Source organism: Martes martes (genome assembly GCF_963455335.1).
Source record: "Martes martes genome assembly, chromosome: 11".
Taxonomy (NCBI): Eukaryota; Metazoa; Chordata; class Mammalia; order Carnivora; family Mustelidae; genus Martes; species Martes martes.
Genome location: NC_137899.1, coordinates 19,907,664 through 20,484,379, shown reverse-complemented (window position 1 = coordinate 20,484,379; position 576,716 = coordinate 19,907,664). Strand labels below are relative to the sequence as shown.

The window sequence follows — 576,716 nt, the reverse complement described above, 5'->3', positions numbered from 1 at the left end:
CCCACCCCATGTCCGGCCCTCAAAGCCACCGCAGGATTCGAGTGTGGTTCTCGCGGGGGGTGGGGTGGGGTGGACAATCCGCTCGACCTTTGGGGTAGGGATAAAGGGCAGAGGGTTCTGGGCCATCCTGCCCCCCAGGTCCCACCTTCCCAAGCTGAGTCGCTGCGTCAGGTGAAAACAGAATGCGCACTATTGTAAGTCAACCCCTCGTTTTAGGGGCGCAGAGCACACGCAATCAAGCTCGCTGTTGAGTATGTATATTACAGCCATCCCAGCCCATACTGGATCCGTTGCCGGGCGCAGAGCCTATTATGACGTCCGCCACGAGAAACTTAACGTGTCTTTAAAATGTCCAATAGGGATTAGTTCCACCCTTGCCCTAAGCTAAGATGAGACACAGGAGTGCATTTTGTAGATCAAAGAATGCCAAGATACCTATGCAGCGGGTTTCAGAGAAATGCATCTCCACTTTGAAAGTGAGCCAGAATTCATACCTTAGGACCCTCCTGGGTTGTGGGGGGTGGGGTTCTTTACCGAAGTCACATAAGAAACCTTAAAACTTTCTTTAGAAAATTCCTAGTTTTTGGTTGCAGTGGTGAAATGTGAAACCCACGTATCTATGGGAAATACATGTTGCTTTAGTAAACCAGGTTCCTTGGGATAGCTACATGGCCCCCAAGTGCCCCAGAGAAAGCGGTTTTCCTATTTGATGAACAGGTGTAGATTTCTGCCTTCCACTATAGCAGTTTCCATGCTCTGATTTCAGAATACTATGAAATACTATAGTTACCACTGCATGTTTACAAAAAGGAGACCGGAGCATGAAAAGATGGACCAGCACTTACAGTCAGTGATTCTCCAAGTGTGGGCAGGGGATGCTGTGAGCCCGCAGTCTTTCAGAGGGTTAGGTCAGGTCCTTCTGTTTCCGAGCACGTGTCGGCAGGATTTGCTCCATCTATGTACTTCAACAAAAACAACACGTGCCAACTGGTGTCAATACAGAAGCAGATTGTTGAATCCAACTGCCTTTTGTTAGGCCAGACATCAAAGAGATTGGCAAAATGGAAAACAATGCCATTCTTCCCGCCTAATGTGTTTTTGGCTTTGCAAAATACTGTTATTTGTCAAAAAATATGTATTTATGTTAATATGTTACAGGTCTTTATTGTTACTTTAAAATGAAATAGCATTTTTTAAATTTCTTTTTTTAAATATTTCTTATTTATTTGACAGAGATCACAAATAGGCAGAGAGGCAGGCAGAGAGAGAGAGGAAGCAGGCTCCCTGCTGAGCAGAGAGCCCGATGCAGGGCTGGATCCCAGGACCCTGAGATCATGACCCGAACAGAAGGCAGAGGCTTTAACCCACTGAGCCATCCAGGTGCCCTCATTTTTTAAATTTCTAATATGGCAAACAGCAACAGATAAAATTCATGTAACCAAAAGCTCTTTGGAATCCTCGATGAATTTTTTCTTTTTCTTTTTTTTTTTAAAGATTTTATTTATTTATTTGACAGAGAGAGATCACAAGTAGGCAGAGAGGCAGGCAGAGAGAGAGCAGAGGAACAGGCTCCCTGCTGAGCAGAGAGCCCGATGTGGGACTCGATCCCAGGACCCCGAGATCATGACCTGAGCTGAAGGCAGAGGCTTAACCCACTGAGCCTCCCAGGCGCCCCCTCGATGAATTTTTTAAAGGAATCTTGACACTAAAAATTTGAGATTTGGGTGAAAGAATAAAGCCTTCATTAGAAAAGCAAGTCAAATCATATTATCAAAAGAGAATAATAAGGATGGATTTGAAATTAAAATGAAGATCACTGTTGTAGTTCACTGTTATCAAATTTTTAAAAAAAAGATATTTTCAATAAAAGTAAGAAAGAAAATAATGTTTTAGGCAAAAGATCCATATGCAAGGACCAAGGAATACGGAAAAACAAAAATCAGACGAGGGCCCTCTACACCTGAGATTTTCATAACAACTTGTTTTTGAAGGGGAATTTGGGTGTATTTGCACTGTGGGCTAATAACAAAATCACTGGGAAAGAAGAGAGTGTTGTTAGCAATGGAAGTATTAGGGATAGATCAAAATATAGGTCTAAATCTGTCAGCTAAATTAACATGAGATCTCAGGCTCATACACGAATCAATTTTAATTAAAAAACAAGTCAGGATGCAACTTGTTTACTAATTATGAATTGGTTAAATAAAGTGATACATCCTTATGGTACATATTCGGCCAATTATGTTCTAGAAAGAACATTTAATAACTTAGAAAAATGTTCACAAATATAAAGAGCAGGTTACAAAACAATATTTAGAAAAATATAAGTAGGAAAAGAGGAGCGCCTGGGTTGCTCAGTCGGTTAAGTGTCTGACTCTTTTTTTCAGCTCAGGTCATGATCTCATGGATCATGAGATTGAGCCCCACATGGGGCTCCCAGAGAGTCTGCTTGAAGATTCTTTCCCTCTGCCCCTCCCCCATTCTCTCTCACTTTCTCAAATAAGTAAGTTTATAAAGAAATTATTTATTTCAGAGAGAGAGAGACGGAACACAAGCAGGGGGAGGGGCAGAGGGAGAGGGACAAGCAGACTCCTCACAGAGCAAGGGAGCCTAATGAGGGGGGGATCCCAGGACCCTGAGATCATGACCCAAAGTGAAGTCAGATGCTTGACTGATGGAGCCACCCAGGTGCCCCAATAAATAAATCTTAAAAAAAAAAAAAGAGAGAGAGAGAGAGAGACAGACAGACAGGAAGGCTATATACCAAAATGTTAATATAGGTTATCTCTGAATGATGATGTGATTATTATTACGTTTTTTGTATTTTATTGTATATTTAAATTTCCCCCCAAATAATAATAACAGCAATGATAATCCAACAACAAATTTGTTTTTACAGAGCTATCTAACATTCTTGTTTTCTTCGTGCACTGGGCAAGCTGGAGCCATCTCTCCCCAGACAGGCCACACCCACTGACTCCTCCCTGGAATTAATAAATAGCCCCAGGAAGTCAGTCCCTTCCTTCCCCTTCCAAGGGCCATAGGAGCACTCTGTTCTGCTTTTGAATTCAGCCACTCCAGCATGTGCTAATTGATTTTATTCTGCGAATTTAGAATCAGGTAGTCGGGAGCCTCGTGAACTCTTCCCGAAATAATGAATGCAAATTAATGTGAAAGTATATCCCCAGGATTTCCTGTAAGAATCTTTTATTACAGTGACAGTGAGGAGTTTTTACAAGTACTTATCATAAATAATGTATTGCCTCTGGTGGCAGGCTAGATCCCTTACGTGACTGTTACTATGGGAACATCAATGTCCATATACAGTTTAATTCTATTCCCAGAAGCTGAAGTGAAAGTCGGCATTATCTTAATGTTACAGATGTGAGAATTTAGGCATTCAAAAGCTAAGTAGCTGGCCCGGAACCAACAACAAATCAGAGGAAGAAGAGCTGGGATGAATCTGTTGACACCAAACCCAGGACACTTTTGGCTAAAGCTGGGAGTCTTCGCGTCATGTGTGTGGTGGGCTTGGTTTCCATGGACTCTCCTGTCCTAGGGTGACTCCAGGGGAGCCTCTCACAAGCCTAGGGTGGGCACCAACAGTCTTGTTACCTGGAGGCAGTTTATAGGAGGAAGGAGAGGATGCCCCTCCAAGGCTCTGAATTACCCACAGGGGCGAAAATCAACAGACAAAGGCACTCGCCCTTGACCCTTATTTTGCCCAAGTAGGAGAAGCCAGGGCAAGCAGGAAGCAAAGGGATTTATGTGTGCGTGAAAGAGAATGTGCTAAGAAGCATTTAGACAAGTCAAAGGAAGGCTGTTTCATTTTAAATAAATGTGGCCCAGGGAAGAAAGGCGGGGTTCATTTAGATAGAAGGCTATGAGGTTTTTAAAATTGTCACAGGGCTGGAGTGACAACAGAGTAACTTTTCTCTTGCTGTCCCCATTTGTCACAGGGGAATGATGACCCTTTCCCAGCTCATCTTCTGATCCTCTGTTTTGGGTACAAGGGGAAAAAAAAAAAAACAACTTTGAAAAAACCCAGAAAATCTACATAGGGAAGGTCCTCATTTTATGTGGAAGTGGTAGTCTAGGAAAACAAATTTACAGTCATATGACTTAACAAAAGAGAATTACTCTCTTACAAAATTGATATAAAAATCTACCCTCTCATCCCATCACTTTTCATCCCTTAATATTGTTTAACAATCCCAACAAATAATACTTAATAATACTTTACATAAATAACAAATTATTAATAAAAAAGACTCTAATACTTATACCATGACACTTTTTACTTCTGGCCTTAATGAAAGAATTATAGGTCACTCAAAACCTGGGGTCAATGAATATTTTCTTTAAAGGGCCAGATGGCAAATATTTTAGGCTTTGCAGGTTATACAGGATCTCTTTAAAAATGTAAAAATCATTCTTAGCTCAGATGTACAAAAATGTAATTTGCCATCCCCACCCTAAGCTATGGCAGCCAATGTAAGAGCCATAAAGGATAGGAGGGCAGAGCGGACAGGCCACCCATATCCACCTCCATCATTTCCACAGACTTATTCTGTCCTGTTCTCATTGTAGCTCCAGCCCCTCAAATAGTGCCTAGTGGCCATTAGGCCTAAATATGTGGTTGCTGATTCAGTAAATGATGGCTGGGCTCAGAGGGCTGGAGTTGCAACGTGTTGAAAGTCTGCCATTGGCGTTGATTCTTTTCTACTAGGAATCTATTCTGAGTGTTGAGAGTCCACCATAATATGCCTTTGCTCTCTCCTGGCCAACAGGAGTATTATCAATAATGAAACAACTAAATATTATGACTTATAGCACAATAGGTCCTACAAGTATGAGTATCTCAGTGGAAAAATGGTATAAAAAGGGAGTTATGTAACAGAGGCCTCTCTTACATACAAATCATCCTGGATAGAGGAACACAGGTATTTCCTGATGGAGTGGAAGGAAACTAACAGTTCCTGAGCCAATTTTATGCTAATGTGTTTAACACATTATTTCATATTATCCTCATACGTCATTGCAAGGTAGAGGATGTTACATTTTATGGGTACAGAACTGAGCTCGGGGGGGCTAAATAACTTGTTCAGGCTCCAAAAATAAATATGTACCAAACCAGGATTCAAATCCAAGCCTGCCTGGCCCCAAACTTCAGGCTCCTTCTACTCTACCTGACTATGGTAGGGGTGGTATTTTTAGTTCTACCAACAATTTGCCTTGTGACCTTTGAGATGATCACGTCACCTCATTCATTAGCCACAAATATAAATAGCTACCCATCTCTCAGTGAGTCGAAAGAATTCATGAATGTTGCAAAACCAAGCACACAGCACTACCTTGCACCCAATAAATATCTGCTGAATTTGAATTATGTTGAACATCTGAATTGGCTGACACCTAGGAGAAAGGAGAAAAGACTATGGGGAGGAAATGTCTGCTTTATCACCCGAGAGGGAGGAGGAAAAAAGTATGAAATGTAATTCAATGATTATGTAGATGTAATTCAATGATTATGTAGGTTCAGGAAAAGTAGTGTGCAAGGCAGGATCTAGAGAGTAGAAGAACTTGGGTTTCTAGGAGAGCTAACATAGACGTTGCGTTGATTTTCAAAGGATTTTTGTTAGGAACAGAGCCTTTCTTCTGAAACCTTATTTTGAAGCCCAGTATAGAAAACAAATACAGAGCTATTCTTAGCCCTGCTTTCTGGTTTCCATGGTGTCCCCTAAGGAACTTTTATAGAACCCCTCAGGCCAGCTCAGGGCATGGTTTGAAACTTCCTGGTCTTCTATCTGCCTCCTTGCTCAACGCCCAATCAAACATAGTATTTACAATTGATGAAGGGTGGCTGTTCCCTTTATCTTAATGATGGTACCAGAGATCTACTCTGGAGAGTGTAGCTGCTGGTTGTCTCATTCAGGGGTGGGGGTGACTGTAGGCCTGGTCTGATTCAGGTTTCCAACTATGGAGTCGGGAATATGTCTCTCTCTGTTTTTTGATACCGTGTTCTCTGTGAAGATGCCAGTTCTTTCTACTCAGGACAGAGATGGCCACCAACAGTTTCAGACCTCTATCATCCCTGGTATCTACAGTCTCAGGAAAAAACAACTCTTGGTTAATAGCACAAGACCTCTTGAAGGATCTGTCACCATCAGTCATGTGCTCATCCTGACAGTGCAGTTACTATGGGTGGAGTCATTCAGAATTATGACTGGCCAGGCTTGGCTGATGCACCCACTCCTAGAGTCAGGAGGGAGGCCAGTGCCACCAGCATACATGGATCAAGAAGAACGGGAGTGAAGGATGATGCCCCAAAGTGATACTGAGCACAGAAAAACATAGGCCCCGTCCAGTGATCAGAGACATGATCATGATGGTAAGCAAGCCCAGGATGGGGGAGATTGGATTGACCGGGTTGACTGAAGTACTGATATAAGAAAAAGCTAGAAGTAGAATTCGGGCACAAACAAGCTAAGAGAAAAGGCAAGAGACGTGTCCCGTTAATGTGGACCTGCATTTCCACAGGGGAAGAAAGATGTCTTCAGTCCCTGAAGGAAAGGCAAGTCGACTGTGAAGCCATCCAGAAGACTATTTGTCATCAGGCTAAGATGAAAAGTGGTCAACAAGTGTCTGCATGAGGAGGTTGTGTGGGAACTCAGATTATAAAGTCACTGGGGAAGACTTCAAGAGACATTTTTGCAGTGATTCAGTTGCCAAGGGTGAGAGGGCGGAAAAGAGCAAGACTCAAGCCTCAGCAGTAGAGCGATTTCTTATTTATTTTGGACACAGTATCCAGAGAGAAAGATTTTGAGTGTTGACTGGACACAAATAGCACTGAGTCAACCAAAGAGAGAGACACATCTGTGGTAGTGTGGCCCAGCCGTTAGATGTTCCAGTTCTGGAATCAAGTAGATCTGGGTTTAAATATTGACTCCTCCCCCATGGGTGGTATGACCCAGACACGTCACGTATTCTCTCTGGACCAAGGCTTCCTCATCTGGAAAATAAGGATGTTAATCGCTTCTAGTTCATGGGCTTTTGTGACTTAGGATTAACAGAGATAACATTTGCAGAGAACTTTGTACAGTGACCAGCACATAAGTGTACATAAATGGTGGTGTTCACAGGATATAGAAACAAAATGGCTGCTGGACACAATGCAGATATTGTATAAATGGTACAAAACATGTAGCCTAAATCGACTGAGTGAAAAACTGAATTGCCTCAGAGGAAAAAAACTGGAAAGAGAAGGGAGAGCAGACCACTGCAAAGAATTACCCAGGATACCTGATTTTTTTTACTTGAAATAGATAAGTTATTGCAGTGTATTTTTTCATGCATGCATTCCAGAACTTTTCGTTAAGAGCCATTCAGTGTTAGGCACCACGTGCATGCTGCCAGGGATATAAAGGAGAGGTTAAAACTCCCAGCCTTAAAGAGCTCACAGTCTAGAAGAGGAGAGAGAGAAGAACATAAGTGGTATCAGAACAGCATGATGAGAACGATGTAGGTTTGCTCAGAGTGTGTGAGGGGAGCAGGGCAGTGAGGGGCCAATTCCACAGGACCTTCTCTGGCTCCAGAGGGCATTCACCTGTGATCTGTTTTATACGTTCATGTTGGAGGTGGAGCTCAGTAATATATAGCCTTAGAAGGTCATATCTACAAACAAAATTGGCAAATGTTAATAATTGTTGAAGCTGGATGATAGGAATTCTTTCCACTGTTCTCCCCACTTTTGAAAATATGCATTAGAGAACTTTTTACTTTTTTTCCTGAAGTATAACTGATACACAACATTACATAATTTCTGGTGTTCCACAGAATACTTCAGCAAGTCTCCCTGTTATGTTATGCTGTGCTCATCACAAGTATAGCTACCTTGTGTTGCCATACAGCCCTGTTACCATACCATCGACTCTATTCCCTGTCCTGTACCTTTCATCCTTGCAACTTATTCCATAATTGGAGGCCCGTACCTCCCACTCCCTTCACCCATTTTGCCTATCCTCCCATCTCCCTAGAGCTTTTTGAAGTGGCACATGAGACCTAATTTCTCAGAGCCAGAAAAGAACAGTTAGGCGAAGGAGCCCTTGGCAGCAGCCATAACCAGGAACTTACAAACTGTTTGAGAAAAGAGGAAAACTGTGCTTCACCTGATGTGGATGGAGGAGTACATGGAACAAAGCAAGGGGCAGGAACCTGGGAAAGACAGTGATAGCAAGGGGAAAGGAACAGAGATGGAAAGACAAATTGGAGCAAAAAGGGAAAACGTCTAAAAACCAGGAACTCTGAATACCCACTTACCAAAATAAATAAATAAACACAAGGAAAGAAGGAAAGGAAGGAAAGAAGAAAATATGCTGAAAACAGGTTGGGGTGAAAGAATTATAGAGAAACTGAATGACAAAGGTTAATGCACAAGTAAAAATATTATCAGAGATAGAAAGGGATTAGGATTCTGTTCCAAAAGAGGAATCGTGAAAACAGAAGACAGAAGGATGCCCCATGAGGAAACCAAGCACAGTGGGAGAGCCAGAGTTCCAAATGAGCTATCCAGCAGGATGTTGACATAAGGTGCTGCAGTTTAAAGAAAATTTTCAGAGTGAGGTTAGGGGACTTTGGGGAAGATCCACATATATAAGTTCATTCTTGACAAGTTCATAAATTCATTTGTTCGTTCATTCATTCATTTCAACAAATAGTTATTAATCTCGTTTTCTGGCAATAAACTGACCTGTCAATCACATTGCCCAGAGCCTAACAATGGAGACAAACAATGAAACAAGCAATTCTACATTATAATGAAATGTGACCAATGCCAACAAAGGTCAGGCCCTCATGGGGTGCCTTCATCCCCATGCAGGGTGTTTCCCCAATTCAGGGGTTGGCCCTTGGGATGTTGTGGGTACAGAACCATGATCTGCTTCCACACCTACATCCACCTCTTGGGGATGGACATACCCTAACCAAGCTCACAAAGGCATAACCACCAGAAGGCCAATTTACTGACTTAGAGTAAGAAAGATAAAGATGAACAATTTGGGTATTTGTATTCTCTGATGAGCACATTCTTTCATGATAGACATATGAAAGTGAGAGTCAGATTACCAGTCCAAGATTACTCAAAGAGAATGGATTACAGCAAAGGAGGGGTGAGCTGGATGATCTTAATGCCCAGCGTCACTTCTAAGTCATTATCTGCCTCACAGAAGATATTGGTGTTCATGGGTCAGGATACCATCCCTCTGGTCACTGCTAGAGGAGTTGTCATATTCTATCTTTTTCAATTTCCTATTTATAGACTCCCCTACTTTTGTATACACATTCACTCTCCAGACATGGTACAATATAATTAACTGAATATAATCTTTCTTAGATATAATCACAATCCAGTCTTGTCCCTGCTAATGTGATACACAGATTACTCAAATTCTATCTGGGCACTCAAAATCTGTTGGGTCATCTCTATGTAAGTCTGCTTTTACCAATAATGTTTTAATTATTCCTAACTTCTTATTCAAAGTGTAATTTAATCTCATTTTGTGCTGCCTATTTTCCATTCATTAGATCTATCCTCTAGCCAGCTAAAGTTGGGTTTGTCCAATAAATGGGCCATCAGAGATCAGAGGGAAGAAGGAAAATGAAGTAGGGATATTTGATTCCTCAGCTCTCTTCTTATGGGGTCACTGCAAATAGCCTACTTCTCCAGACCAATGATCACAGCTTTTGTTGTAAGAGTCCTCTCTGTTTCTGAGTTTTGGTAATAGCTCTCATCCTTTCCCCCTTTTGGCCTTGGGGTGGTAACAATTCCCCAGTGTTGCTAGCCCCAACATAACTCACTGTACCTGGTTGGTTTCCCTAAATCCTGCCCACACCATTGTAACAATCTCTTTATTAAATTTTCCTAATTTTCTCATTTGGACATGCCATCTCTTTCCTCTTGGGACTCTGATATGGGTTGGTGTTGACTTTAAACCCATATGTTACCAATGGGAGGTAAAGGCTGGAGCAAATATATGTAGCCAACTAATTATACAGTGATAGAGACCCAAAGAACTAGGAATTTAATCTTTGGGGCTCTGAAAGAAGAGATGTTATGTATTACTTTCTTGAAAAATAAATGAATGAAATTAAATAGAATGTTGAGTTTAAAAAGAACCTTAAAGAGTGTCAGGTTTCTAGACAATGCATAAAACTGAGGCAAGTAAGTTTCAGTGGCTCACCCACAATCACAAAGTCCCTTAACTACAGAATTGAGAGTAAATTTGGCTTTCTGGTTCCTAGTCCTCTGCTACTCCTTTTCCCCTGGGCATATTATTTTGATTCCCTGAAGAAGAAAGCAACATGGGTGTCCTACAAACAAGAATTCTAAAAAAGAAAGGATGAAGGAGGTAGGTGTGGTGATTTTAAAATATGCCCACAGGGGCACCGGGTGGCTCAGTCTTTGAGTGTCTGCCTTTGGCTCGGGTCATGATCCCAGTGTCCTGGGATCAAGCCCCCATTGGGATCCTTGCTCAGCGGGAGGCCTGCTTCTCCCTCTCCCATTCCCCCTGTTTGTGTTCCCTCTCTGGCTCTCTGTCAAATAAATAAATAAAATCTTTAAAAAAAAAATATGCCCACAATTTCTTTGATAATTCTCCATTCAAGAGGTGGATCTAGATTCCTGTTCTCTTGAGTATAGACTGGATTTACTGACTTGCTTCTAACTAACAGAATGCGGTAGAAGACATGGTGTATTATATCCAAGACTAGGTCATAAAAGGAAATGTGACTTCCTCCTTGCTCTCTCCCTTGCTCTCTCACTTGCTCTGGGGGTCAGCCACTGCCATGTTGTGTGGCAACTCAAGCAACCTTATGGAGAGGAAGCAAGACCAACTGTCAATAGCCCTTCAAGTACACCATCTTGGAAGCAGATTCTCTAACCCCAGTCTAGCCTTCAGATGATTACAGCCCCTAAACTTCAGTCCAGACCCAGAACCACCTCTCTAAGCTTTTCCCAAATTCCTAACCTAGAGAAACTATGAAATAATAAATGTTTGGTGTTTTAAGCTGCTAAGCTTGAAGGCAATTTGTTATATAGCAATAGTTGACTAATAAAGACAGGAAGATGAAGGCAGGCAGAAAAGAGAAAGAAGGAAGGTAGAGTAGTCAGAAAAAAATTCTGCTTATAAAATATTCTTGCATAGCACAGCCAAAAATTGTTCAGAGAACCACTACATAAAACACAGAAGGCTGATGATTTGGAGAGTTGCCAAATCAACATATTTGGAGCATGGAATGGCATGGTTTCTGTATGAATACAAAAAAAAAGTTTCATAATTTAAAAACTTGCAAAGTGTCACTTTGGTCAGATCATGGTCTGTATGAGCCCAATGTTCTATTTACGATGGCAGAACAAGATGTGGGAAAACATGAGTATTTTTTATGGCACTGATCTCTAAAATCATGATAATGTATTCAACTAATGTCAATATATGTATGTATACATAAAGACCTTTCTTTCTTTCTTTCTTTCTTTCTTTCTTAAGACTTTGTTTATTTATTTGCCAGAGAGGGAAAGAGTACAAGTACAAGTAGGGGGAGTAGCAGCAGAGGGACAGGGAGAACCAGGCTCCTCGTTGATCAAGGATCCCAATGTGGGACTCAATTCCAGAACCCTGGGATCATGACCTGAGCCAAAGGCAGACACTTAACCAACTGACCCACCCAGTTGTCCCAAGACCCTTTTAAAAATATTATTTTCTATCCTTTTTTTTTTTTTTTCTCTCTAACACTGCCTCCAAGCTCTGAGGGTTGATCCCTCCATCTAAAATTCCTGTGACAGTCTTTGCTGGAAGATCTGGAAACCTAGAGGCTAGAGGAAACTCTGCTAATTCAATGTTAATATTTGGGGAGGGAATGGCTAGCTGAAACTATTAAGGTCCCAATAAAACAACCAAAGTTACAGTCATTACCCATCTCAACAATAGATTGATAGATAGATTGATTGGTAGATAGATTCAATCTCCTTGAAGATCAGTTGTTTATCTTGTCAATTCTATGATTTGGGTCTTCACAAAAAACACAAGGGTTTTTTGTATGTTTTTTAACTTTGTTTTTTAGTAATCTATACACTGGGCATGGGGCTCAAACTCAGGACTCTGAGATCAAGAGTCACATGCTCTTCCGACTGAGCTGGCCAGGCACCCCTCTATGAAGCTCTTTTTGCTACATATATATGCCTCCTTCTGACCTCTCTTTCTGTGGCTTTCTGTTACATCTAATACAGGACGAGTGGTCCTCTAAACTTTCTGCTGCAAGGCCCCTAATTGCTGTATCTGATATTTCGTGGGTGTCGCTCATCCTCAAAGTGGATTATTTCTTTTACAATCCTAGATTCCTTTTCCATTCAGCTTTCATCTTCTCAGACTCAACAATGGACAGACATTAAAGGAAGAAAGCAAAAATAAAGTCGTAAGAATATCATAAAAAGTAAAGCTGAACGCTTGTGATGAGCATAGCATAAGGCTGAGTTGTGCCGTCACTATGTTGTACACCTGTAACTAATGTAGCAATGCGTGTCAACAATGCTTCAATAAAACAAGAAAGGGCAAGTTGAATTTTTCTGAACGGTGTAGCGTAAAAGCTAATGATTTGCTCCTTAACATGCAAGGATGTGTGGTAAGAGAGTAGCTGTGCTTCAGGCTTGGAATCAGAAGAGCAGGTGAGTAAAATGCCGAGGCTACCATAGATGAGACTGGGGAGCGATGTCAGATGCTGGTATAGGATGGCAAGGAGAAGACAGGCAGGCTGGGGCGGGGGATCCGTGTGTGACACCAAGGAGGCAGTCAACCGAGTGGGAATCCATCAAGGAGAAGAAGAAATCCCTGAAAGTAAGGAAGACATGAGCAAGCAAGTTTAAGAAAGCTGAAGGAGGGTGTGGACTCCAGCAAGTTTCATTGAGGAACATTCTAACCTACGTAAGTCAGATAAAGGAGAAAACAGTCCAAGGTTTGATAGACAGCTGCATAGTTATCGAGCTAAGCAAGAAAATAAATAATCACATAAATATGTATCAGTAAAAAGAAAAGAGGAAAAGAGGGTAATAGAGTTCATCGCATGCTGTCTGTTTTCCCCAGAGAAAGGAGAAGTCTGTAATACCTTGTGAGTGACAGCGAGACCCCTAGAGGATGACCATCCACGTGGCCCAGCTCTGAAAAGAGAACCTCTCCTGATTTTGCAAGTCTTTGGGGCCAAAACAGGACTCTGTCTAATGCTCTGGGGTTGCACAGTTTATTTTCCTAATGGGAGACTGGATTTTAAGTGGCACAGGCAAATGTCTGAGAGCATAATAAAGCATAATAAAGTTCAGGAGGGAAAAGAGAGTTCCTGGAACAGACTGGCTTACCACTGCATTTGCAAATAATTCCCCTACTGTTAAAACCAGCGTTTGGCAGTTATACTTGGTTTGATTCCGGAGAAAAGGGAAATAATAAATTCCATGACACCCGTGCTTTGGACTCTCTCATTTAAGGAAGCTAGCAAAAGAATAGTGATAATTGGAGGTACTCAACATCTTTGGATGCAGATTAAAAATTTTTTTCATAATGTCATTGCAAAGGCTAGGAGTGGCAAGTGACCAGAATAATAGCTCTGGCCTAAAATTACGCTACATAAAGAAGATGACAGACCTGACCTCCCAGTATGTTCAGAGGGACCTAAAAGGGTCTGAACAGTGCCTTTGTCCCAGGAGACAGTCGTCAATACAATGAAGCATAAATCTTTTAAAAATAGAGCCAGCATATGGGTTGCCTTCTAACTGTGTGAAATATATAAAAATGCTAGGGAAATGTGATTAGAATTCCAATACATTATGGATAAAGCTTGAAATAAGGCAAGAATATTCATGCACCCCTCTGCGATATGCATAACAATAGAAACTGAAAATACACTGCATGGGAAAATGCTAATGAAACATTAATAAGCAAAAATTTCTGTGCATAATCAGGGAAAGTAGAGGGTTATTAAAGATTGGAAATCCACTGTTTAGGGAAAAGTGAAGCTATGTAAATAAAGAGGACAGAATTAGAAACGGTAGAAGCAATATGTTTTGTGTATCGAAGGATCAAGAGAAAATAATATATAAAGTATGATCCCAAATTTCTTTTAAAAAAATGCCAGCTGCTGGCTCTGGATATTGGGAATATGGGAGCTTCTAATTTTTTCTTCAGGCTTTCTTGTTTTTCAAGTCATCTCATGTCTTACTATTTAAAATATTATTTTTAAAAATTGTGATGCAGATTTAAGGCCATATATCATTATGAGGTTGACATGAACAGCTGGATTGTTTTTTTTTTTTTTAAAGATTTTATTTATTTATTTGACAGCCAGATTACAAGTAGGCAGAGAGGCAGGCAGAGAGAGAGGGAGGGAAGCAGACTCCCCGCTGAGCAGAGAGCCCGATGCGGGGCTCGATCCCAGGACTCTGGGATCATGACCTGAGCTGAAGGCAGAGGCTTAACCCACTGAGCCACCCAGGCGCCCCTCTGTTTTTGTTTTGATAACAAATACATAGGTCTAGATTCAGTGTAAACAACTATAGAGAGATTGAGACAGAGAAGAGGAAAACAGATAAAAGAATAAGAAAAGAAGAAATATCTTTGTTAGAATTTTAAGTCAGTCTTTTAAAGGCAAAAGGATGGGCACCTGGGTGGTTCAGTGGGTTAAAGCCTCTGCCTTTGGCCCAGGTCATGATCTCAGGGTCCTGGGATCGAGCCCCACATCGGGCTCTCTGCTCAGCAGGGAGCCTGCTTCCCCCTCTCTCTAACTGCCTCTCTGCCTACTTGTGATCTGTGTATGTGTGTGTGTGTGTGTGTCAAATAAATACATAACATCTTAAAAAAAAAACGATGAAAGGATGCAAGACAATACTTGGAAGAGATATTAAATAAAAAGAATATTCGGGCGCCTGGGTTGCTCAGCAGTTTGAGCCGTTGCCTTTGGCTCAGGTCATGATCTCAGGGTCCTGGGATCGAGTCCCGCATCGGGCTCTCTGCTTGGCAGGGAGTCTGCTTCCCTCTCACTCTCTCTGCCTGCCTCTCTGCCTGCTTGTGATCTCTCTCTGTCAAATAAATAGGTAAAATCTTTAAAAAAAAAAAAGAATATTCATCAGAGTTGCTTTCCTATAGTTTACAATTTTAACATGTATGTGCGTTGTATGGCGTGTTAAGTGTTTCTTTTGAGACACCCATGGAATCATAGAATTCTAGACTTAGGGGCGCCTGGGTGGCTCAGTGGGTTAAAGCCTCTGCCTTCAGCTCAGGTCATGATCTCGGAGTCCTGGGATCGAGCCCCGCATCAGGCTCTCTGCTCAGCGGGGAACCTGCTTCCTCCTCTCTCTCTGCCTGCCTCTCTGCCTACTTGTGATCTCTGTCTGTCAAATAAATAAATAAAATCTTTAAAAAAAAAAAAAAAGAATTCTAGACTTAAAGAGACCCTTAGAGATTATCTAGTATCAATCCTTCATTTTATAGAAAAACTGAGACCCAAAAAGGCAAAGTGAGCCCAGCCTAGTTAGAGGGAGTTTGGGATCTGAACATAGGAATCCAGCATTCGGGGCTCCCTTAACCTGCTTTGACTATAGTTTTAGGCTACCTGTGAGCACTGCAGTCTTCCTCTTACAACATCTAAAAAAGAGGAGGAACATTCATTAGGGTAGGCCATGACATGATAAAGGTATATTTTAAAGAGATATGTTTAACTTCACAAAACTGGAAAGGATTGGATAACTAACCAGGAACTAAAAGAAAGAGAAATTCCTCCCAGAATGAAATGGAGAGAAAGGGGCTTGGGGGCCATGAGGGATGTCAATGAACTCAAACTTAGAAAGTATGAGTAAGAGAGACTAACCAACCCAGTAAGACTGGTCTTGAATCAAGGGAGGGAATGGATAAAATGGCGGTAGCCCTCTATAGAAAATTGATGACTGATGAAAACAATGACTTTTGAGGTGTTTGGGGTCTCTGTTGGTAGAAAGATGGCTAATCAGCAATAATTTTTTATGAATAGCCGAATAGCAAAGTGTTCTGAAAGTCATAAGTGGAAAACAGAAGGTTAATGGAATTCTTCTGTTCAGAGAAATATCACTTAAATGCAAAATAGGAAGTAGAAAGAGGGTAGAACAATTAGGAGATGTGTGACAGAGGACACTGAACACAAGAGCCGGAAATAAGTTGGATTTTCAAGGAATTATTTGACCTGAAATAGTGCATCCAAGCCTTAGGAAGAAAATTCTCTCTAAATGAGTGGAAATAAAATGTACAACGACAACAAAAATGTATGACGAGATGGGGATATTTAAATTCAGGGTTCTGTTTTATTAACAATGAATAAACCTGAACCATAAAAATGAATAGTGGCTCATCAAGATAGAAACAATAACGAAAGGAGAAAAGATCATCTCTCAATAAATACGATTGTGCGAGTTTCAAGTTTCCTCTCTTTTTATATCAGCCAGAAAAAGCATTTTAAATTAAAAATATTTATGAAGTTTTGTGACTAAAGCATTGGCAGCTGAAAGTTAAAAAAAAAAAAAAAATAGACTGTCAAGTATTTTCTTCCTGACTGGCGCTAACCTGCCTGTCCTACTTCCCAGGAGAACCAGAGGCTCCTGCAATTACATAGTCAAGCTGGCTGGGGAGGACCGCACAGGAGCCCCGCTCACTGCGGGAGGGCGGGTTTTCGGGGAGGTAGTCCTAGGGAAGATGGCTACCTTTTGCCAACTGCTGTCTCTGGAGCTTCGGCTCTGAGCCACGGATCTGCATCATGCTCTCCTTGCTCGGGCAGCCCAGCTAACATTCTCTGGCTCTATTCAGCAGCAAAACATGGCGTGTCTACACCCAATATACATACCCAGCAGTCAACAGAGGATGCTCACCTCCAAATTAATTAGGTTTCCTCATCTATACTCTTGTAGACCCTCGTATATTTCTGCATGATTGTGCAATCTTTTCTATTTATTTGTTTAACGTCAGTCCTCCTCGCCCCGCCCCCCCCCCCCCGCCGTCCCCTCCTCTCCCCCCACCCCCAACTGGAATGTAAAGACAGGACCGTTTTACTTCTCTCCTAACTGTCCCTTTGTGTAACTGTAACTCCTTGACCCGTGCCCGTGCACAGAAGAGTTGCCACAAATAATGGAGACTTCGTGGATGTATTCCTTCTGGGATGGCCACCACCCACCACAGTGACTAACGAAACGTTCCTTAATCTACGTCAAACAGGTAACTTTCCGTATTTTTTAATCCTGGAAAATGGTTGCATTACAAAGATCTTTCAAGGCTTCTTCTTATTCATTTTGCTTCATGCAACTCTCAGCATTAATATTTTTGATTCTTTGGGATGCGCTCCAAAAATAGGAAATCAGATCTAAACACATCAATTGGCTCAGGAAGCGGCATCCTGAACATGTTATTATTCTTATTGATGATGAACTCTCTTGCCAATAGCTTCCCATCCTCCCCGGATTATCGCATGCCAAAAAAGGCATGCTTCACAGAGCTCTTAGTTCTTTAAGTGGCAGCTTCTATTTAAATACATAGATAAGGCTTGTCAGGCTGAGCTGCTCTTGAAGCATGAACTACTACTGTAAAGTCACATTGCAATGGAAACAATACTTTTGGTAGCTTTCCATGTTCCTTTAATCCTTTCTCATTTTTCAGAAACCTTGGGAACTTAAAAGGCCTGGTTTAAAAGAAATTTCAATGGAAAAAAAAATCAAATACTAAGCAATAGCTAGAAATGAAATTATAATCTTACCATCAGACATGCCAGCATGCACGAGTAGCAAATGTATTCAGTATTCTAATGACTGCGTGATCTACTTCGATCTAGTCTCTGAGATATCATGGGGAATACTATATGCTCAAAGCTTCGTTCAATACTTACATTTTGTGGAGTTTGTATGATTTGTAGCTTGTGTCCAACCCTTTAAGACAACCGGCTTATGCTATTAGATCTGTGGTGAACAACACATTTCCTTAGAAAACAAAATCTTTCATAGACTTGAAGTACCAGACAGTGCCTGGAAGAAATGATTTAACAAGATTTAACCTTAGGTGCCCTCACTGAGTTACTATGATTCATTTCAGATGTTATCTTAATTTTTCCATCAACAGGGTAATGTCTTAAAGGATGAGGTCGCTAAGCTGCTCTACAAATAAGTCTTTCCGATGGATACAGTTTATATATATCTTGCTGATTCTGTTTCTGCTACTAAATAGTTGGGAAACCTTGGGAATGTCATTTTTTAATCTCCATCTGGCCTCGTTTTTCTCATTTACAGAAGGAAGGAGTTGAATAAGATCAATGGTTTCAAGTATTTGGCAACAAAACCCTTTCTTCAAATAAAATATTTTGTCAAAGCCTGAGGTATGGTATAGAATATGGCTCCAATTAACATAGCTTAAAAATCACTAATCTAAATGCTATCTTATGTCAATTTGACTATGAAATATTATAATTCCCATGAATAGATTCATGGTTCATATCAACAAGTAGTCACTGAATGTTCTCAGGTGTCAGGTTCAAGGGACTCTGCTATACTCTGTACAAGCCAGGCCATTACCCATTTTTGCCAGCAGATGATTTTCCAGAGGGAGACCCCAAAATCCCACAAATAAAAAAAAAAGTATGAAATGATACACAAAATAGGGATTGATTACTTCTGGCCAGGCATCAAAGAAGTGTTCATGAGAAGGTGGCAGCCTTTGACCAAGAGGCAGGACTTTTGACCTGGCGAATACGAGTGATTCCAAGTGAGGCAAATATAGTAATCGAAGGTTTGGAGGCAGGAAATTGAAAGACATGTTGAGAAAGGCAGTGTTTCAGTTGGTTGTGTTATTAATGGTATGATGGGGACTCTGAGTTACGACTGGGAAGTTAGGTTAGAATCAGATGATCAGAGACCTTGAATTTCAAGGTAATGAGGTTTGCCTTTATTCTCTGGGAAACAAAAAGTCATTGGAGGTGGGGATTTTTTTTTTTTTTTTTAGCTGAAAGTGACATAAACAGAAATGTAGCTAGAAAAAGATTTCTCAAAATAATGTGTAACTAGAAGTGGGAAAAATTGGAGACAAGAAGGTGAATTGGAAGACAACAGTCCAGCAAGAAGTGATGGAGATCCAGTCTGGTGCAGTGCCAGGAACCGAAATGTCTCACCCTAAAATGTGTATGTTGAAGCCCCATCCCACAATGTGACTGCCTTGGGAGATAGGGTTTTGGGGAGGTTATCAAGGTTAAATGAGGTCATAAGGGTTGGCTTCTAATCCCATCAAATTAGTGTCCTATAAGAAAAAGGAGAGTGATCAGTCTTTCCAAGTGCATGGACTGAGGGAAGGCTACATGAGACTCAGTGAGAAGGGGGCTATCTACAAGCCAGGAAGAGAGTTCTCACCAGAACCTGACCATGCCGGCATCCTGATCTGACTTCCAGCCTTCAGAACTGTGAGAAAACAAAGTGCTATCGTTCAAGTCACCCAGTCCATAGTAGTTTGTTATGGTGGCCATGAGCAGACTAAGACAGACAGTGACATTAGGAATGGCAGGGAGAGGACAAGTGTCAGCAAGTCACCATGGAAATAGAATCAACAGGATTTGACGACAAACCCACTTGGGAATGTGAGAGGCAAAGGTCAACAGTGGATGTGAGTCTAAGTCAGTGACTAGAAGGTGTTATGATGCTATTTGCAGATTCAGAGAACAGAGGCAGAAGAACAATTCTTCGGGAGAAGAGCTTAATTTTTGTTTCTGAAAAATTTGGTGATCGAATTAGAGGTGTTGGCAACATAACCACGCAGAGTCTTTCAGCAGCCAGCAAACAGAACTATGGATTTGGCGGTTAAGAGAGAAGATGGAACTAAAAATATAATTAATTTTGGAGTCATCCGCAGAAGGATACCACCAAGGACTAGTCACGGGTGAACAAAAACATTCATGCACAAAAAGATCTACGTGAGCCTGAGACTACCGAGAATGATAACTATCTCTATGTTTGCTACCTAGGCCTGGGTTACATGTGATTTTTACAAATTCTAGAACTTGTGCTATAAAACAGCATTGGGGATGTAAAAGATCTACCTTTGAAATGGTAAATAAAATGTAGTTTAAACACCCCAAGTATCCCCCTCTGCTTTGATACACGTGCAATTTTCTTCTGTTGGCAAGAGGACCGAACAGAATTTATGAGGCCGTACAGTTCAACAAACAAGATACCATGACCCTGAAGCAGGGTAAAGGGCCAACTGTTCTTCAGTTAAAGTACACACTAGCTCTAAGAGGACTGAAAGCAAAAATGGAACATTCCATTCCATAGGGATGTGGATTAGCAAGAGAATTCGACACCTGGGAATCCTGGTTCTTGAATTTCACAAGTGAGGACGGAGTAACTTACTTGGAGAGAGACAATAAGGAACAAAAAAAGAAAATAAAGGGGTGCCTGGGTGGCTCAGTCAGTTAAGCGTCTGCCTTCAGCTCAGGTCATGATCCCAGCTCCTGGGATCGAGTCCCGCATCGGGCTCCCTGCTTAGGCAGAAGCCTGCTTCTCCCTCTCCCTCTGCTTCTCCCCCTGCTTGTGTTCACTTGCTCGCTCTCTCTCTCTCTCTCTCTGTCAAATAAATAAATAAATAAAACCTTAAAAAAAAAAAAGAAAGAAAAGAAAGTAGAGCAAGGTTACTATTATAAAACAAAGGAAAGTTTCACAAATATTCAACTAAGTGGGATAATAGACAGGATATTTAGCAAATAAATACCTTTAGGGTCCTTCTTGTAAAAAATGGTTATCTGTCTTAAGCACAACTGATTTCTAAAATTCATGGAACTTGAAGATGCAGGCTTAGGCAGGCCACTAAACAGGAACTAGAAAATCTTAGCCATGTGGTCTCCCGAGCCCAGAAATAAAGAATTCCATGAAACGTGGGCATTCCTTTAACTTAATACCCGCTAGAGAAATCCATAGTCTTTAACAAATATGTGTATCTCATTCAATTTCCCAAAAGCAATGGCTTTCAATTATCTAAGCTATTTCTTTTGCTAGTTAGTGACATATTTCTAAATTATATATATGTTACTATTTCTGGACTCTCCAACTTAAACATTTCTGTTGATTTCCTGCTATGGAACATCAGGATTTAGTGCTCTTATTCTATGCTCCTTCAACAGAGACACACAGACACACAGACAGACACAGACACACATTGTTCTCTTTCTCTTTTCCTGCACAACTTGGTCAGACCAAACCTTATGGTCATATCAGTTCTCATTGTTCTCATTGTTATGACTCCATAAATCCTGCTCATGGCTGAGCCTCCTAGGCTTCTTTGATTTTATTTCCTTGCCTATTCTACCTCCTGTTTTCCCTGGAGTGGTTTGTGCTGCTGTTTTCTTTAATTGTCTGATTTTCTCTGAAACGATCCTTTATTCATTTCCCAAGCTCTCTGCCAGAGGTGTTGTATTTCTCAATATAATCAAACACATTAGATAATTGACCAGTGCCTTTCTTTTGCCTTGGCAATCTCCCGCTGCATGTCTTTGATTTCCTGCTTCATTTGGACCTGGTTGATCTCCAGATCTGCAAACAGCTGCTGGCCCAGGTCCTTGTTCACGGTGATCCTAAGAACTACCTCAGTCTTTCTCCTGCTGCATTGCCCTCCCCCACAACTTACTTTCTTTCTTTTCCCCCTCCTTCATTCTTTTTACTCAATAATACTGAGTGCCCACTATGTTCCAGGCATCGTTCTCAGCGCTGTGTATAGAGCAGAACTAGTAATAAAGATTTCGGTTTTGGGCATGCTGATCCGGAGGTACCTTTTAAACAACTCGAGGCAGTTGGATGTGGAATTATGGAGTTCAGGGGGAGGTTAGGGCTGGAGGCATTCATTTGAGAATCATGCACATATAAATGGTATTTAAAGCCAGTGCACTTGATGAGGGCACCCAGGGAGTGAGCGTGAAGAAAGGAGCTATCTGGAGTGCATCAACATTTAGAGGCAGAAGGGAGGATAAGGAATAAGGAATATCCAGTAAAAGAGAATGAGATGTGGTCAGGGACGTAGAAAAACCAAGAAAAAAGTGGTGAAGTGAAGAAAACATTTCACATGGCTGCTTACTTCCTCAAACCAGCAAGGAAACTCCCTGCCCATCAGGGAGGCCCCAGTCCCTCCTTACTGGGTTTTCAGCTGGTTACATCAAGCCTTGGATAAACTCCTTGATTGACTCAAAACCAACTGCTTTGGGACCTTAATTCATCTGCAAAATTCCCTCACTCTTGCCAGATGTTATTGCCTAGAAGGAAGCAAGAAGGGCCACTCACACTCAGGGAAGAGGATTCTACAGGGCTTGAATAACAGGGGGCAAGAATCAGGGGTCCCCTAGAGTCTGTTCGCCACTGAGAGGTTCCATGGAAAGGGAAACAATGATGACTGACAAGAGAGGTGGCCATTGCAGAAGCAATTTCCTTACGTTGGTCAGAGAAGGATAGAGCACAGTTAGAGCTCAGCCCTCTGAGCTATCAGGCAGAAGGTAGAATATGTGAGTCCAGGTGCAAATAGGCTGGTTGACGTGGTGGTGGGGGCTGATGTTAGTTCCTGTCCCTTGCTGGATCCTCTATATTCCTATTCCTCAGGTGGTCTCCTTGTTTTCATAAAACTTATTCCAATTCTTTCTTTTCTTTTTTTAAAGATTTTATTTGTCAGAGAGAGAGCATGCACAAGCAGGGAGAGTGGCAGGTAGAGGGAGAAGCAGGCTGAGCACAGGTCTGATGGGGGGCTCCATCCCAGGACCCTAGAATCATGACCTGAGCCGAAGGCAGACACCCAACTGACTGAGCCACATAGGTGTCCCTTATTCCAATTCTTGAGAAAGGATAATGGGAGTCTATATTTTCTAAAACTTGACATGTCTGCAAATATCCTTATTCTACCTTGAATTTGCTGGATACAGAATTCTGGGTTGGAAATAACTTTCCCTTAGCATTTTCAAGATATTGTTCCATTGTCTTCTAGCTTCCAGTGCTGCTGCTAAAAAGTCTGATGATAGTCTGAGCTTTTATACTCTTCTGTGTTCTGAAATACTGAAATTTCAGTATTATAAGCCTGCTGAGGGTGTTTTTTTTATTGTCCTATGGGCATGTGCATGGGACCCTCCAGTCTAGAAACTCACATCCTTCAATTCTGGGGAAAATTCCTGTATGATTTCTTTAACAATTTTCTCCATTTATCCTTGTCTTGTTTTCTTTCTTGAACTCCTATCATTAGATATCATGCTTTCTGAGTCAATTCTGATTTTCTTATTTTCTCTTTCATTTTCTAGATTTTTCTCTTTTATTTTCGGCTAAGTGTCCTCACTTTTATCTTGATCCATTTTATGGATTATATTTTTACTTTCATAGTTTTAATTTCTAGGAGTTATTATTCCTTTCATTTATAGAATATTGGCTATAGAGCCAGACTGCCTGGGGTCCCATCCCAATACCATTTATAAGCTGTGTGATCTTGGACAAATTACTTCATCTCTGTGTCTCCATTTATTCATGTGCATTGTAGTAGTACACACATCATAGGGTTGTCATGAACAATGAGTTAATAGATACAAAGTGCTTAGTATCTATTCATGTTTACATGAATAAATGTTAACATGAATAAATGTTAACATAAATAAATGTTAACAATTACTGTTGTTGTTATTATTGTATATCTGAGGATAGTAACGTGCTTTCAGAATTTTTCTTTTCTTCACTACAGTCTTTACTTCTCTGAGTTTATCTTTTTAGTTCATTTCTTTTGGTCCCAGTTTGTCATACTAAAAGTTTTTCTTGGAAATCTGATGATTCCTGCTGCATTCATGTTTATGAGGTATGTGCGGGTGGTGGAGGGTGTTGACTGGTGAACTTCAAAATAGGGTGAAGAGACAGAGAACTGGGCTCTCGAATGTCAGCGTCTGTATGTCTTGACTCCTGAGCTGGTCAACTCCCTCAAGAGGAATCCTCTGATTTCCTACCCGGAAGGGTGTACTTTAGGGAGTCCATGGGGGGGAAGAGGACACTGATCAGTAGTTCACCAAATTAGAATCAATCCCTTCTCCTCAGTGCCACATCTGATCCCCCACAATCTGCTCTGCGAATCTCATGTGAGCCCCTCCACCTCCTGCTGGGAATGAAGGAGCACAGTTGCTTGCCTACGTAGGGCAGAGGAGGGCCAGAGTGTGGACAGTGTTACCAGCTCCTTCTACAAACATTTCATTAATCGTTGCTCCTTATTGCTTTTCAGAGGCACCTGGTGTCTCCAGATTCCGTGCTTTTGCGCTCTGGGATACAAACGTGATCTCACTACTCACTGGCTTCCTCTCACTGAGCCCTCACCCAAGCTTAGGTTCCAGGGTTCTCCACACTTTGCTAAGTTAGTTCCAAAATTTTAGTAGACAACTCTCATCTGCTCTTGTCTCTTTTCCTGTTCCTTTTCCCTTTTTTACATTTTATTTATTTATTTGAGAGAGAGAACGAGCAGAGAGAGAGAGCAGGGTGAGAGGCAGAGGGAGAGAGATATGCAGATATCCCGCTCAATGGGAAGCCGACACTGGGCTCCATCCCAGGACCCCAAGACCAGAACCAAGCCACCCAGGCGCCCCTTCCTGTTCCTTTTCTAAAAATTAAACAATTAAACAAATTTTTAGTTGTGGTAAATTACATATAACAAAGTTTATCATCTTAACCATTTTTCAGTCTATAGTTCAAGTTCAGTAGTGTGAAGTACACTCTTGCACAACCAACCTCAGAAGTTTTTCATCTTGCAAAACTGAAACTCTTTGCCCATTAAACAGCTCCCCATTTCCCCCTCCCCTCAGCTCCCGACAGCCACCATTCTACTTTCTGTTTCTATGACTCTGACTACTCGAAGGGCCTCATTTGAGTGGAGTCATACAGTGTTTGTCTGTTTTGACTGGCTTATTTAACTTATCATAATGTCCTCAAGGTTCATCCATATTGTAGTATACACCAGAATTCCCTTCCTTTTTAAGGCTAAGTAACTTAAAGTTTTTATTATCATTTTAAATTTTTATTATAGTTCTCTTGTTCTTTTGTCCTTATGAGTTTATAATTTCGTTTTATCTTCCCCATTCCTTTAGTCATGGTTTCAGTGCAGCTTTAGGAAGCAGAGATAAACTTGTGAGCCCGACCTCGTCCTTAAGAGAAACCCATATTCTATTTATGAATTGTAGCATTTAAGGATATATTCTCTGTTGCTTCTGAGAATCTCTTTAGCTGTACAAGACTTCTTAAAGGAGAACAGAATAATGAAGTTGCATTTAGGTTCCATTTAGCCAGAGAAAAACTCGTGCTTTGATGTTAAGCAGAAAAGTTACTTCAAGCAGTTGTCTTCTCAGTATGAGTATATGCTCCCTGCTGGGGGAATCGAGTGTAGTGGGTCCCCAAGTGTGGTCCCCAGACCTGCAGCAGAAGCATCCCCTGGGAGTTTGACAGAAAGGCAAATCCTCAGGCCCCACTTCTGACCTACTGAATCTGAAAAGTTGGGGGTACACACCTGCATCTAGACATGAATCATTTTATTTAGTCTTAGCAAACATTTCCAAGATTTCCGGGCTATCAGGTGGCCATCTTTTGTAAGTCATGAAGGTACCTATGCCACCCACAGTGTCCATGTTTGGGACTTTTTGCTGAAGACATAGGTGTTGATATGTGTCTATTTATGCTACCCAGCCCCTTCTTTATCCTGCATGCCACTGGCCACACGGACTGAATCAGGAGAGAAACTCTCATGCAAGACCAGCCCATCCACTGGATGGTCAAGACCAAATTAACTGGATTTCCTCTCTTCCAGATATGAACTAGAGACACCGAAACCATAGCTGGCACTGAACTGGTAAAGGTATATAAAAATAAGAGAGACAGCCAGAGTGGGCTCTGTGTAGGCACAACCCCCCATGTCCTTTCCATTTGTCTTTTTGCCTCGAATGGGTATATATTTCTTTAGCCAAAGAAACGTGGTCAGAATACATAGTAACTATTGACAAGAAATGCTGTCTGATTGATTGGTCACAATTACGATTCTCCATCATAATCTATGGCTTGTCCATGCTGTCGTCCTGTGTTGGCAGTTGCATATAAACAAATTGATGTCTCTGTCCAATATCTATTTATGTTCCATGCGTGAACACAAATTTGGTAGCATTCTTATTTGATTCCAATGCTGAACTCTAAGAGTTCTTTTGCAATTGCTTCAGCTTCTCTGAGAAACTAGTGAAAATTGCTTGGTAAATCAACAACCAAAGAATCAATTTCAGTGATGTTCTTTGAGAATCCAAAGATAAATAGTCCCCATAGGCCACTGTCACTGCCCTCCAAGGTTTGGAAGGACATATTCCGAAAATGAAAGCAAAGGAAATCACACCATATTAACCCAAATAGATACGGGGTAGGGAATAAAAGCCAGAATAGGAGTTTAGAAGTGAACGTTGGTTCTGAGAACAATATTAACATAATAGGACTACCAGGATCAAGCTTTAATTTTTCAGGTCATGGTTACTGATTTACGAATTGACGCAAATAAAACTTGTTATCAGAGAGCTGTTTGCAAAGATGTTTTAAATCCCACATGTCTTCTTTTAATACTATACTGTTGTGGAATATCCCAGGATGGGAGAGACCACATAGGTCATCTAATCCCATTATGCATTTCATGCCTGACTTACTTCTAAACCCCTAAAGAAATGACAGCCATATGCCCCTAGCATTGCCATTGATGACAGAGCCATGCACCTTGCCTAATATAGTAAATCTACAAAAACAAAACAACAACAACAACAATAAACTACTCTGAAACACAGAATATGCTACTTTGAAATACGGTTTTGTAAATGTTTGGAAAAGTAGCTCTTTTTTTCCCCTGTCATTCCTGGAGGAGAGTGTTAACCATTTGGCAGACACTGGTTATTGTCCCCAGAACTGGTTCTCAATTTCCAAATGTTTGCTTGTCCCATGGCTATTCAAAATAAAGGCTACATTCCCAAGCTTTCCTTTTGGCTATGTGTTTCAGTCCTATTGCTGTGTTACAAATTATCCCAAAACTCTGAGGCTTAAAACAACCTTTTTATTATGCTCACAGGTTCTGTGGGTCAGGATTTGGGGCATGGCATCACAGAGCAGACTACTTCTTGTCATCCTGACATGATTTCTTTCAAAGCAGTGACAAACCCATCCAGATTCAAGAGGAGGGGAATTAAGGTTTCAACCCTTGATGGGGGAGTGGCAAGGCCACACCCTAGAAGAACACAAGGGACAGGAGATATTTTTGGAGTCACCTTTGGAAAACGCAATCCAGCATCCATCACGAATGTGGCCATCTTGACTAAGTTCTGGCCAAGAGAGTATACAAGGAATTGGTGTGTTTAACTTCCTGAAAGCATTCTGAGAGGTGTGTGTGTGTTTGGATGGGAGATGCGGGGAAGGGGGAGGGGGTGGAATTCCTTTCTTTCCCACTTTTCTCCCGCCTTAAACATGAATGAGATGACTGAAGGTAGGGCAACAATTCTGGACCACAATCTAAGGATTACAGAGCCATGAGCTAGAAGGAGCCTGCATATCTGGAGATCATGAAACCACCATACACCAGTCCTGCTTGCCTTTACATTACAGAGAAATAAGCTTCTATTTTGCTTAAGCTACTGTAGTTGGCATTTTCTGCCACATGTGAGCAAAGCTAATCTTAATAAAAACATCATCATAAATGAAGAAGGCAATGAAAATCCATTTTAATTACTGGATCTATAAAGATAATAATGCTTATATGGTTTATAGAACACTTACATGATAAACAGTTGGACTACTATTGTCCTCTATGAGGATCATGATATTTAATAAAACCTTACTGCTTACAATGCCTGACATTGTAGAAGTACTTTACTATATTTAAAAACAATATACTATTATGAAGTTGATTAAGAAACAGAAATCAAGAAATACATTCACTAATGGAGCAGTTACAAGCTGGATTATAAGCAAAGGATTACTATGAAGATGAATTTTTATAAATGTGATATCTTGATTTCTAGGCTTTGAATTTCCTGAGTCATGTATGTACTCTTTTTTTTTTCAAGATTGGAAAGATAAATCAGAATAATTGAGCTTGTTCTTTACAATTTTATTTATTTATTTTATGACCATTTATTTTATGGTCATTGTAGAAAATGAAGTACGTGTTTTAAAAAACCATTTACTTGGTAAAAAGCAATCTCCTAATTCAAAATTGTAAATATTTGCAGAATAAGCCTCATTTTAAAAACAAGGACGTCTACTTTAAAGGCACACGTCTCTAGTTCTATGTCTCTTTATATTAAGTAACCTATTTTGGAGATACAATTCGATTAGCTACAAGTATAATGTAAAGTTTTGAAATAAATAATAAGAGCCTCATCAGGCAAAGCGTTTTTTGCTTTGGGACCGTCCGTCTTGACTCTGACATTTTATTCCAATTGCTGCACTATCATGTTTGAAGGGCCTCATAATAAACGGTGCATTTGTCTTAATAAATAGTAGTAAGTGCATCGCATTAGTACCAGTAAAGCAAAACGTCATGAACAGGATGTATGGAGAAAGGCTGGGTAAAATGCAGCGAAGGAGAAAGAAAGGTGTCACAAGGATGGGCTATTATTTTTTTGTCCAAAACAAAACCAGTAGCACAGAGGACTTTAAACAAAAGACACTGCCAACACTTAACAATGCAACTAGATTCCCGGAGGAAAAGAAAATGCCGCTACCGAGGTGGAGGCTGAAGTTTCGGGGCCAATCGCATGGCAGCAGCTCCGCGCGGTTCGCCTTGCTGACCGACTTGTGGAATTCGGCCGGGCGGCCCGCCCGCCCCCAGGCGCGGACAGGTGGACGGCGAGGCGCGCCTGGGGGCCCCCTGGGGCAGTGCCGAGTGGGGCCCGCGCCCGGGCGCGCGGAGCCGCGGCCCCCGTCAGCCAGCCGCCGCCCGCCGGCGTCTTCAGCACCGCAACCTTCCCAGAGGCGGTGCGCGGCGCCCGCCGGCGGAGGTTGCCATGGTTTCCGGGGGTCACGTGGGCGCGCTCCGACGCCCCCTCCCGCGCGGCGCGGCGGGGCGGGGGTGGGGCGGCCCCGGCGCGGGGGAGGGGTGGGGAGAGGAGCGGCCGCGGCGGGAGCGGGAGGAGCCGGAGATGCTGCCAGCCCTCCCGGGGCCGCGCTCGCTCAGCCACCGCCGCCGCACGGAGCAGCCGCGCGCCGGGAGCCGCGGGCCGGGCCAGCCGGGCCGCCGGGGCCCAGAGCGCCGCGCTAGCAGCGGGTAGCGCCTCCAGCGCCGTCCGCGCTCGCTTGGCGGCCGCGGGGCCGCAGGCCGGTCCAGGGAGGGGGCGAGGGCGGCGCCCAGGCGCCCGCCGCCGGGCAGGCAGGATGAGCATCGAGATCCCCGCGGGACTGACGGAGCTGCTGCAGGGCTTCACGGTGGAGGTGCTGAGGCACCAGCCCGCGGACCTGCTGGAGTTCGCGCTGCAGCACTTCACGCGCCTGCAGCAGGAGAACGAGCGCAAAGGCGCCGCGCGCTTCGGCCATGAGGGCAGGACCTGGGGGGACGCGGGCGCCGCCGCCGGGGGCGGCACCCCCAGTAAGGGGGTCAACTTCGCGGAGGAGCCCATGCACACCGACTCCGAGAACGGGGAGGAGGAGGAGGAGGAGGCGGCCGCGGACGCCGGGGCGTTCAACGGTGAGGACCCGACCCCCTGCGCGCCCCCGCTCGCCCGCGCCTTTGCCCCTTTGCTCTAGAACCCCGCAGTTTTGCTCACCCGCCTCTCCCCGCGTTCGCCACCTTCCCTGCCTTCCCATCTCGCCCACCTCCTCAGCATCCATTTCTGTCTCTCCCACTCGCCCACCTTCCTACTCTGCTTTCGTGTCGTGCCCTCCCCCTCTTCCCCTCCTCTGGAGGTGGGGCGCTGAGAGGTTAAGGCTCCCCGTCCCCGTGCCCCCCTCTGGTCCTGGGCTCGCCGGCAGAGGACCAACGGTGTGGGGTGGGCATCCAAGACAGCTGGCACTGTGGTTGGACAGATTTCGCGGCTCGGATACCATTGTGCGTAAAGGAAACTGGCCCACTTGGCATCCTCTTGTCGCTCTTGTATTTATTAATGGAGTGTCCAAAGAGAAAAGGCGAAGGGTATTCAGTTGGATTGGCTTTGCTGTTGTTAGGACTGTATATTCACTAAAAGGAGCATGAAATTGGACTCATTGGGGCAGAACAAAATTTATGGCAATAACTTTGACGTTCTTGGAAGCAGAGTAATCTGTTATTTTCCAATTTACCAATACCGCGTTGTGTTATTTTTGGACACACAACAAAGGATCCTGTTTAGCCTGCAACTCATGGGGTCTTTGGAATGAGGAAATGGGCTAATGGTTTGCTTTTTATTTAAAACAAATAGTCAATGATTTGGTGTCTTAAAAAAAAAAAAAAGTATGTGAAACCCCTGTAGGAAGTTCTGAAAGCTTGTTGGTTGTCTTTAGAATGAAAAGTCAGTGAGTAATTGTAAGGATTGTGCCAGACACAAGCTAGAAAGAATGAATGAGAAAGAAAAAGGAATTTTCTGCAGTAGTTGCTCCTGGCAAGTCCCACCCCTTCTGCTTACAACCCTCTTTCCCTAACACACACAGACACACACACACAGTCACAGCCTCCTGTATTTACACTACATGCCTAAATTCCATCTTTATGGCATCCCAAGCTAAAATACCACGGTGTGCAAGTGTTTTCTCTTTGTGGTGGAAGACAAACAAGCATTTCAGCATTGCACCAGTCTGTATTTATTTACACTGCTTGTGGTTTGTGTCTGCAGTGTATTCCATATAATGAAAACGTTTTAAGGTGTCATTTCTTTGAGTAGTTTCCTAGGAAGGTGTCTTCTTTGCAAATTTGTTGAAGTGTGCTTTAGAAGTAATGTATTTTTAGCTTGTCTGAAACAATCACAAAACCCCAGGACATCAGTGTTCTATGAAGATAAAAAGGAAAACTGTTACTTAAAAAATGTTTATTTTAGACTTTTTAGTGTTTCCAGGGATAAGATGGTTATAGTCTTACTCATTCCTTTTGCACAAGAATTTAATCAAATGCTTTCCTTGCTAGAACTAAGAAAAAGGGAAAAGAAGGCGTACTTTAAGTAGAGGGGAAGGAGAAGCCGATAGCAGATGACACAGAAAGGGCAGAAGCATCTAATACTTCTTTTATGCTCCTGGCACATCCACGCATACTTACATACATGCACTTGCACACACACAAAAGAAAAAAAAAAGACTTGTTTTCCAGATTGGAGGAAACTAGGAACTAAGGGAGGTGGTTGAAAAAAAAAACACAAAAAAACCCCTATATATGTTTGATATGATTTATTGTTAGTATAACTATTTTCTTTGTAGCACAATGCTTTGGAAGTACTTTGCATTGATGATTCCATTTTCTCCTTACAACAATGTAGATTGTACACAAAACAGATTTTATTTCCATTTTGTAATGAATAAGCCATTAACTTCTAAACAGCAGGGATCGTTTTATATGGTTTTATGTTCTCCAAGGCACCTTTATTGTAAAAATTACTCCGTGTGAGTTTTAATGAATACTCATTAGCCAATTGCACTATTTATTTCCCACCCCTACCCACAAGGACTTTAAAACTTTCTGACTACAGCCAAATACAATTTGATCATTATCCAATACACGTATATGTGTATGTAACAGAAACTTTGGCAATGGTACGTCTATTATGTGCATTAGAAAATATCTATTGAGTCTCTCCTATTTTAATTAATTCTCACTTATTATCACTATTTTTTAAGTATGTAAATTGTGTTGAGACTTGCAGTTTAAAAAAAGTATAGGCTACCGGGGGTTGACACACGTTTTTGTAAAGGACTAGATAGTAATTATTTTAGGCTCTGTGAACAATATATGGTCTCCATTGAATATTCCTTTTTTTTTTTTTTTTTTACATTTTAAACACATATTTCCTCTGGAAGTTGGGGTTGTGCAAAATTGGCCACAGACCAAGGCCATAGTTTGCTGGCTCCTGGCTAGAGGGGAGGAAAAGTCAGAATAGTGCTGTTGGGGGAAAAAAAAATTATAAGTGAACCTATCAGTTTAATGTTTAGATGCAAAAATAGCCAAAATAGGAAAACATCAGATCCTGGGTAATTCTCCTAGCATAGCATAGTAAAGAGTAAGTACTAGAAGACAAGTCTTAATTTACTGTGACCCAGCATAAAACCAACTGGGTCCCTAATTTCTAAAATTTTAGAATGCATCTCAAGGAAGTCTGATTTAGAAATGAGTATTACCTGGCCCTGCTCTTGAAGAGCTTTTTTGAATAGGTTGGGAAGGTGGGACATGGGGTCTTTTTTTTTTTTTTTTAATGTATTTATTTAATTGACAGAGAGAAACACAGCAAGAAAGGGAACACAGCAGGATAAGTGAGAGAGGGAGAAGCAGGCTTCCCGCCAAGCAGGCAATCCCATGTGGGGCTTGATCCCAGGATCCTGGGATCGTGACCAAGCCGAAGGCAGACACTTAACAAGTGAGCCGCCCAGGCGCCCCCCCCCCCCTTTTTTTAAAACAGACATCCTAGGTCATTCTGATATTCGTGATTCAATGACCACACCGTGAGAAACACTAATCGACAGATAGTGATAATAGTAATGTCTTTGTCTTAGCAACATTTAAAAAACATTTGCCATGTGCTAGGCATTACCTAAATGCTCTTATTCATTATCCCAGCTGTATGAGAAGGACGAGGCTGTCACTTGCCCAGTGTTTCATAGCTAGTGTGCTTCCAAACCGGGATTGAAACACAGGTGTGTTTCAGAGCCTGGCTCCGTCCCTCCGCTCTTAACTCCCAGATTTTATGTCTGGGAGGGGCTGGGGCCAGCATTACTTGAGCATCCCTTTTGTGTCAAACTCTACCTGAGACCCTTGATGTGTTTTATCTATAAGACTCTGAAAAATGAACTTGTCCAGGGTTACACACGGGACTAGTAAGTAGCAGAGCCTAGTTTCTTACTCACGTCTGACCGACCCAAGACCATCAGGGTGTTCATCCTAAATGAAATTTGTCCAATGGACTTACTCACAGGTCGGGTTTTCCTGGTTATTTTTCCAGGAACGGTGATGAATTTGCATGGATTGGTTTGTATTCACTTTCGTGAATCCCTTTAGGACAAGTGATGGTATTTATGAGAGGTTGGGCAAATTTTTCACCGTGAGACTGCTGCCCATTTGACTCATGTGGGGATCCAGCATATGACCTTGATCTCAGTGTAGTGGTGGAATCAAATAAGCGAGCTAGGGTCTGGTAGCATGGCCATTGATAGCACTGGACGAAATGGGCGGAGAATCCCTTTTTCCACGGGTAGCTGTCCCATCTCTCTCCTGTTTTCTAATTTTATTACTTCTGTTCATTTCAGTTTGCTATCAGTTCTGGTTAAAAGGGCTGCCTTTAGGTATTAGAATGATAATGACGTATGGTAATAACCCTTCCAGGGAACTCTTTAAGTTTTGAAAGAAACTATAGTGGAGGCTGCCTCCTTCTTCCCCATCCAAGGGAAAGCAAGTAAAGCATGATATGTTGCTAAAGTGTAGTGTCCCCTGGCTTAGAATATATTCAGAGGGTTAACTGCAGGCCAAAGAGCTGAATCAGTACTAATTTGGCGTGGAATTGTGGTAATCAGTGGTTTCATGCAGGCATCATTGTGAGATCTTGTGTTGCTCAATAATTTCTTTAGTGAAATTGCTGAAATTATAAAACAAAGTAAATAAAATTCCAAATTACCCCTATAAATTGACAAGTGGTCAGGAAAAAATTAAATTTCATGTGGGTACATGAAGAGCAATCAAACTGAAAGAAAAAGAAGCTACTGTATATAAAATACAGAAGAACTAATTTTCCATATTGTGGAAAAAAAACCCAGAGTTCAAAGTGGATATGTCCGAAATTCAGAATACCTTATAAAGCAAGCATGTCAAGATATAGAAATAGAAATTCACCATGTACACACTATGACTTAATCCTCTTAATCCTGACCTATGTCAAATCTTGATTTTTTTTTTTTTTTACAGTTTAAAGGGAATATGGGGAATTTATAAGAGATCCTTAAAATCACACAAAATATTGGAAAGTTGGAGCTGGTGGTGGTGGTCGGGGGAAATTAAGAGAACAAATTTCTTTCATGAGAAGACATGGTTGCTTTAGGAGCAGTTGGAAGAATAGTCACGTGTCTAAGAAGTTTTCTTAGAGGATTATGAGCAAATTATTCTTTATCTCTGTATCTCTGCTGCAGAATCAGAAGAACTAAGCTTCATTGGAACTTGAAGAATAGGGCTCAGAAGTTGAGCCGTCTGAAGTGGTTTATGTGGTCTTCCTGAAATGAGTTGGCCAAAGGAGTCTCAGCAGTAGATATATTGGCTCCCAAAGAACCTGCTGTGCGAATGTTCGTCACGGTGCCCAAACCGGGAGGACGAAACACTTTGGCCAATTCACTTCTTGGACAGTAATCCCAGCTCTAATGAAGCGCTCCTTTGGCTGATTTATTAGGCTCCCTGTTATCTCTGCGTTCTTCCTTAAGAACCTGCTCTCTTGGTGGCTACGAGAGATGATGAGGAGACAAAGCAGCCAATTGTTAGCTCTTCATTCCCCTCTTCAGTACACTTCATTGGCTTGAAAATGTTCGTGAAAGTCAGACAATGTTCATTTCCCTTCATGTATGAAACACTGTGCTTGGCGTATTGACGTATTATCATACTAATAATCCTTACCTCGTAAGGTTGTTAGTGGATAAATGGATTAATATTTATAAGGGCCTCAGGACCAGTGCACATAGCCAGCATTGTTTCCGTGTAAGACAGATGATCTCATTAACACAAAACGTTTCAGAAGTGTAAACTTCTTGCAGAATAGCAATTTCATTGTTATTTTGTGGAAATGAATCTCGTGTTTGCACTTTTTAGAGAAATGAAGTAGGAAATGAGCTTACGTGGCATTTCCCATTTAGGATTTAATGTGACGTTATGTTGCACAGTAATAAAACCCACATCCTTTTAGCTTGTAATTTGTAGCTAAGAGCTGCAGAATTTTATAATTAATGAGACTTTATGGTCTTTGGCTATTAGAAATTTATATTGTAAGTTTTAAATTTATATGGTACTTTGGACTCCTCCGAAATGGGAATCACATCATTCATGACAATGGCTAAAATATTGAAGCCATTATTTTAATTATGAGCATAAAACAATAATAGAGAAGATTTTAGAAGTATTGAGTTTAGATGGTAATTGTGATTTTCAGAGTAGAACAGTGAAGAACATTATTCATTTTAATAGTAGTATTAAGTGAATAGCTTAGGGAAATCAAAGGACTTGAAATAGTGTCCTTTCTCAAACTCTTTTTTTTTTTAATTTTATTTATTTATTTGTTAGAGAGAGAGAGTGGGAGAGAGAGTGAGCAAGCATAGGCAGAGGGAGAAGCAGGCTCCCTGCCAAGCAAGGAGCCCGATGTGGGACTCGATCCCAGGATGCTGGGATCATGACCTGAGCTGAAGGCAGCTGCCCAACCAACTGAGCCACCCAGGCGTCCCCTTTCTCAAACTCTTACCCATCAGTTAGCCTTAGGCTTGGGAGAGAGGGAGGGAGGAAAAGAGGGAGGAAGAGAGGAAGAGAGGAGTAACATCAGTTGGGACTTGTGGAAGGTTCTTTGACTAACTTATACTTTGAAGAGTGCACAGAATAAAAACACGTGAACAAAAAGTGAAGGATACTTTAATTTGTCTACCTGTCTTAAAAATCAAACCGTTCAACCATTATTTAATGTAAGACAGTGATAAGCTTTGCATTTGAGGTTGAACCTACAGTGATGTGCTGTGTCTGGGTGGGATGGAGTAAATTTAATGGTTGTTATTGTTGCAAATCCCATTCCTTGGGTACCAGTAAATTTCCAGCTGTCAAGATTTTGTTCCTAGCTGCCTCAAGAAAAGCAAATGTGTTTCTTTTTCAGCTGTGTAAATACCAACAAGAGACCTTTGAATTCCTCAATGAGAAGCTTATTTGTGACCCATTAAGGAAGTCATTTAATGAGAGTAGTAGCAATTAGAGAAGAGCCTGTGGTGGAGGTTGGGATTCAGTGAAGCAGGGTCCCCTGAGAGGAGTCTACACTCGTTGATACCAGCACAGGGCTGGGACCTGGGGTGGCCTGTTAGCAGAAGGGATGTATGAAAAGTTGAAGGGAGAATGCTGTGCTCATTCACCTACTCATTTATTCACTGCAGAAATATCGACTGGGTGCCAACTCCTTCCTTCCCTTTTTTTTTTTTAATTTAAAGGAAAAAAGTTATTATTCTCTTAAGTTTACCATCTCTGGACTTAAGAAACAATCCTTTTGTCAGGTACTGTCTTCTAGATAGTTCATGTAATCTATTTCACTCAGTAGATGGGGCAGCTCAGAGCCCTGGAAGCTCCTTGCCCCAGTTGAGTTGATTTTGGTCTTTGTTCATAGCACTAACCCTTACATTATTACACTTGATCTTAGCCAAAAGGCCAAGAAGCGATACCCTTACATTATTGATATTAACTTACATATAAATTCCCTCTGTATTCCATCAAGGTGGTAGTTACAGTTTGAAAGCCTAGGCTCACGAGAAGTACTTTTGTACTCTTTCGGAATTATCACTTTTCTTGTTCTTTGATTTTTTTTATTATAGTGAAATATAATACAGGCTTTTTTTTTTATGTCAATTGCTTAAGGACAGACAATGGGAAAGAAAACAGAGTGCAGTGATTTTTCTGAGTTGAACGGATTATCACTATGTTCTTGGTCCTATTCTTATAGTCCTTTTGGTTTCATCCATACGATTTAGGTATGGTTGAAATAGTTAAAAAAAATATATATGTATATATATATACACACACACACATATATATATGATGCTGATCACTATCTTTATTTTATGGGAGCGAGTTTTGTATTTCAGAAATTCAAAATGACTCAGACTGTTCCATTATGTAATTATTTTGTGGAAAGAATTTGAGCTAAATTTTTTAGGTCATGGCTTATATGAAAACAAAACAATCTAAAAAAAATCAGAACTATAAACACAGTTGGTGTAACATTTATAAATGTTTCAGCAATGGGCACTGCCATGTGTAACTTAATATGTTTGGAAACTTAAAAAAAAAAATCATTCCAGTTGCTGCTGTTTAAAAATGTCTCTGCATTTAAAAAAAAAAAAAGACAAAAGGTCAAAATGTAAACACATGTTCCACATGAAAGTGAAGCCAAGAAGATATACTGTATACAGTTATTCCCGTATCCGTTTGGCTAGGGCCTGACATTGTTTAATTTACATTAGCTGTTCCAAGACCAAATAGTTCATGGGAGTGATTTGAGGGAATTTTTTTAATACAAAAAAGAAGGCAAAAAGCTTCCGTGTGTTTAAATACATTTCAGTTGGACCCAAAAAGCATCTTTCCAAAAGGTGAAGCTGAATTAAAACATGACTCAGCTGTTTCATTTCAGTTTCTGTAGAAAGCTAATGTTTGTTAAATGATGCTCCTTTTATTTAATAATAATGATCAACATTTTTGGCAGCTTAAGTGCCAGACACTGAACAAGGCCATTTATACATGTGCCATTTAGCCCTCCCCAAGTGAGGATGGAGTCAGGATATGAACCTGACCTTGGGTTCAGAGCCCATCTCCTTAATCGTGGTACCCTTCATTTTCAATAACTCTCACAGCAGGAATATGGTTAAAAAGAACCACATATCAAAAAAATAAGCTCTCTACTTTTGTCTCTAAAAATGTACAGCCCAGCCAAATACTGATCTGTCCCTTTTACAATTTGTTTTCTCTCTTTCACTCAAATTAACCCCTTGTATACTTTAGAAACTTGATCAAGTATTTATTTTTAGAAATTAACACCTGATATACTGAGCTGTTTAATTCTCAAAACTTTTTGAATTCTGTACCCTCACCAGCAGAAGGTATCTGAGTATGCACTCCTTGTATGTCTTTAAAAATGTTATACATGTACCCTCTACTTTTGTGTGTTAGAGCACCCCACAGGATAAACTTTGAAAGGAAGAAGTAAAAAGTAATCGTAAGCAAGTTCTGATTTTTTCCTGCATGCCAAAGATTGCCTTATGCTTTGCCTTAGGGTACGTGAGCCATTTTGGAGACCACAGCTTAACCTGATAGTCTGTTAATACGTAGAATGCCTCTGCTCAACTTTGCTTTCCTGATTTAAGCTGCTAGATTATAAAGGACATGCAGGTAGGTAGGGTCGTGCGTGTGGGTGTGTGTGCGTGTGCGCGTTTTAATAGACATTCATTAGGTAAGTTAATTGACTCAACAGAAGTTTGGCTGCATAAGAGGAAAATCCTATCTTATAAAAAGGAAATAAGGTAAGATCCAGGCTATTTCTTTTAAACCTGTATTCCTGTCTGCATCTCGAAGTCCAGCCGAGATTGTAGAGTACTTGTTTTTTGGGGGGATGTGACCAAGAGAATCCTATCCTGTTATAGGTGTTTAGTTAGGAATCACTAAATCATGGAAACGCCAATCAGAATTAGAAGAAAAAGTTTAAACAGTTTACAGAAATGTGGTTTCATAGAGTATCTCAGGAGGGGCAGCTGGAGAGACGATAGTTGGTCTGGAGGGAGACTTTTCAAGATCTCCTTTTTGGTAACTTTTGAAAAAATGTTTATGATATACTTGTATTGCCTACTAAATAAATTTTAACTAGAAAAAGACGTGAAAGGAAGGCAATGAATCCCCTGTAAGGGATTCATTACGTGAAACACAGCCCTGAGAGGCACGCGGTAGGGTGCTCAGTGGGTTTAATCTTCAGGAATGCTCTTGTGTGAGTTATCGTCTTGGTTCTTAGTGCCCAGTCCTCTTTTCTTAACGTTCTGCCAAATCCCACTCTTTCTCCAGAGGTTAACTTGCATTTCACCCTCCCAGTAATCTTCACAAAGCTCTGGTTGGCACTACTGCCATCCTTCGGGCAGGATGAATGTGCCATATGCATCAGTGTAAGCTTTGCAGACGGGAGGTGTCCTCACTCCAGGTGGGCGGGAATAGGTAGGCACAGGCTCTCTCCCTCCAAGACTTTCCTGCCCACAGTAGGTGCTCCAGTATAACTTAACCGCAGTTGAATACTAAATGTGTTGTAATCGTAAATGTCCACACATGTATATTTCTGGAGTGATTGAAGCCTTCTGAAGGCATGTAAACATTTAAAATAGTCTCCTAATAACCCATTACATTAATGCATTTTAAAATGTTTTCATGAAACGGAAACGCCTTAGCCTCTCTTCAGTTTCATAGATTTATACCTCATTATATTAAAAATGAGGCTTTATCTGATATTGGCCTGATATTTGGTCATTCTGCAGAATGCAAAAGCGCACAGGCACAGAGGATTTCTAATAGACTGTTTCTTGTTTTTTTTTAAAGATTTGTTTTAGAGAGAGAGAGAAAGAGAGTGGGGTGCGGGGGAGGCAGAGGGAAAGACTCTCAGGCAGACTGAGAGTCATGATGCTGAGATCATGACCTGAGTGGAAATCAAGGGGCGGCAGCTTAACCGACAGAACCACCCAGGTGCCCCTCAGATGGAATGTTTCTCATCGAGGACACGTTCTGACCCGCCCAGACTTCATGTACCTGCTTCTGCTTTATATGAACCCCATGCTAAATCCGAAACTTGTCTGTGGCCCTGAACCTGCTTTGTCCTTTTTTTTTTTTTTTTTTAATCTCTTGGCCTTCCCTTGCCATTCCTGCCGCCTTGGTTGCATGAGTCCTGCCCACCTCCCAAGGCTCACTTGCCCTTTGGCTTTCCCCCCAGAACCAGCCCAGACCTCCCATCTTTGAGATTGAGACCCATGTGTCTGCCTGCTTCCCAGCCATCACCACTTACAGGCTCCAGATAATTTCATCCTCAACTGAAAATCTGATCTCCTGCCTCAGACCCTCCCTGTACTACCATGTCATTCTCTCTCTCTCTCTCTCTTTTTTTTTTGTCCCTCCACTAATGTGAGAAACATGGTCAGTAGAGCCCCTTGTGCTCTTCCTCACATTTGTTAAATCCAGTAGTTTGTGGAAAACCCATAGATTGTGTTTAGTTGCTGAAAATTTAAAGTAGTGACGTGAAAAATCAGAAACAATGGGAACTTAAAAAAAAAAAATAGGACTGACTTTGGCACGGATTCTGGATCTGAATCCTGGCTCTGCCGTTGATAACTTTTGGCACCTTGAGCAAGTTACTTTGCCATCTGTGTCTCAGTTTCTTTCTCCATGAAATGGGAATAACGATAGTACCCACCAGAGAGGGTGGTTGTGAGAATTAAGTGGGATGACAGTGTTTGGCATATACTAAGCGTTATATTTAGGTTTGTTAAAGAGAGGGAGGGAGAACGAAAGGGAGAACGGGAGATTTTTACAAGTCAGTGAGAGGGACGCCCGGGTGGCTCAGCTGGTTAAGCATCTGCCTTCAGCTCTGGTCGTGATTCCAGGGTCCTGGGATGGACCCCCGTGTCGGGCTTCCTTCTTAGCAGGGAGCCTGCTTCTCCCTCTGCCTGCTCCTCGCCCTGCTCGTGCTCTCTGTTGCTCTCTCTCTCTCTCTGACAAAATAAAATCTTAAAAAAAAAAAAAAGTCAGGGGCGCCTGGGTGGCTCAGTGAGTTGGGCCTCTGCCTTCGGCTCAGGTCATGATCTCAGGGTCCTGGGATCGAGCCCCGCATTGGGCTCTCTGCTCCACAGGGAGCCTGCTTTCTCCTCTCTCTCTCTGCCTGCCTCTCTGCCTACTTGTGATCTCTCTCTGTCAAATAAATAAATAAAAATCTTTAAAAAAAAAAAAGTGAGAAAAATGAAAGTTTTTAAAAATGAAGTTTGATTGAAAATATAAGAATCTAGAGATTGCTTTCAAGGCAGTATCATGGTGGTACTTAAAAAAAGTTATTAATAAAAGGTATAAAATAAAGTCTTTAGATCATTTAGCTAAGTGTTTCAGACTTTAACAAGCCCGTGCTCCTTTAAATCTCAAGCCCTTCTTGAATTCCATTTGCAATGCAAGGTAAATAGTCCGACTGAAAAAAAAATTTTTTTTAAAGCAATGGTATAAAGCTGTGCTCTGTTTTCGCACCTTCCCCTCCCTTGGGAATCCATGTTTAACTGGCAGAATAAATAAGTTCGTGTGTGCAGAAGCTCCCATGTTTATGGTTTCATTTAAGTATTCACAAGTCATTTTAAAACATCTTAGTAAAATGTAGGTAGGAGTCTTGAAAATAGTCGCTTTATTTAAATGAGGCAGATGCTTATAGTAAAAATAGGAATATGTGCCTAAAATATAAATTAATTGGAAAAAATTTGTTGTATTAAATTGATAGCTTGTTGCCATTTCCTCGTGTCATAATATTTGTGAAAGTAAGCTCGTGGTGGGACAGATTTCTACCTCCCAAAGTTTTACATTACAATGCGGTTTTATGCTGAAAACTCAGAATTCTCTGCTTGCTCCACTACACATTGCTATCTGTATATATTTTTAGAAGGAAAAAAAGACCATCCTCTTGGATATCTTTGTTTGTCCCTGGAGTTGTTCACAGGCCTTTGATTTCTTTGACTGTCACTAATGACCATTTATCGACAAAGCAGTATTAGGACTTTTGATTCATAAAAAGTCTTAAAATTATTTCCTTGTAATCCCTTAAAAAAATCCAGAAGGTATGTCAGTATTTGAATTCTAATAAAAACTCATTTGTAAAAAGAGTGTTTTGTGAAAAATATTTTAAGAGTACATTTAGCATCAAAAGGGTACAAAGTTTCAATTAACACAAGATGAAAGGGTTCTGGAGATCTGCCTCACAGCATCCTGATGCTAGAGCTGCCAATACTGTGTCATATACTTGAAATTGGCTCGGAGGATAGGTGTTAAATTAAATCTTCTCTCTCTCTCTCTCTCTCACACACACACACACACACACACACACACAAGGGTAGCTACACAGAGGTGATGGCAAAGTTATTTAGCTGGACTGGAGTGATCTTTTCAAGACATATATCAAAACATCAAGCTGTATATCTTGAATATCTAGTTTTTCCATGTCAAAGATAAAGTTAAAAATTCACAGTGTGAATTAATTCTGGTAATGTTAGAGCATATTTGAGAGATTTTTTTCTGCCAACACTAATTAGACCAGAACCTTTTATTCCCCTTTGTTTATTGTGAGATATTTCCACTCTATAGAAAGGAACAGACACTAAGGAACTCTCACACAAGTCATCTCCTGGCTTTTACAAATTTTAACATTTTTTAATGTTTTATTTTAGTCTTTCTGAGAGACAGAGAGTGAGGGAGCATGCACACAAGGGTTGGGAAAGGCAGAGGAAGAGACAGAGAGAGAATCCCAAGCAGGCTTCACACCCAGCACGGAGCCCATCGCAGGGCTCTGTCTCAAGACCCTGAGATCATGACCTGAGCTGAAATCAAGAGTCGGATGCTTAACCGACTGAGCCACCCAGGCATCCCTGTTTTGCATATTTTCAAAGCTTGTATGAATTGTGTCACTTACAAAAGTTTCATTTATGTAAATTATAATTTTCCACTTTACTTTTTTTTCAAAGATTTTGTGATTTATTTGACAGACAGGGATCACAAGTAGGCAGAGAGGCAGGCAGAGAGAGAGAGAGGGAAGCAGGCTGAGCAGAGAGCCCGATATGGGGCTCGATCCCAGCACCCCGGGATCATGGCCTGAGCCGAAGGCAGAAGATTTAACCCACTGAGCCACCCATGGGCCCCCATTTATTTTTGAGAACAGTTTTTGAGAAGATGTTCCATTGATTCATGTAGCTTTAGTTCATTTATTTTAGACTGCTATGTAGTATGCCTTTGTATAAATGGAAGCTTTATCTACTCTTTGACAAATACTTTGGGTATTTCCAATTTGTTGGAAACAAATTATAGTGCTGTAGTGAACTCTGTGTGTGTGTGTGTGTGTGTGTGTGTGTGTGTGTGTGTTATGCACATGCACTAGAATTTTAAAGATGGTTTTCAAAGTGTGGTCTGGGGACGCCTTGAAGGATCATTCCCTCCCAATCCTAGACTTTTTCAGGGAGTCTGTAGGGTAAAAGCTATAACAACAACAACAATGTTCTTTGCCTTTTTCCCCTTCTCATTCTGTCGTGTGTATGGTAGAGTTTTTTAGAGGGTACGTGACGTATGATATTGTAACACATCTGAAAGTGGAAGCAGATGTGAGAACCCAGTTTTCTCCCATTATATTCGATTTGCAAAAAAGTAGAACAAAGTCATTCTTTTTACGAAATTTTGCTTGTTTTGGGAAGTATAGTTATTTTCCCTAAAAATATGTTATTTGTAATACCATGCATTGTTTTGTTGTTGGTTGTTTTAAGTGAAATATTGTTCTAATTTAGCAGTTTTAATTTCTAGTACAACAAATTACAGTGGATAGGACTCATAAAAGCAAATAATTTTTAAGAGTGGACAGAGGTTTTGAGACCAAAAAGTTTGAGAACTGCTACCCGAGGATATATACGTAAGTGTGGAGAGGGTGGTTGTAAGGCGTGCATAGCTGTAACTACGCCTCACACTGGCATTTTGCACTGTAGAGTTGTTAAACTACTTCGCATTCTCAGTAGAGTGGAAGAGTTCCTGGTTCTCCACGTTCAAGCTGACATTTGCTATTTGTTGGTTTTTAACAAGCTTTGCCAGTAGCCGGATGTTAGATAGAATCCCATTGTGAATTGAATTTGCTTTGTCCTGATTACTAGTAACACGGAGCATCTTTTTATGTTCATTGACCATATTTGTAGTTTGTCTTCTGTGGAAAACTTTTTCATTCTGTGCCATTTTTCTTATCCAACCGATGATGTTTTTCTTCCTGATTTGTAGGAGGATTTCTTTCCTTCCCTCCTTTCTTTCTTTTTTTTCTTCATATTAATATTCTGGTTATTAATCCTTTGTTGGTAACATGCAGTGGAAGAATCTTCCTCCAGTCTTGGGTTTCTTTTCATTTCGTTTATGGCAATTTTGGTTGAACAGAATTTTTTAATATTAAGTTTCTTAATTTCTAAATTTTAAGTTAAGTTTCATACTTAAGATTTTAATCCATTGATAATATATTTCAGTGTATGGTTTGAGAAGGGAATTTCATTTTATTTTTAAAAATATGCATCATTTATTACTTTTCCCCCACTGATTTTTAAGTATCAATTTTCCATATATGTTTTGTGAATGCACTTAACATCTCTAGTCTATTCTGTTGTTTTTTCTTTCATCACTACCGCTTTTTTTTTTTTTTTAAAGATTTTATTTATTTATTTGACAGAGATCACAAGTAGGCAGAGAGGCAGGCAGAGAGAGAGGAGAAAGCAGGCTCTCCATGGAGCAGAGAGCCCGATGCAGGGCTCGATCCCAGGACCCTGGGATCATGACCTGAGCCGAAGGCAGAGTCTTTAACCCACTGAGCCACCCAGGCGCTCCTGTTTCATCACTACCTCTTTACCTAAGTAAGGTTAATATGACTTTATATGGTCTTCATATGGTAAAGACTGTAAGTCTCACCTTGGGTTTTTTTTTTCCCCCCAGAATTGTTTATTCATAGGTTCTTATTATTCCATAGATCTTTCAGGATAAGCTTAAAATTTTGGAAAACTTTATTGGGAGTTTTACTGGAATTGTACTTGATTTATAAACAAATTTGGAGAGAAAAGACATTTTAATGGTATTGAGTCTTGAACTTTCCACGAACATGGAAATTTTATTTCTAAGTAACTTATCATTTCTAAGTTTTATTTCTGAGTAACTTATCATTTTTGTTCTTACAACTAAGATTTTTTTCTATTTTATATTCTATCATTGTCATTACTGAAAACATGTCACTACTGAAAAAGGAACTGTTAAAACTCAATAATGAAAAGCTCCAATCAAACTGAGTAAAAGACTTGACTAGTTCAGTGAAAAAGACACCAGAATGGCCAGTAAGCACAGAGGCTGGTGCTCAGTATTTTTAGTTATCAAGGATATGAAAGTGAAAACCACAATGAGACACCGTTCAGCACACACAAGAACGGCTAAAATAAGAAGATGTTCCCTACCTTGTCAAGAAAAGATTATAACTCTCATATATTGCCTGTGAGAATGGTACAAACGCTTAGGAAAACTGTGGGTTTTTATAAATTAAACATTTCCCACCTATGACCCAGCAATCCCACTCTAGGCATTTACTCAAGAGAAATAAACACATATGTTCACAAAAAGGCTTATATATAAATATTTATAGACACTTTATTCAAAATAACCCAAACTGGAAACAACCCAAATGCCCATCAACAAGAGAGTGGGTAAATAAATTGTGATATATTTATGCGATGGAATACCCTTAGCAATAAAAAAGAACAAACTATTGATCCTCTCAACAGCTGGAATGAATCTCACGTCTATATGAAATTCAAAGGAAGGCAAAGCTTAACTGTGGTGGTAGAGAGCCTAACAGTAGCTTGCTGTGGGATAGCGGGGATTGACTGTGTCAGGAGGCTCAGGGCACCGTCTCAGGATGCTGGAAATGTTTATATCTTTTTTTAAAGATTTTATTTTTGAATAATCTCTATACCGAACGTGGGGCTTGAATTTTCAACCCCAAGATTAAGAGTTGTACATTCTACTGACTGAGCCAGGCAGGCAAAATGTTTATATCTTGATGGGAGTGTTGGTTACGTAGATGTATAAATTTGTCAAAATCCTTCATACTGTGCGTTTCATTGTATGTCAAGTTCACCTTGATTTTTAAAAAAGTTGGACACATGGATCTCTTGAAGTGCTCTTTTCCACATTTTAAGTAAGAAGTACCATTGTTTTCTGCACTGATTATCTTGTGAAATTTTTTATTATTTCTCTTGGACACTAACATCTGGGTTATATTTTCATAATTATGAAGCATAAATGGGATTGCTTTTTGCTACTTGTACAAAAAGCCAAAGGTTAGTTAAGCTCTACTATTTTTAAGTATATTTTATATTTTCACCCAATACTGTATTTCAACTTACAGGTTTCATGAATTTAACACTTCTATGAATATTATATTTGTCCATATAATCGCTGTCAGGAAGCACCCCTATTGTATTAATTGTACTACATTAGTACTACTCATTTGGTATTTATTGAACCTAATATATTTCAAGCAGTGTTTTAGACACCGGGGAGACAGTAGTGAAGCAGACAGACAAGAAAGGACCCTCCCCTCACAGAGTTTGCAGACTGGGGGGCCGGGGAGAAGGAAGCTGACAATAAACATAATGCCTTAAATCCCTTGAGACACCATTTACAGCGCTGCAGGGAACTCCTTTTTTTTTTTTTTTTAAAGATTTTATTTATCTATTTGAGCGAGAAAGAGAGCACAAGTTGGAGGTGAGGAGGGGCAGAGGGAGAGGGAGAAGCAGCCTCCCCGCTGAGCAGGGAGCCAGAGGCCTGTGCCGCTCGGGGTTCCATCCCGGGACCGACCCGAGATCATGACTTGATCCAAAGGCAGACGCTTGAAGGACTGAGGCACCCAGGTTCCCCTGGGAGGAGCTCTTGAGGGGAACTGGAGGGAGCTACTTTCGACCCGGCGTTCACAGAGAGGCTTCAGACGGGACATCTGAGCGGAGACTAGAATAGCAGGAACGTCTTCCTTCTGTGAAGTTATGGAGAGGGTCTGAATGGAGGTGTTTGCTCTAACTGGACCTTTATGATTAGACCAACCTTAATCATATCCCCGAATTGTTTCCTTAGCTGATCTCCATTTCAGAGCCCTTCTGTTTTTCTTAATTACGTTTTCTGAGTCTGTTTTGTTTTGACTTTACGGATATGTGACACTTTGAACCCTTGCAACTCTGGGCTCTCCTGATGTCAGTAGTAGTGCAGTCTGGAGGGTCATCTCTTACCAACAGGCCATTCGTCTCCACGAACGTGCCCTTCGCACATATTTGACACCTAGATTTAGAAGAGACAGTCCCGGGCGCTTGGGTGGCTCAGTCGGCTGAGCATCCTGCTCTCTGTTTCAGCTCAGGCCATGATCTCAGCGTGGTGAGATGGAGCCCTGGGTGAGGATTCCAGCTGCGTGGGGAGCCTGCTGGGATTTTAATCCTCCTCCTCCCCTTCCTTGCCTTGCTCTCACACATGCGCACGCTTGCTCAAAAAAAAAAAAAAAAAGAAAGAAAGAAAAAAAGCTGTTAGAAGAGACTGCTTCAATATGCGCAGAAGCAGTGATGGAATTTATGTAGCTTTGACAGTGGCCCTTCTTATATCTTACTTCTCTTCTGAGCCCACATTTTAGAATCCTGAAAGTACTTGGGATCCTCTCTCTCAGCACTGTAACTGCATCCACTCCCCGAGTTCTATAAGTTCGGCAACCTCAGAACTCTCATAGCCAAAACTATATTTTTCTTTCCCTTAGAGGACATTTTGAGTGAAGTTCTCATGAATTAAAAAGTTGAGAATCAAGTTCATTTATAAGCAAAAACAAGTGGGTGTAGTTTTTTATTCCTAGTGTAATAATTATATTTTATTGGTATTTTATTTTATTTTTATTTTTTTAAAGATTGTATTTATTTATCTGACAGAGAAAGATCATAAGTAGTCAGAGGTAGGCAGAGAGAGAGGGGGAAGCAGGCTCCCTGCTGAGCAGAGAGCCAGATGTGGGGCTCGATCCCAGTACCCCGAGATCATGACCTGAGCCGAAGGCCAAGACTTAACCCACTGAGCCACCCAGGTGCCCCTATATTTTATTGGTATTTTAAAATATCAGTTATATTTTGAGGACTTTAGTTCATGAATAGAAAGAATGAAAATGCACATCTTTTTGTGGTCCTGCAAGCTGGTACCTTCTAAAAGCTTGAGTGTCTGTATTTCATCTGACTCCTCCAGGCTCCATCCATGCTCCCTATGTCTAGGTGGGTTGGACCCCTGACCTCAGGCTATATAATCAGAAAGGAAGAAGCAAATTGGTTCCCCAAATGCCCGCCTTTCCAACAGTTCCCATTACGTCTGATCACAAGTACTTTGAGGGTACACAGCTTATAATCTGTGTCTCCTTGGAGCCAAGACTGGGACACTCTGGAGAGTACCCCCCAACTGTAACTCTTTCCTAGTCCCCTGCAGCCACTCGAGGGGCCGGATCCCAGTGGAGTCTTGGGCACCATGCATCCACCTGGAAACGAACTCAGAGGCTCACAGGGGTGGCAGCACCAGCAAGAGTAATCAGAGTGTCTCTGACTCTGACAAAGGTGGTCAAGCCTCCTCATCCTTTAACAAAAATAACTGGTCCTTTTCAGTGTCAGGAATTAAATTTGTATAAGAAAGTTTGAAATGGTGCTTGTTAGGTTAATGAGCAAGATATTTCAGGTTTTGTTGTTTATTTGCTGTCTTCTAAAAGAGGTGATTCTTCCTTGGTTCAAGGGTGAAGCTTACTTCATTTTTAATTTTCGAAACACAAGCATAAGAGAATTTAATTCATTCTGAGCTAACTGTTTACTGTGTCAAAAATAATTAGCTAAAAAAAAAAAATAATTAGCTAACATGGTCTCAATTTACATAATTTCTAGAATCTTTTATTTAGACAGTTAACAGATTCAGAAAGTGTTTACTGCTAGAAAAAGCAACTAATAGGAGAATAGGGATGCTAATTATTTGGTTGACTCCAAGATTACTGTGTACATCTCACTTCGGGGTGTAGGAACACTTCTGCGAAAGGGCTGTGTCACCAATGCAGTTCCAGTATAGACATGGTGATTTTGTGTGCGTGTGTGTGTGTGTGTGTGTGTGTGTGTAATGACCAAACAGCTCAGGGCTCTTACTTCTTTAACCTGGAACTTCTTTCCCAGTATTATGCTCAGAGATGCAAACTCTGTGCACTGCTGTCAGTGGATATAGCTTTTTGAAGACCAGACTCATTGGATCATGCTTTCATTGACTGCTTTTGGTTGTTTGTGTTTTTTTGTTTTGGTTTTTTTGGTGGGCAGCAAATCGAAGTTTCTTGAGCAATAGTACAAAATTTATTGAGTGGTAGTACAAAGCTCCCAAAAAGGGACGCCTGGGTGGCTCAGTGGGTTAAGTGTCTGCCTTCAGCTCAGGCCATGATTCTAGGGTCCTGGGATCAAGCCCCACACTGGACTCCCTGCTCAGCGGGAAACCTGCTTCTCCCTCTCCTCCCAGCTTTTGCTCTCTCTCACTATCTCTCTCTCTCAAATAAATAAATCAAATCTTCAAACAAAACAAAACAAAGCTCCTGAAGAGGGAGGGGACCCGAGAGAGTTGCCCTGACTGCTTTTATTTTTATAGAATTTAAGTTGTTTTAGTCTTCTGTAGAATTTCTAATTTACCCAAATTTTTTGGTTAGGTAGCTTCTTGGCGTGGTGTAAGCCCTTCAGTCATTGTATTTGGAAATACGACTAGACTTGGTCAAACTCTTCAAGGACAAGGACTCTTAGCTGTCCAGGGCCCCACGTCCAACCTCAATAAAGCAAGTAAAATGACTGGGACAAGGAGACTTGCTCTATTGATTTCACAGTTTATTGATTAATGATGAGGTGTTCACTGAGCACCGCGTGTCTGCCAGGCATAAAGAGGTGAGAAGATAAGCAGGTCTTGCTGGTACCAGTGGGGGCCCGAGTCACAGGTGTGGGAAGCTCTTTTCGCTGCCGGGAATAGAGAGGCTCATTCAGGATACATCACATCGTGGAGCATTTTTCTTGTAAGGATGCTCTGACATGAAGGAAGACTTGAATCAGTTCTACTTCTGGGTCTCCTGGGAGCAGAGGAATTAAGACTAATCTGGTGGAATATAGTTTGGGAAGGGAGGGGATCGCTGGTTAGACAAGCATGTAGATATTCAGAGGAACACAGGCCTCTCAGTAATCCCCTGGGATGGCATTTGGGAGAAAGTCAAACCTGTATAAATATTTCTGTATTTTTCCTTCAGGATTCACTAAGATCTGAGGAGTCACTAAGACCTAAAAATGTTAGGAGTTTAGTATAGTCTTAAATCATATTTGCTTGTTTTTTTCAGACAGATAATACATTTCCTATTTATTTCCTTCTGTATTATCCTAGTCTCCAGTATTTGTGTGTGTGTGTGTGTGTGTGTGTGTGTATGCGCATAAGTAAATACATACAGAATACCCACAGGATAGGAAAATCTGAAGGTGGAAACCGAGAGTCTGGGAAAACTAAATTTGACTTGTCACATTCGAAAACATCATCTGTTAACCTTTTTTGTGTGTGAGTTTATACTGCTGCTTAGTGTAGTTTGAAAGTGGTAGTATTAAAACTGATCATATTAGCTCACAATAAATAAACATCTACCTCTCACATTTGAATAGGAATTTATAGCTTATGGGCACTTTCAAAGATTTTTTCCCTTTTTTTAACTTATTCAGGTTTGGGGGATTTTTAGCGGGGGGGTTAGTTCTTTTCTGAAGTTCTTTTAAAATTTTTTCCTAAAACCTGCCTGAAAGGAGGCAGGCAGGTCTTAACTTTTCATATTTTCAAAGTTGAGAATTTAAGTCAACAACATGACCCCATGCATCCCAGGCCCCCTGACTCCAGTTGGTGGCCCTGCCTGTGTGGCACGCTGTCCGGGGTACAGAATGTTGGCAGTGTCCTTCCTCGCCTTCGGCCTGCTCCCCTTCTCTCGACTTAGTTCCTGAGCATCAGAGTAGCAGGCACACCAGAGCCGGATGTTCATTGCTTGCTTCACGGCAAGGCTTCCACAACCTTCTTCCCTATTTCAGCAGCTAGACTAAAAAAATCTAGAGAGACTGTGTAGGTTACTGTTAGCTTGCCAAAAGTTCACTCAGGGAACACCTGTGCTTCATATCTGCAAGTGAGTGCGGAGGGTTGTGGGTATAAGGGATTGAGTTTTGGTAATTGTCGTCCAAACCCAGTGTTGACTTGGGCACCAGGGTGGCTCAGATCCCAGGGTCCCGGGATCGAGTCCCGCATCGGGTTCCCTGCTCAGCGGGGAGCCTGCTTCTCCCTCTCCCTCTGTCTGGTGCTCCCTCTGCTTGTGCTGTCTGTCTCTAATAAATAAATAACATCTTTAAAAAAAGAAAGAAAGAAAGAAAGAAAGAAAGAAAGAAAACTAACACAAAACCCAGTGTTTACCTTGACTACTGCAAATCACTTGCCTGGTGCTTCCCTGTTCCTAACTGCCCGATCCCACACCCCATTCACTACTGGGAGGTGGAAACCATAGTCGTATAAGCTGTCGACTCACAATTTAAACATTGAGACAGTTTCTAGCAAAAGTATAAAGGAGGCATAAAGGAAGGTAATCTGCCATCAGTAAAGTGAGGGCATTTTTACAGTCAAGCTCAGATCCTGATTTGCTTTAGATCAGTGTATCAGCAGGTGTGCACTCAAGTATGTTCATGGAAGACATAATGTAGTTAGGATTCTCCCCCTTATGTGTAGAACCACGAAGAATATAAAAGCTGCAAATGTCATCCGACCAGGTGTATCATACTGGTTCGTTCAGACACCTTAAGTGGCTTTGCAGCAATGCCCTGACCTTTTGAAATGCTGAATGTCTATTAATAAAATTCCAAACAACACAAAATACACAAAACACCCCAGAAAACTCTTTGGATTTATGTTGTAGCTGTGCTGTGGAAAATTCAGTGCAAAACTGGTAAAATAACTGTGTTTATATATAAACACTGTTAGGATCTAGGATCTGATGGTTAAAAGCTGACTCTTTGGCCAACCTGAATGTCCGGATGTCTGGTGAGATACTTGAAAGCAGTGCAGGATACAGGAGTGGGATTTCAGGAGGTCCCAGATGCCAGCGACCTCCTGTGAATTACCGTGACAATTGAAAAGATACCCCCCCCCCAAATTAGAATACACCTTTGAGATGGTGATGGCACTTGTGTTGCAAATCTCTGCCTTACACAGGTCAGAAAAACCTAAGGGACCCCAAGGGAACAAAGACTGCCCACCATTTCGGATCAGAAGCTCCTCATGCTGTAATTTCATTGTCTCGAGAGGCTGGAGAGGGCAGGAGGAGAATGTCTGCTCTAATTTTTCTCCAAGGCTGACGGGTTTTCTGCCTTCCTCTGCCTTTGTCAGCCTGCACTATCTCCTCTGCCTGCGTTCTTGCCGGGAAGTGCTCTGCACCATCTCCACTCCCTGTCCTTGGAGCTTTCTGGGGAGCCCTTCTTCAGGCTAGGTTCCCAAGGAGCTGTGAAGAAGGGGTTTGAAAGTGTTCAAGAAAACTGGTGGGAAGTTGTTGTTCTTTGTTTTTTTTTTTCTCTTATGTGGTGAATGTACATACCATACAGGTTACCCGTTTCAAGGTTTTCTATAAGTAATTTGTCACTTTGCAAGTAAATGGCTAAAGTATTCTGGTATATAAATAATAACAATTTTATCTTGCTTGGTCAGTTTGAAAGATACAATTTTCTGTAAACCATAGCATTTTATTTTATTTTCAGATTTTATTTATTTGACAGAGAGAGAGATCACAAGTAGGCAGAGAGGCAGGCAGAGAGAGGGGGAAGCAGGCTCCCCGCTGAGCAGAGAGCCTGATGCAGGGGTTGATCCCAGGACCCTAAGATCATGACCTGAGCTGAAGGCAGAGGCTTAACCCACTGAGCCACCCAGACACCCCAACCATAGCATTTTAATAATAATTGAGCTTGTGACTCACGTCACCAAATGAATCGTTGATAACAGTGGGAATCAATATGGAAGGATGTATTTACTTGTCGTAGTGTAACTCCAGGAGTCAGTATTTTTGCTTCCTGTTCTCTGTGAGGCAGCATTTTGGTACTAGAGGTGTCTAGGTTCAAGTCCTCCAACTCTGCTGCAGAGTGGCTTTGTGATCTGGAGCAAATCAGGATCTTGGAGCTTTACCATAAAAATGTCCTCATCGGTAATGTGGTGATGTCGGTATTTAATACAGTGGTTGCAAGGATTAATGTCGAACATTTGACACAGTCCTCTTCTAGTACTCATTCCTATGCATCCACCTTTTTTCATTTTCTAACCACAGTGCATGTAAAATCTTTGTCTTCCTTTTTCACTTGACCTAGCGTAAACAATTTTTATAATTACCGTTTTCAAAGTATTAAAATTTAGTATTATGGTATATAATACATTCTGCCACTAACTATACTGTGGACATGATGTCCTCTCTGTGTATAATATGAACCTTAAATTTACCTGCTTACTTCAAGAAATAAAGTTTTTCAAAACCTCCCTTCTTGATGTAAGTGTAAGCAGAACTGGGAGGAGACAACAACCTGAGTTGAGTCTGGGCCGTGGCCCATGGGAGGCTTCCCAGGTGAGGGACGGTGCACTTCCACACACCACCTTGAAATTGCAGCCTTCAGGATACAGATCTGGAGGCCTTGACCTCTGGGTTGCACAGAAATGATCAAAACTATAACTATTAAATCTGAGAATATCAAGGATATACTCAATAATGATTTTAGTATACACAAGCATTTTTCATTTTGTTTCCTATTTTTTTTTTTTCATTGCAAAAATCATGCTGCTGAATAGACATATACTGTTGACCAGGAAAGAATGCACTGAAAATTTAAGCAAACGGGTATTTTGGGGGGGCAATTAGAATTGCAGTTCAGGAGGCACAGATACAGGTAGGAGCCTGAATCCGAGGAAGCCAAAGAGAGGACAGGGTTATAGAGTCAAAGGGCTGAGAGTGTAGTTCTCATTCAGGTCCTCCGTGCAAGCAAGGGAGTGGAAAGAAGTTAGCGGGGATTGGTTGGGGTAATGTGCAGATGAGGGGTTGAAGCTTTGCTAAACTGCTTTGGCTCCTTTTGAAGTGAAGAGTAAGGAGGATTCAGGTGCCCGATGAGAAGGAAGTGAAGTCCCAGCTGAGAGCTTGCAGCTGGCTGAAGGGGTCTTCAAAAAAAGTTTGTGGTTTTCTCACTGAGGGTGTGAATAAATTCCTCTACCTTTATGGCCTCCCGATTCTATTTTAAGTGACTCTGTTAGCTAGGGTTACTAGTTGTGTTTTGAAATCTCCTTTGACAAGACATATTGATTTTTCTTTCTCTAGTAGTATTTCTGTAGCATAAATCCCTAAAAGTAGAATTACTTTATTAGAGGACACAAGAACCTTGTATAGCCCTCGATGTGATTGCCAAATTGTTTCCGAAGATATTATATGGATTTACATATAGATCCCCAGTTAAGTAGTTTCAGCTGTATATAAGGCAAGCCTTTTTTTTTTTTTTTTTAAATTTCAGGTGTTTTTTGGGGGGACTAATTTACCAGGTGAAATATTGATTTTAATTTCTCTTTCTTGGCTACTGGTGAATTTAAACAATCTTCACAGATTTGTGATATTTCCTCTTGCATTTCTTATTCATTCATTTTTTTCTTCTTTTTAACTTAAGTAATATGGATAATAACGTGTAATCATATTATTCTGCTTTTTTTCTTTTAGCTCCAGTAATAAACCGATTCACAAGGCGTGCCTCGGGTAAGTCAGATCATATTATAGATTTTGCTTATTAATGGTGACATTTCTTAAGTAATAATTGCTGTAGAGTAATGATGTATTTGTCGGTCGTTTTCCCGGAAAACCAACCATCGGATATAATCAAGGACAAGGACATAATTGGAAAGAACCTCTGCGTGGCTGAACTTAAACCCACCCTGTGCCCTGAGACTGATGCACCTTTTACTTTTTTTATTTTTATTTATTTATTTTTAAAGATTTTATTTATTTATTTGACAGAGATCACAAGTAGGCAGAGAGGCAGGCAGGAGGGGGTGCGGGGAAGCAGGCTTCCCACTGAGCAGAGAGCCCGATGCGGGGCTCGATCCCAGGACCCTGGGATCATGACCTGAGCTGAAGGCAGAGGCTTTAACCCACTGAGCCACCCAGGCGCCCCTGATGCACCTTTTTAAATGGAACCTCTCACCCCAATTTGTCTATTCTTGCTCTTGATCAATTATTATCTGCCCGGTTACCAGATGTGTCAGGCACGGTTCAGATGCAGTGATTTAGAAGATCGGTGAAGGACATCCTACAAACAGTGGTGGATGAGCGATAGGAAAGGGACAAGGAACAGGGAACGAGAATAAGGGACAATGGATAAGGGACAGGAAAACTCTGAAAATGTAGATACAGGAACCTATCCTCATGGTGCGCTTTGGAAGAGGAGGGAATTGCTCTGCCTTTGTTAATGGCCCTGAGGCTCTTGCTCTCTTCAAGATAGCGCAGTAACCTAACATATGTTCACTGTGAGAGATCGCAGGCACTAACAGATGCTTGACTTAGATTCACAAATACTGTGTACCACCTGCATTGGTGGGGAGTACGGGCCACAGCTGAGAACATTTCTGTCCACAGTGGTTTAAGTAAAGTGAGCTTGGGCATTGAAGTGGATGAAATTTACTTCTGTGGAATGCCTTCCTCTCTGAATATAGAGGACAAATGAAGTGTTACTGTGTTTGATGTGAGAAAATTACTCTTTCTTTTAAATACTCTAGAATTTTTTGTTGTTGATGAACATTTTGACTAGATCATTTCTGACGTCTATATGATGCAATTGAGTAATATAATCAAATTACCTTGTTCCATTGTGCTGGATTATTAAAGATGTTTTGAAGATTAAAGGTTATTAAAGATATTTTAAGGTTAAGTTTTATTTTTAATTTGTCGGCAGTTACTGATACAATCTATTCTTATTATGTAGTGACCGAAGAGGGAAAAAACCAGGATTGAGAAAGTGTGCTATATTGGGATAGTGTCTGCTTTATCCTCCTGAGTTTTTTGTAATCTGAAGACATATTTGTTTTAAATGGTGGAAACAAAGAGCGGATTGTAGTGACTTTAGTGGAATGAGGAATCATGTTTATGTCAGCAAGACAACAGATGATATCCCAAAGCAGAGCCATTGAGCGTGATGGTGTTGTAGTTTAGGGATATGGTCTTTTGTGAGCAGTGGTGGGAATAAGAGAGGAGCAGTAAGAGAATCTGTCGTGTGGTATTTTGTCTTCATGGTGTAAAATTCTCTCCATAGACACATAGTTAGGAGTCTTAGAATAGATCATCTCTCTTTCTGTCTCAAACTATAGACATGAGACATGTGTATCTGGGCAAGTTGCATTAGCATTTGTTGTAGGATCAACTTAACCTGAATCAATGGGTCAGGGGCTCTAGTGTGTAGGGTAGCTTTGAAGCATCATTATTTTAGTTTCTCCACCACCACTAAATCCGTGTCCGTGTGTCTCAGTAAGACTTGGCTGGAAATGTCGGGAAGATGGAATGCCAGCAAAGAAGCCCATAATAAAGTCAGATGTTGTGTTTATTTCTAGAATGACAGGCATAGGAAATGTCGATGAAAACAAGAGGAAACAACTTGATTCAGAGAAAAATAAACAAGGTGATATCAAGTTCAGGAGTTGTGTTATATCTAGCAATAAGCCTTAAAAGGAATGAAAATTGTTACTGTAGGAATATAACACACTGGAATCCATTATGAGAATGAATCTTGACATTGATTATTTTATGTGCATCTTCAGTGTTTCAGGCAAGGGAAATAAAATTGTATTTACTACCTTAGATACAAAGAGCAGTGGTATAGGTAGAAAAAAAGAAATGGGACCTATTAATCATCTACCTATCTATAATTTATTTGACATTCTCATTTTTTATAGAAGTTTCTCTAAAACTTTTCTGGCAAAGGAGAATACAGAAACAGTCTTAAGCCATCTTGAGGAGGAAATCCTATAGTTCTCTTTGTTAACTCAGTGGCTAAAAGGAATTTAATTTAGTAGTAGAGATACACATCAATTTATTTGGAAGTATCATTTCCTGAAAATAATAAATGTTTACTTAAAATGTAGAAATTCGTATTTGATAGTTAATATTTCTTAGCATGCCTTTTTCTAATGGAGTTTTATTTCAGAAATACTTTTTTCTTTTCTGAAGTGAACTATAAAACTTACGTAAAACCTGTCATTTTGGGGAAAAAATAAGTCAGGTAAAATCAACCCAAAGTTTATGTGATATGACAGTTTGCTCCTTATTCGTCTATTTTTTAAATAATGATTTCAACAACAAATGCTGTGTAATGTACAATAATATACTACCTGTGGTGCTCGGCAATCAGTCACTGTTGATGGAACGAAAGTGGAAAAGACTATGTTGCAAGGTATTTCTAAATCTTTGAGGTTTTGTCTTTCGCTCTTCTTACTGCATCTTGGAAAAATAAATACTACAACTGGAGTGATTCAAACAAAACATTTCTTCTATTATACTTCAGGAGGATGAGGGGATGTTTACACTAAGAAAGTGTTTAACAAATACATTACTTAGGATCATTTTTACACCTTCCGCCACACCTTCTGCGAAACTCTCTTCCTGTGCTCTCAGTGCCTGCCTACAAACCTGTCAGTTTTCATTTCTATAAGTAGACGTGTCACTCAGCGTTTTCAAATGGATTTCAAATGGAGTTTGTGGAGGTTTCAGGGTTTCCTAAGCTCGTTTTCCACTAGGTGGAGGAATGAAAGGCATACGGTAGGGGATGACTTATGGCCACAAACACAGGTGGGCGTTAGATTGGTTACATTCTACAACACAGGATCGAAACTGTCAGGTGTCTTCTGAAATCCGGATGAGAAGGTATCTTTGGTATCTTCCTGACAGCACCCCATAACCTTAATTTTATCACTTATTTTTTTATATTTATTGCTCATTGAGCTGTAGTTGATATAGAACACTGTGTGTGTTTCAGGTGTGCAGTGTGTTGGTTTCACACATTTATATAATGCAATATCATTACCCACAGCCTTATTTTTAAGCAGTACCCCATAATCCTCTTTTGAACAAAAGAAGTACTACTTTTGTTCTTTTTTTTTAACTCATTTGTACTCTTAGTAATCATTTCTTATCAATATGTCTTTTTTAAATACACAGAAGTCACACATAATCTATTCTGTAATCACATAAGCTATTATGTGATTATATATAACATACATAAAATTAACAGAAAATACACATACTGTCTTAGAATGTTGATGGAATTAGAATTAACATTGACAGTTCGGAGTATTTTGGAAGGTTATTTTTCTTGGTGGAATAATGCAGATATAGCACTTATTATAATTATTATTAAAAATTAATGGTAGTGGTAGACATAGTCATTGGATAAATCTTTGAAGAGTAAAACTTTGCATGACAACAGTCCTGTTGTTTCTCTGTTCCTCTAGTATATTATGTGGGAAAGACTCCAGAGTGTGGGGTTTTACAGACTTGAGGTCATACCACCCATACTGTGTAAATTTGCACGTAAGTTATTTTGCACATTGAGTCTTACTTACTTTCTTCTTTTCACTTTCTTTCAGTTTGGGATCATAAGAGCTATAATCCCGCTTGTTCTTATGGTTAAGCTAGGTGGTTTTTATAAAGCAGAGTGGCTAGGCTCTCAGAAATGTTAGTGGTCAACCATCTTCTGAACATAGTTTGAAACAAAACAAAACAGTAAGACCCTCAGTGCTGTGCCTTAGCCTTTCATGAATAAGCCTGAGGGAGTCTTAATACTCTTTGATACCATCCTTTAATATGGGGCATCTCCTTTTACTGTTTGCATGTTACGGTTTTTAGAAGGATCATAACGGTTTTCCTCTGGTTTTGTCTCTGAATTGGAAAAAAAGAAAAAGTAAAAGAAATTTCTTGTTACTCTTGAGACAGTGCCTTGCAGTATGAACTCAGACCACACTCTCTGATTTTGTTTTAACCCCAGGATTTTATTTTGGAAAAAGTCAAGCTTATAGAAAAGTTTGAAGAATTGTTCAATCACTTTTCTCTAGACTTCCTGGTTCATATTTTGCCACATTTGGAGACCCCTCTCTGTCCTTCCCTGTACACGCTCATACCCACACTTTGTTTTTTCACTGGATTTTTAGGAATTCTGAATACTTGATTTGTGTCTCCTAAGAACAAGGTCATTCTTTTGCATAATATTACACTTAAGGAATTTAACCTTGATACAGTGCTGTTATCTACATAGAGTCTAACGTCCTTCGTTGTCTTGGTGTAGCCTCTGTTCCTCTCTCTTTATCTAAGCTGATTCAAGGATTTTAGATTGCATTTAATTTTCATGGCTCCATTTTTCTAATCTTTCATAAACTGACTCCCTAAAATTTTTGAAGTCTGCTTCTTTTGAAGTTCTGAAGTTTCTCCCTCCCAATGAAACCATTTCCATTATCATCGGTTATGAATTCTTAGTTCGCTTGGGCGTACCCGCTGTCTGGTCACCATGCCCTGCTGGTGTCGGTGAAGCCTTTGCATTGAGCATTGCTTTATTTAGTACTGCTTTCCCGGACTGCTGTTGAGCGTTACTTGCTCTAATGCATAATTATTTCTTATAATAGAAGTGAAAATGGAACTCCAAATTATGAATTTGGTAATTTTCTTTTCTCATGTAGATAATTAGCCACACTTCAATTTTTAGCCATAACGTGAGCATTGAATTTTATAGTATATTTTTAACAGAGCTGAAATTTTATACTTTTCCCTGCATTAGCATTTGGAGTAATTCAGAGGTGAAATTAAGTCTTTAAATTTCACACACCCACTGTGTAAAATGATATTTATTTTATTTTTATTATTTTTAAAGACTTCATTTATTTATTTGACAGAGATCACAGGTAGGCAGAGAGGCAGGCAGAGAGAGGGGAAGGGAAGCAGGCCCCCTACTGAGCAGAGAGCCAGATGCAGGGCTCGATCCATCATGACCTGAGCCGAAGGCTTTAACCCACTGAGCTACCCAGGCGCCCCTGTAAAATGATATATTAAAAATTCAGTAAAATCGGGGCACCTGGGTGGCTCAGTGGGTTAAAGCCTGTGCCTTCGGCTCGGGTCATGATCCCAGGGTCCTGGGATCGAGCCCCACATAGGGCTCTCTGCTCAGCGGGGAGCCTGCTTCCCCCTCTCTCTCTGCCTGCCTCTGATCTCTGTCTGTCAAATAAATAATAAATAAATAATCATTAAAAAAAAATTCAGTAAAATCACCCAAACCAGAAAATGATTAGTCCCCAAGATAGTAGTGAAACAACAGAAGTTCAGATCTTTTATTGACTCCAGTTCAGGGAACATATGCTTCCTTGATTCAGGGAACATATGCTTCCTTTTGTTTTGCTGTGGCCCTTCTTGGATGCATTAGCGTGCTGTGGGAAAGAGAGCCTCGTGCAATCCGTGGGCACTGTTGAGTCCCTGGTTTTGGTTTTTTTTTTTTTTAAGATTTTATTTGACAGAGAGAAAGATCACAAGGAGGCAGAGAGGCCAGCAGAGAGAGAGGGGGAAACAGGCTCCTTGCTGAGCAGGGAACCCGATGTGGGGCTCGATCCCAGGACCCTGAGATCATGACCTGAGCCGAAGGCAGAGGCTTAATCCACTGAGCCACCCAGGTGCCCCTCTTTAAAGTTTTTTGATGAGAGTTTTTAACCTTCCCATTTTTTATTTTTCAAGATGTCATTCTCATGTTGTCAGACCAGTTTGCTGGAGTGATTATATTTACATTTGTACTTTATTTTTGAAATGAGCTTCAGTTTGAAAGCTCATTTCAAGCTTGGTCATGACCAACACCAGATAATGGCCACCGGGAGCATATTCCTTGAACTGATTTCCTAATTCATTCTGCCGACATTTACTGCAGCCCTACTGTGTGCCAGATACAGGGCGAGGCACGCAAAAGGAGTAGGACACGGCCCTCCGGAAGTTCACAATCTAGCAGGGGAGCTGGCTGTGACTGACTCAGTGTGGTGAACACCGTGATGTCCGCAAAGGGAAAAGAAGAAAACCTACAATTGTTGTGGGGCATGGCTCACAGAAAGGGGACTGGTCATTAGGGCTTATAAGGTGGGTTTCAACAGAAAAACAAGGTGCGTGGTTATGCCTTATCGCGAATAGTCAGCTGTTTTATCATGACATCCCCGGGTGCTGCTCTGTACCTTGCCCCAGCATCGAGACCTGTGGCACAGAGTAAGCAGATGCCCACGGCCATGGGCAGCAGGGGCTTAAAGCCAGGATTTACTTCTGCCTTTAACTTACCATGATGTCAGAGGAGGCAGGAGAGGCTCTGGACTCGGAGAGACTTGTGCTGGAATGCAGCTCTGCTACTCCTGTATCCACTTACTAAAAGTGTGGGAGGGACCCCAGGGCTTAGTCATCTTGCTAAGGCTCCGTGTCTTCAGGTATAAAATGGGAATAATACATACCTCACAAGATTATCGTAGTGATCAGACAGTAGATAATACATGAAAAACAACACAGTGTTCTCTCCGGTTCAGTTTCCCGGTGTGAGCCTGTTGTCCGGTTGTGTCTCCTGCATAGACAGGGCTGCCAGGAGCGGGGCCTGAATGGAAAGGCGGGTCCGAAGTAGCTGAGAAGGCTTGACATGGAGACTTTGTTAGAAGGGGGACCCCCAGGATTAGGTCAAAAGCAAGGGGCAGACAGTTCAGCTGAGGCAGCAGGATGAGCTCAGAGGGCCCGGCCCTGGGCAGGAGGACCGAGAATGCGAGGGTGGAGGGTGGACCTGGAGAGCTGCTCTGAGATGCCCAGTGCAGCCCCCAGGCCTCTCCTTCAGGGGACTGGAAGTGGTTCCAGGCCGCTTTATGCACCTGTTGGCTCTTTGTGCCCAGACTAGCTCTCCCCTGTGGTTCTCTACAAATAAAACCAAGTGAGCAGAGGAAGCACGGCTCCCGTCTCGGCCCATCCTCTTCCCGCCCCTCCTGTCGTTCTCTGGCAGTACTGATTTCCTGGCCCTTGTAAACGTGGCCCTTCTTGGATGCATTAGCGTGCTGTGGGAAAGAGAGCCTCGTGCAATCCGTGGGCACTGTTGAGTCCCTGGTTTTGTTTTTTTGTTTGTTTGTTTTTTAAATAAGGATTTTATTTATTTATTTGACAGAGATCACAAGTAGGCACAGAGGCAGGCAGAGAGAGAGGGGAAGCAGGCTCCCCGCTGAGCAGAGAGCCCGATGGGGCTCGATCCCAGGACCCTGGAATTGTGACCTGAGCCGAAGGCAGAGGCTTAACCCACTGAGCCACCCAGGCGCCCGAGTCCCTGGCTCTTTTTTGTTAGGCCCAGGAATGCTGATAGGCATTCTCAAGGCCAGTGAGAAATTCAGTTATCTTGAACTTAACTGCATTTCCTTCAAAGTTCTCTTTGAGCCCCCCCAGGGACGGGGGAAAGGAAGGCGGTAGTAGAAACATGCTCAGCAGTTCATGGCAGGGGTGGGGCACAGGACAGGCTCTCTTCTCCTGCTCCCAGGGTGGTGTCCTCAGACTCTTCACGCCTGCAGTGGGAGAGGGACTTGACAGATGGCCCACTGGGGCCCTTGCGCATCCTGGTTACTGGACACTGCCCTGTAGATAGAAGGCACGGCCATTCTCTGATTATGATCAGAGTTCAGGTCCCTGTTCCACAAACCGTATGAAGGATCAGCCTCCCTGTCCCTGAATCCGTGGCAGACCAGTACTTTTATACAATAGGATAAGATTGCCGCTGCTATATCCACATGCTGCAGTGGCCCCGAAGCTCTCCCACTCTCAGCGTCCCTCCCTGTGGACTGCTGTGCATTCGAGGTCATGACTGGTGTGCTCTGTGGGAGATCGGAATCTTCTCATAAAGGAAAATTACACGTTCATCCCCAAATAACTATTAAACCAAAACCAAAACCCTTATTTTACTACTTTGGCATCTTGTGAGAATAGATGACAGTGTGAATGGTGCCCCCTGGAGAGGGAGAATGGTGGCAGGTGGCCGCCTGGCCCCAGGCCCCGGGGACACATGGTGCTGCCACCACCCGGTACCTGCCGGCTCACCCGAGGAGCACTCCGGGGGCTTCGCTTCTCTGCCTTCCCGCAGCTCGCCCCCAACCTCGCCCCTCAGCATCTTTCCTGTCTCTCTTGGTGCCACCTGTCTATAGAGCGCATACTCAGGCTGCTGTTACTGTTTACACAGCACTTAATGCCGTGGTTGTTTGTTCACACATCTGGTTCCCTCCTAAACTGTGAGCATTGTAGTTAACGAACTGAGGAGAAAGAAGGGGCAGGATGCAAAGTAAGGAAGTGGGAGTCCTAGAAGAATCGGGAGATTTGGCCAGATGTGCACAGTGGGGTTTAAGATTCCTGAGGGAAGGACCAGCAGGTGTGTCTTTATAGGTGAGGCTGAGGCTAAGGAGACGGGGTAGGCTTGGACCCCAAACTTGTCTATGGTAATGGCGGAACTGGAATGTGAAGAACACGGAGCCGGAGACCTATCAGGAGGGGCACCTGAACCCGTGAATCTCAGAGATGCATAGGCACGAGGGTACCAGGTAGTGGTGTGGGTGCCCGTGTGGGGAGCCACGAGGGTCCCTCGCTGTCTTCTGGGTCCCACTGTGTGCACGGAGCGGGGCCTTCTTAGAAAGGTGGTGTTCCTGGAGTAGAACCGGGTTTCAGCTCAGTGGGGGATATGTTGGGAGTGCTTTGTAACCGCACTTGAGGGTGTGGGGAAAGCGTTGGGAAGGAGGGTGAGAAGGGATGGGAGGATCCCGCAGGTCAGAAGTTCAGTTGAGCAGGTTTTTATTGAGCAGTTACTGTTGCCAGGCACTGTACAGGGACCGTTGCCCTGGGAGGGGCAGCAGCAGATGCTCCCTGACCTTGAGATGCTGCAGTCCAGTGGGGGAAGCTTGAAGGAGTGTGGACATGAACTTGGGGAGAAGGTGGTTCTCTGGAGCCTTGCCTGTTGTGGATAACCGAGGTGAGAGAGCAAAGCGGGCATGGCCGGATCAGGGATCTTCAGGGTATAATGTACTCACTCTGGATGCGTGTTTAACCTTTCTTTAAAGCTAATTCTATCAGATTTCCAATGAGAGACTTCCACTGCCTAATGTTTATCTTAAGTACAATGGATAGCATGGCGTAGAAGTGAAGAGCTCGGATTTGAGGTCATTCTGTCATTTCTTGATCGAATAGCCAGTGAGGGCCTGTGATGGGTTTGGCACGGAGTGGTGCCCGAGGCAGACGACATTGTTTAGGATCTTGGCTACACCACTTACCAGCTGTGTGACCTTCGGCAACGTACTTAAACCCAAGTCTTCTGTAGAACTGGGTTGTAATTCATGACGTGAATTCAGGCAAAGCTGCTTTTTTTTTCTTTTTTTCTTTTTTTTAATCACAATGCCTGGCACAGAGGGAGTGCTAAATTAACATTTCTATATCCTTAGGCTCAATTTGTTATATTTTACTCTAGCAAAAATACCGTAATATTAGTATCTCTGCTATTTTCTCCTATAATTTATCCCACTGACTTTTAATTGGCCAGAATACATAATTCTATGTGTCTCCTTCAGCAAATTCTCCTACCCTAAACTTGGATTGATATAACATTGTATCAGCATTTGACGGAGATGGGAAAGATTTCTCTCAGATGTAACATCCTTTGGATTTTTAGATAAAGTCAGAAAAACAACTTTAATCTCCTCTAGATTGTAAACTGTATTCTTAGACTGTTATTTTGAAGATAGATTGATCTGACTTTTAAAATTTAACCTTTAATTTTAATCAGGTCTGTGTAGATGCAGGTGCCCCCCGCCCCGCCACGTCCCCGTCGCCATTAGATTGGACCAGCTGTGCCTAGGAGCTGATTGCTAGGAGCGTTACTATTACTGGGTTCTGAGTCTCTGAGAGCCAACAGTGTGTTTTATACTAGCTAATCATTTGATCATGTTTTCTCATATTTAAAAAATTAATGACACAACTGAAAACCAAAAAGTGAATCTCAATCTTCTCTTTCTTTTACCATCTTCAGCCTTGAGTTGAAACTGGAGAATGCTGATTTCATAGTTGTTTTACTAAAGCAATATAATTAAACTGCTAAAAAACTAAAATACAGATTAATGGTATATTGTTTTCAAAATGGTAGAAAAAAGGAGCCTTTCTTTGAAAGACCAAATAGCTTAAATAATTGTGTTGTTAGACCCGTTTCAAGGAATGATGAATATTATCTTTACTGACCTCCATCAGGAAAGGTAGAGCTGGCCCTCCTCTCTTTAGGTATTTTTAAACAATTCCAAGTTGTAGCTCCCATTTAAAAACAAATGTAGGTAGTTTAATATGCTCGTTGCTTAACATAAAGTAACAGGGTACCAGACACAAGGTATTTCAGAAAAGGAACATGGCTTTCTGCTGTGAGGTCATTTTCAGAGCTGGGTGATACTTGTAGTAGAAACGCAAAACTTAAACCTACCATAGGTACTCAGGTGGCTTTCTAAAATAAACTGCTACTTTTGGGGCTCCTGGCTGGCTCAGTTGGAGGAACATGGGACTCTTGATCTCATGGCTGTGAGTTCGAGCCTCACTTTGGGTGTAGAGATTACTAAGAAAAATAAACTTTAAAAAAGTTAAAACTAGGGGCACCTGGGTGGCTCAATCGTTAAGCTTCTGCCTTGGGCTCAGGTCATGATCCCAGGGTCCTGGGATCGAGCCCCGCTTCTGGCTCCCTGCTCTGCAGAAAGCCTGTTCTCCCTCTGCCACTGCCTCTGCTTGTGTTCCCTCTCTCGCTGTGTCTCTCTCTCTGTCAAAACAAAAAAAAAAGAAATCTTTAAAAAAATTAAAAATAAAAATAAACTGCTGCTTTCAAATTACCTTTTTATTTGGTCTTTTCACTTTTTTCAGAACTTTTGGCCCTGTTAGAGTACTGCTTTTCTTTCTTCAGTGCCTTAACATGAACGGGAGAGTTTAATTTAGGAATATTTCTTAGATTAAGAGCTGTTCTTAGAATTAGAATAATGAGAAAGTTTATAATCCCGGATTATATTTTTAGGGATTAAAAAATAAATATTTGTGTCCTATCATAAAGACAATGAAGTTTGAAGTTAAATGAAAGCAAATTGTTCTTTAGTAAAATTGTGTTTTAGAAAGGACTATTGATGTTAAACTATATAGTTGGTGGGACTGAAATCTCTTGGATGGTTTTCCTAGCTATAGGAGAGTCACACTGCGTGTCTCATCCTGGACAGAGTCACACTGCGTGTCCCACCCCTGGACAGAGTCATACTCCGTGTCCCGCCCCTGGATAGAGTCACACTGCGTGTCTCGCCCTTGAACAGAGTCACACTCCGTGTCCTGCCCTGGACAGAAATTCTGAGGCAGAGGTCATTATATGTTTTAAAGGCAGCCTGTGAGTCCTGTTAAAAGCTAAATTGAGGCATATTAAAAATTTGAAGAGTTTATTTGAGCAAAAATCTATTCAAATCACACAGCATCCAGTCTAGCAGATAGAAAGGAGCTCCAAGGAGCTATACAAAAAATAGAGACTTGTAGGCAGAAGGGAGCGGAAACAAGGGAGTTATGAGTGGCAGAAAAGTAGATTGGTTACTGCGGGGTCACTTTTTTATAGGGAATGACAGGGGTTTGCCTCAATGGCGCTGACTAGGTGATTCCTGATTGACTGGCCTGAGAGTCCATCTCAGGGGCAGCTGGAACCATCATCAAGTCTCAGTTTGGTGACATGGGATTTAGCATAAGTGACTCCATTTTGGGCCTTTTGTTTTTCACAATCCCAAATGTTTCTCATGAAGTTGTAATTCCCAGAGATTTTTTCCCTCACTTTTGTCAAAGAATAAATTTCTCTAACAAGAGAAGTAGTTCAAAAGTGTGACTAAGGATCAGTTATTTTGATTATGAACCTTAGCAGTCTCATCTGTGAAAGCAGATGATGGTGGTGGTTAAATGTGCTCAGGGTCGCCTGTGTGCCGGGCCCTGTTGCTCAGCTTTGCTTTCCCTGAGATAATCTATGACAGTCACGACCACCATCTTTGAAAGGACGTTTTCTTAGTTGTCTTGAAAAGGGAAGGGGATAATACTTAAATTTAGACCAAAATTAATCTGAATCGTGATGTCAAGGGGCAGGGAATGTACAAGTCACACCAGAAACTGCTTATTACACATTTTTGCACAGGCTGAAATCAAGAGTCCAATGCTCAACTGACTGAGCTACCCACATGCCCATTATTTAAAGACTTTTTTAGGAATGCCAGTGTGACTCAGTCAGTTAAGCGACTGCCTTCAGCTCAGGTCATGATCCCAGGGTCCTAGGATTGAGTCCTCCATCGGGCTCCTTGCTCAGTGGGGAGCCTGCTTCTCCCTCTCCCTCTGCCTGCCGCTCACCCTGCTTGTGCACACATATTCTCTGTCTCTGACAAATAAATAAATATACAAATTCTTTTAAAAAAAAGATTTTTAATGATAAAATATGTATATGTTCATGATAAAAGTCAAATATTATAATAAAATGAAAATTAAAGGTGCTTTTTTCTCCTGCTGTACCCAGTTCCAGCCCTGGAGATAGCCACAGTTAATGCTTTCTTGAGTACTTTCCTGGACATCTTTAGGCACGTGCATATTTAGTTGGAATTTAAATTATATCCAACTTTCCACGTTGTCTTTTTTACCTAAGAGCATATCCTGGACTACTTTTCATGTCTTTGCATCTAGAGGTGCCTCATTCTTACTGGAATGCTTGAATTCCATTGAGTTCCATTATGTGGCTCTATTAAAATTTATGTAACAGGGGTGTCTAAAAATTTCAGGTACGTGTAGTTTTGCATAACTGTGCCAGTAAAACTATAAATGGGATTGCTTGTTCAATGGTATGAGCATGTACAAGTGGACAATTATTGTCAAATTGCCCCCTGTGATGGCATAACCCTTTTATACTCTCATCTTATCTTTAACAGTGTGTGAAACACGCAGTACTACAGAATTTTTAAATGTTTATCAGTTGAATAGGTCCATTATGTTTTTAGTCGGCATTTTTAAAGATTTATGAGTGAGGCTTAGCATTTTTTCATCACTGTTGACCATTTGTTTTTGTTGTTGTTTGTTTTTTGTTTTTTGGTGAAGTGCCTGTTCAGTTTTTTACCCTTACTGATTTGGTAAGTGTTTGAGCTTGGAGGTCAGATGGCTTTGTGTTCATATTTGGTCTTTACTACTCAGTAGTTGTTTAACCTTGAGAGGGTTATTTTGTCTCTTTGAACTTTAGTTCATTATCTGTAAAATTGGTGGTAAGTGTACCTAACTCATAGGGTATTGTTGTTAAGTGATTAATGAGCTAAACAGTGTAAAATGCTTAACACATTTCCTGAAGTACAGTTAAGAGTATAGGTTTGTTAATAGCATTACTATTAAATACTACTGAGATCTTTTTAAAATAAGAGTGGTATTTGCCAAATGCCTTCATACAGTCATATGATCATTTGGTTTTTGTCTTTTAACATAAGGATATGGTATTGTGTTAATGGACTTTTTTTTTTAAAGATTTTATTTATTTATTTGATAGAGAAATCACAAGTAGACAGAGGCAGGCAGAGTGGGGGGAAACAGGCTCCCCACTGAGTGGGGCTTGATCCCAGGACCCCGAGATCATGACCTGAGCTGAAGGCAGAGGCTTAACCCACTGAGCCACCCAGGTGCCCCTTAATGGACTTTCTAGTACTCAACTGTTCTTACACTCCTAGGATGAATCCGCTTGGTCATAATATTGATTAATCTTGTTCTTGAAATGTCATTAACACATACCAACTATTATTTTAGTGCAAATCAAAACATATTTTGTAACACAGAATCAGGCTCTGAATTTGAGGTGTATTTCAGAGACCATTGCTGAGTGTGCTTTCCTGATTTAGGGGAGTAATTAGGGATCAGAGCTGGGAGTGAGCTGTTTAGGAACCATTGGTTGAAACACCTGCTGATCCCAACAAGAGGCATTTATCATGGTTTGGATGTACTTTCCAGGTCTTGGCTCCTCTGTCACCTCCTGGGAGAGGCATTCTCCCCCATGTAACAAGGTGTCATGTGTCCACTCACGGAATAACGGAGTCACCTGCTAGATTCCCCTTCAGGTTGGCATCCCACTGGTGGAACGTTAGCCCCTGAAAGAATGGGTGCTGAGAAGGGCACAGCCAGAGGGAAACTTGCTGGGTTCACACTTTGTACTCCAGGTGGGGTAAGGGACTTTGGAGTAGTTATATAACTTCTCTGGGCCTCAGTTTTCTTGTCTATAAAATGGGGACAATTAATGGTGCCTTACACAGTTGATGGGAGGATTACATGATATATGACAAGTCAGAGAATGTTAAGACAGTAGGCAGCCACAGCGTCACTGGCTGGGAAGGTTTGTGAGAGGGCTGGCAGAAAATAGGGTTACAGACCGAGGAAGAACAGGGTGGGGGGCCTGGAGGGGAGCTTTTGGTGGGAATTTGTGTGCAGAGGCCTGGAGCTTGTTCTCCTTCATTGGCCAGTTTGAATGTTTATTCTACTTCATCCTTATCTTTTTTGATAGCTTAGAACCAAATATATCAATCTATTTTTCAAGGTTTACTTCTCATGGAATGCCTATGCAGGTGGCATTTATTTATTTAATCACACCAGTTCTCTGAGGTAGGTCTTAATAGCCACATTTAAAGATGAGAAAAATCGCATTTAATAATGCTTTGTAATGTACAAGGGTCACACAGTTAATAAATGGCAGGAAGAAAACAGCAGAGCTGGGATGTGCTTTGGTCTGTCTGAATCATGTCCTCTTTCTCCACACTGTAAATCAGTACTTCTGTCTAATCACAGATAATAACTTATATTCCTGCCTTAACAGATGAATTAATCTCCCTAAGCAGCTGGTAGAGGGCAGGGACCCTGTTTAGTGCTTCCATCATCAGAAACGCCAGGCACAGCTTTACAAATGAGGAGTCAGTAAAGAAGAGTGGTTTTCTGTGTATTGGTTTTGCTAAAGCTAGAGGCATTTTATTTATTTTATTTATTATTTAAAACAAAAGTTTAATAGTTAAAAAATGAGTTGTTTGCCAGGTGCATCTGTCATTTTCATCAAAATGCTAAAACGGGTTTAAAAAAAAAAAATCACCCAGTGGTTCTGAAATCCGTGAAACGTAAAACTGAGTTGAAGACCCAAGGCCAGATTTGTTCTGCCACAACAGCAGAATTTGGTGGAAGAGAATAATTTCAGTTTTGCAGAATACCTTTATCATTTATAATCTCTGGTTAACATCCCAGATCAGCAAGGATGGTACTCCTGTCGGAGCCACCCATGGGCTCTGACTTAGGTGTCACCTACTTTTGTTGTTAGAATTTCGTTGAGTTTGAACTTGTTATCTTGTGAATACCACTTTCCTATCAAGGACTGCTCTGTGGGTTTTTTGTTTTTGTTGTTTTTTTAAAAAGATTTATTCATTTATTTATTTGACACAGAGAGAGAGAGAGAGAGAGAGAGATCACAAATAGGCAGAGAGGCAGGCAAAGAGAGAGAGGAGGAAGCAAGCTCCCACCGAGCAGAGAGCCCGATGTGGGGCTTGATCCCAGGACCCTGGGATCATGACCTGAACCGAAGGCAGAGGCTTTAACCCACTGAGCCAGCCAGGCACCCCCGACTGCTCTGTGGTTTTATTCTCAGTTACTTCTGGCAGCTGGTTGGACCTCTGTGACCTTGTTTTCCTTGCCCCAATCTTTTTAAGCCAGGGTTCCCCTTCGTTTCTGATGTTTCCTTGGTTGTCAGTAACTGAAACACACATTGAAATCCATCAAACGAACGTGGGAAGTTTATTGAGATAATGGTCGGGGCGGGGTGCTTGGAAAATCATCAAGCTGCGGGGAAGGCAGGCCTGTAGCTGGGCCTTGGGAGGAACTGGAACCTGAGTTTCCAACACTGGAGAACCTGTTGGTCTCTCTTGCTGTAGGCTGCTCTCTCCTTGAGGTGGGCAGAGGACACCACAGCTCCACGCTTTTCAGTGGTAGCCACCGGAAAGAGACTGACCTGGTATTCTCTGTGATTCACACGCCCCCTAAACCCCAGGAAAGGTTTCTGATTCATCAGGCCGCCCATCTTGGATTGATCTGGAAGCTGTCTCATTTGCCGCTCTGGGATCCACTAGGACAGAGGGCTCAGAAACCCCGACCTCACCTGGGACTGATTTCAGCTGACCCATTTTGGGTTATTAGAATCATGTCTGCAAGCTGATTGTTAGGTTGGACTGGCTGCCCTGAGGAAGTGCGCTTGTCTTCGCTCGTCCAGGGCGGCTTCTCCACTGGCCCACCGAGCTTCCTCGGCAGCCTCAGGGGACAGCTGCCTCAGACCTCCTACTTTGGCAAGTCAGAGACAGTCCACACCCCTGAACTCTCTCTGAGGGAAGCTCAAGTCCCTTGTTTCACCACCTGCTTATAAGGCTGCCGGTGACCCATGTGGATGTGTCTTTTTTTCTGTTGAGAAACATTACCGTTTCACGAGAGCATAATACTTTACACAAAGAATGGCAGTAAATAACAATCCAGACAAATGTCACTTCTTTTTAAAAGAGTGGAACTATTATCTTGCATATCAGTTCATCTAGTTACTAAAGGAAAAAAGCCCTAAAGAAGAAATCATACTTCACATTTAAACCACCACATTTTCAAAGTGAAAAAGTGGGAGGCTAAAGGTCACTGTAATTTTCTTCTTACAGACTCTCTTTTGATGTTCTTTTCTTCAGAACAGTAGAACAGCCAACCACCTGGTTCCCTCCTATTATGCAAAATTATTGCATTTTAAGATCAGATGGGTATTTTTCCCCTGGACTTGCAAGGGTTTGTAATTTGTGAAGGGACAACTTTTTTGTATGCATAAATGTTTGTTTTTGAAATGTTTATACTCTGGTAACTATAGAAGAGGTTGGCTTCAGGGATGGTTGTGCTGTCTCTTCACTTAAATTAAGAAACACTTATCGTTCACTATTTGCAAGACTGTGTTCTGTGCACACTCTAAGATTGCTGGAGCTAAGACTTAGCCCTCTGGAGGAGCTGACCATGTAACCATAAACTTGGGCGCACTGATGTGGGTTGGGAGGCAAACAATCAAGAAAGAATTCTTGAGACCTTTTCTGTTGGAACAGGTGCTTATTTTTAATACCACGGAGACAGGTTCCCATGGGCAAAAAGAGCTGCCCTTTTGCTCTATGAAGCTGGTGCTTATATGCTTGGTGCTTGGGGCGAGGGGGCATACAGCGAGTATTAGATTGTAAATGTTTCTTTCAATTTCTGCTTGTGAAACTACTTTGGCAAGATTTCTCTGGTGCTTCTCCTTCAGATCACTATTAACTATTGGTGAGATGTACAGGCAGTCAGTCACGAGACCCTTTAAGAATGTAGCAGCTGGTACGTATTTGATTCTTATCAGAGCTATGCAGGCTATAGGTCTGCGTTCTGGACTAACGGTGACGTTTTTCTGCATCTGCCCTTCATCACTATGAGCCACTTGGAGGACAGCACAGCAGAGTTGGGTCATGGTGAATTCCACTCTGATTTCACTATACACATTCTGCAGAGAGCATGAGCCTGATGGACCAGCTAGATGTTCCGCTCTGAGTTTGTGCCCTCAACGGGTGCGGGTGTGGGCGTGGGGGAGATGTGATTCTACCCCTCCCACTGGCTTGCTCCGTTCCTGCATACCTTGGAGTATGAGCATTTCTAGGGTTTAAAGGTATCAATTTTTCATATAAGTAGCTTCTAACTGTAAGCCAGCAATAACTTCGAGTGCTCAGCAGAAGAAAAAGGTGTCAGTTTTAATGCTGGAGGGAAAACCCCACCGCTCACTGTGGGACCATATGACCGTCTTGAGTAGTGGCTTCCTGTGGGATTTTCAACATTGACATTGACTGTCAGAGATGTTTCCCTCTTGTATTTAGAACTTAGCCCCCACGTGATGTGTGATTCCACTGTAATAAGAATACAAGTAAGGTGCATTCCATTTCCCTGCATAGAAGGGAGCATTTAGTCCTAACTTGTGTGCTTAGGGAAAGTGACAGGGAGGAGGTGGCATTTGTGTAGTTTTGAGGTAAGAGTAGGCTTTTGATAGGTGGGAATGGAAGAAATGAATTTCTAGTTGAGCAAACCGTGTGAAATAAGTAATACTGAATATTCTAATCAGGTTAGCAATTTATGGGTTTTGCTGAGAATTTGGGCTGTATTCTGTATGTTGTGGGAGGTGTTATACATTGGGCCAGAGATACATCATGCCCAGGGATGGTCAGGCTGGGATCCTGAAGTTTCAGAATGGGTCCATATTATCCTCCTCACCTCTTTCACCTTGATCATTACCCAGGAACAAACTGGGAAGAGGTGGTGACTTCCGGGGGATGGCCACCTGTGATCATCAGACCGCCTTACCAAGGCACATGAACTGGGAGGAACTGAGGGAGGGAGTAGACTGTCAGCCCATAGTGCTGTTACTGACATGTGCACTGTATATGTTATAAACCCAGCAGTGCAGTGTTACAAGTATTACTAGACCTTGTCTTTTAAAGTAAAAATCAAGAGAAAAAAAACAGCAAAAGTATGTTTATACAGTCTTCCATATTTACTCACATGTTTACCTTTTCCAATACTCTTCACTTCTTCCTGCCAATCTGAGTCAGCATCTGATGTCATGTCCTTTCAGTCCTTTCTTGTAGGTCACATCTGTTAGCAACAGGTTTTTCTCAGTCTTCATTTAACTGAGAATGGATTCATGTCATCTTAATTTTTAAAGGATAGCTTTGCTGGGTACAGAATTCTTTGGGAAACAATTTCTTTCAGCAGTTTAAATATGGCATCAGTGCCTTCTGATACTTACTGTTTCTGATGAGAAATTAACTATTAATTACTTTATTGTTTCCTTTTATATGATAATTTTTTGCAGTTTTGAAGATTTTGTTTTTGATTTTCTTTTTAAAGATTTTGTTTAATTATTTGACAGACAGTGATCACAAGTAGACAGAGAGGCAGGCAGAGAGAGGGAGAAGCAGGCTCCCTGCAGAGCAGAGAGCCCAATGAGGGCTCGATCCCAGGACCCTGAGACCATGACCTGAGACGAAGGTGGAGTCTTAACCCACGGAGCCACCCAGGCACCCCTCGTTTTTTATTTTTTAACAGTTTACTAAAATGTGTCTAGGTATGGATTTGAGTGTGTGTGTTTGCTCTAGGCTAAGTTTCATTGAGATTCTCAGACTGTTAATGTTTTTCATAAAATTTGAGAATTTGGGGGCCATTATTTCTTCTTTTTTCCTGCCTCTTTCCCTTTTATTTTTTGGAACTGCCATTATGTGTAGGTTAGCATGCCTGATGTTCTCTCAAGGGTCTCCGAGGCTGTCTTAATTTTTATTTATTCATTTTTTGGTCTGTTCTCCAAATTGAGTAGTTTCTGTTACTCTGTCTTCAAGTTCCTTGATTCTTTGTCTTGTCAAATCCAGCCTGGTGAGCTGATCTAGTAAATTTTCTCAGTTAGTAAGCTTTTCAACTCCAGAATTTCATTTGGTTCTTTTTCATAATTTCTACCTCTTTATTGAGGTAAAGGTATTTGTTGAGTCATTGTCGTCATACTTTAATTTTTTAAACCTGGTTTCTTTTAGTTCTTTGAACCATAGCTGCTTTGAAGTCTTTGTCTGCTAAGTCCAACAACTGGCCCCCTCAGAGACAATACCTATTGAGTGTTTTTTTCCTGAATATGGATCACACTTTCTCATTTCTTTGCTGTTCTTTCCCATTCTTATAAGTTTGCGGAGAACTGGCATTTTAGATCCTATTTTGTAGCAACTCTGAATTCTGATTTCTTCTGTCTCAGGGTTGTTGCTGTTTTTTGCTCAGTAACTTTCCCATGGTAAATGTACAGACTCTGTCTCCACCAAGTATATGGCTGCTAATGTCCCTCCTTTTTTTTTTTAAATTAAAAACAAATTAACTCTGGCTTTCCAGCTGTAGTCCCTGTGTGTGCATGGCTTAGTGGTCTGTCACTGATGGTTAGAGGTTATACTCAAATGCCTTGAGCTGATGGATCTGTGTTTGAGTTGGGAAGCATGTTCAAATTACAGAGAGTTTTAAAGCGTGCCCCACTCGTAACTACCATCTTGGTCTTCTCTACATGTGCTACATCCTTAAGACAGCCAGGGAAATGTGGATGGCCTGGGTCCTGTCTAGTTTCTCCAGCATGCCCACACAGCCTTCCAGTCAGCCACAGACGTTTGAAGAGCTTATGAGGCTTCTCTTTGCTATCTCATTTTTTGGTTTACTTTGTAGTTAGTCTGTTGATCTGTTGCATTCTGCAGCCAGGACCACAGCTTAGGCTAGGCAAGCTATTAGTCTTCCCATTTGTCCACCACCAAGGCCACCATTACCAACCTTGCTGGCGGACATTGGTTCCTTTGTGCACTTCTCTCAATCGGGTTAGCCTCCTGCATCAGCAGAGCTGGTAGAGCTGCTCTGGTGACTGAGCTGGGGATGGGGGATCTGGGGTAGCAGCTCCAGGCAAGAATGCTGTGAACTCCCTGCGGAAGAGTGGAAATCATATATAGCTCTCTGTCCCCAGTTCCTGGCACAGAGCTCCTAAATGCCCCTTGTCATTTCCTAAGTGATAAGAGCCCTGGGAGCATCTTTTGTGCTAATATTTGGTTTTCGATTCGGGCTCCTCACACGGAGCTCCTAAATCCTTTGGAATTTCCTGGGTGATAAGAGTGTCTTTTGTTCTGGTGAGGTGACTCTTAGTGGGCTTCTGGATGGTCACCATTCAGATGGGGGCTGGTCACCGGAGTGACCAAACCATGATTAGAAAGTTAGAACTTTCGGCTCCATCCTCCATCCTCTGGGAAGAGGAGAGGGGCTAGGGATTGGGTTATGATCAATTATGCCTATTTGATGAAAGCTCCATAAAAATCCCCAAAGTACAGGGTCTGGTGAACACATCTACATGCTGGAAGGGTGGCACACTCTGACTCAATGGGGACCCTTCCAGACCTTTCCCTATGCATCTCTTCACCTGGCTGTTAAACTGTATCCTTTATTATATCCTTTATCATGTGATAAACTGCTAAACAGTTTTCCTGAGTTCTGTGATGGACCCTAAGGAGGGGGTCATGGCAACCTGCAAGACAGACAAGTTGTGCGTAACCTTTGTACATCCTACTTGCACTGGGCGCCTGCATTAGAGGGGTCAGTCTTGGGAGACCGAAACTTTGCATTGTGCCATCTGATGTTAACTCCAGGGAGATAGTGTCAGAACTGAAGTGAATTGTAGGACACCCAGCTGGTGTTGGAGAATTAATCATTGTGGAAATAAACCCACATTTTTGGTATCAGATGTGTTTTGAGTGTGGTAGTAGTGTAGGTAAAGGAACACGCTTGTGTGTTTTCCTGTGTGCTTCCACTGTTGTAACTTGACGCTCACTAGTTTTGTATGAATAAATGCCTCTCCACTTGTTGTATGCCTTTAATCGATCCCCAGAGTCCTGAAATGATTTTGGTTTTTTTGTGGAAATTTTGTCTTGTTTGATCGTTGCTTTTGAGGTGAGGATTTGCATACTCTTCACTCTCCTGGTACTGTACCTCTGAGGGTTGTTTTAAGCATTCAAGGTTTAGAGGAAGCCCTATTGTTGTGAGACTGAGGTCGACATTAAGCCAGTGTTCTCGTTTTATGTGAAAAGATTAGAAAGAAAGCTTTCAGTGATAAAACAGTCTTGTTGATGAGATTATTTTTCATGAGTACTTTCAAATAAGTTTTAGTAGGTTGATTCTGCCAATTGTAGAAGCTTATGTTTTTAAGAGGTATTAAATTATAAAAGTGATTTTGACAGGGGATCGGATCCCTTTAAAAGACAGACTGATTATTAGCAGGATAACTTTTTCCTAGGTTTTTAAGCCCTCTTTATGTTTGAGATGTGAATGGGAGTTTATGATCATCTCTTTTTTAAAAAATTCTTTATTTCTGATTGTAAATACAGTGTTTTCTATGTTGAAAATGAGGAGAACCTAAGAAAGTACAAATAGGGAAATAAGAGTAATCACAACCATACCACCAAGAAACAACAGAGTTCAATGGCTGCCTTACCCGATCAATGCACACTTTACATGGGCTCAAACCATGCACCTGTCTTGAAACTTGCTTTAAAAAACAAAACCAAGGGGCACCTGGGTGGCTCAGTGGGTTAAGCCTCTGCCTTCAGCTCAGGTAAGTTTCAGGGTCCCGGGATCGAGCCCCACATCAGGCTCTCTGCTCAGCAGGGAGCCTGCTTCCCCATCTCTTTGCCTGCTTCTCTGCCTACTTGTGATCTCTCTCTCTGTCAAATAAATAAATAAAATCTTTAAAAAAAAACAAATTAATAAGATTTAGTGACCATTTCCTATGTCATTAGATATACCTGTAAAATGTAATTTTTTAAATTTTTTATTTTTTAATGTAATTTTTAAATGGCTGGGTTAGTATATCAGTAGTATATAAAGATATCTGTCACTATTGTTTATTGTTGGAATTCAGATTTCTTCTATTTTGAACCATTCTCTTCAGATTACTTGCAGGGCACTTGCTGAACTGGACATGAGCATTTTCCTTTTTTTTTTTTCCCCCCAATATTGAAATATGGTTTTGAAATTTCTTTATTTTAGTTAACATATAGTGTATTATTAGTTTCGGAGGTAGAGTTCAGTGATTCGTCAGTCTTTTATATTATAACACCCAGTGCTCATCACATCACGTGCCCTCCGTAATGTCCACCACCCAAGTACCCCATCCTCCGACCCCCTCCCCTCCAGCAACCCTCAGTTTGTTTCCTGATTAAGAGTCTCTTATGGTTTGTCTTGCTCTCTGTTTTTATCTTATTTTATTTTTCCTTCCCTTCCCCTGTGTTGGGCATGAGCATTTTCAAGACTTTTAACATTTTCAGACTGACTCTTTCATCTTTCCATTTTCCCCAGTTTAGAGTTTCACCAGCAGTATATGACAGAGCTCATTCTAAAATAGACCCCTCTCTAAAACTGCGTTTTATTTTAAAAATGATTCATTTGGCTAATTTTAGTATTAAATGTTTAATTGCTATTTTACTTTATTTGTATATTTCCCATCTTATTTCCTTTATATTGTTTTTCTATTAAATTAAAAATTCATTTAAATTTATTGTCATTTATCACCTCGGAAATCTTGGCATTGTTTTTCAAGTTTCCCTCAAAAAAATAGAAATGGAATTTTTCTTTTCTTCAAGAACAAAATCCTGATAGGCTATTTATAAGGATTTCTTTTTGGGGCGCCTGGGTGGCTCAGTGGGTTAAGCCTTTGCCTTCAGCTCAGGTCATGATCTCAGGGTCCTGGGATCGAGCCCCGCATCGGGCTCTCTGCTTAGCGGGGAGCCTCCTCTCTCTCTGCCTGCCTCTGTGCCTACTTATGATCTCTCCCTCTCTTATCAAATAAATAAATCTTAAAAAGAAAAAAAGGATTTCTTTTTGACTTTAATGAATAAGCTACACTCAGTTGCATTTATTTGTAAATATAGATCACATATTTTAAGTCTTTGGGTATTGATATGTATTGTTTTGTTATAGTTTGGTCATATTTTTCTAAAATAGCATTGAAATTCTTATTAGACTTCTGATAATGACACAGAGAGAGACTTGATTGAAGGACATTCCCCTAATGCTCACATTTGGTAGTTTTATTACTAAACCTGGAAGCTGGGGATTGACCAAACTCTTTTTCCATAATTCTGGCTATATTTAGTCCCCACTTCACATCCTAGAACCATCTGGTCAAATGGTTCTGATTCTGAAAATTTATTAATATTGAGAAGAATCCCTTAGTGTTTCTCTTCTATAATTTTTTCATAGGTACATGTTAGGCAGCATTAGTCTCAAAAACAATAAACAGATAAAATTATTCAGAAGCTTTAAGTAGCCCCAGCTCCTCTGCATCTGAAAGGCAAAATTGTGTTTTGATAGATGTGGGCATATCATCCACTATCAACTAGTATTTATATTCATATTTCTTTAATGTGATCTGAGTTCTCAGACCAAAATAAAATACAAGAGTTGGGCATTTTGCAAATTCTTGGGAAGCTGTTTGTTGACTTTTTTTTTTTTTAAAGATTTATTTATTTATTTGACACACAGAGAGAGATCACAAGTAGTCAGAGAGGCAGGCAGAGAGAGAGGGGGGAAGCAGGCTCCCCGCTGAGCAGAGAGGCCGAAGCGGGACTCAATCCCAGGACCCTGAGATCATGACCTGAGCCGAAGGCAGAGGCTTAATCCACTGAGCCACCCAGGTGCCTTATTTGTTGGCTTTTAATCAAAGCATGAGAATTCTTTTTCGATATCTCCTTGGGTATTAATTTCTGAAAACTCATAATAGTCATCAAATATAATGCTCAGAAGTCCTCATTAGATTGTTTCAACAAAACACAAATGTAAGTTCTATTATAGTGCTGTCCTCTAAAACAAATGGATCTACCTACCATCACTATTCAGTAGTTCTGGAGAATATCATTGAGGAATTATGGTGATTAATAGTAAACACATACATGGGCTTTTAAATATTGATGGTTATCAGAATATAGTCTCCTCAGAATTATTCTTCAGGCCCTTTCTATGGTATCTCTTTATCTTATTCTTGGTCATTTATAAGTTTTTATTCTTTCTCTTAGAGAAAATTCACTTGGAATATATTATTTGGAAAATACCCATATGTTGGGTCCTTAGATTACATGCACGTACCATTTCCTGGATCTTACACATTGTTAAATTTCCTTCGTCCTTAACTAATGAAAGGAGCATTAATAGCTATAGGGGGACCACTGGTCCACGTGAGAGGAAGTGGGGGCTCACGTGGTGCTCCTCCATTCTTTGAGTCCCATGGGCTACGCACAGGGTATGAATGGTGGTATTATGTAGAATATTCGGAAACATACCATGTTGACATGATTCTTTTTATAAACCTGTTGAATGTTTTGTCCTCTTAATTGTGCCATCCTTATAAATGAATTGATTTTATAATAAAAGAGGTGATGGATTCAGGGACTGAATATATATGTGTAGAGTGTAGTAGAAAGACAGTGGATTGGGGATGGATCCAATGATTGAACCCACATACTTTATAACTGAAGTTTTAAAATATTTTGGAGCCCAACCCTAGAATAAAAATTCATCTACCATATGTATATAGGTTCTAATATAGTTAGGACTTTGTTGTTCCTTTGGAGTTATTTTTTGAAGAAAAATTCATAGATGTTTTGAACAGATTAAAGAGTATTTTGGTTTCCATAACTTTAATCATAGGGAAATGGCAAATGATGGACAAATTCTCATTTGTTTGAAGCTCTCTATTGTGCTCATTTATGTATCTCAGTGACACTGTTCCACTGGTGTCCTGTGCATGATGGTTTATTTGTGGGTGTGAATTGTTCTTGATTTACAGTCACTTAAAGAGGAGTGGTATACAGATGGGGTAAAATCGTTTTTAGAAACAAAAACATAGAAATGAATTGGTAAGTTATGAAGTCTTACTCTAAATATCTCTCTGGTTTTTTTCCTTAAGTTTTTTTGTTTTTTGTTTTTGTTTTTGTTTTTGTTTTTTTTTGAGAGCGAGAGAGAACACATGCTGGGGAGGGGCAGCAAAGGAAGAGGGAAAGAGAATCTTTTTTTTTTTTTTTTAAAGGGAGAGAGAAACTTAAGCAGACTCCCTGCTTATGGAGCCTAATGTGGGGCTCAATCTCACAACCCTGATACCTTGACTGTGAAATCATGACCTGATCTGAAAGCAAGAGTCAGGTGCTTAACCAACTGAACCACCCACCTGCCCTTAAATATCTCTCTTGTTAAAGGGCAACAAAATCAGTGGGTTTGTAATGAATCAGAGCTGTTGAGTAAAATGTGTGGCATAGCTAAAATGCTTTTGTGACAGTAGGCTATTTTATAGTGGAAATAACAGGAAAAAATTTATAGCCATTTTTTAGGATTGGTAGTTATATGTTGGGGATGATTCAGGAACGTACCTGAACAAAGGTTTATATTGCTCTTTTTGTAGCTGAAATGTAGGCAGTAATGGTAGATTATAATAATTCAATATTTCGATGCAGCAAATCATAAAATATTAAGTGAAATGTTCAGTGACTAAATAGTCAATCAATTATTTGGAAGGCAGTTTTAAGGAAGTTTTAATGATTCTGTTCAGAGTTTATGAGCCTTAGCCTGTAGATTTTTAAACTAAGAACATTTTCCCTATTTTTAGGGAAATCATATGGTCGAATTCAGTACTCTGCATTCCCCTTCTAAGCCCCTGTTAGAGAGGACAAGAGACGACTCCTTGAGCGTAGGGCCATCAGGTGGTTGTGTTGGTCATTAGGACTCTTTACAATATTCTGGTTTAAGAATTAAGAATTAAGAATTAAGGTTTTCTCCCCTGAATACCTGCTGAGATGCACGTCCCTCTGTCCTTGAAGTTAGGAATGGCCATATCACTTGTCCTATGAACTGTGATTATATGTTCCTTCTTGGCAGAGCGGACATATACCGCTTGCTGGCAGAGGCTTCAAGGGTTCAGGGGAGAAAAAATTCTCATGAACCCTCTTTGGCTCTCTGGTTGGGTCTAAGAAACTGACATAAGAATAACAAAAGAACTTACACACATTTTATGGAATTTTTACCTGTTTATGGGGTCCTTCACAAGAAAATGAAGACCCAAACAAGTGACTAGAGCAGGAAGCTTTTATATCTCTTGGGCAACAATAAATCTGTGAAGGATGGACAAGACAAAGGGGTTTGGGCTCATGGCAGTAAGTGGTAAGTGTTGTTTATGCAGCCTTGTCGGCCCTAACTTCTTTGTCCCTGGTGTTAAGGATGTCCCCCTTCCTCCTGGTACAGGGACGGTATCTTTCCCATGGGAGATTGCTGGGGCAGAGGGTGGGGTGCAGGAGGTCAGAGTGACCTTCCTTCTTCTGCTGTTTTGTTGATGGTCATCATGAGGTGCGGTGTTTCGGGGTGCTCTATCTTGACCCATCAGGGGCCAGTGAGCAATTTGCTGCTGTCTCGGGGACTGGCGACACTCCAGCTGGTGGCGGCTCTTTCAGCCTGCAGCCTTCGCAAAGACGACGTGGAGCAAAGTGCCGCTGTCCTGTGACGGGCATACCTTGTGAGCAAGAAGTACACGTCTGTTTGAAGTCCCTGCGATCCGGGGTGCTTGTCACTGTAGTATAAGCCAGCCTCCCCGACACAAGCACTTTCCCTAGGTCTCAGATCAAAAGAAAGTCATACTTTCCTCACCACTACAATGACTGTTCCTTTTCTCCACCATTTTTGCTAATGATTTGCTGTGTGCCAGTCACGGTTCTACGTGCTGGAAATACCGCGACGGACAAAGCTGTCTTCTCTCTCCTCAGACTTGTTCCCGGTGCTTCTTAGCTGCCTGGGGGTTTCTCTCTCTGCGAGGCTTTCTCTGTCCTCTAAGCCGCTACTCACTGCCTTCTCCTTTGTGCTTCTCCAGCATTCTTTCATGCTGCATCATCTCCCAAATTCCACAAACGATTCTTTTTTTAATGTTAAGTAAGAATTCTGGTGGGTCCTTTAGCTTGAGTGTGATTTGGGATCAAAATGTGAACTTCTCTATTGGGGTCATGTCCAAAGGCTTTTGCTCTGTGAATTTGAAGTTAGGATCGTCACGAGTGTGTCAGAGCAGACGTACAGCACACTTCCTGGACAGACGTGTGGTTGAGGCGGGGGAGGGGATAGCCTCTTGACTGTCTCTGTGTCGTCTTTTCCCTTTACTTCGCTGGAAGCAGTGCATCTTATCCCAGTGCTTCTTGGTCTTACTTTTATCATTGGCTTTCCCCTAGGTCTTTTCAGGCTCTTTCCCCTCATCCCTCTCACCCCCACAGTGAGATTTTAATGCCACCTATGTACTGTGTATCTGTTTCTGTACTGTGTACATATATGTGCTTTATCAAAAAAAAAAAGTTAAAAAAAAAAAAAAGTAAGTTTTTGTTGCCTCCTCCCCCAACTGATTTTGCTTCAGAAAGCATGCCTTAAACTCGTGTTTGTAAAGGTAGATTTTTTTCCCTTTGTAGGCGGGCATTTCCACTTCAATAAGCTAAGTTTAACCATATTGAAGCAGAACTCTGTTGTCTAATACACCTGTGCTTTTATCATAGCTTTCTTTTTAGCTGATTACCATTTAAATAAGTATGCTAAAATCTTAGTGTATTGAGAACATTGGAAAATTACATTTTATATATTTTTCAGAAGTCAGGTTTTCCCCCCCTAGTTTAAAAGCCTATAAACGATGCAGTTTTTCTGTACAGGCCACATTTGCTTTTTGCTCCTTCGACAAATATTTATTGAGGGCGTACTGTGCACAAGGCTCTGTGCCAGGTGCTGAAGCCCAGTGGAGTGGCTCGTGGAGTTCAGGCTGGTTCCTTTATGCTCTGTTAGCCCGAGAGCTAGCATGGGTTATGTAGACTGGTCCAGTGCAGAGCTGTTTGTAGTAGTTTTTATACGTTACCAACAAAGTATAGTGCCCCTGGGAGTTGCTCTAACCCCTGTGTGGTGTAATAAGAAGGGTACTTGGTCTTGGTCCTGGGTCCCTAAAGCTCCTGAAACCCTTCAATTCTCCTGAGTGGTGAGAATTTCTTTGGTGCTCAGTGACTCTTGGCTGAGGGGCTTCTAGATAGCATCAGAATGGGGGCTGGTTGCCAGAAAGGCCAAACTTTGATTAGAAGCTTGGAACTTTTCCGCCCTATTCCCTCCAGCCCCAGGAAAGGGAGGGACGCTGGAGATTGGGTTAATTGCCATTGGCCAATGATTTAATCAGTTGTGCCTCTGTAAACCCTAGAGGACAGGGTTAAGAGAGCTTCCAGATTGGTGATCACATCGGGGTACTGGGAGGTGGTACACCGAGAGAGGACTTGGAGGCTCTCTGCCCCTCCCCCATGCCTCACTCTGTGTCTCTCTGTGTCTCTCTTCCATTGGCTTTTCTTGAATTGTTACCTTTAGAGTAAACCTGTAAGAGCAAGGAAGGTACTTTTCTGAGTTCTGTGAGTCGTTCTAGTGAATTATGGAACCAGAGGGAAGGGGTCATGAGAACCCTCAATGCTGGTTGTTCAGATGTGTGGATGGCCTGGGACTCGAGATTGGCATCTGAAGTGGAGGCGGTCTTGCCAGCCTGAGCCCTTTGACTTGTGGGACCTGACACTAACTTCAGGTAGATCGTGTCAATTACACAGAATTGTGAGCCAGCCCATTGGATGTTAGAGAGTCGGAGGAGTGCTGTTGGGGAAAAAAACAGCATGTATTTGGTGTCCTGATGGGAAAAAAATTCCCTTACGCCTTGTCCATCACTGCAGTGGACCCTCAAGCAACATGGTTTGAACTGCACAGGTCCACTTATATGTGGATTTTTTTTTTTTCAGTAGGCACTGTATAGTACTGTAAACATACTTTCTCTTCCTTAAGATTTTCTCAGTAACATTTTTTTCTCTAGGCTTTTTTGTTACAAGACTACAATATATAACACATATAACATACAAAATATGTTAATCAACTGTTTATGTTATCAGTAAGACTTCCGATCAACAGTAGGCTCTTTGTAGTTAAGTCCTCAGAGGGTCAAAAGTTATATGTGGATTTTCAGCTATGTAGGGGGTCTGCACATCCTAACTCTACATTGTACAAGGGTGCAGGGGTCAACAGCTGTGTCTGTGTGTGTGTGTGTGCGTGCGTGCACGCGCGCTCCCTTATTGTATGAAAACATTGAGGGCCAAGCCCCGGAAGATGCAGAGTCAATATGGTTCTCCCTTCCCTGTTCTTTCCTGCCAGCTGTGACAGGTTTCTGGCCACACAGTGCATGCCTGTCGCAGAACAGTGTGGGAATTGACTTAAATTCTTGGACCATTCTAGATGACTGATGTATTGTCAAAGAGATACATGCAGACATAACAGGGAAACCTCAATATAGGGTTCCCTTAAAGAATAAGGCTCTGTCCTTCATTACTGTGTAATTGCCAAACCAAGAAGGGGGTATATAGTTTCAGGCTCAATTTCACATTGCTCAGGAGGGACTGGGTAAATACATTTTAGAAAGAATACAAAGCAGCTCATATTCTCTGGAGGCTTTCTTTTGAAGGTCCTTCCGGGGATAGAACGTCTCATGCATTCGTTCTTGTGCAGAGAGTTACGGAGCTTCCAGGCTCTGTGCCAGGCTCCTTGGTGCACAAGACAAAAGGTCCTCATTTCACTCTGTTCCTGTTTCTTGGACAAATGGTGTTAGACCACTTTTTATTCATTCAACTTGTGATTCAGAGTCGATCATGCAGGTAGACTATCAGGAGGTATTTATTTTTTTTTTTTTTTTTTTTTTTTTTTATATTTTATTTATTTATTTGACAGAGATCACAAGTAGGCAGAGAGGCAGGCAGAGAGAGAGGAGGAAGCAGGCCCCCCGCTGAGCAGAGAGCCTGATGCGGGGCTCGATCCCAGGACCCTGGGATCATGACCTGAGCCGAAGGCAGAGGCTTTAACCCACTGAGCCACCCAGGTGCCCCTATCAGGAGGTATTTAAACAAGATATCGTCTCTGCCCTCAAGGACCTTGAAGGCCTGTTTGTTCATTAATCAGGCATTCATTCAAAAAGTGTGCACTGAGCCAGGTCAGTGGTAGGGAAACAGAGGACCGGGAGTGCACAGTTAGTCCCTGGAGGGCTGTGAGTCTCAGCCTGGAGGGTGAACACACAGTAACCACTTCAAGGGAGTACAGTGTGGGGAGAGACAAGAATGAGCTCTGCCCACGGCACTGGGAGCACAGAGGCAAGGGGAGCACAGAAAGTGGGTTTTCCTAACTTAGCTCTGAGGAGGTGAGGCTCTTGTCCTGACTTTCTGTTGGGGCTGGAGAGAAGGGATGGCTTGGAAAGGAGGATGCGGCAGGAGTTCCAACCCGAGGGAAGATGGCAGTGTCCAAGCCTGCAGGTGCTGTATTTTGCTCTCGCTGTCGGAGGTGGTGGTAGATGGACTGGAAGGTAGTGAAACACGGCACCTGCATGCCAGGAACTAAATCCTGGTAATCCCGGCACAGTAGTAATTCAGTGAAATGGGCAACTGAGAAACAAGTAAGTAATACAGTGGACACCACAAATGAGAAGGGTGTCAAGGAGCAAATAACACTGGGACATTGATAAGTTCCTTAGAAAAACAATAGAGTCTTACTCCTCGTAATTTTTAGTCAGAGTATAGGAGCTTGGAACTTAGAGCAATGAAGGTTTCCCTCTGTGAATTAAAATTTAAGATCACTACTCACGTGTCTTACCTACTCTAACACCTCATTGAATATATTGATCCTATTAGCAGGGCTGATGTCCTGGATCCCCTGTTCACAAGGGCCCCGAGTTTGGTCCTAATGTTCTCTTGGTGCCCTCTTGAAATTCTGAATATTTGAACATGGGGCTGTGTTTTCATTTTGCTCCGAGCCCGGATAATTAGGTAGCAGCCCTGCCTGTGAGACTGGTCATGTACTTTAAAGAAGTACATGTCCTCATGCTTTCTGGGAAGTTGGAGCCAACAGGATTAAAGTGTCTGGGCCCCATGAGCAGGACCATCTGTATGGTGTGTGTGGAAGGCTCAAGCTGTCCCAGACTGATGCCACCTAACATTCGTTTTATTAGACAAATAATCTCTTCCTCCCAGCTCTTTCTCAGCAAGCAACCCTTTAATTGTGATTTGGCTTCATCCATCGTCTTCCTGCAGGGAGAAAGCTGGTCATGCTGACTCCATACTTGATTCAGGGAGTTAGTTACTAAATTGGCATTCTGGTGATATTCCTCAGTGAGGTTCTTTAACGGGATCCTGCCCGTGAGAGACAGGTCCCCTTCTGCTCGGTTCTGAGACTGACGGCTGAAGTCCGGCTTGGATGCTGATGAATTCACCAGAGTCGAGGGCACAACAGGAGTTAAGAACAAGGGCTCTGGGTTCAGCCAGACCCTGCTGGGATCAGATATTGGTCCTGTCCTCCTAGAATGTGTGATATGGGCCAAGATACGTAACCTCTCTCTGCCCTAGACTTTCATCTGTCTGGTACCGGTCGGAAACCTGTCTTAGTGTTGTTGTGAGACTGAATGAGGAAATAGACAATAGGTCAGTGTTTCTCACCCTAAGCTCTGTGGACATTTTGAGCCGGTGGTCGTAGGTTGCCGGGGACAGGAGCTGCCCCCTGTATTGTAGGGTGTTCATCAGAATCATTGATGTCCCTCAGTAACCAGTGGCTTCCCCATCAGTCCCACAGCTATAACAATTGAAATGTCCTCAGACATTGTCAGTTGTCCTCTGGGGGCCAAAATAGGCCCTGGTTAAGAGTCCCTCACTCACTGGCCAGTGTGTAGATAGAGCAGTGCCTGGAGGGAAGAAAGCTAATGTCAGGTTTTATAATCATAACAGTAGTACTAGTACTAATGATGATAGCACTCTTCGTGCCATCCTGAGGCCTTTGGAAAGACATTTGTCAGCTTGTTGCTGGTCCTCTTTTCCTTCAATTTCTACATCCCTGGCAGAGTAAAGTCCATATGAATTAAAGGGTAAATGTTTAAAAAAAAATCTACTTTTAAAAAAATGAAAGAGAAATAATCTTTAGATTTGCAAACAGAGAAGGCGGTTCCTAGCTCAAAAGCAGTGGTGTTTTTGTGATGTTTACTTTTGAGTTTAAATCATATTGGGGAATTTTCTTCCTTGATTTCATTGCATTAAAAATAAGCATGCATAACCTATAACAACTTGGTAGTTATAGTGAAGAAGCAAACTGGATAAAATGATCATGAGAAATACAACAAAGTACTGTTAAGAAACTGGTATGAACCAAAAAGAAAATCAAATGCATACCGAGATTCCTCGTAAAGACAAAGGCAGAAATATAGTCAGCCTATAAACAGTGGAACATAGTTCAAATTCAGAATAATTTTTTAACATTTCAATAATTTTTTCATTCTAAATTGGCAAAGATTTAAGCAGTAACATCCATTTCTGTTATCTAATTTAGAGGAATCTTCTTACACATTCTTTGTAGGACAGTGGATGGGTGTAGTTCTTCTAGAAGGAAGCTTGGTAGTAAGTACGCCTTAAAATTTGTCATACCTGTTAGCCTCCAAAAATAACATTTGGAAATAATTCCTATAGCATAATCTGAAATGTAGACAAATATTTATGCATTGAAGATGTTTATTGCAAGCTTATTTTAATAGAAGCCAGCCAAGTGTCTAGCATTAAGGGAGTGGTTAATTCCAGCTTATGGTAAACAATCAGCAGTCCTTAAAACAATTTTTGCAGAATGTTTCTAATGACATGTGAAATTCTTACAGTGTTAAGTGAAAAAAACAAGTTTTAACATTGCATATGCTGTATGAAATCCACTCAAAATAAAGACCAGGAAGGAATATGAATGCATTAATCCTATTTGCTCTTGGAAGACTGGGTTAGGGATAATTTATGGAAGGTACTCATAGCTATGATTAAATTGATCATTTCATAACAAACTTAGGCTTTTTGGTCCGTTCTTGAAGTAATTTTTAGATGTCATACATTTCTATAGCCTAGAAATGAAGGTGGAGGAGGTGAAGCTGTGTTTCTCTGGATAACAGAAAGCAGAAAGCAATTGTTGTTGTCTTAAAGTGCAGCTTTATATTTTAAATAAAGTCATTATAAATTATAGGGAATCGTCTTTTGAGTGTAGATGCATTGCCCTGGATGAAATGAATTAATGTTTTATACCATGGTTCTCTTTTGGTTTATTAATTTTTAAGGTATATTTATTTTAGTATATTTCTTGATGGAATAATCTTTAAAATGTCCATTTTTATTTTTATAGTATGTGCAGAAGCTTATAATCCTGATGAAGAAGAAGATGATGCAGAGTCCAGGGTATGTAAATTACTTAATAAATTAATTTTAAATTATACTCCCGTATCAGATCAGGAATATGATTTTAGAAAGAGGTTAACAGGCATATAGTTTGACAAGAAGCATAATGGATTATTTTGACTGTTTTTTCCTAGTCTTCTCTCTGATAGCTTACTTCTACTTCAAGTTCTATAGAATTACTTTTCTCCAAAGAGAAAGATCTTCTTCTTTGGATGAAAGGAAAGATGAACATAAAAACTCACCGTAGTTGTGGTTTTATTTCTTTTGCAAAAATACAGTCTGGTGATAGAAAATGTTTTTAGCTACCTTTCTCGTAGCATTAATGCTATTTTTCTGACAGTGTTTCTAGTAAAGAAAAATACTAGGGAAAGCCTTCTTTCTGTTCCTACCAGTTTATAACAACAGAAGCTTATTCTAAAACAAACAAACAAAAATCACAGTAGGTTTATATGTAAAGTGCCAGTATAAAAGTTCTTACTCTTTGATATCTATGAATCTAATAGTTTGCTCAGAAACTGACTTCTTGAAGGTCGTAATGTTTTTGTAAGAATTTGTCCAGTGTTGTATGAAGCAGTTTTTAAACTATGTCCTCCCTTCACCTATTATTTATTTAGTAAAAAGTAAACTAAATAAGAGATAACTGTGCCTGAAAATGGAAAGTAATATTTACTTTTTTTTTTTTTTTTTTTTGAGTACTTTCTTGGCAAAAGCTCCTGTTTTCTGTTTGGACTCAAATGATAAACAAAAATTTATTTCTGTAGCTCTGACAAATACTCAAATAAGATTGAGTTTTAATATGGAAAAGCAAATACTGTGTCCCTAAGTCATTACATCATGAAGCTCCCTGAAATTGATGTAAAATCCAGTGGTAGAAAGATCAGGAGACTTATCTTAAAGGTCTGGAAGGAAATCCCATTTCAATTCCCATACCCATGGGGATTCCCACTAGCAGTGTTGGGGGGGAGCTCACTGTTTGCTACCAGAACATAAATTAATTTGATAATGTCTATAAATTCTGGCCTGAAATTATGTTTCCTTAGGATTAAGATTTTATTAACGTATAGCATGCTGTTAGTACTTGGTGTAGTCATAAAAACTAGGCTGTCCCCATTGTGTCTTTGATTTATGTATCTAGCAGAAACAAGAATGGGTGACTTTTTTTTTTTTTTAAAGATTTTATTTATTTATTTGACAGACAGAGATCACAAATAGGCAGAGAGGCAGGCAGAGAGAGAGGAGGAGGAAGCAGGCTCCCCACGGAGCAGAGAGCCCGATGTGGGGCTCGATCCCAGGACCCTGGGATCACGACCCGAGCCGAAGGCAGAGGCTTTAACCCACTGAGCCACCCAGGCGCCCCAATGGGTGACTTTGAAGAGTACATACATTCTTTATATTTGTGTATTAAGGTATACATGATAAAACTTAGTAATTGAGATGTATGATGGGGTGTGTTAATTTAGTGAGAATCTAAATTGAATGACATTTCAAAAGTACGGTTTAAAAACAATATACCGTATCTCCTAGACTCAGACTATTAGCTACCGTTTTGATCCATGTGATAGGTGAGTTGATTGGCTGGGTCACTCCAATTAATTCCTAACAGTCTTGTTGGGGAGGTGGTACTAGTTAAGATTCATTTGGCTATGTCAAAGAACCCAATCACATTGAGATAAAAATTTAAAAAAAGAAAATACTGAAGAAAATTATTAGACGTATGCTTAGAAATCTTACAGAATTCCAGAAAGAATTGGGAAAAAAAACAAAATAACCCAAGCTGTGGCTGGCGGGCCGGAGCAAGCCCACTTCTGGGGACCTTCCATAGCCGTGGTGCAGTACTTAGAGTGTTATCTTAGAAAGACACTTGGCTGCCAGTGGTTCTTCATGCTGGGACTCTCAGCTGGAAGTCCCCGTTTCCCTGGGAGAGTTTCTCATTAAGCTTTGGGTAGAGGACCAGGGACAAGGGCAACCTTTGGCTACCAGACACCACTTTTAAATGAAGGCAGTTCCTAGAGAAGGATGAATCTTTATGAGCTGGGCATTCACTGTGGGAGCTGTCCCCTCTAACACCCTTCATGTTACTTTTAATAGTTTTTTTCCAATGTATTTATTATAATTATTAAGTGCTTCAGGTTCTCCATTAGTTTGACAGAACAGTCAAAGTAACAGTCTAAACATGTTACTAAAAACTGCACTGTGTTTTTAGTCATAGATACTACATGGCAAATTGCACCATAGCCCTTGGAAATTATTCTTAGAGATTTCAGAATTAATTGGCTCTAAGCATATATTGGAAAATGTCTGTAAGGAAAACATATATTTTGATAAAGTGCCATTTCATTTGAACATTTTGTATTTCACAGACCATGTATCAAATCCTTAAGTCTCAGATTAGTATAAGTAAGTATTCTTTGATACGAATTCGAAGAAAATTTTAAATACTTAAGATGGATTTTGGGGGCGCCTGGGTGGCTCAGTGGGTTAAGCCTCTGCCTTCGGCTCAGGTCATGGTCTCTGGGTCCTGGGATCGAGCCCCAAATCACGCTCTCTGCTCACCAGGGAGCCTACTTCCCCCTCTCTCTGCCTGCCTCTCTGCCTACTTGTGATCTCTCTCTCTGTCAAATAAATAAAATAAAAAAAAAAAAAGATGAATTTTGGAAAAAATCACAAATTAGATTTTACCTTTAATAAATGAAGATATAGGGGTGCCTGGCTGTGTCAGTCAGTGGAGCATGCAACTTTCCATCTCGGGCTTGTGAGTTCAAGCCTCGTGTTGAGTATAGAGATTACTTTAGAAAAATCTTTAGGGAACCTGGGTGGCTCAGTGGGTTAAAGCCTCTGCTTTCGGCTCAGGTCATGATCCCAGAGTCCTGGGATCAAGTCCCGCATCGGGCTCTCTGCTCGGCAGGGAGCCTGCTTCCTCCTCTCCCTCTGCCTGCCTCTCTGCCTACTTGTGATCTCTGTCTGTCAAATAAATAAATAAAAATCTTTAAAAAAAAATCTTTAAATTAAAAAAAATAAATGAAAATAAAAGAATTATATATACACATCTAACATATAGCTCTTTCTGGTAGAGAAGAGCTGGTAATTTTAAGAATGGGTCATTTCTTTGTTATGTTACTCCTCAAAATTTGGGGGGAGTGCCGTCTGTATGCCTGGCCCGGTGCTAGGAATTTCAGGGGTGAGTAACTGTGGGAAAAGTCCCTGCCATCTTGGGGCACAGAAACTAACAGCAGAATTAAACAACAAGCCAGTAAATTAATGAACAGTTACAAGATATGAAGTGCCCAAAGGACGGTAAAATAAAACCAAACCCCACGTCAACAGGGTCCCTAATTAGATGGACTGGTTGCAAGATGTCTCCTTGAGGTGGGACCAGAAGGTGGTGAAGGGGAGCCTTGCCACAAAGCCCAGGAGCCGGTTTTGGCTTGGCCCCAGCGCCCCAGCATGGGAGCCTTTGGCAGTTCTGAGTGCAGGCAGGTGTGGCTGTGGGCTGGGTGGCTGAGGTGATGGTGGCGAAGGAAGGACGGGCATTTAGTATGCAGTAAATGAAATGGAATCCATCTAAGTGTTCTGATTTGAATTTTTTAAAGGTTACCTTCAGCTCTGTGTGGACAAATAGGAAACTACCTTGTACAGATACCCCTTCCTTAGCGGAATAGATTTGCGGTGTTTTCTTTGGAGAAAATGTCTATATAAATTTTATTTATGAATTGGTTTTTTAATTTTTTTAAATGAAAGTCACCAGAGCTTTAGAGCAGGAGCTGCCAAACTTTTTTCTGTAAACCTTTTTTTTTTAACTGAAAAATTTGCTCTTTCTAGGTAATAAATATTTTAGTCTTTGAGGGGCCGTACAGTTTCTGTCCAAGCTACTTGCTCTGCTGTTGTAGCTTGAAAACAGCCGTGGATAATACATAAATGGATGAGTGTAGCTGTGTTCTGTTAAAACTTTATTTCTGGGGGCACCTGGCTGGCTCATTCGGCGGCATGTGCAACTCTTGATTTCAGGGTCATGAGTTCAAGCCTCATGTTGGGTGTAGAGCTTACTTTAAAAAAAAGAAAGAAAGAAAGAAAGAAAACCAAAACCAAAAACCCAAAAAAACTTTATTATAGACACTTGAATTTGAATGTATTATTTTCACATGTCAAGAAGTATTAATTCTTCTGCTTTTTTTCTCCAAGTCATTCTTAGCTTAAGGGCCATGCATAAAGAAACTTGGCCTTCAGGCCACAGTTTGCTGACCCTGGTTTAGACCGTAAATACTATAGCCAGCCTGGCTGGGATGAATCCTAGCTTTGCAGCTCTGCAGTCTGAAGAAATGACTTGGGCAAGTTCGTTTTAACATAAGAGATCATGCAGGATTTTTCTTCCTGTCTAACTGATTGTACTTAGCGTAAATTATTACTTGCTTCATGGGGTCAGTCACTAGGATAAAAGGAGTTTACATTTTTAAAGCCCTTAATCCAGTGCCTGGCACATAATAAATGCTGCATAATTATTGGTTTAACAAATAAGATTTTTACCCCGAAATCATAAATAAAAATTAATTTAAAAAACCAGAGTGACTTCTAGTGTAATGAAAATCACATTTGGGAGTACTGTTTAGTCACACCCTTAGTTATCCAGGTGCAGACCTATGTGGGATCCCACCAAATCAAACAGAAAAAAACGAGAGTCTTAGAAGTGGGAGAGCATCTTTTGAGTGCTTGGTTACAGGGCAAAGCACCAGAGCCTCAAGGAGTCACCTGGTTTCTGACTGTTTGCTCTCCCGAACACAGAGCAGGATTTTAATGCGGGGTCTGTAAAAGATAGAAGGCTCTGGGGCACCAAGGAGTGAGGCTGGGGAGACGGGACAGAGGGAGAATGGAGAGCAGGAGGAGCCAGAGACCACAGTAGTGGTGGCAGGATTGAGAACCAAGACTGAAAAGGGTTAATGCGTGTGCACACCCAGTAGTAGGGGAGAGAGAGAAGAGGAAAAGCTGTTGTGTGAGGGGTTCCCACAGAGTGAAGACTTAAATTGTTAACAAGAGTAAAGCAGGTGCAAGGTGGTGCTAAGAATGATTATAGAAGACTGGGTGGGGGCGCCTGGGTGGCTCAGTGGGTTAAAGCCTCTGCCTTCGGCTTGGGTCATGATCCCAGGGTCCTGGGATCGAGCCCCGCATCGGGCTCTCTGCTCAGCGGGGAGCCTGCTTCCTCCTCTCTCTCTCTCTGCCTGCTTCTCTGCCTCGTTGTGATCTCTGTCTGTCAAATAAATAAATAAAACTTTAAAAAAAAAAAATTAGAAGACTGGGTGATCCGGGGTGCCTGGGTGGCTCAGTGGGTTAAAGCCTCTGCCTTCAGCTCAGGTCATGATCTCAGGGTCCTGGGATGGAGCCCCACATCGGGCTCTCTGCTCAGCGGGGAGCCTGCTTCCCTCCCCCCCCCCCCCGCCTGCTTCTCTGCCTACTTGTGATCTCTGTCTGTCAAATAAATAAATAAAATCTTAAAAAAAAAAAAAAGAAGAAGAAGAAGAAGACTGGGTGATCCGGACAAGCCCTGGCACTTCCTGAAGCGGGGTCGCAAGGGTCCAGAGACCTGTGAGACTGGGTGAAAGGCGGGAAAGGTTCATGGAATAAGGGGTAAGGGATGAGAAATAAGTATGGAGTCCAGAGTTGGCTTGGCTCTGGGGCTTGGCTAAGTGGCTACGCCACGTTTCTGGCGCATTCATGGGGACACGAAGGCTCTCTGAATTGTGGTTTGCTGACACCGGTCCCTGGGCTGGAGCCCCTCCGTCTTGGGCCTAGAATGTTTTATGTTTTTTTTCCCCAAGGGTGCCATGGTATCCATAACTTTTTCTCTCTGAGGACAGAGCTTCTCAACAGGCAAACTTTTTCTTTTTTTTTTTAAGATTTTATTTATTTGGGAGAGTGAGAGAAAACAGGGGAGGGGCAGAGCAAGGAAGAGAAAGCGTCTCCAGCAAGCTCCACACTCAGCGCAGAGCCCGATGTGGGGCCCGATCCCACAACCCTGAGATCACCACCTGAAACCGAGAGCCAGCCACTCGACCAACTGCGCGGGCAGGCACCCCTCAGCAGGCAGACGCTTTGTGATTGCTTCAGTTTGAAGTTCTCCTTGGAGGGAGAAGTGACTTTTTGTTTTGTTTTATTGTGTTAATCTTCCTCATATGAAGTAGGAAGATACGAGTTTTGGCTGGTGTGGTTTCTTCAGTGCCCTAATTTTAAAAGTCTCTTGTATAGTAAGCAGGGAGTTAGTAGGCACCAGGGTCTGCTTTTTCTGGGTCCATATGTCTCTTAAAATCTGGATTGAGGTTAATATTGATTAGATAATAAATAAAAGTTTGCATATATCTTACCCATATGGAAAAAATGCAATGATGTCCTCTCCTACTGGCTAATACTCTTCTGTGTAGTGTATAAATAGTACACATACAAGCATACCTTGCTTTCAGACCACCGAAATGAAGCAAATAATTGCAGTAAAACCAGTCAAATGAATTGTTTTCCCAGCGCATATAAAAGTTATGTGTGTACTCTGTTTTCATCTGTTAAATGTACAATAAATAGCATTATGTCTAAAAAAACAATGGACATGCCTTAATTAAAAATATACTTTACTGGGGCACGTGGGTGGCTCAGTGAGTTAATAAGCCTCTGCCTTCGGCTCAGGTCATGGTCTCAGGGTCCTCGGATCGAGCCCCACATCAGGCTCTCTCTCAGCGGGGAGCCTGCTTCCTCCTCTCTCTCTGTCTGCCTCTCTGCCTACCTGTGATCTCTGTCTCTGTCAAATAAATAAATAAAATCTTTAAAAATATATATATATACATATATACACATATACACACTTTATTGCTTAAAAATGCTAACCACCATCTGAGCTTTCAGCAAGTCCTGATAACTGATCACAGATCACCATAACCAGCACAGTCATAATGGAAAGGTCTGAAATATTTCAAGAATTACCAAGATGTAACACAGAGAGATGAAGTGAGCAAATGCTGCTGGAAAAATGGCCCTCAGCACAGCGTTGCCATGCACCTCCGATTCACAAACACATCCCACCTGTGAGGCTCCCTAAGGTGAAGTCAGTAAAACAAGGTGTACTCCTGAATACTATGAATTTCCTTTATTTGTCTTGGGCCTATAATTTTCATTAATTTTTAGCCACCGGAGATGGGTTTGAAATGCTGTAATTTCCCATTGTGGGTCCTGGTATATTCATGGGCACAGAACTCCCCATAGCCCGATTCCAGCTGCTCTGATGGTGGGGCCAGGGACAGAGGAGCTGGGACACACGCTGGCAGCGGCCACAGCCATGCTCAGAACATCAGTGCACAGGCGGTCCAGGGTAACCGTCTCTTGCCTCTCAACTCATTTTATAGTTACAGACCCAGTGTTCATAAAAGAATGGGCCTTTTGGCTCAAGTGGGTTGCACCTTCTGCTGGTCAAAGGGGACTCTGGAGAGGTGACACGCCACACTTACCGAGGGCATTCGGTTGGTCTTCACTCTCCTCGAATGACACTTTAGGAAGAAGAGACTACACCGGTTTTCTTCGAGCTCATTCTAAATTGAGCACACCAGGACTGTTGGGTTCATCCTTCCTCAAATCCACACTGTTAGTACGTCACCCCGTGTTGACTCGCTCCCTTCGGAAAACCGCCCTCCGTGGGGATGGTGTGCGTAAAAATGTATTTAACATCTAATGCTGTATACATGTAAGAATTTACTGGCTTCGAGAGCCTGTCACGTTTCAAAGGAAAGAGCTCCCTCCTGAAAGACTGTCGCACTCAGTGGCAGAGTATGGAACAGTATTAGAGAGTATCAGGAGAGCATTAAACAGAATGAAGGCAGTCTCCAGACCGTCAGCCTAGCGGTTGCAGCCGGTTGTCCTGTATGTTCCCACCGGCAGGGGGTCTGGGGTCTTCAGTGAATAGGCGATCACAGACCTTTACAAAATGAACTTGCTAACCTGGGGGAACACTGGACTGAAAAGTAGTCAGGCACGCTCCGGATAAGGGTGCACCCCCACCCCAGACAAAGCTGTACGACTTTCCCTCACTCAGAGGGCTGAGAGCTCGCATCTGCTCCCCCAAAGTGGACCTCAGCACTGACAGTTCTTCCCTCCGACGTCCTGTGGGGAAGTTTTATCCCTATCATAAGATGAGTAGACTGATGTGTTTGTTAATTTGGTTTTAGATTATACATCCCAAAACTGATGATCAAAGAAATCGATTGCAAGAGGCTTGCAAGGACATCCTGCTGTTTAAGAACCTCGATCCGGTAAGCGACACCTCAGTTGACCAGTGACGGTTTTTTTGTTTCAGCGTCACAGAGTGAAAAACGGTGCAGGGTCTTGGATTTTTACCCTTTTGACAAGCTAACGTCACCCTGGATGACATAACCCCCTGCCCCCCCAAGTAGCGCTAAGCTTGGGAGAAGCAGTGTCCTTGTAGCCCGGGGCACACAGGCCGTCCGGCCTGCCCCCTTGTCTGCGGAAGACATTATCTCATCCCTCCAGGTTACAGGTGTAGCCCTGAGAAACGGCCCAAATGAAGGGAGGGCTGGACCTCACGTTCTTTATCCATCCAGCGGGAACGTGAAGGGTGGATTGCCGTTCTCTTGGGCTAGTGATGATAATGATATTTTAGTGTATAACTTTTGTATTCTACTTATTTTGAAAGTAACATTTTACTTCACTTTAAAGGTAGAGGGGTTTTTTTCCTTTATAAGGATTTTGAAATCTCTGGTTTTTGGTTCTGGGTGCTTTTTTAGAAATCCCTCTCGGTATGAGTAGGCCTGAGGTCCACATTTTGCCCTGTACTCAGACCTAAATGTTCTCTTTCTCCATCTCATGTTATGCTTCTTCATTGCTCTGTGGTCATTCGGGTTGCCATGATCCTGCTGCCATGACCCAAATGTGGAAACTGAGTCAACTTTTATAGGTTACCCCAACTTTTTAAAAATATATATATATTTTTGTATTTCTTTCTTTTTTTTTTTTTTTTTTTTTTGAGAGAGAGAGTATGAGGGAGCATGAGCAGGGCCAGAGGGAGAGGGAGAAGCAGGCTCCCCATTGAGCAAGGAGCCCGATGTGGGGCTCCATCCCAGTACCCAAGCTGAAGGCAGATGCTTAACCAGCTGAGCCAGCCAGATGCCCCTTAACTCAGCTTTTTTTGGTTAAATGCAGTATCTTAGAGTTTTCAGATTGATGCCCTGGAACATTAAATTAAGGCCTACTCTTTTTAAGATGAGGTCTTCTTAAATCCATTTTTATAAAGAGGAAGGTATGTATTGTACTGAGTGTTGTACACTGGGGCACACTGAAACATCTTTTTAAGATCTTTTGTTTCGAATACCACATGATTCTATCATGTCCTCCAGGAATGGGGATTATATTTTGTGACTTTGGATACTGTTTTAGGGCCACATGTTATAAGGTTTGTCCACTTTGACTCAGGTCCTCTAGAATTCTTACTGAGTTTGCAAAACTGTGAGCTCTAAAGAACGGGGTTGTTGGTTGTTTGCTCTAATAATGGAAGATTAAGAAATGAAATTCAGGAATGCCTGGGTGGCTCAGTCGGTTAAGCACCTGACTCCTGATTTCAGCTCGGGTCATGATCTCAGGGTGGTGAGACCGAGCCCCACACTGGGATCCACACTGGGCATGGAGCCTGCTTAAGATTCTTTCTCTCTCTTCCTCCTGCCCACCCCAACCTCTCAAAAAAAGAAAAGAAAAGAAAAAAAGAAATGGAATTAAGATAGAAAATTTAGAAATTTAGGAATGGAAATTTTTTTGTGTGTGTGGTATTAAGTACTAGAATAAGTGACTAAAGGGAATTTGTAAAATTTTGATGGGCTTCCAAATAATCCCTCTTCTCATTTATCTAGAATAATGACTGTGACATAAAGGACACTAAAACTGTATGATCTCTACTCATCTTCCACCAGTAAGAGTCCACATAATGATTAGTGGAAAGATACAACTTTGTGTGTTGGGGGTGGTCGTGATTAAACTAACCAAGTATTTAACTCTTTTCCTCCAGATACACACAAAGACAGCTATAAAATTAATGCCCAGTTTTACCCTTAGGGGTGGGCTTCCGCTCAGTAGATCTGTTTTTCGACTAGAATGTTCCGTGGGAGAAGTCCGAGCTGTCCAGAAGCAGGGCTTCTTGCATTCTCCTGTGTCTGTCACCAGAGGGGCTTGCTCAGAAGGCAGGGTCTGGTTCACAGGTCTGTGGTGGAGCCTGAGCGTCTGCATTTCTCACGGGCTCTCAGGCGAGGCGGGGGTGTCTGGCCCACAGCCCCGCTTCCCGTAGCAAGGACACGCGCCAGCCGCGACATGGTCCAGCTCTGGATTTTGGTGACTACTGCGTGTTATTCTGTGTGTGCACTTTCCCGCTGAATCGAAGCCACATTTCGCGGCTTGGGCAGTGACGGAACGGTGCTCTCCGCGGCCTGGGCGCCGAGTGATAAACCGACAGGAGCCCGATGGCTGCCGGGCGTCCTCTCCTAAGATGCCGCCGCCTGTCCTGTCTGCTCCTCGCCGTTCGAGTGACTTTTCTCGCTGTTCCACCTTTGACTCTTTAAAGCACTGTGAAAATTTTGGATGCGTATAAAGCAATTTTTGAAAAGCTTTCACTAGTATATTCTAGCCAGGAACATGTCTACTTAGTTCAAGTGGTGGTTTTTGTAAACAGTAAATTTTTTTAGCCTTTTTTTGCTGCTGTGTCAGAGGTCTTCAATACATGTATTTTCAAGGCCAGTTCATGGCGGGGGGAGAAAGAAAAAACCAGTTCACGAAATTACAAAATTCATGAATTATCATTATTAAATATTTTGTAGGGGAAGAAGCTAATATATTTACATAGTTGCTTCCAATAGATGTTTTTTGAAAAAAATGTGAGCTCAAGCTGTCTTGATTTATTTGCCCTACTATCCCCAATCCTTCTGGGAATGATGTAAAATACAGATGAGTAGAACTTTATTTTTTTCAATAAATTACCACCTGGAACAAAAAACAAACAAAAAAACCCTCCCCGGACATGGCAGATTGAAGATTTTAGGTTAAGCTCATGTTTTAAACAGTCTTCTAGTTTTTCATGATACACATTTTTTTTTTACAATAACCCAGATGCATTTAAAGTGAATTACATATTCAACTCCAATCACCTGCTTATACCACAGCTTTCAGTTCGATGCCCTGACTGCTCATTGTGCTCCAGAGCCCATGTAAGCCTTTTGAGGGACGCTGCAGAAATACTCAGACAAGGCTTTTGTCCTCTTGGAACTTTTAATTTGATGAAGGATTCAGAAGCAGTTTGGTACCTGACCAGTGCTGTGATGGAGTCAGGACATTGTGTGAGGAAAGGGTCTCTCAGCCCCACATGGGGATTTGGGAAGCTGGGGAGGCTGCCTGAGCTGAGCCTTAGAAAATGAGTAGGAAGGAGGTTGCCCATGGAAGGAACGGGAAGGGAGTGTTCTCAGGGGAGCCTGCGCCAGCAGACACAGTGGCGAGTGCTTAGGTACACGTGTGCCGTGCCCTCAAGGACCCTTCTTGAGTGCCCCCCTGTAGCATCAGCCACATACTGTAGGCAGCGGGAAGTCACCATTGAAACATTTTAAGCAGAGAAAGTAACAATCAGATGTGTCTGAGGTCACTGCTATGGCAGGATGGAGAGTAGAAAGGCGGGAAATGGGCTTAGGGAAGGGAATAAGAGGACGGGTTTCATAAAATATTCAGGATTAGCAGAAGTTGGCACTTTTTAGGAACCAAATGATTGACCTTGTGGAAAGGGTTTAGGATGACTCCCACTGTCTTGCTGGGAATGAACATGAGCTGGTATCTTTTTCTGAAATGGGAAAATTTGGAGGAGGAAGGGCACGCAGTAATTACGGACTAAAAAGAAGAACGATCTTGGCCTTTTACCTACGATCTCATCTGAAGGCGCTGAAGTCATTGTTTAGCTTGGAAGTCTTGCTCCGCCTGGGCCTCTGGACGTTTTTCCTGGGAGGCCTGTATACTCCTGTGTTGAGCACAGCATTTATAATTATTAATCTCTTTGAAGATATCCTTTTCATGAATATTTAATGCTTGACTCAGTAGGCCATTTTTCTTCTGAAATGTTTCTAATTTGAGGCAAACTGAAATAGTTTTCCTATGCTCCACGATAGGTTCTTTCGTTAATGGAGAGTAAATTGTTATTTTTGAAGTTAGAGAACTTTCATCGAGCTTGAATTTGCTTTCTGTAGCATAAGATGTGGATTTCCTACTGTAGTTGTCAGTCACTGGGATAAGCCCCTGCATATTAAATATTTCCTAAGTTCTTTTCACTCTGTGCATAATTATGGGGAAATTACATTTTGATTGATTAGAACAGACACATGTCACCGTGACAAGTTCTAGAAGAAATGGTTGTTCTGTATTTTACCAGGAATTGCTTTTTTATATATCCATGTGTGAATTCCTAAGCTTTATAATGTTTTTAAATGCAGCTAAATACCAAGGCAACAAAAAAATTTATTAGAGCACTGTATGTCATTTTTTTCCCTCCATTTGACATTTAGAGAAAGAGCTAATCAATAAAGCTGGTATTTTCTCTCCATCTGGACTAAAAGAGTTGGAATATAAATAGTAAGAGCTACAAAATATTAGTAAACCATTTAATCAAACTTCGTAATTTTGATAGGTGACCATATGCTGCCTGGTTGATGAACTCATTTGGATAAAATGGTCCCTGCGGGACCAATTAGCGGCACATCCAGACAGCACTACTTGTCGGCCACACTGGCTTCATCTTCCACAGGGGTTCCTGTTTCACAAGTAGGTGTCAGAGCTCACGCAGGGACCCAGGGAGGGGATGAAAACCCCTTCCTGCAGGACCCAGCCCCATCACTCCTCCAGAAGCTTTGTTAGCCCCGTGAAGATGTATGTTCTCTGTTCCAGTGGAGAGCTTGGGTTTTTAATTACAAGTTCTAAGTCTGTGTGCATATACAATTTATAAAAATCCAAAAAGAACAAAAGAGTAGTCAGGGAGAAGAGATCCCCCTCGCAACCCAGCTTCTCAGGAGCCGTGGGCTCTGAGCATTTTCATGGGTATTTCTCCAGGGTGATGCCCTGTACAGAGCAGTATGTTGTTTTTTTCAATTTCAGTGACAGCAAACTCTCCACAGTGTCCTGCCCTGTTCTTTTTACTTGACAATATATCCGTATTTGTAGAGGTTCTGTATTTTTAAAAAATTATTTGTATCAAAAAAAATTAGTTGTTTCAGTATGATTTTATGAAAGTTTAAATTGGTAACATTTATGTATTTTAAAGCTAAACCAGGAAAATGCGTTAATATTTTGCTGTTGTCTCATTTATTGAATTTGTATTGATAGCCAAGGAGGGCCCACATCGTCAAAATAATTTTGCAAAAGAAGAGCAAAGTTGAGGGACTCACACTTGCCGGTTTCAAAACTTTTACTACAGGGACAGCTGGCTGGGTGGCTCAGTCTTTTAAGCATCTGACTCCTGGTTTTAGCTCAGGTCACGATCTCAGAATCATGAGATCGAGCCCCAGTCGGGCTCCACACTCAGCAGGGAGTCTGCTTGAGATTCTCTCTCTGCCTCTGCCTCTCTCCCCTTTTCTCTCTAAAATAAATAAATAAATCTTAAAAACAAAAAAACAACAACAACGACACCTGTACTACAGAGCTCCAAGAATAAAAACAATGTGTTACTGGCCTGGGTATACACATCGAACAGTTGAATAGAAATGAGAGTCTAGAAACAAACCTGTACATTTGATTTATACATTTGATTTGAAGGCCATTTGATTTTTGATGAGCGTGCCAAGACAATTCAGTGGGGGAAAGAGTAATCCCTTCCACAAATGGTGCTGGGACCATTGGATATCCACACACAAAGGAACCAAGTTGGACCCCCTCCTTTATATTGTACAAAAAAATTAACTCAGAATGGATCCAGGACCTAAATATAAGCTCCCAAACTGTAAAAATGCCTAGAAGAAAACACAAGGGTTTGGGGTGCCTGGGTGGCTCAGTGGGTTAAAGCCTCTGCCTTCAGCTCGGGTCATGATCCCAGGGTCCTGGGATAGAGCCCCGCATCAGGCTCTCTGCTCAGCAGGGAGCCTACCTCCTGCTCCCTCTCTGCCTGCCTCTCTGCCTACTTGTGATTTCTGTCTGTCAAATAAATAAATAAAATCTTAAAAAAGAAAAGAAAAGAAAACACAAGGGTTCGTCTCCATGACCTTGGATTTAGCAGTGGATTCTTAGGTGGATTCCAAAAATAGGAATATGAAAAGAAAAGAAAGAAACTGGGCTTCATAAAAAATAAAAAATTTTGTGCATCAAAGGACATTATTGAAAAAAATGAAAGACATTCTACGAAATGGGAGAAAATAATTACAAATCATCTATATCTATAAAGGCCTAGTAGCCAAAATATATAAAGAACTCTTACAACTCAACAACAAAATAACAGCCCTACTTAAAATTAGGCAAAATACTTGAATAGACATTCTCCAGAAAAGATATACAAACGACCAATAAACACATGAAAAGATTCTCAACATGGCTAGTCATGAGGGAAATGCCAATCCTGAAACCATAATGAAATACCAGCCCAGTGCTCCTAGGTGTGTGTCTATATACAAATTTTTTAAGAAGGGAAAATAACAAGTTGGCTATGATGTGGAGAAGTTGGAACTTCATTGCTGGTGGGAGAGAAAATGGTTTACGGACTGTGGAATATGACTTGGCAGTTGCTCAAAAGGTTAAACCTAGAATTACCATAGGACTCGGTAGTTCCACTCCTCAGTATAACCCAGAAGAATGGATGTAAATATTCAGACAAATCCTTGAATATGACTGTTCCATAGCCGCACTATTCACAGTAGCAAAAAGGTGGAAACAATCCAAGTGTCCATTGGCGGGTGAATGGGTAAACGAATTGTGGTATATTTATAGCAGAATACTGTTCATCCATAAAAAGGAATAAAGTAGGATTATCCAGAACAAGGATGAACCTTGAAAACCTTATGCTGAGTGAAACAAGGCAGAAGGAAAAGGTCACACAGTATGATTGCATTGTAGGAAATACCAGATTAGGGGGATCATAGAGACAGAAAACAGGTAGGTGCTGCCAGGGGCCAGTGGGGGGAGAAGAGCAAGTGACAGCTTAGTGGGCACAGGCCTACTTTTTGGAATGATGAAAATGTTTAGAAACTAAGAAGTGCTGGTTGTACAACTTTGTGGCCACTGAATTGTTCACTTAACCATGGTTGATTTTTATGAGAAACTTAACCTCATAAAAAAATCATGTATATATAATTCATCTGAGCATTTAATGTCAATATTTAATGGCTCAGATACACTTTAAGGAGGCATTTAAGTCAACAGTTTACAGAATCAGTTACTGAGGCACCTCCACAAAATCCCTGGGTTCCACAAAATCCAGTTTGAGAAACATTGAGCTCTTTTGTCTGTCTGGGGGGGTCTTTGGTTCCTGTATTTGTTCTAAGGAAAGGTTTCTTCACCTTCTAGTTTATCCTCACTAGCTGAAGTTTACCCTTAAGCCTTGTCAACCAAGCTTTAGCAGAATAAAGATTTTATGTAGTGTAAGTAGTTGTTGAAGAACAGGTTTGACGTTTCTGACTTCCGTTTTAATAAATCTGCCCTAGGGAAGTAAATGGTTGCTTCTTAAAGAGAACCAGAGTGATGAAGAACCATGATAACAAATTTACCATTGTCATTTGGGGGTTTGCCTTTCATCTTGTTTTTCTGTTCTGTTGTTTTGTTTTTGGTGCTAAACCAAACAGGATTGGAGTCAGAATTTGAATTCACTAAAGTGTTTAGGTAATCTCTACATAAATTCTAGTGATGACTAAACATAAGGAAGTTTTAAGAACAGATAATCTTTAAAAGACATTTGCAGTCATTCTTTATGAATCTGGTCATTTTAATTGCCAAGATTCTATTTCATTTAAAAGTTGTGGTTTGCAGGTTCATTTTTCAATATATTAAGGTGGTGGTTATTGCACTGAAATATTCTGAAATAAGCTAATTATAATTTCATTGAGATACTGAATATGAAAGGAAGGAAATGTATAATCATCTCATTTGTTAGGGGATACGAACAACTGTGCAGTGTGTGTGTGTGTGTTTTTGACAAGATTTAATGGCAGTGATGATATTTCTGTGTCTTTGAGCTGGTTCACAGAAATATAAAGCCGGTTACGGTTAGTTAAGTGAACGTACTATAGACAAACGTAAGAATCATATCTTTTCTTTTGAAAAAATAGGAGCAGATGTCTCAAGTGTTGGATGCCATGTTTGAAAAACTGGTCAAAGAAGGGGAGCATGTAATTGATCAAGGAGATGATGGTGACAACTTCTATGTGATCGATAGGTAAGTTTCACGTAACCTCCATGCTGAAATGTAATGAACCTTATGTACAAAACCTCAGCGGTTCTAGTAACGACTGGTGAATTAATATTTGATAGTTGCTGTTACCTCGTTATTCTTTATTCTTGGAAGCCTGCTGCGAATGCGTGTGGTGCAACTACATTAGATCACCAAAAAAAGGCCTCGTTCATAGAAGAACGGGTCAATCGCTTCTCGGCCTTTTGGCTAAGATCAAGTGCATAGAAGAACGGGTGATTTGGGTCAGTTACATCTATAAATCTCAGGCATTTACTGTGAGCTGCCTTGTTTATTAACTTTGTCTTGAGAGGAGGCCTGTTGGACTTAGAAGGGACAGCATCTGGGGTACTGAGTCGCATAACTCAATCTGTTCTTTTTTTATTAACAATAAAGTAAAACATGCACATGGTGGAGAGGGTAGTTTATGTTCTTTCCAGAAACTGTATATGCGTTCTTGTGCATTAAAAACCTTGTAGAAAAGTTATTTTAAAACATTGCAGAGAAGGGCGCCTGGGTTGCTCAGTTGGTTGAGTGACTGCCTTCAGCTCAGGTCATGATCCCAGAGTCCCGGGATCGAGTCCCACATCAGGCTCCCAACTGCATGGGAAATCTGCTTCTCTCTCTGACCCTCCCCCTTCTCATACTCTATCTCTCATTCTCTTTCTCAAATAAATAAAATCTTTAAAAAAAAAAAAAAGTACAGAGAGATTATCTTATTTAAATGGGGAGGCGGGCATTCATATTGAAAATGTAATTTTGGAAACATTAAGTTGTGCTTTACTTTGCCAAAGAACAGCGTGCTTCAAGCGATCGTTAGGTGGGAGCCCTAAACTGTGATGGGGGAGCGGTCTGAACAGAGGCTGTGTTTCTCCACCCTAGTAAAGTGGTGCTGAAATGTCGGTGAGACAGTCGGCATCCCCGGCCCCTCCTGGTCTGGGGGCCACGCACGTCATCTCCCAGCGTGGCCGAATTAATTGGGGGGGCATTGCTTCTCCGGGCAGAGTTGTGCTCAGCGCGGAAAACCCCACCCCGTCTGTGTGCGCAGCCTGTGTCTTGACTTGGCTCTGGGGTTGGCATCTCCCCGACATCAGCAGTGATGCAGGGTTCTCACCGATTCCTCCGTTCCCTCGTCTGGGTGCCATGGTGACCTGGAGAACCATTGGCAAGGGCTGGGGTGAGCTCTCTGATTTTAGAACAGACCCATTTATTCCATAGGTAAATTTAAAGTCTTGATTTTTGTATCCTTAACAGCTTTCGTCAGTGACGCGCCTTAGAAATTTGCTCAGCTGTTATGCTGTATTTAACTGTGGGGGTATAGATGGGAAACCCAAATATGACAAGAACTTCCTCACGTTTCCCTGTTCCGTTAGATCCTCATCACCCATTTGACAGGCGAAAAGTCCCAGGCACGCAGAAGTGACGGGAGTTGGTGAAGGTCCACTAGCCTGGCATCCGGGTCCGTTGGTCCTTGTTCATGGTCTCCCTGTGGCTCTGCTCTGCCCCGACACCTCACATTATCAAGGAAGAGATGTGTGTGAGAAGGTGGTAGGGGCGTTAGACAGTGTGCCGGCAGCTGGCCTCGGGGCTCATTTTACTTCTCATCAGCACGTTTGTCACGTACTTTATTCTGTTCTAAGGAGAAAATGCATAAAATGGTTTTAGTGCCAAAGTGTAAATAGTGTTAATAGAAGAATTAGTCTGTACTTGAAAAATGGTCATGAAACCGTTTCTAGAAGGTGTCCTTGAAAAGCCTTTCTAACCGCGAACATCAGACTGGTTATTCTCCTCCTCGTTAATATGTTTGTGTAGTGCTTTGTGCTTTTTGCTTTTGTTGTATCTTTACCACTCATAATCCTTTCCTAATCTTAAAAGCTCTCCCTTTTTTGTCTTTGTTAGGGGCTTAGCCAACAGAATAAAGCCAAAGAATTTCTGCTGTCTGTCCTCTCAGGTGTTTCAGCAAGCCTCGAAGCCATGTTCTCTGGCAAAGCGCAGTATGTGGGAAGACAGTCGTCCAGGGAAGAAATTAGTGCCATAGACAGAGGGTCCGTGATACATGTAGGACAGTGCTGGGCAGACGGAGTGCTGCCTGCCTAGAAGATGAACCCAAATAAAAGATAAGCACAGAATAAAAAGACCTACAAAAAGACCAGGATCAGATATTTAGTCTGAATGTCTACCACTTTTTGCTTTAGCTTAGGGGTCAGTCTGCGTGTGGTAAAGCCCCAGATGGTGTGTAAAGGGCCAGAGTACACTCTTTAGGCTTTGAGGCCCTGGGGTCCCAGCCACTCAGCTCTGCCATTGGTGGCACATGCAGATCAGCCGTCAGGAAGGCGCAGGCGAACCCATGTGTTTGTGTCCTAGTAAAATTTTATTCCGGAAGGCAGGCAGTGGGTCCCTGGACCGTGCTTCGCTGGCCCCTCCCTTAGATGATACAAGAGCCTTGTATTTGCTGTATAGTAGGGCCGACCAAATTGTTAGAGCTGTATTCTTTTTAAAAAAAAGTTATTTTCTTCTGATTACAAAAGTAATACATGTTCTCTTTAGACACAAAACTCCTAAAGCATCCTTCACGTTCGTAACGCTCAGAGATGACTGCAGTCGGCTTTTTCAGAAGGATGTCTGCCTATTCTATACAGTTGGAGTCTTATTTTTTTTATCACTTATTTTATTATTATAAATTTTTATTTGGTCTCATTTTTCTCTGGCAGCCACATGTCCGGTCAGAGGAGAAAGGGAGTCTGCAAAGGAGATTTCGTCGAGCACCGCTCTTCTCTGAAATGATGATTTATTGTCAGGAGATTTGACTTGAGTTACTTTTACCTCTTGTTTTTCGTCTGTCAACAGAGGAACATTTGACATCTACGTGAAATGCGACGGTGTTGGAAGGTGTGTGGGCAACTATGACAACCGCGGGAGCTTCGGTGAACTGGCCTTAATGTACAATACGCCCAGAGCGGCCACAATCACTGCTACCTCTCCTGGTGCTCTGTGGGGTTTGGTGAGTGGAACCTGTATTTGACCTGAGTGCTACTTGTGAAAATCATTATGACAGAAGCTGGGCAGGCAGAGTCTTCTGGTTCTAAAAGGTGGATGTCTTTGTGATCCTCATCGGTCATTTTGGGGGTGTTTATTAAGCACCTACTGGATGCTGCACTTCTCGGTGCTGAGTGAAATCTTCATGTTCTTTTCCCAGTGAAGTCAGGAGCTTAACCTACTGGGCCTGGGAGGGAGATTCAGATCCAAAATGCTTCTCTTTTACGCACCCTTAGAAACCAGCCACCCAGACCAGTGAGCAAGGCCTCCGGGGCTGTGTTTTCTCAGGTAGCTTTCTTGTAGTGTGGTAGGATCTGCGCTTCCCCAGGTGTGGTCCCCTGACCAGGAGCATCTGTATCACTGGGGCACTTTGCTAGAAATGCTCATTCTGGGCCCCTTCCCCCTTACTGATTCGGGCCCATGAATCAGAGGCTCTGGAGGTGGGATGTGGTGATCTGTGCTTGAGCAAGCCCACCACGAGACTCGGACGCATGCTGGAGTTTGAGAAGCCCCCGTAAGCAGGTTCCCTTGACCTGCTTTAAAATTGGAACAAGTTTGCATCAAAAAGCAACTGAGTAGCATCCAAATACTAGAAGCCCACATTTCTCACCCAGATGCGAGTCAGAATTACTTGAAGGCAAGGCAGAGTGAGGGGAGGGGAGGGGATATTTAAGAAAAAAAATCCTCTTGCTGAGGGTCCACCGGAGACCAGTGTAATCAGACTGCAGGGGTGGGAGCTGGGCTTTTAAAATAAGTTTGCTAGTGGTGGTATTTCTACAGGACTTAAAAGTTGGTTTAAAGACCTTTGGGAGAGGCGGGAAGGGGGATTCTTTCCATACCTGATATCAGGGTTCAGACTGGCGGGTTCTGGAAGCCTGTCTTTAAGCTGGAGTTTCTCAGACTCCGAGCTGCTTACGGGTCACGTGGGAGCATAGTTTGCGGCTCCTGATTCACGGGATCTGCAATGAGGCCTGTGGTTCTGCATTTCTCATGAGCTCCCAGGAGACCCCGGTGCCGCTGGGCCCAGAGCACACTTCAAGCAATGCTGATTTTTAGGGCATGTTTGCAATGCTTGTATTTCCTTTCAAATTGTTCAAAACGGCCCACTCTCTAGTTTCGAGAGTGTATTTTATTTTATTAGATTAGTTCCCTCAATAATCATTTTGAGGAAGGAGAAGAGGTTGAGAGCATAGAAGGTCTCTTTGCAGTCTGGGTCCAAGAACCATATGTAGCTTTGCAGAAGTAACCTGTCACTCCGTGTGGACTCAGCCCTTGAACTCTGAAGTTGAATCAGCCGATAAAAAATCTCTTGCTCAGAGAAACCATACATACTCTATGTTTCTTCTTAATAGAATCAGGCAGTTACTGTTGCCGTGGTAAAAATGTGATGAGTCACATTTTAAGTTGTACAAGGAATGAGAAGAAATTCATCGTGGTCTGGCGTGGGTAAAGGACTATTAAAGATTTGAGCACCCAAAGCCAGCAAAGTAGAAACCACAAACTCTGGACCAGGCTAGGTCCATAGGACATGTTTGCCAGGTTATCAGAGCGGTTGGCTCCATCTAGAGTCGGCCGTGACCTGTTCCATTAAGGAAGGTATCTGGTGAAGGTTCATTCCTTGCGTTGAGGTTGCCGGCCAGAGTCAGAGGGTCTGGAAGGCCCCTCCACACCCTTGGAGCAAGATCACACGTAGCGGGTTGGCCCCTCCGAGCCCTCCTAATTTGCAGCCCCGGTAGAAACCTTAAGCTGGGTACCAAGGCCCAGCATTCCCAGTGTGTGCGATACTTAAACCGTCAAGAAGGATTAAGCATTTTCAGAGATTTTACTTATCTCTCCATGTTATTCAGGTGGGCAGTTTGTGATGATCACCTTAGGATACGTGCCTAAGTGCAGGAACTTTTCTAAAAATTAGAATTAGCCTGTCACTTAATCCTTCAAATACGTTTTTTGAGAGCCACTTACCGAACTTTTCAGGAAAAGTTGAATAGGAAAGATGTTTTCCTTTAAGGCCCACAGATTGGAGCTCTGCCCTATAAATGCAGGTAGAAAGATAAGCAGATCCCGAGAGAAAAGCCCTTTGTTAGACTAGCCCAAGTTTGTAAATAGTACTTGGTCACTGTGAGCCCTAGGGGATTAACTGACACGTGACCCTGAGGGTGATTCAGGAAGGCGATTATTGAAGTGACTAGGATGAAAACATTTGAAATGGGACTTTGTGGATTTTAATTATATGTCACAGTGGGTGTGAAGAAGTGGACCACTAACAAAATTTTCATTGGACCAATACCTCACTGTGGTTAATTTTTAATCCCTAAACTATCTCTCATCTGCTCTGTTTTGCAATAAACTCTGTCCATAAAAGGGGGTTGCAGCTGGTTCCCAAACGTATCAAAATCACTTGGGGTAGCCTTAATGACCTATAGGTTAGTGAGCTCTATAGGTTAGTGAGCTCTACAGGCAGACATTCTTCGAGTCATTCAAGTCTGCGGTCTGAGAACCTTTCTTTTAATACTACAGTGATTCTGATGCAGACCCGAACTTGGAAATTATTTCAATAGTTTTAGTAATTATCTTGCACATTTTTCTATTTTAAAAAAGTTAATTAGGATTACAACTCCAAATTACTGCCCTTGTCAAATTGTAATAAACTAAACTGAGGAGCAGGATATTTGCTTTCCTGGAGACTTACATCCACAATGGTGTTTTCCTCCATCCTGCCAGTTCGGTTAAATTCATCCTCACTGTGTTGGCATAGTAATTTAATAATTAATGAACATATCGCAGTTTTATTGGATATTAAGATGGTGTAATTGTTTATTGGTGTGTGTGTGACAAACCAACATAATTCTGGGGGCCCTTAACTAAGAACCATTATAAATAATGTTTTGTAGGGATTTTTTCAAGATAAAGTTTGCAGGAAAACAATTTTTTGAGCTGTTTGTTATCTTTAAAATTTTCCCTAGTTTCCTAATTGAATTCTGTATCTTTGAGGTTAAGTAGTATAGACAGAGGAAAGTTTGAGAACCCTGAGAATGGTAAACACTGGCATTGGACTCATATTCAAGAAAGTTGTAGTTCTCTGTGCAAAACTCTGACATTATGTGGATGTGACAACCTAGCATACATAATTTTTTTCAAGATCTCATAATTGCTTTATGATTAAAAAAATTTCTAATAGTGTTTTCATGCATTTTTTTCTACAACCCACATGAAGATTTCCATTCAGAAATATCACAACCAGTATATTTACCAGTATATTACTATATTTACTTATGTGTCTTTGTGTAGAACTAAATAACTAAACAATAAAATAAACTAAATAAAACAATAAACTAAATAACTAAACAACACTTAACTAAAAGGTGTGCATGCTGAGATTTTCTAACGTTATTTTTTATAAAAATGCTTGTCATGGGTGAAGGGGGTCAGAAGGTACAAACTTCCAGTTATAAAATAAATAAGACCTGGGGATGTCCTGTTCACCACGGCCACTGCAGTCTGCAGGCTATATCTGAAAGTTGCTAAGAGTGTAGATCTTAAAAGTTCTCACCACTAGAAAAGGGAATTTGTAACTATGTATGGTGATGTTAACCAGACTTATTGTGGTGATCATTTCTCAATATATGTGAATACCAAATCATTATATTGTACATTCTAAATTAATTTAATGTTATAGGTCCATTATAAGTCAGCTTTTAAAAAAAGGGGTGGTCATGTTCCACGGCTTGATTTTGGACATCCGTGGGCTGTCATTCACAGTAGAAGATCTTGTGTTCTTCTGTTCAAACTCAGAGACAATGAGTGCCGTGGTCGCTTCAGGGGGCTGAGGGTGGAGGAGATGGGGAGATGGTGGTCAGAGGTTGGAAACTTCCAGTTACAAGGTGAATGAGTTCTGGGGATTGAATGAACAGCATGGTAATTATGGTTAACACTGTATTGTACCCTTGAAAGTTGCAAAGGGAGTTTCAGATGTTCTCATTACAATAAAGAAAGGGTAATTATGTGAGGTAATACCAGTATTAACCAGCCCTATTGTGGCAATCATTTCACAATATATAAGTGTATCAAAGCAAAGGATTGAATACCTTGAACTCTTACACAATGTTACAGATCAGTTCTGTCAGTAAAGCTGGAGGAAACAAAGAGCAGGTGCCTTTTTTCTAATGGTGCAATAGCACCACCTTGTGGACTTATCACCATTACATGTTGGCCAGTTCTGTTCCAAATAAAAGGAAACTTTCCTTTTTCAGAAAAAGGAAAGTAATATTTTATATGGGTCTATATTTTATGCCTGAAGAAATGAAACAGTCTGAAAAAATATAATAACATTAGCCTTTTATTTGAGAATCTTCAGTTATTGTTTTTTATTGGAACTAAAATGAGACTATCTCTTCAAACTTTTTTTCCTAATAAAATCTGCCTCTTAACTGTCTTTGTATCTGCTATTTTGCCTTTAGGACAGGGTAACCTTCAGGAGAATAATTGTAAAAAATAATGCCAAAAAGAGAAAAATGTATGAAAGCTTTATCGAGTCACTGCCATTCCTTAAATCATTGGAAGTAAGTACATGTTTATGCTTTTGTTTTATTTGCTTTAAAAGTTTGTTTTGTGTGGAACATTTAGTTCTGTAGGAAAGTTTCTTTGAATATTTTTATTTGAAAAGATTAAATGATGGTGTTTGTCTAACATGGTATTTCTTATAGTACCTGTAGCTGCAGATGTTTTGTTTTGCTTTGTTTTACAAGTAACAGACTCATGTGAGTGTCTAGAACAGATTTATATGTGGTCTTTATCTAAAAGCAGACTTCAGAGGTATTTACCCAAAGAATACAAAAATACTAATTCAAAGGGATACACACATCACGATGTTTATAGCAGCATTATCTACCACAACCAAATTATGGAAACAGCTCATGTACCCATCGACTGATGAATGGATAAAGAAGAGGTGATATATGTGTATATGTAAACATACACACAATGGAATATTTCTCAACCATAAAAAGGAATGAAATCTTGCCATTTATGACATGGACGGAGCTGGAGAGTATAATGCTGAGTGAAATAAGTCAGTCAGAGAAAGATAGATACCTTTGATTTTACTCATGTGTAATTGAAGAAGCACAACAGATTAGCACAGGGAAAATAGAGGCAAACCAAGAAACAGACTCAACTCTAGAGAACACACTGATGGTCACGGCAGGGGGGGTGGGGTGGAAATAGGGGATAGGGATTAAGGAGGACACTTGTAATGGGCACTGGTGTTGAATCCCTATATCGACCACCTGAAAACTAATATGATACTGTATGTTAACTGACTGGGATTTAAATAAAAACTTAGAAAAAGTAAAAGCAGACTTGAAGTAATGGCAGAAATGTGGGCAGGGGCACTAGTTACACCTTCAGAGGGAGAGCTTCTCTAAAGGTGGTGTGTCTTTTCCTTCCCAGTCCACCTTGCTGTTTACCCCCCTTCCCCTTTCCTCTTCAGATTGGCCTTCCAGGGTCTCTTCTGTTTTCAGGCTACGCTTACTCACTTGGCGAACTTGTCAAATGCCCTGGCTTTAAACACTGCTTATACGTTGATGCCTCCTAAAATGGCCATCGCCAGGCAAGGTCCCTCTGTTGAATGGCAAATGTGTTTATCCAACTGCATAGTTGACATTAGTGCTCAAGGGTCTAATCGACATCTCGAACCTAGCGTGTTCCTGATCTCCTCCTGCCGTGCCTTCCCCGCCTTCCTGCGTCCCGGCCACGAGCCTTGGAATTAGCACTGACTCATCTCCTGAAATTTCCCTCTGTTGGGTTGTCGGTACATGCCTGGTAAAGTTTTTGGCCACGTTACAGAATGTGTAAGAAGCAGACTGATTGTGTCTCGTGGCATCTCTTTTAAAAATGAAAGATTAGGGGCTGGAAATCCACATGCCTTCAGAGTTAGGCAGGTAAGGCTCGGGAGCAGAGGAAGCCAGGGTGGGACGGAGGCTGGGCTCGGGCTCCAGCTCCAGAACGTTGCTGAACCACAGCCCGTTGTTGGCCGGGCACCATCAATGTGGCCTGGGTATTTCTGAGTCCCCTGATTTTTCAAGAGAAGCTGAGAATTCAGATTTTCCTAAGAAACCTATTTTTTTTAAATGCCAGCAGTTAATTAATACAACACACACAGAGACAAACCCACATGCTGCTCTGTTTATTTGGCCTCAAGGCTACCGATTTTTAAGTTCTGAAATAGAAGTTTAGTCTGTTTAATTTAGTCCATTTAATCATGTTTTTTCCATTGAAGGTTTCCGAACGCCTGAAAGTGGTAGATGTGATAGGCACCAAAGTATACAACGACGGAGAACAGATCATTGCTCAGGTATAGTGCTTTTTAGGTAATTCCGCTTAGGGTTTTATTCCAAAAAGTTCTTCCACAAGGCCAATCTTGATGAATTTTTCATATGTGTCTATGATCAGCATGTAGTGGTGGATTAAATGAATATCACTTCCACCAAAAGACCTGTTGAAAGTGGTTTAATTTACAGCCATTAAGTTATTTGAATATTTTTATTTATATAATTAACTCCTGATGAATATGAATCATCAGATGGATTTTTGGGTAATTTTCTATTTGTACATGACGTGAAATTCAAATGTATATATGGTAAATTGTTGTTAACAATCAGAAAAAACAGGTCAGCACATTCCTCGTGATAACACGCACCCAGAAGGCACACTGGGAGGTCCCGCAGAGTTTTGATCAGTTCGGGATGAAGCCTCCTGGGGCTGCTCCCTGATAAAGTTAATTAAGAAGGGAACACACTGTACCGTGTTCTGTATCAGCTTCCAGGCACGAAATGGGGGCCGAGGTGCCATTTCACCTCTAATGCTTCTCCGAGATCCCAGTTGGAACAGGTAGGAATACACGCCTTCGTTACGGCAGAACTGCCGAGAAGTAGGATTTATGAAGACAGTCGGGGTTCACAGATAAAGCAGACTGATGATAGTGCCTGTATTTCTTAGCTACAGTTCTAAGCACTGTGTGAACAATTTCAACAGATTTTAAGGTTCTCTAATTTTTGTGTCACATTTAAGTATTGTCTTTTGGTATATGTGGAACAAGATGCAAGGTCTGTGAGCCTGAGGCATGAATAATTGTGTTAGGAGGAAAATACACAAGTAAATCAGTCTCTACTGTACACATGCGTGCACACACCGATTATAGTCAGGGGTTGGAAGGAGGTGGAGTCAAATTAGAGAACAAGACCAAGGTTCTACTATGGAAGTTGAAAAATAACCAAGCACAGAGCACTTTTGACATGAATTTTTTTAGCCTTTTAGTTTGAAATAGTTACAGATTCATGGTAAGATGCAGTGATCATACAGAGGTCCCGTGCCTTTCCCCCCACCTTCTCCCGGTGCCTCTGGTGTCCCTACATTGCACACCATCACCCCTACAATCCAACACTGGCACAACCCACTGGCCCTGTGTTGTCACTTCTGTGTGCCTTTAGAGCATGTTTTGAAAACAAAATTATCAGGTACCGGCTCACTTGGTCGGTGGAACATGTGACTCTTGATCTCGTGGTTATGAGTTCTAGCCCCACATTGGGCTTAGATTAAAAACAAAATCTGAAAAAACAATTACATAGCAGTCAACAGACGTATTATGATTTTAAACGCTTGAAAATGTAATAGGATGCTCTTATGATACAAAGTAAGAGAAAGAGGATTATAGATATACTCAGGGTTTATTGAAGGTATTTTTAGGTATTATCTCTGAAGCGTTTATAAATATCTGTTACATAAATCTAGACTCCATATTTTTGTGATGTAATCTGATACTGTGTTTCTTGAATTGTATGTACTAAAGAGTTCTGAATTTCCCGAGTTTCTCTATAATCACTTTGGAGGCTCAGAAAAGTCAGTATTTGCTGTCATCTGTACTACACTACTTACTTCAGGAGGCATCATTGGAAATCAGGGCAGAGTTCACCCAAAAACAAAAAGTAGAGAAAGCAGGGATGTAGTTAGAAATGGCAACAACTTTCAGAAGCCTTTTTGAGGCCCCAGGGTAGGATAGAGCATCAGTAACAACGTCAGGCCCACGTGGGCCGCCTCCCGATATGTCCGGTTGTTTTCTCCTCCTTGAGAGTTTCTCCTCTCTGGGCCCCATGCTGATGCTTCTTATCAGAGGATGACACAGCTTGCATATCTGAGCGCTTCTTGGGGAGCAGGGGATCAGCCGGCAGAGCAGGACGTGCTGCGACACGGCACTGCCATCCGGAACTGTAGACATGGTCCTCCAGGCGGGAGTTGGGGCTTAATTCTTACCTCCGTATTTGCCATGTCTCCTTGGCTAGCTTTATCAAGAAGTGCCATGGGGAAGAGTTTATTATTTCAAATAATTTTAGAGGTGAGCTTGTTACTCTAGAACTGTTGATCATGGCCTCTCAATGTAGACAGCGAGGTGGTCTGTTCCTCTGGCCCCTCACTGTCCCGGCAGATCATCCACACGATGGAGCTGGGTCGATCTCAGGGCTGCACGAGGCAAGCAGGATTGCTGGCAACGAAATGTGCATTTCCCCCGCTCTGTTTTTGTTTCCTTCTTACAGGGAGATTTGGCGGATTCTTTTTTCATCGTGGAGTCGGGCGAAGTGAAAATCACTATGAAAAGGAAGGTGAGTGTTGGCAAGTCCTAAAAAGCCACGTTAGCCACAGAGCACCAGGTTTCCTTTCTGATGCTCACCCTAAGATTAACGGAGTTTTCATGCGCCGAGTCAAGGCTCACGCTCTTCCTTCCCTTGTCAGGGTAAGTCAGAAGTGGAAGAGAACGATGCCGTGGAAATCGCCCGCTGTTCTCGGGGTCAGTACTTCGGAGAGCTGGCTCTGGTCACCAACAAACCTCGGGCCGCTTCTGCGCACGCCATCGGGACCGTCAAATGTTTAGGTAGGGGTCATGGGTGGACGTGCCTCTCCTGCTTGCAGTCGTGAGACCTGCATTCTGTGTGTTCGTGAGCCTGTGCCGACGATCTCACTGGGTCCCCAACTTTTATGGTCCCCACAAAAGAGAACAATGTCACGATTCATTGCTTTATGGAATTCATTTGTGGGAGCCTTTCGTTTTTTCTTTATAGATTGTCCCATCCCTATTTCGTTCTTACATACGGGCACGAAAGAACATCTTGTTTTAGTAAAGAATTCGGAGTTTGAAGCTTTAGGTCTCATCTTTCAGGAAAAGTTTGTGTTCCTCCAAAAAAGAAAAAAGCATCCATCTAGGTCTGTGGGCAAAGCTGGGGGGTCTGTGGAGGGTCTGTGGGAATACTTCCTCATCCTAGTCCTACGAAACGAAGGCTCAGGTTTGTCACACGCAGGACGGTTTTCTTGGTTGTCCAGCTGTTAACGATAAGTCGTCACAGATGCCACCTTCAGCTGGAAGACCTCCCTCTGACCTAGGAGAGAGAATTTACTTTAATAGTGAAGAACGGAAGCCAGGAGGAGTCCACGTAGAGGACACTGTAAGAAAATTGATTCCACAGTGATGATCCACCCTGTGTTCTCACGCACAGTTCCGTAGAATAAACGTAGCATCCTCAGATGTACAGGCATCTGCAGAATTAACTTCTTAGAGAAGTCACTTTTTGAAAGGCTTTCAGGAAGTGTAATAGTAATCAGGTGTTACATTCGGATGAAAGAGGAGGTAGGTAGGAACTAACGGGTAATTTTCCTCAGTACAGACAGGAAGAAAAGTAAAGGTGAAGTGAGTGAAACCCCATTAATTTTTTTCTGTAACAGTTATTCACATTAAAGAAAACCTGAGAAATACAGAAAAGGATAGGAAAAACTAGGAGTCACCCATACCACCCCCCCATTCCTGTTATAATTCTTTCTCATCTTTTTTTTTTTTTTTTGTATTTGCAGGGATTTTCTGGTTTTAAGGTTTTGTCAACTGCTTTTTTTCCATTCACTGTAGCTTAATCAGGCACTTGCTCATTTTATTTCTATTTGATCAAATTGTAATGTTGTATGAGGTAAAATACACATTGTAAATCATGCAGGCATTTCCCACTGGCAAATATTTTGGGGGTTTGGGCCCCATATATTGGGAGTGGGGGAGATTTTTGTGTTTGTGTGCGCAGATAACTTTCCCATATATAGGATTTTTCCTTAGAAATGTTCGCAGGATACACTTTCTTTTCATGCTGTTCGAGGTATACTGCCAGCTCTCTCGGTCTGTACTAATTTACATGCTACCACAGTACAATAATGTCCACTTTCTCTGTTCTTACAAACATTGTCTTTTGTACCTTTGCAAATTTGAGAGGAAAAAAATAGATATATGTGTATATATATATGTATGTATGTATTTTTTAAATCTGTATTTCTATGGTGGTGTGATATTTTCCACATGTATATTATAAATAGAGTTTTTAAAAGTGCAGGAGACAAGCAGGAAAGGGGACATGAAGCATATACTTAGAAGCAGACAAAGCACTTGGGCCGCCATTTAGAATTGACTAGACAATAGGATAAAAGAGTAAAACATTACAAAAGGTAACACTGGGTCTTTACAGCATAGCATTGGGAAAACAAAGGGAAAAAAATCAAAGGGAAATAGTGGAGAAAAAAAACAAAGGGAAAACAATAGAGAAAAAAAGTCCCTTGCCACCTTTAAGAAGTTCATATTACTGAGGTGATGACATAAAAACTAATTTATTTTTTAAAATTCCAAGGCCTTGCTGTAACAGCCCCTCATTTTTTTCTTACCATAGACCAGGAGCCCCCCAGCCAACCTAGAACTGCACAGATTATCAGAGGAATACTGGCTGTTTACTTTCTGAAGCAGAACATTTTTATCCTTATGCCCTTTCCTTGCATTTGATATATATCTAAAAATGCCATTGCATTATTGATAGCTGCAGAATGGACATCGTAAATAACTTGGGAATTTTTCAGATTTGCAAAGAATGTTAAATTTGTTTTTCTTTTATTCTCCCCTTTTCTTAGCTATGGATGTGCAGGCGTTTGAAAGGCTTTTGGGACCTTGCATGGAAATTATGAAAAGGAACATTGCCACCTATGAAGAACAATTAGTTGCTCTGTTTGGAACTAACATGGATATTGTTGAACCCACTGCATGAAGCAAAAGTATGGACAAGACCCGTAGTGACAAAATTCCGCAGTAGTGGTTAGTCCACTGAGAATGTGTTTGTGTAGATGCCAAGCATTTTCTGTGATTTCAGGTTTTTTTCCTTTTTTTTTACCTTTACAGTGTATCTGTAAACAGAATAGTGATTTAATACTCAATAGGCTTTACCATCACTTTCTAAAGAAGTAGGTCAAAAGAATACTGACATACTGATAAGATGACTTTGTACTCCACAAAATTATGATTTGAGTGAAAGGTTCATTCAGATGATTGTAATATACCAAAAGTATCTGTGTGTAAGAAGATAATTAAAGGACACTGCCGTGGGTGATATGTGTTCGTTTGGACTTCCCGGGGTTGCTGTGTTAGTGACTGTGCCCATGGAAAGGGACCTTGGCAGTGACTCATGCTGGACAGCATGACATCACATTCTTTTTACAACTCACTATATATAGTAAGTACAGTTTTAATCATTTTTGTTTTCTCAAGTTTTTCAGGCTTGATAAGTTATGTGCTGGCCTTGGACTACGGTGAAATGGTAGAAAACATTATATGCAATTTTCAGACCTTTTATATTTTTGCAATAAAGTACATTTTGACTTCTTTGGCATAATGTCAGTAACTTCCATATTCCAGTGGTTTTAAGGATGAGAAGGTAGTCATTATGATAATAGGGAAGAGTCTTTGAGAGGAGAGATCATTAACACAATTTCCTCATAAAGCATATATCTGCTTTTTTCCATTTTGTAGTTCTCTGTACTCTTTAAAAGTTTGAGTTCAACATTTAATGTCACAAATGGTGTTTTTTTTTTTTTTAATGCTATTTAGACTTGTCTTCTAGAAGCTGGAGATCTTACATATGCTAAAAAAAAAAAAAGAAAGAAAGAAAAAAAAGAAAAGGAAAAAAGCAACCTCTCCTATACCAAAAATATTTTGGGGTCCTTATCAACATGCCCACAGGGATATAGCTCTGTTCTTCACTAGGTGTACATAATACGATCCTTGTCAGACATCTCCCATGGGTTTCCTTTAAAGGTGGTAGGAATAAATTTTTATAAGCAAAACCATATATAAAGATAAAAGGAACTTCTGTCCTATCCAAATGTCCTTGCCATTTGTGTTACTGTAGGCTCGAAAGTGCAGGATGGACTTAATACGTTTTCGTTGATAATATGCCTATTATTCTGCCACATAAGATGAATTACATTAACCAAAGCAGTATTATTCCTAACATGGTTTCTAGGTCCATGTGACCCCAGTGTCTGGAGAGGTTAGTTCTGATCAGTTGTTCACTTTTAAATGAACAATTGCATTTTGGGAAACAGGTTTTAAAGAAATATATATACCTGGGTAAAAATAGTCTGTGGCTCTTACAGTGTGATGTTATTAGAGAACGTTATGGTCTTACATATATAATGAAAATACGGTTTAAAATGTGTTCATCAAATAATGTACATATAAAAAGTATGTAAAGTATAACTTAGCCACATTTTAGAACATTGTTTAACAATTTTACAAACTTTCTTGTAGGAAGGGAGCTTACGACATGAAGATGACTTGTTTTCTATTTCAGATTTTATTTTAAAAGCCAGGTCTGTTAAACAAGGAAAAACCACAAAGAACCCCCAGATTCCTAGTTCATCATTCTGTACACTTTATCCACTTTTTCAAGATACCTTGTTGCATCAGCTGATTGTTAACTATTCATGGAATAGCAAACAAATGCCTGTTTAATAAAGAACTCTGACCAAGGCTGTAAATGCCAGTTACATTATTTTCAGTATTGTTGGTTATATTTAAATTTACCTTATAATAAAGCACACTTTTATAATAAAATGTTTTTAATGAAGTTTTTTGTTTGTTTGTTTTGTGTTGTGTTGTGTTGTGTTGTGTTTCTGTCCTGGGACTTGGACGGTGCATACTGTGCCATGTGAGAAGCAGGACAGACAGGGGGTACATGTGAAAGCCATTCCCCCCACACACACTCCCCTGGACCTAATGCAAGAAAAGAGTATAGTTCTTTATGGCAATAGGGATTTACAGATTTTAACTATTAGTCATATGCGATCTAAACAATCGCAGTGTGCTCCAGACTAGCTTGGCTGTGTAGGCTCACCAGAGATGTGTCACTAACTAGGGAATTTACAAGTTGAAGCATCTAATAAAAACATTTGACTCACATTTGACGTATGGATGTGATGTCATCATTCAGTCACAAACCAAGATTCTTTACTCTTGGGAGATCCTCCATTGAAATTTCATTCAAGGATACGCTCTGTGTAGCTACGAATTATGCTGGAAGAACATTGTAATAACCCAAGTGCTTCTCCTTGTTTCATATAGTGTGTGTGTGTGTGTGTGTGTTCTGCATGTCACTATGAACTAGGACTTGCCTATGTTGTAACAAACACTATCTGTGACACAAGTTGGGTGAGCATGCTTGGATTACTGTTAGAAACTAGCAGACCATTTAAAATATGTAGAAATTCTGCAAGGGAGGCATGGGACATCAAGTAAAGGACTCTGGGTTTGATTGAAATATGTCCGATTAAATGCGGAATCCTTTTCCTTCCTAAAGCAATTTTCCTAATTTTCTCTACCAATGTTATATTTAGAACAAGGAATTTGTGACCTGTGGCATTCTTTTTTTTAAAAATTTTTATTTAAATTCATCAGTCTCATGTAATACCCAGTGTTCATCACATATCCTTCCTAATGTCCATCACCCAGTTACCCCATGCCCCCCCCCCCAAGCAACCCTCAATTTGTTTCCTATGATTTTAAGAGTCTCTTATGGCTTGCCTCGCTCTGGTATCATCTTGTTTCATTTTTCCCCTCCCTTACCATATGCTCCTCTGTTTTGTTTCTTAAATTCCACATATGAGTGAGGTCATATAATTGTCTTTCTCTGATTGACTTATTTGGCTTGGCATAACGCCCTCTAGTTCCATCCGCGTTGTTGCAAATGGCACAACCTATGGCATTCTTAAAACCTCATGTGTAAGCCCAGAAGGGTAAGAAATACATCTGGATAAGCCATGGCTTTGTTAAATAACTGAAGAAGCAATTCTATCTGAATAAAATGTTAATACTGAAGGGAGAAATGGAATTGTTCATGCGTAAGGGAGAAATAGAATAACCAGGAGTTCTGGCTTCTGGAATTAAGAGAGTGTGAAGTGTGGCTTGATGTTGAATATCAGAAAGAATTCTGACCAAAACAAATTGGAATAGGAGTTGAGACAACCTTCCCTGCTCCGGGATATTTTTAAAGGCAGCAAAACTGGTTGAGCAACTGAAACTATATAGTTGTTAGTCTTACCCCAGGTACTTTAAAAAAAAAAAAAAAGGCCTTAAAAGTATAGCAAATTATGGAAACATAAACAATAAAGTTTACCAGGTATCGGCAGAGGTCTTATGTGCCCAACGATAACGATGGGAGCCTAGATCAGTCCGTGTAAGTGAGGAGAGTCGGTGACTTTGCCCAGTTACATGGTGAGGCCACGGCAGAACTCCCAGGCCACTGATTCTCTTGGTTTCCTGTGCAGTTCTTGGTCTCCTATGTTTTCCCATATTGAGCCTATAGAGAAACCTGCATCAAGTATGCAGTGCTGATGGTTAAGACTCCTGAGAGGAAAACTGTACTTGACCAACAGATCTGCGTCTGTCGCTTTTTATGCCGTAAATTTATAAATCTAAAATTGCCTAAGAAATCCTCAAGATGCATGTTAACACTTACATTTGGGAAGATGTAATGAGGTATGCTGTGGAAGTAACTGCATCATAAAAACGAAATGACACTTACTAGGTAGGTGGGTGTTCCCAGATTCAACCACAGCCTGAGCCTTGCTACCCTCCCCTTCCCAAATCCCCCCCCAAATGTATATATGAAATCTTCTGTTAGTATCGATTATAATTGAGATGTTGAAGTAAGTAAATGAATTTTTACTCTCAGCTGCAAAGAACAGAGAACGAGTTTTTCTCTAGGGGGCCAGAGAAGGTTTTAGGTGTGAGCCGGAAATGGACTCAAATGACAAAAGCAGCCTTGGCTCCTGACCTCAACAACCCGGAAGTGAACCTCTAAGTGTTTCTTGCTTAACAAGAACGAGCGTATAAGCAGTAAATACGACCAGTCAAAAATCCCGGATAAAGTTACTTCCAGTCGCTGATTTTCCATCTTTATCCTAATTGGAAACCTAACGAGATCCTGCTGAGGAGCAAGAGAATAAGCGACGTCCCAAGAACTCCGCTGCCTCCTCGAGGCCACGCCTTTACATACGACTATATTCTTGAAATGTATACAAATGATGCTTTTAGAAGAGATGCTCGCTTTTCCATGTGATTGCTCCTTAAATTGGCTGAACTTAAATAGCCTCCACCTGTTTACTACTACCGCGCATTGTGATAGGCTGTGGAACTTGAAGGAGTTGAGTGGATTCGAAGAATCTTATTTGATTTTGTGTGTTGGAGAGGAAGGAAAATAGCGCTTACCTGTGAGCAGATGAGACCTGTCCTCTAGATCCGTGATAAGTGTTCACACATAGAAAGCCTGTGGAAGCTTGTTCATAGTCCGTGTGCAAGAGAGCAAGTGACATACAGCATAGCACATAACATGCCATACTCAAAAGAAAGTTCCTGCGGCCTGTTTCCTCCTAACTGCCTCATTTGTTCAGCAGGCACCTACTGACTGAGTGTTCAGACAAAAAGATGCATTGGAGATGGTGGCGGGGAAGGAGGAGGTAACATTAGTAAATGCTGGCCGGGGGGGGGGGGCGTTGGGGGGGCAGCAAATGAAAGCAAAATATTAAATGTAGCCACAGTGTGATAAGAGCTGTGTGCGTATTATTCCTGTGGTTTTAATTGCTTTTTATCAGTCTCTAAAAGGAGGTTCTTGTGACTGGCAACTAAAAGGAAATACATAGATAAGAGCCTAAAATAACAAGACACAGAAAATACGTAGGAGATTGTGTTAAATGGTTCAGATAACAGGAATGGTCTATTCTAGAAAACTTGCAATGAAAAACCCGAGAACAGTTATTTGAAAGATTTCTGCTTCTTAATTTTATAAAAAGGAAGTAGGATTAAGTTGAATTTTTTTGTTGCCTTCTCTAAATGCTCACGTTTTCATGAGTACCAAATTGGGCAACTTACAAAAACATTTCGAGGGTGATTGAGGCCACAAAGCATAGTGCCCTCTGAGTCCTGAGGACACCCAGGGTTATTTCTCTCCACTTGGATCTCCTAAATTCTACATAGGTTCAGCTGCTTTTAGGAACTCTGTACCCAAATTTCTTGCTTGCACAGAAAGCTAATGATTTAAAATTGAACCCACCCTTTCCCCTTTTTCCAGTTTCCAAGTCTGTTCTCTCCAGCATTCCCCACCTCAGCAATCACATCGACATACCACCAATACCCACCCACTAGTAATCTCTACACCTGGTGTGGGGGCCGAACCCACAATCCTGAGATCAAGAGTCACATGCTTCACTGACTGAGTCAGCCAGGCACCCCACCCCCCAATTCTTTATTCTTCCCTTTCTTTTTCCCTTTGGCTCTTTCTCCTAAAGGTGATTGTGTTAAGACACCCAACATATCGAAGCAAACTCATGCTCTATGGCCATCTGAGTAAAATTTAAACTCATAGTAGAATCAAGAATTATAAAGTACAACGAACATACTACTCATTTCTAAAATGGCACTCATCATTAGCTCCCAGGCATTCCCTTACAATTTGAATATACTTGAGTACTTGGAATTAATTATAAAATTAAAGTATAGTGCATACATGGAAGGATGGCTATATGATTTTTAAATAATCTACCCAAAGAGAGACTATCTGAAAAGTTGGGGAACTACTTTCAACCATTTCCTAGTTTTAGGAAATGTGTCCCATTTCCTAGTTTTAGTATAGATGGTCCCCAGCTTAGGATGATTTGACTCACAATTTTTCAACTACATGGTGGTGCAAAAGCAGTATGCACTCAGTAGAAACATTCTGATCTTTCCCCAGGCTAGCCATAGGTAGGAGGACAATCCTCTCTCATGATGCTGGGCAGGGCAGCCACAAGAGCATATGGGTCAACAACCCATTCACTTAGAGCCATTCTATCTTTCACATCCAGGAGAGCATTTAGTAAATTACATGAGATGTTCTACACTTCATTATACATAAGCCTTTGCCCACCTATCACCTAATGTAAGTGTTCTGAGCAAAGCAGGCTCTGCTGAGCTGTGAAGCTCTGTAGGTTAGGGGTGTTAAGTGCATTTTCAACTTGAGATGATTTTCAACTTATTGGACATAACCCCATTGTAAGTTGCGGAAGATGTGTACTTGATTTGAGTGATTTCATTTCCTTTTTCATCAGTTTGAACAGTGATATTCTCAATATGTAAACAATGCCAGGTGCTTGAACTTAATCTTTAGTCCAGCGAAGCAGTCATTGGTGTGCCAAATGTAGAGGAATTGAGGCAAATATATTAATTTGACCCCTAAATAGGGTTTATCTTTTTTTTACTACCTTTAACAAATCAGCACTTCATGTTTCTTTATGAAAACAGAGGTTGATTTGTTTACGTGTTCTTAATTATATCTGCTTTAGTGAGAGAGTAGAATTTGCATATATAGATTTTCAAGGAGATCTTACTAGTTTTTTACTTTGATCTTTGCTCTGGGTTATGAGTTGTCTGGTTTTATTAGTCACTCAAGAATTAATGAGGATGACACACCTGTTAAATATACATGTGGTACTAATACTGTCATTTAGCTTCCCAGGAAAGTCAAAAGACAGGACTAATTGTCCACTTTAAAGATGTATAGTTGCCAATACTGATATTTAATCAGTTGTGACTGAAGCATCAGAATTTTACTCCCTAATGACTTGGACAAAAATTAAAGTATGTTAAGAGTAGCAAAGAATTCAACAAATAATAGGAACTAAATATTTCTGAATGAGTGAACGGAAAAACTTCTCAGGGCTATTAAAAAGATAATTCATTGTAATAATGTACAATATCTTGATCTGAAGTTGAAATTATTCTTACCATCATAATGTCCACCAAAAAAACATCTCCAGTAAGGCTTTTAGTAAGAACTTTCAAGTAGAAAACCCTTTAAAATAAGGTAAGGTTCAGGGGAATCTTCGTGGCTCAGTTGATTAAGCATCTGACTCTTGATCTCCACTCAGTTCATGATCTTAGGGTCATGAGTTCAAGCCCTGAGTTGGGTGTGGAGCCTACTTAAAATATAAATAAAATGAGGTAAGCTTCAGCTAAAGGCAGGCCTCCTGGTTTACCCAATGAATAGGGGAAAGGAGTGGCTCAAATTCTTGAGGGCTTTTTTTTTTTTTTAAAGATTTATTTATTTATTTGACACAGAGAGAGACAGCAGAGAGCGACAAATAGGGGGAGTGGGAGGAGGAGAAGCACGCCTCCTGCTGAGCAGGGAGCCCATTGCGGGGCTCAATCCCATGACCTGGACCATGTCAGGAACCGAAGGCAGATGTCTAACAACTGAGCCACTCAGGCGCCACAGGGAGACTCATTTTTTTCGGGGAAGAAAAGCTTTTCAGTTTCCTGGTGGGTTTAAGACATAAATATTTCAAATTTTAATTTAAATGAGTAGATAAATTCCACAATTTTTTCTTTTTGTCAAAAAATGACACACTGGAGAGGCAGCACGGCAATCCTCCACGGTAGAGGGGGAAAATAGGAAGACAAAAAAGAAAACAAAATAACAGGGTCACAGTCCACATTCTTTTTTGGATCCCTCTGTAAATCTCTGAAAGATAATACATTCAAATCCTGTCCTTTACCCTCAGTGAAAAATTTAGGCATTTTGTTGGCTCTCGATTATTTTTAGGAAAAAATACTACTATTTGTGAATACAAGAAGTAAATCTTTGATTCTGTGGTAGGGAGAATGATTTTAACATAATTTCACTTCAAGTCTTCAAACAGGAAATCCCTAAAAGAATTGGAAAACTTGTTTTTGTTTGTTTGTTTGTTTGTTTTTGAAAACTTGTTTTAACCCGTGAGAGTTACTTGGGATTTGATATGTTATGTTGCTTTCAGGGAGATTTAAAAATTCAAGAAATGTATAGGTGGGGGTCATTAAAGGAATAATCAGCTATGGTTTCCGCCTCTTTTCAGTAGTTTGACTATTGATTTCTAAATAACGTAGGTTTTCCTCTTAATTTTAAGCATACAAATAGTGATCTAAAGATATAAAACTTGAAGCATAGCTTAATGATTAAACGTTAAAGGTTCAAAGGAAAAAAAGCTTAATAATGCCTTTGTAATGTGAATGGTAAAAACATCAATTATAGACTCGGTGGACTGTGATGGACAGCCATGTTTAAAGTGAAGGTAACTATAAAACCAAAGAAGCCACCCTCCTCTGGTGAGTCAGTTATTAGTAACTTAAGGAGGAGCTCCTAGTGGCAACGAAGTGCAAAGACACTCTTCTCTCATCAATGGGAAGTCGTCTGGAGGGGACGACGCTGGTTAACAAAAACTCACCAGAGACCCTTAGATAATGATTCACTAATTCAGTTTAAGTCACACACTGTACTGCTATTTACTTTAACCAATGAGCAAGCTGGTCAATATGGAAAATAACGCTTTGATCTGCCTCAGTCTCTGTAAGTCAATAGTAATCGTCCACCCCCTTCCAGCTTTGTAAATTCACCAGACCCCGAACTTTTCTGCGTTCATCCCCGAGCCTCCCAGTGACTGGCACGTCGCTGGCATTCAACACACCCTGCGTGAACTGATCGAAGAAACCCTCTGAAGTTGCTGTCCGGGGAGTGGCCAGGCAAGACTGAGGATAAAGGAATTCCAGTTCTTCCCACTGGAGCGCCACACCACCTTTATTATCCCCATAATGCCCGGGGCTGTGATTTGTGGGTGACTGGGTCCCTCGCGAGGCTGCACAGCTTCCGCTTCTGCAGTCATCTCCTTCCCCTCGCACTAAAACAATACCTTGGCCTCCTGCCAAACTTCGAACAGCGAGCGACTCTGGCTGTTTATGGTCCGAAATGGGTGCTGCGAGAGACTGGGGCTCTCCGAGCGCTGAGAGAGGCCCAGAGGAAGGGAAGAGGCCAAAGCTTTAAAACACTCCCTTCCTCCGCCCCCTCCCTTTTGTCCCAGACACCAAAACAAACGAGCTGATACACGTGTCCCTATGACTCTTGTTTACTATCAAGACAGAGCTCTGCAAGCACCTCTGGGATATGTAGTCCAACCGGTTTCTCTTGCCTACAGTTTCCCAGAACAGAGCAAAGCTGAGACTACGAACCCACAAGCCATTTCGGGGGCAAAGTTTGGCTTAGGTCCCCGGAGTCTCGGCAGCAATCCAATCCGAAGCGCTCACTCTTGTGATTGACAGACCGTCTTCTCCAGTAAACACAACACAAAAGTCAATACAAGCCCGCCTCCCGAGACGGACGACGGGATCACCCAATGGGAAAGGGGAAAGATCGAATGACACTTCCGTAGACCAATAAGAAGGCGAAAGAGCTGGGAGGAGGCTCAACCCCCGGGGGGTTGAGGGGAGGGGGAAGACGAAGCTTGAAAGACTTGGTAATGGCGACGGGTTTGGTAAGTAGGAAAGTTTCGGTTGAGGAGTAAGAGCAGCGGCGGGAGCAGTAAGGCGCGCCGGAGGGACCGGCCTCAGTCGGAGAGAGGGTACACGAGTCGCTGGTGGTGTTGTCGCGTCCAGGGCGGCCCGCGTCGCGGCTGCCCGCACTCCGCGGCGGGTTTGTTGTCTTTCAGTTCGGGAAGGGGTGGGGGTGGGGAAGGGAGGGGCAGGATCCCGAGGGGACCGGGCGGCCGGGCGAGCTCGGGTCCGCGCCCCTCTTCCGCCAAAGGCTGCCCTCACAGTAGGAGCAGTTAACCGTCCGATAACTGCCGGTGGCGAACCCACCGGACCGGCGCCTCCCGCGAGTTCACCTAGGCTTCGCGGCGGCCGGGCCCGAGGGGGTCTCGGGGGCGGGGGCTGGGAGGAGTCGGCGAGGTCGGCCCTCCGGGCCGGGTTGCGCGGTGGGTGGCCGGGCCGGGTGCGGAGATGGGGCGGGCCTGGGCGGGGGGAAGGGGCCGACGCCGCGCCGGGGCTGCCCAGGAAAGTTTGACTTCAACTCCGCGCGTGTGGGCGGAGGGTCGGAGGTTGGCCTCGGGTGGGCTGCCGGCCGGGGGTGGAGGACCCCAGTGAGGCGCCGCCTCCTCTGGGGGCCGAGAGGGGCTCGGGCCGAGCTGGGAAGCTCGCGGAGCTGCTGGGCCCCGGGGCTCATTGTTACGCATTTCGAATGAATGGGCTCCGAGGCGCCTGCGCGGTGCTGCTGAGCCGAGGGGAAAAACAAGCCTGGAGTCCAGGCTGCGGTCACATGATGGGGGGAGGGGAGGGGAAGGCGATGAATGGCGAAAGAGGGTGGGGGATGGACTTGGCTTGAACCGGGAGGCGCAGCCTCTGTGACCGAGAGCCCTAGCTTGGCAGGCGTTTCCAGTCTCCGCCTTCTAACCTATGCTGCTGCCGCAGGCAGATTAAAACAAAAAAGAATCCAGGCGAAGTCGACCGTGGGGGCCAGGTTTTGGTACCTTCCTTAAGCGCTGCACGGCGTCTGGGGGATTTCACTCGCGGCCGCGCGTGCTTCACTACCTAGAGTTCGTTCTTCAGCAGTCTTAAAGAATCGTTTTTAAAAGAAGTACTGACAACAAGGACGCACTCCATCCAGTCTTCAGCTCAGGCTGCCGCTCTGAGACGGGAGGAGGGTAATAGGGAGCTGTGTATACTAGGAAGTGTTGGAGTCCTACCAACAATTCCCGACGAAGTGCTGTAGATTTATTTCCCTCTAACCAGCGGTAACAGATGACTCCCAACCTTAGTTTTGAATTAAAGTTATTACCTTTTAAAAATTGGAATCATTTTGACATCTGTGAATACTTGTTTAACTATTGATTAACTATTGATAATCTACATTGTAATGTATTCCTAGCATTTCGGTCTTTGCTCCCCCCCCCCCCCCGCTTTTGTCTTTTGTTTTAGCTTGCTAACAAGGGTGTTAGGGTCGTCTGTTCAGTTCCTTTGATGAAGCTACACTAGTTTATCCCTCCTTACATGAGGATCTGTTCCCAATCCTGTGGATGCCTGAAACCAGGCATAGTATCGAACCCTTTGTATGCTATGTTTTTCTTATGATAAAGTTTAGAAATTAGATATTAATAATTAATAATAAAATAGAACAATATCCTGTAATGAAAGTTGTGTGAATGTGGTCTTTCTCAGAATACCTTATTGTCCTGTACTCACCCTTGTGATTACGTGAGCTGATAAAATGCCTATGTGGTGAGATGAAGTGAGGTGAATGACCTAGGCATTGTGACTTAGTTTGGCTGCTGTTGACCTTCTGACTTTAGGTCAGCAGGAGAATTAACTGTTTCCAGACTGGGTTGACCTTGGGTAACTGAATCCACTGAAAGGGAAACCTTGGATAAGGGACGACCACTATAATCTAAATATCTCAATTTCTCATGTCAGAGATCTAAATTGCGCATGACCTTCTGTCACCACCCCCCCCCCCCAACAATTTGAGCTTGGTAAAGAAGTCCTTTGGAATTAGGGGAGGACATAAAGAAATCCTTTGCATGATATCCTTGAGGATGGAAAGCTAAGGATTTAGGGACCAATGGGCACTTGTAAGTGGGAGTCTCGCCTCTCTTGTCTATGCCTTTTGGCTCTTTTCAAGAAGAAAATGGTCACATTCAGTTGTCAGAGTGCTGTTTTCCTCATCCATAAGAATGACTGCTCACAGAGCTGTTTTGAGGTTTTTATGGAATTAAAGGAAGTCAAATGCTTTGTACACAGGAGGTAGGCAGTTATAGTAAAACCTAATTTCCTACTTGTCCATTCATGGAGATTTAGCTATTTCTGGTCCTCTCCACCTCTGTAAGATTTGGATATTTACAACAGTTTGCAAACAAAAGCAGTAGAAACTTCCCACGTCCACCCAATAAAAATTTGTAATGTTGGAGATGCCATTTCAAAGCACAGCTTGCTGGAGAATTTTACTCTTCCCTTTTGAGAATCCCTGGTGTAGTTGCAGAGTTAGCCGCAGTACAAGGCAAGCTATGTCAAATCCTGTAATACCAAAGCCGTATGCAAAAGTATGAATGAACAATAGGGTTAGCTCTACCAGGAGATATTTGAAAGAGAAGCTTGTTTATCAAAATGAATGTCTAATTGGTGTAATGTATGCAGGGGAGAATTTTTGAGTATGGACCCTTTTGGTATTATTTTTATTACTGTATCAGAGGTCTTGCTTCCCTCAAATAGTTTGACAGAGAAAAGTCTGAGACAAAAAAATTTACATTCATTTAGGGATTTGAATTTTGTTTTCATTGATTTTACTGAATTCTCCCAGTAGCCCATTGAGATAAGTGTGAGGCCGAGGTTAAGTGGCCTGCCTCACATTCCATGGCGAGTGAGAGGGAACCTCCAGTCTTTTGACTTAGGTCTAGGCTCCCATTTACTGTGCAGTAGGCTTGCTGAAGCACTTCCTGCATTATCTCAAGACCATGGTTTGATAGCCTTGAGCAGTGAGAGGAGCATACACATAGAGTTCAAATTCAACAAGTACTTGGTGAGTATTTTGTTAGTGGGCAGTAGCTCTGTTTTGAAACTGAAATGTTTTTTTTCCCCAGCTTCCTATAAGAATATTGTGAGGGGATGTTGGTAGATCACGAGTAAAAGGGGCTGAAGAACCGACAAGTTGCGGAGACGTTAGTGTACTGTAAATGGTGAGCAGGGACAGTGCAAGACCCGCTGACAGGGGAAGAGAAAATCTAGTTGGAAGAAGGAGAAAGCCAAGAAGTTCTAAAGAGGGAAGGGGAGGACAAGGAGAGTTGCGACTCTGCTTCTGTGTATTCTGGAGCGCCTCTGTTTTGTACACTGAAGGGTGGCTCTGAGGAGATAACATAGGTACAGTGTGACCTCTGAACTTCATAAGCAAGAGAAAATGAGAAAATGGTCAAGTTTAAGATTGTCACTGGCTGGCTTTTGCAGATCACATCTCGTGAAGCGTAGTACAACAGATGTTCGTAAGGAGTTTGAGTCACTAAGATAGGTTAAATTGTGTTGTGTACACTTAAGATGTTGGAATATTTTCCATGAAAAGACTTCAAACCTGCTGTCTAAACTGGGAATACTCGCTGTTCAAAGAACTCAGAATGACTAGTTCCTCTCATGTCTTAGGCATTGCTCAATAAGGAATCTGCATTGATACTACCAATTTTCTTTTATAAGAACTCTTGCAAAGGAAGCTGGGAGCAGGTGGCTGATGAATTGGGAATGAGAATACACTGTTTTTAATGTATTTTCCCTTAAATATGAATTATAGATGTTTCTGCATACTTATACCATGTTTCAGTATGATTTGTTTTATAGGCTCAAAGAAAATGTTTATAGTTCTGATCACGTCAGACCTCTGTTCAAAAATCTTCAGTGATTCCCCTTTGTCTGATAATTGCTAATAAAAATAGTAGCCACTCGGCATTGAGGGTTTGCTCTGTGTTAGGTACTACTGTAGGCTTTTTACATTTGTTAGCTCACTGAGTCTTTACAACCACCTATGTAGGTGTTTTTTGATTTCCATTTTACAAACAAGGCAAAAAGAGTTTGAGTAGATGGTGCAGGACACATAGCTAATAAGTAGTAAATCTGATTATAAACTCAGCCTAATTTCAGAGCCCTTACTCTTGTGTACCAAAAACAAACCGATTTTCGTAAACTAGGATTGAAGATGCTGGCGCAGTCTACCTTTCCAGCCTTCATATTCATGACCACAAGACACACAAGGCCAGCCTCCCTTCTGGTGATACTGGATTCTGTGTTGTTCTTATTTTATCCATAATTTTGCAGACTCTTCAAGTTTGCTCATGTGAGTTTCTCTCATTGGAAGGCTTTTCTTCCTTCCTTTTTACCCATTTGTGGCCAAGCCCTGCTGTGTAGAACCGTGGTAATTTGCTTATATGTTTCCACTAAAGTGTAGATTCCTTGAGATTGAAGACAAATTGTTCATCATTGAGGTCCAACATTGCAGCTAGTTTAGTGTCTTGTATATATGAATATGTATATTTAAATAAAAAGGAATTTAGTAATCATTTTTAGCTCACTTGTTCTCACAGTGCACCTGGCATTCTTTGGAAATGAAATAAATAAAAACCAGCTCACAGGGTTGTACCCCAGACCAAAGAAATCATATTCTCTGGAGGTGGGGCCTAGGCATCATTTTGTTTGAACCACACATAATCCCGTGCTTAAGAATCACTGATCTAGCTAAAGTGTGCTTGATTTTTGCAGTGTGAAGTGGAGGTTCAGAATAATGATTCGGCCAGTTCTGCTTGAGAAGTCAGTTTGTGTTAGCACATCTTCTGTTGCTACCAGTTTTGTAGGAGATTACTTGTTATACTCCAGCAGATTTGTTATTAACCATATAGTAAGACTGTGATTAATTAGTAGATAATAAATTGTACTGAATTGCAAAAGTGTCCATTTCTTGCAAACGCCTTGGACATCTTCTAGATGAACTGTTACTTGCCTGAAGTAATGGCATGACCGGTGACTCTTACTGAGATATGTTGGATAACTTGTCATATTTCTGAGGGAGGAAATTGCTGAAGCCGAATAAACGAGCTCTCTGGTCTCCTGTCATTAACTATTTTCAGTAACTGTTCTATTTAGGATCTTAAGTACCCAGAGTACGTGGAAGGTTGCCCTGCGTCAGTCTAGGGATAAAACATTTTGCAAAGAAGTCATTTTACATTTCTTTGACTCACTGTGTCTCAGTTCATCCTCACAACCCCTCTAGGAGGAAAGTAGGGCAACTGACAGATGAAGATAACTGAGTCAGTGAGAAGCTCAGTCACTTAGATCAGATATTTAGTAAGTGGTCAAGCTGGAATCAAAACTCATGACTCCTTACATCTGACCCAGTGCCCTTTTCACTACTCCGTAGAACATCTTTGTCAGTATTGAGTAAGACTCTTAAAACAGTGGCTAGGATGTGGGTCATCTTTGAGGGGTGTAGGCAGAGAGAACCAGAAGTAGAATGTTAGCAATAAAGTAAGGCAACAGGCAGTTTAGGTGCATGCATTGGGAACCATAAGATGTTTAATTGCCATTCACCAACTAATGTGTCTCCAGAAATCTGAAATAGTCTGATATAAGCAGATTTTTTTTTGAAAATTCAAACTTATTTAGAAGAGTGAAAAATCTGGGAATAGTGTGTTCAGCAGTAGGAGAGTTAAGGAAATTTTGGCATACTATGGAACTATGTAACAATCTGTAAGAAATATTAGTGACATAGAAAAATGCTTATGAACTTATGCTAAGGAAAAAGGTATCAATTATGTATAATACAAAGTATGGAGGAAAATACATGATTGTAGGTGTCTGCATGAAAAAGAGATTGGATTGTAAAACAATATACCAAAATGTTAACAGTATCAAAATCTGGTTGGTGGGATTAGAAGTCATCATTCCTGGGGCATCTGGGTGGCTCAGTCGGTTAAGCCTCTGACCCTTGATTTTGGTTCAGGTCATGATCTCAGGATCCTGACATCAGCTCCCTGTAGGGCTTGGCACTTAGCAGGGAATCCGCTTGAGATTCTTTCCCTCTGCTCCTTCCCCTTTCCCCACCCATAGAAGCTGCCTTTCTCTGTCTCTCTAAAATAAATAAATAAATCTCTTTTAAAAAAGTAATTTTTTCTTTATTAAAAAATTTCTTTTTTTCCATTTTTTCCCCCACAGTGATTATGTATTTTACAGTTAGGAAAACATATTTCATAATAAAAAGATCATGAAAAAGCCTTTGGAGAAAAAAATTTGTCAGTGTTGCCAGTGCTTGTTGGTGATTATGTCATGGCTTAGAAAGTTCTGGTATAAATACTGAGCAGTTAACATCTTCTCACTGCATTTTTGATCACCAGAGGCTTAAATTGCAGTGTATTTTATTGTTTTATTTTGGGGTAAAACTATGTCATGTTAGTTTTCTTGTGTGTATTAGTACTTTTTTTTTTTTTAAATGAGCTTTGGAGTAAAGCCTGAGAAATCAGGAAATATTCCTGCTGCTGTCAGCCCAGTTAAATAACCAATTTCATCATTGTCCAAAGGCAGAGTGTAAATGGTATAAACACATTTTACTTTTAAAACAAAATTTAGTTGGTAGACTTCGCTAGAAATTATGTAGGTATATAAATCTATGTTATTTTCTTCCTTGTGATAGCTTTATAGGCTTAAGATGAGGATAGATTTACTATTTGTTTAAATTTCCTATGATTATTACTCATTTTAGAAATAATAAGGACAGGTACCTTTTTATGATGGCTAGGTACCAAATTTTCATAAAGAAAACGTGGCAAAAAAAAAAACAAAACAAACATGGCATTTTTTTTTTGAGACGTGTACTATATGGCCATTTTAAGAAACTCTTAATGTTATTTTAAGTATGTTAAACTTTACTTTCAGATAAGAGAACAAAATAACACAGTTGATAAATAGAGAAATTGAAATAGAATCCTCAAAAGTGAAAAAAATAGAATATTTCTTCAGTTTTTTAAAAAATGTAACTGAGGAACGTTTGTTAATTTTCTTTTCCTTTTTTTTAGTTTGTTAATTTTCTTTTAAATTTGAAGATACAAGTTGAGAAAATGGTTTTCTTGGTCTCTCTATTTGGGTCTCAGAGTTTCTTAAAGAAATAAAAGTATATATAATAGTGCTGTTATCTATTAAAGAAAATACTATGAGACTGACACACTACCTACTGTGCTAACAAGGCACGTTAAAGAAAAGAGTATTACAAATTTAAGATATGAATCCTTTTGGATTTGGGTATAATTTAGTGCTGACTACATGGTCAGGGAGTTTGGGAGTCAGGGAGTCTGCCTACTCTAAAGGATTTGAGGGGGATACAGATGGCAATACATGATTAAGTTAAAGATGTAACATTATGAGTCTCTGACAGGTTTGATACCTCTGTAATCTCCAGATCACAAGACTTGACATTTTTTCTTTATTATTTTTATTTGAAGTCGGAGCACCATAACATGGTGTGGGAAGTGAAGACAAATCAGATGCCTAATGCAGTACAGAAACTCCTGCTGGTGATGGACAAGCGCGCTTCAGGCATGAATGACTCACTGGAGTTGCTGCAGTGTAATGAAAACTTGCCCTCCTCACCTGGATACAACTCCTGTGATGAGCACATGGAGCTTGGTAAACAAAATTAAAAGTTTTTTAGGAGTCTGAGATTCATATTCTATGTTTGGTCCACTTTTCCACCTACCTTAAACCACTTCAAAGTACATGAAGTTTTTGTACCTTAGGAGTTTTTCAGCATTCTACTGTTACTGCTTGTAAAATATTACTTAAAACCAACATAACTTTGGGCTATTTATGGTCATCATCGAAACTCATTTACAAATTACCAAAGTAAGGCACTGTCCTGGGTAAAGGTCGGGCCGTTAAACACCTCCGGAAAATCCTGCGTGTGGCTCCTGTGATTTTTGAAACCTGTTGGTGAGCTCAGTACATTGTGCTCCGCCGCCTCATGGCTGGTTTGTGGCTGCGATGGGCAGGTTACAGCAGACCCTTGAAACTGGAGGATCTGTCATTTATGGTCATTAGTGCCGCCAAGCTGCCCTTGGGATGTGTGGCCGGTAGAAGTGTGTAGGTTTATGCAGGTAGGACTTGGAATTGCACTGCTAGGAGGTTGGTATTGAAGAGTCAGCAGCCATTGAGTGACCTGGGCTTGTGGCCCTGCTTTCCAGCTTGGCTCTGTCTGCATTTAACGCACGGCTTGCTGAAATGTTCGCAAACCCCCGAGAGGCCATGATCATCTTCCCTTTACCAGGGATAGGACAAAGGAGACTACGTGCTGCTGTGCTCTTTGGGAATTTGGAGATACTACAGGTCTTGGGGCATTTCCTGCTTGAATGTCGACTGGTTGCTGGGCCCTGTGAGTCACCGAGTGGTGGGTGCCATTAAGCACGGAGCACCCATTTGTTTGGGTAGTTGTTTCTCCACCAACCCACCAGTTTCATGAGGAAATCAGGAAGTTGGGGCCAGTGGGTGGCAAAAACTCGAACCCCTTCTCATTGCTTGGGTTTAAAAGCAGTTAATTTCTTGAGCTTGAAAGACAAATGAACCCTTTCTATGCAGTAACTAAAGAAGTGCTGGTCCAAGAAGGTTGTCAGCAGTGGGGAAAGGGGGATAGCTAGGCCAGTGTGAGAGTTACAGGCGGAGTTTGCGTAACTCGCTGTGATGTTTTTCAGCTGCTCAGTGAAACGGGGATGGCTTCTACTCCGTTTTCTGAGTGGATATCCTGAATTAATACTTAATGAGTAAGACATTTCAGCTTCAATAGGCTTTTCTGAGATACCTGCCTTGAGTAAGAATTCTGTGTCTGTACTTTATAGTAACAGCTGACCAGGACTCCTCTAAGGCTAGAAGAATTTTCTGTTTTACATATTGAATGGACCCAGTGGATCTGCAGTTTGTTGTAGGTGTGTTTCATGAAGTTTTTTTTAAGGCCTGTAAGATAGTTTTTCTTCTCTCCTTTTTCTTTTTTTTTAATACAGTTTTTTTTAGAATTCAGTCTTCGCTGACGTTCGTAGCCGTGGTGTGTACATGAGCCTTGGGACCATACCTTTAAGAAAACATAACCAGTAGTTATTATTGAGTTTAGAATTTCTCAGTTAAAAGAAATAATTCAGCATAGATTATGTTGAATAAGTAGTACCTAAAACTTATAATATGACCTATTGATCTCATCTTTAAAAATTGTTCTCATTATTACAGTAATCTTCTGTAACAGGGTAATAAAGAACGGGAGTAAACCCATGTGTGTACATAAAATGCCTTTTTCCTCATTCACATGTTAACCTAAAAACATCTTTGGTGGCTTGTGGACTAATGCCAGGTGAGCTATAAAAAAAAAAGAAGTCAGAAGACACAAACTTTTTCTGGTCTGGGAAGAGGTATGGTAATTCAAGTTCATTAGTACATTTACATCTGTTTGGTCTGTTTTCTGTCAGGCTCTGTTGACCCTTGAATGTAGAAGGTGTCATTTTTTAGATCAAAACTTCCTCATCCAAGAAAACATTTCAAATTTATACTTCCCACAGAATTAATTAGCTACATTTAAGGACTTCTCTTCCAGCTGTAATTTTTAACATTTTTCCCTGTATTAGCAATTTCCTTTTTATAATTTTGAGTGTGTTTCTTTGCAGATGACCTCCCTGAACTTCAGGCTGTTCAGAGTGATCCTACCCAATCTGCCATATACCAGCTAAGTTCAGATGTTTCACATCAAGAATATCCAAGACCATCTTGGAACCAAAATACCTCAGACATATCAGAAAATACTTACGGTGAAAATGAGGTGGATTGGCTGACTGAATTAGCAAATATCGCCACCAGCCCGCAGAGCCCACTTATGCAGTGCTCGTTCTACAACAGGTGGGAACACTGACTATATTGTTATATTGTTACTGAAAATGTCTGTCATTACAGAGAACTATTTTTTTTCTAGTTTTAAAAGTAATAATACTATTAACCATCTAATGAGTGGTTTACTGAAATTAGAATTTATAAGTCATTCGAATTAGGTTCTTTGTTCTGTAGTGATTACAGAGCTTTTTCACCTGGTATCATGATTTCATACTTTGAGAAGTAGATAAAAGGGAAGAGAACCACAGAGTCAAAAATACTTGTAAGTATATTAAAGTCATCAAAAAATAAACCAGAACAAGAAATATTTTTATTAGATACTTATGCTTACAGAAATGAAAATTATACTATGTCTAAAAAACCATAGTTGTTGTAAATGTTTTATTTTAAAATCTTAGCAACCTTGAGTTTGGTTCCTTTTGGTCTAGGTTTATTTTCTTCCACAGTGTATGTAACCTTACGTTACCTTACCTGTTGGTGAAAACTATAATTGCTAATGTTAAATCTAGAACTTCATAAAAGTGGACTGCCATTGGTGAACACCACTATTTCATATACCCAGACCAAATTTTCTGCAAATGAGTTGTTCGTGCTATGAAATTATGGAAGCTTTGAACTAAAATTCCTAGAGAGACCTCAGTGGGTAATGTTTCATTAATTGTGACGGGGTACCTGGGTGGCTCAGTTGGTTAAGCGACTGCCTTCAGTGCAGGTCACGATCCCGGAATCCCCGGATCAAGTCCCGCAACGGGCTCCCAGCTCCATGAGGAGTCTGCTTCTCCCCTGTCATTCTCTCTCTCTCTCTCTCTATCAAATAAATAAATAAAATCTTAAAAAAAAATTATCTATGTGAAAATACCTAGATAAATACGATAGTTTGTAGGAGAGAGAAGTGGATTTGTACTCGTGTGGGTAGACAGACTATATAGTCCATATGAGGTGATGTAGGAATAACTGAATTTTGGTAGTGCTTCTAACTTAATGTAATTCTTTGCTAAAAAATAAACTTTTCATGTGTGAAACCCTGGTTTTCTTGCAACCGATTAAATTATTTTGTTTTTCCTCTGTTCAGTGGGATGTTGGTCTCCATCAGGACAAATTCAATTTAGTTAACTAAATTTCTCAGTTTAATTCCATGGGAAATTTCTGAGAAAGAAAAAAATAGTAAAAAAGCTAAAAATTTGTTTATAATGAAAAACAAACAAACCAACCCTGACTTTCCTATTGGACTTTCTTTTTCCTAGTTTAGTGATAACACTTCATTTTTTTTTTTAACAGCAAACTTAAGAGAATTAACAATGTAGCTCACAGAAAGTTGAGTAAACCCCTCAGAAGATAATCGATATAAATAAAAACATAAAGGAGTAGTTCCCCAAAGATAGAAACTTATTCTTTGCAGCATCTTCTGTGCTTCCCTTCCTCCTAGGGAACAAGACCAAGAGTCATGCTCTGCTGTCTAGCCTGCCTCCTCACACTGTCAGCGGCTGTTCATGCAGCTTCTTGTAGTGTGTTAAACGGTGTTAGTAAGCTTTGGGTGTCTGAAGTCTGTAACTGTACAGTATCAAAGGGTTGAGGACAGGTACCATTTACATTACCCCTGCATAGGTAGAGGGATGAAGAGACCAGTGGTGTTGGGTGTTTCAGACATGTATGGCATGTTAATTTTTACAGAATGTTTAGGCCATACACATTTTAGAACATTGCATTATTCTCTTCTCCTTAAATGGTTCAACAGAAGAACTAATAAACCCCAATTTCTTTTATTAGTCCTGAAGGCAGGGATATACTTAAGGACATTTAGCAGTCTGGCCATTCTCTAATATCATAAAGGTCTAAATGTTGGGGGGCTTGGGTGACTCAGTTGGTTAAGCAGCTGCCTTCAGGTTGGGTCATGATCCCGGGGTCCTGGGATCGAGCCCTGCGTTGGGTTCCCTGCTTAGCGGGGAGCCTGCTTCTCCCTTTCCCTATGCCTGCCAGTCTGCCTGCTTGTGCGCACGCGCGCTCTCTCTCTCTCTCTCAAATAAATAAATAAAATCTTAAGACAAAAAACAGTATTTGTGTTTTGAAATCCAGAACTGGAGAGTTTTTTTTTCTTTTAAGATTTTATTTTATTTGACAGCACAAGGAGGGAGAGCGGCAGGGAGACGGAAAAGCAGACTGAGCAGAGAGTCCAAAGTAGGACTCCATCCCAGGACCCAGGGATCATGCCCTGAGTTGAAGGCAGGTGTTTAACTGACTGAGCCACTCAGGTGCCCCTAAGGGGTTTTATTTAAGAAGTGACATGAACATGAAAGCATAGTTTATAGACCCTTATCAAAAAGTAACTTCTGCAAAGGCATAATGAAAAAGTGTTAGTGAGGATAAAATAAAAATCGTGGGGCTAACACAATTTCTCAGGGAGTAAGGGAAGACCTGGAAAGTGAGGTGTCCCTCTCCCTTTAACCAGCTAAGAGGGTTAGTACAGACATGCACATACTTTGTTATGGCCCGGATTCATTCCTGTTTGGCACCTCAGAGAACTGTCCAGATGTGGGCCCTTCGGGTGGGTTGGTCTCCCAGAGCCTGCAGTCTTCCTCCCTGTTGCTTTCCAAACTCCTGAGCTGAGCGCATGGTGCCGCTCACCCTTGGCTGGGCAGGCTGCCTACTGCTCCCCCTTCTGGGAAGGGTTGGCCTTTTTCTAAGCTGGTCCTGGGGGAGAATAACTAGCCTTATGAGTAGATGCTTTTCCATATGTTTATATCAGAAAACAAGAAATAGTGTCCGTTACAAGAAGTTGCAAATAAGCTGCTTTCTGCTATAATAAGTTGAAACGTTTTAGCTTCAGGTAGTTCATTTCATCTGCCCGGTGACAGGTGGTTGGTAGGTGGAGGGTTCCATGTTGGGTCCCGTTCAGCTTAGATGCCCTGTTCATACCACTGAGTCAAAATAGAGGAGAGAAATGGACAGGGAGCCCAGCACGTGAACCTTCATGAGTACCTTATGTGTACTTACTGATGTAAAAACGTCTGAATGAAGGAACAAATAATTTTGGAATTTAAAAATACATGACTAAATTTGAAAAAAAGAATGGTATTTAGCATGTGTGAAGAAGACTTGGGTAAGAAGTTAAGGAATAGTGTTCTACAAGTGAAATCTTGAAGTCTTTAATAGTGTTTTCCATAAGTGTCTTATATGTGTAAGTTGGTATTAGAAATATGAAGTTCTTTTCATCAAAAAGAAAGATCTGTGTATAAGGACCTCTGCTTTATGGTTAAAACCGCTTCCTTATTTTAGATCATCTCCTGTACACATCATAGCTACTAGCAAAAGTTTACATTCCTATGCACGCCCTCCACCCGTGTCCTCTTCTAAGAGCGAGCCAGCCTTCCCTCATCATCACTGGAAGGAGGAAACACCAGTCAGACATGAAAGGGTGAGTGTGTTCATGAGCATAAACTTACGAAGTTTGCACAACAGTTGAAATATGTTAACTTTCCTTTTCTCAGAAGTACTTATGAAGCACGTACAGCCGGGAAATTGTCTCACTGTTCTAGCGATCGGGATTCCATTTTATGTTTGTTACCAGTGGGAACGTATGTTGAACCAAAACTTCCAAAAAGTTCAGTTTTCAAAGGCGTTTTTTTCCCCTAAGTTTACAGTTTAAGTTATCCATTCAGGAGGGGAGAGAGAGAGCCAGAAGCCTTGAGATAAAGACAGATATTAACAGAATATGTTACAAAATAAAAAAGTTTCTGATGTTTTTCTCCATAGGCAAATAGTGAGTCAGAATCTGGCATTTTCTGCATGTCCTCCCTCTCCGATGATGATGATTTGGGCTGGTGCAATTCCTGGCCTTCAACTGCTTGGCACTGCTTTCTGAAAGGTGAAAGAATGCTTGAATTTTTATAGCTGACTTGTGTAGCACGCTAGGCACATACCTAATTTTTTTTTTTTTTTTTTTTACTTAAACTTCAGGCACACGACTGTGCTTTCATAAGGGAAGCAATAAGGAATGGCAGGATGTTGAAGATTTTGCTAGAACCGAAGGCTGTGATAATGAGGAAGATCTCCAAGTGGGCACTCACAAGGTGGATTTAAAATTCGTAAAACTTTTCCAAGTCTTTTGGAAGGCAACCTAGGCTCATTGCTAATCTATCGGAGGATTCTCTGTCTACTTTCGTGCCTAAGTGACATCTTACATTTTAGGGAGAGGTTTTGTGACCCTGTGTTACGGCTCAGCCAGATGGAGCGCCGCAGTGACTTAAGGCTTACCTTTGTAATCATGCTTTCTTAGGTGGGAAAACGATGTATTCTTAGCTGTTTTTGTATGTTCTATGTTGGGGGAAACTAAACTGGCATTTAAAATAAAATGAACAGATGAACCAAGGCTTTTTCTTAGGTAATGTACAAAGGAGTTAATTCCCAAATGGATAATTGAGAGTTGATTATATTAAGTTACTTTCTAAATGATCTGATAAAATAAAATATTTTTAAGTTGATTAGCAAAAGCAGTAGGTGGCAGCAGTCAGAGAAATGTCAGTTGGTATCTTTAAAATCTTAATTTTTGAAATCTCGAAATTCTCCATCTCCACTGTAGGCAGAGAAGTTGGGCATGTGAACTGTGCTTGTTTAAAATTCCTGTTTTGATCCTGCTGTTACTTACTGTTGAGTCTAGAGACAAATAGCCCCGACTCAGCTGCCTTCCGGTTTCCCTCCTGCTGCTGCTCTTCACTTGCAGTGAGGTTTGTCTGGTCTGACATTGGCCTCTGCCATTCTGCTCAAATTGTCTCAGAGGTTCCTAGCTTCATTCTGATTTCTAGTGAGACTTCTTGCTTTGTTTGGCATCTTTGCAACATTTGACTCAGTGAGTCGTCTTCTCTTGATTTGTGTAGCATGGCGGGGATCCGGGTCCCTACTGTCACCGTCTCTGTGACTGGTGGCTTCTCCGTCCATGGCGCTGAGTGTGAGAGAAGGTTCTGCCCCTTGGCACTTCTTCACCATTTGCTGTGTGCCCGTATGGTCAGCAGCAGCTCCTTGGTGGGCCTGTGGAAGGCGCTCTGGTTCTGGTTCTTTAGCAGCTGTGTGTGATTGATGTTGGGCAGACTATCAAGCCTGCTGCGTGTTGGCTTCCTGATCTGTAAAATGGGACTGGATTCATTTGGATGTCTCGTAACCCTAAGAATGAGAAGATTCTGTAATTTTTTTTTACAAATATATGACTGTAGCCTTCCCCCGCATGTTGGACATCAGCACGTGGCTATCAACCCGTCCTTTATGCTTGACTTGTTAGTATAACGGAGGTCGGACCCACCTTTTTCTTCCCCTTCTTGGCTCCCTTTCCCTCCCTTCTTCTAAACACACTGTTAACCTTCTTGATTGCTAGATTAAAAACCAGGAAGTTGACTGTTCCTCTCCTCCATCCATAGTTAGCGGATCAGTTCTGTTTCCCTAAAGATGCTTTGCAGTTACCCTTCCCTCTTCCACCACTTCCTCCCGCTGGCGGAGGAACGGTTGTGTACTAAAGCTTGCCGGTGGCCGGTCGGTCTCCTTGGTTTCTCTGTGAGTTTAAGGGTAGGGATCCTGTGTAGTTAATGTGTTCCCAGAACCTAGCACCTGGCATGTGCCCACTGCTCAAATATTGGTTGAATTTAAATTTAGCCTGGTTCTACCACTGCAGCCCTTGTCGAGTAAGACTAATGGGTTTCTTTCCTTATGTCTTCAAAGAAATTGGATACCAGAGGCACTTTTTATTCTGCAGACTTTATCATCTTCGTAAAGTTGACCGTTGTTAGTAAAATACTTTCATTGACTTGCAGTACCCTCTCAAAGGAAGGTTTGGGCCCTTCCCCCGTCCTTAAGACTCTTCAGCTTACTAACTGGCCTCTCCTTTTTGGGCTTCTTTGCCTCACCTCTGAACTTGCCCGTATTTCTAGCAAATACTCAGCATTCTCCAGAGCAGTCACCTGTTTCAGCTGTTCCTGGCATTTACACACATTCTTCTACCTTCTGGGTTTCGTTCCTTTAAATCCCATTTCCAATGGGAGCCTAAAGCTCTTCCTAGTCTCTCTTGGAGTTTATACCTCCCTTCATTAAAGTCCATTAGCATCATTTACACTTCACTTAAAGTGCTAATTCCAGTCTGCTTTACATGGTAGTGATTTATAGATGAGCCTTTCTTCATCACTGGGTGGAAAGCAAGGACCCTACAGGCAGGGATCCTGTCTTGTTTATTGTGACCTTTTCCACAGAGTCTTACATGTAATAGGAACTTCACTGTGTGTTGAATTAAAATTTGCCTGTTTGTTCACTCTATGCATGTATTTTCAGGGCTATGGTTCTGATGGTCTAAAGTTGTTATCACACGAAGAAAGTGTATCATTTGGCGAGTCTGTACTGAAGTTGACTTTTGATCCCGGTACAGTGGAAGATGGCTTACTTACTGTAGAGTGTAAGCTGGACCACCCTTTCTATGTTAAAAATAAAGGTAGGGCTTCAATTTGAATTTATAGTAACTTTTTAAAGAAAGCTTCTTAAATCTATGACTATGTCTTGTGTCACAATTCTTTGATGATTAAGAAAAAAAACTTGAAGGACAAACTTCTTTCAAACTTCAGAGAACTACCCTAGGAAGTGCCTTATCATAATACCTACTGATGTGTATGCGTTTTAGCAGGAGTCAGGTTGGGCTGTCCCTCCAATGGGTAGGAACTCTTAGACTCGCATAGCACACTATATAAGCAGCTCTCTGTTATCTTGGTATAGTTTGGGGAATGGAATATTCCAGTAATTGCATTTTGGTTTAGGATTACCAGATATGCTATATATCTGAGTCACTTTTCTGAGATCTGTTATAACACCACCATGTTAAAAATGATAATTCAGAGGCAATATATTTCATGGTCTCAGTCATCATCATCTATTACTTATTATCTTGTAAATTGCTGGAAGTGCCGATTGATGAAATCTGTGTGTTAATAAAATGCTGAATTAAACTAGTTTTGGAGAGCTTTTGCATCGCTTGAAGAAAATACTTTGACTTGCTTTTTGGCAAAGATAAAGGATATGTTAAAAATCTGGGACTTAACTAATAACTTTTTATTTTTAAGGCTCGGAAGTGATAGGTATATCGTAGAATAAATAATTAGGGTCCCTTCTGTCCATCTCTATCCTTTATGTAACTGCTGTTTGATTTAATTTTAGGTTGGTCATCATTTTACCCAAGCTTGACTGTGGTACAGCATGGCATTCCATGTTGTGAAATTCATATTGGTGATGTATGTCTACCTCCTGGACACCCCGATGCCATTAATTTTGATGATTCAGGTGTTTTTGATACATTTAAAAGGTAACACTGGGTTAATTTTTTTTTTTTTTGTTAATATTTACCTTTAATCTCTTTAATGATTGCTAAGTCAGATATTTAGGAGATTAAACCTAAAAAATTTGAGAATTATCAGAGGACTACTTAGAGGAAATATGTACATGATTAAATGAAAAGATAGTTAGTATAAAATAATAATTCAAGGGGAGCTTTTCACAGAGTAGTCATATAGGAAACCCGGGAGTTCATAAAATATTTGATATTAGGTTAGGAAAAATACCATATATTATGTGACCAAGAACTATTGAGATGAGTATTTTGATAGTTATGTATATAATAGTTATGTGTAAAAAGTTGCTATATCCAGCCAGCTGTTTTCACCAGACCACAAGTCTCCTAATAATTTTTTTTTTGTAATTAATTGTTACCTTTTCTTTTCTTAACTGTTTCTTTAATATTCATTTCAACCAAGGGCATTAGTTGCATGAATTAACAAATAGTAAAAATAGTGGAAAATTGACATTTGGAAAATCTTAAAGAGGAAAGTGATTTTTCCTGAGAACAAAGTACGTATGCAGGTGTCCTGACACTCAAGAAGGCTGATGTGATCAGCTGTCTTCAGTTTGTGTGCACCTTTTCTGGTTTTAGCACTGAAAGGCCCATGGCCCTGGAAGCCCCTCAGGCCTGGGCACGCTGGGGTTGTGAGTTACCTACACCTAGGGATTAACCAGAGAAAGTGTGTGTAGGTATCTGGGATTTTAAAACTCACTTTTTTCTTTAAGATAATTATTAAGTAGAGAATTCAGAATTCCTGCTGGCCTATAGGTTTTATTTCATTCATTTTAACATAATAAAACATAGTGTTAATAATATACTTTTATTTCAAAAGGATATGTGAGGTATTGTTTTAAAAAAGCAACTAGCGCAGGCCCTGACACAGGTTATATGCTCAGTAAACATCTGCAGATTGGAATCTAAATGCCATTTGATTATGTTCTTTATACATACTGTTCTAAAAATTACAGAGAAATGAGACAGTTTGAAGATCTGATACTCTAAACATTCTTAAGATTTTGGTGAGAATATTCTAGAGACAGAGAAACTTTGGAAGATAATTTGGCTTTATTTTATAACACTGAATATCTGTAATAGTTGTACCTAGAGAAGTATATGTGGCCTAGCGAAGCAAATTCTCATAGACATGCACCAGGAGAGATGTGAGTAAGATCATAGCTGTGTTGCTCAGGATAGCAAAACCGTGGAAACAATGCAGTTGTTCATTGCAGCGATTCAGCAGCTGCAGAATACATACATAAATAGTGATGTAATCATACGACAGAATTATAAGTGGAAGAAGAATGAGTCATAGCCATACATTGTAAAACATGAATCAATTTTAGAAATAATGTTAAGATTAGTCTCAGAAATATGCATTATCATTCCATTTTTTATGGAATCAGATGTTCTGTGGAAATACATCTAAGAGAATTATAAATCTAATTACATTTAGGTAATTTTTACACAGTATGTATAATACACATTGTACAGTTAGGGATTCAGTGACGTAGAAGGGTGACTCATAGGATTTAGTTTGTAGTCACACTCATGCCTAAGATTTCTTACAGTGAAGGGATACAAAGCAAAATCACAAAAAGGCAAGGCACGTGGGGTGAAGTCTGGAGGAAGCCAGGCTTCCAGGACTTGTCTCCCAGGGGATTCACACACTCGAGCATCTCTCTCCACGGCGTGTGCTAACAGTAGGTAGGCCGGGGTGTCAGCCTGGGAAGCTGTTGGGCACTCTCTCGCCAGGGCTTTGCCTCCCGGGCTTTGCTGGTCTCTTAGGCTGCCTCGGCCTTCCACGTACCGATTGCAGACTTTGAAAAGGAAAGCAGGTGTTTAGGGCAAACCATGTTGTTTTTACACGCAGTTTAGGCATGATGAGCCACTCTTACCAGTTGTGGAATGATGAGAACTCTCCTTGAAATCCTAAGTCCAGATGCTGGTCGAGGGCCAGCCTCGCACGGATGCCCTCGAAGGGAGAGCAGTCTCCCCTGCTCTGTTAACTCTTTGCTGCATAACAAGACTTTTACATGTTACGTGCTGATACAGTTGACGTATTAACATGATTAATGCTGCTGTAGTGTTTACATATTGTGTCTATGAATTTTTTCTAATACCATACTGAAAAAGTAAGGGGATGATAAACCGTTCAGGAGAGTGGTTTTTCTCTGGGGGATGGCAAATGTGGAACTTTAGTGAGAGAAATATTCTATTTCTTAATTAGTTTGTGGGTTTACGCATTTATTTGTACACTTTATAACATAAAAGTTCTATATATTTTTTATCTAGCCAGTGTCACATGGTGTAAAACTTTCCTTTAAGCAAAAAGGAGCACTAGGCTAACTCATTCCTGCTTTACCAAGATGGTAGGTTCCCATCACTTGGTCCCACTGAGCAGCAGTCACGCCTGAGATGACCTTGGACATTGGTCTCGTTTTGCTGTGGAGTGAAGCATCATCCTCCCTTCTGCTTCCCATAAAGGAGTGGAAAATGGGCAGTTTGATCCAGGGGAAACCATGACAAAGTTGGGAAGCATGAAGTTGCCTACATTTTCACTGTGGGTTAGATTATGACTTCGTGGGTTAAGGGAGGTGCTGCCTGGCGTAAGGATGGCAAGAAGGGGAAGAAAGGCAGGAAGAAGAAACCCTTGTCTGAGAGGGAGCCCCGGGGTAAACTCCGGGGACTCTGGAGCTTTGGGGCCAGCTCTTAGGTCCTGCTGTGCAGAAAAGGACATTTGAGTGGATTTTAGCTTGGTAAGGACCAGAAGTCGGCCACAGAAGAGCTCTTAAACACAACTTCCAGTTCATGTGTGGAAAGGAAGCTTCAGAGAGCGTGATTTGGAGAAGCCCGTTTGAGCCACAGAATTGAGGTGGGTCTTCTAGGCATCAGGCAGTTTTCAGAGTCACTTCTGACTCTGGGAAATTGGCATTTCTGTTCCAGTGATAGAATTTAACAAACTTACCATGAGCCCATCTGTGCCCCTGGTGCTGTACACGTGTCACCTGTGGTAATCCATGCCCAGTGAGATGACATCTCCCTTTGCTGGGAGTGGAGATGGGACGCTGTTAAGGAGCTAAAACAGCCATTAGTGTCAGAACCAGGTTTCAAGTCGGTGTCATCTGAGGACTCCGAGTTTAGTGCTCTGTTTACCAGTCTAGGTTCCTTCTGCAGTAGCAGTAGACACCCCAGTGAGTGCCTGCAGGGCGCCGGTCTCCCCTGAGTTCCGTGGACGCTGTTGTGGCCGCACAGCTGCGCGGTCTGCGAACGTTGTTCCTCTTAGAGACGTTAACAGAGCAAGGCGCATGGTTCGTGACCCTCTGCCTGCCCAGTCCCGCCGCTAGTAAGTGCAAGAGGTGGGGTTGAGCCCAGTTAAAATCCAACATTATTACGTTCTCCGGCATTTACCTTCTCAGTCATCAAATATTCGAGAACCCGGTGTATGTGCCGGGCGTGGGGACTGAAGGTCTGGGAAGACAGGGGCCCGCCTCTTGGTTTCCCGTCCCGAGGAGGAGCGGCCCCGGGCTGTGTGCGGGCCGCGTGTGCTGCGGGAGAGGCGGCGGCCCGCGGGGGACCGAGCTGCGGAGCGGGGCCGCCTGCGCCCGCACCCCAGCTTCGCGCGGCTCCGCTGGGGAAGCGGGGCTCGGACGATGAACTTCGCTGCGGCCTGTGAAACCGGCTGTGAAATGATCATGTGGAGGGACGAGTCCGCGAGTGGCTAACAGGCGGGCAGGGTGTTGCGGGGAGGCCGCAGGGAGAGTGCGGGCGGGGCTCCCCGCGGTGAGGCGCGCCCCCGGTGTCCGGCTGTTGGGCTGTCCGGATGGTCCGGATCGTCAAGGCTTGCTTTTAGACGGCCTGGGTCCTGTTCTAATGCTTTTGACATCAAAATCCAGAATTCTATGATTACATATTTCAGGCTAAGTACGTTGTATCCATAATGGAAACAGGGCAGGCTCCATTCGTACCACTAGATGGTAGAGTTTTCATATTTCAGTAGCTTGCCTCAGAATTTTGTTAAATCTTTCGGTATTTCAAATTGTAATCAAATACTTTTTTTGGTGGAGATGAATAATTCCATGTCAGGTTCATTTATAATGCTTTTTAAATTTTGGTGTTTTTCTAAATTATATATGGGAGGGGCTTGAGGATAGCAAAAATTGTTTCTTTGCTGTAATCCTGACTGCTAAACATTGATCAGATGGTTTTGGAGTCATATTTACGTTGATTTCATGTAATACCTTAAAAAAAAACCCCACAGGTGTGGTTGATAATCGGTAGGAGTCATTTTTATTGTGTGCAGCAGTGAGTGGCGTGGGCCTCATGCACTGCGCCCTCTCCGTCCCTGTCTCTGAAATAATTTGTGATCTCCTGTTGCTTTACCTTTAGGCAGATACTTACTATTCCTGGAGCTAACATCAGCCTGTTGTGATAGATTCCCAGAATTTCTGTTTCAGGGAGAGAGTGGGAGAGTAGGGGCTAGATTTAGAATAAAAGTTGTTTTTTAAATTTTATTTATTTGACTGAGACACAGAGAGGAAACACAAGCAAGGGGAGTGGGAGAGGGAGAAGCAGACTTCCCACGGAGCAGGGAGCCAGATGCGGGGCTCTATCCCAGGACCCTGGGATGATGATCTGAGCTGAAGGCAGACACTTAACGACTGAACCATCCAGGCAACCCTAGACATAAAAAATTTTCTGTTAAGAGAAGAGGTATAAGCAGTGGGTATTAACACATTTGGAACAAAAGAAATCTTGGACAGGTGTAATCTTTAGGTTGTCGTCTACATTAGCTCCACTTTTGAGGTAATATTTTCAGTGAATCTGATTATCATTTGTTTACCTTGAGGTCAGCCAGGGGCAAGGTGGAGCATCGTAGTTTTGGTGAGAAAATCTAAGGGCTTTGGAGGTGGAAAGATCTGGGGCTGGATTTAGTAGCTGTGGGGCCTTGGGGTAAATAGTACTTGTTCCGTTCTTGGCCTGTTTCTTTATTTAAAGAGAGGCTAAGGATACTCGCTAAGTGAGCTTGTTGGGAAGATGAGAGAATATGGATAGCTGGTTTCCATGCCCACGTAAACTGAATATACCTGCCAAAATACGGAACTTGCCTGACGAGTGCAAGTTCTCACTTCTAAGTTATTAAACTGTGTTCTAGATGGATGGCCTTTAGGGGTGATGGATGTGTACATGACAGTCTTGATGTTAACAAACAAAATTTTAAGTTCCTTTAGCTGTATTCAACCGCTTTTTAAAAAAATTTTTTTTTTTTAGATTTTATTTATTTGACAGAGAGATCACAAGTAGGCAGAGAGGCAGGCAGAGAGAGAGAGAGGAAGGGAAGCAGGCTTCCTGCTGAGCAGAGAGCCCGATGTGGGGCTCGATCCCAGGATGCCGGGATCATGACCTGAGGTGAAGGCAGAGGCTTAACTGACTGAGCCACCCAGGCGCCCCAGTGTAATTCATCCGCTTTTGACTATCCTTCCCCCACACTTTGCCTTGTCTAGCAGTTAAGTCCTCAGGCCTGGTACATGCCTGCTGCTCCATCTGAATTTTCTAGCTTTATTTAGACTTCTGTAGGCCAAGAAATCAGATTATCAAATTTGTCAAAAAGTGAATTTAAGCAGTAATTAAGTGGGTTGTGTGGGATCTGGAGGAGGTACTTGCTATGGATAAAAGGTGCAGATTATAACATTCTTGTGGGGGGCTTGAAGTTTTCTTAACTTTTGTAGTCTCTGTAGATTTAAAAAATAGTAATTTTAGTCCGTGCAGATACAAGCTTTCAGCTTACAAGCAACTATCAGTAGTGAAGTGGTTAGAGTTGAGTAACATACACATTGACGTTTCCAATCAGATGTTAAGGGTTTTGTTTTTGTTTTTTAATCATGTTTTTACAAACCAATTAAACTGAATTAAAACTATGTTAATAAATTTTTTTTAGCTATGACTTCACACCTATGGATTCTTCTGCAGTCTATGTGTTAAGTAGTATGGCTCGTCAGCGTCGTGCATCTTTGTCTTGTGGAGGGCCTGGAGGTCAAGACTTTGCAAGATCTGGACTCAGTAAAAACTGTGGCTCACCAGGATCATCACAGCTCTCTTCCAATTCCTTGTATGCTAAAGCTGTCAAAACCCACAGCTCAGGGACTGTGAGTGCCACTTCTCCTAACAAGTGCAAAAGACCAATGAATGCCTTCATGCTTTTTGCCAAAAAATACAGAGTTGAATATACTCAGATGTATCCAGGGAAAGATAACAGGTAAAAAGAATATTTCTGATTCTAATGATTAACAGTACAGTTTTACAGGAACTGGGGTAGTTAAGTAAACTTATCCTCCAAAAGCTTTTATTACTATTTAAAGATTTTTTTGACTTGTCATGAGAGAGGGGCAGAGGGAGAAGCAGCAGCCGCCTCCCCGCAGAGCATGGAGCCCGATGCGGGGCTCGATCCCAGGACCCCTGGACCATGACCTGAGCCGAAGGCAGATGCTCAACTGACTGAGCCACCCAGGCGCCCCTCCCCCAATAGTTTTTATTACTGAATTCATTTTCTTAGGTTGACTTTTAAAAGTTTGGAATTTTTAGGGTCATGGGTAAATATTTTATAATACCTGGAGAGAATTTGGGTCACCTAAGGATCGGCCTTCTAAAATAATATTAAATGTTGTTTGCCTGTTGGAAGTCACAGTTCTAACAACTGACTGTTCCATCTTTCTAGAACAGTTTCTTGTGTCAGATCTCAAGGATGTCATTACAACTGTGTCATACTATGGAATGGGCAGGCAGTGGCAATTTGGACAAATGTAGAAATCATTATAAACTGCCAAAGATGAAACTCAGAACCCAGGGATAAAGTTGACTCCAGTCTTTTCCACTCTCTCTGTTTATACGCTTAGCTGATCTCTTAGTGAGCGTCCTCTACTCACTCCCTCTCACACCAGCCTAAATTCTTCCTGTATTTAAATTACTCTTCAGTTTCCCCAGTTCCCTGATAATCAAAACTACTGTTTTCCTTGATATTCTGAGAAAAGTCAAATGATTATCCACGTAAAATAACTGAGTTTTGAACCCGAGGTTGAACGTCTCATGAGCTTAGCTGCTACATAGAGGGACAGGGAGTGCACATGGTTTCAGGTCAGCATCACAATTCGGTGTCTGTAGAGGCCGTGAAACCCTCACCACAGGAAGGCTGCTGACGGCCGCCACCGCGCGGTTACAGATCTCTCTTGTAAGGAGAACTCCCAGGAGCTCCTCTGCTCACCTTTCAAATTGCACAGCACAGCAGTACTGACCACGGCCTCTGTTCGGCACCTGACGGCCCCACGACTGACTGACTGCACAACTGAAGTTTGTACCTTTTGACCCCCTTCACCCATTTCGTGCACACCCCACCCCCGGCCTCTGGCAGCTACCAGTCTGTTCTCAGGAGCTACATTTTTAAGTATTTACGTTTTAAAAAAAGAAATGTCTCGAACCAAATGCACTTCTGATTTGAAGTAAGAAACCTAACGTTTCCCTTACTGATTTAACTGGTAAATGTGCCAACCGTTATGTGGTACCTTTAACCCATTGTAAAAACTGGGTTTTATTTTGATAAAGGAAAATGCAGTACAATGTTTAATTGCATCAACTTACTGGGAAAACTATATACACACATGTCCGTGTCCATATTCACTGCCCGGTGACTTTCTTGCTGAGCAGTAGAGCTGCGCTGCTGTTCTTCCGAGGCCCGGACGCCCCGCTCGAGCTTCCACGTCAGGCACTGAGCTCACTTGTATACGCTTCGCGCAGCGTACGTGACCTTCTGTGTCATGGCGTCCATGGTTTCTGCATGTTCTGGATGAGATTTAAACACTGGCTTTAGGAGCAGTCTAACAAATATAAATAGGAAATAGCTTCAGATTTCTATCATGATGTGTTTTATCCAGTTGGACTTCTTTCCTTTGGAGTTTATCCAATTTCTTCCAGTACAGAGCTCACCTAGGATTTAGTTGGCGTTGTGTTAGGAGGGGAACGGTCCGGAGCCCATGGTTAATGCCTCCACATTTTCACTAGGGTTATAGGAGTGAATGAAACTCTGATCACAAGTATTTGATGGGTTATGTATGAGCACAAACAGAAAGCAAAAATAGCTTTTAATACATTATGCTGCTGATACCGAACACTGCCTTGCTCTCTTAAGCATCTTTGAGAAAACTGACGTACACCAGTGGTAATTTAAACCATTTCACTGAAATACTTCACTTTTTTCTTTAAGCTCTGTAGGACACTGAATTTGTAGCCATTTTGGATGTTCTCTGACAACTGGAAGTACTGGCACTATTCCAGGAGGCTTTAACTGCCAAGATTATGATGAATGGGCCCACGGGACTGGGATTTTACTGGAAATGACTACTATAGCCTTGACCTTTTTCCTTCTCTCTGTTGGACAAGATTCTTGTCTTTTTTTCTTTTAACTTTTGACTATTTCTTTCTGAGGGAGCAGCACTGGACATGTGTCTTACAAGAAATTCTGGCCTTCAGCATCGTGTGCATGTTTATTTTACAGAGCCATAAGCGTGATCCTCGGCGACAGGTGGAAGAAAATGAAGAATGAAGAGAGAAGGATGTATACGTTAGAAGCAAAGGCTTTGGCTGAAGAACAAAAACGCCTAAATCCTGACTGTTGGAAAAGGAAAAGAACCAATTCAGTAGGTCTCAACAACTTGTTGCTCAAAAAGATCTTGACTTTCCCCCCATAACTGTACTGGTGTGTGGAACAATGCTTATAACTTTGAAAAAGTGGTATCGAGTCTCTTCTCAGCCTTTTTATACTTCACAACCTAATAATGTTTTACACCACCCCATGAGGCAGGCCACTTTTTTTTTAATTATGAAGTGCCATTTACTCTTCAGCATGGAAAGTAGAAGTGTCTGGCATGCTTAAGAAGAATGTTTATCCAGAAACATTGAGGTGGAAAAATAATTTTGGAATGGTAGTATTTTTAGTTGGGTTGAAAGTTGGGTATAACCAACTCAGTAGTACGGTACAAAGTCTTTCTAATTTGGGGGTGACATGTCCCAGGAGCCTTTCTTTTCTAGGACACATTCATTTTCCCGGGGCCTTCTGACATTTGCACAGAATTTCTAGATTAAAAATCTCAGGAAGGAGAAGAAATAGGCCTAGGAAGACTCTTCTAAATGAATTCACACCATAATAACACAGCCTTGGATGGAGCGGATTCTTAGAATGTTTCCATTACTAGGCTAGCAACTTTTGAATCGTGTATTTAGATTAATTCTGAAGAAAACTTCACATGATAGAACAGAGTGAGCGCAGTTTGAAGTACATTTAAAAATGAAGGGAAGACATGTCCTTCGCGGCGGGAGGACTGGCCAAGGATGTCTTAACGTTCGTTTTGTGGAGTTACACGTGTCTTTTTCAAGTAACATGTGGTTCACAATTGCTTACGTGTATCAGGAATTTCTTGTAAAGCAGCAGACGGTGGTCAGACTCCAGTAGAAGAGGGCAGCTCAACCGGTTTTTTTGAAGTTATTACCTTAGACTTGGGTGTGGTAGGACTTGGCCTGGATCCCCTTCCTTTGCTCCTCTTCCTAACCCATCTCTTCTCACTGTTTTCATACATTTTCTGGATGTTTGAGCTGTTGGGTGTTACCACACTTTAAAAAAGAATTGTCCCATTTGAGAAAGTGATCTTTTTTAAAACAGTAATTGAGAAAGTGATCTTTTTTAAAACAGTAAGTTTATAAACATTATTCTCCATCTTAGCTTTCATTTGTAGAATTGCTATGTATTGATTTGTAAACATTCGCTGTGTTCATTTTCTCTCCACAGGGCTCGCAGCAGCATTAAGCCAGGATGTGCTTACGTTCTTAAGTCTGTAGTTACAGAAACACTGACTGTTGATGGAGGGACTTAAGAAGATCAAGGTGTCACCATTTGTCCTGAATTCGTGTGACCATAAGATACTGATAGCATTGAGTCTTGAAATGATTTAATAATATGAGTGAGGATTTGCTTTCTCCATTAGAGCATTAAGTAAGCTAAAACTATCAACATTGTAAACCAAATTGCCTTATTTTTCTTCCAAACTTCATATATGTCTATCAGGTAATATAGGCTTGAAAATTGATATCCTGTGGTGCTAAAGTACAGTAGAAAGAGAGGAGAGTGTATACATGTTTTATTTTAAATTGTACAAAGGGGGAATTTAAAAATATGTAACTGCTGTTTATACATTGGCTCCTTACGCTTATTAATCTGTAATGTACACATAGTGGAAGGCAACAGAGCCGGGAGCTGGCCTTTCCTCGAGCGACCACCGCATGGCCCAGCCTCTGTGCCAAACCCGGGAGCTCCTAGTCTGGCCGGTGCCGCGAGGCTCCCAGAACGCGGCCGGTGCGAGGTGTCGGCGTCCCAGCGCGCACACCGCCTGCCACAGGGCTTCCCGGGCACGCCGGGCGGCAGCACCCCCCAGGACTTCGGGCGGAGGCCTCGCGCAGGGCCCGGTCGAGCTAGTTAATAGCATTGGGATATAGTCACTGTCATGGTGCTGTTAACAGTTGACACCATTGTATTGTTTAACTTTGTGTTCTGTATCTCCTCAGCCACATATTTTAAATATCTCGTTTCTCATCCTATGTGTATGGTGGGGGCAGACCTTGCACTTACTGCAGTGCGACACGTGCACTTTACTTTCCCTCCAGCTGTCCGAGGTGAGAGCGCACACGCTTTTGCTCTGAGCTACAATCATGGCTTTTCATGTTACTTACCAAGTGGTGTTTCTGGTTAGGAATCACAGCTGTAAAATTGATTTCAGTTCATTATACTTCTTCATGATGTTGCCCCTAAATTTTGCACACTATATTCTTGTATATTATTTCAAATAAAATGGAAAAAAAAGCCTGTTTATCTCGGACTTCTGATTGAACTTGACTGAACTTTATGTCTGAGTCAGAACAAGAGGTGCAGGGCATGGAAAATATATTAAGTTGCTGATGGGGTTTTTAAACATTAAATTAAAAACAAAATGTTGGTGACAGGTGATGGGCAATGGAAAAACAAGGATCTAGATTATCTATGTGTAAGAAATTTGTAGACCAAAAATTGTTTTTAACTTGACATCTCTGCTACAAAGTTGAACAGCCAGCCCCCAAAGCCTGCTTTTAATAAAATGACACACACAGTATAAAGACAGGCGTGTTCTGTCTTTATTAAAGATACAGTAAGACAGACTTAGCATATGACCCTATGTCTTAGCTTTGGGAGATACCAGCGGTTCCCAGATTTCACTGCATATTGGAAACACCCGGGGATGTTTTTAAAAACTAATGCCCGGTTCCCACTCCCAGAGGTGTCACCAGGGGTGCACAGGGGGCGTCAGGATTTCGAAAGCTTTCCAGCAGCGACTCCGATGTGCAGAGTTGGAAGTCACCGGGCTACACACTTACTAGTGAGGGCAAAGGTTAATTGGGAGCAGCGGGGTATTTGTAACTTGATCAGATCCCTCTAAAAGCAAAAGTAAAATTGTGACATTTTCCGCTAAAGGGAGAGGGGCTGAAGAGGTAAGTGGAAGATAACAGGGAATACAGAGAGGCCGACTACAGAAAGCAGTGGATGGCAGCTGGTCCTAGAGCGCGCGTTTCTCAGGCGAACTGCAGCCTGGAGCTGGGGCCGCGCGAGGGAGATCAGAAGTGCTGCGGTCACTGAAGAGCAGACATGGCTTTCTGAAGCAGCTGCACCATTATGGGATAAACTGGTGCAAATTCTTTGCCTTCTCTACTTTTTACTGATTGAACATAAGCTTCCAGAGCTCCCCTGAAAACAAAAATGAAAACAAGGTGAAAATAAAGGAAATAAAACCACTTAGAGGGTTACCAATATATAAAAGCAGCCCATTTCTGGCATCGCTGTGTCCAGTTCCACAAGCTAAGTGACAAAGTGACAGCCTTCAAATGTCTGGTGGTAGCGTTACCACGGCTACCGCGGAAGTCTAGGTACACCGTTCAGTCTGCGTTGTACTCAGTGGTCTCCTCACACAGGCTCTGCGGCCGCCGGCCGCCGGTGGTTCTCAGTTTCCCTTCCCTTCCCGGGTCCAGGCTTCTGCCCAGCGGCAGCTTGCGCTGTTCCACAGAGCTCACAAGGGGGAGCCCGCCGCCGCCGATCAGCGCGCTCAGGGGCGCGGCGGGACGGGGCTGCGGCGCACTCGGTCACGGTCAGCCGGGGCGGTGCCTCAACCCCCCTGACCTGGAGGAGAAGAAGAACCCCCGGGGAGACGGTATGCCGCTGGGCTCGGAGTTTAAACGACTTCTGGGATGAGGCCGACGTTAGTCAGGAGGGCGCGCTACCAGCGGTTAAAACCATGACTGGGCTCTGCGTTGGGTCGGGGAACCTGCGAACCAGCCCGGCGCCCGCTCACCGCCCGCGGCTTCCCCGCCACAGCCGCAGACGGACCCGCCCGCCGGGCCCGCGGGGCCTAGACCACCTGCCGTCTGGACCTTTATGGAGAAAGTTCTCTAATCTCGGAACCGGATGATCTGTTTAAGTGTTGTATCATGTTTAACTGGAGCTAAGAATGGTTGAAAGATTTTATTAGTCTATTTACGCCCCAAATGGAACAGTAAAATTTCTGTCCTAGTCCTACCGTTCCAAGTTCCACGCTGAGAGGAGATGAGCGCGTTTCTACAAAGATGTGTTACTAATACCTCCACTCGCTCCCGGACTCGGTGTCAAGTCTAACACGGAAGTCGTAACCCGTTTCTCTGCTCCCAAACGCTGCGCATACTGGCCCCCGGTCAGATGTGCCGATTATCGCTCGCTCTGGGGCGCCCTCCCCCCGCCAGCCACCTCATGGCCCCGCTGGGACCCGTAACGGAGTTCCCGGTCTCATGTCCACTCCGACCTCCCTCCTGACTTGCTCCGCCTGTGTTGTGGGCAGCATTACCCGACTTCTCTCACGTGCCCTGTCAGAAACAAACTCCTGCCAGAAACAGGGCACTCCAAACCCCAAGAACGAACGGCACCGGGGAGAAGCCGCCCGGAAGCGCGGGGCTCTGGGAGACAACGATGCGCAGGTGGGCTCATCAACCGGAACCGTGGGCCACCCGTGGGGGACCCTGCTAATGGGAGGGACCGTCGGGTGGGTGGGAACTCTCTACCTTCTCAAATATGCCGTGAGCCTAAAGCTACTCTAAAAAAGAAAGTCTAGGGGCGCCTGGGTGGCTCAGTAGGTTAAGCGTTTACTTTCCGCTCACGTTCTGATCCCAGAGTCCTGAGATCCAGCCCCGCATCGGGCTCCCTGCTTAGAGGGGAGCCTGCTTCCCCCCACCTCCCCTGCTCATGCTCTATCTCTCACTATCTCTCTCCCATAATTAAATAAAACCTTAAAAAAATAAAAAATAAGTGAAATCTATCCAGGCGCTTGGGGTGGGGCTCAGTCGGTTAAGCGTTCCGCGGGGTCATTTCCGCTCAGGTCATGATCTCCCCGCTGTGGGATCGAGCCCTGCTTGCATCAGGCTCTGTGCTTAGTGGAGAGTCTGCTTCTCTCCCTCTCTCTCTGCCTCCTCCCCAGCTCATTCTGTCTCAAATAAGCAGTCTTTAAAAAAACATAAATTTTAAAAATTTTAGAAAAAAGTATCAAAAAAAGAAAAGAAACTCAGGGAAAAACCCTTCAGGGTAGTGTTCTGCTCCCCATCTCCTATTTCAGCAGAGCCCCCCCCCCCCCACCAAGCCTCTCTCTGAAGTCCTCTTTTCATCTTCCTCACAGGTTTCCACCCCCAGCCCCTCCTCTCCCCTCAGCTTCCGTCTCAGTCCTGCCGTGTGCTGCCTCGATCCCTGGCGCCGCCTCAGAACATGCTGCGCCATGAGGCCAGCGTCTACACTCGCCACCCACGGAGCACCAGCTTCATCGTGACCTCCCTGCCGGCCTGTGCTGCGGCGGGCTTCTAGGTAGTTCGCTGTGGCCTAAAAACACCTTCGAATCGTGCTTCCATTGTTTGTGTCACTTACACACGAGCAGAGCAGCCTCCCCCCACTCGTCACCCCGAGCCCGACCCCGAGGCCCACTGGGCAGAGGCCCCACGAGCGGCCAGCATCACGCTGAAACGAAGCCGAAACAAAGCCACCTCTGCCTACCAAGGTGGGGCTGCGAGAGGGCCCTGTGTCTCCCACCACACGGCCTCTCCCCACTTTCCCAAGACTCATCCTTCGAGGCCTTTCTCTGCTCTCGTCCTTCTTTTTGGGAGGCTCTTCCAGGCCGTCTTCCCTGCAGGGCGCTCTGCTAGGGGCCGGCTCTAAGGCCTTCGTTTTGACAGAGCCTATTCTAACTCCAGGCAGCACGACAGAAACGCCCTTGGAGTCCTGAGAACTGGTGGAAAAGGTCTAAGATTGCGGCGTCAAGAGCCGGGGCTTCGTGGGACCCCGCACTGTGGGATTCCTGCCGGCCGGCTCCAGGCTCTGTTCGAGGCAGGACGACTTGCGGTCAGCGGTGTAGACGGTCAGCGGTGTGGATGTCAGGCTCTGCCCTATTACCGGGCTGCACGATTCCGGCTCCCTTGTGACCCTGTATGCTCAAACACCTACATGATACACTTATAAGAATTAAGATTGTACTGGGAAGCACCTGGCGCTCTTCTAGGAACATCTCTGGACCCATAAGGCACTCAAACACGGTTCTCCCACCAGGTTTCCAGCGGGCATCAGCACACCACGCCTAAGTATCCACTACACCGCAAGGACCTGGCTCCTGGTGAGTTTCCCTCCCAGGAATGTAACTTCATGTGGAGGGGTGGGGCTGTTTTGTTCCTTTATGCAGCCCCAGGATGTAGTGTGTGACAGATGCACGATCGGTGAATTTTTAAAAATGAATCAGAAATACAGGAAGATAAACTGTAATGAAAAGCAATGACAGGAGTGCAGAAGAAAGTGAATAAAGGGGAAACGGCACTGTGGGATTCACAAAAGCAGCAGCGACATGAAAAATGGAATTTCATGCTCTTAGAAAATAATGTTTTGGAGACGCCTTAGTTCATATCAGAGCTGAACCTTCGTGAAGGGTTTCTTTATGAAAAATCTTGCTGCTTTTAGTAATATTTTTCAAGTTGCTATGGCATCCTGGGCAATCGCCCCACTCCCAAAATGTAGCCCCTGCAGACTCGTACACAGAACAGAAATCCCCAAGGGCTCGGCTGTCTTTGACACAGCGGTGTCTACACAGCAGTCTAAGAAATCAGTGCACTGAAATTCACGGAAACTGCGGTTGCTCTGAAGTGAATGAGTTAGATCCACTTTATCTAATAAAGGAACGAAAATCAACTTCACTTCATTTGCATTCAAAAGGACAAGACATTACGTAAACTACACGATATGCAGAAGAAAGTTCAGAAACGAGCTTGGTTAGTTTTTTGGTATTCATGAAAAACACCATCAGAACTAGAGGGAGAAAAACAGATTAAAGCTACCCTCCCACATAAAATCAGAACAGGATTTTCAAGCAATTATTAAATAACTTCATTTGCTTGAGCAAAACATCAGCTTTCTTGGAAGTCAGGCCAAGCATTATGTAAGAGTTAGTCTCAAGTCTCGTTTGTCATCAAAATGAGCAGATTGTTAGTTATCCTTATTGAAAAAAAAAAAAGCACAGGAATTGCACAGCTAGTAGAGGAAAGACTGGTGGTAACACGGCAACACGGCTCAGTGTGCTATAAACCAGCCAAGTAGAGGTTTTTATGGGACACAAAATCCATTTCTGTCGGGCATTAAGTATGAAATCTGTCAAAGACTTAAAGATCTACCACCGGCCTCCAGAGCCAAAGCCAAGGAAGCCCCTGACTCCTCCAGGCCCCGTCCTCACTCTCGGTTCCGTCACAGGCACCCAGGCCACAGGTATCTAGTGCGACAGGGACACCAGGAGGGGAGACCAAATGTTCCTCTCATCAGCGGGGATCCTGCTGCTCCGCAGAAGGGCCGAGGAACTGGGATGGTTCTAGGCCTGCAGGCCCTGGGCCATGGAGGGAGGACAGAGGGTCCCCAGCCGCATCTGGTGGGGACAGTTGTCCCACCATTGAACAGATAAACAGCACCAAGGGGCCAACAGAGCGCGTCAGCATTTCTGACACGGTGAAGGAGCAGAGGAGGAGAGCGCCGTGGTAAGAGCTGCAGCCCCACGGGAGATCGGGAGAAGCTCCCCCCCACCCTACCTTCTGCAGAGCTGAGGCATCAGTCCTCCTCTTTGCTGGACACTCACTCAGCACCCACAGGGCCCCAGGCCCTCCCCAAGGCTGCCACCCCTGCCTTGTGGGCGCGGAGGACCCCCAGTGGGCTCCCACTCACACCACCTGCCCCACGAGTCAGCAGTCCTCCAATTTTAACAGGATCGTGACTAGTACCCATTCACGCTCCCGAGAAACATCTGGTGTCGAAAGGAAACAGAAAGGCAGGCAGAGGAGGCTTCACTGTTCGCCACACACTCAGCCACAGCCGAGTCTCCTGACCTGGCCTCTTTATGACAACTGAGCACACTGTGCCGGGGGGACCGACCAGCACGCAGCAGGGTCTCCCCAAAGGTCAGAACAAAAGTACTGACATTTAAAGAGCAACAGTCACCCTGGGCTTATCTACAGGGGAAAGAAGTTCATCTCGTGCTGCTTCAGCTCGCACGGACCAAATTAGTTTTGCAGTAATAGATAAGAAAGAACATTCTCCAGGACAAAGCTCCTCTCTTTGCCAGCAGCCTGGGCTGTGGTGGGAGCACGGTGGTTTGGAATCCCCCACGGAGGGCTCAGTGTGCTGCCCGGGGCCTGGAGGTTCTGACAGCAGGCGTGTGTGACGGATAGGCCTTATTTTAAAAGCCTGACAGTGCCTCTGAGCATGATTTTCAGTTGCTAAATATAGGCTTAGCAACAGCACTGGTGATGAAATCACTCAGGAGACATTTTCAAGAGAAGCAAAAGCAAACAGATTTGTGATGTACCCACAGAAGGACAACTGTTGTAGATGAACTCCTTCCAGCTCGCTAAGACACACAGGAGCCCCGTTCAATTAACCGCGTCCTGACTCCTCCTCAGCCCAGGGTGCTGCAGCTTAGCCTGTCTTTGAGACTCCGCAAAAACATCCACCCAGACACCACAAATCTCCGAGTTAGCCCCAGGCCAAGCCTCTCCTCCATCCCTAAAGCCCCTCCCAGGGCAGCTCAAACTGGCCCCAGGCACCGACGGGAGGCGCCTCTGGCCTCCTGTCCCAATTCCGGGCCGACGCTCACAGCTGGGATAATGGGCTCCTTGCCCACCCCGGCTCTGGACACCGAACCCGAGGGCTCGGGCTCCCTCCCAGAAGCCACCACATTCGTGTTTCTCCACGGCCCCTCCCGGCCTCCTCCTTGGTGGAGTCTTAACCTTGGCCGTGTGGCAGACCTGCCTGGGAAGCTTTGGGAAATCCCAGGGCCGAGCGCCCACCCTGGACATTCTGAGGTGGCTGAGGGGCTGGCCGGGACACCAGGCTCTCTCCAAGCTCTGCAAGGGGTTCTCCTGTGCGCGCGTGGTGGGGCACCATTCTGCCCCATCAGCCCCTCTCCACTTCTCTGCCCTGCTTTGGGGAACCCAGGTTATGCGGCTCTCGGAGCTCTTTCAGAAGTACGACTGACTGAGATTTGGAGAACGAGGGTGACGGGAATTGCACGATGTTGCAAAGGTTTCTCGTGGTTGGCCACTATGTGACAGTGACATCCCAACATGAAGCAGAAAATGGGGATAGCAAGGAGTCTCTTCATCGCCAGCCCCAGTTCCCAAACCCAGGGCGCACAGATCCTTGGCTGCGTGGGGCACGGGGCAGCCCACGAGCCATGTGAAGATGTGCGAGTGAACGACCCCGTGGGGTGCTCTGGGCACACAGTGCGCACCGAGGGGGCCCGGCCACAAGGAGGCGCCACTGTGTGTCCACCCACGCGGTGCTCCTCCCTCCTCTGGGGCGCATCCCCCGCCCCAGCCCGCGGGCTGCTAGACACACAGATGTCCCACGGGCGCACAGCCTTACCTGATGAGGAGGAGCCGGTCCTTTTCAGACGGGTGGTCATCCAGCCACTGGGAGAAGCGTGCATGGGACCATTCTGCCCTCTGCAGGGTTGAACACAAATTAGAGAAGACGAAGGGCATCCACATTCTCCCGTGAAGGACAGCATGTGGCACAAGGAATCTCAAGGACTCCCAAGGTGAAATCACCCAAACACCTGCCTGAAGGAAGGTGGCAAGCCTGTGGTGCACCTTCTCAGCTCCCAAGGAACTTTCTGGATTAGCCACTGGCAGGGGGGCTAGCAAAAGTGGGGCCTCCATCAGAAAAGCTTTACGAACATGAGTCACTTGAGCCATTATACTTAGAAGGTGAATTCGGGCTTCCTCGGGTAATTTGCACACTGCTGAGAGAGTCGGGCTGGGGGGTGGGAACTCTCCTTCTTGAATCATTCACTTCCAAGGCAGGGATTCGTGACCAAGTAAGGCAAGAGAAGGCCAGGAACGCAGTCCGTGAGTGGGGCTCTGGATTTACGGACTGAAGAGGGACCTGTAAGAGCATTCTGGCTTTACTTTGTTACCTGAAAAGGGGACTTCAGTTCAGCGGGTGCTCTGGTAAACAAAAACTGAATAATGATGCTGAACGGAATAATGTCCCCCAGTGCGGGGCTGCTGGCCACATGCTCGCTCGTCTGGAAGAGCAGCGGTCTAAAGGAAGAACACGCAGTGGTTATTTCACATTGTTCAACCCTGAAAGAGGCGCTCTGCTAGACTAGTGCGTTAGTAGACGTCAGTGGCATAGCGGAAGAGCGCTCACCCTCGACTGGCTATTCGTAGCCATTTCTTAGCTACCCCCCATTCTTAGCTACACCCCTAACCTATACGCTGTGGCAGGCTGACCTGCCCTTAACCTCCTTCATCGACCCCCGGCTCACTGCCCTGCGGGTCTGACTCGATCTCCAGGGGGCTCAGCAAACCCCTCTCTTCGAGCTCATCTGACCAGGCCGGAATCAGCAACAGAGGAAGCTGCAGGTCGTTATAACCTACAGCTTCTCAGCATGGTCCGAACTTCCAGCTTCCACTTCCCACAGAATCTTCGGGCCATAACCTAACGGGTAAATGTAATCACTGTCTACACCACTTTCAAATGGCAATTATGTCCTGTAGGAACACAATTATTACCTTGCTGAACATCCCAGCGAGACCTGTGCCAGCTCCCTTCCAATACATTACACATCTGGAGGGGTCGCCCCCCTCTATTTCACAGGGACATGTGGGCAAATCCACCAGGCACCAGTCACCTACCACCTTGCCAAAAGGCTGGCAGGAGTAACCGGAAACTTCCATTGACCTCTCCCTGGCTTTGGGCTCTGACGGACAGGAGGTGACTACAGGCCCAGCCATGGTGGCTGAATCTGAAGAGGAAAGACGGCAGCGCGGTGCCTCCACCGGGAGCAGAAACGGTTCAGTAGCATGTGAAACAGCTCTGTGTCCTGGGCTCTTCCCTCGCTCATGCTAATCACTCCCATGCACACAGGAGGCCGGCACAGCCCAGAGACCGGCTGCTTCCTCACACAGACAGCAAGGTTTCATGTCAGGAGTGCTCTCAACAGGCAGGTGGTTCTCACTGGATCCAGATTAATCTTTGATTTTTTTTTAAAGATTTATATTTATTTATTTGAGAGACAGGGAGAGCGAGAGAGATCACAGAGGGAAAGGGAGAAGCAGACTCGCCGCTGAGCAGGGAGCCCGATATGGGGCTCGACCCCAGGACCCCGGGATCGTGACATGAGCCGAAGGCAGACACTTGACCATCTGAGCCACCCAGGCACCCTCTTGGAATGCCTTTATATTAACTATTCCGTAAATGAAATCTATCTCTGGTAGGGATTTTTCTAATTTCAAGTATTTTATCAAATAACATCATCCTGTAATTTCTTTAGTTACTGTGGACACATTTCAGGACATTTGTGTCGGCCATCACCAACAACCCATAAAGCTGCACACCAGGCCCTCTGGCGTTGGTGGGCGGGGGGGGGGGGATGAGGGCCATCCTCATGTGTGCCCCTGAGGCTGCGGCACCCCTGCCCTGATGATCCCCAAGGCCCCAGTCATCCAGCAGCCAGGCGGTAGGCAGTGAGCCAGGCGCCCAGGAAGGTATGAAGCGGTTGCTGAGGGCAGTTCGGCGTGGTCGGCAGGCACCCCGGAAGTCCCCCATGCGTGGGCGGTGGTGTCCATCTGGCAAGGGCGCCAAGTTTAACCACAACAGCAGCTGCCACGTGCAGCCTGCACCACGTGCGATTCCTGTAGACAACCCTACAAGGTCGGTAGTGTCCTGCCCCCATCCTGCACGTAGGTAAACTGAGGGGTAGAAAGAACACGTAAAACCTGGAAAAGGGAAGAGTAAGGATCCAAACCCAGACAGCCTGGCTCTTAATTTTGCCATGCAGCCTCTTTGAGGATTATCAGCTGTAACCTCGACTAGACCTGTTTTCAGAGCAGAGGGACTTCTCAGTGGGGAACAGAGAACCCCGGAAGAAGCACAATTTCAATTGTGAACAACTCCTGGAGAAAAGCCTGAGAAAAGGGAATGCTTACAGGATACCCCTGGAAGGACAGGCAATCATTATTTCTTTGGGGGACCCCAAATTCTCTCAAAGTGGCCTTCCAGTCGCCTGTGTACCTCAGCCAGATCACACAGCTTCCAGCTGGCCTGACCTTCCGATCCTGCCGGGCAGTGAGTGGGACTGTCTTAAAGGCCTCTGGACACAGACTCGGGGTTGGCGTGGGATGGAGCCCAGCTGGTCCACTTCCCCAGCGGCAGAGCTCAGACGGCTCCAGCCCCGGTCCCCGGGTGCCCAGCAGCTGCCATTCCCAGAGAGCTCCCCGGAACGGCAATTTTAGCTGGTGTCCAAGCAGTCTGCTTCCCGCACCGGGGACAAGGCTGCTCTGGCTCGAGCTGTAACAGGGCAAAGAGGCAATGGGGAGGGGTCCCTGCCTGGGGTCACAGGCTCATCCTGCAGGCCCGGCCTGGCTGACAGCTGCCGTGAGGGATGTGGGGACACACAGCTCAGGTCTTCCTGAGCCTTCTTTGCCTCTCTGGCCCAATGAGGCTTTCCCCTCGCCCCAGGAAAGCTCACTCTGCCTATGCCAGCTGATTTGGCAGGCTTCCTCTTGAATCCTAGTCCATGACAGGAGGAGACCCTGGGGGGCCAGTCCTGTGTGACAGTCCTTGACTTGGGGAGGAGCAGCCACATGGAATCCCTTCTGCCTCTCCTATAGGAGGACAATTAGACTTTGGTCCCACGTCTCTCAGTGCTCTGCACACAGAGTCCTGGATGCAGGTGCTTTAGCATTCAGTCACGGGGAACACGGGACATGCTCTGAAAACTAACGCATCTTCTTCCTTCTGAAAATGAGGATTACACAGCTGATTCAGCCTCTCTTTTACCTTTAGCCTCAGGGAGTTTCAAGTTAAAACAAGAAACATATTGGGGCACCTGGATAGCTTAGTCGTTAAGTGCCTGCCTTCGGCTCAGGTCATAATCCCGGGGTCCTGGGATCGAGCCCTGCATCAGGCTCCTGCGCAGCAGGAAGCCTGCTTCTCCCTCTCCCACTCCCCCTGCTTGTGGTCTCTCTCTCACTGTGTCTCTATCAAATAAATAAAAATCTTTAAAAAAAAATGGAATGTCTCTATAGCAATTAAATTGCTTTAATAGTCTGAATACTATGCTTTTATTTTCCTCTAATAGATTCTTGATGCAAACTGCAAATGATACAAGGGCGAACAGGGAATGAGGACAGGACAGGAGAGAGGGAGGGAGGGAGGGAGGCAGGCTAGCAGCTGACCCGCTGGCTGATGGGCCCACATAATCAGGCCTGGTGAAAACCGGTTTGTTTTTAAGCGGGATCTTTTCATCACCTGTCCCTTTGTAGCTCTGAGTCAGAACAGTTATTCTTCTGCCAAGACCAAATCTTCCCCTCCAGCCAGTAACAGGATTGCCAAAAGAGCCATGGAGAGCAAAACTGGACTGGATTCCACACCATGCATCACTGGCATAGTTACTTGCAAGCATCACATGCAGACATTTCAGTTCTGGTGCTCATTTTAAGAGCCTGAAAGAACCCAGCATGAGCACTTCCCTTCCCCCTGATTCCAGGTGGAATTTAAAATACTGGCAAGTTAAAAAATATATCTCCATCTGAGGTGATATAAGGAACAAAAGGAAATTAATTAAGATGTTATAAAACGCAGTTACCCCAAACGCCGCAATACCGTTCTCAGAGAAGAGTGCTGGAGATAGAGCAGCGCTTCCGAGGTGAACCCTGACACACGGCAGGCAGTCTGAACTCATCACGGATTAGGGCCTGAGATAATGTCATCTCTGCAGTAGGGACCTCCACACTGCAGGCCGATTATGAAGTAAAGTAAGACTGTGTGTCCCTATGTCCACGTCCACCATCAGGGGTGGCCCAAGCCACTCGCCACATCCCCATTCCAAACCTTTGGGTGAGGGGCCTGGGAGAGTGGCACGACCACGGGGAATGTGCATGGGTGTCTGCAACTGGCAGAGAAATGGAGGTAGAGAAGGGAAACACAAGTCCGCCCGGCACAGGACCCATGGGGGCCTCCCTTCTGGAGAGGGAAGGGAAGGCTGTAGGCTTGCAGGACGGGGACCCAGAGAGTGTGGCAGAAGGGGCCATTTGGGTCCCCAGGGAACAGAACAGGAGGCTGATGGCTGTAGGTAAGTCAGGACTCCAAGTAAAGAGGGAGAGAAAACTCGCAGGTTCCTTTCTTAGGGTCTAGACATCATCAACCGCAGCAGAGCAGGTGGGAAAAGAGGGAAGGTTTCAGGCAGATGTCCTCTAGGAATCACAGTGTACATGTGGCTCAACATTCTTCAGGTATGTTCTGGAAACCCGTGTACACCAGACGGTGGCGAGAGACAGCACTGCATACATAGCAAGTAGTCACCACTACGGTGGGGTCCCAGATTCTCTTTACACTGACATTCTCCTGGATGGCTCAGATAAGCTCTAGGTGCTATTCTAGAACCAGGGTGAAAACAAACGGGAACTTCTGGAATAAGCTCTGGTTGTGGTGGTTATAAGCACAAGCCTTGGGATCAGGCAGCCCTGGGTCTGGAAGGCAGTTCTGGAATTTCCACATGACGTTCAGACACGCAGCCCTGTCAAGTGACCCCTCTCAGGACCAGTGCCTTCTGGATCACTCTTGCCTCGGAAGTGTGGTGGAGAAGACGAAACCATAAAGTGTCAGGGAAACCCTTAGCACAGGCTGAGCACCCCGTGAATGATCCAAGAGGGACTGCTGGAATGAAGGCGAGGCTCAGCTAACTACCCAGCCCTCCATGTTTGCCAGGTGCTCCTAGCTCTGCCCGAGTATCAGCAAACAACGATCGAAACCAGGCCCAAGACGGGGCTGCCGTCTGGCTGCAATGCTGAAGTCTGCAACTGGGAACAGAGAACCCAGAAACCTTGGGGAAAGAGCCGTTTCCGGGGATGGACTCATAAGTACAAAGAAAGGCGGGCATACAGTTGGGGGTCCTGACGTTCGAGCTGGAAGTGGCAGAGACGACTGCCCTTCTTTCCCCAAACATGCTGGTGGAGAGGTGGCATGGCAGGTGGCGCCCACCGGGGACGCGGAAAACGCTCCTACGCCCACAGTTAAAACCAGCAGACACGAATTCTAAACACCAGGGTTAATGCAGCTTCCCTTCTACCACCCCTCAGGCCAAAGGGCCCCCCAGAGCAGCCCCTGTCCCCCGATGGCTTTCATCAAACCTCACAAAGCTCCCAGCAGAGCATGCTGTGGGCACAGTTCAGGGACAAAGCTGTGCCCTCTAGAGCAAAGGTGTTGGGGCCTGCGCGAAGGCAGGTCTGTGTCCCTGCACTGGTGAGAGCATGAGGTCCCTCCTCTGTCCCTTGTCTCACAAGCATCTGCACTGAGAATGTCAAGTCAGAGCTTCCAGGCCCCTGGCCAGGCAGAGCTAGGGTAACCACCCTTGCAAACCCCACTTAGGGGACAAGGCCATGCTCCAGAGGGATGGACAAGGATGGGGCCTTGCAGCTCTGAACCTGTGTCTCATGTAGAAATACAGATCACCCAAGGGCAAATCCCTAATGTCAGCGGCTTTCTGAGGCCACACTCTGTCCCGGGGAAGAAAACAATTCCTGCTGCCTAAGAAACTCTAATGGAGACAGTAGAATGTAAATGTATGCAAGAAGCTTGCTGGCCGAATTCAACAGTCCACTAATATTACCGTCAAGAAGCAGGCACCCTGCAGCAGATGGCTGTGTGACGGGGGTTAGGAGCGCTCGTGAAGGCCCGTGTGGCTGGGTGTCTGGTGGGGTGGGGGCGGGGGGTGCCGCACCTGCGGTCAGGACTGAAGGGTCTCTGGCTGGCGCTGTCACTGTCCCTCACAAAGAGGCTCCTGCACCAGCCTGCTGCCCTCCCCGCTGCAGCCACTGCCTCTTAGCCAGACGCAGGCCAGCCAGCTGGGTTTTGGTGGTTTGCCTGCCTATTTTTCTCACCCACCCCATTACATAATGTTTTAGAATATTTTGTATTATTTTTTAACTTCCTTGTTATTTTTAAATAGGAATAACACTACAAGAGGGACTTTAAAATATATTTACTGGCTTTTCTAACTGCAAATATAAAACAACCAAGGCAAAAACCATGGAAAAATATAGAAAACCTCTAAAGGGAACATTGCTAGTGACAATCCTGCTATCCTCAAATTTTGATGTTTATCCTTCTTGACTTTTCCCCTCCAAACATGCACTTATTGACTTAAAAATAGGAGGGATCAGGGCTCCTGGGTGGCTCCGCTAGTTAAGTGACTGCCTTCGGCTCAGGTCATGATCTTGGAGTCCTTCATGGCATCAGCAGGGAGTCTGCCTCTCCCTCGGACCCTTCCTCCCTCTCGTGCTCTCTCTCTCAAATAAGCATATAAAATCTTTTAAAAAAATTTTAAAAATAAAAGAAATAGTAGGGATCATATCGTATCTACTGTTTAGTAGCCGGCTTTTCATTTCATGATGCATTACGAATTTATTTTCCCAATTTTTAAACACTGACCAGCAATATAACTCGTGAATGGCTACCTACAGCATGAGTGTTTCGAATTACACATTGATCGCTCATTAATTTCTGAATCCAGACACAGGTCCTAGAAGGTGTCACCACTGGAACTTCAACCGCTCCGTCAGAGAGGGTTCTCCTGAGAGGCCCTCGGGGACTGGCGACAGACTCCCCTCACGTGACTGACAACAGAACTGGTCTCACGCAAAACTGGCAAAACTGTCAGAACCCATCTCCCACGCCGTGATATGACTTTAAAAGCACAGGGATGAAAGCACATCAAAGGGTAAGCACCATTTTAATTCATACACGTGCAATAAACAATGAAACATGGCAGCTGGGGCTATCAAAAATAATAGCCTAATCTTAATACGGCAAATCCCAAATCACAGCTTTCCCACACCCTTTTCAAGAGCTGGTTGGTTAATGACCTCCAGTGTGCCAGCTGATTCTGTTAACTCAGCATCGATTTGTCACCCAATGGGGATTGCTGGGTTATCATATTACTCAGTAAGTGACTTTACGGGCATCTTATTGGGGTTATTTTCATGGTACAGGCAGGGAACTGGTGGATCAGTGACCTCAGGGCCTCCTAATCACTCAACCTGTCCATGTTTGGTAATGCCAAACCCTAACGCCTCAATAAAATACATAAATACTTTTTAAAAGGTCTGAGCTGATCCAAAGATATTATCTGGAAACACGTGTGGTCCAACTTTAAGTCTTTTTAAAAACCCAACTCTGTACAGATGGGCATTTGAGAAAAATGATTCAGTCTCTTGTTTTGGCCTTAAAAAGAACTCTTTGCCAATTACAAATATGCAGGACAAAGCACAGGGCTCCCCTTTCAATCAACAACCTTGGATTCTTGTGTTTTAAGTGACATTACACCTGATTTTTGTACTATCGAAAGCTTGGATGACATAAGACAGTGAAGCAGTCATTTAAAGGACATGCTTCTTATTGATTGCTCTAGTTTCTAGTTCTGAGTCAGTTTTTAGAAAACTGCATGCCTGGAATCTCTTACCTTATCTTTATAAAGAAACATTCAAAGACCATTATGCTCTTGGATATTATGGATAGTTACATCAAGGTTTCCCACCTGGTATGCTGTGGTCACAAAATGGATTTAAGTATCATGTTTGGTTCCCTCGGCCCTCAGGGTTGGTCATCTTTTCCTATGTATAACATTCTCTGTGTGCCACAATGTGGCAAAATTTGGAAAGTTCTGGTTTATTGAATAAACAGCCCAAACAGTTGTTAAGTTATTGTGTTCCTTACAATCTAAAATGGTAGGAGGCCTATCTAAGCATTCAGTGCTGAAAAGGATTTTCCCATACACCAGTATATTCTTAGTGAATTTGAATTAACATACTGTTTTTCTCTTTGAACTGGTCTCTAGGAAGTTCAATCCTCAATTTTGTGCTCTACTGCATTAGCCATCTTGATCCTAAATTATCTGCACCATTTCTAGTCATTCCCTACATTTCACTGCTAAGCTCAGTTCTCTTAAGATTCTATTAACAGTTTTGCTATGGAATGTAATTCTGACATTTTTATTTTTATTAAAAAAATTTTTTTTAAGATTTATTTGAGGGAGGAGGAGAATAAGTGAGAGAGAGCACAGAAGCAGGGCAGAGTGAGAGGGAGAAGCAGACTCCCTGCTGAGCAGGAAGCCTGAAGCCATGAAAGACTCAGTCCTAAGACCCTGGGATCCTGACATAAGCTGAAGGCAGACGCTTAACCAACTAAGCCACCCAGGTGCCCAACCTCTGACATTTTTAGAGGTAGGTTAGAATGAAAATGATAAATGAACAAATGAAAATTTCAGAAAAAAGATGTCTATATAATTACGAACTGCCTGGTATTACTACTCAATATATTTCAGTAAGAATGGAGAGTAAAAAAAAATCCCCCTTAGAAAGAGCATAATAAAATTTATCAGCTCAGTCTTGTGAATTTTAACTCAAAAATCATGCGCACACACACACACACACACACACACACACATCACTGCACATAATTCTGTATGGGTTTCTGGTTTGAATAATAACTTTTAGGATAAATCATGTGCAATAGCTATTGTTGTAGGTCACAAAACAGCTGAATATTGGCAATTTCATAGAGCTCAATATGAACAGTGGGGAAGGATTTGACGGCTAACAGGATATGTATATATCAACAGCAATAACAGAACTACATCTCACCTGAATGACCTCAGCATTCGATAGGACTTTCCTAAATCAGACACTCTTCTGCAGAAAGGACCCACAGCCAACTCCATCTGAAACAAGAGAAGATACTCCACAGTGTTAATCCGAGAATCCTGTGTCCAACTGGGCTCACATCTGGCTTACAGAAAGTTGCAGCCTGCAGTACACCTAATTTCGTCTGGACTGTGCAGCAAGTTTTAAAAGTCAACTAAATTTAACAAAAGGTATGAACTTAGATGACTTTTGCTTTTATTTACTAAAGGAGCATAACATGAGACCATTCTTTCAAGAACACAGAAAAATATTTTTTGGTTATATGAAATGAGGAAATTCAGATATTTTCTCCACTGAAAAACTGGAGAAGGGAAGGTTTTTAAGACTGTGTGCCTGTATTTGAAGTAGGCATCACAAGCCTCTTTCTATTAAGTAGAAATCATGACAACTCTTAGCAAGCTGGTCCAAGAGATTAAAAGCATGGACTCTGGAGGCAGCAGACCTGTCACAACGCCAAGTCTACAGCGACTAGTTGTGTGGCCCTGGACTTCACTTCCCTAAGTTCTAGGCTCCTTGTCTGTCAAACAGAGACAACGTTAGCTCATGGAATTACAAAAACCAAATAGGTAATTTCACAAAGCAATACGTGCATGGCACCTATCAACTGCTTGTTCGATGTTGAAAATTATTAACAGTATTTTTTAAACCTTCCCCCCTTTTACATAATTAGCAAATTAATTTGCTTCTTGACTCAAGAACTGTTGGTTTCACTGCTCTTTATTTTCCTTCTTTGGCTGGAAATTTTACTTGTCATTAAATGGAGTTTTAGGCTCTCTGTTCTTTATCTAGCAAGTGCAAAGTTTTCACAGACCTGGAACTCAGATGACAAATCATTTCTCTGTTCTTGCTATCAACAGGACCCTGGCAGAAAACAGCTTAGAAAATAAAATGTCTGAAAAAAGTAATGGAGAGTGGGGCTTCTGTCCTGTTGGTTATCCCTCTAAAATACTGCTCAGATCTCCTGCTCCTGCAAATCTGAGGAGACCTAAACAATCACTCATGTGATAAACATTTCTGACTCCCTATTAGTTGCCAGGCACCACATTACACATGGTGATGAGAAGATAAATTAGTCAGCCTTTAGGGAGCTCTTTCAAATTAAGTGAAAAAGGGGCTATTTATTTAAACAACATTATTATTGAACAAAATCACAAAAAGGGGGACGCCTGGGTGGCTCAGTCATTAAGCGTCTGCCTTCAATTCAGGTCATGATCTCAGGGTCCTGGGATCGAGTCCCACATCAGGCTCTCTGCTCAGTAGGGAGCTTGCCTCTCCCTCTGCTCTCCCCCCTGCTTGTGTGCATTCTCTCTCTCAAATAAATAAATAAAATCTTTTAAAAAATCACAATAAGGTGTGTCTATACACACACAGATACATATATACACATATATTCACACACCTGATCATTATTATTTTTAAAGATTTTATTTATTTGTGAGAGAGAGAGACAGAGATAGTGAGAGAGAGCATGAGCAGGAAGGACAGAAAGCAGCAGACTCCCCACTGAGCAGGAAGCAGGACTCCCAGGATCATGACCTGAGCAGAAGGCAGACACTGAGCCATCCATGAGTTCACCAGTTACCCTCAAGACCTTCTCAAGGAAGCTGCCCACCGGATCCCCCCACCCCGCCCCACACCCCAACCCTGCACAGTCAGCTCATACACTTGATAGCACACTTGTAATTTTGCCTAATAATAATCAGGTGTGGGGGTGCCTGGGCAGCACAGAGTATGTCTTCTGTGTCCTAGAGGAAAACCTTAACACGGTTAGAAAATTCTCTAAAATAGAGAAGGTTAGGTAAATAAAAAGAAAAATCCAAGGCAATAAAGTCTAGATTCTTGCCAATAAAGCAAAACAGAGCCGCTTCAAGCCAGTGTTCTCAAATCAAGACAGTGGTTCCTTGGGACCTGTTAGCTTCTTCACTTGATGGAGTTGCTGGTTTCCTTGAGAATGTAGCATGATTTTACACTGAATGCAAAGTAAAAATGTTATTATCATGTATTCCTGATTTGGTAATTCCAATCATATATGTGTGTATGTGTATGTGTTATGGTTTTTACATACTAAAATTACATAAAATGTTTTTCATGAAATACTTTTGACATTTTTTTTCAATTCACCATCTTCAAAGATTAAACCAAAAAACCTTTGCCTTAGCATTTGAGCAGCACAGAATGTTACAAAGTTACGATATGAGAGAATATGACCTTGAACAGCTGTATAATCTATGATGGTACAGATTTCTATGCCAGACTACAATTTCAAAATGTTAGATGTTTAAAATAAATAAAGGACCCCCAGCGTCCTGAAAAGCATTTTCTTCTGCCAGACTTCCATGAAACAATAAAGGCTGTGTTTCCAAAGGGCAGGAGTGTTCCTTTTAGAGAAGGTGACTCTACAACTAGCTGTGGACACATGAGTGGCAGGTACAAGTGCCTCTCTCCTGCTGCCGGTTTGCAGGGAGCGAGCGGTCAGCTGCAGGTGCGGTGAACTAATTACCAAGTGGTTCCTGCCCCACCGCAGACATTTGGTTAACCACGGGGCATCTCTTGATACTCCCACGGCTCTCCCACCCTGACACTGTTCAGGAGAAAAGGCAACTGCAATGAAAATCTTCATTATTTTCTTTTCTAAATGTATATATTCAGGCAAATGTGAAATACATATATACGTATATTTAAAGGGTGCCAGAAGACCTATAAATAGAAACTGCTAGGAGTACCACTGAATCAATATTTCATACCAGCTCCACGAGCCATCCTTTCCCTCAGGGAAGAAATGAAATTGAGGGGCTGAGGGAAGTGGGTGCTTCAGAGGGTGGGGGTGGGGGAAGGGAGGGACAAATCCCCCCAAGAGGCTGTCAGTAGACCCCAGTGGCCTTGAGCAAGCGGAGTGTTTTAGAATTGCTGTGTGATGAGTGCAGACACGGAGAGCATGTGGTCACAGTAGGATATTAATTACCTGTAGGAAACCACCTCATGCCCATGACCTGATTCCTAAGGAGACTGTATGTCAGGTACTTCCCTTGCCACGAACCCTCCAGATGGCACCTGGCAACTACTTTCTCCCCCTCACCTGTGCAACAGTGCCAGGAGGGACAAGATAGGATTCCTAAAGAAACCTTTAAACTCTATCATTGTCTGTCTTTGCAACCGGACCGAATGACAAACTATTCAGCAATCCTAAGCCTACGCTACGGGTCTCTTCCTGAGCTCTTTCTCTTTCTGCTATTTATGCCAGAATGAGCAGGCACTTTTATCACAAGAACACTTAAAACCCAGAGAGGATTTGTGTGTTCTTGATTCCAATGGCCTCGATGGCTGTGTTTCATTCTGAATACAAACTGATAGAACTTTCAATAAGGAGGCAGTCAAAAGGCTTTCTAGTCCCTAGGTGCTGCCTGTCGTGAAAATGAACAACCTCAGGATAATACCCACATGTTTTGACTCACCCAGGGAAAATACACCCAACCAAGCACGGTCCTGAAAGCTGAGGGGTTGCATCACGGGACAGCAGGGGTGGCAAGAGACCACATCAAATTAAACAAAACCCCCAATTCACTGTCATTTTCTTAAAAATGGGGGAGGGGGCGGCGTAGGTGGATCCTGTTTACCAAAGCCACTGGTCACAAATGCGACGGCCCTTCCACCTGTCTCTCCTGTGTCCACAAGCCGCCGGGTGGGAAACCATCCGCAAGGTGAGGAGCTGAGCAGGGTGCTCTGAAAACTGGGACACACTGTCCGGGAGGGAACAAAGGAATCAGCACCACACGCAGTGCAGCGACCCGTGTCACGGCGGGGGGCTTCACACTGAATAAATGCTGCGGTTTCTCTATTGAAGGAATGGAAAACAGGATGCCCTGGAGCTTAAGTTAGTAGTAAGGACTAATGAGTTTCATTTATTTTACCGGAAGGGACCTGAGAAAAGGGCCGGTGGGTTGCGCAACAGGAGAGAGAGAAGAGGCCCCCGGTCAAAGTCTAAATAATGCAGTTTCTGGGGGGTGGAGCTCAACGTGCCACCAGGGGCTTTGCATGTTGAGCAGGTGCTGGCTGCAGGAGCAAGGGTTACAGGACGATGCCTTCCATCCTTCAGGACTCAGAAGGGAACAGATCATTAAGAGAAAACTCGGACCGAACAGGCTGCCTGGCGCGGCGCCGGCACTCATTTTGGCCATCTCCCGCTCACTGCCACTCTCCTCGGACTGGAAGTGCTGCCTCCAGGAAAGTGACTCAAGAACCAGCTGGAGCGGAATGCAAATCAACTGGTGGGGGAGGGAGGCCCGCTGAGGGAAGAGGAGGGGAAAAGAAAAACAAAATTCAGGAGGAAAGGGGGAGACAAGAGAACAGACGCTCATTTCAGTAGAGCCCAGAGTGTTTTTAACAAACAAGAGCAGGACTTGGTGCGTCCTGGTGTTTTCAGTCCCTGAGCAGCCTGTGACCCCAGTAGGGGACTTAATGGCAGTCCTCTTTAAGCTGAGGTTTACCTGTAGCATTAATGCAAAGTGTACACGGGCATGAGAAGGAAGCTTCTGAAAATGGGAAAGATCAAAGGAGCAACATTAATGGTAACATTTAACTCCTATTTTTATGTCTAGGCTACCTAAGGCATATTTCCCAAAGGAAGGCTCTTTACTATGGTCTAGTGGCAGGCATATCATTTGAGGATGAAAATGACTAATTCTAGACCAATTAGTATGCAAAGAGTCCAGCTCTTGAAACACTCAACAATGTACCTGCTCCTTCGGGACAGGTATGAGTCTGACAACCACCCCCCGTACAAGGAGTCTCCCACATCTGCTCCTTGGTGTGGGAATAATGAATCCAGACTCGCTCCCAGATACACACAGGGATAAATAAGAACATTAAATATAACTATCTTTATTAGCTGGGAGATCTGGCAAATTACGAATAATCCATCTGAATAACTCCTGTAGATGAGTAAAGTTAACAGTTCTGAAAAGCATAAAAAATGAGTCCATCTTTGACATGCTACATAAATACGAGTGATCTGTTTCGGTACTTTTTTATTCACGGGTATGTTTGAGGTGTTTCTTCTTTGCCTCTAATACTACTGGAAGCCTTCAAAAAAGTCTGTCTAAAGGAAAAAAGGAAAACCCCTGTTCTATAAGAGGTGATCATGGTTTGAGAGCCTGGAATGATTTCAAGGGCGGCCAAAGACCAGAAAGGTACTCTGTTCAACAGAGGGAGACCAATCAGCCCACTATGTATGTGGCCCACTGCATACAAATGGGTTCGAACATTGTCTTGGAACACTGAGCTGGCCTCTAGGGGATTACAGATGCGCTGGGAGTTCTTTCTCTTCACATGAAAACAGATAGCCCCTTTACAGTATTTGAAGGAAATGTCATTGCCTATATTAATTCCCAGCAAAATTAATCAATTACTCTTCTCAATACTAACCTCATGGGATAATAAAATAGTAAGAAAGCCCTACATTATGTAGAAGTGAGATATGTTTTGTCCTATGGAATGAGCTACTTCACCTTAACCTTGAAATCTCAAAGATGAGGGATGATTCATTCATTAAATACAAAGAGGAAAAATCTGGTATGAAAGTCTCTTTAAACTCTTCTCTTTTTCTTACCAATTTAGTTTAAATGAATTTATTTTTCTTTCTGCTTCAACTCTTTAAAACACTAAAGAATATATACTTAGTCTTTCAATGACTAGGTAATGCGGGGGTGGAAACGTTTCCCCCCCCTTGTAGCTATGGAGCTCCATTTACCTGAGCAAAATCAGCAGCAAGTCGTACTTTCCCACCTTCACCAAGAGGTCGTATGAGACTGGCATTGCGAATAAAAAGTTCAATTGCTCTTTGGGCGATAGCTTCTGTGTTGTCAAAGACAAAATCCAAGCATTCAAAGTGTTTAAAGTAGTCACTCATAACTCTGGCAATGAAACCCTGAAGTTCCTTCATGTACAGAGAACAGGGAACATCAGGCTTTCCTGAGCTGGATAGTGACCTGCGAAAGGGAAAAAACAGCTGATGTACTAACAGCCACCGTTCAACTTTTGCTCACCACCACCCCCACCTGCTATTTCAATCCTAAACCATTTTTTCCCGTAGTGGTTAAAAAGGTATTGCTTATTTTTACTAAGAATTAAGGAGCATAAAACAAATGTTTAAATTATAAAGACTGTTTTAAGATGATAGGAAGATTACTGAAGAAATCTTAGCATCCCTTTACCTAGAGATTATTAAGAATGAAACGGCCAACCATCTGTCTCAGGTGATTCACACAGTGCCTTATGCACTCTCTGACCTCTCAAGGTCCTTCTCAGCTTTATGAATCTCCATGCACTCATATGTTTTGCCTGGTTAGTGAATAAATCAATAATGAAGCCTGAAATAGCATTTTACACTTTGTAAGGGCAGAAAACACTGCCTTCCACAAACAAATTCTTGGCAAAGATATTTCTGCTCCTGTGCTATTTAATCTGATCAGCCCAATAGTAGATTTCTGCCTGTGGGACTGGTTATGCAACAATACACATGGTATGCAATTTTTTCCTCCCAGATGATGAGGTTTGCAAAGGCTTTAATTTGGATCAACAGATGATGCCAGCTGATGCTCCATGAAATACTATTTATAATTTATAAGTGTTTATAATTGCTCTTTAAGGAATATATTAAAAGAATGTGAAATATTTATAGGAAAGAAGTTATACCAAAATTAGAAATCACCTGATATTAATTAGCTAACCAATGAGATCATTGGCTACAAAGTGCTGAATCGTCTTCAAAAAAATGAGTGTTTCCATATTATGAGAATGACGTAGAAAAAGTGGCAACGGTCTAAAGAAGAATAACAGATATGACTCAAATGCCTAGAGCAAGAGAATGAGGCGAACTTAATTATATTCAAAGACAGCAATGAGTGCTTATTATCAGAGGATGTTAACCAAAGGTCTTCTATTTCCAGAAGCAGATAGAAATAGAGAAACCAGTCCTAAGTTCCAGAAGGGAGAGAGTTTGTTCAGGTGTAAAAGAGAATGTCCTAACTAAGGCAAGGCCATGGAGGGGGAGCATGATGGACCACTGCTGCCTGCAGTATCACAGCCGAGTGCTGCTCGGTACAGCCTCAGCCGATGACGGCAATCTTAGGTGGGTTTGGCTGTGCCAGATTCAGACCATTGCACAGCCTATCTTTATTCAGTTCAACAGACTAGGTTGGAAGGGAAAAAAAAGGTACCAATCTCTTTCATGTTTTCTTAGGCTTTATTGAAAGCACTGCTGTTACCTTGAGCTACTCCAGAGGAGTGTTTCAGGGATTCTTATCTGGTCAGTTGAAATGATTTCCATGAGGATTAGAAAACAATATACTAAAACCAGTTCCAGGGGCACCTGGTGGCTCAGTGGGTTAAGCCTCTGCCTTTGGCTCAGGTCATGATCTCAGGGTCCTGGGATCGAGCCCCCATCAGGCTCTCTGCTCAGTGGAGAGACTGCTCCCCCTACCCCCCGCCGCCTGCCTCTCTGCCTGCTTGTGACCTCTGTCAAATAAATAAATAAAATCTTAAAAAAAAATAAAACCAGTCCCAAGCACATGGCAATATAAGTAAAATAATCCACCAGACAAAATTTGGAAATAGGTATTATCAATTCTTAGTATGGATTAGAAGCTTGATTTAAATTTATTAGCATATGAAATGTGCCTGGCCATGGCTACAGCACAGTTTTCCCAATTATGCTGAAGCTTTTAGAAAGAGATCTTCAGCTGATCGAGTGCACTGGTAAGCTGTGCAGAAATGTAAGGGTCTTTATCAAGAAAGCCTGTGTGTGCAAGCTGAAGGCAGGGCGACTAACCAGATACACACCTGAGAAGTGACAGACGATCACCTTCAGGTCCCCTATCTTTTTGGGTGTGCATGCACTCTCCCCGCAGCTGAGGGGCGCATCCATCACTTCAGGATCTAGGGTCTTCCTACTTTTACTGCCTTTCCTCCCCCATTCAAAGCTAAAATCAGAGATGAGTCATTTTACATTAAATGAAAGAATTTCAATCAATGTACTACGTCCATCAGACATTTACATTTTGAGCTTTCTCTAATTTGGAGAGAAACACATTGGTCCTATTAAATAGATTTCATATACCAGGAGACTGTGTTGGGCATTACTTTTTAAGTAGCAGAGGGATTCTGTAACCACACTCCATATACGGCCAGCTGACAAGGTAAATCTGCTTTATTCCTTTTACCTAGAATAAATATAGAGGGCTTTCAAGGGCAGCTGTTCACTACTATTTTTCTGAGTGTGACCCCTGGCCCTACTATAAAAGTGATTCCTACTTCTTGACTAGTTTCATTTAACTTCACCTTTTATTTCATTCAAGCCACACATTTGATATGGGAAATGAAATGACAGAATTCCTAGTAATTACTAGTATCAAAGTTCTAGAAAGTGAGAAAATTACTGCCCTGGGGCAATAATTCCAAATATCTCAAATGTCTGCCATATGTAGACAGAGAGCGGAAATGGGACCGTTAAAAGCCATTTGGGGGAAAAATTAAGGGCAGTGTTACACACCTTAAAATAATGCTTCTTACTTGTGGCAACATATGACCGGTTATCCAGCTCCCTAGTATTTAAGCAAATTAGTAAGGATATACCTACTAGGGAGACCAACTTTTAATGTCCAGTCCACTGGCTACAGGCAGTAGCTGCGGTTCCCCAATGTACACAGCAGCTGAGGCAAGTAGCTGAGCGCTCTTACAGAATGAGCCTTCGCTTTCTGCTTTCTTCTCACAGGCTTCGAGGATTGGTCCAACTGGGACATTTCAGATCACTTCTGAACAAAATGCATTTCCTTCCAAATACTGCTAAATCAGCAGTTTTGTATTCCTAACTCCAAATATTACTGCATTTTGTGTATAATACACTTGACCCTCTGTGCTTCATTCCACTATTAAAAAGAGGGATAACTTTTTACCCTTCAAAAGATATTTTGTGAATGAGATAAGGGATTTGAAAAATTAAAGGACAGTGTAAAATTCACACAATTTTCTACCAACAGCTAGACTAGTGGCTGGACATTTAATAACGTAGATATTTAAACAACATGAAAAGAAATACAAATAGGAAAATTAAAAAACAGTAACTATGAATTAGGAAGATAAAACACATATCTACGCATTAGTATTCGAATGTTTAGCTCTAGAGGGTGGTTAAGAAAAATTACTCTAAGCATGTGCAGATAACTATTCCAAATTCTCTACAAATAATGTCCTAATACAGGGAGGTCAAACCATTTCCCTCTCCTTAAAAACATTTCAGTGAATATTGGTTTAAGACCTATGATTTTTATTCTCAAGATACATAGGATACAGGTAAGCAGTACTCTTGTAAACAGCTGTGGAATGGTCCCGAAGCACTGATTAGGCCAGGTGCAACATGACCAGATCAGACTGCCACAGAACTCTGAGAAAGGAAAAGTGATGCTTGCAGGGGCTAGATGCAGCGTGCCTTCAGGGCCAGAGCAGGATTCAGACTAGCATCGTGGCACAGCTGGGACATTTTATGTAAGAAATAACATGCCTACGCCAGAAGCTTAAGTACAGGGCATTTGTGAGAAAGAAGGATCAGGATCAGCTTGAAAAGAGAAGATGGTACCAGTGACCAGAAATCCTGCAGTGCCAAGCTGAGTCCTGCAAATGTTAATGATTCTGTTTCAATGACAGGAGAGAAAGGATGAAAGCAAGAACTGAAAACTTTTTTTTTTTTTTTTTTTTTTTTTTTTTTTTTTTTTTTTTAAAGATTTATTTATTTGTCGGAGAGAGTGAGCACAGGCAGACAGAGAGGCAGGCAGAGGCAGAGGGAGAAGCAGGCTCCCCGCTGAGCAAAGAGCCCGATATGGGACTCGATCCCAGGACCCCGGGATCATGACCCGAGCCGAAAGCAGCTGCCCAACCAACTGAGCCACCCAGGCGTCCCAAGAACTGAAAACTTTTAATCAGCTAATGGTGCTCACAATGGATAAACTAGTATGAGGTTGGAGGCCAAACCGGGCATAAGAGGAACAAGGCCCACACGGAAACAGGGAGGAAGGGCGGAGGTGCGTGAGAGAAAAACAAATGTGGCAAAGGCTAGTGAAGACTGTGGTTCAAAGTGCTTACCCAGAAAAATCTTCCTGATGCATGGTGATGATTATGGCCTCTATGGCATCTCCCACTGAAGTCAGTAAGGGCTGCACAGCGCTTCCCATAAGAGCATGGATTGTCTAAAAAGAAAAAGGAAAGGCAGGCAAAATTAAAGACCAACACAAAGAAATCCAAGATGGGAGAAGCAGCCTTTTTTTTTTTTTTTTAATTTATTTATTTGACAGAAAGAGATCACAAATAGGAAGAAAGGCAGGCAGAGAGAGAGGAAGGGAAGCAGGCTCCCTGCTGAGCAGGGAGCCCAATGCAGGGCTCGATCCCAGGACCCTGGGATCATGACCCGAGCGGAAGGCAGAGGCTTTAACCCACTAAGCCACCCAGGCACCCCTGGGAGAAGCATTCTGACTAGAAGTTTTTATATCAAATCCCAACTATATACAGTGTTTGAACTGTAATAGCTTAACAGAAGCCTGTTCCTCTCCCACCTGCTGCTGGGAGTGATCTTTAAAGCCGACAATATGTGGAACATGGCTCTGCAGATTTCAACTCTCCCACTCCACTCAAATTTTCAGGAAGTTTCATGGTCAAATGAGCTCCTGGAGGAAGGAGGAGCAAGGAGCAGTACTACGTACAAAGATCAAATGAGCAGATTTTGTGGTTTCTGAAAAGGGTGAGGGGAGACCAAAAGTCATTCTTCAAAACTGGAACAACATCATATGGTTGCAAGCAGAGGGAATGTAATAAGTACGCTGGTGGTTCTTACAGGGCAGAAGAGTGAGGCATTTCATGGATTAAGTTCCTATTCAGTAGGAATACTTTGGTACTTGGCGCCATCTTCCCTTCCCAATTTTTGTCACAAACGCCCAGTACTGGGGCCTCTGGCATGGGCATTTGCTACTGGCCTCTAGTGGATCTAGCACAGGGATGCCACTACAAAACCGACAATGCATGGGACAATCTCCCACAACAAAGAACTACGCAGCCTAAAATGTCAACAGTACCAAGGCTGAGAACTGTTTGGTAGTGAGGTATGATCACTGGTTAGGTTACGAAGACCCCTTGGCCTTAGTTACAGGTTTTTAGTGGGAAAATACTGACTGGGACTAAGTATACACTTAAAATCTAAAATTCAAATATATATATTTCAATGACGATTACATACAATGGAGATGGATGGCTTTTGCCTCATATGAATGCTAGAAATCAATCAGAAAACGTTAAAATAGACCCTTATTCATTAAATTCCTAAATGTCATCTCTAGCCCTTAGTCTCTGATAAAAGTATGCATACTGTCTGTGGGGACGAGAGCGAGAGGGAGGCAAGGAGAGAGCGAGAGCGAGTGAGCAGCGCCTGAGCAACCGCACAGAGTCTGCCCTCAGGGAGTTCACAGTCTAGTGACAGCAGAGAACAACTTACAGTCCCATCAAAGCTGTATGGGGTGCTATGGGATCGTGGGAGAACCCTCCCCTACATTGAGATGATCTGGAAAATGAAAGGCACTGTCTAAATTGACTTTCAAAGGACAAGTAGTAAGAACCAAGTGAGGAAAGATGGGGCTGAGAGGGCATATGGTGCCTAGTGGCCTGGGAAAGTTGATGTCTTTGACGCAAAGCTTTGCACCCAGACAGAGTGTGAGGGCCTGCCCATGGGGAAGGGAGGAACAGCAGATGTACTCTGTGTAGGCTGCTAGGAGTTGGGAATTTACCCTGAAGGAAATGGGAAACCGATGATGGGTTTTGAGCAAAAAAAAAAAATACGGTTAAAGATTTGAATTTGGAAAACATTATGTTGGATGGTAGATCGGGTAAATAGACTAAAGGCAGTAGTAGCATCTAAGCAAAATGGTGAGAGCCCAAACCAAATCAGAGGCAGTAGGAACAGATACGAGGAGACAGGCTGGAGATAGTGTAAAAGGAGAATGGCAGGACTGGGTAGTTACATTTGAGAAATATGGAGCAGAGAGATTTAAGAGTACACTTAGATTTTTTTTTCTTTCATGATCTGGGGATATTATTAACTGGATGTCTAAATGCAGAAGAAGCAGGTTGATTTGGGGATGCAGAGAGAACATGATGAGTTCAGATTTGGACATGAATTTCTTGGAGGGCACATGGGAAATCCATATGGGCCATCCAGGAGATACTGAAATATTTATATTTGTAGTTTTGGACACATTTTGACTAGATTTGGTAGTCTTTGGCTTTTAAGAGGGAAGTTGAAGCTGAAAGAGTCAATGAGATCCAGAGGATGGTTTGTAGAGTAAGGCTAAATGCCATTTTGAAGTCATTCAGAAGAGGAGAAGCCCTTGAAGGAGTAAGAGGGGTAAGATTTTTATTTAGTATATATTATGTGCCAGGTACAGTGTTATGTGCCTCAGATATTGTAATTCCACTTAAAATTAAATTACTCCTTCCTCTAAAAATATTAAAATCTCTAACTTACAGGTGGGGAATCTAAAGTAATTTATAGATGGGGAGACTAAAGTGAAGGGAAAGACACTGTCCTTAAGTGAACAAGCAGAAGGACTGGGATTTCCTAGGTGTACGTGACTCCAATGAGCTTTTGATTACAATTTCCCCACTGGCAGCAGAGAAGAAGGAAGAGACCTTAGAGTACGGTAGAAATAAATGGACAAGATTTCAAGAAGAGGAGCAAGTTTTCTACCCTATATGAAGGAGTGATACCTAACTACAGGCCCTCCTACAAAGAGGACAAATAAACAACATACTGGAGGGCTCAGAGATGGGGGGGGGGGGGAAGCAGGTAGTTTTAGAGGGCCGTGGGAATCTGGAGCAAGCCACAGAAGTGAGTTCTCCATTTTCTGTGACTTTGTCCTAAGAGCACCTACAGTCATGGTGGTAGCAAGGCAGAGTGGCTTAAACTCTGAGAGAAAAACAAAACAAAACAAAACAAATCCAGCAGTCTTTCAGGCTAAAGGAACAATGGAAAGGAGCCCTGGTCCAACCAGGGCTGCTAGAGAGTGAGATGGGAACCTCAGAAAGGAGAAAGCCAGAAAAGAATGCCTAATTCTATATTTAAACTCAGCACTACTCTGCAGCTGACTCATCAACCATGCCCGTGCAAAGCAAACACAAAGCGGCTGGCAACCAAGGCTTGAGAATTGAACTGAGGTCTGAGGCATGGCCAGCTGCAGGTATGACAGTGTACAATCAGCGTCTAATCAGGCTGATTAATCGCTAAAGAGATACCATCAACACTCAGGAGCAATGTTAAAAAAACAAAACAAAACAAAACAGTGAGTCTATGCAACATAACATTTACAAAGTCCAGGATACATTAAAAATTACTACATATTCAAAAAGCTTGGAAATGATATCAGTTTTCAAGGGGAAAGATCATCTGCCAATCTTGAGATGATCCAGGCTCTACAATTATTAGGCGAGAACCTCAGTGAGGTAAAAAAAAAAAAAAAAACAATAAACAATAGGAACTATATAAACAGTATACAATAGGAAACCGCAGCAGAGTGACTGAAAGTGTAAAAAAGAACCAAATGGATATTTTAAACTAAAAAAATTGCACTAGATGCATGCAGATGTAAATGTACTTCTATAAATATGAGGTTTCTATATTTTATATAATATGGCACAATATTAACTCTGTGAAGATTAGGGAAACTTAAGGATATACATGGTAATCCACAGAAGAACCCCTAAAAAAATCACATGAAAAGGTACAGATAAAAATCTAATAAATAAATAAAAATGGAATAAAAAAAATTTCAAAGAATCCAAAAGGAAACAGAAAAGGGTAAAAGAAGAAAGCAAAAAAAAACGAACAAACAAAACAAAACAAATGGGATAAACAAAAACTAGATAATAGGATACACCTAAATAAAACCTTATTAATAATTATATAATGTCACTGGACTAAACACTCTAATTAAAAGGTAGAGATTATTAGAGCAGAAAAAAAAGACAACTATTTACTCTCTCGAGGAGATGTACTTTAAAAAAGAAAGACACAGAGGAGTTGAAAGTAAATGGACAGAAGATATACCATGTAAACATTGAGCATAAAAAGGCTGAAGTAGCTAAATTAATATCAGATAAAACAAACTACATGACAGTATTAACAAAGCTAAATATTTCATAATGATGAAAGCATCAGTTCATCAGGAAGGTATAACAATAATAAATACATATGTAACATAGCTTTAACAGAACTGGTAAATAGCTTCAAAATTGAGGCATCAAGAATTGACAGACTTAAAAGGTCCACAATCACGGTAGAAAATTGTAACTTCTCTGCCTTTCAGCAACTGATAGAACGACTACATAAAATATCAGTAGAGACACAGAAGATCTAAACACAGTATCACTAAATACATTACCACTACCTTGACCTAACTGCTATTTATATAACACTCTACTCAATGACTGTAGATTACACGTTTTTGTCAAGCACACGTTCATTCATCAAGACAGACGACATTTTTGTCAAGCACACGTTCATTCATCAAGACAGACGACATAAAACTAGACTCAACAAATTTAAAGAACTGCAATAATACAGAGTATGTTTTCTGATAACAGAATTAAACTGAAAAATCAGTAAGACATCTAGGAAAATCAGATATCATTGGAAGTTAAAAAAAAAAAAACCCGCTTATAAATAACCCATGAACCAAAGAAGAAATTGCAAAGGAAATCAGAAAATATTTTAAACTGAATGAAGATAAAAGCATAACATATCAAAATTTAAGTGCTTAGAGGGAAATTTACAACTTGTTATTTTGGGAGGGCAAAGGTCTAAAAATCAATGATATAACATATTTAAAAAAAAAAAAAGGCAAAGAAAATCCAAAGTAGAAGGAAATAAAAAAGACAAAAGCAGAAATCAATGAAAAAGAAAGACAAACAGAGAATATCAGTCAAGTCAAAAGTTGGTCCTCTGAAAAGATCAACAAAACTGGTAAACCCCTAGCTAAACTGATGGAAAAAAAAGAGACAGAGAACACAAACACCAACAGAAACAATTAAAAAGAGGTTATCACTATGGGTTCTAATGACATTAAAAGACAGTAAGAAAATATTATGTACAACATTATCCTGACAAATCAGGGAACTTAGATGAATAGATAAATATCTGGAAAGTAAAAAAGTATCAAAGCTCATTAAAAAAAGAAACATAACTTGAATAGCCTTTCACCTACTAAACCAATCAAGTCTGTATTTATAAACTTCCTACAAAAAACCCCACAGGTTCTGATGGTTTCACTGGTGAATTCTACTAAGCATGTAAGAAGATAACAATACAAGTTCTTTTAGAAAACAGAGCAGGAGGAAATACTTCTAAACCTAATTAATGAGGGTAGTAATAGCTTGATACCAAAAGCAGACAAAGAAACTACAAGAAAACTACATACCAGTATCCCTTATGATTACAGATGTAAACATCTTTTAAAAAATTATTTATTTATTTATTTGACACGAAGAGAGAGAGAGAGAATGAGAGACAGTGAGAGAGGGAAGACAAGCAGGAGAGGGAGAAGCAGGCTTCCCGCAGAGCAGGGAGCCCGATGCAGGGCTCGATCCCAGGACCCTGGGACCATGACCTGAGCCAAAGGCGGAGGCTTAACAAATGAGCCACCCAGGTGCCCCAGATGCAAACATCTTTAACAAAAATTAAGTAGATCAAATCCAGGAATATATAAAAAGGGTAATGCATCATAACCAAGGTGGGTTTGGCATTTGAAAATAAACTTCTGTATTTTATTAACAGAATAAAGGAATAAAACTATCTTTTAATTTCAATAGAGAAAAAACTATTTGATAAAATACAATTTATAAAACAAAAAAGTGTCAGTAAGCTAGGAATAGAAGGGAACTTGTTTTATCTGATAAAGGCCACCTAACATCATAATCAAAATAGGAGAATATGATGGAGTGCTTTCCCCCAGTCAGGAAAGCACTCACCAATATCCACTCTCACCAGTTCCAATTAGAACACTTACACTAGGGGTTCTAGCCAGAGAAACAAGATGGGGGAAAACAGGCATCTACTTGCACACAATATGATAGTTTACACAGAAAATGCTCATTCTGGCTTCCCACTTAGGGGAAATACAAAACAGGAATGGTAGAGGATTAAGGACTACCGGAGAGAACAGAGAAAGGAGACTAGGTTCTATTTCATAAGCTCTTTACAAAGCAGGGAAGTGTGTCATACATTTTCCAAAGGTTTACCTAAAATAGATAAGATTACAAAAATATAGAAGCCTCAGCAATCTGGATTATTCTCTCATATAGAACACAAACCCACACATTAAGGGAGAAATGAAAAATTGTCATATATAAACCTAGCAATACCATCACTACCCATATAAAACAATCTCAGTAATAAATGGATCAAGGTTTTTAAATGCTACTTATAGCTGATAGTGGGTATAATGAAATGGTTCTAAATTAATATTAATTGGGCCATCCATGGCATAGTAGATCATTATGAGATGTTAAACCTCAAGCCTAAAATAACCTTTAATTCTGGATAACATCTCAACAAGGTAGAGAAGAAAAGACTGTTATGTATCCTTACCCACAGTTTTAGTAAGTGAAACATATATTTAATATCTTCTTTATCAAGGGGCGCCTGGGTGACTGAGTAGGTTAAGTGTCTGCCTTCGCCTCAGGTCATGATGTCATCATTGTCGGATGGAGCCCCACCTCTCCCTCCCGTGCTCAATAGGGAGTCTGCTGGAGAGTCTCTCCCTCTGCCCCTCCCCCTTGTTCTCTCTCTTTCTCAAATAAATAAATCTTAAAAAAAATACGTTCTCTATCAAATAACAAAAGCATATAGATTTTTGATTCTTGGGCTGCAATCATTTATGCACCCTAACATTCTACCCCAATTCAAAGTAATGTATTAAGTCTCCTACAATTTTAAAATTCAAGGTTCTCTTTCTTCTTTAAGTCAGAGGGTTTTGGTTTTTACTTAATATGTCATCTGGTTTTTATATGATTTAACTTAAAAAGCAAGGTCACAACTGTTTGAGTTCTGTTAACATATGCTGTTAAGTCTCTAATTGTTAGGGCCACTGCAGAGGAGACTTAAACCAAATGCTAGTCTTCTCTCACCCAGTTCTCAAGGCCTCAGCAAACCAGCACCCAGCTCCATGGGGCCCTGGCTCTAGCGAGCAAACCCAAGAGTGAGGGTGGGAGCCCAAGAACAGGGCAATTTTCCCTTCACTAGCCTCAACTCCCAGTCCCAAGTGATTAACAACAGGAATAACCTTTGTTGTATGCTAAAAATACAGATTCAGAGAGCACACTATATACTGAATTAGAGTCTCTGAAAATTTTCTTTTTTTTTTTTTTAAGATTTTATTATTTGAGAGACAGAGCAAGTGTAGAGGGAGTGGGAGAGGAAGTGATGTCAAGCAGACTCCGTGCTGAGCCCATTGTGGTGCTCAAATCCCATAACCCTGAGATTATGACCGGAGCCCAAATCGGGAGTTGACACTTAAACTGACTGAGCCACCCAGGCGCCCCTGAAGAATTTCTATTTTAAATTTGTCAGGAGACTTTTATTATCAAGCAAAGTGTAGGCACTTTGTCTCAACCCACAGACTGAATTTTCTCAAACTATGAGCTGTGATCCTTAGGGGTCAAAAAACCAATTTAGTCAATCAATATCAGAATGTTTTAAAAAAGTAATAGATGAGGAGGGCATCTGAGTGGCTCAGTCGGTTAAGTGGCCAACTCTTGATTTCAGCTCAGGTCATGATCTCAGGATGGTGAGACTGAGCTCCGAGCTGGGCACGGAGCCTGCTTAAGATTCTCTCTTTCCTTCTCCCGACGCCCAGCGCCCTACCACCCCACATGCACGTGCTCTCCCTCAAATATATAAAGTCTTTAAAAAAAAAAAGTAACACATGAATGTAGAAAATATAAGCACGTATCACACAAAATAAGGAAAAACATTGTTCTGTGAAACCTTGTTTCAATTACAGAAATACATGTAGATGTATATTCTATACATATACAAGTATATGTGTGTGTATATATTTATAAATACTTATGTATTGTGCATGGGGTCACAAAGTAAAAACTATTTCTTTTTTTTTTTTTTTTTAGATTTTTAATCATTTATTTGAGAGAGAGAGCACAAGCAGGGTGAGGGTCAGAGGGAGAAGGAGACTCCCCGGTGAGCAGGCAGCCTGATGTAGGACCCAATTCTGAGACTTTGGGATCATGACCTGAGCCAAAGACAGACACTCAACAACTGAGCCACCCAGGCGCCCCTAAAATCTATTTCTTATCTTGGGTAGTGATCAAAATATGTTTCCTTCTCTTCTCTAGAAGAGAAGGAAAAAAATGTGGAACTGCAGGAAAAGGAGACTTTGTAAGTTCCCTGCTTGGAAACAAGAATGTTAAGACCTTTTGATTTGTCATATTGGTCTGACTTCTGCTATTTTTATAATCATCAATAACTTGGAGAACTCTTAATAAAAATAATTATTTTATGATGGAGGCATGAGTAATACTTCATCACAATGAGATGAGCATGTTGGGGGAAAAAAGAGAATACAGTGAAAATATCCAAGTGCACCCTTACTGTGCTGAGGGAAAACAGACTTGTCTTCTCCTACCTTCCAAATGAATTTAGTGTCCTTAAGTTTTGGGGCCTGTTAAATCCCCATCCATGTCACCTATAGACAACATTTGACCTCAGAAGTTCCCTTCTCCTTTAGGATTTGTGAAATATCCCCTCCAAAACTTCTTCCCCAACTCACTGTTGTTTCTTTGTAGCTTCCTTACTCTCTTAAATAAAAGTATCTCTCCTTGGAGTTCATTGGTAGTGTCTGTCTCTGTCTCTCTCTTTTTTAAACTCTACCCAAGTGATCTAAATCCATTGAACCGTTGACATCTATCACGGTTGTACGGTTATATCGTACCATTTTACCGATGAAGAAATTAAGGCAAGAGAAAACTAACTTGTCTGAGGTCCTATGGCTAGTTAAATAGCTAAGACGGCATTCACCCACAGGGAGTTTGGCTCTATAGTCTGCTATACAGTGTTCCTTAAATACCAAAGAAACATTTAGTAAGCCAATGAACGATGACAGCAAGGTGTAGTAGACATGACTCTCTTGAGTCAGTGAGGTCTGAGTTTACCAACATCAGGACTTTGAGCAAGTTACTATTTCTAAGTTGTGTAACACAGGGATAACAATACACAATTTGAACAGTTGCTATAATACTTCAGTATATGGCATGTGACTGGCAAGTAGCAGATGCTAAATAAAGGATATCTATTACTATCATTACTTTGAATGATATCCTTGTTTTTTAGAAGAGTTACCCACTGTCAACTACACATGGCTCTGACCCTCATACCAACATCATTTTTTATTAAACTTCCAGAGTGTATTTGTGTTAGTATGTAAGAAAAAAAAAAAAGGAATTTACCCTGATTTCTCACCTTATGGATACACTTTGGAGTTTCTCAACCTTGGCATTATTGACGTTTTGGGCCCAGTAATTCCTTTTTGTCTGGGGCTGTCTTATGCTTGCAAGATGTGTAACAGCATCCCCAGCACGAGATGCCAGGAGCACCCCACTCCCAGTCATGACCATCAAAAACATCTTGAGCTTTGTTATATGTTCCCTAGGGAACAAAATCACCCTCACAGAGAATCACCACATTCCCGGGATCATACGAGGCTGTGCTGGCCAAAGATACAGTGAAGACTTGAAGACTCTTGCTTCCCTTGCCTATGATAGAATTCTCATAAGTAGAACACAATCTGTAGACACCAACAGGGTTTATTTTTAAGTTCTAGAAAATATAAACACATGCATTCTTTCTCTTTAGGATAATTATCAGCAGCTACTTTTGGTGTGTGTAGAGGATTTGAAATTATTTTTAAAATGTGACATCTTGCACTCATCCAAACAATTCTAAAACCACTTTGATCTACAGAGTCAAAGATGAATTCTTTTACCTTTAGGGCTGACATTATAGTTTGCTCAGCTGCTGGTGGGAAGGAGCTCTGACTGGAAACCACCTAGAACAAGGTTTTGAAACAGTTATAGTTTTGCTTAAGTCTTTTACTTTTATAAATATTGATTTTGGTCATAACATGATAAAGCTGTTTCCACAGACACACAAAATAGTATCATTACTTTAGATTACATCTCATACATGTTTTAGATACTCATTAGTATTTATTAGTTAAGATAGGTTGAAAACTACTTTCCTGTATAAAGCAATTATACTATATACTTCAAATAATCAAAACATGAAGAATTCTAAGAGTTGGCTTCCCTTTATTCACTTTAGATAGGTTTTAATTATAAAGTTTTAACTTGAAAAGGTCAGTCTAAAGCCATATTTACATTTTTCTTTTAAAAAATTCACTTTTCTCCAGGCTGACTATGATTTTTGACAAGCCTTTAAAATACAAATGTCAAACATTTACAAATCAATACAAATATTAAAAAGATTCCAAAAGTATCAATAAAAGCATTGAAATCACCCTAAAGAAAGAGAAACTTTCATTGATTGTGAGGCTTCAGAGTAATAATGAAAGGGAATGGAAAATATTTCATTTATTCTTTATTTACTTCTGTTACTTTTCTGAGATTTACTTGTTAATAACACTTTAAAACATATTCTGTTTAATGTGTGACATACACATTTTTGGAAACTCCTAATCGACACAAGGACTTGTTAAAAATTTATGTAAATAAATAGTTACATAATTATTCTAAAATGTAATTGAGCATATAAAACTTAAAATAAAGGTCATGTTCTCAAGAGCATCCCCTAACCTCTGGCTTCCTTCAGGTCTTCCAAATATTGAGCTCCCTACTTAACTAAATATTTTGGAAATGACTTATAAAGAGAAAACACGAGCTATTCAAAAGTCAAGGATTGGGTGGAAAGTGTTGCTTTTTTGGTAACTGTAAATACAGCTCATCTTAGAAATAATACATGAAGGCAAACAAGTTAAAATTCATCATCAAAAAAAAAATAGCAAATAGCAAACACTAGTAAAACAAGAGTAACGATAGCAAAAAAGGATATATATTTTTTACTTCCAAGGAGTCATCAGTGATTATATCATAAAAAATCAGTGTTTAATGCAGTTCCTTCCCTCCTTCTTTGTGCAAAGATGGAACCTTTCCAAGTTGAAGGGATTAAGAGTTCTTATGAAACTATGCTTTTTAATAGGTATGAAACACATATGATTTACCCTTAAATCATCTGCTCAATAAACTCGATTATACCATTCAAGCCTGATGATCTAGAGTTCATATGTTTTAAACCAAATGTATCGAGAAAAGTGACACAAATGATAAAGGCCAGGAACAGAAACCGTTTAAAAAGAGTTCCTTCTGCAACCTATTCTACAGTCACCACGTTTTCATTGTATTCTTTTGCCAAAAATTAAACAATAATTCCTTGCTGTCTAAATTTGAGGTGAAAATAAAGAAGCTGAAAGTAAAAGAAACTAAAATAAAATAAAGATTACCTTTGTTACTGATTGGTGCAACTTATACAGTGAATTCACTACTGCCACGTTTCTTCTCTGCCCTTCTGTAAGAGGCCCAATCACCTGGCTTGCATCTCCTTGTGTGGAGAGCTGTAAGAAATCAGCACAAAAAGAAATGACCAAAATGACAGATCATATTTAACTGGGAAGCTCATGTCCTCCTAACCGTCCCCAGCCAAAAAAAATTAAAAAAAAGAATGTTCACTGGAAATACTCGGATCAAGTGCTGGACTTCAGGCACAGCCAGAAGGAACCTCTGTGGAGAGAAGAGCGTGAATGGGGAAGCCCAATCAGCCCAAATGTGTGCACAAGAAGATCATCTTCCATCAGTACTTCAGAGCGGACAGACCTGAGGCACATGTGACCCAAAAGCCCAGTGTGTGCTGGTGTTTTCACACATCAGCGCAGTACTCTCGGGGAATACGTTCTGGCCACTGCCAATAGTCCTTCCACTCAAAACCTCAGAAATAAGCCATCAAAACAAAACAAAAAAGAAAAGTAAATAAAGGAAGGGAGGGAAGGAGGAAGGAACGAAAATAAGCCTCCATCCTATTTATACCTGACAGCCATCATACTAGTCCATGAAAGTAAAAGAGGGTTTTACTTTCATTTTTATACATTAAAATTTTGTTTGGAAAAGGAAGTTAGCTAAGATTATACTGTATATGGATGATCAGTAGAAGTGTAATTAAGAACTTTCTACTCCTCACTTTTTAGTTCTGAATACAAGAGTTTTAGGAGAGAGGACATGTAATGCTTTAAGAATTAATCTAGAATTCTTGCAGTTTGATGTGAGAAAAGAATCCACATATAAACTGTTCTCATACCGATCAGATTTTAATCAAGTCCTCTGTAAAAAAATTTTTTTTTAAAGATTCACTTATTTATTTGAGAGAGAGAGAGTGTGTGCATGCAAGTGGGGGGCAGGAGAAAGAGAGAGCATCTAAGTGAACTCCCTACTGTGCATGGGGCCCGGCACGGGGCTCAATCCCAGGACCCTGGGATCATGACCTGAGCTGAAATCAAGCGTTGGATGCTTAACTGACGGAGCCACCCAAGCACACCTGCAACAAATATTTTTAAAGGTGAATTACATTTGAGTAGGACAAATTAAAATGACTTAAGTCAACTCCATGAATGTGGATACAGATCTCAACATGTGAAAAGTTGGGCTTTTAAGAGAACTGAAACGAAGATCATCTTGCCTTTGTTATAGCGAGCCAAATAAAGTGTAGGAGAAAGAAATACTACTTTGCTTTCTACTTTCCTTTGATGAACACACACACATCCATTTATAAAAACTGAACTCAACTCCTACTTTATCAATTCCTACTTGTAGTAATAAAATACAATTTAAAAATATTAAAAACTGCAATTAAAATAAAGGGAATATTCCTTTGTTAACATTACAACCCATGATGATGGCTATAAAGTCAACATAAGACCTTTTGACATCAGGTTAAAGAACTCTAGTTTATCGTGCCTTTCCTTATGGACATGGTCACCAACTTGTAATCCAGTTGAGCTCTAAAACTGGAGAATAAAGTGGCATCATCATTGGCACCAGCAGTTACGGCCAACTCAATGTGTTGAATGTTAAATACGTATCTCTCGGTAAAGGGCATCTAGAAGTTATGAACTCTAGCTATACAATTTTTTAAAAAATCCAATCTCTCTTACTTTTCATGAGATTCTCTCCAAATAATTTTGAGGTAGTAACAAAGAAATGGAAAAAGGAAAGAATTTTTCTTGTTATTTTAAGTCTATTTTATGTATTCCATACTTACAGAAGAGATAGTCTTGCTGCTAGAAAAGCATGAAGATCCTATTATTACTGATAACTGACTATATTTGAGGGGTTTAAAAGTAGAGAAAGGCCTGTCAGACCCATGATAACGCCATAATAAAAAAATCAAATAGTAACAAATGCTGGCCAGAATGTGGAGAAATCAGAACCCTCATACACTGCTGGTGAGAACGTAAAATGGAGTGGCTACTTTGGAAAACAAGTCTGACAATTTCTCAAAGATGAACACAGAGTGACCATATACCCAGCAATTTGACTCCTTGTTATATACACGAGAAAAATAAAAACACATGTTCACAAAAAAATGTGCATATAAATGTTCACAGCGACATCATGCCATAGTGTAATAGCCCCCAAATGAAAACATCCCAGATGCCAACTGATAAGCGGATAGATAAGATGTAGTCTAGTCATACAATGGAACGCTGCCCGGCAAAAATTAAAAAAAAAAGGAATGAAGTGCTGAGCATGCATAAGGTGGATGAACCTTGAAAACATCTTAACTAAAAGAAGCCACTCACAAAAGACCACGTATGGAATGATTACATTTATATGAAATAGCCAGAATAAGCAAATCCAGAGACAAAAAGCAGATGAGTAATTAGGGGATGGGCGAAGAGGGTAAATGGGAAGTGACTGCTAATGCGTAGGTGGTTTCTTGTTGGGGTGAGGAAATGTTCTAAGTGAATATACTAAAAACCTGTGAATTGTACACTCACATGGGTGAATTATATTTTAATAGAGCTTTTTAAAAAAAAAGTATAGAAAGAAAAGTCCCTAGACTTCAACGGTTAGCTGCTGGATGCCTCGAGCCTTGTAAGGACTAAGACTAAAGTAAGATGGCTAAGTTGGAGACCTACAAAGTTCTGTGAAGAAAATAACACACTTAGGGTGTCTGGGTGGCTCAGTCGTTAAGCGTCTAACTTCAGCTTGGGTCATGATCCCAGGGTCCTAGGATCGAGTAATGCATTGGGCTCCCTGATCAGCAGGGGAGCCTGCTTCTTCCTCTCCCCTTCCCTTTGCTTGTGTTCCCCTTCTTGCGGTGTCTCTGTCAAATAAATAAATAAAATCTTCCAAAGAAAAAAGAAGAAAATATTACACTTAGAAGAGCAAAACATTGATGACATAAGAGAACTAAAGATGAAATATCAAAACAAGGAACAAAATTCAAACATCAAAGTGAAATATAACACTAGAAGATTGGAAATTTAAGATAATCTGATGCTAATCCTCATTTTATAGCACAGAATACAGTCAGCCCAACATCTGAGCTTGGTGGATCACCCTGCTTCTCTCCAACACCATTCCTGCCATGACCATTTTGGGGAAATGATTTCAAATTTACAAAATATTACAAAACAAAATATTACAAAAATAAGAATAGTGCAAGGAGCACTCATAGACACTTAACCCAGATTTACTTTTTTTTTTTTTTTTTAAGATTTATTTATTTTTGTTAGGGGAAGAAGGTTCAGAGGGAGAGGGAGAGAATTTCAAGTAGACTCCCCACTGAGTGCAGAGCCCCACGTAGGGCCTGATCTCATGACCCTGAGATCATGACCTGAGCTGAAATCAAGAGTCAGACACTTAACCAACTGAGTCACCCAGGTGCCCCTAAATCAGATATTTTTAACAAAAACTTTGAAAAGTTCTCATAAACTCTTAGCTATACAGTCATATCTATACTTAATTTCCTGAAAGTGGTAAGCATGCCTGTGTAATTACCAAATTAATTTTTAATGAGGAATTTATATTAAGATCTTTTGATCTAATAATGTTTTCTATCCAATTTTTGGATTCACAGCAAAAAAAGTACATACAAAAAGGCTAAGTATTATTATTATTATTATTTTAATGAAAAGTATAAAGGGCAAATATTTCGCTCTCAGATTGTCACTCCCCTCCCATTCATAAAGAAGACATGAGTAATCAAGCAGTCCTGTTACTGTTTCACAAAGACAGTGCTCCAGGAAGCAACGACCAATTTCTTAAACCCGACACAAGGGATGAAATCAATTTGAAATCCCTGATCTATGTCATATCAGTTTTTCTAGACAGATGGTCCAATGATTCTAAGTGTACTCATCAATGTTTTCTAGGTCAAGAGATGCTAGTGAGCAACATATTCCAAGAGCCTCAAAGTTGCTATATCCTTACTTATCCCACTATTAGAAATGTATCCTAAGAATATAATACTTACAGTTATATGCACAAAGATAATGTTATTTATGAAACAGAGAAACTGGAAAGCCCCACATGTGTAAGATTAAGAGAACAGTCAGGTATATACTAGGCAATTCACATTATGTTAGAAAAAGCAATCAGAGGTGCTTATATTATTGAGCTAACTAAAAAAAACAAACAGCATATTTGTGCAGGAGTTCACTCTCACAGAAAGACTGGGAAGAAAGCAAAAATGTTAAGAAATATTATGAAGCATTACACAGTGAGGAAAGTTACTAAAATATTAGTAAAGGCACCATGGAATTCCATTAAGTATCTAAAAGGTTCATTTGTAGGACGCACTTAGAAACTGTTGCACAAGATAAGTTTATCCAATGATAAAAATAAAGGATGTGGGGCACCTGGGTGGCTCAGTGGGGTAAGCCTCTGCCTTCGGCTCAGGTCATGATCCTAGCGTCCTGGGATCGAGCCCCATATCAGGCTCTCTGCTCGCTCGGCGGGAAGCCTGCTTCTCCCTCTCCCACTCCCCCTGCTTGTATTCCCTCTCTTGCTGTGTCTCTGTCAAATAAATAAAACCTTAAAAAAAGAAATAAATAAATAAAGGATGTACAATCTCCATCCTTGAAAGATTTAAGATAATATGACAAAATACACTGCTTTGGTCACTGTTTACCTACCCAAAAGAAGGTTTTGGGGAAAGATAGTTTCTTTTTTCCCTTCTTTCTTTTCTCCTCCCTTCCTTCCACCCTTCCTTCCTTTTCTCCATCCCTCTTTTTTTCTTTCTTTCTTTCTCTCTCTCTTTCAGATTTATTTATTTATTTGAGAGAGATGGGAGAGAGAAAATCTCAAGCAGATTCCCTGCAGAGCATGGAGCCCAACCTCACGACCCTGGGATCATGACCTGTGTCCAAAATCAAGCATGGGATGAACCAACTAAGCTACCCAAGGGCCCCAAGATAGTTTCTTTTGATCTACTAATCTGTGACACAGATGAAAATAACTGGTTTTTATTTATATTTACTTATCGAATGCCTTCATCATAGATTACCTGGCTGAGAGCAAGGAATACAAGAAGTATAATTAAATATCACTCAGCTCATTATGTCAATTACCCTATAAAAACATAAAATTAAACACAGACACACACTCACAATTAAATGATCAAACATCTCTAGTCTGTAATACATTAAAAATTATATTGTATTTGGGGGGCGCCTGGGTGGCTCAGTGGGTTAAAGCCTCTGCCTTCGGCTAAGGTCATGATCCCAGGGTCCTGGGATCGAACCCTGTATCGGGCTCTCCACTCAGTGGGAAGCCTGCTTCCCCCTCTCTCTCTGCCTGCCTCTCTGCCTACTTGTGATCTCTCTCTCTCTGTGTCAAATAAATACATAAAATCTTAAAAAAAAATTATATTGTATTTGGAACCCAGACATAGGGCATATTTCTGCAAACGTACAGCAAAGGACAAATCCATAGGTTTATGTAGCAATTCTCCATTTCCCTGGCATATCAGCTTAACTAAACTTCCCTGACAAATGAGACTAATTTTCTTAGATGCTAAAACTATCAGGAAATATTTCCAAGAAAATCTTTCTACAGTGTATGTCATACGTTTTGGGTTTCATACATAAGACACACAGAACAGGTAAGCAAATTCTACTTAAAATGAACCAGTGCATTGTTCACTACTGTTCCAGTGAGCCATGTTTGTGCAATGACACATTTTTGTTTCAGAAGTCACTTCATTAGAGCTTAGCGGGTAAGTATGGCTGCTTGTCCCTTCACTCATATCTTTGGAAATTTTGTCTTTCCTTTTTCTTGAGCTTTTAGAAATTTTTAGGAATCCTTTTCTTATTCCTAAGGTGTTAGTTTTCTCTTCTTGATCTTATCTCCCCTCATCCTGGCCTAACTTGATTTACAGTGGGAAAAGCGAGGACTAAGCACATGACAGCTGGGAGCCGTTCCTCTGCATAAGCGTATACTTCAGTGCACGGACACTGAGACATCAACTCCAGCAGTTCAGGGGATATTTTTATTCCCTTCCTGGTTCTTATTTATATTTCAGACTGCTGAATTTGTCAAATATTTGACCACTTGATTAAAAAAAAAAAAGGGTGTTCCTATGTATCTATTTATCTAAAAATAAGGACAGGTACATTTAACCACAGAACAGATTCAACAGTAATGTTGTGTTTTGACATCAGATTAAGCCTTCACACAAATGTGTTATCAAAGAGGTGACAGCTTGAAATGGGTTGCCTTTTAGAGAGTTAACATACAACCAAAAAGGTGGAAATAAGATCAAGTCTTGTTTATACGTACTTAGGAATGACATGCAGCTTTGTAATTCAAAACTGTATTGCTCATACAACCTGTATTCCTTTACAAAGACATTTTATCAATCTACTTTTCTCATTAACCTCCTCTAGATCGTCCACACTCCTGTCAAAATGTCCACCTGGCTCATGGGATTTGGTAACCACAGAGGGTGGGCAAGGCAAACACAATTTGCTCAGAATGGATCATTTAGAGCTCTTATTTTATTTCTCTTCAAAGGACCTTATGCTTTTGAACAACAGATGGAATTTCCACCTACCCACAACCAATCACTGGCTCCTAAACACTGGCCTTGTTAATTAAATTTAGAGTCACAAGTCTGCATATTTTTAATTCCTTGAAGAGAGAACTGTTCACTGTCAGGTATACTGAGCTTTTCCCATTTTCCAATAATGAATACTATGATTAATTCTTTAATCATCAGAAAAACTCTTTACATGCCTTGATTTAGGATACTTTGAGTTTAGCACAGAGTGAATTTCAAACTACAGATTTTCCAAAAGAAATGAAAGTTAGGGGCGCCTGGGTGGCTCAGTGGGTTAAAGCCTTTGCCTTTGGCTCCGGTCATGATCCCAAGGTCCTGGGATCGAGCCCCACATCGGGCTCTCTGCTCCGCAGGGAGCCTGCTTCCTCCTTTCTCTCTCTCTGCCTGCCTCTCTGACTACTTGTGATCTCTGTCTGTCAAATAAATAAAAAATCTTTAAAAAAAAAAACAAAAAAACAAAAGTTTATTATCCTCAGGGATGTGAAAAAACGAAAATCCCAGCATCCTACTATTAAAGTCTAAATTAGTTAATAAAATAAAAAAAAATAGCATCCTACTATGAAAACCTTAGTTAATAAAATTTTTTAAAAAAATTGGTAGTTTATATATTTGCAAATACAGACTAGTACTTTCAGTTTTTGAGAGTTATAAGTTCTAATGTAATTAAACCTATAATCTCGAAAGCAGTATTAATTTTCATAGTAAAGTTCTTTATATACAGCCAAAAGATAAATTTCAATTTAACTAAAGTCCTAATAACAAAAAATTTTATATTATTGAACTCCAAAGTAATAAGCCTCTCTCTGAATATTAACCTTAACAGTGGTGTTTATAATGTTAAAACAGAAAAAAACAAGATTACCTGATTGAGAGCAATTATTATCTAAAAAACTAGAAATTCATTTTGTAAAATCTGACAGTCATTCTAAGTTTGTGTCTGCCTTAAATGACTTCAATTGTCTGAGAAGGAGTCTTAAGGAGGTAATTTTAAAGAGTATCATTCTACAGTGGCTTGATTAACCCCCTAACCCATGCAACTTCCCATTTTAAGAGTGGATTTGTCAATTTCTGAAATTCTATCCATTCATTTTATTAGTCTGAGGTTGCATTGTAAGGTGTATCATAATTCCTATACCTTCCTAGTAAATTGTTCTTTTTCTCATGTTATGATATCCCCCAAATCCCTAATAATGCTTGTTGCTTTAGAATCTATTTTGTCTGATATTATTATAGCTCATTTTATCAGCTCTCATCTAATTAGTATTTGCTTGAAATATTTTTTTAAGATTTATTTATTATTTGTCAGAGAGAGAAAAAGAGAGAGAACATAAACAGGGGGAGCAGCAGGCAGAGGGAGAAGCAGGCTCCCCACTGAGCAAGGAGCCAGATGTGGGACTTGATCCCAGGACTCTGGGATCATGACCTGAGCTGAAGGCAGATGCTTAACCAACTGAGCCACCTAGATGTCACTGAAATATTTTTTCTCCATTCCTTTACGTTCATCGTTTCTATGTCCTTATTGATGAGGGACAGAAGCACAAAAAATGTTCACCTTTAGCCCATAAGGCTGACCGACAGCCTGCATAGTTTTGATAAGGATCAAATATGTACTGGCTGCTACATTCTTAAAGGGTCTCATGACTGCCTGCACATCTTCATGTTAATATCAAGCTGAATGATAAGCACTACAGAAATCTTGCTAAAGTAGTTTTATGAGTGGAAATTTGAAGAAGACATTTATGATCTAATACTCCTTGTCCTCTCCCCCCTTAAGCACTAAGCATATAACCATCAGCTTCATACAGCAAAAAGTGCAGCTCTTTCTGCCCATAAGCCCTATCCCTGTGCTATAAGAAAAGCACCTTTTTGCACCAAAAATGTCTCAAGAGTTCTTTCTTGAACGTCTGCTTGTGAACCCACATTGCTTATGGTTTAGGTGTATCACACAAAGTTAAATTTACTGGTTGTACGCAAACTGAGAAATGTCAGGGGTCAGTTTAGTCTATTTACATTTATTGTGATCAGTGATATATTTGAAATCCATCTTACTATGTAATTCTCATATGATTTTCTTTGATTTTTACTCCATTCACTTCTCAGCCTTTTATTGAACTGATACTTTCCTCTTTTACCCATTTTCCCATCAGTTCATTTAGAAGTTATACATTCTATTTCCACTCTTTCAGTGGTCATAATTAAATTATTAAAGTTCATATTCAACTTAAGCCAAAATATCTATGGCTTTACAGTCCTCCTAAATAATGTAAGCATTTTAGAATGCTCTAAAATTCATTACCCCTTCTCCTCATTTCAAACTTTAATGTGGAGAAAGTATTTCAGTTCTACCTTGTTTATATATTCATAATTATTCACTATTATTCATTATCTTATGCAATTAAGGCTCAGATTTACCTACATATTTACCAATTGCTTACGCTTACTCTTAGTTCTTGCATTTCGATCCTTCCTTCTGAGTTAGATTTCCTCTTCTGTCCGACTACTAAATGGCTTCCCTTTCAGAGTGAAGGCCAAGGCCAAACCCCCTACTATATCCTGCAAGGGCTAGAGTGATCTAGAGTTAAGGTTACAGAGTTTTAAGGATATCAGATTGGGTCACGGGAATTCCAGGAACACACGAGCGTTTAGCCAGTCTCTAGTCTCTATCTTTAGTCCCACTCTCCAAAGTTACACACTCTTAACAGTTTCTTGTTGTGACCTTCCAGGAAAAAAAAAGAGAGAAGAAAAAAGAAAAAGCATAAAACAGCATTTAGTGGGGCACCTGGGTGGCTCAGTGGATTAAAGGCTCTGCCTTCGGCTCAGGTCATGATCCCAGCCAGGGTCCTGAGATCGAGCCCCGTATCGGGTTCTCTGCTCAGCAGAGAGCCTGCTTACCTTTCTCTCTCTCTGCCTGCCTCTCTGCCTACTTGTGCTCTCTGTCAAATAAATAAATAAAATCTTAAAACAAAACAAAACAAAAAAAAACAGCATTTAGTTATATTATCTGTTTTATTTATAGGTGGGACTGCTAAATGTACTATTTTCACCTTCTTTTTCTAGCTTCATAATATGTCTTAGAGAGTTTTCCGTATTAGCACATAGAAGTCTTCACAAGACTACTCCCTATTTCCCTCACTAGTTTGTAACCAAGCTTTCAAACTATCAATATTTTCTTGAAGCATTTCTTGAAGATTCTTGAGAGAAAAAGGAAGGGAATCTGAATTCCCCAGAGCTCAATATTCCTTGTCATTAATGTAAATCTTTGATGGCTACCAGAATGATTACAATTAGAAATTCAATTTCCCAACTAAACAGGGTTCTCAGCAAAGAGTGGCCACATGTATTTTACAAAAGTAAAAATAAATCTACACCCAAGAAAAGATGCCTTACACCCACACATGCGTGCATGTGTGTCCATGCACAAGTGTACACACACACACACACACACACACACACTCACATTCCTTTATTTTCTCCAAACTTCCAAATGTACAGCATATTATATACAGTGTTGGTTAGTCTATTTTAGGAAGTTCTTAGATATTTAAACTGGGGAGAGGTGGGTGGTTGGTGAAATCAAGAAGAAAAAGAGGCATTTTTACTTTTCCTGATCTTAGTCCTTTTTTACTTTTTTTCTAAGATTAGTTTATTCAATATTAGAGATTCACTAAACATCTTCCAAAATTTATAAAAGCTCCATATTCTTCCAAGTCCTAAGGACTAAATGATTATCCTCCTATAAAACAAGAATACACCTACGTGCCACCTCTACACATACCTTTATAGTTTTTTAAAGGTACTTTTAATTGAAATACAAAATCGAGATACAAATGTATACAGATAAATGAGTCATCACAAATGATAAACTCTTGTAACCACAGACAAAAAATTTAAGTATTACTAGTGCTCCAAAAACCCTTCCTTGTAGTCCCAACACAATCATTTCTTTCCTCCTATAAAGTGACTTCTTTATACAAATGGAATCATTGGGACATAATATTTCATATATAACTATATACATGTTTATATTTTGCTCAACATTGTTTGTCAGATTCATCCACGTAGGAATGTATGTAAGCTGTATTTTTTTCATTTTTCAGGATTGCACACTATTTCACTGATGAATATCTCAGCATTTATGTATCTGTTTTAGTGTTGATGGACATTTGGGCTGTTTCTGTTAAGGCTATTACAAATAACGCTGTTCTACATGTCTCATGTTGTATATGTACAGGTATTTCTTTTTTTTTTTTAAGATTTTATTTATTTATTTGAGGGGGTACAGAGGAAGAGGGAGACGCGAGCCCCCTGCTCAGCAGGGATCCCAATGTGGGGTTCGATCCTGGGACCCAGGATCATGACCTGAGCCGAAGGCAGACTCAACCTCGTGAGCCACTCAGGTGCCCCCATGTAAGGGTATTTCTACTAGGTTTCCCCTTTCACATTTAGATTTACATTGTACCTAAAATTGATTTTTGTCTCTTGGTGAGAGCTAACTTTCATTTTTTTCCACAAGGCTATCAAACAAATCCATCATCACTTACTGGAAAGACCATCCTTTTCCCACTGTTCTCTTCTGCCATCTTTGTCACACAGCAAGTGACTGTATACATGTGGAGCTCTCTTTCAATGTATTTCTCTATCCTTGTGCTAAAACTTCACCATCTTAATTACTGTACGTTTCTAGTGGATCCTGATATTAGCAGAACAAATGTTTCTGCATTGGTAAGAAGTATATTGTTACATTGAACCTATAGGTCAATTTTGGAAGAACAGACATGTTTATTATACCGAGCCATCCGACCTATGAAGAGAGTATATGCCATCATTTATTTACTCCTTTAATTTCTCTCAATATGATTTAGATTTTTCGGTATAGTCTTGCCCATGTTTTCTCAAATTATTCACAGAAACGCTATTTTCTGAAGCCATTATAAATAATGTTTTTAAAAAAATAAATTCTGTGTTCTGTTTGTAGCTGGTATACAGAAACAGTTGGTTTCTGGATAACTTGTGTATGAAGGAGCTCAGGACATGTCACTCCAAAATATGCTGCTCTTGTGTATTATTTTGAGTTGAAGTCACTGAAAAACAGCAGGTATGTCAGAATGGCTTTCTCTGAACCTGCCATATCTGCTTAAAGGCAGGTCCTCCAAAAGGAACTCAATTGTCATAAATTCTCTCCCTAAAATTTCATCAACCAGGGAAGACTGACTCTTATCACAGAACAGAAAATAGGAAGTGGCCATCACACCCACACAAGTTTTGTCACAAACTGTATCTTCCATCTATTTTTCCAAGGGCCTGATCAACTTTCTAAAAATCATTCATTGGGGACGCCTGGGTGGCTCAGTTGGTTAAGCAGCTGCCTTCGGCTCAGGTCATGATCCCAGTGTCCTGGGATGGAGTCCCACATCGGGCTCCTTGCTCAGCAGGGAGCCTGCTTCTCCCTCTGCCTCTGCCTGCCTGTGCTCGCTCTCTCGCTCTCCCTCTCTCTGACAAATAAATAAATAAAATCTTTAAAAATCATTCATTGTACCCAAGTAGCTCATATCCCCTCTTCCTTTTCCCCTATTAAGACATTATAGTTTGCAAATAACACATATGGGGAGGTTTTCTAGATACAGTTATTTCAGGAGGAAGGATTATAGACCTCTTTGAAATAAATCATGTTTTCCCAGAAAAAACTCACATGTCATAACATTTGACAGTTCCTGGGGTTTACAGATGCCCTGAAGTCCCTTCACCCACCTTCTAGATTAACAATTCCTACCCTAAGATATTGGAAAATGATTTTAAAAAAAGATTGTCTGAGGAAAAAAAAAGATTTTCTTGATTCCTATTACAGAACACTTTCCGCATACACCATTTTTTTAGGTATGTCTCAGAAAATATTCTAAATGGGCAGAACTTCCTACTAGTGAGTTGAGTAAAAGTTGCCCAGAAGTGTGCTATTGCTTGATATAATAAAGGATAGTTAAAAAAAAAAAACCAGTCCTCTAAAATGTAAGTTTTTTTATATTTAAATGCAGCAAATTTTGTTAGCATCCCCAATTTTTTTTAAAAAAAGATTTATGTATTTATTTATTTGACAGACAGAGATCACAAGTAGGCAGAGAGGCAGGCAGAGAGAGGGAGAGGAGGAAGCAGGCTCCCCGCTGAGCAGAGAGCCCGACTTGGAGCTCAATCCCAGGACCCTGGGATCATGACCTGAGCTGAAGGCAGAGGCTTTAACCCACTGAGCCATCCACGCACCCCAGCATCCCAATTTTTAAAGGAAGTGTTTTTATGTCTTTTCCTCTTCCTCTCTCTGATTATTCCAAGTGTCTGGGGGGTTTTAGAGTAGCCCTTTCAACCATGCCTCCCCCCCACCACTACCACCACTGTTCTCCAATTCACAATCATATCTAATGCTTATGGCTCAGAAACCCCATCACACTGGCATACTGTAGATCCAATTCCTGCATGTGTTTTGGCCTGGGTCCATTTATCAGGCAATCTCACCTCATGTCATACGAGGCTGGTAATTACAGCAGCCCTAAGAGGTAAATGTAGGTTTTCTTTCTTATGTCTGAATATGGCTAGAACTTTACTGTCACGTGTATCAGTACGTCTGAGTGTGCTTGGATAGGAGGGTGCTCTGAATCAAAGCCTAAACTTGACTAAATGCTGACAATTTTCTCTCTCAGAAACATACTTCCATAGAGCATAATTTTGAAGCATTCCTTAGGGAATTAAATTATATTTCAATGCCCTGGAACAAGGATGAGAATAAAAGCTCTTTTTGATCATTAATATGCTTGAAAAGAGGTAAAAGCTCTACAGGAATGACACTTCTAATTCCTGTAAAAATGGACCAGGTAATTCAGACTAGTTCTGTTAATGAGAGTACCTTGAAAAAGTGAATAATATCTTTAAAAATCTTCATGGTATCGAAGTGCTAATATGACAGAAAAAATCACGAGGCAAGATTCAATTGCCCAAATTTCTTTTCAAGTCCCTAACTACTACTTCTATTTCCTGGAACTAGTATCTATTCTATTACTCAGAGACTTTAGAAACTCCACATTCTGAAATTAAGTTAAAAATAAACAAAAGGAAAAAAGTAAATAAAAGAATATTTTGTAATGAAAGAAATAAAGAAAACATAGAAGAAGAAAAATATTTATTTGAATATTATATACTGTAGCAATGAAAACAGGTTTAGGGCAATAAAGATTAGAAAATGTGGGGCGCCTGCGTGGCTCAGTAGGTTAAGCCTCTGCCTTCAGCTCAGGTCATGACCTCAGGGTCCTGGGATGGAGCCCTGCATTGGGCTCTCTGCTCGGCGGGGAGCCTGCTTCCACTTCTCTCTCTGCCTGCCTCTCTGCCTACTTGTGATCTCTGTCTGTCAAATAAATAAAATCTTTAAAAAAAAAAAAAAGAAAATGTGATAAGGGGTCAAAATACATATCATCAAATGAAGTATACAGAAAAAGGCTCATATGTTTTTTAAAGTAATATTCACATTAATTAAAATCATTAAGTGAATTATGATAGTAATAAATTTCTATCTTTTGGCTATGAAATTGATACTGAATGCCATAAAAATTTAATACACACTTGGGAGAAGATATTTACCAATCATGTATCATAAGAGGTTAATATCCTGTATATATTAAGAACTCCTACAACCCAACAGCAAAAACAAAAAATCCAATTAGAGATTAGATCTGAATAGACAACCACAATGATATTATGGTATCTCATACCTACTGGAATGGTTAGTATCAAAAAAAGCAAAAAATATAACAAGCGTTGGTGAGGATATGAAGAAAAGGCAACTGTTGGGCACTACTGTTGGGAATATAAATTGGTGCAGCCCCTATGGAAAACATTACGGAGATTTCTCAAAAAGTTAAAAATAGAAGTATCATATGGATCTACTTCTACTTCTAATTCAACTTCTGGGTATTTACCCAAAGAAAATAAAATCACTATTTTTTTTTTAAGATTTTATTTATTTATTTGACAGAAGAGAGACACAGTGAGAGAGGGAACACAAGCAGGGGGAGTGGGAGAGGGAGAAGCAGGCTTCCCGCCAAGCAGGGAGCCTGATGCAGAGCTTTATCCCAGGAGCCTGGGATCATAACCTGACCTGAAGGCAGACACTTAATGACTGAGCCACCCAGGGACCCCTAAAATCACTATCTTGAAAAGATACCTACACTCCTATGTTCCTTGCAGTATCATTTACACTAGCCAAGACATGGAAACAACCTAAATGCCCACAAATGGATGACTGGATAAAGAAATTTGAGATGTGTATAAATATATGTGTGTACACACACACACTTAAGTATACATATACACATATTCATACATACATCACATATATACATGTATACATACATATACACAATGGGTAATATTCAGCCATTAAAAGAGGAAGGAAATCCTGTCATTTGTGACAACATGGGTGGACCTTAAGGGCATTATGCTAAGTCAAATAAGCCAGACAGAGAGTCAATACTGCAATGTATCACTTCTATGTGGAATATTTTAAAAAGAACTTAGATACAAAGAACAGATTGGTGATTGCTAGAAGCAGGGGGTAGGGGAAATGTGGATGAAAAATGGTAAAAAAATAAAAAACTCTATCATAAGATAAGTAAGTCCTGGGAATATAATGTATAGCAGGGGACTACAGTTAACAATACTGTATTGTATACTGAAAACTACTAAAAGACTAAACCTTGAAAGTCCTCACCACGACAGGGGTGCCTGGCTGGCTCAGTTGAAAAAGCATGTGACTCTTGATCCTGGGGGTCATGAGTTCAAGCCCCACATTGGGTGTACAGATGACTTTAAACAAACAAACTTAAAAAAAAAAGTTCTCACCACAAGAAAAAGAAATTAGGGGCACCTCAGTGGTACAGCTGGCTAAGCATCAGACTCTTGGTTTCAGTTCAGGTAGTGATGTCAGGGTCACTGAGATCAAGCCCCATATCAGGTGGGGAGTCTGCTTAAGTTTCTCTTTCTCCACCCACCCTTTTCTCTCGCTCTCGAAAAAAAAAATCTGTCTAGATAGATATATCTATAGCTTTAAAAAATTATGTTGTGCACCTTGTGCAGCTAAAAATAATACAGCTGACTCTTGAACAACATGGGTTTGAACTGTGCAGGTCCACTAACATGTGCATTTTTTCCAATAAATACAATATAGTATTATAAATGTATCTTCCCTGTGATTTTAATAATACTTTCTTTTCTCTAATTTATATTAAGAATATAGTATATGATACATATGACATACAAAATATGTGTTGACTGTTTAGTGTTATTTGTAAGGATTCTGGTCAACAGTAGGGCTACTAATAGTTGTGTTTTTAGGGAGTTATATGTAGATTTTCAACTCCATTTTTAATAGCTAAAAAAATATACATACACCTATAAATAGGTATTTTTAAAAATTTAATACATACTGGGGCGCCTGGGTGGCTCAGTGGGTTAAAGCCTCTGCCTTCGGCTCAGGTCATGATCTCAGGGTCCTGGGATCGAGCCCCGCATCCGGCTCTCTGCTCCACAGGGAGCCTGCTTCCTCCTCTCTCTCTGCCTGCCTCTCTGCCTAGTTGTGATTTCTCTCTGTCAAATACATAAAATATTAAAAAAAAAAATTTAATACATACTGACAGGATTCAAGTAGGGGGATTAAGGAATAAAAAGAAAAGTTCATGAACTCTCTTGTCTTGTTATTGCCATGTTCTTAATTTGGCTTTGTGACAGATGGCATGATTGGTCCCAAGCCTCCATCCCTGTCTGCATCCACATCCTCTGCAGTTTAATACTGCACTGTGGTTGGGTTATTTTGGTGAGCCAGACTTTTGGGAATATTTCCTCTTATGTGCTTCTGCCTTCATCATAGGATTAAGCCCAAGAGAGCCTGCTGCAGGAGGTGAGACATGCAGAACAGAGCAGTGTATTTAACTATGGTCAAAGACAGCCTCTGTCAGCAGCCAGCCTGCCGTTGAGTAAACCCCACGAAGATAAGCAAAGTCACTTAGTGCCCTCCACCTGCCTGGGGAAGTATGAGCATTCAGTGTGTATGGTATGCCATCCAGGCGTTGTGGTTGTCTGTCAGGCAATGTTCTCAGGGCAACAGATAACACACACTTTGCAGGCTTTAGTCAGCAACTTTGCATTTTTTACTTTCTTTGGGAAATACCGCCCAATGACAATAACCATTTTTTAAAATTATGCTCAGTTAGCCAGCAGACAATAACCATGATTTGACATTTTCGTCTGTCTTCACTCTGGCCTGCTGAATCTTCGACTAACATGACCATTTACTACTGACCTGGCAGAGCCCACAGAAAATCAAGCTCTCACAAGTCTGGGAAGCGAGTCAGAAAACAATCTCAAAGGAAAGGAGGAGTGATCCTAAAGTAGTTCAATGCAAGAATGGAGGTACGAAAGAGAGGAAGGCTATCTAAGCATCAAGACAGTAGGTAAGCCAAAGGGCTCAGTCTGTTTGTAATTACAGCTAAAGTGCCTTTGGGCTGAAGAATCTACTGATATGTTTTATATCTTTGCACTTAATATAAAAACTCTTTCAAGTTATTTCGTATTTTTAAAAACCTTTTATTATTTTAATGTTAATAAAATAGATTATTACCAAATGATACTATACGGAGCAGCATCCAGGTAGATGACATTTAAATCTGCATTAAATAATCTGTTTAAAACTAAAAAAGTTGAACCCGTGTATCTCTCTATCATCATTTAAATATCACACGTGTAGGTTTTCTTCCACTATGGGAATGTCAAGTCTCCAAATTGCTTAAGAAATTACACAAAGAGGGGCGCCTGGGTGGTTCAGTGGGTTAAGCCTCTGCCTTCGGCTCAGGTCATGATCTCAGGGTCCTGGGATTGAGTCCCGCATCGGGCTCTCTGCTCAGCAGGGAGCCTGCTTCCTCCTCTCTCTCTCTCTCTGTCTGCCTCTCTGCCTACTTGTGATCTCTCTCTCTGTCAAATAAATAAATAAATAAATAAAATCTTAAAAAAAAAAAAAAAAGAAATTACACAAAGAATAAAGGGTATATTTACAAAGCTTAAAAAGAAAAAAAAATCCAAAACCCTACTGCCATCTAGTACTACCAACCTCATACACAGCTACTGACCTGCATTAAAGTTGAAACCGCCCCTTAAATGTCATTCCTATTATTGTTTCCATTTAAATGGTCTGCAACCTAATTAAATGCCAATCTACTTTCTCACAGTTTATAACATTTGACATTTACACCAAGATTCTAGATGTCATCCCCTGAAACCATCAGATAATACTTACTGTTGGTCAATGTCCTCACAGTTTACCTTTTAAAAGCAGACCTCATTCTAGAGATTCAATTTTTTTTAACATTTTTATTTATTTATTTGACAGAGATCACAAGTAGAGGCAGACAGAGAAAGAGGAGGAAGCGGGTTCCCTGCTGAGCAGAGAGCCCGATGTGGAGCTCGATCCCAGGACCCCAGGATCATGACCTGAGCCGAAGGCAGAGGCTTTAACCCACTGAGCCACCCAGGGGCCCCCCCAGTTTACCTTTTAAAAGGACTACCTACTAGTGTATTTGACATCACAAGTTTACAAGCCTGTAAGGGTTTATAAAGTACCACAATAACTCTCTCACACTAATATTTTAATTTCATTTTAACATACAGAGAACAAGGAAAACATTGATTCAAACTTAAAATAGCAAGGTCTAGTGGACATTTTCTTCTAAAGGTCACATTTCAGAACTATACAAATAAATTACAAATACATAACCATTAAATAATCGGTTTGCTCAGTTCAGTCATAAACTATAATATCTATACCTACAGGTATGTATTTTGAACATAAAATTCTACTTAGCAAATTAATTATAACTTCACAACTGCTATCAAAACAAGTGAATAAGAACTTTTAAATAAAGACAGTCTAAAAAGCATGCCTCTCCTTTTCACAAAAGGGCACCTAAGAAGCTGATATTCACATTATATACTAAATTAAATACATACTAGAGGCAGTAAACCCTTACTGGTTATAACTCACATATGAGAATTCAAGGTTAAATCCCTGTTTTTCCAAACTAAACTACTAAACTATCTAAGTATCTGCTATGCTCTGAATGTTTGCACCCTTCCCACTCACTCCACCCCAGATCTATACCTTGAAACCTAACGCCCAAGGAGATGGGGTCTTTGGGAGGTGATTAGGTCATGAGAGTGGAGCACTCATGAATGGGATTTATACCCTTAAAAAATAGGTTTGAAAAAGCCCCCTTACCCCTCTGGCCTGTGAGATTTCATGGAAAAGGCAGCCATCAGTGAACAAGTAAAGGGGCTCGCACCAGACATCAAATCTGCTGGTGCCCTGATCTTGGACTCTGCAGGCTCCAGAACTGTGAGCAATACATCAGTGTTATTTATACGTCACCCAGTTTGTATCATTTTGTTATGGACCAAGACACTATCCGTTAAGACCACAGAAGTTAAATAAACTATAACACACACATAAAAGGTATCATACACGTATTAAAGTAGATTTAGATCTCTATCTCATATTGTAAAGTAAATCACAAAAACAATCCTACTTTTCCCAAATAAAAAACAATGTAGCTATGTTGAGGTATGATACAGTTTAAAGCTTGGTCTAGAGTCAAATCTGAATTTAACTGCTAGTTGCAACACTTGCTAGCTTTCTACTTTCAGCAGTCTGTTTTGGGCATGCTATTAACTTTTCTTGGTCTCAGTTTCTCCCTTCTGTGGTGGCAGATATTGATCCTTCCATTTCACAGGACTGTTGTGAAGTAAATGAGATAAGATACATAAATGGCTTGGCATAACCCAAGCCACTATAAAATGTTTAATAATCGTTATTTTCATGGCCATTCCCTAACCTCAAGAAATAAATTCTCTGTGACCATTTAAGAGTCAGAAAAAAGAACTTAAGAATTTGTCCCTACAGAGTTTGTATGACCTGTCCCTAGGTTTGTATGATATGTAACTTTGGTGATTAATAAAAGAAAAGCCATAGGGGCGCCTAGGTGGCTCAGTGGGTTAAAGCCTCAGGTTTGGCTCAGGTCATGATCCCAGGGTCCTAGGATGGAGCCCTGCATGGGGCTCTCTGCTCGGCAGGAAGCCTGCTTCCCTTCCTCTCTCTGCGTGCCTCTCTGCCTACTTGTGATCTCTATCAAATAAATAAATAAAACCTTTAAAAATTAATAATAATAGAAAAGCCCTAGAAAAACTAACACATATGTAATGATAAAATTATTTCAGATTATTATAAGCATATACATGTACTACATACATATAATTTATATGTCATACTCCACTATATCCTAGAATATTAAAATAATGAAGTTGAAAAGAAATAATACTGCTTTTCTAAGCCTGTGGAAGAATTTATCTAAATACACATAGTGATTGAGATGACCACAAAAATGGTCCATAGAAGGGATCAACTTGAAAAATCCTATTAATTCCTGATAGGAATTAAAGGTACAGTTGAGTATATGAAAATGATCTGATACCCAACAAACCTGCACAACTGACCTTTAGCGAAATAAATTTAGGATTCTGGAAAGCTGTTCATTCTACATCTCAGGTTCTATATTTTCAAGTCCCCCCTTTTGAAAACACGTTTGTCTTGAAAATTCCAGCTTTCCTTCATTTCACTGCTTGGCCATTCCATTAAGGATCTGATTTCTGTCACTTTCCAACCTTGTGGACTTATATTTTTCATCTATAAAAAGAATCCTCCGTTTATAGAAATATGTCATATCATATTTCAAGTCAACATTTCCATTTACAGATAAAGTAGCTATTCTACTTCAAATTCTGTTTCAAGTCTTTCTCCCACCGAAGGAGGGAGGCTATTTTCCTCTGAATGTTTTTAGTTAAATAAGTCTAAAAGAACAGGAATACAGCAAGATCAAAGAATAAAACCCAACGAATTTAAAAACATAAAGGAGTAACAGAAATAGTACAATTAAACCAAAATAAAGAGATGTATACCAAAATGTTACTTGAGTCCTTAATCAATACTATATTTTAAAAATAAAGCATATGATGTTTTTTCTACACTTAATGCTTAGGATCTCTTTAGGCACTAAAGTCAAAGTTGAAAATGACTTTCTGGTTAGCCTTTGGCATTATAAGTTTCGTAAGCCTGAGTAATTTAGGGTCATAGGCCCTCTGACCACCAGTACCAATTCAGTCAAATGTTTGTTGATACATTTTCATTTTGGCAAAGCCTTTTACCATTAGTGTCTTTTTTTGTTTTTTTTTAAGATTTTTATTTATTTGACAGAGAGCAAGAGCAAGCACAAGAAGGGGGAATGGCAGGCAGAGGAAGAGGGAGAAGCATCCCCCCTGCTCGTCAGGAAGACCGACACAAGGCTCAATCCCAGGACCCCAGGATCATGACCAAGCCGAAGACAGACACTTAACCAACTGAGCCACCCAGGTGCCCCTACCATTAGTGTCTTAACTGTAGTTACATTTACCACGTTGGTACCACGTTACCATTACCACTACCACCTCCTGCAGCAGAAAAGCAAAATATTTTCTATGCATATGCTTGTTCTTCCTTATAATATTGTTCTTAGGTGGGACCATCAAATGTCTCCTGACATTTTCAGTAATTACACAGATTCTACAGGATATTAACACTGAAATTCATTTATAGAAACAAACCATGTTTTTAAAAGCAATGAACATCATCTTCTATTAAAAAGTTTGAGAGAAAAATAGTCATCTAATTACCTACAAAGAGCTACCAGGGTCTGTGTAGGGCCAGTTTTCAATAAACAAAGTTTTAAAAAGCTGCCTCTAAATTGCTTGTCAAGGCTACAAGAACAACTGAATGGAAAACAGCATATTAATAGGAAAACAAAATGTGACCATCCAATGGAACTGAAAGTCTCATGATATGACTGTTCCCACCAAGGATCATTTTATGCAAATTTCTTCAGTTCAATTTGTCATCAGCCTACACTAAAAATCATTCCCAAACCAACTAGAACTACCAGGATATAGGTAAAACCACATTACTTCATTGTATGATGTTTCATTTGGGAGCAGTCAGAGAGGCTAAAGTGAAAACATGGTTGGGTCACTCCTGTAAAGACAGTAGAGATTTTGGCACATTCCTTAAAATTCATCTATCAGCACAGCTGAAAATATACTAAAGCCTTGTTCTTTGGATTCTGTTGGAATTCAAAGTATATACTAGTTATATATATACTAGTATATAAAGTACATATATACTAGTTAAACATGTGTGCTTAACTTTAAAACATTAATGCACAGAATTAGGATTATAGTTCAGCTAATTACCCAATATTTTAAATATAAATAATTTTTTTAAAAGATTTTATTTATTTATTTATTTGACAGAGAGAGAGAGATCACAAGTAGGCAGAGAGGCAGACAGAGAGAGAGAGATGAGGAAGCAGGCTCCCTGCTGAGCAGAGAGCCCAATGTGGGACTCAATCCCAGGACCCTGAGATCATGACCTGAGCCAAAGGCAGAGGCTTAACCCACTGAGCCACCCAGGCACCCTAAATATAAATAATTTTTAAAATAAAATTACTTGAGAGTTAAACTTCTATGTTGTAGGGTTAAAAGCTTTCAAAAGTAAATCAACATTTTTTATCATAATTTTAAGCACTTCACTTTCTCTAGCCATTTTTTAATAGTTCAAGTCAATTTCACAATTCACAATTTCACAACAGGTAACTGCATGAATGATATCTGGGTAAGTGGTCACAACGCGAGAATTTTGATCAATCTGAGATAATTATTTATATATACATATAAAATATATATAAAACAATTATTTTTTATAATCTATATAATTATATAATTATTATTAACAAATAATAATTACTATAATATAGAATTGATTTTTTATAATATACATAAAACAATTATATATATATAAATTAGGCCATAAGGTGGTACAGGCATTTTTTCCCTAAAAGCCTTAGAAAACCTTCCTGCATTCTAAAAGCATAACAATGGTCAGAGGGCCATTTTCCAAATAGATTTGACTTTTGGGAGGGGTAAGTTCACCAGAAAGTTTCAAAATTTCAATTAAGTAAAACCACCAGTAAATTAACATTCAGTCAATTCAATATTGACACTTAAGAGTCAAGTAGAATCAGCAATTTTAAACAAAATCTCGAGTGCTGACATAAGGGCATCACTTACAAGCTGCTCTGATTTTACACCATACAACTGGACCGTCTTTGCCACGTTTTTTGACACAGCTAATGTGAGGTCTGCATCTACAGCGGCTACATTTAGTTCACTGCAGAAAACAAAAACAGACTTTAATTATTAGCAACACAGTTCATCAACAAAGTAGAGAACAACATATAAACTTAAACCCAATAAGCAATGTAGTGATTCTTTTTATAGATTTCACTGATTGCTTCCAAGAATTGGTTGCATTGTTTCATTTTTCCTCCTAAATTCGGCATTAGGGAAAAGTGCTTTGAGATGGCTTGGTTAATGACCAGTTTCTCATTAATAAAAGCACGTCATTTGTGGGTTCAGGCTGTGATTAAGAGAGTAAATTGTGTACAGATTTTTAAAGTAGCACTCTTGTTAATACTGATAAGTGCAATTAGAGACACTGCATATCACAGACATCTGCAAGGAAATGACAGCTTTTGAATGGAAATGATGACCTTGAAAGGACATAGGCTAAAAATATAAATTACACATGATACATAAAGATGCTCGGTTTCTGTAGAAATTATGTCAATCCATGCTATTTTGTAGAGTAGCTTTTTAAATATATCAAAAGCATACAAAAATTTAATTTGAAATTTTAAAATTTGAAGTCTTGAAGTATTTCTTTTGCCACACTTATTTTCAACTTTAACACTGGATTAGTTGGGATTGCCAAAAAGGAAAAGAAAAAAAGTGTTTACAAAGACCATGGAAAAAATACTGGGAATTAAAAACTGCACAAAAACCCATACATAGATAGAAAGCAGGAAAAGTAAATTACTATGGCTCTGAGGTAGCAAAATAAATCTTGGCACTTAACAGATTCTCTTTATGAAGAAAGTGAAGGACTTTGAAACACAGGTGCGCACTGTGTGTAATAAAAATGCCCTTTCATAAATAGTGAGACAAAACTTTATTAAATTCTATTGAATACTGGCAATAAGCACGCTTCCTTAAGCTTCATATTATATTGGATTACAACATTGCCAACCTGCCCTGAAGAATGGGAGAGATGCCTCTTTAACATTTCCATAAATAGGTCAAAAGATCAAATCCACCCCCCTAACCAAAGGATCAAGTTGAATCCAAGACTGTTCTTGTCACAACCATACCAAACTGATAACAGAGACATTACAGTAAAAAAATCTAGAGTCAGGACTTTGGAAAGTCATGATAATTATGGAAAGATTCCAGATCAAGACGCATGGCGATCTTGACACCATACAGGTATGTCTGCAGCTGGATATATGCTCACAGACATTGTACCTGTGGTTTCTGGGTTCTACTCCACATGCCTGTAAGTCACCAGCTTCAAACCTGTAGTCTAAAACAATCTAGACAGTCCTATACTTTGGTCCTCTATTGCCTAACTACTATTTTTATTTCTCAAAATGTTCATCTACAAATGTACAGACCGACTGTTATGACCACTTGTTAGCTGTGACAGGAACTGAGATAGTCTTAATAGCACATTCATCTGGGTAAGTGTAAATGTCTCCAGCAACAGTATAATTACATTGTCTGCAAGCACTCAGGTGGCACCTCCACGAGGATACCTGGCCTTCTGAGAGTTTTAAAAGCTGTCGCATTCTCTTCAAAAGCTCAAAATAGCAAACACAAGTAGGCTAATCAAGATTATAATCCTGTGTATGCCATGAAGTACTTTATGGATTTAAGATAAAAAAAAACACTAAGCTCTATGCTTTAACTTCTCAGTTTGTAAAATTATTTTTGTGCTTATTTTACTATATAGTATTATTTACTATGGCATAAAAATTAGGTTTACTTTGTATCCTTGACAAGATACAGAATAATTATAATAAGCTATTTTTAGACTGTATTTAAATGCTTTTATTAATTGGAATCTTAAGTACCTATGATGTATGTACTGATTCACTGCACAACTCTTGATTTAATTGCAGGACTAATTACTTGAATAATTTGAAGTAAATTAAAACATCACTAACAAATGTGGCAGGCATTTCACAGCATGCCGCTATGTAAAAACACGTACCTTGCTATAGTTTTAATGATACCTTCAAGTTCATCCACGGAAGGAGGATTGCGACCACCAGGGGGAAAAACCAAGTTGATAGGATCAAAGAGTCGAGATAGAGATTTTGATAAATAAGCAGCTTCATAGGGTTGCAGTGAGTCTTTCAAAGCCTTTTCTGGGCTGTGGGGACAAAATTTATAAAAACTGAATTCAGATTACACAAAATTAAATGCTATTGTATTAGGTTATAAACACCTTTCTTAAAAACTGATCTTCTATATCATATATATATATATATATGTTTTGTTCATAAAGAGTTTAACATTTTATATATGTAGAGTTTATATATATAAATATATATAGATATATAGAGAGAGTTTATATAAAGAGTTTAACATATATATATATATAAAATGTTAAACTCTTTATGAACAAAAAGAAAAAATTCTGTTTAAAATTCTGTTTAAAAATGTATAAATTTACAAATACATTTTATAACTAGACAGTTATTGAGAACTAAACATTTTAATTTACACATAAATCCTATGTATAAATGTAATATAATACATGCCAGTATCTACTGTGGTAATTTTGTCTTTAAAACTAAAATAACATCTGAAACTAAAAGAACAACAATGTAAAATCTTACTCATTCTAATGGGGCTATGTCTTTGCTTAGGAAATCCAGTTTTTAGAGAGTATCAAAGCTTCACAAGAGAGTCAAGTGTACAGAAACCTGCTCTACGAACTCGACCCTTTCCACCTGCTGCTGCCATTTCCAACATAGAGCTCCTCTGTGAGAGGGAAGTGCACAGGGTCTAGGCTGTTATTAGCCCTCCAATGACAAACTAATAGAAGGGACAAAACAAAAAGTGTTTGGGAAAGTGCTATGATCACATAAATCCTCCCGACTGAAGTCCTAAACTCATTTATTTTACCATATTCTTCACAAACTGGAACTTGGCCTACTATACACATCTTTCCTTCTTAATCTTCCCATTCTCCAGTTATCTGTATTTTCCACTATCGGGTCTTTTATCTTTCCTTTGGCAATACTATCGAAATGTCTAGAACCATTAATTCCATCTGCTTTCTTATTCCTATAATTAACTCCTTCTCACGTTGCCCATGTTTATAATCCTTCTACCAGTCCTTCTTCCTTCTGTTGTCTTTCTTTTTTTCTTAAGCCCCCTTTCATTCTAAACATCAACCTTAAAAACCTCTGATTTGCTCCACTGTATATGAATTATGAAACCTAGCTTTTTTTCTTTCCCCACACTTTCTGGTCATCTAAGGAGCCCTAGAGGTCACAATGCTCTTGGCTTGTACATCGTAATTCCATAGTTATCTCTTAACATTTCTCATTCAATAAGTATTTCCCTCAGCACCTATTTACTGAGAATACTATGTACCAGGCATTGTTAAATGCCGGGAAGATGTAGATTACAAGTACTTTACAATGCAGGGAAGAAACGTGCAGGTAAAGTGCTAACTATAGTGATTTCTATAATAGGTGAAGATAGAACACAATGGGAATGGGGAGGACGGTGTCTCAATATGCCTGAGGCAGTCCTCTATTGAAGACCATGCCATCTACTTAAATGTCTTTGCTATTTTTGCTCCTCTCATTTACTGACCTTAAGAAGCCTCTTTTCTCTTCTGCAGATATTTCAGTTCTGAATTATAAGTACTAAGAGCCTCCTGTCTCTGAATCTACACTAAAGATCCTTGGAGACTACGATGTCAAAACTGATAACTTTCTGGGGAGCCTGGGTGGCTCAGTTAAGTGTCTGCCTTCAGCTCAGGTCATGATCCCAGTGTTCTGGGATGGAGCCCCATGTAGGGCTCCCTGCTTACTGGGGAGCCTGCTTCTCCCTCTCCTCCCTGCTTGGGCTCTCTGTCACTATCTTAGTCTCTCTCTTTCTCAAGTAAATAAACAAAATCTTAAAAAAAAAAATAAAACAAACCCAGCTGATAACTGTTCTAAAACCCAACCTGTTTGAAAAGTCTGCTTTTATTTTAGCTTTACTAGGGATCTTCCATATTTGAGTCATCATTTTGAATTATTCTTCTAAGATCTCCAAGCTTGAAGACGACTTTTCAAACTCCCACTGTCCCCATCTTGTTTGCTCCTACAAATACCGTTAAGTCTCTACAATTTGCCAGGTAATTCCTAGGTGTGGGAAATATGGTAGTCAAGTCATTTAAAATTCCCTGTTCCTCTTAAAGTTCACTAATGAGAAACTTAAGGTTGCTAATGAGAAAGACAAACACAAAAATAAACACACATTTTTAAGTGTTTTAAATATGGAATATGAGAGTCATAGTTTTAAGAGAAAAATAAAGCAAGCAAGCCAGAAAGAATGTGTTCAGCTCTCTCTCTCTCTTTATCCTATTTTGGATCCTATAAGGCGAGGGAAGGTTTGCTGAGCAGAACTGAGGAGAAAGAGGGAGCCAAATGACAGAGATTTTCAGGATAAGATCATTCCAGGCAAAGAAAACAGGAAGTGCAAAGGCCCTGAGGAGGGACCGCACCAGGCTCAGTGCACCAAAAACTTAGAGGAGCAGAGCACATAAGTGCCAGGAGAATAGCACAAGATGAAGTCAAACAGAGAATGGGTGGAATAAATCATGCCAGTCTTCGTAGGTCAATAAAGGTGCTATATTTTACTCAAAAGAACTTGCTCTTAGACCTTACTGTGATCAACGCTATGGAATCCTTTCCTACTCTCACCCTCCATCAGCCCACCAGGTCTGTCCTTCTCTATCTGCAGCTAACTATTTCAAGGAACTCTCATTAGCATCCTGATTTTTCGAATTCACCTTCCTTTCAAAGCTCTTACTAGGAATATCTTATTTAGATGGTCTTTGTATCTGCTGCTAAGCTACCCACATAATGCAGAGAAAAAGTAATTTGTATCTATTATACATCTATGCAAACCCCTTAATTTCAAAAGAACTGAAGCTCATAGTATTAACTTAAAATTCTACATTTGCAGCCCCTTGCTTTCTACAGGTGACTGTGACTTTACACTAAGACCAAACCATTGGCAATGGCCTTCATCGATTTGGACTTCTCTAGTTTTTTTCTCCCTTTGCGACTTCATCTACTCTCTGATTTTCCTGTTATCTCAAAGAAAGAAGTAGCTTTATTCCTTTTTCCATATCAAAACTTCCCAGAAGAATTGAACTTACTTCCTTTCCCACTTTTTTTTTTTTTTAATAAACTGCTTTATTGAGAGAGAATTCACATTCAATTCAACCATTTTTTAAACTGTACAACTCAATGGTTTTTAGTATGGTCACAGATATGTGTAACCATCACCATTAGTTTTAGGACATTTTTATCACCTCAGAAAGAAACTTTGTACCCTTTAACTAAAACCCCTTTACCTTCTCACTCTATCCCCAACCCTAATCAACTACTAACCTAATTTTTATCTCCACAATTTTGATATTCTAGAATTTCATATGAATAGGATGAAAAAATTGTATTTTTTGTGACTGGCTTTGTTCACTCAGCATAATGTTTTCAAGGTTCAGTTACATTGTAGTATGTATCATTCCTTTTATGGCTGAATAGTATTCCATTGTATAGATATACATCACTGTTTTTTACCCATTGGTCTGCTGATGGACATACGGAATGTTTCTATCTTTGGCTATTATGAATAATGCTGTTGTAAGCATGTGTTACAAATTTGTGTCAACATTTAAAAAATCTGCTTAATGTTTTCTTTTGTAATAAAATATAAAGTTTATCATTTTAGCCATTTTTAAGGGTACAGTTCGGTGGTATTACGTATATTCCTACTTGACTGTGCAACCATTGCCACCATCCATCTACAGAACTTTTTCATCATTCCATACAGAAACTAGATCCATTAAACAATACTCCTCAGTCCACCCTCCCCAAACACGTTTTTACTTGTCCAGGCATGTACTTAGGAGTAGAATTGCTGGGTCATGGTGACTGGCTTTAGCTGTTTGAGTAACTGCAAAATGATTTCCAAAGCCCTATGCCATTTTAGATTTCCACCAGCAATGTATGAGAGTTCTAATTTCTCCACATTCTTGCCAACACTTGTTATTATCTTTTTGATAAAAGCATCTTAGTGGTGTAAAGTAGTCACTCATTGTGGTTCTGATTTGCATTTTCCTGATGGCAAGCATATTTTCATGTGCTTATGGGCCATTTGTCTATGTTCTTGGGAGATACGTCGTCTACTCAGATCCTTTGCTCATTTTTTAATTGGTTAAGTTATCTTCTATTGTTGAATCCGAAGGTTTCTTCCATATTCTACATACAAGTCCACTGACAGATACAGGAATTGTAAGTACTTTCTCCCATTCTTGATGGTGTCCTTTGAAGTACAAAAGTTTTAATATGTGAAATAGTCCAATATGTATTTTCTCTTTTGTTGCTTTTGCTTTTGGGGGTCATATAGCTAAGAATTCTTTGTCAAATTCTAAGTCATGAAGACTTGCCTGCATATTTTGTTCTGTTTCATATTTTTGACCTTATGGTTTTTTTTAAATCCATTTTGAGTTATTTTTGTATATAGTGTGGGGTAAGATTCAAGCTTTATCCTTTTGAATGAAACCATCCAGTTGTCTTACCACCATTTGTCAAAAAGAGTATTCTTTCCCTGCTGTATAATCTTGAAAAGCTTTTTGAAAATCAGCTGCCCATTGATACATAAGTCTTTTCTAGACTTTCAATTCTTCTTTCTTTTTTGAAAGACTTATTTATTTATTTGAGAGAGAGAAAGAGAACATGCATGGGGGTGGGGGTAGGAAGAGAGGGGAAGCAGACTCCCCACTGAGAAGGGAAGCTGCCTTGGGGCTCCATCACAGGACTCTGGGATCATGACTTGAGCTGAAGGCAGCCACTTAACCGACTGAACCACCCAGGCACTCCTGGACTCTCAATTCTATTCCATTAATCGGTATGTCTCTCCTTTTACCAGGACATTATCATCTTGATTACCATTGCTCTGTAGTAAGTTTCACAACTGGGAGGCATAACTCCTACTCTATTCTTTTTTTCAATACTGACTTGGTCATCCTAGGGTACCCTGCAAATCCATATGAACTTTAGAATCAGGTTGTTACTTTCTACAAAAAAGTCAGCTGAGATTCTAACAGCAACTGAGGTGAATCTGTAGATCCATTTTGGAAATATTAGTATCTTAGTGATGTTAGGTCTAGTGATTCATGAACATGAAATGTTTTTCAATTTACATAGCTCTTTGATTTCTTTCAGCAATTATTTTGTAGTTTTCAGAGTACAAGTTTTATACTTCTTTTGTTAAATTTCTTCTTTTAAGTATTTTATCTTTGTGGTATTACTGCCATATACAGTGTATCTATTAATGCCACAAATCCAACAATAAGTCGTTATAATTATCACTCTACAATCTGTCACCATTTCCATAGCACATTATAGCTCTGCTCCCACCTACATCCTTTATGCTCTTATTGGCAAATGTATACACATATATTGCATTTCTATGTGTTATAAGCCCAACAATGCATTCTATACATATTTTATACAACTGCATTTTAAATCAGTTAAGAGAAAAAAGGAGAAAACACGCATTTATAGTATATTTTCTAATTCCTAACTATCTTCACTGGTGCTCTTCATTTATGTGTACTTGAATTACTGACTGAGATGACCTGGTTTTGGGCCTGAAGAACTTCCTGTACTATTTCTTGCAAGTTAGGTCTGCTAGAAACAAATTCTCTCAGTTTCTGTTCATCTAGTTAAGTCTTTACTTCTCTTCATTATGAATAACAGCTTTACTGAATACAGGATTGCTGCTTCACAGTTTCTTGCTTTGAGCGCTATGAGCCCACCACCTTCTGGCCTCCTCTGTTTCTGCTGAGAGGTCAGTTATAAATCTTTGGGACTCCCTTATAAGTGGTGAGTGTTTTTCTTTGCCTGCTTTCGAGATTTTCTCATCTTTCACTTTGGACACTTACACTACAATGTGTCTGTTTGTGGTCTTTATGAGTTATTCCTACTCGGAGTTTGTTGAGCTTCGTGGGTGTGTACATTGTTTTTCAATAAATTTCGGAAGTCTTCAGCCATTATGTCTTTGAGTATTTCTTTTCCTTCTCCTTTCTCTCTCTCGTCGTATTGTGGCATTCCCATTACATATGTGTTGGTATGTTTAATGGCGCCACACATTTCTCTGAGGCTCTGTTCATTTTTTTTTCATATTTTTCTATCTGTTCTTAGGCCTACATAAGTCTAGTTTCCAGTTGGATAATTTTTTTTAATGCTACTTCAAATCTATTATTGAGTCCCTCTAGTGATTTTTAAAATTTTAGTGACTGAACTATTCAACTGCAGCATTTCCATTTGATTCTTTTTTAATAATGTTCATCTTTTTATTGATAATCTCCATTTGATGCAACACTGTCATCATATAGTTCTTTACTTAATCATACTTTTAGTTCTGTGAACACAGTTCTAATGGCGAATTTGAAGTCTTATTCTATTAAATCTGATGTTTGGTCACTCTCACAAGCAGTTTCTGTTGCTTGTTTTTTACACCTCCCCTGCCGCCGCTCAGTGTATGGGTCATACTGTTATGTTTCTATGTATGCCAAATTATTTTTGTTAGAAACTGGACATATCAGATAATACATTATTGCAACTCTGGGTACTAGATCTCTGCACCTCTAGGGTTTGTTATTGTTCTTTGCTTGTTTTGTGACTGGTTAGATTATTTTAGTGAAGTCTATTTCTTCCCACAGTGTGAAACCTTTGTCAGAGGGCCACACCTTTGGGTATGCTCACAGTCACCCACGGAGAACAGTGGTACTGACAGGGTTCTGTTTCCTCTCTTTCATGGACCACACTCCTTTTTAATTTTAAGGAAAGCACAGAATACAAAACAAAAATTCTATCTCCTGGAGATAAACCACTATCATCATTTGTTGCGTATACTTCCAGACCTTTTTAGGGGCAAGAATATGGGTTTAAAAATAAAACTGAGCCAAAAATAGAATGATAATATATATTCTATTTTATATAATATTAAAAAACGTATTAGGTCTTTGTAGATCAAGAGATGAATGCAGTTCTCTTGCTCCTCTTCCATTAGTTCTTACCGAATCTCTATGTTTAGCAGAAAAGAGTTATTAAAGAGAAAAATGTAGGGGGAGGAGTCAAGATGGCGGAGAAGTAGCAGGCTGAGACGACATCGGGTAGCAGGAGATCAGCTAGATAGCTTATCTAACCATTGTGAACACCTACAAATCCAACGGGAAATCAAAGAGAAGAAGAGCAACAATCCCAGAAACAGAAAATCGATCACTTTCTGAAAGGTAGGACCTGCGGAGAAGTGAATCCAAAGCGACGGGAAGATAGACCCCGGGGGGAGGGGCTGGCACCCGGCAAGCGGCGGAGCGACGGAGCACAAAATCGGGACTTTTAAAAGTCGGCTCCAGTGGGAGACATCGCTCCAGAGGCTAAACTGGGGGGAAACCCAGGCGGGGTCAGCATAACCCCAGGACCCGCAGGGTCACAGAAGGACTGGGGGTGTCTGAGTGCCGCAGAGCTCGCAGGTATTGGAGCGGGGAAGCCGGCTATAGCGACAAAGCCGAGGAGTGAGCTCTAAGCCCAGGGTTACCTTGTGCCGGTCGCAGGCTGGGTGGGCTCGGAGCGCGGCCGGAGGCCACAGAGACAAAAGCGACCCGGCGCTTTTCTCCAGCTCCAACAATTGACTGCTTTCCTCGAGGCGCGACCGCAAGCCAGGGAGGCGGGACTGTTGGGCGCTTTGCTCTGAGAGCGCACTGAGGAGCGGAACCCCAAGCTCTCGGCTCCTCCGGGCCGAGAGATTGGGAGGCCGCCATCTTCATTCCCGTCCTCCGGAACTCTACGGAAAGCGCTCAGGGAACAAAAGCTCCCGAAAGCAAACCCGAGCGGATTCCTTAGCCCGGCCCCTGGCAAGGGCGGTGCAATTCCGCCTGCGGCAAGGACACTTGAAAATCACTACAACAGGCCCCTCCCCCAGAAGATCAACAAGAAACCGATCCAAAACCAACTTCAGTCACCAAGAACAGCGGAATTCCACAGCAGGAGAAAGCAAATCCTACCTGGACAAAATGACAAGGCGGAAAAACTCACCTCAAAAAAAAGAACAAGAGGCCGTACCGAAGGCTGGAGACCTAATCAATACAGACATAGGTAGCATGACAGATCTAGAGTTCAGAATGACAATTCTCAAGGTTCTAGCCGGGCTCGAAAAAGGCATAGAAGATATTAGAGAAACCCTCTCCGGAGAGATAAAAGCCCTTTCTGGAGAAATAAAAGAACTAAAATCTAACCAAGTTGAAATCAAAAAAGCTATTCATGAGGTGCAATCAAAAATGGAAGCTCTCACTGCCAGGATAAATGAGGGAGAAGAAAGAATTAGTGACATAGAAGACCAAATGACAGAGAATAAAGAAGCTGAGCAAAAGAGAGACAAACAACTACTGGAACACGAGGAGAGGATTCGAGAGATAAGTGACACCATAAGACGACACAACATTAGAATAATTGGGATTCCAGAAGAAGAAGAAAGAGAGAGGGGAGCAGAAGGTATATTGGAGACAATTATTGGAGAGAATTTTCCTAATATGGCAAAGGGAACAAACATCAAAATCCAGGAGATGCTAAGAACGCCCCTCAAAATCAAAAAAAATAGGTCCACACCTCGTCACCTGATAGTAAAATTTACAAGTCTTAGCGACAAAGAGAAAATCCTGAAAGCAGCCCGGGAAAAGAAGTCTGTAACATACAAGGGTAAAAACATTAGATTGGCAGCGGACCTATCCACAGAGACCTGGCAGGCCAGAAAGAACTGGCATGACATATTCAGAGCACTAAACGAGAAAAACATGCAGCCAAGAATACTATATCCGGCTAGGCTATCATTGAAAATAGAAGGAGAGATAAAGAGCTTCCAGGACAAACAAAAGCTGAAAGAATTTGCAAACACCAAACCAGCTCTACAGGAAATATTGAAAGGGGTCCTCTAAGCAAAGAGAGACCCTAAAAGTAGTAGATCAGAAAGAAGCAGAAACAATATACAGTAACAATCACCTTACAGGCAATACAATGGCACTAAATTCATATCTCTCAATAGTTACCCTGAATGTTAATGGGCTAAATGCCCCAATCAAAAGACACAGGGTATCAGAATGGATAAAAAACAAAACCCATCAATATGCTGCCTACAAGAAACTCATTTTAGACCCGAAGACACCTCCAGATTTAAAGTGAGGGGGTGGAAAACAATGTACCATGCTAATGGACATCAGAAGAAAGCTGGGGTGGCAATCCTTATATCAGATCAATTAGATTTTAAGCCAAAGACTATAATAAGAGATGAGGAAGGACACTATATCATACTCAAAGGGTCTGTCCAACAAGAAGATCTAACAATCTTAAACATCTATGCCCCTAACATGGGAGCAGCCAACTATATAAACCAATTAATAACAAAATCAAAGAAATACATCGACAGTAATACAATAATAGCAGGGGACTTTAACACTCCCCTCACTGAAATGGACAGATCATCTAAGCAAAAGATCAACAAGGAAATAAAGGCCTTAAATGACACACTGGACCAGATGGACATCACAGATATATTCAGAACATTCCATCCCAAAGCAACAGAATATACATTCTTCTCTAGTGCACATGGAACATTCTCCAGAATAGACCACATCCTGGGTCATAAATCAGGTCTCAATCGGTACCAAAAGATCGAGATCATTCCCTGCATATTTTCAGACCACAATGCTCTGAAGCTCGAACTCAATCACAAGAGGAAATTTGGAAAGAACGCAAATACATGGAGACTAAACAGCATCCTTCTAAAAAATGAATGGGTCAACCAGGAAATTAAAGAAGAATTGAAAAAATTCATGGAAACAAATGATAATGAAAACACAACAGTTCAAAATCTGTGGGATACAACAAAGGCAGTCCTGAGAGGAAAATATATAGCAGTGCAAGCCTTTCTCAAGAAACAAGAAAGGTCTCAAATACACAACCTAACCCTACACCTAAAGGAGCTGGAGAGAGAACAACAAAGAAAGCCTAAACCCAGCAGGAGAAGAGAAATCATAAAGATCAGAGCAGAAATCAATGAAATAGAAACTAAAAAAACAACAGAACAAATCAACAAAACTAGGAGCTGGTTCTTTGAAAGAATTAATAAGATTGATAAGCCCCTGGCCAGACTTATCAAAAAGAAAAGAGAAAGGACGCAAATAAATAAAATCATGAATGAAAGAGGAGAGATCACAACCAACACCAAAGAAATACAAACAATTATAAGAACATACTACGAGCAACTCTATGGCAACAAATTTGACAACCTGGAAGAAATGGATACATTTCTAGAGATGTATAAACTACCACAACTGAACCAGGAAGAAATAGATAACCTGAACAGACCCATAACCAGTAAGGAGATTGAAACAGTCATCAAAAATCTTCAAACAAACAAAAGTCCAGGACCAGACGGCTTCCCAGGGGAATTCTACCAAACATTTAAAGAAGAATTAATTCCTATTCTCCTGAAACTGTTCCAAAAAATAGAAATGGAAGGAAAACTTCCAAACTCATTCTATGAGGCCAGCATCACCTTGATCCCAAAACCAGACAAGGATCCCACCAAAAAAGAGAATTACAGACCAATATCCTTGATGAACACAGATGCAAAAATTCTCACCAAAATACTGGCCAATAGGATCCAACAGTACATTAAAAGGATTATTCACCACGACCAAGTGGGATTTATTCCAGGGCTGCAAGGTTGGTTCAACATCCGCAAATCCATCAATGTGATACAATACATTAATAAAAGAAAGAGTAAGAACCATATGATACTCTCAATAGATGCTGAAAAAGCGTTTGACAAAGTGCAGCATCCCTTCCTGATTAAAACTCTTCAAAGTGTAGGGATAGAAGGCACATACCTCAATATTATCAAAGCCATCTATGAAAAACCCACCGCAAATATCATTCTCAATGGAGAAAAACTGAAAGCTTTTCCGCTAAGGTCAGGAACACGGCAGGGATGTCCGTTATCACCACTGCTGTTCAATATAGTACTAGAAGTCCTAGCCTCAGCAATCAGACAACAAAAAGAAATTAAAGGCATCCAAATCGGCAAAGAAGAAGTCAAACTATCACTCTTTGCAGATGATATGATACTATATGTGGAAAACCCAAAAGGCTCCACTCCAAAACTGCTAGAACTTATACAGGAATTCAGTAAAGTGTCAGGATATAAAGTCAATGCACAGAAATCAGTCGCATTTCTTTACACTAACAACAAGACAGAAGAAAGAGAAATTGAGGAGTCAGTCCCATTTACAATCGTACCCAAAACCATAAGATACCTAGGAATAAATCTAACCAAAGAGGCAAAGAATCTATACTCAGAAAACTATAAAGTACTCATGAAAGAAATTGAGGAAGACACAAAGAAATGGAAAAATATTCCATGCTCATGGATTGGAAGAACAAATATTGTGAAAATGTCTATTCTACCTAAAGCAATCTACACATTTAATGCAATCCCTATCAAAATCCCATCCATTTTTTTTTAAAGAAATAGAACAAATAATCCTAAAATTTATATGGAACCAGAAAAGACCTCGAATAGCCAAAGGAATATTGAAAAAGAAAGCCAAAGTCGGTGGCATCACAATTCCAGACTTCAAGCTCTATTACAAAGCTGTCATCATCAAGACAGTATGGTACTGGCACAAAAACAGACATATAGATCAATGGAACAGAATGGAGAGCCCAGAAATAGACCCTCAACTCTATGGTCAACTAATCTTCGACAAAGCAGGAAAGAATATCCAATGGAAAAAAGACAGCCTCTTCAACAAATGGTGCTGGGAAAATTGGACAGCCACATGCAGAAAAATGAAATTGGACTATTTCCTTACACCACACACGAAAATAGACTCAAAGTGGATGAAGGACCTCAATGTGCGAAAGGAATCTATCAAAATCCTTGAGGACAATGCAGGCAGCAACCTCTTTGACCTCAACCGCAGCAACTTCTTCCTAGGAACATCGCCAAAGGCAACAGAAGCAAGGGCAAAAATGAACTATTGGGATTTCATCAAGATCAAAAGCTTTTGCACAGCAAAGGAAACAGTAAACAAAACCAAAAGACAACTGACAGAATGGGAGAAGATATTTGCAAACGACCTATCAGATAAAGGGCTCGTATCCAAAATCTATAAAGAGCTTATCAAACTCAATACCCAAAGAACAAATAATCCAGTCAAGAAATGGGCAGAGGACATGAACAGACATTTCTGCAAGGAAGACATCCAGATGGCCAACAGACACATGAAAAAATGCTCCACATCACTCGGCATCAGGGAAATACAAATCAAAACCACAATGAGATACCACCTCACACCAGTCAGAATGGCTAAAATTAACAAGTCAAGAAATGACAGATGCTGGCGAGGATGCGGAGAGAGGGGAACCCTCCTACACTGTTGGTGGGAATGCAAGCTGGTGCAACCACTCTGGAAAACAGTGTGGAGGTTCCTCAAAAAACTGAAAATAGAGCTACCCTACGACCCAGCAATTGCACTCCTGGGTATATATCCTAAAGATACAAACGTGGTGCTCCGAAGGGGCACGTGCACCCGAATGTTTATAGCAGCAATGTCCACAATAGCCAAACTGTGGAAAGCGCCTAGATGTCCATCAACAGATGAATGGATAAAGAAGATGTGGTATATATACACAATGGAATACTATGCAGCCATCAAAAGACATGAAATCTTGCCATTTGCGATGACGTGGATGGAACTAGAGGGTATCATGCTTAGCGAAATAAGTCAATCGGAGAAATATAACTATCATATGATCTCTTTGATATGAGGAAGGGGAGATGCAAGGTGGGGGGGTTTGGGGGGAGGTAGGAAAAGAAAAAATGAAAAGATGGGATTGGGAGGGAGACAAACCATAAAAGACTCAATCTCAAGAAACAGACTGAGGGTTGCGGGGGGGAAGGGGGACGGGAGAGGGTGGTGGGGAAATGGACAATGGGGAGGGTATGGGCTATGATGAGTGCTGTGAAATGTGTAAACCAGATGATTCACAGACCTGTACCCCTGGGGATAAAAATACATTATATGTTTATTAAAATAAAAAATTAAAAAAAAAAAAAAAAAAGAGAAAAATGTAGTTTCATTCTATCTTCCCAGCCATGCCATTTATTTTGCCAGTGAAAACTTCTACATCCTTTATTTCACTAGCCAGAACTTCTTACTACAGTGGATACAATTTAAGTATTTAGAAAAATAAAAACTGAAAGAGAAACATTTATATCCACCCAACATTTTTTTACAAGGTAGGTGATAAGAATCTGCTGTTACCTGAGTCAGCCTTGTCACACTAAATGATTCTGGTGTCTAAAGAAAATATGCAAACCAATCAATTCATTTGTTGCTCAAAGAGAAATTTGAAAATAATATTCTTTTTCAATTTAGGAGCAAAGTTGGCTTCTTTAAACTTACTGACATGGTATACTCTTTTCCAAAGTTGCACCTAACTACATACACTGTATGTTATTTCCAAAGTTGCACCTAACTACATACACTGTATGTTAGTTGTACCAACTACATACACTGTACTTTATGCATAAACTAAGACATTTCAGGTTTAATTGTGACTATACTCAGTTTTTTTCCTACCAGACTGAGAAGCTATCCCAGCATAAGATTTCTCCTATAGTTCCTGAACACACCAGTTACTTTTATATCATATTTATTCCTGTGGTCCATCAATAATGATACTATCTGATATAATTACAGGTATATTACCAATTAAAAGATAGTGACCACATATGCTGATCTCCTACCTTCTACTCACCCTACTTAGTGCCGTACTTTATATCAGATTCCAGTTAGGAACCAGGCTGCTCAACTAATGACTTATTCATTTATGTGCTGCAAAGTCTTCTGCAGTCTACATATAAATCATGATCATTACAAATATATAGAAGATTAGTATATTCCCATTTTCTAATTTTTAATAAAAACAGAAGACAAAATCCTTATCATGACAACAAACAGATCTGATTAAATAAACATACTCATAATCTGGCTTTTTTGGTATGAAGATGTCTTGTGTGTCATCTTCCACATGTTGCAGGTCAACATAGAGGTCTGTAGTTCCACTTGCATTAAAGTTTCCTTGCATATTTTGGCTGTATTGTTGAAGACGCTTCCATAAGTCATTATAAAGACGTAATAATTTAGGGTATTCTCCTTCAAATGCCTGTTTCAAAAACATAGAAGCTGCCAAGCAAAATAATAACATGATAAATAATGTAATAAATGTTATATTATAATAACAAAATATAAAAAATATAAATATAAAATAAATAATAAATAATTATTATTATTTATTATACTATATTATACTAATGATGGTAGTATATAATACTATCATCATTATTTATTATTTAAATAATATTAATAATAATAAATAATAATATAAAAACAATAACAAGATAAACAATAAAAACAAAATGTGGCAAATAAATTTTCTTTTGTATATGTTGATGCTACAAATAGCCTATACTAAAGGACAAACCATATATCTATTCTAATGAGACTTTTAAAAATGCTAGTAAAAGTAATTTTCCTCCTAAATTATCCACTGCATTTGATATGTGAACCATATTTTGAAGCCTAATCTATAAAGAAACAGACAAATCAACAATTATAATTGAAGGTTTCAATTACCTCTCTTGCAGCAACTGATAAAACAAGTACACAGAAAATCAGTAAGCATATGGAAAATCTGAACAATACCCAAATTCACTTAATTGATATATATATATAAGACTTCATCCAAAATAGCAAAGTACACATTTTGAAGTAGAATAACAAGACCAACAGTATTTGATGCCATAAAGCAGTCTGAATAGATCTAAAAACCTTCAAGTTATACAAAGTCAGTAACAGAAAGAAATCTTCAAAAATCCTGAATAAGTACCCAGAAGTAGAATGGCCAGATAAAATATGATAGTTCTATATTTAATTTTTTTGAGGAACCTCCATATTTCCACAGTGGCTACACCAATTTACATTCCCACCAACAGTGCACAAGGCTTCCTTTTTCTCCACATCCTAATCACTTGTTATTTTTTGTCCCTATCCCTTTTAGCAAGAATATAAAGCATACAAAGTCTCCTCCAACCTAACTAGCTAATCTTGAATCCACTTACAATATGAAAATGACCACCCTTATTATCTCACAGAAAAAAACAAAGGTCACCTTTGTGAAAAAATCCTTTCAACTTTTTACCCTCCATCCCCCTATAAATGTTTCTAGTTTTCAGCTTTCTGCACAGGAGTCAAGCACCCATTCCATAGAACACACACAACAGAATAACAGTAATAATACTACCTTCGGTAACATGATTTACTGAAAAGAGTTCATGGGCTTTTGGGTGGAATTCTCATTGTCCTTTCATTATATCCCAAAAGGGCTAAAAAAACTATTATGAAGTAGTCAGATAAGTAAGAAGTCAAATGAAAGAGTGCCTCTCCATGTGGTTTTGCCACCAACTGGACAAACATCTATCTGCATAAGATTTTCCATTTTACTTTTGATTTTTAGTGATTTCTTCTTTCATTTTCATTCCATTTTATAACTACATAAAATATTTATAGGACAATGAAATTAAATCTACACAACAAAGTACATTTAAAGAAGCCTATATCTTTTATCCCTGATCTCCCTAATGTATTCTTCACACACACCCTCCCGTCCGCCCCCGCTATTGGTAACCATTTTTTGGATTTTATGGTTTATTCTTCCATTTCTTTTTTTTTTTCTTGAAGATTTTTATTTATTTATTTGACAGAGACAGACAGCGAGAGAGGGAACACAAGCAGGGGGAGTGGGAGAGGGAGAAGCAGGCTTCTCACTGAGCAGGGAGCCCAAAGCTGGACTGGATCCAATGAGCCCAGGATCATGACCTGAGCCGAAGGCAGACGCTTAACGACTGAGCCACCCAGGCACCCCTATTCTTCCTTTTCTTAAAAATATAAGTCAAATGTGTATTTATGCCACTCCCTAACTTTGGTAAACAACAGCATACTGCATACATAGTTCTCCACTTTTTAAACTTGATATCTTGGAGATCATTCCATAGCAGCATATAAAGATATTCCTCATTTCTTTTTTTGGGTCTCTTTCTCATTATTTCTCTCTCTTTTTTTTTTTAAGATTTTATTTACTTATTTGAGAGAGAGAGAATGAGAGAGAGTACACGAGAGTGTGGAGAGTCAGAGGGAGAAGCGGACTCCCTGCTGAGCTGGGAGCCGGATGTGGGACTCCATCCCGGTACTCCAGTATCATGACCTGAGCCGAGGGCAGTCCCTTAACCAACTGAGCCACCCAAGCGTCCCTCTCATTCTTTTTAATAGTTGCATGGCATTCCATTCTATTGACGCACAGCTTGTTTAATCACCTAAGTGATGAACACTTGGGCTACTTCCAGTTTTTTTCTATTCCAAATAATGATCCAACGAATAGTCCTGTGAATACATCTCTTCGTGGTTTTGCTAGTGCGTCTATAAAATAGATCCTTAGAAGCAGAACTACTGAGTAAAAAAGCAAATGCTTATATGACTTCGTTAGATACTCTGAACTCCCCTCCAGTAAGGTCTGTATTTGAGTTCACAATTGTGAGGAGTGACGTTTCTCCACAGGCTTATCAACAAGAGTGTGTTTTTAAACTTCTCTGATTTTTTTTTTGCTCATTTGATAGATGAGAAATGGTGTCTCTATGTACTTTTATTTTGCATTTCTCAATTCATGGGGAACGCTGAGCAACTTTTTCAAATTAAAGGAAGCTACCTTTTTTTCCTTTAGGATTGTTGGTCTTTTTCTTCTCATTTTAGCAGCTTTTTATAGTAGGGATACTAGCTTCTTATCTATGACGTAAGTTATAAATGTTTTTCAAGTTTGTCACTTGTCTTTTTATTTTGCTAAAGGTTTTTTTCCTGCCATGTAAAATTTTTAATATAATCAAATCATCAATCTTATCATAATTGCCTCTAGATGTTTAATCAGTTAGAGATGTTTTCCCTATTCCTAGCTTACTCACTGTTTTCTTCCAACCCCTGAATGGTTCCATAGTTTACATTTAATTCTTTGATCCATTTGGCATTTCACTTTACTCTTCAATTCTGAATGCTTTATCCATTTCCTAACAACTGGGTCACATTTGTGCGTTCAACAAATCCTCAAGAAGGATTTAATTAAATATCTTAGTCTCATGTTTGCTTTCTTTTTCTACCTCAGTGAAAACTGCTTCATGTTTTATGTTGATGACATAAAATCTTAATTGCAAAGGATCAAATATATAATGGTATAAGGAAAAAGGTAAAAAGTATTTGATATTCTATTATCCTAAGATAATCACTCCAACATTTTTGTACCGTCCTTTCATGTCCCTGTTTATCATACATACACACTGTTATTTTCTAAAAGCACTTCACATTAGGATCTCATTTTGATTGTAAGAGCTTACTATTTTTTTTAATGAAAGGTATTTTTATTTTTAGTTTTTCTGCTCAATTTCCTAATTCTTACAGCCTTTAAATATTAATTTAACACTTTAGGCATCCATTTCAACAGCATGTCAGTTACATAATGAGCACTCTGCTTTGTGACAGGAACATAATATGGAACAGAGGTACTGATAAGCTTTTTCTAGAGCCTGGTGGAACGTACAGACAAGCAAGGAGGTGGACCATTATGAAATGGTGGGATAATTACTAAAATTGGGGACATATAAGAGCTTTATGGGAGCAGAAAGAGGATGTCAAACCCATATCTAAGCATGTGTATGGGGAGGGAGATATCAAGAACACTTCACTTCTAAACTGAGATTGGGGAAACGAATGTGAGTTATCCATATGAAGGGGAGGATACAGACATGTGTTTCAGGTAATTGTAAAGATGAGATGAGAGAGGATGATTTATTCACAAACTAAAACTCCATTACAGAGATAAAAAATTAGAAAGGAAAAAAAAAAAAAAAAAGAGCACTGATAAGAAGGGACCAGAAAAGTCATGTTGGGAATGTATCCTGGGAGTAACACGGGAAGAAGAGTGGAGGCAGACCAGGGCTCCCACTGTAACAATTAAAGAAACAATATACATTTTTTATAAATTCAAGCTTGGACCAAGCAGAGAACCTCATGCTGGAGAAAAAACTAGCAGAGCTTTTAGTGGTTCACGGAACTGGAGTATAAATTTTGAAACTTAAGGACTCTCAACTCTAGTGTCCCATGGAAGATTTAGCTAGCTATGGACTTGCAAGGGAAGCTTGGGAACTAGGTCTAAAACTTCAAAGGGCTTGATATTCAAAGGGCTTGATATGCTTGATATTTGTGGAAACATATTGGAAACAAAGGCTAGCTGAGGGGAGAGAACATGCCACAAACACACACAGGTCTTTCTTCCCATGAACACATTCACCAGATTCTGAAGTTTCATGAAGCAGAAGGCTGAAGAACCTTGTCTGGAAACCTCTGGATGGCAGAGCTAGATCAAACTCAGTCTTTCAGGGATGAGGAGACAAAGACCCTCCAACCTCTCAATTAAGAACCATGGGAGAAGCATCCCCTCCCCCCAAATAAAGAAAAATTAGAGATAGACTGAGTCTTATTAAAACTGCAACTACCCCAATCCAACCCAATCCGAGAATGAGTGGAAACAATCAACCTATTTATGAACAACTAGACTGCCAAAGGGGGAGAAAAGAGAACAGTAAAAGGCTTCAGAATATGTGAATAAAATCTTATGAAATCTTATGTTCTACAGAAATGAACAGAAACTTTGAAAAAAACATATCTAAATAGCTCATAAATATGTGGGAAAATGAGAATCATGAAACACTAGGGAAATAAAATTAAGACTGCAATGTGATTTGACTAAATATTCACCAAAATGGTTAAAGGAAAAAAACACGAACAATAGCAAGTGCTGACAAGGAAGTGGGAAAACGTGGACTGCCAAGGAAAGTTTAAATTGGTGCAACATTTAAAAAACTCTTTGGCAGTAACTATTGCAGCTGACCATAGGTAAACTCTATTACAGACTGTATGAGTTTCTATAGCTGCTGTAACAAATTACCACAGATTTGGTGGTTTACTATAACATAAATAGATAATCTTGCAGATCTGGAGGTCAGAAGTACAAGACTGGTCTAAGCCAAAATCGAGTTATCAGCAGAGCTGTGTTCCTTCTGAAGGTTCTGAAGGAGTTTTTCCTTGACTTCTCCACCTGCCTATACTGCTTGGCTTGCGGGCCCCTTCCCATAATCACATCTCCTCCTCTGACTCTCCTGCCTCTCTCTGACCCTTCTACAGGCCTCTGTGACTATACGGGCCCGCCTAGATAATCCAGGACAATCTCTCCACCTCAAGATCCTTAAATCACATCTGCAAAATCCCTTTTGTCATGTAAGGTAACACATGCAAATCTCTATGCAACATGTAATTCGGTCCACTATGTGTACCTATTTTCTAGTCCCAGGTTTATTCCCAGTAAAAATGGACAGAATTGTCATAGTAGCATTACTCAAAATAGCTCAAAATGGGAAACAATCCAAATGCCCATCAATAATATGGTGGATAAATATATTCTGATATATTCACAAAATGGAACATTTTACAATGTTGAGAATGACCTACAAGTGCATGCAACAATATAGAGGATTCTTAGAAGCATGCTGAGTGAGAAATGTCAAACAGCAAATATAAGAGTACAAACTGGATCATTTTATCTGTATAAAATAATAATTTTAAAAAACTGTGTCATTAGAAATGAGTGAATACTCTTATATAGAAGGGCAGGCAAAACCAGGAGACCTGAGGGGAGCTCCTGGGTCAGGTAATACTTTGTTTCTTGATTTTGAGGCTGTTCTTCATCTTGGTTACATAGCAATATTAATATAATATACACATATTATATTATTTTCTTTATTATTAAGTCTTATATTACAATAAATGATTTTTTAAAAGATTTTATTTATTTGACAGACAGAGATCAAAAGTAGGCAGAGAGGCAGGCAGGACGGGGGGAGCAGGCTCCCTGCTGAGCAGAGAGCCCAATGCAGGGCTCGATCTCAGGACCCCGAGATCATGACCTGAGCCGAAGGCAGAGGCTTAATCCACTGAGCCACCCAGGTGCCCCTACAATAAATTATTTTTTAAGAGTAATCGGGGACCCTGGGTGGCTCAGTCGATTACATGTCCGACTCTGGATTTTAGCTCAGATTGTGATCTCAGGGTTGAGGGACCAGGCCCCGTGTTGGGCTCCTTGTTCAGCACAGTATCTGCTCATCCCTCTCCCTCTGCTCCTACTACCCCCCACCTGCTTACATGCTCTATCTCTAAAATAGATAAATGAAATCTTAAAAAAGAAAAAAGAGTAACAGGGAATCAATGAAAAATTTTTAATCTTTAAAAATTTTTTTGTTTTATTGAGATATAACTGACTTGTAACATTGCATTAGCTCAAGGTGTGCAGTATAATGACCTGATATATATATATATATGAAACCAATATATATAAATACCTATTTATATATATACCAAAGTAAGATTGAATATCTTTTTTTAAAAAAGATTTTATTTACTATTTAACAGAGAGAGAGAGAGAGATCACAAGCAGGCAGAGCAGCAGGCAGAGAGAGGGGGAAGCAGGCTCCCTGATGAGCAGAAAGTCCGATGCGGGGTTCAATCCCAGGACCCTGAGATCATGACCTGAGCTAAAGGCAGAGACTTAACCCACTGAGCCACCCAGGTACCCTAAGATATTGAATATCTTACACAAGATATATATATGAATACATATATATATTTATGAAACCAATATAAGATATTTGTTAACATAAGATATATATACATGAGATATATATATATATATATATATCCAATAAAAGATTTTTATCAGAGAATTACATGATCAAATTTTCCCTGCAAAGAAAGTCTCCAAAAACTTATTTGATAGCTAAGACTCACCTTCCTCTAGGTTCTATATACTTTTAGTACTTTCCTTTTTTTTTAAGATTTTATTTATTTATTTGAGAGAGACAGAGAGAGAATGAGACAGAGCATGAGAGGGGGGAGGGTCAGAGGGAGAAGAAGACTCCCTGCTGAGCAGGGAGCTGGATATGGGACTGAATCCTGGGACTCCAGGATCATGACCTGAGCCAAAAGCAGTTTCTTAACTAACTGAGCGACCCAGGTGCCCTAAACTTTTAGTACTTTCCTAAAAAAAGACTTCAGTTCTCAACAACAGTTATTCCTCTTTTTGAACAAACTCCAAGTTTTGACTTTAGGTACTAAACACAGGGTGCTTTGGAAGGTCTCTTATAAACCCATTTGAACTCTACAGTGAAAAAGTGCTTCAACTGCAGGGATCAAAATTCTAAAAGTCACTTTAAATGAAGGTGGGAGATGTAATTCCTAAATATGTATTTTTAAATTGTACATTGACTTTTAAGAAATGTATCACAATTATCATTTAATATGCACATCATTCTAACATTTAAAAAAATCTACATTAAAGAAAGTACTCATAATTCATAAAGGTTGCTTTATCACCCTAGTTCTCAGGACAACTAGACTCCTGATTTATCACTATATTTTTAAAAAGGTAAAGAAAATGAATTTTAGCATACATGTCAAGTATTAAAGCTTTCTAAATCTTAAAAGATATATATCTCTTCCGTGTTTTTCTTACTCACACTTGGTTTTCCAAAGCACTACAGATATGTACCACATAGCTCTCTTAATTGTATGAATCATCTCCTTGAGTTGCGTAAGAGTTTTGAGAGAATGATATTATACAAAGGTTTTAAACATTTTTTAAAAGATTTGCTTGCCAGAATATTTCAAACATATTTCAAAAAATGTTTTAAGTTCTTCAGTTTTTATAAGAGGACACTGGCATTTTTTCTTGATTCCTCCCTCTTTTCTTCCTTCCAGTCAACAAGCCCTTATTGAAGTCCTACTGTGCGCCAGCTACTTTTTTAGCTATTGAAAATACTGCTGTCATCAAAATAATATTTTGATTAGGTTACATTCTAGTGGGGGAAAGGGGATCCAGACATGATAAATAAATAATATGGTATATTAACAAGTGATAAGAGCTATGATGAAAAATAGGGCAAAGTAAGGGGGATAAGACATTCTGGGAAAATCATCAGATAAAAAAGAAGAATTATGTTCTAATTTCAAAGAGCTTAAAATGGTAATGTTTATCTTGCTTTTTTCTACTAAGTCTTAAAAAATATATATATATCATAACACAACAAGTTGGTCAACAAATACTATTACCTAGGAAGTACAATATAAAAGTAACAGACATAAAGCTTATAAGTCATTTGGTAAATAACTATCACCCATAGATAATTAAAGTGGCAGATACCCTATAGAAGCTTTCAAGGTGACAAGTTCAAGCCCCATTTTTAATAAAGTAAATTCACTGTCGTGGGTTTTATTTTATTATACCTACTAGAACTTCTTTTTACTCAGCATGAACATTTATAATCAGAAAGAACATGTTCCTAAGTAGGAAAATTTCCCTTTAGATATTTTCTGCCAAAATATTACTTACTTAGACAATCTGTTACATTGTGTATAATCTTCAACTCTGCAGATGGTTGCATTCCTTAATATTGCCTGTCTATAATTTTAAGAAGTACTACAGCACACTTCAGGGACTGTATGTGCTATATAAATGGAAGGTGCTTTACAAACAACTTGCTTTGGAGTTCTCCCAAAGGAAGTTATTAAAGTAATAATGCTATCAGAAGTAACAAACTACTGTGAATGTGAAATATTAATGGAATTTTCTGCCCCAAATATTCTATTTCCTCTCAGTAGCTTCTTCCGACTACACAAGCTAGACAGGTCCTGTAATGAGAACTGGAAAACATCTCCTGGATTTGGTAATTAAAAAGGTAGGTCACTGCTTACTTTAATGACAACAATTTTGATAGAATGGCGGCAGACCGCTGGAATACACCTAGTTGAGAAATCAACAGGCTGGAAATGAAGACAAAAAACTGCAAACTACTCTTTTGAGAAATTTGGATAAAAAGAGAGATCAAATAGTAACTAAAGAGGAACTCTCTAGTTTTTAGTTTTCTACTACATTAGAGTGACTTGATAGGTTTCCTGAGAGGAAGAAATCAAAAGAAAAGGAGAAACACAAGTTAGAACAAAGAGACCAAAGAATGGTGTTGCTTCGAGCAAAGGGTAAAGAAAGCAGACAGGTGGCCAACAGTGAATGGGTAGCTCTGAAGAATAGGATTGTCACCTCACTCTCAGAGATCCACTGGGAGAAAATAAGGCTTTTCTTAGAGGGAAGGTCTGGGATATTGAAAGAATTTCCTAATGACACTAATTATCTTAATAACCCAGGAGATGGGGCTGGTCACTGAAGTGAGCAGAATGGGAAAAGGAGAGCATGTGAAAAATGTGAAAGGCTTATAATGCTTAAGGACGATGAGAAAGCAGATGACCAAAGAGAAGTAAACGACAGTACCGTTGAACGCACACATACCATAAACATTTTGAAACGTACTTTTAACTATTACTCTTAAAACTAGATGAGGTACTTCTGCTTCTTGTCAAGGTGGAGTAACAGGGACCAGAATTAACCTATCTGAAACAACCAAAAAAAAAAACCAGACAAAATATATGAAATAATGGTTTTGAAAACACCATGCATTTAAAGATAGCATGTAATAAAAGACAGTGATCCCTGAGAGATAGGAAATAAATGAGGTGAACCCTATGACCACCCCAGTGTCATTGGGGACTCGCTAACAAGTCGCAACAACTCAGTTTTCTAGCCCTGCTCACAGGTACTGTTTGCTACCAGAAGCTAAGGCAGGATGCCAGAAACCATAGCTCCAAACAGGCCCCAAGATCCAATTTCCGACTGGTTTGATCCAGTTTAGACACTGAGTTAACCCTCCAGATGACCTCATCTAACTGTAATGAACAAAAACACACCTAACAGCCTATGACCCATCCAACTGTGCCCATTTAGGGGAAGAAAAGGGGTGGTACTCTTGGTTCTGAAGCCTTATCCCACTTCCTGGGAAAAAACGCTCTGTTAACGTGCTTACCAGCCTCTTAATTACCCTAACCCCATAAAACCCAATTGGGGAGAAGGTGACTTTAGAGCATGAGCTTCCCTTCTCCATTCTCTGGCCATTGAATAAATTACGTGCTTGCCATCAAATACTGTATTGTTTTTGGCCATTTGGCAAAAGGTATCGACTAGGGAAAGAACCTACCACTTTGGTAACATCAGCTTATTTCCTACCAGGGGCTTCCATAGCCTGGAAGGGGAAGAGACTCCTCTACCCCTACTGTCCCCAGGACCAGGAAAACTGAACCAACTAGAATTCATGGGACAGAAGACCAGAGAGAAGAGAGCTGTTCAAAAAGATTAACTGCGGAAATCTGCAAATCGTCCACCATTAGTACTCAGCAAAACGCTATGCACTCACTGTATGTGTGTGAGAAAAGTTCCAGAGTCTGGGGGAAGAAACCATACAGGATTAGAAAGAATATACCTGTTACTCACATATGACTGGGAAGCAAGCCTGTTCCTGACAACCAGGTTGGAAAACCTTATAATTCAGAATATTTGGTAGAGTACGAAGAAAATTATTGCCTCAGGAGTAGAAAACAATTAGGTCTAGACCAAATACTGCTCAGGTTTTGCTAGTGAATCTTAACAAGCAAGACTCAAAAAAACCAAATTGTTTCTAAGTAACTTGACAGTATCTAAAACAAGAATATTTATAGGAAGATTAAAGTGTTAGTATCAAACACTGTAAAATTCATGTCTGATACCCAATCAAAAATTATTAGACATGCAGAAAAGTAGGAAAAAACTATCCATAAGAAAATTCAATTAGATACAGAATTGAGAGATGACCGAATTAGCAGATAAGAACATTTCCTTTGTAGCTTCACCTCCACTCAAATCTGTGTGATTTGTTGGCATGAAATTTACCTTACACAATTTCTACTAAAAATGTACTAAATCAACCAATACTAAATAATACTGGAAGGTTCAACTGGTTAAAGGTTTGAAATTTTTCAAGAATGCTAAAGGCAATTTTCTTTGATACATTCTGCCATTCAGAGAAGGGATATTCAAAATAGGAACTAAATTTACACACTACAGTAAAGAAAACACTGACTATAACAACTCCAAGCTTTCAAAAAAGATTATAAGTATATTTTTAAAAAATAATTTATTTTTAAAGAGAGAATGAGTGCGGGAGCGTGTGCATGAGAGGGGAGAGGAGCAGAGACAGAGAGAAGCTCAAGCAGACTCCTCCCACCCCGACTCTGGGCTCCATCTCATGGCCCTGAGATCATGGCCTGGGCCAAAATCAAGAGTCGGACAGACACTTAACTGAGCTACCCACGTGCCCTGAGTACATTTTTAATAAATGCTTAAAAACAGATATCTTGCATAGCCATAAATGAGCTTTTAACATTAGTTTTCTTTTATTCTATCTAAAAACCGAGGTTTCAATCAACTTTATAATTATGCTTATGTTTTATAAGTAAATTTACATCTTTGTATTTCCTTTCTGGCATATTAGTAAATATATTCCATTAAACATAATTGGCTTATGACGTGAGAAGTTAAATATTAAAGAAAACTTCATGGTGATTATTGTTTTCACGAAAACCCATTACTTTCATACATGGTGTGAGAAACTAAAGAAAGTATGTATTTACATACTATTACATCTGAATATTTGAAAAATTACCTCCTAAAAATAATTTATGAATTTTAAATTTCAAACAAACATCAGTTTCAAAATACTCATTTAGTGAGAAAACTGTTAACAAATACTGAATCGAAGGTACAGATATATAGATGCTTTTTGCTATTTTAACTTTTCTATATGTTTGGAAAAATAATACAGTGGCATGCAGCTAAAATACTGCTTATAGGTAAATCTGCAGCCTAAACAACTTAGAAAAGGGTTAAGCCAATAATCTAAACTTAGCCTTATTAAACAAGAAAATGAGCATATCGAACCCAAATAATAATAAACCCAAAAAATAATAAACACAAGAGCAGAAAGCAATGAAATTGAAAATGAAAAGGAGAAAAATCAATGAAACCAAGTGTTGGTTTCTTTCTTTTCTTTTCTTTTTTTTTTTTTAATTTGACAGACAGACATCACAAGCAGGCAGGGAGGCAGGCAAAGAGAGAAGGAGGGGAAGCAGGCTCCCCGCTGAGCAGAGAGCCCAATGCGGGGCTCGATCCCAGGACCCTGGGATCATGACCTGAGCCGAAGGCAGAGGCTTTAAACCACTGAGCCATCCAGGTGCCCCGAAAGTGTTGGTTTCTAAGAAGACAAAATTAATAAACCTCTAATTGTAATTATTAGGAAAAAAAGAAGAAACTAATGGTATCAGGAATACAGAGCATCACACATCACATTCCACATACATCCAAAGGGTAATAAGGGAGGATTACAAGCAATAATTTAGAAAACTTCAATGAACTAGAAAAATTCTTTGAAAGACATAAACTACCAAAGCTTACCCAAGAAGAAAGAAATGGAATAATTTAAGAAAAAAAGTTGAATTTGTAGCTAAAATCTTCATACCAAGAAAATTCTAGGCCCAGATGACGTCCTTGGTGAATTCTACCAAACATTTAAAGAGAAATAATGCCAATTTTATATAAACCGCTTGAGAAAACTGAACAGAATGAATACTTTCCCATTTTTTCTCTGAGGTTTGCATTACCCTCATACCCACACCGGAAAAAGTCATTAAGAAAAACTAAATATCAATATCTTGTAAACACATTCAACAAGCCTTACACTCAGTTTGAATCCAACTATATATAAAAAGGACAATATATGACTATGTGAGGTTTATCTAAGCACACAAGGTATTAACGTACTAAAAAACAAATCCATTTGATCTTAAAGGATGCAGAAAAGCACTGTAAAAAAATTAACAATAGTATTAAAAAAAACTCTCAAAAATCTAGAAATGGAAGGGAACATCCTCAACCTGATTAATGGCATCACTGAAAAACATGCCATTAAGATATTAAAGTGGACTGAATGCTTCCTAAGATTACTATAAACAAGGCAGAAATCAATTCTACACTACTGGAGGTGGTAACCAAGAAAAAAAATGAAAGGAAGCCAGATTGGAAAAAAAGTGAAACTGCCTTTATTTGCAAACTATGTGATCATCAATATAGGAAATGTTAAGAAAAATCTTCAAAAACTACCAGACTAATAAGTATGGGTAGCAAAGTCAAAGATACAAGGTCAGTACCCAGAAATCAACTGTATTTCTATATTCTAACAATGAACACTCGTAAACTAAAATTTTAAAAATGCCATTTACGATAGTATCAAAATATATGAAATAGTAATAAATTTAAGAAAAGATTTGCTAGATTTGCACACTAAAAACTATATAGCACTGATAAAATTATAAAAGACCTAGATCAATGGGGTATTCTACTCATGGATCAGAAGACTCAACACTGTTAAGATGTGAATTTATCACAAAATGATCTGTAGATTCATCATGTAATCCTAATCAAAGTCTCAGGGAACATTTTTATAAGAACAACAACCTGATTCTGAAATATTTATGGAAAAGCAAAAGGTCTAGAATAAGCAAAATTATTTTGATAAATGAAATAACTTAGAAGAATTTACAATTTTGTGAGTATAAACCTAGAGATGCAAAACAAAGAAACAAAACAAGAGAAAAAAAGAACTCTAGAAATAGTCTTACACAGATATAACCAATGATTTTTCTAAAAGAGTGCCAGGGCAGTCAACGGGTGAAGTATAATCTTTTAGATCTATATTCCAAGAAATAACCTTGACCCTTATATATCATACAATATACAAAAATTAACTTCAAATGAACTTGGTAAAACTTCTGGAATAAAATATAGGGGGAGATACTTCTGGCCTTGGGTTAAATAAAGATTTCTTTGGTCAAAAAAAAAAAGAAAAGAAAAATTGGTAAGTTTGACTCATCAAAGTTAACTTTTATCATTTGGAAGGCCCTGTTAAGGAAATGAAAAGGCAAACCACGGACAAAAGAAATATATTTGCAAAACATACATCTGAGAAAGGACTGTGAATCTAGAATGTATAAAGATCTCTTAAGACTCAGTAATAAGAGAACAAGCAATAAAATAAAAATAAAAAGCCATTAATTTTGACAAACACGTGACCAAAGAAGATACGTAGATACCTAATGTGCCTATGAAAACATGGGTCATCATTGGTTTTTAAGCCAGTGGAAGTTAGAACCACAATGAAAATCCACTACACGCTCGTAAGAATGGCTAAAATGAAAACAACTGACAATATCATGGATAGATAAGGATGCAGAGCAGCTGGGGTTATGAAAGACTGTAAATGGGATGCAGAATGGTACATCCATCTTGGAAAGCAGTTGAGCAGTTATTTACAAAGTTAAATACATACTCATCAAATGATCAGGCAATTCCACTCATATTTTACCTGAGAATGAACACATACATCTACAAAAGACTTCTATGCAAACAACTGCAGTAGCTTTACTTGTAATAAACCAAAGCTGTAACAACCCAGTGGTCTCCCATCTGGGGAATAGATAAACAAACTGTTGTATACTCTATACAATGGAATACTAATCAGCAATAAAAAGGCACCACTGATATACGCAACAACATGGATGAATCTTACAATAATTATGCTGATACAAAAGAACACAGCCTGTGTGATACGAGTTTTACAAAAATTTAGGAAAAGTTAACTTACACTGACAGACAGTTGATCGTTACTTGCCAGGAGCCAAGAGCTGGGAGTAGGTGATTACAAAAGTACGTGTGGGAAATTTGGGGGGTGATGGAAATATTCTATATCTTCATTGTGGTGGTGGGGAAAAGGATAAAAATGATTTCAAAACTCATAGAATTTTCTGCCTGTAATTGGTGAATTTTACTGTATATAAATTGTATCTCAAAAAAGCTGACCAAAATGGATACATAATGCAAAAGAGGTGCTCCTTGGAGTAGTGTAATTTGTAGAAGTAAACGGAGTGCATCAGTTCTAAATACACCCTCTGCTTATGTTCTGTTTGGCTACACATGAATGAAGACCTCCTCTGTGGTCACTGTCGTGCTGTATATTTCCTCAGAAACCGTAGTAGGGAGGCCGGAGTGCCTGGGTGGCTTAGTCAGTTAAGCATTTGACTCTTCATTTCAGCTCAGGTCATGATCTCTGGGTTGTGAGATCAAACCCTGCTGCAGGCTCTCACTGGGCATGAAGCCCAAGAGATTGAGCCCCTCGTAGGGCCCCATGCTGGGTGTGGAGCCTGCTTAAGATTCTCTCTCTTCAGGGCGCCTGGGTGGCTCAGTGGGTTAAGCCTCTGCCTTCGGCTTAGGTCATGATCTCAGGGTCCTGGGATCGAGCCCTGCATCAGGCTCTCTGCTCAGTGGGGAGCCTGCTTCCCTTCCTCTTTCTCTCTGCCTGCCTCTCTGCCTACTTGTGATCTCTGTCTGTCAAATAATAAATAAAATCTTAAAAAAAAAAAAAAGATTCTCTCTCTCCCATTGCACCTTCCTGCTCCTCTCTCTCTCTCATACACACACACACACACACACACACACACACACACACAATAGTAGGGAGGCAGGTAGTGTGGTTTATTCAACTCTGGATTACCACTGACTAAATAATGTTCACATCTACTACATACTTCCAGTAACATTTGTAAATAAGAATTTACACATAAACTTCTAAAACCCTTTTTACACTCATTGATTAGTCAGGTAATGCCATTATTTCATGACCAAAAAAAATTAACAAATTTTAGAGATTGTGTTTGAACAAGCAACTTTTAACTCATGATGAAGGGTTTTGTTTTTTTTTTTTTAAGATTTTATTTATTTACTTGAGAGAGAGTGAGTGAGAGTACCAGCAGTGGGAAGGGGTAGAGGGAGCGAAAGAAGCAGGGAGCCCAAAGCAGGGCTCCATCCCAGGACCCTGGGATCATGACCTGAGCGGAAAGCAGATGCTCAATCAGCTGAGCCACCCTGGCACGCATGATGAAGGTATTTCATCTGTTCATTCATCACATCCTCATTTTTTTTCACCATGTAGCTATTTTTTACTTACTTACTTACTTATTTACTTATTTATTAACATATAATGTATTATTTGCTTCAGCGGTACAGGTCTGTGAATCATTCGTCTTCATAATTCACGGCACTCACTCATTTATAATAATAAGGAAATAATATTAAGTCTTGTATTTTAATATCTTTTAGTTAGAAACTAATTCTATAAGCACCAACTAAATTCTTCCACATCAACTGCTTTACACCCTTTATATTGGAAAACTTCAAAGTTCCTCTATGTTTGAACTATGGAGAATTAACTCATTCTTCTGGAGAAATTTATTCCACATACTAATTAAAAAAACAAAAAATTAACTTAATGTTGATAAAACTAAATATATGGTTAGCAGAAGAAATGATAATTGGACAATGAATTTTCAAAAAATGTGTATTATAAACCAATTAAGCAAAACTTCTTAACATTACATTTTAAAGCACGTGGAAAACTTTAAAGCATGTGGAAATGAAACTAACTACAAAATAAATAGCATACTTACAATCTGTTGCCATGCGGAATTGAGAAGAAAGTGCCTGAGTAACAGAATTCCAAAAAGTGTACAAAATTTCAGCTTGTCCATCCTGTGACCCAAAAAAGGAATGTATTCATTAATTATTAAAAACTGTAATGGCTAAGAAGATATAACATTAAAAATAAAAATGTACTTAAATGAAATCTTCTAAGACATCTATCAAACAATGGAATTAAGTAACTAAAGAGAAATATATAGATGACTCAAATTATGTTTCATGTTCTCATGTCCAAGTAATCAGTCATCACCCTCTGCTACTTACTAGTTGTGTGAGCTTTGGGCAAGTTGTTGAATCATTCTGAGCCTCCTTCCATCTCTAAAACGGTGATGGTATCAGTATTTCATTGCAGTATTATTTCATTGCAGTATTATTGTAAGGATTAAAAAGTTCACAAAAAGTAGTGTTGGGATAGTCCCTGACACATAATAAGCCCACAGTGAATTTAGTTATTACTATTATAATTGTTATTACCACCTTCCTTACGTATACAGAAGGTAATTGTGTGACCATAACAAAATGATGAACACAGCAAGCTTAGACCAGAATTATCACCAGAGTATAATTCACCAATTACAAAAGAGAACTGCCTAAAGCATAAATACAGTTAAAAGTATTTTTTTAAGATGTATTTATGTATTGAGAGAGAGAACGAGTGGGGGAAGAGCAGAGGCAGAGAATCTTTCAACCAGACCCCCTTCTGAGTGAGGAGCCTGACTCCAGCTGGATCCTACAACCCATGAGAGCATGACCTGAGCTGAAACCGACAGTCACTCAGGTGTCCCCTATTAACAAATTTTAAAAAGTCACAGGAATTACTACTATTCAGCACAATGTTTCATTCAACTTTGAATAGATGTTTTAGAAAGCAATCACTAAAAAGAAAAGAGTTTCATTTGTTTCATTTGTTAAAACAAGACAAAATAATACTGTTAAACCTGAATCACACTTCTAGAAATTTTACCAAGTACTTTTAAGGTATTTCTACATGTGTGGTACACAGTATCAAACTGCCAATATTCTACTTCTGAAGTATGAAAATGACAATTCATATGTTTAGCCCTAACAACAAGAAAATACACCTAATATTCAAATATGTTATAAATATGAGAAAACTCTAATTGTTTTATTTTGGACTTGCAACAAATAAAATTCCAATTTTCAAGGTTATAAAAGAAAAACTGACCAATGAAAAGTACTGATTTTTCACTTTTATACCTATGCTCACATACTTCTGTTTTCATTGTTTGTTTCTTTAATAAATTTTTTGCTTTGAATCCAACTGAGTATTGTATACCCTAAAAAAGGCAAATCAAGTAATTGTTCATTTGCTACGCAGTGATCAGAAAATAGATTCAAAGGCCTAAGATTTTTTTTAAAAAAGATTTTATTTATTTATTTATTTGTTTGACAGACAGAGATCACAAGTAGGCAGAGAGTCAGGCAGAGAGGAGGAAGCAGGCTCCCTGCTGAGCAGAGAGCCTGATGCAGGGCTGGATCCCAGGACCCTGGGATCATGACCTGAGCTGATCAGGCAGAGCTTTAACCCACTGAGCCACCCAGGCACCCCCAGAGTCCTAAGATTTTATGTGATATGTATATTGCATATCATGAACCTTAAAGGAAATGTTTTCATATTAAAAAACTTTTAAATATACCACACATTAACAGAATGAAGGACAAAAAGAACATGATCATCTCAACTGATGCACACTAAAGCATCTGACAAAATTCAACACTCTTTCATGATAAAATCACTCAAAAAGTTGGGAACAGAAATTACCTCAACATAATAAAGGTCACATATGAGAAGTCCAGCAAGAATAGCAAAATGGTGAAAAATTGAAAGCTTTTCCTCTAGATAAAAAAAATCTGATGACTATATAACTAATTCTACACACACATAAATACATGTGGGGAAGAAAACTTGGGTCAACCTTGCTTAAGAATGCAAATACAAAATTCTCAGATATGAAAGCAAACTGATTTCAACAGGTATTAAAATAATTATTTGAATAATCTAAACAAGTAGGATTTATGCTCCCAATGTAAATATTATTTAGTATTAGGAAACCTATTAATAACTTAATGTCTCAAGGAAATCCTCAGAATAACTTAGCTGAGTGAATTCAAGGCAATTAATACTCTTTAACTTAATAAAATACTTAATACACAATCATTTTTTTAAAAAAATTATAGAAAATAATCATAAAATGGTAGTAAAAAACCACAAAATTCAGAGGTGCCTGGCTGGCTCAGTTGGTAGAACATGTGACTCTTGATCTGTGTTGTTGAATTCAAGCTCCATGTTGGGTGTAGAGATTACTTAAAAAAATAAAATCTTAAAAAAATACAGTACTTTCTATCTTATCTATTTTTAAGTGTACAGTAGTGTTAACTATATGTATCTTATTGTACAACAGACCTCTAGAACTCTTTCATCTTGCAAAACTGAAATGCGATACCTACTGAACTCCTCTTTCTCCCCCTCAGCTCCTACCAACCACCTATCCTGCCTACTTTTACTTTCTAAGAGTTTACCTACCTTAGTATACCTCATGTAAGTGGAACCATGTCTTTTTTTGAATGGTTGATGTTTCACAATGTCCTTAAGTTTCATCCATGTTGTAGCATGTGACAGGATTTCCTTCTTTCTTAAGGCTATATTCACGTGTGTGTGTGTGTGTGTGTGTGTGTGTGTGTGTGTGATATTCTCTTTATCCATTCATCCATCAATGGACACCAGGACTGTGTCTCTGTCTTGGCTATTATGAATAATGGTGCAATGAACATGGGTGAACAGATACCGCTTCCGGATACCGCTTTCAATTCTTTTGGATATGTATCTCCAGAAGTGAGACTGCTGCATCATATGGTAATTCTATTTTTAAATTTTTGAGGAACTTTTCATACTATTTCTCAGCCAGTTGTACCATTTTATATTCTCATCAACAGTGCACAAGGGTACCAAAGTCTCCATATCCTCACCAATACACTGTTCTTTGATGAATGCAAGGTGACATCTCATTATTTTAATTTGCATTTCCTGATGACTAGTGATGCTGAGCATCTTTTCATATACTCTTAATTACTTCTATGCCGTCTTTATATGCCTTCTTTAGAGAAATGTCTATTCAAGTCCTATTTACACATTTTTTTAATACAGTTTTTTTGCTGTTGTCATTGAGTTGTGGGAATTCTTTATATATTCTGGACACCAATCCCTTATCTAATATATGACTTACAAGTATTTTCTCCCATTTTGTATGTTACATTTTCATTCCTTTGTCACACAGAAGTTCTGAAGTTTGATGTAGTCCCATTGGCCTAGTTCTGCTTTTGTTGCCTGTGATTCTGATATCTTACGCACGAAATCGCTACCAAGTCCAACCTCATGAAGTTTTTGCCCTATGTTTTCTTTCAGGAGTTTTATAATTTTAGGTTTTACATTTAGGACTTTAATTCATTTTGAATTAATTTTTGTATATGGTGTAAGGTAAGGGTACTTTTTTTTTTTTTGTACAAGGATTTCCAGTTTTTCACAGCACCATTTGTTGAAGAGACTAGTGACAGATAATTTGTGTGACCCTCCTTATTCTATGTATCATTATTTGTTGTTTTATCTGAAGTTAATACTATCACTACTGCTTTCACTTGAGAAATGTTTGTCACTCCATTTATTCTTATTCCATATTGTTTGCTTTTGATGTGATGCTTATAAATAACATATTTTTATTTTTAAATAATTTTTTGTCTTTTAGTAAGAAATTACAAACCAAATATGTTTACTTAATAGTTGTTCTTGCTTTTATCATTTCATTTTATGCTTTCTTTGTATTTCCTTTGTTTTCTGTGTTTGTTCTGTGGATTATTTTCATTTGCTTTTATCTCCCCCAGAGGTTTTTTTTCTTGTATTTCTTTCAGATGTGTCATTATTCCTACAATTAACCATAAATTCCTTTGAGGTAAATCATCTTTTGTAATTCTACAGAACTACTGAAACAGATTTCTAGAAATAGCAAAAAAAAAAAAAAAAAAAAAGTGAGAGGAGATGTAACAGAATGCTGGCATGATAGAAATGAAATCACTGTCTTAAAGGGATCCCTGCACTCCCACATTCACTGTAGCATTTTTCACAATAACCAAGACATGGGAATAACCTAAGTGTCCATTTACAGATGAAGGGATAAAGAAAATGTGGCATTTGTATGGAAATATACAATGGGATACTAATCAGCTGTAACAAAGAAGGAAATCCTGCCATTTGGACAAGATGGATGGACCTCTAGGGCATTATGCTAAATGAAATAAGTCAGACAAAGAAACAAAACTACCGTATGATCTCACTTCCATGTGGAATCTGAAAAAGTCAAACTCAAAGAAAAACAGAGTAGAATAGTAGTTATCAAAGTTTGGGGTAGGGTGATGTTGGTCAAAGGCTGCAACCTCAGTTATAAGATGAATAAGCTGTGGGGATCAAGTGTATAGCACAGTGAGAATCATTAACATTACTATGTTATATACTTGAAAGTTGCCAAGACAATAAATCTTAAATGTTTTCACCACACACATATACAAAAAGGTAATTATGTGAAGTAATGGACATGTTAACTAACTCTATTGTGTTAATCATTTCAATATAAATACATGTAAAAAATCATCACATTATATAACTTAAACTTACACAATGTTATATGTCAATTTGTCTCAATAAAGCTGAGGGGGAAAAAAAATTCTTCAAGGCTTTAGAGAATTGCCAAAATAAACAAGAAAATTCTAATTCCTTGACACACTCTTTTGAAAGAAAATATTGAGTCAAAAATAATCTGGTTACGTTTTCCCCCTTAGTGACAAGTCACTCAAAACTTGAAATCCACGAAGTATATATACTTTTAATCAGAGAACCCAGACAAACCTTGGCTAAGAAAATGGTATCTTCTGAATGTGCTTTATGAAACAGTCACTACAGCATATTATATCTCATTTAAACCTTAAAACAACCCCTAAAATGTAAACTCCAAGACAGCAGAGGCACCATTTTTGTCTGTTTTACCACTGTAATTTCAGCATTGAGAATGTGAGCCTGACAGAAAAGACACACAATAAATATGTATTGTATTGTATTGATGTCTTATGCATGAAATCACTGCCAAGTCCAATTTCATGAAGCTTTTGCCATATTTTTTTTTCCTTCAGGAGTTTTATAATTTTACATTTTACATTTAGGACTTTAATTAATTTTGAATTAATTTTTGTATAAGGTGTAAGGTAAGGGTGCTTTTTTTTTTAACCTGGACACACAATAAATATTTATTGAGTGGACGAAAAAATCTCAAAAGAAGGCATTCTTAGTCCCTTTCTAGAGAAAAAACAGAAACTCAAAAAGATAAGGTGACCTGCCTAGAATTAAATAGAAAGTAGCAGAACTGGAATTTGATCTAAGGTTTGTCTGATATATAAAAGTATTATTATTCCTTAATTTGACTTACAAAGCCTTTATGATTTTATTTTCTCAGGCTATTTCTCCCGTTTCAAGATTCAAGCTTGTGGTTCAGAGATTCAACCACACTCAAATTCTTTCAGATTCTTGAAGGTTCTTTCGTAGTGCCTCTTAGTTAGCAGCTATTAAAACCTGCACCTTCTTCAGAGTTCAGTTTAGGTATTTCCTCTCTTGGTTGCCCTACATTTGACACACTCTGTTCTATACCTCTAAAGTATCCCATATTCCCCATCATAATGATATTTTCCTATGGGAGTAAAGGAACATAGTAGTGGTTAAGAAGAGGAACTCTGGAGCCAGAATACTGAGGTTGAAATCCAGACCTCACCACTGCCTGTGACCATGGATAAGTTAATTTCTCTATACTTTAGTATCCTCATCCATTAAATGGAAACCCATTTCATACATTTACCATGAAGATTAAATGGGTTAATTCTGATGAAGTGCTTAAAATGGTGCCTGGCATAGGAAGCACTATATAAATATTTGCCATCACTGCTAATATTCTTTGTGATATATAACCAAAATAACTAATATGTCTCACTGTATCTCCAGTGACTGATACACAGTACTATCTACTATTGTTGTAATGGTTACTTTTATGAGTCAACTTGACTAGCTATGGGGTGCCCTAGGTATTTGGTCTACATATTTCTGGTGTGTCTGTCAGGGGATTTCTGGATGAGTTTAACAGGTGAATGGGTAGAATGAGTGAAGCAGAATGCCCTCCCTAATGTGGGTGGGTCTCATCCAACCAGTTGAAGGCCTAGGCAATCAAAAAAGGCTAAGAGGGAATTCCTTCTCCCTTACTTTCTTCAAGTTTGAGTATTAGGGTGTTGGTTTTTTCTCCCCGCCCTGCTTTATGACTCAGACTGAAAGAGTGGCTCTTCCTGGGTCCTCAGCCTATGGACCTCCGGGCCAGAACTACACTATTGGCTCTCCCGGGTCTCAAGCCTTTGGATTCAGAGCAGAAATATACCATCAGTTCTTCTGGGTTTCCAGCTTACTGACTGAGATGTTGGGACTTATCAGCTTCAAAAAAAAAAAAAAAAAAGATTGGTCACAATCTATAATTCTGAAACTTACTTAGTTGGACCTTTGGCTGAGACCAATAAGCTGAAAATAAAGCAAAAGTCAGATGTATTTTATATATAATGGAATACTATGCAGCCATCAAAAACCAAAATCTTGCCATTTGCAATGCCAATGGAACTAGAGGGTATTATACTAAGTGAAATAAGTCAACCAGAGGAAGAGAATTATCATACGATCTCACTGATATGGGGAATTTGAGAGGCAGAGTAGGGGGTTGTGGGGGAAGGGAGGGAAAAGTGAAACAAGATGGGACTGGGGAGGGAGAAAAACCATAAGAGACTCTTAATCTCAGTAAGAGGGTTACTGGAGAGAAGGAGGGTGGGAGGGATAGGGTGTCTGGGTGAAGGACACTGGGGAGAGTATGTACTATGGCAAGTGCTGTGAATTGTGTAAGACCGATGATTCACAGACCTGTACCCCTGAAACAAATAATATATTATGTTAATTAAAAAATTTACTTTTCTTAAAAACAAACAAAAATAACAAATAAATAAAAATATAAATAGTATAGGGCTGCCTGTCTGGCTCAGTCGGTAGAGAATACAACTCTTAATCTCAGTGTTGTGAGTTCAAGCCCAACACTGGGTGTGGAGCCTACTTTTTTAAAAAAATTTAAAAAAATATATAAATAGTATAAAAACAAAACCTACAGGAATTCTAAAACATTTACGTTTGGATGAATCTGTTATTTAGAAAAACAGCTTGGTCTTTGGCTGCTTCTGTCATTAATTTTGACCTAATTAAATACATAGAGAGAAACTTAAAATGACAATACCTGGACAAAATTGATTTCAAAGCAGATATTATTCAGTTTATCTTTATAACATGGAAACCACCATGGGTTTTCTTGGTAAAATGTATTTGATAGTACCTTATTGTACATAGTTATAAGGTCAAAACCTTCAAGTGGACATTCTTGCACTTAGGTGTGATGAAAGGGTATGGGCACTGAAGTAAAATAACCTTGACATGTATACCTAAGGTCTGCCATTTATTGGCTCTGTAACCTTGGGCAGGTCCTTCACCCTTCTGGGCTTGTAAGCTATGTAAACAATAGGGATAAAAATAATCTACACAATTTACTGTTATGAAGAGTCAGGATATCTTGGGCTAGATTCCAAGGAAGACTGGAATTTACCATAGAGATGGGACGAAGAGATGAACAGAGGGCATTCCAGACAGAGGGATGAATGGAGCATAAAGATGTGAAAAGCATTTTCTTTTTTTTTTTTTTTAAGATTTTTTTATTTTTAAGTAATCTCTATACACAACATAGGGCTCAAACTCACAATTCTGAAATCAGGGGTCGCATGCTCTACCAACTGAGCCAGCCACGCGCCCCATGAAAAGCATGTTCTATTCTCTGAATGTATAGTGAGCATTCAGGAAAAGGGGAAGTGGTGAAGATAGAAAGTAAGATAAGAATCATATCAAGAAGTGTCTTAATTCATCAGGTAGATACCAGTGAAATATTTAAGGATTTTAATGAGAGAATGCCATGATTAAACTTGTGTTTTAGGTAAATCACTCTGATAATAAATATGGAAGATGAACAACATGTTGGGTGGCGGTGAGCCTGCAGGTGAGATCAGTTATGAATTTGCTGGAAAAAAGAAATGTAGGTGAAAGGGACTTTACTATGGCAGCAGGAAAACCGATGGGGCTTGATGAACAACTGAATATATTTATGAAGGACTAGGACCAGATATATTTGTATAGGATTAGGAAGATGGGAGATAGATCAACCAACATGGAATTTTAGCAGGGGCAGCAGGTGGGCAGAGAAAGATTAGCTCATTTAGACTTATGCTTCTAGACTCTGTGGGGCATCCAAGTGAAGAGATCTAAGCCAGTGAATATGAATCTCTTGCTAAAGAACAAGGTCTAAGCTGAAGAAATAGGTTTAGGTGTTATCAGCATTTGGCAGTTATAGAAACTGTTAGAATGTGTGAGCTTTTCTACTTATTGCATGTAGCATGAGAAGGAAAAAATGTTGAGGATGGGACCTAGGAGAACAACATTATTTAAAGGTTGGCAGAAGAAATAATTCAGAGTAGAGAGAAAGGAGTAAGTGTAGACAGGTATGACAAAAAAAAAAAAAAGAGAGAGAGAGAGAGAGAGAGAGATTGGTCACAAGTTAGTAACTGCTAAAAAGCTGGATGACAGGTACACTGTCAATCACTGTCTTGTACTTTGTACACCGCTCTCTACTTTGGTGTAGGCCTGAAAGTTTACAAATAAATCACTTCCAAAGGAAGGGTAGGTGGAGGAAAAAGAGTCAATGAAGGATTCTGAAAAGTAGTAATATCCGTGAAGGAGGAAAGCACTAAGCAGAAGAAGCAGTTATTGCCTCAAAGGAGTAAAATAAAAGAGGGTTTATAGAGGTGAGAAAAATGATTTAGTAGCTGGGACATCAGAATGAATTTAACAAGAACTGTTTCAACGCAGAAGCTTGACTTCAGTGGTTTGGAGCAAAACAGAAATAAGAAAGCAGATATACAAAGTACCTTACTAAAATCTGGGCATGAAGGGAAAAAAATACTTGGGTGGAGACAGAGGCCCAAGGGTTTTATTTTAATTTTGCCTTTAGATGGTAGACCCTTGAGAAGAAGTAGCCAAGAAAGGCTGGTACTGGAGGAAGCAGAGAATGTTCTAGGAAAGGGTAGACTATAAAACAAAAGTAGAGAGGTAAATCTGAGAAAAAGAAAAACAAACAAACAAAAAGATGCAATCTACTTATATCCTTGAGACAAAGAGAGAGGTGAGGTTCGGTTCAGATAAAGAGTTTATAAAGTTAGTGCTTAATGAGAGAAGGCCAGAGGGAAGCAGAGGGAGTTAAGATAAAAACAGAAGAGCAAGTAAAAAACTGAGCAAAAATTCTGTGCCAGAGATCTCTGTAGAGAGATCATGATGTGAGTAAGAAAGCCTGCAGACTTGATCAAAGAAACCAAATATATATGAATTTTAAATTAGCTCGTAATCATCTTCTGCATTCAAAGCAGAGGGATCCTGGTGAAGCAAATAGAAGGCCAAAAAAAAAAAAAAAAACCATTTTACTGGAAAATATCCTTCAGGGAGAAACATTTTGCTGTGTCAATTACAAAAGGAGACAAACACAAATTCAGTAGGGACTTCAAGATGAACACCACAGAGCAAAACGAGAAGCCTGTACAAAAGAAATTTGGCTGAAGTCAAAATGTTGGCTTTTATATGCATATTGTTCAAAGAAAAAGAACAATACTTTTGGTACATTCTACTTTTTGTTTTTAAAAATGAGGGATTAGACTACAGTGGTAGTGGGAGGTAGTGAAAAGTAGTCAGATCTCAGATACCTTTTGAAGGTAGGACAGATAGGGGTTGATATAAAGTATATACAGTTAAACAGAAAAACTATATACAAAATGTTAAAAGATTATCTCTGTGTGTGATAGGATTAAATATGATGGTTTCGTCATTCTTCTTAATTTTTTGGAGGAGTAATTAGATAATCTAACTTCATTATAAAGAGAAAAATATATTTTTGACATAAAATATTCAATACTGGAATAAATACGGCAAAAATTTAAAGTTCCTCTTCAAACTCAAATCCCATACTCTTCCATAGAGAATACTGTTAAACTACAGCAAAAGGGTTTTAAAGCCCTTTCTATGTAGTTTATTGTGTTCCTCAACCTTTTTTCATTATTGCCCCTTCAAAGAGAAAACTAAATTGAATAATTAATTGCATACAAATGTATAATACATATATCATGCTTATATAATTATAGTGTACTTAATTTAAATTTAATTTAGTTTCTCGCTAATAAGGGAAATTAAATACTAATAAATAAGATTTTGTAGGGCAAGGTTGAGCTGTAGAGGCCACAGACCATTATAATATCTAAGATGTTTTGTGCCTCCTCACTCACAGCAAAACAAAACAGAACAAAACAAAACAGAACTATTTCTCCCTCTTGGGGTCAATTTGCCCTTGTTGAAAATGCATGGCTTATTGGTATTTAAAATTTCAAATTAGATTTAGTATGAGCCATATTCTCCTTAAGCCCAGTCCCTTGGCTTCCCTTGCCATATTCTTTTTGGTTTCATCCTCCTCCTGGGATACTCCTTGTTGCCTTCTCTGTTACAGTGTTTCCCAAACTCACTCAATGGAAAATATTTTTTGAAACTCTAAAATATGTTTATTTAAAATTATACAAGTACTACTATATTAAGATACATACAATATAAAATATATGAAATAGTTTAAAGGATAAGGCTTTTTAAATATATGGATAGAAATTATAACTATATTTCTCCAGGCCAAACTGCATATACCTCTTTGGAAAATATGGTTCTATACGAATTTTATAAGTTATATATTTTTTGGACTCTGTCTAGGTACCTTTCTTTTTTCTCTATAGCCAATTTCATCCATTACCATGGCTTTGACTACCATCTATGAGCTCATATCTCTCAAATGAGCTTCAGTTCCACCTATTAAATTGTCTGACATCTTCATATGGATGTCACGTGAATGAACACTTGACCATATAGCTCACCACCTTTCTTTTTTTTTCTTTAATGTAGACTCCACACTAAGCATGGAGCCCAACATGGGACTTGAACACATGACCCTGAGATCAAGACCTGAGCTGAGATCAAGAGTTGGACACTTTATCACTAAGCCCCTCATCATCTTTCCTCTTAAATATGCTTCTCAGTTTATGCTCCCAAATGAAATCACTCCTATCTCTCAGAACCTTTGTCAAACCAGAACAAAGTCATCTTGATACCTTCCCCATCTCACCGTTTCTAATCTATTACTAAGACACATCAGTTTCATTTCCTAAGTAATTCTCAAATCAGTCCACTTGTCTCCATTTTCACTGCCATCAACATTAATCATTGTTACAGGCCAAAACATTTCCCCACAAAATTCATATGTTGAAGTCCTAAGCTTCCCATACCTAAGAATGACCATACTGAGAGATCATTCTCTTTGGAGAATTAAGTTAAAATGAGATCATTGGGATGGACCCTAATCCAGTAAGAAGAGGACATCTGAACACAGACACATATAGAAGGAAGATGATCTGAAGACATAGAAAGAGGACACTCATTTATAAGCCAAAAAGAGAGAGGCCTAGAACAAAAAGAGATCCTTCCCCAGTGGCTCTCAGACAGAAGCAACTTTGCCAAATACCCTGACCTCAGACTTCTAGCCTCCAGGTATGAGAAAACACATTTCTCTCATTAAGCCACTCAGTTTGTGGAACTTCCTTACAGCAGCACTAGGAAACTAACACAACCCTCATTATCTCTTTCTGAATTTCTGCAACAGGCCACCTTTCTCTACAGTTGGTCCCCTCAATCTATATCCCACAGTGTAGTTAACAATAAAAATTATAAATATGAATCAGGTTATTTGTGCTTAAGATAAAAGTTCAAAATCTATAAAATAGTACTTGGACATCTTCTGGGCACACTAGGCACATTACAAAATGCTCTTCCCCCTCCAGCCACACTTGACGTTTGCTGGTCCCTGAAAAGGATAATGTTCCATTCTTTTTGTATACTTCTCCCTTTCACCAACCCAACCCATCATTATCATCTAAGCTTTTTAAAATTCATTTACTGAAGTCACCACATTAAATATTTTCATAGACCCTGTAAGTCTTTGTAAGCTATCAAATTATAAACCATCATTTATACAATTGTTTGCTTAATGTTTATTTCCCCAATTAGTACCCGTTTCTGTTCTGCTCATTCTGAAATCTCCAATCATTATCACAGTGCCTGTAATATGGAATGTGGCAGGCACTCAATAACAATTTAGTAAAGAGCTTAGATATACTTCATTTTCCTAATATTCTGAAATATTTTACTATAATCTTAACAAAAAGTAATCATTTGCTTGTAAATATATGCTATACAGACAACACTACTTAAAGAACTACTAAAAATTTCCATTTCATTTCTTCTTCACTTTGAGGAAATAATAAGATTCCATAAAAGATATACATGTTCCTACAGTTAAAGGATTCCTCTCAATGCAAAAACTCATTTTTATGGAAATATAATCTAAAATAAATAGAGTAACAACTGGAAACTTTGATATAAAAAATAAGCCAGACTCTATCAAAAGCAATTTCATTAGATCTTTTAAAATCATGTGTCTTTAAAAGTTTTATTATAGTCTTAAATTTGATGTATATTACGTCCTAGATAAATTAAACTGTTAGGGGGTGCCTGGGTGGCTCAGTGGGTTAAGGCCTCTGCCTTCGGCTCAGGTCATGATCCCAGGGTCCTGGGATCAAGCCCCGCATCGGGCTCTCTCCTCGGCGGGGAGCCTGCTTCCTCCTCTCTCTCTCTCTACCTGCCTCTCAGCCTACTTGTAATCTCTGTCTGTCAAATAAATAATAAATAAAATCTTAAAAAAAAATTAAACTGTTAGAAAAAATATATTTTACTATAGACTTTAGTTATGGTGTTATTTATTTTCCCCTCCCCCAGAATATTAACAAATGCCTGAATTCTTTTACAATCACTTAAATTAGTACCAACATGACTAAGAAAATCCAAACATTCATATTCATTATTCACTTTTCTCACATACAGACATGTACATATACACAAAAGCATGCATCTTGACATATGCTTACACACGATTTCATGCTGAAATTCAGATCCTTAAAGATCTTTAGTTTCTGTTGTTAAATAAGGGAGAGAGATACAAATTAAAGTGAAATAATATAATGCTTGCCTTAAAATATCAAATTAACATGCCATGGCTTAATCCTCTCTAGTCGACAGAATTAACATGATAAGTAATGTACTATATGAAACTACTTTTCACATATCTATCTCTTATTTCCTACTTCTTTCCCATTTTTGCATCAACCAAACAGTGAGGCAAATATGTGCCTACTGTTTCCTTCTTCAAAAAGCAGAAAAGCAAAAATAGAAAAACTCTTGACAATATCTTATTTTAAAAAAACCAGGAGATTCCGTGACATCAGATGGTGGAACAGGAAGACCCATCTTTCACTCAACCACAAAAACACTGACTTAAGAAAAATATATGGTCTAAAACTCTTATTAGAACTCCAGAAACCCGTTAAGAAGTCACAGGACCCCACACAAGCTCAAAGTCAAGAAAAGGGGCATTGAAATGGTAATAAAAATCATTTCAATCATGTCAGTTCCTCTCTCAAGCTAGCAAGCTCAGAACTGGGAGGAAAACTCCAACTTGCAGCTTCTTCCTTGGGAGGGAAAGAGAAAAGTAGAACGTACATGACCTTGTATGTACAACACCCTGAAGAGTCCATTTTAAAAACTATTAGAATAAATGAATTCACCAAAGTTGCAGAATACAAAACCAATTCATAAATATCAGTTGCATTTCTACACACTAACAACAAACAATCTGAAGAGGAAATCATGACAGTAATCCCACTCACAAAAGCACCAAAAAGAATAAAACACTTAGAATAAACTTAACCATGGAGGTAAAGGACTGTACATGTAAAACCACAAAACACTACTGGAAGAAATTAAAGATGACACAAATAAATAAAAAATTATCCAGTGTTCCTGGGTTGGAAGACTTAATACTGTTAAAATGTACATAGTAACCAAAGCAACCTAAAGTTTCAATGTAATCACTATCAAAATCACAAAGGAATATTTTGCAGAAATAGGAAAAAAAACATTTAAAATTCACATGGGATCTCAAAGGACCCCAAATAGCCAAAACAATCTTGAGGAAGAAAAACAGCTGGAGGTGTCAGACTTCCTGGGTTCAAAAGATATTGCAAAGCAAATAAAAACCAATATGGTACTAGTATAAAGACAGACATATAAACAAATGTAACAGACCAAAGAGCCCAGAAATAAATCCTCACATACATGGTTGTATGATCTCTTATGAATGTGCAGCAGCTACACAATGGAGAAAGGATTGCACTGGTATCCATGTTCGAAAGAAAGTGTACCTTTGGTTTACACCACATATAAAAATTCAAAATGAATCAAAGCCCCAAATATAAGACCTAAAATTACAAAGCTTATAAAAGAAAACATAGGGGAAAAGCTTCATGATATTGGATTTGGCAGTGATTTCACGGATGTAACATCAAAATTACAGGCATCAAAAGCAAAATTAAGCAAATGGCGCTACATCAAACTTCAAAACATCTGCGTGGCAAAGGAAATAATCAACAGAAAGAAAAGGCAACATACAGAATGGGAGAAAATACTTGTTAGCCATGTATCTTAAAGTCCAGAATACATTAAGAACTCCTACAGGGCAACCGGCTAGCTCAGTCTGTTGAGCGTGAGACCCTTGATCCTGTCATGGTCAAGAACTGAAGCACCACATTAGGTGTAAAGCTTACTTTCAAAAACAAACAAACAAGCCAACAGAACACTCCTACAACACAATGACAACAAGAAACAAGTCTATTAAAATATGTGTAGGGGCGCCTGGGTGGTTCAGTGGATTAAAACCTCTGTCTTCAGTTCAGGTCATGATCCCAGGGTCCTGGGATCAAGCCCCACATCAGGCTCTCTGCTAGGCAGGGAGCTTGCTTTCCCCTCTCTTTCTGCCTGCCTCTCTGCTTGCGATCTCTCTGTGAAATAAATAAATAGATAAATAAAATCTTTAAAAATATATATGTGTAAAGGACATGATAAAATTTCTCTAAAGAAGATAATACAACTAGTCAACAAGCATATGAAAAGATCATTATCACTAATCACCAGGAAATGCAAAAAATACTGTAATCAGATATGACCTCATGCCTGTTAGGATGGCTACTATCAAAACCAAGAAAGTAATAACTGTTGGTAAGGATGTGGAAGAATGGACCCTTGTGTACTGTGATGGGAATGTAAAATGGGCCAGCTGCTATGGAAAAACACTATGGAGGTTCCTCAAAAAATTAGAAATAGATTTATCATATGTCAAATCTTAACTAATTGGATTACTAAAAAGAAAGTAACATTTCATTTCAGGATCAGATTTCTGTTTGAGCAAGCAGCCTAAGACAAGATTTCTTTTTATAACAGAAGTACACATTAAGCCTAACTAAAGTACTCCTGCTGGTTACTTAATAGAACTATTAACATCTTTCATTTGTACTTTAGCTTTATTTTTTTTTAAGATTTTATTTATTTATTTGACAGACGGAGATCACAAATAGGCAGAGAGAGAGGAGGAAGCAGACTCCCTGCTGAGCAGAAAGCCCGATGTGGGGCTCGATCCCAGGACTTATGACCTGAGCAGAAAGCAGAGGCTTTAACCCACTGAGCCACCCAGGTGCCCCTGTACTTAAGTAGCTTTAATCCCTAACATAAACTAATTGATGCTGTAGAGAATTTTGAGGAACCATAATTGGTTACTGGTTAGAGAAGTCTATGACTCCTGACAGAAAGTTCAGTTCTTCTACAGAGTCTAAATATCATTTTTGCATACCAAGAATAAACTTACTACGGAAGTCTTTCTATAGGTCTTTCTACAATAAGCTTTCCTTCTTCAGATACTTTAATATTTCACCACTATAAACTATTAAAAGGTATTTTCTGTTAGAATTTTCAAAGAATACCATAACAAGTACATCCCTGTGAAGGGTTTCACAAATGGAACAAGTATGACTGGAGAGAAAACCACCAGGAAAATAAGTTGTCTAAAGGCAAGGACTATGTCACTTTGGTCAACTTTTTATCCCAGCGCCCAGCAAAGCATTCAATAATATTTTATAAATATGCTCATTTCAGTATCAGATAATATTTTGTTTTATAGGTAAAACATGAATTAGAAATTTTATTTAAGGGGATTCCAGGGAGGCTCTGTTGGTTGGACATCTGCCTTTGGCTCAGGTCATGAACCCAGGATCCCAAGATCGAGTCCAGCATTGGGCTTCTTGCTCAGGGGGGAGCCTGCTTCTCCCTCTGCCTGCCGCTCCCCTGCTAGTGCACTCTCTCTCTCTGTCAAATAAATAAATAAAATCTTAGAAAAGAAATTTTACTTAAGCAGTTCCCAGGGGGGAAAAAAAAAGCAAAAATTAAAAAGAGAAGAATTAGAATGACTTTAAGGGTATTTAAACACTTTAAAAGTGTCTGCACATTTTCTTAACTTCTACTCACACATGTCTACTCACCACAGCTTCTCTACAACTGCAACAAGGGGAGAATACTAACCTACCTGCTTGGAACGGTGAAACAATGTAAATATTTACCAAGGTTCTAATTGTTTAATACAGAAAAAGGGTCTAGTATTACAACTTTGGCAAAAAATGATTAGTGTATCATATGGAAGTTAAATGTTTTGGGTATTTTAATATTTATTATCATATAACAAGCAACTATTGAGAGAGAGAATAAAAATAAAGTAAGTTTCTTCACTCAAATGAGAAAAAAGTGTTTGGAGAGAGCTTCCCTCCATCCACCCTAACAGTTTGCTAAATATGGCTGAGAAGAGGTATTACAGATGATCCTAATCAGTACAAAAATTGTTGTATTTACAGTTGTGTTCATGTCCAGAACTTTCAAAAGCCAACATTTGATACACGGTATGAAAAAGTTTATAGAGAAGTAATTGGTACAGATTAATTTTAAATTATAGGCAGTCCTAGACTAGCTCAATTTTCCAGAGATAGACATGTAGCCTTCTGTTGATTCTGATAGGTCTAAGATTTGTTCAGATGTACAGAAAAGCAATAGGAATGAACTCTTCTGGGATTTTTGAAATCTATTAATTTATTTTTCTTCTCTTATTATGTTGGGTTGGCCCTGCAGGGCAATGTTGAAAAGCAGCAGGGACAGTGGGCATCTGGCTTTTTTCCTAACTAAAGTCAATGCTTTCCACATTTTATTAGTAAGAATCATGACTGCTAAAGGTTTAATTAGAAATCCTTTATCAACTTAAGAAAGTCCATTTCTCTTAGCTTGCTAGTATTTGTTATCATCATGAATTTTGTCAAATACTCTTGTTATCTACTGAGATAGCTGTATAATTTTTACTCACTGCTATGCTTGGTGTACTAGAAGTTTCAATGTGTGTGCCTGAACATGCCTGGACTACAATTTCCCTTTCTTTTAATCCTTAATTGGTTTGGTATAAAGGTCACTTTTTAGTCTCATAAAATGAGGGAGGGAGTTTTTAAAAAAAGGAAAAGAATGATCTTTCCCTTAAAATTTTGGTAGAGATCGCTTGAAAAACCATCTGAGACTACTGGTTTCTTGGTAGAAAGACTTTGAACTAGCAATTCAATTCCTTTGAAGGTTAAAACACTATGCATAGGGCCCAATTCTAGTTTAACAATTTTGGCATGTTATGTTTTTCTAGAAATGTGTCCATTTCACCTGCCTTTTAAAATCTGTTGGCATGAATTTTATGGGACCTTTTTTCCTTCAAAGTTTACATTTTGAACTTAGAGAAAAATTTTACACTAAAGAAAAGCCCCAAGAATAACCACCCTCCGTAAATCCTACTGTTTGTTCACTCCAACTCACCACTTGTTAACTAACATTGAGCCACATTTACTTTATCACCACCATTCTCTCTCGCTCGCTCTCCCTTACTCATTCAAAAACATCTGAGAGTAAGTTGTACATCAGAGCTCTGTACCACTAAATAATTAAGTGACCCTCTAGGAATAAAGACATCCTTCTAAACACCCATACTACAGTTATCAAACTTGGGATTTTTAACCTTGTTACATATATATCTCCTATACCATTCATACTCCTATTTCATGAACTGTCCAGTGTTTTTTATAATAAAACATTTTTTTTCTGCAACAGGAACTAGATGAGGTATTTTAGTTAGGTATTTTAGTATTTTAGTTTTTTAAGGTATTTTAGTTAGCTGTCATAACTATACAAGGTCTTTTAGTTAGGTATTTTAGTATTTTAGTTTTTTAAGGTATTTTAGTTATTTTAGGTATTTTAGTTAGCTGTCATAACTTTTTATATAAGGTCTTACCTACTATGAAACTATTTTTAATCTTTTATATCACTGATATTTTTAAGCAGTGAACACTAGTTATTTTACAATTGTCCAAAAGCTTTTATTTATCTTGTTTCCACACAATTAGACTCAGGTTATGCATCTCTGTCTGGAATACAACATAAATTCTATGTCCTTGGGATATCATGCATATTTGCAGGGTGTTGTGGGTATTAATTGTGATTACATAAAGTGTTATCTGATTCTTTTACTGTATAGTTCCTACCTTTCCTTGTGGAATTAATAAGTAATTACTGGGAGACAACTTAATACTGTTCCTTCTCAAACTCTCCTTCCTCCAGATTTAGCATCCACTGATTACTGCCTCAATCACATTTTATTAAATTAGTTGAAAAACAGTTGTTTTTTAATTTCATTGTTCTTTCTGTTTTCATCAGTTCACAGTCCATTTTAAGGGAGAGCTTTCCCTTCTCACTTGTCAGTCCACCTGTTTGTCTAGTTTGACATATGGACCTCTGAATTTTTATTTTATTCAATAGGTTAAAATCCATTACTGTCCTTACTTGTTGTGATGATCAGTTTTGGAGCATTTCTTTATTTTCTAGCACAAGATAGTCCACGCTCATCTTCAATTTTCTTAGGTCCAAACCCAGAACCAGCAATTTCTTTAAATAACCATGGTAGTATTCTGTCATCTTATTTTGAGTTGGTGCAATGCAAAATACATATTGTAATCCATATAATGTATATATTCTGAGTATCAGCTCGTAATAAGATATAGGACTTTGAGGGAATTCATGCAGTTGTGCACCATCAGCACAATCCACTTTTAGAACAATCCCATCATCACAAAAGTTCCCTCCTTACCCAATCATCCATCAAACCCTACTCCAACACCCAAGGACAATAATTTATCTGCCTTCTATCTATAGTTTTGCTTTTACAGAAATTTCATATAAACAAAATCTTACAACATGTACTCTTTTGAGTTTGGTCACTTTCACCTAGAGTGTTTTTAAGGTTTAACCATGTAGTCTGATATGTAAGTATTTTGTTTCCTATTATTGTGGAATGTAACCTATTGTATAAATATATGACATTTTGTTTATCCATTGACCAGTTGATAGACACAGAGACTATTTCCAGCATTTGGCTATTATGAATAATGCCGCTCTAAACAGTGTGTAGAGACCTTCTTTGTGGACACAGGTTTTCATTTCTCCTGGGTAAATACCCAGGAATGCAACTGCTGGATCATACAGAGTGTATATGAAGAAACAGCCAAAATGTTTTCCAAAGTGGCAGTACTATTTTACTTTTGCACCAGTAATATATGAGTGTTCCAGTTTCTCTACATCTTCACCAACACTTGTTACTTACTGATAGTCATTCTGATTCCACTGGTTGTGCAGTGGAACCTCACTAGAGTTTTTATCTGTGTTTCCCTACTGATTAATATTGAGGTTTTTATGTATATGATCATTATTCCTCTGCATATCTTCTCAGTTAAACAATCTATTAGTATCTTTTCCCCCATTTTAATTCCTCCCTCTGGGGCTCCCCAACCTCCTCCACCCCATCTCTTCCCTGTATAACCACTGACCTGTTTCTATCATGATAGATTAGTTGTATTTTCCACAATTTTGCATTCCAACCAGTCCTTGTTGTGCATGGTACTGTGTTAACAGAAACTTGTGTATATCAGAACTATGCAAAGCAAGGACATAGTTTGAATGTGCATAATAAGTTTCAGTAAACACAGTCCCATGTAAAGCAAGGACTGTCAATATACAGAACTGTAGAATACATCCTTTTCTCTTCGGAGTCTTCCATTCAACATAATAATTTTGAGATTAATTATGTTTTCACATGTATCAGTAGTCCACATTTCTTTTTGTTGCTGATCACTTTCCATTATATACCTTTACCATGGTTAACTTATCCATTCACATGTTTATGAACATCCGTTGTTTAAGGTTACCGGCTATTAAATAAAAATCTGCTAGTGGACACTTGCATGCATGTCTTTTATGGTAATATTCTTTCATTTCTCTTGAATTAATACATGTGGGTATATTGCTGAGTTACAGGGTAGGTATATGTTTAACTTTTTAAGAAACTGTCAAACTGTTTCCCAAAATGGTTGCACAATTTTGTATTTCCATCCAGCAGTATGTGAGAATTTCAGTCACTCTATAAGCTCATCAGCACCAACACTTGATATGGTCAGGTCTTATAAATTTTAGGTATGTGCTTATTTGACATCTCTCTGTTAAATATCCCTTTGAATCTATTTTTATTTTTTTTTTTTAAATTTTATTTATTTATTTGACAGAGAGAGATCACAAGTAGGCAGAGAGGCAGGCAGAGCGAGAGAGAGAGAGAGAGAGAGAGAGGGAAGCAGGCTCCCTGCTGAGCAGAGAGCCCGATGCGGAACTCGATCCCAGGACCCTGAGATCATGACCTGAGCCGAAGGCAGCGGCTTAACCCACTGAGCCACCCAGGCGCCCTGAATCTATTTTTAAAATAGGACAAAAATAGAAGCTGAATGCTTTCTGAGTTCTGAAAATTTTTTAGACAGAAGTTCTTTGTTAAATATATGACTTGTAAATACTTTCTCTCAGTATATACCTTGTCTTGTATTCTCTTAATGAAGTAATTTGCAGAGCAGAAATTCTTAATTGTGATTAAGTCCAAAATACCAGGTTGTTTTTTCTTTTATGGATCAAGCTTTTGGTGTTCCATTGAAATCTTTGCCTCCTCAAGGTCACAAAGTTTTTATTTTGTTTCTCCAATCAGTTTTAGAATTTTAAGTCTTACATTTGGGTATCCATATGTTCCAGCATTATTTGTTAAGAAGACTATTGTATCATCACTGAATTGCTTTTGCAACTTTTTTTGAAAATCAGTTTTCCATATATGTGTGAGCAAATTTTTTGACTACTCTGCATCAATGATCTGGGTCTCTAACTTGACAACAATGCCACACTTGCTTTTCTTTTTCAAAGCTGTGTTGTATATCCTAGGTCTTCTGTATTTCTATTTGAATTTTAGATGCAGCCTGTCAACTTCTCCAAAACATCTGATGGGATTATAGATCTGTTTGGGAAGAATGGACTTCTTAACAACAATGAATCTATCAAACCATAAGTGAGGTATCTCTCTCCATTTACTTAGGTCTTCTTTAATTTCAGCAATATTTTATAGTTTTCAGTATACAGATGATATTCATCTTTCAACAGATTTATTCCTAAGTATTTTATATTCTTTGATGCTACTATATATGGAATTATTAAATTTAAATTCTCAATTGTACATTGCTAATACACAGAAATTGATTTTTTTGTATTGACCTGTATTCTGTAATCTTGCAGTAAGTGACTTCTTAGTTCTAGCTTTTTTTTTTTTTAAAGATCCCATCAAATTTTCTAAATAGATGATGATGTCATCTCTAAATGGAGACCATTTTATTTTGTCCTTTCCAAACTGGAAATTTTTCATTTCTTCTCCTTACTCCATTCCACTAGCTAGGATAATGTTAAACGGAAGTAGTTGAGAATAGAAAGAAATCCTTGTCTGCTCCCTGGTTTTAGGAGAGAAGCATTCAGTCCTCATGATTATGATTTTACCTGTTTCTTGTTCCTAAATGTCTTTTATCAGGTTGAGAAAGCTCCTTTCTATTCCTAGTTTGCTAAGAGTTCTTATCAGGAATGGATGTTGGATTCTGTCAAATGCTTTTCCTGCATGTATTGAGCTAACCATATGGGGTTTTTTGTTGGTTTTTTTTTTAGTTTGCTGGCCTTCCTTTTCCAATTACAGCCTTATATTAAAACCTCATTTAATCCTCCATAATTTTTAACCCTTCATATTTTCCATATCTTTCATTTATGCTGCATTCTGTATAATTTCATTAATTTTGTCAGTATCTAATTCATTCTTTGACTTTATGGAATATACGTATAATCTATCTGCTCAATTTTTTTATTTCAGTGACTTTATTTTTAATTTTTTAAATGTTCTATTTGGTTCTTTTTAAAGAACTACCTGGTCATTTTTTAAGTCTTTTGTTTCTCATTTTTTATTCCATTTTCTACTCTTTAAATATGTCATATATAGATATTTGACATGCATAAGAATATGTGTATATGTATCTTTGCCCCTCAGAGATTCTCTCACCTTTTACAGGCTCGAGAGTGTATTACGTTTATGTATATATATATGTTTTTCCAATATACCCAGAATTTATTTATACTGTAGTAAGAGGACTCTTCACAGGATCCAGTCCCTACACGAATAAAAGCAACAGTCTTTTCACCTTTATAAATTACTTACTGAGGATATCTGACTTAGAAACGTAACTGGCTTATTGTTACTTGATTTTTTTTTTTAAGATTTTTATTTATTTATTTGACAGAGAGAGACCACAAGTAGGCAGAGAGGCAGGCAGAATGAGAGAGAGGGAAGCGGGCTCCCTGCTGAGCAGAGAGCCCAATGCGGGGCTCGATCCCAGCACCCTGGGATCATGACCTGAGCCGAAGGCAGTGGTTTTAACCCACTGAGCCACCCAGGCACCCCTGTTACTTGATTTTTTAATCAAATTAAGATGCCACAGATAAGTGAGCTAATATTCTTCTAATAATATTAAAAAGATTTCACGGTTGGATGTCCTAAAAATTTTCTGAGTCTTTAATTCTATCACAAAATCATTTGATATGTCTAAAAGAGGAAAACAAAACACATTCTTTTTCACAGTTAAAATTCTCATTAATACTATAGCTTCTTAAAATGCTGAACACATTCCAAATTTAGCCTAATACATCCTACACACGATTACAAGACTTTGTTCGGTGATAAAAATTGCTGGCTTAGAAAATGAAAGTATCATATCTTGTGGATCCTGATAATATCCTGTGGATCCTAATACTTTGTCAATACTTTGCTTCACTCACTTTAACAAAGTGTTATATACAGTATTGATAATTACATAGTGACATTAGAACTCCTAACTGGTTTTAAATGACACCAAAATTGAGCAATTGACAGGTATGAATATATCTATTCAAATTATACTATGAACTTAAAATAAGAGTCTGTTCTACAAGTTAGCCAGGACATTTATTAAATTAAGCAGAAGTGGAATTAGTTACCTTCTTAAGGAAAAGCTTTCAAAAGGGCTCCACATTTAAATTATATTCCTAAAATTGTTATACCTGATATAATTGGTCCAGTTTTATTTTATATTCATGTGATAAAGAATATATCAGTATAAAGATGACACAAATGGTTGGTATGAACTATTTCCTATTATAAATCAAATGGAAAGTATTTATTAATTTAGCTTTCAGTAAATTTCAAAACTACTTATAAATATTTTAAAATTTTAAAAAACAAATTTTAAAAAACTCTTCTAGATAGATTCCAATCTCAAAAGGTATTTACTAGAAATAATCTGAGGAAAAAAGCCTTAATTCCTAAACAGATACTATAGAAAGCATATGGCATAATTTTAGTATGTTTCATCTTGAATTATTTACAATTTTGTTTATTAATTTTTAATATATAGTCACTGGTTAAAAAGACTAAAGCACTAAATTAGAACTTTCAATACTAAGATATTTCCTCCCTAAAAACCTTAAAATTGCGAAAGCTAGTAGTGTAAGAACTTTCTGTTCATAACCTTTTCCTCAAAAAGAGATTACACAAAGATTTAGAAACATTGGTCCAGATATCACTCTTCAATGACCCAGAGCACCAGATATACATCATCTTCTACTCAAAAGTTCTCTGAAGGCTTTAAGGATCATTATTTGGGAACTCCACTCACACTAGAAATCCTGCACTTTCTACAAAGATTCTGTTGCCATCAATAATTATTTTCACTAGAATAATAATGTTCTTACATGGTAGTTATATAATTAGCAAAAGTATCTCTTCATAACTTTGCAATAGAGGAAAAAACTCAAGAAATTATAGTAAATACAGTGAAGTTTATGTGCCATTTCTGCAATACGTGACAGGTATTTTGAGGGCTTTTATTTTGTTTTGTTTTTTATTTTTCTCTTGCCCTGGAAATCCCAAGTATTTAGGATCAAAAGTTACTTTGGACTTTTCACAAAAGACTGATCTTTTTTGAATACACATGAGTACACTGAATCCCAAGAGGAAGTTAATTTTTTTTCATAAACACTGCCATAAAAGAACAAATAACTATACTGGAAAAGTGTGCTGTATATGAGTATATTTTTAAATAGGAAAGAACGGTGTTTTAAAAACCAGTCTTTCTTGGTTTTACTCTTAATTCAGTAAGAAATCTTGTGAGTTAATGTAATGATTGACTAAAATGAAAGCATATATCTCTGTTTCTAATAATCCTTTATAATTGGTAGTAATTCACATGCTTTTAAAATCTGGCCCACAGAAGTTGCCAGTTTATTCATAATAATAATTGATAAGAATTTATATATGAGTTTCTATGTAGAAACTTTAATAATGTGAGAAAAAAATAATGTCAGAAACAAGCATCTTTAAATGGCACTATTCCTATTTCTGTTTTTTCTTCAGATTCCCTTAAATATAATGGTTTCATATAATTGTTTTTATGTTGTTAGTAGAATACAGCCAAACTATTAAAAAGCAGTAAAAACATATACAAAGGATTTCCTAGAAAAAGCTTGAAATCAAGCCACTCTAATAAAGAATAAGTTAATTTGGGTAGAAAGGCAACCAAAATTAGAAGAAATGAATGATAACACTGCATGTGCATTTGCTTACCTATAACCATAAAAGAACAAATAACTATACTGGAAATGTGTGTTGTGTATGAGTATATTTTTAAATAGGAAAGAATGGTGTTTTTATTCTTTTTTTTTTTTTTTTTAAAGATTTTATTTATTTATTTGACAGACAGAGATCACAAGTAGGCAGAGAGGCAGGCAGAGAGAGAGAAGGAAGCAGGCTCCCTGTTGAGCAGAGAGCCCGATGTGGGACTCGATCCCAGGACCCTGGGATCATGACCTGAGCCGAAAGCAGAGGCTTTAACCCACTGAGCCATCCAGGTTCCCTGGTGTTTTTATTCTTAATTCACATTCATTCCACCACTAAAGGTAAAAAATTAATAACTACACAAGGGAGATTAATAACTATGCATTATAGTATATGAATCCACCTAACAACTGGCTAGAAAAGCAAGGGGAACCAAATTTCTTGAGTTCTTGCAAAAAAAATTTAAGTCCCTCTCGAAAAACAAGAGAGGGGAAAATGGCAAGAGAATAGGAGGACCCTAGGCTCTCCTTGTACCATGTATACAAATAGATACCTATCAAATCATTCTAAATACCCCAGAAATAGACCTGAAGATTGGCGAAACAACTAATGGTAGAGAAGAGGCCACATTAAAGAAGGTAGAAAGTGTGGAGACACAGTTTGGAAGAGAAACTGACTGTGGCCACTGGGGTGGAAAGGGAGCTGTCACTTGTGGAGAAAGGCAAGAGACAGAATAGCACCCAGGGGAGTACAAGTGGAAAGTGAATCTCCATAGCAATTGGTCTGGAGAGCTAGAGGGGCTGACTTCCATGAGTTCTTACAGCCAGCAGGGCTTAAACCCGGAGTTCTGAACACCAGAAGGCATGACTTGGGGAGAGTTCAGAGGCATTGGAGCTGTCTTGAAAAGGCGGCAGGTAAACAATGTGTGGACATACAGCATGGAAACAGTGACCTGAAGAGAATCTAGGGCACAGAGTGGGTAGGTTATCTGCTCATCTCAGAACTTGTCCCAGAGAGGCAGCATTCATGGAGAGACCTTACCAGGAACAAAGGAACTGGTTGACACCATTTCCCTCCAGCATCCCTCAACATAAGCATGGGGCCACCTGGGGGAACAGTGCAATGCCCATACTCCTTATGTAACTTCCTTACACCAAGCTGGCCCCCCTCCCACTCCAGTGGAACTGCCCCTCCTAGTCACACTCGCCTCAGCCATAGAGGCAGGACTTCTTCCCCAGAAGACAAGCCCAAACCCCTGCCAACACCACATCTCCCAACCTGGGAGTTTTGCAGAGACTCCGTTCCAGCAGCAGTGCCAAAAGGTCTCATGTCACAAGCAGACCAGAGAACACCTATGTAAAATGTGTCACATTCAGGCCGGGAACCAAACACTGCCCACAACAGGCAAAGACAGCCTCTGTAGACGACTGGCCTGAATGATAAAGCAGCCAGGACACAACAGCTGATCGCATGCAGCACACAGTGGAGACACTGCTGGAAGTGCCATGCCTTGAGGAACAGAAGACACTACACAACAGGGCACTATAGGACCTCTTCTTCATAAGGCCATTACCTTCAAGAATAGGAGACATAACCGACTTTCCTAACACACAGAAATGGGCACAGAGATTTAGACAAATTGAGAAGACAGAGAAATTTATCCCAAATGAAAAATCAGGACAAGGCCATGCATATCCAGAGATTTAAGCAGAATGGATATGCTTGATAGAGAATTTAGAGTAATGATCGTAAGACTAGTCACTGGATTTGAGAAAAAAGTGGAAGACATGAGTGAGACCCTTAACACAGAGATAAGGAATATCATAGCAAAGATAAAGAGCTCAATCAACAAAATGAGAAACACACTTGACAGAATGAATAGCAGGCTGGAAGAAACAGAGGAACAGATCAGTGATCTAAGAGACAGAGTATTGGAAAGAAATCAAGATGAACAAAAGAGAGAAAAAAGAATGATGGAAAATTAGAATAGACTTAGGGAACTCAGTGACTCTATGAAAGAGTAATATTCACATTATAGGAGTCCCAGAAGAAGACAACAAAGAAAAGGAGGCACAAAGTTTATCTGAAGAGATAATAGCTGAAAACTACCCTAATCTGAGGAGGAAAACAAATATCCAGAACCAGGAGGCAGAGAGAACCCCCCCAACAAAATCAAGAAAAGCAGATTCACACCAAGACATGTTACAATTAAAATGTCAAAATACAGTAAAGAAAAAACTTTAAAAGGAGCAAGACAAAAGAACACAATTACATAAAAGGGAAACTCCATAAGGCTATCAGGGGATTTTTCAGCAGAAACTTTCCAAGGCAGAAGAGACTGGCTATTCAAAGTGCTAAATGGAAAAAACCTGCAGCCAATAATACACTATCCAGAAGGTTATCATTCAGAATAGAAGGGGAGATAAAAAATTTCCCAGACAAACAAAGACTAGTGGAATTCATGACCACTAAGCCAAGCAAGCAAGAAATATTAAAGGAGAGTCTATCAGTGAAAAGGAGAGACTACAGTAACAGTATGATGGTAGGAAACACAAAAGCAGTAAAAATAAATATTTTTGTAAAAATATCTGTCAAGGAACTTACAAAGTAAAAGGTGTGAAATATGACATCATTCAGGTTCCAGGCTGGGTTGGAATTCTCTCTTTCCCTCTGCACCACCACCTCTTTCCCTCTCCCTCTATCTCTTAAAAAAAAAAACAAAAATAAAAACAAAAACAAAAACAAAAATAAGACCCATCTATACGGGCTTACAAGAGACTCATTTTAGACCTAAAGACACCTGTAGCATAGAGAAACTTCTATCATGAAATAGATTTCCAAAGAAAGTTGGAGCAGCAGTAATTGTATTGAACAAAATAGACTTTAAAACAAAGTCTGTAACAAAAGACAAAGAAGGCTACTATATAATCATAAAGGGAACAATCCAATAAGAAGATATAACATTGTAAGTATTTATGTATCCAAATACATAAAATAGTTAATAACAAACATAAGGAACTGACAGATAATAAAATGGTAACAGTAGGGGACTTTAACACTACACTTACATCAATAGACAGATCATCTAAACTGTAGATCAACAAAGAAAAAGTGGCTCTGAATGACACATTGGACCAGATGGAGTTAAGAGATACACACAGAACATTCCATCCTAAAACAGCAGAATACACATTCTTTTCAGGTGCACAAAGAACATTCTCCCGAAGAGATCACATATTAGCTCACAAAACCAGTCTCAACAAATTCAAAAAGATCAAAGTCATACTATGCATCTTTTCTGACCACAAAGCTATGAAACTAGTAAATCAAACACAAGAAAAAAATATGGAAAACGCACAAACACACAGAGGTTAATAACGGCTACTGCACAATGAGTCAGCCACAAAATAAATGAAATAAAAAAGTACATGGAAACAAATGAAAATGAAAACACAATGATTCAAAACCTCTAGGATGTAGCAAAAGTGGTTCTAGGAGGGAAGTATATAGCAGTATAAGACTAGCTCAAGAAGCAAGAAAAATCTCAAATATGCAACCTAACATTGCACCCGAAGGAGCTAGGAAAAGAACAACAAACAAAATCTGAAACCAGCAGAAGGAAAGAAATAATACAGGTTAGACAAGAAATAAATGATACAGGAAACAAACAAACAAATCAATGAAATCAGGGCTGGTTCTTCGGGAAAAAAAAAAAAATCAAGAAAATTGATAAACCTCTTGCCAGACTTACCAAGACAAAAAAGAGAGCGGTGCCTGGGTGGCTCAATTGATTGAGCATCAGACTCCTGATTTCAGCTCAGGTCATGATCTCAGGGTTGTGAGATCAAGCCCTGGGTAGGGCTCTGTGCTGGGTATGGAGTCTGCTTAAGATTCTCCCTCTCCCTTTCTCCCTGTCCCCACATGTGCACTCTCTCTGAAAGAAAGAACGAACGAAAGAAAGAAAAAGAAAAGAGTATGCAAATAAATAAAATTACAAATGGGAGAGGAGAAATAACAAGAAATACCACAGAAACACAATCAGTTATAAGAGAATATTATGAAAAACTATATGCCAATATATTGGACATAGTGGAAGAAATGGATAAATTTCTAGAAACGTAAACTACCAAAACTGAAACACAAAGAAATAGAAAACCTGAACAGACTGATAACCTGCTAAGAAATTGCCTCAGTAACTTAAAAGCTCACAACAAACAAAAATCCAGGAACAGATGGCTTCACAAGCAAATTCTACCAAACATTTAAAGAAGAGTTAATACTTATTTTTCTCAAACTATTCCAAAAAATAGAAAAAGAGGGAAAACTTCCAAATTCATTTTATGAAGCCAGCATTACCCTGATCTCAAAACCAGATAAAGACACCAGGAAAAAAGATGTGGTGCATATGACAGACAGACCACACACACAAGAATATTATTCAGCCATAAAAAAGAATGAAATCTTGCCATTTGCTAGAGAATATATTGCTAAACAAAATAAGCTGGAGAAAGACAAGTATCGTATGATTTCACCTATATAAAGTATTTATGAAACAAAAACGAGCAAAAGGGAAAAAAAAGAGAGAGATGAATGAAGAAACAGACTCTTAACTACAGAGAACAAACTGATGGTTACCAGAGGGGAAGAGAGTGGGGGATGGGGAAATAGGTGCTGGGGATTAAGTAGTGCACTTGTTGACAATGAGCACTGGGAGACATATGGAATTGCTGCATCACTATAATCTACACCTAAAATCAACATGGTACTGTATGTTAACTGAGTGGAATTTAAAAAAACTTTTAAAAATTAATTACTATACAAATTGACAAAAGCACCTTATTGTTTCTTTCATACAATTAAAAGGCAAATATGAAGCAGCATAATGGAAGTGGGCATATACTACTGTAAGTACACGTGCAAAAACGAATTTGCCCAGCAAGTCTGAGATTGCTGTAGTTAGAAATACCTGCTTGCGAGGGTGGTTCTTGGCTGGTACCTGGGACTTGGATTTTGAGAGCATCCTCGTGATTCTCTGATAAGAACGCTCACTATACCTAAACTGTTTATCCAAATAATGTGGTGTATGTTGAACAAATGCTTTCTTTTGGGAGTCTGGAATTTTGGTACATGAACTCCTAGGTGCAAGGTGAACTTCCCTAGAGGACATTTTACACATGCTGTCACCACTTGTTGGTGGAGGAATTAACCCCTGTCTGTGAGTCCTGGAAGAGGACTCTTAAAAGCCTGCACCTGGTTGCCCCTATATGCTCTTTCCCTATTGCTGACTTTCCTTTCATGAAGCTGGTTTTGATTCATATCCTTTCACTGTAAGAAATCATTGCCACAAGCACAACTATATGCTGAATGCTCTGAATCCCAGCAAATCACCAAACTTGGGGGTGGTCTTAGAGATCCACAACACAACATATAAAATGCTTAAATTTTGGACTTACAAAGGAAACGATCTATACTGTAACACTGGAAACTTACTGAATTTTTTTTTTGGAACACTTATGTGTCAGGATTAAATGATGAATAGAATAATTAATTACTCTTTATTCCTTATTAAAAAGTGTCAAGATGAATGAATACAATGTAGAGTTGGATTTCTACGCATGGAAGGAATTCTTAAGACCCATGAGGCCAGTGGATTGGTAGATGGAAGAAGGAAGAATTTCAGAATATGAAAAATGGGATAGAGCAATGTGCTTTATAAGAAAAATTAACAACTGAATGGATTCCATCATTTTCAGCAAAGACTTTATAAGACATTATAATGACCACTAATTAAATTTCTCATTTACCCCAAATTTTCTCTAATGGAAATTTTAAAAAACATTTACAATGAATAATTTATATGATGGAAAATCAGAAATTAGTTTATGCATTTTAGAAATTAAGTCTATAAAAAGTATTACTGGCAGCATCTATTCAAAGAACAAGTGTGCTTATACATATGTCATAAAGAAAGCTTTTTGTTGTTAAGAAATACAATTCCAGGGGTGCCAGGATGGCTCAGTTAAACATCTGACTCTTGGATTCTGCTCAGGTCTTGATCTCAGGGTCATGAGACCAAGCCCTACATCAGGCTCTGCACTGGATGTGGATCCTGCTTGGGATTTTCTCTCTCCCTCTTCCTCTGCCCTTTTCCCATCCTGAACACACACACACACTCTCTCTCTCAAAAACAAAAAAAAAGAAAAGAAAGAAGAAAGGAAAAAAAAAGAAATACAGTTCCTTTGGCTATCCAACATGCAGCCATTCTGTAAGGTAAGAACACAAACAATGCTGGTCATATCTTCCTGCAGTTTTCAATAAAGAGGTAAAAATATTTAAATGTACCTTAACTATCTCTTCAATGAAACAAATATGAGAAACAGGATCTCTCTTCTTGGCTAATATCTTTTGTAGATGTTGTACCTAAAAACAGCAGAAAGGGGAAGAATGTACATAACTGGGTATTTTCAAAATGAAACAAATGTAAAGCTTAGACACTAGAAGCAGCCAGGGAAGGAAACGGGCATTGTGCTAGAGCCTCTACATATATTATAATCAGCTAATGCAGGCACTGTGAATGCTTAGAGATTTTAAGAAAGCTACCCAAGGTCACACAATTTAGAATAACAAGGCTTTACTCCATAATTAATGTTCTTTCCATTCTCTGAAATATTTACCTGTCCACAAACAGTACAAATATGATCCACAAGTTTCTCCATATTGGTCCAGAGGGAGGCACGAAAAGCTGCAGTGTTTCCTGGGGTTGGCATAGTAGATCGTCCAGGTCCCCCTGTATAGGAGTGACAAATATGAGAAATAAAAATTTTCAAATATAATAAAATATTTTGTTACAAAAAGCATACCCAAGCTAAAAGAAATAAGTTCCTTCTTTAAGAATTTATTATGAGTAATATGTAAAACCCTTTTATAGTAAAAGGATTCTAAACCTTTTATATTTAAGAAAAGAAGGAAAATAAGATCTCACACTTGGGCACACTGCATACACACACACACACACACACACACACACACAGAGGAGAGCTAAAACAAAAAACAATAATTAATGAAAATAGTTTTCTAAAAGTGGCAGTAGGAGTGGTAGGAGACATACAAGGTGAAAGGAATGGAGATAGAAGTGGTGAGTCTTTATGAGCCATATAAATGTTTTATGTATTTTATTTTTTAAAAAGATTTTATTTATTTATTTGACAGAGAGAGAGAGAGAGAGACAGCACAAGCAGGTGGAGCCTCAGGCAGAGGGAGAAGCAGCTCCCAGCTGGGCAGGAGGCCCAATGTGGGGCTTGATCCCAGAAACCTGGGATCCTGACCTGAGCTAAAGGCAGATGCTTAATCGACTGAGCCACCCAAGCACCCCTGTTTTACGTATTTTAAAATAAATGTAAGTTTAAAGAGAATGGAAAAAGCAAACCCTAAAACAAAAATGCAAATAAATATCAAAACAAATGAAACTAACTGTATATCAAATTGATAACACAACCACACTGGAGAAAACAATTAACTGAGGTAATTTTTAATTACAGAACCCTAACTTTAGTGAGATATATCTTAGGGGCAAAAGGAATTGTAAAGAATAATAGTACTTAGCAGATTTTTTGCTCACATAGCAATCCTGAGACTACTTTAGATATAGTTTGCAATAGACTAAATGAAGATTCTCACCATAAACAGAATAAAGATTCAAATATGCAATGGGATCAAAGGAATTTCTCAACTCTGTCCACTGAAAGGGTGAAGAGACAGTGACTCCTAAATAGAAATGAGTACACCTAGCACCCAAATTCTGATTTGCATGCACCATTCCCCAATAAAAGAAACCAGGGCTCATTGAGGAAAAGGGTCATCCATATTTGGAGCAGTGAAAGCACAAGGTATATCTGGTACATACGGTGCCAGAGAGCAAAGAAATGTTCAAAGACAAATGGAGACAGGTCAAAGTACATAGCACCTTGACTGGAAGGGGCTTCCCCAAAACAGATTTGGGAACATTTGACCATCCTGAATGATAGTGATGGTAATGGATCATAAAATACTGACTAAAAAATAATTCATGAGTCATAGTGAAAATTCAAATGTTTAAAAAAGATGCACTTGTGATGAGCACTGGGTATTGTATTCAAGTATTGAATCACTATATTGTATATCTGAAACTAATATTACACTGTAGGTTAACCAAATAGAATTTAAATAAAAACTCTAAAAAATAAAAAGGATGGAAATTTCTCTTTACAGAAGAATGTCAGTTAATAAATGCAGAGAGAATGATAGAAAATAATAACCATTTTGCAACTCCTAGCAAAATAATTAATTGAGGGAAAGGTAACCACTGGATATTAAAACACTGGATGAAATGTTATGGAAAACAGGATATTCACATGGTCTTCAGGTATGCACCACAAACCACTTCCTAATCACAAAGAAAAGAAAGTACTCTTATAAGAAGCAGTCTGACATATACCACAGTAATGAGGTGATTTCCTTTAGCATCAGCAGTAATGAGACAAACTGACATAATTTGGGTACTTACTGATATGATGTTAATGGTAAATATACAATATCACTTCACCAGTTTGTTTACTCTGAATATACCCATGAAGAGACAATCAGATAAATCCAGATAAATTCAAATTATGGAGCTCTCCAAACATGTTAATGCCATAAAAGGCAAAAAAGGCACTGGGGTTATTTTGATTAAAGGAGAGAAAAGAGACAAGACAACTCATAGAAAAACAAAATCCTGATTGGTTCAAGTTGGGGGGAAAAAAAACCACTGTAAAGAATATTTTGGGGGGAAAAAAGGATATTTGGGAGAATAAGTGAAAATGTGGAATATGGATTATACATTAAGTAATATTAATATATCAATGTTAAATTTCTTAAGAATGATGTCTAAGAATGTTCTTGTATGTAATACAGAAAAACAGCTATCTGTGCAGGTCTAAAATGTTTCAATATAGAAAAAAGGAATTTTAGTCTCAAGTGGTAAAGTATAAATTCCAGGAGTGCCTGGGTGGCTCAGTCAGTTAAGCACCCAACTCTTGATTTTGGCTCAGGTCATGATCTCAGGGTCATGAGATCAAGCCCTGCATTGGGCTCTGCACTCAGTGTGGAGTCGGCTTGAGATTCTCTCTCTCCCTCTGCCTCTGCCCCTCCTCCCACTTGTGTTCTCTCCCCCAAATAAATAAAATCTTAAAAAAAAAAAAAAAGAAAGAAAGAAAAGAAAAAGAAAAGTGTCAATTCCAATCCAAATTAAGCTTTTAAAGCCATGCAGAAGAGCTCATCAATGATTAATTTATTCTGTTTTAAGGGGGGCAAGGAACCCAGAAAACCAGAGGCTGTTTTTGTAAGCTGCTTCATTATAGATTTTCAACAATTCTAAGTTTAGAAAAGAATTACATGTATCCTCAGCAAAGAGTGGCTATTAGTTTTTAGTCTGATAACAGTGGAAAGCAATAAAAGAGAGAAACACCTATGAGAGAAATACTGACTTTAAAAATATGAATAATTCCTGTTTGAAAGCTAGAGCTAATTAATTTTAAAAATTATCTGCAGTGTTGTGCAGACTATTAAAGAAAAGCATACAGGGAATAGAGAGGTAATCTTTAACAATCTGCAGTTAGCTCACATGTCATATACAGAATGAAATAACAATGAAGAAAGGGTATACAGTGTCTTTGTGAAAATTAGAAAATATTGATCAAATTCCTGGAATATGCATAGCTCAATTTTATTATAAAGAATTATGGGACACATCAACCCATCACTCTCTTAAAATAAATATGAGCAGGGCCCCTGAGTGGCTCAGTTGGCTGAGCAACTGCCTTCCACTCAAGTCATGATCCTGGCATCCCAGGATCGAGTCCCGCATCAGGCTCCCTGCTCAGCAGGGAGTCTGCTTCTTCCTCTGACCATCCCCCTCTCATGCTCGCTCTCATTCTCTCTCAAATAAATAAAATCTTTAAAAAATAATAAATAAATAAATAAATATGAGCCGATACATAAGAAAATACTATTTTCTGTTTATATTTATTTTGGAGAAACTGAAGCAGAGAAAAATGAGATCACAATCATTGGTTCATCTAGTTCTAGAGGTTTCATTTTTCTTACTTACTTATTTGGCACTTAAAGATTTTTATCCTCACAAGCTAAATACATCTTGTTGAAGAGATCAACATGATAAAAATAATCAACTGAACATAGAATAGCTATATAAAGGAAGAGGAGAAAGAATAATTAAAACAGAAAAACTGATGCCATTATCGGCTAGCTTCAAGGGAATCAAGAAACGAAATAGTGTCATAAACTAAGTTTTATTAAATTGATAGAGGAAACCAAGAGTTTCTCAAAAAATAATACTTAAGAGTGATTCCTAGTTACTGATAGTAGAGTAAAATCATTTTTCTACAGTCTTCCCTTAACAGCTAGTGAAAATAGAACAAAAAGTAGAGGAAAAAATGAACTTCAAAACAAAAAACAAGGAAATCAACTAAAACAGCAAACTTGAGATTATGTATGCCAAATGTTGAGGATAAATCAAAATGAAGGAACCAGACAGCTGTCATCTTAGACTATTAGCAAAAACCAAATTGTCCTTAAAATCAATTGTAAAAATTTAAACAGGCTATCCAATGATCCTTTGCTGAAATGGGGAGACATGGGTGAGTCAGGGAAGAAGCTAATAAAATGTTTAATGTTACAGAATAACAACAAAGAAAAACTAAAGGAGAAATAATAAAATTATATTTACATTGTATAATAAATAGTCCTCTAGTTTTGGGAGACTCTTAGAGGTGAAAATGAGGTGAAAGAGGAAAGAAAAGCAGAGAATGTGAGGTTTCCACACAAAAACTGCTTAAATGGCTTTACAGGGACCCACACTAAGCTCAGAATGACCGAAAATTTGAGGAAAGATGTGTTTCCAAGATGGAAGAAAGGAAGTTGGTGAATGGTTACTCTAGATATCAAACTTAATCCTAGTTATAGACTGTCCTAGTCTCTCCCTATAACCACCCCTATATTATTCTTCAGCAACCAGCAGTACCTTTCAAAGATAAGTAACAATCAGAAACAAATAATATAGGACCTAACACAGATTGAGAGGGAAGGAAGGGGGGAAGGAAAGAACTTAAGTTGCCAAAGAAATTCCTAAAGGAAACAACAGAAAGAGTAACTCATAGAAAACTAAGAGTTACTTAGTTTTCCACAGTCTCAAAGTAATTATAAGGAATATTCTTAGTGTAAATACATAACAGAGATTAAGAACACATTACAAATAACAGAACAATATAATGATCAAGAAGAAACTATAGAAAATGAAAGTTCAAAGAATTAAAATATAATAATTACAGAAAATATGTTAGAAATGGAAAACAAATAAGTTGTTACATGTATATAATTAAAGTTCCTGAAAAGAACAAATGGAAAATAAAAATATTCAAATATACAATTAAAGTAAACCTATAAAAGAGAACGTATTCTAACTCAGAAAAAAAAAGATGATATAGAGCATTCAATGCCAAGATATATCCTAAATAAATTACTTAACTTTAAAGATAAGGAAAGATCCATATGGACATTGTTAAAAAAAAAAAATTCAAGTGAGTAAATTTTAAAGATCTTACTGGCTTTTATTCAATGATTCATGAATCAGGCAGCAACAAATGTAGCAGATAGAAAGGAGATTTCAGGAGCTGTATGAAATGAGAGATCTTTATAGGCAGAAGGGAGCAGGAACAGAGAAGTTATACTAGAAAAACAAAAACAACAACAACCACCACCAAAATGGTTATGGCAAGGTCACTTTCTTCTTAAGGGCAGTAGGGCAGAATGACCTCACTGGTACTAGTACTAACAAAGTGATTCATGATTGACTGGTTTAAAATTCCATCTCTGAGAAAGGCTGAAACTGTAATTAAGTTATGTCTCAGTTTGGTGATGTGGGTTTTAGCATAAGTGACTCCATTTAGGGTCAGCTGTCTTACTTTTAACAACGTCAAAGAAGAAACAAGTGAGATATGGCAGTAAAAATCCAAGTTAGCAACTTCCATTTCTGGTTCTAACTGTGAGGAGCATCTAAGTTGCCACTCTGTCCTAACAACAAGTAAGATGACAAACAGACTGAGAAATCAACAACGCTTCTTGGACCTGTAAGAGAGGAGAGGACAAATGGCAAATCACTGCCCCCAAGATAAGAGAGACTGACTGGTGAATACAGGAAGTCTCCACCTAGGGGAGCAGAGCCTTGCTAGCAGAAAACAGATGCTGGGAGCCAGTGCCAGGGAAGAAAAACCTGAACTGTAACTCATGAATTGCTAGAGGCTCAAAGTGGGCAACTCTGAGCATTAAAAGCTCCAGGCGTACCCCGAGGGGGCCCACAGTATTTTTATATTTGCATCCAGGAGCCCAAGTTGCCACAGCAAATATCAGAGAAAAATCCCCTCATGCCTCCAGCAGGAGGAATAAAAAAAAGAACCATCTCGAAATACACCAGAGTACTCTATTCTTTTAACAAGGCCTACCCTGAGGGAAGACTCGTTAACTAGAGCCTGACCCTCTGGGGTATTATCAGAACCTAAATGACCTGGGGAAGGGAAATACCCAACTCCAGCCCACTCTGGTCATTCTCTCCCACACGAGGGAGGAGCAAAAAAAATTAGTATACTTGTGAAGTTCAAGGTACAAAGGCACAGGCTCACTAAAAAACAGAGACCCAACGATAGCACTTTATTTCCACTGGAGGAAAGACTGTTTTCACTTTATCACTACTACCAATAATAATACAGCAAAAATTCCAAGAGAATTTTTTTTTCTAAGAGAAATTATAAGATCACAAGGTACACAGTTTTAACCTTAGAGAACAATTTGATAAAACTGAGTGAAGTGGCTGAACAATTTCATTCTCCTACAATCAGTATACTAGAGTTTCTGCTCTTGTCCAACATTTAACTCTTAGATTTTGCCAGTCTCCTCACTGAGACTATATTTCCTATATTTTAGACTATATAATATAGACTATATTTCTATATTTCCCTAATAACTAGTTAGTTCACCCTCTAAAGAGAAGCTGACCACATTCTCCCATTTATTAGATGTGTTCTTCTGTTAATTGCCTAAGCATATTCTTATTTTTTCAATGGACTTATTTATATCTTTTTCTTACTGAATTATAAGCTTTTGAAATACATCATGGGTAATATTTTTCCCTTAAAATTATATCAACTTTATATATTTTAATATTTCTGGAACAATTTCAAACATACAGATCTGAAAGCATACTAAAAAAAAAATTTCCTAGAATCATTTGTTAGTAAGTTACTGACATGATGCCCCATCACCCTTAATACTTTAATGTGTATTTCCAAAAAACAAGGACATTCTACTCCATAATCTCAATATAACCAACAAGATCAGCAAATTAACATGAATACTGCCAACAGCAAATTTAAAAAACTAAAAATAATAGTGATTATTCTTTTAAAAAATAATAAAGAATGCTTAAGGTTTCTACAATAAATCACAGTATCCACTCCTCAACAGATGATAATAAGGCTTTAAAACTCTTTATTCTTTCAACAAAAAGGGTGTACATTAGGATTGACAGCATGTGAATAATTGCTTTCATTTTTTTTCCCCCTTTCTTGACAACACAAGAGGGAATGAGATTAAACTGCTCCTGGAAATTTAAACATTAGATCAAACTTTCTGAGAATAATTGCTGGGAAAAGCTGAGAGTGAAATCTCCTTTGGCAATTTATTTTCAAAGCTCCCCTTCTGGGACAGTCTTAAAACAGACCTATTCAGAGGCTAGGGCTAACCTTTAAAAATTCCTTTAAGATCTAAGATTCTTTTATCTCTTCTTATCTAGTGCAACTTATTTATGAGTGACATATATTTTGTGTTATTTAAGGCTATGTTTATATAGCAAATATAAAAATAATAATCACTCACTGTAAATTTGTTCGGTATAAGCCATGTATGAGGAACTCTGTTATTAATTTTATATGCATTATTTATTTTTTAGAAGAACTCTTTAGACAGAGAAGCTTCTTCAATATAAAAATGGGAAGAGGGGTGCTTGGTAGTTCAATCGGTTGAACTTCCAACTCTTGGTTTCAGCTCAGGTCATGATCTCAGGGTCATGGGATCAATCCCTGTATCAGGCTCTGTGTTCAGCGCAGAGTCTGCTTGTCTCTCTCCCTCTGCTCTTTTGCCCCTGCCCCCACTCTCTCTCTCAAAAATAAATATGTAAAAATCTAAAAGAAAAATGGAAAGAGAAAAACTGTGGAGACAATAAATAAACACAACAACTTTGGGGAATTTTTCTGTAGTCTGAAGAAATAAAATGGGGGAGCAGAGCTGAAGAAGGAAACAGACAAACATAGATCTGTCTTTCAGCAGAAGGTACACTAGCATGACTGTATGTAACAGGAAAGAGACTTAAAGAAGGAAAACTAACTAGATGGCAGACAGAGGGGATCTGCTAAAGCAATGCCCTTGGGACATGGGATCTAACATAGGAGCACAGTACTTGGTCTTTGCTAGGAGCAAGCACAGCTCACCCATATTAAGAGGAGAGAAGAGAGAATACAAGGAGAGAAATGCAGAAATATGCTGGTTAGCTGAGAGGCACACATAACATGTCTTTCCCATCTCATCTCTGAAGGGTGTTTTCTACATGAATGCCAACAGCAGCTATATCTTGGCAGGAAAAAGGTTGCGGAGTGCTATTGTTGGGTTACTCCTCTCTCATACCTTTCTTTTGTAGGTTTTTTTTTTTTAGATTTTGTATGGTTTTAATGTTCCCAAAGGTTTTATCTGTTTCTAAGTTCACAGTTAGCCTTCTTTGCCCCTGAATACCAGAATTATTCCAAGGAAAAGCCCGAAAAGCTAAGGGAGAAACTGCATTTCCTTAAAAAATATTTTCTGTCTCAAGGAGTACTTGTGAGGATAAGGATTTCAGAAAGAAAAATGTTCTTTTTTTTTTCTTGCATCTGTTTCCTCCGAACTAAGTGGAGCCACAGTTTATAGATTTTTTTTTTTCTAGAAGTTCTGAATATACCAATTGGCCAATTCAACTCACTGATTAGACAAAAAAAAGTTATAAATACATTCTGAAACATAATTTCTTCTCTCATTTTCTGTCTACTAAAAAATGAGTCATTAGACTGCTTTGAAACTTAAGTGTTTCACATACTATTCAAAGGACCTCTTGGTTTATAAATAAACAAAGCAGCTAAATATAAACCATAGCCATACCTCTCACAGCTGACTGCGAAGGCTGAGTCAGAACTTTGATGTCTAACGCACTGTTGATATGTTCTTCTAAAGTAGCACAATATCCATCCACAACACTGGTAATTGTATCCTTCAAAGTTCCAAGATTATGGAAAACCTGAAGAGCTGTTCCGACTTGGGTTGGATTCTTTAAAAAGGTGGGGTTGGCAGGGCAGAAATAGATATAAATAGGAAGACAAACAAAATCAATATAAATCTACAATTTTAAACAGTACATAAGCAGCTACTACCATATTTTTTAAATTATCAGAGACAAGAACAAAGAGAATGCATTTGGAACAAATATTATTTTTAGTCATTTATTGCATAAAAGACAAAATTAAATACTATGTATATTATTCCCCCCTTCCCCTTTTCTCCTCCTTTAAAGGATAATAACAAGATCAGAAATTGGTTATATTATTAGAGCTTATTTAAAATTTACCACCAATGCCTATAAAGAGAGCCATGCTGGAATTAACAATAACCCTACATCTGTTTGGAGAATAAATAAATGAATTCCACGGAATTAACTGAGGGCTGAACTGTGCAGACTGACACTATTCATTATATTTCATTCATTCATTCATTCATTCTAACCACAAATATTTATACAGGGCTTACTGCGTATCTGCCTTGGTTCCAGGTCCTGGAAATAAAGTAGTAAGCAAAACCATTTAAGTCCCTACCCTCATGGAACTTATATTTACTCAGAAATATATTAAAAACATATATGTAACAGACTATCAGGTAGTGATAACTGCTATAAAAAAATCAATCAGGGAATAAGAATAGAAAATGATGGGAAAACATGGAGAAGACTCAGAGAATGCATCTCTGAGGTGATTTTTTCAAACACGGACCTGAATAGAATGAGCGAGGGAGTCTGAGGAGGATATGAGGAAAAACAGATCTGGACAGGTATCAACAAAAGCACTGAGGTAAAAATATGGTTGGCAGCTAATCAAACACCAAGAAGGCCCTGACTGTGGCTGGAACAGAGTGACTATAGTAGAGAGAGGTAGGCGGTGAGGCAGGTAGTAAAAACACTGGGGGGTAGACTGAGTCCATAGTAATATAAACATGTTGTTGACTCTGTCACTAAGTAAATGAATTATCAAGGCAGAATCTAGTACCTCAACATGTATCTCCAGGCCCAAACAGGTGAAAGTCTGCTTTCACTTAATGATTCAGCGACTGTGTTTAGAAGCACTTAGTTTAAAAGTTAAATTATTTCATTAACTTAATTTCTTAACAGTTAAGTTGATAAAGAAGACAAAAAGTTACTTCTGAAACATATTGGTGTTAGTAACATAACATGGTGCAGTAACACACACTCACACCCAGAGGCAAAGTAGAATCAGCTTATAGAAAAAAGCAGACAAGGTTAGTGGTTACAACATCCATTTTAGATTTTTAATTAAACAAGAAAAAGAAGCAAATGAACATCATTTCAAATGCTTTAATGAAAAAAGCTTAATTTAATATGGTTATAACAGAATTTAATTCTAGTATATACTATCAATTCTCTATCAGTGAACTATCAAAGAAAATGGGAGAAAATAAGCTATTTAACATAGAATTAGTCAACTGAAAACATGGAGTATAGTACTATGCTTTGGTTTTCGTTAGTTCCATTTTTTCCTTCCTCCCCAGAGCAAGAATACTTTTTTTACTTTTTAGTAAAGACTTTTTATTTTATTTTATTTTATTTATTTATTTGACAGAGATCACAAGTAGGCAGAGAGGCAGGCAGAGAGACAGGAGGAAGCAGGCTCCCTGCTGAAAGGAGAGCCTGATGCCGGGCTCCATCCCAGGACCCTGCAGGGCTCGATCCCAGGACCCAGGGATCATGACCTGAAGCTTTAACCGGCTAAGCCACCTAGGAGCCCCTAACTGAAAGACTTTTAAAGTCGTATTTCACTTCAAAGATCTGGTTAACATGGACCAGTCTTTTTTTCTTTTTTTTTAGATTTTATTTAATTTTTTGAGTTGCTTAACCAACTGAGCCACCCAGGCGCCCTAAGATGGACTAGTCTTCATCATTTCCCGCTCCAAAAATTATTAACTCCCCAAAACTTTTCAATACAGAAACATATATAACTCCTTCCTTTTTTTATTTTTTAAACAAGGGAGGGGAATGATTTAAAGATTTATTTGAAAGAGAGAGAGAGAGAGAGAGAGAGAGAGAGAGAGCTCTAGCTAGCTCACAGGGGAGGGTGAGGGACAAGCAGACTCCCAGCTGAGTGCAGAGCACAGAGCCTGACTGGAGTTGAAATCAGGAGTGGGCTGCTTAACTAAGTGAGCCATCCAGGTACCCCTAGCTCATTCTTAAAGAAGCATCTAATACGGCAATATTTGAAATAATTATAATTTATAATACCTATAATAACTCTAGTTGTAATTTTCAGCTTTCCAATTTATATAACCACTTTTTCAGTTAATGCCAGTTACTCAATTCATTAGCTTAATATAAACATATCATTTGTGAATTGGAAAACTACAAAATATTATCTGAAATAAAATTCTTTAACATACAGAGGAGTGGGCAAATTATGTAAATACAACTTTAAGAATTATCACCAAGTGAACGTATCTGAGTAACTACCACCTAAGCTATGAAACCAAATATTATCAGCAACTCTGAATCTATTGTGGCTTGCCTAACTGCATCTCTCCACATATTATCACTATCATAATTTCTAACATCATTGATTAGTTTTGCCAATTTCTGATTTTTACATAAATGGAACCCTAAAGTAAGTTATTATTTTCTGTCTGCCTCCTTCTAGTCAATATCTTATTTGTAAAATTCATCCATGCTGTTGCATGTAGCAGTACTTGACTCGTTTTCACTGCTGTTGAGTAGAAATTTACCTTAGTTTATCCACCTAACTAATATCCAACTGGTGTACATTTGAGTTATTTCCATCGTTTAGGTATTTTAAATAACGCTTTCATGAACATTCTGGCGCACAGCTTTTAGTGAACATACATGCATATGCATTTCTGCTGGGTAAGAGCAGAAATGCTGAATCATTAGGTATTTGTATGCTTAGTGTTTGCAGATTCTGCCAATTTTCCAAAGTCATTGTACCAATTCACACCCCAGCAGCAATACATGAGTTGTGGGTGTTCCACAACCTTACCAAAATTCAGAATTATCATCTTTTAAGCTATTCTTTGGAATGATCACTGTGGTTTTAATTTACATTTCTGTGATGACTAAGAAGTTATCCCTTCTTGCATGTTAATTATCCATTTGAGAGCTTCTTTTGTGAAGTGCATGTTCATTTTTTTTTTTGCCCATTTTTCTCACTGATTATTTTCATCTTTTACATATTTGTAAAAGTTGTTTACATATTTGGATGTAATCACTTTGATAATTATATATATTTCAAGTACGTTCTCCCACACTTAAGAATTCTTGTAAGGAAAAGAAGTTCCTAATTTACATATAGTCAATTTTATCAACCTATGGTTAGCACTTTTAGTATCTTATTTAAAAATTTTCCTATCCCACATTTATGAAGATGTCCTTCATTCAAGAATTTATCCTCCAGAAACTCTATTTGTCTTTCACGTTCAGAAATATAATCCACCTGGAACTACTTTCTGTATGAGATAGGAGCCAAGATTAGTGATTTTCTATATAAATACCCAACTGGCCGAAAACTTACTTGAAAAAACAAACAAGGAAATTAAAACCTTTCCTCTTGGCTCTCAAAGCCTACCTTTGCAGTATATGAAGTTTCCGTTTACGTGTTTTTACCTGGACCTTCAATTCTGTACCATTTGTCTACTTTCATTACATCAAATCACCAGTGTAAACTGTTGTAGCTTTAGAATAAGTCTGATAGTCCTCCATTTGTGTTATTCTTCAATTTGGTATAGACTATTCTTGGTTGAAGATACTTCCATATAAATTTAATAATGGGCTAGAGAGTTTCCATCAAAGAAAAAGCTCCTGAAATTTTGAGACTACATAAAATCTATACCTAAAATTAGAAAGAATGGAAACCTTTATAAGAACGATTCTCTAATCCATGAATATGGTAGCTCTCATCATTTACTCAGGTCTTCTTTAACTTCTCTTAACAATGTTACAGTTCCTGCGAAGAGCTATTACATAACTCTAATGTGAATCATTCCTACACATTTAGTGCTTTTTGATATTTAAGTGGTAATTTTGAAGTGTTTTTTTGCTGCTTGTATAATAAAAATACAATTGATTTTTATATATTTAATTTTACCAAAGTTTCAAAGTTTTGTTATTAATTCTAATAGTTTGTGGATTGTTTTGGATTTCCTATATACATAATCATGTTATTTCTAAGTAATTTTTATTTCATTTCTTTTTTTTAAATTTTTTTTATTTTTTTATAAACATATAATGTATTATTAGTCCCAGGGGTACAGGTCTGTGAATTGCCAGATTTACACACTTCACAGCACTCACCATAGCACATACCTTCCCCAATGTCCATAATATTTCTTCATTTCTAATCCTTCTATATTTTATTGCTTTCTCTTACTGCCCTGGTTAGGATCTTCAGTATGTTGCTATGTAAAAGTGATGAGTAATATCTTTGTATCATTCCTAACCGCAAGCAGAAAACCTTAAATATTTCACTTTATTGGATTAAGAAAATTCTATTCTAGGTCTGCTAAGAATTTTACATCATAGACTGATGTTGGATTGTATTAAATGCTTTTTCTGCATTTACTAAGACGATCAATTTTTCCCTTCATTGATGACATTACATTGTATTTCTAGACTAAAGCCATCTTGATAAGGATGAATTATCCTTTTTGGATGTCCCTGACTTACATTTGCTAATCCTTCTTTTAGTAGTTGTTGTTTTTTTTTTTTTTTAAGATTTTATTTATTTGCCAGACAGAGATCACAAGTAGGCAGAGAGGCAGGCGGGGGTGAGGGGGAGCAGGCTCCCTGCTGAGCAGAGAGCCTGATGTGGGGCTCGATCCCAGGACCCTGGGATCATGACCTGAGCTGAAGGCAGAGGCTTTAACCCACTGAGCCACCCAGGTGCCCTTCTTTATAGTTTTTAATTGATTTTCAGGAGAGATAGCTAATATCCTTCCTCATATCAAGTTTATACTGGCCTCATGAAATAATCAGGTAAGTGTTCCTTCTTTCTCAATTCTTAGATGGAGTTTGTAAAAACACTGGTTGATTTATTAAATATTTGGATGAATTCACTAGTGAAACTACTATCTGTCCTTGAAGTTTCTTTGAGGGAGGTTGTGTAATGATAATTAATTTTGTCAATACAACTAATCAGATTTTTAAATTTTCCTAGTGTTATTTTCAGTAAGTTGTTTTTCTAGAAATTTCTCAATCTTATCTAACCTTTCAAATGTACTGTTTTAAAGTTATACCTAGTATCCCCTTATTAACTTATTATTTTCTGTCGAACCTATAATTGGGTCACTTTTTTTTTCTTAATACAAGTAATGTGTGCCATTTAAAAAACTTTTTTTCCTATCCTTAATAGTCTTTTTCAGTATTTATCAATTTAATGTATTAATCTTGTCAAACAATGAACTATTGGATTTGTTGATTCTATTATATAAACTTTTGTTATACCTATTTCACAGGTCTTTGGAGCCAGAAGCCTAGATCAGAAGCCAAGCACTAGTAGTTAGTAGCCAAAACCTTAGCAAATTATTTAACCATCCTGAGACTTAGTTTCCTCATCTGAAATACAGTGAAAACAGCAGTATCAACCTTATATGTAAATGAAAAAGTCCTTATAACTGACCTAGCACTGCAGACAGAATGAAGAGCTCAAGTATTAGCTGCCTTTACTTTGATCTGCTGGAATCATAGTTAATGTGGGCTTTTAAAAGTAAATAGTCTTGGGACAAAAGCCCAACTTTGTATAATCTGTGTGACACTGGGAAAATTACTGTATCACTCATCAAACTTTATATTATTATTTTTTTTAATATTTTATTTATTTATTTGACAGATAGAGATCACAAGTAGGCAGAGAGGCAGGCAGAGAGTGAGAGAGGAGGAAGCAGGCTCCCCACCAAGCAGGGAGCCCGATGCGGGGCTCGATCCCAGGACCCTGAGATCATGACCCAAGCCGAAGGCAGAGGCTTTAAACCACTGAGCCACCCAGGCGCCCCTCAAACTTTATATTATTAATATTTCTTTCCTCATCAGATTTTAAGATCTCTGAGGGAAGGATCCAAATTTGTTTTATTCACTTTAATACTCATAATATCTAGCACAGGTGCTAAATAGATAGGTGTTGAATAAGTAAACGAGTAAGTAAATTTTTATGATTTGGCTTGCTAATATTATTCTTTGCATGACAACTTTTCAGTTTCAGACTATTTCAGACTATTTTTCAGTCTAATTTTCAGACTAATTTCAGACTATTGAAATAACATATTCAAAATACTTAGAACTCAGTGGAGGACCTGGGTGGTTCAGTTGGCTAAGCATCTGCCTTCAACTCAGGTCATGATCTCAGAGTCCTGGGATCCAGCCCCACATTGGGCACCCTGCTCAGCGAGGAACCTGCTTCTCCCTCTACCTCTGCCTCTGCCACTCCCTCCTACTTGGGCTCTAATAAATAAATTCCTCTCTCTCTAATAAATAAATAAAATCTTAAAAAATAAAATATCTAGTACTCAGTATATGAATAGTACAAAATATTGGTTCTCAGGTCATTTATTAATATTCTAAAAGTTAAAAGAATGCTAGAAGAGCTTTTGTTCCAGTTCCCAAGAATTTCTTATCACTCTGTCTTTACTTACCATTCAAATGAGTAGTTACCCAATAGATACCACATGAGTAAGCTTGAGGTACTTGGTTCTCTCCTCTGCATCTTAATTTCATAAATTTAAAAATGATGAGGATAGATGAATGGAGATTCCCAAAGCTATCTGAAGTTGTTTTTGTTTTTTTTTTTTTATAAAAATGTAGCCAGCAAGACCTCAACTCCAAAGACTGTGGTTCAGTTGGACCAGACTGAGACCTGGTTACAGAATTTTCCAAGCTCTTCAGATGCTTCTGATATAGTTGGCCTGGCAACCATCTGGGAACTACTGGGAACCACTGGAATAGATGACTGCCAGACTTAGAAGGAGAGGGAGAAGGAGAACCATGTATTCATGTGAAGATGGCTTTTTTTTTTTTTTTTTTACAGAATAGAATACACAAAGAAATGACAGAGGAAAACTACAGAGTATGTGTAAGGAGCAATAAAGAGATTCTATTGCCACAAATGTTATGTGCATTAAAAACTCATAATAAAAGGTAGTGTTGAGCTGATTGATAACAAGGGTCTGGTCACTGACAATGCTGAGTGGCATTCTGTAAAGATTTTATTTTATTTTACTTTGTTGGTAATAAAAAATGATTTTTCTAAATATCACTATCTAAGCTGTTTGAAGAAATAAAATAATCAGCTGAAAACGTAGCTTGAACTAGACAGCTGCAGTGAGAGTATAAAGAACAGGACAGATACAAGAGATTTTGAAGCACTGGAAAGAAACTGGATGCTGACTGATTACAATGGAAAAGAGGCAGGGAAGAGACTAGTATCTTGGAAGTGTCAAGTTGGTGAGCTTGTGAAGACAGGCAAAGCAAAAGGACAGTCAGAAGGAGATCATCTGGGTGAGTGGGTGGGAGAGAGCAGGCACGGGAGGATCAGGGGCTGCTGCTAACAAAGCACTGAGCTGTTGGTCCTGCTGAGTCTCAAGTGCCAATAGGGCACTCTGGGTGGGAAATGAGAACACATTTGAAATAGATAATTACGGAAACCTAGTCTAGGTAGCAAACTAAACTGAAGTAATAAATAATGAAAATAGGGGTATTGGAAACTATAAATCACAAAGGAGGTAAATCAAGCACAGAATTAGTGAGAGTGAAGAACAGAAATGGAATGATACAATACTCTAGCCAGGAATGAGACTAGAACATTAGAAAAATTGAAAATGAAATCATTTTGTCTAGCTATGATGCAAGTGAAAAACATTTCCTGAAGATACTGAACATTAACATCCTTTCTCCACCATCCCCTCACCACAGACAAATACTATGGATTTTGATCACAGGCTTTTTCTGAGCCCTTACTAATAATACATTTTGGGCTTTTAGTTTCCTGATCTGTAAAATGAAGGGGCTGGACTAGATGAACTCTAGTACTCTTTCCAGTACTGGAACATAATGATTTTACTATCATTCAATGTATATCATCCACTATGCACTATCAATGCACAAGACACAAGGAATTTTAAAAAATGAGGCAAATATTACACTGCGACTTATTTATAGTCTGAAGGGACATAAAGACAAGTAAAGCAGCAATTAGAATGCACCATGATAAATGAGAGGAGAAATGCAGAGTTTAATGAAAACACGTCAAAGGGGTATGAACCCAGATCTGGGGAGGGAAAGAAAGAAGTATGGAGGAGTCAGGAAATGCTCCTTGAAGGAGTCTCAGCTAAGATCTGAAATGAAGGTGTCTGATGGCCTGCAGGTAAGATGTGAAACATTTACGTGAGGTGGGGGCGCCTGGGTGACTCAGCCAGTTCAGTGTCTGACTCTTCTTGATCTTGGCTCAGGTCTTGTCCTCAGGGTCATGAGTTCAAGGCCCACACTGGGCTCCATGCTAGGCATGGAGCAATTTACAGAAAGAGGGGGAAAGCAAAAGGAAAACTCCTCCAAGCAAAGGAGCAGCACATTTGAAAGCCTGTGTATGAGACCGTGTGATGGAAACTAAGTCCACTAATAATGATAACTGATAGGTAAGAGATCTACACAAACACCTGCTACTTCAGGTACCTATGCAAGTGGCTCTCAAATTTTTAGTAGATACAAAAGAATTACCTGGGGGAACTTAAAAGAGCATATGGAAGGTTTGTGGAATGCTGGTAAAGGTTTTAGTGTTTTTAAATCTGAATGTTTAGTTATGTGTTCACTTTGTGAAAAACATTGAGTTGTACTCTTATAATGTATACAGTTCTCTGTTAATTGTATTTTAGTAAAAATGTCTAAGGTAAATATTAGGAAATGAAAAGGATAACAAATTATGACAAAAATATAAATCAGATACCTTAGATACCTAAAAACATCATTCAATAATGCTTCCTAGTTTGGGGGGCAAGATATTAAATCAAATAAAATAATATATGAATGTTTATATTACTATATAAACATGAGTCTTGTGTAAATTGTTTCCTAAAACAATAAAAACAAGTTTTATGTCTGAATACACACAATCACAATTGCTTTTTAAATATAACTGGTTCCAGGACACCTGGGTGGCTCAGTTGGTTGGGCCGCTGCCTTCGGCTCGGGTCATGATCCTGGGGTCCTGGGATCGAGTCCCGCATCGGGCTCCTTGCTCAGCAGGGAGCCTGCTTCCTCTTCTCTCTCTGCCTGCCTCTCTGCCAGCTTGTGTGTACTCTCTCTCTCTGACAAATAAATAAAATCTTTAACAAAAAAATAACTGGTTCCTAAAATATTGGCTAATGTAAAATATGTATTTTAGTTTTGCAAGTTGTTATGGACTGAATGTTTGTGTCTGTCTCACTCCCACCCCTGCCCCCCCAACCAGATGAAGCCCTAACACCCAATGTGATGTTATTTACAGATGGGATTATTTGGAGTTAATTAGGGTTAGATGAGGTCCTGAGGGTAGGACCCTGGTCTGATGGCATTAGTGCCTTATAAAAGAAGATACCAGAGAGCTTGTATACTCTTGTCTCTGTATCATGTGAGAACACAGAAAGGAGGCAGCTGTCTGCAAGCCAGGAGAGACTCCGCACCAGAAACTGAACCCTGCCCAAACTTGACCTTAGATTTTCTACCATCCAGAGCTGTGAGAAAATAAATATCTATTATTTAAGCCACCTACCTAGCCTATGGTTTCTGTTGTGGGAGCATGAGCTGCCAAATGTTTATACGCTGTACAAACAGATAAAATTTTAGATGGTGTAGTGTCTAAATTATTGCTCCTTGTCCCCAACAAATTCACGTCCACCTGACACCTCAGACTGTAACCTTATTTGGAGAAAAGGTCTTTGTAGATGTAACCAGTTAAACTGAGATGAAGTCATACTGGATTGTGGTGGGCTCTAAATCCAATGACTGATGTCCTTATAGGAGAATAAAACACCCAGAGACAAACACCATGAAAAAGGTAATGTTTGACAACAGAGGCAGAGATTGGGGTGATACAGTTATAAGCCATGGAACGTGAAGGACAGACTGGAGCCAGGAGTAGTTAAGGAAGAGGCTTGGAAGGATTTTTCCGTAGTCTCCAGAGGGAGCGTGGCCCTGCCAACACCTTGATTTGGATTTCTAACTACCAGAATTATGAGAACATAAACTTCAGTTGCTTTAAGTCACCTAGTATGTGGTCATTTGTTAGGGCAGCCCTAGGAAATCAATACAAAGGATTAAGGGCAACAGAAAAACATGCATATGCACAAAGAAATGGAAAGACATTCCATGCTCATGAACTGGAAGAAAAAATATTGTTAAAATCTCCATTACTACCCAAAGCAATCTACACATTTAATGCGATCCCTATCAAGACACCAATAGCATTTTTCATTTTTCATAGAACTAGAACAAATAATCCTAAAATCTGTATGGAACCACAGAAGACCCCAAATAGCTGAAACAATCTTTAAAGAGAAGAACAAAACTATAGGGATTACAATCCCAGGTTTCAAGATATACTACAAAGCTGCAGAAATCAAAACAGTATGGTACTGGCAAAAAACAGGCACACAGAGCAATGGAACAGAATAGAGAGCCAAGAAATAAACCCATGATTATACCATCAGTTAATATATGACAAAGGAGCCAAGAATATCTAATGGACTTCAACAAACCATGTTTGGAATACTGTATAGTAACACAAAAGAAAATGAAGCTGAACCACTTTCTTACACCAGACACAAAAATAAACCCAAAGTCGATTTTTAAATGTGAAACTTGAAACCATAAAAATCCTTCAAGGGAGCAGAGGCCATAATTTCTTTAACACTGGCAGTAGCAGCATCTTTCTAGGTATGTCTGCTGAGGTAAGGGAAACAAAAGCAAAAACAAACTAGTGGGATTACATCAAAATAAGAAGTTTCTGCACAGTGAAGGAAACAGTCAACAAAACTAAGAGGCAGCCTACTGAATGGGAGAAGATATTTGCAAATGAGATATCTGATAAAGGGTAGTATCCAAAATATATAAAGAACCTTCATAACTCAACACACAAAAAGAAACAATACAATTAAAAATTGGGCAGAAGACGTGAATAGACATTTCTCCAAAGAAGACATCCAGATGGTCAACAGACACATGGAAAGATGCAAAATATCACTCATCATCAGAGAAATGCAAATCACAACTACAATGAGATATCACCTCACAGCTGTCAGAATAGCTAACTTCAAAGACAAAAGGAACAATAAATGTGGGCGGGAATGCAAACTTGCCCAGCTGCTTGGGTGCCTTCAACATTTTGGCTATTGTATTCAAATAATGTTGCAATAAACATAAGGGTGTATATATTATTTCAAATTATACTGGGTAAATACCCAGTAGTGGAGTTACTAGATCACATGGTAATTCTATTTTTAATTTTGGGAGGAACCTCCATACTGTCTTCCCCATTTTAAAGAGCCTTCATATTTACTGATATTAATTTGTCATCACAACATAGGCAGAATAAGTATTCCTATCCTCACTTTACACTTAAGGAAACCAAGGCAGCAAGAGGGCAGGCCCACAGCTGGCCAGTTTTAGGTCTTGGGCCCTTTCCTGCCTATTCTATACTCTACCACAGGTCATCCCATCATCACTTGATTTGAGAAGATCTCCAGATATGCCAGTTTTGCAGGTAAGAAATACTCTCTGGCAAATTTTAAGACCTCTCAAAACATACAGACTAAACATATTTGAAAAATACCATGCTAGTAAGAGATAAGCTTCTGCTGAAAAGGTAGCCATGTCTTCTAGACAATGTCTTCTCTTTTAAATAAGACAGTCAATTCTAAGGATAATTTTTCTACAAATTGTCACTGTGACCTTCAAGAAATCATTTAATCTTATAGAAAATTTCCCAACTTCATAAATTGTGATAGAAAGTGAGATTAAAGCCCATGTAACAGAAAAGAAAGGGATAATTTCATAAATAGATCAAGATAAATTTCTACCTCTTCAAAAGCATTTCAGAAGATGGCACAACCACTTTCTTTTTATTAAACTAAAATTGTTTCTCCTGCTTTAGAAACAAATAAATACAATGTAATTTTTTTCCTTTCTCCTCCAACACCTCAGTAGTATTATATGGAAGAAAATAAAATATCATAAGAATATAGTCAGAAAAGCAACACAGTTAAGATCCTTGAAAAGCTTGCCAAAACAGTAACACTGTAACCAAAGCAACAGCTGGCACTGAGCTAATGGAACAGAGATCTAGGCAGACTGCTGTAAAAATTGTTCTATGAAGCAGCAAGCAGTATTTCAGCACTTACTAAGTAAGCTGTACACTAATATGAGATGACCTTCATGAGCACAAATATAATATTAAGTCAAAAGTTAAACACAACTTGAAAAATTTCATATAACTAGCAGCAGAAATGGAGAGAGTGACAATTTAAGTGGAAACAAAATGCAAAAGTGACATAAATGTACGACTGTGAAGGATAGCCTGAAATTATATTAAAAGTCTGAAAGGATCAAATACTCCTTGTATCATGAAGACAATCACATTTCACTCCTTCCCTTACTGAAATAATTGTTCAGCAGGTAAATTCTTTTTTTTTTTTTGGTCGCTTCAGGGTTTTATTGGCTTCATTTTTTTTTTAATTGGCTTCATTTTCAGCAGGTAAATTCTTATTCTTTAGCCTTCATATAAGCGATGAGCTGAGAAAAGAAAAGGACGAATGTAGAATATAAATTCAGCTGATGCTATTCTGTTGTAACAGTCTGTGCACCATTCCAAAGTGACTCAGTTCATAAAGCTTTGAGTCCTATGATGATAGTCTTAGCTGTTTCCCAAACTGATTTGAACTAGAAAGGCAGGCATGAGATTCCGAAATTTTACTTTTCCTTAGTGAGGTTTAGGAATATAGTATTTCCTCAAAGTTTGATCAGTAAGCCGTTTCATACTCAATTAAAACAAAAACTAAGAAAAAGAAAAAAAAACCTAAGGAACCCCAGAAACACATTCAGAGAGAGGGGGCTGATAGGGAGGGAAAGGGAGAGATCAACTTAGTTTCCCTCAAAAGCACAGATATTACAGTGAGAAAGATGCAGAGTCAGTTCAAGCAAAACTTTAGAGAACAAGTAGAACAAGCTATGTTTCACTACACATCCAGTCCTTACTGCTGAGTAAAAATAACATAATACACTTTCTGTAGTTTTATTTTACAGCAGAGAAAGGATACAGATTTAATCATCTATACCATAAAGCAGGTAATTCTTTAAACCATGCCCTCAGCAGAAGATGTATTTAATAAAATCAGGCTGATTTTCAGGTAAATTTAAAACAAGGAAAAGCTCAGTACCTAAAACATACACAATAATTTACAAATTAAAAATTCCAACTATTTTATTTAACAAAAACAGTATTAATAAACTCACAACACCCTATACATAACAAGTATATATTAGGCCAAAATACTGAAGGCAATTTATAATCTCCTAGCCATATCCCCTAATGGGACCGACACACTGGACACTTTTTCTGGAGCTACAACATGCCTAAAACACTGAAAACTTAATGGAGCTCCATGGGAGATTACATGTCCTAAAGGAAGAGAGAATCACATTAAATAACGTAATTTAAAAGCAAGAATTATATTAGCTACCTTGGTTGTGATTTAGAGCTTACCAGTGTCTTCTGTGATTCAGTAACACGCAGGCCATTAATGCTGGATATGTACTTCTCAGCTAACCTAATATGATTATTTCAGAACCTGTTAACAATCAACAGTCAACAGTGCATAACCCAAATGAAATTAAGAAACTAAGAAGGACATTTAATAGCACAATATGATCTTATCAACCAGAAATCAACTTTATTCTAGCCCTTTCGGAAGAAAAGCAGAAAATAAAAGAGCTACAGAAAGACAAGGAAAAAGGACAGTAAAAAAGGAGTGAACATGGACTGGAAGAGGAGGGTGCTACAGAAGAAGAAGTGATGACACAGAGAAAATGGAAAAGCGAGTATCAAAGGATAATAGATTTAGAGTAAACAGGTTATTTTGACTTTCAAATTTCCTCACAAAACAAATCTAAAGAGCATTTCAAGTCATAAATTGGCATTAAATAAAAATATTTAAATGATGTCAATGCTTGGAGGAACATTCCCCCCCCCCTTTTTTTTTTAAGTAATCTCTACCCCCAACACGGGGCTTGAACTCATGACCCCATGATCAAGAGTAACATGTTCCGGGGCGCCTGGGTGGCTCAGTGGGTTAAAGCCTCTGCCTCCGGCTCAGGTCATGATCCCAGGGTCCTGGGATCGAGCCCCGCATCGGGCTCTCTGCTCAGTGGGAAGCCTGCCTCCTTCTCTCTCTCTCTCTCTCTCTGCCTGCCTCTCTGCCTACTTGTGATCTCCCTGTCAAATAAATAAATAAAATCTTGAAAAAAAAAAAAAAAAAGAGTAACATGTTCCACCAACTGAGCCAGCCAGGGGCCCCAGAATAACATTCTCATTGCATTAAAGATCAGTAGATAGCTTTTCAAGGACACTAAAATGTGTTCAATAGTAAAATGAATTTTATAGGACAATGACAGTATAGGAAAACGAGATAATAATGTGCTAAGGCCCAAATGTTATTCTTTTAATATAATTACTCTTTTGAGTCAAATGTATAAATTCGGCTTATCTTTTTAAGTAACAGAATAATTCTAGTCATTCTGCGCTTTATCAAAGATATTTATGGTAGGCATTACTAGTTACTCCCTGAAATTCAGTCCTTCCTTTCTTAACATAATGTTCCCAATGTTTCTAAAGTAAAAAACCTAATTTTCTCCCGGGGTGACAATGCACTCTGCCCCCAGCAATGGCCCATGAGCAGCGCAAGCCAATGTTGACAATTTCGTGCTTCTCTGCCAGATCCTTGCTTCCACAGTCCTCCTGACAGCTGGGATGACCATGCGGCCCAGATCTGGTCAATAAGACGGAAAAACAGGTCTCCTGGGGCAGTTCTGAAGATTTGTCCTGCCTTTTGGCTGGCAGCTGACACTGCCCCATATCCACACGTCAAACACTGGCATGATGCCTAGGGGTGGGAGACCATAATGTGACCAGCAAAGGACACTAAGGATGACAGAATGGAAGAAAGACCTGAATTCTTATTGAACAGCTGAAACAATGTTAGCACCACCCACAACCAGACAAATCCCTATTTTTAAGCCATCGTTAGTCTGGCTTAGTGTCACAGCTCTCGCAGTCTCACCCAGCACCACGTATATAAAAATACACGAGTCCCTAACAGTTCTTCAAAAAAAAAAAAAAAGAAGGAAAAACAAAAGAGAACAAAATCATACCACATTTGCTGCCACTGGAGGTGGCTATCATAGCAACTCACTACTTTGTAAATTGATAATAAAGGTGCAAAATGTAAATATTTACTGACCATTTTAAAAAGGAATTGTAGTTCAGGGTAACCAAATTTCCTGAGTTGATAAGTGAAAGTCCTTCTTTACAAATGAATCACAGCTAATAAATACAGAGGAATAACAAAAATAGAAATCACTTTCACATTCTCCAATGAAAAATATAAAATGATTTAGAAAAAAATCATCAATAGATATTAAAACTATCAGTAGAAAGAGTGACAGGCAATTGAACATTCTCGAGGTGCCAAAATATCTGCCAATTCACAATGAAGTAATTCAATGAAAGAAAAAATAACCTTTTTCAACAAAAGGTGCTCAAACAACCGCATATCTCTATGGAAAAAAATGAACCTTACACTTAACATAAAAATTAAACAATAAACTCATATATTCTCAAAAAAACACAGGAAGAAAGATTTGCAACTTTAGGGTAGGCAGAAATTTTATATAACATGCAAACAAAACCACAGATAAACTGGTCTGTCAAAACTAAAAAAATTTGCTCTTCAAAAAGATGATATCAAGTGGAGGGAAAAAGCAGCATTATTCTTTCTTTCTTTTTTTTAAATGTGTGGCTTGAATGCATCCTTGATCCTGAGATCAAGACCTGAGCTGAAATCAGAGTCAGACACTTAACTGAGCCAATCAGGGACACGAGCAGCATTATTCTTAATAGCTAAAAACCTGTAACTAATCTAATGTCCATCAACCTATAGATACATTAACAGTGACTATATCCACAGAATGGAATATTACTAAGCAAGAAGAGGGTCACTTATGCATGCAACAACAAAGGTGAACCTAAATAAAACACTGTGCCAAGTGAAAGAAACTAGATGTCTAAGAATACATGCTGTGTGGTTCCACTTCTATGAAATTTTAGAGAAAGTCAGATCTATGGACACAGAGAGCAGATCAGGGATTGCCTGGGTTCAGCAGTGGGAGAAGGGACTGACCGCGAACAGGCACAAGGGAATGGTTTCATGGCGATAACAGTTTTCCAAAAAAAGTGTGTTGTGAGATGGCTGCACAATTGTACAAACTGACTGAAATTCATCAAACTATATGCTAAATGCATGAATGTTATGGTATGTTAAATTACATCTCAATGACAATGCAAAAAGAAAAAAGGCAAGCCTTAGAAAATATTTACAATACACATATGTGACAAAAGATCTGTATCTAGAACACATTAAGAATTCTTACATATCAGTAAGAAGAATAAAATAAACTCTTTAAATACCGAGCAAAGACCTTTCATATTAAGCATATGGGAAAAGCTGGTCACATCAGCTATTAGGGGAAAGGCAAATTAAAACCACAGTGAGAATCTACTACCTCCACCCGTTAAAATGTCTAAAATTAAAAAAGACTCCCAACATCGAATTTGGTGAGGACCTGGAGAAACCCTAATATACTCAGGTGAGAATGTGAAAAGATAGAGCCACTCTGGAAAACTGCTAGTTTCTTTAAAAAGTAAATATACCATTCTTTGCAAAAACCCAACCATTCTTGCATTTGATACTTACCCAAGAGAAACGAAAACCTACGCTGACACAGAGACTTGTACTTGACCCATGGCAGCCTTATGTACATAGCCTCAATCTGGAAACAACCCCAATGTCTGTCAATTAGTTAACAGATAAAAGTACTTCAACTAAAATGGAATACTAATCTGCAATAAAAAAGGACCAAGCCACCAAAGCATTCAACATGGATTGATCTCAAAATAATTATGATGAAAAACAGACATGTTTCTTCATCATGTCTTCATCATGTCAGACATGTCTCTTGTTTCTCAGACAAGAGAAACTACACTATGATTTTGGTTATATGAAACTGTAGAAAATGCAAACTAATCTTGAGTGACCCAAAGCGGTTACCTGGGTCTTTTCTTCTGAATTACAAAATAAAAATTTAAGTATTTGCCACTTTAATAAAAAGCCAGCAAGATTGTTTAAATTAAGTAAAAATCATTTAAATAAGAGTTGCCCACATAAAAAGTTCTGAGTTTTTGAGAAACAGAAAATAATTACACGAATTTTAGACAAAGAACAGGGATAGATTCTATGTGAATATAATAAAAATTTAGTCAGTTATTGAAAAAATTATTCACAGGGCAGTATGAAAATGAAATGCCACTCAGTGAACTGGAAAACTATGGAAAGCTATAATGCCAAAAGACCCTACGGCTGAAAGTAGACAGTTAATTAGACTGAATTAGAGTGAATCTACACTAGAAGATAGCAACAAAATTAAATCTAAAAACAAAGTAACCAATGTTACTGTAGGTTGTTCATGACAAGAAAATGTATCAAAGAATAAGAAAATAGCATGAATACATAATGTAGAAACAAAAATAACAGTACCACTTTACATTTGGCATAAAACAAAAACAGAGCAGTACCATATGATAACTGAAATGCTACAGAAGAGAATGGGGTTGTGGAGAGAAGGAAGGAAGAAAAATACTAAAACATACAAGAAGAAAATAAAATGATTTAAAGCAAGGATCAGTATACTTTTTTTTATTTTTAAAAGGGCGCAAAAGTAAGTATTTCAGGCTTTCCAGGACACATATGGTTTCCATTGCATGTGCTTCTTTGTTTTTTTCAACCACTTAAAAATGCAAAACAATTCTTAGCACTTGGGCCATAGCAAAATCCACAGTACCAACCCTTGATTTAGAGTGTTTAAATAAGAGTTTAAATTAATTTCCAAATTTAAGGATAAAATAGCAAGCACAAGCTAAACAATAAGACTAAACTTCAGGGAAAACATTTAGAGATCAGTATCTTTTTAAGTTCTACAACACCAGGCCAGTACAAATTAATAATGCTATTATTAGTAGTAACAACATATAACAACATATTAACTATAGAAGAATAATTTTTAAAATTATTATTTACACATGTCATAAACCTTATTTACATGTAAATGTGCTCATGCAGATCTCTATTTTTCTTAATTTTTAATAAAAATTTTTAAAAAGATTTTATTTATTCATTTGACAGACAGAGATCACAAGTAGGCAGAGAGGCAAGCAGAGAGAGAGGAAGGGAAGCAGGCTCCCTGCTGAGCAGAGAGCCTGATGCAGGGCTCGATCCCAGGATCCTGAGATCATGACCTGAGCCAAAGGCAGAGGCTTTAACCCACTGAGCCACCCAGGCGCCCCCCCAGATCTCTATTAAATCTAAGGAAAGCTAACAGTGATAGGAGCAAACAGACAAATATTTGTGGTAGATGGGGGGAGTAATGACAAATTATCCACTGAGTTTAGCAAAGGAAATACATGAAACATTTAGCTCTGGATAACTTGAAGAGTTCTTACTATAATCATCCTTTTAAATTGTTTCTTTTCAAATTGAAGTATAATTGACATGCAACATTATATTACTTCCAGGTGTACAACATAATGATATATTTGTGTATATTGCAAAATGATCATCATAAAGTCTAGGTAATATCATCACCATAGTTACAGATTCTTTTCCTGTGATAAGCACTTTTAAGGACTATCCTCTCAGCAGTACTGTTGTATTAACTATAGTCACCATGCTGTATATTACATTCTCAAGACATTTATTTTTTACCCGGAAGTTTGTACCTTTAATTCCCTTCATCCATAGCACCTACCCATCCTGAAGTTGTTTATTTTGGGTCAAAAAAAATGCTTTGGGAAAACTCAAAAAGTTAAAAATAGAAATTAAAATAGAATTAATTAATTAAAAATAGAATTACCATATGATCCACTACTAGGTATTTACCCAAAGAAAATGAGAACACTAATTCAAAAAGATGTATGTACCCCTATGTTTACTGCAGCATTACTTATAATAGCCAAGATAGGGAAGCAACCTAACTGTCCACTGATAGATGAACAGATAAAGAAAGTGTGGTGTATGCATACTATGGAGTAGCTATAGAAAAGAATGAAATGTTGGGGTGCCTGGCTGGCTCAGTCAGTAGAACATCCAACTCTTGATCTTGGGGTCATCAGTTCAAGCCCCAAGTTGGGCATACAGCTTACTTAAAAAAATAAAATTAAAATTAAAAAAGGTAAAAGAATGAAATCTTGCCATTTATGACAATATGAATGGACCTTGAGGGTATTAAGTTTAGTGAAAGGTCAGACACAGAAAAACAAATACCATGAGATTTCACTTCTATGTGGAACCTAAAACAAAAATAAAAACAAAAAACAAAACAGAAACAGACTCACAGATGCAGAAAACAAACTGCTGGTTACCAAATGAGGGAGGGATTGAGGGGTAAGGCAAAATAGGTGAAGGAGATTAAGAAGTACTAACCTGCAGTTATAAAATAATTAAGTCATGGGATGTAATGTACAGCATAGGAAGTACAGTCAATAACACTGTAAGAACTTTGTATGGTGACATTAACTAGACTTACAGTGATCATTTCATAACATTTAAAAATATCTAATCACTATGATGTACACCTGAAACTAGCAGGATATTGTATGTTAATTTACTTAAGTTTAAAAAATGAATAAAAAGAATACTTCAACAAGAGTTGAAAAATTACTGAAACTCTGTATTTTGTAAATGGCAAAAAAATCAAAAACCAAAAAGCACCTTGGGACCAAATATACAAAAGGAGTTTATATAGATTCAAATGTTCTAGAATTCATGAGACAAGCCAGGAAAACTTGCAGCAGCTGAAGACAGACAAGCTAGACCTTTAAAAGCAGATATCCAACTTCACAAATCAACTGACACCAAGTCTACTACCGGTGTTGGTTGGGCCAGCACAGAAGAAAAGCGATCACAGAAGTGCTGCATGCTGAACTACCATAAGTAGCTACAAAAGGAATCTTTTTTTCTTTGTTCAACTTTGCCAGGAAGTGTTTTTGAAGCTTAGGAAATGCTTAATTTCCACAGATCTTCAACACAACGCATTTAAATTGGTACCCTCTCTATGCTAGAAGCAAACTGAGAATTTTTAATTACAAAAGTAAAAAGGGTTCATAATATCATAGTCACTTACTGCGTGCTATGGAGACACTTATCTACTGAACTTCAGTTCTACGATGTCATCTCTTAGAAAGACTCTTGTCTAGACCTCACTGTCACAGTACTGTTAGCTGTCAACTGATAAGCACCAGAACCTTGGGCTCGCTTGACCAAGGAGGTTTTCTGCCTCAGGGAAAAGACAGGTCCATGGATATTTACTTCCTAGCACTGGCAACAATTACCACGAGGGAGATCACTGCCGAGTACTAAGCTCTGAAAGAACAGATCACATAGACCTTTGTCCTGATGACTTTAAAGACAAGTGACTAAGTACATCATCTTCCCCCATCCTGGAAACTCCAGAAAGTCCTGCACTTGTTTACCGGGAAAGCTTATAATTCACAAGTTAAAGCCGTCTTTCTAATTAAAATGTCATCATTTCACTGTGGAGGCCTGGTATCTATGGTGATGCAGGAACTCATCCAGATCAAAATCTCTGTCACCTATTTTTGAAAGCTAGTTAGAGCTCGAGGTAATGAATCTGTTGCAATCCTGAAAATATCATAAGGTTCTCTCTTTCTTTGTCTGGCTTCTGTCAGCGAAAGATTCTGAGGATCAGTACAAAAGACAGAGGAAAGAGAGAAATTGGAGGAAAGGAAGAGCTGCGGATGGAAGCCATATCAAGCCCCATGTCTGTGACAAAGACGGCCAAGTGAATTGAAGAATGTTTTTTCTAATGTGGTGATATGGTATGCTTCACCAGAAGATGCACTCCAAGTCATCAATCCTTCCAAACTCTTAATAAAGAAAATGGTAGTGATACCTCTACAAATCTTTTCCATACAGAAATAATACAGCCTTTGTGAGGTTAGTTACTTTCATATTTTTTTTAAAGATTTTATTTATTTATTTGACAGAGAGAGAGATCACAAGTAGGCAGAGAGGCAGGCAGAGAGAGAGGGAGAAGCAGGCTCCCCGCTGAGCAGAGAGCCCCACGTGGGGCTCAATCCCAGGACCCCGAGATCATGACCTGAGCCGAAGGCAGAGGCTTAATCTACTGAGCCACCTAGGCGCCCCTACTTTCATATTTTTTATGCAGGAAGATACAAGAGCTCTTCAATATCTCAGTAGTCATTTAGCTTATGTCTTCAAAAAGAGAAATTATTAAACACTACAGCAGAGATTTTGTGATACTACAAAGCTATTTAAAACCTACAAATGAAAATAGCACATTTAAGCAATTAACTAGGAAAAAACAGTAATGATCAAAGAGAAATTATCTATATTTACTAAAATTTTGGTTTTGGAAAAAGAATGCCAAGAAACTACACTAACTTTCTTTTAATAAAGTTAATATTTATAACTGACACTAAAAACGATGGCCATCAACTACACACTCAAAAAGAAACCACTATTTTTGAGAAGCCAAATTAATGTCAGAAGTTGATTATTAAATGCAAGTGATGACATAACATTTTTCAAAAGTTCCTTATTTATTGAAAATCTCTGCTCATGTTATGAGCCTATAAACTGATTAGTGTACAGTATTTCATTATTGCAATAATACTTCAAATTAAAATGCTGTCATTCTTTTAGTCTATATTTACAATAAATATTAATAATACATTTAACTATTTCTTTTTTTTTTTAAGATTTTATTTATTTATTTGACAGACAGAGATCACAAGCAGGCAGAGAGGAAGGCAGAGAGAGAGAGGGGGGAAGCAGGCTCCCCACTGAGCAGGGAGCCCAATGAGGGGCTCGATCCCAGGACCCTGGGATCATGACCTGAGCCGAAGGCAGAGGCTTTAACCCACTGAGCCACCCAGGCACCCCACATTTAACTATTTCAGTGACATCTGATAAATGGGAGAATGTGATTTGAGAATAAAATAGATGCAAGCTGCAGCATCTGTTTTAATGGGAAGTGGAAGGAGTATTTCAGGCCTAAAAGGAACATGAAAGCCCTGAAGAAGGATGGAAAGCAGGCATGTGAAAAACGAAAAGTAAGCCTGTGAGCCTGGAAAGCAGAGAACACAGGGGAAACTGGCATCAAATATGCATGTTTAAATGCTGATGAGAAGGAAAAGAACACAAGACAGAGGATAAAACAGAAAGGAGATGTGGAAATACAACAAGATAAGGTTCCTAAGACACTGGGACCCCGAGCACAGGCAGCGTGAGAGGTCCGTGTACAAAGCAGAAATTAAGAGTATCTGCTCAGGGTGAACTGGAGTGTGTGGCAAAGTGGGCAAGGTTGATGGAAAGTAGAGAAAGTCTGAAATACTAACTGCAGAGAATAGGGGGGAAAAAAAGTTGGCCAGAGAAACATAAAAATTCTGAGGAATACTAAAGAACTGGTTTAGATTAGTCATCACATGGAGACTTCCCAAAGAAATTTTTATGGTATAAAAATTCTTCTCAACATAAATTACTTTGCAGATTGTCAAATAATTTTAAAATATGATTATTTAACAAAATTAGAATAAAGTGCTTGGTCTTATTTAAGAAAGGTGGAAAGTAGGCATTCCCAGACCAGGATTCTACCACCTGCTAGCTGTGTAATCTTCAGCTAATTTCTTAACCTTTCCAGGGCTTTGTTTCCTTAAGTATAAAAAGTGGATAATTATATCTTCCTCACATATTTGATCCTACGACTGAGATAACAAATGTATAGTGACTAACCACAAATCCTGGCAAAGAACTGCATTCAATAAAGGTTAGTTTCTTTCTTAATTCCTGAACTGCCTGCTGACACAGCTGGATGACACCTCTGTCTTGCTGCTTTCTAAGAGGTAAGGCAAAAGGTTCCCATATAGACTCCTTCCACCCTGTTTCCCAAGAAGCACTATTTCAGTAGCATCATTATTGATGACAGTTTAATGTCAGTTCTGCAAAGGCAGAAAGCTGACATTGTGAAAATAACCCAGAGGACTCAGGTCTGAGAGAGAGAGACACACACATGACTAAATTCATTAATAAATGTTATAAACATGAATATTAATTTATACACGAGAAATACTGTAGAAATTGTAAAATGAACCAGAATGTTAATACTGGCAGATTGGTACACTTTTCTCCCTTTAGGAAAATTATGTAGGAAGCCCAATTATTCTCAGGTTGGTTACTTTATATTTATAGAATCTAAACGAGACAAATGAATTGGATAATGCTGACTAATGAACGACAAACTTTGTTAATATAATCCATACAGCCTAAAAGAGAGATAATATTTCCATCTACTAAGCAGAATCTACCCTCCTTCAAACCACACTGAGACATACAAAATTATAGCTCCCTGTTGGCTGTTCTTCTCAGATCCATGCAGATCATCCCACATCTACCCATGAAGACACATATTATTTTTATTTTTTTTCTTCTTTATCTAACTTAACCTCACTGATTAGACATGGGCCATTAGCTAAATAATGACAGTTATCTACTTTAATAATCTTTTCATTAACTTTATATAATTCACATTTTAAAAACTATTAATATTTAAGGATACTAATTTCTTATAGGTTTATCAGTTCTACTTTAATTTTAATATGATTTAAAAACTGAAGCAAAGTCAAATTTGACAACTGTTAAAAGGTACCCAAAAACAAAAACATATCTAAAATTGAATTTAGTTAGGAAAAATTATCCTAGAAAATATTTCCCCACTTTAGATATGTAAGAACACAGTAAAAAATAAGCCTTTAAAAGTAACCATTCCTTTGCACCATGTTAAAATCACCCACCCCTACTGGAAAATGGCATTTTAGTTAAACAAACTTTAGTAATGCTTCTTTTCTACCATTTTTGGCTTCATTCCCATGACTCTGAAATATAATAAAATACTAGGGATTGCATAGGTTCAAGATATAAACATATATGTACATACATACATAGCAATACATACTTCACAGGAAAAATTTTAAATAGTATTACATAAAGTTTGAAATCTGTGAGGTAGTGATAATATGGACATTGGATGAATATAAAAGGCTTGGGATCCTTCACTTTCTGAAATGTTAATTGCTACCCCTCTCACAACTAAATGAAATGGGCTGATATCAACTTTCTATAGAAATATTCATCTTAATTCAAAGTTGACATGGAATTCCTTGAATATTTCTCTGAGATTATCTTCTCTAATTTGATGTAGGTGAGTATCTCTCTTTTTTTTTTTTTTTTTTTTTACAGTATAAGCAGTTTACTTTCACAGTGAGACCTAAAGTCAGAACAATCAGCAGCAGGTAAAACTCAGCTCCAGTATTCTAAGTTGGGATACTGGTTACCTTTGGGAAAGAAGGACAGCAGTGACTATGAGAGGGAGTGAGGAGAACCAAGGAGGGCTGGGAGTTTCCCATTTCTTGACTGGGGCTTGATTTCACAGATGTGTCCACATGGTGGTATTTCACTCTATATGCATGTGTGTGTGGCATTTCACTCTGTATGTATGTATCATCCATTCACTTTTCATTATGTATATAATAATCAATGTCAAAAGTTTAAACAGTGATACTCAGTTATGCTTTTTAAATTTTAACCATGAAGAATCAGAAGTCAAACAAGTACCTTCCTGATTTAGAGACTACTTAGAGAATAAAATATTTGTAAAACTATTTTTGTCCAGTACAAATACACAAAATACAACACCTAGTTTAAAGGACCCAAATAAAAAATAGACACTAATAATTGTATTTGGGTCCAATACAAATGGAGAAAATATCTGTGTGCAATTGAAATGTAGAATAATAGATTACATCTAATTTGTTGATTCAACTATATCAATAACTTTGGATTTCTATAACTACAGAATATTAAGCAACAGGAAAATGATACCTAAGAAATATCTCAAGCCAAAATATATATATTTTTAAATTATGGCACAGATGGGGCCCTGAATGGCTCAGTCAGTTAAGTGTTTGCCTTCAACTCAGGTCATGATCCTGGGGTACTGGGATTGAGCCCCATATCAGGATCCCCTGCTTAGTGAGAAGCCTCTCTCTCCCTCTCACTCTTCGCCACTCTCCTGCTTGTGCTTTCTCGCACTCAAATAAATAAATAAATAAATGCACAGTGATTGTGAATGGTGCAGGATTCTGGGGTTAGAGTGCTTAATGTCTGGATCCAAACTATACCATGTGATAACTGTATGATCTTCGACAACTTAGTTAAGTTCTCAGTCTCCTCATTTGTAAAACGGAAATAACAATACTGACTTTACTGGGTTGTTGAAAGGCTTAAATAAGTAACAGCGCTTAAGACAAAATAAGCATATTCAACAGATATTAACTGTCTATCTACATAGACACATAAATTATATCTCATATTATATATATCACATACTAAAATCTTGTAATTTATTTTTAAAATTAGATAAACATATATTAAATAAAATTTCCCTATACTTACTTCATACCCTATTCTACAATTCAAACTGTAGACATGGTTCTTCAGCAATGAGGGCATATATTGGTTTTTTAACCTCAAAGTCAAATCTTCATCTGTCTTACGACGTATTTATCACATTAACAAAATGCTATTACTTTTATTACCTGCGTCTCTACACCCTGTTCCAGGAGGCGCTTAGCTTGATTTTCCACTTCAAGTCGAGCTCTTGCAATAAAAAGTAAATCATTTTCTATTACTTCTATTCCAGAAAGATCTATTCCTTGAGAAAGATAATCTATTAAAAAAACACACACAAAAAAACACACACATTTAAGTATTTCACTATTGAATAAATATCAAGGTACTGAACTACCATATCTAATTCTTCAAAATACTTCCCTTTCCAAATTTTTATTTTAAAAAATATAGTTACCCAAACATTTTCTATTTAATAAATAACTTTACTCTGGAGCAAAATATTCTAAATAAGATAGAGTTGATAAAGCAAGAATAAAAATCATAATTACAGTAAATTCCCAGTAATATCAACACATTACATAAAAAGTAGTGTCAAATTTATTTAAATATAATGAAATACCCTGATCTTAGAAACCTTAGAAATCTGTTGCAAGACAGTTTTAAGTTATTCTATAGTAACAAAATATTTGAAACAAATATCCAGCATTTGAATAACTAATAAATCATGAAAATAATTTAGCATGCTAGAATTTATCATGCTGTCAGTTTATATGATTTTGCAGACCTAAGAGCAGCTTACATTAAAGGATTTTCATGATATCATTGAATAAAAAAATTTATAAAGAGGAATCAACTACTTATAGAATTAACATTCTATTTATAAAAGTATACAGAGCAAGAATCATGAAAAGATCTCTACAAAGATGTTAACAATAATTGTGCATACTTAAAATTTGATAGTTTTTGTAATTTTTATTTTTTGACTTATTTTAGACATATCTAAGGTAACTAAAATGCTAAAACTAAAGGTCAAGATTTCAAGATTAAGCAGCTTATTCACAGTTCTAAGACTCTATTTTTTAACAAGATAAATTATTTCTAAAAAACACAACTGCTTTATATAGAAGATTACTTTGTTCTCTAGTTACTCAACAGAATATCAAATCTGTTTTTCACCATATTCTTTTAATTGGAACTGATTTTTTAAGTCTTCTTAAAATATATTTCCAGCATTTACATATTATCATCTTTTACTTAAGCAAAGTCACAGCATACTACCTACTGAATGCTAACTAACCACTTAGTTAACTATCCACTCCAATATCTACTGACTGAACACCATATACATAGTTAGTACTACACAAGATGACAAAAAGAAATGAAACAGAAGGGCAGCTGAACAGTGGTTATTGCTAATGGCACCTCAACCATAAGCATTTTTGTTAAATGTGCATACTTAAAGGGACTTTAGCCTACCCCAGTGGAAAGAGTTTTGAAAAACCTCTAAAGCAAACAACAATATCAAAACCCCCTCGAAATCATATGGGCTTAGGATTCTGCCTCATAATTTACTCATGAAGTGATCACAGTCACAAGAGATAGCCTCATTGAGCCTCAATTTTTTCACCTGTAAAATGCCAAAAGCATATAAATCACACCCTACATAACTCTTAAAACTATCATCAGAATCAAAATAAGTTAACAAATGCCAAAGTACTTTATATACCAATCCATTATGTAAATGTAGGGTGGATTATAATACACAAAAAAGTTTTTAATCTGATTTTTTTATTTTAAATTTTATTTTTCAGAGAACTTTTTGAAAACCATATTTGACCCCAGTCATGGTAATGATCAATGAGGAAATGCTATGTTTACCCTAAAATACTTACTAGACAATATAGAATCAAACTACAGGCATGCACACAATAGAAAATAAGTATTTTCTTTCCAAGCCAGTTATCAATGTGTTTCCTTTTTTCCTGTAATCTGAAGAGGAAAAATACTACAAGTAAGAAAAAAAGAAGGGGGGGAGAGACACTATGAGTAAGAGATCTGTCTGGATTCTATTTCTTCCATATAGATTTCGGAATATAAGTCTTGCCACCTTTGGTACCAGTTACTTTATTTGAAAAACAAAGAGCTAGAGGATATAAACCTTCAGGTTCCTTCCATTTATAATTTTCTAGAGATAAACAAAGCCCAAAGTTGCTTTATTCTTATGAATGCTGATCTGTCGCTCTGGAGACAATTCAAATCATTCATTCAAACCTTTTATTGAGTATCAAACATTTATAAATCACAAACACCAAAGAAACAAGCCAGACTTAATTTCTCACCCCAAGTAGCAAAATCTAAGAAAGGAAAACAAAGCACAAAGTTGCAATCTCTGAAAGATAAAGATAAAATGTATTATGCTAGGTGTTATGGGAACAAAAAGAAAGTAAATATTGTTTATGTTATCACAGTCTACCATCCAATAGGGGTGAGAGGAATATAAATGATTAATTCCAATACTTATTTAAGGTAAACAATGGCCCCCATCACATTATCTAACCAACTCCTTCTCCCACTGCCCCATTCTGTTCATCCACACTGTATAATCACTTAAAAAATAATCAAAATACTACACTTGGAATACAAAGGATTCTATTGCCTGGGAGGGAGAAAGGCCCTATTATTTTCCTTACTGATTACTCCACAAACCAGCTTTTTAATAAAAGAGGTTCAGTACAGAAAGGGGTGAAAAACAAAGTAGCAACACCCCCCAAGCACCTAGCCAGGAGAATGGAGGGATTACACCAAGTTGTCCGCTCTTGTTTAATTGTCCCATACAATGGTTATCAGTGTTTCAAGTCTTCACAATCTGCTCTTTGTGAAACATATCTAGGGAATGTGGCCAAGGACAAGAAGATGATGATGATTCCAATAACAATAAACATAATTTTGAACACATAACATACAGAGGGCATTAAATCAGACACAAAATATCTTTTTATTATTTTATGTGTGCTTCCATTATATGTAATATTTTAAACAGCCTTGCTAGAAATATTATTGAATTATTAAAAATTCAGTTGGCTAGTAGGCAGCAAAGAAGAATTTAAATCCAGATCTGACTTCCATCTTTTCACTTGATCATCCCAGGCCAATCCCACAAGTCTCAGAAAGAAGAAAACTTTAAATTCAAAGGATAGATAGCATTCCTCCCATAGTATTCCAGTTTGCTCCGTGAAAGAATAAAGATGTAAAAATCTTATCAAAATTAACTGGGGAGAGCGCCTGCGTGGCTCAGTGGGTTAAGCCTCTGCCTTCAGCTCAGGTAAGTTTCAGGGTCCTGGGATTCAGCCCTGTGTCAGGCTCTCTGCTCAGCAGGGAGCCTGCTTCCCCCTCTCTCTCTGCCTGCTGTTCTGCCTACTGGTGATCTCTCTCTCTCTGTCAAATAGGTTTTTTTAAAAATTAACTGGGGAAATAAATTAAGACAAGCTGGAACAATGACAGAATTAAAAACTCATATTTTGATGTTCAATAAAAAGGGAAAATTTTGAAATATATAAAATGTCCTAAAATGCTAAATTTTGAAATATGCCAGCATTAGTCACACTTTAACAATTAAACTTTGATACATGTGGAGTACACAGCCAGAATTATCTTTCTGTCACTTATTACTAATACCTGTTGAATCCTTTCCCATACAAAAATATGTATGAAGAAACCAACATGATCCTTTGGCTTTAACATATCACCTCCTTAGAAGCGAGAAAATAATGAGACTACTTTTGATGGAAAAGTAATGATACCGGTCATCTCTTTGTTTAATTACCCTGAGAAAAATTTAATCTAATACTAGAAGAAAAAGGAATTCAACCAAAACATCTGACACAGGTATCAAGAGGATGGATAACATAATCATAAGCAATTTTTTGTCAAATATACACAAGTCTTTGAAATTTAAGGTACTAAAAAATAAATTCCGGTTTTCCCTATTACCACTGTCCTGGTCTAAAACACTAAAACTTCAGAATAAATTTCATATGCTTTGCCCCCAGGCAGTCACTTGATCTCAGTGATTGGTTCTTGTATTGTTTCCTGGGACTACCCATTTCTTTTTATTTCTTTAGTCTTCAGACTAAACCAATATCTCAATACGCCATTTATTACTAAGATATATGCCTGTCATTTTAATAGACTTTCAGTGTTCTAATCAGTACTACACCTGGCTAGCAGAATAAACGTTCTCATGCTTCTCTCCCACTCACGAAATCTAGGGCTTCCTGTTAACTAACAATTTCTCTTTCTATTTTGCAACACAAATCCTTTTGCAACACAAATCCTCTTTATTGATTCCAAAATCCTCACTGCCTCTTCCGCTACCATCCTCCTCCTTTGTTTAAAACAAACAAAAAGAAGAGTAATTATAGTTTGGTAAAGGATTCAATGCATTTACTTTTCATATGGTAGCACTAAATTATTGATTTGGACAAAAGAGATGAGGGAAGGGTTCATGTGTAAAGTTGGGATGGTGCTTGAAGTCAGAAGAAATCAAAGAGGCTAAATCTTCATGCTTCATTATAGAAAGCCAAAGAAGTTAAAAACTAAAAAGTGGAAACACAGGTAGGTTAGTTAAATATGGGGGTAAATACCATGAGAATCAGCAAAAACGTTTTGAAATGACTGCCTCTGGGGAAAAGTAAAGGGTAAAGGCATTGTTATTTTTTAGATAATAAATCATATAGAACTATTTGAGTATGCTATGCATATGTAATCTTCTTAACAAATAAAACTAAAGAGTAAATTAGAAATAAAGAAAAATAATTTGAAAAATTAAAAGAAGGTGGCTAGCTTAAGAGAATAACAGAATTCTCATCTTCTAAATCAATGATTCTGCTTATGGGAATAAGTAATTCTTAAAAAGAAGAAAAAGTGAGCATATTGGGGTAGGAAGATATTAATCACCATGTTAACTGTAATAAATACATACATACATATGTGTATCTGCATATAGATGTATACATGTGCATATAAAGAGAAACACTGTAAATGACTAAAAACCACTTTGAAAACCAATTTGGGATAATCTAATAAGATTTCATATGAATTTCTCTATGACCAAAGTATACCATTCCAAGGCACATAACCCAGAGTTCATATATATGTATATTGGAAGACATGTACAATGTTCATAACAGCATTGTTAAAAACAAAACAAAGGTGCAAACAATCGAAATGACCACCGACTGGAAAAGAGATAAATGTAATAACATTCATTCAAAATACTACTTTAGAGGAGTAAAAATAAACAATGATAGGTGTATACATTAATACCAACATTGATAGTATTAAGAAGAACAAAGTTTTAGAAGAATACACACAGCAAGTAGTGATTTATATTAAGACATGCAAAATTAAGCAATATATTATTTAGGGATGCATACAAACATTAACAATATTTAGAAAAGTTAGTAGAGACAGGTTGTACAAAAGGCTTATAGTATTCTAATTATTTTTTTTTAAGATTTTACTTATTTATTTGACAGAGAGAGAGGGAACACAAGCAGGGGGAGTGGGCAAGGGAGAAACAGGCTCCCCGCCAAGCAGAGAGCCCAATGCGGGGCTCGATCCCAGGACCCTGAGACCATGACCTGGGCTGAAGGCAGAGGCTCAACCCACTGAGCCACCCAGGCGCCCCTATAGTATTCTATTCTTAAAGTTGGTGGGCAGTATTTGTAGCTTACACATGCTAAAAATGTGGTTTCGTATTTTTATATTTTTCCATTAAATACTAAGTAAGTATGAACCACTGGTACAGATTATAGCATTATAAATGAGGAAGGACATTACAACAGTTATAACTGTACTTCGTATACTCAAAAGACTGAACATGTTAGTAAAGACATGGATAAAGTAATATACAAACTGAACTTCTAGAGATATAAAGGACGAAGTCTGGATGGGATTAACAGAAGATGAGGTCCTGCAGGAAAAACAAAAGATATTGTCCATGAAAAATTTAATGCTAGAATTATTAATTGATAACTGGATAAAGTTTTGTCTTTTCCTTTTAAAAATGAGCTCATTAAGGAATTTTTAGAAATTGGAAAAACATTTCAGGGTGCCTGGGTGGCTCAGAGGGTTAAGCGTCCTGACTCTTGATTTCAGTTTAGGTCATGATCTCAGGGTCCAGGAGATTGAGCCCCACTTGGGGCTCAGCAGGGGGGTCTGCTTAAGATTCTCTCCCCTTACTATACTTAGCAAAACAAGTCAATCAGAGAAAGACAACTACATGATCTCCCTGATATGAGGAAGTGGAGATGCAATGTGGGGGGCTTGGGGGGTAGGAAAAGAGTAAATGAAACAAGATGGGATTGGGAGGGAGACAAACCATAAGAGACTCTTAATCTCACAAAACAAACTGAGGGTTGCTGGGGGGAGGGGGGTCGGGAAAGGGTGGTGGGGTTATGGACATTGGGGAGGGTATGTGCTATGGTGAGTGCTGTGAAGTGTGTAAACCTGGCCATTCACAGACCTGTACCCCTGGAGCTAATAATACATTATATGTTTATAAAAAAATTTAAAAATTAAAAAAAAAAAAGATTCTCTTTCTTTCCCTCAACTCCTCCCCCACCCCAGCTCTCACACTCTCCCCCTCAAAAAAAGGAAAGAAAGGGGGAAAGAGAAAGAAAGAAAGAGGAAAAACATTCCAAAAGGGAGTAATTATATAACCTCACAACACTGAGGCCACAAAAGCCAAGTGGATCATTGGGATATACATGATTATGTCTGAGAAATTTACGAATCTTCAAATTCTCCAGAAGCACCAAAATAGACTATATCCTCCCCCTGGATGTTTATCTGAGATAGAGCAGAAAAAGCAAAAACTGACATACAGGAACTGGGCAGCTGGCTATAGTCACTTACCAATGAAAGTGACTCCCTCCTACACACCAACTTTGCAAAGAGCACAATTCAGATATGTGCCTCTGAGAAATTTAAGCAACCTTCAGATGTTCCTAAAATACTTAAAATCTTGGTTGTGCTTAGAAGTGAAAATAAAGGTCTACTATACTCCTTTAAAATCTTATCCTCCTTTTTAATCTACTCATGAGTTCTTTAGTTCCTGTTTTTATTTGTAATTACACTTGTTTAGAATGTCTAACCTAGTGTTTTAGCATTCACCCACCCTATTATAGTCCTTACAAATACCAATTTTTGATAGCTTTCCAATATTTCACCAAATAAATGAACCAAAATTTAATCATTTACCTAAGATGGAATAATTATTTATCATAAATAACTATTTTATCTTTACATATAAAAATTTTAAATATCTAGAATTATCCCCTTGGGAAATAATCAAAGACAGAATTACTGAGTCGAAGTTTTGCCTTTAAGTTTACATTAAATAATTTCTTTTTTTTACTACCTGTATTTACTTTTGAAAATCTCTAAATAATTTCTACTCCTTTATCTTCTTATATTGCTTTGTATTAATTATATATTAGTATTCCTGTTTACCCATCATATTTGCTACAAATATTTTCCCAGTTTAATTATTTAATTTTTAGTTATTTAGAATATTACTTGAGGCCATTTTCAAAATATAATCATACAATTATATTATCTAAAAAGCTCCACCTTTATTACTTCTACACAGCCCTGATTATAGACTTTAGACTAAAGCCCACCTTTCACAAAAGCAAGGCAGTGATATATAAAGGATTATCTGGCAAACTGGTGAATAAAAATCTGAAAAGGAAAACTGTCATTTTAAAATCGATACTACAAAAATTTTATTTTTAAATCAAGATAAGTTGTATTTTAAGATCAGAGCTTATCACAATGACACATTTTAATTAACTGTGGAATATCAATCTTCCTTGCTACTATATTTTATGTTATATAAAGAATACCACTACTACAGAATACTGAGCTAAATAATAAATTTAAATTAAAACCAGGCACGTAATAACCATAAAACACCACCAAACAACATGGATGCTGCAGGGTTATAGTACTGATAGAATTAATTTAACCAATCAACAATGAGATCTGCACCTCTATTACTTAAGTTACTCAAACCAATAATGATAATAATAATAATAATAATAGTGACACTATAACAGAATCCTTATTTGCTATTTGTAAGAAATCTAAGGTAATCTGGTATAGTTTTGAAAACTCTTTTAAAGACACACACACAATCTCTCACATCCCCCGCCCTACCCCCCGTTCATTTTGTTTGGTTGGTTCGTTTTTTGGTGTTTTTTTTTTGTTTTTCTCTAAGTATGCTCTATGTTGAACATGGGGCTTGACCTCATAACCCAGGGATCAGGAGTCCCATGCTCTTCAGACTCAGCCATGCATGTGCCCCTCTATTCACTTAAAATTTTTTTTTCACTAAAGAAACAACAGAAAATACATAAATTTGGGGTGGCTGGGTGGCTCAGTTAGTTGGGCATCCAACTCTTGGTTTTGGCTCAGGTCATGATCTCAGGGTCCTGGGATCCAGCCCAGTCTCCATCTACCTCGGCTCCTCCCCCTGCTCACATATATGCAAATAAATAAATCTTAAAAAAAAAAGAGAGAGAGAGACCACAAAGATAGAAATTTTAAGTCAAAAATACCAACAAAGAAATCTACACACTAATTTTTATTTTCATTTCCTCACTCTACATGTAAAAAGTATTTTATTTTTCTAGTTGATATATGTTAATCATACTAAATAGATATGCTGAACCTGATGACAAAAAAACACCTTTAGGAAAAATACTTTATTTTTTTAAATTATTTTTATTAACATGTAATGTATTATTTGCCCCAGGGGTACAGGTCTATGAATCATCAGGCTTATACATTTCACAGCACTCACCATAACACATATCCTCCCCAATGTCTATAACCCAACCACCCTCTCCCTACTCCCCTACCCCCCAGCAACCCTCAGTTTGTTTTGTGAGATTAAGAGTCTCTTATGGTTTGTCTCCTTCCCGGTCCCATCTTGTTTCATTTTTTCCTTTCCAACCCCCCACAAGCCCTGAATCATACGAAATTGTCTTTCTCTGATTGACTTATTTCACTCAGCATAATATCCTCTAGTTCTATCCACGTTGTTGTAAATGGCAAGATTTCATTTCTTTTGATGGCTGCATAGCATTCTACCGCAGGTAAAACATTTTAAAGAAAAATGTTTATATACAATTGCAGTGTAATTTCAATCATGTATAACATAAACAAAAACATAATGAAATTGTAAAGCAAAATTATAAAAAAGTAATGTGTATTTGTACGAAAGTAGAAATGGTGACACAGAAAATAGAGAACAAAATAACATAGGTTTAAAATGTATAAGAGGGGTGCCTAGGTGGCTCAGTTGGTTAATAAGCCTTTGACTCTCTTTTTTTGGCTCAGATCATAATTTCAGGGTCGTGAGATAGAGCCCCATGTTGGGCTCTATGCTGAGTACGGAGCATGCTTCTGATTCTTTCTCTCCCTCTGTCCCTCCCTACCCCCACCTACCCCTCATGCTCATGCTCTCTCTCTTAAAAAAAAAAAAATCATTAAATAAATAAAATGTATAAGATTTTAGTGTATAGCAACCAAAACATAACAAAAAAGTAATAAAATCTTCTCACAATATTATAAACCCATCATAGAAAAAAATTAAAAAATATATAATACTTCTTCTAAGTATGGGGGAAAATAGCCAAATGGATCATAAGAGAAATTTCACAACAGTTAATATAATTTTTAATTTTTCTAATGAAAAAATAATAAAATAAAAAAGAATGGGGGAAAATTTGAAATCAAACATATAAGTTACCATTTAAAACATATAACTTACAGTTCTCAACTGGCAAATAATCAAAGGATATTAAAAAATAAGTTTATATAAGAGTAGGTTAATAATTAAGTCAATGTTTGAAAATCTATTAAAACTTTATGATTTAAATTTATCTTTATGTAAAATGAAGTAGTACATGATCACTGGAATACTTATAAAATCAATGCAAATCTTTTACTTAAAGTCAATTCTACTCATTTAGAGAAAACATGTACATCCTTTCAAAAGCAGAGTATGATATGAAGGAATCAAGTAGGAATGAAAATACCTGAACTTTATTCTACTCAACTCTACAACCTGAGAAAAATTTCTTAAACTTTCTGAGATTCCTAAAAATGAAAAATCCTGTTACAAATCTCACAGACTCGTATGGATCAAATGAGATAATATGAATGAAGAAGGTTTTGAAAAATATCAAGAACTACATGTAACTAAGTTACTATTTTTATAAACAGGGTGTTAGTTGCTCCCTTTTTTCTGCCATGGAGAATGCGTGAAGGGCCCTAAATACCAGATACTCTTAAAGAGTTCAGTATTACAAAAGGACAATAATAGTAAGAGTAAAATCTGTACTTTTCTAACCAAGCCTTAATTGATCTTACTGCTTATACTATGCACAGAATAACTTCAGGCTTAAGTAAATTCTTGGTTGAATCCTCATATTTCAAGTCCAAAGCAGTTCTCAGGGTATGTTGATCTCTCTTGTTCCTCAAAGCTTCATGAAAATTTAGCATCAAAAGCTTTACTTTTTTTTTTTTTCCTGACTAATTGCAAGATGGGGAAAAAAGCCTTACTATTAGAAAAAAGATATTTTTTCTTTCTTAAATCTTATTCTCTGTTTCAGCTAGCACAAAAAATTGTCCAGGGCCAAAAAAAGACAGTGTATTTTCTATCTTTCCTCTGGGCACAGTTTCCACCCCCCCACCCCAACTTTCTAAAACATGGATTTATACAAACTTCCTTTGTTGACCTCCAGGAAGATATGTCAGTGCCTACCTTCCACTCAGTACCTGAGCAGAAGTGTCAATATCTCTCCCTCAAAAAGAGGAGAAGCACTAGATAAAATCAGCAAGGATATTTAAAAAATGACCACCACCCAAAACCAAAGGTATCTAATTGATATCTACAGAGCACTCTGCCCAACAAAAACAGAATACATATTCTATTCAACTACACGTAGAACATTAACCAAAACAGGGCATGTTCTGGATCGTAACACAAACATTTTAAATTGAAAATTACTGATATCAGACAAAATATGTTCTTTGATCATAATGATATCAAACAAAGAACAATAGAAAAATAACTAAATTTTCCAAACATTTGGAAATTAACACATTTCTAAAGGTTTTTCTTTTTAAGTAATCTCCATACCCAACATGGGGCTCAAACTGACAACCTTGAGATCAAGAGTCTGCATGCTCTACCTGTAAGGACCTATTTAGCCAGAGCGCTTCCATCCGGTTAAACCACATGGTTTAACCCTTAAACTGTTTAACCCTTAAACTGTCCCTGCTCCCCTTCCCCCAGGGGACTTACTTAAGAACAAGTCCCAGAAACCAGTCCCAGGTAACAAAGCCCAAATACAAGGGTGGTCAGGGCAGGTGGAGACATCCAATTAGTGGGGGGGCGCATACTGTCTCCCTAGTTACCAAGGAATATGGGCCCCGCCCTTTGGGAGCCTTTTAGGTGCCAATTCTGACCAAGGTGATAGACTAGTTCAAATATCTACTAGGGTAAATTGTAATTCAATTGGTCACTTATGTGTGACCTAGCATGACTGCAGCTTTCTCTGTGTGTTACAATTTCATTGGCCATCTGTGCGTGGCCAGGCCCAACCACATGGCATTTGCCCTTAAAAGCTAGTCTGTGAAGCAGAGAGAAGTCACCCTCTCCTGTAAGAGTGCAGCCCCGAACGTTCAGTTTGATTCTCGATGCTTGGCGCGAAATAAAGCTTTGCTTGACCTTCGCTTTGTATCAGTCTCACTCCTTTAACCACAGACCCATTATTGGGGGACCTTTCACTACCAACTGAGCCAGCCAGGCGCCCCCCAAAAAACACATTTCTAAATGATCAATGGCTCAAAAAGGATCTCAGAGAAAATTTTCTCAGAAGATACTAAACTGAATGAAAATGGAAAATACAACAACAAAATCTTTGGGATTCAACTAAGGCAGCAGTTAGAGGGAATTATATAACACTAAATGTGTGGATTTTTTAAAATGTGTAATTAGAAAAAAAGGTCTCAAATCAATAATGCAAGCTGCTGCCCGAAGAAACTAGAAAAAAAAAATAAACAAAAAACAAGAAGAATGGAATAAACAAGAGGAAATCAATGAAATTGAAAACAAAAAAAACAGAAAATCAATCAAACCAAAAGTTAATTCTTTAGAAGCCACAAAAAAAAAAAAAAATTAACAAAGCGCTAGTGAGACCGACAAAGAAGAAAGCAGAACAAATTACCAAAAACCATAGTGAAAAAGAAGATCCTACCCACTACAGACTTCACAGCAGTCAAAGAACAGTGGAATACTATGAATAGCTCTACAACTTAGATGAAACTATCAGAACTCATACAAGCTGATCTGAATAGATCTCTATTTAAAAAACTGAATCTGTAGTTCAAAACATCCTAAATTAGAAATCTATAAACCAGGTGAAGCAAATATGATTACTCTGATACAAAAGCCAAAGACATTTTTTAAATAATAATAAAACTAGAACAACCTACATCAAAAGCATAGATGCAAAAATCTTCAACAAAATATTAGCAAACAATCTAGGAATATATAAAAAAATCATAATCAAGAGGAGTTTCTTCTTAGAATACAAGGAAAGAAACGTTGATAATCTAAAGATGTTTACTACAAAATAACACAGAGATTGTATAATAATAAGCCAACAAATGAGATAAAATGTCTCATAAAAAAATACTCCAAAAGAAAGCAGAAAAAAAGGGAGGCAATGAACAGATGATACATAAACAAAAATGATAGAAAACAGATGATACAAAACAGAAAACAATTAGCAAGATGGTAGCATTAAACCCAATCATACCAATAATGAAATGAAATCTAAGCCGCATAAACATTCCAATTATAATGCAGAGATTATAAAACGGCATTCAAGAAAAAGGAGCAAACTATACACAGCCTACAAAAAACCCACGGAAAACATTAAGACACAAATAAATTCAAAGTAAAATGACAGAAAAAAACATAGTACTAATACTGATCAAAACACCCACACTGACTATGTTAATATTTTTTTTTTTTTATTTTTATTTATTCGACAGACAAAGATCACAAGTAGGCAGAGAGGCAGGCAGAGAGAGAGAGGAGGAAGCAGGCTCCCTGAAGAGCAGAGACCTGATGCGGGGCTCGATCCCAGGACCCTGGGATCATGACCTGAGCTGAAAGCAGAGGCTTTAACCCACTGAGCCACCCAGGTGCCCCCATGTTAATATTTTTAAAAGTAGATTTCAAAGTAAAGAATAGTAAGAAGGAGATGTCATTTCATGATAATAAAAAGGTCAAATCATCAAAATGATCATATTCCTAAACATTTATGCATGTAATAGAAGATTCAAAATACACAGTGAAGAAAATGACAGAATTGCAAGGAGAAATGATCAAATTGGAAAATACAGTGAGAGATTAAAACTTCTCCTTTAAGAACCAACAGAACAAGAAAACAGATAAATCCAAGCACTGAAAGACCTGAACAAGACTATCAACCAACTTGACCCAATTGATATTTATAGAACATTCCACATGACATCAGAAGGCACATTCTTTTCAAGTGTAAAAGGATTATTTATCAAATAAGACAACATTCTGGGTCTAAATCAAGTTTCAATAAATTTAAAAGGACTCAGTTCACACAACATATGTCTTTTGAACAGAATGGGTTAGAAGTCAACAACATAAAGATCCCTAGAAAATTCTAAATATTCAAAACAAAATATCCTCTTTAAAAAATTCTAAATATTCAAAACCAAGTAAAGTCTGTTAAAAAAAATCCCTATCATGAAAGAGGAAATTAAAAAAAAACAACAAAAAAAATTTACACTAAATAAAAATGAAAACACCAACATAGCAAAGTTTCCAGGATACAGCCACAGCAATACTTAAATGGAAATTTAGAGCACTGAAAACCAATATAAGAAAAAAGTTTTCAAATAAACTCCATTTCCACCTTAAAAAAAAACAAAAACTGAAAAAAAACCCCAAAACAGAATAAATGAAATAATGAAGAATAAAGTAGAAATCTAAAACTACAGAGAGTATCAAGGAAACCAAAAGCAGATTCTTTTAGAGGATAAATAAGACTTAAACTGAGTGAGAAAAAAAGAAAAGAACACACATATTACCAATATCAGGCCTGAGAGAGATGACATCACTAAAGAAACTAAAGATATTAAAAGGTTACAAAAGGAATCTGATGAATGACTTTACACCAAAACAATATAGACAACTCTCAAATACTCATGCTGTGTGAAAGAAGTCAGGCAAAAAGGAACACATGTTATAAGATTTCTATTTGTAAAAGTTTAGAAAGTGCAGGCTAGAATGGAGGTCAGTGGTTCCCTGGAGTTGGGAGGGAGTTGCAGGGAAGGGGCGAGGGAGTCCTAACATGGAAACTTCTGGAGGTGAGGAATGTGTTAGCTTGATTGTATTGTGGTTTCTCAGCATATAAACATGTTAGAATTTATTGAACCGTACAATTTAAACATGTTCAGGTTATTGTCTATCAATTATACCTCAATAAAACTGCTTTTTTTTAATTAAGGAAAGACTGCAACAGAAATACATCAAACAGAACTACAGAGCTTATTCAACAAAAAAATCATTTTTCCTCTTCACATTACTTACAAAAGATGTTAAGAAGGATCTGTATGACTTTTTCTCTTTCAGCCATGTAAATGCTTCCTATGTGCTAGGTTACTGTCTATATGTAGACAACAGACACCGATCCTACATTCAGAAGCGTTTACAATATAGCTTTGTTGGCAAATTAGAAAACACGACTGTAATCCAGGCAGTTCCCCTAACCAAAAGGTTTAACGATCTGCTTATACGTTAAAAGGTTTGTTCTCAGATACCTAAAAACAATTATATAATTCCTCATGATAGATACTAGAGGGACTTTTTTCCTGAGGTCCTAGAACTCAAAAAGATTAAATGTGTAGTAAACACTGACTCCCACTGTACTAACAGGTGTTGTGAATCAGAAATTTAGGAAATGCCAGGTGAAACATAAAATGAAGCAGGTTTCTTTACTATATAGTACTCCTCAGAACCATGAATTGGCAGCAGAAACTTCCAAAAGAGGCACATGACCTATAATATTTCTCCAATCTCTTTACCCCCTGTTTTTGTTCCCCAAATTGCAGAAAACCTAGCAGAACCAGCACTCATGGAACACACTTAAGAAAACCCAGTAATTATACCATACTGGCTTAGATGCAATGCTTAAACAAAATCCATAGAAGTCCACTGACAGAAGTCCTTTGTTTTCCCCTTTAAAGATCTGGTCAATATAAGATTTTGTTTATATAGTATAAAGCACCAAGAAGCAAGAAGATAAAAAATTAGTAAGACACAGAGCCATATATCTTACTCCTGTATGAACAGTACCTATTAGGTAAAAATCTACATTCACAGACTCAATCTCTCTCCTCTGTCCCATCTATGAGATGTAACAACCTCTCGCCATATTAATTTTTATTCTGAATCTGAATTTTCCTAAAAAACACAAGAAATATTACAGGCTATAGGAAAATCATATACCCATACTATGAGGAGTCCTTACTGTGAAGAAACAACATGAAGGTCATAAACTAAGGCCCACAAAATTAAAGTTAACTCTAAGAATATTTATTTTCTAATCCATACAGATGCAGCACACTGAGGAAAAAAGATTACAGTCATAATACAACTGTTATCAGAATAACAACAATAATTAACATTCATATAATGTTTACTATGTATTTGTTAGGGGTTGAAATGTGTCCCCTCAAATTCATATGTTGAAGTCCTAACTCCCATCACCTCAGAATGTGACCTTTTTGAGAAATACGGAATTAGTTAAATTAGTTAAAATGAAGCCCCAATGTGACTGATGTCTGTATAAAAAGGGGAAAATTGGAAGTAGTTACCCACACAGGGAGAACACCACATGAGGATGAAGGGAGAGACTGGGGTGATGCTCCTACAAGCCAAGGAACTCCAAAGATTGCCAGCAAACCACCAAAAGTAGAGGAGAGGCATTGAACAGATTCTTCCTTTACAAGAAACCAACCTTACCGACATCTTGAGAACTGTGAGAATAAATTCCTGTTGTTTAAGCGACCCAGTTTGTGGTACTTTGTTATGGCAACCCTAGAAAATTAATACACAATGTGTCCAGATAATAAGAACCCGTATATTAATCATTTAATACAACAACGCTTTAGTTATCTATTCCACTTTAAAAACAACAAAACTGATACACAGAGCACTTAATTATCTTACCCAATTTCACAACTATTAAGCTCTAAAGACAGGATTTGGGAAATGACACAAATAGGATTAACAGAACAGTCCCATAAGGATGAATATTTCAACTGTCTGGAGGTTCAACATCAAAGTTTGATTCTTTGGCCCCCTAAAGCTTTGTTCTCCTCATATACTCTCTAAAACCTCATTATTGCTTTCTGCTTAAGTAGCCCAAGTAGAACACCGGGCCTCAACTAGGAGCCCTGACTGACAGATAAGGAGAACTTCAGTTAGGAACTGGAGTGCTGGCTAAAGCTGAAGGACCTACAGAATCTGACAGTGGTCACAGACTCAGAAAAATACCCCAATGATCTCTAACTACTACTTACTACAAGGGTTTTGAGTTTTGTACTGAGGTAGTGAAAGTCCTACTTGAAAAGCCTAGCCACAAAAGGTAATAACTCAAATCTTAAAGTAATTTCATCCATTCTGACCATAAACACCTTAAAAGCTCTCTCCAAAAGCAAGGTCATGTGTACATAGACCATACGGGAGTCCAAGCACAGGGAGGTAAGGAGAATAGTGGAGGGGTCCAAACTAACAGGGAATTCAAGAGAGGAGGATTATACATCAAAGTTGACAATGGCCCAAGCTTGATAATTCCTTCTCCTTCCTATCTTTCATTGCTCCTAATTCACTTCATGTTAATTCTCTGTGAAAATACTGCACTAACAAATTACTTCACAACTTGATAGTTAAATATAGCTTAAAACAAAACATTCTCTTCTATTATGATTGAGTTTGTCCCCTAAAATGATATAGTAAAGCCTTAGCCCCTAGTACCTATAAATTTGACCTTATTTGGAAAAAGGTTCTTTACAGATGTAACCAAGGTAAAATGAGGTCATACTAGTGGGCCTAATCCAGTGACTGCAGTGCTTATGAAATGAGGGAAAATGGCATGTGAAGACACAGAGACTCACAGGGAAGAAGGCCACATGAAGACATAGGCAGAGATTGGAATGACGCATTTATAAACCAAGAAACACGAGATGTCCTGGCAACCACCAAAAGCTGTAAGAGGCAAGGAAAGATTCTTCCCCTAGAGTCTTCAGAAACAGCATGGCCCTACCACTACCTTGATTTCAGACTTTTAGCCCCACGAACCATGACAGAATAAAATTCTGCTGTTTTAAATCCCTCGGTTTGTGGTAATTTGTTAGAGTAGCCTGATGAAACTAATACATCCTCTCCTTGATGTAGTCATTTTTTCCCCCATCTTCAATCAAGCCCCAGTTTAGGCCTGAAGCTATAGACCAAATGAGTTAATTGAGAATTAAAGTCAATGAAGGTCCCACATGCACAGCAGCACAGGATGAGCCATTGAATCTACACAACATTCACTGGCCCATTACCAGCAAGTTCCATATTCTCTTAGCTAAAGAGTTCTTGAGCTACTAAATACAATTTTCACAGTGAATGAATTATGCTTGTAAAGAGGAGTTAGGAAAGTGGAATAAAAAAACTATTTGAGCTTAAAGTACAGGAATCAGATATTTTGCTAATAAAATTAAGATCATGATGTCAATTCCACCATTAGCATTTGTCTATCTGCCGTATATTACAAAAAAAATGCAAGAATTATATATAACAAACCAATTGTACAATGAAAGATACTAAGTACTAGAATACTCCTAAAGGTACTACTCAAAATTTTAACCTCAAATATATTCACATATATATGTGTGTGTGTGTACACCCACATATATATACATAAATACAAAGTATTCTATAAAGATTCTTTATGGAAGAATCATACTTTAGTTAAACTTTCAAAGAGATTAAATAAACTATGATTTGGTACAGCTCTGGCAAGCATAATACAACTGTGGAGTGGAATGAGTGGAATATTTCTAACTGCAAAAGTCTTGAATTAACCCTCCAATAGTTCTAGGAAATTCTGACTAGCTAGATGATATATGAAACCCTTGTCATACCATATTTACTATGTAAACGTGTTGTTACTTATTATATAAGGTAAAGAAATGTCAAAAGCCAAAATATCCTAATGCTTCTTTTAAGTATAATTATGGTGTACTATCAGATGTTTTTAAGAAATAATCTCTTAGGTATTTTTTTAGAGTTTTGAGATATATTGAGATACACCACCCATTTAAAGTGCACACGCACGCGCGCGCGCGTGCACACACACACACACACACACACACAAGTATTCATGGAGATGTAAAACCATCACCACAACATAACTATCACTTCAAAAAGAGAACTCTATTCTCAAAAAGAAACTTTGTACCTATCACTTCCTATTTCTGCTTCTCCTTGCCCAACCTACTCTGCCCCAGTCTCAGGCAACCATTAATTTACTTTCTGTCTCTATGAACTTACCTATTCTGGATATTTAAGATCAACAGAACACCACAATTTGGTCTTTTGTGATTGGCTTCTTTCACTTAGCATAATGTTTTCAAAGTTAATCCCTGATGCACCGTGTATCAATATTTCATTCCTTTTTATTGCCAAATAATATTCCAAATATATACCAAATAATATGTATAGATGTGCCACGTTTATTTATCTACTCATCAGTTCATGTACATTTAGGTTGTTTCCAAATCTCAGCTGCATTAATGTTGCTATGGATAAGTTTTTGTGTAGACTATGCTTTCATTCCTCTTAAATACTAGGAGTAGAATTGATGGGTTGCATGATAACTCTATTTAACATCTGAAGGAAATGGCAAACTATTTTCCAAAGTGGCTGTACCATTTTACTTTCCTATCAGCGAGACATGAGAGTTCCAATTTTTACCCATTCTCACCAACACTTACTGTCTTTTTACTTCAGCCATTCCAGTAGGTGTGAGGTGGTATTTTGTTGCGGCTTTAATTTGCATTTCCCTAATGACTAATAATGTTGAGCATCTTTTCATGTGCTTATTGGCCATTAGTGTACTTCCTTTGAAAAACATTTTTTAGTTGGGTTGTCTTTATTTTTGAGTTGTAAGCATTCTGCATGCAACTACCTTGTTAAATAAATGACTTAGAAACATTACCTTCCATTCTATAGACTGTCTTTTCACTTTCTTGATGGTGTCTTATCTTTTCACTTTCTTAAGGGTGTCCTTTGAGGACAAAAGTTTTTAACTTTCATGAAGTACAATTTATTTTTTCTTTTGTCACTCATCCTCTTAGTGTCATATCTAAGAAATCAAAGTTATAAAAAATTAACTCCTATGTTTTTCTTCTAGGAGTTTTTGGGTCAGCTCTTATACTCAAGTCTGTGATACATTTTGAGTTCTTCTTTTGCTTGGTGTAAGAAAGAGATGTAAATTCATTTGTTTGCATATGGATATCCACTTGTCGCAGAACCATTTGTTGAAAAGACTATTCATTCCCCCATTGAATTGTCTTCACATCTTTGTAAAAAGTCAGCAAACTATGAGTGTGAGAGTTTATTTCTGGACTCTAAATTGTATTCCATTGATTTGTATGTCTATCCTTATGCCACTACCAGACTAACTTAATTACTGTAGCCCCATAGTGGGTTTTGAAATCAGGAAATTTCCCCAACTTTGTTCTTTTTCAAGTTTATTTTGACTATTCTTTTTCAAACTTGTTTTAGCTATTCTGGGTTGCTTGGTTTTCAATATGAATTTAGGATCATCTTGTCAATTTCTGCAAAAACACCAGTTGGGATTCAGAGGATTGCACTGAATCTGCAGATTAATTTAGGGAGCTTTGCCATTGACAATGTCCCAAGGATATCCATATACTGATCTTCACAATTTGTAAATATGCTACCTTACATGGGAAAAGGGTCTGTGAAAAATTAAGGATCTTAAAATGGGGAGATTATCCTGGATTATGTGGGTGGGCCCAATGTAATCACAAATGTCCTTATGAGACGGGGGCAGTGGGAGATGTGACCACAGAAGATGGCAATGTGAGAAGGGTACCAAGAGGAGGAAAATGTGATGGGATGCACGGCCATGACCCACGAGATAAGAAGAGCCCCTAGAAACTGGAAAAGGCAAGGAAATGGACCCTCTCCTTTAGCCTGCAGAAGGAACTAACCCTGCCAACACTTTGATTTTTGTTCCATAACACTTTTTTCAGACTTTTAACCTCCAGAATGTAAGAGAATAAGTTGGTGTTAGGTGATCGAATTTGTGGTTAATTTGTTATAGCAGCCATAGTAAACCAATACACCTAATACATCCCAAGGGGTTTTGCACATAATATCAAAGTTCAAAACATGTGTAGCAAAAACTAATACTAATGAAAAAAATAGGAAAACCTAGTTATAGTTAAACCAGACTGAAATTCAGGAAGAGCATCTACACAGATAACAGAAACATAGCCAAAGTCTTGTTAACTGGTAAATCTACGTTATAGGTAAAAGGGTATTCACTTCACTACTATTCTTTCTAGTTTTCTCTAGTTTGAAATTTTTCAAAATAATAAAATGGAAAAATTCATGGAAGTACAGAGTATAAAATATATGAAAGACTATTTTTATTGGGGGCATTATCAAATTTGATGATCTTTGCCATACTGGTTTTTAAATAAAGGTTAGCTTCCAAACCATTGAGCCTGAAGAACTACTATTTTGGGCAGTAATTTCATGTATTCTCTTTAACATTTTATTATAAAAATTTCAATAAAAAAGAAAGAATGGTATAACAGGCCCCTAGTACCCTATTACTAAATTTCAACAACTCTCTTCATGTTACTAATCTTATTTTGTCTACACCCCCACTCCGCCATTTGCTTGTTTTGCTGAAGCACTTTAAAGCAACTCTTAGAAATCAAGTTACTTCTCCCATATATCCTTCAGCATAAGCATTAAATCTTAAGTACAAAAAGAATCATCAAGGAAATATGTCAAGTGAAAAGACCAAAATGTGCTATAATAATAGCTGCTTTTTAGTTAACTGAAGTTGAAAAATTAAGCACAAGGAGATTAGACAAAGTACTGCAAGGATAAAATAAAATTCAAGCTGATAAAATATGCCAAGCTGGGACACATTTTGGCAATTCAAAAGTAACTGATACAATGGACACACACACACACAGAATTAACAAATTGGGTGTATCTAATCTGCTGGGGGTATAATCTCTCACTGAAAAAAAGAATTTAACATGAGTATAGCTCAGAAGGCGAGCACTATAATACGTTACTAAAAGGCAACAGTTTCAGTGTAAGTATCTCATCTAACCAAGGGTTACCTTAAAAAAAAGGTATCAAAATAGCCTGTAAGAAACCTTCCTCTTGAAAATAATAGTCTTTTCCCCTTAAATAACAATTCAAACAAGAAAAATGGGGATTTGTACAGTCATATTATATTTATATTACATACATCCTTGTCCTGTACTATAAAAAAATATAAGGATGCACCATTTTTTGCAGTAAAAAACTTCTACCAAAAAAACCTTTCTATTTTTTCTGTTCAACATAGTACTGGCAGTTCTAGCCAGGACAATTAGGCAAGAAAAGGGAATAAAAGGCATCTAAATTAGAAAGGAAGAAGTAAAATTATCTCTGCTCACAAACATGATCTTATATGCAAAAACCTAAAGATTACACACACACAGAATAAACTAATTCAGCAAAGTTACAGGATATAAAATGACACACAAAAATCACTGCGTTTCTATACATTAACAATGAATAATCTGCAAATAAAATTTTTAAATGCCACTTATAATAGCATCAAAAAGAATAAAATACTCAGAAATCAGCTTAACCAAGGACATGAAAAACATATTCTGAAAACAATGAAACACTGATGAAAAAAATCAGAGATGAAAATAAATGGAAAGCCATCAGTGTTCATTGACTGGAAAAATTAATATTATTAAGATATAAATACTACTTACAGTAATTTATAGATTTAATGCAATCCCTTTCAAAATCCAGTGCTGTATTTGGAGAAGCAGAAAAGATCATCCCAAAATTCATATGAAATCTCAAGAGATCCTGAATAGCCAAAGCAATCTTGGAAAAGAACACAAAGTTGGAGGTCTCACACCTCCTGATATCAAAATTTATTACAAAGACTGGCGTAAAGACAGACATACAGACCAGTGGAATAAAACAGAGAGCCCAAAATAAACCTTCACATATATGTCAGATGATGGTTGACAAGGTGGGTACCAAGAGCACTTAATGAGGAAAAAGAGTCTTTTCAACAAATGGAATTGGGAACACAGAATGTCTACATGTAGGAGAATGAAATTAAGCCCTTATCTTATACCATATACAAAATAGTTATCTCAAAATGTATTAAAAACTTACACTATAAAGACTCTTAGAAGAAAATAAAGACAAAGCTTTATGACACCGGATTTGGCAATGATTTCTTGGATATGGCACCAAATGTAAAAATAAATAAAACTTGACTATATCAAAATTAAAAACCTCTGTGCATCAAAGGACATAGTCAACAAGGTGAAAAGGCAATCTACAGAATAGCAGAAAATATTTGTAAATCAAATAGCTGAAAAGAGGTTACTATTCAAAATATATAAAGAACTGTAAGTCAAAAAACTCAAAAGCACCAAATTTTAATAATTACTTGAGTAGACATTTCTCCTCAGATGATATACAAATGGCCAAGTAGCATATGAAACAATGTTCAACATTATTAATCATTAGAGAAATGCAAATCAAAACCACAATGAGATTATCACCTCACACCTGTTAGAATGGCCACTAACAAAACCCAGAAAGTAACCATGTCAAAGAGTATGTGGAGAAAATGGAAACTTTGTGCATTACTGGTTTCTGTAAAATGGTGCTGCTGGTATGGAAAACATTACGGTGGTTCCACAAAAAATTTTAAAAAGAATTACCATATGATCTGACCATCTCATTTCTGGATAAATATTCAAAAAAACCCCACAGAAATTAGGATCTTGAAAAGATATTTGCAAACCCATGTTTGCTGCAACATTACTCACAATAGCCAAGAGATGGAAGCAATCCATATGTCCCTTGACAAATGAATGGATAAAGAAAACGCGATAAGCAGGAATAAAAGGCACAGCACAGGGAATACAGTCAATGATACCGTGAGCGCATATGGTGACAGATGCAGCCACACTTGCGGTGAGCGCAGCATAATGTACAGAGAAGCTGAGTCACTATGTTGTACACCTGAAGCTAATGTAACATTGTGTGCCAACTATACTCACATTAAAAATTACAATTAAAAAAAGGGGAAAAATGTGGTATGTACATAGAATATTATTCAGTCTTTAAAAAAGAAAATCCTGTCTGTGCTCCAATACCGATGTAGCTTGAAGTCATTCTGCCAGTTACAAAAATACAAGCCACTTATATGGGGTACCTAAAGTAGTCAAACTCACAGAAAGTAGAATGGGCTGTCACATGCTGGGGAGAAAGGGAAACGAGGGTACAGATTTTTAGTTTGGTACAATATTGTGAACATATTTAACACTCCTATACTTTAAAAATGATTATGATAGTATGTTTTGTGTTTTTTAACACAATTTAAAAAAACAGAAAATAAATATTAGAGAGGATATGGAAAAACTAGAACCTCTGGTCATTGATGGTGGAAATAAAAAATGGGGCATCTTTAGAAAACACTATTGTCTCAAAAGATAAAAAGAACTGCCATGTGATTCACCATTTCTAGCATATACCCAAAAGATGTGAAAGCAAGAATTTGAACAGACTACCTGTCTGTAGTGAAATTATTCACAATATTTAAACAGTGGAAGCAACCCAAGTGTCCATCAAGAGATAAATGAATAAAGAAAATGTGGTGTGTATGTATAATGGAATATTATTCAGTCTTAAAAAGGAAATTCTAACACATGCAGCAACATGATGAACCTTAGAAGGCATTACACTAAGTTAAATAAGCCAGCCAAAAAGGACAGGTAGTCTGTAATCCCACACATATGTGACACCTGGGATAGTCAATTCACAGAGACAGAAAGCAGATGGTAGTCACCAGTGACTGGGGGACAAAAAGAATGGAGAGTTAGCAGTGAATGTGTACAAAGCTTTGGGTGGGGAGATGAGAAAGTTCTAGGGAGAGATAGTTGTGGTGGTTGCACAACAATGTATTTAACATCACAGAACTACACATTAAAAAATGGCTAAAATGACAAATTTTGTTATGTGTATCTTACTACACACACACACACCTTTCTATTTTACATGTAAGTATTAAACTGGCATTAGTTAAGTTTTCAAAATACTGTTTAGTTTTGCTTGCAAGTGAAAGGAAGAAAACCAAATCTGACTTAAGCAAAAGGGGAAAAAAGGAATTCAATGGCTCACATAATGAGAAACTCAAAACAACTGAGAATTAAAGCAAAGGTGAACTACCGGTGCTCAGCAAATAACATCAAGACTCAGTGTGTCCTGTTTAAACATAATAAAAACTTTACTATTTAATAATTAAAGCAAATAATATGATGTATTTATAATGGAAATACTATTTAGTATTATTTTTTCTAAAAAGTGAACGTCCACTTACAATAATACCTGAACTGATTAAAAGAAGACATCCCAAGGACACAATTTATGATCAAGCTGCATGTACCATCCCAAAAGTAGAGCACACACCAGGAATCCAAGATCTAATCTCAATTTCACCATTCACAGGCTGTGAGACTGTGGACAAGGAATTTTCTGAGCTTCAGTTTAGCTTGCTCATTTATTAAATGGGGATCACTTCTCTGGATTAGTATGAGTTCCAAATGAGATCGTTAAAACCTGTAGCTGCTACAGGATAATCCAGTTTTAGCTCTTCTTCCTGGGAGGAGAAACAAAGAGAGTATGTATATGCACGTGCTAGTATGGAGCAGAGAGGAAAACAGGGTAGAAAAAGAAAATGGTAGTGTCCCTTATTAATCAGATACACACACAAACACGCACACACACACACAAAGTGAGCAAAATAAAATACATTTGTGGCCATTATCATGATGGATGAGCCTAGAACTGCCTTAACGAGATTACTGTCTTACAACACACAATTAGAGAGGAGACTCGCCATGCAAACACTTCATTCAAAGCAGATTTTGATAAGCAGAAGAGAAAACCCAGAGCTAAAAATGAGAAGGCTTTGCCAGTAGGGAAGAGGAAAGATTTACCCACAGGAACAGAGGAGTACAAAAGTGCTACCTCATTCTTTTCTATCTTCCCCAGACTCAGAGTAACCACCTATTTCACAATTTTTCTTGGTCTGTCCTGTTAACCTTCAACTGACCAACTGAATGGATCTTAGCAAGTGTTTAGTAATTAATAAACACAGCATTACCAGTCAACACACATTTTCCAACACCAAACTGTTTTCCTCAGAGACCTAAGTGACATAAGAAATTCAACATATCTCACTCCTTTTAGTTCTACTTCTTACCCATCTTCAGGAGCCTATGATGCCTCTAATTCAGAGGCCTTCCAGAATTGGGGGGGGGGGGTGGATTGTGACATGTTTCCTGGCCTCCTCCACAGGCATTTATGTTTCTACTTTCTACACCTGACTAATCAATCACCCACTATCTATTTGCTTTCCATATTCCAAAATTCTGCAATTTCTCTCATCTGCTATACCTCTTTTTACATTCCTTGTCCCTGTAGATTTATATCTTTTTAGTTCTTTATTGTCATTTTAGTGAATCTTAAGAAAGAAGCATAAATAAAGGCATGTATTACCCACTTGTAATCCAAGCTTGCATTTTGGTCAAACCAGAGTACTAAGCACTCCCCTCTAACACTAAATTTTTGCACCTTCCCAATTTCCAAACATCCCAAACAAATTCTAACTGTAGTGCTAACTACACACAATAACTGATCTACTCTCCTAAACTATAAATAATTATCTATCTTGTGAATTTTCACAGCATATTTCTTGTATTTCTTCTGGCATTTACTTAGACCATATGTGCTAAATTTTAATGACTAATGCTCAAAAATCTCCCCCACTGCCCAAAGTTATTCACTTAACTAAAACACTTAAAATTCCATCAATCAGGGATTTATTTAGTAAACTAAGTGAACTTTTAAAATATAAGATACTCCTCAAATAAAGCCCATGTTATGTGTTAGTTTAATAAAATCTTTCCTGCGTGCTCGCTTCAGCAGCACATATAATAAGATCTTTCCTACTATACCAAACTATGACCCATGAACTAAGTAAATGTGGTATCTGATAAATCAGGAAAGGAAATCTTGCACAATTTCAAGGACTAGACATCTGGCCTCTAAAAACGGAGGAAGCAGGACATAGACCAAAGTGCTATGAATAACCTGCAGGTATTAAAACAAAAACAAAAACAAAAAACAAACTTCTAATACTTGTATACATATACTCAAGGTAAACATCAGGCCAAAGGCACGTCAACAGTGCCCTCCCCTTACTTTAATGTATACACCGTAGGCTGCATGTTACCTTCTAGAAATACGGCCTCACCTGTTGTTTAAACCAAAATCACCCCTCTCAAACGGCAATAAGGAAAGAGAAAATTAAAACATGTAATCTGTCACCAAGAGAGAGATGATTTAGAATCAGGACCATTTGGGTAAATGGTAGGCCCAATGATACGCTGTAACACAGGCGCTTCGGGGAATAAAGTGTAGTGAGATTTTGAAAGCCAGAGAGAGGAACACCAGAAATAGAAAACAGGACCCAAACACAGGGTTTGGAGAATATTATAATAAAATCGTTGACCTAACACTATACTTTGTCAGTTCCTTAATTCGTTAATCTCTTACTAATTCTGAGAGGACTCTAATATCTTTAAAAGATGCAGTATCAAGGGTCTTCCTTTGCTGCAGGTTCATGAAAAGGGGTAAGTTATATTTTTGAATGTGCTGTTTTAGATACCTACCTGTATTTTCACCACTCATTTCCAAAATTATACCTATTCTTAACCCCCCCAACCTATTTCATGAAACCTGTTCAGATTCTTCAAACCAGATAGTCTCTCCTGAACCTCCATAGCACATTTTTAATAACTTTTTTAGAATACTCAGCATATTAAAGTTAGTTTTGTACTTTTCTTAGATACGCTCACCCCAAATATTCAAATGCCATACTGTTAATTCTCTGAGAGCAAGGACTATGCCTTCCCTGTAATAATGGTTTGAGCAACTTCCACATAAAACTGAATAGAATTGAATACAATGACTCTTCTGGACAAATGACAGTAAATTTAAAAAAATAAAAATAAGCAAATGTACTTTTTTCTGGCTTGTGATATTCATTCCCTAAAAATTCCTTGCAAGCTTTATACTAATAAGTAAATATATAGCTAATAAATATTTATGGATAAAAAATAAACAGTTGGCAGTCTGTAATTGTTACCTTTGCATTCAAAACCACATATATTTCCAAAACTTTAACTGAGACAATAGCATGATTCCTCAAGATACAGTTTTGCCCGCTAATCATAAAATACCTAGGACTATTAAAATTTTACACTTATGGTGAGATTACATAAATTGCAAGCAACTCTCCAGTGCATAGCAACTGCTGTTTGGAAATGGGTTTACTGTTAATTCCATGTTGGATTCAGCGGTTCAATTTTGAACTGAAAAACTGCCTTAATAAATCAGAGATTGGCCAGCAAGTAATTATACCTTCACTTATTCCATTATTCTAAAATTGTTCTAGTTTACTCTTTAGTGACAATAGAAGCTTCTTGGTGTCACAATACAAGAGGTAAATCAACATTACTTATGAAGACTAAAGAGAATGATAAATAGTTGAAAAGTATTTAAATTTTTGAATAACAGTCATAATGCCACATCAATCACTGACTCACCCATCCATTCAACAAATATTTACTGGGTAATGATGTGGTAGGCACCACACTGCAAGACACATCAATAAACAAAAGAGACACACCTGTGGAAACAAGTCTTTAAACTGTCAAGAATATCTAGAAACAGAGCCACTGTGTAGAGCTACACTGACTATCTGCTTTGTAACAACTGCCATTCACATAAACTACACTGAGAATAGTGCCCCTTGAAGCTGTGGCATCACCAGTAACCAACCCTTCTAAGAACCTTCCCTCACATCCATGTAACTGTAGAGGGAGAAGTCATGTTCCTATGATGTGGCTAAATCTGACTGACTCAAGAATTATCTAAATCAAAGTATACCAGTCATCATCTTCTATTTTCTTGAATTCTCAAAAAAATAACTCAGTGTTCTTCATCTCAAAACAGCACATTCAAAAATATTAAGTGCTGGGACTTTTAAGAAATACCTTGTTTGCTTAAGCTAGCTTAAGTGTCATCTTTAGTGCTGTCATATAAAACCAATTTCAACTAATTTCAATTCTGAATGAATAATGTCAGTTTTAGAGAGGCTAAATAACTTTCATAAAATTACACTGCAGACCTGGGACTATATATGCCTAATGAGGTCATCGAGAACTGGTAGTCTGTCATCTTGGGCACATATATACTATGGTAGCCAGCCTCCCCTAATGAGCTCTGCCCACTGATAACCACACTCTTCGGCAGTATAATTTATTATTGTATCAAGATTTATCTGTGTGAAAAACAGAATATGGCAGACATGATGATATGTCACATCTGAGATTTGATTCTGAAAGACACTGTGGCTTCTATCTTGGATATCACACACTCTCATATTCATTCTGTCTCTCTCTCTCTCTCTCTCTCCCCACTTACTCTGGGAGAAGTCAGCTGCCATGTTGTAAGCAGCCCTATGAACAGGCTTCCACTTGTGGGAACTGAGGCCAATCATGTGAGTGAGCTCTGCAGTATCTGCCAGCCCCAGTCAAGCCTCCAGATGATTACAGCATCTGAACAGCTACTCTGTAATCTCATGAGAGACTGAGCCAGAGTCACACCAGTTAAGCTGTTTCTAGCTCTGGATTTCTTTACAATAGTTTGTTACTGCTACCATAAAATTATAAAACTAGTGGCTTAAAACAATAAAATTTGCTATCTCACAATTCTATAGGTCCAAAGTACATTGGGTTCAGCTGTTATTCTCTGCTCTGGGTGCCACAAGCTTGAAATTAAGGTGTTGGCTACCTGCATTACTTTGGAGGCTCTGTGGAAGAATCTGCTTCCAGAATCATTCAGGTCTTTGGCAAAACCCAGTTCCATGCAGCCATAGGACTAAGGTCCCTGTTTCCTTGCTGGCTGTCAGCTTCTAGAGGCTGCCCACATTCTTTGGCTCCTAGCCTCTACCTCCAACTCACACTGTGAATCTCTGTGAACCCCCTTCTGTCTCATCTCTGACTTATGCCTTCTGACGTCAGTTGGGAGAGGTTCTCCATTTTTAAGAGCTCATGTACTACAGTGAGCCTATTCAGACAATCCAGGATAATCTCCCTATCTCATGGTCTATAATCTTGATCATATTTGCCAAATTTCTTTTGCCAGATAATGTAACGTATTCACAAGTCTTGGGAAATAGAACATGAGCAGCAACTTTAGGGCCTATTATTCTGAGTACCATACCCACAGAAACAATGTGATTTATAAATGTGGTTTTAAACTTGTAACTTCCAGGTGTCATTTACTACACAAGAGACAACCAACCAAGATAGCAATAGGTACTCTGAAGTTAGTAACCAGTATAGTTATATATAAGGTGCTCAATATATCACATATTTATATACACACATGCACAGCTGTCAGGCATCATGCTAAATATTTTTTCATATGTTATCTCATTAAATTCTGCCAATAACCATTTATCATTATGCATAAGATGAAACTCCTGGTAATTGGTAGAGTTTAGATTAAATCCCAGTTATTTCAAATCCAGGCTATACTTACAAAACCTATTTTTCTTTCTCTTTTGTAATCTAAAGTTTCAAGTTATAAAATTTCAAATAACAGATTTTTATTCTAATCACAGTCTTTAAAAATAATTTTCCACAGTTGGCTTTATTCTTACTGACTCCCCTCCTCCACAAAACATGAAATGCTTTAGAAACTGCGCTTGACACCTGAAATTACTCCTTCCCTGGAAGAGTAACATGAATAATGTGCTTACACCAGTGTTCACTTCATCTCAGTGCCTGTGCTTGCTGAGGTCCCTGACTCTTGGGGGAGGGGGGGCTATATCCTAAGACCAATTTCAATCTCATCTTACTTGAAGTCTTAGCAACATCGAACAATGCTGACCACTCCAGTCCTAAAGCACTCTCTTTTCTTTGCTTCCAGGACAGCACAACCTCTAGTGTGTCCTCAAGTCACTGCCTCTCTCAGTCATCTCTGTGGTCTTCTCTTCCCATGGCCTCCCTACTTATCACAGTTTCTCAGGGTTCAGACTTATTTCCACTCCCTCTCGGGGACCCAACTCTACAGCCCTTCATATTCAATTGCCAAGTATACACTGCAACTTTCAGATCTGCATTTTCTTCTTCTCCTGGATTTCTTTTTTTTTTTTTTTTAAGATTTTATTTATTTGACAGAGATCACAAGTAGGCAGAGAGGCAGGCAGAGAGAGAGAGGAAGGGAAACAGGCTCCCCGCTGAGCAGAGAGCCCAATGCGGGTCTCGATCCCAGGACCCTGAGATCACGACCTGAGCCGAAGGCAGAGGCTTAACCCACTGAGCGACCCAGGCACCCCCTTCTCCTGGATTTCAAACACACATAAGCAGTTCCCTATTACATACATACACTTATGTCCAATAAACACCTCAAATTCAAAATGTCCCCCCACACACTTAAACAATCATCCCTCACAAAATCACTCCTCCTAAAAGCCGTAACTCAGGGAGCCCTACTGTCCACTTAAGTTGTCTAGATAACCCTGTTCCCCTCACCAAATCTCACTGTTTCTATATACCTTTAAAATGGATCCTATTACTTTGTTCCAATCCTCAATACCCCAATAATTCTTACTGCCATCAACTCTTGCTTAACAAACTAGGTTTCCCTGTATCTAAGGTTGTGCTCCCAACTTTCCAACCCACTTGACATTGCTGTCAGCATGATCTATCTTTCTTTTTTTTTAAATATTTTATTTATTTATTTGACAGGCAGAGATCACAAGTAGGCAGAGAGGAAGGCAGAGAGAGGAGGAAGCAGGCTCCCTGCGGAGCAGAGAGCCTGATGCAGGGCTCGATCCCAGGACCCTGGGATCATGACCTGAGCCGAAGGCAGAGGCTTTAACCCACTGAGCCACTCAGGCGCCCGCAGCATGATCTTTCTAAAATGCAAGTTTGATCATGTTACTTACAGGCCTTCATTGGAGAGTCATCATTGCCCTCCTGTAAAAGTTCAAATCCTCCAACATGGCTTGCATGACCATTTACTATCTGGCTCCATCACCCAACACGTCTCTGTCTTCTTCCTTTGTCTTCCCTACCTCAAACTTCTTCTAGGAAAGGCTGTCTCTTTGATCTGGTATTTTTTCACTGATCTGAACAAGCACCCATCCCCTTGATCTGCCTAATACCTAAATATCATTCATATCTCAGCATATTTACTTCCTCCAGAAAGCATTCCCTAATCATTTCCCTCCAGAGCAGTGCCCCTCTTATGATTTCTTAGTACCGCATACTTGACCTGTACTATACTAAGTCTAGTATAAGTACTATCATGGTGTATTTATTTGTCTCCCTTACTAAACTATAAGTTTATTATTTATCATTGTTTACCTAAGCAGCTTACGTACTATCTGACACCAGGATGTACTAACGAAATATTTGTTAAATAACTAACCAAGTGATCAGACTTCCTCTATGGTGATTTTGATTTTAGTTAAAATAATCTCCTGAACAATAGTCATGTCTCAACATAAAAGAACTGCAGCTGTAAGTACAACAGTCAAATCGCCCATATTAACGTAGTACATTCAAAAGATATAAGTGATAGGAATTTCAAGAATTCCCTAGTTTTTAAATGTGACTCTTATGAGAATTATTCCACATGGTATCATTAATGAAAATCTGAAAAATACAGAGAGCCAATCAGGAGAAGTATGGGAAAATGGGCAGGGCTAGGCTCACACATTAGCTAAATGACTCCCTGAACATCAACAACACCAACATGTGTTACACACTGTTGTCTCTACAAATGAACAAGTCACTAAAAACCAAGTTATCTTCCAAGACAAGTGAAAAACAGTCAAAACCTAAAATGTTAACTCATCTAATGTTTTCACACAGCAATTTCCCCAGGTAACATAAGTCATTGTGAAAACACTTTTACTGGTCTCCTTTCTAAAGCTAGTGAAAACAAATGTATTTTTAGCTTAACTGAAATATCTTCATTACATCATATGTTCAAAAAAAAGAGCATAACAGCATGGCACAATTTTGATTCTATCAGTGTAAGAGTTCATCTATGATTCAATGGATTTAAATATCTGACACAGCTATTATATCAATAAAGTTCTTTTATTCTAGACTCAAATACCCTCACATCTAAGCATAATGTCAAACAAGCATTTAAGAATATTAAATTCTTGTATTATGAAAGCTTCCAGGTCATTCAGAGCATCTTTCTCCAACTTTGAATAACTTTGAGTTATGCTTACATATGTAAAACACCCAATTCAAAACTAATTTTAGAAATTTACTCAAATAGATAAAACACTCATTAATGATGCCATTGTATGTCCAACAAAAAGAGGGAGGGAGGGGAAAATTCAAGAGTAAAGACAATTACAAAACTAATCAAACAAGACAAAAGCAAGCAATTAAAATTTAAGACACAAAGCATTGCCAAATTGTAGTATATATGATTGCAAAAGAATAATCAAAGGATAACTGCACCTCGCAAAAATAAACACTTAGCACAGAGCATAAATAACTGTTCCATGATGTAGCCACTTAAGAGAACCTAACATAAATACAGTCCTTGAAAGCTTAAAACGATTTCAAATTTGAACAGAACTCAAAAAAATAGATAAAATCTGAAAAGTGAAATCTACAGATGGAAGTCTAGTACTGTGTGTTTTACCTCTGGGAATTGCAGGCTGCACCATGATTCTATTCTTACATTACAAATCTGTTGTGTGGGGAGCGGGGGAGGAATAACTATGTTACAAAAAAAAAAAAAAAGAATAGAACAAATTGTTGTAAGAACATGCAGTTTTTTAATGTGCCTTTATTCTTTACAAGTAACCTTATTCCTTAAAGTCTATTTTTTATATAAATGGATTCATCTATATTTAAAACACCCAATGCCCTTCATGTTTCCTGGTATGAGAATGACCCAGAAGTCACTGCTACTTGACTTATATTACTGTTTGTTTTCAAAATCCATAATACCATAAGAAATATGAGGAAGGGATTCTTTTGTATTTTCTCCTTCCCCATCATTAACCAAACACTAATGCAAATCACTGTCAAGGAGAGGAAAGAAGAGAGACTGGTTGGGACAGCAGCTGTGTTGAAGCTCAGAATGGACATGCGTTGGCAGATTTGTGAGGTGATGCCTGTGACACAATGTGCCTAGATTTAGTCTGATTCCCGAATTAAAAAAAAAAAAAAAAAAAAAAGCCCCCCCACAACACACCTCTGTACTTGATGCTTTGCCTTTTAGAGAACTATATACCTCCCAACAAAGAACATCTTTGCTTGAAATGTTCTAATTCATTAGTCTTATTACATTGTCATTGGGGGAAAATGAAGGAAAACATGGCCAAGATCAACTAACTCATAAGTATGTATCATAAAAATATCTTCTACCTATATATTTTTATTACAGCTTAAAAGGAATTTTCTTCCATTTTCAATTTGAATTCAACTGAAAGTACTTAAGATAAAACACTGTGGTAGTTTGGATTTTTTTACCCTTTAAAATCAACATTTTGAGAGGTCATAAATGCAAAATTTTAAATGGCAGAAAAGCAAATAAGCACACGCTGATACAGTACAGTTGGGAGAATAAAGGAAGTTAATCCATAGGACAGCAAAATGGAACTTAAGTTGTAAATGAACACTGAAAAGGACTAAAGGAGGAGTCCACATATTATACTTAGGCTTAAAGGAAAGGATATGTAATTATCTTCTCTCGACACAATAAAAGACAGACAAATAACCGAAGATCTAGACAGGCTTTAAGATGGGATGCATAGGAAGCAAGAAGTTGACTAAAATTCAAACCTCTATTTTATCAATGAAGTAAGAAGTAAGGGTTTCTGGTATAAATTAGAGAGAAAGGAAGGTTGCTTGAACAAAGTTGCAGTGATCTATGTTACAGGTGACCAAAGTAAGGCCTTTATACCAAGCATTAAAGCTAAGACTAGTTTTTACATTTTTGAAGAGTAAGAAAAGAAAACAAAGAATAATATGGAATACAGACTGTATGTGGCATACAAAGCCTGAAATGTTTACTCTCTGGCCCCTTACAAAAAAGTTTCCCAACCCCTAGTCAATGTAGCACCTGTTGAAGAAGGAGAAATGACAGAAGACATAAATTTGTAAAGCCCTTAATCTGCATAGCTATGTGATCTTTTCTCCAGCACTGTTATCTTTTTTCTCTAACGGGAGGGAAAAAAAGTAACAGAGGCACTTATGAAAGAAAACTGTCCAGGTTGAATATTTTAAATGCAAAGACTCTAAATTACAAGACACAAAATACCACCAGCCTATTATTAGACTGTAACATAAGAAGACATTAAAAAGTAAAACAAAGAGTTTAATCACTTAAAGACAGCAGTAAAAAGAATCCCCCAAGATGGTTCATAGTTAATTACTAAAAGAAATTATAGGATAATTAGTTTTTAAAACAAATTTGGAACTTCTGCTTCCAACCTAACAGAGTAATTGGTATAGGACTTACCCTAGCAACTGGAAAACTGGACTAACTTTATGCTACTGTTTTCAGATCCTGGACAAAAGGAGAGCAAGGCTATGATCCCTAGGAAACAAATGAAGTGAGCTCGAAAATTATTAAGTCTTTCTGCCTAAATACACACTCTCCTACAACATAAAAGGAAACCCCAGCAAGGCATAACTAATGGTCTATAGATGAGTTCAAGGGACAAATCTGAATTAAGGAAGCCTGAGGTAAATGGAAGGGGAAGCAGGTCAAAATAATAGAAAAAGGCAAGCTAAGCAGAGAAACAGTTCCAGAAATTAGTTTTTAGGATTTCTTGAATATTTAAAATATATATATATATATATATATATATATATATATATATATATATATACTGCCATGAAAACATACAGTGAGACTCAGAGGCCAGGCAAAGAACAATCAGAAAGCCTGCAAACTGATCAATTCTCAGAGTTCACAACAAGAGCACTGCAACATATTCTAGCTTGAAGGCCAAAATGAAGAGATGCCATTGAACACAGGGGCATTCAGTATATATCTATGAAGGATCATGCCTTAATGGTAGGGCTAAGCTAGTCTTACAGTAAATTTTTCTCTGAAGCTTACCCCATATAGCTTAAAAACAAACCTTAAAAGGATCAAGTTGATCCACAAGTAACTTGACTACCTGACAGAACAAAGTGCAACATTCTTTACAGGAAGACAACAAAATGCATTTACAATGTTCAAACACAATGGTCAGTATTCAATCAAAAATTATTCTATGGGCGCCTGGCTGGCTCAATGGGTGGAATGGGCAACTCTCCATCTCAGAGGTTTTAAGTTTGAACCTCGTGTCGGATGTAGAGATTGTTTTTTAAAAACAACAACAACAGCAATCATTTGAACTAGCAAGATGCAAAAAGATGATGGAATTAAGAGACAAAGATCTTAAAATATCTATTACAACTAAGAACACAAAGTCAAGGAAAACATGAACACAATGAAAAAAGAAATGTAAACTATAAAAATTAGTCACATAAAATCTCTAGAGCTAAAAAACACAGTTATTTGAACTGAAAAAGTCACTGGAAGGGCTCAAGGTAGATCAGCCATTACAAAAGAAAAGATCGAAGGGCCTGAAATAAGAGCAAACCAAAACTACCCAAACTGAAACTACAAAAAAATAAATGAACACAGCATCAGTGGTCCGTGTGCCAATACCAGGAGTCTAAAATATACGTGATCAGAGTCCCAAAGGCGAGGAAATATGTGAGAGAAAAAAAAGTATTTGAAGAATGAATTATTTTTCAAATTTGGTAAGAAGGTCAAAAACCAAGCAGCAGCAGCAGCAGCAGCCCAGACCCAAGAATCTACGTGAGCCCCAAGCAAAGGAGGAAGGGAAACACAAAGAAAACACACCAAGGCACATCACAGTAAAATCATACGATAGAATGAAATAAAAAGAAAATCTGTAAAAGGGCCAGAGGAAGACAACACACTAACAAAAACCAAAGATAAGAATGACCAGACTTCTTATCACAAACTACACATGCCAGAAAACAACAAAATAACTTCTAAATGATCAAAGAAAAAAACAGTTCTCTACATCAAGTGAAAATAAGTCTAAAATGACAATAGAAATACATTTTTATTTACAGCAGAATTTGTTGCCAGAAAGCCTGCACTCCAAAACAACAACAACAATAAAAGTCAGTTCTTCAAATCGGAAGGAAAATACCAGAATCTCTGATGTACTTTAAAAAAAAAAAGTGCCAGAAAGGGTAAATACAGTTGATCCTCAAACAACATAGGTTTGAACTGTATGCAGCCACTTACACAGCTTGTTTTTATAAATACACTACTGTAAAGTGTTTTCTCTAGCTTACTTGAAGAATACACCATACAACCCATAGAGCATACAAAGTATGTGTTAACTGTGCATGTTACCATTAAGGCTTCCAGTCAAAAATAGGCTATCAGTAGTTAAGTTTTGGGGGAGTTAAAAGTTATACACAGATTTTTAATTGCACGGAGAACAGCATCCCAACCCCCATGATGTTCACCAGTCAACTATATATAAATATAAATTTTTCTCAAAATTTGTATTTAAAAGATGATTGGCTATTTACAACAAAAAGTAACGATAATGAAGTTTGTAAATCAGAAGCTATTTTTTTAAAAAATAGCACAAAAGATGGAAGAGGGACAAAAGTGATATGATAATAAGGATCTAACATTATATATGATGTGATCTATAATTTATAAACAGACTGTGGTAAGTTAAACATGTATATCATAAAACCTTAAATAACTACTAAAATAAGAAAAATAAAAATATATAGGTAATAAGTCAGTAGACTACTTCTCCATTTTATTTACTCTATTTATTCATCATTAAAAATTAGTTATTAAAAATCCAAACAAAATGGAATGGCAAAAATTACCCCATCCAAAAAAAGTGAGAAAAGGAAGAAAAAAATGAGCAAATAACACACGGAGCAAACAAAACAAATGTCAAGTGGAGGGCTTAAATCTAATGATATGGAAAATTATGTTGAATGTAAATGCTCTGTACTCCAGTTAAAAGACAGAAATCAGAAGAGCAAAAAAAGCCAAAACAAATTATTATAATCTGCAAAAAACATACCTTTAAAACAAAGATGCAGAAGAGTAAAAAGACTGAGAAAATATGTATACGATGTAAACCACAAAACAAACTAGCTACACTGAAATCAGACAAAGCAGGTGTCAGAACGAGAATTAATATTATGGTTAAAGACATACATTTCATAATACTCTTAAATGTGCATATATCCAGTAAAAATGTATGATGTAAAAACTGGAAAAAGTCCAAGGAGAAATAGACCAGTCCAGAATTATAGTTGGAAATTTTACAACTCCTCTTTCAGTAAAAAGTTACTTTCAGTAAAAAGCTAGTGGAACAAACAAAAATAAAATCAGGAAGACTAGAGAATATGGGACCAATGTTATCAATCAACTTGACCTATTTAACATTTAAGAAACACTATGACCAACAATGGGAGAAAACACATTATTTTCAAACATGGAACATTCACCAAGACAGACTACTTTGGGCCATTAAACAAACTTAAATACATTTTTTTAATACTGTAATTTTACCAATATTTTCTCTTAATGGAATTAAATGTGAAGTAAATAACAAAAAATTAGAAAAATTACCCAATATTTGGAAATTGAAAATTTTTAAAATAACCCAGGTGTCAGCAAAGAAGTACAAGGAAAATTAAAGAACATACTAAAATGAGTGATATACATAATCAGATCTGTGAGATGTCAGTAAAACATTGTACTGAGCATATAGTAGATAAAAAGAGATTAAAGTCTATTAAAGGTACTTTCACTAATATAGTAGATGGAAGGAAATACTAAAGGTAAGAGCAGAAATCAATAAAATAGAAATAATAATAAGAACATTGTTCACTAAGAACAGTGAAACCAAATGCTGGTTATTTGAAAAGATCAGTAAAATTAGTATGACTCTAGGCAACCTGAAAAAAAGGAAGATACAAATATCCACTATCAGTAATGAAAGGGAGATATAGTGCCAATGCTACAGATAACTAAAATATAATGAGAAACTGTTAAAAACAAATGGATGCTAATAAATTAGGCAAATTAAATGATATAAACAAAAATTCAAACTATACTTATCATCAAAACAGACACAAGAAAATAGAAAATCTGAATCCATCATCCATTAAATGATTTCAATTTATAACTAAAAGGTTTAAATAATATAAAACCTCCTGGGCTCATATATCTTGTTTTTTGAATTTGCGAGATGTGTAATGAAGGCTTGGTCTTGATCTTACACAGTTGTTGTTTTTTTTTTTTTTTACAGTTTTTTTTTAAACTAAAAGGAGAGAAAACATTTTCAATTCACTCTACAAATTCAACACTGTCCTGATTCTAAAACCAGACAAAAACATTACAATAAAAGAAAATGGCAGATCAAGATTTCTCATGAATATACAGACAAAAGACTTCACCAAAATATTTGCAAATAAAATCGTGCAATATCTTATCAGGTATTCTACCACGACCAAGTGGGTCATGACATTAATCTAATATCATGGTAAATAGCTGCCAGGACAGCTGAGGTTATAGGGCAACCAACCAACTCAATCCCTAAGGAAAAACCAGGTGTCTTGAAGAACATTTAGGACATGAGCACCCTTCGGAAAACAACAGTGGATACCAGTAAAAGTAATCCCCTACAGCTGTTAATGAATTGCTAGAGGCTAAATGTGTGCCAGCAAGAGATACAGAACCTATGGAGGCCACAAACAAAAAAGAGAAGGCGAATGTACCCAATGGTTCTTCAAAAACCTTACCAGGTATGCACACACACACACAAAGATTAGGTGCAGAGTAAAAGGCCCCAGAAGGCACCCCTCCTGGCATGGGAGTGGTGACAGTAGCAGACACTGAGAGCAAGGCATAAAGCCCAGCCTGGCTCCTTTCCGCCAACTCTAATACAAGGGGTGGGGCAGGGGGGAAAGGCCTGAAACCACTGAAGGAAATACAACAAATCCTAACCACTCTCTGGACGCTGCTGAAAACCCATCAGAGCTAGGGGAAGGAAACGGCAAACAGAACAGAACAAAACAAAACCTATACCTCCAGGGGAGGGAAAAGAATTAGTCCTACAAATGGAAGTAGGGAAGGGACGTTGAGAAACCCCCTTTCCCAAAACCCAGGACACAGCGGTTGCCGGGTCTATTACGACAGCTATGTTCCTATATCCAAAACAATAATGGATCTGGGTAGAAGTGGCAGCAAACTGGGCTTGAGTAAGCCAAACTACTGACAACCACAATCTGTTTCCATAGTTTGCAGACCCAAAGAGATGTTTTTGATCTGCTGATCTTCCAAGTGGCACACCTAAAGGCTGGCCTATTGGTAACAGCCCGAGAAGCCCCAGGGTCCATAAAAACACCCACAATGCTCTTCAAGGGGTGTACCGGTCAGAGCTATGACAAGAGAGTCAAGTGATGACATCCACTCTCAGTTTTCTGTCGCTGGCCCTGGCTGAAAAGCTGCAGCAGCAAAATGGATACCATCCACCAGCTTATAAGTGAACCAGGCCAAGGTATTTACAGGAACTTCTGTTAATCAAGGGCTCCACTGAGCTAGGGCCTTTTCTTCAAGAAGTGAGAGATACTATTTCAGGAGTTAGAGATACAGTTTCTCCCAAAAGGGGTCACTTCCACCCCTTCATGCGACACCAAGATGTCACTAAGGCCAGGCCGGCTGCATCGCTGAACAAACCATTTGCACTTGATCAGTGCAATTTCTTGGGTCCTTTTCTTTTTAACTGTCAAGTCTGAGTCAAGCTACCCTCAAAACGGCAATATCATGCCGGAGAGTTTGCAAGGAGTCTATGGGTCAGGTGCGTAGTTTTCACAAGACCTGAACAGCAGGCCTTTTCAAAAGAGATGTACTTGGTAGCTGGGTCAGGCAGGTGGCACTGCTGTACTAAGAAATGGCCTGAGTACCTTAGCAGCCCTGTGTCTTTAACTAAAGCTGTGATTTTCTTTTCTCTCCTCTAGGGATAATCCATTGTTTGTGCTGGATCACTCAGGAAGGGGACATGCAGCATCCCACAAAGGGAGAATCTCCTGTGAACTCATAAGCATTCACAGTGTAAGCATGTAGAAGTAAAAATGGCAATACCAAATATACATTTGGCAGAGGAAGCCAGAACAACAGTATATTGAACAGGCCCCCAGACTCCACCCACACTCTAGCTTTTCTTGAATTTGACTGTTTTCCCCCCCTGCGGGAACACAGACCAAGGAATTTAACACATACACAAAAGGGACTATAGCCACAGCTGCCAGGAGAAGACATTTTTTTCTGACCGGGAGCATGGGGAGTACATCATAGTGGGGAAGTGGGGGAGGCTAGCCTGCACAGGAGGACTGAAGTGGTGGGAGGCTTTTCTTCTCTCTCACCCCCGGGGTCTGTGCAACTTCCTCCCCCGTGCCTCCCAGCTCCTGCAAGAGCCTGGGCATCCCTAGGTTGCCCTGTGCACACTGCCACAGCTCCACTGTGCAGCCCACAGAGCCATCAGCCTCCCTTGCCACCTCTGGTGCTTTCTCCCCATGGGACCAGTTAGGCTGGTGCTTGGGCACCCTATCCAACAGAGCTGAAAAAGTTTGACTTCCCCCCACCCCCATCCTTGATGGTTCCCTACCATACTAGGCTTTACCTTAAGCAGCTGAGATTAAAGGGAAAGAGATGAATCAGAGGGTACAAAGAAGGGCTCTGCACCAATAAGCAAGACTTACATATATGTTCAAACTGCCCACTTGACTTCAACAAAGAAAGTTATAATGTATTCAGTCTACTCATACCCATGGCTGACACCTTTTGGCCCAGAGGCTTACTGCCTTAATGACATAATAACATTCTTTCCTTCTCTAGCCTAGAGAGTAAGCATGAACCAAAGCATCGTTCAGGCAGCTCTGTTCTAGGTCTCACTGCTAGCCTCTAAATATTCATCAACAGGTAAGTCAGCAGGGGATCTACTAGCTTCCCACTTCAACAAGAGCATCTGCTACTAAACTGGCCCACAAGGGCACTTGTCTTTTCTCTTGCAGGAAGCTACGTTTCTGTTAACATCGCGGCTTTATTCTAAAACTGTCAAAAATCACGATGGGTCTACGATTTTACTCTACTAGCAAGCTATGAAGCTAGTCTGTTCTTGTCACGGATGCTGCCAGAACACCTAAGATGCCTTGGTCACCGGGAAAGGACCTTATTATCCATGACATAGCAAGAAGTAAGAGGACAGTTCACCTTCCCACCCAAGTTCCTTTGGCAGAGGGGCCTAGATGAATACTCTGTATACAGTGGATTTGGATTACAGCCAAATGACACTGAGCTTTAAAATTGACCATTTTTATAACAAGCAGAAGCAAGTCTGCTCTTTGGGGAGTCCTTACTGCATAGCTCAAGGTTGCTAGCTTCAAACACAACCCTGAGAACTGGTCCAGACAAAGAACACTCAGGTTTTTGCAATCTTGGTATACCCAGCAATACCCAGCAGACCCCAGGACATTCAGGAATGCTCAGTGCTCCTGGCAGAGTGCTTCTCCCAATACATTCCTATCAAATCTAATATCAGAAGTCCTAAGCAGGACAGTAACACAAGAAAGAAAAGTCACACATGGTTCAAGAATAAGTCAATGATCTCCATTTACAGAAGATATTAATTACCTGTCCAGAAAATAAATACCATGGGTTTTATTTCTAAAAATCCCCCAAGTTAACATATGAGTTTAGTAAAGTTGCAGGATACAACATCAATTAAAAAAAAAAATCCTATTTCTATATCCCAAAAGTTAAAAAATTGGAATTTTTTTTTAAATTTTTATATTTATTTGACAGAGATCACAAGTAGATGGAGAGGCAGGCAAAGAGAGAGAGGAAAGAAGCAGGCTCCCTGCTGAGCAGAGAGGCCCATGTGGGGCTCAATCCCAGGACCCTGGGAACATGACCTGAGCTGAAGGCAGAGGCTTTAACCCACTGAGCCACCCACACGCCCCCAAAATTGGAATTTTTGTTTCAAAAAATTAGGTATTACTTCAACAGCACTAAGGAAGTGAAATAATTAGGGGCAAATCTAACAAAGTATGTGCAGGATCTATAAACTAAATACTATAAAACACTGATAAAATAAATCAAAGATCTAAAAATAATAAACACCATGTCCAAAACCTGAAAGACTCAATACTGTTTAAGCAAGCAGTCAATTTTCCCCCAAACTGATCCTTAAGTCATCTGCATTATTATCAAAATCACAGCAGAACTTTTTGTCAACATTAGCATAAGTTTTTGTAGCTAGTATACCCCTAAATGGAGACTAGAAGTAGCAGTAACTAAAGATATATTGCTGTATTTTAATAGCACAAAGTCACCAGTAAGCAGAGCCTTTAAGTATTATTACGAAACTGTGAAAATGCATGCATTTCCCCAAAGAGGTGCCCTAAGTAGTATCACAGAAATTACTCAATCTAGAGTGGAACTCTACCATTCTCTGGCTTTACACATAAAAAAAGCCATTTTCTGTAACAGACCACCAGTTCACACATGACCATTCCACATCTCCCACCAGATCATGGCACTCAACAAAGGGATTTGCCATAGGTTTGTTAAATATATTATCTAGTTCATCAACTGACTTGGTTTCAGGACACAGAAATGAATGTGATTTTGCATAATAAACTACAAAGGAGAATTATAGAAAGAAAATGAAGCAGCAGAAAAGCAAGAAGAGAAGCCAATGAAAAAAGGCACAAACATGACTGTATAATTCTTTGACATAAATGTAAGAGAAAAATATCAACAAAAAGCATCCATAATATTTAAGAATGTAAAGAAGAAGATAAGTCAGTGAAAATAGAAACCCAAAAAACTTGGAGCAGGGGCCCAAGGGGACAAGGCCCCCCAAACAACATGCCAACATTAGGACAACAAACAGAAATTAAGAAGTAGTAACAGTCACAGGGTCCAAAATCTAGATTTGGATGAGAAAATGGAAAGGAAAGCCATGTCTTTATTTTTATAATATATGTGATGCTGACAACTGACTTACAAATACATAGTGTAAAAAATGAAAATGAAAAATTTTAAATGTTCAAATTAGGTGAAGTAGAAAGGTTGGGGAGGAACATTTTGTAGAGTTTTTCAGTTAAAAGTATATGGTTCTTAAGCATGTACTTTATCTAATTATAATCAGTTTTCAATTATTCTCATACCAATAATGAATCACCAACATTGTTGACTCTCTACTACCTTGGCTACTCCCCATTTGATGAAGGTTTCAGCAGATGGTCCATTTCTATTTTTCTGGTAAAACATTTGTTGTGAAAGAAATTTAAAGTTGAGAAGCCAAATGAAATTTCTGAATTGCCTTTCAACCAAAATAATCCTTTCTTCATTGGGCTTTGGTATCAGAGAGAGTTGAGAGTTAGCTATATTTAAGTATTCATTGAAAAAGCACCCTTGAAGCCATACAATTTAAAAAGTGCATTTTTCAGCAATTAGGAACTGCTTTTGCATATATATTTTACAAACAGTTTCAAAGCACTTTTCAGTTGTCACTAATTACAATATTTCACAAAGTTGAATTTTTTTTATTTACAAACTCAGAATCATCAAAGAAGTAGCATCAGAAGTAGACACAAGCTGGATAAGAATGACCTGATATGAACAGTGCAATGTAAATGTGAATAACAAATCACTCTCTCACATTCATGGCTGTTCAAACTTAAGGGAACAGATGTATACAATTAAAAATCAAAGACTTTTGGGGCTCCTGGGTGGCTCAGTGGGTTGAGGCCTCTGCCTTCGGCTCGGGTCATGATCCCAGGGTCCTGGGATCGAGCCCCACATGGGCCTCTCTGCTCAGCAAGGAGCCTGCTTCCTCCTCTCTCTCTCTCTCTCTCTGCCTACCTCTCTGCCTACTTGTGATCTTTGTCAAAAAAAAAAACAAAAACAAAAAAAAAAACAAAGACTTTCATATAAAAAATGTTAGGAATTGAAATTCCTATGCAATCAAAATATTTATAACAAAAAACCCCCAGAACTCAGTGAAAGGATTTTAATGGAGATATTTGGGGGCTTAGATTCATATCTATTACTTAGATATCATTTGTAAGGTAAAACTGTTTTTCTAGGTCATCAATTAGCTAGTTAATAATTAATCTGTAAAATTATTTTATAACATAATATCTGGTCTTAAGTCACCAACTGTTTAAAATTAGTATCCTATATAAATACAAAATATATTAAATGCACAAGTGTAAAAATTTGTTACTATGGAAATAAAAATCTTTGTAATTCTGACATATAATTTGACACTAATTTTTTCATGAAAATAATATAATCTAATTCTGAATCATGTGTTTTAGATATTTTCATCTGTGTTAAAAACAAAACAAATGTAGTTAGGATTATCCTACTAATAAATCACTAAACCAATCTGTGGTTTTTAAAAGGAAAACAATACTAAATGTTGTGTGCAATAAAAATAATTGTTGTTTGTGGTATCTTGTGTATCCTTAATCACAAGTCACTTAACTTGCACAGGGAATAAAGTGCAATGTCCAAATCTGAGCTTTTTTGCTGCCATTATTTCTTACAGAGATAGAATTTATTTTTTTCAAGTCTAACTTGTAAATACTGCATTACAGAGAGCTAAAGAAAACACAGAAATAAACTTCCACAAAAAGAATCAAAGCTATATTGTGTCCCAAAGAATGCTTGACTTGCCAAAAGTCATATAACTAATAAGCGGTGACTGAACCCAGATCATCCAATTTTAAGTCCCAAGTATCTTTATAATTTTCCAGAAAGGGGGCCAACTATGGGGAGATGGGGGAAGAGGGAGGAAATCACAGAGTTCCAACACTGGCTTTGCTATGAACTTACCTAGACTTTTTCAAGTCATTAAACTTCTTTGAGCCTTGGTTGCCTCAAAGGGATATTTCATAGGGATATTTTGATGATCAACATAAGTATACTTGAACTCTTTGGCAGAAAAGCACTCTGTGTATTTCACTACGTTAATGATTTCTTGTCTCCACCACAAGTTTCAACTGATGCTAATATCTTTCCTCCAATTTTAGTTTGAAGCTCTGGTTTTAGTCTGAAGCTTAAAATAACATTGTGTGTCCATGTGCTTGCACACTATCTTTCAACATGGTTGGCATTCTAAAAACATCCTTTTCTGCAACCTTCAAAATGCATGAAAAGTAGCACAACAACATTTTAATATTTAGCATTACCAAGGCCGTGCATAAAATTTTAGGAATACACAACAAAATTTTCCACATTACTCTCAACTTCTATACAAATGCAATTCAAAACTCACATACTACTCAGCTAAACCCTGTGAAGCTTAAACACTACCAGAATTTACAAAAATGTATACTGCTTTTTTAAATTATAAAAGAACAATTCCAGTTACAAATTAAAAACTTAGCATACATTTTAAAAAATGAATTCTGATATTCTAAAATAATGGAAATAGGTGATGATCAATATTCTAATAATTCAGTCATTTGCAAGGTCTTCTATTTTGTGAACACAGAATCCAGCCACTTTATAAATTCAAAACTAAAAAAGCATTTTCCTCAATACTGAGAGTAGGTAAACAAAGTTAATAGAAATTTAATCTTAAAGTAATACTTTAATTACTTCTACTTGTTTTTATTCTTTTGACAATCTACCTTAAAATAATTTAGCCTTATAACTTGTGAAGACACATAACTACTAGTTTCCTTTTTCCTTTACTGCTTTGTTTACCCGATAACTTTCACACACAGCTACATATACTATTTAAGGCACAGCAATCCATTAAAACTGCCCAGGTTAAAAATACAAATAGCCAGTTGAAATAAAACATTACGGCAGTTGATCATTATATATCTACTAAATAAAAGGGTTACCAAAGGTGAAGACAGAGAAGGAATCTGAAAGGAAAGAACATGATTAAATCTTTACACATTGAGACTATGTTAATAGTAATAGCATTTTTAAAAAAATATTTTAGAGTAGAACCACCTTGGAAGCAATCTCATTAATATTCTGAATGAATGAATGAATGAATGAATGGAATGAATGAACACCTGAATGAATACTGCAGTCATAACAAGGTTTAACACCTTGAGATGCTCACAACAATTTGAAATACACAGAAAAGATGACTTGAATACAAACTAGTTGAAATTCAATGTGGTTCACAGTAAAGATGCAGTGGCTTTCTATTTGTAGAACAAAGAATCTCAACCAAAAACATATAGATGACGAAAATATTCCCGAGTGCAATCATCTAGGCTTCAGAAAGAATATACACTTTTTGCCATGCAATTCTTTCTTACCCCCCTCCACCCCCCTGTATTTTTTAATGTTTGGCATAAGTGAACAACAAACCAGAATAGAATACACATTTTTAAAAGACTAATTTACTCATATTCTATTTAAGAGCAGCATACAACCACTTATAAATATAGCCTTTTAAAAAAGCATCCTTATATAAAGCAGTGGAGGGGGGGAATCCCTGCTATACATATGAAGCACGGTTTAAGCCCAATACAACTGACCAATCAAAATTAGTGAACGCACTGCATCTCTCTGCAGTGGAGAGAAGCGACAAGGTAGGCTGTCATTCTGCAAAAGCTGCCCAGATCAGGCTTTCCTCTGAAAAGCAGTGCCATTCCTTTTTAGAGACTGAATCTAAATGTTGTCTCTGGAGACAAGAAGCCTTCAGTATGTTCAATTACTTCATTACGTTTTTCAGACGCTTATTGATTCCACAGTAGGAAGAGTGAGAGACTGCAGCAGCCTCTCGGCAGCACCACACGTCCCATACATTAGCAGGACCGCTGAGACAATGGCACAGTACAGACACATATTTTCATTAAGGTCTTTTCTGAAGAGATGTTTATGACCCTCTTCCCCCAGTCCTCTGCTAACAAGTGAACAAAATGAATCAATCAAAACTGGAAACGCTTCAACTACATCAGGAATGTATCAAATCTTTAGCGGAGGTAAGATGTGTTCCCTTATTAACAGTATAAGCTGCTTTTGAACTGGCATAGTGGGGTAAAATTACTTTGAAAAATTTCAACCTAAATTTTAACAGTTTATTTGCTTAATTCTATTTATTGCTAAACATGTAATTGTTTAGATCAACTTCTTTTAAGACATAACATTTTAAATGTAATTTTTTTAGGATGTAATGTTAAATACCAAAAATTTTCTTTGTTGATTCACTAGGAAGACATCAGCTTTTAAGTCACTTCAGACCTACTAAATATTCTTAATGTCATCAGGATAGTTTTTCTCAAGTGCTCAAAAAAATGCTTTTATTTCTTAAAAGGACCAGGTTTACTATTTATAGCTATTATTTATTACTCAGTTTTAGGTTAAGTTCATTATTGGGCATGTTCACTGAAAATTATTTAATTTGCAGTTATATTTTGCATTACCTTTTGCATTACCTTTTGCATTTCAACTACATGAACAATCCATCAGTAGAAATTTATAAGCATCTTATCGTGGGATATGTTTTAATCAGTTGATACTCAAACCATGTGCTAATAATTAAGCAAGCTACAATATTTCCCAGTAGGAAACAGTGTTAAATTTATTGTAAAGACAAGAGAGAACGACAGTATGTGTAGTGTATGCTATTTGATCATAATCTCTGAAAACATAGGCTAGCTTCTAAAGTGAGAGCAGAAATTAGTTTTAAACTGCAGCCTCTCCTTCATGGTTATATTTATAATGCTACCTCTATTACTAAATAACATAACGTTTGCAAAATCTGTTAGGAAAAGAAAATATTTAAAGACTCCCTTAAATTTATGCATAGGTAGTGGCTCTACTAATACAGTTTGCTTACTTTGATAACAAATTACTGTGTATGGTGTCAAAGTCAACAAAACTAAAGTAACGTGTTAATTGCAAATTATTAGGAACCCTATTTCTTAACCTTTTTTTTTTTCTTTTTCACAAGGGCCCACAGCAGCTAATTCAGTATTTACAACTGACAATATGAAGAATGCATCTGATCAAACATCTCTCTAGCTGCCTGAACCAAAAACTGCAGGATATTCTTCTGACACATGAATTTAAGACATTAAGGAGTTAAAGCCAGAAAATACACGTCCACATTACTGCTGGGATATAACACATGGACAGTAATCATCCTAAGAAGATGCTATGTAAAATAGACACAAAAAGAAAAACAATTTAACTGCAAAAGCCTGAGAACAAAATGGTGAGCATTTTTAAAAGGGGAGTTTATACTTTAACATATCGGGATTGTGGAGCTGTTTCCTGAAGAAACAATGAGGCACGGAATGCCAAAAAGAGAATGCCATATATTAGCAGCAAGCTAAATAAAGCTTTATCAAGTATTTTCTGCACTAAATATTCAGATATTCATAGCACTTGATATTACTAAAGGATTTTTTCATCTAAGTTTTAGGACTATGTATCCTCTTCTAATGAAAACAAATCAAATTAAATAGCAGATGGTTTTTATCAAAAGAACATGGACTGGATTTATAATACAAAGCAAGTTATGTGATCAAGAAATCATTTCAAACTAATGAGGACTGCTATAGAAACAGATTTACATTTGTAACAGAAGGATGTCGAAATACATTTTAGAAGCTAGAAACCGTATGTCTCCTTTTTTGTTTTCACATGTTCTGGAAAATAAAGAGACACTATCACATATTCCCTCAAAGGGAAACACAATTCCTATCATTTGAGGAAGTTTCTCTTGGTCGTGACTTTTTAAGGCAAAACAAACACAAATATTTTGTACTGGTCTTTAGAAATCCATCAGCCAACTAAATCTCACAATTCATGCAGTTTGAAGTATTGGAGAGAAAATGAAAGAATTTCTACAAGACATGAAATAAAACACAGCTACTTCACTGTTGTCAGGTAAAAATTCATGTCAAAATCTGTCAATGACATCATGAATCAATTTGTGAAAATCTGCTATAGTGAGCCAAAAGGCCAATAAGGCAACAGCAAACAGGTAGGTCAGAAGATGCATGCACCGCACCACACTGTTTAACATTTACAAAAGAAAACAATCTTGCTCTAGAGGAGACGCGTTTTACTTAGTTACCCTCTAACTTGGCATTTCTGCTTTATCTAATTATAAATCTAACTGATGACAAAGACCTGATGCTTAATCTGTCAGTTCTGAAAATCTGGCACACTTAAAATTTTCCATTTTCATATGATTTCACTGTTAGCTAAGACTTTCACTTGAGTATATGCCTCTAGTCATACTTTATACCAAGCTCAAAGGAATTAATAATGTTATCATCTGTGTTTCTGAAATATCGCCCCTAAAATAATATGCATAAATAAAATTGTATTCTAAAAGCTGTCGAAGGTTACACCAAGTGAAAGGTTAACATGAATCTTGGAAATTATTGGTCTTTATAATTTATGTTTGATTATGATTTTGCAGTCAAAACACTGTACTTGAAATGTGAAATATAGTTGGTTGTATGATTTTATGTTAACTGAATATACTCATTACTGACATGTTAGCCCAGAAAGTCAGACATTATTTTTATAAATTATTCTAACCCTCTATATATTAAAATATAGATTCATATGAATTGGCAAAAGAGCTTATTTTTTAATTGTTTTTAATTGCTGTTTTCCTCAAAATTATACACACCGGGTGATTTATTTACAAAAGGTTTCACATGGAACGTATAACTTTAAAAGATTCCTCAGAAAATGGGCTTCAGATACTCCTTTTCCAAAATTTCATGTTTTATTTTAAAAATCCTGTTTAAACATATAAAATCAAATGATATAGCCTTTTAAACCACTCCAAAAATGATTATTACTTAACATGATATTAAATTTCAATTTTCTTCCTCCACAATAAATGAGAGGGTGTGGTCACAAAATAAATCATTCATTGGAGTGATTAGTACTCTTTTACCAAGTTTTGTGGTGTTCTACTTTAACATAATGTCCTTTCTCATCCAATTTTTATTACATAAGTTTGTCCATTATAAAGTTTGATGAGCATTTGCACTACAAAATATGTAGTATTTATCATTTGCCTACTTTCTAGGGGAGAGAGCTCCAAATATCCCCAAGCACACTGTAGACTCCTGAATAAGAGTTTCAACCAAGAACATGGACAAAATGGTTTTAAACAACGAGGGCTCTGTGCCATTTATCATTTTAAATGAACTCTTGTCCTGTTCATTTGAAATCTCATGAGAATAATTACACCTACACTAATTATGCTAGAACATATTAAAATAGCATTTATTACCCACCTACTCACAACACTTTAAAATGAAATCTTAAAACACCAGGCTAAAATTAGTTTTGCATACTGGGTAGTTTTATTGTACAAAAAAATACCATATCTCAAAAAGCCTGAAAAACCCAAATGAGGAAAATCTTTGGGGATCTTGAGTTATTTTGAACTATATAGGAGTCAAAGGGAGAATCCAATTCCCTGTTACATCAAAACAATGCAACCTCAATGTCTCCTAATTCTACCTTTGCCATTAATAGTTTAGAAACTTAAAAATTAAGCCAAGTACACAATAAAAAGACTTTTTTTAAAAAACAAGGAACACATGTTTTATACGTCATTTAAATTGCCAAATATCAAAGAGTTTATTCTATTTCACTTTCTAGGAAAAACACCAACTGCTCCAAAAGAATGTGTTTTTCTCCCATTCTGGAAATCAACATGCAGTCTGAATCTAACATTACAGTGCGAGATGACATTGATGACATCAACACCAATATGTACCAACCACTATCATATCCATTAAGCTTTCAAGTGTCTCTCACCGGATTTCTTATGTTAGAAATTGTGTTGGGACTTGGCAGCAACCTCACCGTATTGGTACTTTACTGCATGAAATCCAACTTAATCAACTCTGTCAGTAACATTATTACAATGAATCTTCATGTACTTGATGTAATAATTTGTGTGGGATGTATTCCTCTAACTATAGTTATCCTTCTGCTTTCACTGGAGAGTAACACTGCTCTCATCTGCTGTTTCCATGAGGCCTGTGTATCTTTTGCAAGTGTCTCAACAGCAATCAACGTTTTTGCTATCACTCTGGACAGATATGACATCTCTGTAAAACCTGCAAACCGAATTCTGACAATGGGCAGAGCTGTAATGTTAATGATATCCATTTGGATCTTTTCGTTTTTCTCTTTCCTGATTCCCTTTATTGAGGTAAATTTTTTCAGTCTTCAAAGTGGAAATACGTGGGAAAACAAGACGCTTTTGTGTGTCAGTACAAATGAATACTACACCGAACTGGGAATGTATTACCACCTGCTAGTACAGATCCCAATATTCTTTTTCACTGTCATAGTAATGTTAATCACATACACCAAAATCCTTCAGGCTCTTAACATTCGAATCGGCACAAGATTTTCAACAGGGCAGAAGAAGAAAACAAGAAAGAAAAAGACAATTTCTCTAACCACACAGCATGAGACTACAGACATGTCACAAAGCAGTGGTGGGAGAAATGTGGTCTTTGGTGTAAGAACTTCAGTCTCTGTAATAATCGCCCTCCGGCGAGCCGTGAAACGACACCGTGAGCGACGGGAAAGGCAAAAAAGAGTCTTCAGGATGTCTTTATTGATTATTTCTACATTTCTTCTCTGCTGGACACCCATTTCTGTTTTAAATACCACCATTTTATGTTTAGGCCCAAGTGACCTTTTAGTAAAATTAAGGTTGTGTTTTCTAGTCATGGCTTATGGAACAACTATATTTCACCCTTTATTATATGCATTTACTAGACAAAAATTTCAGAAGGTCTTGAAAAGTAAAATGAAAAAGCGAGTTGTTTCCATAGTGGAAGCTGATCCTCTGCCTAATAATGCTGTAATACACAACTCTTGGATAGATCCTAAAAGAAACAAAAAAATTACCTTTGAAGACAGTGAAATAAGAGAAAAATGTTTAGTACCTCAGGTTGTCACAGACTAGGGAAAAATCTAAGTTTCATTAAGCCCACATTTAAATTGTAAAAAAATGAAATTACTGCCAAATATAAGAAAAAACATTTTAAGTATTGGTTATGTTGTAAATTTTCGATGTAAATGTCAAGATTAGATTAGGTCATATATATTCAATTTCTTCATTACAATGTATTTGTTGCATGGCAGTCTGTTAAAGTAATATCGTGTATATTTTGTCAATATTATGTCCATCAGAAGATATTCATGTAAGTCATATTTTCTAAATAATAAATACATAGCCTTAAAACAGTGTATAACTTTAAAATGTAATTGACACAGGTATCCTTTTCTTTTTTTTATGAGGTGTATTTGTTTCTACGCCACAGGCTATAGATATATTTATATAAATGACAAGTGGAATAGCACTTTAATATAAGAACAAAAATTATGGTCTCCAATCAAAATAATTCAGAATTTTCTATGTCACTACATTATGTTTTCTGGTATAGTCTACTTGCTATAATATTTGATGCATCAAAAATAATGAACTATGTGTGAAACTTTATCCTTTTTTTTGAATGCAGAAAATTGTAGAATTTATCAGGATTTTAAAATTTAAGAACCAAGAAACAATCCTGTATATACACTCTAAGGTAGGGAAACTTTGAAATTCAAGTTTATTATGAAAAAGAGATTGATTTTCTAAGATCAAGGGCACTATGCCTATAAATATATGAATAAACTGACAATAAAGGGAAGGAAGAAAACTAAAGCACCAGCCTCTTTTCTTCCTTCCTCACTTTGCTTGAGTCTAAGCCAAATGTTCCGAATTAATATAGTATACTGATAAAAACCAGTGCATTAAAATAAACTAACTTCCTAACTTTATTTAAGCCAGCCTTTTTGTATACCAGAAGTCAGCTGTTAAAATCTGAATAAAAGAAAAAAAGACTTTCTATCATTGTAGAGAAGCTGCACAAAGCCAATGATTTCTAATTTTAGATATGTAGCAACTTTAGAGTAATAAAATTTACACAAGTTTCCTATACTATGATAGCTTCCAAATGTTTCAAAGAACAATAGTTCTATTTCCATTCTTAAAATCATTTAAGTGGCAATAAATCTTGTCAATTTTTTTACTTTACACCACTTAATCTAACTTTAATCTTTGTGTCTCCGATCTTTAATTCATCTTGGAAAACTATAAAATTACTAATCCTAACTACAGATAAAAGGTTTGGGAATCTCATATCAAACAAATATTTTCCAACTGTTATAATCCAATAATCTATCAGTGAGTGCTAATTACCACTGTATCAGAAAAATAGCAATAAGTTACTTAAAATAGGCAAATACAGTTCTTGCTACCTTATAACTGATAACTGGGCAACTTTTTTTTCTATTTTTTTTTAACACTGTGTCCATCAAATCAAGTAACAACTCATCTTTAAATAAAATTTTATGTCAAGGAATTCAATAATACATCACTTTTGCATAAGTGAGGTTGAGATTTACCCAGTCTAGTTTACTGAATACATTAATCCTTGAGAGAAATGAACACCATGCAATAGCTTGAATTCCCTAAGGTTACATGGGAAATTTAATGTGATTTATTTCTGATAATGTTAACATGTCAAAACTTAGCAAAGGAACAGTATCCTTCTTTCTTGTTTTCTACTTTCATGGAATTAAAGATATGCTTCAATTTGACAAAATGTAGCATAAGAAAATAGACATTTTTCAGAACACTGTAGAGAAATTAAGACTTCATAGGTAAGGGTATTAAAATTTTTTTCATTCAGTAAACATATTTGGCACAGAATATCTCCTAATATAGCCATTAAAATTTTTTAAACTAATTTTATACTTAAACTTCCAAGCATAAATTAAAATTGTATTTAGTTTTATAATCTTCATAAAAATTAGACTATTTTTAGAATTTTCATATTAAGAGAAACCCTCTGTGTCTTAAATATTTTTAGTCTTCAAGTCTATAAGCATGCCAAAGAACTTGGTTAAAAAACATTTTTAAATATATTTGCCTAAACTGCTTTCATGCCCTCTTGTGTTCTGTAATAAGAAATCTAACAAAATAATAAATGGCAAATATTATAATGTTGCCTTCTAAACTGTTATTATTTCTACGCTTGACACTGGAACAGACAATTAACAAGCATTTTGCCCTCCTGTAATGGACTTTCAAGTATTCAAAAGTAACATCCATTGTTTTACCACAAAGAAAATTCATACCTACCAACTTCTAATTGCTTTTTAATGTTAAATAGTATGTAATATGTAAACCAAAATAATATTTATATTAAAGGATCAGCTTTTGAAAACAAGTCACAAATATGCTTAAAATTAATGACCTCAGCTTAAATGAGAGAATGAGAAGCTTAGACAACTTTAAGTGTTTGTTCTATGGAAAGGTGAAGTATTTTTATTTTCCTCATGATGGGCTTCACCAAAATGTGTGTGTCTTTCACCGTATTTCTAATAATTTTATGGGAAAAAATATAAATATCAATTTTTCATGTTAGAATGAAAACTGTAAATGCAAAAGCAACAGCGGTAACAGTAAACTCAATATGGATCCTTCTGCCACAAATCACAGACACAGGCATCCATTTATATATAGTTAACTGGGTTAGTTCTTCAAAACCACAGAAGTAAGAACTATTATTTTAAAAACAACCAAACTTGAGCTCAATAAGATATGGAGCTCTCTTGCTTGCTAACTCCAGGAGGTCGTTAGTCTACCAATTAGTCTGAACAGATGTTCAAACCTATTATGAAAGTTTAAGAATTTATAATTATGCTTTAAAAAATGCCATCCATAATATTTCTGATCTCACCATGGTAAGTCAATTTTTAGGTATGTGGTCTACTTGTCTATCTTTTTAATCCCCCAAATAAAATGACAGCAAAATCTAAGTTCTCTGGACATTAAAAATCAAACTCCTCATTTAGCTGAGATTTGACTGAAAGATGAAAACCGAAAGATAAGAAAGCAGGTGCTTAGTAAGACTTTAGTCCACACAGTAATTTGACTATTTTCCAAAGTCTTCTAAAAGACTATTTTCCGAAGTCAATAAAACTTTTAGTTTCATTACATCTTGATTGTACATTTAAGTAAGCTTAGTAATTCAATTAATATTTGAGTCCTTACAATGTAGAAGGCACTATGGCAGGTACACATATTCATATGAATACAGTCATTACCCTGGAAGCTTAACCTAGAATCAAGGTAGTTAAAAGTCTGGCAATACCTACAAAAAGGCAGAATGCAGTAAATACTATGGAAAAAAAAAAAGGCAATGTTCTTAATAAACTTAAGAAGAAAGGAATTATGTTGGATTTAAGAACAATATAAATAAAAGCATTGTTGAAGAAAGCTACTGAAGCAGATTTAGAAATGGTAAATTGCTCTCTTTAGAAGGAAAGTTATACAATAGTGAGAAACTGATCTGTTAGGTTAAACTGGGGCCAAAGACAGAAAGAAGGCTTTAAATAGCAGCAGAGATATTTGAGCAGGGGAATAAGACAATGATAAATGGGTTATAAATCAATCAATCAATCAATCAGCAATACGTAGAAAGGGTTGATTGAGTAAGACACGTAACAGGAAGCTGAGAAATCAAATCACTGGTTGGGTAAGACAGAAGACGGGAAGCCATAGTGATCACCGCAACAGGTAATGAAAGGCCTGGCAAAAAGTGCTGGCAGTAGCTGTGCAAAGGAGCGTACACATGTGACAGACAATGTGAAGGCAGAATCGATAGGGTATGTCAACTGACTAAAAAGGCAACTGGTATAAGAAATTGAAGAATCAAAAATGATGGCCAAAAAAAAGACTAAAAAAACAGACTATCCTCAACGATCTAAGAACTTTTAAATTGTTTTGCATAAAGTACATGGATAATGAGGACAAAAACAGAAAGAATTTCTGGCAAAGCAAAAAATTCAATTAAGTGAAATAAATGACATTATTCAAGAATGTTCTAGTTATTATAAACTATTCAAAATGAAAAATTCAAATTGATGTTTTAAAATATCTATATTTTGCATACTGGTTTATTCAGTTTTTCCACTAAGCCACATATTTTCTTCTCCAGTAATTTTTTAATTACAAAAATTTATCAACAATGGAAAAATGCCAAGGTATATAAAGTAAGAAATATAAATAGCATCCTTTGCTCATAATAATTATGAATATCTATCCAAGTCATTATATACATGTCTCCTTCATTCTTTGTTAATGGCTCCATAAAAATAATTTTTTAAAAATTGAAAAACATGTAGCAATATTTCTAAAAAATGACAATGACAAAATATCAAATAGTTAAACCCTCTTCTATTTTAATTAAATAATTTGAAGCTACACTTCAAGACCATCTTGAAAAAGGTAAGAAAGGTAACTTGTCAAACTGTGAGGCAGGCTATTTTTCTAAATGGAGAGAAGAAGCAAGGAAAAAGACAGAAAATAATGTATTTTTTTCTTCCTTTTCACTAAATAAGATGAGAAAGAAAAAAAAACTGAAGAAAACTTGTGGAGCTTATTTTCTTTACATCTCAGAAAAGCACACTTGATGTACTCCTTGCGAATGTAAGCAATCTCCCTATGGGACAGCAGTGAACTCAAGAAAGCTAAACATGAGATTAATAATAAATGTTAGGGGAAAAGGGAGCTCAGACCATATTACAAAAGAGGGGAAAAAAGGAGATAATTAAACCTAGACAAGGCAGGAAAAAGATCTAAAATACTCAGATACTCAGCTCTTAGAGAAATAAAATGGGAATACAGAATTGTGGGTTAGAGTTCATAGAAGAAAACTTGAAGACTGACTTTTTCTTAAAGCATTCAAAAAGATTAAAGCAATTTTTTTAAAGGAGACTCCAGTTAACAAACTGGGCAGATTAGTAATATAATAATATATTACACAATACAAAGTAGAATGCAAATCAGGATGATACAACAACTCACAAACGTTTGGAACGGAGGGGTACTGAGATGGAAAAGTAAATGGAAATCTGGGCTCATCTTAATATGAAAGCTTTCACCTTTTAAATATTCAGTTTCTGCAGGAAAGAAAGAGCTGAGCAAACTTAAACACAGTATTTCTCCCCTTGCTCATGATAAAATAATGTGTGAAAATAATCCTAAGTATCTCTGCCCTTCTATTCACACATTTTTTTTAAACAGGCCTCTATAAGCTGTATCCATGGCTTTCAAGCATGACAGCTTTGTACTTCCACCAGCAAGTGGTAAAAAGTACTATCATTCCTGTCACTGTCACCAGTATCAACTCCTAGCACTATCAAACCCTGAAGCATCAAGTAAGATAAAGGAGGAGAGCGGATTCTATCTGGGACTGAGGTCATTTTCCTCACCCTGCTTCCATGACAGCAGTGTGTCATATATTTCTGAGAGGCATTACGCAAGGCGGGCTACTGAAGTACATCCACAGTTTTTCAAGGTGGAAACTAAAAGGAGCAAGAGAATCTTATTACTCTTATTATGAAGTTCATAGATAACTGCTTTCCACTCAGACAGCTGTGGATACACAATAGCAGTAACAGAAGCAAACTGAAAAATTTTTAATTTAACATAAATTTTTAAAAGGTTAATGCTAACAAGTGAGAGTTCTGGCCACCTTAGACACAGACTAGAAGAGTGAGAAATACATAGGAGACTGAATCATATATATATATGCACATATATATATATATACACACACACACACACATACATACATATAGCACATCCATTAATATTACATACAATCCCACTTGTCATTTACTGTATACTGTGTTTATCGTATATTTGTTATCTACCCAAAGATATGTATTTCACTCTAATATTGCTAATGTCTTAAAACAGGCTGAAATATAACAAATCAAATGTAGTCTACATTTTTATAGTTTTTCCCCAATTGTTAAAAAACTGTAGTCTTTCTGCTATTAAAATTTTTCCAACTATCATTTCTTACAAGCAACAAAATGCTAGCAAACTATAGCTACCTAACTTTATAAAACAGTCTTTAATCCATACAATACAATAATAGTCTGTAATACTACTGTAACCTTCGATAATACTTCCCCCAAAAGTGCCTGATATATACTAACTGATGAGTAAATATTAGTGAAATTGAAATGAACAATTTTTAAACTTCTGACCCCATGTATCTTGTTTGGGAGAGTATTTTTCAAAATGTAACTCCCCTATATCAGAATATTCTACGGTGCTTGTTTGAAATTCCAATTCCTGCTCCTCCCCGCTTAGACTTAATGAATCAGAGTATCTATGGTTGCAGTTCTGATTAGTAAGTTTTAATAAGTACTCTTGGGTGATTTGTGCACTAAAGCTTAAGAACCACTACTTTCTATACTAGAAGATAGACTATGTGTCAAAGTGACAGACAGTCAAGTAACCCATAACGAAAAGGTACAGAAGCAGCTCTGAACTCAGTTCAGGCCATAATGCCTTCCTGAAGAAAAAAAAAAATTTTTTTTAAGATTTATTTATTCGACAGAGGGAGAGAGATCACAAGTAGGCAGAGAGGCAGGCAGAGAGAGAGGGGGAAGCAGACTCCCTGCTGCGCAGAGAGCCCGATGCAGGGCTTGATCCCAGGGTCCTGGGATCATGACCTGAGCCGAAGCCAGAGGCTTAACCCACTGAGCCACCCAGGCACTCCCTGAAGAAAAAATTTTTAAGCTTACTTCATTTTAACTAATAAAATTTTAGTTAAATTATATATACTACAATCCAGCAGGACATTTGCTTCCTAAGAACTAAAATTTATTTATTCATTGATTCATTCACTCATTCATCCAAGAAATATTTTTGAGCATTTACTATGTGCCAGGTATAGAAATAAGAACCAATGAAGTTTGAAATGAAGTTTGGCTTTCCCTGAACTTAGAGATGATGGTAAGTGCTAAGAGAAAGTAAGGCATGGTAAGGGAGAGAGTGATGAGGGTTTATTTGTGTAGTACTGTCAAGAAAGTGAACTACTGACGCCCAATAAGTGTTGTTGGTTAAGACAATGAGCATGGCTTTACAGCTTTACACAGTCCTACAGTTATTAAGTTAGATGGTCCTTGAAGAACCGATGACTTATACTCAACGGGTGCCCTCTTCCCTGGCATTTCCATTTCAATGTGTTTAGTTGTTAATAACTCTTACATTATTTTCATGTTAGGAGGAAATTAACTATGGAAATAGGAATATTAATGACTTAGAAAAAGGTCTAGCACAGTAGCTGGCATATAGTAGATGTACTACAAGGCTTGCTGACCTATAGCATTGAAAACTTGAAATAGGACTGAATTTTGATTTTCTCTCTAGAATTCCACACACTATCTCAATCCACAGTGTTTAGTTTTCTCTGTGAGAAATCTTTCAATAATCATAACTGACCTTATTGAATGCTTACTGTGATAATAAATGAGTTACTGTGTTAAATCTTTAGATTATCATCTTACAAATCCTCATACCAACACTCTGAGGGAATTCTTGCTGATATTTTTCCTCTGGATGAGAAAACATGCTCAGAGAAGTTAGGTGACCTGCTCTGCTTCACATAGCTTGTTGGAGATAAAACAGGTTTGGAGCCAAGGTTATCTTCCTAAAGTTTTATTTCTTTAAAAGAAGCTATCTAGGCAAAAAGTTTCATTTAAAAATCATACAGTCAGAAGATTAAATGGTACAAACATGAAACATGACACTATAAAGTGCTATTTACTTTTACTTCATTCAAACAAAATACTCAGTTAATTGTAAAACTGCACAGCTACCATTTCTTGTAATGTTACTTTATTCTATCCAAAAGGTAAGTACTATACAGGCACATTTTTGCTCATTTCAAAACAAAACTTCTATTAAAACATAATACTATAAATAAGGAATAAGAATTACTTTTAAAATAATTGCAGTGGGGACGCCTGGGTGGCTCAGCCAGTTAAGCTGCTGCCTTAGGCTCAGGTCATGATCCCAGGGTTCTGGAATTGAGTCCCACATCAGGCTCCCAGCTCAGCGGGGAGCCTGCTTCTCCCTCTGCCTGCTGCTCTCCCTGATTGTGCTTACTTGCTCTTTCTCTCTCTCTCTCTCTGACAAATAAATAAAATCTTAAGAAAAAATAAAAACAAAATAATTGTAGTGAAAATACTAAAAACTATATTTTGTGCATCTTTTGAGCACATATCACTCAGGTGTCACTTAGGTAGATGTCACAAATATTTTTTTGTTATTATTATTTCCTTTGTGCCATAAACACAGGTAGAGAATATTTGGCTCCTCTTTGATAATTTATGACAACTTTAGTTTCCTATCCTGTTTTATAATAATTAAGTGACACTGATAAAAAATACTTCAAATGGTATTGCAGAAACACCACCTTGGAAACATTTCTTATTAACTTTTTCACTAAGAATTCTTTCCAACAACATTGATATTAATTAAGTTCTCACTCTCCCTTTTTAGCATTTCCACTGAACCACAGAACCAATCCATAACAAGTTATCAATGAAAAAGCACTGCTACTAAATACAATTTAAATATATAAAAACAATAGTACAGGTAATCGGATAGAGCCACCTTACAGAAAAATATTTCCAAATAATATATTCCAGATAAACAATGAATTTGGTTTAGGATTTCCTAGAGCCTCATAAAGCCCAATGAAATTGTGTGCAAAATTCATGGGAATTTTGAATATGTGCTTTTTCCCTGGAGCAAACAGTTATAAATTCATTAAGATTCTCACGAGAGTATCTAAAAACTAAAATCCAAATCTAAATCCAAAAAGAAATTCAAAACTAAAACAAAAACTATTATGAAAGTAGGAAAGCAAATTTGGTAAATGCTACATGTTAATTATATCCAGCCTTATTTTAAGGAGAATGTAAGACAACTTTTAAGAGCATACAATTTTAGATACAACTAAATGAAAAAATAATGAAATCAGAGCAATAAGGAGTAAAAGAATGAAAAAAAAACCAAAATTAACCTTGGTATAAAATGTAAAAAACAAAATGCTTATCATTAAGCCCTGCATTCTTATAAGAAATGAGTAAATGAGTAAAAATTGTCCCTATATTTTCTGTAAGAGCATATAAAAAGAGAAAAGGAATTACATGACTATTAGCACTGATAAAATAAAGATTCTCTCACTGTTCAATAGAAATACTAAGTGTTCATAATATTGAAAGCAGATTGCAATGCCTTTCATGGATCTTCTCAGAAAGTACATAATGTGTAAACAATGTTTTTATAACAACTTTTTTTTAATGCTTTTTGGGTTTTTTTTTTTAAGATTTTATTTATTTATTCAACAGAGAGAGAGAGAGAGATCACAAGCAGGCAGATGGGCAGGCAGAGAGAGAGGGGGAAGCAGGCTCCCCGCTGAGCAGAGAGCCTGATGTGGGGCTCCATCCCAGGACCCTGAGATCATGATCTGAGCCGAAGGCAGAGGCTTAACCCACTGAGCCACCCAGGTGCCCCTATTTTTTTAATGCTTTTATAAAAGATTTATTTATTTGAGAGAGAGAGCGCGCGCGCACGTGAGCAGGGGGAGGGGTAAAGGGAGAGAGAGAGAAACTCAGGCAGACATCCCCCTGAGCACGGACCCTGAGATCATGACCCAAGCCAAAATCAGTATCAGAATTTCAACCCACTAAGCCACCAAGCAGCACCCTAATGACCTTCTCTTTTAAGTTTATTTTTTAGTAATCTCTACACCCAACCTGAGGCTCAAACTCACAATACGGAGATCAAGAGTTGCATGTTTTAAAAGAGCCAGACAGATGCCCCTTTATGACAACTTTAAAGACAACTGAAGTCTCAGACAGTTACTGATGTCCTCCAATGTACAAAAATGGCGACAACAATCTCACAGAAAAGGCAAGAAGTCTCATAAGGCTGATTATAATTTTCCTCAAGAACAATAATGGCATCAAACTAAAGGGAAATTCAGTAAAAAGAATTATTATATAGTAATACAATATAATTTTGGTTTAATCCAAAGATGGATTCCAGAAAATTAAAGCAATGGATCTTAACCATTTCACACACATCTAAGGGGTCAATCAGACTGGCCGGAAGAGAGATGTGGCATTTCCAAATGAAAATATGACAGGTGTTCTTAAAAACAAAACGAAGTCTCCAGTTAATTCGCCCCACTCCCCAACCTTCTGAGATTCTCTAATCAAGAGAAATAGACTGATTAGCCATCAGAAAAAAGTGTCCTTGGGGTGCCTGAGTGGCTCAGTTGGTTAAGTATCTAACTCTTGATTTCAGCTTGGGTCATGATCTCAGGGTCATGAGATCCAGCCCCGTGTCAGGCTCTGCATGCAATACAGAGTCTGCTTAGGATTCTTTCCCTCTCCCTCTGCTCTTCCTCCCACCCTGCCACACTCATGTCCTGTCTCTCCAAAGAAGGGAGGGAGGGAGGGAAAGAGAAAAAGGAAGGAAGAAAGGGGAGGGAGGGAAAACTGTCCTTAATTTTCTCTCTCAACAAAATTCTAGAAAAAAATAATTGGCAGAAAAATAGTTAAGTGAAAAGCCATAAACATGAATAACCATCTGAGCTGAGGGAAAGACTAACATCACGACACTCCACTCTCGCACAGAAGTGGTTGTTAGCAAATTCTGAAATGACAAGTTAAAGAACTGAATTTTCATCAACTAATTCGAAGATAAATCTATGTTGCCTGAAATATCTCATCGTCATTAAAATATCTTCCTACCAATGATTCAAAGATACAGTGAGAACAGATACAATAAGAGCTAAAAGAAAAGAACTGAGCCTTCAACAACATGATAAAAGATACCATATAAATATTTCATCACTGTTGTTAAATACAAGAAATGAGATATGAGTAGCTTTTACTTTTAAATATCATATTCTTCTATCAGCACCATTTATATTAAACACAACTAACTTCTCAAACTACTTAAATGTTTCTAAAAACTTTTATAACATATGTCACAGGATCTAGTAGGCAGATTCACTAGATGGCCCAGATGAATGTGCCAACTAGCAATAACTGTAAAATCCTAGTTACTATCACAAGGAAGTCTGTTATCTTGGAGACCTTAAAAAAAAATCATTAAAGTACTTTAAATGGCCCGTTATAATAGCATTTAATCCTCACCTGCCCAAATTTGAACATTTCATAAAAGGCTTGAGTTGGATAAACTTACAAAAGTGGTGGTGGTAACACAAGTATGTCTACATCAATAGCACAAGGCAAAACAGAACCGCAATCAGAGTAGAAACGAAGAGCAATGGGGCGCAAAGTAAAGGGAGCACAGGCCCAGCAGCCCCCCTTCATCTGCAGTTTTGCTTTCTGTGGTTTCGGTCACCTGGTCAGCCACAGTCCAGAAGCAGGTGATCATCCCTTTGACCTATCATCGCAAGGCCGGAGCAGCCTCGCACTACATCACAGCGCCTGCCTTGTTCACCTCACTTCACCTCAAAGTGTAGGCATTTTATCATCTCTCATCATCGCGAGAAGACGACGGGGTATAGGCAAACCAAGTATCTTGAGAGAGACCACATTCCCATAATTTTTATTACAGTGTAATGTTAGAATTGTTCCCTTTCCTAATTATCGCTGTTAATCTCTTACTGTGCCTAATTTATAAATTAAATTTCGTCATAGAGGGCTGCCCGGGTGGCTCAGTGGGTTAAAGCCTCTGCCTTCGGCTCAGGTCATGATCCCAGTGTCCTGGGATGGAGCCCCGCATCAGGCTCTCTGCTCCACAGGAAGCCTGCTTCCTCCTCTCTCTCTCTGCCTGCCTCTCTGCCTACTTGTGATCTCTCTCTGTCAAATAAATAAGTAAAATCTTAAAAAAAAAATAAATTTTGTCATAGATATGTATGTATAGGAAAAGGCACGATATATATAGGGCTCGGTCAGTACTATCTGTGGCTTCAGGCATCCACTGGGGGTCTTGGAATGTACCCCTATAGATGAAGGTGTGTCAGGGGGGAACTACTGTTCCTGGAAAAGCTGCAGAAAGGAAACAACAATTAAGATGAACTTTGACAGCATCTGGGCAACAACAGCATATCAGGCAGAGACAACAAGCATGAGCAATTACAGAGCAAAAAGAAAACAAACTCTTCAGACAGGGGACCAACTCAATTTGGCTGGTGCACAAACTATGAATATGAAAGCAGGGAGAGATAAAGCTGGAGAACAGGCTATATTCATGTTTTATCAGGCAAAACATTTTTTTACTTAAACCCAAAGCCCAGTGAGTGTCTTTCCAGATTTGACAATGTGTGATGACATCTAAAATACATATACTTACACTTCCTATCATCATAGTTTAGGCCTTTAACACCCAGACCACCATGTCAGCCTCTGACTTGGTCTCTCTACCTCAAGCTCTCACAATTTGTATTTTCCACTTCCTAAAATACAATTCCACTCATTTCTACCCCCTGTCACAGAAGATCTTCCATCAGATACCCTTCACTGAGACTTAAAATACAACATGATATTTAATAGAAAGTACTTAAGTCCAGAGGGGAGCAGAGTGGGGAGATGGGAGAAACAGGTGACAGGGATTAAGGAGTATACTTGTCATGATGAGCAGAGGGTGATATATAGAAATGTTGAATCACTAGACCATACACCTGAAACTAATATAACAATGTATGTTAACTAACTGGGATTAAAATAAAGACTTAAAAAATTAAAAAAAAATAACTAAAATCCAAAGAGTAGTAGTAACAACTCAGTAGTGTTCAAATGTAGAATTAGAGATACCCTACAAAGTTATACAAACACACAGCCTTGAAAAAAATGTTCATGGAAAATGCAATATGTCCAATTCTATTTTCCTATTAAAAACAATAAAAAAGAAACACTGGAAAAATAGTAATTAAAAAGTAACTTTAAAACAAATAAATGCACCGCCCCAAAAAAAGTTAACCCCAAGATTAAAAAAAAGGAAAATAAGAATAGATAGACAACTGACACAATAGATGTACATTATATGATGAGATTCTTGTGAAAAAGAAACCCATTAAGGACTCAAATAAAAGAATGTATTATGAAATATTAGGGTATTTCCAATGTGTGGTGAAGTGATGGATGATTTGTTAAATGATATTGGGGAAATAATGAAATGTTGGGAAAATAAAGTGGAACACTTGCTTATTCCCAAGGTCAGTAAATGCACAATTCCAGGAAGCACAGTTGACGTAATATTTCACGTGACACTGATTGGTACCGCCTGAACTCATGACATGAGGCAGTTATGAATGTACCATGCTTATGTGTTAAAAGCAAAATGTAAATCCTTGACTAAATTTTTATGAGTTAATATTTTTTTTTTTTTTAATTTTTATTTATTTGACAGACAGATCACAAGTAGGCAGAGAGGCAAGCAGAGAGAGAAGGGAGGAAGCAGGCTCCCTGCTGAGCAGAGAGCCCGATGCGGGGCTCGATCCCAGGACGCTGGGATCATGACCTGAGCCGAAGGCAGCGGCTTTAACCCACTGAGCCACCCAGGCGCCCCTCCTTGACTAAATTTTTATCTTGTAATATTCAAAAGGAACACACTGAAATCCCAAACCAGTCTCATATCTTAGCTGGGACAAACATTTGTTCAAAAGAAAAATGCAGGCAGCATCACAGAGAGGAGGCACTATAACATTTTTTTAAAGATTTTTAAGTTATATAAGTCGACTTCCACTGACAATTAAAATTGTTATAGTCCCTACCCAAAGTTTATGAAAGTCCCAAATTCACACAATATTTTTGTCTCACAGAACTTTGTGAACTTTCATCCACCAGAGTATAAGCAGAGAAAGGAAATAAGTACTAAGTTCAAGTAGAGGTCCCCTTCTTACTAGCTGCCCACTCCTGGGAGTGTTACTTAATCTCATGAAGACTGTTCCCTCATCTGTAAAATGGTAACATCTACTCAGGGGACTGTTGTGAAGCTTCAGTGAGATAAAGTGTATATAATACTTAACACAGTACTTGCCAACAGAAATCAAATGGCAGGTTTTATCTTAAAAAATTAATAAACGTACTTTCAATTCAACTAAGTGATACAGTTATAAAAAAGGAATCATTATGGATTGATTACTCTAGCTCCTCAAAAAAGTACAACTTCTAGCTTCAGTAGGAATTTGAGTCTTGATATTTACTCTTCTTAAATCTTTTTTATTCTCCTCCAGTAGACATCTCTAACCTGAAAATCTTTACAGTAATACTTCAATATCTTATTACCATAAAAAATGCACAATGAACGTACATTATATGATGTGATTTTGGGGGGAAAAAAGATAGCATTTCTGCACATTACAACAGTAGAACACAGCCACAGATGATGTATACCCAATATGACCTTCAAAGTATCATAGAAATTTGTTCTTTACTTCTATTTCTAAAGAAAGAAAAATAAGAAGAAAGCAATATTTGGGGGATCTATTATATACTAACAAACAAGGTGAAAGGCAAACTGTAAACTCTCTCATTAAATCTACCCTACAGTCCTTTGAAGCCTAAGAGAAAAGTTAACTTGTTGATCTTCACACAGTTATCACGAGAGATGAAATGGATTTAAACCAAGGTCTAGACAGTTTCAAAGCCTGTGTTCTCCTATCTCTTAATTACATAACAGGAACAATTATGATATTTTATGGTATAATTTTATGATGTTTTGAAGTCTCTAAAGTATTAGTAAAGTGAATATTACCTTGATGAAAGAAAAGTTTATGAATACTGTGTTGTTCTGGTTATTACATTAAAATAAGTAGCCTCTGTATACCCATTCAACAATATTTATTCATAAGTTATTTACCCTCAGTTAGAAGTCTTCCTAAAAACTTTCAGTTTTTATTTTTGCTGAACAGTTAGCTCACTCTAAAATATCAATCTCATTATTTAGCTGTGGGTGGAAAGCCTCTATTAGGTGACTATTCTTAAGTATCCCCAAACCTTATAAAGAAACAACAAACAAAATATATTCTATCCTTTACCCTCTGTCAAGCAATTACCATAGCTGGAGAAAACCCAGCAGAGGTTACTCCTCTCCTTCATCTTCCAAAGAGGAGATCATCATCTTAGATAGTGTTCCATTCCCAAAGCATAACTGGATCAAGCTGGAGGATGCAGGTCATCATACAGCACATCCCAATCAAACACCAATTTATCCCACTAACACTCTTACTCTTTAAACTGTAGATAAGTATCTTAGCCACTCATGCTCTCCACTCTGTCCCAAGATAAAACTTTTCCTCAAGTCTCTTCCAAGCGGAGGTTTGGATTCTACAGATCACTTAATGATCTAATGAATCTCCCCAAAAATAATATGACCGATTTTCAAACTTCTTTAAGCAATACAACTTTTTCTTTTTCAAACAAATTATTTTACCAAACCCAAATTTATAAACAATGTAAAATCAGGTTACTCTCAATGAAGTAAAATTGGGGGATCAGAGTCAAGAAATACAACATTCCTTTCATCCAAATGGATGAATCCTCGGGCTCCTCAGGACACATTATAAAACAAACATGATTTTGAGCTAGTAACTTTCATAGGACACTCCATAGAAAATATTCTGCTCACTGCATCAAAATCCTAACTAAATATTATTCTTATATCTGTCAGAAATTAAGTATACCTATGACCCCGAACCAGACTCTACCACATCTGTAATCTGACCTGGGAAAACATGCTACAAGAATCCAAAGACCAAGAATGGATTCTATCAATCTGCATAACTCAAAATGGTCCTAGAGAAGAGCACAAAATAGGGTTTAAAATGTATCTACCAGCATAGAAATATATGTAGAATATATGAATCTGGTTAGGACAAAAAGTTTTCTTTAATTTCTAAATGATCTGTGTAAGAATCTTTAATATGACTTCAGGCCACTACTTATTTCTTAAGAGCAACAGGAGGAAAAATGTAGCATTAGCCATGATACCAGAAGAGTGTGCAGCATATTTTATAAGTAGGATCCCATTACACTTGTTTACTTTAAAATCACCAATAAATAAAATCTTTAAAAAAAATAAAACCACCAGTGAACCTTTTGTATCTGTGTATAAAACCGGTGTCTGTTCCCCATATAACTGTGGCACTTTTTTCTTCCACAAGGAAAGAAAAGACACATTAAAACACTATGGGTATGTAGGTGGGTGTGTTTTGTTTTGACTCCAACCTCTTCCTAGGGCAGACTTTTAAAGATCAGTCATTCTCTTTCCTTCAAAAACAAATAATCTTCCTTTCAGATAATTGATTTGGTACAAATGCTATATGTATTAGTTTCTTATTTGCTACATAGCAAATTACCACAAACTCAGAGGCTTTGAAAACTACCAATTTATTATCTTACAGTTCTGGAGGTTAGAAATCCAAAGTGGGTCCCAGTGGGCTAAAAGCAACCTATTGACATGGCTGCATTCATTTGAGGTTCTAGGGGAGAATTCAAGTTGTTTGGCAGAATTTAGTTCCTCATGGTTATAGGACTGAGGTCATCCCCACTTCCTTCTTGGCTGTCAGCTGAGGACAGGTCCCAGCTTCTAGAAGACATCTGCATGTCTTGGTAGATGGGCCCCCTTCCTTCATCTTCGAAGCCACCAAATCTGGTTAAGTACTTGGATGTTTTAAATTTCTGCTTCTTCTTCCATCATTACATCTCTCAGACTACTTGTCAACCTTCCTGTTCTACTTTTAAAAACATATATTTAGAATGGACCCACCTGGATAATCCAGAATAATCTCCCCATCTCAAGGTGCATAATCTTAATCTCACTTGCAAAGTCCCTTAGGCCATGTAAAGTGACATCCTCGTAGGTTCCAGGGACTAGGATGTAAACATCTTCATTGGCCCATCAAATCTGTGCCTACCACATGATACTCACTGAGCTACTCTGACCTGAAGTCAGGAACAAAAACACAAAATGTATCATGATCCTTTGACTAAACTGTAAAAGTTATTAGGCCCAAACACATTAGAATTCAAAATGCTGAGCAACCTCCATTAAGCATAACCACTATCAGAAAATCCATCAACTTAGATATTATCACTAAATCCTTACTTTTTAAATTGTTGAATATCTAAATATCTGAACAGAACTTACTTAAGACTAAGCAAACTAGATTTCTCCCTTTAAAGTAGCACTGGTTTCTACATTTAAGCTCCCTTCTTTGTTCACTTCCTCAATGCCCCATAAATCCTTATCTATAAGTAAGCTTCTCATAAGGCTAATGCCACATTGGAAGACACACAGACTTAGAAGAGACTTTCTGGAAAGCATGATGCTTTTTGTACCACAGACACAAAAACAAGTTTGTGAAAATGGTAATAAGACCCATAAGTGCAAGGCAAAACATCCAAAATCTTAGAATCTCCATATTAAATATATTCAAAGGCTAAATAAAGAAATGGTATTCTATTTGGGGCACCTGGGTAGATCAGCAGATTGAGCATCCAACTCTTGATTTCAGTTCAGGTCATGATCTCAGGGTCACGAGATGGAGCTTGAGAGCCTCTCCCTCTCCCCCCCCCACCACACCCCACCCTGTTCTTTCTCTCTCCGAAATAAAATAAATGAAATCTTAAAAAAAAAAAAAAGAAAGAAAGAAAGAAATGGCATTGCCTCTTTAAACTTGTTTAACCAAAGAGAAAGAATAATTTCTATATTCTCTTCTAAGTATTTACCTTAGAATACAGATTGTTAAATAGTGAGAATAATGAGCCCATGAAACTGACTTCAGTCTTTAAGTAAAAATTTTTACAATACATGTCATCTTTTCAAAACAAAATGATAATTTTTAATAGTACTCCAAAAGGCAAAGTAGTAATAGAAGGACATGACAAATTTATTGTTCTAAGTCTGTATGTTACTTAGACTCTTAAACATTCTTGTATCCATTAATTCTTTGGAATACCAAGATTTCACATACATATTTAAGTCAGGCATTTATCATTACCTCTAATTATATTTAAAAATTTAAAACAATGTATGAATTTCCAACCTACAACATTTTTTTTACAGAGTGATTCAAATTTAAAATGCTTGTTTAATTTTATGAACTTTGAGTGCATATGAGAAACACGCAATACAAATGAATTTAGTCCAGCTTCCACTAACGGCAAAATGAGTTATAGTTTCCTGAAGATAATTTTTAAACCTAGATAAACCATTTTTCAAAACACACTATTTGAGGGCACTGGAAAGTGACCAAAGGCAGGAACAGACTAAAGAAGGTTTACATTTGGAATACAGAACCTGCAATGAGTAAGATTTGCAAGTTTGGGTGTTTTGCCTCAGGACACTCACTAGAACTACTTCCATCAACATCCCTAATTCCAGTAGCCACAACTCTCGCTGCAGAAAAATGCAGTCTAGAAGTTGCAGCGGCAGACAAATTAGCCACAAATTTAGGGAAGAAATTCTAAAAACACCAGAGCCAGAGAAGGAGCAAGACTCAAATCCCTGGCTTATCACTGAAATATACATGCAGAGGCAAGATCCAAGGAGATGCAGAGTAAAGCAAAGCAAAAATCAGAGTGGAGTTTGCTCTCCAAGGACTAGTAAGATAGGTAAGTTTCCTGCGCTTTTTAGACTGAGGCTATCTCCCTAACAATACACAGCTCAAGCAGCAGAAAGCTGGGGCCTTATTAAGTTGAAGTGTCAGAGGGCAGAGCTTGTCGCTGAGGGAGCAGCTGTAAATTTAGGGAGGAAACTCTGAAAGAAAACAAAAAATGCAGAGAGTAAGGCCTATATTCTTAGTGTCAACTCTGCCAGAATTCTAGGTGACAGCTAACTACAGAGGTACAGAGGAGATCCATAGCTACAGATGCAAGAGCTGTAAGCTGAAAAAACTAAGCAGGGACAAAGGCAACACAGTATAGGGGAAATAATCTGTTGCTTGTGACCAGACAAGTTTTCTGCCAGCTAAAATAACAAGAAAAAAGCAATCCTCAGAGAACATAACAAAATCTAGAATGATTAAAATGTATTATCTACAATGTCTTACTTTTCAATCAAAAATTACTTCACATGAAAAGAAATGAGTGTGTAACCCATACTCATGGGGAAAAAAAGGCAGTCAATAGAAATGTACTCCATGAGCAAGCTCATATGTGAGATTTAGTAAACAACGACTTTAAATAGCTACTATTTCACCTGAAATAATTTAACAAAATCACTGAATACATTGTGCTAAATTAAAGATGCTGCTGTAATCCCTAGTGGAATTCCTACAAAAATAATGCAAACATGTAGCTAAAACCTCCACAGACAAGTATTTGATCACCACAAGAGAAAGTGGGAAATTACAACAAAGAAAAGTCCAAGATGAAATGGCTTCAGTAGTAAGTTAAAGATTACCAAAGCTTCTCAAACTCTTCCAAAAAACTGAAGAGGAGGCAACACTGCCTAACTCATTCTATACATTAGCATTACCCTGATACCAAAGCCAGACAAAGACAGTACAAGAGCACTATAGGCCAACATCCCTTATAAATATGGACGCAAAAATCCTCACCTATATACTAGCAAACTGAATTCAGCAGCACATTAGAGGATTACACACCATGACCAAGTAGAATTTATCTGTGTAATGCAAAAATAGTTTAACATACAAAGATTAGCAAATACACTATATTATCATAATGAAGGAGGAAAAAAATCACATTATCATCTCAGTTTGCAAGAAAAGGATTTAACAAAAATTCAACATCCTTTTGTGACAAAAACACTTAATAAAATATAGAGAAAAGAACTTCCTCTGCATTACTAAAGTCCCCACAAGAAAAACCCACAGCCAACATCATACTCAATGATGAAAAACCGAGCATTTTTCCCTAAGACCAGGAAAAAAGGATGCATGCTTTCTCTGCTTCTAGTTAAAATTGTACATGAAGTTCTGGCTTGTGCAATTAGACAAGAAAAAGAAATAAAAGTAATTCAAATTGGAAAAGAAGAGGTAATACTACTTCTGTTCACAGATGACAAGATCTTATACACAGAAAATCCTAAAGATGACACACACATAGAAAGAGCTAAAAAATGAACTCGGCGAAGTTGCAGGATACAAAATCAACATACAAAAAGCAGTTTTATTTCTATATACTAGCAATGAGCAATTAAAAAGATCAAAAATAATTTCATTTATATTGTATCAAAATGAATAAAACACTTAGGAACAAATTTAACTAAGGAGGTTAAAAGCCTTATATACACAGAAAACTACAGAAGACTTCCAAAAGAAATTAAAGACCTAAATAAATGGAAACACTGTCTTCATAAACTCGAAAACTAAGTATTTTAAGATGACAGCACTGGGGCGCCTGGGTTGCTCAGTGGGTTAAAGCCTCTGCCTTCAGCTCAGGTCATGATCCCAGGGTCCTGGGATCGAGCCCCACATCAGGCTCTCTGCTCAGCAGGGAGCCTGCTTCCCTTCTTCTCTCTCTCTGTCTCTCTGCCTGTCAAATAAATAAAATCTTTAAAAAAAAAAAAAAGATTATATGTGTCAACATACAGGTCATAAAGACCATACCAATATAAAGTATTAGTATTACTAATACTAATTAAATTAAAAATTTAAAAGAAGTGTGTGAAATCAAGTAAATGAGAGAACTGACTGAAATGAATGAGATCTGATATCTGTTTATCTGTTGCATATAGGCAAGTAGTAGGTCTCAACTTCAAAGTTTAGATAGAAATAGGGATAATATCTAGTCACTAACTCTAGTTCCTCCTTTTTGCCTGCATCTATTTGCAAAGAAAGGCTTTCCAAAAAGTTTGGAACTGCTCAGCTCACTTTCCTCAAATCCCCTTAGCTCAGATGAGATCACATGTCTAAACAATTACAGGAAAGAAAGAAACTACCAAGACCAATCATGATCTAAGCCCTGGAGTAAGGGCGGCCTCTTCCCTGAGCCCAGGGTTACTAAGATGAAAACTCAACAAATCTTGGACTCTGCCAGAAAGGAAGAAGAGGGGGAGAAAGGATTCGGGAAGACAATCAATAATGTATTATTACACTGACGGAATATAGATCCATAGTTTTGAAAACTGAATTAAAATGTAAGAGTTGGCATCCTGTTTTGAAAAATTAAGATCCTATCCAATCGCTCTTTCCTAAAACAGATGAAGGAGGTGTTCAGGAATAGTTGCTGACAAATTCAACATTTTCCTCAAGCAGCAGCTCTGGATAAACTTGAGAAGTTAAGAAACTGAATCTCCAGGGGCGCCTGGGTGGCTCAGTGGGTTAAAGCCTCTGCCTTCGGCTCAGGTCATGATCCCAGGGTCCTGGGATCGAGCCCCGCATCGGGCTCTCTGCTCAGCAGGGAGCCTGCTTCCTCCCCTCTCTCTCTCTGCCTGCCTCTCTGCCTACTTGTGATCTATGTCTGTCAAATAAAGAAATAAAATCTTTAAAAAAAAAAAAAAAAAGAAACTGAATCTCCAGAGATGTAGACCATATAATTTAGATACAGAGATTTTCAAAGCAGATGTTACCAAATTCCTGTAAATGCTAAGAAAAATCTTTATTAATCTCCATGTACCATCTCATTCTCAGCATCATGCCTTCTTAATGTACTCACCAGAATAAATTTCCCTACCTAACAAACTTGGCCATTTTGAGTTATATGGTATTAACTAAATGGATTGTAGAGAATGGTTTGCCAGACAGAATGATATCAGGATTTTTTCTGCAAAGTGGAATTATTTTAATATATTGATATATTAATTTTAGTGTTAATATGTAAATAATATAGACCACCACCACTGACCACTGAACATATTCCTAGTTGTGATAATAAAATTATATTATCAGCATTATCTTCCATTTAGATATGGCAGAAAAGTACATTTCTGATTCACTGCAACAGATTTCAAGTCTGTAACATAGTAATTAAAACAAATGACTAAAACTGCATCCTGTTTTACTGAACACATCTCTCAGAATCTCATTCCTGCCTACCTACCCTGTTGTTTATACAGTATTAATATGTTAAACTCTGGGGGGCATCTGGATGGCTCAGTCTGTTAAGCATCTGCCTATCCAGTGCCCCATCTTGCATCTGGCTCCTTGTTCAGTGGGGCATCTGCTTCTCCCTCTCCTCACTCGTGATCACTCCATCAAATAAATTAAAAAATAAAATAAAATAAAAAATAAAATGCTAAACTCTATAAATATACTTACAATCATAAATTTATATCACTTTTAGCTCATTTACCAAAGACTGATAAAAATGTTTCATGTAGTTCTAAGCCTTTTTATACATAAAGTAATGAAGTATAATGGCAATGAAAAGTAGAACATCCCACTTAAGCTTCCCACAAAATATCAGACTTAGAGATCCAAATGCAATTCACTAAGAAGTAGGCTAACACCATTTTTAAGGAACAGTCAATAAAATAATCCAGTAAAAAAAAAAGTCAGTAAAATAATAAGCCTGTATTTCTGAGGCACTGTTCATATACATTTAAAATATACTTTAATTTTTAAAGACTAACATTATTAACTATATGTATACTGAAATGGAAAAGAGCTTGAGAACTACTAGACTAAGCATCCAAATGGAAAAAAAAAAACAAACACAACAAACCTTTAGAACCCAGAAATTCAAAAAAAAAAAATTGATACATTACTAGTCAAAAGAACCTTACACTAAATAAATCACTCTCAAATACTCATAAATGTTACAGCAAGGGATGACAAATAGTAAGGTTTAATACAGAGCTTCCATAAGCATTAAATGACAATATAGAATAAAACATACACCTAGAAATGCTACTGTAACTTTGAAATGTATGAAAATATTCTGAGATTTACAAAAAGTAAGCTGCGGGCACCCGGGTGGCTCAGGTCATGATCTCAGGGTTCTAGGATCAAGTCCCACATCAGGCTCCCTGCTCAGGGGGAGCCTGCCTCTCCCTCTCCCTCTGCTGTTTCCCCCTACTCTCGCTCTATCTCTCCTTCTCTCAAATAAATAAGTAAAATTAAGGAAAAAAAGTAAGCTGTTTGTTTTGTCTGGATGTTATCCTGCTTTTTTGATACTGTGTGATAAAAGATAAAACCAATAAAATAGGATCATAAATGCTGTGTGGTTATCATTTGTTAAATATAAACTTTAGTAACATCGAATACGATCAGTTAAAAAGAAAGCTAGTGTATAATTTTAATATGCTTATCTCTACAACAGGCAAACCCATACCTAAGCATAAGTCCATTATTCTGAACATGTGGATTTGAACATAGCATCACCCCCACCTGGTGGCAGCTGAATCCAGTCACATACGTAAGTAATTTAGAGACAATCTAAAGCAAATGTACTTACTGAAAATGTTTATCATCACAGGTGATTACAATATAGTTTGAAAAATGCATACTGAGGGAGGGAGACAAACCATAAGAGACTCTTGATCTCAGGAAACAAACTGAGGGTTGCTGGGGTGGGGGTGGGGGGAGGGAGGGGGGTGGCTGGGTGATGGACACTGGGGAGGGTATGTGCTATGGTGAGTACTGTGAATTGTGTAAGACTGAGGATTCACTGAATCAAATAATACCCCTGTAGCCCTGAAGCAAATAATACATTATATGTTAATAAAAAAAAGAAAAAGAAAAATGCATATTGAACTCTCCATATTGGAGTTGTCACCAAAAAACCTATGAATACATTAAATGCATTTAAGAAATCACCTTGGGGGAAATTTAATACTGGAAAGACTTATATGCATATTTACAAACTTTCCTAACAGAAGAAAATTTTAGTAAGCTTGAAATAATAAAACTTCGTGAAATTTTCACTAACGACATCATCTTGTAGACATCTCTAAAAACTAATCAGTTCAGTAAATTATTGGTCACCCACTACATGTCAAAGTATATAAATCATACTCCTCTCACCTGTGCATAAATCAGAAATGTTTGCTTGTGAGTACTGTTTTATTAGATTGAGAAAGTATATCAGTTACAAAAAGAACAGTAATGGATGAAACATAGATAATCTTTTCCTTCTACATTAAATATTTCCCAAAATACTTCTCTGATAAATTTGGTTTACAGAATATTTTCTCATGATACACAGTAGTAATGTATCGCAGCTTAGCAACAAAATTATAAAACTAAGAAAACAGGACATACATAAGCAATAAAAATTAATTCTTATTTTATCAACTACTAAATTATAACTTATGCTTGGTTATGCTTTTTTAAAAATGATCTTTAAATGTTAATTCAGTAAAACTTTAATATAGAAGTTACTAACAACAGTCAACCAATAATCACAACATAAAATACATTATAAAAACATGGTATATCTCAAATGTCATTTTTTTACCCCCCCCCTTTTTTTTAAAAGGACCCTGCGAGATCTACTAATGACAGCAATGGCTTTTGTAAAGTAATTGAATGATGCTATAGAGTTTAAGGAAAAGAGTATCACTGATGGTTAAGAATTCAGGCTCTGCCATCAGATTTTTACAGATATTCCAGGCATGTGACCTTAGAACCCACCAGAATATGAGGTCTTATAAAATGGAGAGGAACTCCTTTTAGGCTTTGTTCATTGGTACATCTGCAATACCAAGAACAGCACATGGCACATGTAGCAGGCATTTAGTAAATATTGGCTGAATGAACAAATTAATTTATCTAAGTCTTATGGTGAGAAATTGACTGGAGTTTCTTTCTGATCATTTCATGGAAAAAGCAGATGAACCAAGAGGAAAAAGCTGGAAAGAGAGGAGACTGGTTTCTCTCATGGTTGATGAGAATAATAATAACAATAATAATGACATCATCGTTGTCACCAGTTTTATGCTTCGTTTCAGATAAGGACATACCTTAAACTTCCCAAACATAAAAACTATATTTACTCAAATTATACCAGGTTCCTACCAAGCCTCAGGGCTTATGTGTACTGCAGCCTGTTTGCTAAATAAACTAAACGAATTATAAATTGTGATTTCCATGAAAAGACTAGAGAATATTTGGACGAAAGACTGGTCTGCTTACTTTTTTATGAAAAATTTTTTCTCCTCCAATCCCTACTTGTAGGATAAGTAAAAATTAATTAGGTACTAAAAATTTTTTAACTACCTAGAAGTAAAGTTAGCATAAATCAATATAAATGACACACATATATTACTTTAAAAAATAATAAGAATCTTTGAAGATATAAAAATAGACTGAAATGAATGAGAAGACATTATATTTCTGTTTACAAAGCACCAATACTATAAAAAGATACAAAGTTTATTATATTAACCTATAAATCTGAAGTATCTAAATACTAACAAGTTTGTTTCAGCAAGTGGGATTAGCAGAAAATCATTCTAAAATTCAAGAGACCAAATGTATGATGGAAATTTAGGGAACACTCAAACTCCCAATTCATATCTAGAATATAACTGTACTCAGCACTGACATATAATTTTAATTGGAAGCAAAAACCTAATCAATTTTATTGTGTCCTACTTGGATAAAATAATGTATAAACTAAAATAGGGACAATCAACAACATGAAGCATAAAAGAAGAAATAAAAACTTAAGAATCAAGATTGGCAGTGACCAAAGAGAGGGTTCCCCATGACCCAACACTTATTCAGAACTCCAGGTAAAAGTAGGCACGTTATTAATGTGAAGCTGTAATAAGCATCAGGCTTATCACAGTTTGCGCCAAATATGTGAATCATACAACCAGCTTCCCTTGATCTAACTCAAATTGTACCAACAAGTCTCTGATTACAAATTTGTTTTTCCATTTAATCCATCCAGAGAGAAAATTAAATGTGTTCAGCCCAATGAACAGCACATATCTCATCGCAAATTAATGAACAGTGTTCTAGTTTACAAACCAGTATCTTGTGAATTTGGTTAATGTGAAGGGAAAGATAAAGCATTAATATGGATTTGCAGAATCAAGAAAATTTCAGAAGGATGAGTTGTCATTACAGTTTGTGAGAGGTCCAATCACCCCAACCTATGTATGAATCCCCTACTCCATTTCTTCCCAAAAGCTGTGAAAAGAATGCCTATCAATGGAAGAAGGAAGAAGAATCACGAATCATCTCTGCCTCAACCCAAGACTCACAAAAAGCTAGGCTGTGATCCCATGGATCATCCCTTTTTCACTCATATTGCTGGTCTCGGATTTGTTGCTCATTCTTATTACATATTTTTTTCTTATTATGTATTTTTACAAGTCAAATTAATGCCTTCTTTAAAACAAGTCAGGCAATGAAATATCCACACACAATTAATTCTCGTCATTAATAAAGTTTCTAAGCCAGAAAAAGTGAGAGAGAAATAAACCCTGAATTACGGTAACTTTACAAGGTAAATATTGGCACGTGGTAGTCATGACTCTTCAAAAACCTTTGGTAAATTTTAAGATAATTAAGGATTCATGGTTTAAAAAAAAAACTTTCAAAAGTAAGGGTCTAATACAAGTAAGGAGAAATAAAATGGAAGGAATCGAAATGAAATCACAAGTAGAGAGGAACTAGGCTCAAATTGAATTTCTCAACTACTCCAAGGCAACTAGTTATACAAGAAAAGATTCATCTACCTAAAATCGAAACAGTACAGATTTACGTCTTCCATGTTCTCTCTACATTTACATATTCTAATCCAATAGTATCCAGCAGAATTTTAACATTTGATAACACTAAAGCAGAGAGTATACTAGATTCCTCACCAATGAGTGTATGATAGATAGGTCAAGGTATCTCTATTATAGGTAGAATACTTCATAGTGTTCCAAAGGAGAAAACAAGTAAGGTTGATTGTGGAAATGTAGCACTTTCTGGTTTCACCACTATAGCTTCCATTCAACACAGAAAAAGTAAAATGCATTCCATGGAATAAAGGAATCTGTTATTCAACCTGATCTAGAAATACTGATATTACAAAAATCTTTCCCATAGTTCTAATCTTAAGTAATTTCAGACACTAGTTTAATTTATAAGAAGGTCCCCTTCCTCTGGTTCACAATGACAGCTTACCAAACTTCCCCCAAAATTCTGAAAAGATATCAAGCTTATGAATCATGTAGAGATCCCAACTTGCTGGGCTAACAACAATTTTAAAAGACAGCTAGTAACAGTACCAAAAATACATTTTTAAGTACATTATCTTGCTGATGCTCAAAAAAACATTATCAGTTTGTAGTAAGGCTCATCTAAATTGTCATCTAGTCTTGGGACTCTTCTTAAAGAAAAGTCTTAAATCAATGATACAATTTAATCCTGAAACCTACACTAAGTAGTTTTAAAAATCATTCATAATAGCCTGCATTAAAAATTACAAGTATGGGGCACCTGGGTGGCTCAGTGGGTTAAGCCTCTGCCTTCGGCCCAGGTCATGATCTCAGGGTCCTGGGATTGAGCCCCGCATCGGGCTCTCTGCTCAGTGGGGAGCCTGCTTCCCCCTCTCTCTCTGCCTGCCTCTCTGCCTACTTGTCATCTCTCTCTCTCAAATAAATAAATAAAATTTTTTAAAAAAATTACAAGTATGCCTGCGCAACTTCTGCTTATTCTATGTAAGACACTAGTACAATTTTAATTTTTATTGCAATGCCTAATGCTGTTGAGCACCTTATATGCATAGCTACCATCCATGTATCTTCTATGGTGAAGTGTCTGTACAAATCTTTTGCCTATTTTTAAATTGTATTGTTTGTGTTCTTACCAAGTTTGTAGAGTGTTCTATATATTCTGGACACTAGTCCTTTAGAAAAAATATACTTTGCATGTATTTTCTTCCTGTTGATGGCTTGCCTTTTCATTCTTCTAATAGAATCACTCAACAGAAGTTTTAAATTTTGATAAAATCTAATTTATCAGTTTTTCTGCGTGTGAACTGTGTTTTGAGTGATATATCTATGAAATCATTTTCTAATTCAAAGTCACAGAAATGTTCTCTTGTATTTTCTTCTAGATATGCTATAACTTAGGTTTTACATTTAGAGCTAGGATCCAATTTCAGTTAGTTTATTGTATAGGACGTGAGGTATGTCTACAAGTTCACTGTTTCACATATGGCTACCCAATTGTGCCAGTACCATCTGTTGAAAAGACTACCTTTTCCCTGCTAAATTTGTCAAAAATCAGTTGTTCATTTAAGTGTGGGTCTATTTCTAGACTCACTATTCAATTCCATTGATCTGTTTGTCTTTTTGTCTTTTATAGTAAGTTTTTAGACTTTTTTTTTTAAGATTTTATTTATTTATTTGACAGACAGAGATCACAAGTAGACAGAGAGGCAGGCAAAGAGAGAGAGAGAGGGAAGCAGGCTCCCTGCTGAGCAGAGAGCCCGATTCGGGGCTCGATCCCAGAACCCTGGGATCATGACCTGAGCTGTAAGGCAGAGGCTTTAACCCACTGAGCCACCCAGGCGCCCTGTAAGTAAGTTTTTATAGTAAGTCTTCAAATCAAGTGGGGTTAATCCTTCAATTCTGTTCTCTTTTAAAATCTTTGTCTGAGCCTGGTGATGGGTATTAAAGAGGGCATGGATTGCATGGAGCAGTGGGTATTATATGCAAACAATGAATCATGGAAAACTACATAAAAAACAAATGATGTACTGTATGGTGACTAACAGAAAATTTAAAAAAAAAAAAAAAGCTTTGCCTATCTAGATCCTTTGCATTTCCATATGAATTTTCAAATCACTTTGTCAATTTCTAAATAAAAGCCTGCTGGGATTTAGATTATAACCACATTGAATTCATATAGATCATAGGGAGAATGGACATCTTAACAAACAATATTAAGTCATCCATTTCAGAGACAAGATTTATTAATTTATGTCTTTTTCACCATTTACAAAGTTTTCTAGTTCTCTGTATGTCTTAGGAATCTTTTGTCAAATTCAAACTAAGTATTTCATATTTTCATGCTATTATAAATGGTATTTTTGAATTTCAATTTCCAATTGCTTCTTAAAAGTAGAGCATATGGAAATAAAACTAATTTTTGTATATTAATCTTGTATCCTGACATCTTGCTAAACTCCTTTATTAATTTAAATTTTTTGCAAACTTAAAACAGAGTATCACTATATCACCTATTAGAATGGTTAAAACTAACAAGACTGACTATTACAAGTGATGACATGTGCAGGAAGTAGAATGATCATACACTACCGGTAGGAATGTAAAATTTTACAACTACTTTGAAAAACACCTTGGCAATTTCTGAAAAAGTTAAGCATACGTCTACCATATGATCTAGCCATTCCACTCCTATGTACTTACCAAAGAGAAATGAAAGCATATGTCCACACAAAGACTTACATATGCATGCCCATAGCAGCTTGATTTGTTATAGCCAAAAACTAGAAACAACCCAAATATCCATCAACAGGTTAATGGATAAACCAACTGTGGGGTATCTACTAGAATACTGCTCAGAAATAGAAAGGAATGAGTTACTGATACACAAAACAACGCGGATAAATCTCAAAATTAACTGACAGGAAGAAGCCACAAAAACCAATACGAACTGTTTGATTTCATTTACATAAAATATTCTAGAGTGCCAACTAAATCTAGAGTGACAAAAAGATCAGCAAATGCTTGAGGAAGACTTGCCAAATGCCATGAGGAGACTTTTGGGAGTGAGAGTCATGTTCATTACCTTGATACTGGTGATGTCTCATGTCAAAACTTACCAAACTATACATTTTCAATAACTGTAGTTTTTTTTGCATGTCATTTAGACCTCAATTTAAAAAAATAAAATAAATAAAAATATAAAATAATTGTCACCAGGTACTGGAATATACTTTTTATATCGGAATATAATTCAATTACTGTAAAATTTGACATTTTAAGTGCACAGTTCAGCAGCTTTTCTGTATATTGATGAGGCTGTGCAACAATCACCACTATTTAATTCCAGATTATTTTCATCATCCCAAAGAGAAATCTGTAGCTGTTAGCAGTCACTCTACATTCCCTCCAGTCCTTCAAAATATACTTAATTTCTAGATGACAATGTATTTCATCAGGTCCCTGCAATTCAACCCTCAAGACCTTTCAAGTTTAAGAGATTATTTTAAAGTTTATTTCAAGGGCCTGTGTAAACACTTCTACTCTTCATCATTTTCTTCTTTCTAATGAGAATCAGAACTATACTGATAAAGACACGGGTAATTTCAGAGATGTTCCAATCATAAAAGATCATTTTGTATATATGTGTAATTTAACAGTGATCACCAAAAACTTTATCTTCCTCTTGGCTTTCCTTATTATCATTGCCAGGGTTGGCTAAGACAGAGCCACAGCAGTGAATGACAAAGAGATGATGTCTTTGCAAATTTTGAATGGTACATAATCTGAAAAGCTTTAAAAATTTAAGTTAACATAATCCATCTTGAGATATTTCCACCATGAACTATATTTTCTCAACAACTATTCATCATTTAATATTTTTAAAACTCTGGGTAAAGCCAATGCCTCACTGGAAGGATAATTTATACTCTACATTGAACCAACTCTGAACATTATGATTGATAGTTGTGTCTGTTTTTTTTTTTTTAAAGAAGACATCACCATTTGCATTACAGCATATGTTTTTTCTAGAAAAAAGTGATAGTCATAATCAGAATCTAGCAATTTTTTATTATGGAACAGTGTCAGTGATGAAAAATATACATAATAAACCTTGGAATAATTTGTGCCTGTTTTTAATGATTCTATTATCCTGCAGGTTATTTTGGGAGCAAAGAAATGAAATGTGATAAAGCAAAAAATAAAAGCTGATACTAGAATTTTTACACTCCTACATTTAGCACATACTGTGAAAAAAAGACTCAAGCGTTACTCACTGATTAAAAATGAACTTTTTAACAGACTCTTAACTGTGCAGAACAAACTAATGATTACCAGAGGAGAGGTGGGAAGGGGAATGGGTTAAGTAGGTGATAGGGATTAAGGAGTGCACTTGCTGTGATGAGCACCAGGTGATCTATGGAAGTGTTAAAGCACTATATTATATACCTGAAACTAATAAAACACTGTATGTTAACTAGAACTTAAAAACTTAATTTTTTTATTTAAATAAATAAATATTAACTTTTTATATAATATATTCCAAGCATACTAAATCACAAGTTAGATATATGCCCAATGATGTGCCTAAGCAATGTATTTGAGCATTAAAAATTAATATTGAAGTATCATTTATAAGGAGGCTATATTTCTTTAGGGAAAAATATGGAATAAGCATTTCAAACTATGTAATTCAAATATCAAAGATAGAAAAATTCAAAAACATGTAATGCATATCTTTCTGATATTATTTTCAAAGCACACCACCAAGAGTAAGTAGATGCTTGATACCTGAATTGGATATCATCAAAGACCTCTGAACCTACAAAGGTACAGAATCACTAAACACATCCACTTCAGAAAAATTACTGGGTACCCAAAGAAAAGAAGAAAACCACAAAGCCTCATTAAAATGCAGGTGTTAGTTCTACACTATTCAAAATTTTGCCTGAATATGAACTATATCATCATGGACCTTGCAGCCTGTTAACAGTCAAAACCATTAGTGTTAAACCCTTGGATGTCAAGAGTCTGTTCTAAATGACTGAAAGATGAATGAACATATGAAGAAATGAATTCAATAAATCTTCCAGGTATAATGTCAACATAGGATTTGTCACCTAAAAAAATAACATTTCTTCTACAGAAATGAAAATTAAGTTCACATGAAAACCTGTACCCAAATGTTCACAGTAGCTCTATTCATAATGACCAAAAACTAGAAACAACATAAATTTCCTTCAGTCCTTGAATCAATAAACTGGGTACAACCACACAACAATATTCCACCAAACACCAAGTAACAAACAATGGTATAAATAAAAACTTGGATAAATCTCAGAACTATTATGCTAAATACAAAAAGCAGTCTCAAAAGGTTACATACTTTATAATTCCATTTATGTGACATTCTCCAAAAAATAAAACTAAACTGATGGAGAACCAATCAGTGGTTGCCAAAGTTAGGTGGGGAGGTGAGACTGTAAAGGGATAGCAGGAGGGAATTTTTGGGGTGATGAAACTTATTCTATATCATGACTGTGTTACCAATTACATGAGTCTATGCATGTGTTAAAACTCATAGGCATGTATACCCAGAAAAAAACATCCAATCTTATCACATGAGAATTTAAAAAATAAACTGCATTTTTAAGAAATCAACTAATTTTATTCACCCGTTTTGAAAAGTGTGACAATGTTGTATACAGGCAATTGTTAAACACGTTTATTCAATAATATTTGTTACTGGTGATAACAAAAGCCAACAAATCAAGTGACTGAAAAATCTGTAAAAGTGTATTAGCTTTTTAATCAAAAGAGGACTTACCAAGTTCATTAAGACTCTGAGCAGCTTTTGTTATCTCTCTACTTCCCCCTTGCAGTTGTCCTTGGAGTCTCTTAGTGAGATACAAGATGCGAATTATTCTCCGAAGCAAATCACAGGCAACCTGTGCAAATATCACAATGTTCAATAAGTGTAATCAATCATGAAGTTTTATTACTATTCTGATGTGAATCTGTCCATTCTTTCCAGATGTTAAAGATTCATTTATGTCTTTTTTATGTTTTCTACCCATCAGAAACCTAAACAAATCATAAAGCTTGGAAAGCATCATTTAACAAAAAACTCCAATCTATCCCAAAAGAAGAGATTTGGGGATTGAGGTGCTGTGCAACCTGGGAACTCCTTTCCTCAGTCCTAGACCAGTTTTCTTCTCTAGGCCAGTGGTTCTCAGTCTTCATATTAAATTCAAATGTGTAGGTTCAAAAGTTCCAAGCCAATGCCATAGCCTGATCAATTAAATCAGAATCTGTAGAAGTGGGAACTAAGCATCAGGTTTTTTTTTTGTTTGTTTTTTTGTTTGTTTTTTTTTTTTTTTAAATCTTCAGTGGTGCCAATGTGCAAGCAAGGTTGACGGCTACTGTGTTGGTGCTGCCTACCTATTGCCTCTTATTGTTTCTAGTTCTGGTTTCTCTTTTCTAGGTCCACAGGGGAGCAGACTTAAAACTTCTCCCGATTTCACCAGACCTTAAAGAGTAAGTATCCCCTACTTGAATTTTCCTAATGGTTCTTCTATCACTGATAACAAACTATGAAACAGAGTTATTAAAACAAAAAGAAACTACTATATGTATGTGTGTGTGTATGTATGTATATGTACGTGTGTGTGTGTGCATTTAACACTTCCTATGCTCTTTTCATCACCAGATCTAATACTGCATCTTTAATCTAGCCAGTAGACTAAGACACAAAATGAAGACCCATGTATTTCAGGACACTATTATGGAAGCTGGATCCAAAGCAATTGCCTCAGGGAGAGACAGAAGAGGGGAGACTGATGGAATAATAGATATGTAGTGACCTTTAGCATCAGGAGTAATAACGAAGAGAGACAGTCTATGCTGCTCATTACCACCATCTTTATGGCCCTGAAGCTGGTTGAGAAGAACATCTCCCATCTAAGGAGGAAAATCATAACTGGAGGCAGTATGAGTTAAAAGCACCAGGAAGAGTTAAGATTCCATCTATAAACATTTTTTTTTTCTGAATGAAACACACACAAACACACATCCAGACCCAGAACCACACATACACCCACATAACATACAGAGACACAAAACATAAAATTTGTTCAAAAATACAATGTTTACAAACATATATAAGACAAAGGCGACCAGTTACTAAACAGGCTTCCCTGAATGTTTTTCTGAGTAACTATAGTCCGAAAGCACTTACAATGATAAAAAACTGCCAACTAAGAATTTGTCCCTGAAAATTGGAAGATTTGGGCATCTTTATCTTTTAATTAAAATTTTATTTATTTTCTGAATAAGTAATATAAGCACAATTCAAGATTCAAAAGAAAAAAAAGTCACCCTCATATCTCTATGTCACAAATATGCACTTACCAAAAACAGTCACTGTTATCAGTTTCTTGCTTGTCAGATCACCGTTTTTAAACGAACCATTTGGAATGCAGAATCCCTAGTAATCATTCCTCTGGGATTCTAAATACATCATGAGGAGAAATACCAGATCTTACTTTAGTCTAATCACCTAGAATTGTCCTTCTAGAATTCCCCAGTACATACCCAATAAAGGATATGCCCTCAAAAATGAAATCTTTGAGCTTATTTCTAATGCTTTTATTTTTAACCACACTTAATCTGTCAGCAAGTCTTATCGACTATTCTTCTGTTGCATAACACAACAGTTACATTATCTCTGGTCCTACAAGCATCACCTAATCCAAATCTTTACCACTTTCACCCTCACAATGTGGTGTACCAGCTAGCTTTCCAATCTCTTCCTGAAATCCACCCTGCTAGATTTATCTTCCTAGAAACACAGTTTCCAGCACTCCAACCCCCTTTTTAATAAACTTCAGCAGCTCTCTACTGACAGATTATGTTGAATCTCTCACAACAGCATTTAATGAAATGCTCAGTGGAAAAAGTCTTTGATAATCTATAAGGCATCATTTACCACCATTTCCTGATATAGTGGCCTCCATTCTGGTCAATTTCCCTTCCTTAATTTTTATTTCAGACTTTTATAACCAAATATAATACAAACATTATTCAGCACTAAAAAGAAATGAGATATCAAGCCCGGAAAAGGCATAGAGGAACCTTAAATGCATGTTACTAAGTGAAAGAAGTTAATCTGAAAAGGTTGTATATTGTATGGTTCCAAGTATCTAACATTTCTGGAAAAGGCAAAACTACGAAGAAAGGAAAAAGATAGTGGCTGCCAGAGTTTAGAGGAATGAATAGGCAGAGTACAGAGAATTTTTAAAATACTCTGTATAACACTATAATGATGGACATATGAAACCATACATTTGTCCCAAACCACTGAATGTACACCAAGAGCAATTCTGATGTAAACTATGGACTTTGGGAGATAGCGATGTGTCAATGTAAGTTCATCAAGTGTAACATATGTACCCTTCTGAGGGGTTGGGGGAGATGGTGATTAAGGGGAAGGCCATGCATGGGTGGGGACAGGGGATATAGGAGACACCTCCATCTTCCTCTTACTTTCTCTGTGAACCAAAAACTGCTCTTAAAAACAGTCTTTGAAATAGATACAGATATTACAAACACAGAAAACCACACGCAAAAATTATAGCTAACTGAACTTGGAACCACCATGTAGATCAGAAGACAGAACCATGTCAGTGACTAAAGAAGCCCTCCATATAAGTACCCTATCCTAGCTCTCCCATTCCAACCAAGAAACACCACTACTCTGGTTTTTGTGGTAATCACTTCCTTACTTTTATTTATGGTTTTATTACTCAAATGTATGTACCCAACTGCTATAGTTTAAATTTGCCTTTTTTTTTTTTTAAATCCATATAGGTTCCCTTATCATCTCTTACTTTTTCTTTGCAATCTGCTAAGTATACTGGACCATCTGTCCTATACAGTTTCCCACAGACTGGGTTTCATGGAGTTCATTCCAACAGTGCAGCTGAACATGTTTCTCTGTCTTGCATGTTTCCTATATGTTGGCAGTTGGGACATACACAGACTTGCCAGACTCAGGCTTAATATTTTGGGTATTTTCCTTAGGTAGTGGTGCATGTGCAGCACATGCGTGATTCTCTCTCTTTCTGTGTCATTAGCAGTCACTGATACTCACTGTCAAAATCCATTAAAATACAGAGATTACTCCAATTCTATCATTTTGTCTTTATTTGCTAGCATATAAAATTTCCCCATAAAAAGAAACTTTACCTTACCTACTATTTGTTTACCTGGTGGTACTGTTCATATAGAAAAGTAAAAATAAATATTTGATTCCTTCCCTTGCTTCATCAGATTTCAAAATTAAAGTCTGCTTTCCTGATATCTACAAAAGATGAACAATTAGTGGGTTTTGTTTTGAATGGGATGTCAGTATGAACTCAGAGACTTAAACATAATAAATAAAGGATGCCACACTACTGTAGCTCTTATCCTTGCAGATGCTGACCTTGTCCCTTTGTGGCCAGTGGGAGACTCTGAGGGTGATCAATTGTACCAAATGACTGAGAAAGAGGTCTCCCAGGACCTGGGACTTCCAGTGCTAAAATTGGGATTGTTGATCACCCCAAAGGCTCTTCAAGTTGGCTCCTCAATCCTTTTGTCTTGACTTGTCTTGTAGTGGCTAATAGGTTCCTTGATATACAGTATAAAAATACTCCAGGATCATTTTATACATTTCATGCCCCGCACCTGGAATCAAAGGTTATCAAAGAAGCCCTAGTTTCTTTTGGATGTCAGGAGCATTTCAAGAACACATTCTGGGAACTCGGTTTGCTCATTTCTGTGACTTTTCAGCAGACATAGCTAGGAAATGTCAGAATCAAATTATCACATAAATATTCATTTGTAATATACATAAAACATTCTCAGATTCATATTATACATATATATGTATAAAAATATATGCATATGTGATGTATATATCAAGATAAAATTAAAATACCTCATGAGTTCATACTGATATTTCCAATTAAAAATCAGGAGTACAGGGTGTTTACTTATTCTAACTTATATCTGTACTTTATTTCTTCTGCAGAGACTTCTGGCTCTGAGACATGAGAAATAACAGAATTAGAAAAAATTTAAATTATCCATTTGCTTTGCTGTACAACACACAGAAAACATTATCTCAATACAAAACCCACACTACAAACACAAATATGACAGCTGAAGATAGTTTTTAAAACATTGTTTTTTTGCACATGCTCTCCATACATTTTTTTTAGAGTTGAGTTTTACTTGTCAAAACGTACAACAGTTACATATCATACTTCCCTTTATATCCTTCATTTAATCTCAGCTCTAATGTTTAACATCAGTCTTACTTTGGTGTTTTTCTAGTCATTCTCGAGTGCACTATCAGATTCCCAAGGAAAGATTCACAGGAGTAATCATCCCTGTATTCCTGTTTGTGGCTGGCTGTCTCTATACTTGAACATCACTTTGGAAAGTCTACCAATTACCTATTGTTCCAGGAAAAAAAAACAACCCAAAACTTAGTGGTTGAACATGATTTGCTAGGTCCCACACTTTTGTGGGTAATTTTGGCAGGGTTCAAATGCCCCACATGCTGTCACTCTGCTGCACCTAGCTAACAAGAAAGCTGGTCTGGACAATATCAGAAGGGTTCACTCCAGTATCTGGTGCCTCAGTGCTTCTGCACCTATCATCTCCACGTGGTTAGCTGGGGCTTCCTCACAGCATGGTGGTCTCAAGGCAGTTGGACTGCTTACACAGACTGGCTTTCCCAAAGCAGAGCAAAAGTGGCGATGCCCCCTGCAGGCAAGGCCCAGAACTAGCACAAGATCACTTCCACAGCACAGGTTCCTTGGTTTTGCTAAGGTAGTTGCTCTGTTTTTACAGCATTTGGGGACGCTGGCATCTTAACTTGCTACTATCTTTCCTCTTCCTTCCTTCCTTCCTTCTTTCCTTCCTGGCACATTCACTTGTTTGGTGGATAATTATACAGCTAGAAAAATAAGGCATCATTCCAATTCTATCTATAATAAAATAGATAAAATCAACACCACATTAACTGAAAACTGAAAGGGATCCTATTAAACTACATGGTAAAAACCACATACCTATAAAACATCAACATATAGAAAAGAGAAAATGTTTTAAGGACGATTCCTTCCTTCTTTATTCAAAATTTTCCCAAACTTTCTTACTTATATGATTTCAAAGTTAAAAAATTACATTAAAAACTTTCCAGTAAAAAGCTAATATATGTGTAGGACTTTAAAAAAAAGTAAAATGATAAAAAGTTAAAAAAATAATTTGAAAAGATAAAAATGTTATATAATAGGTATGGGATTATATCTCAACAAAGCTGTTACACTGAAAGTTAAAAAACTCATTTTCTTATATAATTTTAAAGTTAAAAAATTTAAATACTCTCTGTAAGAGATAATAAGCTCTTCAAAATTTCTTTCTGAAAAACTCTGAGGCAGTTCATAAGCAAACAATGTTATTAAAATGAGCTCAGATAGATGATTCTTGGGGTGATAATTAAATTCAACTCATGTATTCATGTATATAGATGAAGTCAGAAGCCTCTGCTTGGAGAAAGAAAAGGCTTCTGGAAAGAGAGTGAAATGGGGATAAAAAGCAAAAAGAATTAAATGTAAAAGTACTTTCTTCTAATTGAGAGAACAATCATAGTGATTTTATGTTCAAGGCAAAAACTTCGTAGCTCTTTCTTTCTTGCTTTCTTGTACCACATGCATTTAAATGAATTAGAGCTCAAAGAATAAAAAGATTAAACAGGAACATTAAAGTTTCCCCAATGTTCAAAACAGAAATGACTAAACAAAGTGAACAGCTTAAAAATGGTTAAAACATAATAAGCTTCGGAAGGGGCCCTAGACTTCAAAATAGTTTTAAAGGCAGCACATTTCTAAGGTGAATTTCCTTCCTAAAGTAAGCCTGCATAGGAGTCATTCCAAGAAAAATTTAAATACTGGAAATAAACATACCAAAATGTCCATAGGCATATTTCTTTCTCTTTATTTTCCCTTCATCTTTTTCTTCCATTATAATAATTTGGCCAAAGTTATTCAACTTAGTTGTTCCTCTAGTATAATATTCTTTAAAATAAGGGTGTAGAAAATCAGCACAAATATTTAATAACAATAATAAAAGTAAAAAGTGTTTATTTAAACACAAATAATCCTGACTTCTCATGCTTGTGTAACCATAAAAAATAAAAACATTCATAAAAGAAAAGATCACAGCTTCATAGAATTTTAGAGCTGGAAGGGAATTCACTGATTCACTCCAAACTTTCATTGTAAAAAAATATACCATCACCACCACCACCACCACCACCACAAAAATGGTAATTTGGTGTGGTGAAGGATGAGTTAACTAACCTTATTGTGGTAATCATCTCACAATACACATACATTTCAAATCATCATGTTATACATTTTAAGCTTATACAATGTTATACATCAGTTATATCTCAATAAAGCTGGGGGGAGGGGAAGATACTCAAGTTCCTTCACTACCATGCAGCTAGAGTGATGAGGAATAGCAGTCAGGCCTCAGAAGTCTTAGACCAGTGTACTTCATGGGTACTTACAAAACTGGACTTGTTTCTTTTTCTTTTTTTTTTTTTTTTTTTAACCTAGAACAAGCTTCTGGGAAACAGGAATTATATGGTCTACCTTTTGTATATATTCCACAGAATCAAAAGCAAAGAATAGTAAACTTAGAGAAAGAATTATCATTTCATAGTCAAAATGCTGCTGCACACTGGCTTTATGAACTCAAGCAAAAAACTTTCAGAATCTAGGGTTACTTATCCATAAAATGATGAGATATGCAACTTCTAAACATTCTTATAAAAGTCAAATGATTCAGAATACTTGAAATTTTCATTCATCATAAAGTCCTGCATAAACATGAAATTTCCCTTGTTGCTAATAATTAGCTAAGAGGCAAAAATAAACAGGTTCTTAAAACTTACTGTCAGAGGAGTATATTGAACAAAGGGGAAAAAAAAGAAATGCATGATTCTGACAGGTTTAAGATCTGGAGCTAAAAGCAAAGAAGTGAACTAAAATTAAAATTTTAGTTGAAAAATCAAATTTTAATGTGCTATCTAAAATTAAACATAAATCTACCATCCTTGCATGTTAGTTTATTCTTTCATAAGAAAAAAAAATTCCCCTGAACATAGTATCATGATTTTGAGTACAAAATGAGAACGTTATCCTAAAAAAGCAGTATCTAAATCCCAACTTAACTATGAGGAGGTATTGTTTTAATGTGGATTTCAGCATAAAAGCAAGACATTAACTCGCAGGAGAGAACTTTTACAATGTTCTGGGCACTTATAGTGCCCATACTCCTCAGGAAAGTAGCTTGGGCAGGTCCTTCCACATGGTTCACCAAACTTCAGGTCATAGAGGACCTTGAGGCCTTAGCCACAACTCATTAGATTGGGGAACAATGCTAGGTCAAAGGAAACCGTACCAAGTCTGTCACCATTGTCCTATGACATTGTCTTGCACAAGAACTGCCCAAAACTGTTACTGGCAGGGAAGTGGCAATAAGCAGAAACCTTGAAACAAAAGCAGCGAGAGTGAGAAGAAACAACGAGCAAGTGAAAAGGAGCATGAGAGTTAACCCACTGTGGCAGAAAGAAAAAGCAGCAGATAGAGATGCAAACACACACAGCCTGAGTCACAGAGAAGCGTGAATGTTGGTATGCTATTACAGGCCAAGCAATGTCTTACTGTACACGCGTGTCACACTGTATCAGGATTCCTCTTTGGCTGTTAGGACAGGTTCCCATGTATCCTCACTGCTTCACATGCTCCTAAAGTAGCTATCCCTGAAATAACCTGAAAGTATCTCTTCTCTATCTGAAAAAGACTAAGACATCCACACTCTTCTCACATGCTGTATTTCTCAAGTTGTTATAGGAGGGATGTGTAAGTACATTAAAAAAAATTTTTTAGAAGGAAAAAATGAAACCAGATGGGATCGGGAGGGAGACAAAACATGAGACTCTTAATCTCACAAAACAAACTAAGGGTTGCGGCGGGGGGAGGGTAGGGAGAGGGTGGCTGGGTTATGGACATTGGGGAAGGTATGTGTTACAGTGAGTTCTGTGAAGTGCGTAAGCCTGATGATTCAGAGACCTGTACCCCTGGGGCTAATAATATATTATATGTTAATTTAAAAAATTTAAAAAATTTTTTTAGTATACCATGTATGTTTTGTTCAGAAACATGTATTACATATTTAGAAAGAATATTAAAACTGGGGCACAGATTAAGGAAAAGATCATTTTATTCATTTCTTAAACATTTAACTATCTGGTATATAATGCTATGCTAAGGCTAGCAATTCAAATATTAACAATATATGATCACAGCCCTTAAGTAACTCAGTCTTATAAGAGCATAAAGAAGGTAAAAACTATGCAGAAAGTACGATAATGGAAGTCTCTACAGTACTCTAAAGGAACCAAAAAATGAAAAAGAAATATTCTGCTTTGCCAGAAGGAAGGGCAGGAGAGGCCCTCACAAAAGAATTGACACATCAGTTAGAATCTGTTGAATGACAATAACATTCTGAGTTAGACAAAAAAAGAAAATGTGCAAAGAAAATGTGAGAATTTCTAGCAAAAGGCAAAGTTGATAAAGGCAAGCAGAAGCCAAATCATGAAGGTGCTTACATGCCATACTGAGGACTTGACCCTTCATTCTCTTTCTTGTTAAGAAACTAATGAATACTTTTATCAGGAGAATGAAAAAATCTGTTATTTGTTTTATAAAAAAGATAAGACATGTGAGTCTTTTATTTTCAGTATGGCACTATATTGTTAGCTTACCACTGAAAACAACTAAAAATGTTGTAGGACCTGTAAAAATGTCCGAAAAGCATCTAAGAAGTGATAAAACATATAGAAATACCAAGCTAAAAGTTAAGTACAGGAGAATCCAGAGAGAAAAGAAGCAAATCCACTTGTAATCTGAGAATACTGGCTAATCTTGGAAAACTACAACCTACATCTTTTTTTTTTTTTTTAAAGATTTTATTTATTTACTTGACAGACAGAGATCACCAGTAGGCAGAGAAGCAGGCAGAGAGAGAGGAGGAAGCAGGCTCCCCGCTGAGTGGAGAGCCTGATGCAGGGCTCAATCCCAGGACCCTGGGATCATGACCTAAGCCAAAGGCAGAGGCTTTAACCCACTGAGCCACCCAGGCGCCCCTACAACCTACATCTTAACAGCCAAGATCAGAGGCCAAGTGGAGCAGACAGTTAAAACTGATTAAATTTAATGTTGTTCTTAGACTGATAGTTATTTCAGATGCCACACAGAAACAAAACCAATCTTCTCTTAAGGACTCAGATATTCTAAAAAATAACTTCTCAAAAAAAAAAAAATGTCCAGCACACAGCAAAATATAATCAGGCACCCAAAGAAACTGAACTCCATTAGACAAAACAGGCAAACATACTACAAAAAGAAACAAACCTACAAACACAACAAATACAGAGTCAGATAACAGAAAACCTCCGCAGAATATATACAAAGAAGTAAAAGTCAGAACACAAGAGACAGGACAGGTCATACAACATTTCAGGAAAATAAAAATCGAACTTTTAAAAATAAAATAAACATTACCAAAATTTAGCAAAATAATAATAGACTAGTTTAATCATAGGCTGTAATTGGCTAAAGAAAGAATGAAATGAAAATACAATCAGGAAAAAGTCCAGGAAAGACCAAAAAAACCACATAGATTAAGGAAACGTGAGTAAATGGCTTGGATGACAAAGAAAGTTGAGCATACATTTATTAGACTCTAAAGACAAAGGAGAGAGACAATGATGTATATTTGAAGAAATTATGGTTTACAAATGATGAAAGATATAAATTCACAGATGGAAAAAGAAAAACTAATTACACTTGAGATGAATAAAAAGGAACCACATTCTGAAACTGAAGGGAATCAAAAAGAGAAAATCCTAAAAGAAGCCAGAAGAAAACTATAGATTACCTTAAAAAAAATCCACATCAGAATCAAAGCTTTTCAACAACTAAAACAGAAGGCAGAACATAATGGAATGATATATTCCAAGTGCAGAAAATAATAAACAATAAAGAAAGGAAGGGAAAAAAATAAATAATTAAAAAAAAATAAAGAAAGAAAGGAAGGAAGGAAATAGGTCAAAAACCAACTTTTAAAATGAGCAAAAATCTGAGTAAGAGAAGATATACAAATGGCTAATAGACACTATAATTAACAATCTATTTCTTGGTTTGTCTCTCCTTTTCCCTTTGATCTTTTGTTTTGTTTCTGGAATTCCACATATGAATGAAATCATATGCTATTTGTCTTTCTCTGATTAACTTCACTTAGCATTATATTCTCTAGATCCATCTGTGTTGCTGCAAATGGTAAGAGTTCATTCTTTTGGGGGCTGAATAATATTCCATTGTGTTATATATACCACATCTTCTTTGCCCATTCATCAATTGATGGGCACTTGGGTTGCTTCCATATACTGGCTATTGTAAATAATGCTGCTATAAATATAGGGGTGCAGGTATCCCTCTGAATTAGTGTTTTTGTATTCTTTGGGTTAATATCCAGTAATGTGACTGCTACACGATAGGGTTAATTCTATTTTTAACTTCTTGAGGAACATACATACTGTTTTCCACAGTGGCAGCACCAGTTTGCATTCCCACCAGCACTGATGGTTACCAGAGGGGAGGTAAGTGGAGGGTGGGTTAGACAGATGATGGGAATTAAGGAATACACTTATTGTGATGAGTACCTAGTGATACATGGAATTGTTGAATCACTGTATTGTACACCTGAAACTAGTAACACACTGTAAAAAAAAAATGATTTTTTAAAATGGCCAATAGGTACAATAAAACATGCTCAAATCTTTAGTCATTACGGAAATTCAAATTAAAACAACCATGAAGGGGGTGCCCAGGTGGCTCAGTTGGTTAAGACTCTGCCTTCAACTCAGGTCATGATCCCAGGGTCCTGGGATTGAGCCCTGCACTGGGCTCCTTGCTTAGCGGGAAGTCTGCTTCACCTTCTCTTTCTGCTCCTTCCCCCGGCCCCCACATGCTCATGCTCTCTCTTTCTCTCTCTCAAATGAATAAAATCTTTAAAAAATAAATTTTAAAAATTAAAAAGAAAATAAAACAACCCAGAGGTACTACTTCTTAGCCAATAAGAAGGCTATATTAAGGGGCGCCTGGGTGGCTCAGTGGGTTAAAGCCTCTGCCTTCGGCTCAGGTCATGATCCCAGGATCCTGGGATCGAGCCCCGCATCGGGCTCTCTGCTCAGCAGGGAGCCTGCTTCCTCCTCTCTCTCTCTGCCTGCCTGTCTGCCTACTTGTGATCTCTGTCAAATAAATAAAGAAAAAATAAATAAATAAATGAAGTATTGAAACATACTCGATGAACCTTGAAAGCATTATGCCAAGTGAAAGAAGCCAGAAAAAAAATGCCACATAATGTATGATCCATTTATTTGAAATGTCCAGGATAGGCAATGCCACCGGGACAAACAGCAGATTAGAGAGGGGAGTGGGTAAAGGGGAGTAACTACTAATAGGCACAAAGTTTCTTTTTGGGGTAATGAAAATGTTTTGACATTAGATGTGCTAGTTGCACATCCTTGTGAAAATAGTAAAAACCACTCACTTTACACTTAAAATACACTTTAAAGTGGTGAATTTTGTAGCATGTGACTTACAACTCCATTTTTAAAACTGAGAGCAACTTTTACTTCTAACATGATGGAATGATAGGCTGGATTTACACTCCCATCTTCTTCTTCTTCTTCTTTTTTTTTTTTTTTTGAGATTAAACACTTTTTTTTTTTCATTTTATTTTATTTCTTTTCAGTATTCCAGAATTCATTGCATGGAGCACTGGGTGTGGTGCATAAATACACTCCCATCTTAAACAACTAGAAAACTGCACAAAGTACATGAAATCATTTTCAGACACTCAACAACAGATAGCACAGGACTGTGATCCCTGGAAGAAAGAAAAGGAAGAAAATGAACTTGGGGCACCTGACTGGCTCAGTCAGTGCAGCATGCAACTCCTGATCTTAGGGTTGTGGGTGAGAGCTCCATATTGGGTGTTGAGATTACTTAAAAATAATATCTTTAAAAAAAGGAAAGCAAGAAAATGAACTTAACTATCCTAGTATACTGCTAGGAGACAACTTCCAGGTGCCAGCAAAGGGAAAGGGGAGGGAAATACAACATGACAGTCTCTCCACAGTGAGGAAAGAGAGATCAGACTTCAGAAGAACCAAAAAAAGCTAGTTTATGGACACAGAACTGGACAGAAAGTAAGTACCAATCTGTACATGTGTAAGAGAAAATGCAGGGAAAGAATTACTGAAACAAATCACAAAGCTCACAGTATAAAGACCTAGCAGTAAACATTTAGGACTTAGCTATAAATTAGCCCTAAACCAAAGTCTGCTCTGGACCTGCACTAACAAAGAATTAAAACCAGTCCTCATTTACAGGCATATGAATAAGTAAAAACATAAAGCCCGTAACAAGAAGAAAGGTCAATCAACAAAACAGACCCAGAAATAATGGAGACTGGAATACTAAAATATCTATTATAAATATATTCTACGTGTTCAAGGAGTACATTATAGAAAGGAAACATACAAAAAGACAAAATATTAGGGACGAAAAATGCATTATGTAAAATCAAAAACATACAGGATGGAAGTAACAGCAGATAAGACACTTAACAAAAATAGGTCAGTAAACTTAGAAATATTTCAGGTATATTATAGACCAAAACATATGACATAGGATAATACAGAATATCTTCATAAGCTCAGGGTAGAGAAAGTTCTCTTAAGACAAAAAAACAAAAATAAAACAAAACACCAACCCTAACAGAAAAAATGGCAAATTTCACTTCTGTCCATCTAGATATTATAAAGAAAGAGAAAAAACAAGCACAAATGGATATTTGAAACTCACAATAGAGGACTTATCTCAGGTATTCAGTCTCTTTAGTAATTAGGACCCTGAAAAACAAAATTGAAACCACCGCACACCCAAAATATTGGCAAAAAACAAGAAGTCTGACAACCCTAAATGTTGGCAATGATACAAACTAATGCCAACTCATATACTGCTGGTACGCATGACAAACCTCTTAGGGGAAATAATTTGGCATTACATAATAAAGCCAAAGATCAGAAATCCAATAACCTTAGCAAACCCATTCCTAGGATATACCTAGGCCAACAAACATATGAAAAGATGCTCCATATCATTCATCGTAGTAGAAATACAAGTCAAAACCACTGTGAGATACCTCCTCACACCCATTAGCTGGCCAGTACCCAAAGAACAGAAAATACCAAGTGTTGACGAAGATGCAGAAAAGCTGGAGAACTTGGGCCCTACTGATGGGGACACAAACTGTGCAACCACTACTGGAAACAGGATGGAGGATCCACAAGAAATTACAAATAGAATTACCATATAGTCAGGGTATCTCTCCAAAGCAATTCAAAGCAGAATGGATATCAAGAGATACTTGCACATCCATGTTCACTGCCGCATTCTTCATAATAGCCAAGAGGTAGAAGCAACCCTAATGTCCATCAATGGATTAATGAATAAAGAAAATGTGGCCTACACAACATACATACATACTATACAGTCTTAAAGAAGAAGGAAATGCTGTCATGTGCTAAAACACAGATGAACCTCAAGGATATTATATTAAATGATATAAGCTAAAAGGACAAATACTCTATGTTCTGCTCCTATAAACAGCTAAACTGGTCAAAATCATAGAAACAGAAAGTAGAAAGGTAGGCTCTAAAAGGGAAGATGGGAGTGAGAAAGAAAATTCATATTTAAGGCATTTAGAGTTTCAGTTTTAGAAGAGGATAAAGTTCTGGAGATCTGTTACACAACAATGTTCATGTACTTAGCAGTGTACTTAAAAATGATTAACATGGTGAACTCTTCAATGTTAAAAAAAAAAAAAAACAACCAATGTGAATAAGCATAAAAAAAAAAAAAAAAAACTTCTGCTATGTCCATCACAAAAAGTTGCTCACAGCATCAATTCTAATCAATTCTCCTACATTCAAATTTTGGTGTACCGTATTACTATTCACTAAAAGAAATCAGGATGTCTAGCAGTTAATTAATCCTATTTCTTCCAGCAGAAAGCATCAGAATGGGTCTAGAACTTTCCACTACCTGCAGAGAACAAAGACACTTTCAAAAATGGCTATGGCTCCTTGAAAAAACAAAGCCAGTTTGAAAGGATTCCAAATGCTTATACTGATAGCTCGAGCATCAATAGGAGTACAGTAACTAGGGGTACCTAGTTACCCTAGTGGGTTAGGCCTCTCTGCCTTGCTCTCAGAGTCCTGGGATTGAGCCCTGCATCGGGTTCTCTGCTCAGCAGGGAGCCTGCTTCCCCCTCTCTGTCCCTCTGCCTACTTGGGATCTCTGTGTCAAATAAATGAATAAAATCTTTAAAAAAAAGAATACAGTAACTTAAACTAACTGGAAGATGGAGCACGTGGATGGCTCAGCAGGTTAAGCATCCAACTCTCAATTTCAGCTCAGGTCATGATCTCAGGATCCTGGGATCAAGTTCCACACTGGGCAGGAGAGTGCTTGAGGATTCCATCTCCTCCCTCCATCCCTCCCCCCACTCATGGGCGTGTTCTTTCTAAAATAAACAGGAATGCCTGGGTGGCTCAGTCAGTTAAGCATCTGTTTTCAGCTCAGGTCACGATCCCAGGGTCATGGAATTGAGCCTTGCATCAGACTCCCTGCTCTGCAGGGACCTTGCTTCTCACTCTTCCTGCTGCTCCCCCTGCTTGTGCTCTCTCTCTCTCTCCCCATCTCTGTCAAATAAATAAATAAATTCTTTAATAAAAAACTAAAAATAACAACTTAAAAAAAAACTAAAAATAAAACGTAACATTAATTGGAAGATATTGAGTCTATGAAAGACTGTAAGTACAAATTGATATTCAAAAGAGAAAAGAATAATCTCAAAAGAATAATCTCAAGTAGACAAAGATGGTCACAGGGAGACAAGCAGAACAGTACAATACTTCATTGATTCAATAAGTGTTAATACAGATATATCAGTATTTCATTTCTTCTTCATCCTGTCAGGATGGTTAAAATTAACAACACAAGAAATAACAGGTGTTGGCAAGAAGGCAAAGAAAGAGGAACCCTCTTGCACTGTTGGTGGGAATGCAAACTGGTACAGCCACTGTAGAGAACAGTATGGAGATTCCTTAAAATGTTAAGAATAGAACTACTCTATGATCCAGCAATTGTACTACTAGGTATTTAACCAAAGGATACAAAAATACAGATTCAAAGAGATAAATGTACCCCAATATTTATAACAGCATTATCAACAATAGCCAAACTATGGACAAAGCCCAAGTGTCCATCATAAAGAAGACCTGGGGTATGTGTGTATACACACAGACACATACACACATACATACATACAATGGAATATTACTCGGCCATCAAAAAGAATGAATTCTTACCTTTCACAATGCCATGGATGGAGCTAGAGTGTATTATGCTAAGTGAAATAGGTCAGTCAGAGAAAGACAAATCCATATGCTCTCACTCAAATGTGGAATTTAAGAAAGGAAACAGATGAACATATGGAAAGGGGAGAAAGAAAAAAAGAAGAGAGGGAAACAAGTCATAAGAGACTCTTAAAAAGAGAAAACAGAGGGTTGACGGAGGGAGGTAGGTGGGGGATGAGCTAGTTCGGCGACGGGTACTAAAGAGGGCACTTATGATGAGCACTGGGTATTTTATGTAATGATGAATCACTGAATTCTACTACAGAAACTAATGAATCATACGTTAACTAAAATTTAAATAAAAAATAATTTTAGAAAAAGAAAATCTATCAAATTTATTATTTTGTTTCAATGTTTAAAAGAATTTAGTTAAGTAAGTTTGTAACCAGTTTTTAAATGTCTGGGGCAATAGAATTTCTTATAAGTTTTGACATTACTTGCATAAAGAGTCTATAAACATTTAGGGGCGCCTGGGTGGCTCAGTGGGTTAAGCCTCTGCCTTCGGCCCAGGTCATGATCTCAGGGTCCTGGGATCGAGCCCCGCATTGGGCTCTCTGCTCAGCGGGGAGCCTGCTTCCCCCTCTCTCTCTGCCTGCCTCTGCCTACTTGTCATCTCTCTCTCTCAAATAAATAAATAAAAATTTTTAAAAAAAGAGTCTATAAACATTTAAAGAGGTAATGATTACTTAATGTTAATGAATTACTCTTTAATAAATCTAACAAACTAGAAATTTCTAAAATATAAGTGGCTAGACAGAGTTCTAACTTACTTACAAAAGTTAAAGATATAAATTCAAACCAAAAAAAGTAACTATAATTTATGTATAGCTTAATAAAAAGCTTGAATAAGATATAAAGAAGCAATATGTGGAAAGACAAAGAAATGTACAGTTACAGACCAAATTTGGAGAGTTAGAGGCAGGAAATTGAGAAAATTTAGTTGTACACTTAGTTGAATTATAGCTCAATAAAGTTATTAAAAAAAAAAAAAACAGGTCTGAGGGAAGGTACTGAGAAAGTTGGAAAAATCAGGGGAGGTATAAAAAAGAAAATGGACCATAAGGGTTTAGGGTTTCAGAGGTTAATGTGTGGTCATGGGAGTAGATGGCTCAGGTAGAGTTCAGATGAAGATCATAACTGTAGTTAAGAAAGTCAAAGAAGAGTGAGGACAGAATGATAGGTGGATTAGTATGGGTACTAAAGCCAGAAACTATAATGTAAAGACTTTCACTGTAAAGATAACTGAGCCAGCTTTGCCTTTAGTGAAGAAGGAAACTGGCAGATACATGTAATAAGTAAGAAGGACAAGGGGAAATGGCTTTAATTAATCCTTTTAATGCACAATTTTATTGCCATTCTCTGGATATGCCCTGCAAGCCTCCACCTCATGCCTTTGTCATATTCTTCCTTCTGTCTATAATACCTTACTCTCATCTTAGCCTACCCAAATTCTACCTATCCTTTAAAACCCTTATCAATTGCATTCATTCTTAAAGATTTATTTCAAAGCTGTCAACAGCCTACTTCTTTAAGCTTCTCTCCTTTCTTAAGCATTAAACACTTCATAAAACAATCCAATTGCATATAATTTCTCTCTTCTGTGAATACTTATTATTTTCACAATTATGTAATCAGTATTTTATTAGGTCATTTTGTACAGTTATCATACTTCCTTTAACCATGACATAAACTTTAAACAAGTACTATCTTACCCATCTTTGTATTCTCTACAATAACACAACAGCTCTCGTAGTAGATGTTCCAATGGCTTACTAAGAAAATCAGACCTGCATAGTTATTAATCCCTCATTGTCTTATCTACATTCTTTACCTCCAAACAATATCAGCATTAAGTCACACTATGCCTACTAAGAATATGAAAAGAAAACTTAATTTAAAAAACCTACAGGGCAGGGGCGCCTGGGTGGCTCAGTGGGTTAATGCCTCTGCCTTAGGCTCAGGTCATGATCCCAGGGTCCTGGGATCAAGCCCCGCATCGGGCTCTCTGCTCAACAGGGAGACTGCTTCCTCCTCTCTCTCCGCCTGCCTCTCTGCCTACTTGTGATCTCTATCAAATAAATAAATAAAATTAAAAAAAGAAACCAAAAACCAAAAACCAAAAACCTACAGGGCATCTGGGTGGCTCACGTGGTTAAGCGTCTGCCTTCTGCTTGGGTCATGATTCCAGGGTCCTGGGATTGAGTCCCACATCCAGCTCCCTGCTCAGCGGGGAGTCTACTTCTCCCTCTCCCTCTGCCACTCCCCCTACCCCTACTTGTGCTCTCTCTCAAATAAATAAAATCTTAAAAAAAAAAAACCAAAAAACTTCATTATTTCTTTTATGGAGTCAATTTTCAAAAACCAATTCTATATAAAATAGCAATGAAAAAAATTGAATTTTTTTAGAAATACCATTTAGTACAGTAACAAAAACAAATATTTAAAGATAAATTTAACAAAACCGAAATCAAAATATGGCTGAAATTAAAGACTTACATACACGTAGAGATAACACATTCATGAGTCAGAAGATTCAATATTGTTAAGATGTCAATTCTCCCCAAATTCACCTATGGATGCAGTATATTTCCAGCCAAAATCCTAACCAGCTTTTCCCAGATGTCCATTGACAGATGAATAGATAAAGAAGATGTGATGTGTGTGTGTGTGTGTGTGTGTGTGTGTGTGTGTGTGTGTGTGTGTGAAATATTACTCAGTCATTAAAAAAATGAAATCCTGGGGTGCCTGGGTGGCTCAGTGGGTAAAGCCCCTGCCTTCAGCTCGGGTTGTGATCCCAGGGTCCAGGGATTGAGCCCCACATCGGACTCTCTGCTCGGTGAGGAGCCTGCTTCCCCATTTCTCCCTCTCTGCCTCCCTCTCTGCCTACTTGTGATCTCTATCAAATAGATGAATAAAATCTTAAAAAAAATGAAATCCTTCCATTTGCAATGACATGGGTGGAACTAGAGAGGATTATGCTATGTGAAATAAGGCAATCAAAGAATTATCACATGATTTCACTCACATGTGGAATTTAAGAAACAGAGGAGCAGGGGAAGGGAGAGAAAAATAAAAATAAAAGACAAAAATCAGAGAGGGAGACAAACAATAAGAGACTCTTAATCATAGGAAACAAACTAAGGGTTGATGGAAGGAAGGGGGGTAGGGGGATGGGTTAACTGGGTGATGGATATTAAGGAGGGCATGTGATGTGATGAGCACTGGGTGTTATATAAGACTGATGAATCACTGAACTTTACCTCTGAAACTAATAATATACTGTATGTTATCTGAATTTAAATTTTAAAAAATAAAAGATAAAAAATGAATTAAAAAAAGAAATTAAGAAAGTTCATTAAGATGAATATCAGCCAGAGCTGAGATAAGCCTTGAACAAAACTGACTTTATTCTAAGAATAACTTGAATTATCTTATTTTTCATTGTAATATGGGTTTGTAATTCTAAAACTACCTTTTTGTACTCGAGGAGTGAGACAAAAATTCACCAATATTCTCAATAAAGAGAAAAATGGGAAAAAGTAAAAAAAAAAATTACAACACCTCCTACCCTACAAAAAATATAATGATAAAATATTGTGTAAGAAGAAATTTCTAGTATATTAGAAATACAAATGATACTAGAAAAAAAAAAAAATCCTAACCAGCTTTTTAGTAGAAAATAGTCAGCTGACACTAAAACTCACAGGTAATTGCAAAGGTACTAAAATGGTACTCTTCTTCAAGATCATTTGCCTGAAAGAAGACTTACTAAAAAGCTATAGTAATCAAGATAGTGTACTATTAATAAAAAGGCAAAAGACTAGAGCAACTGAAGAGAGTAGCCCAGAAATAATCCCATATACATAAAGCCAATTAAATTTCGTGAAGGTAACAAAAAATTTCAACAGGGAAAGAAAAGTTGCCTTTAAGAAATGGTGCTAGCAATCCATAAAAGAAAATTTGATAATTTGGACTTTATCAAAATTTACAATTTTTGTTTCAAAAGACACCACTTAAAAATGAAAAGTCAAGGGACAGACTGGGAGGAAGATTTAAAAATCATTTACTGGGAGAAAGTATTTGCAAATCATATATTGTAGCATAATATGTAAAAAAAAAAAAAAAAAAAAACCTCCTAACTGGGTATTTATCCAAAGAAAACAAAAACACTAACTCAAAAGGATATCTGCACCCTATGCCCAGTGGAACATTATCCGCAATAGCCAAGATATGGAAGCAACCTAAGTGTCCGCTGATACATGAATAAAGAAGACATGGTGGAAACACACACACGAATATTATGCAGCCATAAAAAGGAATGGGATCATGACATCTGCAACAATTTGGGTAGACCTAGAGGGTATTACACCAAGTGAAATAAGTCAACAGAGAAAGGCAAGTATCAGATGATTTCAATGATATGTGGAATCTAAAAATAGAACAAACAAACAGAAAAATCAGAAACAGACCCATAAACACAGAGAACACACTGATGGTCAGCAGACAGGAGCGGGGTGAGTGAAGGGGAGTGGGCAGTATAGCCTTCCAGTTGCGGAATGAATAAATCACAGGGATGAAAGGCACAGCATAGAGAATACAGTCAATGGTCCTGTAATGCTGTTATATGGTGACAGATGCAGCCACACTTACAGTGAGCACAGCATAATGTACAGAGAAGCTGAGTCACTATATTGTACACCTGAAACTAACGCAACATTGTATGTCAACTATTCTTCAATTAAAAAAAACAAACAGTAGGATAACCCAATTTTAATATGCCTAGGGGCGCCTGGGTGGCTCAGTGGGTTAAAGCCTCTGCCTTCGGCTCAGGTCCTGATCCCGGAGTCCTGGGATCGAGCCCCGCATCGGGCTCTCTCCTCAGCAGGGAGTCTACTTTCCACCCCCCTCTCTCTGTCTGCCACTCTGCCTACTTGTGATCTCTGTCAGATAAATGAATAAAATCTTTAAAAAATAAATAAATAAGTAAGTAAAATGCCTAAAAGATATGAACAGACTGAGTAAACCAAATATGATACACTAAGGACTAAAAAGCACATGAAGCATTGCTCAATATCACTAGCCATTTACGAAATGTAAGCTAAAATCTAACGAGATACCACTGGCCACCCACTAGCAGGCCCATAGTCAAAAGAGAGAAAACAAGTGTTGGTAAGGATGTGTGGACACTGGAACCCTCCGACATTGCTGATGGAATATAAAATAGTATAGGCCCTTTGGAAAACAACATGGAAGTTCCTTAAAAAATTAAACAAACTTACCATACAACCCAGGAATTCCATTCTTAGAAATCTACCTAAGATGGGACACCTGGATGGCTCAGTCAGTTAAGTGTCTCAGGTCACGATCCCAGGGTCCTGGGATTGAGTCCTGCATTAGGCTCCTTGCTCAGTGGAGAGCCTGCCTCTCTCTCTGCCTGCCACTCCCCCTGCTTGTGCTCTCTTTTTCTATCTGGCAAATAAATAAAATCTTTAAGAAAGAAAGAAAGGAATCTACCTAAGAGAAATGAAATACAGGTGAGCAAATGGTCATAACAGCATTATTCATAAAAGCCAATAACTAGAAATAATCCAAATATCCATCAACTGGTGAATGGATGAATAAAATGTGTTATATCCACAAAAGAGAACAAAATTCAACAATTAAAAAAGAATGAACTACTGAAGACATTCTGCAACGTAGATACACCTCAAAGGCATCATGCAAATGAACAAATCCGGACACAAAAGACAATATCTTGTACAATTCCATTTATATGAAATGACCAGAAAAAGCAAATCAATAGAGACAGAAAATAGATTAGCTACTGCCTAGAACTGGGAGCGGGAATAGGTATTGACATCTGGAATAAACTGCAGGTTAAAATCTTGCCTTTTGCAACAACATGGATGGAGGTACAGAGTAAAATGTTAAGCGAAATAAGGCAGTCAGAGAAAGACCAATACCATAGGATCAAATTAATATGTGAAATTTAAGAAACAAAACAAGCAAGTAAAGTGGGGAAAAAGAGAGAGAGACAAACCAAGAAAAAGATTCCTAACTATAGAGAACAAACTGATGGTTACCAGAGGGGAGGGAAGTGGGGGAAAGGGGATATAGTGGATGGGGATTAAAGAGTACACTTAACATGATGAAGGAAAAAAATACATGAAATTATTTAAAAAAAAATTCATGGGTTGAAATATTAACCCCCAATGTGATATTAGGAAGTGGGGACTTTGGACAGTGATTAGATCATGAAAGTGAACAACTCACGAATGGGATTAGTTCCCTTATAAAAGACCCGAGAAATCTCTCCTGCCCTGTCTGCCATTTGAGGATACAACAAGAAAATGACTATCGGGATGCCTGAGTGGCTCAGTGGGTTAAGCTGCTGCCTTCGGCTCGGGTCATGATCCTAGGTCCTGGGATCGAGTCCCACATCGGGCTCCTTGCTTGACGGGGAGCCTGCTTCTCTCTCTGCCTCTGCCTGCCACTCTGCCTGCTTGTGCGCTCGCTTGCTCGCTCGCTCTCTCTCTCTCTCTCTCTGATAAATAAATAAATAAATCTTTAAAAAAAAAAAAAAAAAGAAAAGAAAATGACTATCTAATCATGATGAGCACTGAATAATATATAGAATTGTTGAACCACTACATTGTACGCCTGAAACTAATGGAACACTGTATGTTAAGTAGACTGGAATTAAAGTTAAAAACTTAATTATAAAAATAAAAAGGAAAATTATTATCTGCAACCCAAAAGAGGGCCTTCACTAAGGACATGACCAGGCTGGCACCCTGATTCAGCCTTCTAGCCTCCAGAACTATGAGAAAGTCATTTTGCTTTATAAGCCACCCAGTCTATGATAATCTGTTACAGCAGCCCCAATGAAGCAAGACTGGCCAACAGACCTGAGGGATCTTTCCGTGGTGATGGAAATATTTTCAAACTGGACTATGGTATGACTGGCACACTCTATAAATTAGCAAAGACATTAAAGTAGTTATTTTAACAATATTCTATATGTTCAAAGATTAAGTAGATTAATAGAATGTAAGAAAAGACCTGAATCAAATTTCCACAGGTGAAACAAAAGTGTCTGAAATGAAAAATACACTGAATAAGATTAGGAGCAGATTAAACAGTACAGAAAAAAATGATAAGTGAACCTGAAAACAAGGCAATAAAAATTATCACACAGAGAAAAGAGGACTGTGGAAAAAAATGTACAGAGAATCCAGTGATTGGTGAGATATCCTTAAGATGCCTGATACATTTGTAACTGCAGTCCCAGAAGGAAAGGGGAGGAACAGAAAAAACATTTGTAAAAATAAAAGTCATAAAAATCACTAAATTCTAATCAAAAACTGAATTTCCCAAAAAGTGCACAAGTTATTAGAACAAGTTATAAGTTTGGATTCCTTACATTTGGTCACAGCATGTTAGGTTTCTTCCTGTTCTCTACTGAACAAATAATTTTAAATTTTAATAAGTTAGTAAATTATACTATAGTAATATGAATGAAAATAATTCACTTGAATAGTCAAGATTTGTATTTTTAAACTGAGTATCTTGGGGTTCCTGGGTGGCTCAGTCGGTTAAGCATCCAACTCTTGATTTCGACCTGGGCCATAATCTGAGGGTCGTGAGATCAAGCTCCCCCAACCCCATCTGGCTCCATGCTGGGTGTGGAACCTGCTTAAGATTCTCTCTCTCCCTCCCTCTCAAAAAACAAAAACAAAACAAAAAATTTTTAAAAACCTTGCATATCTTATTTTAAAGCTCTGTAGTATTTTCCCCCTTTACTCTCATATCCCCTTATTTCCCCAGAATTCATTCTCTTGGAATTTTTCCACTTAAAAGAACAAAATGCATAATAAAGTACAAAGAAATGAAAAGTGAGAACCTACCTGAAGTCTTGCGAGTTGTGCAGTCCGGGCTACTATTTTATTGTATGGTTCCACAATTTTTGCTTTCATCCTAAAGGAAAATAAAGAAGTGTGACAACAAAATCATCTTGAAAATATCAATGGTTAAATTTCTTTCCATTCCACTTATTTACAAAATGAACAACAGTACCTATCAACAGCTCCCTGTAAAGCCCCAATTCTTGTCTGCATCATCTGAAGGACACCTGGGGAAACACAACAGTTTCCATTACTTTACAAATTTACAAGGGCTCCAATTGGGAAAAAAAATATTAAAAGAAAAAAATCATACATGTATACATACCCATATACAGAAAAATTTCAATTTTTTCTGCCACCATCATAACTTAAGCAATCAATATCTTTTACCTGCACTATTTTTAAAGCCTTTAAGTAGTCTCTTCTTACAATTCTTGTTTCACTAAACAAGTCTGACAAATGGAGAGTGACTGCATAAGGAGCATAGGGTTTTCCACTTTGGGTGATGAAAAAGTTCTGGAACTACATGGTAATGGCTGCACAACACTGTAAATGTAATTAATGGTACTTAATTGTATACTTTAAAATGGTTAAGTTTCATGTTCATGTGTATTGTACTGTAGTCACAAAAGAAGCTTGAATGCTTTTTAAAGGTGCAAACTGGGGATACCTGCGTGGCTCAGTCGGTTAAGTGTCTGCTTCGGCTCAGGTCATGATCCCAGGGTCCTGGGATCGAGTTCTGCATCAGGATCCTTGCTCTGTGGGGAGCCGGCTTCTCCTTCTGCCTGCTGCTCTCCCTCGTTATGTTCTCTCACTCTCACAAATAAATAAAATCTTTAAAGGTGCAAACTGTAGCCCAATATTCCCTGTTAAAACTCTTCCACAATCTCCCCTTCACTTCCCTGTCAAAACTGAAGTCCACAGCTTGGCCTTCAAGGGCCTGCACCATCTGGAAATGGTGTACTTTCTCTCCAGCACTCAGCTGTATCCCCAAGCTCCTACTAGATAAACCCCCCTATTCACCAAGCCTTGGCTTAACAGAAACAATTACTAAAAGATCCCCCAACTAATTTAGGTTTTCTTGTTATTTTCTTCTACAGCACACATTTCCTTCATGGCACTTACCACATTAGGTAATTACATATCTGCTTATATATCTGTTTAATGTTTTACTCTCTCACTAATCCATAAATTCCTGGAGGTTAGGGAAAGTGTATTTTTCATTCACTACTGTGTGACCTGAGCCTAACTCAGATGACTTCCAATGGCAATGAATATTTGTTCAATTAATTATATGCTAGGTAAGTAATACACATGGATAGCAAGAATAGTATCACCTTACTCTCTACATATACAACATGATGGTTAATTTCTTAAAAACTGTAAAAATATTATCAGAAAGACAGATCTTAAATCTTACTATTTTATATACCTGAAAATAAGCTTTTCAATATTACAGTTTTAATTATTTGAACTCCACTCTTTAAAACTCTTTTCACATTTAACTGGCATAGTTGTAGTTTTAAAACAATATTCTAAATAAACTTAGGCACAGAACTCTGTCATATATTAGACGAAGTAATATTAGAACTAGTAAACATTATCAGATACAATTATGCTTCAGTATAGCTCAGTCCAACAGAATCCTCTTGGGACTGGAGCATTCCCATTTTTCTGCTGGTTTTATGGTTCCTTTACCTTAAACCTCCAGAAATGAACTTCTTTTATTTGTTATCATCATGTTCTCACATCTTATTCTCTCCACAACCTACTCTCAAGTAGACTTTCATACACACTACACCAAAATCGATCTTATCAAGGTCACCAGAAATCCCCAAGGTGCCAAATTCTATTGTCAGTTCTGTCTTTATCTTGCTCAAATTCTCTGAAACTCCCAACAGAGTCAAACCACTCCCTCCCTAAAACACTTTTTTTCCTCTGGGCTTCCAAGTTAACACACTCCCTGGGTTTCTTCCTATTACATTAGCGGTTCCTCCTCCTCTGCTGGAGTCCTAACGTGCCAGAATACTCTTAAGATTTTATCCTCTGTCACTTTCACTTCCCTGTCTACAATGTCTCTTAGGGATTTCACCTAAATTTAAATACTATCTATTCAATAAAATACCAGTTTTATATACACACATCCACACATAGGTACACGTATCTACATAGATTTTCTTTATGTCTGCCTACCTATGTACACACACACACATGCACACACAAATCTCTAGATCTGAACTTTCTTTCTCAAATTAAGACACCCAAGATAACTTCTGCCCCACCCTTGCCCCATCAAAATTATAATCCTCTCCATTCTAACCCACCTCAGTTATCTATACCATCACCTGTCCCATTTTTTAGACTAAAATCTTAGGAATCATACTTGGTGACTTTTTTCCCTCGGCTCTTTCATCTCCCATCAACAAACCCTATTGCTCTGCCCCCATTTATGCCACCCACTTTCCTCTCTCACATCTACCACTCTTATCCGAGGCACCATCAACTCTCTTCTAGTATCTTCTAAACTGGTACCCCTGATTCTACTGATTTCTAAAAAGAAAACTTTTTAGAGCATTAGTCTTATATACCATACCCCTAATAAAAACCCTCCAAGGGGCGCCTAGGTGGCTCAGTGGGTTAAAGCCTCTGCCTTCAGCCTAGGTCATGATCTCAGGGTCCTGGGATCAAGCCCCACATCGGGCTCTCTGCTCAGCAGGGAGCCTGCTTCCCTTCCTCTCTCTCTGCCTGCCTCTCTGCCTACTTGTGATCTCTCTCTGTCAAATAAATAAATAATAAAAAAATCTTTAAAAAAAAAAAAAAAAAAAAAAAAACCCTCCAATGGTTTCCCACTGCATTTAGAATGAAAAATCAAAATTATTTTCCAGGAACCTCATCTACAATTCTCTCCTTTATTCATTAAATTCCTCTCATATTGGCCTTTTTTCTGTCCCTCATACATCCCACATTAATTCCTACCTTCCCATTTATTGGTCTTTCAGCTTACCACACACTCTTCTTCCACTTTTCATGTGGTGGCTGTTTCTCATCATTCAGTTCTCAGCTTAAATGTCATCTTGTAAAAAAAGGCCACCCCCTCCCGAATATCCTAGCTAGTAAGGGACTCCCCTTCCTCCAACTAATCAACCATTTTATTTTCTTTGTGGAACTTAAAAATATCTGAAGTTTCCCATTTGTGTATTTTCTTTGTCTGCTTTCCTGCATTAGAACATAAGTTCCCTAAGAACAGTGACTATCTATCGTTCGTAAGTGCCTGCTACCCAACACGTTCTCAGTTACTGTTTGAACGAACAAATGAGTGAAGGAATGAGGATATCTCTTTTTCAATAAAATAGGGTTAATTAAAAATACCTCTAAATCCCATAAGAACAGCTTTCTGGAACCTAGCAAATTATCAACTAATATATTTTTTAAAGATTTTATTTATTTGAGAGAGAGCACGAGTGGGAAGGAGGGGCAGAGGGAGAACCAGATTCCCACTGAGCAGGGAGCCCGACTTGGGGCTCAGTCCTAGGACCCTGAGACCATGGCCTGTGCCAAAGGCGGGCGATTAACCACTGAGCCAGCAGGCACTCCCTCAACTAATATTTAAATGAATAAATGAATGAAAATGAATAGGGGGCAACTTTTAATAAAATAGGTTCAATAAACGTACTGCTGAATTGTTTACATGGCAAAATTCAATATTAGGGGTTAAAAAGCTGATGAAGTAGAAGGTGGGATACTACTCATTTTCAAATACAAATCACACTTATTTTTCAGGATCTCAACATACTAGTAAGTGCTTAGAAATACACATATGGCAAAATGAATACTACTTCAAATAATCAAATTCTACTAATTTGATTAGTAGAATTAATACTATTAATACTAATTCAAATTAATACTATTAATACTAATTCAGGTAATTCAAATTTGAATATTTGTATTCAAATAATCCAGAGAAGATGCTTAGATTATCACAAGAACTCAGAGAAGGCAGTCTTTGTACCTCATATACTCATCTCATCCAATGGATGGTCATTCTAACTCAGTCTAACCATACATTTTAAGTGTCATAATCACTGAAAAGCATTTTGGGGAATACAAGCACATTGTAGACCTAAATGTATATAAAAAAACCACAACGAGAACTATTTCTATTGTGATGATTCATCTACACCTAAATACACTCAGAATCAATGTACTACCAGCCATCCTTACGGGTTTTACAAATTAAAAAAAAAATCCCCTCTCATTTGTTTTAAAAACAAATCACCATTAAAACAGGATATTATTTACCTGCTTCCAGAAACACATAAAATATTATGAGATTAAAAATAATTCATTTCCAATAGGAAGTGGTCAGTACTCAGTTTTCCCAAGAACATAGTCTGATATCCAATTAAATACTCAAATAACAAACTATTATTCCCTCAAATACTATGTTCTTCATCAGGATGTCTGAGAAACAGTATACATGCTGAGAATAAGTTAACACCTTTGAGTGCGTAAGAAATACGGGGGGAAGCATTGAAGCATTAAAGCATATTGCATCCCAGAAAGCAATATCCTTCCTCCCCAAGAATTTGATCAACATAGGGAAAATCACTTAGCTTTCTTTTAATGTGTAAAGATTAATAATAGTAATCATAACACAAGTGATAATGTAAAACATGTTATTAACATTCCATATATTTTTTAAAGATTTTATTTATTTATTTGACAGACAGATCATAAGTAGGCAGAGAGGCAGGCAGAGAGGAGGTGGGGGGAAGCAGGCTCCCCGCCTAGCAGAGAGCCCGATGTGGGGCCCAATCCCAGGACTCTGGGATCATGACCTGAGCCGAAGGCAGAGGCTTTAACCCACTGAGCCACCCAGATGCCCCAACATTCCATATTTATAAGATGTAGTTTAATTTAATCAAGAGAGAATGAAAAATTCATGAAAGATTTATCTAATCAAAAATACTAAGATTCGTAAAAATATAAATCCAATGTATTATTCTTTTTTTAAGATTTTATTTATTTGGAGAGAAAGAGGGAGCGCTTGTGCATATGCGTGAAGGTGAGGGGAACAAGAAGCTCCAGCAGACTCTGCACTGAGCACAGAGCCTGACTTGGGGCTCAATCTTGCAACCCTGAGATTATGACCCGAGCTGAATCAAGAGTCGGACGCTTAACCAACTGAGCCACCCAGGCGCCCCCAATATGTTATTATTCTATTATACCTTCATTGAAAAAAGTTTCAAAGAAAGCCAAAAATAAGGAAAGTATTCAAGTCTACTTCCACTATTACTCACTCTGGTGGTATTGATGTTTTCATTAATTAATAATTTTCTGTTAATTTTATAGAGGCACTAAATATGTACCAGGAATTGTTCTAACCATTTTTCTAATTCACTTAGCCCTCAAAATAACACCATACAGGTACCTTTTAATACTCTTCCCTTGGGGGCACCTGGATGGCTCAGTGGGTTAAAGCCTCTGCCTTTGGCTCAGGTCCTGATCTCAGGGTTCTGGGATTGAGCCCCGCATTGAGCTCTCTGCTCAGTGGGGAGCCTGCTCCCCCACCACCTCTGCCTGCCTCTCTGCCTACTTATGATCTCTGTCAAATAAATAAATAAAATCTTTTAAAAAAAATCCTCCTCCTTTGTAGATAAAAGGGAGCCCTACAAAAGGTTAAATAACTTGTCCATAGTCACATATCTACTAAGTGGCAAAGCAAGGATTTGAACCCAGATAGTTTAGCTCAGAGGTCAATAAAGTTTTTATTAAAGTTTTGTTGGGACATAACCATAATCATTTACACATTATCTGGCTGCTTTCACTCTGAAATAGCAGAGTTTAGTAGCTGAAACAGAAATAGTATGGCCTCCAAAGTCTAAAATATTTACTATCTGACCCTTAACAGTAAAAGTTTGCCAATCCCTGGTCTAGCTCAATCTAATTTATAGTACTTAATGGAAACATACCTTCCAAAGACTCAATACCAGTTGCTTGTGCTAGTAAATCTTCATGTCTTGCAACAACCTGAAAATCAAGAATTTGCTGTGAGTATTGGATAGTTTCCTTTGTAACCACAAGGTAGAATAAAGGTCTCTTTCCATAGAGGAAGGCGCAAAGACCAACACAGAAGAAAAAAATACAGGTGATAAAGGTATACTTGAGATGAGTTATTAGCAGAAACATGAAACATGCTTATAATTGAACATAGAGCCGAAGAAGACACAGCCTTTTCACCAGCCCTTGCTTTCTTAATGGGAAATGCAGGTAGAATTGTGCCAAAATTGGAAAGAAAAAAAAAAAAAAAGCTAATTTTTGCAATACTATTATGTTTTCCTTGTAAAAATGTTTTTTAAACATTAGGTTCTCTTAGTTCTTAAACTTAATTCAGCATATTCTAATCTGAAAACATAACACAGAGTCAGTACCCACCTATCCCTGAACATCTCTCTGCTTTCAGTTTCCCAGGGTCATGGCAAATCCCCTTCCCTGTGCAAGACTGATTTTTTTTTATGAAAATTAGGGCAGTGTGGGGGCGCCTGGGTGGCTCGGTGGGTTAAAGCCTCTGCCTTCAGCTCAGGTCATGATCCCAGGGTCCTGGGATCGAGCCCCACATCAGGCTCTCTGCTCTGCAGGGAGCCTGCTTCCCCCCCTCTCTCTGCCTGCCTCTCTGCCTACTTGGGATTTCTGTCTGTCAAATAAATAAGTAAAATCTTAAAAAAAAAAAAGAAAATTAGGGCAGTGTGAATGACCACATCAAAACCCCAAAAAGTTTAAGAGGTAAAGACCACATGCAAGAGATTCCTAGAAACATCAAGAAATCATGAGTAATCATTACTCTTTAGAATAATGCAAAAATCCTTATCATTTTGTACCTTTTCAATTCCAATGAAGGAGTTGTTTCCTACCTAGGCTGGAAACTGAAGCTCCTAGTCAGCAAGGATTCATTCACTGGAACCCCTACTACCTCCACTTTGCCCTGTTTCAGGTATCACTGTTATCCTATCAAGTCCCTTTCTACCACAGCCATCTAAAATAACTACTACTGGGGCGCCTGGGTGGCTCAGTGGGTTAAAGCCTCTGCCTTCGGCTCAGGTCGTGGTCCCAGGGTCCTGGGATTGAGCCCCGCATGGGGCTCTCCCCTCAGCAGGGAGCCTGCTTCCCCTCCTCTCTCTCTGCCTGTCTCTCTGCCTACTTGTGATCTCTGTCAAATAAATAAATAAAAATCTTTTAAAAAATAAAATAAAATAAAATAAAATTACTACTTTTGGTTCCCTATGTCTGTTTAGATGGCCAGAACATGTCTGAATTCTTCCCAGGCCACTAATATGGTCATCGGTCTGTCCATCCTAACAAGACTAAATTTAATCCTCTATTCAACTTTTTTCTGTGTGAAGAATACTTTGAAAATGTTCAAACTCCTAAAACAAGACTTTCATAAACTCCCCTGCAGCCAGCTGGATGAATTTCCAAGAGATCTGAAGACAGAAAAGAAAGGAACGCTACCTTCTTCTTATTGTTTCAGCTAGTAATGAGCAAGGTCCTGACACCTGAATTTAGAGATGGTTGGAAAAACCATATCAATCATTCTAGAATTTATTTACTGGATACCCCGAGGCCGAATTTTAGTAGTGGCATGGGAGGTAATGGCTGGAGCTTCCAGGCCTCTGCACTGCATCTATGAAAGTAGATCCTTCAACTCAGTCCACTGGCTGACTTCAGAAGCATCCAGTTCTCTGCATTAAACATCTTCCTGCTTTAAATACCTAGAGTGGTTTCTGTTTCCTGTCCGAAGCCTCAACTAATACATACTTCATCACATCTTCTGTTATTTTATTCATCTCCACAATATTTAAAACAAAATTTATGGGTTTGGTTAGCATTATCCCGATTTTTCTTCTGCAGAGAAACAATTATAGCAGGTTCAGGGCCCATACTAGGCCTCTACTTCATATTCCAAACTACCATAAATATAATCTGTCCCCTATAAGAGATGTTAAACATACTTTTAGTTTTTATTGATTCCTGCAAAGAAGGTACTGCATGCAAGCAATAAAGAAAATACCAATCATATTACTCAGCCATAAAAAAAGAATGAAATATTGCCATTTGCAACAATGTGGATGGAGCTAGAGAATATTTGCTAAGCAAATTAAGTCAAAGACAAATACCTTATGATTTCATACATACACAGAATTTAAAAAGCAAACAGATGAACATGGCAGGGGGAGAAAGAGAGGCAAACCAGGAAACAGACTCTTAACTACAGAGAAGAAATTGAGGGTTGCTGGAGCAGAGGTGGGCAGGGGGTGGGCTAGATGGGTGACAGAGATTAAGGAAGGGACTTATGATGAGCACTGGGTGGTGAATATGAGTGATGAATCACTAAATTCTATAGCTAAGACTAATATTACATCATATGTTAACTGGAATTTAAATAAAACCTTGGGGAAAGAAAAATAACAACCATAAAAAAACAAAAAAAAAAAAGGAATTTCAGGTGGCTATTATAAAAAGCCACCCCTGAGAACCCTAGGCAGACTTAAGTGCATTCTCTCCTGCTTTTATGAATGCTTCCTACTATTCTAAATAAAACAGGTATCACTTCCCTGTCATTACTTCTCTCTGTATCCGCCACTGGTCTGTGAGTCCTTGGAGAGCTGGGAAATATGTCCATTTTTCTATCCCCACAGCCTAATGTGAATTCTGATAATTAAAATATACAACTAAATGTGTAATTAAAATACATAATATATAATCACAGTTAAAGTGACCTTAGAAGTCATCCCAGTCCTAAGCTACTCTTTCAACTGATAAAGTACAATATAAAAAATTTAAATGAAAATGTCTCATGTTATAACAGATCTAGGTTTCCTGGTAAACAGTCCATATAGTCATGCATTTGTTCATTCATTTAAACATTAAGTGCCTACCTACAAAAGCCAAAATAGGAAGTATAGTATAAAACTCCCTATAAAATTACAGAATTGTAGAAAAGGAAGGAACCTTCAAGATCTTCCACTATAATCTCTTCCTCCTTATTCACTCCAATCCATTTAATAGATTTCCTTTTTTAAAAGCAAAACTCAGAGACATTAAGGTACCAGCACAGCTAAGATTAGGACCCATCTCCTAATTCCCCATATTGTGTTCTTTCTACCACCAACTTATCAACTTTCTAGAATTTCAGCAAATATTACACTGTTTCATAAAGTGGGAAGTGCCAATGGGAACACACCAATTTTTCTTATTCACACTGTTCTACTTCCAAAAGTCCATTTTCTATTACTTTAATCAAAGGCTTCCTATTTTTCGCCTTATATACACTGCACATCTGTTAAGGAGATGAAAGCAAAGTATGAACAACAGCTTTTGGAGAGACGGGTACGTTAGTTTTTCACCTAACAAAAAGTAGTTCGTAGAAAACTTTTCAAAAACATACTTTGAAAAATAAGTCACTCTGGTAAGTTACACATTTGCTCATTTAAATATGCATTTAGATTAAATAGTAAAAGTATTACAAGTGATAAATTATTTTATCTTTAGGTTGAAGAATCCAGATGATCCAGAAGATTGGAAATACCTGTAGATGTAGTTCTTTATCCAACTGACTGATTCCTTGGGCAAGTTTTGCTAGCTGTTCAGCAATTATGGCTTGATGAATAGACTGGGAAGTATAAGTCTTTACATCAAAGTCTTCATTTAAAAAATCCCTGTAACACTCTAGGGTAAAAAAATAAGGAAAAGTCTTTAATTATTAATTGCACTGTACTAAATCACAGATCTCAGACAACAAAACCAATATAGATAACATACTTTAACTTTTTTTATACACCAAGAACTGCTGTAAATGAGAAGAGAGTGGTAACATTCACTGAGAGCTTACTGTGCGCCAGGCACTGACCCACACACTTTAAACATATTAGCTCATTCAACCTCACACGAACCTGCTGGAACTATCATTTCCCCCATTTCACAGATGAAGAGACAGGTAAAGACAGGACATGCAACTTGCCCAACCTGTCTGACATACGAATCCAGACTGCAGAGCCCACAGTCTGAACCCCTATATTACACTGCTAAAAGTTAACTTTTACCAGAGTCTCAAAAGGAACATATAAGAGTAGAAGACTAAAAATTAACTACTAACCATAGCCTTTAATGCAAGAAAACAAGGTCACTGACAATGACAACAGGCAAATTGACTATATTTGATATTTATGGTCTCAAATATCTCTAAATCAATGCACAATGCTGTCATAATAAAGTGAATCTGGAATTTTAACAGAAATAGACAAACACAAACTTTCAGGTGTTACTGAAACTAAGGATTTATGGGTGAAATAAGTACATGGAAAGACAGCCTATGTTCAAAATAGACCCTTACTAAACACAAAAAAAGTAATGATGTTAGATGTTAAGCTATCTTCCAGTACAGAAGCCCAAAAATCTGTGGGTGAAAGTCAAATGGAGAGAATTAAGAGTTAAACATCATTATGTAGAAGTGAGCTCAGGGTAGGTAGAAAACCACTACCTTCCACCCATGTGGGAGATATAGGTAAGATTACCCTGACAGAGATTATAAAACTAACTGCAAAATAGAGTCCTTACCAGACAACTTCTATTGTCTCTATCCATATAATGCATGCTCCATAAGGGCAAGGACTTTGTTTTGTTTACTCCCACATCCCTAGAGCTTGAGCAATGCCTGACCCCTGGCAGGTGTTCCGGACCAGTTGAATGAATGAATTCATCCATATGACCTGGAAGTAGCATTCTGCAAAGAACAAAGACTCATTCTTGATGACTCTCAAAGTGAAAGAAAAACTACTACTTTGGCCTTAATTCTGGGAACCCCATGTCCTTCCAGTTTGCCAAGGAGTTTTCAGGATTAAGGATCCTGCAAGGCAGCCAAGTGGAGAAGGCTACTCCAAGAAGAGGGAAGGTGGAGAGGCAGCAAATGCCAGAGCGTATTTTGAGAAAGAAGGGCAACACTGACGTCAGTGTGTCTAGATCATACTGCTGGGCAGAAGGGGAGAGAATGATAGGAGTTGAGGTTCCAAAGGAAGGCTGAGGGCAGTTTAAAAAGAGACTGGTAAGACTTCTAAAATGTTCAGACTATATCTCATTAAGGTTAAAGATAAGAAAGAGCACCATCAGCTTTGTGTTTTAGCTTCTGGCAGCAGAGTGGAGGATGACTGAAAGGGTATTAGTCACCCAGTGATGTGCTGGAGCTGCCTCATATTGGCTCCTGAGAGTCAACAGTTCAATTCTCAGGAACTGTGTGAGCTAGGGGAAATCACATGTAGACATCTAAAAAATGACCAGGTTGAAAGTATTTATACCATGGAAACTGGCATACACTACAAAATCAGGGCTTTTTCTATTGTATCAGAAAGCTGGTTTACCAGCACCCTCATATAATAAGAGCTGCAGAAGCCAGCAGTAAGGTGCTCTGTTAACAGCCCAAGGGACATGATGAAGGCCTAAGACAGTGATGCTAAAAAAAAGAAAATGACTAATTTGACAAATATTCAGACACTATAATGTGTAGGATTTAGAGACAAGCTGAAAATGGGTGATTAAGTAGAGCAAGAAGTATAGGGATGATTCCCAAGATTCTTGACTGAGTAACTGACACAGGGAATTCAGCTTTGCATTAAGTTCAACCACTAGGCATCTTTGCATAAAGATAAAATTGATCATATTGCTGCCTCCAAGGAACTCACCATCTACATGGGAGACAAGCACATATTTAACTAACCGCATACAATCAATGGTAACAGAGAAGGTTAGAGGAATGGGGTAAAAAAAAAAGAAAAGTGAAGTAATCCCACTTTTTCACATATAGCACCTGAACTATTTGTTCATATGTAACTTTTGGTAAGTAAAACTAATCGTGCCTGTTCACTATCAAGATAGAAATGTCCAGTAGACAGTAATCCTATAGCTTAGAAGAGAGGTAAGGACCATGTATGTGTGTATTTGTGTACAACTATATTAATTTTGAAATCATGAAAAAAATGATTGAGGAATGAATTTTAGAATGCACAGAAAGGGAAATAAGACGGAGTTCAGAAGCCAGACAAACACCAAAAATCTGGAAGTAGATGGAGAAAATGAAAGCAATCAAGGAGATGAAGGAGAGTTCAGAGAGAAAGAAAAACAAGAAAGAATGGCAAGGGACAGTTCAGAGAAATAAGTGGTAAGTGGCGTCAAAGATCTTACAAATATCAAACACAGTGAAGGCTGAATACTGGCCATTGGACTTGGCATTTGAGGAGTGATTGTCCATCAGAAGAAAAGTCATAATGCTTCTCTTTTACAGTTGTCTCGTTCCTATAGGTGTATCAGAAACAGCCCACAAATTACTCCAACTATGCATCTGTTCACCAACCCTATCAATCCTATCCTCTACCAATGGCAGACCCTGTACATACTGAATCACTATTACGGACAGAAATGTTTAATTTTTTAGGAATGTTTCAGAGAACGGGTGGAGTGAACCACTGAATTAGGGGCAAACTGAAGATGACTAGCAATCAAAGAAACTTGGAAAAGAGCACTTAGAGAATTCAGAAATTTTTTTTTAAGCACAGAACTCACAAGTCACATGAAGGGAAGTCTTTCAAGAAGAGTCAAACCCCTTTTACAAGTTCAAGTAAGGTAAGGACAAAAAAGTATCCATTTGATTTATTCACAAAGAGGTCATTAGAGACCTTGGCAAAGAGATTTCAATGGCATAGAATGAAGGTGACTGGGTCCTTGAGGAGACAGAAAAAAAAAAAAAAAAAAGACCCAGAGCACAGGAGGAAGACCATCCTTAGAAGCAGAGATTCCACTTACAGTATAACGAAAAATACAAGGGAAAAAGAAAGGTCAGTTGTAGGTTTAGGTTTACTTTATATGTTGATGGCAAGAAATGGAGGAAGCTTGTATCTGATGAGTTATCTTTTTTTCAGGGAAGTTTAAAGTCATTTATTGAGTTTGAAAGGAGAGGTCTGAGAGAGTAAGGATTTAATCAATCACTGTGGAACACGGAAAAGAGAACTGAATAGGAAAATACAGAAGGCAGAATTAAGGACTATTCACCTTTCAAAAACTGATTACAATTCCAGAATGCATCCTACTGAAATATACAACTATGCAAGTTCTATTTATACTTCAAAACTAATTCCCTCTAGAAAGCCTTTCTTGACAGTTCCCTAATCACTCCCCATTATCATCCTCCTCTGTATTGTTTGACTTTGTACACAATGCTGCTATCCAGCAACACTATATTATAATACTTAACTTTACAGCTTACTTTACCCTTTACTGAAATGGCAAGCTGCTTGAGGTTGGAAATTGCACACATATCAGGAGTTCAAAACTTGGTTAAATGGAATTTAAATCAAGATACAGAGATGCACTGGACAGAGGTTCTAACCTAGAGAATCTAACACAATCTGGTTCAAAAACACCTCATCAGAAAGTTTTGACAAAAGTATATACATTATCAGAAGGCAAGGAATTAGGGCAATAATACGCAACACTCAGAGGAAAACAGTAATTTAGAATGTTATTTCATTCATTTATAACCTACTTTGATCTGCAAATGTGTGCATATACTTACTGTGATGTTCATTAAAAAAATGTGTGCATACGCTTATTGTGATGTTCAATTAAAAAAATTTATTCTGCACCCACCATATGAAAGGTACCATTATTAACTGTGGAGTAAAAAAGCAGTTCTACAATATAGCAGAAAAAGTCAGGTACACAAATTATTTTCAATACCAGGTAGAACGTGATGGCAATTAGGGAAGAAAATTAAGAACAGATGAGAAGAATTGTGAACTTTATTCTGAAGGATAAGAGATTTGCCGCGTGTTACCTGAATTAATACAATTTAATGTACTTCTCAAATGTACTATGTTTAACTTATTTCCTAGAGTTTTCCTCTGTCCAAAACTATCAATAAATTGCTGTATTCAATACATATGGTTAATCCCTGCCTGAACGAATGTTCTGAACTCGTCCCCATGCATGCTGTGGATAAACGTCTTGTAAAAAACTAGACTGCGAGTGGACCACCTGTGTAATCCGAGAATTTGTTAAGAGAGGGATGCTTCCAACTCCACTTTAAAATGAAGCTTTTTTAACATTAAGAGCTGTCATCTATCTGTTCTAGATCTTTCACTCTTCATGGGATGCAACGCTTTCTCCTTTCGTCAAAAAATTGCGGCAGCTGCCCGCAGCTGTCAACCTGGGTCACCGGAGTGCGGCAGTCCCAGGACTTCAGAGAAACCTCAAGTGCAGGAAGGGTAGAGTTGAAATGAGGAGCAGCCAGAAATTAAGTGTCCCCCGGACACGCGGAAGGAGAGGGGTCTGTTAGTTTCTGGAGAAACAGGTTGGCGAGGCCAACACCCAGACGCCAGGGGGCCGGGCGGGGGGGAGTGGTCACGTCGAGACCGGAAAACTTTCTGCAAAGCGACGGGTTGAGTCCACCACCCGGGTCCAGGTGCGGAACAGGACAGTCCCCCGGGCCCACCACCCAGCCAGACCCAGACTCCTTACCGTCCTGCAGAAGCTCCCGGACTGTCGCTGTCACCGCCCCAGAGCCCAGAGCCCCTTGGCCAGCCACAGCGACGCCGCCGTCACCACCTTCCATGTTGGCAGGTGCCTGGATGATGGCGTCCGCGGCCGGTTCGGCCCGCCCAGGTGGTGACGCTTAATGCCGGCGCCGCCGGCTCCGCCCAGTCCGCGGCTCCTGGCCAACGTGGAGAATCAGCTCAGCAGCCGCAGCTGCACGAATCCCGGCTGAGAGCAGCGTGGGGCCCAGAGCTGGCGAGCGCCCAGGGCCCGACGCGCGGGGGAATCCGAGGTCACGGCGCTGGCGCCGTGCGCCGTGTCCTGTCGCGCCCCTGGGCTTGGCGTCGTTCCCCCGGCTGGAGAGAAGGTGGGCGCGGGAACCTGGCGGAAGCTCTTATCTCTGTGCAAGTATTTAACCAGAGAACAGGGGCCTCTCGAAGGAGGCTGGACAGGAGAGCGGAGGTTTCTGGGAGCTTCGCTTGCACTCCACAAACACAGGTCGGGGAATTAGTAACTCCCCAGCCTTTTCTGTCACACGCCTTGGCTAATGGTCTTGGGGTTAAGGCTGGCGGGAAAGCTTGGGAAGGAAAGTTGCGGGAATGAATACTAAGGGCAGAGTTAGGGAGAGCCGAAGGTTGGGGAAGAAGGAAGACTGAACCGGGAAAAGACAAGTGGACTCAGTCTCTGCCCCTCCTTGACCTTAAGCTTTTTCTCTCTCTTCCTCTCTTTTTCAGCCACGTGCTATGAGTGATACCAAACTTTTTCCTCTTACAAACTGATGGATTTTCTATATCTCAACTAACAGTATTGAAACTGTCAAATCAAGTTAGTTCCCGTTGTCTTCTCCGCTAATACAAATTCACTTAGATTTCTCCCAAGATGAATACTGATAATTTATCAGGTTAACCACTCTTGTGCAAGAAGGTTAACCATTCCTACTTAAATAGAAACTGTAATACAACTTCTCCTGTACACCGAGAAATCAGTTTTTCCTGATTCCGGAGCTACACGGTTCTCTCTATTCTGGTAACAGTATTTCAACAAGGTGCTATAGTAGTACTTTGTGCATTTAATACTCATAATCACTCAGGTAAGCATGTCTTTTGATACACTGCCAATGCTTTCTCTTGACCTTGTCTCAGGTTTTTTCCTAGTATTTTTGGTCTCAGTCAGGTCTGACTAGAATTGTTCAGGGAAGTGCGCTCAGATTCACATTAGATTTCATTATCCATAATACACAGAATTTTTAATAATTCTTTAAGGATAAAACTCATCTTTGAATTACGGGATCTTTTTCTTTTCTTGGTTTTACATTAGAAGATTCTAGAAAAGTTGCATAATGTTCATTTCATGAAGAGATTTGAGCCCCAGCCATACCCACCAGCACGAGTTTACAAATGAGACTCAATTCCTGTCTTGTCCCAGAGGAGCTCATAAGTAAGGTAGAAACCCATGTAAGCAAATTGTACCAGGTGCTTTGCAGTTTATGGGTTTGTTTATTAAGCTTAACTACAAATTGAAATCACCTGGAGGGCTTTAAAAAACCACTGATACCTGCATCCTAAGCCCAGAGATTCACATTTAATTGGTCTGGGGTATGGTTTGAGCATCCTCATTCTTGAAAGCTCCCTAGATTATTCTAATGTACAACCAAGATTGAAAGCTACTGATTTATTCATCAAGCAAATGCATACTGTGAGAGGCCTTTGTGCCATGTACTAGAACTACCAAGAATGAATAAGAGTGAAATTGTTTCTGCTAAAGTTACTAACGACCTAGTTACTATTAGATGCTTTTTAGTCTTTTCCTTACTTAACTTTTTTGTGCTGTTTTAAGTTGGTTATCTCCTCCCTCCTTGATATTTGCCTCTTTTCAGTTTTTGAATATCACTCCTCAGATTTATTCTTCTCAGCTCCAGAATTCATCTCTCAGTCTCCTATGTGTTATTCTTTTTGTCTTTTACTTAAATGTTGGTGCTCCTAAGATTTCTGGCAAAATATGTCATCCTGAAGTACTTTGTCCATGTGATCAGTTCCAACTGATTACCTAAAGGTAAAAGACTCTTAATCTTTATATCTAGCTTTTTCCTGAGCATCATATCTATATAAGCAGTTGTGAGGCATCACCATCTGGAAATCCCATGAGCTCCTCAAATTCAGTGTGCCCAAATATGAACTCATGTTTCCCTACTAAAACCTATTGCTCCTCATTTTCTGTCTCATTGCTTAGAATTGCCAACCACCTAGCCTCGAAAGCCAAATGTATACATCATCCTAGAATTCTCTCATACTATAAAACATGCACTGTCCTGAAGTAATTTCCACCTCCTAAATATCTTGCCAGTTTATTTCTAAATAGCTCCTAAGTGTTTCTCTTTTCTTATTCCTAGCGACACACGTCAGACACTCTTTATGCAGTAGACTGGTTTACTACAATAGCCTCCTTTGATGTTTTGCCGAAAGCCCTACCCCCTTCATTGAAATCTTTAAATCAGAAATCTAATGTCATCTTCCTGCTAAAGTTATTTACAAATATACAAGGAGAGACATACAGCCCTTAAAAATCTATGTATGAAAGTATGTCATATGCCCATATTAACATGTTGGGTGCACATGAAAAATCACCTACAAAGGTGGAAAAATGGTTAAGAACCAAGGCCCTACAGTACCAACATGGAATGTAAGGTCCATGATTATCTAGGCTTTCTCACACCCTCTTCTAATCTGCTCAGATAACACGGGTCTACGAATGCTTCACTCTTCAGGTATATTTCATCAAACATTTTCAAGCCTCTGGTTTTATATGTGTTGCTTCCTGTAACAGGACAGTTCCCCATCTCCACATCTGTCAGCTCAAGCTTTCCTTCCTCCACTATTGATTACTTCCCTCATTTCTCTAGACAATTATTTCCACAACACTTAAATTGTGTACAAGTGTATGCATTAGGACTACCATTTTGTGCATGTCTAACCAATAGATTTTTAAAGACACAAATGTTTTTCCACCTGTATTCCCAACATGTAGTAAGAGCTTAATATTTGTTGTTTGATTAAATATGTGTCCATGCCCTCAAAAACTCAAGAAGAAACCGACGTGTTATTACTATACTCTGTAAAAGTAATTACAAGTGCACCCGGTAACAGGAGAGCCTAGGGTGCAGCGGATAAGTAAGATCAGCTCTATCTGGGATTCAGAGAAGATGGTCGGAGTCATCAGAATGGGGGATTATGAGTACACAGACTAAGGCAATGAAAATATGCTCAAGATTTAGTTAAAGGTACTGCTTGGTTGACACACTTGAGGGAGATGGAGGAGTGGAGGACAGACCCCAGGTTTCTGACTTGAGTGTGTAGAGGTGGCATAATCAGGATACAAAAATGCAAGAGAGAAGAAACAGCCTTGACTCATGAAAAGGAACTACCTTTCTCTTCCATATTTTACCTATGTATGTGGGCTTACATTGTTCTAATCATTAATTTTTACTTTAAAAAAAGAAGTAAGGGGCGCCTGGGTGGCTCAGTCAGTTAAGCATCCAACTCCTGATTTCAGCTCAGATCATGATCTCAGGGTTGAGATGGAGCCCAGCCTCAGGCTCTGTGCTCAGCACAGAGTCTGCCTGTCCCTCTCCCTCTGCTCCTACCCCCGTTCCCTAGCGCTCTCTCTCAAATAAATAAAGTCTTTATAAATAAATAAATAAGAGGTAAAAGACAGCATTGGTCAGTAAAACTATCTTATTTCAACTCTACATTATACCTATAGAAATGGAAATTAACTAGTTTAGATTATAATAGTACTTTCTGGATTAGCTAAACAAATAATTGCATGTTGAGCAATTAGCTCTTCCTAAAGTTTGCCCGTATCTGTTACTAAGTTACTAAAGCTAAACACTGGAATATGGAAAGCAACCAACACTATGAAATGACAGGATTCTAGGTATAGCAAATTTTAAAACATTTATGAACTATAACTTAATCACTTGTACCTCTTTGAGTATAAAAGTGATATACTGGGACGCCTGGCTGGCTCAGTTGGTTGAGCGGCTGCCTTTGACTCGGGTCGTGATCCCGGCGTCCTGCAATCGAGTCCCACATCGGGCTCCTTGCTCGGCAGGGAGCCTGCTTCTCCCTCTGCCGCCATTCTGTCTGCCTGTGCTCACTCTCTCTGACAAATAAATAAATAAAATCTTTAAAAACAAAAATGATTTACTGTGCAATTATATGATTATAATTGAAATTTTTACTAGATGATAGCACACTTAAATTTTTTTAAATAAAAGTTTGCCTTCTGATTCAGATGCAAAGAATAGAAATTGCAAATAAGAATAAACAAAATAGACTAGCAAATCCTTTTGATTTGCTTAAAGTAGTTCAATTAATGCCATTTAGCTTTCCTGCATAAAACAGGGTGTTTCAAAGTGCCAGACGTACATAGTCTTATATATGAAATTATTCAAATTAAATTTTCTGGCTTGTCAATACCAAACAAAGTAACATGGAAAATTTTAAACGTAACATGAAAAACCGTGGTATTCTAAGAAAAAAAACTTGTAGTTTTCCACATCTTGAGCATTTATTAATTTGAGCAGATGTTAGTGAGTTAAGTATATAATTTGAAACTGTGAGTGTTTGACACGAGCAGCATAATTTGTACCGAATATAAAAACGTGATGATTTCACTGTGTACTAAAAACTGTCAGTGACTTATGGAGATAGGATTCTGTAGTATCCTATTTGATACTGTGAAAAGAAGCTAAAAAGATTTCCTGAGCCCACAAGCATGACCAAAAAAAAAAAAATCTTGGCATTTGAAAAATGCCAAAAAAAATCTGGGCAATTGCAATTGTTAGAATGACGGGAATTCATCTAATGAAAGTAATTTTTCTCTATGCAAACTGTCTTTGTCAGATTTGAAATAAATCTGTATTCATGAAGAGTGACTGCATACAAACCACAGTATGTCAAGAAAGAAAAAAGATCCAATAGAAATGCTTCATTCTGGGCAGCTGGTAAAAGTCTGTGCCCCAATGGTTCGATATTCAAAGTAAGTATTAGTAAATGGTTAATGAACTAAAATGTGATTTCCTTTTTATGCTCTGACCACCATTTGGGATCATCAAACACCTAGCTTTGGGGTCATATCTAGGCTTGTGTGCTGGTGTTATTGTTTTCCTGTTACATGTGTGGCCTTGAGTAAACAATTAACCCCTTCAAACTTCACTTTTTATATCAATAAAAAAAGATCGTGCTTGTAACCCCAATCTATAAAGATACAGAGGATATTAAATAAAAGATACTAAGTAAATGTAAACATTCATGCACAGGTTTTCGTGACTATAAGCCTTCATATGTCTGGGACTACAATTGCTAGGTCATGTGGTAACCATGTGTTTAGTTTTTTTAAGAAACTGCCAAATTTTCCGGAGCGTCTATACTATTTCACACTTCCACCAACAGAGTATGAGGGATCTAGTTCTCCTCATCCTCACCAACTTTTGATAATACCATGTTTTTTATTTTGGCCATCTGATAGGTATGTAGTGATACCTCATTACAATTTTAATATCTATTTCCTTTATAGCTAGTGATGTTGAAAATGTCTTCATGTATTTATTTGCCACGTGTATTGTTTTTAAGATTTTTTTTTAAAGATTTTATTTATTTATTTGACAGACAGAGATCACAAGTGGGCAGAGAGGCAGGCAGAGAGAGAGGAGGAAGCAAGCTCCCTGCTGAGCAGAGAGCCCAATGCAGGGATGTGGGGCTGGATCCCAGGACCTGGGATCATGACCTGAGCCAGAGGCTTTAACCCACTGAGCCACCCAGGCGCCCCACCACCTGTATATTGTTGAAGAAATGTTTCTCTGTCTCTTGCCAATATTCTAATTAGATTGCTTTTCTACTACTGAGTTGGTTTTTTAAGATTTTTCAGTTGTGGTAAAATACAGTTTAGGCATTTTAAGCCTTTGTCAGTGGTGTTAAATGCATCCACATTGTTACACATCCAATCTCTAAAACTCTTTGATTTACAAAACTGAAACTCTACACCTATTAAACAATAGCTCCCCATTCCCTTCACCCCCTACCCCCTGGCAAGCATCATTCTAGTTTCTCACTCTTTGAATTTGGCTACTCCAGGTACCTCATAAAAGTGGAAATAGATGATAGTTGTTCTTTTTTGAGACCAGCTTATTTCACTTAGCATAATATCCTCAAGGTTCATCCATGTCATAGCATGTATCAGAATTTCCTTCTTTTTTAAAGGCTGAATGATCCTCCATTTGTATGTATATGCTACATTTTGTTTATTCATTTATGAACACTTGGGTTGTTTCCATCTTTTGGCTATTGCAAATAATACTGCTATGAACATGGATGTATAAATATGTCTTTCAGTTCTTTTGAATATATGCCCAGAAGTGAGTGCTGGATTACAGGGCAATTCTGTTTTTAGTTTCTTTCTTTTTTTTTTTTTTTAAAGATTTTATTTATTTATTTGACAGACAGAGATCACAAGTAGGCAGAGAGGCAGGCAGAGAGAGAGGGGAAAGCAGGCTCCCCGCTGAGCAGAGAGCCCGATGCGATGCCGGGCTCAATCCCAGGACCCTGGGATCATGACCTGAGCCGAAGGCAGAGGCTTTAACCCACTGAGCCACCCAGGCGCCCCCTGTTTTTAGTTTCTTGAGGAACTGCCATATTGTTGTCCATTTTTTCATTCCCACCAGCAGTGTACAAGTCTTCAGTTTCTCACCATCCTCACCAATTTTTATTGTATTTATTGTCACCAATATTTAGTGTATTGCTTATTTGCTTTTACTATAGCATCCTAATGGATGTAAAGTGTTACCTCATTGTGGTTTTGTATGTCCCTTATGATGCTTAGCATCTTTTCGTGTGCTTATGTCTACTCAAGCCCTTTGCCCATTTTTCAGTCATGTTTTTGTTGTTGAGTTTCTCTTTACTACTGAGTTTTGAGAGTTCTCTATATATTCTGGATACGATTCCTTTGTCAGATTTGTGATTTGCAAATATGTTCTCCCGGAATGTAGCTTTTCATCCTCTTAACAGGGTCTTGCAGAGCAAAAGCTTTTTATTTAAAGATAAAGCCTAATTTACCAGTTTTTCCTTTTGTAAATTGTGCATTCGATGTCAGGTGTAAGAGAACTTTGTGTAGCTCTTAATCCTAAAGGTTTCCTCTTTTTTTTTTGTCCCCCCCAAAAACTCTTGGTTTTACATTTAAGTCCATAATCAATTTTGATTTAAATTTTGTGTAAATGTGATGCTTAGGTTGAAAGGAGATTTTTGTTTTGTTTTGCCTGTGGACGCCTAATTACACTAGCACCATTTGTTGAAAGGCTATCTTTCTAGTATTGAATTTCATTTGCATCTTTGTCAAAAATCATTTGGGCATATTTTTGTGGCTCTTTATCTGCATTCCATATTCTGTTCTACTGATCTACGCATCTATCTCCCCACTAGTACTACACAATCTTGATTACTATAGCTATATAGTAAGTCTTTAAATTGGGTAGACTAATTCTTCACACTTTATTTTTCTTTCTCAATATTGTTTTAGCTATTCTAGTTCCTTTGCCTTTCTCAGTAATTTTAATATGATCTGGTCTTTATTACAAAATAATCTTGCTGGAATTTTCAGAAGCATTGTATTAAATATGTATATCAATTTGAGAGGAATTTAATTCCTTTCCATGTTGAGTCTTTCAACTCGTGAACATAGTATCTTTCCCATTTATTTAGATCTTTGTTTTTTTCTTCATTGTTTTATGTAGTTTTCAGCATATTAAGTGCTATACATGTTTTGTAAAACACCTGATTATTTTTCTCCTTTTTTGTAGCAATTGTAAATGGTTTTATACTATTATTTCAGTGTCCATGTATTCACTGTTGCTATATAGAAATAAATTTGATTTTTATGTTGATTTTGTATCCTATAAACTTACTGAACTTCCTTAATGGAGAGGTTTTTTTTTTTTGTTTTTTTTTTGTTTTTTTTTTTTAAAGATTTCATTTATTTATTTGACAGACAGAGATCGCAAGTAGGCAGAGAGGCAGGCAGAGAGAGAGAGAGAGGAGGAAGCAGGCTCTCTGCCGAGCAGAGAGCCCGATGCGGGGCTCGATCCCAGGACCCTGGGATCATGACCCGAGCCGAAGGCAGAGGCTCTAACCCACTGAGCCACCCAGGCGCCCCCTTAATGGAGAGTTTTTAAAATAAATTCCTTGGGATTATTTATGTAGACAATCCACTCATCTACATAGAGGGACAGTTTCATTTTTTCCTTTCCATCATATGCCTTTTATTTCCTTTCCATACACTGACTAGAAGTTCCAGCACTGTGTTAAATAAGAATGATGAGAACAAGCATCTTTGCTTTGTTAATGATCTAGGAGGAGTATGTTCAGTTTTTCACCTTTAAGGATGTTAGCTGTAGGAGTTTTTTGTGATTGCTCTTTATCAAGGGGAGAAAGTTCCTCCCTATTCCTGTTTTCTTGAGAGGGTTTTTTTTTTTTTTTTTTGTCATGAGTATTATTTTGTCAAATGCTTTTTCTACATTGATAGAATTATGTGATTTTTTTTCTTTTAGCCTTTTAATAGAGTGGATTATATTGGTCGAATCTGAATATCAAACCTTCTGTTTTAACTTTTTTTCCCTGCCATCACTATAGCAGGAGAAGAATGAGAAAGCACTACCTCATTACTATGAGGTGAAAGTAGAAGTCCTGATTTCCTATTTGGTCTCCTTTGACACTCTGGGGGTAGGGGGCTCCCCATTACTGCTGAGCTGGTGGTAAGCCATGGAGGGGATGGCCTGGTACCTGTTGGGCTCTATTGAAAGTCCTGGCCCTTCACTCAGCATCCTCTGATACTACTTAACAGTGGGAAGGGAGAAACTACTTAAGTTACTGACCACCAAGTATTAAAGTCCCAGCTCCCTACCAGGCCTTCTCTGACACCACTGTGAAGAGGTGTTAGATAACTTTGTTTCAGCCCTGGAAAGGTAGAAGTGTAAGCTCCGCACTCAACCTTTGCTTCTGGAGGTGGGGCCACAGTTTTGTCTCTGGTGTTGGCTGGAGTGAGCCACTATTTAAAATTGTTCTTTCTTGCTAGTCTTACCCTTTCCTAGTCTCTTGTCAGAGAGAGCTGACTTTTGTTGGGGCTCTTTTTGTCTGTACTCTCCATATTTCTGGGTTGCCAGCTTCTTCAGGTCCAAATCTGGCATATTTGAGGCAAAAAAGAAACCCAGGAGACTCACTACTGTTGTTCCTCAGGTCCCAAGGTCACTAGCCTTTCTGCTCTCTTCTCTCCACCTTTCAGAGTTTTCTTACGTTTGTTTTATATATAATATACTGAGCAGTGTTAAAGAAAACAAAGTTCAACTAAGTAAATGCGAAGATCTCAATGACTTTATTAAGCAATTCATGAATCATACAGCATCTCACTTAGCAAGTAGAGAGATGCACCACTGAGTTGTACATAGTGGAAGGTTTTTACAGGAAGGAGGGTGGAACAAGTTATTAGCAAAAGAAAAGAAAGGATTGATTCAGGCCAGGATATCTTTTGGTGGAGATTGGAATGGCAGGGATTTTTTTATCCTGTAGATTGCTTTACTACTACCATTCAAGAAATTTCAGATTTACTTTTAAAAGGTCACGTTCCTGGGATACGTTGAAACTGTAATTAGGTCTTGATTTGTGGTCATGGAGGGGCAAATGATTCCAGTTTGGGCTTGTTTTTCTTTTTCTTTTTTAACAGCCAGAATAGGGAAAAGTACATCTACTCTAGCCTCTCAAAGGTAGACCTTTCCTCTAATAAATATTTAATAATTAAATTAAACTTGGAAGTACATATGATTGTGGTATTTTTTTAAATGCCTAATGAAAGTTTTATATGTTCGCAGATTGGCTTTTAGAACATTAGTGAGAAAATACAGTTGTGATCTATGCTATACACCAATGATAGTTGCTGCTGATTTTGTCAGATCTATAAAAGCCCGAGACAGTGAATTTACTACAAACCAAGGTATGTGAAACCCAGAATTTGCTGACTTTGTAAAACTAAAAAAAAAAAAAGAAAACAAAAAACAAAAACCCTTGTCTAATCAGAAACAACACAACTCAGAGATTTTCTTTTTAAAGCTTTTAGTTTTTTTATATTTTTAATAAGTTTTTTGTGTTTTTATTCAGTGCCTTGTAAACTATGGATGATATATCTAAGCATGAGGTCAGCCTTCCTTAGGGCCCCATCCTCTTACCTGAGCTATTAGGTTCCTATCTTACTGCCTCCAGTCTTGCCCCATTCCAAACCATCCTACAAATAGCCCAAAGGAACCTTTGTAAAATGTAAATTTGATCACATCTCTTCCCTGCTTAAAATCCTTCTTGGACCGCTCATGGCCTAAAGCAGTGGTTCTCAAAGGGTGACACCCCAGACTAGCAGCATTAGCATCATCTGGAAACTTGTTCAAAATCAAAATTCTCAGCTCTGCCCCAGGCCCACTGAATCAGAAACTCTGGGTATGTGATCTAGCAGTCGGTTTTAAAAAGCCCTCCAGGTGATTCTGAGCTTGCTAAAGATTGAGAACCAGTGGCCTAAAGAGTAAAATTCCAGTACCTGTCAGGGTACTTGGCTGGCTCAGTCAGTAAAGCATGTGATGCTTGACCTCAGGGTGGTGAGTTCTGAGCCCCAGGGTTAGGTGAAAAGATTACTTAAAAAAAAAAAAAAAAACACCCTTAATACCTGTGAGTAATCTATAATATTCCTCATGATCTAGCCTCTGAATAGATCATTTGCAGCTTTGTCTTCCATTAGTTTCTTTCCAGAGACAACCAACTTTTTATTTTTTTCCTTCTTGAAGATTTATTTATTTTGAGAGAGAAGGAGAAAGTACATGCACACATGCTAGCGGTGGAAGGGGCAGAGAAAAAGACTCTTTCAAGCAGATTCCCCACAGAGTACAGAGCCTGTCATGGGGTTCCATGCCACGATGCATGAAATGACCTGAGTGGAAACTGAGAGTCAGAGGCCTAACCAACTGAGCTACCCAGGCGTCTTCCACCAACTTGTTCTTTATTATTATTATTCTTTAATAATACTAACTTACTTAAGTCCCTGAAAATGCCCCCTCCTCTCATACTTCTCTACCTTGACTATCCTTTCCTCAGCTGTACCTGCCCCCAGATCCATATCTCTCTGGCAAACAACACCACGTGCTTCTTAATCCAGCTCTCAGGGTTTGCGGCCAGGGAGTTTGCCTGATCACCCTCTGCTGTTGTCCTCTCTCACGGGCTTTTTGTTGAACTTAATCCTACTGTATTATGATACCCTCTCTGTGTGCCTGTCTCTAGACTATAAACTCCTTGAAGTCTGAAATTATCTCTTATTGATTTGCTTCCTTAGCTTTTAGCCCTGTGTTGAAAATATAGTAGACCAATAAATGGTTATTAAATTGAAACTCTAGAACTCTTTAAGTTATAAAGGAAAAACATCCTATATCCTCAGGGAAAAGCAAATTCTCCTATCCTGTGTTAGTCCTATAAATCAGTGGATTGCCAGAGAAATTCTGAATCAAAAAAATAAATAAAAAGGAAAAAAGGAATTCTGAATCCATGGAACTGGAATAATACTCAGAAATCTGCTTTTGGCAAACACTTAGTGAATCCCATACAGGTGGTCCTCAAAATGACTTTAGAAAAATTAAAGTACATCTATCCAGAGTTTATAACACTCACCCAAAGAAAGATGGGAAAAATATGTCCTTAAAACTTAGGAAGTGTCTGACACATTTGCTTGATTAAAATGTAAACTTTTATATATAAGAAAGGAGCACACATACTCAAAGACAAACCAAAACCTGGAAAAAGTATAGTATTTACGATAGAGGGGCACCTGGATGGCTCAGTTGGTCAAGCACCTGACTTGGGTTCAGGTCATGATCTCAAGGACCTGGGATCAGTCCCTACATCAAGCTCCATGCCCAGTGGGGAGTCTGCTTGTCCCTCTCCCCCTCCCCCTGGTTGTTCTCTCTCTCTCAAATAAAATCTTTAAAATATATTTGTGTATTTAAGATAGCAGAGCTAATTTCTTTGTTTTATAAATAAAATTTTTAAAAATACTAAGAAAATAAAGAATAATTAAGAATTACATCTAGTGGGGTGCCTGGGTGGCTTAGTCATTAAGCGTCTGCCTTCGGCTCAGGTCATGGTCTCAGGGTCCTAGGATTGAGCCCTGCATCGGGCTTCCTGCTTCTTGGGAAGTCTGCTTCTCCCTCCCCCATTCACCCTGCTTGTGCTCTTTCTCTCGCTGTCTCTCTCTCTCTGTCAAATAAATAATAAAATCTTAAAAAAAAAAAAAAGAATTACATGTAGAAAAATAGGCAAAGAGTATGGAGAGAGAACCCACAAATAAAAATACAGACTGTTGGATAGACAACATAGAGTAAGTTGTGAGAGAAGGAGAACTGCCATCTGTATTGTTGTGTATCTATATTGGTAAACTCTTCTGAAAGAAAACTTTGTGATGTCTATCAATGCCTATCTGGTAGTTACATTCCTGGGAATTTACCCTGTGAATATACTCAAGAGTAGCATGTGTGTAACAGTATTCTCATCATAGCACCATTTCAAAAGCCACAAATGAAAAACAGTCTAGAAGTACACCGTATGGTCCATCCATACAGAAATACACTACTAAAAAGAAAATAGGTCTGCGTACAGCTCCCAGATACAACAAGGGGAAAAGAAAGCAGTAGGCGTGGAAATGTATATAGAATGTTCACATTTGTTTAAATTTTACAGGCATACATAAATTGTTCTGGAACACAAATTAATTCTCGTCTTTGGAAATGGGATCTGTTTGTCATGAGTGTTACAATGTTCACTTATCAAATTTTATACTGTTTGAATTTGTACTAAATGTAAATTACTTTTAAAATATTTAAAATTAGTTTAATGGTATGTTGTTTGAACAGGTACTTCTTAGGCTGAAAGTAGTTATCATTATCCCATACAAACTTGAAGAGTTCGGTGTATTGTGTGTGTGTTTCTGTGAATTTTAATGTTGAGCTGTTTGTTTTATCAGGTGATTGCCCATTGATTGTTCAGTTTGCTGCTAATGATGCAAGACTTTTATCTGATGCTGCTCGTATTGTCTTTCCTTATGCGAATGGAATAGACATTAACTGTGGTTGCCCTCAGAGGTAAAGCTTAAAGAAGTTGAAACAATTTTCAAAAAATTAGAAAAAAACTATGTGAACGTGGTGAACTATTTCTCCAGTTTTCCAAGAATAAAAAAATAAAGAAAATAGAGTTAAAGCACTTGGGCTCCAAATAAGAAGCAAGAAAAAAATAAGGAAAGATTATTTAGGAACAGATATGCAAAAGTGTTTTCTGATGGCTAAAGCAAAGTATGGATAAGTGTTTCATCTTACCTCACCGCTAGAATTTTTTTATGTGTGGATCTGCCTTGAACCTGATCCATAGGTTGTTAGGGAAGACTAGAACATTTATATTAGTACCTAAAGTGAATTTTTACTGCTATGTCAGACAAGAAACTGCGATTCTATGATTTGAGAAATTGCCCCTTGTTTTCTCCTAATTAATTTTCTCTGTAAGAATACCTTCTTATAATTGCCTTTTCTTTCCATACCACAGTTATTTGGTTGAGTCTAAGTAACTGGGTACTGATAGGATGCTTAGTTTGACATTAATATCCCTATCTTCCTAACACTATATTAGGTTATCTATCAATAATACAAAATGTGTCCAAAGAAAAAAATCAAGGTTTTAAGTACATCATAACCCAAACCAGATTAGACATATTTGTATACTCATTAGGAGAGTTAAGTAAGCTGTTTAGTGGTGTTGGAATGCTGTAAGCCAAAAATATCTTTCTACTATTAAGATTAATAGAACATCTTGTTACGTACAATAAACATCAAATTTGGAATTTTAAAAATCTGAAGTAATTGAAATTAATTACAAATACCTAAGTCTGTTTTGGTTGAATGAATTTTAATTTAATTTTCTCACTTGCCAATGAAAACCATTACTCCTAAGTACTTTTTGATCTGGGAACATGTTTTCCATCTCCTATTGATCCACTTTAAAATGTTGGATCTGTGAATTATAAAAATCTGATTGCATTCCAGGTCACTAAGATTGAGAAATAGATGTACTTAATGATGCTTTTAAAATTGTATATCCTTGTCCATATATTTATAATTTATTTGTTGTGTCTGCTTTATAAAGGTGGGCAATGGCAGAAGGTTATGGAGCTTGCTTAATAAACAAGCCAGAGCTTGTTCGAGATATGGTGAAACAAGTAAGAAATCAAGTGGAAAATCCCAGATTTTCAGTATCTATTAAAATAAGGTAAAGACAATATTTTAATCTACTGACAAGATAGTCTATTACTTAGGAAATTAAAAAATTCCTTTTGTCTAAGAGTGTGGATGTATCCATCCTTAATAAATTGGTAGCTAGTGTATGGAAATGTTGAAATAAGACATTTAGTAAATTACTATGTACCATAATTTTAATTTATTAAAATAACAGGACTTCATTATTGGTTTTTTTTAACAGAAATTAAAACATCCCTTTATTATTAAAAACTTCCCCTGAAAAGAAACCCTCTGTTTTTTTCCATGTACTGCTTAATTGGTAATGCAGTACCAATTAAGAGAGGGGCACCTGGGTGGCTCACTTGTAAGCGTCCAGCTCTTAATCTCCGCTCAAGTCTTGATCTCAGGGGTCGTGAGTTCAAGTCCTGCATTGGGCTCCACATTGTGCCTGGAGTCTACTTTAAAAAAAACAAAACAATAATGATGATGCTGAGAAACATTCCTGGTACAAAGAGTAGAAAATAGTAATAATGTTTGCACTAAAATTCCACAATGAAAAGAGAATAAACCAGGAATAGGTTTTTGGGTGACAGGCTAAAAACATATTTCATGATAATGTATTATATTCTCCCACTCGCAGATTGGGACATACACAAAAGATATTAGGATACTGTCTTTCCATTCTTCCATTCCATCCAAGTATTCTTGGACGACTTTTTCAGTTATCAAAACCAAAAGGGTGAAGCACTAGGTAAGGTAAAGTTTGTCATACTATTGTTGCCAATAGTGAAATAGCTAAATTTGAAGTCTTAGATGGAAACTGATCTCTGAACAAAACCTTTCTGATAATAGCATGTGGTGATAATATAGCAAAGCTAACTGAATAATGTATCAGATGAAACATTATTTTATTTAGCTTATAATTTTAGCATTAAGATTTGTATGCTATAAGTAGACTGATGTAATTTTGAAATTGCAGGATCCATGATGACCTTAAAAGAACTGTAGATCTTTGTCGAAAGGCTGAGGCAACAGGAGTTTCTTGGATTACAGTCCATGGAAGAACTGTTGAAGAAAGACATCAGCCAGTTCACTATGAGGCTATTAAAATAATTAAGGAAAACATGTCTATACCTGTAATTGCTAATGGAGACATCAGAAACTTAAAAGAAGCAGAAAATGTGTGGCATATTACTGGGACAGATGGTAAGAAATAAGTACTTGAGGTTTTTTTTACTTTTAATTAACAACAACAAAAAAAAGTGGGGGTAGGAGAGTAAGGTTAATGTGATTTTTCATTATTCGTCTTCAAAATGGAGCCATATTTTCCTGTTGTACTGATTTAAGCTAAACAATTTATTAAAATTATATTAACTCTTATACTCAGAGGCAGAAGATTATTTTAATTGGGGCAAATTAAGTAAGTTACTTTTCTGCCACCATCATATCCAATGAGTGGCCAGTTAGAAGGCTATTAGTAAAATAGGTAGCCTTTTCGTAAAATAGAAATTAGTGAACACAGAGTGGTCATAGGAGCCAAAGGAACTACATACTTCTGAACAGTTTTGTTACTCCCTTAAATTATTGGCACACCAAGGCCTGTGATAAGTGTTGCTAAATGGGAGAATGCAAATAAAATTAAGCAAACCCGATTTATGACAATCTGGATTAACCCTAAAAAAATCCCTAGAGACTAATTGTTTAATGTAGAAGTCTTAAAAAAAAATTTTTTTAATTCTTGTAAGTACATTGAAACGTTGTTGGGTTTATAAACAAATCAAATTGGTTTGTAATTTAAACTAATACATGATTATTATGAAACCTTGTAATAATACTTTATTTTTCAGTATTCTCAGTTTGTTTCATTAGGTTTGACCTCATACCCATGAGTTCTTAATGTGTGGACAAATGTAATATGCTTTAATTTATAGGTGTGATGGTTGCAAGAGGACTCTTAGCAAACCCGGCCATGTTTGCTGGATATGAGGAAACCCCACTGAAGTGCATCTGGGACTGGGTTGACATTGCTCTTGAACTTGGAACTCCATATATGTGTTTCCATCAACATTTAATGTACATGATGGAAAAGATAACTTCAAGGCAGGAAAAGAGAGTATTTAACGCTTTGTCAAGCACATCAGCAGTCTTAGATTACCTTACAGACCATTATGGGATTTGACTGGACTTCCTAAATTACCTTAATATTTACTTCACTTTATATCTACAGTGAAACCACCCAAGGTCACATTTTGGTTTCTACTTTAAGTCAGTGTCTCTCATACATTAGCATAAGAACAGTACCCTGAGAACATTTTAAAAAGTTAGTCCTAGACCCCATCCTCAGAGATTCTGATTCAGTAGATCTCTAGAGTGGAAGCAAAATTTAGTTTTAAAGAAGACCCCAGGTAGGGGACCAAGGTGGCTCAGATGGTTTGGGCATCTGCCTTCAGCTCCTGTCATGATTCCAAGGTCCTGGGATGGAGTCTTGCGTTGGACTCTCTGCTCAGCAGGGAGCCTGCTTCTCTCTCTGACTCTCTTCTGTCTCTCATGAATAAATAAATAAAGTCTTTAAAAAAGAAGACGAAGAAGAAGAAGACAACGTCAGGTATATCAAACATCCTGGTCATCCTACCAAACATTGACAAATAATTGCTCTGAATCCTATTATGTATTGAAAAAAAAAAAAAAGACCGCCATTTTTTTTTTCTGAAAGGAATTGTGTTTTTAACATTTTTAAATAAAACTTATTTTAATGCTAAAAGTGTGAGTCCTATAGTATTTATAAGTTAACATGAAGCATGTTTGAGTGAAAATAAGTGAAAAGTGACAGAATGAATGCCAGTTCTATTTAAAATGAAAAGGAACAAGAAATTCTGTATAGAATTACTTTCAGGGCTTAGATTAAAAATTCAATTTGGGAAATCAAACTGGTACTTCCTAATTCATGAATGAAACCTCAATGTATTTATTTTAAATGATTTTTTAAAAAGATTTTATTTATTTATTTGACAGAGATCACAAGGTGGGGGGGGGGGGAAGCAGGCTCCCTGCTGAACAGAGAACCTGATGTGGCAGTACCCTGAGATCACGACCTGAGCTGAAGGCAGAGGCTTAACCCACTGAGCCACACAGGTGCCCCAATTTTAAATTGTACGTAACCGAGTTCAATTATGTGTGATGTTTTCAATAATTTAAAACTAAGATCCATGAAACTCTTTAAATGACATTAACTTTGTTACATTTCAAGTCTTCTAGATCCTAGAAGATTGATAACTTGGTAAATACACCTGTACCTAAAATAAAATTAGTTTTAGTCCCAGAAATTTTATGTATACAATTTTGGTAACCAACCTGGAGATGATTATATATTTGAACTATTTTTTAGAGAAATTTAATTTTTAATTTAAAAACCTAATTTTCATACCCTGTTTTTAGTGATTTATTTATATTTTTATGCCTTCCAGCAGTTGATAATAATTTTAATTTTTTAAAATAATTTTAAGTTCCATGATCTGAAAGTGTTACTAAGAATTTTGTTATTGGTGAATGTGCCATTGCAAGAATTAAGTATCTCAGTTATGAAAAATAAAACAGTTCCATAGTTAAGATACTGGTCTGTATTACCAACATGAGAACTGTATAAGGAGACAGCTATCTGTTTGGCAATATTAAATGAATCTATTTTGAAATAAACACCGTGTTGCTGTATCTTTTTAGGCACATTCTGTACTTTCCTTTTTCAGTTAACGTATTTTTAAAGATAACTGGATTTTTCATTTGATATAAGTAGTATATATGCAAATAGGGAGCTATAGTCAAAATTTGTAATTTTTATGTGTGTAAATTAACTCTGAGTTGAATTATACTAGTGGTGTGTGCACGACAGCATAGAAGACGATGCACAACCTTTCAAAGGAACCGGTGTAGAAGAGCATGGAGTCCTAAATGCGTTTGACTTAAAAACAAAAACAAAACCCACCTTCCTTATAGTTAATTTAAATTTAGTCGTTTTTCTCTTTTCTGTGTGATCAAGTATATTTGTGATAAGAAAAATCACCCACTTAAATGGATTTTTATATTCTGTAATTATTTACATTTAATATTTCCAAATTGTCCAGGAGGGTCATACTGTCATTTGCATTTCTGAAATCTTGTCAATATTTAAAAAGTGTATTCACGCAATTCGAAAACCTGGAAAATAGTAACTGAGGGAATGAATGCACCCACACACATGGTTTTCCCTCTCAGTCCCCAAACATCTCTCCAGTGTCTTGTCTCTTCCCAGCCTGCAGACAGAGCAGGGAAAAAAAAATGTTTTGAAGCTGCATATTTTTCCACGTTCTCAAAAGAACAAAATGCTGCACAACCAGCAGTCCTGCCTCTTCCATTTAACTCTAGCGACTGTTTCTACGGAAGGAAGACGGAACAGGAAAGCACGGGAAAAGAGCCCCTTTCTAACAGGTCTACTGACTCCGCGTCCCGCCCCGGCGCCATTGCCCCTCCGTGGACCCCACGAAGCTCTTTCAGAAAACGTCGGTTAACCGCGCCCCTCCCGCCAAACCACACTCCATTAGAAATTTAAAGTCGGTTCTCTTGAAGCAGTTGACTGGGGAACCCCAAGCATTCGACCGAAAAGTCTGAGTCACCATCTAACTCCACCATCAATTAGAAAACAATTATTGCTAATCGTCCTCACGCCGCCAGCGACCTCGGCGGGCTCGCGCCCCGCGGTTCCGGTTTGGGAGCCGGCGGGGGCGGGAAGGGGGGGTGGGGCGCTCTCCTCCAACCACCCCCCGACACACCGCTCCCCTCCCCGCCCCCCTCGCCCCGCCGCGGCGTCTGACGTCCCGCGCGTCGGTTTGCGCGGAGCAGCGCGGGGAGCCAGGCCGGCCGCAGGCGGGGTAAGGCCGGACGGGTGCCCGGGAGCGGCGGGCCCCAGGCGGGGAGGAGCGCCAGGCCGCGCGGGGCGGCGGGGTCGCGCCTCTCCCTCCGCGGTGGAACCTCGGGAGCTGGCCCAGCCCGCGGCGCGTTCGCGGAGTGGGAGGGCCCCTGGGCGCGGGCGTTAGCGGAAGGTAGCGTTAGGCTCCTTTGCCGCGGAGCGGGGGGGCGGCAAGCAAGTCCTCGGTGCCGCGCAGGCGGCCTCGGCGGTTCCGCAGGGCTCGCTGCGGAGGTGGAGACGCGGGCCTCCGGGCCCACCCTTGACCCCAGCCCTCCCGCCCGGAGTTCAGGCCGGGTGCCTCGGGTGAGAGGAAGGTCCGACCCCTGTCAGTCCCCTGGACGAAAACATTGCGCCCCAGGGCCCTTAACCAAGTGGGTCTTTGAAGGGCGGCAAAGTAAACTTAAGCGTTTCTCTATTTAGGTGTGAAGAGAAAAAATGACACTCCAGTGGGCGGCAGTTGCAACCTTTCTTTATGCTGAAATAGGACTTATTTTAATCTTCTGTCTGCCTTTTATTCCTCCTCAGAGGTAGGAAACCTCCAAATCTTTACACTAAGTGTACGTTTCAATAAGTACAGGAAGCATGATTAGCTCCTTTACTGTTTCGTGTGATACGGAAAAAGTTTTCTTAAGATTAAAAAGTTTTGAATGCTGATTATCTAAAAAGTGCCGTTTAAACTCACCAACTTTAGGAACTGTCTAATAATATTAATCACTATATAAAACATTGTATTGTGTGTACAAACGAATTAGCCGTTTCCCTCACTTCTAAAAGGAAAAGGACCGCCCTTTTAGTTCTGTTGATTACAGATATGATAAAGCGTTGGTGTACTTATAATACATGTCGTCATCAAACTTAACCTTGTTTATTGCCCTGAATTGGAACAGTGAACTAAAAAAAGGGAAATGGATAAATGAGGTTAACAGCACGCATGGGTACAGAAATGTTTCATTGAGGGAGTGGAACAATGTAGGAGAAGTTAAACCAGTAAATGATTCTTAGTGTTCTTATGTAACCCAAAGATAGTTTCATTAATGTTTAATGGCAATTTTACTACTTTTTTTCCATACACAGAATTAGTATGTACTGAAAGTGCTGAATATGGAAAGTACCACAACCATACATTAGCGTTAATTCCTTAGAAAAGACCTTCAAAGGTCTTTAAGTACAGTACTGAGTATTTAAATTGAAGCCTTGGCTCACTTTGCCCCTATAATAATCTTCATATGGCTTGGTTTGAGGGCTGTGGGGGTGGCAGTTAGTGTAGTGGACACACAATGTAGCACTAGTTTCAGGTGTACAACCTAGTGATTCAACTTCTCTGTGGTTATGCCATACTCACCACAAATGTAGCTGCCATCTGGGGAGTTCAGTTTTAGATCCAGAAAGTTGATAATATGAATGGTGAAATGCACTTTTAATAAAAATGTTGCAACACCTTTGTTCATGCTCATGACATAAAAGAAAATCTTTCATAAATGAGATCGTAGAGATAAATTCAGTGAGATCGCATGACTGGAAAAGATTTATGAAAGTTTTTACTTTGGCTCAGGGTCCATGTGGTCTTTACACCTCTTAACTTGCTTCTTACCTACCTGCATTGCTACTCACTTCTGTCCTTGTCTATCAGCTATGCCATCACTTCTTTCTTCCTTACTGAAGAAAAAAAATTGAATCATGCCATAAGAAGGAGCATTAGACATCATTTTTTTCCAACGCACTCATTCAATAGTCTCAGTAGTCTAAGGTCATCTAGCTGATCCATGGCAGACTCCAGACAAGAATCTGGCTTTCAGCCTTGTGCTTTTTCTATGCTGCTGCTTATCCTGTTCGTTTGTTTCAAATCTCTGTAATACCCTGTTAGCTTTTTGGTAGTAGTTCCAACAAGAGAGTCCTGTATTCAAGAAAAGGAAAGATGTTATTTATAAACATCTGATTTATAAATAAGGCTTAAGAATTTGCAAACACACACACACACACACACACACGTGTGTGTGTGTGTTTGTGTGTATAGTCAATATTTTCTGCATGAAAATGGTCCATAGATTATGGATCTTTTTCTTCCTGCCAAATATAATTTTTTTCTTATACAAGTAGCTCTTTGATAGATATGTATGTAAATAAACAAATTATATATAGGCTCATGTACAAATATACATAAGAAAATGTGTGTGTATATATATATCTATATAATGTGTATGTTTATATATATACAGACACTAAAACAATTCATTTATAATTTGTCCTTATTGTGTATAAGGAAATTATACTCCAAGTATACTACTCCTATATATACTCTTTTAATCTTTTATACTTTATCATCATATTGTCAAAGAAAAGTCTTCAATGGTTATTTAATTTGCCTATTACTTACATAACCCATTGGTTAAAGACACATAGTTACAAGTCTGGCTGCCTGGGTGTATGTCCCAATTTTGCATGTTACTGTATGACCATGGGCAAGTTATTTACCATCTCTGGCCGGTTTCCTCATCTGTGAATTACAGTTAATTCTAGTACCCACCTCATATAGTGGTTGTGGTGATTAAATGAGCTAAAATTTGTAAAAGTGCTTAGAACCATAATATTGTAATGACTCAATATGTAACAGCTATTATCATTTCCTCCTTGAATTATTATTAGAAACTGCTAGTTCTTCCCTGTAGGAAGTCATTTTTGTGTTCCCTTTTATACTGGCCCTTAAAATGTGAATTTTCATTGGAACCTAGATGAAGGTATTGCCAGTTATGTTCTCTTGCTAGAAATATAAAAATTTTCATAGTGAAAAATTTGAATAGCGTCTCTGGACTTGGAAGCATAGAGGCATCTGTATCAGTCTCCCTCACCTCATCAACTTCAAGTTGTTATTTAGGGTTGTTTTCCAAACTTATTAGTTAATAATTTGTTGTAGTCTTCGAGTAAAACATTTTTAAGTTGTGTTTGAAGTTTTATTAGGTGCTTATTACTTTTATGTATCCTCGAATCTGTTGTTCATTTAAAATGCTCTTGTAGGAGCACCTGGGTGGCTCAGTGGGTTAAAGCCTCTGCCTTCGACTCAGGTCATGATCCCAGTGTCCTGGGATTGAGCCCCGCATCCAGCTCTCTGCTCAGCGGGGAGCCTGCTTCCCTTTCTCTCTCTCTACCTGCCTCTCTGCCTACTTGTGATCTCTGTGTCAAATAAATAAATACAATCTTTAAAAAAAAAGAAAAGAAAAGAAAATGCCCTTGTAAAAAATAAGTAAGTAAATAAATAAATAATGAAATACATAAAATAAAATGCCATTGTACTGAGACACCTGGGTGGCTCAGTCAGTTAAGTGTCTGACTCTCGATTTCAGCTCAGATCAGGATCTCAGGGTCTTTAGATCAAACCCCACATTGGACTCCACACTGGGTGTGGAGACTGCTTGAGATTCTTTCTCTCCTTTGCCCTCTTCTCCACCCCCTGCTCACACACATGTGTGTTCACACATTCTCTCTCTAAACAAATAAATAAATAAAATAAAATGCCCTTGTACAAAATTTGTTACCTTTCCAGTTGCGTAGTGGATTGCTTTGTCATTCTTTGTCATTTGTAATCCATACTTTCTTACCTCTGTGTCTTTGCTTGTGCTGTTTAAACCTTCTAGACTATTTTTTCCCCATTTCGTTTCCTCTAAGTTCACATCTTGATCTAGGTAGTAATTACATGATTATATACATACATAAAAATTTGTCAACCTATTTAAGATTTTTGTACCTCATGTATGTAATGTCTCAGTGATTTTTTAATTCCTTTGTTGTAAAAATAGAAAAATTGTTTTACTTGGAGTAGATGTTAGAAGTGTATTATGTAAAAATATATAGTGCAGAGTTGGACTCCCTTTCCTGAAATGTTGGTGATTATTACACTAATAGGTCTTTGGTATTTCTGAGTTATTACCCAGATTAGCAAAAAAATATAAAGTGATAACTTCTATCAGCAATATAACATGTTACTGTGAGAATTCATGTATCTTTACTTTAAAAGTTATTTTTTGCTGTAGAATGTTTAAACCAAGACAGAAGATAATGTCAGATTATCATTCAACTTGACAGAGTTGTTCTTTATTTCATGAGACATCTTATGTCATCTCAGAAAATTTCTATTTCTCCGATATGACATAAAAAATTAAATTTCTGTAATTCTTTTCATTTACTATGCAGTTACCAAAATGTTAATTGAATATTTGCAAAGCATTTCAAAATCTTTTGATTTTTTTTTAATGCCTAAAGTAATTGTATTGCTTTACAGATGGCAGAAGATTTTTTCATTTACTGTCTGGGGTAAAATTGCAACTTTTTGGAACAAGGCTTTCCTTACTATTATAGTCCTATTGATTGTTCTGTTTCTAGGTAAGTACTGGATTCCTCTTTTGATTAGGCTTAACTCTAAAGGCTTTATTTATTAATGAATTTATGGGGTTTTCAATTAGATTGATGTCGCTATTGATGTAAAGTAGGTTATACAGGACTCATCCTGGGATAACCACCACGTCTACCACCGTTTTATGAGCAAATGTTTCCTATGTTCCATACCACCAGCCTCTGAAATGAATTTCTTTTTGTAAAACTGGGAACAAATGGTACGAGGAGGTATGAGTAGGCAATTGTGTCAGGATGTGTGAATGGGTTCATGCCTCATTTCAAAATGTCAATATTTGTCTTAGGGTATACTCTTGTTATCAAGTAAATCTCCAGCTTTGTAAGAAATAACACTAAACAACTAAAGGACAATAAGAAAAATGGGTCCCAACTCTGCCACCAGCTAACTAAATGCCTTTTGGAACGGCATTTCATCTCTCTGATCTTGGTTTATCCATTAGCACGCAAAGAGAGAAAAGGCAATCACTTCTACGGCTCCTTCTGACTCTAGTATTGTGATTGGTTTTTTGTTTTTTTTTTTGAGTTGTCTCTACACACAGCATGGGGCTCTGTCTCATGACCCTAGTGAAGATTTGTGCACTCTGCCAACTGAGCTAGCCCGGTGCGCCTATAGTATTGTGATCTTTTACCTCTAGAATAATCACAAGAACTTTGACTGAAAACTGCCACATATCCATAAAAAGAAGGAAAACCAAAGTACAAGGTATTTTTGGTTACATATATCAGAAACCAACTGGAGCTCACTTGAGCAAGAAAGGGGAACTAATAATAAAATACAGAGTTGTTTTAGAGCAGCTCAGGGAAGGAAGGAAGCCAAATTCCAGGAAGAAACTTGTCCTAGAAACTGAAGTGTTCTTTTCATGTCCCTACATTACTCCATGGGTTTTCATTCGTCCTTATCCCTGTGTACTCTGATACTCTGTTCTCAACCATATAGCTATGGGCACCATATAGCTGAAAAATATCATCACTCTGGCCATATACAAGGATAGGTAGCCATTTCTGAATATCAATTCCAATTATAAGGAAAATAAATGAGCCAGCTAGTACTAGGTATCCAACCTTTGTTTGGTAAGCTATGGCCAGGGGTAGGAGTCACAAAGCAGAACTGTGACCTCTAGCTAGAACCTACATCCATGGGCAGAGTGGGTAATTAATTCTCAGACAATAGTGATATCATGGATGATTAATACAGGACCTTTGACCTTGGATGGTAAAGGCAGCCAGATAGAGATCTATGCTTTAAGCCTCAGTGTTTCCATCTCAGAATAGGGTAATCACACCTGCTCCACTGAGGTATTCAAAGGTTTAAATGCAGTAGTGAATGTAAAATACACAGTCCAGTGTTCTTGTGCACCAGAATGACAATGGTGTAAATTATGGAAAACCAGTAGATTACTCAAGTTTCATTTTTATTTTACCTTGAAATTTGTTTCATTTTTCATGTTGGTTTTTTCTCTTTTTTTTAAAGATTTTATTAATTTATTTGATAGACAGAGATCACAAGTAGGCAGAGAGGCAGGCAGAGAGAGAGGAGGAAGCAAGCTCCCTGTTGAGCAGAGAGCCTGATGTGGGACTCGATCCCAGGACCCTGGGATCACGACCTGAGCCGAAAGCAGAGGCTTTAACCCACTGAGCCACCCAGGTTCCCGGTTTTTTCTCTTAATAACATAATCATTACAAGGTGTTTGTGTTTCTGGAGCCAGTACTAACTGAAAGTGTGTGTGTATGTGTGTTTTAAGGAGTGGGAATAGGCAGAAAGAAGCAGGAAACCCAGGAATATGTTTAGTATCAGCAGAAATGCACCCCAGGAATTTGAAAGATTCCATGAGTAATCCAAAAAAAAAAAAGAAAAAAAAAGCTGTCCCCCTGTGGTTTCTAGAAAATTGACCATGTATCATAACCCGCATGTGTGATTGGTTGCCCCTGTATCATTTTCCATTTTTCAGACGTAGTTTCCTTGCTTTTAAACAGGTGATTTTATTCCCTAGTTGGGTTTGTATATCCATTTATCTTTATAAACTTCTTTTTTTTTTTAAAGATTTTATTTATTCATTTGACAGAGATCAGAACTAGGCAGAGAGGCAGGCAGGGAGAGAGGAAAGGAAGTAAGCTCCCCACTGAGCAGAGAGCCCGACATGGGGCTCAATCCCAGGACCCTGAGATCATGACCTGAGCTGAAGGCAGAGGCTTTAACCCACTGAGCCACCCAGGCACCCCAATAAACTTCTTTGATATTATTGGTTAATCTTTAGCGTTTCTGCATAATGGATCCAGGAATATTGTTTTTATTTAAAAGCCAAAGAAGCTGAATAACAAGCATAAGGATCCTTCATATTACTATGTAGTTTATCTGGCCTGTTTAGAATAACTCATAAATACTACTGTGTTTGGTTTTTTTTTTTTAGCTGTTTCATAGTGGTTGGTATGCTCTTACTATATTATCGTGGCAATCTGAGAAATGTAAAAGAGAAAATAGACATTAAGTTCAAGAAAATTTTTTAAAGATAATTTAAAAGACTGGGGTAGCTGGGTGGCTCAGTCAGTTAAGCTTTACTTCAACTCAGGTCATGATCTCAGAGTCCTGGGTTCAAGCCCCATGTCTGCCATGGGGCTACAGGCTCAGTGGGGAGTCTGCTTCTCCCTCTGTTCTTCCACCTCCTCATGCACATGCTTTATCTCTCTCAAATAAGTAAATAAAATCTTTTTTTAAAAAAGACTTTTTTAAAAAAATAGTCTTTTTTAAAAAAATATCTCTATGCAAATAAATGTGAATACCTAGATGAAATGGATAATTTTGTAGAGAAATATAACTTACCAGATGAATTCTAGTAGATACAGTAAATTTAAACGGACCAATTTTCCACAGAATTACAGAAAGTTATTAAAAAAAAAAAAGCTACCCCCATCAGAAAAGAATAAAACCAGATAGCTTTGCAAGAAATTCTACCACTTTGAAAAAATAGACATTACTCATGCTGCTTAAACTGTTCCAGAATTTATGAAGCTAGAAAAAAGCAAACTCTCTAATTGCAAAAAAAAAAAAAAAAAAAAAAAAAAATTAAACCAAATATAAGACTGGTAACATACACCACAGAGAAAAAATGTTCACAACAGCATTAGTCATAATAGCCAAAAAGTGGGAACAGTCCAAATGTCTTCAAGTGACGAATGGATAAACCAGATGCGGTATATCTGCACAATGGAATGTTATTCAGCCATAAAAAATAATGGCATACTGCTATGTGGTACAACACAGGTGAACTTTGAAAACATGCTCAGTGAAGGAAGCCATACACACAAAATACACAAGTAAATGATTGCTTTTGTATAAGATGTCCAGAATAGGCAAATCCATGGAGAAAGAAAGTAGATTGGCAGTTGCTAAGAGATAGGGGAGGGGCGGAATGGGAATGGGGTTTTGAGGAGGTTGATGAAAATATTCAAAAATCAGTGGTGGTGTTCGCGCAACTTTGTGAATATACTCAAAACCACTGAATTATATGTTTTAAAGGGATAAGCTTTAAGATATGTGAGTTATAACTCAACAAAGCTGTTATTAAAAATAATTAAATAGGGACAGCTCGGTGGCTCAGTCAGTTGGGCATCTGCCTTCAGCTCAGCTCATGATCTCAGGGTCCTGAGCTTGAGTCTTGTGTTGGGCTCTCTGCTCAGCGGAGAGTCGGCTTCTCCCTTTCCCTCTGCCCCTTCCCCCTTTCGTGCTTTCTCTTATGTGCTCACTCTCTCGAGTAAATAAATAAAATCTTTAAAAACTAAAATAATAGTTTAACTGGCCTCAGTTTTCTAACTGGAATCTCTTTCCTGTAGCAGTGACTCTTTCCTAAGTGTGCTGATGGCAACATAAAAGAAGCAGTCTGACTTGTTTGCCCCCCTGGTTTTTGAGACACCTAAGGGGCAGATAACTTACCTAGGACCTGCAAGATCCAGTGACTTAAGAATGCACTAAATATAGATATGAATAAGCTGAAACCTGTTTTCCACTAGAAAGAAATAGATCCCCTGTACCTCTGAGACTTAATAGAACTGAATGCATCAGAAGTACAGCTCTCTGAATGTTTCCAGTAGCAGATGTCATCCATGTGCCCATTGGGGGAGCATATGCCCCTATAGGTCAAATTCCATTTTAACCTATGCCAGTGGATATCTCAGTGTAACCCAATATTTCTAAAATCTCAGTAAAGTTATATTAGTATTACTAGTATGAATTATTAATAGCATTTTAACAATAATGTTACTTTAATATTATTACCTTGAATAACTTAATATTATTTTAATAATTACCATAACAATTTGATAGTATTGAAGGAATAATACAATAAAATGCTAGTAGAGTCAGGAAAATAGGATAACCTCTTAGAATTGATTGGAATGGGAGATGACCTATATAATACTGTCAGTAGGTTGGATTTTACTCAACCTATTAGGGATAGAAAGAGTGAAAGATAACAGTTTGCAGTGTAGCTAGAGATGAGAGACAGTACAGTGATAATAAGTCCTAGATAAAGAGTTTTAAAAAATCCTCTTCCAGTCAAAATTCCCACTAACATCCATTTACAGAGCATGTCTTTTGAGTACGGTGCCCTCCCAGGGATAGTAGAGGAAAAGACAAAAAGAGGGCCCATACCAAAAGTCTGTTATTTAAAAGTCCATTCAGTTGATCTGAAACTGCTTTCCATTTTAATAATTTTATATTATTAAAAATCTAAAGTAATGTTTTCTCTTTTTCTCTAATAGATGCTGTGAGAGAAGTAAGGAAATATTCCTCATCACCTGCCATTGAGAAAGGCTTAACCAGCAGACCTGGAGCCTATGAACATGCACACATGAAACTTTTTAGATCTCAAAGAAATCTTTACATTTCTGGATTCTCATTATTTTTTTGGCTGTAAGTTTTTTAAAAAGCACAATTTTAAAACATGATTTGTGTTTCCCTTCCTCATTTTTCCTACCTATACCATACATTTTTTTTTCTGTGCTGTTTAGTATACTAACATCTTCACAAAAGGATACAGATGAAATACCCAAATAATAGTCATTATGGCTTGTAGGTTTGCTGAGTCCATAAGGCCCTGCATGATCTGGCCCCTGCTTCTCTCTGGAGCCTTGCAGCTCACTGTTCTCTGACATTCACACCACATTCCACCCACACTGAGCCTCAACTGTTCACGCATTCGTTCTTGCAACATATATTTTTTTTTTAATTTTATTTATTTATTTGACACAGATCAGAAGTAGGCAGAGAGGCAGGCAGAGAGAGAGGAGGAAGCAGGCTTCCGGCTGAGCAGAGAGCCCGATGTGGGGCTCGATCCCAGGATGCTGGGATCATGACCTGAGCCGAAGGCAGAGGCTTAACCCACCGAGCCACCCAGGCGCCCCCTTGCAACAAATATTTATTGACTCACTATTGTTTACCTGACTCCTTCCTACTTCAGGATCTTCACACCAGCTTTAACCTCTGCCAGAACACTCCCCTCTTTCCCTGGCTACCTTTCTATTCATCCTTCAGCCCCTTTCAAGGAGAATTTGTTTATGACCATCACTCCCTCCAAAGCATGCTTCCGTGGAATGTATCTGTATATGTATATTTTTCTGAGTATCATTCATGGTTGCAGTTAAATACTGTTTTAACTCTTTCTTGCCCAACTAGAACCTAAGCTCCTTGAAGGACTTTGTCTTACTTCCTGCTGTGTCTCCAGTACCCAGCACGTGCTTAACACTTAGCAATTCCGAACACTTAGCCAAGGAAATACCTGTTGAATGAATATTTGAAGATACTAATTTCTAACAATGGAAGTTACCCATAAACTGATGTGAATGAGCAGTTTTTAGGCTTGGCCAGCCTCATACAATGCTCTTTAAATAGCAAATATTAAAGTGGTGAGGGGGAAAAAAAAATAAAATGAACAAAAATGACCTCTCTTACTGGCCCTGCCACACTGTCTGAAATTCTGTTTCTCCTCCTCCTGGCCAAACACCTGTAGGAAAAGGATGATTAAATTAACACGTACTGCTGAACCTATCTTCCAAGTGCTAGTCTTATAACAAAGATTCCAAAGGAACGAGATACAGGCTTGTTTTGACAGAAAGACTTCAAAAAAAAAAAGGAAAAGAAATTAACAGAAAGAAAGAAAGAAAAGAAAAGAAAAAAGAAAGAAAGGAAGAATATATGTATACATGTCCTCCCTAAACATTATCTCCCTCCATCTTACCCATACCTAAAGGGGAATCATTTAACAGTGACTGTTTATCTTAAATCCGAGCTTCTAATGATTGGTTACTTATACAGTACTCTGATGCTTTTGTTCGTTTAGAGTGTTGAGACGTCTGGTTATCCTTATTACTCAGCTGGCGAAAGAACTGTCAAACAAAGGAGTACTTAAAACTCAAGCAGAAAATACGAATGAGGCTGCCAAAAAATTCATGGAAGAGAATGAAAGACTAAAACGGGTATTTAAATTTGCTTTTAAAAATGTGTGTAAATGTTGTTAGTTTTCCCAAGGCGTATTATTTTTCAGTATCAAAAGGAGTATTTTTGTAATTTGTAAGCAAAAAGTGACCATAAGTAACAATATTGTTCTATGAAATGATTGTTTCAGAGTGTCTTATTCTCCTTTAGATTTGTTTGTTCTCAGTTTCCCTCGGTAGTAGAATGCCATTGAACCTATTTCCTATGATTAAAAGAAAAAACAGTATTCTGGGAATATGAATTTTAATTCCTTCATTACCATTAATTTTACTTTATAACTAAAGCAGACCTTTTAAGGCTCTATGTTTCCATTTTCTTTTCAGTTAAATTATTTTTTAAATAATTTTTAAGCCTGATTTTTGAATTTTTTTGTTTTCTTTTAAATTTTTGTTATGTAGGGAGCAGTGGAAAGTAGTTAATGCTAGACTGATGACTGCACATTATATTTAAAATCTTTAATTTGCCTGTGTTGCTGATAGTCCTTTCTTGAGAACCCTATGCTGTAATTCCCCTGCCAATCAGGCATAGTGCATATTAGGAACTGATGTTTTCTCTATTAAATAAAAAGAACAAGTGAGAAAATGATAGCTACAGAATTATTTTATTTTCTTCTTAAGTGTAATATTTAGGGATAAGATGTCAGAGCTTAAGTGTTTGGTGTTCATGTTAAGCCCCATAAGTTTTGCTAATTCTACTTCTTAGAACAAAGTGTCAGTGGAACCATTCAGAAGTGAAATACATTTTCTTAAAAGCATTCCTAAAATAGTACAATAAAATGATTTTCCTATTATAAATTAATGAAATGCAAATAGTCAATTATGTATTTTCCCCATTATATTTATATAAAAAGTATTGAGTTTAATAGTAGAGAATTAAAATACCTTAATCTTAGAGCCTAGCCTCTTATAGAAATGAATTAGCCAATACATAATATAATAGAAGTCTTTCCAGAAACCTATTAAATAAGGCAAACCTCACTGCACAAAAAATTGTGTTTGATGCTATGGTATAATGGTCACCTATTCAGAACCCATGTTTTATTTATAATGATGTCTTCCTTATTTCCCACTACAGCAAAAAAGTAAAGAAATACCTTTTTTCCTATAAAACAGCATTCAAAAATGTTTCTTTGGGGTATTGTAAAATAAAGAACCACTCTATTTTTTACTTTGTTTTGTTTTGAAAAGACATTAATCTATAGATGTCATATAAATTTCCTTTTGTAGTAAATATAGGTCTGGGAAATCAAGATCCTGGTATTTCTGTATTCAAAAGCAGGCAGTAAGTCATTTCTGCTTTTTTGCAAAACAAAACAAAACAAAACACAAAATCAGCCTCATTTTGTACCTCAGTATTACTTGTTTCATTTTCTGTCCTTTCATCTTATTTCAAAATGGTGAAAGTAAAAACAAAACCCTTAAAGCTTTGATTAATATGTGATGGCTAAACTCAAAAGCACCCAGCCTTGTATTTGTAAACTTACTGTGTACCTATCTTGATTTAAAATTATGCCTATCATGTTAGAGTAATGAGTTTTAATTACTAACAGAACACTGATTTTTCTTCTTATTCTTTAGTTGTTTTCCTTTTACTCATCAGCTTTAAGAAAATGGAAAGTATTTTTGTAAACTTCTGGTACTATTATTTTTTCAAATATACCATAATTAACATATCTAAATTCATCTTGTCCTTCAAAAAAAGCACCTTCCTCAAAACAATTTTGGCACTTTTCTTTTAGTATTGTTTTCACAACAAGTTACCCTTGCAAGGAAATTTATTTCATGACTATTGATTCTTTGATTCCTCCACAATTTCTCTCTTTCTCTCTCTCTCTTTTTTTTTTTTGTTTATTTTATTCTTCCCCTTTGATTCCATGCTGTCCTGGTTCTCTGCTTCCTATATTGGAAGGACCTAGTCATTGGCCCCAGATCATCAGAGACCCATAGATATGCTGAGCTAAAGCTAGCACACAGTAAGGAGAAAGTTCATGAGCTGCACATTAATACTGTCAGTGCCCAAAGTGTACTAACTGACCGAGAAAAGCCAGAGGTCAGAATATCAAAGATCACTTCTGTTTTGAGATATTTCATGTAGATTTTGAAATATTAGCTACGGAAAGATAAAATTGCTGAAACAACTCTTTATTCTCTATCAGAGACACCTTACCTAATGGAAAGCACTTTTACTGTGAGATCCAAGAGACTTAGTCCTAACTCTAATAAAAGTAATTAGCATTGTGATCTAGGGCAAGTCACCTCATTTGTTCTCAGGTCCAAGGTTATAAATAATAGCTAACACAACGCCAGGTACTGCTTCAAATCCTTCACGGTAAGGTATTAATTCTTAATTCTTGCAACAACCCCATGAGGTTGGTAGTGTTATTATCTGTTTTTATATGTGAGGAAATGGAAGCACAGGAAGGTTAAGTGACTTGCACAGAACCATTCAACTAATTAATGACAGAACTAAGATTTGAATTCAAGCAGCCTGGCTCTAGAATCCATACTCTTAACCACATTTTTTGGTGCCCTTTGTATGCTATCTTACAAAATGACTTGTAGGTGCTGCCTGAGACCCCTTTCTGTTCGGATACTCAATTAATGAAATAATTATGGAAGACCAATCAACTGTTAATTCAACTGCTTTAAAATAACAGCAGTGATGGAGCTTTACTTCTTACCAGTTTTGTTTTGTTTTTTCCCCAGCCACTCGCCATTATGGTATAAGGTGGGTGGGACAGGGAACACATGCATTATTGTAGCTAGTAGCTAGCTATTGAATTTCAGTCCCAGGGCTCTTGGTCTTTCTCCAGCATCAAGTCACACATAATAAATCTGGACAAGTTTGCAGGTGCAATAATGAAAGCTTATTTTCAAGACCCAACACAAATCCAACTTTCCAAGTCAATGGCATAATAATTCAAGCAGTCAGTATAAACATTCCTGCAACTCAGTGGTTTTCTTCCAATTTGGGTAATCACTGGAGACTGTGTGAACTGAATTCAGTGAAGTAACAGCTGGATTATTTTGAACTTGAAGTGGGCAACAAATTTATAGAGTTAATGGAAAAAAAACTTGTTTTTTTCTGCTCTTTTTTTAAATTTTGAAGATAAGAGGCTCCTTAAGCTTAAGGATGTATTTTAGTGTTTGTCTCCTAAAAAAATTCTTTGTGGTCATATATTCATGAGAGCTTTAATTCCTCCTTCTAAGCTGCCTAAACTGTATTATAAGAAGATAGAAGATAATACAGTATTTGATCTTATACTACAGTTTTTATGCTCTTGTGTCCCCGTTTCCACTAGACTAAAGTTACATGAGAGCAGAGACCATGTTTCTCTTACATTTTTTTCCCTAATATCAGCTAATTATAAAAATTGTAATATATTTACATGTAGCCCATGCTCAGTAGAACTTTGTGAGTTTTGTTTATTGGATATACCAGCTTACATTAGAAAAGGAATCACCCGGCAGTAGAAATTCTTTTCTGTCACTTTGTTCAAAATTGTCCTGAGCTGTGTTTTTTACTAGACTATAGAAGCTATCAATATCAAGTTGCTTCCACTTTATTTACTCAAATAACCCATGTCAGTGTATACATATTTTTTTTCAAACATTAGTTTAATTTGCCTTTTGTGGTTACTTAAATATCTTAAAACTTCTCTAAGATAAGTAAGTTTCTTAATTCTGTTGACAATGATAGTTTCCTTTTAGGCCTACAGATTATGAAATTTTTACTCCATGGTATTTTTATTTTAGTCAAATATTTTACTATTCTGATCTTAATTTTTTTTGCCCAGAAAAGATGATCTACAGGGACGCCTGGGTGGCTCAGTCAGTTAAGTGTCTGCCTTTGGCTCAGGTCATGATCCCAGGGTTCTGGGGTCAAGTCCTGCGTTGGGCTCCTTGCTCAGCAGGGAGCCTGCTTCTCCCTCTGCCTGCCGCTCTTCCTGCTTGTGCTCTCTGTCTCTGGAAAATAAAATCTTAAAAAAAAAAAGAAGAAGAAGATGATCTACCAACATACAAAAAACATTTTAAAAGCCTGCACAGAGGGGTACCTAGAGGAGCTCAGTCAGTTAAGAATCTGCCTTTGGCTCTCTCTGGTCATGTTCTCACGGTCCTGGGATTGAGTTCCACATCCAGCTGTCCGCTCAGCATCGAATCTGCTTCTCTCTCTGCCTCTGTGATCCCTCTCCCTCTATGATTGTTTTTGCTCTCTCTAAAATAAAATCTTTAACAACAACAACAAAAAAAGGCCACATAGATTTTAGAATATTAAAAAACATTGTAAAAGATTAGCTGAATAAGATTAATTTGGGAACTATTCAATGACTATTTAGAATTAGGTAGAATATTCCAAGCATAGAGATAGCCCTATCATTATACACTTACCCATCCCCACCCTGACTTATATTCCTTTTTTACAGATTGGTCTGCATAAAAATAGTCTGAGTAGACAGCTCTGTAATTGGAACATAATGGTTTACCAATTAATACCATCCTCACAACTGTTTTTTTCCTTAGAAAATTTACATCACGCATTTAACAGAGGAGGAGACATTCACATTACTTACCTAAATACTTTTTGAAAACATAATTTTAATTATAGCCCAACCAGAAACTCTAATTTTCATTTCAGAGATTTCAGCCTTAGTAAGAAGAAATCTTTTTGTTCGCCAAATATCAAGTTTCTACCAGCAAAAGTACATTGTAGAAAATTATAGAATACTAAAAAAATAAAGAATCAAATAAAGACCAATAATTTTAAATATGTTATTCAGCCTACTTCCTGAAACAATATGTGGTTGTTGCAGTCTAAGCTTACTTCTTTCCATAACTCTCTTTTCGGATAGCTCTTGAAAAGCAATGCCAAGGAAGAGGAACACATTTTGGAAGCCGAAAATAAAAAACTAGTAGAAGACCAGGAAAAACTGAAAGCTGAATTAAAGAAGACTTCAGATGGTAATTTTGTGTGCATGTGCAGAAGTAGAAAGTGTAGCATGATATTTTATGTGGTTACACATCACTGTTTTCCCTAAAACAAAACTAATGGCTCAATGTTCTTCTGGCTAAAATAACCAAGAGTGACCTATTTACAAATTCCTGCTCAAATAAGAAGATAAAACATGATTTGGGCCAAGAGAAACATGCTCTGTTATACAGAAAAACATGTAGGTGTTTTAGATCTGTGTTGTAAATATAGATGTTCCTGCCTTAGCAGAAAAGCTATGTTCCTGAAAAGTTGCTTGTAAATACAGTTTTGGAAAATGAATGACATTTTTCCATCATAGTATATCGCTGCTTTGAAAGAAGCAATTGCAGGGGGACAATTTTGATTACAGGAAAATATATTGCTTATCTCAAACCCTAATATTTCCTACCTGCCAGATATAAGGAATGCATTCCCTGAAAAGAGACTGATCGTGTAGAGTAAGCAACAGTCTGGAATTGTTGACAAGTTGAATGGCTTATTCTAAAATACATTACAATCAGGACTTGGGAAGGCACCTATTTCTTCTATGTTTTTTTTTTTTTTCTTAAAAAAAAAATTCTGATAGCATTTCCTTCTTTGTCAAAGAAAAAATTCTTACTGCTTATAGCCACATAACACAGAAAAGTAGGTACCCCAAGTCCAGTGTCATCCCAGGAAACTCAAGAATAAAAATCTGTGGCTTGACCCTTGGACAACATCCTTGCATATAACAGATATTCCTTGATGTTGGCCAGACAGTGGCAGACGTCTCAGCCAGCCAGAGTTAAGGTAATGGATCAATGCATAGACCTTCTTCGATTTCAAATCTCTTCCACCACTTTATGTTGGAAGTAAATTGGAGAATGTTCAGTGACTGAATCAAGGATCTACTTTTAGACTATTTGTAAGTTTATACTTTTTAAAGTAGATCTCAGCTTAATAAAAGTTTTTTATAATATAACTTGCTTTATTGGTTATCTATTTAACATATTTGGATAGAGTTTACTTCATCATGATATATTTGAATTTGATATGGAAAGCCCAAAGATAAAAGCTGACTCTGTAAAAACAAAACAAAAATCCATAGGATATTTCATATGATATAAAATTCTTTAATCACTTTCTTACTTCTTATTTAAAGTGAAAAAAAAGATTGGAAGCAGTAAGTTAAAAAATAAGTTACTCTTCTAGACAGATAGTGCATTATGTGGTTGATGTAGTATAGTCCAAAATTCATTGCTGGTACTGTTGTCTCTTGTGTCATTACAAAAGATTTGGAACATGATCAAGAATTTTTCACATTTACATGAAAATAAATTTAATAATCACCCATCTTTTACATTAGATGTTTAAGAAGAGAAGCAGTATTCTTTTTTTACCCAGCATAAAATATTGCTGCTAATCCTTTTGAAGACTGCAAGGGACTGTTTCCAAAATACATTTAATTAGTATAAAAACATTGTTTCAAAATCTTGCTTTCTTTTTTTCATACCTGTCATGGCATGGATTCCTCTTTTAATTTAAGAAGGGTGGTACAAAAATAAAGACAACAACAAGTTGTTTGCCACACTACACCTTCCTTTTTCCTTTGCCTTTCAAAAATCCCAACTTTAAGATATTTTGAGCTTTGACTTTATAACTCTGAGATATAACTCTAAACCTAATATTATTTTACCGTAATATAAAGAAACTCAGTATTTCTTTAACAGGCAATTGAGATGTTTGGAATAGATGAACTCTTTGATAATATAGACATTGTGTTTATGATCTGATAACAAGAGATACCAGCCTCTGTGTTTAAAGTGTAGACTACAAACCTACTTTCAGAGTGAATCAGAGTTGAGGTAAAAGCAGATTTTACCTGTTTGAGTATGTCCTGTTAGGTTTCTGCAAGATGTGTAATATTTTATGAACACATTTTATGTACCCAAAATTATTATTTCACATAACAGTATTAATGACCTTGAGAAGATCAAAGCTCCATTTCTAAAAGAGATATATCTTTAGCTACGTTCTCCTGACATATTCCAGTCAATTTCATTAAGGCAAGAACTAAGAACTAAGAAGTTACATAAATTAATAGTGCAAGGGATTCAGATGAATTCAGTAGCACAATGCTTTGTGTTGTATATTACCATTCAAAAATCGTCATTAATTTCTCAACATTGAGGATATTAAGACTGACAGTGCTTAAGAAATGTTTCAGAAAGTTCTTTTACATTTGAAAATTGAGTAGAAAAGCAGTGTGATTTCTCTCTTAATGGAGGCAAATAGAATATTTCAGTATGCATTTTCTCACCCTTGGTGTTTGTTTAATCTAAGTGAAACATTTTCTCCGAAGTATACTAATGGAGATAGAACATAAATACAAATGTTTATTTTAACTGGTTAACTTCAAATTGGAAAAGCGGTGTTCTGAACCAAGGTATTAAGAACACTCTCTTAGTAGTGCCAAACACTCCATCAGTTTTTAATCACCAGCTCAGATTTGGACCAGAGTTAGTAAATTGTGCTTCAGTGCAGTAATATGGCCCTGGTGATCCAAAAGAGAGTATGCATGTCCCAGAGCACCTCATTTATAGTCAGGGCTAACTTAGTCAAGTGTAAGAACCCGATCTGTCATTTTTAATGATCAGCTTAACAATAACTCTGATACCCCAGTATGTGGAGTAATTGGGAAAGGGCACTGCCATGAAAAATGAGAACTTATCTCTGAAGATTTACGAAGCTCACATAATAATAATAATAAAAGAACTTAGAAGCTCTCGTAATAAAAATAGATCTTGTATGAAGTGAAAAATCTTGTGATGTCCAAGGCGACTGACTTCAAAGGAGTCTCCCAGGATAACTCCTGGTTTTTATTCTTAAAAATAAATACTTTCTTGGCATTTATGCTTATAAATAAATACTTTCTCAGTATACATTAACTAGAGGAGACATGTCCCATTCATTTATTGCCTGCATTCATGCAATGGTAAAAGTAGATAATGATTTTAAAAGCGAGGGCACTGGCTGGCTCAGTTGGAAGAGCATGGGACTCTTGATCTCAGGGTCGTGAGTTTGAGCCTAATGTGGAGTGTAGAGATTTCTTAAATAAAACAAAACAAAACAAAAATGTTTTTATAATAAATATGTTTTAATAAAACAATAATAATACAATATTTAATAATAATATTTAATAAAAATTAATAATTGAAATGATTGAGTTTCAGGCACCTGCCTGGCTCACTCAGGGTCATGAGTTCAAGCCCCACGTTGGGCATAAAGCTTACTTAAAAAAAAAAAAAATTTTTATGTGGAAATGTCTCCTCCTTATTCCTTTATGAACAGAAATGTATCCATTACATGCTACATTTTAAAAGGAGTTCTCAGAGCTGCCAATCTTAGGATAGAGGTTGAGTAGTAGCCTGCCTATTTCTGCTGCATAAAGGGAAAAGAAGAAAAGACAAAAAAGTGATTGAGGCAAATTCCTTGATCCTGGCTTTATCCTCCTTCTCTCCTTTCCTCCCTCCCTCCTTCTTTCCTTCCTTCCTCTTTCGTCCCATCAGCAATTTTTTAAGGAACTTTTCAAACAATGTATTTATTGCAAAATCTTTTAATATGGAACACAGAGACATAAGCTTTTTATACAGATTTAAAACTGAGGGATGGAACACGTGGGTGGTTCTGTTGGGTGAGCGTCCAACTTGTGCTCTCTGCTGGGGTCTCGATCTTGGGGTCATGAGTTCAGGCCCCACATTGAGCTCTGAGCCTACTTTTAAAAAAAATGAAAAATAAAAATAAATAAGTAAAACTGAGGGCTTATAAAATTCCTTATAATTGAGTTATTTGAGCCATCTAAAAATAAATTCTCAAAGTCTAACATAAGCATGTTTTACACCTGAAAATTTTTGTGAACATGAACTATCTTTAATTTACAGCCATATCAATGCCATCATCACCTTATTTTAAAGTTGTTAATAGTTTAAACAAAAATATGTCAGTTTTGTCATATTTTTTGCTTCATTTCCTTTTAATGAGCTTTTATAATTTGAATAAGAAATTCAAATTTTTTCTCCTCTGTTTATATAACTGGAAGTTTCTGCTTCTTTTCCATCTCCTTCCCTTCTCTTAATAACTGAAGTAAAGTCCATATTAAAAAATAATAGTACAGTGTATTTGATGGATGTGACAATAGACAATATGTAATTAATAGTATATTAATTAAGCAAAAAAATTGCTCCAAGCTATTAATAGCAGTTGTCTTTGGCATATACAAAGAATTTATTTTTTTCTGGAGTTGAAATTATTTTCTGCAATGAATTTCTTTTACATGTACAGTGAAAAGGATGAAAAAACAAAGTCTCTTCCAGATATCCAGGTAATCTAAGGCATACGTTTTTGGGGCTTGAATCATCTAATCAATTGAATCTATTCCCAACCTTACTTTGAGAGTAGATACTACATATTAGAAGTTGTTTAACCATTGCTAAATGACATGGATCATTTGCAAAATCTGAAAATGTACAGAGTCTAGTCAAGTCACTGAACCTTTTTAAGCTGCAGTTTTCTGTAAAATGTGGGAATAGGCTACTTAACCTTTAATGTCTGTGTAACTCCAAATAATACAATTATGCAAAAGTTACCATCAAGAACTATTTTCACTGTGGCTTTTTGACCCTTAAAATTGTATTTATTTTTCATGAGAGAAAATTTTTCACCGTAAGTTACCTTTCTTCCAAACTGAGTTCAGCAGGTGGTTAATTAAGCCATATTCCTCACAGAAAAATGTTTCATGTAGGCTTAGAGTCATTAGGACAGGGCCTGGCATGTTTTATCGACCCATTAGCTCATAGCTCAAGTGTGTTATATGGAATGGGGTTACAAAAATTAACCCTCTTGGGTGAGACATAACCATTTCTCACTAGGTTATAGTATGGTTGTTTTTTTAGAATACTGATATGGAATAATATAACTGCAGGAGAGGAGAAATGATTTAGTTAAAGAAATCAACATGCTCTTTTCATTAAAAATATTGGGGAAATAAAAAAGAAGATTAGATCTTTAGATCTTTTCTCTCTGAGTATCTTTCCTTACAGAATTATAACACAAAGTAGTCACTGTAATGCTTAAGCAGAGTACCTAATTCTGTTTTGTTTTTTTTTAAGATTTTATTTACTTATTTGACAGACAGAGAGCACAAGTAGGCAGAGAGGCAGGCAGAGAGAGAGGAGGAAGCAGGCTCCCTGCTGAGCAGAGAGCCTGATGTGGGGCTCGATCCTAGGACCCTGGGATCATGACCTGAGCCGAAGGCAGAGGCTTTAACCCACTGAGCCACCCAGGTGCCCCTAATTCTTTTTTTTTTTTTAATTTATTTTACCAGAGTTTTCATATACAGAAATACTGAAAGTTGAAAGTACTACTACAGGGCTTACAGTGAAAAATAGCAATTTCCTAAGACCCTCCCCAGAAACAGCTGTGTTCAGCTCATTTGGCTGTTTATTCTGATGTTCACCTCCAGATTTCGAAATGCAATGTTTAGGTAGCTGTTTTTTTATCTTTCAGTGTGTGGGATTTTTTCTTTGACTTTCTTACATAGAACAGAAGAACTTAGCTCTCTTGCCCAGCTCCTCAGACACATTTCCCATCCCCTGTCATTCCAGTATGAGCATATCATAATTTTTCTTACATCACGTTATTATGAGTATGTATCTACTATTCATCATTGTCATGAGAACCCCTTTGCCCCTTTCCCACGCTGATACCCTTTTTCCTGAGTTCCATGTTTTCCACGTTTTATTTACTCTCTCCTTTTGGTAGATCATACCATCCAGTAGCTTACTGAGAAAGAGTATATGAAAGGTAAATAACTTGAAGCCATGAATGTCTGGAAATCATTATTTTCTGAAACTATCATTATTTTAGCCTTACCCTTCTTTGAAAAATGCTTAACCTCAGAAATTCAAAGGCAGTGCTCCATTATCTTGTTTCTATTGTTTCCATTGACATAGCCAGTCATTCCAGTCCCAGATTCTTTTTGTACATGACCTGTTTTGTTTTGTTTTGCCTTCTGGAAACTTGTGGAGTCTTCTTTTTGTCCTCAGGGTTATAAAATTTCATCATGAGAGGGATTTTAGGAGGCAGGCAGAACAAACAAGATTAGGGGAATGAGGGAAAGCAAAAATATAAGAAGACTCCAGGTTTCTAATTTGGTTGACTAAGTAGGTAATACTTTTAACCTAGATTAACACCAAAGGAGATGTGGGGTGCCTTCTTTTATTTGGAGAGGGAAAGCAGATAAAATAAGTGTGGTTATAAATATGCTGAGTTTGAGGGGCCATCGGGATATCCTAGTGAAAATGCCCCAAAAACAGTTGGAAATAAAAATTCAAAGCTTTAAAGAAAGGTCATCTGAAGCTAGAGTCTAAGCCATCATACATATGGATAACTCTGACAGTTAAGTCAAGGAGTTAATGGGAAAATCAAGGAAGACTGTATTGAGTGAGAAGGGAGAGGTGTGAACACAGAACTCTGGCACATACCAACATTTGAGGCTTGGGCTGAGAAAATCAGAGGTGCCCCGTGAGAACGAGTCACCTCCGGCTGTCTGATTCTGTCATTTAGCTAGTAGGAAAGAGCCGCTGGGTTCCGGGCAGACGCCTCTACCTTGCAATGTGTCTTAATAATGTGAAGCTTGCTGATGACCAAGAAGGTATTTATAATATGAAATGCTAAGTGTGATTATAAGATTTTCTTCTAAAATTTTTAAATATCTTTGAGGAGTACCTGGGTGGCTCAGTCGGTCAAACATCTGACCCTTGGTTTCAGCTTGGGTTATGATCTCTGGGTCATGAGATCAAGCCCTGTGTCAGGCTCTATGCTCAATGGGGAGTCTGCTTGAGGCTTCTCGCTCTCCCTCTCCCTCCTCCCCAACACTCACACTGTGAGTGAGAGCACTCTCTCTTTCTCTCAGATAAATAAATCTTAAAAAAAAAAAAAAAGACATTTTTTTAAAAGGTATTTTGAAATTGCAAGAAGGAACAGAGTGAGAAGCGTGTGGCTAACATGAGTTGGAGCAAGTTAGGATATATGAGGAATCTGAAGCTTGGGAAACAAAGATCGCTCAGCCATGCTCTCTCCTCTCTGGACTACCTCACAGATTACTGTAATTTGATCTTTTCTTCCAAATTTGAAAACCGATAGCATTTTCCTTCACTTCCTCTTTCCCCTTCTTGTTTCATCTTCTTCTCAATTATTGGCAGGAGATGGCTGTTGAGGTAAATTTTTATTGACCCAACACTTCTGAAGGTTTATATTTAATTTCGAGAAGTCTTCCAGTGATTTTCCTGAAACCAGCTTTGCCCTCTACACTAGATTAATAGCACATTCTTCTGCTTCATAGAAGTCCCCACAACCTTCATGAACCAAATACCTCTCAACAGTTTTTATAGGACTGGTTCCTGGGGTTTGAGATTCTGCGGATGGCCACATTTCCTGCAGGGTTACATATTAAAGAGGTTTTAGCAACACGGAGTCTTTGCTGCATTCCATTTATGAACTTTTCCGTTTACCTGCCATAGACGAAGTATGGTGCTGGATACGAGGAGGGATACCAAGGTACATATACTGTCGTCCCAGTCTTCACGGATCTCTAGTGAGAACGGCAGATACATTCACTCATAACAGGAATGTGAGGCAAGGGATGGTAACTGGACTGAAGGGAAAGCGCAAAGGGCTGTGGTAGCACAGAGGAGAAAGAGATGGATTCTTATTGGCAGAGTTGAGGAAGATTTCGTAGGGGAGGCATTTGAGCTTGGTCTCAGAGATGAGAGGGATTTCAGAAGCAGAGATGGCTGTGTCTTCCCCTAGCCTTGGGAACGCACACAATCCAAGGATTAAAGGCCATTGTGCCTAAGAGAACAGCTTATGGACTGGTTTGTGGAGTGGGCGTGATGAGGACGCCAAGCAATCTGAGACAAGATCTGGGGACCATGAGTACCATGCGTACAAGTCTATCGTTTATTCTAAATTGAGCCCAGAGATGGCAGCAGGTTTTAAGCAAGAATATAGAGAGCCAGAAAGTCTTTCACCAAATAATTTGTAGACAAGAGATTTAGATAGAGAAGAAAGGATAAATAGCTCTCAAATGTGTAAATGTCTTTGTTTAAGAATTCTCTTGAACAGTTTGTTGAAGATGCTAGTAGCATCTGATATTTGGAAATGTGGAGTTTAAAGTTACTCATACTTCATTTGAGACCAGTTTTTGCATATTAGCCTCTCTGTGACCTTGGAGAGGGAATTTACTCTAAGCTGTAGCTCTTCATGGAGTCATTGCATATAAAGCACACAGCCCAGTGGCTGGTCTGTGTTCAATTTTAATAAAGTGCTAGACTTTACCATTATTGTTGTTGTTATTTCTATCAGAAAAGCTTCCAGGTTAAACAAGGAATGACTGAAGAATTTTAAAAAGAAAAGTTTATACCTGAGTTTTCAACCTAAAAAATTTTGTCAAAACTAATTTAAAACCTTTTCCTCAAGTTAGGAGATAATTTTTCTGACAATATCTTACTTTACAAATCCACGTAATACTGCCTTTTTGGTACACCATAATGAAAAGGCAGTCAGACTTAAGGTAAAATCTTTCACAAGCTTCTAAATTGAAAAAGAGAAAAAGACCTTTCAGAGTCTGATCAGTGGTATAACATGCAGTGTTAGATGTTTGACTTGTTCATTTGCTAATTAAATCTGGGGTTGGTTTACAAAACCAAAGTGAAATAACAGCTCTGTTCTTTTCTGTGGCTGTCTTGGAAAGTTATTAGTTGAGCCCAGTGTGTTTTAAATGCCCAGTGTTTCTGGGTGATGAACAATGAGATGGGTTTGTTTGTGCTTCCAAAGCTGGAGCATGAGTTTTTTGCTTTCGGTGCACCTGGCTGACTCAGTTGGTAGAGCACATGGCTCTTGATCTCAGGGCTGTGAGTTCTAGCCCCACGTTGGGTATAGAGATTACTTAAAAATAAAGTCTTTAAAAAAAAAGATTTTTGCTTTAGAGGTTGCCTGATCACCCAGAGTCTCAGATCAGCCTATCCAAAATTAAATTTGTCATCCTCTCCAAATTATCCCTGCTTTGGGTTTTTGAATCAAAAACTGTCAGCTAGATTGCTAGAAAACTAAAGGAGCGGGGGAAAAATCTCTTCTTTCTAAAATTAAATCTCATTGCAAGCCCCCTGTCTGATAGCCTTTGTTCTTTCTATAAGGAAAATTGATAGAGTTAAAATGGGAAACTTTTTAGGAGGTTTCTTAAAATTTTCAGAATGATTTGGATCCTGTAGTTCTTCTGAGTAAATTTATGATTTAAGAGAAACTGATAACACTTAACAAGTGTTGTTTTAGGACAAGGGCCAGCAAACTATAGGCCAAATCTTGCCTGCTGCCTTGTTTTTATAGATTAAATTTTACTGGAATAAAGCCACGCTTATTCGTTCACATATTTTCTATGACTACAGAGTTGAGTAGACTAGACAGAGTCTGCATGGCACAGAAAAAAATATTTACTATCCAGCCCTTTATAGAAATAGTTTGGGAACCCATATTTAAGGTCTTTAAATAAAAAAGAGTATCTTTTTCAGTTTAAATGAGGTGATGCTGAAAAAAATTGCTTCTGCCATCAATATTGTTATAAAATTTGGTGTGTACCTAATTGCTTGTTGAATACTGATCAGCTATTTTAAGAAATTATATATATTTATATATAGTAAAGCTAGTTCTTTGTTTATAGTCCAGACAAATTGACTCCTTCAATTCTCATATATGATGGGTTGATAATTCTTCTGGATATCATGTATTTCTTCTGCTTACACATGACCTTGCTTTATAAAGTGTACCCTTTCCAAAGCAGTTTGTATAACCTGTACTTAACCCGGTGCTTTGTCTAAAATGTACATCCTGATTTTTTTTTTAAAGATTTATTTATTTATTTGACAGAGCGAGAGAGATCACAAGTAGGCAGAGAGGCAGGCAGAGAGAGGGGGAAGCAGGCTCCCTGCTGAGCAGAGAGCCCGACGCGGGGCTCGATCCCAGGACCCTGGGATCATGACCTGAGCTGAAGGCAGAGGTTCAACCCACTGAGCCACCCAGGCACCCCCATCCCGATTTTTAAGTGGAAAGCCAGCATATTAATGTAGTTTATAATTATTCTTTGCTAAGTAACAGATCCAAAATTGTTTTCTTAAACATTTAAGCAACCTAACTAAGATTAATTGAGGAAGTCTTTATGCATTTATTGATGTTCTTTTCACCAATAGCACACACAGTGGGGCTGATTTTATTTATTCAATTAGAAAACCTATTTATCAAGTTCCCTAGCCCAGAGTACCAGTAAACTTTGAAATATCTACACGCCTTAAGATCCATGTCTTTTCTAAAACCCAAAACAACTTTACTCATGAACCTAACCATGTTCCCAGTAGCCCAGAATGTATGGGCAGGCACTTATATATGCAGAGTAATCATTCATTTTCCCTTTGTTCTGTGCAGGAGAAAAGTAGATCTGTATTTGGCTTTATTTATTAATGTTGACTCCGTGATATAATTAGTTGTGCAGCTTTGTTTCCATTCCAGAAATGTCTTAATCCTCCTCTTGCAGAGAATGCAGTCTTGTAAAACACGTCCCCATTTAGTCTTTGTGCCTTTTGTTTGGCTTCTTCATATTGCCACCAGCGTAGTTTTTCAGCACCACAGGTCTGATGATGCCTCTGCACTATTTAAAACTCTTCCTTGGTGCCTGTCACCTTTGCAGCTCTCCAGGATGACACATATAATCTTCTGTGATCTGGCCCCCACCGTCATCTCCAGCTCTGTCCCCCAGCCTTGTCCAATCTAAATGTTATACTCCTACTCCATTAAATATCGGAGTTGGGAGTTCTTCTTACAGTGGTGTTTCCACACTTCTCCCACTTGCCCAGGACTGCAGGTCTCCTTCCTTAATCCTTCACTCTTGTCATTAGCTTATGCTCATCCTTCAGCTCCAACACTGCCGTGTCTAAGAAGGCTCCCCAAAACTCCCTTCCGTCTAGACTGAGGAACACCTTGTGGGCCTCCATAGTGCTGCGTGCTTGCTTATGTGCTAGCATGCTCTGTAGAAATTTCCTTTTCATTCGTTTGTCTCTCTTTCAAGACCCTAAGTGCTGTGAAGGCCAGGGCCACGTCTAAGTCAACTCTGTGTCCCCAGTATGAGGCTAGTGTCCCAAACACCGACTTTTGTGCCTTCTCTTCCTTCCTTACCCGGTTCTGATTTCATGGTTTATCCTAATTATGTTCTTGCTAACTACTCGTCTCCTTCATCTCCTTATCCCGTCGCTCCCCCCTCCCCCTTCCTTCTCACTCCCTGGCTCTCTCTAGGACCTAGCCCTGGTTAATTTTCACATCTTCACCTACTTGGCACCTGCACCCAAACATGTCACCATTGCTGAAGGGACCAACTTTTTGCTTTAAATAAATGGTCACTAAATTCTGTGGGCCATCAACATGCATGACCATTCTATTGCACTTCTCTAAAATCTCCTTTCCACACTCCAAAACTATCAGATCTCATCACACTGTGAAATTCTAAGTTTACCCTCTTTCATCGGGCACGAAGAATTAATCGGACAACGACTTCATCTTCTCACCACCAAACTACCGTCCTCCAGCCACTGGGCTCATGGGTTCCCATGGATTAGGTTTCCATCCCTCATCCAGTGCTGTGGATCCCAGTCTCCAGGACTTTGCTTCTGCAGTCACTCCTGCACTTCTGTCACCCTGCAGACGTCCCCTGGGATCTCTGACCCAACAGAACAAAAACAGAAACTTCCCTTCGTCTCCTATTCCTCCAGTTACTGCCTCCATTTCTCTGTTCTACTTCAGAACCAGATTTCTTTTTTTTTTTCCTTTAAATTTTTTTTTAAAAAGATTTTATTTATTTGTTTGACAGAGATCACAAGTAGACAGAGAGGCAGGCGGCGGGGGGTGGGGGGTGGGGGGCGGGGAGAAGTAGGCTCCCTGCTGAGCAGAGAGCCTGATGCGGGGCTCGATCCCAGAACCCTGAGATCATGACCTGAGCTGAAGGCAGAGGCTTAACCCACTGAGCCACCCAGGCGCCCCTCCTTTTAACTTTTTATTCAGGAATAATTTCAAACTCACAGGAAAGACACATGAATAATATCAAGAAATTCCTCTGCACCCTTCACTCAGTTCCCCAGTGATAACACTTTATATTTGCCTTATCTTGTTCTCTCACCCTCTTTGTATTATTCTCTGACTTACTATTTGGATATTTTCCAGATGTTGATTTCCTAACTCCCCCACTCCTTTTACATTCGTCAGATGCCATTCTGTGATAAGGAGGAGTCGTCCTTCGTCCCCTAGTTATTTATGTGTTTCTTTAATTCTTTCAGTGGGTTAGAACCCATTATGAGCATTGCGCTTTTTGTTCAGCTTGTCTCAGAATGGGCAGTCTGAGTCTTTTCAAGTGGGGTCTCGTATCATTTTGTCATTTCCCCATTCTGTAGACACTTACTTTCTGGTATAATGAGACATTGCAAGCTCACCTTATACTTTCCCTTCTCCAGCCCTTGAATCAACCATTTCTCCAAAGAGCCTTGCTTCCTTTAAGCAGAAAATGGGATTTAGAAAATAGGATCTGGATCCTGGATGTGCCCATTCCTACTGGGGCGTCATTTATTTATAGGCTCTCTCAACAGACAGCACGGAGGGCAGCTTAAATTCCACCTCTCTAGAGAAACTTCGTGACTACCCGGTCTCATAGCCATCCAGTCCCTCGGCCAGCAGTCTGTCTGGACTTCTGTGTGACACTTAGCACTTGGCTGGTCTCTGTATTGTGTCTCCCTCCCAGATTAGAAAATGACTTTTACGAGAATAGAGACTCTAGCTATCTTCTCACTCAGCACTCAGAAAAATGCCTGATGCTGAGTACGTTTTTGAATGGATAGATGAGTGGGTAACTCCCTTGTCTTGGGATAGCTTCATCTGTGTAACAGCTTCTTTGGTGTCATAAGCAACAGGAACGTCAGCACTTAGAGACCAGAAGAAAAATCTCCTTCCTCATATTGTTTTTTTAAGATTGTATTTATTTCTTTTGAGAGAGTGTGCAGGGAGGGGCAGAGGCAGAGGGAGAGACAATCTGAAACAGACTCCATGCTGAGCATGACCCTGAGATCTTATGATCTCATGACCCTGAGATCATGACTGAGCTGAAATCAAGAGCTGGATGCTTAACCATCTGAGCCACCCCAGTGCCCCTTTCCTCATATTCTTGATGAAACGGGGAAGATTTGCCATCGCTGTTAAGGAGATTATTTCTCACCGCCCTTCTATGTTTATTGTACATATGACCCTAATACATGATTGCATAACAACTCTTCTTTTGAACTCTGATTTTAAATATTTAATGTATTAAGCCCATGCTTCTTTACTAGAATATCTGTTTTTCCTTTATGCACCTTCGTACTGTTCACTCACTGACTTTTTAAAATAGTACCACTTGGTCCTTGTTTGTTCTTTTAATACATACTATAATACGGGATTGAAAAACATATCAAGATTTTTTACAAAAGAAAAAAAATTTTTTTAAAGATTTTATTTATTTATTTGACAGACAGATCACAAGTAGGCATAGAGGCAGGCAGAGAGAGAAGGGAGGAAGCAGGCTCCTTGCTGAGCAGAGAGCCCGATGCGGGTCTCGATCCCAGGACCCTGAGATCATGATCTGAGCTGAAGGCAGTGGCTTAACCCACTGAGCCACCCAGGCGCCCCTACAAAAGAAAATTTTAACTAATTTTTTCTTTATTTAGAACAAAGGAATCAGGCATATCCTATTTGATAGATTCTTACTTAGATAGTACTTAGAGCCTAATGAATGTTGTATTATCTGATCCTGTATGTGTAGTGTTTTGTTTTATTGTGTTCCCCTTGTGCTTTTTTAAAATAAATTTTATATGTTAAAAGAGATCAGACTTACGGAAAAACTGCTAAGATGGTACAGAATTTTCCCATGTGCCCCATACTCCATTTCCCCATTATTGATGTTTTGTATTAACGTGGTACCTTTATACAACTAAATGAGCCAATTTTCAGTTTTCACCTGTTTTTTTTTTTCCTTTCCCGGATCTCATTCAGGATACCACAGTGCACTTGATGGTTATATCCCCCATAGGCTCCTTTTGGTTAAAATAGCTCCTCAGACTTGCCTTATTTTTGATGACTTTGACAGTTTGGGGAAGTAGTGGTCAGGTATTTTGTAGAATGTTTCTCTGTTGGCATTTATCTGATGTTTATCTTGTGTTTAGACTAGGGTTGTAGGATTTGAGAGGAAAGTCACAGAGGTCAAGTGCCACTCTCTTCCTGTTACATCAAGAGTACATACCTACATGATTTATCACTGCTGGGGTTGGCCTTGACCACCTGACTTTGGTGGTGTTTGTCAGGGTTCTTTACTGTAAAGTTACCTTTTTTATTCCCTCTTTCCATAATGCACTTTTTGGAAGGAAGTCACAGCTAGCACTTAAGAAATAGTTACTCTAAGGGGCGCCTAGGTGGCTCAGTTGGTTGAGCGTCTTGACTCTTTGTTTTGGCTCAGGTCATGACCTTGGATTTATGGGGTGAAGCCCTGAGTGGAGCTCCATGCTCATTACGAAGTCAACTTGACCTTATCTCTCTGTCTTTCTCTGCTCCTCTCCCTGCTTGCATGCACGTGTATTCTCTCTCTCCAGTAAATAAATAAATAAATAGTTCTTTAAAAAAATGGTTACTCCCCTTGAGGGTGGAGTGTCTATATAAATTATTTAGAACTCTTCTGCAGAGATTTGTCTGTTTACCCCTATTTCTTTCTTTTTGTCTTTATGACTTGTGGCTACTCCTCTTAATACTTTGGATTGCAAATTTAACATTTTTATTAATTTTATTGTTTCAGCTCTAGCCATCGAGAGCTCTTTCATTTGGCTGCCATGTCCCTTTGACATATATATCCCCATTATTGTGGATTTGTTTTGTTTTATTTTCTTTTTTTGAGTACTCCCTTATCTGACACTACAAGTTGCTGAAGGCTTATCTTGCATATATCCAGCCCCATTCCTAGAGCCAGTATTTCAGTCTTGTTTTGTTTTTTTTTAATTGAACTGGATTCTGTAATACTGTTTGGTTTTGTTTTTAAATTTGAATAAGCGTGAGATATTTGTGGGGTTTTTTTAAGATTTTATTTATTTATTTGACAGAGATCACAAATAGGCAGAGAGGCAGGCAGAGAGAGGGAAGCAGGCTCCCTGCTAAACAGAGAGCCCAATGCGGGGCTCAATCCCAGGACCCTGAGATCATGATCTGAGCAGAAGGCAGAGGCTTAACCCATTGAGCCACTCAGGCACCCCTAGCATGAGATATTTGTAACATGATTATATTTTTATCAAAATATTTTAAAATGGTCTGTTGGCTTTGTGACTCTCCAGCTATCCAGGATATTTTTTTAGCTAAAGTATGGTTGACACACAATATTACATCAGTTTCAAGGGTGCAACACAATGATTTGACAACTGTGTACCTTATGCTATGTCACCGTGAGTGTCGCTATCATCTGTTCATCGTACAGTGCTATTACAATGCCAGTGACTGTATTTCCTGTGCTATACTTTTCATCCCCATTACTTAATCATTCCACTATTGGAAGGAATGTTTTGTTCTTTGATTAAAGATATAATTGTTTTCAGTTGCAACCAGGATTCCTATCAGGTGAATAGAGTGATACTTCATTGTTTACCTGACATTTATCACAATCTCAGGAAAAGAACTGGTTACACACAAGTGAATTTTTCAAATGCTTAGAGCTTAAACTTTTCATTTACCCATTTTTTCCCTTCCTTCAAGGAACATATTTTAAGTACTTTCTGTGTGCTGAGCTCGGTGCTAGGTTCTCAGAACAGAGAGACAAGACACGGTTCTGTTTCCTGAGTAGTCACAGTCTAGTGGGGACGTAGCTACACTTCAACATGGTGGGCGCTATATTTTAGGCAAGCTCCAGATGACGTAGAAGCCGACAGTGGAGATCAAGGACAATTTCTTGACATTTTGCAGGAATAATGTTAATTAACCAGAGGAAATGGGAATAAATGAGCCTGGCAGGGAGGTGAAGGTCAGTGAGCATAGGTGTCTTAAAATGAGCAGCGGATAACAAGAGAGTATGGCACTTCTGAAATACAACAAGGAGCTCACTGACTGGAGCATAACGTAAGACAGCGGCCGTGGTGAAAGTAGAAGTAGGAGTAGAAGGCCTAGGATCCGTCAGGAAGGGCCTCGGGTTGCTATGTTCACATTCCCGGGCACTGCTGAAGGGGTTTTAGGCAGAGGGGCAGTCACTCTGACAATACTGTGGGCAGTGAATTAGAATAGCCAGGAAAGGGCATGAGGAACACATTTCAGCAATCTAAACAAGAGATGAGGGCAGTGGTGACAGAATAGAGTGGATGGACTGATGGGATAGAAAGGAAGTAGAATCAGCAAAGCTTATCAACAGATGGATATAAGGTTAAAAGAGAGTGGGTGATAATGGAAGTGATGAATGCAACAGACCTGATTTACATGTAACTGGCAATATAGGCACGTACCAACAAGCGTAGCCATAATATAATTAAAACCGCAGTTTATGTTCCTTACTGAACCAAAATTTGTGTGTCTACCTTCCAGGTGTCTCAGAAGCATTGCTGTCGGTTAACACACCAGTCATTGATCACTGGCGAAAGAATAGTATGTGTGAGGATTAAGTATTAAATAACTCCAGTATACCTCACTCTCAAGGTCCCCAAAATAGAACCGAATAAACTGAAAGAAACCAACACTAGATATATGGAAAATTTTCAAATAAAAAATGATTTCCTCTGTTGCAATCCTTATACCTATTGTACAACAGCCAACTTTAGCTGTCTTGCTAATGCCTCTAGAATGTTCTCTTCCATTCCCTGGCAGAGCTTAGCTGGTGGTGTCTGTTATCTCAAGTAGAAATCATAGTGATACATCTACACAGTGCATTAGTCTCACCAGCTTCTCCCACTGTGCAAACAGCTCCACAAATGTGAGTTTGGCATTTGTAAAACTACAAATATCATTGACCTGTTTACATGTCATTTTACACAAATATTTTATGCAAACATTTTGGTTTACATCTCACTGTAGTATCATTTGGGGTTTCTCTATATTAATAAGTGATGTGTATGCCTCAGAAAGTTCCTGTTGACTAGAACATAACCCAGCTTGTAACTGAATCTGGCCAATATTCTCATGAAATATCTCAACATTTCCATAAAGCCTCCAGCAAGTGATAGCAACTCATTTTTGCAGATGAGAAAATTGAAATAGTGACTTAGATGTATCACCTCAAGCCTCCTTGTTTAATAATGCCTTTCCTATAAATGCTACTTCCAAAATAAAATGGTTCAAGATGAAATAAGCATATGCAAATGTCAGATAACAAGTTTATATAATCCCTTAGTCACGAAGGCAGTTCCAGAAGGAGGTGGAAGCCATCCAAAGCAGAATATTATAATTTTTATAAAACAAGAGATAGAGAAAGGACTGGGAAACAGTCCAAAAGGCTCCTAGACAATAATAGCCTCTCTTAATTGAAGTGAATTAAATAAGATAGTAATCATTAGGTTTATTAATATCGGCTGAGATACAAAACAAAATAAGAAACACAGCTCCTACCTTGGCTTGATAAGTGCCAAAAAAATGGGATTTGCCTGCATTTGTTTTGCCATACCTTCATATGTAGTGATCAGGAGAAACTTCTGGATAGGCTGCATAGTGGTTTTCCAGCTTCTTTTATAGATGTGTAGGACCTCCTGACTCATTCTATCTCCTAACAGTTCATCGCTTTAAATAAGGAACTGATGAGATGATATCTAAAATTTATTCAGAAATTGAAGTATAGATCATTTTTAACATTAAGACCAACTCCTATTCAGTACAAGCTCCTGGCCAGTAGTCTATATTTTTAAGAATAATTGACGTATAATATTGTATGAGTTTCAGATGTACAACATAGTGAATTGATAATTACATACATTATAAAATAGTCACCACAGTAAGTCTAGTTACCATCTACTACCATACAAAGTTGCTACAGTATTATCGACTATATTCCCCATGCTGTATATTACATCCCCACAGCTTTATTTTAAAACTGGAAGACTGTACCTCTTAATCCCTTTCAACTGTTTCATCCATCTCTCCCACCTGTCCCTCACCTCTGGCAACCATCAGTTTGTTCTCTGTTTTTGTTTTGTTTGTTCATTTGTTTTTTAGATTCCACCAATGAGTGAAATTATATGGTATTTTTCTTTCTCTAACTTATTTTACTGAACATAATACCCTCTAGATCCTTCTGTGTTGCAAATGGCAACATGTCATTCTTTTTTTTTTTTTTTTTTGCAATGTTTCATTCTTAAGGCTATGTAATGTTCCATTGTAGATATATACACCACGTTTTTTTTAATCCAATCATCTGTTGAAGGACATTAGTTTGCTTCCAAATTTGGGCTATTATAAGTAATTCTGCAGTGAACATAGGGGTGCGTATTTCTTTTCAAAATAGTGTGTTCATTTTCTTTGGTTAAATACCTAGAAGTGGATTACTGTATCATATGGTAGTTCTATGGATAGTTTTTTCATAGAGGCTTGAATGTTTTCTATATATAGTATCATGTCACCTGCATATAGTGACAGTTTACTTTTTCCTTTCCAATTTAAATGCATTTTCTTTCTTTTTCTTGCTTAATTGCTATGGCTGGGATTTCCAATACTATGTTGAATAAAAATGGTAAGAATGGGCATCCTTGTCATGTTCCTGATCTTAGAAGGAAAGCTTTCAGCTTTTCACTGTTGAGTGTGATGTTAGCTCTGGGTTTGTCATACATAACCTTTATTATGTTGAGGTGCATTCTCTTTGTATCTACTTTGTTTAGAGTTTTATCCTAAATGGATGTTGAATTTTGTCAAATGCTTTTTCTCCATCTATTGAGATGATCATATGATTTTTATCCTTCATTTTGTTAATGTGGTACATCACATTGATTGATTTCAGGTATTGAACTGTCCTTGCATTCCTAGAATAAATCCTACTTGATCGTGGTGTATGATCACTTAAGTTTGCTAATATTTTGGTGAGGAGCTTTCCATCTAGACTTACAAGGAATACTGACCTCTAATTTTGTTTCTTTTCTTTTTTTTTTTTTTTTTTGGTAGTGTCTTTGGTTTTGGTACTAGGGTAGCGCTAGCCTCAGGATGAATTTGGAAGTGTTTCATCCTCTTTTTTCTTTTTGGAATAGTTTGAGAAGAATAGATATTAACTTGTCTTTAAATGTTTGATAGGATTCACCAGTGAAGCTGTCTGGTCCTGTATTTTAGTTTGTTAGGAGTTTTATTACTGTAATTTTATTACTAGTAATTGGTCTATTCAGATTTTCTTTCTTTTTTTTTTCAGATTTTCTATTTCTTTCTGATTTAGTCATGGAAGATTGTATGTTTATAGGAATTTACCCATTTCTTCTAGGTTGGCCAATTTGTTGGCATGTAATTTTTCACAATAGTCTTTTATAATCCTTTGTATTTCTGTAGTGTTGTTTATAACTTCTCTTTCACTTCTGGTTTTACTTAAATCTTCCCTTATTTTTTCTTAATAAATCCAGGTAAAGGTTTACCAATTCTGTTTATCTGTTCAAAGAACCAGCTCTTAGTTTCATGGATCTTTTCTGTGGCTTATTTAGTCTCTTTTTCACTAATTGCACTCTGATCTTTATTTTCTTCCTTTTACTAACTTTGGGCTATGTTTGTTCTTTTTTTTCTAGTTCCCTTAATTTTTTCTTGTTTTTTGTTTTTTTTGTTTTCTTTTTGAGGGAAGCCTATAAACGTCTCTCTTAGAATTGCTTCTCCTGCGTCCTGTAGATTTTGGAATGTTGTATTTCCCTTTTCATTTGTCTCAATTATTTTTTTGTTTTGTCTCTAATTTCTTCATTGACCTGTTGGTTGTTTAGTAGTATGTTTTTAGCTTCCATGTATTTGTGCTTTTTCTAGTTTTATTTTTTCTTGTCATGTATTTCTACTTCTATACCATTGTGATCAGAAGATTCTTTTTTTTTTTTTAAAGATTTTATTTATTTATTTGACAGAGAGAGATCACAAGTAGGCAGAGGGCAGGTAGAGAGAGAGGGGGAAGCAGGCTCCCTGCTGAGCAGAGAGCCCGATGCGGGGCTCGATCCCAGGACGCTGGGATCATGACCTGAGCCGAAAGCAGAGGCCTTAACCCACTGAGCCACCCAGGCGCCCCTGATCAGAAGATTCTTGATATGATTTCAGTCTTCTTAAATTTATTGAGATTTTTGGGGCACCTGGGTGAGTCAATTGGTTAAACTTCAGCTCAGGTCATGGTCTCAGAGTCCTGGGATCAAGCCCTGTGTCAGGCTCCTTGCTCAGCAGGGAATCTGCTTCTCCCTCCCCCCTCCTCTGCCTCCTCCCACCCCAGCTCATGCTTGCTTGCTCACTGGGTCTCAAATAAATAAAATCTTTTAAAAAAAACTTTATTGAGACTTCTTTTGTGGCCTAACATGTAATCTGTCCTGGAGAATGTTCCGTGTATACTTGAAAAGAATGTGCATTCTGCTGGTTTTGGATGGAATGCTCTGTATATATTAAGTTGATCTGTCTAATGTATCATTTAAGACCAATATTTCCTTATTAATTTTCTGTCTGGGTGATCTATCCATTGCTGTAAGTGGTTGTTAAAGTCCCCTACTATCAGTATGTTATTGTAAATTTCTCCCTTTGCATTTGTTAATATTTACTTGATACTCCTATGTTGGGTGCATAAATATTAAGAAGTGATACAACTTCTTATTCAGTTGATCCCTTTAATACCCATTTTTTGTCTCTTTTTATAGCCTTTCTTTTAAAGTTCATTTTGTCCAGGAGAACCTGGGTGGCTTAGTCACTTAAGCATCTGACTCTTGATTTTGGCTCAGGTCATGATCTCAGGGTCACGAGATGGAGCCCCATAACAGGCTCTGTGCTCAGTGCAGAGTCTACTTAAAATTCTCTCCCTCTCTCTATGCCCCTCGCTCTCCCCCCACTTTTGTATTCTCTTTCTCTAAATTAAAAAATAATAAAAAATAAAGTCTATTTTGTCTGATAAAAGTATTGCTATCCCAGTTTTCTTTTCATTTCCATTTGCATGGAATACATTTTCCCATTCTGTCACTTTCAGTTTAGATGTGAAGTGAGTCTCTTGTAGGCAACATATAAATGAGTCTTGTTTTTTAATCCATTCAGCCACCTATGTATTGATTGAAGCATTTAGTTCATTTATATTTAAAGTAATTATGTACTTACCACCATTTTTTAAATTGTTTAGTGGTTTTATAGTTCTTTGTTCCTTTCTTCCTGCTCTTTTCCCTTGTGACATGATAACTTTTTTTAGTGTTATGTTTGGATTCTTTTCTCTTTATTTTTTGTGCATTTAATATAGGTTTTTGATTTGTGGTTACTGTGAGATTCATATATAACAACCTGTGTACATAGCAGTTGATTTTAAACTGATGATCATTTAAGCTTGAACAAATTCTTAAAACACTACATTTTTACTCTCCCTACCCCCAATATTTTGTTTTTGACATCGTGTTTTACATCCTTTTATTTTGTGTATCTTTAACTAATTATTGTAGTTATAGTTTATTCACCACTTTGTCTTTTAACCTTCACATTAGCTTTATAAGTGGTTGATCTACTACCTTCACTATATGTTTACCTTTACCAGTGAGATTTTTTCTTTCATATATTTTCTCAGTTTTTAGTTATAATTTTCCTTTCTTTTTTTCTTAAGGAAATCCTTCTAATATTTTTTGTGAAGTGGTGAACTCCTTTAACTTTTATTTGGCTGAGAAACTTCTCATTTCCCCTTCAGTCCTGAATGACAACATTGTCAGTTAGAGTATGCTTGGTTATGTTTTTTCTTTTCAGCACTGTGAATATATTTTGCCACTCTCTGCTAGTTTGCAGAGTTTCTGCTGAAAAATCAGCTCATTTCCTTATAGGAATCCCCTTATATGCAATTAATTGCTTTTCTCTTGCTACTTTTGAGATTCTTTATCTTTAGTCTTTGACATTTTAATTATAATGTACCTTGGTGTAGATCTCTTTTGAGTTCATCTTGTTTGGGAGCTGTGCTTCTTAGACTTGGGAAGATCCTTAGCTTAGCGAATTTTTCAGCTATGATTTCTTTAAATAAGTTTGATGCCCTATATATATATATATATATATATATATATATACCCTTTTCTCTTTCACTTGTCCTTCTGGGACCTATATAATGTGAATGTTAGTATTCAGTGTTGTCCCAGTGGCCCCTTAAACTGTCCTCATTTTAAAATTCCTTTTCTGTTTTCTTTTTCTTCTTTTTTCTCTTTCTCCTTCCTTCCTTCCTTCCTTTCCCTTTTTCTCTTTCTCATTCTTTCCTTCTTTCTTCCTCTGTTCTGTTTAGGGGACTTTTTTTTTTTTTTTTTGAGACAGACTGAGCGAATGCATGACCAGGGGTTGGAGAGTGGTTAGGGGCTGAGGGAGAGAGAGAATCTCATACAGGCTCCACACCCAGTGCAGAGCCCAATGCAGGGCTCAGTCTCACAACCCTGAGATCATGACCTGAGCCAAACTGACTGAGCCACCCAGACACCCCAGTTTGTGTGATCTTCATTACCCAGATCACTAATCTGTTCTTCTGTATTATCAGATCTTCTGTTTATCCCCTCTAGTGTATTTTTTTTTTAATTTCTGTTATTGTATTCTTCAGCTCTGATTGGTACTTTCTTATATTTTTTCTTTGTTGAAGTTCTCAGAGTTTGCTAAGCATCTTTATGAGCATTACTTTGAACTCTTCATCAGGTTGATTGCTTAACTCCCTTTCATTTAGTTCTTTTTCTGAGGTATTGTCTCGCTCTTTTGTTTGGAACACATTTCTGTCTTCTCATTTGACCTAACGCTATATTTGTTTTTAGGTATTAGGGAGTTCAGCTACATTTCCCAGTCTTTTTTCTTTTTTCTTTTTCTTTTGGAAGTTTTTATTTAAATTCTAGTTAGTTAACATACAGTACAATATTAATTTCAGGTTTAGAATCCATTGATTCAACACTTACATACAACCCTTACATACAATACCTGGCTATTTAAATAAAAAATTTAATTATAATTAAGTATAATTGGGGCACCTGGGTGACTCAGTTGGTTAAGCATCCAACTCTTGATTTCAGCTCAGGTCATGATCTCTGGGTCCTACCTGACATCGAGTCCTGCAACAGGCTCAGCACTTGGCATGGAATCTGCTTGAGATTCTCTTTCTCCCTCTCCCTCTGCCCCCTTTGCACTCTCCAAATAAATAAGTAAATAAATAAATCGTAAGTGTAATTTAAAATTCAGTTCTTCAGTTACACTAATCACATTTCAAGTGCTAAATAGCTGCTTTCAGCTAGAGGCTGCTGTATTACCTAGCACAGATGTGTCCAATAAATGTCCTACAATACAGGAAGTTTATTGACAACATTGTCTAGAAAGTGCTGATACAAAAGCCACTTTAGTTGAAAGTGACATATACATAAAAACACCGATATGGTGTCTTTTCAAGAGGAAAGGTAACCAGATTGTTTATAAATAGAACCTATGATTTCATCCTATTATGTCTAAAAAGTGACTCTAATTTATAAATCCCACTTTTTTTTTTTTTTTTACTAAAACGTCTACCCTAAAAGGTTATAAATGCAGAACTTCTAAAGACTACATATGCAGAATCATATGTAGAGTTAGTTCAGGATTCGCAGAATTTTTCCAAACCATCTTGTGCTGATCTTCCTTTCTACACATTTGCTCACTATCTTCTCCATAATGTGCTGACTTTAATGTTTATGATACATAGATATATTTTTTAAACTTCTGTCTAATCTGCTAAGACTGTAGCTCCTTGTAGACAGAGGCTAATGTAGAGCCATTTTTGTGTATCATATTGAGGTAAAGCCTTTAAGTGTCACACACCCTTATATTTTTCAACTTTGTATAAGAAAGGATTATCTTTGCTTTGAAAGAAATACGGCCGCTCTTCCTTTGGTGAGAATGATAAAATATTTTTTTTCTCAATTTTTTAAAAAACATACCCTTCTAATAAATTCTGTACTATACTGATTGAGTCCAGGATGAATCAGGGAAGATTTAGGATGAGCCTGGAACATCTTAGGCCAGAAAATAGAGTACTCAAAAAATGATGGGGACATAGAAGATGTAAGATCTAGCTTGACAGGGTTCCCACTAGCCATATCTGGGAGAAATTAAGTAAATCATGAATTATAAACTGTTGAAAAAATAACATGAGTTCATACTGATGATATGTGAATTAATAGATAGTTGGGTGGGTGGATGGAAAAGAAAGGAAGGCCCTTGTTTAGAGTAAAATGCTGACTGATAAATATGGATGGAATGGTGAAGCTGGAAAATCACCATTGTACAACCATCACAATAAAGATTGACTTAGGCAAGAATTATCAGTTGATGCCAACTGTAAGGTGAAATTTTGACAAGGAGCAAGATACTTACATAGTCTTGTCTTCCTATATACTCCTTCTTAGTTATGAGGAAGAAAATCAGTATGAAATGGAAGAACCAGGGAGAGGCAGATGGGCCACTTATTGTAATACCTTGACAGACATTCAGCATCACTTATGTGATATTTGGGTGTAAGCGGGATGTAGAACCTGAATTTAATCATGAGCAAACATCAGACAGAACCAAAATGAAAGACATTCCATTAAAAAAAAATATGACCTGTATTCTTTAAAATGTCAGTGTTACAAAAGGGGAGAGGAATGCAAGGGGAAAGCTGAGGAACTATTCCAGATTGAAGGAAACCAAAGAAACATGACAACTTAATGCTAATCTTTGCTCTAGGGCTGGATCTAGACTGGGAAAAAAAATGATAGAAAGCGCATAATTGAGACAGTAGCAAGGATTGGAACATGAATGGTAGATTAGATACAAAGTATTATATTGATGTTAAATTGCCTACATTTGCTAACGATGCTATATGGTTATGTTAGAGAACAACTTTTTTCTTAGGAAATACACAAGTATTAAGGAGTAAAGGGGCATGATGTCTGTAACTTATTCTCAAACGATTCAAGAAAATAATTTTGCATGTGTGGAGAGAAAATACAGTAACAAATGTACCGCATCTTAACAGTTGGTGAATTTGAGCAAGAGCTACAAAGGAGCTTTCTATTTAAGTCTTGTACCTTTTCTATAAATTTAAAATTATTTCAAAATAAAAATTTAAAAATTCTATTCCCTGTTTTCTAGCCCTCTCTAAGGCACAGAATGATGTGATGACAATGAAAATGCAATCAGAGCGACTTTCAAAAGAATACGACCGACTCCTGAAAGAACACGCAGAACTTCAGGTGCGTGACCTCCACTTTGTGGACCTGAAATACTAATTACTATGTCAGCTATTTGAGTTACTTGTCCTTCCCAAATCAAGAAGATGCCCTTGGTCCTGGCTGCTGCTGCTGCTTCTTCTTCTTCTTTTTTTTTTTTTTTTAAGATTTTATTTATTCATTTGACAGACAGAGATCACAAGTAGGCCGAGAGGCAGGCAGAGAGAAAGGAGGAAGCAGGCTCCCTGCTGAGCAGAGAGCCCGATGCAGGGCTCAATCCCAGAACCCTGGGATCATGACCTGAGCCGAAGGCAGAGGCTTTAACCCACTGAGCCACAAAGGTGCCCCTCGGTCCTGGCTTCTTAAAAATGATTAAGGAAACCAGATTTTTCCCTCAAGGGTGAAGGTGAGGACATTGCATGAAAATACAAGACAGTCACAGCATGAAGAATTACCAACATGCTAACTTGCAGCATTCTAGTTTTAGTGAAATTTTAAGCAAAAGAATTGAGCCACAAGAGTGACAAGATTGAAAAACAGACTGGTTCTATAAACATTTCATCTTGCCATTGGCAATGTTTGCTCTATTCATGTCAAAAAATAAGGTCAAAATTTGAAGTCTCACCTCACACTACTTCTGTCCCAGTGTTTTAGACATCTTGGGTCAAAACCTATGGCATTCAAATACATGATTTGCCTCCAACATGGATTTAAAGACAGAAATGGAAAGAAACCTTTTGTTAGTAAAGTCACAGAGTCGAGGGCTATAGCTTTTCTTTCTCTTCCCCTTCAGCCCAGCAAGAGTTCGTGGCCTGCATTCCTCCATGCTAAATTTGACTATCGCTTCCCTCTTGATTTGGCAGCCCCTAATCTGAATTGATTTCCCAGCCACTCTTTGACCACATGTGGGGAGAATTGGGGGGAAAGACCATTCCAGAGGCAGCCCTGGACCTCCTAGTTCCTCCCGAGATGGAGAGCCTGTGCTCTACTGCTTTCGGTTTGGATTTATCCTGAGAATTTGGCAGCTTTTTTGGCTTTCTATCAGAACTTTTTAACAACCACAGCTCTACAGTTATTTCACAATAGGAGAAGCACTGGTCCCAGGACTCATTTCCCTGTTAATGGTCCAGGGTCTGGCACTGTGCCTGGCAGAGGGCAAGCAGATACTATATTGATAGACCTTAGAGTCAGACCGACCTGAAATAACTCAGAATCTCATATTAACTGATTTTATGACCCTGAACAGGTTATGGTACCCCTCTGTAGCTCACTTTTCTTCACCTGTAAAGTCAAACTAATAATAACACCAAGCCCACCGGGTTTTCAGTAGAATTAAATAGAATGTGTAGGGTACTTAGCATTGTACCTGGCTGATAGGAAACACTCAAGAAATTATACCTATTAGAGTTATCATTGTTATCATCAGCATACATTCCTCTGTAGAAGTTCTGCTGGAAGAATGACTTAATCTTAACCAGCCACCTTAGCCTTGATTTAGAGCCAGCCAAGAAGCAATCCAAAATACATATGTAATGTGGTATTCCTAGCTGAGTTGCAAGTTTAACTAATCTACTTTGACAACAGGGCAGTTCAGAGAAGGGTAGATACCCTGTGTGCTTCAAACGTAGGACACCAAGAGCTCAGTTTATGTGTTCTAGAGTAGGTGGTTAGATGTTCAGCAAGACCACCCTTTCCCCATCTCTAGAACACAGGTCCTTGTGGGTGCCTGGGAGGCTCAGTTGGTTAAACATCTGCCTTCAGCTCAGATCATGATCACCGGGTCCCGGGATCGAGCCCTGCATCAGGCTCCTTGCTCAGCAGGGAGTCTGCTTCTCCCTCTGCCTTGGCCTGCCATTCCCCCTGCTTGTGCTCTATCAAATAATAAATCTTTAAAAATAAACAAACAAGCAAACAAACGCAGGTCCTGAAATTGCTGACTTCACCATGGCCTGATGAGAATTACTCCAGGGCATCCTTCAAGAGCCACCATGGAAAGTGAAGGAACACTTCAGAAGCCTTTGGCCTAGAAATAGAGAACTTTTTCTCTCTTCCATTTGCGAGGTCAGCTTGTACTCAAAAGGATGAGTATCCACACCAGTGGACTTTGCCAGGAGGTCAGAAACATTTAGATCCCTGAATGGAGAAAAAAGAAGCAGGAATATTCCCCCCTTTTCTTATGGCCAGTGGCCATCGCTGAGTGTCCCCGTTATGGTAACTGCTAATCTCTTAATCCCTGAAGAGTATATATGACAGTGGAATTCCCTCAACCCTTTTTCTTTCCCCTCCCAAAACCGCCTTCTGTTTGGAGCTTATGCATTCTTGATAACAAATGTTAAAAAGTTTTTCAGAGTAATTCCTTCCCCAGAAAGGAATTGTTACACCTCTTTCTTTGAAAAATGACCCATCCGAGAGATGCCAAGTGCCACACTGAGAGTTGGGCCTTGTTCACTAGTGCATTTAAGGCCTTGATCTACTTTCTTCTTTAATTTTTAAAATATGTAGGGGGAGACATTTATTGAAGATGTGCCCTGGACCAAGCACTTAGCTAATAGCTTCATATATCTTACTCTGTTTACTTTCATCACAGCCCACTAAATTAAAATATTTTCATATTTTTGTATGAAATATTTCATATTTCCTATTTTGTGGATGAAGAAAACAAGACCCAATAATAGAGGTGTTATATAATGTATCTAAAGTCACTGAACTAGAAACTAGGATTCAGAACTGGATTCAAAATCAGGAAATTTTTCTCCAGATTCCCCATCATTAAGAACTCTGCTCTTTGGCCTCTTCGGTCATGAGACTGTGTTCTTGGATCCATTGTCTTCCTACTTCTGCTCACTCAGTCTTAGAGAGCTACATTTCCCAAGCTCCCTTGCTCTCCTCTGGGCAAGTTCAGCAGCAGGAGGCACAGGAGGAGACTGAAGGCAGGAGAGACAAAGCCAGGGATTTTTTTTCCACCTGGTGGCCCTAGCTCCTGGGGTCCATGACACTGTCTCCTCCCTTGTCCCTCCAGCCGGAAGAGTGGTGGTGGTTCTGGGCTAATCCCTGAGGTCACCTACCACACTGCCCCATGTGTCTGCTCTTTCATCACCTGTAAAATTTCCCATAATAAATAACTGTTTGAAGAACAGAAGACCTCTTGGCTCCATAGTTTGCCAGTTCTCTAAGCCCTGGGTAGATGACTTGACATCCCCGCACCTTGGCTTCTTCATTACTTAAATGAGAGTTATAATACCTTATGAGCATTAAACCAGATTGTCTATAGTACAAGAAGGCACTTTAAATATTTTTAAACACGAAAAGCTCTATATCCCCATAAGATACTGGTAGTTATTTCTTGATTGGACACATTTTTTTTTCCCCACTCATCCTCCATTGTCCAGTATGAGACCTTGTAGAAGATTCTGAGATTTAAGTGTCATTAAATGACTACCATTTTCTTAAAAGTGACTCATACGCTTTGATATTCACCTTCTGAACTCTACTTGAGAAGCAAAAAAATTGCTGTAGACCGTCTATAGTAAAAAGCTGTATCAACTTGCCTTTCATGAATTTTACTTCTGTTGTCAAACCAACCTTAATAATTGAATTTTATCTTTAGAGTTCCTTGGGAAACTTAGCTTTCTCAGTTTTGCATAATTGATTTACTTTAAATAAAGTAACCATAAAATGACCATTAAAATATTAAGGAAATAAAGGTGAGAGAGGGGAAAGCTGGTTTCCTTACCATAAATGAATCCCACTTTGCCTTTTTAAAATCTGTCTGGATTTCCCCATTTGGTCCCCTCCCTGTTATAAGCACTAAATAAATATTAGAAAACAATCCCTTCAAGATAGAGTCTTTGTCTTTCCTGGTTTGCCCTGACTCTCTTCTAGAAAAGAAAAGCAAAACTAACTGAAGATTATGGGCGGCACTTGCCAGTTTTCAAATTTTATTTTGGAAAATCACCCTTTACTTAAGGGAGTTATCCAGAATAACAGCTCCATTAAAGCCGTGATTTTTTTTTTAATCTTCATGTCCACTTTTATTTTGGGTAAGTGCAAGATTATTTCCCTTTTTTTTTTAATTGAAGTATAATTAACATACAGCATTATATTAGTCTCACATATACGATATAATGATTCAACAATTTTGTACATTTCTCAGTGCTCACCACAAGTGTACTCTTAATCCCCATCACCTGTTTCATCCATTCCCCCTCCCACCTCCCTTCTGGTAACCACTGGTTTGTTCTCTGTATTTAAGAGTCTGTATTTTTGTTTGTCTCTTTTTCATTTTGTGCATTTGTTTTGTTTCTCAAATTCCACATACAAGTGAAATTATATGGTATTTGTTTTTCCATATCTGACTTATTTTGCACAGCAATATACTCTCTAGCTCCATCCATGCTATTGCAAATGGCAAGCTTTCATTCTTTTTCATGGCTGAGTAATATTCCATGATACACAAACGTGTGCACACCACATCTTCTTTATCTGTTTGTCTATGGATGAACATTTGGGTTGTTTACATATCGTGACTATTGTAAATAAGGCTGCAGTAAACAGAGGAGTGCATGTATCTTTTTTTTTTTTTTAAGATTTTATTCATTTGTTTGACAGACAGAGATCACAAGTAGGCAGAGAGGCAGGCAGAGAGAGGAGGGTAAGCAGGCTCCCTGCTGAGCAGAAAGCCCGACTCAATCCCAGGACCCTGGGATCATGACCTGAGCCGAAGGCAGAGGCTTTAACCCACTGAGCCACCCAGGTGCCCCGCATATATCTTTTTAAATTAGTGTTTTTGTATTCTTTGGGTTAATACCCAGTAGTGGAGTTACTGGATCATATGGTAATTCTATCTTTAATGCTTTGAGGAACCTCCATACTGTTTTCACAATGGCTGCAGTTTACATTCCTACCAACAGTGCATGAGGTTTCTTTTTTCTTTACTTCCTTGCCAACATTAATATTTCTTGTGTTTTTGATACAAGTCATTCTGACAGGTGTAAGGTGATAAACCTCATTGTGATTTTGATTTGCATTTCCCACAATGTGATGTTAAGCATCTTTTCATGTGTCTGTTGGCCATTCATAGGTCTTCTTTGGAAAAATGTCTATTCAGTCCTCTGCCTGTTTTTAACCCAGTTATTTGAGGTTTTTGGTGTTGAGTTGCATAAGTTCTTTATATATTTTATAATATGTAATATATAATTAATATTGTATATTAATATATAATATATATTGATCCCTTGTCAGTTATATCATTTGCAAATATCTTCTTCCATTCAGTAGGCAAAGCTGTGATTTTTACCTAAGTGTCAAGATATATACAAACATGTGAAAGTGGTACCTTATCATTCAAAATACCTCCTCTAATCCTGTCTTCTGATTTGGTTAGTTAATGTTAACATTGTTGAAGTTGCTCTGAATGCATTACTGCTCAGCCTGAGCAAGAGATTGGTGAACCTCTTTTCTGCAAGCAGTAACATGTCCAACTCCATTTTATGAGGGTTTTTTTTTTTTTCCTCAGTGTAGACTTTTGCTTTCTTAAGTGCAAATGATCTCTTAAGGTTAATTTCTATCCCATTTTCCTCTAGTTTTAAATGATATAGTCATCTTGTGATCAGCGAAGAGTATAATTTGAGAAGTTAGTTCAATTGGCAAATACCTGAAGAAAAAAACACAACCAAAAAGTCCATCCCATCTAGGGGTTTTGTGTCCCTTGATCCTTTCTTTGCCAAAAATCTTAATTGGGTTTGTAAGAAGGGAATTTGAGAAATTTTGTTTTCCTGGTATAACCTGTGAAACAAAAGCAAAATAGACTAAGGCAGGGATATAAATGAACTTACCAAGAGTGTTATTTTTTCCCCTTTAGACTTTTTTTTTTCAAATAAAACCCACGAACTTTGTAGTTTTTTTAAGTTTGAGACTTTCTCAATCCATGTTTTCACATTTGATTATTCTCATAATTAATAACCATACACAGAAAAGATAATTTTTTAAAAAATTCCTTGTAATATCTACGAATCTCTTTTTCACTCTTTGTTGTAACTACTTACCTAAGTCTTTTTTTTTTTTTTTTTATCACTCTGCAGAATTGTTTGGGGAAAGACAATAAGAAGGGCCTGTGAACTTTGAGGGAAGATTGTGCGACGCCATGTGAAGATGATCAGTTTGTTATCATGTTAGCCTCTAGAACATTTACAATTCAGTTCAGAAGAAGGTACTATTTACGACCAGCCAATAATTTTTTTAATGCCATGTATAGGCTGTTATCATAACAGCATTGACACAATATTTGATGATGTTTCAGATCTATTGTAAAGTCTATATTCCAACTCTCACATAAAATGTAAGCATGATAAGCACCCTGTTGAGATGTTGAGAGTAACACTGGTGTATGGTTGCTGTTTGCCAATAAAAGGACAGATTTATAACCAGTTACTTCCAAAACTAGATTTTTAAGTTGATGAAACCATTAATAGCCTTAAAACCTTGTTGAGTTTTCAGTAATAATCATAACCTATTTAATGAGATGATGATAATACTGATATATTTGAAAATAGTATTCAGTATCAGCAAATTTGTTCATAGGGAGATTAAATAAGGACAAATGATCAGAATTAGCCACTGTTTGTATGGGGAAAACTCATAAAGAACAAAAAATAAAAACAGTGACCTTAGCTGTTTTTTATAAGCCTGATGACACTATAGCTTACTCTTAGAGGACAGCTATATTAATAATTATATTTTTGTTACTTTGCTTCTACATTTGTTGGGCTGTTTTTGTTGACACTGGTGTTAATACGTAATTAGTAGTTGTTACACCTTTTTAAAGTTCATCTGGTAATGAAGTTTACATCTATTTGCATAACTGCCGTACACTGAACTTAAAATTATTTTACAACAATGTGGAATTCTTGACTCAGAAAGCTAATGTACAACGTATGCAAAGAGCAATGTTTCCCATTGCCGTAAGAGTTACTAATTATACAAATATTACCTCAAATACACGTATGCTGGGGTCACAGTTTCTCTGAGATATATCTGTATCCTGAATGCTAAATCTTAAATGCTCTTTTTTCATTCATATTCCTTTGGAATCTCCTTCAGCACATGATAGTGATTGTAATAGTATTAATATAATTTAGGTTGTTCCAGTGTTTAGACATGAAAGTCATCTTGCTTGTCTCATAAAGACTTAAGTATAAATGAAAATGGAAAATAATGACCAGAGTTTTTACTTTCCCAGTATCTGTTTCTTTTTTTTTCTTTTGATTTAATTTTATTTTTTCAGTGTTCCAAGATTCATTGTTTATGTACCACACTCAGTGCTCCTCCTTAATACGCACCACCAGGCTCACCCATCCCCGCACTCCCCTCCCTCCCAAAACCCTCAGTTTGTTTCTCAGAGTCCAGTCTCTCATGGTTCATCTCCTCTGATTTCCTCCAATTCACTTTTCCTTTCCTTCTCTTAATGTCCTCCCTGTTATTCCTTATGCTCCACAGGTAAGTGAAACCATATGAACATTTTTTTAAGTGTCTCTTAGCCATTTGTATGTCTTCTTTGGAGAAGTGTCTGTTCATGTCTTCTGCCCACTTTTTGACATGATTATCTGTTTTTTGAGTGTTGAGTTTGAGGAGTTCTTTATGATCTTGGATGAGGCAGGAATCTATTAAAATCCTAGAGGAGAACATAGGCAAGTAACCTCTTTGACATCAGCCACAGCAGCTTCTTTCAAGACACGTCTCCAAAGGCAAAGGAAACAAAAGCGAAAATGAACTTTTGGGACTTCATCAAGATAAAAAGCTTCTGCACAGCAAAGGAAACAGTCAACAAAACAAAGAATTCATTCTCCTACGGAATGGGAGAAGATATTCCCAGTATCAGTTTCATCCTTTGTTGTTTATTTCCATTTTAGCACTGACTTCATGCATATCTAATTTTGGTCATTGTAACATAGATGAAATGAGCAAACACATAAGAATTTTATTTCAGATCAAAGTCAGGAACTACTGCTAGAACACAGACATGCAGGAGACATTTAACAGGAGTAAGTGCTGGAGTTAAACCATATGGGCTGACAACACCCTGAATAACAAGGAAGGGGAGAGCTCCAGTAGGAGGAAACTGACTAGGGACTGCTCAGAGTATTGCCTCGGAAGTAGTAGAGTGGGTAAATAATGAAGGTACCAGGCGCTTGTGATTCTCGCCTCCCGGGCACAGAAATCAAGTCTAGTGACAAAATAACAGAGATAGAAGGAGAAGATACACAGCGTTAGAACTGTCAGAACTAAAATCGAATCCCAGCCTTACCACTAATTCAGCTGTGTGATTTTGAACACATGATTCACGCTTGTTAGACTTCCATTTCCTCATCTCCAAAATTATGTCAGGATTATTATGTGAACTAAGATGCCACAACAATCCTCAGTTTTTCCGGCTGTGCAGCAGGGGAAAAGCCTGGCTCCCTTTGAAGAGCATGAGGATTCGAAAGATTACCAGAAAGCACTTAAGCTTTAAAGTGTACATTAAGGGACACCTGGGTGGGTCAGTCATTTAAGGCTCTGCCTTCAGCTCAGGCCATGATCCCCGGGTCCTGAAATCAAGTTCCATGTCAGGCTCCCTGCTCAGCAGGGAGTCTGCTTCTCCACCCCTTCTTCCCCCCTGCCTAGTTAGTGTGCTCTCGCTCTCAAGCTATGTCTCAAATAAAGGAAAAAAATTTTCTAAAAAAAATAAAGTTTATGTTTAAGTAACCTTATACCTCAACCCTCAATTTTAGAAATCTGCAACCCGAGGTTTTAAAAGTTTGAGCTGTTTACCCAAAGCCATGTAGAAAGTTAGATTCAGGGCCAGGATCTGGGTGTGTTCCAGTTCCCCAGATACTATTCTAGTGTTTATACACAGATTAATTATAATTCGCTAAACAAAATATTGCCATTTATTCGCCAGCATTTGAACCAAGGAGTCTGGCTCCAGAGTCACCATACTGAACTGCCTTTCAAGGTACACTTGTTTGTTCTTATTACTCTCTTAACTGCTGATGGTTCTTAACACATCCTGTTGTTATAAATAAACACCTATCCCATGGGTTTAGCTGTACTGCGTACTAAGTTATGTTCTTTCCTATTGTCAGTAATGACTGCACTGTCTTGGGCTATATTATAGATTCTTTTCTTTCAGGGCTTTTGCATCCATAGCATATCCTGCATTGCAACCCAATCTGTCTTGACCTTGTTTTATTTTCATCATAACTCTTATCACTGTCTGAAATTATTTCACTTTTGGTGTAGTGTTGTCTCCTGCCAAGTGACAAACATAGTTCCTGCACACAGTAGAGAATGTTTCTCAAATTGGGAGTAGGGAAGCTATTCCCGGGGACATTTAGCAATGCTTCAGGGTGGTTTGGGTTGGCACAACGAGGGGAACGGTCCTGGTGGGTAGAGGCCAGGGAAGTTGCTAAGCCCACTCTACAATGCACAGGACAGCCGACACACACATGAAACAGAAGTATCTGACCCAAAACGTTGTGCTTGTTTGCATGCACACACTCCTCTCTCACAAAAATAAATAAATAAAAATATTAAATTAAAAAAATAATAATAAAGCAACCAGGCAGAAAGATGTTGTGTCCCTGACATTCGTCCCCAAGCACCATACCTCCCCTGGATTGCTGCTCAGTGAGTAGTTGAATAAATGAATGACATCAGATATTTTTAATGCATTGTTTCCCTTATAGGCCTAGACATGAATAAAAAGCCAAAATTCGTTTGTCGGATATAGCACCAAACTATCAACTTTTTTTTCTCTTTTGTACTTGTAGAGTCTCATCACCCCTGCCTTTTACATTAGGATGATTTTAAATTACATCTTCTCCTTACTGTGTGTTTAACTTCTCATCAGTCCCGCTGCAGCTTACAGAGTGCTCCCATAGTGCCTTTCATTCCAAAATAGCTTACAAGAGAAGCAGTCCTCTGGCCCATTCATGTCTCTTATCTCTCCTGTGACTCTTGCCACAAGGTGAGCCAGCACCACAGAAACAAGAGTGTTCTGTTGCATCATGGGTACACATGTAGCACATAAGGGCTTGACATATGATTATGGAAATCGGGAAAAATTTAAGTTCCTACAGAGTTCTGTTCTTGGTGAGCACCCCTTTTCCTGAATGTTAGCAGAGAGCATATTTGAAGTTTTGGCTTTACCCCCCCAAAACCAGACACCTTCCTGGTTAGCCAGGTTTCTCCAGAAAGTATATCACTTCTCCAGAAATCTTTGTTCTCCCTGAATCACCACCCACGGTGATCACCACCCACCACCCATTCTTCCAAGGGCTGCCAATTTCCTGGAGCACAAGTAACTACAAGACCGTCACTTCTCAGCCAATGGCTCCCTGAAATAACCCTCTTCAGGGGTTCACTTCCTGAACATTGTTTTTACTTAAGTTTGCTTGTTTTCTCTTGAAACAAGATAGAGGGCAAATATAGAAAACATGAAGATGACAGTTAGCCGTTTGGTTAATGCTCTTCCACAGATACACCTACACATGGTTACCAAAATGAGATTATACCACACATACTGTTTTGTGACCTGATTTAATTCCATCACCACCCCCCATATCAGTAAGTATTCTCCAACAGGCCTGTCCAACAGGACTTTCCAACAGGAATTTTAATAGGTCATAGAAACCACCCGAGGGGTCAGGGTTTTTTCGGACTACATCCAGTCACACTTCCATGCACAGTCCACCACTCCTACCACTGAGAATTGCTCACCAGGTGGCACCCAGCTGGCTCAGTCAGTAGAGCACGTGACTCTTGATCTCTGGTTTGTGAGTTCAAGCCCCATGCTGTGGGTAGAGTTTACTTAAAAGGAGAGAGAGAGAAAGAACTGCTGACCCAGGCAAGGAGGGTCAGTGGTGGGGCAGGGCAGGAAGCACCCAGTGTGTGAAGGCCCCAAATGGGGATGAGACCCACTGTCCTAGGACATCGAGCATTTAACTTACGCATTCTATAACCTTACCTACTTCCGGTTTCTGGGTATTAGAATATAGTCCTCTTTGGGAGGCCCTTATTATGACGTCTACCACAGTGAGGAAATTATTTGAGTGCAGAGTACTTTTTTTTTAAAGTAATCTCGAGGCCCAAAATGGGGCTCAGACTCACAAACCCAAGATCAAAAGTCATGTGCTCCTCCCGGCTGAACTATCCAGGTGCCCCATGAGTGCCAAGAACTTTGGAAAAAATTTTTTTGCAATCATATTCCTGTAACTTTTTATTGGTACTCAATTTGGCAAATTTTTATTTTTCATTAGACAGTCTGTGAGGGAAGCCAGAGCATACTTGTACATTCTGAATTGAAATGGAGCTGGTACTCGAAGCTCAGCTTGCCCAGAAGTCTGCCGCCTTTGGTTTTCCTCCAGTTGAAAGCAACTGCAAAACTCCCCAAACACTAGAAAATATCAGATGTAGGATTTTCACCAAAAGAAAGCAGAATTGCAAAAAGATAACTAATGGAACACATGCTTCTAATGTCTCTTACACTACACGGAAACTATAGTAAAGGGGAGTTTATTTTAAAGACTAAGCCTACAGGGATAAATTGAGCATGACAAGAAACTTTGTAAAGGCTGCAGAGCCCTTGAATAAGTGGTACTGACTTTACTAGAACTGAGGAAGTATGAATTGTGTTTCCTCAGAGGGGAAAGCTGAGAACAGAGTCCCTCGAAGCCACCAAGTAACCAGGGCTCAGGGATCAGCTGCTTCCGACAAAGGAGGGCAGATCCCTAAGTGCTCCTCTCTCCCTGCAGACTCCTGGTTGATGAGCCTCCCTCACCCCAGCACACAACAGTTTCCATCTTCAAAGAGGGGAAAGGAGAATGTCTGTCTAATAAACGGAAAACAGAGGAGTTGAGTAAATGACAGACATGTACCATATCACGGAAGTTGCTCAACCCGGAGTGATAGCAGCCAGTCTCTTACTTCCAAGCAGGAGACCAAACAAACCTTTCTCTAGATGGGAATCTGTTGGATGCAAGATAAAGACCTAATGATGTCGACAAGGGTGATGACATCAGGGGTTCCCCACTAAACGGCGGACAGAATATCACCCCCACTCAGAGCTCCCAGGCAGCTCTGGAGGCCCCAACATTGAAGTGAGAGCAGGCACTCAAAAGCATGAGCAGAATCTGAGAAAAGCCCCTAATACAAAAACATAGAGACCAAAAACCAAACAAAAAAATGTGAAAATAGGAAGCATGCAGGAAGAAGAAAAGTATGTTTATAAAAAAATAACAACTAAATCCTTAATGTCTTCAGAGAAGCCACGCATTCTTATTTCAGTACACGTATGATGTCAGAATTGGAAGCCCTAAGACATTTCCTGAAGAAGGTAAAAAAGAGCCCTAAGGAAAAAAAAAAATAGGAAAAGGACCCAACAAATCCCTAGCACAGCGCCTGAAAATAGACCCACACCACTGAACCGAGTTCAAAGAGAAGATTCTACAAGTTTCTAGTGAAAAAGCTGTTTAAAAGAAAACCGCAAGTCCAAAATGGTGTTACTTGGGTTAAGGCCCAAAATCTGTATACTAAGACTTAGTAGCTAGCCTCACTGCAGTTTCAACTCCCCAGAAATGTAACCTAACTGGGAATTTCCTGGTCAGTACCAGGAAGTTTACTGATAGACCACCCCGACCCCCTCTGCTCCCCTTAGGAGGAGGACCTTGCCTAAAACAATGGATCCTTTGCTAATAATTTCCTTTTATCCAAGGCTCCCTCTTTACTTTTAAAAACCTTTCCTTTTTTGTTAGCCCCTTGGAGCTCCCCTCTACTTGCTAATTAGAATGCTGCTCAATTCATGAGTCAATTAATAAAGCCAATTAAATCTTCAAAATTTACTGTTTAATTTTTGTTACTGAATAAATGAAAGGCAAAGGGATCTGAATGAGTTCAGATTTCTCCAAAGGAGTTCTGGAAGGGAGAAGATAGAGCAATGCTTTCAAAATTCGGAGGGAAAATTATTTCATGTTATAAATCAAGTAGGAGTGAAGAATAAAGACATTTTCAAGCGTGCAAGTTCTCAAAAACTTTACCTCCCACACATCCTTCATCAGGAAGCTAGTGCATAGAAGATGTGCTCCACCTAAAGGATGAGTAAACCAAGAAAGAGGAAAATGGGTAACAGGAGAAGGAGGTGAGCACAGGGGACAGACAGAGGGAACGCACAGGATGACAGGAAAGGCAGATTTCTAGCTGTGAAGCAGTTCAGTTGACCCTGGGAAAGAATTTTCAAGATAAAGTTAATCAAATGCTTTATGTGAATGAACATACGGACCATAATGAACACATTGAAAGGAAATCCCGGATTACGCTGGGGGAGGGTTTGGGGTTACATTAGTGACATAGTGGTCATAGAAAACTAAGCAAATAACACAAGATAAACAGAAAACCAAGACAACTGAAATTAAGGGATCGCCAGAAAGAAGGGGGAAAAAAAGTCCAGGAAGTAAAAAGTAATAGCTTACCACATAGCCCCTCTGTGAATAGAAAACGGAATTATAATAATGTGAATAGTCACTCTAAATCTAGCCAAAACTGTGGACAGGTGAAGAAATGCGGTATGCAGGGGTTTGGCAGTAGTGGGAACACAGGAGAGAGCTAAATCCTCCTCTCACTTGGTAAGAAAACTGAGAACAAAACAAAACAGAAATGCATGAATACTATTTGGAGATGTGGTCATGTGGATGTACACATCCAAGCCTCAGCTGCAGGCTTTGAAAAGTGGTCACCTTTGGGAAAGACAACCTGGCAGAAGGAGCTGGGATTGCTAACCATCTTATTTACCCTGTAAAACTAGTTGATTCTTCTCACTCTTAACACTGATAAAATTTTTTTAAATTTTTTTAAAGAAAACAATATTACTGAGTGAAGAATTCTACTTTTCTGAAAATACTTCAGAGTAAGGAGATTGTTTATAAAACATTAGGAGCTCTTTAGAAGAAGAAAGCCTTATTTCGATTTCTTATATTGGTCCTCAGCCCGTATTAGCATTTCCATTTCTCCCCAATGTAATTTTATTAACGTTACATTAGCATATGACTTCGCCTTTTCCAGAACTCTAATTAAGATTTTAAATAAGATGTATACCAGTGGGAATCTCTCATTCACCCACGTTAAACACCTTTCCTATTTGATTATAATTCCACTTACTAATTCCTTCTGGCTTTTGTCTTCTAAATACTTTTTGATTTTTATGACCTGAATGCAATTTGAACTGGTCCAGCAAATGGTTTACAAGGCCCAGGTGTAAGATAAATTGGCAAACTAAATAGAAAAGAAGACAGCCATTGGGTAGTGACCAAAGTAACCCCAGGTGATCTGTTTATTAAAAGGACTGTGCTATGAATTTTTTTCCAATTCATTCTAAGTATTTTGTAGGCACCTACTCTACACTGAGCATTAGGCCAATAATAACGGCCAACATTTGCTGAGTCCTCACCACGTGCTAGGTTCTAATTGCTTTACCTACTCCACATCATTTAATTACTGCAGGGACCCTATGAAGTAAATACCATTATTATCCCCAATTTGTAGACAAGGAAAATGAGACATGGAGAGATGAAGTATGTTTCCTGAATTCCTTAGCAGGGACTCAAACGCGAGTCCACACTCCCAATCAGTGCTGCGTACCCTCTCCCCGTGGAGGGGACCACAAAACTAAAGAAGAAAGACAAAGAAACTGACCATGGAGCACTTTACTGTGTTCTAGAAAATTCTCTCACTGTACTTAAATTATCACAACAATGTGAAGAATGATTATCACCTCCTTCTGTTTGTGAGATTGATTAGGAAACGTGTTCAGAGTCACAGACATAAGCTTCAGCCCTTAAAAAAAACTTACTTCTACTGGGGGCTAAACACACAAACACAGAAGAAATTGATGCAACCACAAGATGATGTCAAATGTGTGCACAGACTTAAAATATAGTGAGATCTCCAAGGAAGGAGCATTTGACCCAAGGGAGATGCTGGTGAGGCATCCTAGTGAAGACTTGATGTGTTGCTTTGGGGTAGACACAGAGGAGGAGCGAATAGCATTGTCCCTGATTTTTGTTCTTTACTGTAGTTGCTTTTCTGTAAATGTTTATTAGTTTACAATATATTAGCTGTCGTATTGACAAAAGTTGTTTCCAGATTGCCCTCTTTTTTTTTTAATTTTTTTTAAATTTTATTTATTTATTTGACAGACAGAGATCATAAGTAGGCAGAGAGGCAGGCAGAGAGAGGAGGAAGCAGGCTCCCTGCTGAGCAGAGAGCCCGATGCAGGGCTCGATCCCAGGACGCTGGGATCATGACCTGAGCCGAAGGCAGTGGCTTAACCCACTGAGCCACCCAGGTGCCCCAAGATTGCCATCTTTTTTAGAGGAGTTCCAAAGCAAGAACAAATGCCTGCTTTTAAGAATGGTATGAATGGGCAAAAAAGCAGAATGTGGGAACTCAAAGGGAGGGAGGTTTTTCCCTGCAGGTTAGAGAAGGCGAAGGAGGGGAGATACCAGGAGGTAAAGAGATGAAAGGAAGGTAAGGTAGTTGTGGAAGGAGAGTGATTTTCCCAGAGGGAAGTCTATTTTGAGATAGGACCTGCATTCAAGCCTTTAGGGCCAGATCACTGACCAATATGCTCTTGGAGAGGCAAGATGCCGCCACTTGCCTTTTTTTCTTTTTCTTTCCTTCTTTTTTTTTTTTTTTTTAAAGAACGTCAGAGGTGTAGGTGAAAAGAAAGAAGAAAAGTCTCTTAGCCAAAACTTGTGCCAGTCCCCTCAGATCAGTGGCACATCGTCTCAATCCAGGGAAGTATTGCTACTGCTTAGCATTTGGGACAGAGCCAGTGGGGACGCTCAGCAAATATGGGTTCCATCTACTTGAGAATAATTGCCTTTACATCTTGTGACATCTTCCATGGACTCTGCAATGAAAATCAATTATAATCCCTTTTGGTGGGAGAAACTAAATTAGAAAGAAAAATGATTAGAAACAGAAGGCAGCTTGATGCTTGTGATGCCAGATTTGTTCAACATGTGATTCAAAAGCCGTGGAGAAGTTTTTCTGGCCGTTCTCCCAATTAACAACCTTTAGCTTACTTAAAAGCCAAAATCCGTGACTCAAAAGAGCGTGCTAGGAAGAAAATTTTGACAGATGAAATTAGCTATTCCTGGCAACATCAAATAACATATATACATACACTCACGTACCTTTTTTTGAAATGAAGTTCAAAATACACCAAGATCAAACTCAAACTACTCCCCAGGCTCCAAAACTCAATTATGATAGCTAACATTTATCCAGGGCTTACTACGTGCCAGGAATTGCATTTAATTCTCACATCAACATTATGAGTTAGGTACTATTCTCATATTTTATTTTAAAGGTGAGGAAATTGAACCAAAGGGAAGGTAAATAACTCCCCATAGGTAGAACATGACAGAGCTGTTTTCGGTCTGGACAACTGCAACTTCAGACAGTCGGACTCCAAGGAACTCCTGATAAAGTCTTTGCCTTCGAGGAGGTTATAGCCTAGTAGTGGATCCAGACAAGCACCATTCAGTGTGGTAAGTGCATACATATTAAGAGTGCTAAGAGGCGCCTGGCTGGCTCATTTGGTAGAACAAGGGACTTGTGATCTCAGGGTCATGAGTTCAAGCCCCACATTGGGCCTGGAGCCTACTTTAAAAAAAAAAAAAAAAAAAAGAATGCTAAGACCTATGAAGGAAGAACATCAACCCTGGCCTTTGGCTATTAGGGAAGACTCCATGAAAGAGGCAAACTAAACCAAGATAGAAGCTAGGGATGGTGAAAAGGGAAGAGAGTCCTGAACAGAGGAAGAAGCAAGCCTCCAAGGCAGAGAGAGCTCACTCAGTTCCATGGGTGCATAGAACAGGGTGATGGAGAGCCATTTTGAGAAATTTTAAGTCTAAGGTTTGTCCTTAGACTACTATTGGCTGGTTTGAAGAATATCTTGTGAGTAGAACAAGAAAAGAAGTGCAGAGAACTATTAGGGGGCTATTGCCTTCAGGGTAATCCTGGCCTAAACCCAGCAGTAAGTAGTAGTAGAGATGGAGAGAACTAGAGGAACTGGAGAGTTACTTAAAAAGTAGATGTGACCATAGAATGACATCAAAGACATCAAAGTAGACTGAATCAGGAGGTGTCCTAAGCTTCTGCCTTAGGCAACTGAATGGATGGGATGACATTCACAAAGATGGGAAATTCAGGAAAAGCAGCAGATTAAAAAATGGGGTTGAAAGAAGATAATTCCATTTTGACCATGTTGAGGTACTCATGTAACATACAAATTCACAGAGAGATCCATTCTTTATGAAAGAATAATTCACATGAGTTCTTTTAATCACCCAGTTGCCCTAATATGTTTTTCCCCTAATTTCTTAAAAGCTTGATTCACAAAATTTTTAGTAGGTTTTTCATCTAGTAATATACAACTATATAGGGGCGCCTGGGTGGCTCAGTGGGTTAAAGCCTCTGCCTTCAGCTCAGGTCATGATCCCAGGGTCCTGGGATCGAGCCCCGCATCGGGCTCTCTGCTCAGCGGGGGGCCTGCTTCCTCCTCTCTCTCTGCCTACTTGTGATCTCTGTCTGTCAAATAAATAAATAAAATCTTTAAAAAAAATAAAAAAAATACAACTATATATATATATATATATACACACACACACACATACATATATACACACACACACAACACACACAATTTATCTTATTATCTTATCACTAGGGCATTTCTAACATCAAGAGATGTTAGAACTAATAAAAGAACTAATATAGTTCTTTTTAAATGATTGACAACTACCATATGGATATAAATTTTTAAGAACCTCAAACAGTACAAAATAGTGTGTAACAAAAATAAGTCTCTTCATTAGTATGAACCTATGTTAAGCTTAATAGAAATACAGATGGTTACATATAAAGTACGTACTATAGATATGTTTATATACATATTTCATAATACATAAAATGTTACCTAATATTATTTCATAATACACAACATGTATTTCTTTGCTCTATCAGCAATACCATCCCAGAAGCAATGAGCGCACCTACTGCCCACATCTTGGTCTCTAATACTGTTTCCCAATGAAAGAAACCAGGTGGCCTTCCTTAGTGAAATGACAGATTCAAGGACTGATACAGAAATTATACAAAATAAGCCTGGAGGGGCTCCTGGCCTGCTCTGTCAATAGAGTATGTGACTCTTGATCTCGGGGTTGTGAGTTCAAGCCCCAAGCTGGGTGTAGAGATTACTTAAAAAAAAAAAAAAAAAAAGAGATAAGCCTGGGTTATCCTGCAATGTCAGAAAGTAAGGAAGTGCTCAAAACACCAAAACCAAAGCTAACCTACATTGATGGGGACATATCGTTGCGGCAAGTATACCATACAAATTTGAGTTGCTAATAGGAAGAACTGGCTGTAGGGTACATGGGAACTCCATACCATCCCCTCAATTTTTCTGTGAATCAAAAACTATTCTAAAAATAAAATGTATTTTTTAAAAGATCTCTTGTTTCCATCAGAACCTTGTTTCTGAAATACTAGAAATTCTAGAAATACTGTTTATATGCAGAGATCTTGTCAATTCACCCCCTCACTATTCTTTTTCCACTTTTCTCTACTCTGCTCTGGGCCCTGAAGACTGAACTTATGACCTTAGCTGTCTGGCCTCTTCCAGTAGAATTTGGGCAATGGAGACACAGAGGGGTGGGGAAGATCCAACCAGTGAAAGATGAGAGGTAAGGAAGGGAAGCAGTCTATACATTTATTCCCCCAGCTTCTTCCTTATTGGGCCTGGAATTAGCAGGGCTTCCATTACTCTCTTAAGGGCCACAGTTCTTGCTGGGCAACCCTGTCCAACCACTCTGGGTTGTGGTAACAGCTCCCACCTCCTCTTCCCTCAAGCTAGAATTGCTGCCAGCTGTCTTCTCAGACAGTAGACAGCTGACAGCTCCCCTCAGCTAGCCCTCAGGTGCTTCACCGTTGCCTTGTTGGTTTTCCTTGACCTCCCCACACTTTTTATAAACAGTCCCCTTTTTAACTGTCTCTCAGGATCTTATCTCTTTCTTGCTAGGACTCTGATTATTGCCAGAGACAAATATTCCTTTCCTTTATACAACTAGGAGCATGCTTTACACACTTTTTGCACCTTGTCTTTTTTTCATCTATGATACATTTTGGGGTCCCTTCCATGTCTGTATTTATCAATCAACTTCATTGGTATCCCATAGTATCCTATTGTCTGCAGATATCGTACTTTAAAATATTATATTAAAAGAGAGGAGTTAAAAGCTGAAACCTAGCATAGGACCATGAATGAAGCCTGGGACTGGGGAAGAAGATCGAACTAGAAATTCCGTGATGTTGTGGTGAGGAGAACGACCTTACTAAAGCCGACCATCGCCAAAGCTCTGGAGACATGAAGAAGGTGGAAGTTAAGAAGGTGGGCTTTGGGGGTGCCTGGGTGGCTCAATGGGTTAAAGCCTCTGCCTTTGGCTCAGGTCACGATTTCAGCGTCCTGGGATCAAGCCCTCAGGGTCCTGGGATCGAGCCCCGCATCGGGCTCACTGCTCAGCAGGGAACCTGCTTCCTCCTCTCTCTCTCTGCCTGCCTCTCTGCCTACTTGTGATCTCTGTCTGTCAAATAAATAAATAAATAAATAAATAAATAAATAAAATCTTAAAAAAAAAAAAAAGAAAGAAAGAAAGTGGGCTTTGGAGTCAAGCTGCTTGGGTTCGTATTCCAGTCCAGCCAACTTGGGCAAATTTGGGCAAATTACTTAACCTTTCTGTGTGTACTTTCTCATCTGTAAAATGGGAATAGCAATACCCACCTCAAGGTAGTCCTTATGCTCAAAAGCAGTTAAGTTTTCAAGTCAGCTTTCAAGGCATACCACACTGGGTAATATGGCCCATCCAGTGGAAATAATGCCATGAACTTCTATCCCTGTCTCTCTTCCTGGTCCCAATCCTTTGATTCTTTCTCTTCAACCTGCCTCAGCTTCTTCCTTCCTTGCTCTTCACACCAATCTCTCCCTTTATGCATGATAGACTCTCTCTCTCTTGATACTGAAGATTTGCTTTTAAATGAAGAAGTCATAGGCTCTAGGATTAATTGTGTCATTACTAATTTATAGTTCTGCAGAAGAGGTATAAATACTTTTAAAAACCATTTTTAAAATAAAGCAAAATAACTGTCAGCCAGCGGAAAAAAAAAAAAAAAGAAAGAAAAGAAAAATAAACCGTCTCAGATAATATGCTTTTGTTTTCTACCAAAAGTAGTTAGAGTCGTTGTCTGGATGAGAGTCTGCTCAGTTCTAACACAGATTACCTTAACTACTGAAGAGAACTTATTGAGTGTAAGACACCACCAGTTCCAAAAAAGGAAAGTAATCATACATGGGATAATTAGAAACAATTGAATAAATTCTAAGTACCAATGTTTTTCCTTTATACATGTCATTTAAAAACATAGCTACCAACAAAACTTTATTCAGAAAATAGTTCTCCAAAAAGTTCAAAGTATTTTATTTTTTTAATTTAAATTCAATTAATTAACATATAATGTATTATTAGTCTCAGAGGTGTAGTTTAGTGATTCATCATTTGCTTATAACACCCAGAACTCATTACATCATGTGCCCTCCTTAATGTCCATCACCCAGTTACCCCATCCCCCCAGGAGTTCAAGGTATTTCAGATTTTTTTTTTCCTCACCACCTAAATTCAAGACTCATCTGCATTTTGCAGAAGAAAAGAGGTCTTTCCTTCTCCTTCATGACCTCTCAAGGGCTTGGTGCTGGCTTTTTTATCTGTCTACCCCGCCCCCCTCACAAAATGCCTGGGTGTAATTGCTACATACATATGTACGGAGGGCTCCCAGGTTGTTATCTCTAGATCTGACTTTCCTGGATTTCAGCTACAGGGTTTTAGCATTTGCTGTTTCCTTTTCCAGGAAGGCTGTCTCCTCACCTTTCAGATCTCTCTTCCAATGACATAGACCATTTAAAGCAGTCCTCCCACTCTCCTTGTTGTGCATTTTCCCCATCAGCAATTCCACGTGACATCGTTCTGTTTATTTCTCCCATAGATTTCATCACAACTAGAATATTATCTGATTTATTTCTTTGCTTGTAGCCATTGTCCCCCACGGGAGTATAAATTCTTTTGGGGCAGGAACTTTGTCAAACCTGCTCACTGCTGTATCCCTAACATTTAAGAGGGAGTCTGACATAAGTAAGGGGTTCAATAAATATTCACTGAGTGCATAAATAAATGGATGGATGAATGCGTGAATGGAATACCTAAACATCCAACTCATGACAGGGCACATTCCTCAAGTTTCCCTTTTCTCCCTCCATTGATAAACCACAGGATAAGGTGTGCAAGGATAACTTTAAAATTTCATGCTAGCCAGAGACAATTTTCCAGACCACATGTCAAATTTGGACTCATATTAAAGAATCTGGTGCTTCCTCTACTATCTGAGATATTATTGAATTAGATAAAAATACATTTTTATTGACACTGCAAAGTTTGATTTTTTTATTTTTATTTATTTATTTTTTTTGCAAATTGTTTTTAATTGGCATGCATGGCCACACAGTTTTAGAAAAATTCTTTTTTTAGGGATTTTTTTTAAAAAGCATGGATTCTCAGCTTTTTAAATTAGTTTCATTCCTACCTAACAATGTCTCAAGATTCCATCATTAAAGATCAACCAATCAATAGTTTAATGAGTATTTCTTCAGTATCTATTACATCATCATGATTTGCTAAGGTCTTGTCTAGAGACACAAAAGAAGACTAACATAATCTCACAGATAGGGAAAAAAAAGACAGGCAGGAAATAATAAAAAAGCTTAATGGTGATTATCTGGGTAATGAGATAGGAAGTGAATACAGTTTTCTATTTTAATAAATTTTTTTTAACTGGTCCACTTAAAGTCATGTCTTTTTTTTTTTTTAAGATTTTATTTTTTTATTTGACAGACAGAGATCACAAGTACTGGCAGAGAGGCAGGCAGAGAGAGAGGAGGAGGAAGCAGGCTCCCTGCTGAGCAGAGAGCCCGAAGGATGCGGGCTCCATCCCAGGGGATCAGGACCTGAGCCGAAGGCAGAGGCCTTAACCCACTGAGCCACCCAGGCGCCCCTTATTTTTTAATAACGTGAAAGACATATACGATATTATTTCTGTCTTCAAGCAGCACATCTTGTATCTGGAGAGGGAAAAAAGTAACGTACAGGAAACAAACAGAACTATTGAATACGAAATTGTATGGTTACTGAAAAGCAGCCCAGTTGTTCAGTGGAGAGATTGGAAAAGGTGAGAAAAAGTCGAAATTCTTTTTGTGTATGCATATGGCAGAAATTTAGCATCTGTTGTCTTCAGAAAGTCAACTAGGAAAATGAAAATAAATGCTCAGGCTTAGAGTTGATTTTCCCAGCAAAAAATGACCACTTCCCCAGGCAGCTGATTATTCAAAGTTTCTACTGATCCCCCGCACCAGCCTGAGATGTGAACAGTGTTTCTGTTTGAAATGTGGACAACAGTGAGTTCCAAAGGCTGCCTCCAAACAGAAGGGACTCAACTCAGTTCTACAGAAAAATAAATAAATAAATAAATGAGCTACACACTTTACAATTCAAAGGTAGAAGATGATAAACATCAAAGTCTAGGTTGCTTTTGAATCATCAAAATCATCATCAAAACAGATTTGGGGGCATTATTTGCACATTTCCATTAGTTTGTAGTTCTTATTGGAGAACTTTTAAGTGGTTTGAAATGAAGAAAGTAAAACTTTATACCATAAATTTGCCCTCTAGACCAGAAAAGAGTGAAAACTTGCAAAAAAAAAAAAAAAAGATTTGAAAATGCTGCTAATTAATTCTAGGATACCTTCAATTACAGGATGAGTCCTGATAAATGGTGAAAACTGTGCATTTTAGAATCATTGAAATAGTGTATGTATTTTGTGACCATTTGATGAACGTCACTACACCCACAGATAGGAGACCAGTGTCCATGGAGCTTTTGTTCATCATTATAACCATGGCCGGCACGAACCAATTCTTAATCAATCCTTGAATGAATGAATGAATGAATGAACCAACTAGTGTGTAGATGGAAAAGTGAGGTTTGTCTTACACTCCAAATACCTAAATGGTAATAAGAAATGCATTTTAAATCAGCACTAATGGCTAAGTAAGAGCTGGAAGGTAACAGTAACATTGTCTGATACTTATTTTGAAGTGACACAGTATCTCTTTGGAAAGAAGTCCTAGAAAGGATTAAATTCTGATAAATAAGAACCACCCACCTCTACGTGAACCAGGTGAAGCTTGATTGTAAAGCCTAAGTGAGTAATTTGAGGTGTTTAATGTAACAAATAAATTGGCCAGGGAGAACAAGCTGTTAGCACATCCTACTCTTCCTCTGTTTTTAAAAGAGAGCCAGATTCAGACCTATGAGAAAAACAGTTCTCTACTTTTATGGAAACCTGTAAGAGAGATGCCATTCTGTCCACACATCATTTCTTTCTTTCTTATAAAAGGCATTTGAAGGGTGCCTGGGTGGCTCAATTGGTTGGCCATGGGTTCTTGATTTTGGCTCAGGTCATGATCTTGGGGTCCTGGGATCAAGCATCCCATACCCCTAACTCCACTCTCAGTGGGAGCTGTCCTTGAAGAGTCTCCCTCTGCCTCTCCCCACCCTCCTCAAATAAATAAATCCATCCCTTTGTAGACAACCTGGTTTGGTTTCAGGGTTTTACTGGTAGCACAGTAGGTCCCTTGCTGCAATCTCTTGAAAGCTCTCAACACAAGGGTTTGTTAAGGAAGGAAGACTGATGGAAGGGAGGGAGAGAGGGAAGGAGGGAAGAAGGAAGAAAGGGCATTTAACAGAAGAAAACAGATCTTTAACCAGGTACATGCAGCACTTACTACGGTACGATTATTAAACCAAATTCTTATATAGAAAGATGCAGTTCAAAGAATAATTCTATTCTCCAAAGGAAGTTACCCCCTTGTCTTCTAGTGCAAGTTGATAGTCTATTTTCTCCTCTGTCCTTCCGACACCTCTACCCCACTCCTATTCCTTTGATCTCTACCACCACCACCAAAGTCCCATTAAGTTCTGATACAAGTGGTCTGCAGAGCTGACTGGCCCAGGTTAGAAGTGTTCAAAACAGCGAGTTAACAGGGAGCAGAAATTCTAAATGGGATGTGGGTTATATCTGTGTTTGTGCAGAGCCTCTCCACATTAATTCAACTAAGAACTAACTGTGAGTTAGTTTAGGTGAGTCATTTAGGTGAGTGACTGTGGAACCAATTGTATGAATTGATGATATGAAATTCTAAGCAGTCATTGGCAAAAGTTAGGAAAAATCCACATGTACTCACCTGGAAGATATCAGTGATATAAACTTACTTTAAAGAAAAAAGTTGTAGACCAATATGTAATTTAAGTTTTAGTTTTTTAAAGAAATATGTTTGGGTTATAAGTATATCTGTATAGAAGACATTACAGAATATAGTAATGATGGTTGAGGAAGGTATAGTACTTGCCTTCAAAAACTTTTGGTCTCCAAAAAAAAGTTTTGGTCTGGTGAGGGAGATAAGACTTGTATGAAAACAGAATTAGGATATTAAAAGTAGATAACAAAGGCATCTTGAGAGAATCAGTTAAGGGGCCAAAAGAATTCAGAAAAAGAACTGGATTAATTCTGACTGAGAGCATCAAGGAATGTTCATGGAGAAGATAGTGTTTTAACTGGAGCTTGAAGCTGTGTGTGAGAGTGTAGAGAATGGAAACATTCACAGTCTACTTTAAGACAAATATTTACCTCTATTTCAGTGTAGTTGAGTTACACATCAACAATGTGTTGCTTATAGAAAAAGCCTGCATATATATGTATACATATATATATATGGAGAGAGATGCACATGTGTAGTACATATAGGAATTTAGTAATAGATGTACATTTTAAGTAACATACAGAATCTTAGAGGAACTTTGACCCTTATCAGGGGATGTTTAATAGCATCCTTGGCCTCCATCCACTAGATCTCATTAGCATACCCTCAGGCATGACAACAAAAATGTCTCTAGACATTGCCAAATGCCCCCCAGAGGGGCAAAATAGCCCTCAGTTAAGAACCACTAGTTCTTAGTTAAGAACCACTGCTGACCTTTGAATAACATGAATGCTAGGGGTTCCAAACCCTGTGGAGTTGGAAATCCCCCAATAACTTTGGACTTCCCTCAAACTTAACTACTAATAGCTTACTCTCGAGTGGAAACCTTACCTGTAACATGATCAGTCGATTGACTCATATTTTATATGACTTATATATTATACACCATATTCTTATAATAAATTAAGGTAGAGAAAAGAAAATCACAAGGAAGAGAAAACACATTTATAGTACTGTAGTGTACTTATGAGAAAAATTACACCTATAGGAGGTCCTATGAGGTTCAAAGCTGTGTTGTTCAAGAGTCAACTGTACAAGCTAAAGTTCCCCCTGTGAGTGGATAAGAATTCTCAAGTTCATGACCTGGATTTTTATTTTTGGGTCCCTTCTTCAATGGTTCTTTATTTAAAGTTTATTCATTTTATTTATTTTAAGTTATCTCTATACCCAACACGGGGCTTGAACTCAGGACCCCAAGATTAAGTAAGAGTCGCATGCTCTTTTGACTGAGTCAGCCAGGCACTCCTTAACCTTATTTAAGAATCAAGTAAGTTTTTGAACATCTGTTGAAAGCTGTTGACTCATTCATTTGTCAGGAAAATGCACATGCTCACACCATGTGGAATACAATTACAGGGAATTTGCACTAGGGTTCTCCCCAGAGGAGTTCTGTTTCCTGGAGCTTAAAGAATTGTCATGGTCTGTGTTTTCCAGCTAAGCAACTGCAGGGTGGTGTCCAGGAGGTCCACAGTCGTTTTGCGAGTTGCTTCTGTATTTACTTCAGAACACTGACAATCAGGCAAGAATCTTTCTGTTTACCAAACTCTCCCGTCCTTCATTTTCACCTGCATTATTAGTCAGTGACATTCATCCCAGCAGAAGACAGAACCCTGCTGAGCTAGGACACATCTGACTTCCCCTCACTTCTTTCTAGTCTCCCTTCCTGTGCAGTCCGGCTGATTCCTTCCTTAATTGCCTGGATGACTGAGAAGATGGATAGAGAGAACCAAAGAGACAGAAGGGTAAGAAAGCCAGTCCCCTGGACACTTGGTTTTGATTGTGAAATACAATACACACAGGCACACACACAGAGAAAGGTGCATACACAATGTATCTAAAATGTATGAATAAATTACGAAGTCTCTATGACCACCACCCACGGAGTACTTGTGAAGAAACCGTCTCTAGAAATAGAGATACAGAGACTGCTCCTTTCCTCCCCCTCTCCCGCACCCCCCCCCCCCCAACCAGACCAGTATGAGAGCCTGACCGGAGCTTCTCGATTCACACAACCTAGGAGCCAAGGTCAGCGCTCCCCGCGGTCGTGTTTTCCACACAGGGCGGGGCTCTGCTCTCCTGTAACAAGTTTCCCTCTCCCACCCCCGACTTCGCAGCCGGCGTTAGCAATCGGGACGCGAGTGAGGATCCCGTGGGCCCTCCCGTGACAACCAGTGAGATTCTCGGCCTTCCCGGTTCGGCAAAGGGAAAGAATAGGTGGGGAAAGACGGCCGCCTCTGCGTCCCTCTGTTCGACTAAGGTGTCTCTGTTGTTCCATAAATAAAACGTCTCACTGCCTTCCGCGAGCGCTATAAAGGCAGCGGAACGGCGGTCCCGGGGGCATTCCGGGCGGGCCACCAGCCGACACAGGTGAGCTGGCGGCTGAGGATGCCGCTTACCCCACCCAGCTCTGGCTTAACTCTCGGGAGGCATCGCTAGCCGCGGATGGGACTAGTGCGGGGACACGGAACGGGCGGGCAGGGGGCAGCACAGCCTTCTTTCTGAACAGCTGAGAGCGAGAAGGAGGCTCGCAAAACAGGCCCGGGCGAGAGGTCTGCTCCACCTGCCCAAAGTTCTGCCCTCGGGAGAACTGCGACCCGCTGCTGGAATCCGCCTGCAGCACGTAGCCTCGGGACTCGGGGAACGTGGCCGAGTTTCCACGCCCGGCCCGGGGGCCGGTGCTTCTCTCCTGGTGCGCGCCTGGGGCTGTGCCCTGGTGCGACGCGAGAGGAGCGCTCACAGTGTCCCTGTCCGTCCCCGCACGCGCTCGGGCTCCAGCCGGGGTTTGGGGAGATTTCAGGACGCGGACAGCGCCCTGGCTGCCCACGGGTGGGGATTGGGTCGAGCTCCGGAAGACCCCAAGGCGGGCCTCACCCTCTTCAGAGTCCGGGAGCCCCGGTCAGCAGGTGCAAGCTACGGGACCCGAAGGTCCTCACGTGCCCCGGCGCAGCCTGGTGGTGCGCGCCCGGGGGCGGCGGCCTGGAGCGGCCAGGACGGCGGCGCGCAGACCAGGCGCTCCGGGAGTGGCTGCAACAGGTGGGGCTAGGCGACCGCTAACGGCGGTCGCCTCTTCCGCCCCTTCCTCTCCCTCCTTCCCCGCTCCATCTCCTCCTTCTCCTCGCAGGTCATGGAGGCGCCCGGCAGCAGGTTGGAGCCGCCACCGCTCCCGGAGTACAGCTGCAGCTACGTGGTGTCGCGGCCGGTCTACAGCGAGCTCGCCTTCCAGCAGCAGTACGAGCGGCGCCTGCAGGAGCGCAAGACGCTGCGGGAGAGCCTGGCCAAGGGCTGCAGGTAGCGGCGGCGGCGGGCTGGGCGCGGGCAGCAGTAGTGGGGCCCGGCGTGTGGGCGCGCGGACCCGGCGTGGGGTGGCGCGCCACCCTGCCGGGTCGCCCGGCTTTCAACCATCCGCACTGCTGTCCTTCCTGGTCGCAGGGTGGCTCCATCATTCTCAGCCAGAATTGAGTCCAGTTCCGGAAACTCATCTTTGGGAACAGTGTGTTCCGGGTGCCCCATCTGTCTTTTTTTCCTCTCTTCGGGACATCTGGAGTGCGCGTTGGGGTACGGGAGATCCCTGCGGCCTTCTCGTGAAGGTCTGGCTGAGGAGAGTGGAGAAAAGGGGGCCCGATTAAAAAGAAATGATGGGTAAACCCATCACCTGACCAGGAGTCCTTGAAAGCCCCAAGTTCATCTAGGCAGGACACCATTCGGAGATACGGAATGAGGGCTAGAACCCAGGAGAGTGTACTCCAAAGTTCTCCCCTGTCAGACAGTGGGACCCCCAGGGAGCCCTGCCATCACTCCCTAAACCCAAACGGCCGGCTGTAATTAGATACCACAAAAAGAACTAGAGAATTGTCAACTGCTGCCAGATTTTCTTTCTTTTTAAGAATCTTTTATTACAGAACATAAGTACATACAAAAGCAGACACAGTAGACGAATGAAGCCCCCTCCATGTTTTTACCCACCATCCAGCTTCAACAGACAAGCTCTGTCTCCACCCACTTGCCTCCATTCCATGATTTTTTTTGAAGCAAATCCTATATAGCGTATCTTTTTGTCTGTGTGCATTTCAGTATATATTTCTAAGGACTCTTAAAAAAAAATAACCACGATCCCCTTATCACACCTAAAAAAAAATCCTTAATGTGAAAAATGTCAAAATTTCCAGTTGTCTCATAAATATAATTTTAAAAGTTCAGTTAAATGAGAAGTCAGATAATGTCCACACACCCTTAACATTTTTTTTTTCTTTTAACTATAGGGTGCTGAATTTAAAAAATACTAAGCAGCAAGGTACAACAAAGTGTACATTTATCTTGTTAAGATTTTTGCATAAACTGGCTCCAAGCTTGTATTGCCAAAATAAAGAGAGTGTGTTTATTTTTTCTTTAAAGAGAAAGAAGTAGTAGAAGAAGGCGCCTGGGCTAGAAGTCTGAAAATTAATCTCCGGTTGGAGACTCCACATTGATTGTTCTGTGACTGGTCTAGAAAATGGGTCCTTGTGTAGGGATATTTTCTCAGAGGATTACAAAGGTGGTAGAGGGGAGGGAACACTTAATCCTGTGTTTTCTAGTACAGCGCATTTAAAAGCGTAGATAGAGTTCTTGGCAAAAGCATGGTCAGCACTGGAGCGTTAGGATTTGACACGCGCTTCTCGTTCTTTTTCTAAGTGGTTATAAAGATCAGCAGAGTCCTGCTCAAAACTTTGTGCTTTGCAATTGGTCATGACCGAAATGGTATTGAAAAAAGTCTTCTTGCCTTTTGACAGTTGTTCAAGAAAGAGAGGCCTTGGTGTGCTGAAGACACTTCTGCCCGTCTTGGACTGGCTCCCCAAATACCGAATCAAGGAATGGCTGCTTAGTGACATCATTTCAGGAGTTAGTACTGGGCTAGTGGGCACACTGCAAGGTAAGGTGGTTGGTGGACTTGGCTTCCAAGTGACTGAGAGTCACGACCTCCAGCAGCAGTTCGTGACTTCTTTCTGAGTCCCAGGAGTCCAAGTGTTTGCTTACCCTTTGAGATCTTCACCTTTCCTCTAGAGCCCCTTAGTGGACAGATTTGCCTCTTTTCCCCTCTTCCTTAGAGTTCTCTGGCCGGGAATCTCTGCTGCTTCTCAAGCCGCAGGGCTTCAGCTAAAGCCCTAGCATCTGAGCAGTGGGTCCCCAACTTCCGTGAACCACAACTCACAGGAAGAAATATCACATCATGACCTGCACATGCATATCTCAAGTTTCCTGAAATAATATTACCTCTCACTACAAATGATATGTTTCTATCTATATGTTTCTACTCTGTTTCTATTCTGTCCTCTTCTATTCTGCTTATATTTTACAAGTGCTCATTGCAGTCCATTACATTATTTTGCATCCCATACATGGGTCTTGACCTGCAATTTGAAGGTGGTTTAAGGGAAAGTGAAGGAAGTGTTTTAGTCTGGAGTATTGTCCATAAGCATTTTTTTCTGTCCTTCTTCCTTTTTTTAATCCATCCCCCTTTTTTTTCTTTTTTTTTAAACATTAGCATTTTTTTAAAAGATTTTATTTATTTATTTGACAGACAGAGATCACAAGTAGGCAGAGAAGCAGGCAGAGATAGAGGAGGAAGCAGGCTCCCCGCTAAGCAGAGAGCCCGATGTGGGGCTCAATCCCAGGACCCTGAGACCATGACCTGAGCCGAAGGCAGAGGCTTTAACCCACTGAGCCACCCAGGCGCCCCTCCATCCTCCTTTTTAAAAATCTCTGGCAAAATGTCTTAACAGAGGTGTTTTGTTTTACTTTGTTTTGTTTTAAATAGGCTTTATATTATATTTTCATGAGCATCTTAGAAATCTGTTGCAAAGTTGGTGAATTGCAGTATGGGCATTCTCCTCTGTCCCCCACCCCCATCGTCTTGCTTCTCCTCTGTCCCCCGCCCCCTGCAACTCTACAAAGCCCCTGGACTATGAAAACAGAAGTATCATTTATTTATGATAATTTGATGGGGCATCTAGTATGCTCCAGGCACTGGGTGTGCTGATGTGAATGAGCTGTACCACCTGCTCTAAAGGAGCTCATGGTCCATGGGAAAGTGGATAATAACAATTCCACAAGGACTGTGACAGGGTTAACAAGGCCTCAGAGGGGAGCGTGCATCGAGGCTTACAACCCTGCCTTAGGAGACTGGGAATGGCTTCCTGGAGGCTGAGTTGTCAGATGGAGTTTTCGTGAAGGTTAAGTCTGAGATCGCCCTTTGATGGGAAGTAGAGCCAGGTGGGGATGTGGGTAGAAAGATGGCTTGAAAATGGACTATTTCAGAAGTTAGTTAACAGTCATTGGGAATGTCAACTTTTGCCCATAGAGCCTTAAGATTACTCAGAGCAAGCCTGGGAGATTTCCACAAGGGAGGGTAATTCTATTGCCCCCATGTGGAGCCCCAGGCTGACCCACCATGGTTTCAGTCACAAAGGTGGGTGGGAGAGGAGGTGGGGCTGGGCAGTACATTCGTTCGATGATGCCACATGCCCACGGAGGACTCTAAAAGCTATGACGTAGCAACACTGTATGACTCCTAGGGGACAGGAACCATCGAATTAATGTTTGTTTAGCTGGTACCTGGCATGGAGACCGATACAAAGTAGTAAGTAGATGGCCTCATAAACACTTAGTGAAGAGGACTGAATTGCTTTTCTGATGATGAATCTTTATATGTAAAAAAATGATATTCCAAGCTCTAGCTCCCAACTTCATAGACAAGTATCTCATAAGAATAAATCCTATTTTTAATTTTGTTTATTAAGTACCAGACACTATGCTAAGGGCTTGGGCCGATTATGTCATTTAATCCTCACAAAAATAATTGTTAACTCCTTTTCGATAGATGAGAAGTCCATTAAGTCTTTTTCTATCTCTATAAAGTTATCTTTGTAATGTAAATTTCTGGGAGGCTAACCTGGCTCATTCAGGCATTCATTCATCTTTCACTCACTTAATAGTATTTATAAACCAGTTCTGTATGCCGGGTGTTCAGCCCTGAAGATTCAGTGATTTATTGACAAGCACAGGTACTGACCTCAAGGAGTTCCTTTCAAATGGTGGGCATTAATTATTAATTACACAAAGAGATAAAATGGACAAATAATTATAGATTGTACTAGATTTAGTCCATTGCGTTGGATTAAATGCTCTGTTCTAGGGATTACTTGGAGGAGGGAGTATGTATTTGAGATCCAATGGTCAAGGAAGGCCTTACTGAGGGGATGAAATTTAGTCAGAGATCCAGAGGATGAGGAGGGCACGGAAGGAGCAGAAGGGAGAGTGTTACCAGGCAAAGGCCCAAGGCAAAAAGGAATTCAGTGTTTTCCAGGGAGTTGCAGGAAGAATTCTCGTGTGGGTGGGGGCAGTGTGTGGGGGGAGAGGGAACAGAGCTAGATAAGGTTGGGTGGGGCTGGGTTAGGAGGAGGCAGGGAGGCACTTGCTCTCTGGAGGCTTCCTTGAATATTGTGCCTCGGGGACCTGCCTTGCCTCACCCTACTCCCAGCCCCAGAGGACAGATGTGTCAGCGTAAACCAGCTCGGCAGGAGACAGAGAGATCTGCAGAGATCTCAAAAGTGCTTTGGAGCAATCACTGGTGTCTACTGATGGATTTAGCATGTAGATGAAAAGTCCCAGATGGCTCCAAAGTTGTTGGCTTGAACAGCCGCGTACATGGTTACATCACTGATGAAAATGGCTGAAGATCAGGTTTGGGGTGGAAAGTGAAGAGTTTCCTTTTGGACATGCTAAGTCTGAGATGTACGGGAGACCTCCAAGTGGAAATGCCCAATGTAGACTTGGAGCTATTACAAGTGTGAGGAGCAGAGGAGAGATCTGGGCTGGGCAGAAAAATCAGGAACGCATCTGTGTCGAGCTGGTCTTTAAGGGAGTGGGGATGCCTGAAACTACCCAGGGAGGTAGGGCAGGTGGAAGTGATGGCAGGACCACCTGAGAAGGCTCAGGGGGCTGGAGAGAAGGAGCAGTTGGAGGCCTGAAGGGCCAGAAGCCAAGAGAGGAGGCTCTTTTTAAAAGGATTGAGGGACGATAGTGTCATATTCTTCAGGGGAGAGTTTGAAGATGGAACATCGACAATGCCTTTAAGAAGGTTTGCTGTGTGAGGCACCTGGTTAAGGGTCCGACTCTTGGTTGAGGCTCAGGTCCTGATCTCAGGATGGTGAGATCAAGCCCCGCATTAGGCTCCACGCTCAGTGCGGGAGTCAGCTTGAGATTCTCTCTCCCATGGCCCCTCCCCCTGCTCCCATCCACGCATGCTCTCTCTCTCTCTCTCTCTCTCTCTCTCTCAAATAAATAAATAAATCTTAAAAAAGAAGAAGAAGAAGAAGAAGAAGGTTTGCTATGAAGCAGAATAGAAAAATGGCTGTAACCAGAGAGAGGTAAGGGAACAAGGTAGTATGAGGGAGGATTTAGGTTTCTTTTAATAGAAGAGATACTAGAATATATCTGGGAACTGGAGGGAATGTCCTTGTAGAGAGAAAGACATCTACAGCCCCCCAAGGTGGAGGAGAAACTGAAAGTGGTGAGAAGGGGAGACTGCAGCTGGGGTTCAAGGACAGAAGTAGGTGGTTGCTTCTTAAAGACAGGAGGAATATCTCCTCCATAATTTGAAATTATGGTGAAAAGCAAATTAGAGACATCTCTTACGGATTCTGTGTCTTAGGTGAAGTCTAAGATTCATCTCTGAACCATGTCTATGTGCAAAAGCAGGGGGCGGTTTGAGGAAAATACGGGAGATCTGAGTCTTTTTCAGAGCAGGGACTTGGAGTTGGACCACCAGGCAGTCCTGGGGATATGAAGGATAGGGACAAAGTGAATCAGTTAATCCTTTAGAAGCCCCACGAGAAAAAAAGAAACATTGCAACAAGGAGTCTGGAGTAGGTAAGCTGAAAGGCTAGGAAGCTATGGTTTGAGAGAGGGAGCTCCAAATTGAGATTTCAGGGGTGATGCCATTGTCTCTAGTGGTGGCAAGATCCATGACCCCCCTCTGGCTGGCTGGGCTGCTGAGGAACACCTCTTCAGAGAGGGCGGGCTCGAGTTACCAAGAAGCCATTGTTGCTAAGGATAATGGGCTCTTTTAGACTTTGGCTATTTAAAACAAAGTTACTACCAGGCAGCAAAAGATCAATGCAGGCCTTCTAGGGCTATCTTCATTCCCAACTACGGGGAGACAGCTCTCCAGTGTCTAATTCCGCCTTCCTAGATGCTTGCAAATGGTTGTTAGCCCCGCCTTTGTCAGGATATGCCACCATCTTACATGGGAAGGGTATCAGCACAGAGGTTGTGTGGCTTAAATCAGTGGCTTAGATTTCCTTACAAACTGTGTAATTTCAAAATCATTGCACCAAAGTCCTTTATAAATAGAGATGATTACAGTCTATTTGAGTAGCAGTTGTCCCTAAGTAGGACACTGTATGGAAACAGACATTTTCTCAGGAAGGTAAAAACTGCAGGGCCCAGTTCAGGGAAGTGAAGTTTGAGAAGGACTTGGGAAAAGTACATAGAAAATAGGTTGTTTTTATTTCCCACTCCTCCTCTGTTCGTCTTCCTTTTCGGGAGTCACCTTTCCACTCCATGTTCTTGGGACAAGTGATTATTGCTATTTCTTGTTGTAAGTTATGTCTTAAAACGATTGCATCAGTAATACAGATTATTCTAGAATGCAGATTTTGTAAGGGCAGACACTTTCTTTTGTCCATTCCCATAGCCTCCCAAACCTAGAACCATTTGGGCACATGGTAGGTACATAATCAATAAGTTGTCAAATGAATAGCCCAAATGCTTATTGTAGGAAACCAGAGAATACACATAAGTAATGTGAAAGATACCTCCTCCACAAACTAGAAGTCTCCCTTGATCCCACCGTGTAGACAACCCATCAATATTTTAGTAAATATCCTACTAGACACATAAATCACATAAATGCATATCCTTTTTTTTTTAAGATTTTATTTACTTATTTGTTAGAGAGAGAGAGCACAAGCAGGGGGAGGGGCAGGCAGAGGGAGAGGGAGAAGCAGATACCCCGCTGAGTGGGAAGCCAGATGTGGGGCTGGATCCCAGAACCATGGGATCATGACCCGAGCCAAAGGCAGACGCTTAACCCACTGAGTCACCCAGGCATATCTATAAAAAGTAAGGAAAAGCAGCCATATCTATGTAAAAGAATAAACTGTCAGAATGGTAAACACTGAATTCAGGATAATGGTTGTCTTCTGGGGGTGGAGGGAGGAAGAACGATATGATTGAGGAAAAGTACGCAGAGTTGCAACTTCACTGGCAATTTATTTCTTAAGCTGGACAGTGAATACACAGGTGTTTATTAGTTACATAGTCTTTTTGTATATGGAAATGCCAGCATAATATTGAAAATCTTTAGAGATTTTTTTGTGCATGCAACATCCATGTTTACTTTTATAAAAGTGAGAACATGCATACTTACCACAATTTTTTTTTTGAGATTTATTTATTTGAAAGAGAGAAAGGAGAGCACAAGTGAAGGTGGGAAGGGGCAGAGGGAGAGGGAGAAGCAGACTCCCCGCTGAGCAGGGAGCCCCACATGAGGCTTGATCCCAGCACCCTGAAACCATGACCTGAGCCAAAGGCAGATGCTTAACAACTGAGCCACTCAGGGACCCACTTACTATGATTTTGAATCCTGCTTTTCTCTACTTTTTCCTTTGTTCTTTACCTATCTCGATGTTAGCAGATGTATTCTTATACATCACATCAATTTCATTTTATAGAATCAGTGTATGTAAAGTATAATTCAGTTAACCACTTTTCCGTTCTGAGACATTCATTCAACAAATAATGCAGAGCACTTGTGAGCCAGCATATTTCGGTTGTTTTCTGCCCTTTTTAAAACTGCTATCAATGTAATCCTTTGTTGAGAACCCAGTGGTCAAAGGGCGTGATTTTGCTCTCACTGTGAGTGAAATGTGAGGAGGCCATAGGGAGTGAGATGTGCTGACGCCCTAAGAAGTAGTTCACCAAGGAAAAGAAGGCATCATTGCGGTCTTCCAACTCCCACGTATGTGGAAAAGTTGAGATTTCTGCACACTGTGCCACGTGGCCCCAGAGGCTGTTTGGGACAGAGCCCCAGTGGAGGAGGGGAGCTCCTGGAGGAAAGCCTAGTAGAGTTGTCTTACCTGCTGCTGTGTACAGTTGTCATAGTTTCCTTTGTTTGGATCTAGCTTCTGTTCTGCGACAAGGAAGCGGGTATTACAGCGCGATGACTGTGTTCCTCCAGACACACCGAATCACAGCATTCACAGGAAACGTCTGTGCGCACAGCTGCTCTGAGCCTTTGGGCTGAGTTGATGGAGTTTTTAACCAACTGACTTGACTCCCTTTTTCCACTCGTCTAATCGGTGGATGATTGGATTACTGATCAATTCTATCAATTCATTTCAGCAGGTGGTGCATGAGGATGAATCATTTTCTCAGCTGATTCAGATCCCGTTCTGCATTCTAGCATAGCCCCGGGCTGTGCGAAAAATAAGGAAGACCACTCAGGGCAAGCTGCCAACGGGGGGTGTCTAGGAAAAGGCCTTTCTTTGCACAGTGGAAAGAACACCCTAACTTTTGTTTGTGAATGTAATCATTTTGGATGTACTTGCAGGCATGGCGTACGCTCTGCTAGCAGCAGTCCCTGTCGGATATGGTCTCTACTCTGCTTTTTTCCCTATCCTGACCTATTTTATCTTTGGAACGTCAAGGCACATCTCAGTTGGTAATTATAAGCATATATTGCAATTGTACTTATTCACGTTTAACGTGTTTTGGCTATAGTATGTGTATTATGCTTCCGTATCTTTGTTAATGTTTTCCAGGAAAATAGGCCTCCAGTGTTTTGCGGGCTTATCCAATTCAGTGATGCAATGGTTCTTCTTAGCTTTCAAAATACCATCTCTTTAGTATTAGGTTTATACTTAACTCTTTTTTTTTTATAAAAGAAGAGAATATTGAAAGATTGTCAAAATTACGGCCTACCTTCAAATTCTAGTATATTTTCCTTTTAAGAAATGTAATAATTTTGACTCCATATTTAGAAAGTGTTCTCTTCCAAAATACAGAATGACAAGGGAAAAATATCTTCAAGAGGTCTTCAAACCTACTGTTTTACGAGACTAACTTATCATTTACTAAATTATATTCACCAAATACATATTCATCATTTCATTAAAAACTGTACTCATTTTTAAGTCACTAATATTGGAACACTGGCAAAATTGTGCCAAAACTATTTAGAAACTAAGCTTGGCTTTCCTTCTTGGTATGGCTCAAAATAGGCTTATTTTCTGCTGTTCCTAAAATCTGAATTCTCTTGTGCTGGAATGTTCTAGTAAATGAATGTTTTAATGCTATTTTGTGACTTTGACATTTATACTTGAGATAATTTTGTGCCTACATCCATCTGCTGGCTAGACATGTCTACCTGGACAATCCTCTTGAGACAAATACAATCATCTCCAGCCCATATCCTCATCCTTAGCCGTATTATCCCCAGTATCTAGCATATTGCCTTGCTTATGGAAGGAGATCAGGAAGAGGCTGTTGATTGAAATTGTTTCCTCACCTGGGAGAGATAATCAGTATCAAATCCTTGACAATGTGTGCAATGCAGGAGCTGATTTTTTTCTCTTTGGTATTCTATACATTTAAATACTCCAGGTTACTGGATGTCAGCACTGAGCCTTCCCAACTGTTAACACCTTCCATGACCAAAGGACAGGATCACCATCATGGATAAAAATATCAGGAGTGACTGGGAGAATAGGAATACTTTAAAAACCACAGAATCTTGTAGACTGCCATATGACATGAAAAAATAATTTGTCTTGAAAAGAGAAAAAGAAAAACTATATACTCTTTTTGTTTTGTTCTTTATCCCAATCTGGACCTTGTGATATTGACCAAGGTCCTCAGCACCAGAGAGATCGGGGCATTGGATGCTCTAGGAAATGAGCTTTTTGGGATAAATAAGATAGAACAAATAAGGATTCAGCTTGTTGGCCACCTCTGTCAGGAAACCTTTCCTGGTAACTCCCCCCACCGTTACCCCAATGTGCATGAAGAACATGCAAAGACAGGCTAGACAACCTTCATGCGGATTCACAAAGCATCCTGAGTGCTGTATTATAATTGCCTACATACATGTCTCTCTGGGTCATGAATGCCTTGAAACATCTGCTTTGCAGCTTCCTTTGTGAACAAATAATATTCTCCAATCACACCTAATAATTCCACACATCTTTCTAATCCTATGTAGACATATTGGATCTAAACATTTGTGATGAATAATTATTAATTGATAGAGGCTTTGCTCCCCCCAGGGCCGTTCCCAGTGGTCAGTTTAATGGTGGGATCTGTTGTGCTGAGCATGGCCCCTGATGAACACTTCCGCGTATCCAGCAGTAATGGCACCGCCTTCAATACCACCGTGATAGACTACGTGGCCAGAGATACAGCAAGAGTACTGATTGCGAGCACCCTTACTCTTTTGGTTGGAATCATACAGGTAATACAAGTACAATGTGGATCGACATGATTTTTATTTGAAATAACTGAGTGTAAAACACATGGAATTCAAGATTCATTTAAATGTGAAACCAAGCAATTTATTGGGCCCCCAAAGTTATTTTCGAATTATATTGTTTTAGGTCAGATGCTGAAATAGTCAGCAAGACCCTACTTATGAAAGCTGGAGTATCATCAAAGACAGAGACAGAAAAAAAAATCAGAGTAACGTGTGTGATTTAAATGAGGATGAGGAAAGGGAAGTGTGCAGAGCCAACAAAGGAGAAAAAAGTGTCCTGGTGAGCAGAGCCATGGGATCTGAAAGGCACAGAAATAAGCCACATGATTTTGCCTTTTCTTCTTACATATCTAGAAGTACTTCAAGGTTCATATTACGAGTTTTTAAAATTTTAGAGGGGTGGATGAACACTCCTACAAGTATTTTTGTGTTATTAGCAGGCTACCAGTTTTAACTGGTGTTAAGTTTAACTCGTTAATGGTTCAAGAGAGTTGGTTCTTCTCTCAGGCAAACGTTAACTTTTTCTTTCCTTCTTATCCTAGTTGATATTTGGAGGTTTACAGATTGGATTCATAGTGAGGTACTTGGCAGATCCTTTGGTTGGTGGATTCACAACAGCTGCTGCCTTCCAAGTGCTGGTCTCACAGCTGAAGATCGTTCTCAACGTTTCCACCAAAAACTATAATGGAGTTCTCTCCATTATCTATGTAAGTGTGGCTTCTTACTCCGGGCATGGCTCACTGAGAAAACTCTCGTCTTTCCTCTTTAACCTGCATCTAGAGAGCAGAAGTTCCTCCATGCCATATTTTGGGTGCCATGGAAAACATTCTTCTCTGAAAGCAAGCAACAGAATCAGGAGTAACACTGAAGACAGCACATTTTACAAATTATCGTTTTCAGCTGGTCAAAATGGTTTCAGAAGAGTCACTGCACTTAAAAATATTAATGGAAACAAAGGGTTAGGGTAAAGGGTGAAGTGAAGTCTGGTCTGGGAGGCCATGGACTTGAGTTCCAGTTTCAAGTTGGCCTCTGAGAAGTTGAGTGACCGTAGACAGGCCATGGGGGGGATAGTGGCTGAAAGCTCAGGTTTGGTGCTGAATGGCCTGGAGTCATGTCCTCACTCTACTGCCTACTAGTTATATGAGCAAATCACCATGCCTCAGTTTCCTTTTCTGCCAAATAGAGTTGGTGATAATATCTATATTCATAGTTAAGTTAAATAAGGGTATAAGAGAAGCACTTGGCCCAGAGGCTGGCACATAATAAGTACTCAAAAAAAGTAGTTAGGTTGGAATTATTATTTCATATCTCAAGTCTTCTTTCTTTTTTTATTTGTAACATGAAATGACTGGAGATGTAGCTCTAAAGCCCTTCCTAACTGCGCGAGTCCATGAAATGCATAATGTAAATGTCTCAGCAATTATAGATAAAAAGGAACATTAGATTCGGAGATGATTCAACATGCAAAAGAGATGCAAAAGAAGGATGTAGATCACACTAATTAGATTTGAAAAAGTTCTTGGATCTAAATATACGTTCTATATAAAGCATGCTATTGATGCTTGAAAATGATAATGATAGTAACATGATGTCATCCTAGCTTGGGGAGAATGATACTATGCAAAAATAATGTGCTGGCCTTAAGAATGGAGCTTAAGTCCTTTAGTGACCCATGGATTAGCTTCCAAAACAACGTAAGGCCACGCATCCATATGTCAAAATTAGAGAGGTGGTCAGGAATTTGCTCGGTTTCACGACAGTGCCGTAATCCCACATTGCCCTTTCCATCCAACAAATACTGCCCAGCGCCTGTGGCCATGTACTGTGCAGTGGGAATAGGTAGAGGAGGTGGTCTCACATAGTGATTAACCAGAGGCTTTGAATTTCAGTAGACCTGAGTTGGAATCTTGATTCCACTGCCTACTACCCATGTGATTTGGGGCATGTTATATTTAACATCTCTACACCTCACTGTCCATAACTGTAAAATGGAAGTACAGTAGCTGCCTCTTAGAATCATGAGGATTAAAAAGGAAAATCTGTATAAAGCATTTAGTACACTATCTGGCTCATAGTAAGAGCTTAGTGAATTCATTGTTATTATTGTTATTATTATTTTCATTACTAAGGTGAACAGACCTCACGGAGCTCACTGTTCTCAAGGAGCCAGCCTACTAATGCAGGCTGGTTTGTTTTTTTTTTTTAAGAACAAAAAATTATTTATTATAAAGATATTTTATTGTAGCATGTAACAAGTTTTGTGGTCTTTCTTCAATAATCTTTAAGCAGCCTGGAGAGTTTACTCATATCTGGAAAAGTTGAGGTGAAGATTGGTTTAAAGGATTCAAATCTCCACATCTTATAAGGCCTATAGATCTATTACTCACACAGTAACGCAGTGACATGGGATTCCATTGTGTCAAACCCATCTTTCAAAAGAATGCAGGCTGTTTTTTGATTTAGAATTATTTTTGTCATTGTTGCTTTTTTCCCTACCAAGTGCTTGATTCATTTCAGAACCTTCTGACTGCCTTTCTCAGACAGGCCCTCTCATCTTTGCAGTCCTTGGCACGTCTTGCTTTTTCTTACATTCATACTCTTCTTGTACCATTCATTCATTTATTCCTTCATTGTCATTCATACAGTTCATCTGTTCAGTAGGTATTTACTGATTACCTCCAATGTGCTGGGAGCTATTTACTCCCCAGACAAATCCGCTATGCCCTAAATGCAGCAAGATACCCCTTACTAAGTGTATTCACCTCTTCATGAACATTGCTTGGCTCACATCCACACAGACCCCAGGAGCCTGAGGCCAGTGGTTAACCTGGTTCCCTGGCCATTGGGGGAAACTCTGCAGATACTAATAGTCCTTCTGGTCTCCTAGGACTATGGTTTTTTTTTCAAGCTTTTATTTTAATTCCAGTATACTTAACATACAATGCTATATTAGTTTCAGTGTCATGATTCATTACTTCCGTATATTACCTGGGGCTCATCAAAAGTGAGTCCTTAGTGTCTTCGCCTAGTTCCCTCATCCTCTCCACTCCCCTCCCCTCCGGTAACCATCAGTTTGTTCTTTATTGTTAAGAATCTCTTTCTTGGTTTGCCTCTCTCTTTTTCCTTTTCCTCTTTTGATTTGTTTCTTCAGTTCCACATATGAGTGACATCGTATGGTTTTTGTCTTTTTTTGACTGACTTGTTTCGCTTGGCATAATACCCTGTAGCTCCATCTACGACGTTGTTGCCCATGGCAAGATTTCATTCCTTTTGATGGCTGCATAATATTCCTCTGTGTGTGTGTGTGTGAGTGTGTGTGTATGTACACATCACATCTTCTTTATCCTCTCATCTGTCAGTAGACATTTGAGCTCTTTCCATATTTTGGCTATTGTAGACATTGCTGTAATGAACATTGGGGTGCAGGTGCCCCTTCGAATCACTATGCTTGTATCCTTTAGATAAATACCTAGTACTTACAACCTAGCAACTGCTGGGGTGTAGGGTGGCTCTATTTTTAACTTTTTGAGGAAACTCCACCCTGTTTTCCAGAGTGGCTGCACCAGCTGAAATCGGGAACTGTGGTACCTCCACTTTTGTTTTCCTTTTCCACGATTGCTTTGGCTATTCAGGGTCTTTTGTGGTACCATACAAATTTTAGGACTGTTTGTCCCAGTTCTGTTCTATGAAAAATGCTATTGATATTTTGATAGGGATTGCATTAAATGCATGGATTGCTTTGGGTAGTACAGACGTTTTAACAATATTTGTTCTTCTAATCCATGAGCACGGAATGTCTTTCCATTTCTTTGTGTCTTTCCTAGGACTATGTTTAAGACAAAGCTTGCTGCAAATGATCCCACTTTCAAACAGGGACAAAAGGAACCAAGAAGCACTAGAACAAGGTCAAAAATAGTTTGAAACCAAACACAATTGTTACGTGACTGTTGAACATTACTCTTGAAATATTTGGTTAGAATGTGTCATAGAATTTTGTGAGAAATTCCTCCAGAGCAGTCAGGTGGGATGAAGATATTTCAATCTTTCCCGTGTCATCGTGACTCTAAGTTTGCTCTTCAGAAAAGGAAGGATCAGCAGGTTTGGAAAGGATTGCATAAGGGTTGAATGAACCACTCAGTACTTGAACAGAGAATTTTGCTTGTGACATAACCAGATACAATCATTCATGAAAGAATCCTTCAACAAATGCAGAGTAGTCAGGATTCCTCCAGGAAAAATTGGAAGATTGTTGTAAGATACTTTCTCTGACATGTAGCAACTTAACATCTCTCTCTCTCTCTCTTTTTTTTAAGATTTTATTTATTTATTTGACAGAGAGAGAGATCACAAGCAGGCAGAGTGGCAGGCAGAGGCAGAGAGAGAAGCAGGCTCCCCACTGAGCAGGGAGCCCAATATGGGACTCAATCCCTGAGCCAAAGGCAGCCGCTTAACTGACTGAGCCACCCAGGCATCCCTTTAACATCTCTTTTGTTATAAGGCTATACTTTGGATTGTTTCCCTCCCCCAACTCCTCCCCAAAAGGAAAACAATACAAAGAATTGGAGGAGGAAATACTGGGACAGTAAGAAAAGCTAAAACTTGAACTCACAGATGCCAGAGCCACTGAGAATAGAGGTCACAGAAGGGGGAATGACAGGGTATTGGCAGAATTCACAGTTAGTAATACACCCCATGCCACCATGTAGCTTCTCAATTATGTAAGTAAATCACATAGCACATTTAAGGGTGATTGTTTTCCTATCATTCACTCTAAGTGGCTTGTCTCAATAGACAAAGCGAGACTTTCTGCTTGCTTACCAAAGTGACGGCCGCCTCCTCATTTCTTCCTCTAACGAGGTGGAAGACCACACAGAAAAGTGTGGGTGACGGGTGACGGGAGTTTTGAAAGCCACCATTAAGCTCGATGAGACACTCTTTTGAATCTGTTTCAGTGTGTACAAATTAAACCATTCCAATAAGGAAAGTAACGCTTTAAGGGGTGATCTACATATGGGCAAAAATTGTTTCTGGTAGGAGGAAATGCCCAACTGCAAGGGGTGATTATAAAGGGTTTGCTCTATAGAGATGAATTAAAATAAATTTGGCACTAGAAGTTAACTGATAAATTTCCTCATATGTAACCGCAGGTATATATCTGTTTCTTATGGCTTTGTACCCCCAGGCAATGCTAGGCAAAAAAGGAAGAAATGATCTGAATGAAATGGTCCTAAAATTCTCCAAGCATGGTAGGAAATAGAGTAAAATATTTCCCATCACTGAAATGGTCATTATTATGATTCGACCTGTTCAGAATACTAGGTTGAAATACAGATTCATACGTGTATCCACATTTTAAACATATTTTAGGAAATATTTTAATAGTAAATGAAATTGGAATTAGTTTTCAGTGCTTCCTTAGAGTCTCATTTCTGTTATCTTTGAGTACAATCTGACTACTTCAGTTTTATTTCTACACAGACTGAACTTTTTATTGTGGAACTTTTCATAGGAGATATCTCAGTATATAAACAACTAATATATGCTTGCTTAATGCAATTGCATAATATAAACTGATTTTGTTTTTTGCAATCCATATTACATTTTTAATAAACCAGAAGTGCTTTTTATTCAAAGATCTCAGTGACTCTCGTAGATTAAATGGGAATCCTGGAGTGATCATTTTTGTAAGGTGAAAATGTTTTTATGATTGGGATCGTTAATCTGATTGTTTGTTTTCAAGCTTGGATTTTTCCCTTTTGAGTTGAAAGTAAACCTTTACTACATAAACAATTAAGTGAAATATTGTATCCAGCCTATGAATTAATGAGGCTCGTCATCAGAAAACCGATGATGGGAAGGGCCAGACAGCAATGCCATAAGACTGAGACATGTGGGCCTGTTGGCTCCTAAGGCAGATGCCCTAAATTCTTGTTACTGTGCCCACTTGTGGTACTCCTCCATTTTCTCTCTCTCTTTTTAAAAAAGATTTATTTATTTTAGAGAGAGAGAGAAAGGGAGAGAGTGTGAGTGTGTGTGCATGAGCAGGGGAGGGGCAGAGGCAGAGAGAGAATCCTAAGCAGACTCCCCACTGAAGAGGGAGCCCCATGCAGGGCTCCATCCCACGACTCTGAGATCATGACCTGAGCCGAAATCGAGAGTCAGACGCATAACCAACTGAACCACCCAGGGGCCGCCATTTTCTCCTTTTCACCCTGCTATTGTTGGCTTCCTCTCTTGCTGTCCATGTAACTGTCTCTCTCAATTTTGACTGGCAAAGGAAGGCAAGGTAAATTTGTTGGTATTGGGTTTCAAGCAAGAACAAAAATACTCTCTGAGTGAAAGTCCAAGAGGCTTCCTGTAAGTCAAATGCTTGAACTCTAGTTCAGGCACTCGGTGGACGTCTTTTGCTAGCCTAACAACTTCTCCCATCATTCCCTTACTCTTGAAGCTGCTGGCCAAGTGACTGCTGGATCACTTAAGGCTCTTTATACATAACTGTTACTGACTGCCATTGTGATGATTTAAAATACAGCTTGTCTATAAAATTAAGTAAGATACATGTTATAAATGATAAGGTACTACATTCCTTTGTTTTCATAAAAAAATATATCTATAAAAGGACTCATTCAAAAAAGAAAAAGTAACCTTCACTGAGAGATTATTTGTTTCAAAGAATGAAAGAATACCTCTGAAATCATGCCTTCTACAGGACCCAAGCTGCAGGAACAAAGGTATTAGTGTTCTTCCCTGGGAGTCTCCCTTGCTAATCTCCCTTGATTCCCAGAAACCTCCTATTTACAAAACAAGACGAGTTTATTCTTGAGTTGGCTTGTCTGACCACTTGGAAAGAGTTATTTTTATTTAAGTCATCTCAGTTCAAGTTTGAACTAAGTACCAAATTAATTTCTAAAAATTTATATATATATATATATTTTTTAAAATATTTTATTTATTTATTTGACAGGAATCACAATTAGGCAGAGAGGTAGGCAGAGAGAGAGAAAGGGAAGCAGGCTCCCTGCTAAGCAGAGAGCCCAATGGGGCTTGATCCCAGGACCCTGAGATCATGACCTGAACTGAAGGCAGAGGCTTAACCCACTGAGCCACCCAGGTGCCCCTAAAAATTTATATTTGAACTATGTATCAATTTAGTAGTTTTTCTTCAGCATGAAGAGTGGATCAGTCCCTATGTAGCTACATATGAAGTATTTAGGTATTTTTATTTCCAGCCTTCTCATTCAGGTTGGGAAGAGTTTTACCTAAAATACTGGCTAATTGGGAATTTTTGGTTTGTCAGTTTTTAGTCTCAATAATAGCACATCGACATTGTGAAATTAGGTCACTTAATAGTCCCTGTAAAACCACTTTAAGATATACATTTTTAAAGCTTTTCTGCAAGTTAAATTCAGTATGTAATGAAAGTTTTTCTTTTAAAATATCTCATTTTTATTGTAAGAGAGTGCAGATAAACAAAAAAAGTAGAAATCACCCATGGTTTTACCACTCCAATTAAGCATCATTAACTTGGTATATGTATTGCTAAGACTGGATGTTTTTAATGGTCTCTGTATTAGCCAACACATTTTTATGATTTTACATGAAATTTTTAAGTGCTGTCTGATGATGTTATCATGATTTTTCACATGGGAAGAATACACAATTGTTTTCTTTATACAGACTCTGATTGAGATTTTTCAAAATGTTGGCAACACCAATCTTGCTGATTTCATTGCTGGATTACTCACCATTATCATATGTATGGCGGTTAAGGAAGTGAATGACCGATTTAAGCACAAAATTCCGGTCCCTATTCCTATAGAAGTAATTGTGGTAAGTAAAACATGTAATTAGAAAGTTCAGCATTAGTGAGTTTAACAAGAAAGAATCCATAAAAAAAGAATGAAATCTTGCCATTTACAACAACATGGTTGGAGCTAGAGAGTATCATGCTTGGTGAAATAAGTCAGAGAAAGAGAGATATTAAATGATTTCACTCATATATGGAATTTAAGAAACAAACAAAAAAGAGACAAACATGACCCCCCAGATTCTTTTTTTAATTTAATTTTTAAATTTATTTTTTATTGAATTATGTTAGTCACCATACAGTACATCATTAGCTTTTGATGTAGTGTTCCATGATTCATTGTTTACATATAACACCCCGTACTCCATGCAATCTGTGCCCTCCTTAATACCCATCACCAGGCTAACCCATCTCTCCACCCCTTTCCCCTCTAAAACCCTCAATTTGTTTCCTGGAGTCCATGGTCTCTCATGGTTCATCGCCCCCTCTGATTCCCCCCTTTCATTTTTCCCTTCCTTCTCCTAATGTCCTCCATGCTATTCCTTATGTTCCACAAATTAAAAACCCCCAGGTTCTTTTTTTTTTTTTTAAGATTTTATTTATTTATTTGACAGACAGAGATCACAAGCAGGCAGAGGCAGGCAGAGAGAGAGGGGGAAGCAGGCTCCCTGCTGAGCAGAGAGCCCGATGCAGGGCTCGATCCCAGGACCCTGGGATCATGACCTGGGCCAAAGGCAGAGGCTTTAACCCACTGAGCCACCCAGGCACCCCAAAACCCCCAGATTCTTAAATACAGAGAACAAACTGGTGGTTGCCAGAGGGGAGGTAGGTGGGGGGATGGGGGAAACAGATAAAGGGGAATAAGAGCACTGTCTTATCTTGAGGAACACTGAGGAATGCAGAGAAAAGTTGTATCATTTTACTGCACACCTGAAACTAATATAATGTATGTTAATATAATGTATGTTAATTGTACTTGGATTAAAAAAAAAGAAAGAAAGAAACCAGCAGGGCAGGCTTCCTAAGGAGGAGACCAAAGAAAGGGGGCGAGGGGTTGTTAAAACATGTAGTTTTTAATTTTTTAACCTCTTTTGTTTTATTTCAGACAATAATTGCTACTGCCATTTCATATGGAGCCGACCTGGAAAAAAATTACAATGCTGGCATTGTTAAATCCATCCCAAGGGGGTGAGTGCAGAGCTCTTTTAGGCTATACTAAGTCAGTACTTTCTATTTAAAAGAAACCTTTTATTACAAGCTTCATTTCATTGATGCTCCTTCCATAGTCTTCCCCGTGTGTGATCTTAAAGAAGCACCCACCAGGGTGCCTGGGTGGCTCAGTGGGTTAAGCCTCTGCCTTCGGCTCAGGTCATGATCTCAGAGTCCTGGGATCAAGCCCCGGTTTGGGATCTCTGCTCAGCGGGGAGTCTGCTTCCCCCTCTATCCCTGCTTGCCTCTCTGCCTACTTGTGATATCTCTCTGTCAAATAAATAAATAAAATCTTAAAAAAAAAAAAAGAAGCACCCACCGGTGCAAATGATCAGATAAACTGTGTGTGTAGAGAAAGTTTGAGCCATTTGTTGAAAAGCAGCTCCCATATGCTCTGAGGTTTTTTTCTTCATTTTCTTAAAATGTGGCAGGACTTACACAGTAACCACCAGACTCCTGACTTAAACTCCTGTGTATAATTACAATATAATACAAATAGAATCATGGTTAGTAACGTTTATCACACTGAGAACAATCTGCTTGAGAAATAAGGGACAGCTGGCCTAAATTCTCCACCAATTAGTTTAATCAGTCTTAGGTAATAATTATGTCATTGGTTCTCACGAATAAAATGCATCATCTTAAGGGAGGTTTTCTATATATTTGGTAGTTCGGTGAGTTAGGAAAGTAGAGTTGAGTATCTTCGTGCACTTCTGTCACCACCTAGATGGGTGAGGGGGTTCTCCTAGAGAACAGAGTAAATTCTTAATTCAGGCTTGTTCTGAAATGCCAGTGAGATCTCTCATAAAATGCACTGAATGGACCAAGTGCAGTACGCTGTAATTTCAACATACGGCATTAAAAAAGAAACCCAGATGTTTGGTAGATTGGTAACATTAACTTCCCACAATTATGACCAGACTCACTGTTAGATAGCCAGCAGGGACTGTGCCAGAGGATGTCACTGTCATGTTTGTTTCCACTGCTTTCGAAGTGACATGCTTTGCGCTTGTGCTTGAGAGTGTGGCACAGGGGGAACGGGGCAGGGGAGATCAGCAGAATCATCGAGATTTTCTCCTGGCTGCCTTCGGAAGCCCACTTTTCCATTCTCATTGGAGCGGTGGTGCATTTGCCAAATGTTCAGGGCCAACCTCAAGTAAATGGAATCATGTTTATCACGCCTGACTCTCCGTTATAGGCCCCCCGGCCTTTCAGGGTCCCACCACTCCCCGCCCTTATCTTTTCAGAAAAGCCTCCTTCACCCTCACTCCCCTTCATAGCATTAGCTCATGATCAGGCCAGACATGGGAGGGTTGGTAGCCAAACAGGGTCCTGAATAAGGGCAGGAGGTAAGGGAAAGACAACTCAGAGGTCGTTGGAAGGTGTCCAGCCTGGGCCCCAAGTGAGTGATGTGGGGCAAAAAATCGGCCCTGCTGAGATCCAGCAAGGTAATACAAATGGATGGCAGCTGTGTGGTACATCCAGGGTCTCCCTACACTTACTGAGCACCTACTATGTGCATAGGTACTGATTACTTACATACATCATCCCTCCTTGACTCCTTCCAATAACCCTATGAGAAGAGTATGTAGCCCCCATTTGACAGCTGAAGAAACTGGGACTTGGGAATCTTAAATAATGTGCCCCAAGTCAGTCAGTCAGTTTCATACAGAGCCATGGAGCCAGCATTCACATCCTTTGACTTTAAGTCTCTGTGCTTTACACTTGGTGACCCTGGAGAATCAAGGACCTGGTAGAAGGCCCTGGCATTAGAGAAGTTGGCAGGCAGGCAGTGGGCATTAGGTCACAATCAAAGCTGAACTCTGCAGGACTGGAAAGGTATCTGGACAGACTGAATTACCTCAAGTAGGGCTGATGGGGTCTCGGGAATGAGTCACAAGCCTGATAGTATATAAAGATTTTATTTATTTGTCAGAGAGAGAGCTCACACAAGCAGGGGGAGTGGCAGGCAGAGGGAGAAGGAGGCTCTCCACTGAGCAGGGAGCCCGATGTGCGACTCGATCCCAGGACACTGGGATCATGACCTGAGCTGAAGGGAGACACTTAACCCACTGAGCCACCCAGGTGTCCCCACAAGCCTGGTTTTAAGAAGTGAGGTCCAAGCCCACGTCCAGATGAGCAGAGGTGTGATACAAATCTTGTGAGTCAGGATGGGATGTGGGAGAAAAGGAGTCTGGAAAGTAACCTCAACCTGTGGGGAGAAAAAGGCTGCTGGGGCAGAGAATCAGACAGATCTTGTTACGCACGAAATCAACATTCACACTAGACCCTACTAAATGACCTTGAGCAAGTCACTTCACGTCTCTGGACCTCAGTTCCCTTATCAACAAAAGGAGAGATGTAGATTCAACCATTTCTAGGATATTAGATGAGCATATTAATTCGGATGATATCAGGATATTAGCTACTCTAAATTTCTGTGGTTTTTTGTAACAATCTTGTTTCTGGTATAGCAATTCCCTCTGATTAGAGGAGGGGAATGTAGTTTCCTATTAAAGGAAACTCAGACATAAGTGAGGTAGGTGAGGGAGATTGTTTTGGTAGGGTTTTTCTGTTTGTTTTGGAGGTTTTTTGGCTAGGGACCTCTGGCTGTACGCTCTATGGATAAGTCATCAAGATACAGGTACATGAAAGCCATTCCCCCAGTTTTCATATTTGGGGACAACTGAACGATTATAAACACGTAGGTTTCCTCCCTTTCTTCCCTCCCTCCTTCCTTTTTTTCCTTTTTAAGTGGGCTTTTGTGCCCAAAATGGGGCTTAAACTCACAACCCTGAGATCAAACATCACATTTTCTACTGACTGAGCCAGCCAGGTGCCCCTAGGTTTATTTCTTTACATGGTTTGTAGAACAGCTCTGGTATGTCCAGCAGTAGCCGTTCGACCCCACAGTCACTGGGAAGTCTTAGTCATTGTGATTCTGGAACATCCTGATAATTACATAAATGTAATCTTTTCTGGACTCAAGATTTTAAATATCGTGGCTCTTAAGATGCGGATTTTCTACTTAGCTCTTTTAGCATCCAATATTGTTTTTCTCTTTCATAGACCCAACATCTCTTCACACAAGGCAAATCTCATTTTATGGCCAGACTATCTTTTAAATTCAAAGACCTTTAAGATAAAATTGTGTGAGGAGAAACACTAACGTGTGAAATGGCGTGGCATCAGGCTGTATACTACAGATTCCATAATGACACGTTTATTCGTGTCAGGAGTATAGATAAGGCAGCGTTCGTAGAGGGGATGAAGAAGTCAGCCCACGAGAGAGCGCCAGCTTCTAATTAAAAACTGTAAAAGCAATGCTACCACTTAGTTGTCGCAATCTGCTTTTTTCCCTCGGGATCAAGCATTTTCATGCCTGACTTGGGTCTGGGTGGATATAGCCTTTGGCGAGGTAGGAAGAGAGAACTGTGGTCAAATCCTCACTGCGTTTTTTTGTTTGTTTGTTTGTTTTAAAACTCACTAGGTTTTTGCCTCCCATACTTCCACCTGTGAGTCTGTTTTCTGAGATGCTGGCTGCCTCGTTTTCCATCGCCGTGGTGGCTTATGCTATTGCAGTGTCTGTGGGCAAAGTTTATGCCATCAAGTACGATTACACCATCGATGGGAACCAGGTACGGTCACCCTTGCGCTGACCTGCTTTTGTAGGGCGGCAAAGAAGAGAAAGGCATAAGCAGGACGGATTTCGTTGTCTGCTGGAGAAGGGATTGGTTTCTTTCATCAGCCCTTGTCAAGATGGTTTCCCTCTTCCACGTGCTAATTGAAATTATTTTGAAATACGCAGGCTGCGTCTCTTTCCTTTTTAAGAAATAAGTTGAAGTCAGCCGAATTCTAAGAGTTAATTCAGTCAGGTCCTAAATAACATTCAGCGCTCACATATTAGGTCAGCATGAGAATTCTTCATGCAGTCCAGTGTCTCCGGATATATTTCATAAGGGGAGCTATAATATAGCAAAACAGTGCAGCGAACGCCAGCGATGATGGTCGTGACCACTTTAAATTCAGGCAGTTCACTGCGGTAAATACACTCGGGCCCTTGTTCAGGTAGGCTGATTTTAAATTGCTCCCACGTGTGCAAGTGTGGGCAGTGTCTGGGGCTACCAGACAAGGTGGGCTTGGGAGCTTGCTTTCTTCCTCTTTTTCCTTAAACACTTGGCAGGTCTTGCCCAGCGATTCTATTCGTAGCATCCCTGTCCCCTGGTCTCTGCCTTAGGAATTCATTGCCTTTGGGATCAGCAACATCTTCTCGGGATTCTTCTCTTGTTTTGTGGCCACTACTGCCCTGTCCCGCACGGCCGTCCAGGAGAGCACTGGGGGAAAGACCCAGGTAAGGCACAGCGGCGTGGGGGTGTCACGGTCCTGCGAGGGATGGGCGGGGAAACAGCAACTGGAAAGGCGTGTACGAGAGCCGAGCTAGGCAAGCAGCTTTGGAGTGTGGAGGCTTGTGCCTCCCGAGCAGATCCGACCCGGGGCTCACTCGTCAGCTGATCCACCTCCTCCCCAGAAACCTCTCCGACATTGACGGTTTCCCAATGCCCAGATTCTCAAAGGAATCTCTGTGTCAGTGCTCAGCTCGCAGGTGGCTGTATCGACCTGCAACCTGGGTTTCCGGGATACTAAGAACTGACAAGGAAATCAGTGGTGAAGAATGCTGATTTTTATTGATGTGTTATCTGGGGATAGAGAAGGCGGAGCATGCGCACTTTCTGGCGTTAGTGAGCTGTTGCATTTTCGAGATAATCCAAAGTGTCCACTACGTTTCCTTTCCAAGGATCAGGAAAGTTCCTGATAGGAAGTTCCTGATAGAATTTCCTCTAGAAGCCTTCATCCCACAGAACAAGTCTGCCAGCCGGGGATATTTTGGTGATAACATTTTGGCCTTTCCTCTCGAGGACGATTTTTGTTCCTGAAGTTCTACACATGGATTAAATCTTATCAGTGTGGTTTTAGGTTGTTACCTTCACAAAGGGACCTCAAATCCGGTGTCCCAGTTCATCTCTGAATCACCCCGCCTTTGGCCACAAAGCTAAGGAGCCATTCTCAAAGGCTGTCCTTTCTAGCAGGGCGTGGGGTCAGATTTGCCAAAACAGGTGAATGGCAGCAAGGGACAGGCTCAGGAATTGTGTTTCTGTTGTGCCTGGGGGGTGGTTCTCCTCCCCACACACAGCTATTGTTTCGGAGTAAAAAGTGCATTGAGGCTATAAAGGAGGATGTCATTGAATCCAAGGTAAGTACTACGACACACACGGGCTTCAGGTAGGGTTTGTTATGGCAGGGACACACAGCAGTGTGAAAGAGATTAACTGACAAAACTAGTGACTCCCTACGGCGGCCTGCGCAGGGGGAACCTTAATTGTCCACAGGGCGCACGTGATGCTCCTTTCCATTTATAATGGATCTCTGTGTAGGGGATTGGAAGAATGGGCCTCTTCCAATTTCTTGAGTCCTGTTGAACAACATTTAATTTTAATTTTCAGAAATTTTCTTTTTAAAATTGAACTTCCTTTTTTGGGGGTGGGAGGGAGACAGACCAGACCTTTCTAGCTCTGCTGGAGCAGGGAAGACAATCCAGCCCGTACCAGGAGGCCGAACCAGGGGTCTGTGGTCGGGGGGTGGGGGGAAGAGGTCAGAGGTGATTTCCAGAGCTGCCCCTGTGTTCCAGTGGTGGCTGTCAGCACGTGAGTTGAAGCGAGATGAAAGCACTCAGCTATCATCGGAGATGGGGCATTGACAGACTCTCCAGGGCCCGGGGCTGTATGCGGGTGTAGGCGGGTCTCCCACGAGAGATGTCCACTCTCCTGTTGTGGCCTGCAGGCTCAAAGGAGGCACGGGCCAGCCGGCCCAGGAAGAATGCCTGTGTAAAGTGATTCCTTGGCAGAGGGCTTGGGGATAATGGTGTTCTGGTAAGCTAACACCCACCGCCACACACTGGAATGTATTATATTTAGGAATGAAGGATGCCAGCATTTCAGTAGTGAGGAATGAAGCAAGCACAGAAGGGGCTTGACATTTAATTACTGAAATGTATACTGAGTTCTGGGGTTAAAAGTCCAAGTGCCTGAACTGAAATCCAGGGACTCATGACCACATAAACTGGACGGTCTTCCCCTGTTGTGTGGCTTTTTGGGCTTTCTCTCATGTCGGGGGCCTCAGTGTCAGCATCTATAAAATGGGAATATTAACTGCATCCACTCAAAGGGATGTTGTGAGGATTGAATAAAAACGTCTAGAAAGTCCTGGCGCGTACTTGTAAATGCTGATTGTTCCCATCTGTCGCTCCTCACGGTAGGAGAACATCATTGTCCCAGTGATACATATGTTGTCCCTGACACAGAAGAACCAGTCCTCTCCCAGATGAATGAACGGAGTAGTGAGGGTTAGTGCTCGCTGTGTGCAGCACATTCTCAGACTGCAGGAGAGCTTAATGTTATAGCCCGTTCTTTCTCTCACCCTTACCTGACTCCTACGGACTCACCAGAAACTCTGATTACAAACTGTTCTCCGATCTGATTACCTTCTCACTTAGAATCATTAGTTATCTAGTGATTGAATGTGCTCATAGATATAAAATCTACCGCAATTCCCACAAACCAGCCTTATAAAGTAAGTACAAGTAACAGAATCCTCTCAGATTTTAAGAGTGACCAAAATTCATCTCGGTCCCCATCATTGGCAGCTTACTGTCCCATGTACTTGGCGAGTAGGTGGCCATTCTCCTGGCAGGAGCCGGGCAGCTGGCTGTGGTCTCTGTCCCCAGATCTCCATTTCTTTCAGCTACTGGCAGAGCCCCGCATCCACAGCGAGATGCAAGTGGCTCGTGATTGGCGACCAGTGTTGGTTATGCAACTATGTGGAAGGAAGGGGGGGAGGGAGGAAGGATGGATGGGTGGATAGAGGGAGGATATTAGTTTCTCTGCTCAGATAGGAGAGGGAACGCCACCAAGGTACAGGCCTCCTAGAGGTGTGCTAATGGGCAACAGAGCCTAAAAAGGAGGTCTGGAAGTATGAAGCGAGGTTTCTAGTCCATTGGATACATAATCTTGCCTCAGGCTGATCTAACCATAATGAGAAGGTTGAAATGATCCATTTGCCAGGTGGGAAGACTGTGACTTTGAAATTTCCTGATGATTCTGGATTTTCCTTTGATGCGGGCCTGATCTCTCTCTTCACCTGCGACCTCTTGAAGCAGGCGGCACTTGTGCCCAAACCTGTCTTCCCTGTTGCTTCTCCCACTGCTTTGCTTCTGGTGCTCTGTCTCCTTTTCTCCTCTGTTTCAGAGTTTCTGCTCTTCACCTCGGCCACGCCACAGCCGTCTCAGTGCTAATCACACCAGAGAATAGCCCCACCCCTCAGCCTCTCTCCTAACTATTCACGGATCTTAGCAGAGCTTTTTGGCCAGTGAAGGTAAAGTTTCTGAAGGTCCTTTATGCCCCGCGCGCTGGCCGCCCCGTCCATGCGGCCACACTCTGAGCCTGTGTCTGGGGACAGAGGAGGAGGGGATGCGGTCCCACGTGTCGTGCTCGTGTAGTGTTCTGAATTTGCGCTGGCACCGGGGCACTTAGTTCCTCTGCGACTTTTGTGGGAATCATATGCCGTTAGTACGAAGTGTCGGCAGAATCGCTGTTAGGGCTGCGGCTTCCAGGACGCGGAAGAATCCGATGTGAATCGGCCCAATTTATTTCCCAAGAACATTCAGTGATTGCTCTTGGGGAAGGGGGGGACCCGGTTCCCCGCTCTGGCAAATGGTAACAAGTCTGGCCTCCCGATGGGACACCGCAGCTCTCGGTCAGTAACCCATCGCGCAGCAATCCCGGTCCCGCTGGCTTTCCCCGCGCAGGCTTGGTCTCCGCGTTTCCTTTAATTCTTCTGCCATAGCCACCCTGTGTGTGTTGCCCACTTTTTCCTTCCGTTGTGGAACTAATTCTCATTTCTCTCAACAGTATTGAGCAGGAGGGGGGAGTAGGGCAGCGTCAAGTGGCCCCGCGATCGGGCTGTCCTGCACGCAGCCGCATCCCGCGAGCTGGACGCCGGGGGGGAGGCCGAGCCCTGCTCACGCAGGTGTGTGTCTTTCAGATTGCCGGCATCATCTCGGCTGGGATCGTGATGGTCGCCATCGTCGCCCTGGGGAAGCTGCTGGAGCCCTTGCAGAAGGTATAGCCCTGCTTCTCGGCACACCGATTGCGTAACCTCGCTTCCCTGCTCAGCCCCCAGAGAAATAACAGGAGGTTTAAAACTCACCGGAGGAAAGCCATTGCCCTGCATAACACAGCCTTCCCTGCCTCTCCCTGCAGTCGGTCTTGGCCGCCGTTGTCATCGCCAACCTGAAAGGGATGTTCATGCAGGTGTGTGACATTCCTCGTCTGTGGAGACAGAATAAGATCGATGCTGTAAGTCACTTACCGCCTGTTTTTATCTGAAATAAGATTTGGTTCTTTTTTTTTTTTTTTAAAGATGTTATTTATTTACTTGACAGAGAGAGCGCGAGCGCACAAGCAGGGGGAGTGGCAGGCAGAGGGAGAGGGAGAAGCAGACTCTCCACTGAGCAGAGAGCCCCATATAGGACTCAATCCCAGGACCCCCGAGATTATGACCCGAGCAGAAGGCAGACAGTTAACTAACTGAGCCACCAAGCTGCCCCAAGATTTTTGGTTCTTATGTGCCTCCTGCCACATCATTATGTCTCCTAAATCTCACTTGCATTTTGGGATTCCCAGAGAAGAAACTAGAATTGTGTGGATAAGCCAAGGCTCTGAAGCCAAGTTTTGTGAACGTCCTGTATCTCCGGGGATATCTTTTTCCATCTAAGAAGAATCCCATTCAAACAAACACCAAACCAACCAACCAGACCAACAACCAAATTAAAAAACAAAACAAATTCTTTTTTTTAAAAAACCTCTGTAATATAGAAGGACAAACAAAACACAAAACAAAGCAAAACCAAAATACAAAACCCTTGCTGAGTCTAACTCTGAGCAAAGTAAGCTTCGCAACAGGTCCGAGAAACTGTGACAATCCGAAGCTAAGTCCTTCAGAGTCCCACTCTCATTTAAACCATGACAGACAGAAAGGAGAAAACTCTATTTGTGGATACGGAAAGATCTCCAAGATGCATTGTAAAGTGAAAAAGAGACCAGTGCAGCATGGCATAGTGTGTACAATGCATGAAAAGATAGGACAAGAAAATACTGCTGTTCAGTCATATTTGCTTGTGTTTGCAGAAAACGATGCTGGTGAAAAGTGCGCACATGCACGTGCGCAGAGACACACGCGGAAATAGAAGAGAACACAGGGAGGGAGGCTGGATGGATGGAGAAGGGAGAGGGTTGGGAGCAAGACTTCCCACTGTAGACCTTTTTAATATTAATTCCACTTTGAACTGTGTTCGTATTTTCCCTATTTAAAAGTCATATGAAAACACGTTGAAATAGGTCTTTACCAGAAAGGTCAATTTCCACTTCCTCTTAACATGAAGTAGAGTCCGAGTATATAAAAAAAAAGGTGTGATTTGTTCATGGACAGTTGATCTGTTTTCGCAGGTAGTCTCTCACTGGACGGCACCTGCCAGATTAAAGCAATTCTTCCTTTTCTGTTTTGTCCTAGGTTATCTGGGTGTTTACATGCATAGCATCCATCATTCTGGGGCTGGACCTTGGTTTACTAGCCGGCCTCATGTTTGGACTGCTCACTGTGGTCCTCAGAGTGCAATTGTGAGTAATGCAGACCCAGGTCTCCCTTAAACAGGACCACACACCCTGAGCTTCCTTATACCATTTTGATAAAATATAAGGAAACCACTCCCTTTCATAATATTTCTATACATCGAGGGCTTCTATGAATTAAGTCCATAGTGCTTGACTATGTTATCATATTTAGTCTTCCGGAAAAAAATCCCACAAATAGATGTTATTATTGTCATTCTATAGGTAAGCAATTCGAGGCTTAGAAAGGTTAAGAGCTTTTCCGAAGATCACACAGCTACCTAGTCGCAGAGTCAGGCTTTGAACCCGGGTGTATCTCACCCCCAAATCTGTGCACTTAGCCATGTGCTCTTCGGCTGTGCGCTCCTTTTGGTGGTGATAAGACACAAAAATTCGTGACTCAGCAAAGGACTGAGGTGGCTCTGTGGTTCCTTCTGCAAATGAGATGCAGCATGTGGGACACTGGGCCCGAGGCTAGGGGCAAGGTAGCTGCTAAACAGATGACAGCCTGTTTTCTCCTGAAGCTAGGAACACAGAACGGAGACTTTTAAAGTGTTAATTATGGGCAGAATTCATCCAGACCCGCCAAATGGAGCATGCGCCCCACAGGCCACACGATTATATGAAGTAGATGTCATTAGGACATATGCAGAGGGAAAGCAGCAAAGGCGTGGCTCGACGCCACGGAGAGTGATCTGTGAGGGGGCCTCAGCGTCTGGGTTTCTATTGGTTCTGTAGTGACCCTTGAGAGGCTTTCCTTGTGTGCCCTCCTGGGTCTGTGAAGACGTCCCAGCGGAGAGGCAAACAGAGCCTGTCTCTCTCCTCAAAACCTCTGTTACCTTTCCAGACTTCTGGCCTCTTCTCTGCCTGGGCTTGGGTTGCAAAGGAATAAGAAACCTGGAAAAACATCATCCAAGACCCCTCCCACTTTGCATAAGCCCACCCTTCTTTTATTTTTTTTTTAATCGTGCTATGTTAGTCACCATACAGTACGTCATTTTTGACGTAGTGTTCCTTAACACCCAGTGCTCCATGCAATCCATGCCCTCCCTAATACCCACCACCAGACTCACCCATCCCCCCACCCCACTCCCCTCTAAAACCCTCAGTTTGATTCCCGGAGTCCACAGTCTCTCATGGTTCGTCTCTCCCTCTGACTTCCCCCACTTCATTTTTCCCTTCCTTCTCCTAATGTCCTCCATGCTATTCCCTACATTCCACAAATAAGTGAAACCTATGATAATTGACTCTCTCTGCTTGACTTATTTCACTCAGCCTATCTTCTCCAGTCCCATCCACGTTGATAACACAAGTTGGGTGTTCATCCTTCCTGATGGCTGTAATACTCCATTGTGTATATGAACCACATCTTCTTTATCCATTCATCTGTTGAAGGGCATCTCGGCTCCTTCCACCGTTTGGCTATTTTGGACATGGCTGCTATGAACATTGGGGTGCACATGACCCTTCTTTAACGACATCTGTATCTTTGGAGTAAATACCCAGTAGTGCAATTGCTGGGTCATAGAGTAGCTCGATTTTTAACTTTTTGAGGAAAGTCCACACTGTTTCCCGAAGTTAAGCCCACCCTTCTCATTGCACCAGCCAGTTCCCCTTCTTCCCCAAAGCTTGTGTTCACTGCCTCGGCGCCCCTATGTGGTTGCGCATGGGCCCAGAGAGTCCCCAAGCTCCCTGTGTGCCCAGTTTGCTGCTGGGAAATAACTCCAAACCTGTCCTTGGAAGATGCTGCTTCTCATGCTCTCTGTGCCTCAGTGTCTACTTGGCCTTGTGAGGGGGTGGTTGGCAGAGAAAGGTTTGTGGAGAAAGATGATGTAGCTTATGAACTTTACATGAAAATTCAGCACAGCCTGATAAGCTGAGGATAAAGCAGCAGCACGTTTTAGCTGCTGATTCGGTAACCAGGCTTTTAGCCAAGCAAAAGCCATATCCTCCACAGTGCTTCATTGCCAGTAATTCTATGGCTGATCTGGAGAGCACGTTGCCAAGAGTACCCCAAACAGATACTCTTTCTTCGGGAATTGTTATTTAACATCTGTCCCTGGTCTCACTTGAAGAATCACAGGATTTATTTGATTACATCAGGAGCAGGAAGACAACAGTCTGGTTGGTGGGAGGAACTTTCTCCTGGTCCCCCCAGGCTCCCATTTCCATCGACTGAGACTAATTTGATCCCTTAAGACTCGCCATACTTCCTCAGAAAGTCGCTCTACCTCACGAGTAAGTTCCAGGTGCTGTGCCAGGCAGGGAGGACCCCTGGGTCACATGTAGATGCTGCCCCTTACCTCCCGGGCCTTTTTGACCGTACCTGACCCTCAGCTTACCCATGAAAATGAAGATAGGACCACTGACCTTCCAGAAGGATAGTGGCACTTAGATAAAATTTACCACGTGTGAAAGCTCTTTGCTTGTCCTCTGAAGTGTGATACACATGGAAGGGGCTGCTCATGACTTCTCTCAGCCCTCAGGGAAGTCCTCCTCCTCCCAGGGCCCCCGCAAACACCAGCTGTTCATTTCAGAGCTAGCTGTAGGAAGATGTCATCTGTAATGAAGACACAGGCCCCAAACACCAGAACGATGGGCTCTTTCCTATCTGTTATTTCTTCTCATGTTTTATGCCAAAGGAGGCCTGCTCCCCAAAATCCTGACCTGATTTTTCTTCTCCTAGTCCCTCATGGAATGGCCTGGGAAGCGTTCCTAGCACAGACATTTACAAAAGTACCAAGAGTTACAAAAATGTAAGTGCCTTTGTGAGACATTTGCTGGATTTGGGTTTTCTAGCCTGGATTTCCAGGGCCAGCTTATTTCTCTTTTAGTGCATCAGGTACAGGGTAGTTAAGGGGGGCGGCTTCTGCCAGGAACGTGTAGAAGTCCACGGGGGGTGTCATGAAAACTTTGAGCCAATGTGCCTTCTGATATGCATGGCTTGGATGAATTGTGCCCATGCTAGTTTGAAGGTCCTATTCATATAAAGCCATTATAAGGGGAATTTCTTAAAATAGGCAATTTGAGGATTTCCGGAAGTTTCCTCAGAATTCCTCTTTTATGTAATCTTTATCCTCTGTGAAATTACCTGAAATCCCCATAAGGTTATCTTCATTTAATTCTAACCGGAGACTTTTAAGTTCTCCGTCACAAGGAACCTTCTTTGACATGTTGCTCTAATCTTGGAAGAAACAATATATGATACCAGAAATGAAAAAAACAAATCCTGCGGATGGGCTTTTGTTCCCCGCAAACAAAGTAGCTTAGTGGTCGCTGGGGAAAAAACAGAGGAAGAAAATGTTGGACACTGACGCTGGAATTCCATTAGCTGCTACTTAACTTATTTCCACATTCTTTCTCAGTTACACTGAGCCAAGTGCTGCCTAGAGCTAAACATGATGGTAGAGAATCTTCTGGCTCATGGGCTGAGTTTGGGAGTTTGCAGTTCAAGGCTCCACCTTGGGGAGACTCTGCCCGTGTCACTCAGCCTCCCAGCTCCTGCTTGCTCCTCTCAGGGGCTGGACCGAAATTGCTAGGATTCCTAAAGACTGGAAAAATGTAGGATTCTGTAAGCTTTTTTTTTTTTTTTTTTGGTCTAGCCACTCTGTGTCAGGGCAAGAACAAGCAGATGACATCACAGGCCTCAGTTCTTGCAAATCCCCTTGTTTGCTACCTTTTTTTTTTTTTTTCTTTCTACTTTTAAAGAATAGTAGCCAAAGAACAAAGTGGGCAGGGAGTGGTATGAACTTGAGGCAAAATTATTGCTAAAAATAATGTCACTGAAAAATAATCATGTCACTGTTCTCAGCCCCAGTTTCTCCATCTGGAAATCAGAGGGTGCATAATTGCTGATGAAGGCCCTTCCTAACTTGACCTTCTATGAGACTGTAAAATTCCAGTGGTTTTATTTTTTTATTTTTATTTTTAAAGATTTTATTTATTTGACAGAGAGAGATAGTGAGAGAGGGAACACAAGTAGGGGGAGTGGGAGAGGGAGAACCAGGCTCCTGCTGAGCAGGGAGCCCAATGTGGGGCTTGATCCCAGGACTCTGGGATCATGACCTAAGCTAAAGGCAGACACTTAACAATTGAGCCACCCAGGCACCCCTCCAGTTTTAATAACCTGTGGCCTCTAACTGGGGGAAGCCCCTATTCAGGGAGAGGTGGGTGCTGCTGCCCAGCTCCTTTGAACAACTGAAACTCCCCTCCTGGCGGAGAAACCAGAATTTTTTTTTAAAGATTTTATTTATTTGAGAGAGAGAAAGACAGAGAGAGAGCAAGAGGTGGCGGGGGGGGGGGAAGCAAAGGATGAGGGAGGGGGACAAGCAGACTCTGTGCTGAGCATGGAGTCCAAGAAGGGCAGGCTCCATCCCAGGACCCCTGTGATCGTGGCCTGAGCTGAAACCAAGAGTCAGAGGCTTCACTGACTAAGCCCCCCAGGTGGCCCCAAAAGCCAGAAATTGAATCAAATGTTTGAAGCCCAAGATTATTTAACCTCACACCTTTTTTTTTTTTTAATGCTAGATTGAAGAACTTGAAGGAGTGAAGATTCTTAGATTTTCTAGTCCTATTTTTTATGGCAACGTTGATGGTTTTAAAAAATGTATCAAGTCCACAGTGAGTATTTTATCCCTAGAAATTTGGTTTCTAACCTCCTTTGAGACTTCCTTTATTCTATAGGTATTTATTGGCTCAAACTGGGCTAAGGTCCTACACCCTATTCCAGCTGTATGGGGCTTTAAGTATTATAACATCCAAGTAACTTACAGTCTATTGGAGGATAGGAAAATACCAACAATACCATATGTGTTAAAATCCAGGTAGCAATAACTATGGAAGACAAAAACAGCAGAGATGTCTCCAGGTGGAATTTGAGTTCCAAATAAGTAGTATACACAGTACATGTGAGGAAGTTTCCAGAAGGGAGCAATCCCTGCGAGTTGGGTGGACCAGGCTGGGTGTGATAGTTGGGCAGAAGAGTGGTTATGTCAGGTGTTTGGGAAATCTGTGAGCTGAGAGTCAAAGGTACGTACACATCTTTGGGTTAGGAGGTATTTGCCCAGTTGGAATAAAGGGCAAAAAGTGTAAGGGAAATATGTCAGCAGGAAACTGTGGTCTTGAATGCCGTGCCAAGCTCTGATGCTAAGTCTCCCTGAGTGGGGTCTAGAGCAAACTGGTTCAAAGGAATGGTCCTCTGTGATTTTGCAATAACATAAGGGCTCTGTGAGGTCAAGGACATTTGTTAACACAGACTTAAAGCTAAAGAGGTTATTCTTCACTGTTTTTGGTTGTTTGTTGTTGTTGTTATTCTGTTTTTACCAGTGTAGAGCCTTTAATATGAGATTGTCTTTCCTGAGTCTCTGGGTAGGTGGGGGAGGGCTGATGGGGAGACTGCCCCCAGACCTTAGAATTTCTTTTTCAACAGGATGTCTCAAGGAATAATACTACTTGAGAAACAACCTTCCCAGATAACAATTGCCATTAATGAGCATTAGGAACCAGATTTTTTAAGTAATTTGACATTTTTTCCCAAAGGTTGGATTTGATGCCATTAGAGTATATAATAAGAGGCTGAAAGCACTGAGGAAAATACAGAAACTCATCAAAAAAGGACAATTAAGAGCAACAAAGGTGAGGTGACATCTTTCTTTTCCTTGTTAAATTCTTTCCCTGCTCAGAGGAAAATGCAAGCAGTTAGATAGTTAAAATTAGATTTATTCTCTTTGGTACCCAGATATGTACAAGGAGACAGTGATGTTGTTCTTGTAGGCAAGAGGAAATGGGAGAGAATTTAAAAATCAGCAGACCTCTCTGGAAACACAGGGTGTGATTTTTTTTTTTTTCCCATCGAGAAATAAACCTTATTTTTACTGAAGGGAACAAAATTAGTGCTAATTCAATGTCAGAAAATTGCTCACAGTAGAAGACAGTTAAGTTCATAAACTTTTAGATCTATTACCTTTTATTCAGACTCTCCTGCCTATGTATCTCTTGGCCAAGTTCCACAATCTTCCAGAAATCAAGAGTTTCCTGGCTGCTCTGCTCTTCCATTTTTCTTCCTAGGGAACATCACAGTTTGGACTGAGGTAAATCTCATTCCTTAAGAGTTCATCCCTTTGATGTTTTGCTTGCCAAGGAAAAGTGTATAGGACTTTTAAGTAATTGGAGATGAATCTTTGAAAGATGTCTCCCAGTGTTTGGCACTGAAGTTGGCAGTGTTTTCTTTGTTTAGAATGGCATTATAAGGGATGCTGGTTCATCGAATAATGCTTTTGAGCCTGATGAAGATATTGAAGATCCAGAAGACCTTGATATCCCAACCAAAGAAATAGAGATTCAAGTGGATTGGAACTCTGAGCTTCCAGTCAAAGTGAATGTTCCCAAAGTGCCAATCCATAGCCTCGTGCTTGACTGTGGAGCTGTGTCTTTCTTGGATGTTGTTGGAGTGAGATCCCTGCGAATGGTAAGGTTTTGGTGTTTTGGTTTATAGATCTGGAGCTTGGGCAGAAATAACAGGGTAAGGGTTGCCTGGTCTTACAAAGGGACAATTGTTGGATCTGTAGTTTTTGTAGAGGAATGCTTTTGCAATAGAGTATAATATTTGGAAGCGTGGGCTGTGAGGCCAGACGGGGGGTAGGGGGGTGGCGTTTTGAATCCCGGGTCTACTACTTACTAGCGGTGTGACCATGGACAAGTCACTTAATCAATCTGTACCTCAGTTTCTTTATCTGCAATATGGGGGTAATGATGGTACCTACTTCACAGGGTTTGTTATGAGGATTAAATAGGCTTATATATGTGTATATATTATATATGTAGTTTATTTTATTAGCTACATATATAATATATAGGTATTATGTATAAATAAAGAGGTAGTTTAGAAGAGTATCTTAGGAATATATTTATTAAGTTTTCTTTTTCTTAGAGTACATAGAAGATAGGATATTAGAAGGAGGAAAAATGGACAACTGTTTGTGTCAAGTGTTATGTTTTTATTTGTAACACGAACAACAGCAGCGTGAGGACCCCCAGAGAACATGGTAGGACTGGGAAAGCCAGGCGTCATTAAGGCGTCATTAAGAGGTTAGAGCAGGAAGCAGGTCGGCTATCTAAGACATCAAAGCAAGAGTTAGGAGCGCGCGGGACGGAAACTTTCATGGTGTCAGAAACCAGTTATGCAGGCTCAAGCAACTAATTGTGGGGTGCCTAATATTTGCCAGGTGCTCGCCAGGCACAAGAGAGACACGATAAAGCCACCGCAGCCTCTATCCTGGAGGGACTAACCAGTCTAGAGGGGAAGGCAAACATTAAGCCAACATTAAGGCAAACATTAAACAAACATTTAGCCAACTGTAGGACGTGCCCCCACACAGACTAACCAGTGTGTCAATGTGGCTAGATGTCAAATTTAGGTGAAGCTTCAGATAGGTCTTAAGAGGGCCGGGGTTAAAAACAGGCTCAAGGTACCGACAATCAGTTGTAATAAATGGAAATGACCCCGGTAGGTGAGGGGGATTAAGAGGACACTTAATCATGATGAGCATTGGGTAATATACGGAACCGCTGAATCCCTATATGGTAACCCTGAGACTAATACAACACTGTAGTTAACTACACTGGAATTAAAATTAAAAAAATTTTAAGTCTCTTAAAAAAGTATGGCAATGACCCCTAACTGGAGTTTAGCTTAATCGGGGCTTCCTGGCTACCTGGGCAAGAGCAAGTGATGATTCCAGGGGGTGGGTCCTGGGCTGGTGAGGTAGAAAAGTGATTATACTCGACAGAAGAGTTCAGGAATATGCTGGCAGGTTCTATTCCAGTTATTTTGGAAAACCTGGCTATTATAATAACCATTTGAGAACGGAAATGAAGACATAAATCTTGTTCTGCCTCGTGCACTTCACTCAGCTGCGGCTCAGATCCATTGTAGATTGTGTTAGTGCAAGGGTTTAATGAATTGCTTTTGGGGAGAGTCAGAACTTATTTAATGCCAGGATAGTTTCCACACCTAACCAATAGTTCTTTCAAATGCTGTAAGGGCAATTATGATATCTCCAAACATTATACTTGCGTAGAGGTCTTGATTTTTTTCCCCCCAGAAATGTCATGTTCTGTTTTATTATTGCCCATAGGTCTTGTGTCTTGGGTTTTTGTTTTTAATTTTTACTAATTTGTATATTCTATTGAAGTATAATTTTAAAAAATATTTTATTCATTTATTTGACACACATACACACACACACACACACACACACACACAGAGCACAAGTATGCAAAGCAGCAGGCAGAGGCAGAGGGAGAAGCAGGCTCTCTGCTGAGCAGGGAGTGTGATGCAAGGCTTGATCCCAGGACCCTGGGATCATGACCTGAGCCGAAGGTAGATGCTTAGCCAACTGAGCCACCCAGGCACCCCTACTGAAGTATAATTAACATACAGTGTTATATTAGTTTCGGGTAAACAATATAATGATTCAAAAATTCTATACATCACTCAGTCTCATCACGTTAAGTGTACTTTTCATCTCCTTCACCTATTTCACCCATCCCCCACCCACTTCCTGTCTGGTAACCATCAGTTTGTTCTCTGTGTTTAAGACTCTGGGGTAAAAAAAAAAAAAGACTCAGGTTTTTTGTTTTTGTTTGTGTCTTTTGTTCATTTGTTTTGTTTCTTAAATTCCGCATGTGACTGAAATCATATGGTATGTCTTTCTGTGACTAACTTATTTCACTTAGCATTATGAGTGATGTTGAATATCTTTTCATGTGTCTGTTGGTCCATCATGTTGTTGCAAATGGCAAGATCTCGTTATTTCTCATGGCTCAGTAATATTGGGGTGTGTGTGTGCGCGTGTGTGTCCACACCACTTCTTTACCTATTCATCTATGGTTGGACACTTGGGTTGCTTCCACATCTTGGCTATTTTAAGTAATGCTACAATAAACAGAGGGATGCTTATATCTTTTTGAATTAGTGTTTTCATTTTCTTTGAGTGAATAAATACCCAGTAGTGGAATTACTGGATCATATGTTACTTCTTTTTTTAATTATTTTAGGAAGGTCCATACTGTTTTCCTCAGGACCTCCACCGATTTACATTCCCATCAACAGCACACAAGGGTTGCTTTTTCTCCACATTCTTGCCAACTCTCGTTACTTCTTGTCTTTTTTGATACCAGCCATTCTGACAAGGTGATACCTCATTGTGGTTTTGATTTGCATTTACCATGATGAGTGATGTTGAGCATCTTTTCATGTGTCTGTTGGCCATTTATAGGTCTTCTAGGGAAGATGTCTATTCAGGTCCTTAGTCCATTTTTAATGAGATTATTTGGGGTATGGGGGTGTTAAATTCTATAAACTATATATTTTAGATATTAACACCTTATTGGATATATCATTTGTGAATATGTTCTCCCATTCAGTAGGTTGCTGGGTTTGGGTTTTGTTTTTTTTTTTTACAGTTTTTGTTTTGTTGATAGTTTCCCTTGCTGTGCAAAAGCTTTTTATTTTAAGAAAGTCCTAATAGTTACATTTTGCTTTTGTTTCCCTCACCTGAAGAGTCATATTTAGAAAAATATTTCAATGGCTGATGTCAAAGAAATTACTGCCTATATTTTCTTCTAGGATTTTTATGGTTTCAGGTGCCACATTTAGGCCCTTAATCCATTTTGAGTTTATTTTTGTGTTATGATGTACAGAAGTGGCCCACTTGCATTCTTTTGCTTGTAGCCATTCAGTTTTCCCAACACCATTCGTTTAAGAGACTATCTTTTCCTCATTGTGTATTCTTGCCTCTTTCATCATAGGCTAATTGACCATATAAGTGTAGGTTTATTTCTGGGTTCTCTATCCTGTTCCATTGATCAATATGTCTGTTTTTGTGCCTATATCAGACTGTTTTGATTACTACAGCTTTGTCATGAATCTCAAAACCTGGCATTGTGATACTTCCAGCTTCGTTCTTATTTCTCAAAATCTCTTTGGCTGTATCTAGATTTTTTTTCATTAAATTTTTTATTTTGAGATAACTTTAGATTCACCTGGAGTTGTAAGAAATAATACAGAGAGACCCTATGTACCCCTCACCCAGTTTCTCCCCACAGTAATGTCTTGCAATACTAGAGTACAGAAATCACAATCAGGACATTGACAATGACAGAGTCAAAATACAGAGGACTTTTTAGGTCAGTTTTTACATTTGGCATCCAGTGGCCACATATCCATGCTTACATGTCTTCTACTCAAAGATACAAACACATACTCTTGTTTCCAATCCGCAGGGGCTGTGTTAGGAAGCTTCCTGTATCTTCTTCCCTTTCTTCCACAAATATCGTTGAAGCCCCTCTGTGCTATCCAGATGGCAACAGATGCTGCCATCTCTGGAGACATGGTCTTCTCATTCCCTAATCCTGCCATCATTGCAGGTCAAAAACCTCTGTGGTTTTCCAAGAATAAACTTTTCTCCAATAATCCACTTTCTTTTTTTTTTAATTTTAAATTTTAAATTTTTTAAAAAACATTTTATTTATTTATTTGAGAGACGGAGATCACAAGTAGGCAGAGAGGCAGGCAGAGAGAGAGAGGGGAGGAAGCAGGCTCCCTGCCTAGCAGAGAGCCTGATGCGGGGCTCCATCCCAGGACCCTGAGATCATGACGGGAGCTGAAGGCAGAGGCTTTAACCCACTGAGTCACCCAGGCGCCCCTAATAATCCACTTTCCTCGAAGTCCTGGTTAAACATGAAAGTGTTCACATTTCTCCTGAGCAAGTAATGGAATGCTCCGTGACTGCGGACAGATAAAGTCACTCACTGTGACAATTTTTTTTGTTTTTAGATTGTCAAAGAATTTCACAGAATTGATGTAAATGTGTACTTTGCATCGCTTCAAGGTAAGTGCATATACAAATATATCTGCCTGTAAGACTTTCTCCTAAGCCCTTTCCTCTGCCTTGGAATGTGGGTACATAATGAGCCTTTTTTTAAAACTATGTTTTATTAGGGTAAAAAATGTCTAAGTATAAAAGTTGCCATTTTAGTCACACTGATGTGTACAGTTGAGTCAGTGGCATTAAGTAGAGGCACAGTGTCGTGCAACCATCCCAACGATCGGTTTCCAAAAATTTTCAGTGCTGCAAACAGAAACTCTACCCATTATGCAATCCCTCTGGGGTATTTTTTGAATCTGCAAAGATATTATTTCCTATTTGTTCAGTAAAGCTGGTAAGCCATCTGAAAGTATGTCCTGACAGCAGTGCAGGGTCAGTGGGGGGAAATTTACCATGCGGATGACATAGATCCCTTAAAAGTAGAGGATCCTTCAGGGTCTGAGTCTTTGTCTATCTGTGCACCAGTGTATGTATGTAGGAACATGCTATGGCTTAGGCTGAGTTCCCTAGAAGCAGTCCCTGAGATAAGGATTCTTGCGCAAGTGATTGACTGAGAGTGTACATGAGAAATTCATGAGGGGCTGATGGAAGAGGATAGGACAGGGGAAGAGGCTGGATGAAGACATGGTTTTAGAGGTCTGCCTGAGCCTGATGTCATAGGGGGCACCCAGCAGGAAGAGTGTCACGGGGATATCCTTCCTGAGGCAAGCAGGCCAGCCTTTTTATCCCCGTATCAGTCTGTCAGGGGCTGTAGGCCCCAAGGTTGGGGTTTAGACTGGTGGCCAAGGAAGTTCTTTGGAGAAGGGCATGGCCGTGAGCCGTTAGCTGCCAGGCTTCTAGCAGCCTGAGGGTGGGTATACTGGCAAAAACAAGGTGGTCAGGAGCCAAGTCTGCCCACTCCAGCCAGTTGGGGTATAACCATTCCATGTGCTTCTGGAAAAGAAGTTCAGTCAGCTGAGCGCAGGGTCACATTTTGAAAATGAGGGAAAAAAATTAGAAGGAGGAGCTGACAAAAGTTAGTATTGGCTGATGTTAAAAACGTGCTTTCCTAGAGACTGAACATTATTTCTTTCTTTTGAAGATCATGTGATAGAAAAACTGGAGAAGTGTGGTTTCTTTAATGATAATATTAGAAAGGACATATTCTTTTTGACCGTCCATGATGCTGTCCTCCATCTACAGAACCAGGTTAAATCTCGAGAAGTTCAAGATTCCATTTTAGAAACGGTAAATAAACATTTAACCTTTCTACATAGGTATCTTTCCTAAACTACGATGGTTTCTGTGAAGAGCAAAAATTCCACAAATCTTGGTTTGAATCCCAGTCTAGTAGGATTTGGGGCCACCTGCTTAAATTCTCAGAGCCTCACTTTTCTCATCATTAAAATGGGAGTAAAAATGTTTACCTTACTGGGTCGGTAGGACAACTAAATACGATAGTTTATAGGAAAGCACCTGGTGGTACCAGATACATATCAGTTTTACAATGTGAGGGTTTACTAATAAAAGTAGGCATTAGCTATAATGATGCCTTTTTAGAATATAGGTGGTGAATTTTGGATTTTCTGTGATTTGGGTATACAAATGCACAATTGCGTATACAATTTAAATTTTCAGCCAGCTGGAAAATCTTGATGGTAAATGTCTTTAAATAGGATCCATTAGGTCATGAGTGATCTTTGAAAAAGGAAAAAAAGAAAAGTCATGAATCAGCCCAGAGTTAATTATTTCCAACAAAATAGAATAGACCCTGGTTTCCTGGGAGCCTCCCTATTTTTGTCAACTCTCCTGATATCCCCCAGAAAGCCGAGCATTCCAGACTGGGTCATTGGACAGGTCAGTGGGCTGGGTCATTGGGCCTAGTCCAAGAAGCTCTTCTTTCATGGACCCTCTGACCGTTGAATTTGGGCAACTAAAACAAATACTTATAAAATAACAACAGTAGTAATTACTTCAGTGACGCGGTGTACTATATTTTCAGTTGGTTCCTTCTTTTAAAAAATAGGATGAGTAGATTTTTATTGTAGATTGGAAGCTGATCTTTGAAGTAAAACAATAGTGCATTATTCTTTTCAGCTCTTGTTAGTGGAGAGACCGCTTAATGCTGCTGGGGAATATATTAACACTAAATACCAAGGTGTGGATCTGAAATACATAAAAGAAAAAAAAGTAGTAAAACCACAAATCTCAAAAAAAAAAAAAGAAGAGAAGAAAGCAAGCAAGCTACATGCAAGATGCTGATCTTTGAAAATTCATAAACCTTTTTCTGTTTTCTAACTTAAAATTCTCTAACCCATAGGTAACAACAACAAAGCGGGATCATACAAAGCATTAAAAAAAAAAAAACCCTCACATTAAAACTATTTAGAAGTGAGGTGTCAAATTCTTTCTCAGCATGAAAATGGTTGTTTTGTTATTTGTTTTTACTCTATTTCTGATTCAAGCTCTCGGGCCAGGAATGCCACAGAAACCACTAAACCACGAGTGCCCCTTCCAGGGCTAGACTCAGTCTTGTCTGGCATCATGGAGGCCTCGTCTGCCATCAGTGAGTGGCTGGGATGGCTTTTTCTGGCCCCAAACAAGTGTTAGCCTGAGTATCACTGAGGGCTTATAACATACACTTACTGGTTCACTAAGTAGAGTGTTGAGCAGTACCGATGACCGATCATACCAGGAACTTAAACTTTTATGTGCCCTCACTGTCTAGCAAAAAGTCTCATACCCAGTAGATGGATAGCAAATTGACAATAAATCTTGCCTTTGGTTCTTTCCTTTCCTTCAGGAAATGTAATGTGTGGGTATTGTGGATGCAGTGATGGGACCCTCTCCCTGTGACCATCGCAAGGCTTATCCCAGGATAGCCTCAAGTGGTGGTTCTACCTGCCCCCTAACTTTACGTCATGGCCATTTGCACAGGGGCTTAAGAAGTCTCTAATGCGTTTCCACCCGAGCAAAGAGAATTGGGTTATTTATTTCTGAGATGAAAAGTCACTCAAAAGCACTTTGAAACACCACCCTTGCCTTGATACGCATCTGGAATTGCTTTAGAAATACCCTTCTTCATACGTCAACCAAGGCCCAGATTGTTATTGGTTTCCTCTGTGTGGAAGATTAAATTGCATGCTACTGCTAAAAAGCAGAACTTTCCTGAACAGTCAACCGGAGTGGTCCGTACACTCTGGCTTCCACTGGCAAAAAAATTAATTTCCATCCAATTCAGCTGGGAGAGGCTTATTGTCATCGGTCACAAGCCTTTCACTGGGCACTCACTGCATGCTCGATGGGGTACTAAGTGCTCTCAGCTCAGCCGCTGAAGGAGAAACACAATTGACTGCTGAGTCATTTAGGCAGACAGGGTGACTCTTAAGCGGTGCACACTTAAGAGGTTGGGGAAGAGAGCTGAGAAGGAGGCGAGACAATGGCAGTTCATGACAGTTCATGACATGACGTGTTCACACTTGAATGTGGAAAAAGTAGTACGAGGAGGAATCCTGAGGTGGGAAATGTAAAAGAACAGGAAAGCTGAAAAGGATTTCGCGGTGTGGAGATTAGAGATGAGAAGCACCAGCAAAGCTTCAAATGATTTTCAGGGGAGTATCAGGGTGGGCTGATGTCATTATCTTTCCAATAAATATTCTCTGTTCTCTTGGTCAAGATCACTCTCATGCAAGACTGTAAAGATCCTCTTGAATTAATGGAAGCAGAGCTGATTGAAGAAGAACTTGATGTCCAGGATGAGGTATGATCATTATTTCCTTTCCGAGAAAATAATGTGGATTGAACCTTGACTGGGTAGAATAATACAAATAGTGACTGTGTCTGAATAAAACCATTCAGGGAAAATGACTTTGAAAAAGATACCAAAAGGATGGCTTCACAGAAAGGGGAAAATGGAAAACAAGAATTGTCCCTTGAACACGTTAAGTACCCAGGGACCTTTTGGCCCAGACATATAGGCACGTGCAGTGATCGGAAGCAGCCAATATACTGGTCCTGACTTTATTCTTAAGCCTCTGTATATGTCTTCTTCCTGCCCCACCTCAGGAAAGTGGGCTGGAGGAAAGACGGCTTGAGGGAATTTCTAACCCGGGAGTTTTATAAGCTTCAGAAGTATGTGAGACAGGAACCTCACAGAACTTTCTTCACCTGACGGATAATGGTAAACAAGACACACCCTCCATTGGAAACTGATTCCATGTATTTTTCTGAAAGATTTTATTTATTTATTTGAGAGAGAGAGAGAGAGAGAGAGAGAGAGATCGTGACAGAGATAGTGAGAGTGAGAGACAACAGGAGCAGGAAAGAGAGGGAGAAGCAGGCTCCCTGCTGAGCAGGGCTTGATCCCAGGACCCTGAGATCAGGACCTGAGCCGAAGACAGACACTTAACCAACTGAGCCACCCAGGCGCCCCAAGATTCTAAGTATTTCTGATGCTATTGGGACGTCAGACTCTTTCTAGGAACCTTGATCTAAACATAGTATCTGACTGACCTTTCTGGCTCCACCACCAATTAAAGTGGGACCAACAAAGTAAGATCACAGGAATTTTAAAGTTGAAAGATGTCTTGGAATAAGACATCCACATCCTAGCCCCTGCAGAAATCTCTCGTACTGCATCCCTACAGATGTTCACTCAGCTTGTACATGAACATTTCCAGATATTGGCAAATGGTAGCTTTTCAAGGGAGTTTGGATGTCTCCAAGTGTTAGTTTTGCTTCCAAAACTAGATGCAGCCTTTCTTTAATAACCACTCAGTGGACTGAGATCCGCCTTCATAGCAACACAAACCCTCCCACCGCCCAGCCCTTACATATTTGAGAGAAGCTCTCATGGGTCCACCAGACTCTGCTCCGGGCGAGATTCCTCCCGTTCCCTTTTCGGTACTCCTCACAGGCGCACAATTTGTCAGTGCTTCTCTGTCAAGAATAGGAAACAAAATCCCAGGTGGAGTCAGGTCAGCGAGGAGAGTACACAGCCATAACCGACCTTGATCTTGTCAAGACACGTCTGTTCCTGCGACTTTAAAATGTATTTATTTTCATTGCAGCCACATCAAAATCTTGGCTTCTTTTTTTCTCTTTTTCTGTTTTTTTTTTTTTTTTTTAAGATTTATTTATTTGTGAGAGAGAGACAGAGGGAAAGAGAGAGTGCGCAGGGGGAGGGGCAGAGGGAGAGGGCACGACTCTCAAGCAGACTCTTGCTGACCCTGGAGTCCAATTTGGGGTGCTCGATCTGACGACCTTGAGAACATGAACTGAGCCGATATCAAGAGTTGAATGGTTAACGACTGAGCCATCCAGGTGCCCCTCAAAACCTTGGCTTCTGTTGAGCAGGGACCAACTAAAAACTTGGGCGTTTTATACAAACTATGGCCCAGGTACGCTCCCCATTTATATTTACGTAATTGGCTTGCTACCCTAATGCGGGGTTATGCATATGTTTGCTAGATTACATCTTGTTGGTTCTAATTTATTGATGTAGCTTCAAATCCTGAACTCATCACCCAGCATATTAACTACTCATCTACCTGCTATCTTATGCAAATCTGATTAGCGTGCCTTCTCTGCCTTACTCTAGATCTTGATAAAAGATGTTGAGAAGAATAATATTCAAACCCCTCTGGTAAAATCAGGCAGTGTGGATGACAGGCAGAGATTTTTGTGGTGAAAATCAGAGATCCTGCGTCCTTAGTCCGCCAGCTTAGTGAGTCTTAGCTGAGTAAGAACTCATCACATTGGAACTTAAGGGGACGCCTGGGTAATTCGGTTAAGCATTTCTCTTTGGCTCAGCTCGTGATCCCAGGGTGTGGGATCGAGCCCCACATCGGGCTCCCTTCTCTGTGGGAAGCCTGCTTTTTCTCTCTGCCTGCCACTCCCCCTGCTTGTGCTCTCTTTCTCTCTGGTGAATAAATAAAACCTTTTTTTAAAAAAATTGGAACCTAATGGGTGCCCGGGTGGCTCAGTTGGTTAAGCAACTGCCTTTGGCTCAGGTCATGATCCTAGAGTCCCGGGATCGAGGCCCGCATCGGGCTCCCAGCTCCGCGGGGAGTCTGCTTTTCCCTCTGACCTTCTCCCCTCTCATGCTGTCTCTCTCTTTCTCTGTCTCTTTCGAGTAAATAAATAAAATCTAAAAAAAAAATTGGAACTTAAGAAGTTGCCACATTACAGAAGTATTTTCTGATTGCCACATAAACTAACGGCATCATTATCCAAGTAACAGATAAGAGGGTCATTCAGGTAGGGTTTCCATGGGTAGCAAAGCAGTAGTAGTAGAGTGGAGTGGTTTTGAGGGTATGAGCTGTATTTCTATTTTTTAAATTTTTATTATTTAAATTCGATTAACCAACATAGAGTACATCATTAGTTCCTGACATAGAGGGTATGAACTTTAAAACAAGACAGACGTGTGTCTGCCCCAAATCTACTACCTACTGGCTGGGTAGCCTGGGGAAGATTACTGACCATGTCTTCATTTCAGTTTCTTCACGTGAAACGGAAATAGTAATACTTCATAGAGTAGTGGAAATTAAAGGACGCACATGAAAGAATAATAGTGTCTTGTACATAGTAAGTGCTTGATCAATAGTACGTCTCGCTTTTAAATGAATCTAAGAACAGTGAGGTACAAAATAAAGTTTTTACCCTATACACGCCTAAGATGAGCAAATGTGAGTAACCCAAACTATCAGACCATATTTGTAAAAAACAAAGAACACCTAGACTCAAGGAGAATTTGGTTGTATGAACGCTTTGTTTCCCCTTCATTTCCGCAGGCTATGCGCAGTCTTGCTTCCTGAAAGCGGGCTCAGGAGGTTGCTCTAAGCAAGGACTGCGAGGCAGAATTCACCCACCGATGTCATTCTATGCAAACATTTTCTGCATTGACTATTTCTTTGGACTTGAAACACTCATTCTTTTTCCATTTGATTTTTAAAACGCTTTGATTTTTTTTTTTAACTTCTTAGCCAATGAAAGAGAACCACTAAGAATTTTTTGGAAAGGCTTTATTTATAAAATGGATAGCCTACCTCTAAAATGTGCAAAATGGTGAGAATTATCCAGGTGATTTAGCCATGTCCAGATCTGCTGATGTGATGCTGCTGTCCCCCCGTCCACCCAACAGATTTGCTAACAGTGTTCTCGTGGGTACTGGAGTACCTCTGTTAGTTGGGGTAAGTGTGCCCCAACAGCCTCTGTGGGCAGGTGAATCAGGAAGGATTATCATAAAGAGAAATCCATTTCTGACTGAACTGGATACCCAGGAGTGGCACTGGTCACAGTGTAGGGTCACACTGAATAACTACAGAAATTTAATTATTAACACATTTATCAATCAAAGTCTTTAAAAATCGCTTTTAGTAAATACATAAGCAAAGTTTTTAAAATACAAACTTAGTACTTAATAATCAATGTGATTATACATGACCAGATATGTAAACAGAGCTCAAAATTTAAAAAAAAAAAAGGTTCACTTCAAAACTATAGAGCCAGGCTGATCGGTTTTAGAAACACTGATCCAGAGAAGCAAAGCAATAAGATTATTGTG

General features: G+C 38.9%; 8 protein-coding genes across 15 annotated transcripts; 7 read left to right on the top strand and 1 right to left on the bottom strand.

Moving 5' to 3' along the window:
* The first annotated feature begins 29,197 nt into the window (after positions 1-29,197).
* Positions 29,198-120,262, top strand: PRKAR2B (protein kinase cAMP-dependent type II regulatory subunit beta). Its single transcript, XM_080818880.1, has 11 exons — positions 29,198-29,774; positions 54,556-54,591; positions 88,768-88,820; positions 97,013-97,096; positions 105,122-105,228; positions 108,088-108,241; positions 112,734-112,835; positions 114,554-114,628; positions 116,865-116,930; positions 117,061-117,199; positions 119,257-120,262. The coding sequence occupies exons 1-11, from the start codon at positions 29,465-29,467 to the stop codon at positions 119,388-119,390; spliced, it is 1,260 nt and encodes a 419-aa protein (XP_080675006.1). The 5' UTR covers positions 29,198-29,464; the 3' UTR covers positions 119,391-120,262.
* An 8,684-nt stretch (positions 120,263-128,946) lies between these two features.
* On the top strand, positions 128,947-157,149 carry HBP1 (HMG-box transcription factor 1). Of its 2 annotated transcripts, none has more exons than XM_080818265.1 (11): positions 128,947-128,991; positions 136,474-136,657; positions 138,673-138,901; positions 142,166-142,304; positions 142,643-142,754; positions 142,847-142,959; positions 145,199-145,355; positions 146,072-146,216; positions 152,185-152,502; positions 154,792-154,933; positions 156,079-157,149. In XM_080818265.1, the coding sequence occupies exons 1-11, from the start codon at positions 128,977-128,979 to the stop codon at positions 156,094-156,096; spliced, it is 1,572 nt and encodes a 523-aa protein (XP_080674391.1). In that variant the 5' UTR covers positions 128,947-128,976; the 3' UTR covers positions 156,097-157,149. The 2 variants fall into 2 exon arrangements, with proteins under 2 accessions (XP_080674391.1, XP_080674390.1); XM_080818264.1 differs by having other exon boundaries at positions 128,967-129,149.
* Positions 157,150-157,432: 283 nt separating this feature from the next.
* COG5 (component of oligomeric golgi complex 5) lies at positions 157,433-441,239 on the bottom strand. Its single transcript, XM_080818263.1, has 22 exons — positions 440,821-441,239; positions 435,845-435,984; positions 432,231-432,288; positions 426,431-426,485; positions 426,262-426,331; positions 402,512-402,632; positions 317,662-317,792; positions 291,500-291,665; positions 282,904-283,016; positions 282,572-282,649; positions 250,892-250,973; positions 234,250-234,454; positions 220,118-220,279; positions 218,077-218,176; positions 195,230-195,340; positions 193,697-193,759; positions 183,747-183,850; positions 179,362-179,599; positions 173,556-173,632; positions 164,825-164,951; positions 164,272-164,351; positions 157,433-158,061 (listed from the first exon to the last, which is right to left on the bottom strand). The coding sequence occupies exons 1-22, from the start codon at positions 440,912-440,914 to the stop codon at positions 157,947-157,949; spliced, it is 2,490 nt and encodes an 829-aa protein (XP_080674389.1). The 5' UTR covers positions 440,915-441,239; the 3' UTR covers positions 157,433-157,946.
* Positions 159,004-161,866, top strand: LOC308352185 (uncharacterized protein). Its single transcript, XM_080818275.1, has 2 exons — positions 159,004-159,317; positions 160,010-161,866. The coding sequence occupies exons 1-2, from the start codon at positions 159,132-159,134 to the stop codon at positions 160,154-160,156; spliced, it is 333 nt and encodes a 110-aa protein (XP_080674401.1). The 5' UTR covers positions 159,004-159,131; the 3' UTR covers positions 160,157-161,866.
* Positions 365,067-372,240, top strand: GPR22 (G protein-coupled receptor 22). Of its 4 annotated transcripts, none has more exons than XM_080818269.1 (2): positions 365,067-365,183; positions 368,835-372,240. In XM_080818269.1, exons 1-2 carry the CDS (start codon positions 365,155-365,157, stop codon positions 370,159-370,161), a joined length of 1,356 nt encoding a protein of 451 aa, XP_080674395.1. In that variant the 5' UTR covers positions 365,067-365,154; the 3' UTR covers positions 370,162-372,240. The 4 variants fall into 4 exon arrangements, with proteins under 4 accessions (XP_080674395.1, XP_080674394.1, XP_080674393.1 ...); XM_080818268.1 differs by lacking the exon at positions 365,067-365,183 and adding an exon at positions 366,174-366,411; XM_080818267.1 differs by lacking the exon at positions 365,067-365,183 and adding an exon at positions 366,265-367,185.
* Positions 441,240-445,760: 4,521 nt separating the features above from the next.
* Positions 445,761-458,873, top strand: DUS4L (dihydrouridine synthase 4 like; the record flags this gene model as incomplete). The annotated part of the gene is given in 7 exon segments (XM_080818270.1): positions 445,761-445,797; positions 445,800-445,875; positions 450,749-450,870; positions 453,928-454,045; positions 455,097-455,219; positions 456,168-456,394; positions 457,120-458,873. Coding segments are annotated over 7 exon segments (951 nt in total). The 3' UTR covers positions 457,368-458,873.
* Positions 458,874-460,004: 1,131 nt separating this feature from the next.
* On the top strand, positions 460,005-508,692 carry BCAP29 (B cell receptor associated protein 29). Of its 4 annotated transcripts, none has more exons than XM_080818271.1 (8): positions 460,005-460,089; positions 460,548-460,654; positions 464,401-464,501; positions 469,287-469,437; positions 470,864-470,999; positions 475,868-475,976; positions 501,385-501,485; positions 507,542-508,692. In XM_080818271.1, exons 2-8 carry the CDS (start codon positions 460,563-460,565, stop codon positions 507,575-507,577), a joined length of 726 nt encoding a protein of 241 aa, XP_080674397.1. In that variant the 5' UTR covers positions 460,005-460,089; positions 460,548-460,562; the 3' UTR covers positions 507,578-508,692. The 4 variants fall into 4 exon arrangements, with proteins under 4 accessions (XP_080674397.1, XP_080674398.1, XP_080674400.1 ...); XM_080818272.1 differs by having other exon boundaries at positions 460,083-460,260; XM_080818274.1 differs by having other exon boundaries at positions 460,083-460,441.
* Positions 508,693-529,103: 20,411 nt separating this feature from the next.
* SLC26A4 (solute carrier family 26 member 4) lies at positions 529,104-575,967 on the top strand (the record flags this gene model as incomplete). The annotated part of the gene is made up of 20 exons (XM_080818187.1): positions 529,104-529,267; positions 530,746-530,885; positions 537,627-537,737; positions 539,341-539,525; positions 540,086-540,250; positions 547,221-547,373; positions 548,456-548,538; positions 552,050-552,197; positions 552,797-552,910; positions 556,657-556,734; positions 556,875-556,970; positions 558,184-558,290; positions 560,968-561,037; positions 562,809-562,901; positions 563,820-563,915; positions 564,517-564,747; positions 569,119-569,173; positions 570,252-570,397; positions 572,826-572,909; positions 575,944-575,967. 20 exons carry the CDS (start codon positions 529,104-529,106, stop codon positions 575,965-575,967), a joined length of 2,343 nt encoding a protein of 780 aa, XP_080674313.1.
* Positions 575,968-576,716: the final 749 nt, after the last annotated feature.

Coding starts and splice junctions, on each gene's coding strand:
- PRKAR2B (XM_080818880.1), top strand. CDS start 29,465: ATGAGCATCGAGATCCCCGCGGGACTGACGGAGCTGCTGCAGGGCTTC. Junction 88,821..97,012: donor AAGATGATGCAGAGTCCAGG/GTATGTAAATTA, acceptor ATTTGGTTTTAG/ATTATACATCCCAAAACTGA. Junction 112,836..114,553: donor CATTCCTTAAATCATTGGAA/GTAAGTACATGT, acceptor TTTCCATTGAAG/GTTTCCGAACGCCTGAAAGT.
- HBP1 (XM_080818265.1), top strand. Junction 146,217..152,184: donor GTTTTTGATACATTTAAAAG/GTAACACTGGGT, acceptor AATTTTTTTTAG/CTATGACTTCACACCTATGG. Junction 152,503..154,791: donor TATCCAGGGAAAGATAACAG/GTAAAAAGAATA, acceptor TTTATTTTACAG/AGCCATAAGCGTGATCCTCG.
- LOC308352185 (XM_080818275.1), top strand. CDS start 159,132: ATGTCCACTCCGACCTCCCTCCTGACTTGCTCCGCCTGTGTTGTGGGC. Junction 159,318..160,009: donor TGGGAGACAACGATGCGCAG/GTGGGCTCATCA, acceptor TCTTCCTCACAG/GTTTCCACCCCCAGCCCCTC.
- GPR22 (XM_080818269.1), top strand. CDS start 365,155: ATGTATCAAATCTTTAGCGGAGGTAAGAT. Junction 365,184..368,834: donor ATCTTTAGCGGAGGTAAGAT/GTGTTCCCTTAT, acceptor TTCACTTTCTAG/GAAAAACACCAACTGCTCCA.
- COG5 (XM_080818263.1), bottom strand. CDS start 440,914: ATGGAAGGTGGTGACGGCGGCGTCGCTGTGGCTGGCCAAGGGGCTCTG. Junction 250,974..282,571: donor TCATTGAAGAGATAGTTAAG/GTACATTTAAAT, acceptor TTTGGGTCACAG/GATGGACAAGCTGAAATTTT. Junction 218,177..220,117: donor ATCATTAAAACTATAGCAAG/GTACGTGTTTTT, acceptor TGTTTTCTGCAG/TGAACTAAATGTAGCCGCTG.
- BCAP29 (XM_080818271.1), top strand. CDS start 460,563: ATGACACTCCAGTGGGCGGCAGTTGCAACCTTTCTTTATGCTGAAATA. Junction 464,502..469,286: donor ATTGATTGTTCTGTTTCTAG/GTAAGTACTGGA, acceptor TTTCTCTAATAG/ATGCTGTGAGAGAAGTAAGG. Junction 501,486..507,541: donor AAGAACACGCAGAACTTCAG/GTGCGTGACCTC, acceptor ATCACTCTGCAG/AATTGTTTGGGGAAAGACAA.